The sequence below is a fragment of the Hesperophylax consimilis genome, chromosome 6 (genome assembly GCF_061612785.1).
Source record: "Hesperophylax consimilis isolate HC1 chromosome 6, BYU_Hcon_1.0, whole genome shotgun sequence".
NCBI lineage: Eukaryota > Metazoa > Arthropoda > Insecta > Trichoptera > Limnephilidae > Hesperophylax > Hesperophylax consimilis.
In genome coordinates, this window is record NC_142841.1 from 31,727,029 (window position 1) to 32,194,096 (window position 467,068).

The 467,068-nt window shown below is 33.9% G+C and overlaps 4 protein-coding genes and 2 pseudogenes across 5 annotated transcripts; 3 read left to right on the plus strand and 3 right to left on the minus strand.

Annotated features, from left to right (window-relative positions):
• Nucleotides 1-49,393: 49,393 nt before the first annotated feature.
• Nucleotides 49,394-356,017, plus strand: LOC149423202 (uncharacterized). 2 transcript variants are annotated; one of them, XM_089632914.1, is made up of 3 exons: nt 49,394-49,506; nt 226,429-226,488; nt 353,942-356,017. In XM_089632914.1, the coding sequence occupies exon 3, from the start codon at nt 353,953-353,955 to the stop codon at nt 355,381-355,383; it is 1,431 nt and encodes a 476-aa protein (XP_089489040.1). In that variant the 5' UTR covers nt 49,394-49,506; nt 226,429-226,488; nt 353,942-353,952; the 3' UTR covers nt 355,384-356,017. The 2 variants fall into 2 exon arrangements, with proteins under 2 accessions (XP_089489040.1, XP_089489039.1); XM_089632913.1 differs by having other exon boundaries at nt 353,948-356,017.
• Nucleotides 356,018-369,351: 13,334 nt separating this feature from the next.
• Nucleotides 369,352-370,602, minus strand: LOC149423203 (peptidyl-prolyl cis-trans isomerase-like). Its single transcript, XM_089632565.1, has 2 exons — nt 370,405-370,602; nt 369,352-370,026 (listed from the first exon to the last, which is right to left on the minus strand). The coding sequence occupies exons 1-2, from the start codon at nt 370,591-370,593 to the stop codon at nt 369,598-369,600; spliced, it is 618 nt and encodes a 205-aa protein (XP_089488691.1). The 5' UTR covers nt 370,594-370,602; the 3' UTR covers nt 369,352-369,597.
• Nucleotides 370,603-372,922: 2,320 nt separating this feature from the next.
• Nucleotides 372,923-406,938, plus strand: LOC149423204 (cell division cycle and apoptosis regulator protein 1-like). The gene is made up of 15 exons (XM_089632563.1): nt 372,923-373,049; nt 373,137-373,994; nt 375,977-376,149; nt 380,376-380,601; nt 381,163-381,446; nt 383,330-383,519; nt 383,903-384,029; nt 386,300-386,454; nt 394,584-394,778; nt 395,472-395,765; nt 397,379-397,641; nt 401,129-401,331; nt 401,996-402,231; nt 404,805-404,923; nt 405,625-406,938. The coding sequence occupies exons 2-15, from the start codon at nt 373,179-373,181 to the stop codon at nt 405,785-405,787; spliced, it is 3,444 nt and encodes a 1,147-aa protein (XP_089488689.1). The 5' UTR covers nt 372,923-373,049; nt 373,137-373,178; the 3' UTR covers nt 405,788-406,938.
• Nucleotides 406,939-433,097: 26,159 nt separating this feature from the next.
• Nucleotides 433,098-433,223, minus strand: LOC149423205 (U4 spliceosomal RNA; annotated as a pseudogene).
• A 2,516-nt stretch (nt 433,224-435,739) lies between these two features.
• Nucleotides 435,740-443,590, plus strand: LOC149423206 (chymotrypsin-2-like). Its single transcript, XM_089632915.1, has 5 exons — nt 435,740-435,806; nt 438,595-438,802; nt 440,001-440,235; nt 441,598-441,765; nt 443,391-443,590. The coding sequence occupies exons 1-5, from the start codon at nt 435,755-435,757 to the stop codon at nt 443,538-443,540; spliced, it is 813 nt and encodes a 270-aa protein (XP_089489041.1). The 5' UTR covers nt 435,740-435,754; the 3' UTR covers nt 443,541-443,590.
• An 8,907-nt stretch (nt 443,591-452,497) lies between these two features.
• On the minus strand, nt 452,498-452,623 carry LOC149423207 (U4 spliceosomal RNA; annotated as a pseudogene).
• Between the last annotated feature and the right edge of the window lie 14,445 nt (nt 452,624-467,068).

Below are 467,068 nucleotides of genomic sequence, written 5' to 3' on the forward strand. Positions count from 1 at the left end.
TCTAGAAGCAATGTGAAGCATATATCACACGGAGAAAACTTACTAATATGGAATATTGTTAATTTATTAAAAATCTGGTCGAATTATTTGTTTTCCTGTTAAAAACGGGACTAGAGGCCCATAACGAATAATTTGACAAAATTCATAACAAACTATAACTATAAAGCAAGAACACGTTATGAAGAAGTCGGAACACGTGTTCTTCAAAATTATATTTTCGCATCTCGTTCATTGTATTTATTAGGACAAGGTTACCTGCGTTAAATAAGTGTTCAGATAGATATATTCTGAATAAATAATAATTTATTAGGAAACGGTCTTGAGTCACATTTTAACAGTATCTTGATTAAAAATATTTTTCTTTGTGTATCATTACCAATGTAGCCCACAAATGTACAGTTAATTTTTTCTTAATTATTTAATTACAGAACTGAGATTTTTTAGGCTTCTGTTAGCAGTGTGTAGTGGGGAATTTTGTGCAGTATTCACATAAAAAGATAAATGCCAAATGAAAGTCTTTAAATTTGTATATATCTGTTTGTTGTTGTTATAGCGCGTTAACATAGAAAGCTATCGATGAATGTAAGGGTGTTTCCTGTCACGAGGGGTGGCGGAAGTGGTAGAGGGATGATTGCTCCTATGACAACCAGAAACTCCTTATTTTAATGCTGGTAGGCTAGCAGTTGCGCCCTATTTCTGATCATGTACTGGATTTTCCAATAAGAGGTGTTATTTTGATATTCAATCGTAAAAGATCGATGGTTTCGTTGTTTGTGTAGCACGCGCCGTCTTGTTGAAAGTAAACGTTGTAAAGATCAATACCATCCAATTCCGGCCATAAAAAATCATTAATCATCTCTCGATAGCGCAATCCATTCACAGTAACTGTTGCTCCAGCCTCATTTTCGAAAAAGTAAGGTCCAATTACTCCGCCGGACCATAAACCGCACCAAACAGTCACACGTTGAGGATAGAGAGGCTTTTCAATAATAACTCTTGGGTTTTCCGAACCCCAAATGCGACAATTTTGCTTGTTGACGAAGCCACCGAGGTGGAAATGGGCCTCATCACTCAAGATGATTTGCATTTGATTCACTCAAGTGAATTTTAATAATTTCAATGCGTTGTTGAAGCGTGTATCGTTCCATTTTTATTAATGGCGTAGTTTCTACTTATCAAATGTCAAAAAATGACAGCTTCAAAAGTAACATCTACCGAAATAGCGGGCTATTCAAAATAACACCTCTTATTGGAAAACCCTGTACTTAAGCGTTAATAACAACAATAATAATATAAAGTTTGAATGGCGCAGTTTTGTGTTATTTAACTTCAAGTGCGCGTTACTATAATCATTTACATATTACACGTAATACGTTATTCCACGATTGACAAGTTATTGTTTGCTTTTTGTCCAACACATCACGCAATAGCGTAAAAATCAAGCTGCTACGGGTGACATTTTGTTCGGTAAAAAAGGGGCTGAGTAAACAATGACATAAATAATTAAAAATTTAATGATTTGTCATTTTTTTTCACTTCTGCTTAATTAAATATGGAGACCCAAACTGATTTGCCAACAAATAATCTCAATGTGATGGTAGTTAATTTGATTTACCATCCCGAGCAATCTCGATCAGAATCCTAAGCGACAAATCATGTATTTATCTTCTCCAAGACGAATGATTTGGTGAGATAATTGCCCGCAGTAGCGGAATTTATTAGCATTTTGGAGGAAAATTATACTTATCTTTGACAACAGAGGACAATTTCTCCCACAATCTCTTCAAGGCATTGCCTCGCTGCCAAGTAAAGCCGCTGCCACCGTACCGAGTTTATCAAATTAGCGACAACTACCGAATGATCACAAAAGTTTTCAAACGTATAACAAGGGTGGATAGCAGCTAAGTTATAATAAACACGGCCAATGAACCCTCAAATATTATAGTATGGCCATTGTTCACTTAAGATGTAGGTGTTCGCAATGACTTAATTGATAGGAAACCTCAATATTAAATCCTGTAATTGACGTGCCTACCCAATGTACCTATCCTAATACGTCACCATTGTCGGAAGGATTGTTATAAGAAGAAAATGTCATGAACTACTATTTCCCAAATAAGTTTAAATTGATATCTCGGCCGGGACGGATTGATGTGTGATATAGAGTAGACCGCGGAATGTAACTTATTGATTCATTATTCTTTACCTAAGCGTTTACTAATGAAGCAGATTGACGTTGGCCTATTCTCGGTGGCATTAATTGCAACGGGTGAGTTATTTTTCTCCTTTATTCCAATCTGGGCTTGTCTTATGTTCCAGAAACCCAGATTTAATACATTAAGGAATATTATCAAGTGTGTTACAAAGGATTTATCCCAGCAGTACCTACAAATGCCAAATAAATACAGGGGAGTTGCAGTTTTGTGACACCAGCCGTGTTTCTGCGTTATTTTGGGCGCGTTATTTTCTGCACTGAATATGGACATAGCTGTAATGAAACGGAATTTTTAATATAAAATGTAAGAGTTGTAAGCAAAGTTTGATTTTCTCCTCATTGTTTTATCCACTAAATCACCCCAGTATACAAATTAAATAATTATTACGCAATAAATTAAAAACAGAGGACCTAATAGCCATCCCAATGCTAAGAACACCACCGCTATACTGTACACCACTACTGTACCACACCGTATTTAGGTGTGAAATGATACAATATATTATTGTCCAAAATTATGGTAACCCATATAGAATTATGGTAACCGAAACTTTGAAATACGAACAATTCAAAATGCAAATTAACTCCCTGAAATTGGATAGTGATATATTGTACCCTTAATATAAGTTATTTACTATCTAGCATTTAAAAAAAACTTTTTCTGTTGTTATAATACAAACTTCTCTTAGTTGGTGTATATTGAATTATGTTTGTAGTTAATTTAACGATTGAATTATGTTAAAAAAATTGTACGTTGAATTACTTTTGCAGTTATTTAATTTGACTTTGAATATTGTTTACACGTTGCCTTTTAAGCATTTTTTTCTTTTTGTATGTACTTACTCCTCCCATAAACACAAGCTCCTGGAGCTCACCTTATGGAGTAGTAGAATATTTAATAAAAATAAATGTTTGGCCCACTGTTATAATTGTATTATTTTGTAATAAATAAAATAAATAATATTTTTTTTTGGTACGACATAATTTTAATTGTATATATCTATTTACATTAGTGTGTAGGTAGCGTACAAAAAGATTATCCTTCATGTTTTGAAAACGGAGTTTTCGGGAACAGCTGAACACTCTTTCCGACCACAGAACTTTTTGGAGTGAATGATTTCTATCAGAACGCTCACAACACATTCAACAAGTCACCGTGTATACAAGCGTCATTCATATACCTAGACAGTACAAGATACTGTTTTTTTTTTCAAATTAACTCTGTATTAAGTCTGTCAAATAAAATCAAATAAAAAAATAAAAATTCTTGATTCTTTTCTCTTTCTCATCCACCTTACAACCTAACAATAGTAAAATAATATTAATCTAGTAGTTCGGTGTACAGTGGACTTGAACAATGAACAACTGCGACTTGACAGCCCACAACAGTCGGAATGCTCATGCTCTCTAGCGGAATAAAAAGGTACTATCAAACAAGGCTATCATTTTAATAGGATTTACCGGACACGGACCACACAAAAAAAAATTACAAAGATAACCCATAAAACAGAATAAACGGGATCAAAAAAATAATGCTTTCGTTCAAACCTTCATGCAAGGAACTTCGTAGCAGAGTCTGATAGGTTTATTAAAAATATAATGGGCGCTGAGATAAGAGAGATAGAAGATTTAACGATCCAATATCACCCAGAACTCGCATTCCCCGGCACATGGGCGGTTTATCTACTGAAAACAATTTACGGTCTGCATTTTGCACAAATTCAGAAAGATGTGGTATGGAGTATAAAGGTTTGTGAGAAAATGCAAAATATTCTCGCTTTGCTAGACACCATAGTAGTTAAACTTAGATTAAGAGCTTATGGATATTAAAAAAATTACAAAGTTTTATTTTCGATGGTGAACCGTGGTTGCGGTTTTCTATGGTGGACATTTTAATATACGGCTTTACTAATGAAATTCACCAGGAAGAATGCTGCAAAAGCTTTGGTTTAATATCGAATCATAATTATTTATATTGTTCATTAAATAATGTCCAGATAAATCACACGTTAAATGTTAGATTCGTGTTTGAGTTAATCTTATTTTTGAAACTGTATAGTAATTAAGACGAAGAACTACGAAGTCATGCAAAATTAATGTTTTTGGTTTGAAAATTTGATAGATTAGAAGCTTTAATTAAATACTGCGTGTAAACACTTGACCTTTGAAATAATCGAGCATTTTCATAAGCGCAGAAAAAAAACAATTTACAGGCCTGTAAAAACAGCTTTAAAGTTACAAACATCCAATCTACGAACCCTTTTCCGTAATACATTTAAAAATTTGTGTCTGATTTCGCAAAATCAAATAAAATACATTTTTGGTGATTGTTTTTTTTTCTTACATAACTGAAACTGGGCGGTTGATGAAGGCGATGCCATACGTAGTAATGCAAAATCATGTGATTTTGTTTTGAAAATTTGGTGGCCTAGAAATGTTTCAGATGCTTTAATTAAATACTGCGAGTAGAATACATTTTGGCCTTTGAAATAATCGAGTATTTTTTAGATAAGTCTTTTTATAAGCCCAGAAAAAATAATGTAAAGGCCTATGAAAACTGCTTTAAAGTTCAAAATCTCCTACTTACGAACCCATTTTCGGTTATGATTTCATTGTATAATGTGGCAAATTAAGTTATTTATAAAATGATCGAAAAAAAATTAAATATTTATGCCTGAACATCCACAAAATAAAATAAAAGGCACTTTTTGGCCACGTTTTTTCTTGCATAAATCAAAACAGGCGGATGGTGTTAGGTGGGAATTTAAACCTTATCGCCATCTACGTAAGGGTTGTTATTGATAGCGGCTCAATTTAAAATATCACACGACGTAGTACATCGCCTTAAGCGGGAATGTAAGCCTTATCGCCATCTACATGCATAAGGAGTGTTATTATTAGGAGCCCGATCCCAAATGTTACGCGATGTAGTGCATCGCAGGTAAACATATTTACAATATTTCAGAGTCTTTTAAATAAGACTACAGATAAGATTGATCTTTGGTATACTTATGTTACTCTAATTTATTTGAGAAACTATTGACATTCGCTATATTTTATAGCAATTAGCTTGCTAGTCGAAAGTCTTACCCCTCGACCACGGAGGCCGTCGTGAGTTTTAAAATATTCCCGAATAATGAACTTGAGTTTTCTTTTTCTAATAGCTGGCAATCTTCTTTTTTGGCAAGTTTTCAATTCGTATTGCGCCGAAAACAAATTATCTTTTGACAGTTTGCGTTTTGACGACACATGGAATCCCTTTCGTTATCAATTTTTTCGCAAAAGAAGTGCGATATTAATATTTGTTCTTTAAATAAGCTTTATTTTATTGCGTAAAGGCGTAATAATGTTAAAATATGTTGAAATTTTCGTTAAAAACATATCATTTTTTTTTCTCAATCAGACTCGAAATATCTACATTTGTAAAGTATTGTAAAGTGTAAAAAAAATTGAGTTTTAAAGTATTTTCATATTTAGAAGTTTAAAGTTTGTTCACATTTAGAGTTTTAAAGTATGTTCACTTTTAGAGTTTCAAAGTATGTTCACATTTAGAGTTTTAAAGTTATTTGCGAGAGTATTGTATGGTGGATTTTTGTGTTTAAGTAAAATGAAATTTCTTTCACGCGAGTCATTGATTTTATGCTGATGTGTTTTACAAATGGAGAACCATCTCGATATTTTATAAATGTTTATTTTTCTGCGATACCATATTTTGGGCATAGAGCTGGAGGAAGATGTTGATTTTGACGACATGCAACATCTCTAGAGTGTAGAAGGGGACTACTTCATCCGACAAACATGTGAGATGATGTTGGAATACAGATTGAATACACAATAAGCCATATGCTGTTTATATTTTCATAATAATACATGTTAATGAAACAGCAACATTCATATCGTTTTTTGGTATCTGAAGTAGTAAAAACTTTAATTTGTTTATACTAATCAGTCCGCCATGGCGCACGGCAGAATCGCAGTTTCATTCAGTTTGACAGTGTCCAAGATCGACAACATGAATATTTATAGAGACGTTAAAGAGTTTTATTAACTTAATTGTCATCATTAAATATCTTGGTGTGATCATCGATGAAAATCTGAAATGGAAAAGCCATATTAGGGAGTTAGTAAAGAGAATAAGGAAATGTATATATATATTTGTTAGGTTAAGAAATATTTTAAATGTGAAAATACTAAAAAATGTGTATTATGCTCATGTCCACTCCCTGCTTATCAACGGAATCATAGGTTGGGGAGGATCTTATAAAAACAACCTAAACTCAGTAGAAGTCTCGCAAAAAATCATTATAAAGGTAATACTTAAAAAAAACTCTACTTTTCCAACAAAATTGCTGTTTAAATTGTTTCCAGTACCAAATATTGATGATATATTTAAGCAAACTTCCATTATAAAAATGTGTAAAGAAAAAAATAACACAAAATATCACGAATTTTACAAACTGATGAGAAATGGAAATCAATTTATTACGCCAATCTTTAAAACAACTCAAATGCAAAACCATTATATTTACCAAGCCATAAAAAACTACAATAATCTCCCTTCCGAATTGCGCTGTATTACAAAACCAACAAGAACAAATAAATAAAATCAATTTTTTTTTCCAAAAAAACTTATAGTAAAAAAAAAAAATATATATATATATAGTTTACACATAACATAATATTATAACATAGAATCGAAGTAAGAATCGTGGCTCCCTTATCAGGCACAAGAGCTCCTCTTTTCTGATAAGGTATAAATGACCAATTATGAACCTAAATATTAAATTATGCAAAATATGTATGTATTAATGTAACTGTAATTATATACTATATTAAAATAATAAAAAAAACTTTTTTTACCTTCATTCATTGATAATTTTACCAAAATAGGCGTAGCCCGTATTATTGCGTCCGAGGATTGTTTCATAGGTAAAGAAAAATCAACCCATTTCATTAGATGAAATAATAAAAACATAAAAATTTAAAAAAACGTACAAAATAAATTTAATACGAGAGAAAGAAGTGTTTTTATTACTTTTGTACTATTATACTTTTCTCATTCGCTCGCGGAAATTGTATCTTGTTTATAAGCAGCATTCAATATTTAATGCAAGATAATATCATGCTTTTGATGTGCATCGCGGGTTATCAGTTAGTTTTAAGTTTAAGTGCCAAGAGCGTCTTCCCGTGAAAATATTCTTTCTCACTTTGCACGATTTCCATCGATTAATATGTAAAAGTATCGCAGAAATTCTTTACGAAATTCGATACACTTTTTGACGAGTTCCGATATCTTTTATTGGCGTATCGTGTTGTACACGATGGGGGAATAATCCGGAAAATATGCAAAACTATTGGCAGGAATAGATGTGGAATATCAGTCAGGGATGTTGCCATAAAAAACAAAACAAAAACTAAACTTATCCAAGTTCATGTTCGTATCTGGAATAACTTTAATATTGTGAGAAAGATCGCATAAAACATAGGTTTAGATTTATATTCAAATAGGTTTCTGAATTCAGAAACTGGTTGCATCCTGAATATTATGATAATCCTTACTACAAAATTGTATTTGTTTGTGATTGTAAATCTATGTTTGCTATATGACAATGCTAAATTAAAACATTTTATTAAATATTGTGTTTGAAATATTCTCGACATGTGTTTTTCAATTTATTTGAAGTGTGTTTTTGTAATTCGGAATGAGTTTATATTTAAAAGGGTTGGAAAATGAATTAAATACGTGTTGATTATTAATGGCGCTGTTAGCCTTAAAACTCGACTTTATCAAGCGATTCATTACATTGCCCTTGTACATAAATATGTAAATTTTATATTTACTCTAGACAAACCTTAAATAGAGTAATTTCTATTTTCAGAATAACTTCAAATTGTTATATTTAATTTTTGAAGACAATCGCTGATGCGATTTTTAACTAAGATTTGAAACACAACAATTATAAAAAGATACAGTCGCATCTAAGACTTGAACCCGGGATCTTTGCCTTGCCGGGTTACTGTTCTACTAACTTATTAGAAATATGATACAGTTAAATATGACTGAAGGAAAAAGGGTCCCTTAGCACAGTTGGTAGAGTTCAATGCGACCGTATCATTTAATATTTTCTGTTAATAATTAATAAAGTAATTTCCTTCGGGGCCTATGTATAAGGATGCTGTGTGATGGTTCTTTTTGAGTAGAGGAAGGAGTGAACATGGGTCTTGGGGAGACTCATGTTGTAGGAAGGAGGTCGGCAAATAGAGGTCAGCAAATCGTTCCACAGCTGAGCTGTAGAACTCAAAAACGAGTCGTAGAGACGACCCGTTCTCTTGTGACAAATGTTAACCGTGTACAAATTACAAATATTGGGAGCGCATTTAGTATATTTCTCTCTACACTGGTGCTGAAGGAATCAATGACGCTAGTTCCTCAAAGCATCGAAAATGCAAACTATCAAACAGACCGCCCGTTTCGAGTACCTTCGGGCTCCAGACCAGAGGTGGCTGCCAAATTCAACAATGGGGCGCACTTGCGATTTGTATGGGATCAGCAGTTGTGTACTATCTGCATTATATGTAACCCTGTACAGTCCGCCCAGCTTCTGGCAGGCTATCTTGACTCTGGGTTCGATGGAACCGAACCACTGTGCCTGAGTTATTATTTTTTTTTCTATATAATATTTACAGTGTTCACATAACTATTTATATTTGTACATGATATATTTCAAACTTATAACTATAATATGTTGTGTGTAGGGTAGGTTTGAGAAGGTGAAACTGTATGTGAGTAATATTGTATGTTTCGTGAACACCTCACTAAGAGAATCTGTGCTGAGGTGTTTACGAGGTTATGTATAGGTGTGACAAGTATTTATGTGTTGTAGAAGAAAGTTTTTAATTTTTATAAGTTTTAATTTTTGTTTTTTTTATGTTTTATTATATATTATATATTTTTTATTTTATATTCATAAAATTTTAATGGTTTTTGTAAATTGAATATTCATAATATGTAAAAAAAATATTAATATATATTAACAAATATGTAAGTGCATATATTTGTATTGTAAGTGTGAGTATAGTTATATCGGGAATATCCTGTTATGTCCCGTCTTTATTTAAAATCTTCGAGGAACAAGTTTGGAGATAAGAGGAAGCTACAAGCTAAATATATTTATATTCTCGATATGCCTTATCGCCATGAATGCAGATAATAGACATTAAAATCAATTAGCGAACGGAATTTAAAAACGCCTGATCTCAAGCGCAAAAGTAGTTTTTGTTTATTTTGTGAACAATTTTAATAGAAAGCAAAAAATTTAATTAAGGAAAACTGTCAAAGATAATAGGTACTATATTTCGTTACGTTGTTTCCTTTATGCGATCATACATTTCTGTTATAAAAATAGATTTTTTTTTAAACATTAAATATATATTTTTTATTGAGTAATTAGTAATATTATTTTAATTTTAATCAAAAGAAACGATAGGAAAAGCTTCAATTTATCAAAAAAAAATCTGGTATTCAAAATGTAAACCAATTCGTGATAAAGACTAATCGGAAAAAGTGATTTAGTATTAAGCTTTGCCTTAAGGCTCATTTGGAAGAATTTTTTATTAAATTCAAATCGGTATTTTTTTTATTTAATCAGAATATAAATAGTTGAAACATTCCATTGAACCGGAGTTAGGAAAATAAAACCAAGTTTTAAATGTATGATATCTAGACATGTGCTGAGTGTATCTACTTCTAAAGGAATAATTTATTTTTCCTTTGAGGTTTACCACCCTTTTGCTTTCCACCCTTAACCTAACTCGAATATGAATTCATTCTTTAAGTAGACATGTGAGTAAAACCTGTTGCTTGTACGATATTTCTAGAATTTAGAAAATGTATGTGATAAATTAAAGACACTTTCCTCACGTAGGCGACACATTATTTACTATTTGATAGCCTCCGTGGTTTTTTGTAATTATTTGGCTTACATTATAATTTACTCATTTTAAATATTATATAGTATATTTGCGACACGTTCAAGAGTGGAAATTACTCTCAGTATCACCCTAGTGTAAGACCACCATTCAGTATTGAATCTTTTCTTGAAATTGATTTGGCCGTGTTTGGTGATCAGATCTGAATAGCCACCTTCCTTTTTACCATCTCCTTCTCCTCCTTACTTCCGTCAGCCTTACAAAATACCCCGATTGGGGATGCCATAGTCTCACTGGCTCCAGACGGACGGGAGCAGACGTAAACTCTAGTGCGATTTCACATTTAAATTTTTTTTTTTTCAGTGGCTTTTCCTATTTCAGCATATTGCTCGCCATACACTACCAATAGTTAGTAAGCCTATTTGCTGGTGTAAAAATATTCGTTGACATTACATTACATTCGATCACAATTTATTAAATGGTTTCTGATGCCTAACTCATTTTAACCAAATTAATTCTGACGTAGATTATTATTGCAGTCTGAAAAACCATTTTACTGTAATATTCATAATTAGTCTTCATTTAGATGTAAACACGCGTACCGTTCACTGAATTATATTTAGATGCTACATGAAGCGGAAAAATAGGTTCCACTGTTTTAAATCCAATTAGTCTGATTTGGCCCCCAACGCTCTAACTACAAACTACAAAATTCGGTCTATGCGTCTACGTTATCGCGTTCTAATAGTGAAACACGTTTCAAGAGATTCATTTATTTATTAACGGATATATGTCCAATTTACAAAACAATACCACGAAATTTTATTGAAAAACTGTAAAATAAAGATTAAAGAATGGTATCTTAGTGCAAAGGCAAAAGACAGGAATAGTCAAAGAAAAAAATTGAAGTAACAAGTCAAGATTTCGTTAGAAGTCAGTATATATATACTATATTAACTTATAACGAAATATATTATTATATAAATATAGTTATTCATATATGTATATACATATAATATATTTTCAAATCTAATATTTAATTATTGAAGACAATATTAGCGATTTCTAAACGAAAATCTGAAACAGAAAAATCAGAAATGGATACGGTCACATCTAGGACTCGAACCCAGGACCCTTGTCTTTCCGGGACACCGCTCTACCAACTGAGCTAATGGGACCCTATCCCCTTCGGTCACTTTTAACTGTATCATACTTCGAATAAGAACTACCAACATTGTCTGTTCATTTTTTCACCCCACATTTTTATTGGCAACTATCTTTATGTATGATCGCAAGATTCAACCCGAACTAAATGCATTCTAGACAGCGTCTTTTTAGATAAACCTATCTTATTGCTCATGTTCAATATTGTCTTCAATAATTAAATATTACAATTTGAGGTTTTACTCAATAAAGTTATTCCGAAAAATAAATATTTTCAAATCATTTAGTTGATAAATTTTTACTTTCTGGACAATGGTGAATTATAACCATACATAGTTGAATGGTGATTGAGGAACAGCAGTTAATTATTTCTCAGTCTACGGGAGTGATGATTTGTAGTAAAGTAGGCGAATCAATAATACAATTAATAATTTTGAAAAAACAAATGAGATCAAATTTTTTTTGACGGTCTTCTAAAGGAAAAAGAAAGATTTAGAGTTAGCTCAATTTGACCATATGAGTAATTTCATCTTTATTATTCAAAGCTCTTAAGAACCGATGCTGATCGGATTCAATTTGACGAATATGGACAGCATAAAAAAAGACCAAACAACACAAGCATATTCAAGATGGAGATGAACCAAAGAGCAGTACTGAGTTCTTAGTTCTTAGTTCAGTATAGAAATGTTAGTATAATTGTTTAATTATATAGCTCTGTGATACACAGTAAAGTTAAAGGTGAAGTATTAATAAACGCCGCACAATCAGTGGCCAGAAGGGTGACTTTGAATTGATCGCTCTATAAAAGGACTCGTGACCTTGAATGACGGCGATGAGCATTCACAGGTCTCGGGGCTCGGGACTCGTGGGCTCGAGCTCGGCAGCTAGCAGGTAACATGGGGTGAGCTTAGCCTGAAGGATGCTTTGAACCGAATTACCCATCGACCCGTTATTCTACAACATGGAGGGCCCTTTCCCAGTTCATATTGGGTTATACCTTTCACGCCGGGGCTACTGTGGATACGGATGTATATCGGGCTATTTTGGTAATTTTCATAAATATTCCACGCGCGATGTTTGACGAGCGGGTACAGGGATGAAATTGAATAAATTATCAACATTATTAATAAATTAGTAGTTATGTGAAAGCTTCGTAAAATGTTGATTACTGCGATTTTACAGCTCGCAATACTCATGCACTCTGGCGAAATAAGCACGTACAACAAAACACGACTACCATCTTGACGCTACAAGAAAGAAAAAAAACAAAAAAATTACAAAAAGTTGAAATGCTAAGTGGATGAGTTGAAACTGGACTTTGCTACGCTTAGTCAATATGAAAATGTGTTATATGTACACTGAAAATGTTTTTGTGTAGATTTGAATTCAAGCGCACTTGAAGTGAAACAACACAAAACTGCGCTATATAAATGCTACGTAATTATTATTATAATTCAATGACTTAGTACCTTTCGGTTGTGGCCCATTTACTCTACTGGCCCGCTCTGTCACTTTTACAATCAATGAATAAATAAATATGTGGCTTTGTGGTCGAAAGACACGTACACATTACGAAACTATAATTCTTTTGAAAAAAAACTGAATTTAGCCATTGCTATAAACTTGGGACTCATTCCTATAACAATAAAACAAACAAACAAAAATAACGTACTACCCATATTTCAACAACAAATTCGTAGGTTCTTAACATAATAATCTTTTTTTTTAATTTTCGGTCGTAAAATACACTCTTATAATAAATCGTAGTTGAGAAAGGTTTAGTATTTTAAAAAGATTATTTCGATTCGTTTATTTAACTATTAAAAAGTGTTTCCAAAGACAATAAAAGAGGATTGGTTAAAATTGATAGTCAAAAAATTTTACTGTACAATTTCTTGAAATTGTTAAAGGGGAAATAAATCAATATAAAGTATTATATTGATTTATTTCCCCTTTAACAATTTCAAGAAATTGTACAGTTAAATTTTTTGACTATCAATTTTAACCGATCCTCTTTTATTGTCTTTGGAAACACTTTTTAATAGTTAAATAAACGAATCGAAATAATCTTTTTAAAATACTAAACCTTTCTCAACTTCGATTTATTATAAGAGTGTATTTTACGACCGAAAATTAAAAAAAAAGATTATTATGTTAAGAACCTAGTAATTTAAAAATAAGAGTACAATTTGCGTGACGCTAAAAGTCAGCAACGATTCCCGGTACGATCAAGGGAGTTATATGGTGTGGTACCCCTCTATCCCCCATCCACGAAAAAGGTTCCCGTTTTTACCCGAAGGGCTTGTTTTTGAAATAAAAGGGCTGGAAGTTTCAATCTCTAGACATTTATAGAATAGTCCAGTCCAATTCGAGAGTATTCGAGAGAATTCCACAACATTACAGAACATCCTGGAACATTCTAGAGTGTTGTGGAATATTCAGCAACGTTCGGTATCATCCCGAAACATCCCATATGAAAATAAACTGTAAACAGGATAATAGGCCGTTTTCTGATAAACTTTTAGTAAATTCATAATCTTGACGATACATTGGTAACTCAAAAATAAAATAATAAAAAAATATACGCATTTGTCTGTTTGTGCGCTTTGTTCTTCTAAACTATGCAACGGAATTTCACAATCATTTAGAGAATTTCTTCCGAAAGGTAAAAATATAAGAATATGGTTACATAAAATCTGAGTTACTGGCCTTTGGCGAAAACTCAACATTCTCATTGGCACAAATGCGATCTTCGTAGAAACAACGTAGAAAGCCATTTTCTCAGGATCTATGACACGGATTGGATTGAAATATTTTTATACATACTCGAATGAATGGTATAAATTTGAATCAAAAATCTCAGTGGTTGGCCATTTGGGAAAAAATCAATGCTATCATGGGCAGAATTTCAAGACTTGGGTTCAAACTTCAAAAGCCGTTTTCTCTGGTTCTAAGGAGCCGATTGGACTGAAATTTTAGAAAAAAACTCAAATGAACAGTCTGAAGCTGCATCTATAATAAAATTTCATTAATTGATTATTCTAGAAAAATCAAAATTTTTGTAGGCACTATTTCATGACTTGGGTTCGAAATTTAAAATCCGTTTTCTCAGGATCTATGGCGACAATCGGATTGAAATTTTAGAAACACACTCAAATGAACCGTCTGAAGCTGAATCTATAATAAAATCTCATTAATTGGCCGTTTGGAGTTAAATCAACATTCTCATGGTGACCATTTTAAGACTTGGGTTCGAACTTCAAAAACCGTTTTCTCTGGTTCTAATGAGCCGATTGGACTGAAATTTAAGAAACAATCAAATGAACCGTCTGAAGCTGAATCTATAATAAAATATCACAATTGATTATTCTAGAAAAATCAAAAATTTTGTAGGCACTATTTCATGACTTGGGTTCGAAATTTAAAATCCGTTTTCTCAGGATCTATGGCGACGATCGGATTGAAATTTAAGAAACACACTCAAATGAACCGTCTGAAGCTGAATCTATAATAAAATCTCATTAATTGGCCGTTTGGGGTTATATCAAAATTCTAATGGACACCATTTCAAGACTTGGGTTCGAACATCAAAGGCCGTTTTCTCTGGTTCTAAGGAGCCGATTGGACTGAAATTTAAGGAACAAACTCAAATGAACCGTCTGAAGCTGAATCGATAATAGAATTTCAATAATTGATTATTCTAGAAAATTCAAATTTTTTGAAGCACTATTTGATGACTTGGGTTCGAAATTTAAAAGCCGATTTCTCAGGATCTATGGCGACGATCGGATTAAAATTTTAGAAACAAACTTAAATGAACCGTCTGAAGCTAAATCTATAATAAAATCTCATTTATTGGCCGTTTTTGGTTAAATCAACATTCTCATGGTCACCATTTTAAGACTTGGGTTCGAACTTCAAAAGCCGTTTTCTCTGGTTCTAATGAGCTGATTGGACTGAAATTTTAAAAACAAACTCAAATGAACCGTGTGAAGCTGAATCTATAATATTTTTTCATTAATTGATTATTCTCGAAAAATCAAAAATTTTGTAGGCACTATTTCATGACTTGGGTTCGAAATTTAAAATCCGTTTTCTCAGGATCTATGGCGACAATCGGATTGAAATTTTAGAAACACACTCAAATGAACCGTCTGAAGCTGAATCTAAAATAAAATCTCATTAATTGGCCGTTTGGAGTTAAATCAACATTCTCATGGTGACCATTTTAAGACTTGGGTTCGAACTTCAAAAACCGTTTTCTCTGGTTCTAATGAGCCGATTGGACTGAAATTTAAGAAACAATCAAATGAACCGTCTGAAGCTGAATCTATAATAAAATATCACAATTGATTATTCTAGAAAAATCAAAATTTTTGTAGGCACTATTTCATGACTTGGGTTCGAAATTTAAAATCCGTTTTCTCAGGATCTATGGCGACGATCGGATTGAAATTTAAGAAACACACTCAAATGAACCGTCTGAAGCTGAATCTATAATAAAATCTCATTAATTGGCCGTTTGGGGTTAAATCAACATTCTCATGGTGACCATTTTAAGACTTGGGTTCGAACTTCAAAAACCGTTTTCTCTGGTTCTAATGAGCCGATTGGACTGAAATTTTAGAAACAATCAAATGAACCGTCTGAAGCTGAATCTATAATAAAATGTCACAATTGATTATTCTAGAAAAATCAAAATATTTGTAGGCACTATTTCATGACTTGGGTTCGAAATTTCAAAACCGTTTTCTCAGGATCTATGGCGCCAATCGGACTGAAATTTCAAAAACGAACTAGAATGTCTATTCTCAAACTAAATCGATCATAAAATCTCATTAATTGGCCGTTTGGGGTTATATCAAAATTCTAATGGACACCATTTTAAGACTTGGGTTCGAACATCAAAGGCCGTTTTTTCTGGTTCTAAGGAGCCGATTGGACTGAAATTTAAGGAACAAACTCAAATGAACCGTCTGAAGCTGAATCGATAAAAGAATTTCAATAATTGATTATTCTAGAAAATTCAAATTTTTTGAAGCACTATTTGATGACTTGGGTTCGAAATTTAAAAGCCGTTTTCTCAGGATGTATGGCGACGATCGGATTGAAATTTTAGAAACCCACTCAAATGAACCGTCTGAAGCTGAATCTATAATAAAATCTCATTAATTGGCCGTTTGGGGTTAAATCAACATTCTCTTGGACACCATTTTAAGACAAGACAAGACAACCCAAGGGTTCGAACTTCAAAAACCGTTTTCTCTGGTTGTAATGAGCCGATTGGACTGAAATTTTAGAAACAATCAAATGAACCGTCTGAAGCTGCATCTATAATAATTTTTCATTAATTGATTATTCTCCAAAAATCAAAATATTTGTAGGCACTGTTTGATGACTTGGGTTCGAAATTTAATCGCCGTTTTCTCAGGATGTATGGCAACGATCGGATTGAAATTTTAGAAACCCTCTCAAATGAACCGTCTGAAGCTGAAGGTATAATAAAATCTCATTAACTGGCCGTTTTGGGTTAAATCAACATTCTCATAGTGACCATTTTTAGACTTGGGTTCGAACTTCAAAAACCGTTTTCTCTGGTTCTAATGAGCTGATTGGACTGAAATTTTAGAAACAATCAAATGAACCGTCTGAAGCTGTATCTATTATAAAATGTCAAAATTGATTATTCTAGAAAAATCAAAATAATTGTAGGCACTATTTCATGACTTGGGTTCGAAATTTCAAAACCTTTTTCTCAGGATCTATGGCGCCAATCGGACTGAAATTTCAAAAACGAACTAGAATGTCTATTCTCAAACTAAATCAATAATAACATCTCATTTATTGGCAGTTTGGAGTTAAATCAACATTATCATGAAAACCATTTTAAGACTTGGGTTCGAACAACAAAAGCCGTTTTCTCTGGTTCTTAGGAGCCGTTTGGACTGAAATTTTAGAAACATACTCAAATGAACCGTCTGAAGCGGAAGCTATAATAAAATTTCAATAATTGATTATTCTCGAAAAATCAAAATTTTTGTAGGCACTATTTGATGATTTGGGTTCGAAATTTAATAGCCGTTTATTCAGAATGTATGGCGAAGATGAGATTCAAATTTTAGAAACACACTCAAATGAACCGTCTGAAACTGAATCTAAAATAAAATCTCATTAATTGGCCGTTTGGGGTTAAATCAACATTCTCATGATGACCATTTTAAGACTTGGGTTCGAAATTCAAAAGCCGTTTTCTCTGGTTCTAAGGAGCCGGTTGGACTGAAATTCAAGAAACATACTCAAATAAACATTCTGAAGCTGAATCTATAATAAAATTTCATTGACTGGCCGTTTGGGGTTAAGTCATCATTCTCATGGTCACCGTTTTAAAACTTGGGTTAGAACTTCAAAAGCCGTTTTCTCTGGTTCTGAGGAGCCGATTGTACTGAGATTTTAGAAACATACTCAAATAAACCGTCTGAAGATGAATCTATAATAAAATTTTATTAATTGATGAAATGTATGAAACAAACAAGAATGTCTATTCTCAAACTAAATCGCATTAATTGGCCATTTGGGGTTGAATCACCATTCTCATGGACACAATTTCAAGACTTGGGTTCGATCTTCAGGGGTCATTTTCTCAGGTTCTAAGGAGCCAATTGGATTGAAATATTAGAAACAAACTCATATTATCCGTCTGAAGATTAATCTATAATAAAATTTTATTAATTGATGAAATTTAAGAAACAAACAAGAATGTCTATTCTAAAACTAAATCAATAGTAAAATCTCATAAATTGGCCATTTGGGGTTGAATCATCATTCTCGTGGTGACAATTTCAAGACTTGGGTTCGATCTTCAAAAGCCGTTTTCTCTGGTTCTAAGGAGCCGATGGGACTGAAATTTTAGAAACATACTCAAATGAACCGTCTGAAGCGGAAGCTATAATAAAATTTGTTATTCTCGAAAAATCAAAATTTTTGTAGGCACTATTTGATGATTTGGGTTCGAAATTTAATAGCCGTTTATTCAGAATGTATGGCGAAGATGAGATTCAAATTTTAGAAACACACTCAAATGAACCGTCTGAAACTGAATCTAAAATAAAATCTCATTAATTGGCCGTTTGGGGTTAAATCAACATTCTCATGATGACCATTTTAAGACTTGGGTTCGAAATTCAAAAGCCGTTTTCTCTGGTTCTAAGGAGCCGGTTGGACTGAAATTCAAGAAACATACTCAAATAAACATTCTGAAGCTGAATCTATAATAAAATTTCATTGACTGGCCGTTTGGGGTTAAGTCATCATTCTCATGGTCACCGTTTTAAAACTTGGGTTAGAACTTCAAAAGCCGTTTTCTCTGGTTCTGAGGAGCCGATTGTACTGAGATTTTAGAATCATACTCAAATAAACCTTCTGAAGATGAATCTTTAATAAATTATTTTTAATTGATGAAATTAAAGAAACAAATAAAAATGTCTTTTTTCAAACTAAATTAATAATAAAATCTCATTAATTGGACATTTGGGGTTAAATCACCATTCTCATGGTGACAATTTCAAGACTTGGGTTCGATCTTCAAAGGTCGTTTTCTCAGGTTCTTAAAAGCCGATTGGACTGAAATTTAAGAAACAAACTCAAATTATCCTTCTGAAGCTGAATCTATGATAAAATTATATTAATTGATCATTGGGGGTTAAATCAAAATTTTCCTGGGCACTATTTCATGACTAGAGGGGTTCGAAATTTCAAAACCCGTTTTCTCAGGTTCTAAGGAGCCAATCGGACTGAAATTTTAGAAAAATTCTCAAATAAACCGTCTTAAGTCGAATCTGTAATAAAATTTCATTAATTGATCATTCGGGGAAAAATCAAAATTTTCGTGGGCATTATTTCATGACTTGGGTTCTAAATTTAAAGCCGTTTTCTCAGGATCTATGTCGCCGATTGGACTGAAATTTTAGATTTATACTAGAATGTCTATTCTCAAACTAAAACAATTATAAAATCTCATTTATTGGCCGTTCGGGGTTTAAAACCCATTTGTCATGGGCACAAAGCAAGACTTGAGTTTAAACTTAAAAAGCCGTTTTCTCAGGATCTATGGCGTCGATTAGACTGAAATTTTAGAATTTTTCTCAAATTCTTACCCATTCAGGGAAAAATAAAAACTTTCGTGGCCACAATATCAAGACTTGGGTTCGAAATTTAAAACCCATTTTTTAAGGATCTATGGCGCCGATCGGACTGAAATTTTAGAAACATACTAGAATTCCCTGTCTTAAACTAAATCAATACTTATACCACATTAATTTGCCGTTTGGGGTAAAATCACCATTCTCTCGGGCTTTATGTTAGAATTGGGTTCCAACTTTAAAAGCCGTTTTCTCACGATGTATTGCGGCGATTGGACTGAAATTTTAGAAACATACTAAAATTTACCGTCTGAAGCTGACAATGAAATGTCCTGTCTGTCAGAGGAAATCTCTATTCAGACACTGCAAATTTCCTTTTGGACAGAGGAAATTTCCTGTCGGACACTGCAAATATCTTATCGTACAAAAGAAATGTCCATTCGGACAGAAAAAATGTCCAGTAGGACACTGCAAATGCCATTGGAAATTTTCGATAGTACATTTGCAGTGTCCTGTCGAACAGAGGAACAAGAGCAGTTGAATTATTGAAGCTCATAGAATTGAAAGAAAACAAATACGCAATTCATAGACTTAAATAATTCATCTAAGAAGCGACCATTTTATTATGTGTTTCAAGTATGACAAAAGTCCTCAAAAACAAATTAACTCCTGTATTTTATTCAAAAGTACATACGAAGTGCCAAAGTATATTAAAGGTAGTATTTCCATTCAAAATTGGGAATGTATTAATAATTTTTTGATTTCAAAATCTCTTCAAAGGCACTGTACAAGTATATAATACATTTCTATAATGATCTATGTTATAACTAACTATATATGGATATAATACACAGTACAATACTTACCTGGTAATTCACTTAAGATTAACACTTAATTAACATTAACTAATTGTTTATTAGCAAAATTTCGTTACAGGATTTAGGACTTAATTGGAAAATTGGATATGACTGGATGTTCTCTCAGGAATGGTATATTTAATTTAAGGGTATGTTAGCTCTAAACGGTAATTTTTTTGTTTAGACCTGAATTCTGTTGGACTTGTTATGGATCTTAGGTCCGGAGGGAGTTTATTCCAAGCCTTCGGCCCAGATACTCCGAAAACGCGATCATCAAACTTAGTATTTGGCTTGCGCCTTGGTTCCATCAGTCTGCCTACAGCTGCTGATGTTGCTGATCTACGAGTTGACTACCTCAGACTAGCGTTTTCCGGGACGCATAGTTCAGAGATGTAGGGTGGGGCCATTTCATTGATGGATTTAAACACCTTCAATTTTAAAAATTTAATTTTAAAAATATTAAAAACCAAAATTAAAATAAGTTGTGTTTTTTTTTTCTAAAATGTAATCATTAAAAAAATAGTTCACAGTAACACGTTCTTGAGTGGAAGTGGAGAGAGTTTCCATTATAATTTTTAATAACCAATAACACTAATATTTAACATTTTTAACGACACCATAAAAATTTAAACAATATTTAACATCTAAAGGAATATTACCGCTACTGCGATTAGTTCAATTATCAACCATTCAACTCAATGATCAACGAAGCAAAAACTAAATCAATGGCGATCGAAGGGTCAAATACCTTCGTTCAAACAAATGCTCTCACAGACCGAGAAACGGTGAAAGAGTTCTAATGCCTAGGTTCGTCTATAATTGTGAAAGGGATACTTTGAGTGACAAAAGACGCCGTGATCAAAATTCAAAAAATATAGAGTGACAGAGACATTAAGAAGATCACCAAGATGAGATTCGTGCAGGCGTTAATTTTCCCCATATTTATATACGGTGTGGAAACATGGACATTTGGATAGATAGTGGACACTAGCAGACGCGGCCCGTGACTACAATTACCAGCAGTGCATCTTCTAAGTTATATTTGTAAAATAACTGATCAAATAATACAAAATTATCTCGAAAATAAAGGACACTCAATTAATCGTTGAAAATATAGCGAAACCGTTTGATTTCACCGCGAACGAATTCCAATGTGTTAATGTTGTTGCGTTAACATTGAACATTAGTATTTCTAAGCGAATCCATTCCAAACGCATTGGATTACGCATGATCAAAGTGATGCAAAATTCACTCGCCGTCAAAGCACTTCGATAATGCACGGAATGGGTTATGTATCTGCACTGCTCTAACACGTAATTTGACGTTAATAGTGTAATCTGTCTCGCTCATGTCATCGTTTCGGCTACTTCGGGCTGTCTCGATACCGCCCGATGCTGTTTTAGTAGTATGGTAAAAGTTGGTTCTGTGCATATCGGGGTATGCACGACCGCTTGCTCTTGCGCGGGATTTTTTTACTAGAAGATAGCTCAAATAATAACCTGACGGGAATTACGAAATTTTTACATCGATCACTGGGGCACAGATGTCGTTACAAGTATTTTGAACGTATTTGTCACGTTGCATTTACATGTTGTACTTGTACTTACATGTTGTATTTGACAACGTATTTTGAGCGTATTTGACACGTTGCTTGCCAAACTGAACTCAATCTTATAGGAATTTATAGTCAGTGGCAAATTTTAATGCAGGAGAAGCAGTTAGAAGTCGAAAAGCCTTGTCCACCATGAAAATTAGAATGGCGTCATGATCTTCGGCAACTAGAATTGACTTAAAAAGAAAAATTGAATATTCACACATCTGAACTTGGAATTCTATATTAAGAAAACTTTAACACTTTAAGCGTTTATAAGTTGGTTTTAAGACTGCTTAAAACATACTTGCAGGAATGGTAGTTTTTCTTTTTATGCAGGTCCTACTTGAATGGCGGCCTATATCAATAAAGATGTATTTGAAAATGTGAGCTAAGTCTTCCCCATCTTTAAATTCTAAATATTTTCTCAAAGGGAAACTATACTTTTACCCGCAGATAACGCATCGTAGATGCGAAAATTTTTAATGTTTTTTTGTGCTAAAATGAAAGAAAAATTTTAATGTAATAAAATACGTAATTTTTTTAAAAATAAAATGTCACTTAATGGCCCAACCTGACTTAAACATTAGTTTATGTAGGTTTAAGTAGGTTTAATTTCATTCATTAATTTTATAGCTCGGGTGTGGTGTATTTTTTGTAAATTTCATTAAAACATATATATATTCTTTTCAAAGATATAACTATTTAAAATAAAATCGATTTTCAGGAATGGTACCCTCGATTTCCTTCTCACAAAGTGTGGTAAAACATATCAAAAGGATGTTTTTGATTCCACAGTTTGGTGTGAAAGTTTGTGAGTTTGGTTGAATTTCATCATGTTCCTGCACAACTTCCGACCGTGCGGTTTTAGGCTAAGCCCAGTTCTACCAAGTTTCTGCCAAATACCAACAAACTCATCAACCAACCTGAGGCATTCCATACTGTTAAACCAAATAGACGAAAATGATTCGCTGCGGTAATGTTTTCTATTTGCAATTTTCATACTAATGTATTAGCCTTTTATATATTACTAGCGAAGACCCGTCAAAACCACGAGGTATTAAAATTTTTAGATTTAAGCGGAAATAATTCATAGAAAAATTGAAATTCCTCAAGTCTTTAAAAAAAAATTACCTCGAATTTTAGTAAACCTAATTACCACGACATCTATTTTTCTCATTTCTGAGCACAAACTACCTAATTTTTTTATATTATGTTTGAGTTTTAATGTTCTTGTTTTGTCTTGTTCTGCTGTTATTGTTTCATCACTTCGTATACACAGTATATTTAGTGTTATAATATTATATCTGTATTGGGTAAGGCACACTGTAGGAATGATTTTATGAAAATGACCATTAATACTCAAATACCATTTTTAAGTTTGTTATGGTAAAGCGAACTCGAAATGAAATTACACTGAACTGCGCTATATAAATGCCATGATATTATTATTATTATAATAATCATTTAAAAAAAGAATAATGAATTAATAAAACAATTTTGATACCTACATTATCGTTTGCCTGATAAGATTTCTACTTATCAGTTCCAATTTTGAAAATTAAAAATTCATTGAAATTAATATTAATTTATAACGCATTTATATTCACATATCAATGGTATTTAAAATCAATTCCAGGATGCGACCCCATCTCTTTCTGATTTTTTTGTTGCAAATTCTCGTTTGAGAATCGCTAAAAATGTCTTCAATAATTCGGTTTTCTTCCTGGCCGCACTAGAATAATATTAAGTATAGCCCTCTGCGAAATAAAATTAAATTCACTCTGGGCCTTCCTGAAAACGTGATTATTTATTTTCTAACTAATCATTTTAGAAACCATAAATATTTTTTATATATTTAAACAATATTAAATATCTAAATAAATATTTTCGCCACAGCGAACAGCTCAATTAAAAACCAATTCACGTGTTTATCAAATTTGATTTTTTTGTCAATACTAGATTGTCATAAAAACCATTAAAAACTGCATAACAAAATGTAAAAGTACTGAAAAGTATGTAGAAACGACAATATGGAGGATAATATGATTTTTTTAATGAGTTGAATCTGAATTATAAATCAAATCCATTGGTAATAGCATATACAGCATAACAAATTAAAATACAATAATGCAATTACTTCATGTATCGTCTCTAACTTTTATCACATTAAATCTCTTACGTTTCTATCACCAAATCTTATCCAATCAAAAAATCTCCTCGTTCTAAATTTCGGTGTATCTAAGAGCAAATATTAAAAAACAAAGACAATCATAACTTTTTTTTATTTTTTACATGAAACCGCACATATATGACATTGACAATGATATCTTTACCTTATCAAACCCGCACTGCGTTCCCTCGACAGGAGGCCCTTTTTTCGTAATGCAGTACAAAGATGAATTCTTGTGGCCACACCACAGATGTTTGCACGGTTCAATAAGCTCAAATTTTTGATAGAGTGTACCTGAAAAATAGACCATAATATCATCATCACTTTTGGCTCTACAACCCCTGGTGGGTCTTGGCCTCCTCAAGAGTCTTCCTCCACTCATATCGGTCCCGCGCCAGCTCTCTCCAGTTTCGAAGCTCCAAGGCAGACAAATCTTTGAGGACGTTGTCGCTCCATTTTAACCTTGGCCTTCCCAGGCTCCTTCTCCCTATCGGTCTTGAGCTCAGCAGGGACTTTGGTTCTTGATGCACGGTCATTCTCTCCACATGACCTAGCCACCGAAGTCTTCCCAGTTTTATAAACTTTGTGACGTTCATTGTATCATAAGAGACCATAATATCATAAGAGCAATAATGTTACTCTTTTTTTTATTTTTTCATGTAAAACCGCATAAGAGTTCTAAATGCTCCCAACCGTCTGGAACCAATGAGGCTATGGAATCTCCAATCGGGGTATGCGGCAGAATTCAGCTGGGAGGGGAAAGACACGGTAAAGAGGAAAGTGGAGAAGTACCTGGTTATCCAGATCTGTTAACCAAACATATTATTTTAAATGAGTAGTTTGTGAAATAACACAAATTAATCAAATAAAACTTACTAACGCACATCGAGATTCGAACCTGGGACCTCCCGCTTGCTAGTTGAAAGCATTACCACTCGACCACGGAGGCCAGTTCAATGTTTAATGTGAAAATAATGCAGCTTGTAACACTATTATATAATCGCTTTTCAGTCACGATAGAAAATGTTCATAATAAGTAATTTATTATTTTGTTTGGCAGAGTCGTAATTTTGAAACCCACCGTCGTAAAGGAAAGGAAATGAAAGACATATATTATTCAACGAAAACGGTTTTAGGTTTGTTTTTCGTTCGAAATAATAAATTCGACTACCGAAGCGTAAATCAGCATCGACGCTAGTTAGAATTTCCTTCGTGGGAAAGATAATTATTTTTCCCATCTGTTTTTATCTCAACTGTAAAAAAACATTGATTTAAACATGATGGATTTAATACACTTAGTGTCACAAAAATTGCAAAGCTTCGAAAATAAGTTTCAAGCTTAAGTTTCTCCGAGCCAATACACCTAATCCAATTGTCGAGACTTTAGGCTTCCCAAAACTAAACTTACATGCACACAAAACATCTTATTTTATAAAGTACAAAAACTTTATCATAACTTGCCAAAAGCCATAGAGGAAGCCACAAGTTTTAGCACTTTTCGTAGAGTATGTGCTATATATGTATGTAATAAAAAGTTTGTGATTATATACGAAGGTATTTGTATAGTTCTTAACCTATTTTGTAAACAAATTTAATTATAAATCATGAACTGTATTTTTTCCTTCAATTTATATATTGATATCAACTGAAAGTACATTTAACGACCTTTTAGCAGGCAATAATTTCATTTCATAAACGTACACAAATTTTCCGAGTACGGGACGTTAAAAAAATGTTACGCATGTGCTCTTTACACTTACCACAACTTTTGTCATCTTCCTAGGCTATAAAAGGACTAGTTTAAGTCAAATATCGGTCATTTACTGTCTGAAAAATGAACAGAATAGACGTGAATAATTAACACTTAAATGTTTCCACTGAGATGAGACCGCTGCTGACGAAGCCGCTCAAGTGGTGGCACTACTGCAATAAGGGATGTGAAGGTGTGATGCTGCTCGGCAACTAACATAATTAATTTTTCAATTTGAAGGGTTTTCCAACGGTTTCATGGATCGAAGGCATGAATCAAGGCAACTCGCTGCACTTCTGAAAGATATAATCCGCTGTATTGTGTAATAAGTTTTTGCAATAAGTGTGGTTTTTGTGACGCCGATTGTATTATGGTGATGAATGGAGCTTTTTCCACATAGGTTGGATCCTTCTTAGGATTGTAGTCCCAAGAGTGTAGCATAATTATTGGATTGGGATTGTGAGGATAAAATACTTTTGATTTCGATAATAATAAAGCACGTTTGATTAATCAAAATTGATATGTTATCTTTATATCGAACCGGTTTTCGGTTATCACTATTTTTCTAATGAGAAAATTCTAAAAACCATAAGTAGTAACCGAAATTTTTAATTCCAGGTTATTAAATCTTTAAACAAGTTTAACATAAATAGATAATTAGAAGCTGTCTTCAAAGATTAGAATTTAAATCTAATTACGACATAATTATTACCAACTTCACTCCAAAATGGCGTGACTATTAGTATAAGATGGGGCGTTTAGATTTAACAGTTTTGAAATCATTTAGTATCAAAAAATTTTTTTTTTACCAAAAACAATAAAACTTATATGTTCAGAAATTACATTTCTAAGAATGCATGTATTATATTTGATTTCGTAATTCATTCTCCCTAATGAAGTACTTATTGGATTGAAAGTTAAATCTTTAAACAGAAAACCTTAGAATATTATAAATCCACTGAAGATTAACATAAACTATACCACGTTTTTTGTGCCTCGGAACAACGAATGCTCAAGCCTGTGACAGACCATGCTCTAAGCGCGCTTTATTCTCGTGGTTTGGCCTATTTCAGCATATCGCTCGCCAAAGATTCCCATTGGATTGTATGGTGAGCGATATGCTGAAATAGGCCATGGGTTGGCCATAGCGTATAGTGTAATCTGTCAGACATGAATGTCATTGGTTTTTTTTGACGATTATTTTACTGACGTTTACTAAATAATCTTGTTTTGTTAATCTATAAAAATATTTAATATTATAGATAAAATATTTTTTTGAATATATATTTATGTATACTACGATAATTTTGAGGAGTATATTTCGTGACCTAACGAACTTCCCTTCAATTACACTTACGAAGCAATTAATGCGTCAGCCGTTGCACTTTGAGGCTGTAATTTTGCAATTCCAACGCCATCTCGCGAATACGATTCATAGGCATCCAAGGCATTAAGGCATCCAATTAAATATCGCTCTGTAATAATCGAAAGCCACGGAACAAAGCGAATAGCGATGTGAATTCAGTAATTGATTCCGGCTGCTTTCTCCTGAAATGATGTTATAGATCTTGATTCTGATGTTAATGACATTAAAAAATAGATGCTAAATATTATAATGCAGACATTCTGGATGTTGTTAGTGACAGACAGAACTGAAATTAAATTTACCCTTTTTTGATTGTGAAATAACAATATTTTATAATAAAGGATCACTTTCGGAAACAAACAGCTGTTATCCGTCGAGTCGCTTTTATGAACAACTCACATGGTCTAGTAAAAATCGTTGTATCTCCCCTACTGTTATATGATTTAAAATTTAATTAAATTAAACAGAAATTTGATTTAAAATGAAAAATTTAAGAAAATAGAAGATACCCAAAAAAAGGAATTGAAATGCAGTCCCTATGAAATCAAAGATTCCGACTGCAATTCGAGAAAAAATATGAAACGAAAAAATGGAGGTTACAGTAATATTTGTCTAATAAAATGTGTGTTTTTTGTTATGAGTAATTTCAATTCAGTGATTAGATGAAAATATCGTTGCTTATGAGGCACTGAAATATAGGCAAAAGCTGATCGATATCTTCCTCACTATCCGACTCATCTAAGCCTAGCATCACTGCATTATTGTTTTCCTCGAAAGATGGATCGGTTTCTCGTAATATTTTTCTTGCCGGCTGCTGAAGTGAACTTTGAGATTGTCGTTTTGAACTGGAACAACCTGCTTTACTACTTTTTGCCATTCTTTATTCTGTGGACAAGTAGCCAGACAGGCTTCAGCCAATTTTTCGAAAAGTATTACTCACATGCAGAGATGTGCAAAATGGGTACCCAAAACCATTTGAAATGCAAAATGGAAATGGGTCAAAACTTTTCCATTTGAAAATGCAAAATGCAAAATGGTCTTTAGAAAAGCATTTCAAATGCAAAATGCAAAATACCTATTTTCAAAATGCATTGAAAATGCAAAATGGTTTCTCGGGTCAAACAATTAAAATAATTATAGAATTTTTAAACAATTTTGTCATTTAATAATGGACATCAATGTAGAACAAACATGAAGTAGAAGTTTGGATAGAAGTTTGGATGCAGGTGAATTCTCTAGTTGATGTTTTGTATATTCTTGTCAATTGTTATCTGTATCTGTTTTTTCTCCTAAATAAAAAATATATATTAGGTACATGATAGTCAATCCAAAAACACCACGGCTACAGACTATGAAACCACAAAAACATTGCGCGGGACTAATGTTGCCAACGTAAAAACATAGAAACTGCTATCTAACATTTAATATTACAGCGTCATGGCTCCATGTTCAGTATTTGAATCAGTATTTTTTGTAATGGTATCACTCAATTGCCAGGGCTCCTACCAGGGAGCAACTTGACAAATGTAAATTATCTCTCATAGCGAGGTTGAGGACCGACTGTTATTTGGGGCTTATGAAAAAAAGATGAGTGGAGATAGTAGGAAGAATGTTGCAAAAAAGCATTTAAAATGGAAAATGCATTGAGAAAAGCATTTAAAAGGCAAAATGCAAAATGGTTTTTAGAAAAGCATTTAAAATGCAAAATGGAAAATACCCATTTTTCATTTTGCATTTCCATTGGAAATGGATTTATTTGAAATAAAGCACATCTCTGCTCACATGTTATCCACAGAGCGATGCAACCTCCTTTCTCCCTGGTCGTTTTGATATTAAAACTCATAACTTAACAATTCACCTGAAACTGAAGCTTTTGTGGCGCTCAGTCACGGGAAGTGGAGAGAAGTGTGTGAAATTAGAAAACAAAATTGTAAACTGTAAACTCCTAATATCAGTGTAATATATTATAAACACATATAATAAGAAAAAGGCACCCGTTAGTCAAACCACCTATAATTGGAGATTTACCCAGCCAAAATTATTATAGTGATTTATTTTTGGGATATTATGCCGTGTTTCGCTACATCTTTCTTTAGGCGACGTTTCGGACAGCATTGCAGTGTCCATCATCAGGGCAGATGTGTAATGCTGTCCGAAACGTTGGCTAAAGATAAAGATAATACTAAGATAAAGGAGGTAACGCAACACGGCATAGTACCCCAAAAATAATTCACTACAATACCATAAAGTAGTTAATGGGTAATTTTTAAAATATTTTGTTTAATTTAATTTTAAAAACATTTATATGTTTAACGCAGCCTCTGGAATCGTATTCGATGTATATATATACATTTATAATATAAAGACGTCATCATAAATACCATATGGTAAAGATCCCTGTAAAGACGTTAACAACAGAAATTTTTAATTTTAATTGTGAAAAGTATACAAAAAATACAAAATAAAGCAATCAAGCCAATGGCCTGTTCCATGGAGTTTCCATATTTGAAGTGATGAATTTCAGTAGTATCAAGAAAAAACTGTTGATTGATTACATTTACTTTATTATGTCCCATTTGGCTTTCAACGCTTCGAATGCTTTAGCGCCGACTGACCGGAAACTACAAAATCCGGCCTACGCGTAGTGCTCGCCGATTATCGCGAGTGGAACATGTTTCCACGAGATACCAGTATCCAATAAAGGCTCTTATTGTATAGCTCTATGAAAAAATAACATTTCTTCGGGCACACAGACATGAGCATACAAAATTACAGTCTACTATTTATTAATTTACTAACGGACCAAGTCCAAATAACTCATTAGATATTACAGAAAGTTAATACAAGAGAAAATGTTACAATAAAATACGCTAGTACAAAAGCTATGACAAAAATTGTACACAAAACAATACATGATAATGTCAAATCAAGACAGGAACAAGGTTTTAACGGAGTTCACGACTTCTCCCATATCAATAAAAAATATTACTTGCTTAGTGACAGAAAATCATTTAGGCTTACACAAAAAATTCAAGGTCCTGACATGAGTTGACAAGTCTGACCATTCTGGACATTGGTGAATGATATACATAATTTGTGTAGTGTTGATTGAGGAAAATTGAGATTGATTTAGAATGGCTATCACCGAGCACCCGACAAATAAACAGCTTTTGTACCCTATAGGTAAACAAAGTTAGTGCTAATACTTGTCATTTCAACGAGCTTTGAATAGCGGTCTTTCAACAGGGTAATACAGAATTATTCTGCCACATTGGTTCAGATTTGCAAACTTTTCTAGACAGACTTCCATAGAATATTTTGTTCGGCTATGAGACATATAGATGGCTCTAGCATTGATAGATCATAGAGTTCATAGGTTATCCGAATGAAGTTGGTAGTGAGTAGGGTCGTCCCTATATGGTGAGTACAAGGGGAGCCGTAAGATTTTAAGAAACAGAGAGATTTTGAGAACGTTGGCCTCAAGACCGTCCTGCATACTAGATCCTGATTATAAGCGATTTTGGTATAAATATCTTTTAAACTAGCGTAGATATTTTAAGTGATTTGTTTTGTTTACAAAATATCTATCTACATTGTATGCTTTTGTAATTATTTCATTATTAAGTAGTGAAGACAAAATATATATTTAGACCATTAAACGCCTTTACTTTATTTTATGCACGTATTTCTCACCAGTTATAAATTTTTCAGCCGTGAAAATGAAGACATTGGTTGGTCGAAAATGTCAGATGGCTTACACGCCTATTGGAGATAGGAAGATTGGAAGTTTGCCTAGAACAGAGGTTCCCAACCTATATTGCCTTTCGTTCCTTTGGCACCCACTTCGCTGAAATTTATTTATTTATTCACACCTTGACGGCTTTAACGTGCGTACATTGTTTTCAGTGTTTAGTATATTTATCATAATTAACTGAGTATGAACGATATAAGCAGGTGCACTACTGACAATTATGTTGTACAAATGAGTTCAATAATTGTATATATAGTAACAAGAGTACAAAATAAATACTTAAGGTACTATGAAAATCGTTACAGAGCGATGTATAGTAACTTTGTTGACATTTATTAAAATAAAACAGTTTGTTGTAAATCATGTTTGTGTTTAGCAAATGTTTATTACGGCCGATTGGATGTTTTACATAACATATCAAAATTAATACAGCGATAAAAAGTCCACATGTTGAAAGCGTATGTGAAGTATTATGGATATGAAGAATATTTTTGATATGTAAATTATTGTAATACAATAACTTAGTTACAGTAAGTTTATAAATATAATTATAAAAATAAACATAAACAGTTTGTTTTAAAGCACGTTTGTAATTAGCAAACCTTTATTACTCCCGATTGGGTGTTTTACAAAATACAGAAAAATAAATATAATGTGACCATGAAAATTAAAGGAACAGATCACACAATAGAATTGATTGTGTTTTAGGTTAATTTTATCAAATTTGTTGCAACTGTGAACAAAACTCATTTGCTTGAAAAGGCAGGGCTTTCTTAAGCCATGAAGGGGCCATGAGCACATTGCATTGGGTCACTGAGTTTGGGGCCCATTTTAAAAGTCAAAAACATATGTGAAAAAGACAAAAACACTAAATAATATAGATATAATTTTGAAGTGGTTTGTGCAAGATGGCTCAATGCATTAATGGCATCAGAACGTGCCGACCATCTGGTTTCAGAGGCGTTTTATAGAGCAATTTTGAATCAGAAACCGAAGTTCTTGATTTGGCCTCCTAGAAAAGCACCCAATATACCACTTGTTTTCCTAGGTTCTATGGGCATGAGTTCTTGGACCTAATCAGACCGGGGGCCTAGGGTCGAACCCCGGGTGTCTTTATAGTAAATACGAAAATGGATTATGGAAAAAAGAGGTTCTTATGGAAGCACAATAAGATGTGAAATAATTATTACTTCATTAACCATTACAGTCAGCCGATACGGAGACAAAATATAATTTCTGTATTGACGACCTCCGCGGTCGATGGGCAAGGCTCTCGACTAGAAAGCGTGTTTTAATCCCGGGATGCGCAAGTAAATTTTATTTCATTAATTTGTATTATTTCACAATTTTCTTATATAAAATAATATAAAGTACTATCAGTATCACTCTGGTGTAAGAACACCACTCAGAATTGAAAAAATAGCTTGAAATGGCTTTAGCCGTGTTTTGTGACCAGTTCTGAATAGCCAGGTACTTCCCCACACCCCTTCTCCTCTATGTTCTCCCCCTCTCCATTACCTTTAGCCTCACAACATATCCCAATTGGGGATGCCATAGTCTCACTGGCTCCAGACGGTTGGGAGCAGTTGGAACTCTTGCAAGTTTCACATTAAAAAAAAAATTCGTTGTTTATGTGCGTTTTCGTGCAACTATTGAAATTGTTGTTCAAACGTCAGCCATTATTGATTGCTTTTACGTGTACCAACCTTCAAGCTAGCAAACCCTTGTGATACACCCTCACGTTGCGAATCACTGGCCTGGAACATTATTAGCCTCTGTTTGAAGAGCCTTCAAACTTAGCGGAACCATCTTTAAGCTCGCTTTTAAACTTATGAACAAACGAACAAGTTACTGAAAATCGATTTATTCATTGTCTACAGTTTACTAGGAGGTTCTTCTGTATATTTATAGAGTTTTATTAATAGATTTTAAATGTATGCAATGATATTGCTTTAAACACAAATACAAGTATTAATATTGGTTTATGGCGGTTAATATTATTGCGGCTAATTTCTGATGTACATGATTCGCTTCCCGGTGCCGTTATCTTTCAGGGTCATAGCGACAGAATCTTTTGATATAATTAATATACAAGTGTTTTGTATTCAAGAAACCTTTTATATTTCAAGATTTTTTTCCTTCCTCCAACAAGTTATTAAATCAGTAATACTCATTCACTCATTTCTACAGTTTCATACAAAAATATATTTAACCACATTTTTTGTAATGTTCTCATTCAGTTTTATTCTTGCGATTCTTGACTGTGGACAGTTTTACTCTTGTAATTCTTGGCTGTGGACAGTTGTATTGTTGTGATTCTTGGCTGTGGAAAATTTTTGTGGACATTGTCCGTTCAGCTCCTGGGTTGGAGTGAGTTTGAACGGAATTTGAACAATTCTTCAAATTTCAAAGTTTAAGCTGTAGTTTCAAATAAAGTTTTGTTATTATTTCATCTTTGTTACTACCTCTCCAGTTTGTTAACACAAGTAGATTTCCTTATGTTTACATTAATATCTGACCATACGATTTGGTTTTTTACTGAATAGCTTCTCGTTATGCGTTTTCTCTTTGAATGTTTTAACCTTCAAGAAATGTATATCTTGTTCACTTGAATATTTCCACTTGTAGATACAACTAGTGCCTTGCATTGGGCCCATAATCAGGTAAAGAACTCTATTCCTTAATTAGAAGGTTACTGACTTGACTATCAATAAGTGAAATTCCGTAAGATTATTACCGATAGTCTTAATTTCTCAATATTCGACCATGAAAACATGGTGTATCGTCTCTCTTTGTTGAATAAACATATGCAAAAAATTCAAAATATATGTATCCGATATTGCTATAATGTTTTGAGACACTCTTCTGGCATAAGATACTTAATATGTCGAAGAGAAGGAACTTAACACAAATTTACAGTTTGATGAATTTGAAGGTTCCTGCATATCTGTTTGATATGCATACTCACATTTATCGCCAAAGAGACCATTTACTTCTTCTCCCCAGACATAAAATTTCTGTGTTCGAGGGAAGTTACAGCTATTCCTCATAAAAACTTTGTAATGAAATACCACCGTCTACCCGAATATCGACATTGTTACAACGATTCAAGAAACTCTGCAGCAAATGGTTGCTAACTGTGTAATCAACCGCACAACACAATTGATAGAATTTATTTTTAAATGCCTATTTACAGGGTTATCTGTGTTAGTAAGTTTGTGATATTTTAAATCTAATTGAATTTGGATGGTTTAATTTAATTAGAATTTGAATTATTTATCATGTATGTAAATATACATCAAATACTGGAGGCGCTGCTGAAAACCAGCTGCATTCAGTGACCTTTTTGTCATCGCTCAGCTCAGACAAAAAAAGTTATTGATTATTAATAATACTCTCTCTTTGAATAACAGCTTACAAATATCACTTTGGCGCAGCCGGTGGGAACTTACCGATAATGCTTAATTTCTAAACCCAAACGTGACCGAAACCTTAGAGTGCAACCTAAGTCATAACATCAAATCTCATAACCGTTGATAGCAATTTTTTCACACTTACATCTTATAAAAAAACTACATTTAATATAATGAATTTGCATGTCTATATCTTCTCTTTTTAGACTCTGTCCTTTTGGAAAGGAAATTTTTAAACCAATGAAAAGCACCTTATAGAAATCCCGCAGCGACCGGCCGTTTTTGTAATTAAATTCTATAACTTTTCTAGTTAGCTTACGCTTGTTCAGCGTGCCGTATATATCTGCCCTTTGTAACTTTTAAAATTGTGTGTAAAATTTAAAAAATATATATCTTGCTCTGTGTAAATCAATTAAATTTATTTTTTTGAACTCGAATTACAAGAATACTAATTATTTTTTGTTGTTTATCGATAAAACTTCAATCATTCATTCTTGATGGTGTCTTGATTTCGAAATAAGTTTGAACAGTACTTACTTACTAATCTAATGAATAATAATATTATCATATTAATAAATCATAATCTGCCATACAATAAAGAAAATTAGAAAATGAATTTATGTATTCTTACCAATTAGAAATTTCTCATCACCGAAAAATATATACTCAATTTATTACGCACACTATAATATGCCATTATCATTTGGGGAGCAGCTTACAAAACTAGCCTGACCCCAAAAAAATTGTTCAAAAATTCAAAATAAAATTATAATGAAATAACCTCCAGATTTCCCCACGAAATAAATTAAATTAGAAATGCACCGTATCCAAAATATGTAAAAAAGGATAAAAAAGAATAGTAGGTATTTATTTTAATGAGATAAAATGCGGATGATTTTAATTATACATGGGGGTATTATAAACTTCTCAGAACTGAATATTTGTTTCATCGAACAATTTTCGTAGATGAGTTAGCCAAATTCTCGAAAGTAGATTTCTAAATCGCCTTACATAAATATTTTATTTAACGGAAAATAAATATTCTAAAAAACGACGACAAACACTGAAAATATTCTAGCCAGTCAAACAGTATTTTTATGGAAAATGCAAATTTAGAATTATTCAATTCTGAACTGATTGACATTATATAATATGTAGATTGAATTTTCAAAAAGATAAATTCTGATGAATTTAGTATAGTAAAAGAAACACTTATCTTCTTATCTGGATAAATCCACCGGGATTTAAGCTAAAATTGTCCCGGATGAATAATTAGATACACTGAATTATTTAGAACGAAGTACATTATTTCTCTAGCAAACGGCAAGTTAGTTCCTACTACCTACGTGAGGGAAAATATTGCATTACTTATAATCAAGACAGCATTTGCCTTCATTAATTTGAAGAAATTGAATTTGGCTTGTTCTTTGTTGTTCTAATTCTTTGTTGTAACTATTTTTCACGCACTTCTTTATAGGTACATTTTTTCGAAGCCTTTCAGTTTCCAATTATTTCAGAAAATATTTTATTTTTCCTCTAGTACCCTGTATTTAAATTAAAGTTTACACAGAGAACCGATTATTGTCAGCATTTAGAAATATGCACATTCACTGACAGTCACTATGGAGTTAAAATATGTATTAATGGAGTTACGGTCGACTTCCAAACGCTATCAAACAATTCAGAAAAAAACAAAGCTGCTCGTTTAAAGGTTACGTTCAATGCTATGTTAAAAAGAAATAAAAGCTTGCAAAATTACTAAAACAAGTACTTAACTAGTTAAGCATAATTGCTTTCCCGTAGTTTATGAAATTTAATGCATTAAACAGAATAAAAATTCTTGAATTTTTCGAGGAATGCAAAGCAGTGGAGTGCTACTGCAATGTTGATTATTCCGGTTTCACTGCTCATATCGCCCATGTAAACTCTGGCGGAATAAGAAAATAATATCCAACACGGCTACCATTTTGTCCAGATTGGCCGGATCCGGAACACACAACAAAATTAACAGACAGACTAAATTCAAAGAGCTGGAGTGATAACAGGACTTCGCCACGCTCGCTCAACAAAGACACGTGACAAACTGTGCGCGTGATCATGATCTAGACATCGTTCGTAGACAGATCGTTTTCCCTTTGATAGTGTGAATATTTATCGTTCACTTCATCTCTAAGCAAATGTGGAGAAACTTCGATAAAGCTATTGCTGATTAACTTGCAAATGCTCAATCCACGGACTTTGTGAACTAAATTATTATTTTATTACTTATTTGTTAAATTCATAATTCATTTGTTGAACAAAGAAGCGTATTGCTTTAACTGCCATAAAGTGAAAAAGGATACAATATAGAAATTGCGTATACGTGTACATTAAGTATTTCTTATATCGATGTGGCTTGAGGGAAACTCTCCTTCATTGATGTATGACGCTTTGTGTCACTGAACACTGGACTGCAGCCTGGACGAGTGTCCTTCTGGCTACTCTGTGGTGCATCAAATCAGCGAATCCATGTACCGTTCCTCCTGGAGAATAGCACCCTGTTTACGTGTTTGTGCTGTATACGCTGCGAGTATAAATATGACATTCATCTAATACATAATGATAATGGTCCTAGTAAAATTTTCAATTCTTTAATCGCCTATATTTTATAATTTAAAACACAAAACAACAATAACTTTTAATTTAAAAATAATGACAATAGTATTACATGTATTTTTGCACTGAATGCAACCCATCTAGCACGATCACTTTGTTTTACAGTTACTCCTATTTCCACTATCTTTGAGAGAGATATTTATGTTATTTAAAGTACTTGGTGCGGATTTTTGACTAGAAATTTTATTTTTATCTTGGCAATTAAACTGGAAAATAAATTATATCAAAAATGACATAAGTGACTCGTGGGTTCCATATGACTCTCTTAAATAGACTTTGTACTTATGTGAGGGAACTGTCTATCCTCATGAGTGACCCGTCAAAATGTAGGAAGGTTCTGAGAGGCGCGGGGCTCAGTGGTGGATAGGATGAGAAAGGTAGAGGGGGGAGTTTTGATGTCGGCCCCATGGACCCACAAAGTTACTTAGGGGTTAATTATCCCCATACAGGATGCCCTTTTTTCTCAGGGCCTGTCATCTTTGGGGATTTTGTGTGGAGTCTTTTTTGGGAAAGGAGTGAACCTGGTACTTGAAAAGACCCGTATTTCATCTCATCTCATTAAAACTGTCTATTTGAATAGGTTTTTGTACAACATGTATATAGATTGTGGGGTTTGCTACATCCTTTAGTTCTTTGAAATCTGCATATGTCTTGATGTCTGCTTCTTCTCCAAAAGCCTCATAAAGCATCCTTTTGAAGTTGTTGACTTCGTAGGGGTAGTAAGACATTGTAAATGTACCAGCGGTTTTCTTGGCGGATTCGTCGCTATTTTCATTGGCTTCACCTTCAAAGATACGGCAATCTAAAGTCACTTTTGGCTTCACTCCGTCTACTATTAGTAGAGATGTTTTAATTTTCAAATTATTTGTGTAATAAAGGCTAATATTTGGAGAGGAGCCACTTTCAGTAATGGAATCGAAGTTCCTGTGGTCTATGATGAGGAGACCTCCTGGCTTGATGCATTTATTGAAGTTGGCAAATGCCTGACGCTGCTCCCTCTGGTCTCCATACTTGTCCAAGAGATGGACGAATTAATAGTCTATGATGGTTAAAAGTTCGGCCAACCGTTGCGTCGCTGTCATAAGAGCTGTCCGTCCGTTTGTCCGGAAAGCGACGGAATCTTCCGAAACATTGTCCGCTCCATATAGCTTTCGCATGCCTAGCTGCAACGACTCTATCGAATGGTCGGAATTCTAGATATTAGTAATACTACACGTGTTTTCATTGAACTTAATAGGAATTTTCTTAATTATTCTATGTAAAACCAAATTACTGTCTCTTTGTGTGGTACATCTGTGCTCTCTACTGTCATCGAGAGATCCTGAGCTTCAAAAATACCAATTTTTTTGCAATTTTTATAATGCAAAATGCCAATTTGCGAGTTAATTTTTTTATTAAGTGCCCCACTTCAATCAGCATTGTGTTAATTATTTTGAATAGTATTTGTATGGTGCGACTCGCGTTCCGGAAAACCAAATCCGGAATATCCAGACGTTAGTCTGGATAAACACCCTAAAATCATTAGCTTTCAACGAGGATTATAGTATTAACTTCTGGGCGGACTTCTAGGCGAAATCAACCTGTTCACTCATGTTCCAACGCGCTCGCTACGCGTGGACAGTACACCGATGGAATAACTATCTAAGCTTGACCTTTCTACCCTCTTTTCATTTACTTTTATAGACTCAGTGCCGATTTCGTAGCTTAAGTTCAAAAAGAGAGGGATCACACTTAGATAGGATTATGTTTTGCACCCGTAATGTTTGCCATGTCTCATTTGAATTGGATGTGTTCTTTGTGATGAGCCTTTGTATTATATAACGTTGAAACCTATCTCTTTTGTCTTTACTGAACCCCTGTCTCGTTTTGAATGATGGGAGCAGAAGCTGGAGGCTGACACCACGCCTTGAGCGAGAATCAACATCATGCCGTTGTAAGAGCTAGGCCGGGGTAATGCTTAGGGATGTAACCCCTGATGCCGTCTTGTCGATCGACTTATGTTCTGGATCCTACGTATATCACACTGTATTATTGTACTACCACTCCACATGTATTCCACGAACACGGGGACTTACTGTATTATTGCACTAGCGCCCTTACACTGGGGCCCAACGCTGGATTACTACTTAAATTGCTTGATAAAATGTGATATTTCGATGAGATCGAAGTACTTATGACATTTGTAATTGCTAGCGCCTTGGTGTCTAAAAACTCTTGTGCGGCTTACTAATGCTTAAGCGGCCGATTTAGCCAGCTTAAATTTAATCGAGAAATGGCGCACACAGCGAGGATACGGACTCACCCTGTATATTAGTTACGGCATGATCTAAATATTTCATTTTAATGTTAATATTCATATCGACTACACCGAGACTTATAGACACACAAAAATGGGTAATACACGCCCACTTCAAAATCTACTCTTTAAAATGTTTTCAGTGTAGTGGTTGAGATATCTAGCTAAATGGCAATAATATATCACACATTAAGCTCTGAGAAAATTAAAACGATAATTATGAATATCACTTACATAAGCATAAATATTAATTTGACAATTACGCACTAAGGATTCCGCACTACTGAAGTCATATTATGCATTACGTATACTAAAGAAAAAAATATTTCGTTCAACCTCATTGTGAGTGTATCATGATACGAATAGGGTATTTTCACTGGGTTTTTTTTATTCATGAAAAAGATTATTATTAATTTTTATTTTATTTTTATGTTGACGAATATATTATCTATAACGACTATAGATGTGCCGTATTTGATTTGCCGCCAAAATTACATATTCGTTTTTAATTGGCTTTGACGTCACGCGCCGTCGACAATGGTGACAGCCGTCTTACCAGACATTGTCGATTGCGATGAGATAATAACGTGGTAGCCAGTTGGAACCATTTTGAAATGTGCAGTTTTAGATCGTTTTTGAAATCAATAATTATTAATACGTATTTGTATTACCTACGATAATCATTAATCCAAAAAATAAACTTTAAATCACCCACACAATTCTAACGGTATCCGTAGACTGTAAAAACATCCATTGCTTCAGATATGTAATTGACTATACTTATAAAATAAATAGTTTCTGATGAACGCTTGCGATCTGGCGAATGCTAACCTCGTACCGCAAAGTTTAGTCGTTTGTCTATGTTTTTTTGGTTGCGCTGCCAGACTATTTTGGAATAACTTATTGTAATACATTAATAAATAATCTAGAAGTTCTGTAAACAGTAAACCTCAAGTAAGTTTTTCGATTCTCACGGCCAAAAGCATTTTTGTTGTTTGTTTTTGGGGTGTTATGCCGTGTTGCGCTAACTCCTTCTTTAGCCGACGTTCCGACAGCGTTGCAGTCAGGACAGTTTACCGGATCTGCCCTGATGATGGACACTGCAACGCTGTCCGAAACGTCGGCTAAAGAAGGAGTTAGCGCAACACGGCTTAACACCCTAAAAACAAACAACAAAAAAGTAAACCTCAAGTTTAAAAATTTATTTTTCTAATTAATTACTCTAACTTAATAAATTTAAACCTAAGATTTTTAAGTAGATACTTAAATACACATTGAACAAACAATTACTACTCAACAATCATCATCGCTAAATTATCGCCGTGTACCGTATAAAGTGATTTTTATGTAAATTGTATCGTCTTAACAGATTTATTTATTTATTATATTTTTTTTATATTTATTTTTATAAAAATATAAATATATACTTATGTTGTTTTTTTTTCAAAGAAAGACAAACATTCCCAGGTTACGAATAACTTGACAATATTTTTAAATCTCCTACTACCACCACAGTAGCGGAAAATGTTGTTCGTGTTGTGATGGAGGACTTAGCCAGCCGAGGAATTGAACACATTACGCCTGGATGGGACCCAAACGCGATGGCAACTCAATTACCGACCGGTCAATATTATCTGCCATAAGTGTTTTCCCCAGAATAGCTACTTATATTCAGAGAAATTACTTTTTTGATCACATCAGGAAAAGACGGCCACCATCGAACCGGAACCGGAACGTAACAAACAAATTTTAAAAATAAAAAGGAACAGTCTTAACTGGGAATCGAACCCAGGATCTCTGTCTTACTGTATACTATTGTTACCTTTTTGCTGTCATGTACTATTTCATGTTTCGTTAAGATTAATTAGAATTATCTTATTTTCCGATGATATATTACGTTGATAGGAACCATCAAAAGTTATTCCAATAAAAATGGTATCTTAATATTATTAACCACCATTTTATTTACGTATCTTATAAGAAATTCCACTCTTAATAAAGAAAACCTGATTGAAACTTTTTTGTTTCTTGGACGCTTCTAGTATTTGAGAGATTTCACAGAGATTTAAATTAAATCTGAGAGCCTTTATTCCTTCAGCTGTCACTCTCCTCCGGAGACAAATAATGACTTTTTCACTGTCTACAATCTGCACGAAAAAAATACTGAAATACTCCTGGCAAACCTGGCCAACTTCCACTGCTTAATATAATCTAATTATGTTTTAAAAGATACAAAAACATACTTACCTGGCAGATCACTTCAGATAAACACGGTTTTATAAGAAAGGTTAACCTTGGAGAAGTTACGATTTTGGACGCAGAGGACATATCGAAATTATCAATAATCATTATTTACATGATTACTTACCAATTATAATCTGAACCTCATTAATAATAGGAAATGTTAGTCTCAATAATAATAATAATAATTGTTTTTCCAGGATGTGGGGAGATTAGTGCAATCCCACAGGTCCCATGTATGTATACATATTTTTGTACAATTGGTATGTGAAAAATGAAAAATATATAAAGAAAAATAAATTAACAACAGAGTACAGATATGCAGCACGTGATCTTGAGTGAGCTTGGGCCCAGCGCTCACTCAGGAGTGGCGTTTGGTGGTGGTAGGCTGCGGTCGCCAACGTGTTGGCGGAGGCCATTATTTATTTATTTATTTATTGGACAATTTTTATAGCGCCGCTTTTGTTAAATATCACCTCAAGGGCGCTTTACAGATGATGCAGGTATTACAAAAATATAAAACTGGACCAGCTGCTGCAATGACTCTCAATGACTCCCGAAATCGATTTCTAATATTTCTTGTGCGGTATATACCTGGAAAAACAAGTTTTTAAAAATCTTTCTGAGCAAGTAACGCTTGTTTAAAGTACTTATTTAAAAAAAAGACTAAATAGAATTGGTGTTCGCACTTCTAATCACATTACTTTTATATAAAACGGCAAAATTTCAACGGATTCACTTAAAATTAACGAAGCATCCGCCTTTCAACTCGCTTTCAACTGGATTGGCTGGTTTGAGGTGGGTTTTTTTTGGGTAGTAACAGGTATTCGTGCGAGTTAAAAATTTTATACGTTTTCGTACCATGTACGTACTACGTACCGAGAAATTCATGGTCTTTCGATCTTTATTTCCTTAATTCATGGTCTTTGGCGTGTAGCGATACGGTTATTTCTACACTTAAATGAGTGTTTTTTATTACGAAAACGCATCACGTAGCTGGATGGATAAGTCGTAGTATATGTAGGTAGATATTATTAAGATGTAATATTCTCAGATGAAGTAACCAAAAAAAATCTTTGTAATACAGAAATATTTGCAACGTAAGGAAATTTTTTATTTACTGTTTTAGGCACTCTGTGTTTACTGATAACGAATTAAGTTGTTTTTTTATACTTGTGTACGGATTATTTTCAAAGCACGTTTAATATTTTTTTTTTAAATACCTTCCTATCCAAGCGAAGGAATTGTTAGAACCAAAATGAAGAAAAATGAAATTTTATTCTGACGGGCTACGGGCACCGGTTACGGCACCAGTAGCTGGACCCCCCTTCTTCTCAGTAAATGACCATCGGTTTAAATAAGTGACTATTGTGAGAGTTATGATTTGTGTCCAATCGAGGACTGGAAATAAAAAAAATATTACGAAAAATCAACAGGATGAAAACGTGAATTTGTGAGATTTTTTAACTATTTTCTTATAAAGACAACTACAGAAGATGTTACATAATACAACTTATTATTACAGAACCGTGAGACTAAAATACCATCAATAAGTGTGACTCGACATCTTCTCTTAATATTGCAGAACCGTGAGCCTAAAATACAATCGATAAGTGTGACTCGACATCTTCTCCTAATATTACAGGACGGTGAGTTTCAAATATCATCAATAGGTATGACTCGACATAGTCTCTGAATATTACATAACGGTGAATAAGTGTGACTTGACGTTTTCTCTGAATATTACAGAACCGTAAGCCTCAAATACCAGCAATAAGTGGGACTCGAGATCTTCTCTTAATATTACAGAACCGTGAGACTCAAATACCATCAATAAGTGTGACTCGACATCTTCTCCTAATAATACAGAACCTTGAGCCTCAAATACCATCAATAAGTGTGACTCGACATTTTTTTTTAATATTACAGAACCGTGACCCTCAAATACCATCAATAAATGTGACGCGACATCTTCTCTTAATATTACAGAACCGTGAACTTCAAATACCATCAATAGGTGTGAATCGACATTTTCTCTGAATATTACAAAGCCTTGAGCCTCAAATACCATCAATAAATGTGACGCGACATCTTCTCTTAATATTACAGAACCGTGAGCTTCAAATACCATCAATAGGTGTGAATCGACATTTTCTCGGAATATTACAGAACCGTGATCCTCAAATACCATCAATAAATGTGACTCGACATCTTCTCTTAATATTAATCGAACCGTTTTCATGTCTCGCAATAAGTGATAATATTGTAATCGCTTTGAATTATCCCTCTTGCAATCGAAACAATTAAATTAATAAATATGTATTCAACTGAGACTTAACTAATACAACATACATGAAATTGTAAAGCACAACACCCATTAATAATTATGATTTCTTGACAAGCCATGTTATTGTTCCTATGAATAGATCGCGTGTCGGAGAATTTCTCGCCAATACTCATTTCACGTGTGAAACAATAAATATTATTGCTCTGAACGTGCTGATAGTTCGAATTCAAATCCAACCCATTTCAATGAATTGTTTGAATATCCGAATCAACATAAATATTTTATTGCTTTCGAGAAATAAAGCTTGGCAATCGATATCATCAACATAAGTTGTTTGCGTGTTTAATCATCAATGTCATCGACACAGTCGGTCAATCACAAGAGTAGTTTACAATTCAATCGAGCTTAAATTACAAATAATTGAAGAGTGGGAATTAAAAATATGTCTACAGTCGATCCTGCGAATTCCAATAGGTCAACTATTGTGTAACTGTATGCTCTGGATAAAAAATAAAGTTGTGGTCATTAATTTGTTTGATTAAAAAATATAATAAGGAACCGCACAAGAGTCCCAACTGCTTCCAATGGTCTGGAGCCAGTGAGACTATGGCATCCCCAATTGGGGTATATTGTGAGGCTGAAGGTCTGAAAAGAGGAACCTGACTTTATTATTTCATGGTATATTTTTATTGAATGCGATTAAATTGTAAAATGGGGACCTCAGCACGGGCAGTACCCACTGAGGCCCACACTATCACATCATGTTTGAAAATTCAAAATTTTATTTTATCATGAAAATGTTATATTGTATCATGAAAATGTAATATTGTATCATGAAAATGTAATATTGTATCATGAAACTGTAATATTGTATAGTGAAAATGTTATATTGTATCATGAAAATGTACTATTGTATCATGAAAACTTAATATTGTATCTTGAAAATGTAATATTGTATCATGAAAATGTAATATTGAATCATGAAAATGTAATATTGTATCATAAAAATTTAATATATAATTATTTTTTTTATAGTGAATACCTCACAAGAGTCCCAACTGCTCCCGTCTGGAGCCAGTGAGACTATGGCATCCCCAATTGGGGGATGTTGTGAGGCTGAAGGTAAGTGGGGAAGGGAAAGAGGAAGGTGGGGAAGTACCTGGCTATTCAGATCTAGTTACTAAACACGGCTAAAGCCATTTGGAGCAACGTTTCAATTCTGAATGGTGGTCTTACACCAGGGCGATACTGGTAGTATCTTCCACTCTGGAACGTGCCGCAAATATACTATATATTATTTTAATTAATTAATTGTGAAATAACACAAATTAATCAAATAAAATTTATTTGCGCACGCCGGGTTCGAACCCGCGACCTTCGGAATGGCAGTCAAATGCGTTACCACTGGACTATGCCGGCCGTCAATATTGGATCATATAAAAAATGATGCATACATTCCATAAATAAATCGCCTCTTCGTGCAACTATCTTCTTTTGCAAAGTGTTCAATATAAAAAAAAAACATTAAATTGTCTATTTTCGGAAAGCACCACTAATTTCTACTAATTGCATAACACAGTACCGTTTGACTTAAGGAAAAATGTGCACTTGGATTATTGTTTTTTTTTTAAACTGAAACTAAACATGAATTTTTCTATATGTCATCTTGGTGTTGCCATTTAAAACCTTTTTTACGTATATATAAACCTTTTTTTGTCTAGCATTAAATTTAAGACTGTATGTATGGTCTTCAAGAAGGGTACATATCAGTTATTCAATTCTTCGAATTAGCAATCAATTATTATTATCTATGCATTTAAATATAAGGAACAGTAATCATTTTGTCCATGGCCAAAATTTCTAGGAATGCATTTTATTCATGCAAAAATAACACAGTTGTATCTTTTTTTGTTGTGATTTAAATTAATATCCCGTTTAACTACAATTAAGCAGTTTGTCAACAGGGTGTAAAAATTTAATTACAATATAAATATATATTCACAATATATTTACTAATTATAAATATACATATTATTGCTACTACTTATATGATATTCAGATTATTATTACTGTCACCTATAATCTAAAATAACACATAATCTACATGTTAATAAATAACAACTATTGATTGATATTTGATCTACAATTAAATGTTTTACATAACAGGGTCGACAAATTTGAATTTAAAGCAGTCGGAGTCAAATCAATAAAATATTATTAACTAAATATCTGTCAGAATTTCGTTATTGGTTCATTTCAAAAAATATTTATGTTTATTTCACTCATTTAGTTTAAAGTTTTTTAATGTGTTCGTTTTAATTGATGCTGTGTGGAGTGTATTTTTTAAGGAAAGGAAGTAGAGGGTTGGGTAGGAACCTAGGGATCAGTGTGTTCAGGATTGGCGGACATATGAATATATCACTCTCACTGCGGCGGAAGGCAATGTAACGAGAGAAAAGTTGGAGAGATCAAAGGGTCTCCCCAAACCAGCCTCTCTCAATCTGGCACGCCGCGCATCTAATGGCCAGGTGCTTCCTTAACACACTTCACCCGATGAACCCGGGCACCCCTGCTAAATCGCCAAACGCAGCTAACCACTTGGGGTGACCAAGGGTTGGTTATCCAAAAATGATTCCCGGGTGGCAGTACCTATACACACCTTCCAAATTGAATAATTAATTAATTAACCATTTTCAAAACAAGCTTTGTTACGGCTTACGGTATGATATCAGGACGGGTTGTTTCGGAAAATTTGAACAATTCATACAAGTTAATTATCGAGTTGTGTGAAAGTCCTATTGAAGTTATGTTATTATATCAACATGGATCAGTTGCTTCATAGAACTGAAATAATAATATATCTTGAATAGAACTTTCACAGTCCTTCAAAATTAACTGTGAAATTTTATGAATTGTTCAAATTCTCTGAAACTACCCGTCAATAGAGTGAATATTTCAGATACATACATTGTACGTATGATGTAATTCAGAACTTTATTTTAAATTCGAGTAAACTAGTTTCGTACCTTTTCGTGCTATCTTCAGAAGTAATAGAGAGGGGTAGAAAGTAACACGTTGACTGTCAACTACAATATAACTCGTAGATTGCGTTCTTTGCTAGGACGCAACTACGAGATAACTCGTAGTGTGTTTACTTGCCATATTCGCTAAAATACAATAAAAGTCGTAGTATATCAGTGCTAATATGGATAAATGGCTTCTGGAGAGAGAACAAAAAATCAATGCTGGCTTACAGAACAGATTTTTTTTTATATATTTTTTTTTAAAGTTAGAGTTTTTAATATTATAATATGATTAAATGAAATTGGCTTTTTAGACCGGAATTCTAAAAATCGCCGTGGCAATCAACGTGTTAAATAAATAAATCGTGTAAGGTGCAAGAGAATCAACAGTTGTACCTTTGAAGGTGGAAGGGGGAGTGAAAATACGGCACTTATTGGGAACAATGGGAACACGTTAAACACGGCATAAAACGTCAATTTTTTGTAGAAGGACTGCTTTAATTTGACAATATGTTATTCTAATGCTATCACTGCTAGACCAGTTACGGATAATCGTGAGCATAATTCATTCTACATCTAGCGTCCTAACCCCGCGGTTGACTCCCCCGTCGTTACACCGCGAGTTCCGTGCAAATCCTTTGTTAAATTTTTTTTTGCTATAAATCAATCGTCAGTAAATAACAGAGTTTTATTCAACATCTCCACAGCATAAACTGAACACAGATTTACGTATTAGGCAGTTCTGTAAATCGCGAGGTTATATTCCAACCTCTCTGACAATACTAAGCCTTCCCACAGTTCAATTGATTATATTGTTAAAAATAATTCATTTTTAATTCAATAGAAGAAATTCACTTATCGAAAATCCTGAAAAATTATGAATTTTATCTGATGACATTACAAAAATTCAAGACACGTTATTTTCACACAAACCGAAAAAAATTTTAAAATAATAGCCATTCGAAGAATGGCTATTCTTACGTGTATGAGGTTTTTAAGTATGTCAAATGGACCTACTTCAGTGAAACATTGTCTCAGTAAAATTCTTCATTTTATTAATTCGTGTAAGAATATTTTTTTTATAAATTAATATAGAATTAACAACTGTACGTTCTTTATCGCTTTCTCGGATATGTTAAGAACTTCCATTTTTTAATTCAAACTTTATACCCATGTCACCCGCAGTCGAAATTAGTATGTTTAATAATGCTGATTACTATGTCTGCTTTCATGTTATGTTGTCATTTTCATTAAAATAAAAATAAATTTATGCTACACATTTATGTTATTAAATATAAAAACTATAAGTTGTTTTGGCGAAAAATTTTCATATATTAGTCAATTTTTGTATGTCAATATGAATACTGATTTTTAAGTGTATGACTATAAAATTTTGTAAAAATATTACGACAAAATTTTAAGCGAGCTCGTGAATTTAATTTGTTTAAACAATTATTATTTTCAGCCCCTTCTAAACTAACACCGATTAGAAAGATAAAAAGCAGCTGTAATATAACTTGTATATGTTTTCGATTCAATTATACGTTTCAAGCGTGCAAATTATATAAGGGTACTGAATAATACAGAAAATAATACCAGCATGAGTTTTAATTACACTTAAGAAATACCAATAGTAGTAAAGTTACACCTCCGAGGGCGGCGGGTAGCAATTTAAATATTGTGGACTGGGCTCAGACTACAGCTAGAACCGAGCTTCGAAAGCTTTTCCGACGGGAGATAGGGGAATTTGGGGCAGGGCGGGAGAGGACGGGGAGGGAGGGGGGCGATGAGAAAGGGAAGGGATCCAGCCTCCAGTAGCGGTCCAACATCTGAATCGCGAACATCCCTGCGCTCGAATCTCACGGAAACGCAAAAACTTCTGAAAACCTGGAAAATATCATCGGTTTTTCCTCCGCGAAGGGCGCGAAACGGTCCGTTAAAAAATCACAGTTTTTCATTAACGCTTATTAAAACGCTTCTTTTTGCTTACGAGTGTTTATAAATAAGTTTCACGTCGAATTGAAACTTTTGTTTATGTGCAATTACGACTCTGTTCTGTAAATAAGATGCAACAAAGAGTTACTGCGCACATCTAATGCGCACTCGTTGTTTTGTTCATTTGAACTACGCATGACCTTTCAATCATTAATTCAACTCACCCTTTCAATAAGAGTTATTATCTTTTCTTAACTATTCTCAAAAAAAATATTCAGCAAAAATTAGTACAGAAATCATTTCTGACTAATAATAAGGGAATACCCATTTTATATTGTATACATTACCTTTGTTGAGTGTTAAATTCCAACCACCAGCAATAAATTCATTTTATACTAAGATTGATTTATTTCACCTTTCATAAATAACTTATTTCAAGTCTTTCCTGAAATACAATAACGGTTTTCTTCCCTTTTATCGCCCGCCGAGAAGCAACAAGTTGATTTTCGTACCTTTGATCTTGTCTTAATACTTGCTTATCTTAATACTCCCCTGAAAGAACCTTTATCTTTAGATTTAACCTGTCTCATCAATGTCAACAAATTTCCAAAAAGAGTCATCGTTTTATCCCTAGTGTTAAAGTTCCATATGAAAAGTGCTTCATAAACTGATACAAAAGGATACAGAGCAGAATCAGTTGGATAATTGAAGATTTTTTGCGGGTAAGAAATTCTTTAAAATATTATATTATTGTTTCCAGGGAACTAGTTTTAAAAATACGGGAATGCTAATAATTATGTACATAAAACGTTTCAAACATTTGTAATTAACGCGAGTTTGATTGTATTTTATAGGCCAAGTATATATAATTTTTGGAAGATTAGCAATAATATATTTTCGGAAAACTTTAACTGTTGTCTTATTGCTCTTAATTCATTCAAAAGTGTGTTTACCGACTGCTAGCAGAAAGTCCTGCCTACCGTGCTTTCAACCACGTCTTAAATTATTTTAGAATGTTTTTAATTAAACGAATTTAAAAATATATATATTACAGCCAAAAATATGTAAAAAAGATTGAAGAAAGATTAAGAACTTGAAAATAATAATGTTGTTTCTGAATTTAAAAAATTAGATCGACAAAAATAGGTCCCTATGGCCGAGTTGGTTGAGGCGTTGTCTTAGTGAGAAAGAGATCCTTAGTTCGAATCCCAGTTGCAACGGTTTACTTTTTAATTTTACTTTGGTATTTTTTTTCACGTTGGGTTTAGATTTATTAGTATTACCTTTTTTTTCAATGACTTTTCACAGTATAGCTACTATTTTCAAATGCACTCTTGAAATCCTAAAATGGAAGCTGCCCTTTACAAAGGTCATGCCTGAAACCTTCATTCGCTTATGGTGTTACCTTTGCTTATAAAATTTAACGTAGACTTAAAATATATTTAAATAAATAAATAAAAATCTTACGCGTATTATTTATTACAAAGGTTTCAATTGTGAATAAAAGTAAAGTTTTAGCAGTAAATAAATTCTTTACAGTCATCTGATGTAGATATGCAATATTTTGAACATACTAAATTGGCTCTATTTTTGTGCTATCAAGGGAAAACTCATACGTCATGTGATCCAATTTCGATTTCCTATTAATTTCTGAAAAATTCAGGGGAGTTATTGAGTGTATGCCAACGATTATAATAATTATTTTATTTGCATGATTATCTCTTCGTATTATGGATGAGTTGGATATGAATTCTTATTGCCTTATCCGCCATACTCAACAGCCATCTCATCAACAGATCACCTGACACTTATTGAAACTTTTCGACAACTTATCATAGGGTAAAATCTTCTACGCACAAGCTGATAACATCAACTTACACAAAACCAAAAAAAAATAAAAATTGTTACTTTTGTGTACTACGATTCGTAAAGTTAATCATTAATTCAAACATAAACTTCGCTTTTCCTTTCCTAAACACGCTCATTAAATAATATAAATATGGATATATTATGAAAACAAATACCAAAATTAATAATGGCATATCCGATTATATGTGTTCCAATTATGCGAACTTAATCTATTTTTTTTCTAATTAACAATAAAAATTGTTAATCTGAGGTCATCCTGTAAGGTCTTGCATATTATCTGGCTATATAGAATAAAAATAAATAATAATATACGTACATTTTAACGCAGCATCACGTTCCTCGGCCATGCATAGTACGGTGACCGGATAAATCATCACTTCTTTAAATAGTTATATAAAGTCATGGAAAGTGATGAAACAAAAACTTTATTAACTGGGTTAAGTAGGTTGGGTTAGGTTAGGTTAAGAAAAATTTTTCATCGTTTCTAATGACTTTATAACACTTTTTAAAGTGTGTTAAATTGTCACTGTGTTGAGTTATCATGGAACCGCATTGTACATATAGTTTTGTGTAAGTGATCGATGAACCGGTGGATGCAATCTGTTAGCCTTAAGTTCAAAATAGTTTGTCTAGTCTATAGTTAGTAATAAAATACATAATTGTAGAAATAAATGATATATTTGTACAGCTCTTTTGAGTAGATTTTTCACGAAAACAGCGCAATACAAATATACAAATATTATTATTCAAGTGGGAAAAAAATAATCGACCAAATTAATTCCTAGCTACCTAATATATAAAAAATAATACTGAGATCTTCAAATTCATCACAAAAGCCTTCAAATGATCAGGGACGGATAAATCATCATTTAATTTTTAGAATTCTGATCTGGCTTGGCATTAATTCATTAGAGTTTAATGAATTATTTCGACGATTTAAAATTGTTTTCAAATCTAATCTCTGCTTTTGTTTTTCGAAGAAATTATCAAAACTAATAACCAAAGATATCTTAGTAAAACTTCAAAAATTTGTAATTAGTTTCCTCAGTACCAACCGTTCTTCTTTTATGTGGAAGTTTTGAAATAATTTTGTGTTCAGCAAATACAGATTTAATTAAATATCGCCATAGAACGTGATGTTACATTGCCTACACACAAATAAGGTGCGAATAATTAATGTTTTCTGCCAAGAGCATAATATAATATGTAGCTGGGTAATACCTTTTAAACGCGATTATAATTTATTTTCGGCTAGTCGTTTGGAGGAATGTTCTGGAAAATTATTTGGACAACCTTATAAAATATATGTAATTAATTGTATTAAGGCGAGGCCATACGTAGTAATGCAAAATCATGTGTTTTTGGTTCGAAAATTTGGTCGCCTAGAAATTTTTTATGAAGGCCTATGAAAACTGCTTTAAAGTTAAAAATCTCCTACTTACGAACCCATTTTCGGTTATGATTTTATTGTATACTTTGGAAAATTAAGTTATTTATAAAAAATTAAATATTTATTCCTGCACATCCATAAAATAAAATAAAAGGCACTTTTTGGCCATGTTTTTTTCTTACATAAATCAAAACAGGCGGATGGTGTTAAGCGGGAATTTAAACCTTATCGCCATCTACGTAAGGGTTGTTATTGATAGCGGCTCAATTTAAAATATTACACGACGTAGTGCATCGCTTTAAGCTAACCACGCTAAAATTTTCGATTTTCGATTTGTCAGTAATTTTAGTTACAATAAGAGGGTGATTTAATTTTTTTTCATGTGTCCATTCAAAATTTAAATGTTTAAAAATGTATGTTAATTTGTAAGAATCAATTTTGAAAAAAGCTTATTTCATTAGCTTTCTAAAGAAGTTTGCAATTTACGTTAAGAAGTTGTTTATTTTTTTGGATTTTATCGCACAGCGGAACCTTCAACCTTTTGACGGAATATCCCTGAGACCTGAGGAGTTAAAAGTTAGCACCCACAGAATACAATTAGTTTGAAATTTTCTCACCGCCATTTAATTTACTCCAGAAATCACGTACTTATCAAATTTCATTTACTTGGAATTCTTTTCTTAACCTCAAAAATTGACTATCCCAATTTATTGAAACCATATTCTAAAATAATTAGAGCATTTTGTCTGAAAAAGAACATGTAAAGGACACTTTGAATTTTTTTGACATTGTTTTTTTCCTTTTTTCGTACAAGTATTTATCATATGGACAAACAATTTTTTTAACCACTAATTTATTTACCAACCGGTTTCGCTTGGCTAAAGCTTCATAATTATGTTAAAAATTTAAATGATTAAAATTTTTAAAACCTTTAATTTTTTTACTATAATAAAGCTTTATTCGAGCGGAACCGATTGGTGAATAAATTTAAATAAAACAGTTTTGAGAAACAAAGGGTTGGATTCATTTAATAATATTCCAAACCACAAAGTGATTGGTTTCTACGGAAATATAAAAGCCTTTAAAATAATTTTTTTTCTTATACACCAGCTACATAAATTGTAGATTCGGGCTATTGTTTTTTTAAAGACTTGTCATTATTTATATATAATATTAATAGTGATGAAATGAAACTGTTACGGTTCCTAATAAGACCAACCTACAAATGAATAATACAAATTACTGACCATCAAAATATGATTGTGTGAGTTTGGGCGCAGTTTTCTAGTATTTACAGTGATTTCCAAAGTCTTTCTGGTTGCGATTCCATGTTATACAAGCTAAGTGAAATGAGTTCTAATTTTCCGATTTAACATTTTGTAGCATTCCTTTCATAAGTATGTGTGAAGTCGCGGTTAGTAACACAAATGATATGTATCGGTACGCTTCACTCAATAACCTGTATTATTTTCTAAAATAAAATAGTTTTTGCCAGTATCCTTCTGCAAGAGACATTATTTATTAAAATAAGCGACAAAACCTATCAAACTTCAAGAAATTTGCACGAGTTTTGATTTCGTTTTTTCTAGGTCAACTCCTGAATAAGGGTGCTAAATCAATTTCACCAAGAAAAATAGGGCAAAAAATCAAATTGTACTGGTAGTAAAACTACTATTCCATTAAAAAGGCGTGGTGTTGACAACTTCGATGTTTTTCGCACTTTATTTGCAATTTCTCGGTTTACAGGAGAGTGAGCTATTTCCAGAATCTCCCCCTGCCTTCCTCCTTTGACCTTTCTCCTTGCTGATTTTAACACCTAGTACCTACTTTGTACTCCAAATAACTATCCACAAACTTCGTTACAAATGTATTTTAATCGGGTTTATTCTGTGCAAATTAAATTTCATTGTTGTTACAACAAATTCCTAGATGCTATAAAACTCTCAAATGGACATGTTTAAAGTGATTAATTTACTCAAACAGACAATTTCTATAAATTTAATGGAGTTAGGATTCGATACAATAAAAAATTGTAATTTGTAATTAACTTAAATAGTAGCGTTTGAATTACTTTAAATGAAAATACGAAGAATTTAAAAATCTGAAAGATTAAAAAAAGTTGATCGGCACAATGTGGTTAAATATTACAATATTTTTGAATAGTTTGAGAAAAATTAATTCTGTGATTGTCCATATATTGTTTACAATTTCTAAACGTTTTCGTTGCAAATTATGCTTTCCTTGTAGTTCCACAGAACCACCCTTCAAGTGCATAAAAATAATTGTGTAGAAAGACAATAAGCATATCATCATAAATAAAATTAATCAATTTGTAGGTTTATAGTGGATGCATATAATCCAGTATTGTCGTACGACAAACTTGTAAATTTGTGATGAACCAATAAATGTGATATTTGTGCATCATTTTCATTCAATTTTCCTTTAAGCCGGTGAACCTTTTTCATTTTCTCTATTTTTATTTATTTTAATAAATTAATCACCTATTCCACAAAAAATGCTTTTACAATGATGTTTACATAATATTTTAAAATTATAAACAATCACTATAACGTATTCTTAGATCATAAAACGCACGGTAAGGTAAATATCTAAAAATACATAGCCAATACTTAATTTTATAAACACGTTCTGGGTAAATTTGTAAAGTGTCTATTTTTATTTGATCTGCCAAAATTTCTACGAAATTTCTAATAAATTTGACCATGTAAAAAGCTTTAAGTCTGTTCTTTCTCACAATTTATTTCCTTTTTCCTGTTTTTCTAAATGAAATAAAGGCGATTTGATATAATAATCTAGCCAGTTTCAACATTATGTCAAATAGGAAAGGAAAAATAGTACTTCATGAATCTACTATTAAGTATGATCTTTTTACTAAAAAAAATGAAATGTAAAGATTATGTTAATTAATTTTTAGTCATAATATGGTACGTTTAAAACCCAAGCCATTTTCTTTCTGGAATAATCAAATATTTTCTCCTTTAAGTCGATGGTATGCTGAGTTATAAAGTTGGAAACAGTCGATTTATTATGCTGAGTCCATATTTCATATCAGCGTAGTTAAGTTTATCGGTACGGAATTAACTATCCTTGAGAAATTCAAATGAACACAAGCTTGATCATTTTCAAAAGCATCTAAAATGCACATTTGAGGTCATTATTATGACCCACCGGTTTCAATAAGCACAAGCATCGTCGGAGTTCAAAATTAAAGTGATTGATTAAAAATTTATTATTGTTTTATTTCATATATGATAGACAAACCTCACTCGTCGAACCCGGGCACCCTCGCTAAGTCAAGTTTGGCTTAGCGACCTATGACAGAGGTTTTGGCTATCTAATAAATAGTTTCCATGACAGCGGTACGCATACCCACCTCCCAAATTGAAAATTTATAATAATTTGAGAATTTCACGTCCAAAAGTATAATAGTTATATGTTTTTGGGGTATTATGCCGTGTTGCGCTACCTCCTTCTTGAGCCCACATTTCAGACAGCATTGCAGTGTCAGATTACACATGTGCCCTGATTATGGATACTGCAATGCTGTCCGAAACGTTGGAAAAGAAGGAGGTAGCGCAACACGGCATAATACTCAATAAAAAATTAATAGAAAATTTGTAATGTTTTGAAAGGAGTCACAAAAGAAGTTACTTGTCAACACGTATTTCTTTCAAGCATTCATTGTATTTATAAAGCGTTAAAAATAATAAAACATTTTGAAAAAAAAATACTAAATCCATATTTTGTGGAGATAATTACTTTAAAATTTGATATTGTCTTCAGAGAAATATCATTTGCGTAATTTTATTCATTAGTCAACAAATATATAACATATGAAATGTGCGATTTATCCATACTACTCAGTGGCCAATTAAAATTAACGGTTGCATGTTGAATACGAATTTCCAATCAGCTAAATTGCTAGAAATTATCTCTCATTATTACACATTTTAGGAATTCTGTTAAAGCATAATATTCAAGCTAACAAGTTTGTGGTTTTCGGCAATAAAATTTTACCACAAATTGCCCAATTTCAAGCGAACGCTCGCTCAACAACCAAAGTTGGTTTAATTTTTGAGAAGATCCTTACTGCAAAGGTACAGTCTTAAAATTCGTGCTGTGGAACAATCTTTATTATTTTATTAAACATTTATAAAACTTCAAATTTGCCCTACCGATTTATATGAACGCAGAAAAATTTCTCATGCCTTATTCTTATAAAATCGTGAACTCTCTTGTTGATTCATAATATCTATTAGAAAAAATTTCTCTTCGTTGAACACAACACCAGATCAAACTATTTATTTAGAATACCACACTGTAAAAACAAATACTTGCAAAACTCTTTAATGGTCCTATTACCTATAAAACTCAAAATGCCTTACGAGATGTAGACATTTTCAATTGTAACTTAACTAACTAACCATCACGCCATTTCCCAGGGGTAAGCAGAGATGACCGTCAAACAACTCGGTCTTGACACACACTTCTTGCCTCATTCACATTCATACATCGTCTCATACATACTCTTCTATTATTCTGACTCATGGACAAGGCCCGACTCGAGTATCTTAAAATAATAAATACAGCTCCTATTTTTTCCCAATATTTTTTACAGATAATATGCACATTTAAAAAAAAAACATATAACAGGTGAGTTAAAGGAACTCACAAAGGCACTGCCTGTACATGGGAAATATATAAAAAAAATATTATTAAATTGGAAAAGAAATTAACTTTTTTAACAAAATAAAATTTTAAAAAATTCAACGATTGTATGAACAGTGCAACAAATCTAAATATTTTAATTTCGGAGGTGGGTTTGGGTGTCGCTGCCCCGGGAACCATTTATTGGATAAACAACAACCCTGCCATATGCCACTCCAAGTGGTTCGATACGTTTCGTGACTTAGCAGTGGTACCCGTATTTTTGGGGTGAGATTTGTCTTGGCAGCGTATGCGTTTGCCCACCTACTGTGTGTCAGTTCAGATCGGGAGAGACTGGTTGAGGGAGACCTATTGACCTCTCCAGCCGGACGCTTTCTCGACCCATTTCTTTGCACCGCAGTGGGGAGGGTTGATTTATATGTCCGTCACTCCTAGACACATTGACCCCCAGATTCCTACCCACCCTTTGCACCTTTTTTCCTTCCAAGAACTTTTCTCCTTCCTTTCCCTAAAAGACCCTCCACACAGCGTCCCCAAAGATGTCATAGACCCTTGGGGATTATGTTTTCTCAGGGCTTCCTGTATGGTACAAATGTAAAAAAAGATTCATTATTTAATGACATTTTACTAGCCATTTTTATTTGTTTTGGCAGATGATTTAGGACGGGTTGTTTCGGAGAATTTGAACAATTCATCAAATTTCAACGTTCATTTTCGGGTTCTGTGAAAGACTTATTCAAGTTCTGTTTTTATATCATTGTAGGCTAGTTGCTTGACAAAACTGAAATAAAAACAGAACTTGAAACAATCTTTCACAGAACTTGAAAATGAACGTTGAAATTTGATGAATTGTTCAGATTCTCCGAAACAACCCGTCCTCGTGTACGTGGACCAGTAAAACTGTTGTGTTTTCATTCATTTCGTATTGATTTGGGAGGTTTAAAATAGATTATTAATTCTAATGCTCATATTATTTCAATTATTTTTGTTTTCAAGTACATATTTTATGGTTTGCGGGATAATTTTTATAAATCCTGCGACAAATATTTTATTAATTCTTTCAAAAGTCCTAAAATTATAACTCGTAATTTTTTCGCGGGTTTGCGCTAGTTATATTAATATTGTTTGAATACTATTTTTAAGTATGTAACTTACTCTCAAAGAAGGGAATGGATTTTAAGGGTGTGTAAATTGACAAAGAACATTGTTGGATACATTATGAAGGATTGCGGTAAAGGATTGCTTTGTAAGACCTTGAAGTTGGCTGGATGCTTAAACGAGATCTTTTGTCCAGCCGATGCACTCATTAATTTAGTTTTAATCAGCAAAAAGCTTTAAGACAATGTTACCAAAGCCTACGTTCAGACAAAGAATTCGAGTGTTCTTCGAAAAACACACGAACGGCGAGATCTTACGTTATGAAAAATAAATAACTTATTTTATTTGGAAATCAAAGTCACAGCTCTTGCGCTTAACAGTTCATAGCTCATGTAAGACTTAAAAATAAAATTGTAAAAAATTATTGTAAAACTGCATTTATACCAACGACTTGTATTTTTGTGAAAATGCTGACATAAGCATCACTTAAGAAAAATATTTTAACAGAATTGCGGTATTTATTTTCACATTTGAAAAACACGTAAATTCATGAGCTGTCTGCCAAAATATCTTGCAAAAAACTTATTCTTACTCATATTTTTTTTTGAAAAAAAAAAACCATCATCAAACCATGATAACGAAATATTACTTCAAACAAATTGTATCAATATTTTGGAATAATTTCATAATATATTTCCTGAACAGCGCAGGAATTAGCTTTCTCACTCCTATATTCAAAAGCGGAGACAAGTCTTTAGTTGAAAATTACAGACCAATATGCATACAATCGTCAATACCAAAAATTTTTGAAAAGTTAATTCTCCAAAAAATATGTTCTTGCATAAAATTTAATATCTCATCATTTCAACATGGTTTTATCTCTGGACGATCTACCTTAACTAACCTTACACTGTATGAACATTTTATCTCTGGTGCTCTTGCTAATAGAGAACAAGTTGATTCAATTTACACGGATTTTAGTAAAGCCTTTGATAAGGTTTGCATTAAAATTCTTATAAATAAATTGTCTAAATTAGGAATAAGTGGTAATTTATTATGTTGGATTAAGAATTATTTATCAAAACGTGTACTAACTGTCTGTATTAAAGAACACTTATCTTACGAATTTGAAGCCACTAGTGGTGTGCCTCAGGGTTCGCACCTTGGTCCAATATTGTTTATACTATTCATAAACGATGTCACTTCCATATTCACTGATGTTAACATATTATTATTTGCCGATGACATGAAAATATATAAAATCATAAAAAATATATACGACTGCTTGTCCCTCCAATCCAATTTTATAAAATTCGTAGAATGGTGTACCATTAACAAACTTACACTTAATATAAAAAAATGTCAAATCATGAGTTTCTTTAGAATTAAAAACCCTATCAAATATAGTTACTCTTTTAACAATCACAGTTTATTGTCAGTACCTGTAATAAGGGACCTTGGAATAACCTTCGACTCTAAACTACTATTTACCAATCACATTGATATAATAACGGGTAAAGCAATGAAAATTCTGGGCTTCATTGTAAGAATTTGTAAGGATTTTAAAAATATCCAAACATTTAAAATACTATATACAACTCTGGTTAGGAGTCATTTAGAATACAATTCCCCCATATGGAACCCTTTCTACAAAAGCCATGCAAACTCCATTGAAAGAATCCAACGCAAATTTCTCAGATCAATTAATTTCAAATTAGGTATTCCTGCGGTTGACATAAACTATGAATCTTTATTACAAAAAATGAGACTCTTATCGTTAAAAGATAGAAGAATACTCAATGATCTTATTTTCTTATTTAAAATAAACAATAACTGGTTTGACTCCCCTGAATTGGTCTCATTAATAAATTACCATGTACCTAGTAGACCGACTCGACTCAAAACACCTTTTCACTGTGACAATACTATGACGAACGCAGAACAAAACTCAACCATCAATCGCTTGCATATTTTAGGCAATGAATATGCTAATATTGATCACGCTGCCGGTAATCTGTCTTCATACAAAAGATGCGTTAAACTAAATTTGTTTGCTAGTACCACGTAAACACATCATGTAAACATAATATGCCTACCAGTACTTCTAAAACTATTAATGCACTTGAAATCATAAGTACTTGTAAAATTTATCATATCGGTTAACATAATCCAGGATTTATTACTTTTTATATTTAAATCATTGTCGGTACCTTGAGATAGGTATCTTATTGGTACATTTTATTGTTTTATTTCAATCTTTAAATTTTTATTTTTATTTATACTTTTTCCTAATAAATTATGGTTTGTACTTTAATACTTTATATTTTAAACTATTCACTTTACAATTTACTTTTATACATTATAGTTTTTATACACTACTTATTACCTTACTTTTTACCTATTTTCTTAAATTTTACTAACATTATACTGTTATTCTTCATGTTGTTGTACTATTATAAGTATGTCAATTATGTTAATGGCACGTGTTGTGCCGTATATGTGTAAATAAATAAATAAATAATTTGGAATAATTTCATAATATATTTCCTGAACAGCGCAGGAATTTACCACAGAAATAATAATACACTCCTTATAATTAGTTCAAGTTCCCACAGTTCATGTAGCCAAAAAAATTCATTGTTCAGTTTAATTAGACACCTACGGATTTATTATGGAGGTAATTAAAACAATACCTACTCATTTTATTTGCACATAAAATTTTCGGGAAGAACAACATATTTTTGCCGTAAAAATCTCGTTTAGGCAGGGTGAATTTTTGGGTGGAGTTTTTTTAAGATCATCAAAATTCTTTCTCTAACCACTTTATTTCGAACGGCGTACTCGCAAAGAAAACATAATTAAATTCAAATGGATATTTTATAAATATAAATTTAAAAATTTAAATAAAAGACAGAAAAAAAAACAAAACAAAGTGATGATTATGAAAACATAATTATAAACTTGAATCTTCATCACATTTGGAGTCGATTCTGTAATATAATTTTTTTGATTTAATCTTTGTTCTGAAGTTGGAATTTTTTTGGTCAAATTAAAAAAAGATCTGTTTAGTGTATTTTAAAATGCGTTGAAGTGCAGACACGGCTTCTAAATTTTTTTGAACCCTTTGGCTGCCGAAAAATGTAAAGAAGAAGTTAAAAAAATAAAATGAAATGCTCAGATCGAAAAAATGGCTTATGTGTGTGGTGAAGATTTACCAGTTTGTTTATGTTTAGGTACTTTATTTTTTTAATAGCCTTTTTGCCACGGTTAAAATATTTAGAATTCAATCCCAGTAGGAAAATCAATTTGTGGTACTTTGATTATAGAACAAATCTGAAGTGTATTACCAAAACCTCCTAGATCACAAGGCCGGGACAGTCATTCAAAGCAGCCTCCTAACTTGTATGAGATTCTGCAAACAAGTTTTTTAAAAAAATTTTATTCAATATTATTATTTCCCGTACAAGTTAAAAGGTTGATTTGATTCAGTGTCCCTTGTGGTCTAGGAGGTTTGGATTAAGCACAGTACACAAATCATAAAATTTATTATGCGAACTTCATATCGAACAGTGAGCAGACTGACACAATATATACAAAGATCAGTTTATTACTGAAAGCGTTTTGAATGTCTTTGATGTTTGACTACTTTTATACTGTGTTATTTGTGCATGCCGCTGGAAAGATAACATTAACATAAAAAAATAAATTATAATTTCGTGAACGAATAATTTTTGTTCCCGACACTTTTGTTTTGTTTTCAGTTGCAAGTTGCAACAAAACCTCAGACGAAACTCTCGCTGAATTACATGTCATATTTCGGTGTTTTGAATACGTTTGTGACTATGTGACATAAAATAGAAGTACCTACTCATAAACTTAACGAATGTTTTTAATAATAAGCATTGGCATATTTTGATAGATTTAAAAAAATGGATTATAATTTTTTTAATGTTTTTTCATGTTTACGAGAAAAAATACAAATCATCTGTTGTTTTTAATTAAAACTTCAGAAAAGCTCGCGAGATCACTTAAATAAAAAATTTACGAAACGAAATTGTAATAATCTAGTTAAAGCCGGCATCGATTCCCTTGTAGTTAATTTTCGTTGGGCTGAGTGAGGGCTTGTCGAAAGGACCTCATTATGGACCTCGTTATATATAATTCTTTTGTCTACTTTTATTAAAATTTCACTTTATTAACCTTTTCCATAAACTTTGTAAAAGACAGACATGTTTTCGAAACATTAATATTCTATCATAAATCTAATGTCGCAAATTAAAATTAAAATAAGATATACTTATCTAAGACACTGTCTAGATTACATTTAATGTTGCGATCATACAAAAAGATAGCAGCCAACAGCGGTGAGAAAATCAAGACAATGTTGGTAACTCTTATTGGTAGTATGATACAGTTGAATACGACCGAAGGAGATAGGGTCCCATTAGCTCAGTTGGTAGAGCGGTGCCCCGGCAAGGCAAGGGTCCTAGGTTTGTGTCCTAGATGTGACCGTATCTTTTTCTGATTTTTCAGTTTAAGTTTAGACTTACCGAATTAAAACTTCGTTTGTGTGAAAGCACTATGAAACAATACATGATTAAAAATCATTTTTTCTTAAAGTAAACCCAGAAGCGCATTAATCTTTTTTTAAGTGCCTGTTGCAATCTACAAATTCATAATTAATCATTTGTTCTCGTACCATTACCAGAGTATTGATATTTTATATCTTTCACACACACACACACACACACACACACACACACACACACACACACACACACACACACACACACACACACTGGTTATTATGTTCGTATAAACAAAGTAATGTTCATATACACTCGTACACTTGCATTATCCTTATATTGACCGGTCAGTGGATGAATTGGCATCGCGTCTGGCTCTCACCCAGTCATCGTGTATTAAGTTCAATTCCTCGGCTGGCATTCAAGCCCTTCATCACGGCACAAGAAACATTTTCCGCTTACTGCAATGGTAGTAAGAGATTTAGAAATATTGTCCGGTTATTTGTAACCCATGAAAATTTGTCTTCCTTAAAAAAAAATCCAACAAAAATTCCCTAATTAGTTACTGCCGTAAAAAATAATTTACTTCGTTACAATGATTAACAATTCTCATATAATCTGAACCTATTTCATACCCGTTTCCAACAATCCCAGAAACACAAATGAGAATATTTTTTATTTTAAAAGTGGAATGAAATGATAAATTATTGCTTTACTGATTAAGTAAAATAATAATGAGATATCTCTCTTACAAACACAAAGAGAAGCATAGCACAAACCATTATTTAATAGAGATTATTTTTCTGTTCCTACGGGAGACTGATCCAATTTAATAAAATAGACTTACAGAATGCCGCCTTCCGTTCGCGGCCGGAATTCTGATTGAAATACTCCCTAATGTTACCCAAAGGGACAAAATACTTATTAATAACTGAAGGACCGTTCGCCCTTTAATACTTTTTTGGTATGCCGAATTTCCTTTATTCCTCATTGTCTTAAAGTTTCAAAATAATATTCACACGTTCGGATTAAATTCATTGGATTAAATTCATCAAACCCTTGCGGTTCCCGTGGTTTTTTTAAAGACTTGTTCATACCAGGTATCAAATTATTTGCTTCTCGAGCTTAATACTTTTATCGATACAGCAGAAGAAGTACAAAATATGATTTTGAGCAGCAAAAACCGTAGAATTTGTGGGTTTTAGCATCTCAAAACGTGCACAGCCTTTCCGGTCTGTTGGTATTTGAATATCAAAAAAGATTATTTCAGATCGTCAAAACCGTTGCTTTGCTTGATTTGAGCGCCATTTTGTTTAATCCAAAAAAAAAAAAAATCTAAGACCCAAGAACAAGCCAAGGTGGGACAAGAATCTGAGACATAAATTTTTTTTTATTATATAAGACCACAGATTTTGGACCCTGATTTCAATATTTTATAATAAGCCATATTCTCAAACTTCAGGTAATTGTTTGGTTTCGGTTGCCTCCTTATTGTACCTTTTTTAAATGTCTGCTCAGAAGATTCTCATTTCTGAGCACAAACTGCCTCCTATTTCATATTATGTTTTAGTTTTAATGTTCTTGTTTTCTCCTGGCCTACTATTATATTTATTCTTTGTTTTGTCATCGCTTTGTATAAACTGTACATTAAGAGTTATATTATTACGTCCGTAGTAAGGCGCGCGGAATAATTTTACTAACATAACCAATTATACTACATTACCGTTTTTAAGTTTGTTATTGTAATGCGCACTTGAAGTGAAATTACACTTAACTGCGCTACATAAATGCTATGATATTATTATTATAAAGAAGTTTCCATCTTTGTGTAAAGGAATGATTTCGACTTTACGAACAAAATTATTATATATCCTTATTATAAATATTTCTGTAAAAGACAACAATTTCGTAATTAAATTTTGACTATCCTACGAGAGGTGAACAAATGATTAATTAATTACAATATTCAAAGGATTTTGGTGAGATTTATAAATCAAATTTACTGAACTTTAAACAAGGGAAGTTCGCGGTCATTAAACATTCGTTGATTATTCTGCTAAAGCCATGAAACAATTCGGGGTTTATAATAGAGATTAAACTTTTTGTTTAGTATCCTCTTTGGACAAAGAACCGAACGCGAATTGTTTTCCGATAATTAACAAAAATATCCGACAAACTTTGAGACGTTTCCATACAAAGAGATAAGGTCACAGTTAATAACTTATCGATTTTCAGTGTTGACTTCGATAACCTTTGGTTTACTTGATCCTGTCACCTTTAATATCTCAGGCTTCCCCAATAATGTTTTCTTGGGGTGCGTTTATCGACCGGTGTCACAGAAACCCTAATATTTCTCTTGATGTATTTATGAAATCACGTTGGATATCAAATAGTGTAGTTAATATTTAAACTTAACAAAATTATGTGATTTAATTAACATTCATTAAATTATTTACCAAAATACAATCGTAATTATTATTCAATTATCCCTGGATTTTTTTATTAATTTAACTTACTTTATAATAAAATTTAACTTAAAGTCCCATTGAGCCTTTGAAATTCCCATAGCCACGGCGATATTTAACCCTACAGGCCTCTGGCATATTGACAGTTTTATTTCTTAAAATTGCTCTCAGACAATCGTTGAATTTGTGTGTATTTCCTCTTCTCAATAAAATGAAATAAATTGAAAGTATCCGAAAACACAAAACTAGTTTTGAAAGGCGACGAAACACCCCTTCAAATTTTATTATTAAAAATATTATTTTTTATTTTTTCATAAATTAAACTTAAAAAGTTTTAAAAATGGCTTACCTTGAACTAAACTGGCTAAAATGGCTCAACACTGAACTAAAATTACTGACAAAAAAGCATATTTTTTATTAGAAAAGTGTATTATAAACATTACTGCTACTTCGCTTTTTGTCTCTATAAAAAAAATTCGCAAAATTTAAGCTTCTTCATTTCAAAATAAAGCTTGGTATTTTTTTTTTCTAACATCTTTTAGTTAATATTTCTAACTACTCGTATGACGGTAAGGGAGATACAAAGATTTCTATGAGCCCACAAGTCTCAGTACAGGTAAAGTCACAAGGAATAAATCCATAATTGGTTTTATTTTGGCTATATAAAACTTATGTTCAAACTGAAATGAATGTAAACTGTCGATTTCCCGAAAAGGAATAAATAAATAATGGTTGGACTATTTGTAAAGCGCCTTTTCGTTAAAAAATCACCTCCATATGGGCTGTTGCGAAAAGCGAACAAATAGACTCTACCGTTATTAGCTGTTTGTTTCCAATTAGAACAAATGAGCCTGATGAACTAATATGAGTGAGGGAGATGTGTGATAATGATTTTATTTTTCCTTTGAGGGAAGCAGACATACGAATAATAATAATAACAATAATTGGATGACTTGTATAGCTCCGTTTTTGTGCAAAATCACCTCAAGGGCGCTGTACAAACTTATAATACATTTCTACAGTGATCTATGTTATAACTTAACTATTTATGGAGAAAATATACAGTAAAATACTTACCTGGTAGGTCACTTGAGATTAACACTTAATTAACATTATCCAATTGTTTATTGGCGAAATTTAGATACAGGATTTAGGACTTAATTGAAAAATTGAATATAACTGGACTTTCTCTTAGGAATGCTATATTCAATTTAAGGGTACGACAGCTTAAAAAGGTAAGTTTTTAGTTAAGACCTGAATTCTGTTGGACTTGTTATGGATCTTAGTTCCGGAGGGAGTTTATTCCAAGCTTTCGGCCCAGATACTCCGAAAGCGCGATCACCAAACTTAGTATTTGGCTTGCGCTTAGGTTCTATCAGTCTGCCTACAGCTGATGATGTTGCTGATCTAAGAGTTGACTGCCTCAGACCAGTGTTTTCCGGGACGCATAGTTCAGAGATGTAGGGTGGGGCCATTTCATTGATGGATTTAAACACCATCCAGCACAGTTTGTACTGGATTCTTTCAGGGCACTTGAGCCAGTGAAGGTTACGAAGGTGTTCTGAAATGTGCGAATATTTTGAAACCCCGGTTATGAGCCGTGCTGCTACATTAAACACTGATTGAAGTTTGTCAATTTGATATTTTGGAAGGCTGGCATAAATGCCGTTGCAGTAATCGAGACGTGAGACTACGTATGAGTTGATAAGTAGTTTATCGAACATCGTTTATCTCTATTATTTAGTTTACAAGAAATATCTGCAGCATTATTGTGATAAATAAAATACGTCTTATGTTTTTTTGTGCCGTTAAATTATATTTTCTTATTTTACTTATTTAACCTATCACCCTTACTTTCGATTTTTCCCATAACACTGAGAATATCAATCGATTAGGATGAAACTGAAAATCTATTGCATCACATAATATATCTTGAATGGTTAGCTATGGCATCATTAAGTTGCACGGCTTTCCTCTATCAATAAGTTCAAGGAAAATACGAGTATTTTCATGACGAATTGTGATTTTTATTTTAGCTTTACGAATCCATCAGTCTCCAAAATATGAAAAGTCGCCATACAATTTGCCCCGTGATTTTAAACTGTTGAATAAAAATAAACCTCTTGTTTATAAGTTATATGTAATTATGTAAATCTCTGTTTTTTAGTTATTTTAACCAGCATTATCTCAAAATAAGGGTTCTTCTGGAAAACAATGACAGGTATAATAAAAAAATATATTGGAGGGAAGTTCTTTTTCTTATATCAAACGCGGAAAGGTTCTAGTACTTCCATAAATCTGAAAATTGATTGAAGACAAATGAAACCTGCTACATAATATTCCTTTCGTTCCTTAAATAAATTTGATGCGATATTAATATAATTCCAGAATTCGTTCATTCACGATGAAAATCGATCCCAAATTTTTTGTTATAACCCTTCGTATAAAATACGTTTTCCATTTCGCCAAGCGGAAAACCGTTTTCAAGTGATTTTTATTTTGGGAGGTTGCCTAAATCCTGAACATATTACCACATATGTCAATATTGTTGTGTTGGCAAGTGATTCGGAATAACAAATTGTGTTTTGGAAAAGTGGTTTCAGATGAACTTGAAGAAATTATTATTATTCCGTTCATTTTTTATCTGATTTGATAAAATTATTAACATTTATTATTGACCTATCATTAAAATATCTTGACACGATGTATTAAATGTTGGTTGATTAGTAGCCAAGTGGACAGTGGAATGGGTTCTTACCCAGGTTTCATGGGTTTAATTTTAATGGGTCCTCTATCATTGTCGAAGCAACTGTTTCCACTTGTAATAGCAAAAGTAATAGGAAATAAAACACTGTTGGGTTATTCGTAATTCGGAAAATTTTCTTTTTCTATCGTGACATATATTTATTCTTGTCTATTTTTATTAAGTAAACGAACTATTTACAACCTTTCAAATAAAAAATCCTTTGTAATTCTTACAAAACGGTACATTATATGTAAATACGCAAACATAAATAAGCGTACAATAAATCATGAAATTCGTAATGTTCATTACAAAAAACAGTTACTTGATTTATTCTAATCATTTATATTTTTAATGTAGCTTCATCCTTGTGCTTGGGATAGCTACATTATCTGTGCCCTCTATAATATTATTTTAACTAACTAAACATACACATAACTCAAGAGATAATTCGCATTATTGGCGTACAAATACTTAAAAATGCATTTATAATATTCCACTATTTCGTTTTTTTAACATTTACTTCGCACAGGAGGGCCTGAGGAAAATTATTTCCCTCAGGGACTATGTCATCTTTGGGGATGCTGTGTGGGGGTCTTTTTGGTGGGAGGAATGGCTGTTGATTGTTGAGTTGTAAAAACGGACGGTTCTCGTGTGATTAATGTCAACCATTTACTGTTGACATTAATTAATGTTAAATGTTGCGTGTTTCCCGACTATGCACCAGGGCCAAAGGGATCAATGACTCTAGTTCCTTGGAGCATCTTCCATTGAAATACCGGTAGATCATGAACAACATTCCCAACTAGCGCATATTGTTATGTTTAGAATTTTTAAGCTCACTAGGACAAGCCTGTGTTGAGGTTAATAATTTTACTAAATAATAAAAATAACACAAAGATTATTATATATTGTTAGAAAATATTGTTACATTAAGGTTTCTACATATTGGGTACCTACTGAGATAATTCCAACCAATTTATTATAATATAATGTAGTAAACATGTATGGCGACCATGCATTCAATAACATAACTTAATATTGTAACTTTATTATAATTTATATAAATTAAAATATAATGTGAGAATACAAGTAAATTTTTATTTTGACAACATTTACAAATATTTTCTAGCTTTTTAAGCGCTCTCGATTATTAATTTTTCACAGAAATGGCCTTTTGAAGATAAGCCGACATTTTTTTAATAATGAATAGATTTTATATTAATAAACCTAAACGAAACACGAAACAGTACAAGACACAGAAAAATAAAAAAATAGATGTAAAATGATCTAACCCAGCATCTGTGTCTTACCGGGACAACGTCTTTAACCACTCGACCATTGGGACGTAATTATTATTAAGAATTCACAATATCATCTTGCAATTAATTTTTCCCATATTTTGGGATTTTTCCCATATTTTTAGCAGCCTTCTTTTTGGCAGCTTATTTTTGAATTATTACAAAGTTCTAAAATTTTATTACTGAGTACTATATAGATTATTTGTAACATATTTAGTGTCTCGGATAGTGTCTGCGATGTTCATTTACATGGAAAATCTTGTTCAATGATATATAACATTTAAAAAAGTAATTAAAGAAAAAGTTGTTAGAGTAAAAAAATGTTGTTTATAAATTAAAATTAAAATTATTCACATTCGGTTCCGATCTAAGTAAAGTCAAAATCAAGAATATTCGGACTATTAACACTGCAGTTCGATACAAAGTGGTACATTTTGTGTTAAGGCCAAACCTCTTTCAGAGTTTTCACAAGCACAAGGCTCGTCTTAGGTCAGCATTTCTTTTGTTTCATTTTGTAGGTATTCGTAAATCATAGATCCATACTAGTGCATTTTACCTTTCATGACATTATTTGTAACACGGAGAAAAATAAGTATTGCTAATTCATAGACTCACTTCCAATTATTAGTAATCCCTTATTTTTTTATAAAATAATAATAAGACTTATTTATAAAAAAATATAATAAACAGTAATTGTTGATTGAAGTACTAGTACATATTGAATTATTTGGCGGGTTGGAAATTAGCCGACGTGGCTCAGAGCGTCTGACCGGACATCAGGAGGCGCGGTTTCAATTCCCGTCGGCGTAATTTATTTTAGATATTACAGGAGACTAATTATTGTTTTAATAATGTACTAATTTTGTAATCCGGTTAAAAACGGGATTGCATTCCTTTTTCTGATAAACAGGTATTCATGCACCTGTGTGTTGTATTGATAATATTTAACAATGTTATTTTTATTTGACATTGTTAGGATTTTTATGAACACGTTTTCCGACATCAAGTTTATCAGGAAACCTATCAATTCATTTGTTAAGGGCCTGCAATCCCGTTATTAACCAAATAACGTATAAGTTTAAGACATTCTTAACAAATTAGCAATACTCATTTTCTCCCTGAATTATCCATTTCTTAACACAATATTACCTGCTATTTTTTATTGATTGGATTTGCTTGACATTTTATCTTAAATAAGAACAACGAATAGAATTTTTCCTTAAAATTGTTAAAATTATGTTATTATCATTTTAAATATAGCATCTCAGATAATGACTGATGATCTGCAATCAAATGATGAGCATCAAAGTCTCAAACCAATCGCAGTTTCAATTTCAGTTCAGTTTCAAGTCTCAAACCAATTTCAGTTTTCAGTCAATAACTCTTTATAGTATAATTTCTAACAACACCTCCATTGGTATAGGTATTAATATTACAAAGCGTTAATGTATAAAGTTATTAAAATAATACGATCTGATACTACAAAAGTATTTTATATTGCACACATGCGAGTATCCCAGAAAACGTCCAACTGCTGATACAACACTAAGAGCTCAAAACCATCTGAGACAAACCTAGGTATGTATTTTGCGGTTCCATGATAACTCAACACAGTGACAATTCAACACACCTTTTACAAGTGATATAAAGTCGTAAGAAACGATGAAAAAAAAATTTAAACCTAACCTAACCTAACCTAAGTTTTTATTTCATCAATTTAGATGACTTTATATAACTTTTTTAATATGTGATGAAAATACTTCGTCGAAAACAGCTACACTTGGGTTGATAAAGAAATCAAAAAAAAATCTATGCCAATTTAATTACAAATTAACGATTACTAATGCTTCCGAAATATCAAACATTTTTTTTGTGCTACGACAAGGATTTAACTAATATTGTGAATTTTCCCTTCCTCTTTAACAAATACAACCTTATTTTATTAATTGTAAGGAAAAATCTTTTATTTAATTTGATTAAAGCGTTAATTTGTTTATTATTACAGTGGAACATATTTTTTAATAAAAGAAAACACGTTTTCCGGTGCTTAATATCAATCTCCGCCTCCCGTTTTCCCGGTAAGAACAACAAGCGACAACCGTTTTCCCAGCACCTGGAAAATTAATACAAATGTCGCTTTACGTTAAAAACCTTTCATAAGTTTCACAAAAACCTTTTGTTTCCCGTGTTATTTCACCTGAAATATTTTATACAATATGAATTTTCGTTTGTGAAACCATTTCTGTGAATTATATCTTACCTTTGGGTTACTAAAAAATGACGATGATTTATTTATTATTTCTTTTGACAAAATATAATGATTACTAGTTTTGTCATAAATGTAACAACATTTCAATGTCCATTTATTCAGGGGGGGAAGACAGAGAGGATGGAACGCTAAATAGTCTTAGTACAGCCGTATTTGATGATTCCATCTAAATAGCTAGGTCCTTCTCAAACTTCACAACAAGAGTTTAAAAAGAAGAAGAAAATGGTTTGAAAGGGAGATATTTAAATACGAATGTTAGAGGGAGTACCCAAATAAGTAAATTTTAATGGCATTGTACAAAGGTAGACAAATTAAATTATTTTTAATAATATCAATATTTACGCTTCGCACTTATAAATTAAAGCATGAACCAATACTATGCAGTCCCAACGGCTGGTAACCGTCTGGAGTCAGTGAGACTAATACATCCCCAATTTGGGTATGTTGAGTAGTTGAAGGTAGTGAAGGGGAGAAAGAGATGGGGAAGAGGAAGGTTGGGGAGTACCTGGCTATTCAGATCTGGTCACCAACCATGGCTAAAGCCATTTTAAGCAATAAGAAATTTCAAGCAACGTTTCAATTCTGAATGGTAGTCTTACACAAGGGCGATACTGATAGTATCTTCCACTCTGGAACGTGCCGCAGATATACTTTACTTATATATATATATCTTTTTTTATGATTAAATTATGAAAAAACGCAATATTCATTTAAACAGATGAAGTTGCTGGCTTTCATCATGTAAAAAGGTTCAAAATTTTGAGATAAACCAAGCCAAGGGATGCAAATGTACCTTTAGTTATACGAGTATTCAGAGTATTTGGTTTAATTTATTTTTTAAGAAATTTTATTTGATAGGAGAATAGTTTTAGACTTATATTCCCATAAATCTTTCGGTGGGGTTTTAACTTCCTTTTACTTCCCTTTCAAAGACTTAATTATTGCAGAAATGTTTCGGATTCTGAGATTCAATGATCGAATGGCTTAAGCCCAGTTTCCCCAACGTAAATACATTTCAATTCATCTTGTAAATTATTTATTTATTGCATCTCACTATACATAAAACACTTTTTTATTCACATAAAAATCAACCTCACTAGGACTAAGCCTGTATTGAGGTTAACAATTTACATTTGAGTGAAGCAAACATAAGAGTAATCACAAACATAAAGTAATTCTACATACAAACACAAAATTAAAGAAAAAATAAGTATTAGATGTGTTATCAGATGGGTAATTTGACAGTATATTGTAACAATATTTGAAATATTAATATTTGCTCAGTACCACTTATGTTCATAAAACTCTGAATAGTGGTCTAAACCGATATGAAAGAAAACTGATCGTCAATTATCATAAGACCTTTCAAAATCCTAGGCCCCAGATACGCATATGAAATTATTCATCTACTCAAGAAAGCATTTAAATAATGGATGTTTTTTATCAATTTCGGTATTTATCAGAAGTAAAGAAAAATTGAGCTTACTTCAGCCACACGGACACGCCCATGGCATAATTACATAGGTTTATCACTTAATAGCTTTTATTCAATATCTTATCATATTTCTGCTACCTCTCAGAAATAAAGGAATTTAAATAAAGGGTACAGCTGCATTTTCGAATTAAGGGCAATTTACAGCTAAAATCATCGATAAAATCATAGATTTCATAATATTTTGCAAGAATTTGGTTGCAAGTAAGGAAGGAAGTTTGAGGGCCGTAAGGTAAATGTTCGCAACTTGTATTAAGTCTTTCAAAATGTCAGCCACTTTAGCTTCGTCATGTTAAATGGACTGCCTCTCAAATTAACTGCATTCTCTTTAATTAAGGAATCCTTTGTGACGGCGCACAGTCTACAAGATGTTTAAGCAGAATTGTTACAGATTTTAATGCCTTGCGCTCCACTTAGTCAGATGAGTGTAGATTTACCACGAAAAAAACAGAAAGCAATCTTCTTCATAATGTTTTTAATAAAATCTGAACAAACCTTTGTGATGGTTTTCATGAAAGACAACTCCAAAATATGTGAAATAGGTTTGTTATTGTTTTTTTTTTTACGAAAGTGAACGTCTTTCGATTGTGTCAGCAATGTTTAAAGTCGCGTGAATTGATTGTTTCGGAAGAGTGTTAAGTGTTGCAGTTCAGATCAATGTGGCACAATGTAACAAGCACCAATAAATTCATCAGTCATCAGTCAAAAAAACATGAGCGGCTATGTGAAAGAAGTGGGGAGGTGAGGGGGATAAAAAGGAGGCAGAGTGGGAAGTACCTGGCTATTCAAATACATCCACGGTAAAAAAGTTTCTTTCCTAAATGATGATTTTTCACCGGGCCGACACTGAGAGCAAATACGAGTATGTAACTTTTTTTTTTATTATTTACTGAGCGTAGCGAAGTCCTGTTTTAAATTGATTGTTTTTCATCTCTAATATCTACAATTTTTTTGTACGTTCCGTTTCCTTTTAAAAACGGAAGCTTTAAATGTTTTAGTAATCATTCTTTTTCAAATGTGTTTATTTGTACTTTTATATTCGCATCTTTTCAACATTGCGATACCTACCTACCTGAATAAAGTTTGAAAAAGAATTGTCTTTGATATGGTAACGTTTTTTTAGACGAATTTTTTTTATTTTTTTTTATTGTTTAGCTTATAACATTGTTACATTGTACATAAAATTAGGTAATAATAGGTAATAGTGAGAACATATTTTTTTGAATTTCTACTCCAATGAAGAGTGCTAGCTCTTGAGCTTGGCGTAGGAGTTATTTTACAATTATTTCATATTTATATCGGTAATTAACATAAATACAGTACAATAAATATAAACTTAAAAGAGGATTGTGACGTTAATTTTGGTTGTAACATGAATTGAAGTTATAACATTTGAAAGGTGATATTAATTTTTTTTAAATATAAATTTGACCTTTTTTTTGAATAAAATAAAATCTGGTATTTTTTTCACTTCTTCGGGAAGACTATTAAAATATCTTATGCCTTTGTAAATGTAATTATTGTGCATTTGTTGAGTTGAAAATAGAGGAATTTGGATGTTAAAATTATGCCTTAAGGATGAGTTAAATTTAAGTTTTTTTATTACAGTTTCTTTATATATTTGTAATACCGCGAATAGAGGTCTTCAATTTTTGGTACTTCGTTTTAATTGTTTTAAATACATGCTTTATAACTAAGTAGGTAGGTATTTAAACATCTGATAGCAATTTTTAGTTTTGATATATTAAATAACAGATAAATAGAAGCATTTTTCGACGCGTTTCCAGAACTACTAGAAATACTTATTTTAGCAAAATTAATACAAATTTCTATTTATCGGGATTATTTTATTGAAGCTTATAAACCTCATTGTAATATTATTTATGCTTGATAATAACTAACAATGTTGATATTATCTTATTTGCTGATTAAATATTACAATGAATTTTATAAGCTTCGAAGAGTTAATCCCATAGACATATGAATATTAGTAGACCTGCCCTAAGTGATTAAAAGCGTATTATCCCCACTCCCTATACCGGTTCCATTGGAGCCGGCTGTGCTCGCGTATGGCCTCAAGTGAAATTTGAAAACGTGACGTCATCATTCTTGTGCGAACTATGGTCGAGGCATCATCGGTTCATTTTACGAAATAACACGGCAAAATGTTGACTTGTGATATGAAAACTTGTAAAAATAGATGTGAAAAAGAGAATAAACCCAATTGTCGTATTACATTCCAAAAGTAAGCATTATTTTACTTTATTTTAAGCTTATTCACACCGTATTATATGGATCAGTTTTAGAAACATATACTATCACATCACAATGTAGCGATTCTCAAGTGTGCTCATCGTTGTTTACTGGGGTAAGTAAATTATGAAACATTTGTAAAAGTGTCTTAACTAAATACTCTGAAACTAACTACGACTCTGCAAACAGAAGAAATTTACTTTGCCGAATTTGGACTTCGCAAATTAGTTCATAACGTGGCGAGTAATTTGCGCTCCCATGTAAAAATGTCTATTCATTCAAAAGCAGATTTTACTTTTAAGAACTAAATGGTGATATTATAATGCGAGATGCCTATTTACTGTCAGATTGATTTATTGACGAATCACAGTCAGCTTAACCCCCTTCGTTCTTCAACAGTTGATTTTACCCCTCGCCATTATCTTCTCGTCTATTAATTCCTATGTCTGTGGTTAATCCTAATAAATTGAATATTCATTCTATATTCAAAAGATTACATATGCCAACGAAGTCTGCGGAATATGCGGGAATATTATTAGAATGATTATTTTTTTTAAATTGAATATTCTTTCTCCATTCAAAAGTTTACATATTCTAGCGAAGTCTGCGATATGCGAGAATGTTATTAGAATGATTATGTTTTTTAAATTGAATTTTCATTCTACATTCAAATTATTAGAAATGCTAGCGAAGTCTGCGATATGTGGGAATATTATTAGAATGATTAGTTTTTTATAATTATTTGTTCATCAAAACTCATTTTGCAATCTGTAGAAAACGTTAAAGTTAATAGTTCCACCGTTTTAATCTTGGCAACGCCAACCAACTTATTTCGCATGTATTACCAGTATAATCCTTTTATCGTAATTAGTTAGAAATGTTATGTTTAATTAAAATTTGTTAGTTTGTAGCTAATTAAACTTTAATCTAGCATAGTCTGCAATACGCGAGAATATTATAATAATGATTAGGTAGTAGCTGATGAACTCACTTTCTAGATTCACAATCTGTTGAAAGTTTACTATATAATATGAAAGCTTTGTATATTTATTAATTCAGATAAGTACCTACCTGCTTGATATCCTCCTCCAAGTTATATAATTTCTGCAAACACAAATATTGGATTTTTTTAATGGGTTTTTTCACCTCATCTCAGTTTGGAAGATAGTCTGAACCTCGTATTGGTGAGAGAACATAGTTTAGAATAAACATTGTTTAGAATGGCTTAGCTAGGTTCAGTGATCGCATCTGAATAACCAGGTGCCTCCCAATAGTCTATTGTCTATTCTCCTTCCGTCTCTATTTTTATCAGCCTCATATTATTACAAAATGGACTGTCTATAGTTTTTCAGACTATTACGATAACGCTTAAAAATTACTATATCCCTTACATAATATATTTTCTTGTGAGGGGTAAGAGGATGTAAGAGGAGTAACAGAAGATGGTAGTGAAGTCAAGTAAAGAATTCCTCTCGCTAGGAAGGTACTCAATCTTTTTTTCTATTTCGAGACTGAATTAATTGGAAAAACAACAACTTTTTTTAATATTACATTATTTGATAATAAAACTACTATCATTTGCGAAAAATTCTTCCTCCGTTATTTTTTCTGGTTTTGAAAACTGGTTTTAAAGCCAAGGCCTAGATGAAATTTCTTACCGCACGTTGCTTCTAGATGTGAGCGCAAAAAAAATAATAAAATAATTTTCAACATTGCTACTGTCAGATTAAAATCAATAATATTACAATTTTCCGTCTTGATTTTATTTCGTCGGTTCAATTTAAATTTAAAGGGATCCAATTAACGTTATTTTTAATTTGAGGTTAGAACCGTCACAATATTTTCAAAGGAGAACATTTTTAATAAATGCGAAATCAAATCTATTGAAGCGACTTTGAATTAATCTAGAAAGCAGGAAGCAAAATGAAACGATAAAAAGAGAAAATCACGAAGCCATGTGCAGACATCGATGTCTGGAATCGAATTTGGATTATTTACTTGGTTTTAATATAATCTTAAGAACTGTACTATTTTTTGATGTAACCACTGTTGCATAGTTGAACTTCTGCCCTGTTGTTTTAATAAGTTTTTTTAATATATTTTTTTTATATATTTAGTACTTTCTTCAAATCAATCAAGCGCCAAAGGCCTGGCACGTACACACAACATGTTTTTCATGCTATGTTTTTCAAATTGTCAGAGAAAAAAACGCCCGCTATGATTGTTTTTCTCCTGGGAAAGGAAGCAAAACTGCCTGAGAAACCATCCTCCACCTTTCCTCCTTTTTTATAAGATAAGATGTTTCAGACCATTAAAAACTTCCCACCGATAACTTTTAATAAAATGATGTTAGACGAAAATATCTGGATGAAAAAATAGCATTGTAAACGATTGTCTCCAATCGTTTTTCGATTCCACACACTGATGAAAATATCATCAAACCAATTTTCAAAAGCCGTGTCGATATTAAAGAATATTTCCCGAATATTTTTGAATGATTGATTCATTTTTCATTTGATTGATTCATTTTTTGTCACTGGCTGCAACTAACATAAACTTATTACAATTGTAAAATTCACGATGTATTCTTCAAAAGTATATTTATAACTCACCTTGTCTTATGTAATGTATTATTTAAGTTCATTACCCAGACAATATTCAACAACTTTTTTTAACAAATAAGCGGCATAAATCGAATTCTGTCTACTATTCATCAAAATTAATGATAGCAGAAGACATCCATTGAATCGCTGATACCTGATAATTCGCCTTAGCTTTCCGAAGCGTCCAATTTACTTTTTCAGCTGACACGCTAACGAAAGGACAGACATCTTTGGACAAATGAATAAATTAATCTCATTAGACTTAATAGGGCTGTTAGTTGGATGAGAACGTTGAGTAAAGATAGCGTAACATTAATTTTATTATGGATTTATGTTATTGTGATGAAGAAAACACGATTACAATTTGACTCATTGTAAAAATTGTTAATTTATTTTTCAATCTTGCAATAATCCGACAAAACCGTAATCATGACTTGATTTAGAAAACGATACAGAGTGAAAATTAATATACTTTGCTAAATACTTTCATAAACTTAAATGAGACAGTACCAAGATTCTCGCTTGACAGACACTCGAACAATATCGACATTACCAGTCTGTTTTCGAGGAACATTCTAAAAAATCATGTAAGGTTACGTATATTTCCACGAATTACGGGAAAGGAAAGAATCAACTTTAAGCGGCGATTCGCGCCATTTGAGGTTGCTTCGTTTCATTCCCATAAGTTGAGCTTCAGTTCGGCAGTTCGGCTCGCGGATGTATACGTAGCATAATAGAACAACTAAATCTGCATGGACTGTAGCGTTTTTAATTGCCTGTTTAATTTGTTTCAAACGCCAAACTATTGAACACTCTTTTGTAAATAGTTCGTATTGCCCACGAAGGTAACGCCATACCAGACTACAAGCTGCACAAGATTTAGCAAACCTGCCAAAAACTTCCAAGCTCACTAAAGGTGTGCTCTCTGCCAGAAATTTCACAACTATAGACAATGTCGTATAACTGTATAGAAAATGTTACACGTGTAGCAATTATGATATTGATTAAAAACAAGTTTACTGTTTTTTTAACGTATTTTATTTGTACTCACCCAATATGCTTCTGCAGACAGCTTCGCTTCGATAATTTATTAAAGAATATCTCTATTAGATCTGGAGACAAGAGAATATATAATTCTGTACTCAACGATGCATCAGCGTGGATTAAGTCCTTATAATATTATGTCAACTTCAGCGTCTCTCTATCCACTGGTAGTCTCAGACCTCCCGAAGTTGCTTCTACTTTTATTGTATGTTTTTATTTTATTATTTTGTTTTACTAACGTCCACAACAGACAAGGGTTAACATAAAAAATACAAAGAAATAATTTCAAAGAATTAATACCAACCGTCAAATAACGGTGTACAACAATATGCACGCCCGTTCAACTTTTATGTGGTAAAGGCGATCTCGAGCCATGGTAATAAGTCAAGTTTTTCCCTGTTTTGAACTTACTGGCCGCGTAATATTTACTTCACTTTTTTTAGAAAGGCTTTAAGTATGTAAAACAACAACAATAAAAGAGAGTGAGTCAAGTGCAGGCAATTTTAAACGAGAAATTTATTAATGTTCTGGGGGCTATCGCTAAATATCTTCGTAGTAGTAGTGAATGTAATCGCACAAGAGATTGGGAGAAGGTGAATTGGTTCTTTGGAAAGGAATATGGAAAGTTTCGGGTTTTTTTAGTAGACGGTGATTGAAATTGATTTTAATTGTGGGCAAGTGGAAAGATTCAACATGATTGATTATATATATTTTTACTATTGAAAAAAAAAATTTCTAATTTTTTTCAAGACGTTCATAATCTTTCTAATAATCCAGTTATATATGATAATGGCAGAGTTAATCTCTTTGAATTGATTCGATCTTTATTTTGCCATGTGTCTGTCTATTGAATTGAGGGTTTATGGGTAACCTTATGCCCTAATGGTTCATCTGACTTAAATAATATAATTACCTTAAAAACTCTTTACCGTTGGTTGGTTCACTCTAATCTAGAATATGCCTGCGTTATTTGGTCTCCATTCTATGATGTTCACATTAATCATATCGAATCCCACAGCATTGCTTCTTAAAGGGAATTACTCGGAGGTTAGGGCCAAAACGGGACGTGTACTGGACGGGAGTCCGCACAAGACTGTAGATTTAGGCGCCGGGTCCAAACCGTGTCTTCAACCGTTGAGAATGCTCCTTTACGGCCGATGATGATGATTGTAGTTGATATTGATGATGAAATCTGCCTCCCGCACCCAGGCTTGGTGAATGGTGGGCACTGGGTGTGCTTTCGTCTCTGCTCGCTTCTGGTGTTGGCGGTTTTCCAAAGGAGGGCCGGCTGGTCTCGAAGAGGTAACACCAGAAGATCTTGGAGCAGCAGACTTGGCGAGGTGAGGCAGATGTTGGGCAGGAGTCACTTGTAGATAATAAAACGCTTGGTTTTGGTGGTAAAGATGAACTGATTTATTTTTAATTATGTGGCTGCTTATATTTAATTAGCCTGACTCGCGCCCGACATTGGGCTAGGAGCCCAAAAGTGGTGGGGGGTTGTACCCGCGCCAACAATGCGTTTATAGCCTTCGACAAAATGTTGCATATTCATTTTGTCGATAGCAATGGTGATAGTAGTCGCTTAAATTTGCGAGTTAGAAAAGATTTTGAGCGCTTACATGAATGACAATTACATAGTTTAAATGCATAGTAGTTATAGGAATGTGTATCTTGACAACTAGATTTTTTGTTTGTCAAGATACGACAAAAAATAAGAAATGTTTGTAAAATAAATGTGTAAAAATGATCTCAAGCGATCAAATTTGTAAAACATGTTAAGTTAGTATTTTTCCGAGGTCCCCCGTAACATAGCGCTCAGAAAGAGATAAGATTCACTATGCTACGAGGTTCCTGGATTTTTGTACACGCAAAAAAGGTAAAAAATATTGTTCAAAAATGGGTTTACATATGGGTGAAAAACAGCTTTTTTAATATCTCCTCAGCGGTAGTATATCGAAAATAGTGTTTATTTGACTACCGCCGAGGGGATGAACAAGTAAAATACATACATTTGTAACATTTAAAAATTGATTTTTCCTAGTAATTTTTACATGGAAAAAATGCTGGACATCGATCTACGCGGCAGGTAAGCCGGCGACGCGGTGTCGATGCCGTTCGTAGACAAAGTTTTCAAGCGGCCTGGGCCGAAAATTGGACAAAATGGCCAGTGGCGGGGAGTGGTGATTTTGCCAGTGGCGTGGGGTAGGCACATTTTATAAAAGTAAACAATTTTTTATGAAATTAAATAATATGGTCAACTACGTCCGTTACACTCCCCCCGTTTAGCTATGCTGAACTAAAAAATAGGACGTTTGTTGGTACGGCGCAGTCCGCGGCGGCCAGTCCCTCTGGGATGGTGCTGGGCTGGTGGTACTGTTGGGCTTGCATCGGTAGGTGCCGGCAAGATTACAGCGAGCTTCACAGCGGGGCGGACGTAAATTCCGGTGCTCGTCTGGATCCTGGCGGTCCTCACTTGGCCGTCTGCAGCAGGGGTGGCATCAAGGACTCGACCGCGTGGCCAGCTGTTGCGGGGCATAGCGGGGTCCATGATGATCACGAGGTCATCCTTCTTGATGGGGATGACTGGCTGTTGCCATTTTTGGCGAGCAGCCAGGGTGGGGAGATATTCGCGGAGCCACCGTCTCCAGAACATATCAGCGAGTTGTTGGCTGATACGCCACTGGCGACGGAGGCATACCTCCTCATCCTGCCTGTCGTATAGTGACAGATGAGGTCGGTTTTCGGCTCTTCCCAGTAAAAAGTGGTTGGGGGTGAGGGGCTCTTCGTCCCTGGGATCCACCGAGACGTGTGTGAGGGGGCGGTTGTTTACAGTCCACTCGGCCTCGGCAAACGCTGTCCTCAAGGTCTCTTCGCGTGGAGCTCGTTCCAGCAAGATGGCCTTCAGGGCGGTTTTTACAGAACGCACCAGGCGCTCCCAAGCTCCCCCCATATGAGGAGACATTGGAGGGTTGAAGTTCCATTCGATCCCCTTTGTTGACAAATGATCCCTCATCCGGGTATCATTTTTGAGTGATTCGATGGCATCCTTCAGCTCGTTGTCGGCACCATGGAAGTTCGTACCATTGTCTGAGAACAGAGCTTTTGGTTGGCCTCGGCGCGCCGTCATGCGTTGTAAAGCCATGATGGCGGAGTCCGTGGTCAGTGAAGTTGTCAGCTCAAGGTGAATGGCACGGGTAGATAGGCATGTGAAGATTGCACCATATCTTTTCTCCCGATGTCTGCATACGGTGACTTCCATCGGCCCAAAGTAATCTAGTCCACAGTTTGTGAATGGAGGAACATGGTGGGCTAGCCTTGATGGCGGCAAGGGCCCCATAAGTGGGGGGGCTGGCTTGCTCCTGCGCATCTTGCAGGTGGGGCAGTTGTGGGCGATCATCCGAATATTTGTTCGCAGTCGCAGCACAAGGTAGCTGCCTCGCACCTCAGCCATCGTTCTCTCCGTACTTGGGTGATTGGCTTCCTGGTGATGATGTCTCACCAGAAGTCTTGTATAGGCGTGATCACCATCTAATATGATCGGTGTCCGCACTGCTTGAGGCACTTTACTGAGGGCTTGTAATCTGGAATTCATCCTCAGTAGGCCATCAGGTCCAAGGAAGGGGCTCAAGGCTTTGAGCCGGCTGTCACTTGGTAGTGGATCTCCTTTCTGGAGCGCATTTATGTCATGATAAAATGTCTCTTCTTGACATATTCTTGCCCATCGGGCCTCTGCTTCTTTGATTTCATCGCTTCTTAAATATTTATCAGGTTGTTCGTGATGTTTTCCACGACACCTTTTAATAAAACGGTGTATCCAGCAGGTAGTTCGAATAAGTCGACGCCATGAAGAGAATCTGTTGATTTCGGGCAGTGTCTCTGCCACAGTTGTTGTGATGCCGACGTATTGAGGCCTCACTTCTAGGGTGCCATCATCAGGCTGAGGCAGTTTGCACCGTTCGCGCGGCCATTCTGCCTCGTCTGAGGTCAGGAAGGCTGGTCCACTGAACCATCGTCCAGAGTGCGAGAGGTCAGGAGTGTTGACGTCTCGGGTGCCGATGTCTGCCGGGTTCAGTTTGGTAGGGGCCCATCTCCAATCTGCAATGCGGGTGAGCTCGTCGATCTCGCCGAGTCTGTTGGCCACAAAGGCGGAGTATGTGCGTGGATCTGTGCGCAGCCAGCACAACATTGTTGTCGAGTCTGTCCAGAACACTGTTCGCGCAATGTTGCTGCGACATTCTTTATTCAGGGTTGCTGCCAGTCTGGCCGCCATGAGCGCTGATTGTAGCTCAAGGCGGGGTATTGATAGAGGTTTCAGAGGAGCCACTTTGCACTTGCTGGCCAAAAAGGTGGCTGTGGTGTTCCCATCAATCTCCTCGGTATGGTAGGCGACCGCACAGCATGCCTGCTCTGAGGCATCACAGAAGAGGTGGAGGGTGACGAAGCTCTCTTTGTTTTGTAAGCAGCGCCGAGGTATGGCAACTTTGCAGTCTTGCAGAAGTCCCAGCCAGTCCATCCACCTTTCGTTGTGTTCAGGTGTGATGATGTCGTTCCATCCGATGTTGGATCGCCAGACAGCTTGTAGTAGTATCTTTGATCGGACTGTGAGGCAAGCGACGAAGCCCACAGGGTCGAAGATTTTCATAACAATGCTGAGCAGCTGGCGTTTGGTAGGCCTGCTGATCAGTTCAGGATCGGCAGCATCGCGAAATGCATATAAGAATCGATCTGTGACAGGATCCCACAGAAGTCCGAGGATTCTCTCGGTATCTGCTTCTCCGCTGTTTATGGTGATGGCTGACCTGGCTCGGTCTATAAGCGGGATAGTAGCCATCACTGAAGTGTCGTTAGAGGCCCAGTTTGTTAGGTGGAATCCTCCAGTTGACAGCACTTTGGCAACAGTAGTGATGAGTGCTGTCGCTTCAGTTTTAGTATCGACCGCATCCAAATAGTCATCCATATAAAACTTTGTTTGGATGGCGGCTGCGGCAGCAGGGAATAGTGCAGAATTCTCCTGGGCCACTTTGTTTCGCACGTACTGGGCGCTGCTTGGTGAACAGGTAGCGCCAAACATCATTGATGACATCATGTAAGTACGTGGTTCTTGTTGAGGTGTTGGTCTCCATAAAAACAATTGTGACTGTTGATCTTCACTTTTGATTTTCACTTGTAAAAACATCTCCTTGATGTCGGCGGCGAGAGCTATTTTTCCCTCTCGAAACCGGAGTATATTTCCTAACAATGAAGTCAGCAGGTCAGGCCCAGTCAGCAACTGATCATTGAGGGAGCGGCTGGCAGCATCAAACACCACACGGATCTTGTTTGGTTCGTTTTGGTTCACTACGGCAAAATGCGGTAGGTACCATTTGCGGGCAGAGGGTTTTTCTACCTCTCGATCCGTAAGTTCACGTGCGTGGCCTTGTGTTATAAGTCCGTTGATTTTAGCTGCATAGGCGGTTGCCAAGTCCTTTTCCTTCGATAATTTTCTCTCCAGAGACCACAGTCGTTTTAATGCACATTGCCGATTGTCAGGCAGTGTGATATTATTCTCCTTCCATAAAAGGCCGGTTTCCCATCGGCCAGATGTCAGTTGATGGGTTGTATCTTCCATCAGCTGATTTGCACGTACTATGTGCGCAGTTACACGAGAGGCGGACGTGATCCCCAATGAGTCAATCGCAAAATTGTGTTTGATGAGATCACTCATGAGGTCGTCTTTGTGGCTCTCCTCGCGCAGGGCCAGTGTTGTAGCCTCAGCTTCGTGTTCAGGGGCCCCCCCGCCATGGGTGATCCACCCCAACGCCGTCCGTGACAATATTCGCGTAGAGTCACGAACGTCGCGCACTTCCCTCGAGACAATAAGGTGTACATTGTCTTGCCCGATGAGAAGTGTGGGGGTGATGTAGCGGCCGTGGACCCTCTGTTCAGGAAGGCTGAGCTGCTAGACGGTGTTGGCCTTGATGACGTACTCGTCAGAGATTCCGGTGCCGCGTAGAGTAATTGGCACGCGGCGGGACGTCAAGTCTGTTGAGCACATGTTTTTTGCTCCGTGTAGTCGTAGCTCACGGGTAGGTCCGGTTGTGCCGATTTTCTGTGCTGTGGTGGCATCAATAAGGGTGACAGTTGAGCCCTCGTCCAGAAGCGCAAAGGTTTTAATCTGTCGCATGGGGCCCGACAATATGACCCCCACCACTTTTAACACGGCACTTTCGGTGTGGCGTCACATATTGTGAACGTTTGCCACTGTATTGTTATTTTCACGATAGTTCGGGTTGTGAAGAAGTCGGTGGTGGGGGTATCTGCACTCCCCCACTCCGCACCAGTCACTAACTTTGCAGAATTTGGTAAAATGTTTGCCATTGAGGCATACTCGGCACAATCCGGCACTTTTAACTGTCACAAAACGGGTTTTTATGTCTTTCGCGGCGAAAGTACGACATTCGCTAAGTTGGTGGCCATTTTCACCGCACTGAACACACCCGGCGCGGTTGTCGAACTCGCGAACTTCATCGTAACTGTTTTGCACTTTTTCCCCGCTTCGATTATTTTCTCGATTATTACCAGACAAAATTTGGGGCATTCGATTATTACCAGAGAAAATTTGGGGCTTTCGATTATTTTTCGCGAACTGTTGTTTTTCACTAGAATTGTTGTTGTAAACATTGTTTTCCCGCGATAAAAACCGTTCTGACGCGGCAGACGTGTTTAAACTGTTGTCACAAGTGTCACTTTTGTTCGAATTGTTTTTTCGCGAAAACTTTTCTGACGCGGCAGACATATTTAAGAAACTTTCACAGGTATCACGTTTTTTAGCACCGTTTTTGCGCGAAAACTGTTCCGTTGTCGCGAGCGTGTGTTCACGGCGTGGGCGGGACCTCGCGGGGTCAACCAAACCGGACTTTGGGATGGCGTTCGCGACGGTTTTCAGGAAGGCGGCAAACTGGCAGACGGTAGCGGAGGCCTCGTAGTGCCGCACTTCCATCAGCCACGCCAACCGCAAGGTGGGCGGCATCTTCCCCGCGATGTCACTGAGCAGCGCTGGATTCGTCAGATAGCCATCATTGTTGAGGGAGCGGAGTGATGCCACCAGGTTTTGAACTGTGCCAGAGAAGTCTGCGATGTCCTCCAGAGAGGCCTCAATTGTGAGGTGGGGCAGCTTCTTCACTTTGTCCAGCATCAGAGCAGCGAGTGAAGTAGTCCCTCCAAATCTCTGCTCCAGGACTGCCAGGATCTCCGGAACCTGGGCAGGGTCCATCAGAAGGGGGCCGACGGCTTCTCGGGCTTTCCCCTTGAGGGCCCGCTGTAGGCGGATCAAGTTTTCGCTGGAGGTCATCCGACATGTGGAGGTAGACTGGTTAAACTGTGCCCTCCAGGTGGGCCACTCCAGTGGATCTCCAGAGAATGGAGGCAGGTCCTTGGCCATAGATTGTCTGGCAATAAGGGCCGCCATTCGTGGATCGTCCTCGATTGTGGGACGGGGGCTGTCCTGAGCCCTTGAAGCTCTGATGGCTTCTGTCAGGGCGGAGGCCAGCTGAGCCATGGGACTGCCATCATGCTGAACCCAGGCTCTGGTATGTTGGGCCGTCTCATCCGCCGTAGGTTGGGGCGGGAATCTCGGCATGGAGCTGGTACTGGCTGTGGGCGGGCCATCTGGCCGTGCCGGCACGCCATACTCCTGTTCGCGCAGTGGTACGGGCGGCACATGTCCAGATGGTCCAGATGGTCCAGAGGGTCCAGGTGGTCCAGGCTGTGTCCATGGCACGTCCCACTGCTCCAGCAGTCCGGCAGGTGATCCTGGCGTCGGCGCTGGGTACCCCGGGTGGGGCAGAGGTACGGGCAGCACAGGGCCATGAGGTCCAGGCTGCACCAGTACTGGGCATCCCTGAATGGTCCAGGGTGCTGGTTGCGCAGGGCCTGCTGGCTCTTGCTGCGCTCGTGATGCGTACCTCTGGTCCACCAGAGGTACAGGTCCGGCTGGCACTTCAGGTACGGCTTGCCTCTGTTCTATCAGAGGGGCGGGCGGTACGGGGCCAGAGGGTCCAGGCTGCATCATGTTTGGCCACCCTGCATTGGGCCAGGGTGACGAGGGCGGGGGACCGGCTGGCCTTGGCTGCGCCGCTGCTGAGTACCTCTGGTCCACCAGAGGCACCGGGCTCGGTTGGCCGGGCTGCACCCATCCAGGGCTGTACCCTTGGAAGCGCCAGGGTCCTCCTTGGGCAGGATACCCTTCCAGGAGTACGGGTCCAGATCGGGCAGGCACTGCTGCTGCTGGTTCCTCGTACCTCTGGTCCACCAGAGGCACCGGGCTCGATTGGCCGGGCTGCGTCCATGATGATGGTGACCTCTCCAGGAGCTTCGAAGGTCCAGGAGGGGCAGGGGCTGCTGCTGTTGGAGCTGATTGAAGAGCTGCTTTACGTCTCTCAATGTGCTCGGTTTGACTGCGAAGCTGTTGTCGCAATGACTCCATCGCATCCTCTTGAGATGTGGAGGGCGGTGAGTCATGATGTGCAGGTGGTGCCATGTCAGGAGTAGTGCTGGGCGTGGGCATGGGGGTTACGTCAGGCGTGACGTGAACCGCAGCCGTGGCCTGAGACCCAGCGTCCAGGGCATCTGCAGATGGTGTTGAGGATCCATCGTCTTGGATCCGGCTCGACCGTAAAGTTGGAGACATCCTGGTTGAAGGCGTGTGAGGATCCGGCTCGAAGGACCACTTGTACTGGACGGGAGTCCGCACAAGACTGTAGATTTAGGCGCCGGGTCCAAACCGTGTCTTCAACCGATGAGAATGCTCCTTTACGGCCGATGATGATGATTGTAGTTGATATTGATGATGAAATCTGCCTCCCGCACCCAGGCTTGGTGAATGGTGGGCACTGGGTGTGCTTTCGTCTCTGCTCGCTTCTGGTGTTGGCGGTTTTCCAAAGGAGGGCCGGCTGGTCTCGAAGAGGTAACACCAGAAGATCTTGGAGCAGCAGACTTGGCGAGGTGAGGCAGATGTTGGGCAGGAGTCACTTGTAGATAATAAAACGCTTGGTTTTGGTGGTAAAGATGAACTGATTTATTTTTAATTATGTGGCTGCTTATATTTAATTAGCCTGACTCGCGCCCGACATTGGGCTAGGAGCCCAAAAGTGGTGGGGGGTTGTACCCGCGCCAACAATGCGTTTATAGCCTTCGACAAAATGTTGCATATTCATTTTGTCGATAGCAATGGTGATAGTAGTCGCTTAAATTTGCGAGTTAGAAAAGATTTTGAGCGCTTACATGAATGACAATTACATAGTTTAAATGCATAGTAGTTATAGGAATGTGTATCTTGACAACTAGATTTTTTGTTTGTCAAGATACGACAAAAAATAAGAAATGTTTGTAAAATAAATGTGTAAAAATGATCTCAAGCGATCAAATTTGTAAAACATGTTAAGTTAGTATTTTTCCGAGGTCCCCCGTAACATAGCGCTCAGAAAGAGATAAGATTCACTATGCTACGAGGTTCCTGGATTTTTGTACACGCAAAAAAGGTAAAAAATATTGTTCAAAAATGGGTTTACATATGGGTGAAAAACAGCTTTTTTAATATCTCCTCAGCGGTAGTATATCGAAAATAGTGTTTATTTGACTACCGCCGAGGGGATGAACAAGTAAAATACATACATTTGTAACATTTAAAAATTGATTTTTCCTAGTAATTTTTACATAGAAAAAATGCTGGACATCGATCTACGCGGCAGGTAAGCCGGCGACGCGGTATCGATGCCGTTCGTAGACAAAGTTTTCAAGCGGCCTGGGCCGAAAATTGGACAAAATGGCCAGTGGCGGGGAGTGGTGATTTTGCCAGTGGCGTGGGGTAGGCACATTTTATAAAAGTAAACAATTTTTTATGAAATTAAATAATATGGTCAACTACGTCCGTTACAGGACGACTAAACGTACGATGAACTTGAAGTAAAATTAATCCTTTCTTCTTTACAAAAACTTGAGAAGGAAGGACTTTGATCTCATCTGCATTTTCAAAATTATTTACAGTTTGATTGACTCACCTACTGTATTGCAACTCGTCCCTTTCAATATCCCTTCCCGTAGACTCAGAAGAGAATTGATTTTACTTAATTAACACTTCACAAATTATGGATACTATTCAATCACAAGTCCAGAATGGACAGACTTGTCAAATCAAGTCAGGGCCTTGATTTTTTTTTATGTGGGGCTTAATGATTTTTGTCAGTCAAGTAATATTTTGTACAGATGTGACAGAAGTCGTGAACTCCATCAAAACCTTGTTCCTGTCTTGACTTGACATTATTTTCATTGTTTTCGTGCCCTTTTTTGTCAAAGCTGTAATTTTTTATTGTAACATCTCTCCCTAAATTGTTATATGTTGTAATTGGACATCTTTTCATTAATCCTTTTCCTTATCTCTTGAATTTTCCTACCCACATCGCATTACTTTGAGCATCTAGACAACTTTAGTATCAAATGTCCATGTAGCTTTGTAATCCGCTACACGGGCACTGCCAAAATCTCCACATAATTTGTTTTGCGACCTTATCGCTTCACGTAGTAGAGATAACCTTTCCCGGAGTTTGGGAGGTTTGTAAAAGTCGGCCAATTAAAGTGATTTCGATCAAAGTCCACTCTCTCAGCCTGAAGCCCTCACAGTAATTAAACAAAGCAGTATTACGTAGCTCCCGCGCTACACAGCTAAAGTTATTAATATATACATAGGTACGTTAAATTTGATTTGGAAATTGGATTATTCTGCTATATTTGTAAATAACAATGATTACGTAATAATGAAATGAACACAACGATTAAAAGAAATATGAATATTTTATTATTGTAGAATCTTTGATACTTTTATATTCTTAACGGTTCTCGTTTAAATTTACTCAATTTTTTAAATTTGTCACGACTTCGTTTAACATTTTCTAGTCCCTTTTTTCGGCAAGTTGCAAAGAAAAACTAGAAGTATCTACAAATTTTAAGCTTCTTCGAAACTTCTTTTAGAAAGTATTATGAAGCGCGGTTTCCAGTTGGTGAATTATTTAAATACGCCAAACTTAGCACGAGCGAAATACCCGTTCATAGCAATTGATGTCGGCTTTTTGAGAATGTATATCTTGTCCGACTCATTTTTAAATAAGTCGGCTCGCATGTGGAACGAGCTACCGGCATCTGTTTTCCTCCTTCATATTATCCGGGCCTCTTTTTCATGCCCGCTTGAATAGATTCATAAATTCCTTCCTACAACTCCTACAAGGCTCCCTATCCGAGTGGCGATATAGTTCCCATGTCTTTACAGAATATAGACGGGTGAAGTGTTACATAAAAAAAATATTACAAACATTTTCTTTATTACAACTACAGTAAATTTTTTTAAAAAAACTTTCGTAGGTACACACACATATCTTGTACCATTACGAGTGAAACCATATAATTATTTTTCAGTTTAATATTTCAACGAAATTCATTTTAAAAATTCAGAGCTAATTATAAAAACAAAAAATATCTCAAGGTTCTCTTTGTTTGAAATTTGATTTGAAATACATTTAAAAAAAATACTCTTCGGTGTTTTGAAATTCTGAACTCTTTTTGATATTTTATTCATCCAATATTTTTTTTAAATTTGATTTTCGTAAAATTGTAGAACTATTGTACCACAACTTGATAAATTATTTTGTGGGAGTGAATCGAGCGTACAAACTTGTTTGCTGTCACTGAAACAATTTGGTGTTTCTCCTCTTCATTTCATATATTGATCGTGATGAGGTAACAATGGATATTATTTATTTAAACGATTTTTTACGAGAAAAATATACCGTGAAAAGTAAAAGTATACAAGAATTTTAAAAATATACCGTGAAAAGTAAGAGTATACAAGAAATTTAAAAATGCACGATGAAAAGTAAGAGTATACAAGAATTTTGAAAATATACCATGAAAAGTAAGAGAATACAAGAATTTTGAAAAAGTAGAATGTAGTGCTTGTGTGACTTCGCCCTAACGCAGCTTTCTCTTGTGAATGGATTTTATGAAATACTTTTCATAGACTCCTTTTATATTGTACCACTTTTTTGTCATTTCAAAGCTATCTGCTCTCTTGATCCTGGTTGTTTGATTTTTCAAGCCTATATATCTAATATTTCCATTTTCTTTCTTTTCTTTCTTTCCTAAGAAGATTCTTATTCTTTTCTTTCCATTTTCTTTCCACACTGCATATCCACATAGGATAGGGCCTATGTGCTTAGGGCGTATAGGCTAGGGGAATTATTTTTCTAAGTGTCTCCTGTGTGTCGAGCTAAAAGTCAAAAATATGTATTTGGCATTAAAATAAAAATGAATAATAAGGCTTCAGACTTGTTCAAGCCTGTTTAATGGTAAACCTTAAAACATCAATCCTTAGTTTATAAAACTCTCACGCAACACTCGTACATCTTTAATTCGACAAGTATTGGTCAATTTCCGAGCTGAAGGGTGCGGAAACGGAATTACGGCTGTAAATTGAATAATGATGGCACGCCCCTTCTAAGGGTGGCGTGCGGCAGGACTATTTCACAAAGAATAGCAAAAGCAATTAACGCCACATCAAAGTTCGTCTCCAAGGCTGTCCGGCGTGTATTCTTCCCTTATCCCCAAGGGTAATAAATATCCTTTCATCTCATTAACTCAGTTTAGTCTTAATACTTTCACAACTTTCAAACTTTTAATGTTTATTAGAGGTTCTCGTTGAGTTGGTGAACGTGTTTTTTTCAATAAGCAGACTAAGCATATCTTGCGTTGAAAAGGGTGTTAGTCGAATTCCCGTATCGAGCTTGACCCATTTGACTGCTAGTCAAGCTTACTATTCACGAGACTAATTAAATTGAAAAAACTGAAAAATTCTCCATGAAAAAAAAAATTAATTTCGAAGAAAATATGGCATCACACCCATTTTTATTTTTGTTAAATTCAATACTGTGAATTTTTGTTCTATCCTTTGAATCATTTATTATCCTAGTAGATGTCTTGAAAAAAACTATCATTTTTTTATCATGGAATGGTTTTATCTTTTCTAAAGCAGTCCATATACCTTCACACTACATAGATTATTCGCCATTTTGATATGAACATGCGACGTAGTATGAAGAATTCATCATAAATCAGTTAAGAATGACCTGATCAGTTTGTGATGTGTTGGTTTGAAAGAATCGAGACTTACTTGTGAGAACTAGTGAACGGAACACTTTTATGTGACTTGATATGCATTCAAATTATCTTTGTTTTCGGTGGGGCAGAAATAAACTACATTCGCTTAATCCAGGAGTATTCTGAGCTCATAAAAGATATTTAGTCTAGGATATCATATGAGATGAGATATATGTTTAGTGTTTAATGATAGAAAATATAGGTATCCGTCGCACATCTTCTCAGTTTGATGACCAAATAAACTGAAGCAATAATTATTTGGTTAATAACTACCTTTTTTTATGGTGAAGAGTTTTTCATAGTGAAGTTAATCATTTACAACCTAATAAATAACAAATATCATATTTCTAAAGCCAGTAAATAATCAAAAGTTCACTTAAGTTCTTTACTTTACAAAATCGATGTAGCACACATCCTTCCACTCAAATTTGTATCAGCGAACAGAGCAAACATCTTCAGTTTCATTCGATCCATCTCAAATGAAGGTGTGTGGACGGCTTTAGTTCGCACGAAATACTTTATCCAAGTTTCAATATCGTTTATTCTGTTCACACTCGTCGACTCGTCCGTCTAATTTGATATCCAACAAAAAGTTTTTTGTAGTTTAGAAGTGGATTATTTGAAATTTGATAAAAAGCGTGATGAGACGGAGAAGAAAACCATTTTATTTATTTGATTGGCAAATAGAATATGTTTGAAATGAAACCAGAACGATAAAATATTTTTCGCTTCAATGTTTATCTAGCGAAGAATTATTTAGTGTAATATAAAAATTGCTTTCATGGCGTGAACTTATTATTTTTGTATTGATATATAACGCGTGACGGAACGTTTTAAAATATGTATTCACGGAGAAAAATGCGTATTGGTAATTAATTAAGAATCTCTTTAAATTGGGATTGGAGACGGGATTGCAGGCATGTTCCTGATAAACGTTTAGTAAATTCATAATTATCATGCACCTGTACCTTGAAAAAATATAATGACGAACTGCGAAAATATTAGAATTTTTATGAACATGTGTTCCTGATAACATTTTCGTGTTTACTAAAAGATTTTATTTATTATTTATTTATTTATTGGACAATTTGTATAGCGTAGCTTTTATAAGATATCACCTCAGGGGCGCTTTACAGTTGATGCAGGTATTACAAAAAATATAAATATTACAAGAATAAAGTGAAGTTAAATTAATTAAAATGAAGTACAGGAACTGGTGACACGAAGATAGAAGATGGAGACTCTGCAGTAAGAATCCTAGGTGGTGAAGAAACTGGACCAGCTGCTGCAGCGAAAGAGTCCACTGCGTCCACCAACAGTGCCAGCACGAGGTTCGTTATCCGTCCAGGCTGCTGCTAATAAAACGCTGACAGAATATCCTCTCACAGATACCAGACCTTGGCAGCACCGCTTTTGAGGTATGTTTCTGCTGCTAATAAAGCGCTGACACCTCACATAGATATTCGGCGAGTCCATCCTGGTGATTATTGAAGCAGGTCAAAGGCGACGGTCGGGATAGTAAATTACCCTGGGCTTAGCTTGCTAACACTTGCTAAGCCCTTCAGAGTTCCCGAGAATTCCGTTGAAAACATCTGGGGTGCATTTACCGATCGACGTTCGTTTGGAATGTCGAATATTTTGAGCAAAATATCCGAATATTCACTTTTAACACACTGCACTCAAATCACATATTATAAAGTTCTAATAAATGGTTGATAAGTTTATTTGAAATTTTGATTTATTTTTAAATAATTTTAAAGGGATGTTGCATCATTTCCCTGGAAACTACAAAAAAAAACACAAAGCATTTGACGCTTAGGACGCGTTAAGACGCGTCCGGCTGCCACGAAAGGCGCTACAACTGCAGATTAACAGGAAACTTTTTGATTCATTCGTCAAGGACTTGCAATCCTGTTTTAAAACGGATTACCAATAATTTAAAGTGATTCTTAAGAAATTAGCTTTTGTAATTTTTCTCCGTGTACGTAGTACCGTGCACATGTATGATAGGCAGTATGAAAAACAGTAATAAATTGATATTTTCATTATTTCTCCTTTCGTGCAAGTTTTCGCTAAGAATGGCTAAGCTGCTAACTGGAACCGATGTTCTTTAAACCACGTCAAACATCCAAATAACGGATTTTTTATGCCAACTAATCATAATATGACATAAACACTAACTCGCATATATAAAATATCAATAGTTTGTTAACTTGAAAATTAATTGAATTTATATCTTTTTTATATAAAATATATATATATATATATATATATATATATATATTAATATATATATATATATATATATATATATATATATTAATATATATATATTATAATTGTATAATTGTACACTAAACAATGTAAACAACCACCCCAACAAAAGCACGTGCCTTGCTTGGTGGTCTAAACATTCCTTATAATTTTAATAACCATTTCACTGAATAAGAAAATTAAAAAAAAAAATTACAATCCAATTACTGGATTAAAAAAATAAACAGACAACATTTTGAAAGAAAGCGAACATGATATTATCATTATTTCGTTGGTAAAGTTGGACTAATTAATAGGTATACCAACTAAATGGGGCTAAATTGGGGAATTGCCGAAAGGCACGGGCTTTGTAGACACCAAAACAAAGGAGTAGTCCCTTGGGATCACATTTACGTTTTTTGTGAAGAATATTGACAAGTGACATTATGACATCTACTTCCATACCGTTCAAGATTTTGACGCGGAACATCGAGATTGTTGATAGCTACTTCGTGTGTATTTTTGAAAGTGAGAATTGTGTACTTAATTGAAATAATAGTTATATTTTAATGTACGTAAGGTACGGTAGGCAGTACTTACGTGCCTTTACGGACGGCATGCTCCACAATATACTCTGCAATGTGCAATGTTTTAATTACCCATATTCGAATATAATTAATCACACTTTTGTGTTTCAGAACATTAAAGCGACAAAATAAAATATAACGCTTGATCGATATGTCATAATATTATGCTGAATATCGTTGGCTTAAAAATTAATTTAAATTTCAGTTCAAATGTGTTTATTTTTAAATAATTGTACACTAAACAATTCTGAAATTATTGAGTTTGTTTTTTAAAATCATAATGAAAATTTCACTCAGGTAAGGTGTATATCAACTGTTAATCCATCAGGCAGAAATTGCATCCCATTGTTATGATAATTGGAAACTATATCGGTAACAAAACATTGGTGAATACTCGTAAATTTCAAAAGAATTTACTCAACTAAATATAAATTACTGCAAATTAAAATGAAAAAAAACGACGAGAGACTAGTGTCAACATCATATCAGTCATGTTTGCTTTCAAACGTCTTCATCATCCATCATACTGGATTACTTAGAATCATCAGCCCGAAGCCAATCAACCTGTCAAACTATGATATAACGCACAGTCGATCGACAAAACTTTACATCAATACTATATTGACTAAATCCGTCATTTATGGTCAATTAGCGATATTCGCGAGCACGATCAGATTATGATTCCGACAGTCGCTTCATTCATTCTGCAAAATAACTGGCTTATTAATGAATGAAGGAGAACTAACGAAACTTTTAGAATTGAAAGAAATCGTTTTTTGCGATCCATTTACTCAATTAATTCATCTAAGGTGCGACCAATTGATTTCGTTCTAGCATGGAGAAACGAAAATCGTTGAAATGTCACTTATTATGACTAACGACGCCATTAACTAATTTACAACTACCTTTTTAAAATAAAATACATGCGGACTGCTAATTTATGTAGTTATTACTTCAATTCGACATTGTCAATTTATTATTAGCCGTTTAACGTTAAGGAATGTTAATTCAAAACAGATCCGTCAGTATTGCTATCGATCCGATATCGTTAGAATATCAATTTAATCGTGCTAGACACCCTGGGTTCTTTACTTTTCAAGAACCGTTTTTTTTTGTGTATCCGTGAACACCATTGTACCTGTAGGACATCAGTATCACTTCCGAGCATCAGAAATCTTCCACCGCTTCTTTTAAGCTGTCGCGTCGTTTGAGAATTGAGCTATCCGTGTAAATGTTTTTTTTTTAGGAGAAAAAACAGATACAGATATCAATTGACAAGAATATACAAAACATCAACTAGAGAATTCACCTGCATCCAAACTATTTCTCACGAATTGACTTAAACAGCAGTTAAAAACATGTACAAATATTTTGACTTATAAATAGGGGAAAAAATATACATAAGAATATTATTTTACAAATAGATATATGAAAGAAATGTGCAATATCCTTATAAATGTATCCTTACAAATGGATTCTCTAAAACTTTTCAATGAGTGGCGAGTAATTAGTAGTGTTTCGAGTTAGTGTAAAGCATTAATTAATATTATGAAAAATACTAATTTCGGCTGTGTGCCTCTGTGTCTGTAACTCCGGTTCAATGAACTCGACAACTTTTGCTTTGAATTGTGCCATTGTTTTCGATTGTAAGTATTCGTTTTAAAAACTCAGACAAGCAATAATATACCTACATATAACATAATATTTATAACAGAAAATTATTTTCAAAATTTGAACTGATTTGTCGAGAATTCGATGATTCAGACGATCCCCATTGATGTATTACTTATATATTTAGATGAGAAATTAGACGAACAAGTTGGTTTCGCTTTTTTACCTCCAATTAGTTCAATTTGACTTCTAACGGTCTGACATTAGTACGTAAATGTGCCCTATGACTATCTCGTGATTTTTTAACGGGTTTAATCTAATAGTATTTAATAAATATCGTATGAATATTTAAAAAAAACTCTTTTTTAGATAAAAAAAAAATACCATTTGGAAGCTGCTATATCTACCTAATATCTTTTTTCACAATCATTAGATTGGTAATTCCATGGAATGATGAACATTTATCGCTAACATCATATTACGAGGGCACCACACCAATACCATTATACTCTGCATAAAACAAAAATTGAAAAATACTGCTTATTATATGTTTGCACCCGTAAACAACCAACTTTATTTTTATTGCTGTGCATAAAAAAATATCTTATAAACATTAGTTTATCATTAAAATATGATAATATTTGACAAGTCAAAATATTTCACCAACAAATGTAGATATAATATGTCTCGACGCCATCTAGTGGGAAGTTTAGCACTGACAAAGCCTTTCCTATAAGCAATAATTGTTGATTGAAGTACAAGAACAAATTGAATTATTTGGCATGTTGGGAATAAGCCGACGTAGCTCAGTGATCAAGAGCACCTGACCGGAAATTAGAACGTGTGGGTTCAATTCCAGTCAGCGACATTTATTTTTAATTGGGAGATATTTTCAATCATTTGTGCTATGCATAAAAAACCTTGTCTTATAAACATTAGTTTATCATTAAAAAAAATAACAAAACTGACTATTGAACGAAATTCACTATCAGGAATTTGTATTCGTATTCGTGATAAACAGTCATCGCTTTGAAGCTATGGGTCCCAAACTCTACTTAAAACACTACGAAATTTGAAAGTTTACCTATGTAAACATTACTAAAAGTTTGATTGTTAACGAAGGGCGTTTGTTAATTTAACATTTTGTTAATTTGACCAGTTATTTGATAGTAAACAAAGTAAGCTAAGATTGTGGTTGGAATTCCTGTGAACTCTGGAAATTAAACAGCGATTTGAAAATCAAATCAGCTTATAGTGTAAATAGAGGAAGATGATTAATGCTTTTTACTAACCCTCTGCGGTTGGATATCAAAAATTTTTAAAGTATTTAAAGCTAGCACAGTTGCAAAACTTTTATTTACTTAAATCTTGTATCGAAATGCATGTAAATTGTGTTTTTTTGTAATTAAAATGCCGCTGTACAAGTAAATAATTAATACTCCCAAACACTTTTTGTAAAACTTAAAAAACATGTTTTGGTATAGCTGTAGCGGTTACGTCACCGTTCCTAGGGTCATCATATCATAATCAGACTGCACGAGTTAAAAAGTTGAGACAGCAATCGGTCTTACGAAACTTCAATTAAAATATCGGTACCGCAATACGTAAACTGCTGATATGAGAATGTTTGCATACAGGTTGATGCAAATGCTCATACAACGAACCAAGTCAGCGGTCCTGCAGGTGCGACGTCCAGACGCTACTCCAACCCGTGGCAGACAAGAACAAAGGAATCAGCAGCTATATAAGCGGTGGAGGACCGAAGTACATGATCATTTCACATCGTTCTACTCAACAAGTTCGCCGCGACATCATCCCACTCGAGAAGTCCGACTCGGCGTAACGGAGGAATTGGCCATTATGGCCGGTTCCCCCCGCGTCACGCTTCGATCCTTCTTCACCTCAACGCCCTGGCCCAGGCTATCATTCCTGGCCGGCGCTAACCTCACGCTAGAGCCTGTGACCAGCTCATTGCCGTCTGCGCCTCGGCTTCGCGACCATCGTCGCTAGCCTGTACCTCCCGCTCATCTGCCGACCAGGTCCACCACTCCTTCGGCTACCTCGTTCACGCTGAAGTATCCGGAAGACTCCTCGCCTTCATCAGTGCTGAACAAGTCCACGAGTCCGGTCTCCATCAACGCGGTGTCGACCCACTGACCCGCATCTCGACCATTCTACCGCAGTCATCGCCAACTACGCCTATTGTCATCATCATCATCATCGATCCAGAGCCATCTCCCAACTGCGCAACTCAACTGATGTGTTATACTGACTATCAATAAACGCCTTGACAACAACAACATCATATTTTATTGTCTCACTACCAATTACCATATAGCTATAAATAATACCTTTAAAATTATCAACGGCAGAATGAAGTTCTAGCCAATACTCAACGTGTGTTTGTTTATTTACTGAACATCTGTTGGGCTTTTACAAACATAACGAGTGTCGAAAATTTACAAACATTTTACAGAAATAATAAATCAGAATAGTAAATACTTATCATTTTGAAAACATATTACTATCAGTTATTTTCACAAACTAATTATGTAGGCTTTGATGTAGGATAGGGGGGTTTCAAACATATCGAAAAGTTTGTATATATTTATTGGTTGATCGGTGAAATTAGGTATATATCAGATACGAAATAAACATAAACAAACTAAAAAATAAACAAAAAAACAAAAATAAACAAACTAGTAACAGTTCCAATCAATATTCAAAATGTTCTGTGTTCAAAGGGTCAACCTTCCTCGTGATTCATCTTCCCAGTGACTCTCACGGACCCTTATAAAGAAACGTACGTACGTCTCGAGCGTCAGAAATTATATGAATATGTTTTAGCAACCCAAATCTGACCCAAGCACACGACCTTTTTTATTACTTTCGTAAATGTATACAAATGTTCTGTACATATTTATCACTAGCATTTATGAGATTCTTTTCCCTTCCTCGTAAACTTTAGAACTAAAAGTTCAAGCATTGTTTCTTTATTCCAATTTCAAACTATAATTTGTTTTGAAAACTTAACAAATTGTCGTTTTCAGTTTCTCCCTACAAAATGTGCAAAAATAAAGAAAGTTGTTACTTTTAAAGCATAATTTTCGTTATTTGCCTGCTTATTTTAGTGTTGTATCGAGAAATAACGAATTCAAGTCATAACACAGAAATGAGATGGGCTTTTCAATTTGATGCTAAAATGTTTAAGAATCATGGAATTTAATGTGTTTAAATATATATATATATATATTTTTTTTTTTTTTATAATAAACTAATGTTTATAAGACAAGGTAATAAATTATTATCTTGTCTTATTGCCGACCGGAACTGAACCCGCACCTTCTGATCGGACTGAGCTACGTCGGCTTATTCCCAACACGCAAAATAATTAAGCCGAGTAAAAAAAATTATTTGTATATATATATATATATATATATACGAGTATATATATCAGCAATCAGTAATTGCTGATTGAAGGACTAGTTCGTATGTAATTATTTGGCGTGTTGGAAATAAGCCTACGTGGCTCAGTGGTCCAGAGCGACTGAGCGGACATCAGAAGGCGCGGGTTCAAATCCCGTCGGCGGCATCTATTTTTACTCTGGAGATATTTTCAATGTGTATTAATATAACAGGCGACTAATTATTGCTTATAATAATTTAATATCCTTTGTATAAAAATACTTTGCACTTTCAAGATATTGAGTTTTTAAAATCGAAGGTTTAAAATTCTACCATAATAATTGTACATAAACACGATTTTTGGCTCTTCCCCATTAGAAATTTATTTGAGCCAACTTTGGCTCATAAGTGTAGTAAAAATTATAGATAAGTCAGTAAATAATTCACTGAACATCACTTCTGGCGGTAAAGGGAGGATTAAGTAATAGAAAGAAAGCGAAGGAAGAAGCTGATAATTTATTGGTGGGCGATCAATTTATTTACTAGATAAATCGTCAATGGTGAAATCAAGATTTATTCACTGTAAATTTTTATCCCGTAATAGTTAATTTATCACAATCAAATCCCTAACTTGTTTTATCATACAATTAACACTCGTAATAATTAGGTTGTATGTGCTTATTATCAAATAATGGTTACGTTTTCCGCATTGCTTGAAAGTTAGTTACATGGTTTGAAAATAATCATTTCTAATTAAAAACGTAATTGAGAGGTTAATTTTTTAAAAACAATTGTGTTTAGTGTGAAGCAGGTGGGAAGGAAAGCAAAAGGAATGAAACTGGTTAGCATTAAACGGTTGGGAATCGAAATAACCCTTTTAATTTAGCCTTGAGAGAGCACCCCTTACATCAGAGGGCAGGTCATTTCAGAGGCGTGATGTTTTCACCACCAAGGAATGTATGAATAATGTAGTCCGTTCTGCGTAGGGCACCTGGTATCTACCTTTAACCTTCCTCGGTTTAATTATTCAGATACTTTACCTCTGACGACTTTCTCACACCTACCAAAATACTAGTGCATTAGTGCATTAAATTTTTTTACTAGTATTCCGTAACGCCGATTTGCTTTTGACAGGCCGTGTGCTGACCAATAGTATGGTCAGATTTTGAACTGTACAGTTTGAAATCACACACGTCAACTATAATCACGGAGTGCCGTGAGCCGTACAATCACATCAAAACGTTCGTCTAGTCAAACCAATGTGTGTACTATCGCCGGTTATTTATCGGAATAATCCCTAAAACGTATTTTATCGCAACTATCGCAATCCAATTTAACATAACGAGTGCTACCGTACAACGATCACCGTTCCAGTGCTGACAGATGATTCTCGAGATGCAGATTTCGTTCGCCACCCGGTAAGCTGACTGTGAATTAACCTTACAAATTATGTTATCGCATTTGCCTGTCATAAGCCATAGGCTTTATCCATGTTTTATCTGTGTGGAATAGCCCTTTAAAATACGGTTATCCCAACCCTTGTTCGTTCCTCGAACAACAAGGAAAAAAGACAAAATTTAATAATGTATTAAATGATTGAACCAGTAATAAGTTTTTAATAGATTTTCACTGGTTATAAGTGAATACAAAGGAGAAAATAGCTACAATAATGGTCTATGAAGTCCACCCCATGATTGGAAGTTGGGGATGGGAATGTATAGTAATATAGGTATATTATATTTTTAATATATTTCCCACAGACATAGGAATTAATAGACGAGAAGATAAAGGCGAGGGGTAAAATCAACTGTTGAAGAACGAAGGGAGTGAAGATGACTGTGATTCGTCAATAAATCAATCTGACAGTAAATAGGCATCTCGCATTATAATATCACCATTTACTTCTTAAAAGTAAAATCTGCTTTGAATGAATAGACATTTTTACATGGGAGCGCAAATTACTCGCCACGTTATGAACAAATTTGCGAAGTCCAAATTCGGCAAAGTAAGGCAGCTTCTATATTCAGAGTTATATATAGTTCTATATTCGTAGTTAGTTTCAGAGTATTTAGTTAAGACACTTTTATAAATGTTCATAATTTACTTCCCAGCAACCAACCAGCTTTGTGTTTCGCGTCCAGACGTTTCTCGATGTGATAGTAACAACTGATTCATATTATACGATGTGAATATGCTTAAAATAAAATAAAATAATGCTTATATATGGAATGTAATACGACAATTGGGTTTATTCTCTTTTTTCGCATCTATTTTTACCAGTTTTCATAGTACAAGTAAACATTTTGCCGTGTTATTTCGTAAAATGAACCGATGATGCCTCGACCATAGTTCGCACAAGAATGATGACGTCACGTTTTCAAATATCACTTGAGGCCGTACGCGAGCCCAGCCGGCTCAATGGAACCGGTATGGGGAGTGGGGATAATACGCTTTTAATCACTTAGGGCAGGTCTACTAATATTCATATGTCTATGATATTTCCGAATTATAGCGTGTTCCTTTGTACACATTAGAGGAAAGCTATTCCCCCATAAGTTTCACAATTGTGTGAACTATTTTCTTATGCACGATCACTCTGCGGAACTCCACACGTACCAGTCACGTAGATTACAAAGCCATGCTTGTTTACTCTTACTCGTAAACATTATTAATGACATCTTAGTATTCGGATATACAGATCACCATCAAAAAGAGACATATTCACTCCCTGAATGATGAGCTAACCCAACGATGAGATATTCAGGACCCATGTCTCTATAGACATCAACATAAATACGGGATAGAAACACTCGCAATGTGTGACTACTAACTTCTTCTGCTGCATCACGGACTGATCAGTGCAGTTGATATACCAACATGAATAGGATATAACAAAAATGCTCAAAATTTATCTGCCTCTTGTATTGACCACATCGCGGTAAAACAAACAAAGCACACAGTACTGCTGTTCACCATTCAAATATTACTGACCACTATACACTATTACTTACTATTCAACTTCAATATATCTGTCAAAAATCAAATGAATGTTAGCAAGTTAAAGGATATATTAATATCTGAAGATTTCTTGCAATCGTTTACAAACATCGTAAACCAAATATTTAAAAATGCTCGTAACGGTATATGTAAATTGATCGTACCAGTACATATAAGAATCAAAAGACACATAACATCCCGGAAAGGCCATAGCATTTCAAAAAACAGCAGCAGCGCTACTAAGGAAAAGAATTCACAACGTGCATGGCGAACTCGATGGAATATCTCCTTTTAAGACCTTTTTGTTTATACCTTCGCCTGAGTTCAACCCTATGCGAAGAAGATTGGAAGAAAGTTAACAGCATTACTTGTCAAAAAGCACAAAGATATAAGCAGTCAACCAAAGGTAGGAAACAAACCAAAGATCGAAAGCCTGAACAAAAAAGGTGAACAACTTGATCAAAAAAAAGTTTCTTATAAACATGTTGAGCCTTGCGTTGAGCCCAGACGTGACTTCAGTGCTTGTTAAGGGGATGAACCATGCGGTTGCCCACAAAAAGATACCTTTGGAATCATATGTGGGGTAGTAAACTTCCAAAGTACAATGATGAAAGTCCACAAAATGTCAGGGGCGCAAGAGGACCTACAGCAATATTTTGAAAAGGGCTGAAATAACCCTCCCCAAAGGGGCTGATGATGGACACTGTAATGTTCTGCGAAACGTTGGCTAGTGAAGTAAGTAGCGCAATACTGCGTAATAACCCAAAATAAATCACTATAATACTTGTGGCCATGATAATCTCTAATAATATCCAAGGTGGTAGAATTTAAAATAATCAGTAACTGCATGTGTGTGAACACCTCACTAAGATAACGTTTACAAATATTTTTTTTTTATTTTTTATTTTTTTTTTTTTTTTTTTTTTTGTTACATACATGGTTTTAAAATACAAATTATGTTTTTTACATACATATTAACCACTCGGAACATTAGAACGTCAAAAGACGAAAATATGATAATAGCGGTCAAGACATTAGTACGTCTTTTCACGTAAACGCGCGAGATTTTACAAAAATCGATTTATTTCCATCACTAGTATACGGATTGCCATGATTTAAAAAACAGAGCACCGATAATGAATAACGCTACGCGTCTGTATTCAAGAATATCTATGAAATGTAGAGGTGCATTATCTAAGTCGATTGGATTTGTCATCTTGTTCGTTCATAATTTATTGCGTTTCTAAATAATTTATTAAAAATATTTTAGTTTGGACGGTTAATATTTTGAGGTGACTAATAGTTTTTAATTATATTTCTTCAATATATAAAGTGTTATTTCTTTATGATACTCAGAAAAAAGTACATTTTTCACAGCTTTGAAATAATGGTCAGCGATTTTTACATATTTTTGACGTTTTCAGAAAATGTATATTTAGAAACGCAAATATTTACGTATAACAAAACAATACGATAGCGAATTTCATAATCTTTCCAAAACATTTTTTAGAATGAGGCTACGTTTCCCAAAACGTGAGTTATGAAGCTTTTAACAAAACTCGTGAATAACACAAAAATTTTCGCGTTGTGACAGTTCGCAAAGGAACACAAAGTACATAAAAGTCCTTTTCTGAGAGGTTAAAAAAAGAAAGAAACAATGCGAATTACAGAAAAGTATATGTACACATGCACATATGTATACATATATAGTGTATTACACACCATACATAACATACACACACAATACACGTACACACACACGAGTTCATAAACAGCATATACATAAAGATAATAATATGCATAAATGTATGATAGCAAAAAAATCCCACATAGGCATCGCCAGTTCGTGGGTATACTTGTGTTTCTTTAAGGCAGTTCAGTTAAAATTACTCTAAATATACATATTTTATCTTTGTAGAAAATTGAAAAGAAAAGAATGAAAATATTTATAGTAAAATCATTATTTACTGTATTTACGGGATTAAATATGAAAAATAAAAGTTAATAAGGATTTGTTAAAAGTTAATAGAGATTAAGATCAGATGTTACAGCAGGTAAATATTAATATCTATGGTATTTATCCAAGACTTTATTACATTTTTATGTTTCCTGTAGGATGATATATTTTCACATTTGATTTCTGTATTGGTATAGAGTGCATTATAAATTTTTGGTGTAATAAAATAAGCATGTCTTTGCGCAAGCCTTGTTTTGCACAGTGGAACTTTAAATACATTATTTACCCTATTACTAGACCGATTTTCATTTTTTATAAAAAGAAAAATTTCGAGCAAATATATATTTTAAACATTGTGTACAGTAAATTTTTCTTATCTCTAACAATTTAGCCTCTTCGAATAATTGCAAGGAGGGGTAGGTCATATCTTTATGCAACATTATTTTTAGTATTAGTTTTTGTGTTATTTCTAGTGGCTTAATATGGGTGTTATAAATCCCCCCCCATGCAATTATTCCATAAGATACTGATGATTGCACCAATGCATGATACACCAATTTGATTCTTTTGATATCTACTATGTTATTTAAACGTTTAAAAATATAAGTTAAATATCTAAGTTTATTTACAAGCTTTTCTACATGATTTGTCCATTTGAGTTGGCTGTCTATTATAATTCCTAAATATTTAACTGTATTCCCCGATTTCATTTCTGTACAGTTAGTGCATAAGACAGGATTGCAAGTATTTTTGTGAAACCTTATACTTAGATGAGTTAAGGGTGCCGCTTTTTTGGTATTATAAAAAGGAATATATATAGTTTTTTCACAGTTCAGAGTTAGAAGGTTTTGATTGAGCCATTCTTTGACAATAATTGTGCACTTATTTGCATTTTTAGAGACCTCGTCCCAGGATTTACCATGAACTGTGATTGCAGTATCATCAGCATACGAGAAAAGTTTTCCCGGAATACTAATATTACATAGGTCATTAATATAAATTAGAAACAAAAGCGGACCTATAACTGTTCCTTGTGGAACCCCATGTCTCATAGATGCTGGTTTACTAATATTTACGCCAATTTTTGTGGATTGTCTGCGATCAAGTAAATAATTTGTTAAAAGTGACAGACAATTATTTTTGATTCCCATATTATTAAGTTTTCCAAGCAGTTTATTATGATTGACGGTATCAAAAGCCTTTTTTAGGTCTAAGAATATTGTTAAACTTTTCATATTCGAATCTAGATTGGTGTATAATTTTTTTGTTAGATTAAATAAAGCATCATCAGTACTAAGACCTGATCTGAAACCATATTGGTGTGGTGACAAGAGTGCATTAGATTCTAGAAACTCTAGTACTTGTATCTTTATGATTTTTTCTAATATCTTTGCAAGTTGGGATATCAGCGATATTGGTCTGTAGTTGTCAAGTTTAGAGATCGATCCAGATTTATGTATGGGTACAATAATTGAGAGTTTAAATGCATTTGGGAAAATGTTTTTTTCAAGGCAGGAATTAAAAATGTGTTGTAAGGGCATAGAAATGTGTTGTTTAATAGACTTGATTGTGATACAGCTTAATTCATCTGGACCATTGGCTGTATTTGTTTTAAGATTGTCAATGTGTTTTATAATTTCAGATTCAGTTATCCGTTTAAATTGAGATAAATTAGGAGTATATTCGGGGGTGGGTATGTCTATTTGGGTTGATTTATGTATACTGTTTTGAAATGAGGGATTATTATTTATTAAATCTGCGGCACCGTTTGTAAAGAAATCATTGAATTTATTTGCGATTTTTCCTACATCCGTTATGACTATTTTATCGTCTGTTACAATTTTTTCGAGAAATCTTTTTATTTTGTGTGTTCTATTCGTTATTTCATTTATGACTTGCCATGTTTTTTTAGAATCATTATCAGCTTTTTGCAATTGGTTTGCATAGTATTCTTGTTTACATTTCTTCATAAGAATATTAAAAAAATTTCTATAGATTATGTATTGTTGACGTAAATTTCCATTAGATGGTACACCTTTTACCATACAGTAATTCTCATGGTTTTTGTAAATTTTGTACAGTTTGTTCCTGTGTTGACTTGCAATTATCAGTCCACGCGTGATCCATGGTTTAATTTTTTTATGTTTTCTTTTAGGTGTTCGTGTTAATTCTAGACTATTTTTGATATTATTATTTAATATCGAATATAATGTATTCAGTGATTGATTTGGGTCATCATTGGATAAAACTTGGTTCCAAGTTTCTTTTTTTAGAGAATTGTTTAGTGTTTGGTAGTTAATTTTATTTTTTTCCACTTGTTGTTCTTTAGTTGTATGATGAAAATTTAATTTACTGTGACCGAAAAAGGTTGGGTAGTGGTCTGTGATATCGAATTTTAGGACAGCTGATCTGGGTATAAAATTTTTATTAGTTTTGAGTAATATATGATCGAGGCAAGAATCAGCGTGATGGCCATATCTAGTGGGTTTATTTATGTAAGACAGATAACCCTCGCTATATATTACATTTAGATATTCGTTTGCAATAGGGTTTAGGATCGAATTATCAATGTTGATGTTTATATCACCTACAATAAATGAGAAATCGGATTGATTGCAATTATTTTCATTTATAAAATATTTAAGTTCTGTAATAAAGGATTTAGAGTCTAAGGAAGGGGAGCGATATATAGCAAGTATAGAGTATGTTTTACTGTTATGTGTGAAGGATAAATGTATGGCATTAGAATACTTAAATTTGGGGATATTAATTATTACGTTAGTTATTTTATTTGAACTGTAAAATATTGAGAGACCATCGTGAGAAGTATGTTTACAGGGTAGTGAGTAAGTCTCATAATCGGAGATGTGGTAGGGTATTGAGTCACGCATTTGCGTTTCGGTAAGTATGATTACATTTGGACGAAAATCTAGAGAATTGAGGAAAATACAGAAATCATCAAAATGTTTGCGTATGCTTCTTATATTTAAATTTATTAAATTGAAATCTGTATTTCCCTCAATTATGTAGTTATTTAGTTCTGTCATATTTTCATAAACCTTAGTGTCTGGGACCGAAAAATCGTCATAGTAATCCATTTTCAAATTTAATTATATAAATTTCTTACTCTAGTAGGTACATGATTATTGGGTTGGAATGTCGTTAACATCATTTATTCTTATTATAGGGGATTCTTCGTTCTTTCTCAGTAATACATTTCCATCCTTCGTCCAAACGTATTTATATCCCAAAGATTTGGTAGATTTTGTTAACCAAAGAAGTTGTTTATTCTTTGGGGTAAGTTTATCATTTATGAATATTTTTTCAGTTGATTCTGAGTACCTGATGTCCTTGGGAGTGAAGATTCCTTTATTTTTTTTTTGTTTGATGACCTTATCCTTCGTTTCCTTTGTATCAAATTGAATAGTAATAATTTGTTTCACCGGGTTGTTATAGTAATTCACCAATGAGTTATTTTTTAGGAGGTCACTACAGTCTAGTGTCGACATCAGCATTTAAATTTAAATATGGTTAGTGACATTTAAAGTATCAATTAGGAAGTCTTGTATTTTCCGTCCCTCATAATGTAACCAATATATAAAGCATAATATCCTATTCATTTAACTTTCAGTCGGAAGGGTGCGGTTTTGAAATCTAAAAATATATCAACAACGATTTTTCGAATATTGTTTGTTTGGCCTGCAAGAGCTAAGATTTTTCAGACTATTCACTTTTGCTACACGTGTCACTCCAATCTCCGTCATCTATTTTACTTATAAAAACCATATAAAATATAGTGACCGGATAAATCATCACAATGATAATTCATCACATCTTTAAAAAGTTGTATAAAGTCATGGAAAGTGATGAAACAAATACTTTATTAACTGGGTTAAGTAGGTTAGGTTTGGTTAATAAAAAAAAAATTTACATCGTTTTGACTTTCTATCACTTTTTAAAAGTGTGTTGAATTGTCACTGTGTTGAGCTATCATGGAACCATACAATATTTTATCCTACAGGTCTTTAAATGCCTTTACAATGTTGCATGTAAAAGAATCAACGACGGTAAAAATATCAATTTAAATTCGAATTTTTTGACTTTAAACAGCTGGTTTATTTGTTTGGTCTACTGAGAATGATTCGATATGTCTGTATTACACTGAAATCTACTTGAAATTATTGATGGCGTTCTTTTGTGAATGATAAAAATATAAGCGAAATGCAAACCCCGATTTGTGGGTAAATCGATTCCCGATATGTCAGAAAAATTGATTCCTGGAATACGGGGAAAATTTTGGCGGAAAACGCGTCAGCGAAGCGCAAATCAATATCCCTTTCATTACCGACGAATTACCTAAGCGAGTCCTGGGATTTGCGAAAAATAGACGAGCAATATCCGCGAACGGCTAAAATCATACAGGATTCTATTACGACCGAAATTTCACTTGCAATAGTGCTCTCCATGCAAAATCGATAAAAGCTTTAGCGAAAAAAACTAAGTATAAAACTGTAAAATCTACCTTACGATATGGAGGAAAAGTTAGAGCTGAAACATCACAATGTGCACATTCACTGTTCAAAACGTTCGAGAATTCTGCTACTTCATACAAAGAAATGTTCTTGATTGGAATACAAAAATAACTCACTTTTGCCACGTGCTTAACGACTTTCCATAAATAATTTTGGAGGGCTTTCCATAATTGTAACAATAATGAATTGTTTAAAATAAACACTACAGCCATTATAAACGTTCGGTGAATTTAATTTGATTCAGTCGATAAAATATCGTGATCCAATCAAAAGAACGAGAATAATATATTTTATTTTTATTTACTACAAAATAATACAAGATTTAAAATTAGCAGTATGAAAAATAAATTTCCTACTACTCCATAAAGTGAGCTTCAGGAGCTCTTGTTTATGGGAGGAGCAAGTATATACAAAAATAAAATAAAGCTTAAAGGGTGATGTGTAAATAATATTCGAAGATTTATAAAAACATAACTAAGAAATTAATTCAAGATACAAATTAACTTAATTAATTATTTCAATCTTCAAATAAACTACAAACACAATTCAATAAATACAATTTTAGACAATTAGTACTATAACAATAATTTTAACGTTTTTTTAATGCTAGATAGTAAAGATTAAGTATACGTATATTTAAGGTAGAGGGTTTTCCAATAAGAGGTGTTATTTTGATATTCAATCGTAAAAGATCAATGGTTTCGTTGCTTGTGTAGCACGTAGCGCCGTTTTGCTGAAAGTAAACGTTGTCTAGATCAATACCATTCAATTCCGGCCATAAAAAATCATTAATCATCTCTCAATAGCGCAATCCATTCTCCGTAACTGTTGCTCTAGCCTCATTTTCGAAAAAGTAACGTCCAATGACTCCGCCGGACCATAAACCGCACCAAACAGTCACACGTTGAGGATAAAAAGGCTTTTCAACAATAACTCTTGGGTTTTCCGAGCCCCAGATGCGACAATTTTGCTTTTTGACGAAGCCACCGACGTGGAAATGGGCCTCATCACTCGAGACGATTTGCATTCGATTCACTCAAGGGAATTTTAATAATTTCAATGCGTTGTTGAAGCGTTTTTCGTTCCATTTTTATTAATGGCGTAGTTTTTACTTGTCAAATGTCAAAAATAACAGCTTTAAAAGTAACATCTACCGAAATAGCGGGCTATTCAAAATAACACCTCTTATTGGAAAACCCTGTAAAATATATTATTTTCTAATTTTAGGGAGTTAATTATTTTTGAATTGTTCATATTTCAAAGTTTCTGTTACCTTAATTTTGTTTTTGGACTGTAATATATTGTACCATTTCACATCTAAATACAAGTAGTGGTGCTGAGCCGTGGTCGTTCTTAGCATTGAGGTGGCTACTAGGCCTTTTGTAATAATATAATATAATACATCGTTCGAAATGAGTAAAATATTTAAAGTAAAAGCAACTTGCGACCATCCATAATTCATAGGTCGCTGGTTCTAATTATGAAATGCGAATCTTTTTTTTATAAGTATATATTATTTCACATATACAAATATACAAAAAAAATACTAAATAATTTTTTTTTCTCTATTTATAAAATATATTTAAATACAGTTTTTTACATGCTTTTCGACTACCACCCTAGACACACGTCCGTATTATTTGGCATACTTGCGGCACGTTCCACGGAAATGTATAGTATATTTGGCATACTTGCGGCACGTTCCACGGAAATTTATAGTATTTTTGGCATACTTGCGGCACGTTCCACGGAAATATATAGTATAGTAAGCATACTTGCCGCACGTTCCACGGAAATAGATAAACCAGAATCACCCTGGTGAAAAACTTTAAAACAGAATCCAAACGTTTCACAGTGGTACGGTCCCATACAAGCCGCGGGAAAAAATTTCAAAATTATGAACCTTGTTCTTTGTCCCCTGTAAATATTACTGAGAATATTTACATTGTTTATAACTTTATACATCAGCCATCGAACCTGTAGGAATGTTCCTACATTTTATAGACTTCTTTTCTAAATTATGTCTCTATCCTTGTATGGGACCGCAACAGTGTGCGTTTTTTAAACCCGAGTTTGGTGACCAGATCTGAATAGCCAGGTACCTACCCACCTATTTCTTTTCCATCTTCACTACCTTCAGCATCACAACATACCTATTCGAGGATGCTTTAGTCTCACTGTCTCCGGTAAATAGTGAGCTGTTGGGACTCTTCTGCGGCGTTCATTTAAATACAAAAATATTTTTAAATATCTGTTTGAATTTAATATAATCTCAAAGGTAAAACTCGTTTGAACTCATAAAAAGAAAAATATTTAGCATAGTGTAAACACTACAAAGTTCTACCATATCCAAGGTCCCAGGGGTAGTAGATTTTAATTTGACACATCCTTGCATCTCGTTTATCCGGTTCAGTTGGCTTGGGGTTGGTTGGTCCAGCATTTTCCCGCCTTTCGGATAAAATGGGAATATACTTAAGTGTAACTAAATACGTCGTAACTCACTTTGGCATCTGGTTGGTTATTTTAGTTTACAAAACGATCGTCCTTTTAGCACAATGCCGTGATTGAAGAAAAGTTTTATTGTGTGACCCGAGCTCACTAGGACCACGCCCGACATAATCATCATTTTATTTTTAAATTTCCATTGTATTTTATTTTTAAATATACCAAATCATATTGTGTTAGGTACTTATTATAGATATGTAAATATATGGGACGGTGGGATTTAACCAACCTCTCTACATCATAAAATAATTAAAACAAATATTTTTTTTACCATCTCTTTTATTTCTTTCTAAATCTTTATAAACAAACCTTCAAATTTATACAACTTTCTAAATTGTGTGAAAATCTCTGTTTGCATATGTAACAAGAACTTGTTTTTTTGCATTAATATTGTGTATTTATATGTTTGCAGAGCACATGTTCTGTTTTATATTAAAAAAATACGTAATCATAAAAGTCCAGTAATAACTTATTAAGCCTCATATTTCTATCTAAAATACCGACAATATAAAAAAATATCATTATCGTTCTGTGACGGCAATTCATGGTCGGTAATGAAAGCTTTGATGAACCTCTAAGCCAGCAATTCTCCACCCAGGGTTCGCGTTTCCCGGGGGTGTTTTACGGAATTTCATGCTCTACAAGCTTTATTTTGGTAACTTGGATAATTTTGAAAGAATCTTAATTTTTGATGTCTAATTTCACTAGATTAAGCATCGAGCACATCGTTATTATGTCTCAACAAATAATCTTTTTTCACAAATCTTCAACGAGCAAAACACATTGCGACAGCATTTGCGCACCCACATTAAGACGGAAATGCCTCTTCAAAGGTCACAACAAATTCAATGAACAACTATTACAAATAAAATCTTTTTCTAATGGGAGGGACACAGTTTCGAGAGACAGGCCGCCAATGGTTTCGCATCCAAAAAGGTTGGAATCCGCTGCGTCTAAGCCGAAGATATTAAAGGATCAGTTCTACTTTTCAATATCTTCCACCATTGTACCTAACTTCTCGAGGATTTTGAAGCTTTACGATTTTATCTTCAACAAGTGTTTATTTATGAGTTTTCAAAAATTTCCATCAGCCCGTAGAACTATGGCAAATCTAAAATTGGCGAATGTTATAATAACAGTAAATAAATGTTTTTATCCAAGTCGTTAATTTCGATGAAGTAGAGCAGTCCAAAGCGTTGAGTTTCCTGGATAGGTGTTGGTTTTCCCGGGATAAATCTACTACTTGCTAAGTCCTCCATTCATAGCAAAACCAGCAGTTGATGGACCCACCATAATTAAATGGTTACTCGATAAATAAATGGGTAATTTACGTAAAAGGGACTACTAGGAATTCGTAATATGTGAACGATGGATTAATATTAACACACTAGTGAGCAGTAATTTAATTTCAACAAAAAACAGCGATAACTTTGAACAAAATCACATTAATAGTTGGAATAATATTATGGAACAAAAATAAAACCATCATTAATAAATTTTAATTAAAACATAACGATGATCAAAAGTCGCATGTGTTGGAGCAGGGACGAGGAACTAACCATACCCTTAAGGGAAGGTTGATGACAGAAAAAAATGGTTCATTAAGTGAATTGTCAAAATCCTTACAAATGAAAACTTATCATTTTTAACTAATTGAGATAATAAAACCTAGACATTTTTAAAGTAACATATATTTATCATAATATGAAAATAAAAACGAAAATTCAATCCAAATTGCAAAAGCAGCAATTTCCGCTTTTAATTATGGTAGTAGGAGGAATGTAAATATGTTCAGGTTATTCATGACCAGGGAATGTTTGTCTTTACCAAGATTATTGTGCCGGTGAACTCTTCTCATGTGTTTAGATTGTTTTGTATTTCGCAAACAGTCCTATTTTGCAACGATTCGTTTTAGGTAATTTCGTAAACGTAAGTAAAAAAATTAAATTAGACCCAACACCGATCCTTTTAGAACATCCAGATTGTTTTCTTTTGGTTCTTTACGGATTTTTAAATTAGTGTGACTTTTATCTTTCATTGCGACATTCTTTAAATAAACTGGGAAAAACATTCAGTTCCAATCGATTCTAACTTTTCTAGCAGCTATTTTCTCAAGCATTTCAAAGCTCTTTTGAAGGCAAAAAAAGTTACAATATTGAACTTGTTTATGTTCATTTTTCTTCCAAGACTCAACGACTATGTTGTTCACCGCTTCTGCATTATTACTCCAAAATCTGATTTTTCAATTTTTGATTGCATAAAAGGTATTCTTTTTTTAAAGTGTTAAAATTGATTTATTCTGATTACTTCCAGTATTGATTTCACTCTACTCATTTAGACAATATATAATTTAAAGCCAATTAAGAAAGACCTTTACCCTTTGAATTGATCTAAAAGCGTTCCTCTGATTATTTAAATCTCCGATCTTACCACTCATGAATTCTATAGCAAATTTTCAGAAATACCAAATTAATCATTTCCTTTAGTCATTTATCTACATCTCTTACTTTATAGAGTATAACTAAACGAAGTTCAGCCTTTTATTAATCTGATCAAATAATAAGAGTGGTTTGGAAGTAGTGCTAAAATTATACCTTGTAAAATTTCATTTTATACACATCATACGCCAAATCTAGTCCTTAATCCATTATCACTGTTTCTCGTTCACTCGGCACAAATTTTTCTTTTCACAAGTGTGGTTATTGTCATTTTTTCACTGGTAGGTACAAAAAAAACTACTAGCCATAAAAGTTTTAGTACAGATCTCCTCACCAAGCGCAACTTGTTATCGACGTCCAATGCTGAAAGATACTTAATTTTTAATAGTGTTTTATTAAATTGTAATATAATACCTGTATTTGTGTAAAGCATCGTTTATAGCCTTAAATACATTCCCAAAATAAACAAAGCCAGCCTTTGTCACTGATTGATGTGAATTGGTCACGGTAAAAATAAATACTTAATACAAATACTCCCGAACACTGAAGAGATAAACTGATAGTAATTTCAAAGTAAGGTCAAACATTTTCAAGTATTGAAATCTTTCTTGAACAGATAGTCAGTACCATCGGCCTGTTTGGAGCCTAGCTTGTAGAAAGGTCTTATGGAAGCGTGCGACATCTGATTAGTTTTCTTTCGAATAGCAGTAGATCACACTTCTTGGGAAAACCTGTTCATTGTTCCCGGTATTCTCGCTTGTTTCGAATCAGGTGATGTTGAGAAGATCCAAAATTGTTTTGTGATAGCACAGCTTATCTGTTTGATATTGTCTTGCCCCGAAGAAAATCTGACATTATCGCCACTATTAAATTCTTTCCATAATTTGTCGAGTTCTAAGTAAAAGCATTTTCGTGCGTGTCGTTTTATGGTATTCTGTTTAGTAGCTCCGGCAGTGCTGAGTGGGTATGGCAGTTCACCGTCTATCTGCTATACACGGTGTCCGGGGATAAAGTGCGCTAACTTTGGGGGTGATTCTAAATGATTTTAAAAGTAAAAAATATTTTTTTAAATTCTAAATTTCAATGTTTTAAGATAGTTGTTACGTTACAAAGATGATTTCTTTGCACCGGCAAATAAATATTCTTCTATTGAAAAATAGTTATTCATCTTTTTTACTTCTACCATCATCAAGAATAATTTACTGAAGTTAGCGCACTTTACCCCCCAGACACCCTGTATTACATTATTTAATGTGTAATCTTCGCGGGTTTTAAATTTTTGTATCATATGATTAAAATAGTTTTTTTTAATAGATTCACTGTTTTTGAATGAATACCAAAATGACAATCTGGATTTTAAAGCAGATGAAAGACTTTTTCAGATTTTAATATTACAAACGGATATACGCAAATAAAAATATTTAAAAATTTTGATTTAAAAAATAAAGGCATTTTTTTACGATTGCTTTGAAGCTTACCGATTATTATTTTACGAGTCCGTCTCAGTTTAGTACTGAGTTGACACTTTTGAAAAAGTAAGCTTCTTGTAACGTCCCAAGGCTCCCTGTGACGTCACGGGAGTTTTATCAGGCATTGAAAAATTGAAACTCTGAAAATTATTTTCACCTTTCACCTTTCACCATTTCAATTAACTATAAAAAAGCTCAAATAAATAATCTTATATTTAAGATATAATGTAATTATTATTAAAAAAAATTAATGACCTGGGGTTCCTTTTTACTAAATTTTCTAAACCTGAAAACTGCTAAATACACGATTTTAAAGAAATGTTAGATTTTTTAACCTTTTACTAATTTCTTATTATAATACTTTTATAAAGTAAGAATTCATATAAATTTTAAATAGCTGGAAATAAAACAAAATGCGTTCCAACTGAAGTATGAGATTTTCGATGAAAAATAGAAAAATGTGATGTTCTTACAATTTTCGGATACGGCAATCATAGTTTTTTTTTAAGAATAGTATTGTCTATTTTTGAAATCTAGAACCATGCGCCTGTATCTGTATTGATCTGGCTACAATTTGTCTGGTCTCTCCTTGAAATCTAGAACCATGCGCCTGTATCTGTATTGATCTAGTTACAATTTTTCTGGTCTCTTCTTCGAATCTAGAATCATGCGCCTGTATCTGTATTAATCTAGTTAAAATTTGGGTAATTATTCGGAATCGCTGGACAAGGGTTATATGAAATATTTATATGTAAAACCTTCTGATTTACCTTAATTTACTATAAAAGGAATCTGACTGCATTTGGGATATTTTTAATTTTAGCATTTTAATTTTTAATTACGTAAATCGAAAATTCACTCTCGTTGTATGGGATGACAGCTGGAATGGTTTCTGTTGATAAAATTTTCTTTTGTCTGTATTCCTGATACGAGTGGCTATATTTTTTACCATGTACTAGGTAGGTACTATTTTAGCCAAACTCGAAAAATAAAATAAAGATATTTAGGTATGTTTTATAAAATAGAAAAATTAAAAAAGGTGATGTTATTATAGGTTAGGTTGGATAATTTTAGGTTAGGTTGGTTTATTATTAGGATTTAGGTTAGGATAGATTGGATATTATAGGTAAGGTTGGATTATTTTTAAACTTCCGATTTAGTTGTCCGGGTTAAGTCTTCCCCAAAGGAAAAACTTAACCCTTCCACTCACTTTTCCACAAATGATCAGCTAGTCAATCAACACTATGTAAGTGCATTATATAAGTAAAATAAATACAAAACAATACAAGAACAACAACACGTCAAATCACCAGATATCAAATGGGAAAAAAAAATTCACCGTCTCCAGATATTTTCATATCAGAGGGTTCGGCTCGGTAGAACTTCTAACAGGGCCTATAAATCCTACTGATCCCTCAACATAAATATTTAAAAAATCTTTCGTTATCCTACATGTATTCAAAATGACCGACTTTTGCATCTTTATATATAAATTTTTTGATAGATCTAATACGCCTAAATTTTTAATTAGAGAGCTAGGTATAATGCCAGTAGCCGAAATAACGAATGGTAATATTTTTATAGTCTGAGAATGCCAAATTCTTTTTATTTCATTTCCTAAATCTGTGTATTTTCTTATTTTTTCACTAACAGATTTTTGAATATTACAGGAATTTGGAATAGCAACATCAATGATATAAGTAATTTTTTTAATTTTGTCATGTAAAACTATATCGGGTCTATTATGACTAATCGCTCGGTCTGTTAGTATAGTTTTATCATAATATATTTTATAAAATTCGTTTTCTAAAAATGAATTTGGTTCGTATTCATAATATGGTACTACATTACGGCAGTCAATCAAGTTATGTTTAATTACCAAATTTTGGTGAATTATTTTTAAAACTTGATTGTGCCTAAATGTATACTCGGACGGTGCTAATATAGAACATCCCGATATAATATGTTCTATAGTTTCCGGAAAGGCCAAACATTTTCTACACAAATCATCAATTTGATTTGTATCTTTGATTATATGCTTTCTATAATTTTTAGTATTAATGACTCTATCCTGAATTGCAAGCATAAATCCTTCTATTTCTGCTCTCAACTCTCCAATACTCAACCATTTGTTTGACTTAATTTTGTCAACATACGTTTGGTTGAGATAATTGAAGTGTTTTGCGTGTAAAATTTTATTTGACCAGGAATCTAATAATTCCTGGTTGGGATTTATAAAAATGTTGGCATTCTCATCGTATAAATTTAAAGGTGTAATATTTCTATCTGCCTTGCAAATTATTTTGTGCATTTCTGAGCTATGAGCTTTCCTATGGAAAAAAGTTCTTAGCATTTCTACCTGATTATGTTTCAAAGAAGTTATTTTGACTATACCTCTACCTCCTAAATTTCTTGGTAAATTAACTCGTTCTATAGCTGAATTTGGATGATGGCAATTAAACTTTGTTAGCGTAGTTCTAATTAATCTTTCTAAGTTATCTAAATCTGTATTAGACCATTTAATTATGCCAAATGAGTACGTTAATAGAGGTATTGCCCAAGTATTTATTGCTTTTACTAAATTTTTAGCAGATAGATTGCATTTTAAAATTTTTCTTATCCTAGTTTGAAATTTAATCCTCATATCATTTTTAATACTACTATGGTCTAATCTATTTGATTGTGGGTATCCTAAATACTTATAAACCTCATCCCTTTTCATACTAGTAATTTGGAAATTTCTAAATATACTCTCGTCCCCATCTACAATTTTGCCTTTCTCTATATGGATCGTTCTACATTTATCTAAACCAAATGTCATTTTGATATCATCTGAAAAGTTTTTAACTACCTCGATCATTTTCTCTAAATTTTGTTCAGAATTCGAAAATAATTTTATATCATCCATAAATAATAAATGCGAAATTGTACTACTCTCCCTTGTATTACCCTTAACTTTTATATATTATAGGTTAGGTATGATTATTATTATTATTATTATTTTTTTATTTTTTGATATCAATAGCAAAATTTGTACATTATGTAGGTTTAAAGTATAATATAAGTATATTTTTTGTATTTTTTTCACAGTCCTCCTCACTAGGGTTTCCTGTTCTGAGGCGGCCTGTAGTTTTTTTTAAATTTTTGTATTTAGTTTTGAATTGTCTTTACATTGTCTTCATAATGTTTGTAAGTTGATTATTACTTTGATCTCTAAGCCATGTTTTGACTTTTGTTTTAAATATACTCATTTCGTTTATTTTTTTGGTTTCATTTGGTAGAGCATTGAACAATTTTATAGCATGGAATTTATTATTTCTCTGTCCAAAGGATGTGTTCAAACTGGGAGTAATCAGGATATTTTCGCTTTTTGCCCTGGTTGTGTATTTATGTTGGGCAGTGGAGTATTCGGATATGTTTTTTTTTCAGTTTAAATAAAATATTTTTTGAATATAGTTTCTGTTCATTGTAAACATTGAAGTTTTTGAATATTTCTTCTGTCGGAGTTCTAAGCGGAACTTTCAGTATAGTCTTTAATACTCCTTTTTGTGCTATATTGAGCCGCTCTGTGTGAGTGCTCAAGGCAGACCCCCATCCAGTTATTCCGTACTCTATTTGTGATTGACACAAAGCATAGTATACTTTTTTAATATCGTTTATATTGAGGATATTGCGAATGTTTCTAAAGAAGTATATATACCTGGTTAGTTTTTTTGTAATTATATCTATATGTGAGTTCCAACGGAGATTATCATCAATTTCAATTCCAAGATATTTGGATATAGGTTAGGTTGGATTATTATAGGTTAGGTTAGAATATTGTAGGTTAGGTTCGATTATTATAGGTTAGGTTGGATTATTATTAGGATATAGGTTAGGTTAGGTTAGGTTGGATTAGGTAGAATGAAATCACAAACCAGTCTATAAAAACCTAGCGTAGCCCACAAACTACTTGAAAACTGGGATATAACTCTAAAGGGGACGCGAGCAAGCGTTATTAAAGGTTCCCCAACATTTATAGGTTAAGTTAGGTTGGATTATTATAGGTTAGGTTAGGTTGGATTATTATAGGTTAGGTGAGGTTAGGTTGGATTATTATAGGTTAGGTTAGGTTGGATTATTATAGGTTAGGTTAGCTTGGATTATTATAGGTTAGGTTAGGTTAGGTTGGATTATTTTAGGTTAGGTTAGGTTGGATTATTATTAGGACATAGGTTAGGTTAGTTTAGGTTGGATTATTATAGGTTAGGTTAGGTTGGATTATTATAGGTTAGGTCGGTTTATTATTAGGATTAAGGTTAGGTTAGGTTGGATAATTGTAGGTTAGGTTCGATTATTATAGGTTAGGTTCGATTATTATTAGGATATAGGTTAGGTTAGGTAAGGTTGGATTATTATAGGTTAGGTTAGGTTGGATTATTTTGGGTTAGGTTAGGATATAGGTTAGTTTAGTTTAGGTTTGATTATTATAGGTTAGGTTACTATAGTTTAGGTTAAATAAAACAATAATTATAATAATACCTAAATATAAATAATTTAAGTTTTTTAAGTAACATAAAAATATTTTATTTTTCGAGTTTGGCCAAAACAGTACCTAACTAGAATGTGCATTCTGAAATGATTCAAATTCTAGCTACTCGTATCAGGAATACAAACAAAAGAAAATTTTATCAACAGAAACCATTCCAGCCAATTCCAGCTGTCATTCCATACAACGAAAGTGAATTTTCGATTTACGTAATTAAAAATTAAAATGCTAAAATTAAAAATATCCCAAATGCAGTCAGATTCCTTTTATAGTAAATTAAGGTAAATCAGAAGGTTTTACATATAAATATTTCATATAACCCTTGTCCAGCGATTCCGAATATTTACCAAAATTTGTCTGGTCCTTTCTTCCAATCTAGGATCATGCGCCTGTACCCTGTACCTATATTGAAATAGCTACAGATTGTCTGGTTCCTTCTTGAAATCTAGAACCATGCGCCTGTAGCTGTATTGATTGGTTACAATTTGTCTGGTCCCTTCTCAAAATCTAGAACCATGCGCCTGTATATGTATTGATCTAGATATCATTTGTCTGGTCCCTTCTCAAAATCCACAACCATGCGCCTGTATCTGTATTGATCTGGCTATAATTTGTCTGGTCTCTCCTTGAAATTTAGAATCATGCGCCTATATCTGTATTTATCTAGCTACATTTTTTCTGGTCCTTTCTCGAAATCTAGAATCATACGCCTATATCTGTATTGATCTATCTACAATTTGAATATTTAGATCCGTTTGCTTTACTTTTGAATATCTTAAAGCTTTCATGATTGAATCGTTATATTGGTTTAGACGGAAAATTACCATCTTCTACATTTTTTTACAAATATTGTGATTTTTGGAATCTCTTTGAAAGCACGAAAGCCGTAATTGAATATAGGTAAAAGTGTTATTAATGTGTTTGATGATGATGAAATAAACAATGTAAAAAAACAACAAACACTAACAAATACTTTCCTACAGTAATACAGTTGGTTGATTTCAGGTGGGAAAACAATGTAATAAAGAAAAGTAAAAGAAAAAAAAATGAAGTTGATTGAAAAATACTAGTACTTTTTGAAATAAGCCAAGTAGCTTAGTGATTAAAGCAGCTAACCGGCAATCAGAAGTCTGCACGTTCAATTCCCATCGGTCGCATTTATTCTTTCTCAGGAGATTTTTTATTTGTTATGTGTATTTCTGACGAATAACTATTGCTTATAATAATTTGATTACAATTTTTTGTGTTTTTTTGTTATGGGTTTTTTTGATACACGTGCGAAATTATGAATAGTTTGGTATTTTAGCCCAAATTGTGCTGTAAAATGCTCGGAAACAACTTATTGATGTATTTTTAATTATTATTTACTCAACACGGAATTATCCCATTGTGAAATGAAAAAGTTACTAAGATGTCAAAAATACAAACACGAACATGCGCTCGGCAGGCATAGCTGGCTTTTCAATTCGGAATGAAATCTAATATATCTTTAATAATCTCCTTTTAAAATATTAAATGGAGATTATTAAACAGACAAATGGTTACTTAGATTTCATTCCGAATTGAAAAGCCAGCTATGCCTGCCGAGCGCATATTCGTGTTTGTATTTTTGACATCTTAGTAAATTTTTCATTTCACAATGGGATAATTCCGTTTTGAATAACCATTAATTAAAAATACATCAATTAGTTGTTCCCGAGCACTCTACAGCACAATTATTATGAATAATAATACTGAATTAGGTGAGCAATGTATTAAACAGTTGTATTATTTGAGAAAATATTTCGTGTTGGGGGTAGCTGGGTTTGAGATTGGTTGTAATCATTCTAGAACCACAGAAGTCACTGAAAATCCTCTTTCCAATGCCTAGTTCTCTCAGCACAGGATATTTAATGAGGAAGATTTCATATACATATATTTTCTGAAAGTGTCGAAATTGTAATAAAGTATTAAATTTGTAAGATTAAGAACATTTTTTTTTTTTATGTGACACCTAACAAGAGTGTTCCTGCTTGTGCAGTGTACAGACAGGGGAACTATGTCACCACCCGGTTGGGCGGCGTTGTGAGGCGGAATAAGGTAGGGGCTGTAGGAAGGGATTTGTTAATGCGGGCCTTGAAGATTCTCGGATTATAGGAGAGAGAAAAAACAAATGCCGGTAGCTCGTTCCACATACGAGCCGACTTACACAAAAACGAGTCGTAAAAACGGCCCGTTCTCATGAAGCCAACGTCAACCGTGAACGGGTGTTCAGTTCGTGTCCGTCGAGTTTCGCGTACGTGCACCGGTGCATCAGGAATCAATGCTGCTAGCTCCTTGGAGCAGGCTCCATTGAAATACCTGTAGAACAGACACAGCATGCCTACATTGCGTCTATGCATTAGAGAAGGCAATCGGTCTGTTAACAACGGATTGTCAATCAGACGGATCGCTCTCCTTTGCACAGATTCAAGCAGGTTTATTAAGTATTTTGGTGCACCAGCCCAAAGGTGGCTCCCAAATTCAATAGTTGGGCGGACTTGAGACTTGTACAGGGTCAGCAGCTGGTCACTGTTGAAGAATCTCCTAGCCCACATATTCTACATCTGTTTTATATTTATATTTCATACACATATATTATCTGAAAGTGTCGAAATTGTAATAAAGTATTAAATTAGTAAGGATTAAGAACATATTCTACATCGGTTTAATATTTATATTTTATCTACAATTATTTTCTGAAAGTGTCGAAATTGTAACATAATATTCAACATAAAAAATATTTTATTTGAATACTTAATGAGCAAAACCTCATTTTATAATAATTAATTATTGAAATCAAAATTAGCGATTCTTAAACAAAAATTTGAAACAGAAAAAGAGGGTAGAAAAACGAGGGTCCTGGGTTCAAGTACTAGTAGTGACCGTATCTTATTATTTTTCAAATTTTGGTTTAAGAATCGCTAATACATACAGTTTTCATATTGAATCAATTACATTATTATAATTATATTACACAGTTCAGATTGATTTAGCACATTGCTGGTGTAAAACTATTGAGTAAAATAATTAAATTAAATTGGAAATTTGGGGCGAAATCTATGAAGGGTATTTAAAAGGTTAAAGAATTTGCAGGTAATATGATTAAAATGAATTGCAGCTGTAAGTAATGCACGGTATTTAATCATAAGTTCCGAATCTCAATTTTTTTGACATCTTCGAGTTCAAATGGTTCAAAGCAACCAAACACACCATTAAAATTATTCAACACTGTTACAAAGAGAAATGTAGCCTCAAGAGGATACGACGTAACAGGCGTCAAAGCCTGAAAACCAACAACATATAATGTCTATTTGCGGTGAAAATCTTTAATCATATCCGACTTTCAAACCTCTCCTTTCAAATCTTGCTCAATCCGCTTCAAAGCAAATAATGATGATAAATGTTTTTCGCAATATAAAATTTTGCAAACACATATTTTTGGCATGAAAGAGAAATCTTTCAACCAACCGGTAACAGTTAACATTTTTCTCGTTTGTTCCGATGAAACTTTTATAATTTTTATTTGACAAAATGATAGGGAGAAAAGTTTTTTTTGTCGCTGTCCGTTCTTCTACGAATGTGTTATAATATATTCAAATAGGTTACTAAACATAGACTTTATTAATAATCCAATTACATTAATATATGACCTTTACAACTCAAAATGATGGTATTGACATTAACCAAAGATTTTATAAAACCACGAGATCTCGTAATTGCAGGATTTTTTAAGCTGAAAGTGGCCTTTGCAAAAAGCCACATGTCGAATGTTAATAAATTTGAAAAATTACGACATCTCTCCAGTGACATTATAAAAATATAAGACATGTTATCTTCATATTAATTGAATAAAAAAATGTAGCACCGCTTTTGTGAAAATGATAGCCTTTCAAAGCATATGAATGTGAATGGGCCACTAAAGTATGTCCATTAGACCTAGTTAAGTGCAACCACGCACGTTGTTCCAGTATCGTATCTTCACTCCAATAATTCATCTTAGCATCTCAAAAGCATTTGAACAAAGCCATTACACATTTTGAATAAATACCTGTTAATTCATAACATACTTTTTCGCATGTTTGACATGAAAAGTTCATTGAAATTAAATAATGCTACCCATTACGCACGGAAATTTTACATTGCTTACTTACCCATGCACAAAAACATTACAGTGATTTATTTTTGGGTTATTATGCCGAGTGGCGCTACTTCCTTCTTTAGTCAACGTTTCAATTTGCCCTGATGATAGACGCTGTAATACTGTCTAGTTTTATTTTATATACTATTATTTTTTGTAAAGGTCAAAATAACTTCAAAAAGCACATTAGCATTAGGGCAACATTTCAGCATATTTTCACTCTATTGGCAATTGGAGCACATGGCCTGGACTTTCATATAAAGACACTGGGAGGGGGTCAACACAAGGTACTTTGGTGAAACTTCTAAATGAATCTCTTAGTCAGACTTCTACCACCACCCTCAAGAATTTAATTTTGGCATATTTAACCATAAAGCGCAACGCGTCACTAATCATGATTGTTGATCGATTATATGCTTAATACTGTGCCCAATACTAAGCCCATTCCAAATCATAGCCGCAGTAAATAAATAATAATTTGTATGACCGGACCGGTCTGAATCGTTCTAAGAAAAATAACCTTACGGTTCTGTAATTGCTTTTCCGGGGAAATATCTGCAGATATTTCAACTAGAATAGATTGAGGGAAGGTTTCCTATAGACCAGGAGTTCTCAACCTCTATTATACTAAAATAAAGTCTCTATTTGCATCTGCCTGTTTAGCTTAGTTCTTCTAAACAATGTAACCGATTTTGATAGGGTTTCATTATCATTTAAGGTAATTTCTTACGAAAGGTTAATATATTATACATGCAAATTATATTTATAGAAAGTAGAAAAAAGGCCAGTAACGTACACGTACAGTACACGTTAGCTTGATACTTGTTATATCTGTCTTACTATGCAGATTTAAGTGTTGGAAACTCTTTGTTAAAAAGTTAAAGGTTCTACTTATAATTGTGTTGATTTACGTTTTGAATAATAAGTCTGGATTTAGCTACACTGTTCATTACCCGATGGTTGGTAATTCTCTGGTTCGAGAAGCTTGTTCCCCGTCACTATAACCTCACAAGCATCTGTTACACTCTAGCGACATCTGACGGACTCTGGAGTTAGCTTTATGACTAGCGCCATCTATTGCTTAAATACTCATCTTATAACCATACATCACAATACTACTAAACTGAATACTTTTTTTATATTATGTTTCCACGAAAAATTTCATGAGAATTTATGTTGATGACTTCGGCATACATTCATTAGTTACTAACCCACCATCCATTATTTTTAAAACGTTTCGTTGTAAGTATAATTTTGACAAACAGTTGAATTGTTAAATGGATTCTCAGAACATCTAATATTAAAATAAATGTAGAATAATTGTATCTCCAATAATTTTATGTTTTGATGAAAATAGATAACTTTGTATACACCACTTGTTAATCAAAATAACCGTCGTGTTTCGAAACCAATGGTTTCTTCGTCGTATAATCGTCGAGTAATTGTGTTTAATTACGTTTATATGAAAAACAATACCTGTATCCATTTTGCAAAACAGTACATAATATTATGAATCATGAGTCACGAAGTTTCTTTCCCTGACTCTTCTTCCATAAATATATCCTTTGAAGATCAGATGAGTGATCTTGAATGTTGATGTCATTGCGGTTTTCTTTATGCCTTTTAAAGTTGTACAATCCTTCCCCAATCGTTTACACTGGCCATCCTATCGTAAAGGAATTTTGAGGACATGCTACGAAGTCCACATATCAAAAACCTGATCTTCCGTATTAATGCTAGGATTAGAATCAAGGCTTTCAATCCAGAAAGAACATAATAAAAATATCATTCCGATCAACCATTTATTTTCTAAAATAGCAGATACACGGAAATATTTAAGTGTTAAATGTTATGAATATCTTATCGATAGTGCGTAAATTGCTGGTTATTGAAAATGATCCTGTTAGTTTGAGCCAGATATTACATACTCCATTATCACTCATAATAAATAGTGAAGCTCGATCAAACCATAAGTATTTTTTTAAAACATAAAATTGATTACTTCCACGATAGAGTGTAAAGCGTAATTTTAATTATTTTTTTGTTCGTTATTTTTCTCTCAATGCTCTGGTGAGAGACAAGAGGGAAACGTAAAGTTTTTACCTGATATTTGGCGAATAGATCTAAATAATTTCCCAATTATATTCTTCACGTGCTTCCTCATTTTCTCCAGTTTGACAACAATTTCCAACATGGGGACATCATATGACATATCACACATAAAATATTCACATAGCAAGTTCTAAGTATTAGACAAATTCTGTGCGAGCGCGTGCCTGAGAAGGCCTTCCCGTAAACCTAATTCCGCCGTGGAATCGCCCCAAGCCTCCGAGAGGAATGAGGGGATTTAGGGGTGGTACGGTAGTCGGTTGGGAGGTGTTGAAGGGAGGAAATGGTATGGCTAGAATCAGCACTAGTATCTAGCATAATGCTTGCCGCACTTGGACAGAATTTCAATCTCGCACACGAGTCGAGAGAAATGCATACAATGGTCTATTCAGACATTTAATAAATAAGTTGTTACACATACAAATTTAATATGTACGGGGCTTGCTTTTTGTGTAGCTTTGCCGTGTTTATTCTGATATCTTTTAGAGTTACACTCATTTTGTACGTAATATTTAGTTTTATTACGTACTACTTGTTTTCTTACCAGTTTTCGAAGTGATAAATCGTGGGTGCATTTATTTAGTTGGTAAAGAAATGATTGTTCGTGGTGTTTTTCTTTGGTGGGTAATAAAATATCTAAATGTGTTACATTATACAGTCAGACAATGAGGCAATTTCTCTTACAGGTGGTACCACCATATTAAAAGGAACTCAACATTGGAGTCTCAACGTTCGATAAACTAAAAACAGGGCTTCCATAGCAAGTACAATATGCATTTTTCTTGTGGGTTTTTAATATATGACGTAATAAAATCATTAATAATATTATTTGGAAACATAATACTACACGGAGAAAAATGAGGATTACTAATTTATTAAGAATCGCTTCAAATTATTTGTATTCCGGTTAAAACACGAATGCAGGTCGTTTCCCGATAAGCTTCTAGTAAATTCCAAATATCTCGGAACACGTGTTCATGTACCTGCTTTTCCCTTGATAATATATAATGTCGAAATGCGAAAACAGTACAATTCTACACGTGTTCTAACATCCTGAAAATGTATTCGTATTTTGCCAAAAAGTTTATCGTCAAGAAACCTGTCAATGCATTTGGTATGGGCCTGCAATCCCGTTTTAACCGGATTACCAATAATTTGAAGAGATTTTTAATAACTTATCAATACTCATTTTTTTCCGAGTATTTTCTAATATTTGAATGAATTTATAATAAATTTACATTATTATTCAAATGTTAATAAGCATGTTTTCGTCTGGACCTCTCTTAAGCCGTTCCTCAACGCTTGTTTGGTAATAACGTTGAAGTCCATTGTGCGGGTATGTTTTTATGGGATTTACCAAAGGTATTCGTATGAATTTTTCATGTCCTGTACATTTAGGCTTGTCAGAAACCTTTGAAAAGCTCTGACAAAGGGTTGATCCCTCAAAGGAAGATAATTAGATATTTTTACAGAAGCTTAACGCGATCTGTAATTAATATTCCATTCCCATATTAGTTAAATTTCGGGTGTAACTCGTCAACTTATTAATAATATAATAATGTTACCTCACATTTCTAACCAGTTGAAAATCATGATAAAACATATTTTTCAGTTTTTTTATTTGTAATATTAAGTAAATAATATACGTATATATATATACGATTCCATAAGAACTTTGAAATATTTATTTCTTCTATCTAATCTTATCGCAAATTGAATTCTGGGCTCCTCGTTCTCACATTTATTGGTCTTTTTTATTAATCTAAAACTTATTTATATTGACAATATTTACCCAGTACTTCGCAATTGCCAAAGTCCAGATTTAATTCAATTCCTTAATAATATCATTATTTTTTTGCAAATAGAGAATGTTAGACATTCTTTTCATGTACTTATTTTTGAGGGCCTTTAAATATTAATAGAATTGATTTTCTTGCAGAGTTGGACAGAGAAAAAAATGGTGAATTAAAAGTAAATAAATAATTCTGTGTTTTTTAGGGAAGACTTGGAATTTATTGCAGATGAAATTCTCAAAATACCTCCACAGAATATGAAATCTATAGTCACAATTATTTTATCATTAAATCGGTTTAACCGGTAATAAATCATTTTATATTGGGAGGGGGTAAAATAGAATCAACTTGTCGAATAATGTCGTTCGCAAAATAACTGGCGTATTAATAATAACTAGCAGTTAAAAACCCGCTCCGCGGGTTTTTGCTGCTAGGCCCTGCGGGCGGCACTTCGTTGGGCTTCGCCCAGTTTGTGTGATACTAACAGTTACATTTAAGGTAGATATTAGATCAATGGGTAGATATATAATAGAAAGACATTCTGAACCATTAAACACCCCTCACCCCAAAATAAATCTCGTCAATGAGAAAAATGTTTCCTCTTCCATACCACCGAAATGATTTAATTTTTAAATCGAAACTTAAATTGCAAAATATTTATATGTAATTTGAAAATAAATAAAAATATCAACATATTACAATATTACATATAACTTTGGTAAAATAATATACTCTTACCAAAAGACTGTCAAAGTAATTACATTTTTTTTAAATATATAAAGAATTATTTTATTGGGATATGTCCTAAAAATCTACATATTTGGGTGAAATAATATTACGCTCTTACCTAACGATTGTCAAAGTAAATACACCAAAACTCTCTTAATTCTTAGGCTGGAAAACCTTACAGGTGGGATAAATTGAGTCAAAAAACAAAACTTTTTAAGCAAGTACAATTTATTATACTTTTATTTTTTACAATCTACAACATAATATTATACACTTTCATTAGGAAAAAATCTCTTTATAAACAATATTATCCGTATACCAATCAGTCAGAATTTGTATAAATAACGATGACTGCGCTCAAACTGTCCATGAGAAAATACTGGTTCAGGAAGTAACAGTCCACCCCGTTAAAAAGTTTGTCCTTGAGATTTATTGATGGTCATTGCATAAGCTAATTTGACTAATTGTAACATCCGACAAAGTGTTTTAAATTCTAGGAATGAAATGTACTGTACCTTTTCTGTTCCCCGTAATGATTTTGGCTTGAATTAAGTTACAGCTGAAATTTTTATAGCACCGCTTTTGTGAGATATCACCTCAGGGGCGCTTTCCGTTGAAGTACATCCTCATTGATAGCATAAACATGACTATTTTTAGGGCACAATATGGTACGTTGACTCATCACTAAGGCATCAGGAGTTGTATGTGTCTCACTGTATATATAGTGAATAATATCTTGACAAATATTTACATTGGGAATAAGCACAGATGATTCTAATGTTCCTTCTACAAAAGGAAGTTTGCCATCTTCCAAGTCCAAAAGCCATTTAGAAAATATATTTTCACTTTCTAAAGCTCTGACATTTGTTTTTAATTGAAAAGTTTTCAAATGGTACCAAAGTATGCTGCTTTTTATGCAAGCGGCAATTAATTGTCCTCGTGAAGTACGTCGACACACTGGAAGGATCTGACGAAAGTGTCCGCCCAAAACAATAACTTTGTTACCAAAGACAGAATCACTTCCCATGATATCACGTATAGTACGCTCAATAACTTCTAAAGCTACACCTGGTGCTTCATCCCATATTATAATATCTGCTTCCGTTATAATTTTCCGATTCTTTGATGTGACCTTACATGTTGTATTGTCCTGTAAATTGATGGGTAAATTAAAAGCAGTATGATAAAACTCTTTTACCTTTTCGTCTTAGAGTGTGAATTAAAGTTTAGTAAAGGTATGTTTTCCCTGTTTCGCCTGGGCCATCAATGAAGAAACATTCATTGTCATCATTTTCATGTGAAAAAACTTATTCAAAATAGAATTATATGCTTGAAGTTGTACGTCATTGAGTTTGGCAGCCATCAATTCACCTAAAGTGTTTTCAGAAATTACATTAAAATCAAATACTTGTCCAAAACTGCAACTTTCATCAGGTTCAGGTAAGCCCTGCATTCTGCAAGATGAATTCTCCTTCATAAGAATATCCTGTATGTTTAAGAGACAAAGATTAATTAATAGCTGTTTCTTCAGCAACACCACGATGAAAAAAATCTTCAGCCGAAGATCGAAGGGATACATTGTATTAAAATTAAAACAAATAGATGTCTAAGAATTTTAGGCATCAAATACAATGAAGCCTCCGTCATGCACTGCGTCCATTCTCGTATGTCATCAATGATGTTGCCGCCTCCCCGCTGTCGCCTCGTCCACTTTTTACCAGCTGAAAAGACATAGTTATTTGGTACATCTTGATACAGAATAGAGCGTCCCTCAATATCTTTAAGATTTAATTGGAACCACGCTGTTAAAGAGGTGTTCCTTGTAGATGCTTCCCTAAGAGCCTGTTCCTCCCGCCCCTCTACAAAATAAACAGATTGGCTGTCGGGTAAATGTAAAGCCAGAAGTAAAATTGAGTGAGATTGATCATGTATAGATAAGTGAGAAAATCTCTAAAAACCCAGTATAAATAAATAAATACTATCCAAAGAGGAACAAATTTCAACATTAATATGAGCATCATATTTTTTGCTAAGGAATGCATTATATGGAACAACAAATCGATTGTCGATACGTATATCCCGAACAACGTGATTTTCAGAAAAATTATCACGTATCCTGTACTCTGGGTAGCCTGCGGAATTATTATCAGTAGCATCTTTAAATGATTTGGGGAATTTTTTAGAGCACTTACCGTATACCATGCAGACTGACCTTGGATTAAGTACGCCACATGGTCCATGAATGTTATTTTTTTAAATAATATGGTACAAAGCCGTTCTTCGGATGGGGTAGTTCTGCAGATACGACATTATCAATATCAGAAGCTGTATACAACTTATCTTGGCTGCAAAGTGTAAACACACCATGTAGATGAGGGAGTCCTCTTTTTTGCTGTTCAATTGTATACACCCAACAAATTACCTTTCCAAAAACATGTTTCTCAGTCATATCATGAATAAATTCCTTGACTTTTAGATGGAAAACCTTGGCTACCATATCAGGCCTGTCCGCGGCCGATTGATAATGTTCCAATTCGGTTGGTATTTCTGGCCATTTGGGATTGCATGTAAAAGTTATGACGACGACAGGACGACCAAATTTACGTACCATTGCCATTGAAACTTGATAAAGTTTATTCACATGGCGTGGTCCACCAGTAAATGAAGATGGAAGAATGACTATATTACCTGAACATACTCCTTTATCAGTGGCTAAATTTCTTACATGGTTTTGCAAACCTTGATAGCATTCCACTCTGAGGTGTCGTTGGTTTTTCCTAATGTAATCTAGGCGACCAGATTGGTAAATAATGTAAGCATGAATTAAATGCTGTTGAAAAAGTTTACCCGCATAATGGATTGGATTAAATATGATTCGTCGCACTGCTAATTTACTTGCATAAAACTACATAGCAGTTACAGTATGACATTGAGCAGTACAGAAATCAGCATGATGCTGAAAACCTGGAGTCCAACCACATTCACCTGATGGAAATAGTAGTGGGAAAACCATGGGATCTAAATGCTTTAATAAAGTTGCCATCCTTTGAGGTCCTTCAACATTTTTAGGTTAAACAGCGATGACAAATTCCCTTCTGTCTGCTACGTAAACCATGGCGATATCGTGAGAACTGGTTGGAGCATTGTACCTCTGATGAACGTGTAAATAATAGACGTATATCTCTCACCTGCCCACCCTCAGCCGCAATGCGTATTTTTTCTTCCTCGACAGCTTCTTTTAGTTCAATCATCAATTATTTGCATTATATTTTTATAGCAATCGGCATAACATGGATGACTCATACGCACTCTAACAGCCTCATCAGGATCATATAGATAAAGCTGAGCATAGGAAGGTATTTTACCTGCAACTTGTATACTTCTGGAAGTCAGATGATAAACCTAACCAAATTTTTTTAAACAATATGGACCATTACCTGGGATATTAGCTATTTGCGCTCCAAATGAGGCAAATCTATTAGCACTGTATACATCTAGTAGCATTTGTATTGACAAACAAAATTCCTAAAGTTTTTAGATTGACTACAATCTCCTGTCAATCATTCGTTAAGTGCTGGAGGATAAGCTAAAATTTGTGGTATATGGCACTTCAATCGCTTGGTAAATTTCCCTCTCATTCGAACATTCCGAAATTTGACCAATTCTGGTAAAATATTGCCCACATACCTTTTAGCCATAGTAATTAAATTGAAATAATAATCTGAAAACAAAATATTTCTTTAAGCGATTCACAGCGATAGTTTTTAAAAGAAATATCTACGGTTATCACCTCAATAATAATTCTGTAATTATCACATATAAACATGACAGCTGATGACAGCGAATGGGGTCGGTGTTGTAATATCAAAAAATAATTAATTACGTATTTAAGTATCGAGTGGAACTGGTTATTTTTTATTTAATTTATAATGGTGGATTTATAATTATATATTATATTTATTATTTATAATTATTTATAATTATAATATATCTCACATTAAATAATCACACTGACATTGTAAATTGCTTGACACTAACTGGCTATAAAAGTTTTTTACATTGATTGGAAATCCATATACGCTGGCAACACTGAACAATCTGTCTTTCGCGTGAATAATGATAAACGTCAAATTTTAATACGTAATTGTGGATAATTTTTACTGTAATGTAATGAATCCAATGGATTGTCAACTTTCTAAAACATATTCTCTTCGATATTATCCAAAAATCATATGAGCATCGTGTCTTAATTTTCAAATCGTGTCTTTTCAAGTTAGCGGAATTTAACCGAAACACACAATTTAAATTTGACCAATCAGAGGGTCTACACCGTCCAGACGCTGGAGTATTAATAATATCAGATAATAATGAAAATAATAATAATGTTTTCAGCTGAAGAGAGCGGCGAGTGCAACGCATACATCTAAATAAATGACATGATATTCTTGATAACAAATAAAAAAAAACTTTGATATTAACAGCTTTTTATACGATCACGACTGAAATTTCTAGAATTAATTTTTAACCATGTGTATTTCAAAACTGATAAAGTTGAGAGGTCACTGGGCCTGTCAACAGCAGCAGCTGTTGGGGTCTGTTTTTCGCCAGCAGTCAGACCTTTTTTACAGTTGAATCTATTCGGATTTCGTTGCTGTGTGTACAAAAATACTTAACAAAATGTTTAGGTTTATGTTATGGAACGTTATATTATGATATGTTATGTTATGTTATGTTATGTTATGTTATGTTATGTTATGTTATGTTATGTTATGTTATGTTATGTTATGTTATGTTATGTTATGTTATGTTATGTTATGTTATGCTATGTTATGCTATGCTATGCTATGCTATGCTATGCTACGCTATGCTACGCTTTGCTACGCTACGCTATGCTATGCTTTGTTTTTTCTATGCTTTTATATGCTATGCTATGCTATGCTTTGCTATGCTATGCTTCGGTATGCTATGCTTTGTTATGTTATTAAATGTAATGCTATGTTATGTTAAGTTATTATATGTTATGTTCTGTTATGCTATGCTATGCTACGCTACGCTATGCTATGCTATGCTATGCTATGTTATTTTATGTTATGTTATTTTATGTAATGCTATGTTATTTTAAGTTATTATATGTTATGTTCTGTTTAGCTATGCTATGCTATGCTATGATATGCTTTGCTTCTCTATGCTTCTCTATGCTTTTCTATGCTATGCTATGCTATGCTTTGCTTTTCTATGCTTTTCTATGCTATGCTATGCTATGCTTTGCTTTGCTATGCTTTGCTTTGCTATTCTATGCTTTTCTATGCTATGCTATGCTATGCTATGTTATGCTATGCTATGCTATGCTATGCTATGCTATGATATGCTATGCTATTCTATGCTATGCTATGCTATGCTTTGCTATACTATGCTATGCTATGATATGCTATGCTATGCTATTATATGTTATGATATGCTATGATATGCTATTCTTTGCTATGCTATTCTATGGTATGCTATGCTATGATACGCTATGCTATGCTATGCTATGCTATGTTGTGTTACGTTAAGTTTTTTTTGTGGTATGATTATGTTATGTTTATTTTGTACAATGATCTGTATATTTATATTGTCATTTCTTGTATTTGTTAATAATTAAAAAAAATGTTGATTGTGTAGGGCCAAGATCACCCCTAATGGGTGAAAGCCAAATCAAAGAATGAAAAACAATCTATGCATATTTTCACAGAGTTATTCTTTCTTCGTTCCAATATTCATTTATCAATTTTCTGGTATTTAATGTGGCAATATACATCCCCGATCTCAATGAGATTAATATTTTACTAATGGGTCGTTAGCCCACGCAATAATTTGATCCCAGAGAACGTTCTAGTTAGGCACTATGTCAACTTCTATGTTATATTCAGCCTCACGTTTATACTTAAACATATCCAATTTCATCATTTTACTAAATGAATCGTCGTTTACGGACAAAATTTTTGTAAAGTATAAAACTTCAAGTTTTATTTAAAACTTTAAGTTAGACGTGGATCTTTGCTTATTCCTACGCAGTGGGAAGTTAGATGTGGTTTTTTGATAATAGTTACAAGTGATTTAAATTTAAGAAATAAGTCGATTGTGCTATAAATTGGATAAACCCTTAAAAAATTCTCGTATTTGCAGTAAACATTTTATATCAAGAGCCTACGTGTATATCTGGAATGTATTCTAATAAATTACAGTATAATATGAGCTAAGCGATATTTGAATAGCAATATAAATAAGCAGGAGTAGACCACTTTCATCAACTTGAGTAAACCTCACTTTTTAACACTCTGCCTGTGAGAAAATCTTCTGAAAATTGTTATTTCTGTCGTACCCCGCCAATGTGAAATTACGATATGCTAAATACGTATTTTAATAGGAAAACAATCTGAAATAAGTTGAGGTTATAAATAAATTAATGACTTTTGTATTTTTATTTTGCAATTATTTTTTTATAACTTCTTAACATCAAACAGCATATTTATATCAACCGTTTTTTGATGCTTTTAAATCCTTAAAACAATATCTAAACCGTATCACAGCTGTCATAGCATGCAAATGACCGCCGAACACATAGCGTCATCTGCTTCAAGTTTTCTAGACTACTTGTCATTCAATGTTTAATTATTTATTTTGGTATTTTAAAATTTATTTTAATTTATATAGACAGTAAACAATAATTAAAAACATCATAAATCTGTTTAAATTCATGGTTAAATTCTGTATTGAACTTAATCAATCTTTTTTAATGTGAAACCGTGTTAATGTGAAAAGTTTCCCAACTGCTCCCAACTATCTGGAGCCAGTGAGACTATGGCATCCCGAATTGGGGTATGTTGTGAGGCTAAAGATTGCAGGAAGGAGAAGGAGATGAGAAAATGGAAGGTGGGGTTCCAGATTATTCAGATCTGGTCACCAAAAACGGCCAAGGCCATTTCAAGCAACAGTTCAATTCTAAATGGTGGTATTATACGAGTATTATTTTAAATGAGTAAATTGTGTAATAACACAAATTAATCAAATAAAACATACTAGAGGTACAGTCACAAGGAGGAAATCCGTAATTGGGTTTATTTTGGCTATATTTGGGTTGGCCTAATAAGCCTTTACGTGACTGGGAAATACATCTATATTCGACCCCTTAAGTAAGCATTAATTTTAAGTGGTTAGTTAATTGCCCGGCCGCTTGGGGTTTTAACCGTCCATGAGCGCTTAAGCGTAGTTACGGAGAGAACTTTTTTTTTTAACTATATTAATTTTTTTAAAGGTGTAACAGAAAAAAATCCACAAAAATATTTACAAACACTCAAGATAGCGGACCAAGTGACGTATGAGAGTGTGATTTTTTATTATTACATATAAAATGATCTTCAAGATGGCCGATTATTAGGTAATCTCTTTCTGATGATGCCTGAAGTGACTCAGCTGGAATATTAAAATGTGGCCTTTTCGAGAACCCAAAATATTCACATAAATCACTTTGTAACTGCTACAATAACTACTATAAATCAATACCCCCATATTTATCACGAGTTAAGGGTACGTAAAAACTTTAAAGGTATGTATTTTATGTTGGTATTTTCATACAACAATTGTGAAGCATTAATTATTATTAATTTTATCTAAGAAAATGTAAACAAACACTGGCATAAGGAGAATGGGGCGGCCTTTTTCCGACAAAACTTAAATTTGGATTTGAAGCGAAAATGCCCACGAAAACTAAATAATATTTTTTTTAATCAAAGGGAGTAGCGAAAATCTAGTACGGATATGTACTTTATTTATTTGTGTTACAAATTAAAAAATATTTTCAATTATTTCATGTGTTTGTAATTTAAAGCTAGAGCTATATTACAGTATAGTTAGACCGAGTTAATCTATATAATAAAATGTTTTCTGATTTTTTTTTCAATGGAATAGGAGTGGAGTTTAAAGTGAGGGTACCAGATAAAATAATTATATTCGACTTGACTTCAAACTAAAGAAAAATATAAGAGAAAATGAAGTACAGTTAGTTTTTTCCAATGAAACATGAATTGGTTTGACATTCAACCTTTGAGTTCTGAACTAGAAATACATCAACATGTTTTTGTCTATAGCAACGCCAGCTTATGAATATTTACGATGTTGAAAAATAATTTTACTAAGATCGTTAGTATGAAACAGAAGTTTGGCTATTAGGAATGAGACTTGATTCTCTATTCCTAAATTAAGTTTCTAATTCAAAATCAACTTTCACGCTCGCATTAGTATTTCTGTCATGATCATCTTTTAAGTATCCATTTAAGTGTTAAAAAAAACTGTGTATTAATTATATATGATTATACTTAAACAACTATATTCTAAAACAATACTCCTTTACATTCATAAATTCAAATCACAAGAAATAACAACTAACACATATATTGGAAACACTAGAAATCAAGGTCAAAAACATATCCAACAAGCAACTACAGCATTCAAAATTTGGGCAAAGAAGCTTCCTATACTACGGTACCAAACTCTACAACAAAATCCCACTCTTATTCAAAACGCAAAACTATTTTTTAAAATTCAAATCTCAAATAAAAAGCTGCATACAAAACATATGGAGATCAGAGCTAGAAAATGTTCTGACACCAAATAAAGATTAAAACTGAAACCAACAACTGAACAAAAAAACATCATCTAATATATTTATAATTATTTCAGAAAAAAACACTATTTGATATATTTATAATTACTTTATATTATAATTACTATTAATTTTTTATGAAAATGAAATGAAATCCTCAGCACGGGAGAGCCCAGTGAGGAAATCATTATATATATTTGTTACAAAAAATAGTTAAACAGTAATTATTATTATATCATTTCATTGCGAAGAGGAGCTTAAAAAAACTGAAATTCCAACAGAGCTGGGTAATAAATAACAACTAAACTAATCGCTATTTTATTCAACGTGTGTAAAAACGAATTCACAGGAATATATGAGTTTATAATATGATATAAAATCTCGTTTAAGCCCATATTACACCTTCTGCGAGTGCCGATAAGTGTTATGAATATTTCAACAGCAAAAGTGGTTCGCGGCTCTCCAAGATTTTATTTAACATTTTTATTGCGACACTAGAATTTCTTATTTACCTCTTTCACAAGCGTCCCGGCGTTAGCACAGTTTGGATGGCAGAAATAATGTTAAATGCTAATGTTTGTAATCCCTGCACTCAACACACTTATGGTTATCACCAAAGATATTAAAAGAACGAGATGTGCTATGCGCAGTTCGTACTGAGTGGAATTGTTTTGCCGAGTGTCGCCGGTTTTGTTCACCAATACTACTGCACACCTTCGCTTGCGCTAAGGTATCCGCACTAATACATAGAACAGATTTCTGTGCGTACACGTCCCGATACCGTTCAAAGTACCCTAATTAGGTAGTACTCCGGCTACGGTCCGGAGGCCAACATAGCATATCTCGTTCTTCTAATATCTTTGGTTATAACTAAAAGGTTTACAAATATTGTGTTAATGGGGTGTTTGAACTGAATTTTTACTATATTTTAAAAAAGGGAAAATTAATTATAATGAAGTATACTCATGTAAATTTGTGTGGTAGGCGTTTAAGTCGTCACACTAGCCAATGTTTGTAGGGACAGTGTCTAGTCTGGATATAGCGGTTTGCGCAGCCAGTAGCATCACTTACGTCATAGCCTGTTTCGAACCGGAATTAGCAATTAGATCGATTTGAAAATCATTATTTTTTTATAATTTTTTTGAATACATTTATAATAGTAAATAGAGGATTCAATTCCAATCATATGTTACGATGATTTCATAAATGCACAGATCCACTTATTCATTGGAATTGTATAAAATGATTTTAAATCGGATGTCTTTGATAATTATTATCATTTTTATGTGGCCACAAGAGCGCCCTCGTATGTATAGTGTAACGACAGTAAAACTATTATTCTATTTAAACTTTGTGAGATGGGTTAAGGTAACGGCTGTATGAAGGGATTTAACAATGCAGGTTTTGGCCTGGATTACATGAAGGAGGAAAAACTGGTGCCGATACCTCGCTCAACATGCAAGCTGATTTACACAAAAACGAGTCGAAGAAACGACACGTTTTCATGAACTGAATATCAACTGCAAACAAGTATTCAGAAAAAATATGTTCTCAAATGCAATAATATTTAACTTATTCCTCGTGTGTAACACACGTTTAAGAAGTCAATCGCATTAATTTAGACCAATAAATATTTATTTTAAAAAAATGGATTATTTGCAAATATTATACTATATAAAAAATATCAAATATTATAATATTATCCCTGAAACGCTGATGTGTTAAGGTTTTTTTTGGTACATTTTAAGATGAAAATCTACGTGGTATTCTACTTCCATATTACGTATTTAAATATGGTATCTCGTAAACGTTTTACGATACGTGTTTTGAAATGTAGGAATAAATAAAAACGTTTACTATTATTTTTCGGAATAACTTATTGAGTAAAACCTCAAATTATAATATTTAAATATTGAAGACAATATTAGTGATTCTTAAACGCAAATCTGAAACAAAAAAATCAGAAAAGGAAACGGTCACCTCTGGGACACGAACCCAGGAGGTGACCGTTTCCTTTTCTGATTTTTCTGTTTCAGATTTGCGTTTAAGAATCACTAATATTGTCTTCAATATTTAAAAACGTTTACGTTTCATTACATACTTCACAAATTGATGAAACATTTTCTGTTAAGTAATCACCGTGAGGTATTTTTAGATTGAAATCGCTACGAGATGTAGACTTTATTGATTACTCCATCATACCGATTGACTTAAATCATAGAATTGAAAACGTTTTGAAATGGAATCAAACAATTAGAAACAACAAAAAAAGATACCGACACACTCTATCAAATAGATAACATCCTAATTGAGGTTGTCTGTGCTGTGCGTTAGTACAGCGTGAAATCTTTAAAAGATTTATATGTGTCTGATTATTATGAGATTGTACTACGATGATGAGATTGAACTGATGGACTACGCTGTGTACAAAAGCATAAATTTAATAGATATGATTTGATATTTTCTCGCACAAAAGTAATATTGTTATTATTTATTTATTATTATGCCATGTCGAGCTTCCCCCTTTCTTTCTTTCAACTGCTTTTGAGCGTGTAAACTCTGTCATCAGGACAAATCGGCAATTGCCGAGCACTTAGTTGAAACCGACTATTACTTATTGTAGATGTGGTTAGCTGGAAGAAATGGGGTCTACCCATAATCTACACCTTTTGTAATTTTTATTTTACAATAAATAATTTTTGATTTGATTAATAATAATAGGAATGGCGACTGGGCTAAGCTTCTTAGTTCTTCGTATAAGCTACTTGACAGTTATACCAAAACTAAACGCCGAAATAAAAATATTTTCATTATTTATTACACCGAAATACCGTGCTTATCAGGCGCCAGACGATATCACTTCCACTTAAATATCATTTATTACACCGAAATACCGTGCTTATCAGGCGCCAGACGATATCACTTCCACTTAAATATCATTTATTACACCGAAATACCGTGCTTATCAGGCGCCAGACGATATCACTTCCACTTAAATATCATTTATTACACCGAAATACCGTGCTTATCAGGCGCCAGACGATATCACTTCCACTTTGACGGCCGGCATAGTCCAGTGGTAACGCATTGGACTGCCATTCCGAAGGTCGCGGGTTCGAACCCGGCGTGCGCAAATAAATTTTATTTGATTAATTTGTGTTATTTCACAATTAATTAATTAAAATAATATATAGTATATTTGCGGCACGTTCCAGAGTGGAAGATACTACCAGTATCGCCCTGGTGTAAGACCACCATTCAGAATTGAAACGTTGCTCCAAATGGCTTTAGCCGTGTTTAGTGACTAGATCTGAATAGCCAGGTACTTCCCCACCTTCCTCTTTCCCTTCCCCACTTACCTTCAGCCTCACAACATCCCCCAATTGGGGATGCCATAGTCTCACTGGCTCCAGACGGGAGCAGTTGGGACTCTTGTGAGGTATTCACTATAAAAAATAAAAATAAAAAAACTTAAATAAACACACACTTCACCACAATCTACACATCTGCCCTGATGATGAACTTCGTACCGCTGTACGAAACGTTGACTGAAGAAGGAAACAGAACACGGTATAATAACCCAAAAACTACTGACGCTAGTAAAATTAATAGTTTATTTCAAAAAGTTAAGTACTACATACTTCTGAGTAAAATGTAGTTTTATATGTACGGTACGTATATAAAGGATATATACAGGAGATTAACTTATTCCAGATTATTTAATTAATTTGATTTAAAAGTGATAATAATTATTATCAGTATTTAAGAAAAAGAAATTAATAAACTGCAAAAAAATCTTTCGTAGTTTTGCTCTTAGCTCTGTTTTTCTTATTGGGTTTTCAGTTTTTTTTTTGTGTTATCAAGGACGCAATTTAAGTAATTAACTCGCTGTCTGAAATTGACTGTGACGCTATTTCCTTCACAAAAAGATATAAACTGTAAAAACATTTTTAATATCTACTTATTTAAAACTTTGTTCTAAGTTCCGGTTAGAACTCCCACCGACGGAATATGTAAAAACTTTCAAGTTATCAATATTATTATTCAAAGAATGTCATATATAAACTTCAAAAAAAAATATTTGAATACTCCACAGCACAACATAAACACTCAACACTCAAGCCAAAATATACTGTTTTTTCCCAATTCTAACACATTTTTTTGAAAGAAATAATAAATTGTGTGTTGCGAAACTATATTAAGCCCCACCAAATCAAATAAAAGTAACTAGTTTGGCGATGCACTACGTCATGTAATATTTTAAATCGAGCCGCTATCAATAACACCCCTTACGTAGATGGCGATAAGGTTTAAATTTCCGCTTAACACCATCCGCCTCTTTTGATTCATGCAAGAAAAAAACATGGCCAAAAAGTGCCTTTTATTTTATTTTGTGGATGTTTTGTGGATGTTGTGGATGTGGATTTTATAAATAACTTAATTTTCCACAGTATACAATAAAATCATAACAGAAAATGGTTGCGTAAGTAGGAGATTTTAAACTTTAAAGCAGTTTTCATAGGCCTTATACATTATTTTTTTCTGGGCTTATAAAAAGACTTCTAGAAAATACTCGATTATTTCAAAGGCCAATATGATTTCTACTCGCAGTATTTAATTAAAGCATCTGAAACATTTCTAGGCGACCAAATTTTCAAACCAAAAACAAATGATTTTGCATTACTACGTATGGCATCGCCTTAAAAGAAACTATTATGGTAGAAACTAGTTTCTTTTAAACTAGTTTATAAGAAACTAGTATAAAAGAAACTTTTATGAAAGAAACTAGTTTATGAGAAACTAGTTCATAACGAACTAGTTTAAAAGAAACTATTATGAAAGAAACTAGTTTATGAGAAACTAGTTTATAAGAAACTAGTTTAAAAGAAACTATTATGAAAGAAACTAGTTTATGAGAAACTAGTTTTTAAGAAACTAGTTTAAAAGAAACTACTATGAAAGAAACTAGTTTATGAGAAACTAGTTTATAAGAAAATAGTTTAAAAGAAACTATTATGAAAGAAACTAGTTTAAAAGAAACTAGTTTAGTAGAAACTAAAGCCAAAACATGACTAAGAGAACTGAGTGATAATCAATTTGAAAACATTTTAAGGATAATGTAAAGACATCTACATAATCATTACAATTATAAATAAAAGTACTTTAGGCCGCCTCACAGGAAATCCTGATGAGGTGGACTGTGGAAACAGTGACGTTATTGTTTACATTTTTTTTATGTATCGTACACTTAAGGCATAATCATGTACAAACATAGTTCAATAGAAACGAGTAAAAATTTCACTGCTTTAACCAGGAATCTATTATAAATTTATGGGGTACCAAGGGTTCTTCAATACATTTGATTTATAATGAAACCGGCTTCATAAGTTCTAACCTACCAATAACTGGCAAGGACAAATTTTTACTTTTGTTTCAAAACATTCCCCCTTGATAACCCTTAAATTTTTTTAATGACTATTAAATCATTAACAGAAAATTGAAAAAGCCATGAAAAATATTTTTTTTAATTTTATTTGTCATTTCATTTTGTACAGTCTTTAAAAGTACATGCTGAAGTTTTTTCATTGAATATACATACTCATAAAATGTAAAAATGAAATTGGCGTTTTTTGCTTAAGAATAATTAATTTTCTATGAACGTATTTACAATTCTTTTTAAAGCAATTTTCGCATTTTTCTCTTATTTATTAATTTGTTTTGTTTTTCAGTCCCTCAATTTATCCCATTTTATCATTCCAAAATATTAAAGAATTATGTTTTAAAATTTATTTTTTATTGTTATCTGTTCCCTTCGTGCGAGGAAGGTATTAGAGAGGGGAAGGAGATGAGTTTAAATATTTTAGAATTATTTACGTATAAAACAAAAAATGTTTATGTCCTTAAAGGATTTAAGAAGTGTAAGTGTAAGTGTGTAAGTTGTGTAAATTCTTGTTTTTTTCAAATTCAATTGTTGTGAGTCCCAACTGCTCCTAACCGTGTGGAATCGGTAGGACTATCGGCAACCCTGATAGTGGTATGTTGTGAGGCTGAAGATAATGGGGAGGGGAAGAAGATGGGATGAAGAAGGTGGTTATCAGATCAGGTCACCAATTATGGCTAAAACCATTTCAAGCAATTTTTCATTACTGAATTTTAGTATTTCACCAGGGCAATACTGAGAGTATTAAGAAGGTATTCTTGCCAGAATACCTATTTACCCGTCCGGAATCTTTGGTTGTTTTCAAATCGTCAACCCATCCTATCTCTAGGTAAAGTAAATCAGTGTCATTATTATCCAAATGAATTAAAAAAGGATATTTTCTTATTTTTTAAATATTAATTATTTTTTTATGAAAATAATCAGGCGAGTCCAAAATAAAATGATGCAAATATTTATTTTGCGTGCTTCACGTTCTACCTGATATTTGATATTCATTTCTATTCAAAGGTATATCCAACTCGTAGATTTATTTAGGCATAAAAATGTTGCATTGAAAAAACGTGCTATTTACTCTTTAGCGATCTTTATTCCATCAAAGAGAATAACACTTATGCAAGCAAATTTGTATTTATGTTTTAGGAGTGCTTTTGATATGTGTTTACACTATTGTTTTGTTTGCTGCCGACGGTGTAGATTTTCGTGTTCTAAAAGCATTTTGCAGAAAAAGGCAGCGGCGAGTGACGTCCTTTTGGAAATTTTGGAATAAAACACGATAATTTGTTATAGAGACAGAGCTTGAAAAAGGAACTATAGCGTTTCCAGGTAATGTTTTACTGTTTTTTGTTTGGGTTTTTGTACGAAAATTATTTATCAAAAAAAACATTTGAGCATTTTAAAACGCGTAAGATCAACAAAGGAGAATTTATCAGTCTAAAATAAGGGTTGTTACGAGTTCACTTTTTTGAGGTTCGTATTATTTTATTTAAATTTTAGTTGGTTCACCCTTTGAAGTGACAAAATTTCTTTCCATCAAGACTGACTGTGAACAAATTGTAAACCGGTGCAGAAGGCATACATAATTCATGCTATTTCTGCAACATATATATTAATGCCAGTTAAGCAGACTCAGTGGTCCGCGTGTTGTCTGTGCTTAAACGACTGGAAAATGAAACATTATTTATATTTTTATTAATTTTCTTACTACTACACAGCAACTTAAAGAATAAGTGCACAAATTTCCGCTCATATTTAAAACTTATCGAACGAATTTTTAGATGTTTTCCTATTTAATAAAAGTTCTAAAGAGAGTCTAATAAAAATGAAATAAAAATTATTAAGTCATTAAAAATTCCCTTTTTCTGTGAATATGTCCGTAGCGAAGCGCTTTCCAGACAGCTTATTTTAATTGAAAAGGCACGAAACTTCAGAGAGTTCCAAGAAAATTCAACTTACTTTTAAAAAGGCTTCTACGCTGCATTTAACGTCTTCAATCTCACATTTCGATGAACGCTTTTCTCATCGCTTAAATTTATTTTCTTCTCTTATTATATATTACAATCACTCTTAACATCTTAAAAAGTTTCAAACTGATTAAAAAATATCCATCGACAGAGAGTGGTTGAGTATTTTTAAAGCAGCTTTAGACTTTGTTTTTAATCTTCAAACAGAAAATATTTTTTTATGGGTTTCCAGCAAGTAAAATAATAAAATCTCTAAATAGTATAAAATAAAGTAGCTGTTCGCGTCTGCCTGTTTGTGCGCTTTGTTCTTCTAAACTACGAAACTGATTTTTATAAGGTCTTTACTATCATTTAGAGAATTTCTTCTAGAAGGTTAATATACTCGTATTACATGTTTTGGGATCAGGGAGAGGCACGAAATAAAAGTTGGTCGTGAAGGTCATTGTGTTTATTGGTGAGTCAGTTTGAGCCGTGATGAGGAGATGACGTAGGACAAATGCGGTATTCTCCGGACGCTGCGGTGATGTGCTGATCAAGCGCGGGTCAGTGAGTCGACGCCGGGCGCTGGTGACCGAGACTCGATGACTGTCGGGCACTGGCGATCTGAGGAATCAATACTCCAGTGCTGACGGGAAGGCCGAAGGTGCAGCGGACCTTGTAGGCGGTTGAGCGGGAGCTGCGTAGACCAGTGAGGATGCTGCGTGTCTTCGTGGTGGTCATGATGCGTGGATGAAGCGCTGGTCAGAGACGCTGGAACCAGGGCGCTGTAATCCGTGGTAGCGCTGGCCAGGGACGGCGATCTGGGCCAAAGCGCTAAGATGATGTCCCGTTGGAGTCCATGATGTGTACGTGCGAAGCCGGGTAAATTGTCCTTCGTGCAAAGGTGCGCGAATTATCACTCGTGAGATTTATCCACTGACGGCAGGTTGATTACTGACTGACTGACTCGCTGCGTCGGGCTTATTTATACTGTTCGGCCGGCAACAGTAGGTAGATTAATGGCAACTAAATCGAAGCCACTCGCTCAGTCTGGGCCTTTCGCGAAGTTTTGGCGGCGCGGCAATTATGCATAGGCGGTAGACTCGAACCTTCTGGCAAGTTTTCGTAGTATGCCAGACTGAATTGCGATAGTATTGTCGCTGATAGACAAGTAGGTGCTCGTAGCAAGTAGGTTGCTTTGTTTACCATTTGGCTGTCAGTACGTACCTGCAAGTACGTACCTAAGTAGGTCGAGCGGTTTATTATTAATTATTCAATCTGGATTCTTCTCGACGCTACACATGCATATTATTTTAGTAAAAAGTAGAGAAAAGTCGATGTATTGTAATAAAGTCTTTTTTTTTGAGCTTCCATTGCTAACTCTGGTTAAACATTATGAGATACATCAAAATGATGTACGACGGAATTATATATCTTAAAAGGCCTGTCTATCATAAAATATGTCTATGTCTTAAGGAAAGCCTCTAGCAATGTCGGGTACACATCAGCTAATCTTTAAATAATACAAAACAATGTCGCTATCCGCGTCTGTCTGTTTGTGCGCTTCGTCCTTCTGAAGTCCGCAACGGATTTTGATAGGGTTTCCACTATCATTTAAAAAAAAATTCCGGAAGGTGTATATTTATTATATGCATAGGTATTGTGTTTATAGAAGATAGAGAAAAGTCGATGTTTTCTAATCAAGTCATAAAAACAATATTTTCGGCGCTACATTGCTAACGCTGGCTAAACTTTATGAGGTATATTAAAAAAATGTACTACGGGATTTGATGTCTTAAAAAAGTCTCAAAACTTCACCTCAGGCTATTTATAATTCACTGATCGATGCCGGGTAGTTAGTAATAAGCTAGTTAATAATAAATTACAACGCAGCACTGTCCACGTTACTTATTTACAAGTTGTGAACTTGAAGAATATTTTAATAAATATTTGTGGTGCTTTAGAGGATATTGCTTAGTACTACGCCAATCTATTTGAGTGCTAAAACCACTTCGGGAAATTAATAACTTGGCGATGACTTAAATTTCTAACTAATTTAAAGTTTTAATATATTTATAACTCAATAATATTTAATTATAAACAAATTTATATTTTGTGGGATAATAATTCAATAAAATTCCTTGATATATATTATCTTTATTTTGAATTAAACAACAAGTTTGTGCGTTTATAAAGTTTTAGCAATCATTTGATTTAAATCACTATTACCCGCAAACAAGAGTAATGATGAATAAACCATCAATATATTTGTGGTTACAACTAACTTCTATGATTAGTCCTATATACCAAAAGACGTCAGCTGTCTTAAGTCGAATCAAAGGATTGATTACACAGCGGAACGGAGCCTTAAATCGAAGCCTAATAATTAACCTACACATTGAAGGTTGTCAGGGATGATTACGTTATTATCCGTACTCAAATTCATAAAGGGAGGTCGTTGGATAAGACTACAAAACACTTGGGTCCGACGCGACAGTGCCAAATATAAACATGAAATTCAATCCAAATCAATTGAAAATGATTACCTACTTCAATCTATTTGAGTTGTTCACCGGGAATCTTGCTCTCTCATTGCGATCCTTCGAATGGTCTATTTGAGTTGTTTACCGGGAAACTTCCTCTCTCATTGCGATCCTCCGAATGGTTTATTCGATTTTTTTTTTACCTTGCTACTTTTAGATCCAACAAAACTTTTTACCGTGAAACGTAAGACTGAACTGAATTGTGAAGCATCATTCTGTTGAAAATTTTGCGTTTAAAAAGCAAAGGGAAGTGTTTGAGTGCGCTGCAAATTTTGCAATATTAAAACTGACAGGAGTGCGCACACGGCAGCCGAGTAATTCTGCCGATTTGTTTTTGCCTGACTGTATACTGAAAATTTTACAGTTATTCATATAAGATGACTTCACGCCATTTTTGTTCTTATTTGGCTGTTAATTTTGTATAGGCAAACTACTTTTAGTAAGATCATAGATCATACATGCAACGGTCATCCCATTTGGAATCTACAAAATGAGCGGCGAAAGTGCGCTCCTCCTCGCGACTGCCGAAATGGTCTCGAACAAATGTTTCCTATATAAATACCACATCGCGATACCCTGTCTTTAGTCTAAAGCAGTTAGTCTTTTGCGCCCACGCCGTCCAACGTCTTTGCAAACCGCAGCTGCATACTGCAAGACGTCCACACCCGCTCTTACCTCACCGCGCCATAATTGGCCACAGACTCACTATGCCCGGCATTGCACGCCTTTAAAGGAGAGGCTACAATTGGGAAATGACGACAGCGCCTAGGCTTTTTGAAATCTTACCTAGCCTGCACCCAATTTACGCTCGCATCACCAGCCGACCATGTACATCGTACCTCTGGCTTTCTTATTTTACACTGGAGTACTTGGAAGATTCATAGTCTTCGCCAGTGTTGAACAGTACTCACAAGTCCAGTCTCCACCAACGCGGTGTAAAGCCACCGATTTAATCGCCACTATCACTCCACCACCGTTCATCTCCGCTCATCGCATCAAGGATTCGCCGTCCACTATATCCACCGATGCCGTATCGATCTTCGGCCTGGAGAACTCATCGAGCATTGGTTCAGACTCATTGGGACATCTACACTGACTCAAATAAACGCTGTGATACTACACAACATCTTTCATTCGTCTCTGCACACTCTCACCCAAAATTTCTTGCAATATCTTTTGAAGGTTGTACCTAACAATCAAATATTGATCATTGACGACGAGAATATTAAAACATATACACAAAACATGAAACTGAACAATAAAAAGGTAACGATCGCAACTATGAATCGAACCCAGGATTTCTGTCTTACCGGGACAAAGCCTTTAACCACTCGACCATTGATTAGACCGGATTATTTTACGACATTTTTGTCAATCTCATTTTTTTACTATTAAAATTCGTAGCATCGTTGAAAGACACTGTGTTCATAAATTATACCAGGTCTTTAGATTAATTATTTTATTTTTAGGATTGGACCTTGTTTGCAGTTGTAGGGAATAAATATTATGTTTTTTTTGATAATCTTAATATAAGAAATGGTCGGAATATATTAATCTGATGACTAAATTGTTTGGAATAGATATTGTCGCTTTCTAGAACAAACGGCGAATAGGATATGTGTGCTTCCAACGATTTGCTCTCTGAGTCGCATTACCAAAGTCTCCTGGCGAGAAGGAATGGGACCCTTGCAGTAACAGTATATATTAATTTCTTAATTATAAACGTGATGGGCTTTTACATGATGAAAATTTTTACATATTATAATACGTCAGAAAATAGAGAGAAGAGAAATAAACAGATACATGTTTTTAAAATTCAGATGGCATTAAAATAATAATATTCGTACAGTACATAATTTACGAGTGAATAATAAAAAGAATTTAAAAATATATACAATCGCTCAGTGCTATGCGATGCTCCCAAATAATAATATTATATATAATATAATATCATGCAATGGCTGCAAAATGCTGACCTATTGGAAATAACCGTGGCCCTACTGGCAGATCCTGTGACGGGGATTTATGGTAAATTAATGGTAGGGAATGAGTCAGCAAGATTAGACAAGGGCTGTCCATTCTGTCCCATGTTTATAGGGGGCCATCATCTGGGATTAAGGGCTAAGAAAAGCAATTATTTATCTTACAGCTTCGGTCAATTAAGGTGAGGGATCATGTACTACAATTTCTACTTCGATATTCATCCGATGCTAATTTGTTTATTTTTCAATAATCCTTACGGCAGCTCTAGAGCCACGTTTATATGCATCACTGAATTCTCAAATTACAAGGTTCAGACTTGGAGAGTAAATATATTAAACCACTGAAAAAGTAAGACGATAGAAGAGTTCTGATTGGCGTGTCCGTTTGCCTGAAGTAGGGTCAATATTTTCTCACTTCCGGTGACATAAATCAAAAAATTCAAAATATCTAAATATAAATATTTTCTTGAACACATAAACTATTTCATTGACTTGTTTAGGGTCTAGGAGTCAAAAAGTCTTACACAAATTGGCAACATCCGTTTTCTGTCAAAGCAGTAAAGATCATACTTATAGTGTGTTAAAGAAAAAACTCAAAAAAGATATATTTTTCTTCTCGACGAATACTAAAAAAAAACTATATGTATGTATTTATTTTCTTCTTGATTGAAACCAAAATACCATATTACCTATACACTATATAACTCTCCTCCAGCGTAATCCAAATATTCAAAGTAAGGCTTTAAAAGAATATTTTTTTAAACATATAAAAACGAAAATGCGTAGTTCTTGTCGTGTTGTACATTGTTTTATTTGTCTCTCTCTTTTTGTCTATCCCTTGTATTTGTAATTGATCATAATCTATTGTATGTGAATCCTATAACTATGATATGTTTCTGTTTTTTTACTGTTTCGTATATGAAACACCTAAAAATAACAATGTAGAATTGTACTTATTAACTCCCACCTATGTATTGTAAGTTCCTCTCATCCTACAATGAGTTTTGTAACTCATTGGGATTTCTCAAACAACCTTCTCAAACAAATTTCGAACAACCAAAACTATCTTCATATTTTTATTGTAATAACCAGATCCCAATCAACACATTGGATTGTGTGTAAAGATAGGTAAAAAATTGAGAAAAAGAAAAATACTTGTTTTTCCACCTTACATAGTAATGCCTTCTACTTTTAATAAAAAAACCTTAACCAGCATTTATGTTTTTCTTTCGAACGAACATAACATTTGAATAAAGTAAAGAAGCATATTGATCAGTTTTTTGTAATGTAATTAAGAATTTTTAATTTCAGTAAACATAAGGAATACGGACAAACTTTGTTTTTTAATGAAACAAATACACAAGCGAACAGAAACCAAACAAAACATGATTTTTTACGTAGGTGAGCATTCAATATTTAATTTTAAGAGCTGTACTATATTATTATAAGATAAATAAACCTACTAATTACTTAAATAACATCATCTTAGTATTTTCCACGAATGAATGATTTGTATGTATAAAAAAATTGTTTGGCTCATTTTAAAGTACTATTTATTTTACTGGAAGATTCAGACAAATAATACCCGTTACACATACACATTACACATTACACATACACATTACACATAAAACGTACACATAACACTTTTTGAAAAAATAATACTCGATAAAATATCTTTGTTGTTTGTAGTTTTTAGTTTGTACTAAAAAAAACTTCCTACCAACATAGCTTCTGTTCAAATAAATCTACATTTACTAATTTACTAATATACGAAAACTTTATATCTAACTCCCTAGCAAATATATGCGAGATAGACTCAGTATAAATTAATAAATTAGCCAAAATTAGAGTTTATGGAAATTTACTAAAATGTTTGGTTAGTTATTTGTCCGAAAGAAGTCTTAGAGTGGAAATAAATGGCACAAACTCATACGAATTTAATGCCACAAGTAGAGTGCCACACGGTTCCTATCTGGGGCCCATTATATTTACAATATTCATAAACGATATTGTCGATGTGTATACTGACATAAACGTGCTACTGTTTGCCGATGACATGAATCTATATAAAAAGACTAATCAAATTAATGATTGCATTACATTAAAAACAAACTTGAGACGTCTTTTTGATTGGTGCTCTATATATTATTACAAAAATAAAAAAACTTTAATTTTCAATATACAAAAATATAACAAAAAATTAAAATGCGTTATTGAAATTATTCACCTTGGTATTATATTCGATCACAAACCAACCTTTGTATTTCAAATTAATATTATTATCAACAAGGCTATTAGAGACTATTGGCTTTGTTTTGAGAGCTGCAAAAGACTTCAATAATTTAGGCACATTTATCGTAGCAGATAAAACCCTTGTCAGATACCAACTAAAGTATTACTCTACGTTATGGTCTCCCTTTTTTAATATTCATTCAGACAACATTGAAAAAATTCAACACAAGTTCCTAAGGTAAATCCTTAATATTAATTTTAAAAACTCCTTAATAATCTATAAATTGCAAATTCCTTTACAATTTATTGATTATAGTTACCTCATGGATAAAATTTCTATACTACAAGTTTCAGAAAGAAGAAAAAGCACAGATTTAATAATATTACATTACAAAATATACTGTTCTGAATTGCTTTAATTAATCAGTATCCACGTTCCCTAAAAACCTTGCCAAAATGTATTACCCTTTTATTTTAACAACACCAGGACACTGGCTTATCAAAATTACCTGATTCTGAGACTTCACCGTTCGGAAATAAATATTTTGATCTGGGATATATATTTTACCTTAAAAGTAGTCTTTTTTTTTTTTTTTTTTTTTTTTTTTTTTTTTTTTATTGAATAAATAGTTAATACATAATATCAAAAAACAAGTCCTGCTAAGCCGATTGAATTGGCTTGTCAACAGGTGCTTAAAGTTAGTTTCAAATACATTTTTTAAAGTTATAATTTACATCTTATATCTACAGAATTAACAATTTTTTCATACAATATTTCATACATATTAAAATAAATATTTTTTTTCCGATAGCCAATTTTTCACCATATATTTAACCTTATTCATAGATTTACATTGCTTTATAGTGTCAGGTAATAAATTAAATATCTTCGGTATGTTGTATTCAAACGTTCTCTGTCCGTATTTATTATTAAATTTCGGAACTATTAACCCGTCATTGCGCGTGAATCTAGTACTGTATTTATGTTCTAATTTTTCTTTATGCTGCGGGGTAAATATATACTGAATTATGATTTTTTGCCATAGTATAGCCTTAACAGGTAAAATTTTGGCACTCTGAAACAGCAACGGTGTATTATGTCTCTGTTTAAAAATATTAGGGACGACTAGTAATTTTACAATTGCGTTTTGTACAACTTGGACTTGTTTCAGATTGGTTGTACTAGTATTTCCCCATATGGTTAATCCATATCTTATAATAGATTCTGCCATTGACATATAAATTATTTTAAGTGTTTCAATTGATAGGAAAAAATTTAATGTGTACATTCTGCCAGCAATTGATCTGAGTCTTTTACAGGTTTTTTTAATATGTTTGTCCCATTTGAAAAAGCAATCTACTGTAACACCAAGATAGACATATTCTGTAACTAATTTTAAGCTTTCACATTTACAATTAGTCGGGATATTTTTATGGATGCAATTAAAACTATGAGAAATAATATTAGGATTGAATTGAAATCTGGCATTAGGTGATCTTATATGCATAACTTTGGTTTTGTTAGCATTTATTAATAGTCCTGCATCATGTGACCATTTACAAAGTTGATTAAAGTCAATTTGCATGAGTTCAATTGCAATTTTTAGATCTTTATGTGATATGACCAATGCCGTATCATCTGCAAATACAAAATGTTTAACAAAAGAGAAAAGTTTTTTCATTATAGTTACATAAATTATATATAGTGTAGGTCCCAATATGGAACCTTGTGGAACTCCTGCAGATACATTCTTTGTTTTACTAAAAGTATTATTTATTTTGGTACATATTTTTCTATTTCTAAGATAATCTTTAAATAAATTTAACACATTTCCTCTTATTCCAATTTTTTCTAAGGTTTCTAGCAGTTTTTTAGAGTTAATTGTGTCAAAAGCTTTAGAGTTATCGATAAATAACACAATAACATGTAATTTATTATTTAATTGATTATTTATGTAATTGGAAAAATCTTGCAGTAATTTTTCAGTATTTTTTTTTTCTTTGAAAGCCATATTGATTTGGATCTATGATAGCGAATTTTTCTATGTAATTATTTAATTTATTTGATAAAAAATTTTCGAGAATTTTTTCTAACGCAGGTAGTATACTAATAGGCCTATAATTTCCCAGTTCAATGTGTTTTCCACCTTTAAATATTGGTCTAGTAATGCTACATTTAAATTCTTGTGGAATTTTTGCTTGCTTTATTATCGTATTGATTAAATGAGTAATTATTGGCCCAAGAGTTTTTATATTTCTTTTTAAATCAAACATTCTTATATTGTCAATACCTGTGCTTTTAGAGTTTTTCATTTTTTTAACAATGTTTTCAATATCAGTTATAGTAGCTCTTGGTATAAATAAACTGTGAGGCAGTTCTTCCAGTACAATATTAGTAGCTTTGTGATTGCATTTATGTAACATGTTGCTGATGCTATCCGAGAACTAATTCACAAAATCATTTGACACAGAATCCTCAGTTCTATCTTTTAACATATATCGTGTTATTGTTTCATCACAATCGTTTTTGGGTTTACGTCCTAAAATATTATTTATCACATCCCAAGTTTTTTTTGTATCATTAAAACAGTTTTTAAATTTATTATTATAGTAGTTAGTTTTATCTTTATTTATAATTTTATTGACAAGGTTTCGTGATTTTTTGTATTCTGTTTCATATGTTTTGTTTGTTGGTGTACTTTTCCATTTTTTATATTGTTTATCCCTTTTATTTATTTGACATAATAATTCACTGCTTACCCATTCATTTATTGCATAAGGTCGTGTTTTCGGGTTTTGCACTATCGTTTTAGAACTACTCTTGTAAAATTTATTAAATAAAGATTTTATTTTTTCATATAATGAAATACAATCCTTATTCTCTATAAGTTTACTCCAGTTATAATCTCTGATATGTCTATCAATATCCTTTTGTGAGATGATTTGAATATACTTATTTGCAAAGTCTACCTGACGTTTATGACATTTTATATTAATAGCAGTGATAAAATGATCGGCAATATTATTTTCACAGACGCAAGCTGTTATTTTCTTGCCTCTAAATTTGACAAATATATGGTCAATACACGTGCGAGTAATTTGTCCATTTGATACAGCTTCTCTGGTTACTACATTGATGCATTTAGTTAAATAATGGTTAGTAAGTAAGTTTTCATACGAAGTTACAATATTATCTTGTTCATCAAGCAAATTAAGATTTATATCTCCAAGTAAGATAATATTTTCCTTACTATTAATTGTCTCAAGATATGATGATAATTCCGTCAGAAATGAAGATTTACTGAAATTAGGAGGTCTATAGATAGCTATTATATTGACTTTAGTTTTGTCCTGGAGTATGAGCTTTCCTGATATATTTTCAAAATGTATTGATTTTAATGTTTTTAGTCTAAATTCAAATTTGTTTCTTATATACAATATAATTCCTCCTCCTGACTTATCAGTCCTGCAGTAGTTATATGCATTATATCCAGGAATATTGTAAATACACATACTTTCAGTTTGAATAGATGTTTCACATAGCATCAGAATGTCAATATGCTTCAAACAATTAATTAAATATATATGCAATACATCCCAATATTTTTGTATAGATCTAATATTTAATTGAATACAAACAAGATTATCAGACGAATTTATGTTTTGTTTTTTTATCCAATCTTCTAAATTATTTACTGTACTACTTTCTATTTCATTATCATTATCTATATAAGAAAAATTATTCTGCGCCATTTAATTCGTGATGGTAATTAATTGTTTTCTTGTTTTGTTTAACAGACATATTTTGAGTATAAATTGAAGAATTTAATGTTAAATATTTAACAAAATAAAAGTGATTGTATTTGAAGCTAATTGGTACAAGTAATTTTTGATAAAGGCTTAATAAATATAAAATAAACTGTATGTTCACATCTAGTGTTATTTCAGAATATTTTTCATATTTAAAAGCTGTTTTTATAATTATAAATGTGAAATATAGTACACAGTGAAAAAATGCATGTTTAAGTAAACAAAAAAATGTTTTTGAAGGTGACGTTATGATATTACTATTAAAAAAATAATGTAATATAATAATGTTATTTTTGTTAGTTAATTTGTGATTTTTTATAATTTTTATAACGATATTTATGTAATAAAATGTAATAACACTAAATCTATTTTGAGACAGGTTTAATCTTATTTCTAGTCAATATTCTATTTTTTCTTTTGCTAAAAAGCTCATTTTTTTATACACATTACATTTCGTTTTATCGTTTGCAGAATGCCTGATGTCAATATTCCAGTTCATTTTTTTATTTTTTTTATCACAATTTTTACATTTAGGTTCTTTATCTTTGTTAGCACAATCTTTGTAGGAATGATCACCAGCACAGTGTGTACACAATGGTTTGTCCTTTTCTTTATGAAGACACCTGACAGAAGTATGTCCAAAGCCCAGGCAGTGATAGCATTGCACTAGAGGATGGGCATCCTCTACTTGTATTCTCTGGTATCCCACATAGATTTAGTCAATATATATATTGTTTATTCCATCACTTTCTAGACACAATATACCTTTGTATATACATATATTCTACTCACTTCTATTTTTGTTTTGAATCTTTTAAACTTAATTATCCATGTGAGGATTCTTATTTATGGTTAAAATTATCACCTCTTTATTTTGGTGCATTTTTTTTTCTTCTGTCTTCGTCTTTATATTTTCTGTATTTTTTTAAGTATTTACATTGATGCAACTTGCAAATTATTATGTAAAAGTCCACGCCCTAGCGTGAAATAAATAAATAACAACACATAATCATTACACATACACATTACACATACACATTACACATACACATTACACATACACATTACACATACACATTACACATACACATTACACATACACATTACACATACACATTACACATACACATTACACATACACATTACACATACACATTACACATACACATTACACATACACATTACACATACACATTACACATACACATTACACATACACATTACACATACACATTACACATACACATTACACATACACATTACACATACACATTACACATACACATTACACATACACATTACACATACACATTACACATACACATTACACATACACATTACACATACACATTACACATACACATTACACATACACATTACACATACACATTACACATACACATTACACATACACATTACACATACACATTACACATACACATTACACATACACATTACACATACACATTACACATACACATTACACATACACATTACACATACACATTACACATACACATTACACATTACACATACACATTACACATTACACATACACATTACACAAACATATGCATACAAATTGCATACACAGTAACATACACAATACCATACAATTAGTAGTTAAACTCATAAATATGGATCAAATTGTGTATTTACTAAAAGCTCATCTTTTTCAACAGGATTTTTGTGGGACTAATTATACGTTATTTATAATAGCTCGCTTATATTTAAACAAATCTTTCATACAAAGCTTAACTTACCATACATAATTCATATTGAAAAAAATTAAAGAAAAAACTTTTTACGTCAAAAATAGAATGGATTTTGATCAATATTAATTATTAAAGTGTATTTTCATCTTCCGACTTTAATAAAATTTCTCGGCGTACAAAATAGGACCATAATTCTTTTGTACCCAATTATTTCGCTTCATCGGCCGAATGAAGTCTGTCTTCGCGAATTCTTTCGTTTAATGATAAATATCGTCTCGGAATAAATTGGTGGCTTCTATTTATCGGAATTTCGCAAATCTCTAATTCCTCTCTCCGCAGCCAATTGAACAGAAGGCCATTATTGAATATTTAATATTCTAAATAATTCGATTATCTTAAAGTTTTGCCGTCCTTGTTGATATTTGAAATTCTCATTTCGAAGAAATTATTTGACAAAAGTTAAAAAATACGGTCTTCGAAATAGGATTTAACTTTACTTAGATTAATTAATCACCTTCTCTACCATCGATTATAAAATAAACATAAACAAAACCTTAAAATCCTAATTTTATTTTATACTTTCAGTATCGCCCCGATGAATGACCACCGTTCGGATTTGAAACGTTGCTTGGAAAGGCTTTAGCCGTGTTTGGTGACCAGATCTAAATAAGCGGGTACTTTCCCACCTTTTTTTTCCCAATTTCCTTCCCGTCCCCACTATTTTCATAGTCTGGATGTATACACACGGAGTTCCACAAGGAAGCATACTAGGGCCCGTTCTTTTCATAATTTACATAAATGAACTTTGCAGCATGGAAATAGATGGAGAAATAATTAGTTACGCAGACGACACAGTTTTACTATTTAAATCTAAGGATTGGAATAAGGTTTATAACATAGCGAATCTAGGAATCACGCAAGTGAAAAAATGGTTGGACTCAAATACACTCACACTAAACATATCAAAAACAAAATTCACAACGTACAGCATAACTAACACAGGACAGCCAAAAAACAATACAAACACCATAAAAATACACGAATGCATAAACACCAACATCTGTGATTGCCCCCCTCGAAAAAACAGAACAAATAAAGTATCTAGGAATCGTAATTGACCATAATCTTAGATGGACACATCACATCAAACAAATCACAAATAGACTCCTCAGAACAATACACATTTTCCTAAACATAAGAAACATATATAAAATAAAACAATTGAAAACAATATATTATGCACTATGCCAATCAATAATAGAATATGGAATAATTGCTTGGGGAGGAGCAACAAACGCAGCTATCGCTCAAATAGAAATCGCACAGAAAACGATATTAAAGGTAATACTCAAAAAACATAAACTAACCGACACAGACCAAATATTTAAAAGCTGTGACGTACTTGATATACGCCAATTATATGTTAAAACACTACTAAACTACATTTTCGACCAAAAAAACAAACCCCAACAAACACAAAATATCACTAATGGACCGGTCAGACAAGCGTACAAAGAAAACATAAAAACTCCGACGGTAAACACTACCTTTGGACAAAGACACCATAAATACCACGCTATTAAAGCATTCAACAGTCTTCCACTTGAAACAAAATTTGAGGAAAATAAAAATAAATTCAAACACAAAATAAAAAAATGGATTAAAGAACAAAAAGACAATATTACCAAAATTCTATAACATAAAAGAATAAAACATATACACGCAACACAAAAAAATATATAAAACACGCAACACGCACAAACACATATATCATTATAAATGCCGATTTACATTCTCTTTTGATATTTTTCTTTTAGTGTTATAATTATATTTTAATTTTTAATCTTTATTTTTATTTTAAATTTATCTTTATTTTAATGTTGTTTTTCTTCTTTTTTTTTAAATGTATAAATTCTTAAATTATAAAATGGGGGCCTCAGCACGGGTAAACAACCCAGTGAGGCCAACATTACTGAATTGAAATATGAAATATTGTAAAAAAAAATTTATCAACAATAAAAAATAAAAAAAATAGTCTCACTGTCTTCAGAAGGTTTGGGAGCAGTTTACGGTACGGACGGTATAAAAATAATTTGGTAGGGAACAAAGTTACTTACTTTCTCATTATAATACAAACTTATTGTAATAAGGCCTGTAGGCCTGATAAATCGCAGCGTCAATTATAAAGAAACCTTTTTAAATTACCAATAAATATGAAGGAAAATATCAAGTCCCTTTAATAAATAAGTCGAAATTTAAAATACGTTTACTGCACAAAATAAAAAAAGTGCAAAAAATTTATTACTATAGGCAAATCCTATATTTTACGGCCAACCAATTAAGGCGATATGAAAACTCTAATAACGGGGGTTTGCTAACTTTTAATTATTTCTAATGAACGTTTTATTAAAATCCCAAATGTTTCTAAAGGAATCCCTACGGATGACAGTTATTTATATTAATGATTAATAAAAACAGGACCTTACCATTAAAATTTTTATGACTATAAAATTAACGTTAAGAACCTGATTTTATTTTTTTTGACGATGAATTAGTAACTTCTCGAGGGATCCCTCTAGAAACATTTATGATTTTAGTAATACGTTCATTATAAATAATTTAAATAAACCCACGAAAAGATCTATTTTCTAGGCCTGATGGGACAAAATCGACCTTAGGTTGTGTCAATTTCGCCAGGCCACTCGCCGAATATTGTATTTACACAACTTCATTACTTATGTCGTTAAGATTCCCACTTTGTTTAAGAGAGTTGATAATGCAAATTCAATCGCAGTTCAGACCGCAATCCAATACATCAGGGCCGTGCGTCGCATTTTTTTGTGCACGGCTGCTTCACGTACGTTGTTAAGAGTCTAGCTTTATTCTAGGCTATTGTCTCGTCTTAACAATAAGTAAAGTACATATTAAATTACTATCTATATAATAACATGAAGTGTAAATATATCCAATGAATTGTCGAAACTGATTTCTCTCCCGTTCATAATATTTTAAGTAACGTCACGAAGGACGATAATGAACATGAAGTACCAATAATTACGGATAATATCATGTCTTAAGAAATTATTCAAATGTCGAAACTGATTTCTTTCCCGTTCATAATATTTTAAGTGACGTCACGAAGGACGATAATGAACACAAAGTACCAATAATTACGGATAATATCATGTCTTAAGAAATTATTCAAATGATGAAACAGATTTCTCTCCCGTTCATAATATTTTTTAAAAGTTTGCTAGAATACTAGCAAACACATGAACTTCCAATTTTTCACCTGTAGTAAGTGAGGCATAGATAAAAGAGATAAAACATTAATCAGGCTTTCGTAATAAATTTATGTTGATGAAATTGAAAAATAAATAAAATTCCTTGAATAAATACTGGAGTTATTTGCCATATTTTATCTCGTCTTCGTGATAATCTAAAATTCTAGCTTTCTATCAGATTTATATACTTGGCAGCCTTTATATTAATATTTTTCTCTCGTTTATTTTGTACGATAAAAAACCTTATAAAACCCGACTCGTTCTTTCTTGAAGTGTTTGCGGAACTATTAAAAGATGTGAGCTCTCTTTAATAAAACACAATATCATAAGAAGTAAGAACTATTCGTTATTCTGAGTTACAACGGATTTTTGGAAATGTCATGACCATTAACTTGAGATTTGAAAATGTAATATCTGGAGCAACAAAAACCTTTCAGCTTTTACTCCTTTACAGCCTGAAATTTGTATGTATCCCCAACTACGTTTAGTGTTGAACTTTGTAAAAAAACTAAAAAAAATGAACACAAACATTGTTATGCTTTTTATTTACTATTAATTTGTCTTTAAGAAAAACTAACAGTTACTTAATTAGTCAATTACAGCACCGCACTACCGACTGAGCTAATGGGACCCTATCTCTTTCGGTCATATTTAACTGTATCATACTTCGAATAAGAACTACGAAAATTGTCTTCATTTTTCTCACCGCACATTTTTATTGTTATGTATGATCGCAAGATTAAACCCGAACTAAATGCAATCTAGACAGCGTCTTTAGATAAACATATCTTATTTTTATTTTAAAAGAGAAAAATAATTTATACTAGATAGAAAGAGTTCGCACGTGCGGCGTTTGAATTTAGTTAAGTTCAAATTATTCTCAAATGCATCCATATCATTTAAATATTTTTTACCAAGACCTTGTAACAAATACATCCATATCATTTAAATATGTGTAAACATTGAATTAGGGAATGCAAACTATTGTTGGAATGAAATGTGTATATATAAAATCGGCCTAGATATCAATAGCGCGACCGTGCTCGGGAAATCGGTATAAAATCATCAGTATTTACGCCTATCAAAACGATATTTTAAAGTTATCAATTACACTGTGCTAGACTCCAGATTTGAGTGAGTACCTACAGTACCTACCGGACACTGCCTATCTTCGCCCTGCAGTAATTATTATTACGCCCTTTCCAATATAATGCACCTTTTAGGACCGCACTCGCGGTTTGTTAGCAAATTTTATTAATAGGTAGGAATCGGTGATCGATTAGTAATTCGAACTGAAATCGGCTTAAATTTTATATCAATATCAGTTTCCACACTGGATAAATACACCCTGATTATCTACGGCGGCGGCGTACTAAATCACAACAACCTCCGTATTCATTATTATGTTCGGCCTAGTTTGACGCGGCATAGATATTCATTTCTATGGAGGGGAAAATAGATCGATGATTGGCCGCTGGCGGTCGGCGGCGTATTTTACAGCGGGTGTGACACTAGCCCTAATTTATCTCTTTGACCTCTATGTAACTGTCACACACATAATATTATTATTATTTCAGTGGAACTTAAATTAGAGTGGCTAATGCGTTCATTAAAATAGCATTTGTGAAAAAATAACATTCAGAAACGAAACAGTTTTGCTTGAAATGGCGTTGGCCTTGTTTGACGACCATTTCGTTAAATTGTTCCCATCATTATTTTTTCCATCTCCTTCCCTTTTCCTCTCCTTTAATATCAGAAGATACTCCATTTAGGTATGCAAAAGTCCTACTGGCCTCGGGCAACTAGGAATCTAGTAGGTCAGGAGGTTTGTAGTGCAAGTGAATGAAATAAGAAGTTGGCAGCACCCCAGCAAGGCATCGCGCGGTCAGGAAACTAGATACCTACATCACCGAGGTTTTGAGGTATGGCGAGGCTGAAGAACAGCGATAGAGGTAGAGATGGAAAGAGAAAGGTTTTGACTTACCTGGTTATGCTCTGAACACTTAAAATAAAAAATAAAACGAACACATTTCAAGCAACTTTCAGATTTTTTGTATTTAATTTTCTCCCGGGGACGGCCCATAATGTTTTTTTTTTTCATTTTGAAACGAGATGCAATTATCTTAGTTGAATCATCAAACATTCCAAATAAATTGCGTCATGAATTCAACCAGGTCATAATTAAAAGTGGCGCAAAAGTCCGAAATCGATTTCCTAAGACTTGTTATTAAATAAAAAGAATTGGATTGAAACAATCATTCCGCTTTCTTAGGAGTAAGGAATGCTATTTTTTAATGTTAATACAACACAAGGGTCCCAACTGCTTCCAACCATCTGGAGCCAGTGAGACTATAGCCACTGGTTTGTCAAAGTGTTTCTATTCTGCTTACTTTTTCTTCACAAATGTCGAAACCGTGATGACATTAGACGCCATTTTCCAAAATGATAGCATCTTCCGATAGGATCATGACTTCTTTTGTAAGTTTACCTGCGTGTGTAACAGTGTAATGAATGACTCCACGAACACCATACTATTTAATAAGGGGGTTATTGTGACAGGGTGTTTACGCCCCGTTAAAATGACAATACGAAGGCAAGTTCCCTTAAATTTAAATCTAAAGTGTTTTAAAGTATGCAGACGGAATTTTGGGACCGTACCTTCCGTTGTTAAGAGGCGAAATGAAACGGGAAGAATGTTTGTAATACCTGCCCGTAGAAATAAAGTTGCGAATAATGATATGCCGGGGTGATAAATACTCCGAGAATTGTCCGTCTTTCAGAAATGAAGCGTTGCTTAATGTCACTTTACCCGTGTGTATTACTTCCTTTTTACACCATTCACATCTTTGAAATAACAAGAAAATCAGAAAACACGAACACAACACTCGATTTCAATCACGACGATTCCACAAATACTTATATAAAAACTCTACTGGCGTAGAATAACAAAAATATTAAATAACAATAATTTATAAAAAATGTGTAGTAACACCAACAACAACTTACAGTCAACAAACATTAATATGAGGAAATCAACAAACATAGTCAATAAACATGAAGATGAGGTGTACCAAAATGAAGACGAGGAATTCATAAAAACGCCTCGCCTTGGAACAGAAATTCCTAGCGAGGAGAAATGTGAAGAATTTAAAAACAAATAAATAAATAACGATATTTATTCTCGTTAGTAAAAAATTAATCAACAAAAATAGAATAAAATAAATGCTACATACCATAAATAGAAAAATAATGATTTTTAAAGAAAAAATAATAAAAATCTTTTTTCCTCATCTTAATGTCAGTCTGTTTGAAATTTACTTCTTTCATGTTTGATATACAAGAATAATTACTCTAGTTCATTTATTCAGTGTAAAAAAAAGAAATGCCTACAAAAAATGTATACATTTGTATGAACAAAAATATCTCTTTTTATTCTTATTGCCATGCAAATATATTATAAATTAACAGCGCATACGGGATACGCGCCATTACGTGTCCATATAAGCGTAAGCCTTTAAAGTTTCAAATCGTTTTTGTCTAAAGCAGATTAACTGTGAAATTATTTGCAGAATTGTGTGCTTTCGCCCTCCTATATTATAAGTCTCTTCAAGACTATGGTTCATTTCTTCCTATTCTTACAAAGAGCCTCCAAAGATCACACAGGCCTACACTGAAGAGAAATCGATTTTTGACTTCACGATAAATAATTGACAGGCCTTTGATTATTTTACCAGAATATTTTGTCGATCTGGATTTTTTTTTTTTTATATATTTACTCCACACAGGAGGCCCTGAAGAAAATAATTTCCCTCGGGGCCTATGTCATCTTTGGGGATGCTGTGTGGAGGGACTTTTTTTGGAGAGGAAGGAGTGAACATGGGTCTTGAAGAGTCCCATGTTGTAGGAGGGAGGAAACACAGAGGCCGGCAGTTCGTTCCACAGCCGAGCTGTTGAACTTAAGAACGAATCGTAGAAGCGACCCGTTCTCATGTGACAAGTGTCAACTGTGTACAAATGTTGGGCGCGCGTTTGGCGTGTATCCCGACTACGCACCGGTGCCGAAGGGATCAATGACGCTAGTTCCTCAGAGCATCTTCCATTGTAATACCGATAGAACAAGGACAGTATACCTACCTGACGCCTGTGCTCTAAAGATTGCAGTCCGTTTGTTAAGATTGGGGAATCTATCAAACGGACCGCCCGTTTCTGCACAGAGTCAAGGGTTTTTTTCAGGTATTTTGGGGCTCCAGACCAGAGATGGCTGCCAAATTCGACAGTAGGGCGCACTTGCGATTTGTACAGGGTGAGCAGTTGTGTACTATTAAAGTATCTGCGGGCCCTGTACAGTACGCCCAGCTTCTGAGAGGCCAACTTTACTCTGGCTTCGATGGAGCCCCCGTACCTGAGCTGGTCACTTATAGTTACACCAAGCATATCAATGGAAGGCCTGTTCGGAAGATTGCTTCCGTTGAAGGAGACTAGATTATCATTTGGATCCCTTTTAGACGTAATCAGACAGGATTGGGTCTTTGAAACATTAAATTCGACGAGATTATTTTTACCCCAGGAGGAAATACTCTCGAGATAACCGTCCATTCTCTGCTTCAAAGCCCTCCGAGCCGTTGGAGTTTGTGTGCCCTTTGGAGGCTTGTCAAACAAAAAGCTATCATGAACTGTACTGTCATCCGCGTAACAATGAATCGGTGCACTTGTCAAAAGGTCATTGATGTGCAACAAAAACAAAGTCGGAGACAGAACCGATCCCTGTGGGACGCCAGCATTTATGGAGTGCGAGGAAGAGGTGAAACCGTCAGCAACCGCCTGAATCGACCTATCCCTTAAAAAGTCAGCAATCCACGTACACAGGGATGCGGGAAGTCCGTAAGAATGCAATTTGTTGACAAGTCCTCGGTGCCAGACCCGGTCAAAGGCCTTGGATATGTCTAGTGCGACCGTTTGGGTCTCACCGTGACGTTCCAGGCACCGCCCCCAAACATGCGTCACATACGCGAGAAGATCACCGCACGAGCGGTTCCGCCGGAATCCGTATTGACGGTCGTTGATAATTTTGTTCTTCTCGAGATATGTGAGCAGTTTGTCGTTGATCACACGTTCCATCACTTTGGACAAAACTGATGTGATCGCTATGGGGCGGTAGTTGGCCGGGTTGGAGCGGTCACCTTTCTTGGGAATAGGGTGAATTACCGCTTTTTTCCAATCAGAGGGCACAGTGCCATACTTCAGGGACATTTTGAAGAGCTTTGTCAAAACTGGAACTATTTCTGCAGCACACCTCTGCAATACCAGGGCAGGTATTCCATCAGGTCCACTAGCTTTGTTAACATCGAGCCCCCGTATGACGTGGAGTACATCCCGATGCCGGATCCTTAGCTTTTTCATATAGAAGCCGCAGTGAGGAACCGACGGCAGAACAGCACCCCCGTCGTCGAGGGTCGAGTTTTCCGCAAACATTTTCCCTAATAAGTTAGCCTTTTCGGTGGCGGTGTTTGCTAGTGAGCCGTCAGGTCTGGTAAGAGGTGGCAAACTGGGTTTGCAAAAATTTCGACCTATTGAGCCCGCAAGCGACCAGAATGCTCTGCTGCCATGCGGGCAGGCAGCCAGCTTTTTGCTGATCTGCAGGTCGTGTTCGAATTTTGACCTATTGATGATTCTCTTGCATTCCTTTGCCGATTTGTTGTATGCTGATCTGCTTTCGGGCGTTCGAGATGTGTTGTAGGCTCGGTAAGCCGCGTTTTTTCGTCGGACTGCTTCGGAGCATTGTCGACTGAACCACGGCTTTGAGCCCACACCAGTTTCTTTAGTAGTCGATTGTATGAAGCCATCCATCGCCGATTTGATGACTTCACCAATCTCCTGGGCACATCTTGAAGGGTCCGAAGTCCGAAAACAAACAGCTGACCACGGAAAAGCGTTGAAATGGGCCCGCATACCGAACCAATCTGCTGACCTATAGTGCCACACTTTTCTCCTCAGCCTCTCATTGGTTGGTCAAGATAATACATCACCAAGATACAAAGAATTTTCATTGTCATACCAATATATTCGGATTTTTATGAACATGAATTCCATTTTTTATGAATTCCAACATCACGGTAATATACGAGTATTAGTAATTTACTGAAATTTCAGATCTCCCGATAATTCATTCATTTCTTAATAAATAAGAAATAGTCATTTTTCTCCGTGCACGAAGAAAACTTACTGACATAAAATATTGCTGATTTATTAAGAATCTCTTCAAATTATTCGTAATCCGGTTAAAAATGGGATTTTAGGTCATTAAGGAAAAATTGATAGGTTTTATCTAAAGATTTTATTAAAATAAGAACGTATTATGACGATGTTGGAAAACGTGTTAATAAAAATCCTAATATTTCAGAATTTCGTCATTGTATATAATCAAGGCAAATGCAAATTTTCAATAAGAGGTGTTATTTTGAATAGTCCGTAATTTCGGTAGATGTTACTTTGAAAGCTGTCATTTTTTGACATTTGACAATTAAAAACTACGCTATTTATAAAAATGGAACGATACATGCTTCAACAACGCATTGAAATTATTAAAATTCACTTCAGTGAATCAAATGCAAATCATCTTGAGTGATGAGGCCCATTTCCACCTTGATGGCTTCATCAACAAGCAAAATTGTCGTTTCTGGGGCTCGGAAAACCCAAGAATTATTGTTGAAAGCCTCTTTATCTTCAATTTGTGACTGTTTGCTGCGGTTTATGGTCCGGCGGAGTCATTGGACCTTACTTTTTTGAAAATGAGGCTGGAGCAACAGTTAAGGTGAATGGATTGCGCTATCGAGAGATGATTAATGATTTTTTATAGCAGGAATTGGATGGTATTGATTTGGACAACGTTTACTTTTAACAAAACGGCGCTACGTGCCACACAAGCAACGAAACCATTGATCTTTTACGACTGAATATCAAAATAACACCTTTTATTGGAAAACCCTGTAGGATGTTACTAAAAGTTTATCAGGAAACGGCCTGCAATCCCATTTTTAACCGGATTAACAATAATTTGAAAAGATTTAAAAAAAATTGCAATAATTATTTTTCTACGTGTGTAGGAACTTTCTGTGTGAAGTAAATACATTTTTTAAACAAATAATATTATTTTCAGGTATTTTTGAATGGACTGTTGAAAAACGGCATTACAAATGAATGCTCAAGGCATATCAAACAAATAAATAAACAAACTGTTTCGCCCTGTTTCTCTAACTAAAGTTCCTACCCGAACCTCATATCCGCTGGGTCCCTCGTTGACGCAAAGGCTGATTGTTTTACGTTATTTATCCACCAAATTTGGGTTTCAAATTGAATTAACTCGGCGCCGGTGACAATGTGAAATGTGTTTATTTATCCAAAACTACGACAGCCTTGTGACCATATGTAATGACACATAACAAAAAAAATTGCGAAAAAGATTTTGTTTCGATCCATCATTGTGTATTGTGTATCCTTTGTCAACCGTTTCAATGTATAAAATAATTCAATTCATGTTGAAAATAATTTATTTCAATGTTGAAAAAAATTCAATTCCATTGTATTATCATTATGTTCAAAAAAAAATAAATTTAATGTTGAAAATAATTCAATTCAATGATCAAAATAATTCAATTCAATGTTGAAAATAATTTATTTCGATTTTGAAAAAAATTCAATTCAATGATGTTCAAAAAAATTAAATTTAATGTTGAAAATAATTTAATTCAATGATCAAAATAATTCAATTCAATGTTCAACTTCATATTGTTTTTAAAATCCACTCTAAAAAAAGTCATTGTTTGTCCAAAATTAAATTATCTATAGAATTACCTATTACAGTTTACGTTTTCATATTACATTTACATCTTTGTTTTATTGTTATTGTGTTTAATTCGTAGAACTTCATATATTTATATATTTGTTTATGTCTATTCTTGAATACACATTTTACAAACGATTACAGTGGTTTATATTGTAGTACAGAAAAAAGGTACAAAAAATAAAGAAAATATGTTGATGAGGTAAAACTGTGTGTGGGTAATATCGTATGTAACGTGAACACCTCACTAGGAGAACTTGTGCTGAGGTGTTAATGCGTTTGTGATTAAGTATGACAAGTATTTATGTGTTCTAGTAGAAAGTGAGTTTTATTTTTTTAAACCAGATTGATTGTTACACTTTTATTGTTGAATTCTGCAAGTATTTCAGTTTTTATTATTGTGACAGTTGTTTCAACGTTCATAAATAAAAAAAAATGTGTAATCATATCAGTAAGTCTTCGCCATGTAGTACCCGTACAACGTACCCGCCTCAGAACAGAAATCTTCTAGTGAGGCGGGTTACTTTCATGTTTGTAATTTTGATTATGTTATTGCAATAAACGCCAGATTGCCGGCAATTAAAAAAAAAAGTGGCATAATCACAGTTCAATAATGGCCTCGAACGATGGAAAATCTATCACAATGATAAATACTTAGTACTTGCAGAACAAACTAACTAACTAACTAACCATCACGCCGTTTCCCCGAAGGGGTAGGCACAGAGGACGGACCACCAAACAACTCAGTCTTGGCACACACTCCTTGCCTCATTCACATTCATACATTATCTACATCCATACGTACTCTTCTATTATTCTGACTCTTGACATGACCCGACTCAAGCATCTGATTCTCTTGGTCGTGCCATGTCTTCCTCGGGCATCCCCGACTTATGCTACCATTCACATTTGTATTGTATATTCTCCTTACACTCCCTTCTTCGCTCATCGCTCTACATGCCCAAACCATCTAAGCGTCCCTTTCTTGATCTTACTCACTACGCTTACATCAGCCTTGCACTCTTTGCGGATGTCCACATTTCTCATAAGATTATTTGCAGAACTTATATATAATATTATTATGTTTGATTTGCTGTACATTTAAAAGTAGTTCAATTTATAACTGTTTCGTTAATTTACCTAATATCGTGTGATAAACGCAAATAACACAATAAAGCATGTAATTATTGTTCCTAATAGTGCTAACACTGAACAAGATGTATGATTTACGACAATTTGAAAGAAAAATATTATCTCTTGTTTACATTTCAGATCTTTCGACTTATAAGCCCCAGGCAGGCTAGTGAAAATTATTTTCTGTGATGTGTTTGTCATAGTGTACATCTAATACAATAATATTGATACAATTGTTTAAAAGCTACCAACTTTGAAAGACCTTCTAAAAAGGTTTGTTAAATCTATTAACCATACCAATTCTTCTAGAATAATGTTATTTGTATAACGAATCATATGAAACTTTTTAAATTTTAAACCAGATCTCCAAATTAAGTTTTTTTTTCAATCTATTATTTTCTTTGTTTGCACATCTCTTTCATTCTGAAATATTGCTTCAAATAAAACAGTACACAAAAGCAAAATTTATTAGAAACAATATATTTTGTTCTTGATTTATATCATGTCATTTCTTAAACTAAAAAATATTTACGACATCACAGATTCCACGAAACCAACGTAGCTGAAAATAGCTACTTGTAGTAAAAATTGATCTTTTTATGTACCAGGCCTTTAATATATTTTATTTATTATGATCGTATCGTATTAAAGCGTATTTTTTTTTTCCTTTTTTTAAACATCGTTACGTATTTGTACAAGATAACTCACATTATAAAATACATGTATGATTAACAAGTTAAGTTTCATTATTTATCTAAATATACAAATTATAATAAAAATGGGTACTCATCGATATTTGGTTGGTATTCCGTAGTAACCAAAAACAAAAGAAAAAAATAAACGATTGAACCCATTAAACATCTAAAACGGAAGAAGTCAGCCAATTTTGTTTCATGCTTTAAGGTACAGTGGAAATGTCCACTGTTTTGTAGAATGAACATTGAGCATTTGGTATATTGATTAAATTATTTCATCTGATGTAAATGTAATCCTTTCTAATACATATGATTAATCAATAATACATTTATGAAGTAAGACTTATGTGGCATACTGAATAAATCATTCGATCTGTTGTGGGGTTACAAAAGGCAATCCTTTCTAATACATATGATTAATCAATAATACATTTATGAAGTAAGACTTATGTGGCGTACTGAATAAATCAATCGATCTATTGTGGGGTTACAAAAGGTAATCCTTTCTAATAGACACGATTAATCAATAATACATTAATGAAGTTATACTATATAAAGTGGCACACTGAATAAATCATTTGATCTGGTGTGGGGTTACAAAAGGTATTCCTTTATAATAGACATGATTAATCAATAATACATTAATGAAATCTGGCTTATTTGGCGTACGGAATAAATTATTCGAGCTGTTATTCAGCTGTTGTGACGTTACTAAATGTCATATTTTCTAATAGATATTAGTAATCAATAATATATTAATGAAGTTAGACTTTTTAGGTGGAGTACTGAATAAATCATTCGATCTGTTGTGGCGTTACGAAATGTAATCCTTTCTAATAGGTGAATCTACATTAATGAAGTTAGACTTATGTGGTGTACTAAATAAATCATTTGATCTGGTGTAGCATTAAGAGCAACGATATTTAATCCATAGATATGATTAATCGATAATATAGTTAACAATTTCATGTAAGAATATGGATTATAATTTTTCAGTAATATGAGTTATTTCTCTACTTTTATACCAATGACTAAATACAAAACCCCCGTCCTTTTAATGGTTTATAAAGAGCAAAGGTATTAAATTGATGATTACTCAAGCGATATGACATATGTTTAGTATTTTTTAATGTTTTCAATTATTAGATCGATATAAGTTTGGTATAGAGAATTTCAAATGACTGAGACGAAATCTTTACACCAAAAAATAACTCTACCACGAACTCATACATTTTCTATTTATTTTACATATCCCCAAACAACGATGGTGCTTAATTTATCAGATTACGTCCGAAAATAATTTTAGTATTTAATTTAATATAAATAGGTTTTAAAAAATTTGATCTTCCTTTTGTACTTTTTTTAAATCTTTAGTATACTTGTGATACTGTGTAGATTGGGGATATGTTGGATGGAAATGAAAAGTAAACGTGCATCTGTTTAGAGAAGCTACTTCATATTTATTTAGAGAATAGAGTTGCAACCGTTCTAGGAGACAAAATATGAGATTGTTATTTGGTCCTGCTACGCCATTATGGCCATTCGGCAAACATTTACGAAACTTGCTGAAAATTTTATTCAATTAATAAACGACCGTGTATGTGAAAACATTACTAATATAGAAACTGACATAAATTAGTTTATAGAAAATTGTATACATTTTATACAGCCAAATGGGGTCGTTTACCTGTTGTATAAACTTGAAATTTCTCATCGAATTATTGAATATTTCCAAGGTGTTTTAAATTTGATATATATTATGTTTCTCGTTTTTGAAGATATCTTATAAACAAATAGCATCTTAAGAAATTATATATACTACCTTTTAGATTTTTGTTTTTGAAACTGACATTGAAATTTATAATTTGAAATATTTTAATTACAAACATGAAAAATGTTTGAAGTAAAAAAAGCAAAAAATTGAAATAATGAGAAATTTTATTTAGGAAATCTGCGAAAAAAACAGTCATTTCTTTTTTAAGCTCGTTTATACAGTTAAACATTTCAAAAATATATTTAATAATTCCGAGAAAATAACAACATTTTTTAATTTATTTTAACGCAATATAAATGTTATTATTTTCTATAACTTATATAAAACATTCGTGTTATTAAAAATAATCGATTTCATAGAATCCGTATTTAATTCAAGCGGTAACAATCAATTAAATAATGGTGTGTCCAAAATAGCTTTTTCAAGACCGAAATTTCACTTGTCAGTCTGCGGAAAATCCAGCAATTCCATTTCTATTTTTTGTATTAGTACTAGCACAAATCTAAATTTTAAGTCTTAAGTCTTTATACGTGTGTAATGAAAACACCGTATGAATGTGAAGTGTTTTTTTCTTTAGTAAGGCTGTTAATATCTATATATTTAAACAAGTCATTACCCTATTTATATTAGAATAAAGAACATCAAATTTAATATAATTTAATTATAAAAACTACGTAGCTCTGTTTATCTTACCAACTTATCTTACCAATGTATTGTAATTTTTCTAGTGTTATATTTTTCCATTTTGCGTAGTGGAGTATCTAGCTTCGATGTTATTTCGTTTTTGTTTTAGAGGTTGTTTTTTTTATTTTGTCTTCTTTTTTCTTTTTGATTTTGCTTGATATTTTTTTTAATCTTGCTTTGATTTTTTTGTGCAAAAAATAATATGTAAAACCCAGCTGTGCGTGAAATTAGAAATAAATAAATATATGAACTGCCATCCAAGCGTTGGACACTTCCGATAGCCACGAGTGCAATGATTTTTGGAAACAAAGCCGGGACTGATCTGAGTTTTCAATGTGCTGAACTTTTTATTGCCGAATGACTACAATATGGCTTGATCATCGGACGTACATTGGCTATTCCCGTATATCTACCTTCCTATAGCAATTCTTATAATTTGCCTAAAATATCGTTAGGCTTTTATTTGTTATTTTTCACTGCGATTAGTAATCAGCAGATTACACGCTCAATGGCCGTTACAATCAGGACTCTAATCATGTTTAAACTTTTTGAATCAAAGGAGCCCATTGGTAATTATTCTTATAATTATTTTCGTGCCTTTGCAAAGAGAATTAGGCGTCCTGGGGTCACTGCTTGGTATTCAAAACACCCCTGACCCAACCGCGATCCTATAACCTTTATCTGTTACCCAAATTTTAGTCCACCCTTCACTGGGCATATTTAATTTATTCTCAGCGTTAATTTTAATTTCACCGCTCTCTCGTTCAAATAAAACGTGAAATCTTCAAAATTCATTTGAATTTTTTGCTTTTGCGAGGAACAATTAATTAACGTTTCACTAAATCCCTGTATTTAAGGTGCTGGATTAGAAGAAAGGTAAACCGAAAGATTATTTTTAATTATTTATATCCATGAAGAATAGATAACCTTCAATGGTCTGTTGTATAGCATAGAGTTCTTTGCTCTTTCTTTAAAATCCCGCAATTACTACTGAGAGTTAAATAAATTACAAACACTACATAATTTGCACTTGTTCTAGAGAGGTAGGTACTCGTAAAAACCTAATACTTGAAGTCGAAATTTTGCTCTGTTGAGATAGTGCCAATCAGAAAGTGTTAACTTTAAATTGTCAAACTAGAATGAAATGAAGATGGTCCTTCATTCCAACGTACATTTTATATACATAGCTTTAAAAATATAGTTTAAAAAATACCAATTGAAATCTACCACTCAAATTTTTTTCTAATATTCTCGGCAATATCTTTTATAGGAATGTTATAATAATACATTCTTTACAATAGAAATGAAAGTAGGAATTTGAGAGAATAAAAACACGTGACATTAGCATAAAGCAAATAGGAAGAAAACCACACTCTCCGCTAAACTCGGTGAATTAGTATTTACGGTAACCTTTCTCCTCCCAGAATGTGATTGAATGTTAGCAAGCAATAACCACGTTATTAAATTAGTAAGCTCTATATTTAATCACCTCCCAGAGACTGGGGGGGTTGGCAGCTCCCTGCTCCCTCCTCTCTTCTCCCTGCTCCCTCCTCTCTTCTCCCTGCTCCCTCCTCTCTTCTCCCTGCTCCCTGCTCCCTGCTAGGTACTGGTCCTATCATAGACTTTTATCAGTTCAATTTTTAAGGTCAGACAGGTCAATTTCTTTTAAATATTAATTAAAAAATAAATCTTTCTATGATCACAAGGCTAAAAAAACATTGAAAATTATGATTCCCACGGGCATTATGTTTTTCTTGGTATATTTTTTTTAAATAATAATTTTTCATATCTGTTTTACTGGAAGTAGTTTCCGTAGCGAGACACAAATTGTATACATAGAATTTTTTTACATTGGCTTTGGTTTTGGTGTAGTTATTGGCTTTGCTTTGAGTTGGTTTGAGCTAAAATTTTTAACACCATTGATATATACTTTGCCCCTGTAGAAGAAGCGGTTGTTCCAAAATCGGTCGGCATTGATATAAAAATTTATATTTTCCCAAACAAAGTCATATTGTTTCATTTATGGATAACTGTTCGTTTACCGGGCCGTATACACCTCCGCTATGTTCTTGAAATGAAGAGAACTGCGATTGCATTTTCGAGGAATTTTCACTATTTCCTATTGAGGAACAACTTGAAATACAAAATTTAATAATACAACTGGAATTGAAAAGACTTTAAAATTTTCAAGACATGAAAATAAAATTATCACCGCTTCAAACTTTCCATACAGAATCAAATTATAAAGCGGCAACAAATAATTTATTCCCGAAAAGCGGGCTAACAAAATAAACTATCCGAGCCAAACCCGATCTACAAATTAACAATAACAATTCTATTACCTCCTTCTCTCCCAACAAAGTAAAGATCTAAATAAGTACTAATTTCTGCGTGTTGATGAAACTTCCACGAAAACAACAACAAAGTATAAAAGTTGAGACGACAAGGAATGAAGTAATTGTTACGGGGTAACAAAGGACTTCTATCTCGTGGACGCAATTTAAATTCTTTATTTTTCCATTTTACTTCATCCCTCATAAAATCGCTTTATTCCTTCACGTACTTCGTCATTTACCGAGTTACTGTGCTAATGTTTTTCTGTTTGTTAATTTGATCACAATTCATATTTTAACTTTGCTCGTCACACGCCACAAGGTTTATAACCTACTTTTTTTTATGAAAAATGACCTTTGATTGCAAAACCTTTTCTTCTGCGCATATCTGTAACCAAAATAGCTTTTAGAACCAGTGTTATATTTTCACAGATAAGACGAAGACGAAGACTTTTAGAACCAGTGTTGTATTTCAATAGATAAGACGAAGACGAATTTTTAATATCAAGCTCACTATCAACATCACATAGAAACGTTTTCAATTGCCATTTTGTTTGTGTCTGACAGTTTTTACGAATCACAGTGCAGTTCGTCAAAGTTGTTTCTTGACGATTTCTCATAATCTATCATTTTCTGATTTTGAGGTTCAAACTTGTGTTAAGTATTTTTGTTTAACATATTTAAAGAAAAATATTTAACTTGAACGTGGCCCCGTGGAATGTCATAAAGGAAATGTATGTAGTTAGAACTTAATGCATTTAATTATTATACCCTAACTGGTTACATGTGGTTCTATCTGTAGGTTTAAGTATTTTCTTAAATGGAGTATAAACTATATTTAAATATTTTCGTTTAAAATATGTTGAATACTTAAAACAAGATTCAACCTGAATACCAGAAATCGGTTAACAGATTACGAGAAATCGTCTTTGCAAACTTTGACACCTATCTACGACTACGAAAGAAATAATTTATCTAATACAAACTTGCATTATAATAATATTAATAAATTATAAATAGTACGACTTTAAAATTCCGCTTTAAAATCCACGCGACTTAATAATCCGATCGAAAAACAAACCCTACAATCCCGTTGTGAGCTTTATAAAATAAGCACAAAATGCTTCATACAAAAAATCAAAACAACACAATCGATCTGACGGTGTTATCGCCAACCCATGCCAAATTAAGACTATCGTTTTGCGCCACGACGCATAATGTTTGAAGCCACGTGACCTCCAGAGATTGACGGATGGCATGGCTGACCGTTCTTCGCGCATAATAAGGATGCATGTTAAATGTTATTTATTATATTATGTGTAGATATTTTACTATGAAATATTGTGATGAGCTTTCTCCAGTATACAGCAACTATAACAGTAAGTAAATTTTGATTAAATATATCTTTTTTGAATTTCTGAATCTCCCATTTGAAAAAACAACTACTTCCTAGACATTTTTGTTCATAAAAATAATTAAGAATAGTTTTTGAGTGAGTCAAAGAAGGCACGTGAGCTAACCGGCCTTGAACATCCCTAAAATTTAGTTATCTTGTCCCTTGCGGTGGGGTCTGTGAACTAATACTCCTAATTAACTAATTAATCGTAACATAATAATCACTTTATCTGGGTCTTGACCATATATCCGCTGATAAAATCAAATTCTATTTTTATCTGTTTAATCATCTTTAGTTAGAAATGTAGAGGGCTCAACCACAAAAGCAGCCACAAAGGTATTTACGAACAAGTCATAGATGTCACGAGGGATGACTATAATCCGTTACTTATAATATGTTAAATAGTGACTGATTTTGATCATTCCGACACAAGTACTTTTGTTCCGGTTAATTTTAATAAATGATAACTGTACATTTACTTTATGGAACCTATACGTACACACATACTGAACACACGTTTTGAATAAAAATTAAATATATATACGTAACAATTGGAAGGAATGGGAAAGGGAAACAAATGGATAGGAAACGAAGGTAGGTGGATTAAAGTATTATGCTGGGGATATAAATAACCATTTTAATTTAGCGATGATTGTTGTATTTTGAATGCACCCCACATATCAGAGGGTGGCTTGTTCCAGAAACGTATTCATTTCACTTATGAAATAAGTGATTTACGAAGTTGAATAGGATTTTTAATTTTTTTGAACATCATAGAAAATTAAGAACTTAATGTTTCTAAATACCATGAAGGGTGACCAATCATGGGATCAAAACTAAGGTGACTGGGACAAGTATAGTTCCGGAGTGAAGTCGGCAGGGTAGAGTATTCCCAGATGATCTCAGAGGAAAAAATATACTTTAGATCGAATTATTGTTTGCTATGCATAAAGGTTTTGTTAACACTCCATTATATTATTTATATTATAACAACAATAACATTTTATCTCGCCAAATGACGCCTAAATCTATCCAGGATGGGATAGCACTGGTAAATAGCTGGTCGTAACTTTGGTAATTTAATCTCCAAACATACCACAACCCAGAGAATAATAGCAGAACTATAAAAGACCCCAAAAGCCGAGTACTACTTCTGTCATTCATCATATCCTAACCCAGATCATTTTTAAACCATTGTTTGAAAATACGTACCTCAGAAACATTACAAGATTTTGATTCATTTCAATGCTAATGAAAATATTTGAAAACTTTGAAACTTAGGTTTGGCTCACGAAAGCATTGTGTATTGAAAAACATATTGTGCACAGTTTTTTTTTAACTTCTTTTATAACTTTGTTTTAATCTCGAGTCAACACCTAGCAAGTTTTATTTTTTACAGTAACTGGATTTTCCAAATCATTATTTCCAGGAAAGGGGCGGTAGATTTTTGGTAGGATACCGTTGCACCGATTTTTGAACCATATTATAACAAATGACAAGCGCGGCACTCACAAAGAAACCGGGCGGCGAACTTAATTGGGCGTTAGTTTGTTTTTGCGTGGTTCAGCAATAGGATGTAATCTTCAAGAAAGCGGTGAATGAACTGACACGTAAGAGCGGTGAGGGGTGACGGGAGACAAGGTATTTTGGAAATTACGAAAAATATAACTATAACTGTGTGTTGTGTAAAGGACGTAACAAGCTAAAAACAATAACATTGTAGTTAAATTAACAAAAATGTCAATTTCAATAAATGAAAAATTACTTTTTAAAATTGTGGTGTCATTATAAAATAAAAAAAATTAAATAACAAACTTTGTTTCGTTATGTTTTGTATCTTTGATTTTGAAGTATTTTGATATTTTTTATCGAAAATATTGGTTTAAACAAATTTGGTAATTTTCCTTTAATTAAAAACATTTGTATTTTTACACTGAAAATATTACGTAATTTATTGTACACAACAATACAAAATTATAATTTTTTTAAAACAGAACAAATCAATACAAAATCTATTATTTGTTTGAAATTCAGCGAATTTTCACACGAATAAAACATCCAAATACATTTGTTGTGGGTTGTTTATTTTTCATGAATAGAAAGGAAAAGCGTGTACTTGTATAACCTACACACAAACACACGTACACACATAGTAAAGGTCTATCTTTTTAGTGAACACCTCATCCAATCGTATGAGAGCTTTCAGAACCAAGGCCCCACCTGGTTACATCTCGATTATTTTAACTTCTCGAAGTATCCAGCGGATGTTGCCTTAAGAATTAATTACAATCTCTGTTCTAGCTCATTGTTTACGGAGATTAAAAAACTTTCAATATGATTTGTTAAAAGTAGAAAGTTTGCTTTATTATCCGGAATATAAATGAATAAATAACATAGCCATTTCAATTTCGGTCGGAAGGAAAATAACTTTATTAAATTATCTTTCATTATCTGGGCGAAAAGTTTCTACCATCTGTTACAAATAAGTTTTTTCTGCCATTTATAATTTTACGGCCTTTGTGTCTTACCTAGCAAGCTGGAGATGGCGGATTTAAATCCCGGCATGCGCAAGTAAATTTTATTTGTATAATTTAACTTAAATTTTATTAAGTATATTTGCGGCATATTCCAGAGTGAAAGATACTCTCAGTATTGCCCTGGTGTAAGACCACAATTCAGAATAAAAACATTGTTGGGTTAGCTGGAAGAAATATGAAGTAACCTACAAGCTAAACCCTTTGTACTGTGTATTTTGTGCAATAAATATTTTTGAATTGCTTCAAATAGTTTTAGCTGTGTTTGGTAACCAGATCTGAATTTTTGTTACTTTCCCACCATTCTTTTCATAATCTTCTTCCTATCCCCACTATTTTTAGCCTCATAACATGATGCCATAGTCTCACTGGGTCCAGATGGTTGAGAGCAGTTGGAAGTTTTGTACGGTATTCATTTTATTTTGTTTTTTAAACGCTGTGTTACCGACGTTTTTATTTCCATAGGTTAGAGTAAAACGTCGCAAATTGTCAGGCGATATTTTTTATCATTTTGTTAAAATGTTTGTAAGTGAGCTTTAGCTGAAAAATCTACCGGAAAATATGCCCTTTGTCCTGGTAAAGTAAACCTCCATTTCTTGAACATCCCCTAGCGGAAAGCATTGTCGCTACGTGTTTTTTTTTACTGCGAAACAACTTCCTCCCGTTTAGTTAACAGATTTTTCGTGCTTTAATCCGCTTTATTACAAAGATTAATTACCCCACATAAGTCGGCTAGACGGGTTATTCAACAGACTTTAAGTCAGAAATTTTCCATCGGGGGAAATCTCACTGATTTATATATAGGTAGATTTTAAGTATAAAACATAGCTTGGAATGAGCTTTAGTACGCCGTAGAGCATTACACCTCTGGGCTCGGCTCTAGGCTGGAGTATTCTTACATTGCTCTATTTGACTTCTGCTTCTTTCCCTTTTCTCAGAAGTTTTGACATCTCAAAGTCTACGATCCCTCAGGCATACTTGATATGTTTCCTTTCTTGTAAAACAATTTCACATTTTTGTCGTTTTTTGTAAAAGATATAAAAAATCTGTAACATCCATTCAAATATTACCGGTACAACGTTCATAGGTGAGCGAATTTTTTCATAATCTATTTATTTTACAACGATTTTGAGATTCCATCCTCAGTTAATAATAATAATAATATTAATACCTGGATGACTTTTATAGCGCCGTTTTTGTGCAAAAACACCTCAAGGGCGCTGTACAAACTTATAATACATTTCTACAGTGTTATTACTTAACTATTTATGGAGAAAATATACAGTACAATACTTACCTGGTAGGTCACTTGAGATTAACACTTAATTAACATTATCTAATTGTTTATTGGCGAAATTTAGATACAGGATTTAGGACTTAATTGAAAAATTGAATATAACTGGACTTTCTCTTAGGATTGGTATATTTAATTTAAGGGTACGACAACTTAAAAAGGTAAGTTTTTAGTTTAGACCTGAATTCTGTTGGACTTGTTATGGATCTTAGTTCCGGGGGGAGTTTATTCCAAGCCTTCGGCCCAGATACTCCGAAAGCGCGATCACCAAACTTAGTATTTGGCTTGCGCATAGGTTCTATCAGTCTGCCTACAGCTGCTGATGTTGCTGATCTAAGCGTTGACTGCCTCAGACCAGTGTTTTCCGGGAAGCATAGTTCAGAGATGTAGGGTGGGGCCATTTCATTGATGGATTTAAACACCATCCAGCACAGTTTGTACTGGATTCTTTCAGGGCACTTGAGCCAGTGAAGGTTACGAAGGTGTTCTGAAATGTGCGAATATTTTGAAACCCCGGTTATGAGCCGTGCTGCTGCATTAAACACTGATTGAAGTTTGTCAATTTGATATTTTGGAAGGCTGGCATCACAACATAGCATACATTTTTTTATTTAAGGTATGGTTTTAATAACAAATGTACAAATTATTTTTACATGCTTCATATTTGTATAGAAAAATATAATAATACTTAATTACTAATTAGCCTAACCGTAAAGAGACAAGGCTCTCGTGTTTGGCGAGGGAATTAAAGTTCAAATATTAAAATCATATAATTAATTAATAAAATAGTTGAAATACTTAAACTAAATCAAGAAAACTCAATAACAAAAATCGATAACAAAAAATGAAGATTTTTTTAAAATAATAACAAACGCTCTCAACAAAAGTTTTAGGTAATTTTTCTAATTAAGCTGTAATTCATAATTGTTTTGGGAGGGATATATTTATAAGTCACTCCTGGATAGATTGATTCCTAGATTCCTACTCACCTAGAGAAAACTTCCTTTCCTTTGTCACCTTAAAAAGACCTTTAACACCGCATCCCCAAAGACGACATAGGCCCTGAGGAAAATAATTTTCCTGAGGGCCTCCTGTGTGGAGTTAATGTAAAAAAAGGTATTTTGAATTTGCTTGGAGTTCAATTTTAGGATAACAATGTTATTCTGTTAAATTGTAAGATATTTAACACCAATCCTGAGAGAAATCCCAATTATATCCTAAATCTTGTATCCAAATTTTGCTTATAAACAATTGGTTAACGTTTATTAAGTGTTAATCTTAACTGACCTACCAGTTTAGTATGGTACTGTTTATTATCTCCATATATAGTTAGTAATAACATAGATCATTGTAAAAATGTATTATATATTTGTGCAGCGTCTTTGAGGTGATTTTGAATAAAAACGGCGCTTTGTATGGCGCCGTTTTCATCCAAATATTATTTTTATTATTAATTGTTGTTTATCTGTTATATCAAAATAAAAACAGGTCAATTAGTAAGGCTTATGAATAAATCACTTTAATATTAAAATTAAAAAATTTAGAAAAAAAAAAGAAAAAATTAATTGGATATATAATAAATTGTTTAAAATTTTCATTTTTTAAACAAGAGTTTCCGTGATTAAAATCATTTTTTTTACCCATAAAAACAGTTATATAATCAAAATTGGGGTGAAATCAATATTGAATTTGCTTTTACTAGAAATTTACGCACCAGTGTGTTGGCTTTCGATCATACTTGCAAATATTGAAATTTTCTGAACAAATAATCTAGACAATTTAATAAATGATTTATCAATAAATAGCAATAATTATTGTTTTAGGTTTTCGCGTATTAAAAGTTTATTCAAAGCAGTTAGATTAAAAATCTTTTAAATTGTGAAATAGTATTTAAGGAACCTATACATTGCACCGAATTGTTTGAATCCAGTTTTTGTTCCTAAATACATCAGTAATATTATCATGCTCAGTATGAATTTATATGTACGTGACCAGATCAGTTAATAACTAGTTATGGGAATGGATCGTTTTATTTATGTGATTTTATGTAAAGTAAAATAAAAACGACATAAATATATATTCATGAACTTTCGAGGGTTCTAAAGGGATATGTTATTTTGATAATTTAGTCGGATTACGAAGGTTTACGGCCTGAGGGTCACATTACTAAATGTAAATTCAGTTTACATCATTTAATTTAAGTCTATTGTTTTCAATAGTAGTGATGTTCTGTTATTAGTGTTATTACATAGACAGTGGCGACATTGAAAATAAATTGAAGAAAAATTTCGCCGGAGACCAAAATGACGGCCTCATTTTTTTTCACTTTGTCTAAGGGTCTGTCAGGTAAAATCTGTTACATCCTGTAGTGTGGATCCCAAATATAGTAATTTTATAAAGGCAGTAACTAAATGGAAGCATAACATGGGTGGATGCGTTATAATGATATTGACTCAGGTACTGAGAACACCCGTGACTGACATAATCATCTTACAAAGATAACTCAGGATTTCAGATAACTTCATAGGGTAGAATTGGACTAGAATAGTGATTCCTGGACGGGGGCGATAACATTCCCCCCATTTATGAGATTCAGGGGGCGGTGAAAGACTCCAAGGGGGCGGTGAAGGGCTAAAGTGAGGGGTCAGAGGAATTAAGAGAAATACATTTTCTTAATGAATTCGATTAAGTAGTAGGTACATCATTTGAAGAATCTTGCCGATGAACAAACAGTTCGTTAGGGTTACAAATAATCTGAGAATGTTGAACTTCCAGCAATATAAGGGAAAATTTGGCATGGGCAACGATGGAGGACTTTAGATATGGTCCAACTAATAACTACAATCTTTGCTTTTGGCGCTTTTTCAGTGAGTGTTAACATTTTTTTAATGGAATGAGTGCCGCTAAAGAAAAATGTACAGATATAGTGGGCGGTAAGCAAGTTATGGTTTTCTGTAAGTGACGCTAATTATTGTAATTTATTAGAATTCGCCACTTTTGAAAACCAGCTTCGGACAAGCTCTTTTTGAAAACATACAAAAAATCAAATTGCAAAGTATAATTAAAAACAACATGGTGAAATCAACGTTAAGAGTTGAAAGTTACATGGAATTTGAGATTTCAAATAGAAATGGGTTTTTAATTATCTTGCGTCAGAACTCATATTTATAGAGTTTTAACACCTTACAAATTGACTAAATCACTTACCTTACGCCGTCTGCTTTTTTTTTTTTTTTTTTTTCTTGATGGTCATTATTATATGGCCTTATCAATTGTGATAATCAATACTTAGGAAAAAGAGCCTTCGAAATTCTAACATTTACTAAATTTGTAAACTATTCCATTTCATTAAGGAACGGCAGAATTACTTTTTTTCATGCATAACTAAATTTTGAATTTAAGGATACACTATTCAAGCGAACTAAATTTTTTTTAAATCAAAAGCTGCAACAAATATCCTGTACGGAAAACAGCTTTTTATGTGTGTTACTAAAGAATTCGATTTTTCTTGATTTTTGCTTTCAACTCATTAAATGCAGTTATTAGCAAGTTAATTACAAAAATTTAAAAAACATATTTTCCTTACCTACTATATAAATATGATGAAAGATAGAAATATTATATTTTGTTGGGCTTAAATTTTATATTGGAATACAAATATATAACGAATTATTATAAGCAATAATTATTTGCCTGAAATATCAATACAAATTGAAAATATCTCCCGATTAAAAATAAATGCCGCCGACGGGAATTGAACCCGCACCTTCTGATGTCCGGTCAGATGTTCTAGACCATTGAGCCACGTATTATTTCCAACCCGCCAAATAATTCAATATGTACTAGTTATTCAATCAACAATTACTGCTTGTTATATTTTTTATCCTGTAAACAACCAACTTAAAAAGTACAAAAGTTTATCATTAAAAAAATACATATATATGAATTTTGACCAAAATAAACACGTTTTTACGGTATTTAATTATTTAGCATAATATTATCACAGCAGGTTGGGTAAGATTATTTTTTTAGTAATTACTATTAACTCATAAAAAATTACCAAAGTTGCCTACAAAATCATGAAAAATCGAATTCTTAATGGCCTGTGTTTTATAATTTAATACACAAAGAAATAAAATAGCTCTTAACCATACCGGATTCTAGTAATTGCTTTGCATTTTTAGTGAATATAAATTATCTTGTTCGGTTGTGTATTTTGGTTCGAAATTCAAAATTAAGTTTTGTATTCAGCTTAGCCATTCCTTTTAACGGGTTGTACGTACTAAGAAATTTGTAAATTGTTTATTACATTTATATATTCTGATTTTCTTAGTAATTTAGTGTGCTTTGCGCTAGATATTTGACTTTGTTGGAAATTTCCCATCATTTGGACATTCTTGACTCGATATTGGTATCTCGATCTGCCTGGGGAAATTCTGAGTATGCGACCATATCTAGAGTTCAAAGGCTTGTGGATTCTTTTGTCAGAGTTCAAACTTCTACTTGGTATATTTAAACATAGTATAGTGTTATAGTTCTTTACAAATCTACGATACTCGTATTACTTGATAAAAATACTCATTTCACAGAGAAGGTCTGACGCATTAGGAATTGTAGCAAATGGTTCAATACTGAAAGTCTTCAGAAGAAGAGTAAAATGCGGAAATTGGAAAGAAAAACCGATTTTTAGCAATCGACGACTTCGGATTGCCAACAAAAAAGCGAACAAAAAAGAAGTCACAAAGCAAATTGTCAGAAAATGAACCTGGAAAACATTGGCAAAATATAAAGACTTATTTTATCCTTATTGTACTTTTTATGTCTAACTAGCTGATGTGTTCCCGGCGTTCCTTGGGGGCTTATAAATTGTTTGGCGTTAAGTTTTGAAGTTATGAGACCTTCTAAAGATATGCGATTCCGTCGTACATTATTTTTATATTTCTCAAAGGATTTAGTCAGTTTTAGCTACGTAAGCGCCCGAAAATATTTGATTGACTTGATTACAAAACATCGACTATTCTCTATTTTCTATTAATATAATATGCATATATTATATATGGTTTTCCAATAAGAGGTGTTATTTTGATATTCAATCGTAAAAGATCAATGGTTTCGTTGCTTGTGTGGCACGTAGTGCAAGTAAACGATGTCCAGAAAAATACCATCCAATTCCGGTCATAAAAAATCATTAATCATCTCTCAATAGCGCAATCCATTCACCGTAACTGTTGCTCTAGCCTCATTTTCAAAAAAGTAAGGTAAAATGACTCCGCCGGACCATAAACCGCACACACAGTTGAGGATACAGTCACACGTTGAGGATAGAGAGGCTTTTCAACAATAACTTTTGGGTTTTCCGAGCCCAAGATGCGACAATTTTGCTTGTCGACGAAGCCACCGAGGTGGAAACGGGCCTCATCACTCAAGATGATTTGCATTTGATTCACTCATTTTTATGAATGACGTAGTTTCTACTTGTCAAATGTCAAAAAATGACAGCTTCAAAAGTAACATCTACCGAAATAGCGGGCTATTCAAAATAACATCTCTTATTGGAAAACCTTGTATATATGAACCTTCCGGAATAAATAATTAAATGATTGTTAAAATTCTATAAAATCCGTTGCGTTGTTTAGAAGAACTAAGCGCACAAACAGAAAAACGCGGATAGATACTTTATTTTTACTATTTATAGAAAAGTACATGCCGGCGACGGGAATTGAACCTGCAGTCTGCTGATTACCGTCAGGTGTTCTATAATTGTTGAATGAAAAATACCTGTATATAATCAAATTATTCAATTTTTTTTTTTAAATATTGAATAATTTGACGAGTTTTGAATAAGCCAACGTATCGCAATTGATAGAGCACCTGACCGCAATCAGAAGGCTGTGGTTTTAATTCCCGTCGGTGGCATGTATTTTTTCTCATAAGATTTTATTTTTATTTATTTAATTATTGCTTGAAAAATAAATAAATTAAATATTTAAAATTAAAACATGAATAAAATATAAGTATTTAATAATAATTTAAATATTAATTAGTATTAATAAAATGATTCCAATTAGCTTCTCCGAAGCTTTGAAATAAGTGACAAATTCGCTTTTTGTCTATAGATTGTATGTTTGATCCAATAAAAGAACACTGTTGCACCCTCACCCCTCTAATGCCACCCATTCCCATCTCACATTTATTTACATTTCTCGGGATATTTTTTCTTCCGTGGTATTTTTTTCAAAATTTAACTACTCAAAACATTGATTTTACTCTCGGATGTTTTTATTATCAAATTTTTCGTTTCCATTGTTTTATTTTCAAGTTTTCGAGTAACCCCAAAGTAACGAGAGTGCATCTGGCACTATAAGCTATAATACAGTTCATCTCACTACTTACTATGCACCAGAGTGTATCTATTTCTAGCGTATTACCATCGAAACGGACAGCGCACTTAACGGGCTTGCAAATGAAAGTGCTTTTCATCGCTTACTCGTTGAAAATGTATGTATCAAATGGCATTTCTAAAATAAATACAGATCAATTATGGTTTATTACATGCCCTTATAACCATTTTACCAATGTTAAAATTTCCCATTGAAAGTACCGATTATCAAAAGTACCATATTCGGTAAAGCCTGAAAACCGTCGACCGACGTTAATCTAAATCACGTATTCAAATCGGTTGTCATTTTTCGTTCGTACATTTTTTATTTTTTTACATTCACTTCAGAGGAAAACAATTTTCCTCAGGGCTAATGTCACATTTGAAGATGCTGTGTGGAGGGTCTTTTTTAGGAGAGGAATGGGTAACTATTATCTAATTAGTAACCCTCTACCTCTTTTCTTTTCCCATTTTTATGGCTCTCTGATTTTTAAAGCATAGTTTATTTACCACTAGTATGTCTTTAGTAGCGTTTGAATCCTGATGAAGGAACCATTGGTTTAAGTTAAATTCTATCAATGGTGGTGAAAACCAAGAATTTCGTTATTATTTAATCGATTATGTTTCATTCGATTTATTATTCGATTATTTAACTCATTAACACTATTTCCAATTATTTTTTCATGGATCTTTACTATGAATTGATTAAAACAAAAAATAAGTTTTTTTTTCTTTTTATCGTTTCGCTTAAATAGAATAAAAATAAAAAGCTTTTCACATTGTTGCGCTCAAATAGAATAAAAATAATATTTTTCACTAGAAATATTTAAACGAATATAAGAAACAACTTTTGAAAGCTACAATTTCATGGCTAATATCATCTGTGACAATTTCTTTCTACTACTTTTTTTTCTTTCTTGTAAAATTAAGTTTCTATACTCCGTTTGCCAAGCGATTTTTATGCATATTACCTTTATTTGTGATGATATAAGGCCCACTAAGAATATACACAATTGTATCCCTCTTGGACAAATGAGCAATAATTAATGTCTCGAAAATACTATCGCGAGTATTAAATAATCGGATAGTACATCATTTCCCTTTGCTTTATCGATAAATAATTATATATTATTCTCGACGTTGTGTCACTTCCCTTTAATCAGCTAACGACAGCTTATAAGTGATGTCACGTAATTCTCGAGATTGCGTTGTTTGCGAGATGACGATTATCAGGGAGCGCTTTCCTGTACTTAGTAAGCGGATGTTATTGCATCTTGAGAATAATAATACAGCAACATTGAGGTGATTTTAAATGAGAACGGAGTGCCTCCAATATCATTTTAGTTCGTTTTAAAACACATTTATAAAGAATAAATATACGCGGTGAAAAACGAGTACGGTTTTTTTAATCAAAAAACTGGTGACTGCATGACCATTTCCTAATTAAATATTAGTGATTGAGAATATATCTGAACACGTGTTCTTGCAAGTGGCTTTGGCTGTAGTGCTTTACTGATAGTTTTTTTATGAAATGTGTCACTTCATTCGTTATCCAGGCCAGTAAGCTCCGTTGTTAACAGAAAACGAATAATTTGGACAGATTTTTAATAATTTAACAATTGTTCATATCGGTAAGTTTATTCGTGTAGTGAGAGGGTATATCAACTATACTAATAGTAACAGAGCTTGCCTTTTAAATGCAGCTTCTTCGATGCTAAAATGTCGATATCCGAATTGATTCTATTCAACAGAAAGATTGCTCTAGTCCGGCAGGCTGGGAGATAGAACAGCTTAGTTTACAGATAGAACAGCCTATGTTGTCAGTGACGGAGATATTCATCGGGATCATAGAAATGAATGCTATTCATGATAGTCGAGTTTTTAAACCATCCTCGAATAAGTCTGATGAATTGTGTAGCAATGTGCACACCCTTTCTAACCAGTAGATGGTTCATTCTGAGCAAACCCAAAAGAAAGTTGGTAGGATAAAACCATGGGTAATAGCCATTCTCCCTCGTGTATAGAAATCTCAGAAATTTCTGAACTCATTCTCTCTAACATGAGGGAATACTTTACCTGGTGTGAACTCCAAATTACAGACCCACTTTCAAGTTTACTCCTCACTAAGAAGTTAAATAAAACAATGATTATCCAGGTATCTCTAAAATTCCTTGCAGTGCGTAGAACAAAACCTTGCTTTCTCAATGAAGCGCTACAAGCAAAAATCAGTTCGAGCATGAAATGATCCTTGTCTACGAACCAAATCAAATCCCGGCGTGCGCAGGTAAATATTAGCCTTCAGGCAACCCAAACAAAGCGGGACTTCTGATGGGAAAATCTTTACCTTATCCTCTGGAGGATCCACACACGAGAAAATATGGACCCTCTTGGGACCCGGGACCGTGGGAAACAAATTCAAAGGAATGAGCCCATGACATGAGTCTCGGCTTTAATAAATAAATATTCGCCCGGCCCGCTAATAATATCGAAATGGCCCTTGGCAGCAATGGTTCCACATCCCTGCTCTAAAATTTAATTTTACTTGTAATGTTCATTACTGTATTAAATAAATAGGTTCTTTTATACGAAGTTAAGTTTATTAATAATTCAGTTGTTTATAAAGTACAATGCAGTCTAACTGCTAGGAAGGAATTTACGAGAATGCGCTCCCGCGTTGCCCGACCGCCCGCTGTCCAGCAGAGTCGGAAACGTTCGACAACCCTCGGCTATCTCCGGTGAGCATGAACGCCTATATGATATACTACACCCTTCCCTCTTTAACTGTAGCGCTACGACTACTAAATAACAGAGATATAGGGTCCCTAGTTACCGCTTTATGTGGTAACCCTACTGCTAAAATCTTATCATTGTCAACAATATACTTGAAAAAACATATAAAATATACCACAAACATGAACTTAATATTTTAAACTAAATATTTCACACAATTAATAATATGTACATAATTTAAAACTCTTCAATAAATGTTGACTTGAGAAGTAGCCTGCTCTTCTGGGGTATTTTGTCTGGGCCGAAGTCGATTCGCCCACGGACTCCTTTGTGTTGGTATTGGTGATGTCCCTGATGGTCCTGGCCCGGCACCCTCCACATCTGCCAACTTGAAATCAGGAGAATACCCCTTAAAACCACGTAGTAAAACCGAGGTCTCCAACTCCTGAGGGTCGTTCCAGCTGATCTCAGACGCGGACTGCGACCCGTTGAGCTCCTCACCCCAGCTTACTGACAGCTCCCTGATTTGATCCAAGTGTCTCTTCCACGTCACATTCGAATCTCCCACTCTTACAATGAAAACCTTTTTTCCCAGAGACTTACAAATCACAGCTTTTGTCCATAATACTTTATTATTTTGGCGATAATCTCGCACAAGGCATTTTTGACCTATCCTAAATTTGCGAGCCTTGGCTCCACCAAAACCTTTAATCTGTCTATTCTGACTTTTCGCAATATTATCGTTGGCACGCTTAACCAACTCTGAGTCTAGTTCTAGCTCTCCCACCTTGGGTAGAACTAACCCGTCAAACGAGGAACGAAGCCTCCTGCCTACTAACAAGACAGCGGGTTCAACACCCGTCGAACAGTGAGGCGAGTTTCTATAATCTAACAGAAAATTCAGTAGTTTTATTCTATAATCTTTGTGTAAGCTAGAACCAACCATCACTTTTTTAAGAAAACCTTTTACAGTTTTCACTGCGTTTTCTGCTAGTCGGTTACTTTGCGGGTGTCTTACCGGTGACGTCATAAACTTAATGTTATTTTCACTCAAGAATTTCTTAAAATCTTCACTCGTGAAAGCAGTACCATTGTCTGACACAATCAATTCAGGGTTACCAAAAATCGCAAAAATTTTTCTTAATTCTAAAATGGTGTGAGTACTATCTGCCTTTGTAACCTCGATGCAGTCTATCCATTTAGAAAATGAATCGCAAATTACTAAGAACATCTTGCCTGATAAAGGCCCACAGTAATCTATATGCAAACGACTCCACACTCTCCCTGAATTTGGCCAAACAATTAATTGACTCTTTGGTGGTGATTGCCTATTAACAGCACAATCCTGGCATGATTGAACCGTCTTTTCTAGATCCTTGTTCAACGATGACCACCAGAAATACGCTCTCGCAACGCCTTTCATCTTGACTATACCTAAGTGCGACCTATGTAACAAGGTTAACACATGATTTTGTAAAGAACCTGGAATAATTATTCTATGGTTCCAGAACAAACAATCATTTACAATAGAAAGTTCGTTTCTCTTAACCCAAAAATTCCATAAAATATTGTCACGTTTCATAGACTTAGGCCAGCCCTGCCTCAGATGAGTAACTACTTGCTGTAGAACTGTGTCTGAAACGGTCGCTGCTTTAACCGAACGCAAATCTAATTGTGTTCCTTCTTCTATAAGACTCACAAAATCTGCACTAAAATCATCATTCCCGATTTTATCTTTTAACGCGAACGGTACCGGTCTCGCGTTATGAAACACTGGGTTTGAATCCCGATTGACTTTAAAACATACTTTATGTTTGTTAAATTTCCCTAATTTGTCAGAAAAAACTTCTGGAAATTCCTTAAAAAGTGTCTCTTTTTTTTCATTCACTGTAGAAACTGAATCACGATTAATCGGCGCAATTCCCAAGTCGAAAAGTTCCATGAAATCACGACCCACAATTAATTCTGAACCCTTAGCGACAACTATAAAATACATATTATTTTTAGTGTTCCTACACGTTACTTATATATCTTTTCACATTCATGACTGCTGGAATTATATAATATGCCATTCAAATAGGTTATAATTCTTATATGACCTCGCGTTCTAGTTTCATGCATGTTCCAGCGAATGTGGAATGTTAACATTTTATTTTACTGTGAGTTTCAATGCACCCGATAAACACACTCGCCTCAATTTACAACAGAGCTTTTAGTATTAAGTTCAGCCGATATTTTGCAGTATTGGTGTCGAAATTCATTCATTTTGTTGTTGTATTTAATCTCAACTTATCTATGATCGCCGCAGTAAAATTTTAAGAGCACGTACATCCGAATTGATGGACCTGCCTTAACATGAAATCTTGGTATCATTTTGACGAGCTGGAAGCAAACCACGTGACCATATTTTTGGCACTAGGGGGGTTTGAGATTGCTTTGAATAAACTAAGACATCAGTTGTACATTAATCACCGAAGAGCACACATAGAAATAACCTGACCATGCAAAGAAAAGTAAAGTTCACTAAAGAATGGCAAAGTTTTGTAGCGCAAGTCCAAAGAGGGACTTTTGTGTGCAGGATCCAATGTTCGTTCTTAAACGAATCGAACGAACAAAAAAAATGAGTGAGGTGGGTAAATTATAACACATGTGTACCCAATTTGTAATTTGCAGATAAGTTTTTTTTTTGTAGCCAGCAATTTGCGCGCCATTGTAAAAAGGAATATTAATTCGTAATTCTTTTCTTATTTTCGAGGACCGAATGGTGGTATTACTATGTGAGTTGCCTGTATACTGTCAGATTCATTTATTTGACAAATCACGGAAAAGGAGACCTTCACGACGCCCCCGCGCTCTGCATAAGTTGTTTTGTTTCCATTTCCCTGATTGGCTCGTCTATTCATTTTTATATTCATGGGTAAGAGTTTTGACTAGTTTTGAAATATTATAATTTCCATTTAAAATAAAAATCACTTGTAAATTTTTTTTTTACTATTCGTGTTCAATTATCACAACCTTTAATAACCTCAAAGTTTGTGATATGAATCTGAGTAAAATCAATTAGGCATTAACGAAATCCACGAAGAAATCTGTAATTTTACAAACAATTGTAGCCAGAAAAAAACATCGGCGTATGTTTCTAAAAATCTTTGTATTTATTACTGAAGAATTCGTCACGATATTTTTATGTTGTTCCTTATTATTTTAGGTACTTACAACATAACATTAGTTATGGTCAGTTGGCAAATTCAGGTCAGTTTAAAATAATGCATAATGTATATAATTATATTAGACCTGGATGTGCACAGAGTCATTAACAATGACCTGCCATCGTCACCACTATCGAATTTCATGTGCCGAATAGGAACACAAAACCAAACGTAACATTCTTCCGCGATGTATACACAATCAACTTCAGACACACTCACTAACCAATAGGATGCGTGATCTGGGCAACAAGTTTGGGGGTACTATTGACATATTTACTGAGTCCATTTTAGAACCAAGCGTCAGCATTCCTACAAATTATAGAGGCGTTGGTAATGTAGTTTTAATGGTTTGTCTTATTTGTAGTATTGTTCGAGTTTCATGTTTTACTAATATTTTTCATATGTAGTTTATTAGTATAAAGTTATTTCATCTTTTGGTGATGATCTGGCTTGTAGTCACACAGACCATCAGGGATTAAATTAATTCCCTATGAAAAAAATGGATTGATTATTAAATTCACTCTGCGGGAAAAGTAACAACTTATAATCCAGCCATCAAATACATAAAAACAGAAGACTCACCAGAAATATCACTCGCATTGAGTTTAGCTCCTTAATCTTCAAATACGGCAGCGGACTGGTGATCGGCACAATAATATTTGCATTCGCACTATGAAATTATAATCTGTCACCACCAGCTCTCAAGAGAGTAGAATTTAGAATAATGATGAATTAGCACATTGTAATTCCAAAAGTACTCCCACATTATTGTTACAAAAATATTTTAACCCTTTAGTCTTAAATCGACCTCTTTTGTCAAACCATATAATTCGGATGAATCAATTAATGCAAAGATGAGTTTAATTCATTATCACTCACCTGCAGAGCAAAATCTATACAAAACTGACCAGAGATGTCTCTTCTCACCACTATTTTTAATTTTTAATTTTAAAATTTTAATTCAAACTAATTTTAAGTCTACTGCTTCTCCATCTTTAAAAACTTTTTGTGTTTTTTTATAGCTCACTAGGTATATTCTGTTAAAAGCCCAGCTCGGCGTAAAACCAAATAAAGTAAAAAGCATATAGTTTCATAAGAATTAAAATATCGTCAATCTATCTAATACTGACGTATTTTAACTTAAGCAAAAGAAAAACCGAAAGAAAGATATCATAAGTTTAATGAAGAAATGAATTTCTGGAACGGATGTCAAATGCCTGGAAAAATAATGACTTAAAAATTGTTATCCCCTGACTTGCTTTTGATGTTTCATTAGAAGTCTGGAGTGTAAGAGATTTAGCCCCCAAAGTTTAGTCATTGTCGGTATTAACTGCCTGGAAAACTTTGCCCGGGCGACATTAGAAGAAGCTTCTTCAAACTTTTGATATTATATTTTATTATGTTTATACTTTTTTGTATAGTCTGTCAAAGCCATTAGCCATATACACAATTTTAATAAATATGTTAAACTATAAACGTGACCAATTTTAAAACAGTTACATAGCCAATTATGTAAAAGACGATGACCTAGATGCCAGCTAGACAATCAGCTACACATGTGCATAAATTTTTCATAATATCAAAACTCACGGTTAGAGAATATTTGCTATTTCGGAAACAATATATTTGCTTTATAGTTTTGATAATAATATACATTCAAAAGTAGGTACTAATAGGTAGGTAGTAGGTAGTTTTAAATAAAAAAAATATCTTTAATCATTTTATTGGTTCGTCATATAATTGATTTTTTAATTATTTTTTATTTAACGCTTTAAGTAAAATAATTATTATGAAAATGCTAATTTCGGTTGTGTGTCCGGTCCAATGAACTCTGTTTCACTCATAATTTTTGTCCCATTTTCAAAATTATGTTTGAATAAATTCAGACAAGCGATGATTTTTTTTCTTAACTTAAACCCACACAGGAGGCCCTGATCATTTAATTTCATTTTTTTTATAAGATAATTTCCCTCAAGGCATATGTTAACTTTTGGGATGCTGTGTGAAGGGTCTATATTAAGGTAATGAAGGAGAGACAGTTCTGAGAAGGTAAAAGGCATAAGGGTTGGGTAGGAATCTAGGGATCAATGTGTCCATATAATAAAGACATTTGAATATATCCCTCTCACAGCGGCGCTAGGCGATGGATCGAGAGACTAGTTGGAGAGGTCAAAGGGTCTCCCCAAATCAGCCTCTCCCGATCCGGCACGCTACGCACACCTCACCCGATGAATCCGGGCACCCTTGCTAAATCGTTATACAAAAAAATGGTTCCTGGGATGGGGTACCCAAACCCGTCCCCCAAATTGAATAGTACCTGCCTATAATATAGTATTTTAATTGTCTTTTTCAAAACTGGAATTATAGAATTATAGAATCAGGATTTGCGTTCCTTACTAGTGTTTTATTTCTAAGTAAACAATATGCGGAATATACAATATCTAACATTTGTTTAGTAATGTAGATGTGTGATAAACTGCGGTAAAGGCCAAATTTCTGACACCTTTAAATACGATTTCTTGGGGATTGCGGCTTAGGCGTAGTTTGTTAGTTTACGGTTAGGATGATGCTCTATACATATATGTTTATATTTACCTTCAAAAACCTGATTCCCAATCTCTTGTAAATATTATTACCATTTTAAACTAGTAGAACTGTGAACAGTAGACCTTGCATCCAAAAATGTATATTTTTAGTTTCTCTTATTTAATTCACAAAATTGAAATTTCGGGAAGTAGGTATTCAAATGAGGAATTATTCAATTTTTCCAAAGAAATAATGTCATTATCCCAATGAAAAAAATTCTTATTTCAAACTTTCTGAGTATAATAGGAATTACAATCGTGCGAAAAACGTAGTATCCAACAGGACCACTATCTTGAACAAGAATCGGAACGTAACAAAAAAAATACATACAAATCAAATGGTCGAGTTTAAACAGGACCTCGAAATCTTTAGTCAATCTTGAACCGTGAACTGGAACATTAAAAAACAAATTTACAGAAACGCGAAATGCAAAATGCTCTATTTAAAACAGTACTTCGCTATCTTCTGTCAATCTCGAACCAGAACCGGAATGTAACAATATAATTTACAGACAAATTTAATTCCAAATATTCGAGTTAAAAGAAGACCTCGCTGTCCTCAGTCAACAATAAAATTAATCAATTTTAGTTATCACAATACAAAAGGACAATGATCTCGGTAATGCTTGTGGAGAAATTGTTGTAGAAGTCTTATTCCAAAACCTACTCTCTTTTCTTGGTGTAGTTAAAAATAATCATAAAATATGAATATAATTAAACTGTGTTTTATTTATATGCGATTTTATGGAAATTAAAACAATTTTTTCAGGTGCTTCAGCCGCAATCCAGAATGTGTAATGTGACGCAAAATGTAAACAGCTAATCAAGATACTTATCTAAACTGCGCTCTTGTCTTAAGCATTTCTCGTTTGATACTCCGATGTTCTTTCAATATATTAAATAACGTCCTTTTTGTTGGAATATTTTCAAACCATTAATTCCTAACAAACTTACTTCAACATAATATACCCATAAAATAAAGAAGCTAAATCTCAAAGTAGAATATCTCTTCTGCCAAATATGTAAGGTTCCGTCTCATTATTTCCGTCGTTTCTTTATTTTGTCTTCGCCTTTATATTGGATCGCGGTATAAGATTTTCAGATCAGCGGAGAATTTTCCTCCCTGAATCTTTTCACTTCGTTATTTCTGAGATTCTGTCCAAGAGAACCCCTAAATCGTGTTATGCCTACTCCACGATTGCCCCAGAGATTTGAAATTCAACCCCTGTCCCAAAAGGAGAGAACCATTCACTCCTTATGACTGCCGTAATATATAAATTATTCAGTTTTTTTTACGTATTCGCTCCTAATAAAGGGACGATGTTTTGTTTTGGAGTATTGTCAACCGGAATACTGGAATCTTTCCGTAAAGGGTGACTTTTGCTTACTCGCTCTAAAGAACGGGTCATTTGTTACTTCCTAACAAGATCGGGGTATTAACTTTTCGGGATCAAGGTACATTGGCAGGAAGGTAGTTTGTCTGCTGAATGCTTTGAGGAGTTCAAATAAGACATTTTAGATATAAACCACCCTTCAAAGTGAAGAACACATTTTAAAACGGAGAGAGATAATTTTCAATTCTTGCGTACGTATCAGCGAATATCTGTACTCAAAGTAAAGTAGGCCCTTTGGTTTAGCAAACAATCGTAGTAAAAATTTTGCATTAAAAATACATCGTGATTGTACATTTGTCTATTTTTTTCGTTTGTTAAACCATGCCTAAAATACACAGAATATAATATATTTTTTTAGATTCAAGTGACGATATTCTTTGTATATTATTTAACAACCATATAGAGATTATTTAGCTCTCTCGTACCTAATTTTAATCTAAAAATAAAATCACATGAGTGTAATTTCAACTCCACCCGCTTCGAAAGCCTGGATGTGTACAGGCTGTCTGGGGGTAAAATGCAAAGACTTCAGGAGGTGGTTCTACAAGAAAGAAGAAGTAAGTTAAATGATTTAGATATTTCAACGTTTTAATGTTGTTTTCAGGCAATACAGTAGATTTTTTTGTAAGAAAAAATAATATTCTTATCTAGAAAAAAAATGTACTGGAAAAAACAACGGAATATTCGAAAAAAAGTTATTTATCTTTTTTACTTATACCGTCATGCAGAATCTCCGTCCAAATCCAACCCTACAATATAACATATTTTTCCATCTTGCATGGTGGAGTATTTGCTATTATATGCTCATTTAGATGTTCCTTGTGTTAAATATATATATAACACGTAAAAGCCCACAGGTGCGTGAAAGTAAAAATAAAACATAGCACAAAGTTATTCCTCCAATTCCATGTTGTCATTTGTTAATTTTATCGGCCAATAGCAAGCCTGTTAGCTTGGAGGAAATTTTCAGAAACACATCGCGTTATACTCGCGTTATAACTCTATGTAAATTTATTGTAGAAACCATCGAAGAACGTTCATTTTGTTGCAAAAGTATTGTCGTAATTCGTTGCGTGACGTAATTGTTTTGCAAGAAAGAAATGTCTGATTTTTATTAATTGTTAGCTTAATCGATATACAACCTCGAAGCTATGTACAAGGCATATTTTTTTTAAATATTCACATAGCTAATTAATTTTTTATTGATAAGAGAACTCGAAAGCCCCTATCTCAAATATTTAAAACTGCCATGATTGAAAAATTATCTATCAAAGCTCGTCAATTGCGCATTTCGACGAACTTGCTGGAAGACAAATTAGCTTCGTGCAAACCAACAAATTCTAAAAAGCAATGCTTATTCCGATTTTTTGATTGCAAGATTAAGCACTTCTTTTGGATACATGTTTTTCAACCGATATTTTCGGTTTCGGTGTGAATTTTAAGGTTCACATGCCCTGTCTAGATAATACTTCGGTTGATGGTAGCAACTTGTTCTCCGAATGAAATAATTATTCGCGTTCTCGCAAATCAACCTTGTAGGCTATCGCGAGTAGATAGAGTATAATAGAGTAAAACCATTCTTATGTTTAGAGTGCAACAATTCGTGCATTCTAAATTAAAACTTAGAGAACTCGCCATTCGGAGAAAAACAACTATAAAGTTTTTTCGGTTATTATTTCTTTGTTATTTTACATTTCATATCTGATGCTATTAAATGTTTCTGTTTGGTACATTATAATATTACGCCGGCAAAGATACCTAGTACCTACATAATACGATACTAAGTTTGTGCCTAAAGAATTTTATAGAACAAAACGTGAAAGGTTTTTAATTTAATACCGGAATTTCTTACACGTAATGTACATATCATATGTAATTGTAATAAGTTTATATTGGCCAATAATTTTATATTATTTTTAAGCCTGTAATCTGTAAGCCAACCGTAGATACCATGTTGCAGTGAAGCAGTGAATTCGATGTACAATATTTAGTGAGCAGATCTTGATATATAGGTTCTTATAAGCTTTTCTCTTCATTATCTTTCAGTTTAATATTTTCCGGCTCGTGTGGTATTGAACGTTGCAATTTTTATCTATTTCATTATCCTTTTAAACTGAGCATTTTAAAGATCTGGATTAGCAAATCCCTTCCACAAATTGATAATGCGTTACAATTTCAACCTAGCTCTACAATAATACAGATCGTAAATCTTTTTTGAGCTAAAAAAATAATAACTCAATCTTAGAAACCAAATTGTTCGTCATTAAGAGTACTTATCAGCAATGCCTTTCATTCTCGGGGGGATTTAATAAGTCCCTTTTTAAGTTGGAAAGAAATTTGCTTATATTCCTACAGATTTGGTGTCTGCAGCCCTTGTTTACAGTAAAGCATTCCAAACTTGGGCTTGATACCCGTTTTGGAGTTTTAAAGACAATTAAATCAAAGGATTATAATGAAAAGTACGGAAGTTTAATTTTGCATCTAATTAGGTTATCCGTTTAAATCTTTCACTCTAATATTTATTTGTTTGATATGCAAACTGTCCTCCAGATTAACGATCTGAGTGGTCGAGTGTTTGAGATTCTCAGGTATGAATCCAGATGTGGCGGGTTCGAAACCAAAGCGCGATTTTTTTGGTACATTTATTTATTTATTTCACGAAATTAAAAATACTATTTTCAGTTGTGGGTCTCTTAATGATTATGACTTTGGTTCAATGAATTAGAATTTCTTTTGAATATCTGTGTCATTTTAAAAATTGTAACTGATTGTGTCTGAATTCAGACAAGCGATTTAAGTACATACCTACACATAATACAATATTTTTTTACCAGAAAGTTTATTAATAAAAATTAGTTTTCTTTATTCTAAATTTCTGAGTGTTGAGTGTTTAACTATAGTCAGATTTCATGATATTTAGCTTAAATCTGACAATTATTACATGATCGTGTGGTTTTCACGGGTCTTTTAATGTCTTTTAGATTAAAATATATATGATAATATGATAATACAAGGCTGACAATATAGGCAGTTTTGTGATAATATGTTTTGGATAAGAACAGCGAAAGATCAATGGTTGAAGAGTCAAAGAAAATAATTAAAAGAACTCGATATAATACTAAGGGGGCGACTTCATAAAGATAAGGATTAATCACAGTCTTTTGTTGTAAAAGAGTTATATTTTGAAGAATCCATTCACAACGCAATACCTGTCCGCGGGTAATAGTAGCAAAAATAAGCGTGAAAAGAGTGTGCGGAAAATGCATGAAAGTTTAAGTGCAATAAGCGTTTAGCAGGATAAAGGTTACTTCTCGGGTAAATCTGGGTTGTTTCTTAAATTACGTAACTGCCCGAAGTCAGTGATACTGTAGTATACGCAATGAGGTTTATTATGAGGCTTAAGAAAGTGTGGAGATGAAACAGATTGGGTAGAGGAAGGTTGGGCCATTCAGTTTTAGTCACTTAACATGGTTAAATCGATACCAAACAACTTTCGCTTTTGATTGGTGGTCTCTTACAAAGCCGATGCTAGTAGGTACGGAACGAAAATATCTATCTACTATTAGTTCTGTGAACAGTAAATGTTGATTACTCCGACTTAACAGCTCGCAACACTTGCAACGGTCATGCGCTCTGGCGGAATAAAAAAGTACCATCAAACACGGCTACCATATTTACAAGATTGACCGGACAGACGAACTGCAAAGCGGTCGATTCAGAACAGGACTTTGCTACGCTCAGTCAATCCGGAAAGAGTTTTAAATGTAATATAGCATTTTATAAATTAGTTTAGTAATAAAAAAAATGTATTGCCGACTTCGAGATTTTAACCCAAACCAAGTCCAGAACTAAGGAGCTTACGATTGTCTCACCAAGGTTGAAATAATGAAGAGAATATAGCAAAAGTTGAAAGACAATCCCAAAATATTGCCAGTCCTACATTCCTGGAACTAGGGTAACTAATATCATTACAAGATTTTCTATTAGCCGCATTTGTATTACAATTTACCCAAAATATTATAACATGATATGCCATCGTTATATATTAAGAGGAACGTTCCTGGAATACGATTGGTATTAGCTGACAAAAGTCATCCCCTTTTTCATTATTTTCTTTTGTCTATTCGTATTCGCCTGTTTTCCCGGGGATTTTACTCCCGGCGGATTCTGCCGGTTTAGGAATATGTTATCACTAATCTTACAGACATTTCTTTTTTCCCCTCACGTGAAGATCGTATAAGAAATATTGACGTTGCGAGAAAAACAATCCGATTTTTTCATTTCATATAACACATTATGTTATCTGAGGGAAAGCTTAAGGAAAAATAAATTACGTTCTTATTTTAAATTTGCACCAGTAAAAGTAATCTATAACATTTTCAAAAACACTTGAGGACCCGTATAGTTGCTTTATTTTAACTAACATAATTTACAGCAAAAACACTCTTAACTAATTGATGTTGCTTATTTCTGAAGGTGATTTTACTAATTGAAAAACGCTCTTGAATAACATTTTTAAAAAAAAACGACTACTAAAAATATTCATGATCTTTTATTTATCACCGTCTTTCAAATTTACAAAATAAATGAACCAGTAAAAACAAAGTTTTTTTGCTCTAACACATCTGTTTTTATTGATAGATTTTTTTAAATTGGAAAAAGCTATGGAAGGTGTTGTCCAAGTTTGGAGTGAATACAAATCTGACTCAGGCAATTGCGTCTCTGTATGAGGGAAGCGTTGCATGTGTTAGGGTAAACGGTGGTTTTACGGGGTGGTTTGATATCACAAAAGGTGTTAAACAAGGCTGCGTAATGTCACCGTGGTTATTCAATCTATACATGGATAATTGTATGCAAGAATTGAAAGAGGTGGGATTGGGCGCAAATTTGAATAATTTGAAAGTATGTTGCCTGTTGTAAGCTGATGATGCGGTGCTGATTGCTAATAGTATAGATCAGTGCTCCGCAACCGGTGTGCCGTGGCACACTGGTGTGCCGTGAGCCGGACACAGGTGTGCCGCGGTCAAATTCAATGTATTTGACATTTTACAATATATCATTACGTATTTAATACACAGTGACAAAATATTTTTCATAATATTGTATATTTTTTATTGTCTGCCGATACTGTTAAAAGACGTATTCACAATATATTAGGAACATTGATGAGAAAAGTGTTATTGACTGAAAAATTTGCGCTTCAGAACGACGAAACAACCGATATTAAAAATAAAGCACAGTTGATAGCTGTTGTACGTTTCGTTGACGAGGACTTTATCAAAAAACATTATTTATTTTATAAGAAGGTTCAAAACGAACTACCGGTGAAGAAATTTTTCGAGTAACCGATGATTTCTTCAAAATATATAATATTAAATGGAGCAATGGCATTGCTGTTTGCACTTATTTCGCTGCGGCAATGACGGGTAGTAAAAAGGGTTTTTTTTCTTGTGAAAAACAAAAAAATCCAACGTTACAATTCACACACTGCTGCATACATCGCGAAGCATTGATGGTCAAAAATTTACCAGAGGAACTTTTGAACACGATGGACGAATGCATTAAAATCGTAAACATAATTAAATCAAGAGCCCTAAACTCGCGAATCTTTGGAATACTCTGTGCAGAAATGGGAGCCGAATATGAATCCTGTTTTATACTGAAATTCGTTGGCTATCCCGAGGCAATGTTTTGGCTAGATTGTTTGAGCTTCGTCACGAGGTGCGTGAGTTTCTTTTAAATCAAAATATGCCCGAACTATATCAGCACCTCGATGATAATTACTGGATAGCCAAACTTGCATACGTGGCTGATATATTCGAGCATTTGAATGAACTTAATAACGAACTATGGCAGAAAGAGTTGCAAAGAGGATGCTTGGAAATGTACCAAAGGACCAAGTACAGTTAAAAACAAACAATTAACTGTAAATCTGGCCCAACAACATTTAAGTATGCTTCAGCAGTAATTTGGTCAATATTTTTATTCCATTAATACGGAACAATACGATTGCATTCGAAATCCTTTTCCAACTAATGCAATAAATTTTACAGAAGCACTGCCTCTGCAAATTCGAGAGGAATTTACAGATTTAAGTAATGACATGTCATTTAAACATCACTTCTCCGAGGATCCATTAGATGTTTTCTGGATTTACGTTAAAAAAGAATATCCTCGCATTTCCATCAAAGCATTCCATTTTCAACGACATATTTATGTGAGCAAATTTTTTCATCGCTTGTATTAATTAAAAATGATAAGCGGTCATGCTTAAAAGGTCTTGACCAAGAACTTCGGGTTGCGCTGTCAAAAATTGAGCCGAATATAAAACTTTTGTATTCATTGAAACAAGCGCAGGTTAATTTAACAAATAATCGCTCATTAATTTATTATTATTTTATAATAATTATTAATAATGCGTAAAAATAAATATGTTATAGTTATATGTATGTATACTTTTCAAATAAAAAAACAAAAAATTATTGTAAAATTTGTTTATCCATTTAATACCTATATATTTTAGCTTCCAGCGAAGAGAAGTATCGAGCGAAAGAAGTATATAAGGAATGTAAGAAAAAAGTAAGAGTTGGAGTGAAAGAACGAAAGAAACGCCTGGAAGAGGAAGAAGGAATGAAAATGACAAACCATTTCCAAGAAAACATTAAGTTGTTTTGGAAAGAAGTCAAAAGGTCCCGGAGTGGCCCAGAAAACGGAAGCATGAAAGTGATAAAATCAAAAGATGGAAAAATGTTGACGAATGAGGAAAAAATAAAAGAGAGATGGATGAATTATTTCGAGGAAGTCTTCGAAAGCGAAGTGAATGACAGTGATTCCAGTGGCGAATCAGATATGAATGACGATGGAGTGAATGTTACCGAAATTAGCATGGATGAGATAGAAAGCTCGATTAAATGTATGAAGAATGGTAAGGCTGTTGGGTTTGACAATATTGCTGCTGAATATTTTAAAGGAGGTAGCCGTGTAATTCTCACATGGTTGTGCAATCTTTTTAACCAATGTTTAAAGGAAGGTTACACGCCTTTAGATTGGAGAAGGGCTGTGATCATGCCATTATACAAAGGTAAAGGGTCACGTATGGAATGTGGGAATCATAGGGCTATTAGCCTGCTTAGTTCAGTTGGCAAGCTGTATGGTAGAATTTTGATTGAAAGAGTAAGAAAGGAAACAAAGGATAAAATATGGGATGTGCAAGGTGCTTTCATGAGTGGAAGGGGGTGCATGGACCAGATCTTCTCATTGCGTATGCTCACTGAGAAGTTTCTGGCAAAAAACCAGAAACTTTTCTGTGCCTTTGTAGATTTACAAAAAGCATACGACCGAGTCGACAGGAAAAAGCTATGGAAGGTGTTGTCCAAGTATGGAGTGAATACGAATCTGATTCAGGCAATTGCGTCTCTGTATGAGGGAAGCGTTGCATGTGTTAGGGTAAACGGTGGTTTTACGGGGTGGTTTGATATCACAAAAGGTGTTAAACAAGGCTGCGTAATGTCACCGTGGTTATTCAATCTATACATGGATAATTGTATGCAAGAATTGAAAGAGGTGGGATTGGGCGCGAATTTGAATAATTTTAAAGTATGTTGCCTGTTGTATGCTGATGATGCGGTGCTGATTGCTAATAGTATAGATGATCTACAGTCTCTCGTGTCTAGGATGAACGAAGTATGCATGAAGAATGAGTTAATGATGAATGTAAGTAAGTCTAAAGTAATGGTGTTTGAAAGAGAGAGTACGAAAACAGTGTGCAATATAATTGTGAATGGGGAATATTTGGAGCAGGTGGATGAGTTTGTGTATTTAGGAAGTATGTTTACGAGAGATGGGAAGGCTGACAGAGATATCGAAAGAAGGGTAAATGCAGGTAATTCCGTTAATGGAGGACTAAACGCCGTAGGCGCTAACAAAAAATTGTCCAAAGAAGCGAAGTTAGCAGTCCACAACGGAGTGCTGGTACCTACCTTGATGTATGGAAGTGAGGCATGGAACTGGCAAAGAAAGGATGAAAGTAGATTAAATGCTGTTGAAATGAGATCCCTGAGGCGTATGTGTGGTAAAACCATGTTTGATCGTGTGAGGAATGTGGAGATCCGCAAAGAGTGCAAGGCTGATGTAAGCGTAATGAGTAAGATTAAGAAAGGGACGCTTAGATGGTTTGGGCATGTAGAGCGAATGAGCGAAGATAGGAGTGTAAGGAGGATATATGATGCAAATGTGAATGGTAGCAGAAGTCGGGGACGCCCGAGGAAGACATGGCACGATCAAGTGAATCAGATACTCGAGTCGGGCCATGTCAAGAGTCAGAATAATAGAAGAGTATGTATGAGACGATGTATGAATGTGAATGAGGCAAGGAGTGTGTGCCAAGACCGAGTTGTTTGGCGGTCCGTCCTCTCTGCCTACCCCTGCGGGGAAACGGCGTGATGGTTAGTTAGTTAGTTAGTTAGTTATATTTTAGCTTTCGGTGTGCCGCGGAATTCTAGGAAAAAATTTGGTGTGTCGTAGGTGAAAAAAGGTTGCGGAGCACTGGTATAGATGATCTACAGTCTCTCGTGTCTAGGATGAACGAAGTAAGCATGAAGAATGAGTTAATGATGAATGTAAGTAAGTCTAAAGTAATGGTGTTTGAAAGAGAGAGAACGAAAACAGTGTGCAATATAATTGTGAATGGGGAATACTTGGAGCAGGTGGATGAGTTTGTGTATTTAGGAAGTATGTTTACGAGAGATGGGAAGGCTGACAGACAGATTGAAAGAAGGGTAAAATGCAGGTAATTCCGTGAATGGAGGACTGAACGCCGTTGGCGCTAACAAAAAATTGTCCAAAGAAGCGAAGTTAGCAGTCCACAACGGAGTGCTGGTAACCTACCTTGATGTATGGAAGTGAGGCATGGAACTGGCAAAGAAAGGATCAAAGTAGATTAAATACTGTGAAAATGAGATCCCTGAGGCGTATGTGTGGTAAAACCATGTTTGATCGTGTGATGAATGTGGAGATCCAAGGAAAAGTGCAAGGCTGATGTAAGCGTAATGAGTAAGATTAAGAAAGGGACGCTTAGATGGTTTGGGCATGTAGAGCGAATGAGCGAAGATAGGAGTGTAAGGAGGATATATGATGAAAATGTGAATGGTAGCAGAAGTCGGGGACGCCCGAGGAAGACATGGCACGATCAAGTGAATCAGATACTCGAGTCGGGCCATGTCAAGAGTCAGAATAATAGAAGAGTATGTATGAGACGATGTATGAATGTGAATGAGGCAAGAAGTGTGTGCCAAGACCGAGCTGTTTGGCGGTCCGTCCTCTCTGCCTACCCCTGCGGGGAAATGGCGTGATGGTTAGTTAGTTAGTTAGATATCTTAACTCAATACAATGACAATTCTACACACCTTTAAAGGGTGATATAAAGTCCTTAAGAGGAAACTACAAGCCAAACATATTGTAGGCAATAGGCATTAAAAACGCTTGACAGAGTCTAGAAACGTTCGATTTCAAGCACAAAACTGGTTTTTATTTATTTTGTAAATAATTTTATAAGAAAGCAAAAAATTTAATCAAGTGAAACTGTCACAGATAATTTTAGCTATAATACAGTATTTATTTAAGTAATTTCCTTTAAGCGTTCATACATTTTTATTAAAAAAAAAGAGGAATATACATTTATATTTTTATCGAGTAATTTATTTTTTTGTTTATATTCTACTCAAGCGAAACGATAGGAAAACCTTCAATTTTTATAAAGCATATTTTTTGGTATTCATAATGTTCACTAATTCGTTACAAAGATTAATCAAATTGGTGATTTGGCACTAAGATTCGATTTAAAAACGATGAAATACTAACCTAACTTAAGTAACCTAGTTTTTTTTTCATCACTTTTCATGACTTTTCATCACTTTTTAAAGGTGTGTTGAATTGTCATTTTGATGAGTTATCCAGTCACCGTGATAATTTGTTTACGTATTTATTTATTTTTGTTTTTAACCCACAGAACTAGAAAGGTAGTGCTATCCCAGTCTGCCATATTAAATGATATATAAAAGACAAGAGAGAAATAAGAGCAATGACAAATACAACCTTATGGTAAAAAGGCATTACATGAATAATTAAATAAATTAAAGTTGTAAATGTGTTTATAACATGTATTGTATCCACAATAAAGCATATGCTTTTGAATTATTACACACCTTTTGAAAGTGATATGATATACTTAAAAGCGATTAAAAAAAACTAACCTACAAACCTAACCTTATTTTTTTCATGACTATATCACTTTATAAAGGTGTGCTGAAGTGTCTTTTTGATGAATTTAAAAATTAATTCAATTTAAATTTATAAATTAAAAATACAATTCCGGTCACCCTGTTATATATGTGCTTACAACATGTATGGTATACGTAGAGATGGCAAAATTTCGTTTTAACTAAAAACGCGAAAAAATATGTATGGTTCGAAAATACTGCATTTATAAGTTTTCTTTGCGTTTCATGGCATTTGAAAGTGTTTCCAGTGATTTCTATTTCGCGAATTAACGCGAAAAACGTGATTTCGGCCGTATTTCAGCTAAATTATTCCATTTAGCGAAATAGGCGCGAATTTCCCGAAAATACCGGGTATTAAAATAATATGTGGGAATTTCAAAAAATCGATATTTATCAGCGGAAATAAGTGATTAAAAATCATCTCTAACTTCAGCTCGCGCTCCACCGACTGTGTGCGTAAACTCTTTCCGAGAATATAGCGAGATATATTTCAGAAGTCAAAGAACCATACAAATTGGAGAAGCTGATACAGTAATATTTAGTCCAGTACAACTAAAGAAGAATTGAGAAAAATGCATAAGGAAGGTAGTTTCATGTGAATGTGCAGGGAAAAGTATTATGCCTACTTTATTTCATTTTTGGAAGCCTTTCCTACGATTTTTTATAATTTTGTTACTATTTTATATGTAAATATTTAATATAGGTACTATATAAACTGTAGGCTAAAATTGCTTTTTGACATTACACAAATTGTGCGAAATAAATGACGCCTATTGATGTTAATCGCAATCTGCATTTGTTGTGTTTGTGTTCGACCCGTACTTAGAGTTTCCTTCCTTATTAATTTAATATTAAAATTAATTATTTATAATCTTTCACATGGAAATACTTGCAAATGAAGGTTAAACATATATTTTACAAAAAATACTTAAAATATGCGCTAAAAACATTTTTTTCTATTTTGCTACAAAACGCTAAATTATGCCTCAAAATGCTATAAAACGCTAAATTTCCAATTGTTAGTGATAAAAAATCTGAAAATTAACGCTAAATTTTGCCATCTCTAGGTATACGCAATGAAGCATATGCTTATGAATTATTTTGCCACAAACAACGCTGTTTGTCTATCTAACTGAAGCTGGGTGCGTGCAACAACACGATAGTGATATTATTATGATAAAGAAACAAACGAAGAACTCATAATGTTTAAGGCTAAATAATCTCAAAGATTTTACTCGGTTTAATTATGAATTTTATTTTATTTGTAAAGAAATAATTTTTTTAAATCATCAGGTTTGGCTTTTGTAATGAGAATTTGAAAAAATGGCAACGATGTAATATTTACTTATTTTATTGCTCAATCTTGACGTTCTTTGTATAAATCTGTACTATTACGTATTATTCAGTCTATCGGGGTATGTCTGTCTGTCCGTAACAATACAAACATTTCTCGTACTTTCTAATGTACATTATAATTTAACTCAATATTAAGGTGAGTCAATCGTTCATATCCAAGTTATTACTAACGGTTGATTAGTTCTGTGTCTTGGTATAATGAAAAAATATGTGCTTGCGGATGCGTATAAGGGACATAATCCCTAAATAGTATAAGATAAAGTCCCTATCCGCGTCTGTCTGTATGTGCACTTAATTCTTTTAAACTCCGCAACGGATTTTAATACGGTTTTTTATTATCATGTAGAGAATTTCTTCCGAAAGGTTTAAATATATGATACATGCATATTATATTTATAAAAAGTAGAGAAAAGTCGCCAACGCCGGGTACAAGTCAGCTAGTTTTATATAAGCCAATATGTGCTTTTAATGAATGATTTTTAATAAACTCTGTATTTTTTTTAAAGGTTCATTTACTAAAAATTAAAAAGCAACAAAAAATAATAAAATTATATTTTAGCCCATTATTAAAATGTGTATTTGAGAGTGAATAAAAGTGTATGTACTTTTTTCAAATTAGCTCCACACATGAGGAACTGAGGAAAATTATTTCTCTGAGGGCCTGCGTCATCTTTGGGGATGCTGTGTACAAGGTATTTTTAAGTAAAGGAAAGAGAGGAAATTCTTGGAAGGAAAAAGTTATGAGGGGTGTGTAGGAAATCTGTGGAATGAATTGATGATTCAATGTGATTGCAATGCGATGTGTCGAGGTGTCCTGCTGGAGAGGTCAAGTGGTCTCCCTCAACCGATCTACCGAACCAGCCCGCCATGCAGTTAGTGGGTAGATATATCCACTGACAAGACCCAGCCTAACCTCACTCCATGAACCTGACCACCCCTACTATGTTAACAAACGTAGCGAAACACTCAGGGTGACCTATGGTAGAGGTTTTGGTTATCCAATAAATGATTCCCGGGGCGGCGGTACCCGCCTGCTAAATTTCCAATAATTATTTTGACTTGTCATTCATTACTTCGAGACGATAATTATCTCCCCAAAAAAGTGGAGCCACAATAAATAAGCCCCACTAGAATTGAAATTCTCAAAGGATTTTGCAATACAAAATGATTATAAAAACCTGCAGTTTGTTTCAAATGTAAAAAGCAACCTTTGTATTATAAATTAGTTTTCTGTTCACTGGTTTCATTTGCTATTTTTTTCCCTCGAGCCATTACTAAAGATGCCGAAATTTTAAGCTGTATATATTTTGGGTGGTTAACGAAATGGATGCTGAACAAAGAAGACTTTCTGAAGATACGAAAAAAATAATCCTAAATACCCACTCATTTCAAATCAGATAAAAATTCATTTTTAACTTAAAATATAGAGGCTTTTATAAAAGCTCTTTGCTTGTATAAGGCTTGGTTCCGATGGTAAAATCCCTAAAATTTCGCCAAATAGAAAATAGAGAGGATACCCAATTATAAATTCAGGGAAACGCTCGCGTGTGGTTACAATTGCAATCCTCTTAGAGGATTTGTGTAAACGTACAATGTAAATCAGTAATTTCTTCTTTAAAATAGTGCCGGTGCGGTTTTTTTGCTACAGGTTAATTGCAACTGAATGTAACTTATTATACCTCTTCGTAAACAAAAAGATTCTATGATGAAAATCGCTAACTGATTACACGAATGGGGGAAAAATGAGAACTTTGTAGTGTCGCAAAACTTCAACTCCACTGTACTAATTGATGTTTAAATGTGCTGCTGGGATTATCCCTACGCCACACACTAGAAGGATCAGTCCCAAAGCTATGTTATATTGGATAGTTTTTTTTTAGCATCCTCTAAACCTGGTGGACAGTGATGGACAGGACCTTGATATTTTAAATCTGGAATATAAGATAAGCTCAGATTGAAGTACGGAAAACGAGGACGCATCTGTCGCAGTTGGGGCCACAAACCGGTCAGATTCTAGACGCTTCACTTGAAACATGAATGCTAAACAATATTCACATAATTGTATTTCGCAGTCGTCGTTATATTACACATCAATCCCCACTCTCTGAGAAATTATTTCACACTGAGCTGCCATGAGCATAGTGTAATTTTTGTTAAAGTTAGGTTTGACATGTTTCAACAATTGTGCCTGTCATGGTGACATTTTATAATTGATACATGTTATGGTTTCCTATCCACCAAGTCTTTGTGAGTGCATAATTACCAATCCATACATACTGCGTCAATACCTACTTCACCGAAAACGAAAATATATTGTCTTTACTTCACATGTACAAACTGATGTAGTATAAATTGTCGATTTCCCGAAAATAAATAATGAAAGATGGTGATGTGTTGTGTCACAGCGTTTATTGAGTCAGTGATTTGCGCGGTTGCGAGATGACTGGGACCGATGAGGATGACACTAAGTGTAGATGGCGATGACGGCGGTAGAATGGTCGAGGCGCGGGTCATCGAGTCGACACCGCGTTGGTGGAGACCGGACTCGTGGATGTGTTCAGCACTTGCGTGAACGTGGAGTCTTCCGGGTACTCCAGTGTAAACGAGGTAGCCGAAGGTGCGATAGACCTGATGCTGCGGGGCCGAGGCGCAGACCGGCGAAGTGGTCGCAGGGTCTAGGCGCGTGAAGTCAGCGCTGGCCAGGAACGATGGCCGGGGCCACGGCGCTGATGTGATCCCATTAGTATTTTTCACTGTTTGAATCTATAATAATCTATAAATGTTGTGAAAAGGAAATTTATTGAAACTCATATTTTGCTATAGATACTAGTTCCATTAACAAAATTAAATTAAAATATATATATATTTTAAATATTTATTCAACACAATTGATTCTGTATTAGAAAAACAAAAATAATTTAAAATTTTGCGCCATATATTACGTTATCTATAATAACTAGTAGTTCTGTGAACAGTAGACTTCGCGACCAAAAAAGTATGTTTTCAATTTAGTGTTATTTTAAATCTGAAACAAAAATTTCTTTTAAATCATAAGTTTTGTAATTCAGTACTTAAATACCTACCTACTTAATTAATAAACGCGATGATTCGACGATTGATCACATTTGGAAAAATAATATTTTCTGAACCATCATCACCTCTGAACTAATTGAAATTTGTTTTTGCCAGTTTTTAATAAAAAAGTCTCATTTACTCACAATTCCAGAACGTGTAAAGGCAATCTGACCGTTACCTTTTTGCAACGTCAGCGTAATATGAATTGAAATGTGGAACACACAGAACACACAGCCCCTTACCATTTCAGCGGAGGGCGGAATGATGGCAATTCTGTACGATTGTGTTCGTTCTGCGTGAACTACCGGCCTTTATGGATGCACTTTCATGGTTGTGTCCACATGACGAAAATGGCCAGTAAATAACATAAATTATCAACGAAATTAATGAATTAACTCTGTTTTTTTATTTTTTATATTAACTCCACACAGGAGGCCCTGAAGAAAATAATTTCCCTCAGGGCCTATGTCATCTTTGGGGATGCTGTGTGGAGGGTCTTTTTGTGGAGAGGAAGGAGTGAACATGGGTCTTGAAGAGTCCCATGTTGTAGGAGGGAGGAAACACAGAGGCCGGCAGTTCGTTCCACAGCCGAGCTGTTGAACTTAAGAACGAATCGTAGAAGCGACCCGTTCTCATGTGACAAGTGTCAACTGTGTACAAATGTTGGGCGCGCGTTTGGCGTGTATCCCGACTACGCACCGGTGCCGAAGGGATCAATGACGCTAGTTCCTCAGAGCATCTTCCATTGTAATACCGATAGAACAAGGACAGCATACCTACCTGACGCCTGTGCTCTAAAGATTGCAGTCCGTCTGTTAAGATTGGGGAATCTATCAAACGGACCGCCCGTTTTTGCACAGAGTCTAGGGTTTTTTTCAGATATTTAGGGGCTCCGGACCAGAGATGGCTGTCAAATTCGGGAGGTTTCAAAAGTTTGGGAGCCGTTAATGGGAACGCCGCCCCGGGAACTATTTATTGGATAACCAACACCTCTGTAGGTCACCTCAAGTGGTTCGCCACGTTTGGTGACTTAGTGGGGTGCCCGGGTTCATGGGGATAGGTCTTGGCAGCGGATACGTTTGCCCATCAGCAGCGTGGCAGGACGTATAAGACTGGTTGAGAGAGACTTTTTGACTCCTCCAGTAGGACTCTCGGAACATAGCCTTGCACCGCATTGGGAGGATTCGTAGGTCCGTCACTCCTGGATACACTATCCTCAGAACTTCCTATCTTTTCCTTCCTAAAAATATCCTCCACCAAGCTTCTCCAAAGATGGCATAGTTCTGATTGAACCAATTATATGCACCCATGAACATATAGTACTTACTGTAGATAACATGCAACGTTAACCACTCTTAATCACATGCATCGTATTGATGTTGCATTCAAGTAAAAATCTAGTATTTGTAGTGTATAAAATAATATGTTAAATCGGGTGTTTTCATTCACGGTGGTTTTAGACGTTTTTTCATACCTACGTATATCCTCGCTCTAAACTTCATTTTGTTCCAACCCATTAGGTGTGGAATATAATTTAAGAACCCATAATGTTGATATTACCCAACGGTTTTCCCTTTGATGGTCTTCTAAGGTTAAGAGTATAATTTCACATATCGTTGACGCTGTAATCTCGCCATCAGACACCCAAAGGAATAACTTGTTTACGTTATGCTCTGATTTAATGAAAAACCTCGAGAAGCCTTAAACGTCCCTTACGGGCAACGACTCTACTTGGATAGGTACACTCAGCAAAATGGTTGGTTATTAAGGCAGCTTTTACGCTGGCAAAACACATCTCGGCATAAAGGAAAGTTACGATGGACAGAACTTTCACGAGCTTTAAAAAATCATGTTCGCATCAATTCTTAACAAGCTCTTTTTCAAAGGCATGGTTTCTCTGAATACCCAAAACAGAAATTCTAAAATAACTAATAATTTTCTTATCACAATCATATTTAATTATTTTGTTGGGAGTGACAACAATGAGAATTTTTTTGTCTTTGCAAGTTGAAAGATGAGTGCTTCGAGTTGAAAGAATTGATGATTAATTGTGAATGTTTGTACTGCGTAGTGTCTGAAGTGAATTGTGAAAATTCTTATAGAATAATAAGCGCCATAACTTCAGGTAGGTAGATGCATAGTATTAATTTATAAAAACAGATCTGCAGAGATTTAAATACTGTAAACGTGCTGTGAAGGCAAGATACGAAAATATTTAAGACTACCTAAAGCACCCTGCGTTGCCCGAGCTTTAATCTGCCTGAAGGGGTATTTTTCATAATCTCATGGCAGAGTCCTTTTTCTTGTTTTGAAGGTCTAGTGAGCAAATTTTTATGAATCTCGGAACAATGCTGTTGATTTGTATAAAAAAATAAACACACCCATAGATACTTTTTTATTTTAGTATTTAGATAATACTTACCCTGTACGGATTTGCCGAAGTCGGTTGGCATTTTGTTTTAAGTGGTTAAACAAAGTTTAACATTGAACAAATAATTCCTGGAAGTGTGAGGATTGGTTAATATGGTCAAGAAAGACTTTCGATTTTCAAAAATTTTGCAATTTCAACTGAAGAAAGGAAAAGAAAGTATTTCCTCGTGCACACGAACACGCTTACAATGCATTTCCAACAGTTTATCGCGTCAGTGGTTTCGTATTACAATGTTCCAATTTAAATAAATCATTACAACTATTGTTTGCATTCCCCAATACAACGTTTAAATAGGCTTGTGAACAAATATTAAAATATTATTTTTTATTAATAAAATAAAGCAGTTTTATGTAAAATCGTATTTACATGGGTTTTTACATATTAAGATATTCGAATACCACTCTTCCATAGAAGCGTTAGCTTGTATTTGGAAGAGGAGTGTACATTACTATGTTGTAGTTATATATAAGTAATTAATAATATCATAGGTAAATAAATGTTATAAATGTATTTGACAACAATTTGAACTTCAGACGACACGGCTTGCAATATGTGCAAACTGTTTCTGCCGAGAATAAATTATTGTTAACAAAAATTTTACAAGTTTTTATTAATATTATCACTGATTCCGATGATATTGGCCGATTATTTATGTTTATGTAAATTATCTAATATTATTTTCACTCTTATATATTATATGATGTTACCTGTTGGAGCGTGTAAATAGCCCCAACAAAGACGGGCTTTATTCCTAAAGAAAGTATAACTGACAAATAATTCTCACCTCAGTGATTATTGTCAAGAATTGCCTTTAAGTATAATAAAAACGTGTACTAACCTGTTATAGATCCCTTCCTGCAATCGTAAGGTTTCGTCTGGCCTATGCAATATGCGCAGCTGATTCTCTATCAGGTGGCACGTTAATCAATTTGTGAGGAGAAGAAAATTATTCAAACTTTTACTTGTCAACAACAAATGACGATAGACACCAAAAAACACAATGACAAGTAGTTCTATTTTTAAAGCATAGACTAAAACCATTTGCCATGCATTCGGGTTAGTAATTACCAGATAAGTGCACAGTATAAATACATACAAGCATGAAACACAATCTGTGAGGTACCTATTTAAAATATTAGGTAATTATAAACTAACCGCAACAAAATTAAAATATATATTGGTGCTTAATCATTACCTACAGTTCATCTTTATAATTTTCTAAAAAAGATCTACTGCGTTGTATGTAAAAGCTCTTTGGGCGTTTAAATGTAAGTTACTAATGTACAAAATAATTTTCTTATAATCTTTAATTTTACTGCCTTAAATCGTAATAATGCTATAAACATAACAACGTATTTTGTTTTCTGGAACACTTTATTGGATTATTGAAAATATATGTTAATATAAGTCGTAATGAAAGTAGGTTGTGGAGAAAGGTGACCTCATCTGGAAGAAATCTCCGAAAGTAACAAAGCCTTTTATTACAGTTTTTATGGAAAATAATCCAACTTTGTAACTCGGGTTTTATGTTTTTACCTCTTATCCGGTTTTCGGAAGATAAAATTTCTGCTTCATATTATTTTTCACGTATAATCTGTGTTGAGGAAATATTTACGGGAATTTTATCGTTTACTTAACATTCGAGTGTTAGTAATGCTCTCATACATCGATTTATTTTCTCAATTTTAATTTTATTGAAGGTGAATCAGTTTATTGCTGAAATAGCGATATTCTAATATATGTTTTTCTAAATAAATAAATATTATAAACAATATTACAAATATTTTTCGGAATTCCTTGGACCAAAATTTACTGCCTAAATACTTAAGAGATATAAAGTTTACACTTTTTCAATATTCTAAAGGCGCCTTTATTGCAAATACGTTGACATCACTTGCAATTTGAATTTTATTTTTATGTGATACCTAACAAGCCTTTCTATGTCGGAAGGTAGTTGAATTATATAAATACGTTTTGAAACTGATGATTTGCGATTAACTGATGAGTATTGAATGTAGTACTGAGGTGTTATATCTCCTTGGCCGAGCAGTTGTCATCCTTAACACCGGAACCAGAGGTCGCGTGTTCGAAACCCGACTTGTGTAAATGAATGTGATTGTGTTATAATTCAAAAATATTTAAAAAATATATGTTGACACACTCATATACTAGATGATCCAGTGCCGGCCTCGTGAAAAAGTCAATAAAGAATCGATATTTGTTGATTGAAATGACATTACCCGATAGTGACTTGATGTAAATGGCCACGTGCTTTTTAATCTTCACAGCTTCACAATTTTTCCATACTGGCTATGAACAGTTTTGACTCTTTTTTGGTATTTGATATTGAGATAATTTTCCACTCAGGAAAGAGGTGTAAACCTCTTTTTATAATAAAATAATTAATTAATTATAATAATATAATCTTATCGAGAGATAAGATCCACGCAATTTGCGTAAATCAATATTGTAACCTGCATATTGGCTAAGAAGAAGTGTTTGAAGCAGATCCTGAAATAGTCTTATTTTATTCAATTCATTAATACTCGCTCAAAAAACCAATCACTCTTGTTATCACTTCAGTCCAACATAATATATTTTCTATTTGCTCTAGTAAATTTATTTGTCTGAGCAAACCAAAAAAACCCTTTTCCTTCCTAAAAAATCTTTCAGAATTCTTCGCGTCGGTTCAGATAAAAGATGGCAATTTGACTTCAGAATATAGTAAAGGAAACGGGGTTTTGCCTGTGATAACGAAACCTTTTCTGGAAAGTTTCAAGAGAAGAGAAGCCCTTTAGAGAAAGCTTTTTTATTTACATCTCCGGATGCGAACGGGAGTCAGATTCGTCTTGGTATTACCTCATTTTGTATGCATCCTTTTTAATGTTTTCTTGCAAGCCATGAATAATATGTTTTATTTCAGTTTGCCAAGACATGACGTAGCAATCAGTTTAATTATTTAATCTTGGAATTATATTCTATGCTAGCGTAGATAAAAATCGCGGGATAGTGATATAGGATCTAAACGTATTCCACTACAATTACACGAGTAGCTAGTAATATTATAATAATAATTAAAAATTGAGAGAAGACTCAACATGGCATCTTCTCTAATATTTTTAACAGTTAGATGGTTATGTATGTCGGAGCTCCTGTTTAGTTGAGCAAGATGTAACTAGCATTTTCCCAGAACTGGCCAACTTGAATACACCTTACCCGATGAACCCGGGCACCCCTGCTAAATTACCAAACGTAGCGAACCACTTGAGGTGACCTATGGCAGAGGTGTTGGTTATCCAATCCGGTACCCAAAACCGCCTCCCAAATTTTAAATGGTGGTCTTACACCAGGACGATACTGAACTACTCTGGAATGTGTAAATTGTGAATTTAATAAACATTGTTCATTTAATTAAACTATCGCACAATAAATAAAGACGATCTCCCGGAGTTAAATTAATTTTCTATATCATCTGAAGTCTTAAATATCTCCGTAAATATACATATTTATCTGTCGTTGTGTCGTTGAAGTCAGGTCGTTTTCACCTGAAAAGAAAAAATTTCAAAGAAAATTTGTTCCTGCGAAAAGTTTAAGCATGCAAACCCGTTTACTGCCGTCTCTTGCCAGGCAAGGATTTTTATTTTCCCTGTACGAGAAGTGAGTGGCATCTTTCATCATACTTTAATGTTTTATTAAATCCATGAAGCATCTTTACCGAGCTCTCCGCCGCGCCAGGATGCTGGGATTATAAAGGATCACTTTGTCTTCAGACAGGAGACGACGCGACGGAACGGTAGGAAGCTCGGCATTATTTAGCTGGAACATTTCCAGAGAAACGGAAATAACTGAACAAATTTCACTAGTACTAATTCAAATAAACCTGTTCGTTTGAATGCGAAAGCATCTTTTCGCGTTGCACTTTGTGTCTTAATTTTAAAAGATAGATTCATGCTTTCAGACGAGTTGACTTATTTTTAACAGGTGTTGAATTCAAAACGTTTCCCACAATAAATTCAAATCTATATAAACCTACCTGCTCTCTACTTATCGTTAAAACTAATGTAAAATATTTCGGTTTAATTATACATGCATTATGTGCAATTTTAAATCAATGCAACAGTAGAAAGGTTAAGAAAATAGTGCTATTACATTTTTATTTATTTTAAATATCGGACAGTTAAAAATCATATTTCCTCATAAAAATATGGTTGTTAGGATAATTTTAAGAAGTCTGCACTGCACTGCAAATTATTTATAAAACATAACCCTTTTACAAATTGACAAAGATTGTTTCACCAATGAAAACTTCACGCTTTTCTCGAACAGCGAAATATCAAATAATGTTGTTGGCTCTATAATTATCCCATGCTGTAAAACTATAACAGTCCAGCAGTGTACAAATATTTTGATATTGAAATGATTTAACTACCCGTTAATATAAGATTGAAAAAAAATTATACAAAATTCAAAAGTACAATAAAAAACTCTTTCAAAGATATATTGATAGCTTTTCCGACGGAGAGTATGTAGCGACTTTGTCTACCGACTGTCGGAATCATATTCTGACCGTGCTCACAAATATCGCTATCTGACTACAGATGACGGATTTTGTCAATATCGTATTGACATAGGGCTTTATCGATCGTCCGTTCCAGACCTCCAGATGCGATATTATTTTCTTCTTTCAATGTTCATTTTTAGATATTTTAATTCCACGTGATGCGATAATTGCCAATAAACCATGTATAACACGTTGCGGACCCTATATGACACCAGCCGTGCTAAATGAACCGAACATTTTGGTTTATGTGTGCGTTATCATGGGTTTAACGTACACTTGTCCTGTGAAACTGAGACGTTACGTGTGGTGTCAATTCCCTTTGATATATAAATTAAATGTTAGTACTCAAAGTGGTATAATATCTAATTAATTGATCCTGACGTGTTTTAGAGAGAGTTACGACTAATGTATGCTTTAATATTTTTCTAGTAGTTTTATTTTAACAGTCAAGTCATAACGTCATAACCAGAAACGATTTTCTATAAAGTGCATTTGTGCTTGGATTTCCATTAAAAAAGATAATAAAATAAGATAACCCTTAGTATATTATTATTTCACCATAATAAACAGCGCGTTTGTTAAAAAAATCAACCCGTCCAAATTATACTGCCTACGAGCGAGTCTGAATTGAATCCCATTTGTGCGTTATGGAAGTCAGCACCTATGGGACTTTCGAAATAGTTTATCGAAAACAACTAATGGCGCCAGAGTGGTAGACGTGCAAACTTTGGGTTCGTACTAGGTCACAGTGTGTACAGCTATTATGAGATATTTTAGCATCAAATTTGTACGGAATGGTATTATGAAAGAATCAACTTGAACCAGAAGGCTTTTTTGTGTATGTTCATATAAAAAAATATACAGTATGAATTGTGATCCTAGTTTTTTTTGTTATTTGTTTTTGGGGTGTTATGCCGTGTTGCGCTAACTCCTTCTTTAGCCAACGTTTCGGACAGCATTGCAGTGTCCATCATCAAGGCAGATGTGTTATTTATGTATTGTGATCCTAGTATTTAAAATCATTTTTTAAACCGATACGATATTATATACTTTATCTACCGACGATTTAATGACTTGCCGAATTATATTTTGTTGTTAGGTCACTTATCTCTGGTGCAACGATGTTATGACATACCTTTGGATCGATGGAACAAATATTTGTAATATCGCAAAGACCAACATAGGATTTTTCTCCCTCTTTTAATCTTCGATTGAACTCTCAATGAGATATGCAACGAACCACACTGGTCATAACAACAGCGTTATGTAATGATATGGATGTGTGTTATGTGATGTATGAATTTAAATGTAGCGAAAAGTGTGTCCAATGTCAAACTTTCATGATGGCCCATTGTTTTATAGAGTATTATGCGGAAAAATGTGTAGTGGTTAGGTACTAAATGAGTTATAAAATTCTCGCCCGGTATTCCATATGCCAACAACTCGTATTAAATTTCATAATCAGCGAAATATTCTAGACAATACACAAAGGGTTTATATTTAGTTAATTCAAAAATAATACTTCAAACAAAAATGATTTCATAAGATTTCTTTCTGAAATACTCTTTTTTAGAAAATATCTCCCCGTAGCCATGTAGAAATTCGTCCAATTTAATTAATATTTATTCAAACTTTTAAGACTTCTCTTCCATTATTTTTTTTAAATCACGTGGGTAGCTAATATTCGTTGATTTTGTAATATTTGTGCACATTTATTTTGATTAGAAATAATATTGCGTTATATAAGGGATCTGACGAAAATTAAGAACAACCTGGTCATCTAGTCATCTAACGAAGTTAAAACTTTTTCAAATTTTTTGTCTATTCTGTTAAATAGTCCGTAAGTGAACTTAACAAGAGAATCTTCCACCCGGGGACAACACAAGTTCTCTGTCGTATAATCGTAATCGTGCTATCGAATAAACTTAATGTTATAATCGTAATCGTGCTATCGAATAAACTTAATGTTATAATCGTAATCGTGTAATCGTAATCATGTAATGGTCATAATATATATAATCGTGAAATCATTATCACAATTGTTTTTTTTTTTTATGTGACACCTCACAAGAGTGTCCCTGCCTGTGCAGTGTACAGACAGGGGAACTATGTCACCACCCGGTTGGGCGGCGTTGTGAGGCGGAATAAGGTAGAGGCTGTAGGAAGGGATTTGTTAATGCGGGCCTTGAAGAGGCTCGGATTATAGGAGGGAGGAAAAACAGATGCCGGTAGCTCGTTCCACATACGAGCCGACTTACACAAAAACGAGTCGTAAAAACGACCCGTTCTCATGAAGCCAACGTCAACCGTGAACGGGTGTTCATTTCGTGTCCGTCGAGTTTCACGCACGTGCACCGGTGCATCAGGAATCAATGCTGCTAGCTCCTTGGAGCAGGCTCCATTTAAATACCTGTAGAACAGACATAGCATGCCCACATTGCGTCTATGCATTAGAGAAGGCAATCGGTCTGTTAACAACGGATTGTCAATCAGACGGATCGCTCTCCTTTGCACAGATTCAAGCAGGTTTATTAAGTATTTTTGAGACACACAAGTTTGATCGAAATCTGATGAGAATCATAAAATCATAAGCTCCTTCTGCAATAGATAATGTTTCTATCTAAATTTACCCCATTTAAAACTTTTCATGTTCAAATCTTACTCAAGGGTACTATCTAGTCTAGAGTGCACAGAGTGCACGAGTCTATCGCTATCCTTTTCATTTTCAAGAACAAATAGCATGCGCACTCTCTTTGTTTTAATGGACGGACAGCTGCTATGCTTTGTCCTCTTCTATCGCATGGGATGGTTGGTTGGGACCTCTCAGTCGCACACGAAAATTCGCGGCAAGTTTACAAAAAGTTTTAGTTTTCAAAATTCGACAACCGGAATTCGGGACTGATTTTTAGCAGGCAACCTTATACCATCGTGTTCATAATGAAATAATCTTTAATTTCATATAATTTTTATTCAATAATCAGACCGGTGCAAAATGCTTTTTCGATTTACCTGTTTATACATGGCAACCTGAGAGTTGTGACCGGAAAAGAGTAGGCAACCTAACGTTTGCATATTCTATGGGTTTCATACTTTTGATTGGTATAGAATTTGTATAATAATCCAACCGGTGAAACGTTTAAAAAATTATTTTTTTTAATTATTAATTAATCATACCCTGGACTAAAATTTGCTAGGCAACCGATATGCAATATATTTATTGACATATTAAATTAAATATAAAATACGTTTCATCAAATAAACATCTCGGTGACGGTCGTTCTTTAAGGATCTTAGACTATTAAAAAATATATATTGTTGGAAAAGATATGTTGATAATATTTTCTGCATTTGGTTAGGAACAGATCTATGACATGTTCTAAATCTTACTCACCTTACTCTTAACTTACTCTTACTTACAGTACCTACTTCCTTCCTACGTCAAGCAAAATTGAAAGTAGTCGGGTGACGGGTAATCGGATTCCAGGTTCCGAATGACCTGGTAAAGCGGCCGGTGGCGCTCCCGTAAAACCCGCTCAAAGAGCGGGTTTTCATGACCCCAAATAAAATTGGGTCATGGGCAACCCAGGTCATGTAAAACGATCGATTGACCCAGTTCTACTGTTAACATACTGTTTTAAGAAACCGTATTGTACCTACCACCTTACTTCCTTTCAATTTGAAACGAAATCACTAAAATCATGTAAGCGTTTAAAGAAATATTGAACCAGTTCCAAGTATATTATAATATGGCGTCCATGAATTCCGACAGGCATTTTTAGGTAAGATTTCAGTTCGAAAACTCATTCAATATAAAAGGAAATATCAAATCCCTCTCTGAAAGCTTCACTCACGATTGATTCCGCACGTTTTCCCCTGAAAGTTTGTAGTTCACTGGTTTCATTAATCCCTTCGCCACTGGTGACCAACAAAACGTATGCCGAACATGTGTACGCGGTAGAGAACGGATCGTTATTTCGAATTTTTCGATTTTAGCGTAATTTACAGTTTGTAAATTCTATTCCGCATCGTTTGTGGGGGTGCTAACATTCAGCGTGTTTTGGTGATGTATATTAAATTTCATAGACAAATTATTACTAAAATGCCTTGAAATTGTCCTGAATAACATGTTACGTACGTTACAAGCCGTAATATGAAACATATGAAACATATTACGGCTTAGAAAATTAAGTTCATATAGATCAATATGCCCTGATTTTGAATATATAAGTTTTATTATGTATTGTAGTACGTCGAATTTATAAATCGTTATTTTAAAACCAATAAAGCCACATAAAAATAAAACACACCGTTTGGTTGGTATGACTGATTCTGCTGATTCTAACACTTCTGACATCACCAACCTCGTGAGTGAGTAATATATCTATGGTCTATAATTTATTTTTCTTTTGCAGTAATTCAGGTTCTTAAACACCGGTAAACTGTTCAAAATTATGTGCAGTCATGGATGAATTTTTGCACTTTGGTTCAAAACAATAACATTACTGACGAGATGCTAACATTTAACCTAGTGTTTTTTAATGTTAAAAGCGGGTAATCTTAAGAATAAAAAAACATCTCGACTTCCGTACAAAGTACAGAACCGGTAGAAAAAAAAGGCTTTTTGAAAGTGGTGACACGTTACGTCCATATATTTGGTGCGAAAAACTAAAGCTTTGAAAATTAATCTAACTATTAAAACTAACCATATCAAGAATAACATAGAAGGTCGTTGTAGTCATTATTGATGAAAAGGGATTTTATTTCCTTATTGTGAATGATTTTTTTTTAAATTCCGGATTAACAAGTATATTTTTCAATAATTACTACACTTTATACTTTGCACCATTTGACCATTCAACCAATGCCCTAAACATTTTCGAAATCCATTAATAGTAGACTCGATTTCTTCAAACTACAATTTACACTTACACCATTCAAACCCACAAATTTAAAAAAAAATAATCTGAACTATTCTTTACACCATTATAACCATCAAATTTAACATTTTCATAATATTCTCAGTAGACTTATTTTCCTCAAACTATACCATTAAAACCCAAACACTTAAAAATTTCAAAACATATAACTGAAACACTGCATAAAACTCTTCACCAATTGGGGTCAATATGGACCGATACTTGTAATAGTTTTCCAAACGAAATATGTATGAAATGGTATACAAAGGTATTGGGTATTTGAGTAAGCTAAAGTGGATAATGGGTCGATCATATGTGATTAAACGGAACGGCGAATTGATACATCCAATAAATAATCAGGCGGGTTGGAATATGTGATTAACACGATTTATTTATACAGTGCCGCCAGTTACCTCAGGAACCCTGAGTTAGTTAGGTTAAGTTGGAAATTAGAAATGAACAGTCGAAATGAATGGAAATTGGAAATTGGAACGAATCGATATATTTGTTACGCTTAGTCTTTTGGGAATACCATAACTTTATTTTTGGTCACAAATGACTAATGTTACGAGAGAACAAATTCTTTAATAATACTACGTAAAAAAATGTACTTCTGTATTCAAAACTACCTTACCTAACATAAACAAGCCTCAAATAGTTAAATATCGTAGCGCAATATTTATAACATAGGTTGAAGAGTCAATATTGAAGAATCAGACTAAACTCAGTTTAATTTAATCAAAATAATTAAGGTGCCGTTATCACGGTAAGGAGAAACTAGGTATTCATTATTTAGGTACCTACGAGTATGTTATTATATATATATATATATATATATATATATATAGTCGTCATTATATCAATGTTATTCAACGCAATCAAATTCGGGCTGTTGCCAATGGCTTCGAACTGTTGTCAACGGAAGTGGTGCCACCTGTATTAATTTTTTTTAATGTTTTTCTATTCAAAATATTTTCCTATGATCTTTTTGAAGCTTGTGTCAAAAATTTATGTCACAATCACATTAACAGAAGACGCTGTTCGCGATATAATTGTGCTAGCAGCGACAACGGGTTTTATTAGCTTTTATATAATTGTTTTATTAAGCTGAGGTTTATTTATTACATTCGTCATATTTGGTAATTGGTGGTGTTTCAATAATATCCATGATGCTGCTAATTAATACACAATGTTTTCTTCGGGGAATACACGCGATACTGACAAGGTGGGTTCCAATTACTTTGAAAGCATAGAAATTCGGTTTAAAAGATGATAATCCTTTTTACTGGTGATATAGTTTCGTCACTTCAATGACTATTTCGTCGTATTTGGGTTGAAACATCTAATATATATTTTTAATGATATGCTGCAAAGTGCATTCTTCCTATAAAGAATAAATAATACGAGAATATTTTTAATTAAATTTAGTACATGAACGTTTACAGAAAAACACGTTTTTTAATACATACAGAACTCATAGTAGGAAATTGAAATCGGTTACATGTAAAAAAGCATCTTCAACATACTTCGTTTATACATTGTGTACTTTTTCTCATTTTTCTAAACAGTGTACAATTCTACCTTCTTTTTAACTTTTCTAAAAAATATTTATTCAATTGAACACTTTTCTTATCTTTCTATATAAGATTATGATTTTTTTGTAAATTTTATTTGACTTTAAATTAATATTTATAAAAAATTATTTATTTGCTAATAATATGTGAGAAACACCAGGGTCTCGTGTCATTTTTATGCACGGCTGCTTCACTTACGCCGTCAAGATTCTGGATTTATTTTTGGGTATTTCCTTTGGGTCTTAAATTCGAAATAAAACATATATATATTTTTTTTCAATAATCAGAAATGAGCTGACTATACCAAACGCAGTCACTAAAACTAAATTATTTGATCATTCTCTCAATAAATTGAACTATTTTACGACCCGTAAAATTCCAAATATTTTACTTTAATTTTTGTTTAGCAGTGTTTTTGTTTCTGTTTAATATACGTGTGTTTATTATAACCTAAAAGCGTCTTTAATTGAACCAGTTTTTTACAAAATGATAATGAGCAAAAACGTGTTAATCAAAGTGGGAGGAAATTTTTATCTTGAAAGGAATGAGGGAGTAACCAGAAGCAGTGATTGAAACGTGCTTTCTTATTGTTGTATACTAAAATTAAATGAAACGTCGTTATGTAATTGTGGGCTATTTAATTTCACAATATCACGCTCCGTTTCCGAATAGCTTTTGCTCTCCTCGCCTCGCAAGTTGCCACAGTTGCGCCGCTGCAAGTTTCACAGCAGAACACTTATCACATTAACCGCACTCAGATATGACATAATTCAGTTCCAGCATCTCTCTAGTAATTAATATGGATCTACCTTAGTTACCTAACCACAACAAATCGAGGTATATATTACATAATGCGCAGGCTAAGAAATTAATTATTAAACCAAGGGGTTTCGTAATCACATCGATTTGAATTAAGTTAATCTCATCAAGTACCAATGAATTCTCGTTGAAATTCACGTTAACAAGTTGATTAATTAACACATTGTGGTTGTTATTACGGGTAGTTACCTACCTCCGGTGAAACAATCGTACAGAAACTGAATTTTACGAAGAAGATCGCATGTCAATAGAGCTGATTAGCTAAGGTTGTAATTGCCTAGAGGCATTGAAGCCTTCGATAAGGTTCCCGTTAAGGGTCGGAGGTTGCCGGAGCGGTAACACAAACATGTTACAACTCCCCTTAGTTTCAAAACGGAGAACAAGCATTATATTAGATTAACGTAGATAGTTTGGAATTCGTGGAATATTTCGGAAGATATTTGACAGGATTGCAGATTGTTTTGCTTGAAAATTATTTCAATTCTATTTGATGCAGTCAAGATCAATATGCAAAAATGTGACATGGTCGTACTGAAAGAGAACAACATCCCTCCTTGGAGACTCAGAGGCTTGAGTCCTTCAATCAATCCTGGTACAGACAGAAGGAATGAAAAATGAATTAGAAGGAGTTGTTTTAAATGGTGAAATAAGTTTTATTTTAAGAAAAAAGAACATGGGAGAAAGATAACACAGAAATGGACATTGCATGAAAAAAAATATATATAATGCTATAGATTTGACATGATCGCAATAAAAGTCATGCCTGTGTTCACTATACATGCCATTCCTTGTATCAACCTCACAATGGAAGACCTTAAGTTTTACACATGGCGTAAGTCATCGTTCAGGATTATTTGTAAGGTATTTTTATGGAGAGGAAAGAGTGAAGGTCTTAAATAAATTCATATTTTTGAAGAGTAACGAGACATTAAAAAATGATTTATTGTTTTCTGACAGCTATTTCTATATAAAGATTTATTCAATTCAAATGATTGATTTATTTCAAATGTCACAGAAGCTTAAAATTAATACTTTTCTCCTCAAATATGCATTTATTTTCTGTTTTAGGAGTGACGAAGAAGAAGCACGACCGAGGTGGTGTTAAATAAAAGAGAAGACGTTATTTCTGTAAGTATTTTTCATAATTTAAAATCTGACAATTTTTTCTGTTTGTGATTGTCATTACAGAAACTAAGACCATTTGTATGAAGTTTTGCTACCTGTGTATTATGGGCAAGGATAAATGGTCAACATAATCTTGATATTTTAGTCAGCTCTAAAATGTTTTCTGCCGGCAAATATAGTCAGTTGAGTAGCCACTACAAGTAGAACAAGATTCAGCAGAAAATAATGTCAACTCCGAACATAACTTAACCTAATAGCCTAAACTTACCCAACCACGTATTGCCTAATATTTTTTCACTGCAGACAAAAACAAAGTTATGATGTCTAAATGATTTAATAGATGATTTTTCTTGCTCACCCAATATTTACATGGCGAATCATATAACTTCTTCTCTTTATCATAACTATTCGCTCTTATTTAATACCTATTTTATTGTAAAATTGACTAAGTTCTTTGTAGCTGTATTTTATGAAGTGAGTTGGGTAATAATATGATAAGCCTTTAAATAATGTTGGTTCTGGTGGACCTCTTATCATTAATAACCATGGATTAGACTTATTAGACCAGCGCGGCGCGTCGTAAAGATTGTCAGGAGTCAGGAGCAGTGCTGGAGCAAGATTTTTCGAAGGGCCAAAGTTGGCTTTTTTCCCTTAGATTATTTGCCGCGACTGCCCTTTATTCCCACCTGGATTCGGCTGTGATCTTGTGATGTTTTGAATATCCACAAAAATAAACGATAAATAATAAACGAACGTGCTCTAAAAATTTTTTTTTTGTCTAGACTAGCAACATGGGATAGATTATAGGCCTTGAGTAAACAGATTCCCACGGGAAAGGGGAGATCGGAGGGCAGTCGAGTCTTGAACTTGGGTACGTCGACAGCTCCGAGAATTCAATACAAATCAGAAGTGTTGTGTGAGATTACAGTTAATTAGTGAATTCAGATGGTGTTAGAAAGCTTTGTTGGTTTTTGAATTAAAGTGAAAGATTATTGAACCGGTGTTTGTGTGAAGTGAAAGTGGTTCGACTCAGTGAGAATACAATTAATAATAATGACAATAATAATAATTGGATAATTTGTAGAGCGCCGTTTTGTGAAAAATCACCCCAGGGGCGCTAAGGGTTGGGCGATCGCGATTATAATATAAAATGTGTTAAATTAAACGTGATTTCGTAAATATGTAGTTCAAACTAAGTGACTTGTCTTAAAAACATGGAAATGATAAAAATAATGATTGCGTTTTTAAAACAGAGTGAACATATAAAGGCAGGAAGTGTTTAATCGGGCTAGGTTATTGATTTGGCGAGATGGCATTCTATCCACGGAGACCGAAAACCAGAGAATCAAATAGATTATTAACTGTGGGTTCGAATCCTGACAGATTAGGGAGGTACAATTTTATTTACAGGAATATTTAATTACCCTTTTATAAGCGTAGGGAGGAGGTCGAAAATTAAAGTGATTTAGCTATATAGTGTAACCAGGTAAGCTTCACGCTGAGAATGAGAGGTGACTAACTGGGTGAGTTTTTTATATTATTTATTAAATTCCAGAGGACCCCTTTTAAAAGACGGATACAACCGAGGTACAGGAACTAAGTTTACGACACCTGCCGCCCAAATAATGTTATCATTAAAAGGAATACCCTAGACGGATTGTCAATCAGCTGTGAGTGAGAGACAGGCCAATGACCTTTTCATATATAGGCTGAGAGGCGCGGTGTACAGTCAGTCAAAGGGGAAGTTTTGCTAGCGTATGACCTCCCGAATTGAAAGCGATCGGATGCAACCAGACGGAACAAAATGAAAACTTTTCTTCTGTTATTTGACTTTCTAATTTAATACTTTTCATCTATTGTTTGACTTTCTAAGTTACGAATTGGGATGCACAAAAACATATCTAGAGGCAAAAGAGGGAGATGGTAATCTCCGAAATAAAGCTACCAACCGAACAACTTTTCTCAACAGGTACCTTTCGAGAGGTAGGCAGCCTCTTTAAATTAAATGCAAAAATCAAACCAATTATTCGTTTATACCTACCTGAGAGGATAGGTATCCAGTAGAAGTTACCCATACCTAATACACGAGGATGCTAGTAACCTCATAAAATAATTACTAGAACCAAATATTAAAATACAGACAGTCCTCATCCTAAATTTGGCATCTCGAGTAGACCTTACATATATCTCACATGATAATTGGCTGAATGGGTAGGCACACAACCTATCGCTAAAAAGCAGGCTAAATTTCGACAAGATTGTCGTGTGTTATCTGTGTTATTGACCTAGAAAGGGATGTAAATCCCCGACGACGAGGGAGTTACAACGTTTTCTAGAGGTGGCACGTAACTTAGGACCTTACGTGTCACATTTTCGTGACTAGATTCGTGACAAGGGATGTCATGGCTTTCCCCTTCTACACTCAGTAAAGTAGATTTCCTGGAGGTGTTTGAGGTTGGGGCAATTCTGAAATTGGTGATGAGACCTGGTTTTCTTTATTCTGGCGTGACGGTTGCCGATTTGGAACAAGGGGAGACCCGGCCGGTTGTGATATCCAGACACGCAGATATCGATCGCCTTGCTCAAATTATCATCCATCGGTTTTGTTTGGTAAAGAGGAGGAGCCAATCTTAGCTTGAAAAAGAAATTCATTCCCTTTCCTCTCCTTCCCCTCCCAAAATATATACATGGATGGCGCCGACAACTAACACCATAAATTTATCGTATGTATATCACATATATAAAATCTAACACTTTATTTTACTCACATAATCCTATGACAGGTAGACTCACGTAGCTAGTTTGAAGAGCAGGCGACTCAGAAAAATCAGTTTTATGAGATGGCTTTAAAACACAGCGGTAATGAATTCAACTCACTCTATCTCAAAAGAACCAAGGGATACCACACATACATAGATAACTAGGTTTCTAAACCGAGAAACAAAAAACCAACACAACGTTCGGTGAAGCCTTTTTATACTGATCCGTCACGTGAAATGAGTACGTTCAAGGTCGTACGTCACGTAGACAAACTAGGATGTACACACTTGAAGGGGTGTGTAATAAAGAGAGAGGCAAGGGATTGAAAGACGGCAGAGAGGACCTTCCTACCCCGGATATATACATAACCAAAGCCTTATGGAAAAGTTACCTATGGGACTTAAAGAAAATTTATCGTAGAAAGAAGAGAAGAAAAAGTTGAAGTAAGAAAGGGCAGATCGTTACAATCTAAACTCTAAACCAAGAGCTTATTTAATGTCAATTTATTTGGGATTTTAAGGGGAATGGATATTTCACTCTGGTATGATGAATCAGCTTTCTATTTCAAATATGATTATGAAGTAGTTGTTAGGCACATAGCAAGCTTAGCGTAGAATGATATATTTTTAAACAATTTATAAAAATTTTGAAAGAAATGTGGGTATGATAATCTGAGTATTTAGAAGTTCAAATAAATCAATTCCCTAATTCTGTATTGCTTTTGATTTTTATAAATTGCTTACCATCTTTGTTATTTGTTTTTGGGGTGTTATGCCGTGTTGCGCTAACTCCTTCTTTAGCCAACGTTTCGGACAGCATTGCAGTGTCCATCATCAGGGCAGATGTGTTATTTGTGCAAATAACACATCTGCCCTGATGATGGACACTGCAAGGCTGTCCGAAACGTTGGCTAAAGAAGGAGTTAGCGCAACACGGCATAACACCCCAAAAACAAATAACAAAAATCTTTTGGCCGTGAAAATCTTAAATCATATTTGCTTACCATCTGTAAAACCCGTTATTATTTTGTTGAAAATTGAATGTTTACACGATGATTTTCGATTGCTCGGCTGTTTGGCATTGATTAAAAATTTAATTATTTTTTTAATGTTTTTTAAACTAATGTTTATACAACAAGGTTTTATGCATAGCACAAAGGATAACAAATTATCAAAGCAATAATTAGTCGCCTGAAATATAAATATATTTCAAGCGACTAATTATTGTTTATAATAATGTGCTATATATACAGGTTTTCCAATAAGTGGTGTTATTTTGAATAGCCTGCTATTTCGGTAGATGTTACTTTTGAACTAGTCATTTTTTATCATTTGACAAGTAGAAACTACGCCATTAATAAAAATGGAACGATACACATTTCAACAACGCATTGAAATTATTAAAATTCGCTATAAAAATGGCTAAAATTTGGCAGAGACTGTTCGTAAAACTCGAACATTTTTGGGTCGTCGTCAAAGATATTAGAAGTCGTCGTGAAGCACCTTGTCGGACCGCAATACATTTTTGGGTCGTCGTCAAAGATATTAGAAGTCGTCGTGAAGCACCTTGTCGGACCGCAATACAGATACATTGGTGGAAAAATTCGAACTGTTTGGACAACTTAGTGATGTGAAGAATAAAACCCGTGCACGTCGCTCAAGAACAGCCGAAAATATTGCTGCTGTAGCCGAAAGTGTTGAAGAAAACCCAGGTTTGTCCATTCATCGTCGTTCTTTGGAATTAGGCATTCCACAATCGTCATTACACCGTATTTTGCATAAAGATTTGTGTCGTAAGGCTTATAAAATTCAGTTAACACAAGAACTCAAGGCGGCCGATCATCAACAACGTCGTGTCTTTGCTGATTGAGTCCTTGAAATGCGTGAAAATGATCCGGAATTCCATCAAAAAATCATCTTGAGTGATGAGGCCCATTTCCACCTCGGTGGCTTTGTCAACAAGGAAAATTGTCGCATTTGGGGCTCGGAGAACACAAGAGTTATTTTTATTGTTTGTTTTTGGGGTGTTATGCCGTGTTGCGCTAACTCCTTCTTTAGCTGACGTTTCGGACAGCGTTGCAGTGTCCATCATCAGGGCAGATCCTGTAGATCCGAAGATGTGTAAATTTTGGTTGTCGAGTTTGTGCTTATTTGTTTGTGGCCTGGGCCCGTCCAAGTGCAAAATGCCAACGGAAGTGGCGACATCTTGTGGCGAATTCTGAAAGCACAGTATTTATGTTAGCCTGGGGCCCGTCCAAGTGCGAAATGCCAACGGAAGTGGCGACATCTTGTGGCGAATTCTAGAATTAGAAAACCGATTGACAGCGGTTAAAGTAGATGTACCCAGTATCAAGGTATAAATACAATGGTTTTATATTGTATTATTATATGGTATTGGAGTATACTTAGACATGTTATTTGCGTTTAGCTTTGGTGTAGCCGTCAATTACCGGATACCAAGAGCTGTTGAGCTTAGCTCCGTCGTCTCTATTGATATTAAATGGATTTTTGTAGATTTCAATTGCCTCCATAATCAGGCGTGATCTATAAGTTTTGGGTCTTCCCAGGACCTCAGGAGCAGATCCAAAGTAATGGTTTCAATTAAGTGTTCGGCGATTGCCGATTTATCAGGGTGGCCAAGTTTACAAGCACGAAAATGTTCTGCTATCCTTTTGGAAATCGTCCGCTCTGTCTGGCCTATATAAACCTTGTCACAACGAGAGCAGCTGAGTTTGTACACTCCATCTGCTTCCAGAGGAAACTTAGTCTTTGCAGACCTCAGTAGGTCTCAGTAAGTAAAACTTACCTCACAAAAGTTATTGTTGAAAAGCCTCTCTATTCTCAACGTGTGACTGTTTGGTACGGTTTATGGTCCGGCGGAGTTATTGGATCTTTTTTTTTCGAAAATGAGGCTGGAGCAACAGTTACGGTGAATGGATTGCGCTATCGAGAGATGATTAATGATTTTTTATAGCCGGAATTGGATGGTATTGATCTGGACAACGTGCCACACAAGCAACTAAGATCAAAATAACACCTCTTTGAATATCAAAATTACACCTCATATTGGAAAACCCTGTATTTTATTTAAATAAAAAACATCACTTTTTCCTATTTCAACCCGATAGGGTTGTTTCTCACTTTGAGTAACAATTTTCCTCCAAGGGCTGACCAATTTCTTCGCCGTTTCATACACACAATTTCTTTTCCTGAGCATCGAACACTTTTTCAATATATTGCGGATATCATGGATAATGTTTCATTCTATAATTTCGCTCGACGAGATGTGAAACTAATTTTGCTGATATATTAAATGAGGAATTTTCGTGACCTATATACGAAACGCCAACGAATTTGCCTGCAGCGATTAGGGGCGAGCGCTAAAATTAACGCAGTAATGTAATTCCGTTATTCTCGGGGCTTAAAAAATCGATTAAATATAATATTACTAGCTGAAGTATCCGGCGTTGCTTGTTTGGAGTAAAGTTTTGAAGTTGTGAATTCTTGTGTACCTGAAAACTGGGTTTAGGTTTATTGCAGAATTAATATTATTGTAAAGAATTGAAAAATTTACTTTTAAGTATTAATTTATTTCTATTTTCCATACTTAAAAATTTCTTTTACTTGATTATGCCATTTCTACCATTTGCTTCCGGGTTATATCTTATCCATATCTTTATCTTTATCTATTCTCCTTTCATCATATACGCCTAATTTTACAAAACTTAAGTATTCGATTCATTTGATCGTGTTGTACATTTATCTCTTCCGCGTCGTACATTCTACTTACACCCCTTTTTAACTTGGTCGTGCCATGTCTTATTTGGTCAATGGATAAATGGTATGAGAACGTATACTGGAAATTTTTGTGTGGAATCCACATATTTGGGTTTAAAAATTATAATACTATGTGTTCTCTTTCTCCCAAGTTCTTTTTTTTTAAATAAAGCTCATTTAAGAAGAAGATAATATCATTTTTAAAAAATCTCAGTGAAATATGAAATTTATCATTTTTTTTCAATGATTATTGCATTGATGATTCTATTGTTATCCCATAGATTAATCTATGGAATTAAACTCTGAATATAACAATAAAGTTGTCCTTAAACTATGTTAAAGTGTTGCTATATTGGTGTTTCAAAATAATCAAGCAATATATCGTTTTAAAAAGAAGTGGTAAATGAATGTATTCAAATAATTGGTTTTTCGTTGTCTTGAGTAAACAAGGTGCAATATATCTTAAAGTTTACATTAAAAGTTTTGACAGAAAAAAACCACAGAAAAACATTAAAATAGACAGGTGATCTGAGATAAACGGACATAAAACTTGATTTTTGCCGTGAATAGTGAAATAAATAAAGTAACTCAAGATGGATCCTAAAAGTTTTATTGATAAAGCCACAGATGCAGTTCTAATTCTACAAAATTGCATTAATGACATTTCGACAAAACTAAACAAAGAACAAATTAATAAATTAACCCCGAAAACAATTACAATTTTGGGGTTAATAAGCGAAATGGCAGCAAAAATGGCCGATATTTCTGGAGAAAATAGAATACTTAAGGAAATTACGGGTAACAATAAGCAATACCAAAATTTGGGGAAAAAAATTATTATCACTCCGAAAGAAGAGCAGACCACGGAGAAAACCGAAGAGGATATTAAAAAACAACTTGATTCAATTGAAACAGGAGTGATGGGAATAAAAAATGCAAAGGATGGTAAAATAATTGTTACATGTAGAAATAGTCAGCATATTGAAAAACTACAGGAAGACATAAAAATAAAGTTCTGTGAAAAATATACAACGAAGATCCCAAATAAAAGATTCCCATCAATAAAAGTCGTTGGAGTAACACATAAAATGGATGAAAAAGAAATCGTTCAGAACATAAAAATTCAGAACGAGTTTCCAGAAGAACCACAAAAAATGGAATTAACTGTAATAAAAAACAAGAAATTAAAAACAGGAGAAGAATATATAATATATTTGGAAGTAGATACACAAACACATGGAATAATGTTGCAAATGCAAAAAATAAATATGCAAGGCTATTAGAGGAACAGAAAAGTGTAATAATTGTATTAATACTAAAAACAAGTTGAAGATAAACCTAGACTCAAATCATCCAGCGTGGAGCTTCGAATGTCCAGTATACAAAAGGAAATTGGAATTGGAGAAGAAAAAGGTAAATTTTTTATAAAAAGCAACCAACTGCAAGGAATTATATACTTAAATATTCAGAGTCTGATAGCAAATAATGAAGAAATCCAGATACTGATTGAACGAAATGATCCTGCACTTGTAATGTTAAGCGAGACTCACATAACATGCGATATTGAACACAGCGAAGTTACTTTTCAAGGATATTCAACAATACGCTGTGATTCCTACAGTAGACACACAGGGGGAGCAATAATAATTATCAAAAAAGACATAATATTTGAAGTTATTTCTAACACAAAATACGAAAAGAACTGCTGGATACTAGCGATCAGGATAACTTCTGGATATAAGAAAGGAGTATACGGAGTAATTTACCATTCTCCAAATGCAATTACAAAAGACTTTTTATCATTTATAGAGAACTGGTGCACCCAAAACCTAGAAGAGGAAGAAGATAATATCCTAACTGGTGACTTTAATATAAATTTCAAAAATTTGAATGATACATATACTAAAAGACTTAAAAAAATTATCCAAGCATCGGGAATGAAACAACTTGTTAAAAGTGAGACACGAATAACGGATAAATCCAGGACGTCAATTGACCTTGTCATATCCAACAGATTAGATTTGAATGTAAAAGTTCTAGATGAGCCAAAAATAACCGACCATAACCTTATCCACATTACAGATAACACAAAAAGAACTAATACGAAAACCAGCAAAGTAATAAAATACAGAAATTATAAAAAATATAACAGTGAAAGGTTAATTGAACTTCTGGGTGATATGAATGAACTTCATCAAATGGAATTTAATGAAAAGGCTAAATCATTAATAAATAACCTTCACGAAGTAATCGACCAGTTAATACCAATCCAAACTACTAAAATAAGAGGAACAAATAAATGGTATAACATAGAACTACAATCAATACAATATGAAAGAGATAGACTGTACAAAATTGCAAAAATCTCAAGAAACTCACAAGACTGGAAAGCATTAAAAAATGCAAGAAATAAATACTCAAAACAACTGAAAGTTTGTAAGAACGATTACTTCAAAAATAAAATTATCTGTGAAAAAGGAGACACTAAAAAAATGTGGAAAACCATAAAAGGATTAATGCAAACTGAAGATAAAAGGATGAAACATGACATTGAATTTCCACATCAGATACAGGGTAGCATACAGAACTGCTTCAACAAATATTTTGTAAACAGCATAACGGAATTACATCAGAGTATACCAATACTGAAGGAAGACAACCGCGTGAGAAATGTTCCCCTAAACCGAGAAAAACTTGTGTTTAAAGAGATTGATGAAACATATCTTTACAGATTCTAAACAGCACCAAATCAAAAGAGAGTCCAGATGGAATAAGCTTTACAGTTTTAAGGGATGCAATGCCAGTGATAGGACCTCATCTACTGAACATAATAAATGAATCGTTAAGAAGTGGAAAATTTCCAAACACATGGAAAACATCTATTGTGATCCCGATTCCGAAAGTTGTTAATACCAGAAAATGTGAAGAATTTAGACCTATAAATATGTTACCAAAATACGAACAGGTACTAGAAATTGTAATAAAGAAACAACTCGTTGAGTATTTGGAAAAACATCATATATTATGTGACGAACAATCAGGATTCCGTAATAATAACTCTTGTGAAGCTGCAATAAACATTGTGATTAATACATGGAAGAAAGAAACAGATAATAAAAAAATCACCATTGCAACATTTTTAGATTTTAAAAGAGCATTTATGACGATAGAAAGGAAAAAACTTTTGGAAAAATTAGAAGATATAGGTCTTTCTGAAGTAGCTCTAAATCTTTTCAAAGAATATCTCCATGAAAGAAAACAGGTAACAATAGTGGAAAGCTCAGAATCAGAACCGATAGAAAACAACCTCGGTGTTCCACAAGGGTCGGTATTAGGTCCAATTCTATTCATTATTTACATTAATGATATAATTAAAACCATAAAACATTGCAAAATTAGATTATTTGCAGACGATACATTAATCTATATTTCATGTGAAGAATACATAGATGCAATCAATAAATTAAATGAAGACCTACAAAATATAGCGAAATGGCTGAAATTAAACAAATTAAAACTGAATGTCAACAAAACAAAATATATGGAAATAGGCAACAAAACGCATAACACAGAGTTAAAATTGACAATTAATGGCGAAAAAATTGAAAAAGTAAATGAAATTAAGTACCTGGGTGTGATATTAGATTCAAAACTAACTTTCGCAGCAAATTTTGAATATGTGCTAAAGAAGGTATCTAAAAAAGTCAATTTTCTTAGAAGATTAAGAAATAAACTAAATGGAAACACTACAGAGCTGATTTATAAAACTATAGTTGCTCCACATTTAGATTATTGCTCTACTATGTTGTATTTGGCCAATGAAGGAAACTTGAACAAGCTAGATGTTATACAGAATAGAGCTATGAGATGTATACTAGGAAAAGGAAAATACGCAAGCATAGATCAAATGAGAGAACAGCTAAATTGGATTTCTATAAAAAAGAGACTATTATTTAATGTGTTAATTTTTGTACATAAAATCATGAACAACCAAATGCCAAAATATTTTAAGGATGAAATTGTTTTTAATAGAGATGTTCATAATTACGAAACCAGAAATGTAAATAGGATTAGATTGCCACTTATGAAAAAAACAAAATCACAGAACTGCCTAATGTACAAAGGACTAAAAATGTATGATGAAATGCCTGAAAGTCTGAAGAATGAAGGAAGAATGAATGTATTTAAAAAGAAATGTTATATTTATTGTAAAAATATGTAAAATTACAAAATGAAATATTATCTTGTTTATATTAGTTTATATTCAAATGTATGAACTAACTCAATAAATAATAAAAATAAAAAAAATAAAAATAAAAAATTATTTCATGATTTACAAAATTTCTACTATTTAATTAATTATTTTTTTATTTTACACACGCCTTCCTCAAATATCTCCAGTTTTGTCGATTATTAGCAGCTCTCACCCATCTTAAGCTAGCAACTCTCAACTGACAAGTTAACCCATCTGATCTATGGGTGACATATTTTTCATTTCCCCAACAAGGATGCCATCTTATAGCCCATCACCCTGCAAATCGTAATGTTGTGTTACTTTATATTGCAAGTAAAGTTTCTAACGGGTCATAAATTTCTACTACGTTACCTGAAATCAATTGATTTGTAAAAAAAAAATACAGTGTGTGGCAAGCCTACGCACGACGGAAGTGAAACTTTTAGTATTCTTCTCTCTCTCTTTTCATTTCATATTATTATTATTCAGAATGCTGTACATTATAGTTTAAAAAAAAAAAATTATTTATAGGCGTGTTGTTAACAAATGAACGTTTAGCTAGATTCCTAATATTGACATATTTATAAGTAGCATGTGATAAAAAAAAATCAAAAATTATAAAAATATGGGATTCGAACCCGGGTCCTGCATAACGAGTGTCGAACGCTCTGCCTCTAGACCACGAGGATAGGTATATCGCGCGACGAGAACCGCGTATAACGTGTACTCCTCAATTGACTTTTAACGTGTAAATTTTCGTTTTCAAACACGGCAAATGAATAATATCACATAACGTCTCGTTAACGCTTTATATAGGGTCGAATAGAAGATATATCGACAGTGTGAAGTGATATCTGTCGTTTTTAAAAATATTTCCGTATATTTGTCCTATATTAATTAATAATGGGTGTGTTTTTTACTAAAAAAACTTGTCACGCACGTCTGCGATAATAATTAGTTGCGTTATCGGCCTTGATTAGTAATTTTAATGATTCAAAATAAAAATAATTAATCAAAATATCGAGCGACTTGTAAGTTATATTTCGACAAAAATATCATATAGGTACCGACCGTTAATTCTAGCCAATTACTCGAGTGAACACCTGCTGGCCTAGAGTCTCGCTAAATGGATTTAGACTCGGGAGACTATCGGTTAAAATTAACAAATTTATGTAATTTAAAAAAAAATATATTTATATAAATGTAGATATTTTCTTATATGTATGCCTGGCAAAGTCGCAGCACGAGAGCATTTTATCACTTTTCCTCGTATTAAAAAAATCACAAAAATAAAAAATAAATAGTTAAAGCGGGGATCGAACCTCGGTTCTTCACGGCGACAATCGGGCGCTCTGCCTCTAGACCACGAAGCTGAGTTTGGAGAGTGACCTAAACTAGGTATATAATATTAGCTAGGCTCCTATAGCGAAATGATCCCCGTTTTTCGTGACGGTCATGAGTCGGTTTTACTCCGGTCCTCGAAAATGCATAACGCGCGTAAAGAAGTTTCACTTCAAAAAATAATTTCCTTGGTTGATGAACTCGTTCATTTTAATTTATTTTTTTCGTAATTACTGTATTTTGAAATGTAAATATTATAAAAATATACTATATTTTTCTTGGACCTAGGAGATACTGTGCTGAGGGGAAGTAGTTTTTGGATAGAGGGTTTTAACGACTTGTATCAGTTAACTCCATGGTTTGGGTAAGGTTTTTATGTTATTTTTAAAATACCATTTTTTATTACATTTTATTTAGCTATAAGATTTTACATTTTATATGTAGTGTATATCTATTCTAAAACTTATATATTAATATTCTATTACCTATGTATTAACATTTGGACATCAGAACAGTGACACATAACCCACGAAAAACTGCAAAACTTTTAGCTTCCATGACATTTAAAATCGTTGCAGATTTTAATACCTTCAAAATAATTATTGTTTGGTGTTGCCGATTAATTCGCCTTAGGAAGCCTAAAATCGTTACAGCTTCTCGTAGTAACGTAAATATAGCCTTGGACTATATTATTAATTCTAACACTTCTAACATATAATCAGGAAACATTTTATTTTTGAACTTATATATTAAAACTAGGGTACGTTGCCACACACTTAAAATATCGAGTTGACGTTGAATATTATTTTTAATCCTTGTACATCTGCCACAGCACAATTTAAACGCCATGCCTCTGTTCCGAATTATGTTCATTCTTTAATCGCTCATAAAAATTAAAAGTATGCAGTAATTCAGGCAGGATGCTATAGTGATGTTTTAGACCAGTTTCCTTGTTTCAATGTCTAATTTTCCCTTTGTCCTACTTAAGAATTTAACTATTTTTGCCTTTGTTTTAGTTAACATTTCAAAGTAAGTGTTAAGTTTTAATTAGTTGTTGATTATAATTTTCAAGTATTTATTTTCTTCTACTTCTTCAATATTTATTATACTCGTATACTAGTCAATTATTTTTCAAATAATTCCTTAAGCCAAGTTTTGGTGAGTTTATTTGATTTATATCCATAATTAACTTGTTTCCGAAGAAAAGCGCGGTATTTTACCTAAGCAGTACTGAACACATAAGCTAGTATGATAAAATAATAGAATATATTCCTAAAAACACTACAATACCCGCACAAATTTTAAAATACAATGGAAACCTTCGGAGTAAAACCTTCATTTTGATATTGAGATAGGACTCTAAGGGTGTGTTATGATTTCAATAACAAAACCTTCCCATTGTTTTCAGAGTAATTAAAATATTTTATGTGAATAGACAAATATTTCCCCCTGGGGATCCTAAATTCCAAAGCTAAGAGACTTCCAAAATAACTTTTAAAAATAAAGAACTATGTTTAAAATACCTCATTGGTACAAAATTAAATATTCTGAATGAGTTCAAATTAAAATAAAACAACGAAAGTCAGATAAATTCATGAAGTTATTAAAATGCGAGAAAAACTAACATTTACAATAAATCATATGATCTCTGACCTTACATGGTATGTTATAATAATATATTGATAATATTGTGTTATTAAATCAGAAAATATTTACTAAGGCTTTACATAAATTTACTCAATCTGTCCAAAATTTTTCATTACTAGGGCCACACCAAGCTAGTCAATTTGTTTCATTACTGTGGCAGTACGAAGCTACTCAATTTGTTTTATTACTAGGGCAACACCAAGCAACTCAATTTGTTTAATTACTATGGCAGTACCAAGCTACTCAATTTGTTTCATTACTATGGCAACACCAAGCTACTCAATTTGTTTTATTACTATGGCAACATCAAGCTACTCAATTTGGTTCATTACTATAGCATCACCAAGCTACTCAATTGATTGATGCAATTTGTTCTTCACATTCGATTTTGATAGTAGTTATAAACAAATAAGTGAAAACATTTTTTTTTATTTAATTATAAATTTTATCTGTTAATTAGATTTTGTTTTATTATGATTTTGCGTCTAAAAAATGGCGATTTTAATACAATATTAATTATCTTCCTTACTAAGCGTTTAATAAAGAAATAAAAACTAAGCATAAAATTGTATAATAATATTATTTTTAATCGTATCCTTCCGTAAAGAACCACAATGTTTTATTTGAGTAAAGTAAACATCGTTTGATGGAAGAAAAAATATCTACTTGGACCATTGTGCTTTTTAAGCTCACTTTCGTTTAATTATTAGCCATCTTTTTATTGCCACCTTTGAACCATTGATTTATATGTAATATTAAAGTGAAGACTGTACAGTATGTATGCTAAATACCTTGATAACTTTAATAACAATAAATCCGCGTGGAAAAAAGATAATATAATGATTTATAAAAGCTTATATCATTCAAATGAATTTAGGGTCAAACAAATAAAGTGGAGTGAATTGAATTGAAAATTTTTCCGATTCATAAAAATAAACTCTGGCGTGAATGCTTTAAAAGTCCAACCAATAAAAAGTAATCCCCAGTGTTGATCGTAATTTTACTAAACGAGATATAAAAATGTCCAATCAGTTTCACTGAAACTGCCCTCGGGTATACCAGTCGAGTGAAGTCGTAAATCATAAATAATATGCCATACCTTTGGGACAGAACTTTCGATAACTACAGCTCTATTTTTTTTATTTTTGGAATGACCTCAAACTGAAATATTTAATTATTGATTTATAATATTAGTAGGAACAGGTTCCGGGGTCTGTCTACAGGGATCTAAGAGGGAACTCAGTATACCTCTAGGAATGCACTGCACTGTGTTTCAAGCTGAGATGAAAGCCATTTTAGCCTGCGCACAGGAGAATATGAGTATCGGGTACAGAAATAAGAACATAAATATATGTTCGGATAGCCAGGCGGCCTTAATGGCACTGGAAAGTAACCGATGCGACTCCAGACTGGTGATGGAATGCAGGACTATCCTTGTAGAACTGGCGACCATCAATAAAGTAACCCTCCTCTGGGTACCAGGACATAAAGGTATTGAGGGCAACGAGCGGGCTGACGAACTAGCAAGGAAAGGGGCGAAAGCACCACTTGCGGGATCCGAGCCGGCCATAGGAGTAGCAGCTTGCCACACCAAACTACATATCAAGAGGTGGGTCAAATACCAACACTGGAAGGAATGGAAGAAGGCACCCGGAATGAGGCAATCTAAAGTACTCATAAACGGACCGGACCCTAACCGAACCAGGCAACTACTCGATATGGACAGAAACTCACTGAGGGAACTGGTAGGACTATTAACGGGACACTGCCATCTCAGGAGACACATGCAACTGTTGGGAGTGGAAAACACCAACATCTGTAGGAAATGTAAAGAGGAGGAAGAGACTCCAATTCACCTATGGTGCCAATGTCCCGCTCTGCTGGGAATAAGGCTCAGATACCTGGGAAGACACAGTGTGGAACCAGAAGACATCGCCACATGTCCAATGACAGCCTTGGTGAACTTCATAAAAGGGACCGGGTTACTGGCAAGGGAATGAGGTAAAATGGGAGATAGTACAATGGGCCTATGGCCTAAGTGCTCGCGGGGAACGTAAGTAAACCGCCTCCGACTTTTAAATAAATATATATATATATATAGCATCTAGGACTTGAACCTGTCATATTTAACTGTATCATAATTCTTATTGAGCTACAAACATTATCTTCATTTTCTTAACGCATATATTATTGGCTGCTATCTTTATGTATGATCGCAAGTCGCAAGATTCATCTCGAACTAAATGCTATCTAGATAGTGTTTTGAATAAATGTATTCTATTTTAATTTTAATGTGCGGCATATATTGACTTTTCTGCAAGTCAAGTATTTTTATTTTTAGAATAACTTAACGAGTAAAACCTCAAATTGTAATATTTAATTATTGATAATAATATTAGCAATTCTCAAACAAAAATTTGAAACATAAAAAAATTGAAAAAGATACGGTCGCATCTAGAATTTGAACCCGTGACCTTAACCCCAATAAAATATGCATGAAAGTGAAGAAAATGTGGGTAGTTCTTATTCGATGTATATAGTTAAATTTAAGACCTTACGAAAAAGGGTCGGATTAGCTCCGTTGGTAGAGCAGCGCCCCGACAAGGGTAAAGTCCTGAGCTCAAGTCTAAATTATGTTTGAGATTCGCTTATATTATTATCAATAACTAACACTATTAGTCACTACTATTTAAAAATGTGAACATAATTATATTTAATGCATTTTGGAAAATAAAACCCCTCACATCAGGTAAGTTTTTTTTTTTCATATCTTCGGATCTACCGGATCTGCCCTGATGATGGACACTGCAACGCTGTCCGAAACGTCGGCTAAAGAAGGAGTTTGGGGTGTTATGCCGCAACACGGCATAACATCACAAAAAAAAAACAAAAAAAAACCCTCACATCAATTTAAAAACAATTTAAAAAGAAATTACTTTTTTGAAACATTTCTTTATAATTTAATTTCGGAAAAGACCTCACAATTAAGCCTTTTTTCAGTCGGCTGGGGTGGCTGAGAAATATTTCTACCTAGAACATTGCTTGAAATGAAGCCAGTTTAGTTGAATTACAGATGAAAAAATAAAGTGTTTTCATATAATGAATTTAAGCTCTTTGTAGTATGCAGACATTTAACCTTTAACTTTAAATCTATAACAGATTACATTCAAATTATATATCTTTCCGACGTTACACAATATCCAAGCTAAGGCTAGACAATGATCTAGAATTACATTTGAAGGATATTTTGAAAGGAATTTATCGCGTTTCAGTAAAGCCATTTGAAATATGAAATAAACTCATGTTTCCTTTCTGACAATGATATAGAATTAGCTAGTCCTTAGAAACATTTTATTATATTAGAGGTTTTCATTCCCTCTATCACAGCAGTAAAATCATTTTTTGGAGGTCTACAAAACGCACCAACAACATTACTGGTATAAAATATGACTAATTTATTAAAAATCTTTTCGTAATCCGGTTAAAAATGGGTGTTCAGGCCCTTGACGAATGAATTGATATGTTTTCTAGTAAACTTTTAGTAAGATACGAATGTATACTCACGATTTTGGAATATATCTAGCACGGACGATTGATAAAGCCCTACATCGGTACGATATTGACTAAATTTGGGATCTATGGTCAGTTAGCAATATTCCTCAGCACGGTCAACGATTGATAAGAAATTCCGAAAAAAAAATCCCGCCAAATCTCTTTGGCTGTCGTGAAAGCAAAAATAATTCAATATATACTAGTACCTCAATAAACAATATTGTATGTAAAGTTGGTTGTTTACAGGTGGAAAAGAATATAATAAGTGGTAATTTTTGCATTTTGTCATTATATTTATCAGAAAAAGTTCAGCTTCATGAACAAGTTTTCCGATATATTCTGAATGGTCTAATAATTTATTAGGAAATGGATTAGAATCAGGTTTTTCATAGAATTTTAAGAAATCAGCATTACTCTTTTTTTTTCAAAAAAAAAAAATATATATTAAAAAAAAACAATAATAATAATAAAATTAATATTTGACAAGTTCTAGTATTTTCACCAAAAAATGTAGACAATTTGTCTCGACGCCATCTAGTGAGAGAGTTAGCACTTACAATGCCTTTCTCATATAAAATAAAGTTGGTTGTTTCAGGTGAAAAAATGTAACAAGCAGTAATTGTTGAATGAAACACTAGTATATATTGAATTATTTCGCGCATAAGAGATAAGCCGCCATAGCTCTGTGGTCAGAGCTGTCAACCGGAAATCGAAAGGACATGGGTTCAAGTCCCGTTAGCGTCATGTATCTTTTATCAGGAGATTTTTCAATGTGGATGAGTGTTTCAGGCTAATAATTATTGCTCATAAAAAAATAATTGTTACTCATTTTTCTCCGTGTATGAACATAATTAAATATGGATATATTTATACATGTGGTGCTTTCTTACATATTAAAACTAAGTGGGTTTCAAAAGTTTCGTGTACAAGTGAATGTACTACACCGTATGAAACTTCAATATTCTAAACCATATCGCTTGAAAACAATAGCATCATAGAAGAAAGAGCCGCTAGGTAGACTGGATTTCCGGATTAAGTAGTAGATAGGAGAAGTACGGTACTAATTTCAACATAGATAGATTTCTACATTCTCTCTATTACTAGTACTTTCGTAGCTATGAAAGTTTAACTAGTTTCTCATTAGGACGTCTGAGATTGGGCCAATTAATTAGTAGAACGCCGATGGGTCTCTGGAGAACATGCGAGCATTCTGATATGATCATTATTATTATAATTTCTTTGCCAATTTCACATCAATGCTTAGAAAAATGTATGAAAAACCAGCATCTTTTAGGATTTCAACTAATATATTTCTGTTTTGTGCTCCGGCCGTCAACAGGTTAATTGTCCTGCGAAGTATCGGATTATGCTAGATTATTCCGATCCACTCAATAGATAAATAATAATAATAATAATATTTGGATGAGTTTTATAGCGTCGTTTTTGTGCAAAATCACCTCAAAGGCGCTGTAAATACGTAATACATTTCTACAATGATCTATGTTATTACTAACTGTATATGAAGATAATATACAGTACAATACTTACCTGGTAGGTCACATGAGAATAACACTTACCTAATTGTTTATTAGAGAAATTTAGATACAGGATTTATGACATAATTGGATTTAACTGGACTTTCTATCAGGAATGGTATATTTAATTTAAGGGTATGACAGCATAAAAAGGTAAGTTCTTAGTTTGGACCTGAGTTCTGTTGGACTTGTTATGGATCTTAGTTCCGGAGAGAGTTAATTCCATCACCAAACTTAGTATTTGGCTTGCGCTTAGGTTCCATCAGTCTGCCTACAGCTGCTGATGTTGCTGATCTAAGAGTTGACTGCCTCAGACCAGTGTTTTCCGGGACGCATACTGAGCGACGGACTACGGACGAGCCTTACTGCTGCATTAAACACTGATTTAAGTTTGTCAATTTTTTTATTTTGGAAGGCTAGCATAAATGCCGTTGCAGTAATCGAGACGTGAGACTACGTAAGAGTTGATAAGCAGTTTTGTTGTTTCTGTAGGAAAATTTCTTCGGACAGACTTGAGTTGTCTTAGGTGAAAAAAACCGGTGCTTATTGTCCTCTATTTATTAGACTTTTAAACGAAAATTATATCTTGAAGTGTGATCCATAGATCTGAAAGTAAATTCATTTTGTGAAATTTCAAATTCAAAATTAATTTTTGTGTCGCCAAATTTACATAAAACCTTTCGTATAGTAATTTTTAGAAAACAAAGATTTTATTACGTATTCGTAATCAGCATTTTCTTCGTAACTTGCCATAGTTACTATATAAATACATAGATCAATTTTTTGCCAGTATTTTGGATCTCTTTTATGTCAGTTTTAATATTCTCCTGTTGAAGGAAGGGAACTTTTGAAACCGGTAGAGATGTTAAGAGGGGTTTAAAACAAGTTCTTGTGTTTTAAAGATTTTATTGACTGAGTATAGCGACATCCTGTTTTAACTCGTCTGTAAATGTGTGTGTTGGTCATTTTGGCTTCAAGATGGTGGCCATATTGTATACTTCCTTATTATTTCGCCAGAGTAAGGTTAGAGATTAAGGTTCTCACATTACGTATTTAAGAAGATTAGCTCATCTAGGGATTTGAGTGTTGATTGGCTAGAAAGTCGCAAAGTAGACAGAAGCCCATTTTCCAAGTGGCATCGAACGACTCAAATTGCATCCACAATGATTTATTTTTAAGCCGTTGTTAATTATTACGTGAATTTATTTATTGCATCTGACTGTACATAAAAATCACTAGGACTGAGCCTGTATCGAGGTTAACAAATTACATTCGAGTGAAGAAAACATATATACAAACATAAAGTAATATTACATACAAACACAAGATATTTCAAAAAGAAAGAAAATATATGTATTTAATGAGTTACCAGATGGGTAATTTGACAGTAACAATATTTAAACCGTAACTACTTATTGATCATTATTCTCAAGAAGAAACTATTAGATAATAAAGACAGCTAGGGTGACATTCAGTTTTTAGCAAATGGTACTTATTATTTAAGAAATGAAAATCTTATTATAAAATATTATTATTCAAGAAATGACAAGGTTTAAAAAATATTAAGATATTAAAATATTATTATGTCAATACAAACATCTTAACTAGCCACACTACTTAATATTAAAAAACAATTGATCTGTACAAAAAAAATTCTAAGATTGTTATCATTCAAACTTGGACTAAATCCCGTACTCCAATCTTACGAGGAACAACTCCAATACTTTAACTTTACGACCCTGGATAAAAGAAGACAATTTATTGACTTAATATCTCTACACAGAATTATTCATGACAAGCTTGAAACAACTCATTGTCTGAGCAATATTCTTATTTATGTTACTAATAGACGTAATCTAAGGAGTCTGAATATATTCCATCTAGAATTATTTAAGAACAATATTGCATAATTCAATCCACTGTCTTGAATGTGTCGTCTGTACAATTCTATTGAATGTAACTACATTGAAATTTAAAAAGCAAATTAGCAATAGATTGTGTATGTTTGTTTGTTTTTTTTTTAATTACTCGATTTGTTTTCTGTTTTTTGTTTTTTTTGTTTTTGTTTTTTGGATCATATATATTGATCTGTATATATTTTTATATCTCTTTTTATTGCTTTTGTTCATGTTTTGCTGTTTATAGTGTACAATGATATATAGTGTACAATGATACTTAAACTGTGCACGATGTGAACTTTTTTAAGTGGACTGTTGACATCCACACTTTTTTCAGCGCTTATCTAATGACTTTTTCATGTTAATAGTCTGTAAATATTCATAAACAACAAGTAAATAAATTAACTGTTTTAATTTAACTAAGGGATCGGTAGACTTAATATAATTTAGAAGAATATTAAACATAAGTGGTGCCTGATATGAATAGTTTTTTGACCAAAAGACGTCTCAGTATGTACCGCCACAAAGTTCAATGTAGAGCCAATTCTAGTTGCACGCGTTTGTTGTGTTCTTTCAGCAAATTTAACATTGATAAAAAATCGACAAAGTATTTGAGTGATATAAAATGTTTAATCCACATAAGATTACATTCCTTATGAAGTAGGTTGGATGGATAACAGAATATTTTTTGTACATAACTTAAAGGATCATTTTTTTTTTTTCAGAAAAAGGGGAAAAATCCCAGGAATATTTGCAGTGTTACTCATGCATTAATGATGTAGAAACGAGATTATTTTTTAGCTTCTTGTACATATTCCCTTTGAAGCAAACTATCATGACAAGGGTATGGCAGGGAAGGTTTTGACAATAATTGCATTTATACAAAGGTTCGCACATGATGGTAAGGTAATCTCAGTATCGCTTTGGTGAAAGACCATTATTCGGAAACGAAACGTTGCTTGAAATGGCTTTAGCCGTATTTGGTGACCATAGGTGAATAGCCATGTACTTCTCCACCTTCCTTTTTCCCATTTCTTCTTGCCGTAGAGTCTGCAACGGCATTTATGCCAGCCTTCCAAAATATCAAATTGACAAACTTCAATCAGTGTTTAATGCAGCAGCGCGGCTCATAACCGGGGTTTCAAAATATTCACACATTTCAGAACACCTTCGTTACCTTCACTGGCTCAAGTGCCCTGAAAGAATACAGTATAAACTATGCTGGATGGTGTTTAAATCCATCAATGAAATGGCCCCACCCTACATCTCTGAACTATTGTCCCGGAAAACACTGGTCTGAGGCAATCAACTCTTAGATCAGCAACATCATCAGCTGTAGGCAGACTGATAGAACCTAAGCGCAATCCAATACTAAATTTCGTGATCGCGCTTTCAGAGTATCTAGGCCGAAGGCTTGGAATAAACTCCCTCCGGAACTAAGATCCATAACAAGTCCAACAGAATTCAGGTCTAAACAAAAACTTACCTTTTTAACCTGTCGTAACCTTAAATTAAATATACCATTCCTGAGAGAAAGTCCAGTTATATTCAATTTTCCAACAATGTCCTAAATCTTGTATTTAAATTTCGCTAATAAACAATTAAATAATGTTAATTAAGTGTTAATCTCAAGTGACCAACCAGGTAAGTATTGTACTATATATTATCTCCATAAATAGTTAGTAATAACATAGATCACTGTAGAAATGTATTATAAATTTGTAGAGCGTCAAGGGCATGATTTTGCATAAAAACGGCGCTTTACAAGTCATCCAATTATTATTATTATTTTGATAGCTTTGAAATAATATTAGCTTTTTCGAATACAAATTCCATTATACACACAGTTCCTCTCGATGAATTTGAACGCTTGGGGTTAATAATAAAATATTTCTCGTGAAAAATGAATAAAACTGTTCCTGAAAAAATTTCGTCATACAATTAATTGGTTTCATTTTAATACTCTTACCGAAAAAAACGAGATTTTCCGTCGGTTTAGGTACTAAAATAGCATTGTGTTTTAAAACACTCCTTCGTTATTAGTTCTACTTTAGAACATTAAGCAATTTTTGTATGTGAATAATAAACCAGACTTGTTGCGTTATTACCAGTCAAGAATTGTATGAACTCCCTTCTTCCTATTTGAATTTCAACTTTGTCGGTACTAGGAATAATTGGCACGTGAGCACCTTTATCAACAAGTTATGTGAGGTGGTCACAGTGAAACTCTAGAAAATGAACTGTACACGAGTTTTGGGTTTAGCTTAAAACTTTAACGGCCCTTTAATTCACATAAATATTAACAAATAAATAAATATAAACGATACGTTATTGCTTAAATTCTACGATCAAATAGAAAACTATCCATCATCAGCAGTTTGGACGAAATCTTTGAATTTTATGACTGGGACTAAGGTTATTAAGATTTTGAATATTACATCAAAAACATCATACTTTACCTCATCAAATACCGAACCTTACTTGACAATGTCCAAACTTCTCGTGATACTAGATACGAAAGGCATAATCTCTTACTTATCTCCATTGCTAAAACAACGTTTGCCTGAAAAATGTACGTTACTTTGCAACGAAGATAAACAATTCACTTCCACTGGCCATTAGATAGAGCTCAAATTACGCAAAATATAAACAATTGTGTATCACAACTTGGATCACTAGTCAGGATAGATCAATCATTAACGACTTTATTTAACCTCCTTATTACCAATGGGTAATAATTTAATAAATAACATATCAAATACAAACGTGTTATAATATTCGTTCACCACAATACAACATGGTGTCAGGTGTGTCTTAATAAATATATTGTGAGTGAAGTCAAGTCAAGTCACATCAAGAGTCAATAATTTGTATCCAAAACAAATTGTCAAGATAGATAGTGAAAGTTCAGATTTATGCACTTTCCAAACACCTTTCGGCAGGTATCAATTTTTAAGACTTCCGTATGGAATTAATTCAGCTCCCGAATTCTTCTCTAGAATAATGACGGAAATATTTGCTGATCTAGAAGGGGTGATAGTTTTCGTTGACGATATTTTAGTATGGGGAGAGAATCTTGAATCTCATGAAAGGAGATTAGAAAATGTTTTTAAAAGAGCCAGAGAAGTAAATTTAAAATTCAATCTAAATAAATGTCACTTTGGCTTACAGGAAGTTACTTTTCTAGGTCATATCTTTAGCAGTCAAGGGATCAGGCCAGATGAGTCAAAGATTAGAGCTATTCGAGAATTACCTACTCCCACTTGTAAGAAAGACTTACAACGGTTTTTAGGTATGATTAATTACTTGGGATCTTTTATAAAAGATTTGTCAAAAGAAACAGAACTTTTAAGGACTTTGCTAAAGAAAGACGTCAGCTGGCAATGGGATGCCAATCACGATCAGTCCTTTGTCAATTTAAAGAAAATTATAAGTTCATCTCCAGTACTTATTAATTTTGACATTAAAAAACCGTTAAAATTATCAGTAGATTCTTCGCAGAGCGCAGTGGGCGCAGTTATTTTGCAGGAAAGTAGACCGATTGCTTATGCGTCAAAAACACTAACGTCCAGTCAGCAAAATTATGCACAGATAGAGAAGGAATTATATGCAATTTTATTCGGTTGTCAAAAATTCCATCAGTATATTTATGGCCACGTAGTAAATGTTGAAACAGATCATAAACCACTAGTCACACTTTTTAAGAAATCACTTTCTGAAGTTCCCGCAAGGTTACAACGAATGATGATGTCTCTACAATGCTACCATTTAGACGTCAGATATGTACCTGGTAAATTTATGTATATTGCCGATACGTTATCTAGAGCGCCGTTACCTGATACAGAAATAACAGATGCGGAAAAAGAAATTGACATACATATCAATTTACTGATGTCAAGTCTGGCAGTTTCAGAAGAAAAACTGAAATTAATCACTGAGGCGACGAAACAAGATCAGTCTTTATTAACTTTAATGAAATATTATAAAACCGGTTGGCCGTCAAATAAAAATGTAATTGAACCCTGCGTTAAACCATACTGGAATTTTCAAGCAGAAATTCATGTTGTCAATGATCTGGTATTTAAGGGACCTAGTTTAATTATACCGTCAATTTTACGTCCTGAAATTTTAAAAGATGTACATAAAGGTCACTTAGGTATGTCAAAAGCAAAAAGTCTAGTCAGAAATATGATTTTTTGGCCGAATATTAACTCTGATATTAAAAACATTGTCGATCAATGTCAGATTTGTACTAAATTTAAACCTAATAACCCGTCACAGCCTCTTTTGCCCCATGGTATCACTAATTTTCCCTGGGAAAAGGTAGGTGTAGATTTAATGCATTTCAACAACTCAAATTATCTCATTGTTACTGATTATTATTCAAAATACATCGAAAATTCAATGTTACACAATTATAACGCGGAAACTGTAGTCACACACTTAAAATCTATATTTTCACGTCATGGGATACCGTTAACGCTTGTTAGTGATAATGGACCACCATTTCAATCAGCCATTTTTAAAAACTTTTTATATGAGTGGGATATTGAACATATCACCACTAGTCCAAACTATCCTCAGTCAAATGGTCAAGCTGAGAGTTCAGTAAAAATAGTAAAGAATATTTTAAGAAAATGCCTTGAATCCAAAACTGATCCGTATCTTGCTATGTTACATTACAGAAATAGTCCAAAAAATAATTTTCCATCCCCTGCAAGCCTCTTAATGTCACGTCAACTTAGATGTAATTTACCCGTAACATCCAGTCAACTTAGACCAAAAGTCGTGCGATTTAAAGAATATGAAGATAAATTTAAGGGTCGTCAAAACAAAATGAAAAAATATTTTGACAAAAAGGTTCGGAACTTGTCTGAGTTGAAGATAGGCGATAAAGTAGTTTTTAAAAAAGATGTGTCAAGTTCATGGTCACCAGCTACTGTAGTAGAAATTGTTAAAGGATGCCCAAGGTCATATATTGTTGAAACTCCCGATGGTTCAAGATATCGCAGGAATAGGAAACACTTAAATTTAGACAGATCACGTCAGGAATCATCATCACCGCTGAATGGAAATAGTTCATCGGAGAAAGGTGTACGTTTTGACAATGATTTTCATTCCATCCCGTTCTATCCAGGTCCTACAACTTCTGATGAGCTGACAAACAATGAGGCAAGCATTCGAACTCGTTCGGGCAGAATTGTTAATAAACCTGATAGATATAATCCATCTGATTATAATTAAATTTGGTAATTGTATTTCACTTACAGTTTATTACTATGTCATGAATTATGTTTATTTGAAAAGAAAAATTTATATTTGTAATGTTCATCTTGTCTTGACTTGTTTTTCTTTATTAGGAAAAGAGGGATGTTGGTGTTATCAGTATAATGTTATCTATGGCCATTTCCTAATATATTGTCTGTGCTACACAAACCCTAGCTGTCACCACTTGTCAACAGATCGCCAGCTGGGCTGGTTTAATAAATAACATATCAAATACAAACGTGTTATAATATTCGTTCACCACAATACAACACTATGTTGATTGTTCTTTTTTCAATATTGTGTTGTAAACTTTAAGGTGTTATCTTGTAAAATTGTTTTGTTATCTGTACCTGATATCATCTCAACGCGGATTTCATAGCGATACATGCCCGGTTCATAACCCATTTAGAAATGTTTAAATAAATATGAATACGTAGTAAAAAATGCTAGTTAAGCACGATTTTTATAACAAAATTCACATAGACATGAAGGTTAATTTATTCACACTTAACTAGCGTGCTTTTTACCAGCTTTCTTTCCCAAAGACTGATAAAATCAACTTGATTATGCCAACATTTCTTCTACACACTCATACTGCTTTCACAAATTTCTTCCCACATTTCGAGAATTCGTAACAAGATAAAATTGAATGCTGTTTGTTCATTTCAGCTTATCAAAAAGTACATTCTCAAAATAAAGCATGGAGTTACCGATATGATTTGATATTTTCACTTCCGAAAGTATAATATTTATTTATTTTTGGAGTATTATGCCGTGTTGCGTTGCTCGGACAGCATTACAGTGTGTGACGGATGTGTGAGATGACACATCTGCCCGAATGATAGACATTGTAATGGTGTCCGAAACATTGGATAAAAAAAAGTAGCGCAATACGGCATAATACCCCAAGAATAAATCACTATAACATGGAGTTACTACTTACCAAATTAATCCTCAGTTAATTAAATTCTTCAAAATTACTTTCCCTTATTCAATATACACAAAATTAAAAAATGGTTTCCCTCATAGTAAAACATCTCCATCGACATTATAATTATTTACAATTTTCGATCAAAATTTCGATTTAACCTTCTTGCCCGTGACAACTTTTTATTCTGAACTTAAAGATATTTTACGACTTTTGTAAAATATGGTTTCCGCAAAACATAATTAGATAATTTCACATAAAAAAACGTAATGTAAATTTTGACCGCTTTAGACAGATTTATTTCCCCATAACCGTACCATTCAAAGTGGTTTATAATTGAATGGTTTTTGTTCACCTAAGTGCTTACATAACAAATTATTTTTCGGGTAAATTTAATATTAATAAATTTGCAATACTATTGTAATCGTTATATATGATATTACGTATCTTTTAGGTTTCTTGATTATGTCTTATTATTGTGTTTAATTTCCTCCAGTTGTTTAATAGCGTTTCTAAAAAGTATGTTTCCCAACGATTTAATATCTTTGTTTGTTTTACTGGTGTTATGTTTTGCTTAAATTCTTCAGTTTCGGATCCTTAAATGACCATAGGCATAACGCAAGCCCCCCGAAAAGCCTCCTTTTCGAGGATTTGTGCAGGTTGCAGCAAAAGAGATCGAAGGGCTATTTAAAAAAAGGTGCACTTATGAAATAAATAAAAACTTATTTTATTCAGTAAAACATGCCGTTAAGTCTTAAAGATGACATCAGAAATTTGATAGCTCCCAGGAGATACAATGAACGAAATACGAAATACATTGATGACGGTGATTTCTGAAGTTTTCGGACGCATTTTGGCACGGAGGCATCGCGAAGGCTGCATCAGGAAGAAGTCGCAAATTGCAGCCTACTGGATGGTTACGAAAGAGCGGCCATTTTCCAGAAACGTGCGGATGGCGAAGCTTCAGTGTTGTTCAGACCAAACCATGGTAACGATTGAAAACGGCACGACCCTCTCAACACAGTGAGATCCTCCTAGATTCTTATCCCCACCACACGGGATGTCCTAGCCTTTCAAAACTGCACTGTCTTTTTTGTTGCACCCTGTATTAGGGCGATTTAAAAACGAGCAAGTGGCAGAAAGCTAAGCTTCTTGGCTTTGGCTAAGGATGGGGGTTATTTCACACGTAAAATCCATTTTGTAATATTTGGTGAATTTGTACCACTTTTCAGAGAGATAGACGCTCGATACGTTAGTGTCACTGTGGTGAGATACCAACATTCAGAATCTAATCGCTAATTGAATATTGACTTCAACTATGCGTAGGTTATCTGGTAAAATCTACTAAAAGACGCAACAGAAAATCCTCACAAGTGATATTTAGTATTTTGTTTATCTCCTAGTGCGGCTAGTAAAATTGATTATCTGCTCAAAAATGAGTTTTTTTATTGAAAAAGTTTATTTCCCAATTTTTTTCTGGCACACCAGATACGATCACAACACACTTATTTATCTATGTGTTACTTCTTTATGTTTATCTATTAAGTGTTATAACAAAATAATAATGCATTCAGCATTAATGCCCCAGCGAGAGATCTTACAAGACTTCATCGTTCTAGTATGTTCTCTCTTTTTCGTTTTCAAAGAGAAAGACGCGTGAAAAGGAAAATCTACTTTTTCACTTCCACAGTTCAGTTGAAATAGGTATGGGCTGTAGGTATCTTAATCGAAAATCATTTACCCAAGCACTTACCGCTAAAGTCACTGCTAGTAGCTTGTTCTCGATGGAGGTGGAGGGATGATGGTCTAATAGGGTGGCCAAGGTAAACACTCTTCAGGACACACAAGTGTGTCAGAGGCGTAAAGTAGGTCACTGAAACCCAGGTAGACCAAACACTTACTAGTCTTGCCCTTACCATGTCAGACAAGCTGATAGTGCAAGGTTAAACATGACTGTTCCTGGGAAAAGTCATACAAACCTTAGCGGATACTTTGTCCAACACTAAACATAAGGTAGCTGACAATGTTGATCGTACTATTTTTTTGGCATTAAATCCTTAAGCTAAAATGGTTCGCCGTGCCTGCAGTCCAGATTTTATCCCGACTGTTTTTTTTATAATTATTTTTACATTTGACGAAAAAATGCCATTGGAAAGATTTAACGACGATGACGTGAAAACCGTTGTAAGGGTCCATTTTTACAGCAAAATATATGAAAATTATTTGACCAGTTTTAAGATATTGCACCGGCGATGTGCGAAATGCTTTAACGTTCAACGAGATTAACACGTAGCTCCGGTGGTGGATCAGATATTGCCACAATTTGATTTAAAAATGAATGTAACCGGACAAGGTTCAAGTGAGTTGCTGATATAATTGTGTATAAAAATGCGCACCATCGCCAGTTGAATTTGACCAGCTGTTGAAACAATGTTTCATTTTTTAATGCAATCGGAATACTTGTTTTTTTAAACTTATGGGAAATATACGAGGAATTTAGGAAGGTTTTTCATTATTTTAAATTTAGTTATCCAGTTTGCAATAACTGTGCAAGCAAGAAGAGATTTTGTTCGATAGTGTACCCAAAAATGTATTTAATAGTCTTAAATGCCCCTCCCAATAATAATTAATAATTCTCCCGGTAAAAATTTAGCTTAATTCTAAAATGTGTTTTTAAGTTTAAGAAGATCTAAAAAATGGTATCAAATGATACAAATAAATGATGTTCTGTGCAGTTCCCCAATTGATCTGACCCCTTCTCTTGAGGAAAATTATAGCGTAGTGTTTCACCTCTACTTATAATCTGAATAGGCCACCCCAAATAAGCGTTGATGCGTGTAACGTAATCTGTTTTAGGCTTTAGGCAGATTCACCGACCACAATTCACCGCGTGGAAATTTCAACTTCCACAATTCACTGCGGAATATTCACCGCAGGAACATTTTATTCTAACTGCGTTTTTTGTACTGAAATAAATTAAAAGATAAAAGCCAACTATCAAAGGAAATAAATAGAAAAACAGTTAGCCTAGGTTTTATGGAAGGTTAGGTTAGATTAACACGTTACCATTAATGTAGTGCAAACAGTTCATGGCACCATTCTAACATTTTACTTTATACATTAATTGTGGTCGGTGAACTTTCACCCCGGTGAATTGTGGTCAGTGAATCTGCCTAAAGACTAAGACAGATTACGCTTTACTCATCAACGCTTATTTGGGTGTGGCCTATTCAGATTATATGTTGAGGTGAAACACTACGCTATATTTTTCCTGAAGAGAAGGGATCAGATCAATTGGGGAACTGCGCAGAATATAATTTATTTGTATGGGATCTATCACTTTGACAGATGACAGCCGTGTGATCACGGCGTTCCGTAATCTGACGGCAGGATAGGGGGGTATCATCGTCCCCACACCCACACTTATAACACATCAGGTGTGACAGGTCTGTATGGGATTGTATGGCGAGCAATATGGAGTTATAAAAACGCTTTGATGCGTATAGCGTAATCTGTCGCCCCCATGAACCGAAAAAACGTTGTCAAATATAAATAATAGTTTTAGTATACAGAAGACCGTTGTTTAGACTTGTGTTAAATTGGACCTGTCGATCTGTTTTTAATAGTTTGCAGATGAGATTAGGCATCCACCCTTATATGTAAGCTTCAATCAAAACATTAAGAACCTAATATGATTTGTCAGGTTTTCTTCATAAATTAGTACCGATAGTAATGTTGTTTTCACCTGGCTATTGCTGAATAGCCCTGTTATTTTATTTGTTTCACCAACTCTGATTTGAGCTATTGTTTCAAAGCAATTCGCGGTAATACATACAACGTTCATATTTACGAATAGCTCATGCAATACTCATTCGCAATGTTTCAGTTCAACACGTAATCACCCTAACGGTTTAGTGTTTCATGAAAAAACGCTGTGAAATTCATTTTTCGCATTTTCATTTGGCAGGTAAATTCGTTTTTCTCGTAATTTATTCACGTGTTACATTACACCTGTATATCCGCAAACAAAAGGTCTACCCCGCTAAACCAATGAAATGTTTTGTATCGGATGAGGCTTCTATTCGTAATTCATAAGAGATTTAACGGAATTTTTCACATTAGCATGAATTTGAGATCTATATAATGCTACATAAAACATGTAAAGAATATGAATATTAAATGTAATTAAATGAACCACGAAAATTGTTTTGACAAAGGAAATAATTCGGAAACCAGAAAGACGGCCTCCGTGGTACAGGAGTAAAGCGCTCGATTACGAATCCGGATCTCATGGGTTCTAATATAATTAGTGTTGTTCAAAAATCAATTTATTCAATATAATATTATAGTATATATTCGGCATGTTCAAGAGTGGAAGAAACTGTCAGGAAGACTCTGATTGAAGACTACCTTTCATAATTGAAACGTTTCTTGAAATGGCTTTAGCCGTGTTTACTGACCAGATTAGAACAGTCAGGTACATCCTCACCTTCCTCCCCATCTCCTTTCTCTCCCCACTACCTTCAGCCTCTCAACATATCCCAATTGGAGGATGCCATAATCTCACTAGTTCCAGACAGTTGGAACCCTTTTGCGGAACTCACATAAAAAGTTTTTTTAATTTTAAATTGCGTGTGTGAAAATTATATATTTTTTTTTTAATTTAAAATTCTGGAATATAGTAATTTTTTTAATGCAATACCAACCTTTAGTAAATTATATCGACGCAAGAAACCTTTTAAACTTTGATAAACTTGTCTGACTCACGTTGAGCCCGTTTACCAAATGAACCTTGTACCGCTAAGCCACAAAAACATAAATGAACCTTTGTTATACGACTTCGTTATTAAACTGTGAATTATACACCCTGTTCATTAGCAGCATCACCGACTAATAAAATCATCTCGGAGATTAAACACGTTTTTTCATTAATTATTAATTCATTCAGACTCATTTGAAAATGTTAATTATTCATTGTATATACCCTTAAGCCCTTTCAGGGCCCTCGGGAAAAGCTTGCCCACACAGACTAATTTCTGTTAAAAACTGACAACGGAATACACTTTAAATCTTATAAATTATAACTAAGCTATTATGAAGATTTGACTCTCTGGGGAATGTCTTAAGACGAGGCAATAATTATTCTGCCACAAAGAAAATAGTGTATGCAGTGGCAGTTCGTGGAATAAATCATTTGAAATTCAACATTAATTTGAAAAAGGAAAGAAAATCGCCTTTTTGTGAGCAGCTTGTCTTCTTCATCTAATATATGTGGTCATTTTAAAAGACTGCAGGTCTAGAAGACCTGCAGTCGGTGCACTTCGATGATGATAAGCACAACTATTTGTGTATGAAGTTTAATAATAATCGTAAAAAAAATCAATAAAAACCTATTAGAATAGCAACTTGAAACAATAATCCTATACATACATCCACTATGTGTGCATGTTATATTTCATAAAGTAATTTTTAATACGATAATAGCAGTTTATAGGAAATCGGTGGGTTTTAGGAAATTTTTAGGTGCTCTAAAATACCAAATAATTTTTGACAAACAGAAAGTGTCTAGTCTAGAGCCCATATAAAGGGTTATCCAATAAGAGGTGTTATTTTGAATATCCCGCTATTTCGGTAGATATTACTTTTGAAGCTGTCATTTTTTGACATTTGACAAATAGAAACGACGCCATTAATAAAAATGGAACGATACACGCTTCAACAGCGCATTGAAATTATTAAAATTCACTATAAAAATGGTAAAAATTTGGCAGAGACGGTTCGTAAAACTCGAACATTTTTGGGTCGTCGTGAAGCACCTTGTCGGACCGCAATACAGAAATTGGTGGAAAAATTTGAGCTGTTGGGACAATTTAGTGATGTGAACAATAAAACCCGTGCCCGTTGCTCAAGAACAGCCGAGAATATTGTTGTGTAGCCGAAAGTTTTGAAGAAAACCCAGGTTTGTCCATTCCTCGTAGTTCTTTGGAATTAGGCATTCCACAAACGTCATTACACCGTATTTTGCACAAAGATTTGTATCTTAAAGCTTATAAAGTTCAGTTAACACAAGAACTCAAGGCGGCCGATCATCAACAACGTCGTGTCTTTGCTGATTGGGTCCTTGAAATGCGTGAAAATAATTAGGAATTCCATCGAAAAATCATCTTGAGTGATGAGGCCCATTTCCACCTCGGTGGCTTCGTCAACAAGCAAAATTGTAGCATTTGGGGCTCGGAAAACCGAAGAATTATTGTTGAAAAGCCTCTCTATCCTCAACGTGTGCGGTTTATGGTCCGGCGGAGTCATTGGGCCTTACTTTTTATAAAATGAGGCTGGAGCAACAGTTACGGTGAATGAATTGCGCTATCGAGAGATGATTAATGATTTTTTATGGCCGGAATTGAATGGTATTGATTTAAACAACGTTAACTTTCAACATGACGGCACTACGTGCCACACAAGCAACGAAACCATTGATCTTTTACGGGAAAAATATCAAAATAACACCTCTTATTGGAAAACCCTGTATATATAATATTTCATCGGGTGTGGTGTGTTTAGGATGCGCCTGCCCAACAACTGCGAATATTTCCAGATCGGGAGAGGCTGGTTTGGGAGACCCTTTGACCTGGTCTCTCGACCCATTGCCCATTTGTCACTCCTGGACACACTGAGCCCTAGATTAATACCCACTCCTCATAGCTGTTTCCTTTCCAGAACTTTCTTATTCGCATCCCTAAAGAAGACATAGGTCTTATTTTCAAAGTAAATTATTTTCCTGTGTGGGGTTAATGTAAAAAAAATAACAACAGTTAATTCAAAATCTATGTAATTTATAGAATGGACCGAGCGAGGGGAAATAATAATTATTTTAAATGTTTGTTTTGTAAACAGCATAAAAAAAAGAAATTTATTAGGTAACTTTTTTTTAATTTTTATCAAAAAAAAACAACATCAACATTTTTCGTAAAGTTTTTCATGAATAATTCATCCCCAAAGTTTTGGACAGATCGATTTTAATATTTTTTTTTATCTTTTTAGCATCATTAAATGTTTGGCTGTTATTTAAAAGCTGTTAACTTTGAAGTTTATTGTTTTCCAATGAAAGAATATTTTATCTAAACAAGGTTTATTCGAAAACATAGAGGCTTGTAAATGTAGGGAACATAAAAGTTGGCAAACTAACATCACAAAGCAATCGTACTTCAAGCCATTTAGATCTCCTTTGTTGTTTGTTAACTTTCGGTGTAAATCTCCTTTGCTTCCAACACAGTCAACATTCTAACAATGGCGCCCCCTCAAATAAGGTTCTTCGTTTTCTTTAACTTTATATAACTTAAATCTATTACATAGACATGGGATAGGTAAAGTAGAGTGATGTCATCGTTCTAGTATCTTCTGCTTTTTCGTTTTCATACAAGACGTCCGAGAAGAAAAACTTTTATATTAGGATTTTACGATGATCATCGGTGACTTCACGTACGGCCTCTCAACTATTTTATTCCTATAGTGTACCTAAAATCTTTCATTTAGGACGGCAACAAAAAAATTAGAACAAAAACTACGTAAATACCTAAATACATATTTCTTTATTACGCGGCCTCGCTCTTTTTTTCAGAAACAAACAAACGATAAATTTGGAATAAACAATATGACATCTTGTCGTATTTTGATTGATGGAAATTATGGACAAAAAAAACACTATCTTTTGTTGTTTTAAATTCTAGTTTTTATTTCATATTTTGAAGACTTCATTTCGGTTCAAAAACCCTCCGAAATTACATTTTTGTGTTAATTCACAATGTGAAAGATTAATTTTACTTTTATTTAATTGTAATTTCTTGATTATAACATGTAGTTTTGTAAACGGTGTACCAATAAATAATCCACTCACGGCGGATCTAACGTCCAAAACGTGTGTTCTTTATTTTCTGTTATTTAATAAATCAAAATCAAAAGTAGATTCTTAAATACCAACCTACTAATTATTATAATCATTGTATTTCATGTAACATTTTCATAATTTAAAATAAGGAATTATACAATGTGTTCAAAGAAACGTCACTATTCTTTTTTCAAATTTTCTTCGAGCTGGGGGCCTACTCTGTATCTTTCGGGTTAATAAACCAGTAAATTCGTAGTTTAACCTTTCCTTGCCGGTGCTGTCTGTTTATTTTTCAAGTACTTATTTACTGACAGTCGGTGAAGTATATTCCTTGTTACCTAAATTCGCTGATAGAAGGCTCAGGAGGGGGTCATTTTTCTTGCTTGTGTCAGTTGGCCTTTTATATAAATGCATGTTTTTGTTATTGCGAGTCATTCTTAACCAAATTTAATAAAACAGCAGGGTCTGTGATAATCTGGGGGAATCTATTTAAACCGGGTAGTAAATATATTAAAATGTGCAAAGTGAATGTATTGTAACATTTTATAAAATAAACCAGTGTCTTCAAACAACAAATATTCTTACTGAAAGGGACCCTACAAATTTAACACTGTCAACTGAATGAACATCGTCTCTAATTAATAAAATATCTTAATTTTAGTGACCATCGATTTGTCCCTGTCACTTTATATAAACGCAGAAAAATCTCTGATGCATTATTCTTACACAAAATCGTGAACTGCCTTGTTGATTCATCATATCTGTTGAAAAGTTGAGAAAGTATTGCATTTCGTTGCCCCAAGCAAAACACCAGATCGAACGATTTATTTAGAATACCACATTGTAAATCCAAATACGCGCAAAACTCTGTAATAATACGTATCTGTGAAACTCACAATGCCTCTAGAGATGTACATTTTCAACCATAACTTGATATCATATAAAATTCAGCTTAATAAATTAATAAATTAAAATACTTTTATTTTATTCGATTTTTTTGTTGTGAAAATTACATTATTATCACCCGTAGTGAATAGTATAGCTATGCGAAAAGTTGTATTTTTTCTTTTTTTTTAAATTTTATGTATTTCTTTATTATGTTTATTTTTTTTGCCATTTAATATTTTGCGTAGGTAAAAAATACTAAAGCAACATTTAACTCAATGGAACTTAATTGGTCTAGAACATATGAATGTTTATTGTTATAATTTTTTACTTATTTTTTTTTTAATTTTATATTTTTCTTTATTATGTTTATTTTTTTGCCATTCAATATGTTGTGTAGGTAAAAATACTAAATCAACATTTAACTCAATGGAACTTAATTGGTCTAGAACATATGAATGTTTATTGTTATAATTTTTTACTGTACGACTGTTTGCTTCCTAAATAAAAAGAAATAAAAATAAAAAATTTCTGTAAATATACTAAACACAGAGTTCAAATTTTAGGTATTCTTTAAATCTAGCAGTGGATGCAGCAGATTTTCGAAAACGGAAACGGAACATACAAACAACAGATGAAATGCCAAACGGTCGAGTTAAAACAGGAGTTCGCTACGTCAGTCGATGAGGTTTGGTACTCAGAAGCCGCTATAAATATTTGATTGTGTACGCAAATCGTACCGTCTAGGCGTCTCAGCCAATTTCAATATTGAATAGGTTTCTTTGAGTGCTATATTAACTGTACGAGTATTACTCGGTTATTTAATTAAGACTTCGTTTTGAAATAAATTGCTATCATTTTGATTGCGGATTCGAAACGTTTTAATTGCTGCGCTTAATGGTTCGAGTGAAGGTTTGTATCTACGGTTGGTCCAACTCGTAGAATTCATTTAAAATGTAATCATTCCTGAGATGAGCTATGATTGTGCTTTTGTAAGGGTTTCATTGCGCTTCTTGGAAAAAACAGATCGATATTCAACCAATCGAGAGGTTACAGACTCTATAAAGCCTTAGCACAGCGTTTAAGATTTATTTATTTATGTTTTTTTATCCATAACCTATTTTATTTTTATTTATTTTTATTTTATTCATTTGGGAAACAAATAAACAATAATTATTTGTACGTCCTTGACCAATAGTTCCATTAAGTCTAGTTATTGATTTAGTATTTGTACCCACACAATTTATTCATAAATAAAAAAAGAAATATAAAAATAAATAAACATTATAAAGAATTACAAAATTTTATAAAACAAGTAAAGACTGTCAGTACAGTTTTCGTATTATTATACTAAAAACGATAAAATAAACAAAGATTTTAGAATTATTTGAAAAAATGATGTTTTCAGTTTGGTAAGTTGCATTTAATATGCTTTCAACTTCCAGTTGAAAATGTCTACATCTCTAGAGGCATTGTGAATTTTACAGATATGTCCCATTAAAGAGTTTTGCGCATATTTGGCTTTACAGTGTTCAGTGTTCAGGGCAACGAAATGCACTATTTTCTAACAGATATGATAAATCAACAAGATTTTTCACGATTTTGTATAAGAATAGGGCATCTATGTCCTAATACAATCCTTATCCATAAACTTTTTTTTTTTAATTTGTTTTTGTAAATTTATTTTATTTAAATTGTCTTCAAATTGAATTTCCTCTCGCATTTCTCTGTTCCGTATACCAACGACTACTCACTATTCCGTACATCAACGACTTTTATCTCATATGTACGTGCTTGCGCTATGGGTTTTCAATTTTTCTCGGAAATTCAGTTGAAGTATGGCAATTACTTATTTTGTAGAAAATAAGATATTGAAGTAAATAATTTATTAAATACCGGAATATTTAATTACTTCAACATTTCCATTGGCTTCCAACATTAACTTTCATGAATCAATTTTTCTTTAGTATAATTCTCATAGCTCTATTTTGTAGAACTGTCAATAACGTCACAATATATATATACATAGACGCGCTGTAGAAATCTCAAAGTAGCAAGCCAAAAGCAAGACAATTGTATTGCTTTCTATTTCATAGTTTTAGTACTAAACTGCAACGTATCGTGTAAGGTCGTATGCTACCTCTAAGTAAATTGGATTAAAAAGTGCCCTCGTGTGTAATGAAAAAACGTTTTCGTTAGTTGGCAAGCACTAGCAAAATCAAAGAAATAAGATATCATAGTGATTTGTTTTATGGGGTATTATGCCGTTTTGCGCTACCTCCTTCTTTAGCCAACGTTTCGGACACTATTGCAGTGACTGAAACGTTGGCTTAAGAAGGAGGTTGCGCAACATGGCATAATACCCCAAAAAGCAATCACTTTTATACTTTTAGCCGTGAAAATCTAAACATATCCAAAAGATTCAATTCTTCAATAAATAAAAATTATTACATACATTCCTTATCCCACCTTTCCTTGAAAGGACCCTCCACACAACATCCCCAAAGATAACATGTTCTTCCCGTGTGAAGCCAGTGTAAAACATTTTTTGGTAATATCAGAGAGATCTAATAAATGTAATAACAACAAAAATGTGGTGGATAAAAGAGCAAGTGAAAATCATGCGTGCAGTGTTTTTAGTGCTCAGGGTACAAAGTCGTAACTTCTCCAATATTAAACTATAAAATTATTTTGTTTGAAAGTGAGATAAGTAAATACGAATGTTAGAAGGAGCCTACTAATATTAAAAAATCCTAATAAAGCGAAAATTTTAAAAATATTTTATAAAACACGACTAGATTAAAATATAAAAAAAATCTCTCGACAAATGTCAAAGTTGCGTTTAAAGATACATTACAATTTTTTCATACTATATTTTAGTTTAGCCGCACGGATTTCCTGAAAATCTTTTTACGGAAAATCGTATTTTCGAAAAAAAATGTTAAAATCCTTTTCAGCTACAACAACATCATAATGCCATTTTTGTAATATTACAACTCAAAAGTCACGAGCCGCCACTGCTCCCAGCCGATATACTTGCACAGTCAGGAGTAAGGCAAGGAGGGTGTATGTCCCTCATCCTGTTTAATTTATACATGGACGAGTTGTCAAGTCACCGGATATTAGAGCGTGCTTGTATTAACAATGTATGCATATACCACATAAGCTAGGCACATTATTTTCCTAGCTCCATCGATCAAGGGATTAAGATTACTGCTAAATATTTGTGAAGAATATGGAAAACAGCATAATATGATGTACAACCCGAAAAAGATGGAATTGATTGCTTTCCACCACTGAAAAAATCCAGATACAAGTAAGACGTTCCCGTACATCTTAACGGGGCAAGAATAAATACATATACTAACGTAAAAAACTTGAAGCACATTATTAATCAAGACCTATCGGATGATGGCGATATCAAACGACAAACGAGAAGCCTAAGCATAGTGTCTAATATGATTGCCCGCAGATTTTTCAAATGCAGCAATACTGTTATAAAAACACTGTTCAACACATTCTGTACCGGCCTGTTTACGTGTGAGACATAGTGTCACTACCGAACTTGCTCAATGTAACGACTACGAATCCAATATAATGACGTCTGTAGAATCATATTTGAATACAGAAGATACAGCAGCGTATCGATAATGTTCACGGACTAAATGGATTTGCCGGTCTGATGAGACACCGGGTCACTGGAGCCAGGATGCGGCTAATAGCTGACACGGTGGAGACCGCAGCCTACCAGCACCAAGCGCAACTCCTAAGTTAGCGCTGGACCCAAGCTTACTGAAGACCACGCCCCATAGTTGTCCTTAATTGCTAATTTATTTTTCGCATTTTAAAAAATATTGTACACAAAATATGTATGTCTATATGGGACGCATGGGATTGCACTAACCTCCCCACATCCTAAAATAAAAAATATTATTACTATGTATCATCTCGATGAATTTCGTGTTGGTAATTTTTGAACAGTTTTGAAATTTAAAAAAAAATTATGCTCAACCAATATATAATGAACAGATAACTAGAGTCTGGAGGGAAGGGACGCTAGATGTGATCGATTTTCCTACGCCCAATCAAAGAATTTGAAATTTGATATCGAATATCTGACGTTCCGTAACCTAAGGGCATATCGAATACTTGGAATACAAATAATTCGCGATTTTGATTTGGTAATAATATTTCTGGAAATTTTACGATTTATTCCGTTTTCAATTGGAACGACTACCGCAGACCCGTGCAAAGTCGCGGGATACATATATATATATATTTTTTTTTTTTTTTTATATGACTGCCGCACAAGAATATCAAACTGCTCTCAATCGTCTGAAGCCAGTGAGACTATAGCATCCCCACTTATGATATGTCGTCAGGTTGAAGGTAGTGGATAGGGAGATAAGATGGAGAAGTGCCTTGCTATCCAGATCTAGGCAACAAACATTGCTAAATAAATACTGAATAGTGGTCTTAGATCAGGTTGACACTGAGAGTATGATGAATAAATAGTGAAATACCACACTTTTATCAAATAAAATTTACTTGCGCACGCCGGAATTTCAACCCGCAACTTCCAGATTGCTAGTCAAGAGCCTTACCCCTTGACCACGGGGGCGATATTATAAATTTAGAATTTTGTAAACCTGAAAGAATTTATAAAAATAATAATTTTTTTCTGACGATCAAAAACGAACATTATCAATTTATTTTACAGATGACTAGAAATTTACCTTTCGAATGAACACCGTTAGTTCAAAAACTTTATAAAAAAATTACGACATTTGTCAAAAATTTTAACAAAAGAAATACTCATATCTAATGTAGAAATATTAATCAACTAATCTGAGGAATCCTAACTGAACTCGTGGTCACTGGCAAAGTGGCAAAAGAAGCTGAAGAAGGTCACCAATACGCTGGAGTGATCAAGTATCAATACGTCGCGGTCAGTTTGCTAGGCTAGAGGAGTGAAGTAGCCTTGTCCACCAGGGAAACTGAAGTGGGGTTACGATCCTCAGCACAATAATTTGCGTATCTACTTTACCGCTTGTATGAATTGTTTTCACAATCGTTCCCAATTTTGAAAAGGACACTTAAATTTAAAACAAATCAAAATTCTATAGTTCATTGAACTGGAATTACAGATAAACAATCGATATTACCATTTTTTCATAATATTTTTTTTTTTTTAAAGAAAGGCAAACATTCCCGGGTTACGAATAACCTGACAATATTTGAAAATCTCCTACTACCACAACAGTAAGCTGAAAATGTTGCTTGTGTTGTGATGGAGGACATCCGAGGAATTGAACACACTACGCCCTAGCGGGACCCAAGCGCGATGTCAACTCGGCCACCGACCGGTCAAAACATTTTTTTTAATAATATAATTTTTTTTTGTCAATCTGAATTTGTGTTTTTCAAAATCAACGAAGGTTTTGTGTATTTTGGCGTAATTTTCTGGTAAATGAAGTCACTTTAAGGATTTATTTTTTTAATCCTTCCGGAAAGTGAAATAAATTTATGTTACGTGACAATTTTTTTCTCTTCATTATAAGCACCCGCTAAACTACCAAAGCAGTTTGTCAGCGAGTCATTATACAATATTAATTATAACACTAAAGCACACATATAACGCAGTGGCGGCCCGTGACTTCTGGATGTACTAGAGCAAGGCTGCCCAACCCCAGGCCCGCGGGCCACAATGTGGCCCGCGAACGAATTATAAGTAGCCCGCGTGAACCATTTTCAAAAAACCCGCCAATCCGCCAATTTGAAAAAGTGTCGCGGGCCCGCGGTAAAACAAGCAATGCAGCTTGCGCGCGGTCACCAGTGTTGCCAACGAAGGCGATTTATCGCAATTTAGGCTACTCAGAACGAGAATCAGCGACGAAAAAATCTTTTTTAAACAAAAATACACCGGTATATCATTTTTAACAGTCACGTAATTTCGGAATAAGAAATTTAGATTTTTTGGAAGCTCATGTTAAATGAAAATGATATTGTGATTTCTAAATCTGTTTCATTGAACCTGCAATATTCCTTTTTTCGTTTTTCAAAATATTTGCTTCAATTTAAATTTAATGTGTTTTTCATGTTTCTAAAATTTCTATTTCATTTAATTTTAAAATAATTTAGCCGTTCGTCTTACTTTAATCTAATGCAAGTGAACATTATTTCTGAAAATATTGTTAAAAATACGTAATGTTAATATCGTTACCCTAGCTCTCAGTAACTTAGGAGTACGTAAAAGGCTGTTTGTATTCAAGTTATTTTATCATTTCTTTGAAACAGGCTTTTCTACGTAGATCCTTCGTCACAGAATGATGAAATGGCTCTGTTAGCAGAAATGCGTGGATCTTAAAATTTCGTTTCTAAAACTAAGTAATAGAATTCCGACATAAGACCTTTTCGACGTTTTACGGAAATTGTCAAAGACAATTATATTGATTCATGAAAGCAATTTTGCGAAAAAATTTAATGGAGTGTCGGAGAAAAAACTTAATACTAAATTTGTTTTTATTTTTTGGAATAACTTTATTGAGTAAACCTTCAAATTGTTATATTGAATGTAATATTTAATTGCAGGGACAAGGGTCCTGGGTTCGAGTCCTAGATGTGACCGTATCCTTTTCTGATTTTTCTGTTTCAGATTTTCGTTTAGAAATCGCTAATACTGTCTTCAATAAATTAAACTAAATTTGTTATTCTGCAGGTACAGATTGTTTCTACTGTTAGAAACAGAGCCATGTTTTGGTGAATTGCCCAACTAGAATAAGCAGTTAAAATAAGAAGTCTTCTAAAAAGACTCTGGTTGTTATTCGACCCATCTGCTCTTCTTGGACATATTTTTGCAGATTGCAGGGTATGTTTATTTTAATCAAACTAGGTGTACTCAGTCCATATGTAAACATTCTGATCGGTAAAGAAAAGTCGAATGGAGGAATTGGCTGGACTTCATTAGAAAAGTATTGCTTCATTCTGGCGTGCGTTCGATGTAGTCTTCAGTATATAATAATAATAGCGTTGTTGAAGAGTGTCCGATTCGTCATCTCTCAATCCGGAGCTGACCCATACTGCTGTACAAGGAACGGCGCGAGCTTTTTTAGATTGCAACTCCAATACCCAGTTTGCAAGTTTGATGATCGCTGCGACCCAAAATAATCCAGTGTTGAAAATATCAATACACATTGCCTACTTATCACAAATAAACTTAGAAAACATATTTATTTCTTCAAAAATATTAGAAACATACTAGAATTGACTATGAAAATTGTTTTTTACTCTCTTTGTCAATCTATCGTTAAGTATGGAATTATCGAATGGGGAGGTGCAACACTATCAACTATAGATTCATTATCGAAGGCACAAAAATTAATTATGAAAGTTATTCTTAAAGTTCCCTTCATAACAAATACTGCACATACATTCTCAAATTCCATGTATTAGATATTCGACATATTTTCACAAAAACTATCTTAACTCATCTGTTTAAAAATAAAACTCATACATTTTATGAAAATACCCAAAACCAAAGAACTCATAGAAACACCTAAAACAAACACAAAATTTGGTCAAAGAAATTTCAAATACATTGCGTCTAAAATATTCAATAACCTACCTGAAAAAACAAGGCAATCGAATAATACTAACAAATACAAAATCCTGATCAAACAATGGATCATCGAAAAAGGTCGTGCAATAATTAGTCACCTCACCCAAAATCCTCTTCCTCATTATTGTTACGACTACCTACCAAACTGAAATTTTTTGTCAATTATTTCTGCTTTATTGAAAAATGTACTTTATTTTAGTATTATAAAAAATTTGTAAACTAGTCTGTCTCGACACCTAGTGATACAGGCAAAGCCAAAAAAATATATGTAAACCGTTTTATATAGGTGCACATTATAAAAAATTTAAAAAATAAAAAAACAGTGGTAAATTCTTCAACTATAGAAGTGCCACACACCGAAGCCATAATTAAAAAAAATGAACACATTTTCACCTTGTTACAACATCTTTTCATAATAAAAATTAACGTGTTCATAAATTGAATAAATTAAACCTGACATTTTAGTCAATTAAAGCCTAAAAGTACCTACTTAATTAAAATAAGATTAGTAAACTTTTTGCTAAGTATTTGGCATAATCTTGTCATCATTATCACCTTCATAAAATTAATGCTCTTTGTCGGCAGCACCACCCTAACAGGAAAAGCCAATTGAGATTCTTGGAGGGAATGCCTCAGACCGGCTCAAGTATCGGGGTCCCATTAAATCCGAGTAAATCTCCCTTCCAAGAAGCAGGCAGATTTTTCATGACTATCAACTGACCCTATACAAGTTTACAGATCGCATTTATGCACGATGTCGTAATGTTTAAATTTTTGGCTGAAGTTGTAGGAATATTATTACTATTTCAATGGAGAATTCCAAGATAGTTTGCTACATTGATCTAGTACACACTATTTACCGAGAAAATCGATAAACACGAGTAGAATACCTACTCACGATAAACCTTCACAGAATGAGAGCTTTCTTTTTTTATTCGTACTCGATATTCAGCCATAACACATTGACCTCATATTTGTGATTTTGTTAAAATGCTCTGAAGTGTTTAGTTTCAAGCGATCTTTATTTTTGATTTTGTTGAAACGCTCTGGAGGTCTATCACAGTGAAATCTATAACTTTACAAAATCGGATTTATAGGCGTAACTACCGACGATTTTATACCGATCCAATACGATATTGACAAAACCCATTATCTATGGTCAGTTTGCGTTATTCGCGAGCACGGTTAAAACATGATTCCGATAGTCGGTAGACGAAATCCGATGCTTTTAGTGATGCCTCAAAGTTGTCGGATAAACTATCAATATGCACGACTTTTTGGAGAATGTCGTTCGTTGTGCAAAATAACTGGCTAAATTATGAATGGAGGTGAGTTAAAAGATATCGTATACACGATCGAAAAGTGATCAATTGATTCTGCTCCAACTTGGAGGAACAAAAGTTGTTAGTCATAACTAGGGAATGCAATACCGCAAGAAAATGTCAATCCAGGTATTTGCGGGACTGAACAATCTTAGTCCCGCTGGATCCAGGTATTTGCGGGATCCAGCAGAGTGGACTTAGATATCTAATCAATCGTATTATAAAGACCTCGATCTACCAACCTTATTTTTAGAGTTTTAAATTTATACCTATAATAAAACAAGTTCTTTGGGACATTTTAAATGATTTATTAATAAGTATACCTTTAGTTAGACATAGGTAAAGTTTAAGTCATAAATTGGCAAAGAATAAGATAAGACATAAATTTACATAACATATCCGCCTCGGAACAGACTTTGTCTAGTGAGGTGGGTAAAAGAAATCTATGTACAGGTACACAAATAAAATAAACGCAATAAAATAAACGCCCGGATTGCCGGCACTGAAACTGAAACTGAACTGAAACTTAAATTTAAATAATAACGTTCACGCGATAAACAATATTCTTGCACAATGAGCATCATAAGTTCAACTAAACATTATTTAGGAAATAGCTTCGTAAAAAAGTTAGTATTAATTGTGTCATCTGATAAATGGCTTCTGATATTGGACACAAGGTAGCCAGCGGCTGAAAAAGCTTTTTCAGCTTCCACGCTGGAGAGTAACACGTATGAGCTGCGCTTCTCTGTAATCCCGCCAGTCCAGCGGGATCCCGCAAAATTTTCGACCGAGATTAGTCCCGCAAAATGTCTGCGGGATCTCGGTATTTCGGGATCCCGGTATAACGGGATTGCATTCCCTAGTCATAACTAAAGACCTCAAAAACTAATTAACTTCCTATTTACTGTCAAAAAGTATTTCTTTACTTTTACGTCACCGTCTGACGTTAATTCATTTGCCAGCTGCCAATATTTCCAGCGTATATCAATTTGCAATACGATATCGGTTGGCTTATCAATATTTCCACCAAGCTATCTAAATCGCTAGAAATTCGTCGGTTGTTCCGCCTATCGTTCCGATATTCTAAAATATTGATATACGAGGCGTATCCAGAAAGTAAGTGTACTGAGGCTCTCACGACCAAATGAATTTTATTTTCGACATGTTGGCTACACTTTCGTGTAGCCTGATTCTTCCCCTCCGCAACGAGACCAGTTCAAGGTCAGTACGTTTAGAAGTGTCGACGCAACAACACGTTTCGTGAAAAATGTCAATCCAATCTCCCGCCAAGTGCGAAATACGCGGCGTCATCCGTTATCTCGTTTGGAAGGGAAAACCTCCGTCTGAGGTTTATAATGAGGTGAAAACTACATCTCAAGAAACAACCTACAGGCAGGAGAGTAGGTACAAAGGAAATTGCTTCACGACGCGACGCCCGGAACTTGGAGTGAACCATATGGTGATAAAGCTTTGAATCGTACGAGTGTGTACAAGTGGTATCGCGAGTTTAAAAATGGTTCTCACCTCTTCACCCTCCGCCAAAAAGTTCAAAACCACAATTTCAGCCAAGAAAATCATGGCATCCGTGTTTTGGGACAGTCAAGGCATAATTTTTACTGAATATCTGCCTCAAGGGGAGACCATCAACTCTGCAAGATACTGTGAGACCCTAAAAAAATTGCGGAAGGCGATTCAAAACAAAAGGAGAGGCATGCTGACAAAGGGAGTCAGCCTACTGCACGACATTGCCAGACCACACACGGTCAACGCCACGTTTAAATGGGATATCCTGAACCACCCCGCGCATTCCCTTAACCTAGCACCTTCAGATTATTATCTCTTTACCTCCCTGAAGCTGTACATGGGTGGAAAAAGGTTTTCAACCGACGAGGAGGTAAAGGAGGAGGTGGAGAAGTGGACGAAGGGGTTGGCGGGAAACTTCTTCGAGGGAGGCATCAAAAAGTTGATACTCCGCTTCACCACCTGCATTGAGAGGAATGGCAACTATGTAACTAAAAATAGCTTACATATGTACTACGGTAACCATGTAATTTTTTTGTTTCATTAAAAAAAATTGTAACCTACAGAAATTCAGTACACTTACTTTCTGGATACGCCTCGTATAATGGAATCACTAGAGTAATTTGATATTCACAATCATTAAACGTCATATATTTATGTAAAAATATTAATTAAATGGGAATTTTGAATTGAAATAATAATAACCTAAATATGCATTGGCAGACAGTATTTACTTGTTGGCGTTAAAAAGGGAGATATTTAGTTAGTGAGGTCTTTATTCACACAATGAGATCTTTGGCCGTAATACGAGGTATACGAGACAAGTTTCTGAATTTCGTCTCTCCACATCCGAACAGATTTTATTGATCACATAAATGACGTCTTTCAATCCTATAAACATCGTTAATATGCCTCCGTTCATTAATAAACCAGTAATTTTGCATAAAGAACGACATTATTAATAATGTTGCGTACATCAACAGTCATCCAAATTTAATTGACAGCCAAGGAGATTTGGCGGACTTTTCTGTCGGAATTTCTTATCAATCGTCGACCATGCTAGGGAATGTTGCTAACTACTGAGGATCCCGAGTTTAGTCAATATCGTATTTATATCGGCTTTATCGATCGTCCGTGCTCTACCTCCTGAAGTGTCAAGTTTCATGCGATCCTTATTTGTGATTTTGTTAATTACATAATGTGGCAAGTATTTTTTTATAAATTACGTTTATAATACTTTTCCAACAAAGTGCTGAGCTTAACCAAATAAAAAAAAAACACGCTTTTGGGTGATATTTTTTTTGCATAAATCAAAACACGCGTCCGCCGCAATAAGGAGCTCGAATGAAAAATATTATTATGGCTTAAAAAACATATATTCATATAGCCCATAAAACGCTGATTTGGAATATATAAGTTAATATAAATATATATTTATAAATAGAATTAATAAATCGTCATTCAAAAATGATCAAAATCGTAAGCGGGTTCTGAAAAACTTGCTGCAGGCCGGCTGCTTACATTAAGAATGCGGATTGTTTTTTGTTGTTTAAGTTGCGCTGTAGGGTGGTTACTAAAAATCAATGTTGGAATTTTATTTTGCTGACCCCCCTAAAAGCTTCCAATTGGCTAAAAAATGAGATTGGTGAAGTTTCAGCTCAATTAGATAAGGTTAACTTGTGCCTCATCAAGGTTGAAGTTTAACTTTCTTTAATTTTTTTATATAAAATACCTTACAATATTGCAAAATTTAATTACATGAGCTGTCCAGATTATGCTTTATTTATTTTCTCAATTGGTACATAAAAAAGGGTACAGTTAAAACTGTTTTCAAAGTAAATGCAGCACAATCCAAATTGAAAATGATGGATTTACGAGAAAAGAAATGCAAAAAGGTATAAAAAACTAGAAAAAATAATTTTCAAAGTTTTATTATTTAAAATATACAAAAGAAAGCATTATGAAAGAAAAAAAGTTATTATTGTTATTACTTACATTTACAATTAATTATCAGATTAAGGTGGTAATGGCTTACATAACGTGGCTTTTGAAGAGTCAGGAAAAAATTTTCGACATTCCGATACAACTTGTAACAGAAACTGTCGTGGTTCTTCGTCTTTTGTCAAACAGGAATTGAAGTCTTGGATTAATTGTACCCCTCTTTCAGCTGTGTCATTGACAACCTTGAAACCGTTCACAATTTTTTTTTGCTTTTAAATAATGTGCATTTTCACACCATATATCAGGATCCGTATTTAAAAATTCTGTATCAATTTCAAATCTTTTGAAAAAATTTAGAGTTTGATGAGAAACAAAAAAAAATCGATATCTTTGTCCAATAAATTATCCACTTGATGGAGACTGAGTTTTGCTTTCACATCTCAATCACATGCTTGTTCTTCAATTGGAATTAATTGTAGACTTTTTACAGCCATGCTTGTTTTGACACTTTTTTCTAAATTTTCATCGAAGAAAAAAATGCGACTTGCTCAGAATTGAGGTACCACAGATGATTTATCATTTTAGACAACCACGTTAAACTACGCTTTTACATAAATGTTTATTAAAAATAAACAAAGTCAGTAATAGCTTTTTTTTCTAAATTTGTTAATGTAAATTGATCCCTGAAAAGATATATTTTGATACAATAAATGCCCTTTGCCATCCATCTAGCGTGATGAATGGCACCAGGAACTTTGAAAAAATATCTTTTGGGGGAGTACGTCCTAACACAACTAACGAAAGTTGAATTAATTCTTTGTAATCATCCCTTGGCTGTTGGTTTTTTAATTTTTCTGTAAGAAAAATTGACATTTCATCTGAATTCCCTTTTTTATGTCTAATATTTTTATCTTCAATAGCAGTTTTATATTTTGTCTTGTCTAGCTTCGACCACCCAGACTGAAAGTTTTTAAAAATATTTGAGTGGGGTCTAGTAGTTGTGCCCATTTTTAAATCAAAAATTAATTTGAGAATAATTTCTAAAATATGGTGGCGAACGAGGTGGCGACTAATAATTGCTCCAACAAAACGCAGGTTCCGTTGAAGAGACCAGTATTTACCGCAATGGTATCAAAACACATTGCCTGGGTTTTCTCAACTGCTTCCAACTCTTCAACTGCTGAAAATACAGCTTTTGCCTGGAACTCCTATCGACTGTTCTTCATCCCCACAACTAATCAAAACCGCTACCCTTTCTACATTTTCTTTACTCAAAATATCTGGAAGTAATTTTCCGTCCCAGTGCACAACAGCTCCTTCTAAATCGGAATTTTCGAATCTATGTTTGATAAGCTCATAACTATAAACTAGATAATAACCATTAACTCGCAATTCCTAAAAACATTTATAAAGTTGAAAAAATGTTTGTTTAATGTTTTATTATATATTATATTATTTTATTAAATATGATGTTGTTTATTATATTGTTTAATAATGTATAATGTTCAAAGGAAACAAAATTTGATCATAAGTGATTAAATTTAGTAATTTTTTTTTGCAAAACATTGTTTTTTCATATTTAATCTCGATGAGGCACTGGTTAACATTATCCAATTGAGCTAAAACTTTCCAAATCTTATTTTCTAGACAAATGGCAAATATAAGGGGGATCAGGCCGGCATTAGGACGAAAATATTTTTTCACCTTATACCTTGTAACCACCCTATTGCGCTGCGTATAATTACACATGAGTTATCATTGCGGTATACACATTCTTTCAAAATTTATTCACGTTTTTACAAAATTTTAATAATTATTTAAATTGTGATATGTTGATTTCATACCGACCCAAGTGGGATTGACTTTACTGTTTACCGACAAAACCGATGTATTTGTGACGTCACCCGTGAGATTACGATCATTTTGGCGGGCTTCAAAAAACGCTTTGAAAATAGTTTTATCTGTGTACTCGACATTTGTATTAAAAAAATACTGGTAGTAAGGAGGTGAACATTCCTTTTTAATTAAAAATTGACTGTTATTCTTCATTGCATCCCTATCACTACCAGTGCAAGGAGTAACTACTAACTAACTCACTAACTAACCATCATGCAATTTCGCGGAAGGGGTAGGCAGAGAGGAAGGACCGCCATACAACTAGGTCTTGGCACACAATCCTTGCCTCATTCTATTCATAAATCGTCTCATACATACTCTTCTATTATTCTGACTCTTGACATTGCTCGACTCGAGTATCTGATTCACTTGATAGTGCCATGTCTTCCTCGGGTGTCCCCGACGTCTGCTTCCATTCGCATTTGCTTTCTTGCAAGGAGTATGATTTAGTTTCATTTCCAATGTCATTCAGAAAGAACTTCACCCATTAATCATTATTTTCCTAGAATTTTCTCTCTATGTCGCTTAATAAATTATGCATCTTAGCGTGTGGATATCCTGTAACGAATTAATTATTCAAACGAGTTTCTTTCATTGTTTATCTTTCCATGGCACTTAAATTTACTGAATAATTAACAAAGGCTAAAACAGGTATTAAACAAAATGCCTGAACAGTAATATTTGGAATACCTCAGTAATATATACTATTAAATATATACTCGTACAAGATAATACATTACAAAATGATAACAAATTAATAATGTATTATTCCCAGTGAGTTTACAAAACTCATTTCGGGAAACAATTAATGATTAATGATGGTAATTTATTGATTTTAAGTTATTTAAAACTTTTCGGGTGTGTTTTTTAATTGAATAAGTATATTGTTAACTACATACTATGAAACAATAATAATCGTATGGCGTATTTTTATTTTATTTTTTTAATAGGTTTTAAGCCCAGCCGGGCTTATACATGCATTTTAAAACAGAATATATCGAGTAAGCTATCGAAAATTATACAAAAGAAAATTAAATCTGATGAATATAAAATAATATTACTAAAACTTATAACAGTAATATTAAATATTATGGAGACTAGAACAATACTACATATAAGACAAATCACTAAAACTACATTACCAACGCTAATCTAATTTGTAATATTCAACAAAGTCCTAGATATATTACGCTTTGTTCTATAAATAGAGTCAAATATATCAATAGCACTCCCATATTAGTTGCATCATATTTCTTAATGAGTGTGTCTGATAGTTGGTTGTGTATGCATTGCAGAAGAATGTTATATTTTGTCTTGTGTTCTTAGTCGGAATATGGAAGTTAATAGTGGTAACGATGGCAGAACTGTCAATTAAGTTGTCAATGAAAGGGTGAAAATAATTGGGTAGTTTTTTTAGAATTTCTTGATACCAAAACATAAGTTAATTTATTGATACCGGTGCTGTCTGTTCACGAGTTTTTCCTCGTAAATGTAATCAGATTTTCATGAAGTGAAACGAATATGAAAACTACAATGCCGATCAAAATTCATCCCGCATATCAATCAATTTACACCCGTTTCACCGAGTTCTAACTGGATAACATTACAGCACAACCTGCACTGTTGTTTCAAAGCCTCCATCCCTCCATCAATTATATACGGTAATTTACGTTAATACCGGTAACAGAACGCATCCTGTGTAACATGGAATCGGGCAGTGCAATAGGGGTTGGGACGTATAATATATACTTGAATACTGCCACACTTGCACACAGTCCTGACATCGCTTTCCGCTGACGGGTAGTGAATACTAGAAGCCTGTGAATTATTCGATGATTATTATCGTACATCCGTAGCTTGGATTCATCTGAATTTATGTTGGCTATGGTGACATGCAGCATCGATTTTCTAACATCTAGGTAAAGCAATCGGTATTTTGTCATCTAATCATGTCAGTAATCGATAATTAACATAAATGTAATAAGTTTACAATTAAGGAGCTGCATGCAATAACAACTTATGATGAAAATTTTAATTTTAAGTAAAACACGTTCAACGTTTCTCATAATGCGTAATAATCACTTGTGAATTATAACTAGCCATTTTCATGTAGCCACTTCCGTGTAAAATCAATACAATCGGCATCACAAAAATTGCACATCTTCTAAAATATGTTTCAAAGGTAAGTTTCCTCGATCCAATATATCTAACTCAAACAATATTAACATGAATCAAAAGTACATTTAACTATCTATTATAAGACAATTGTCTCATTTTAAAAACGGTATAAGTTTACGAGGCGTTAAAAAAAATGTTGTGCGAATACTTTTTACATGTGTCCCAACTTGTATTACCTTCTTGGGCCACAAAAGTAGCTGTTTACATAAAATATAGGTCATTCTCTATCCGAAGGTTAAAGAGGGCACATGTGAATAATTAGCGCTAGAAAATAACCCCTTAAAATGGACACCACTGCCGACGAAGCCGCTCAATTGGTGGCACTACTGCAATCAGGGATGCAACGCGACAGTGTGATGTTGCTCGGCAATCAAATTTTACCGTTTTGCCGTTCGAGTGGCTTCACCCGGAGGCGTGGATCGGGGCAACGATGCTGCACATCTGAAAGAGGCGATCGATTTTTATCTCATATATTAAGCAATATGTGCGACTTTTTTACTACACTGACTTTATTACACAACAGATAAAGAAGGCATTTGAGATACCAAAAAGGCGATGGCATCAAAAACGACTGGTGTATAAGTTATTCTGCGTCCAGCTCCTCGGTTTTATTATTTAACGTACATCGTTCAGGGACCATACCACCAATCATAAATAAAAACGACATTTTTCCATGTGTTGTTTTAACTCTGCTGTTTTGCATTTCGTCTGTCTGAAAATTTGTTAAACGCTACATTTCTGTTTCCAGGTAGTGACAGTTTTAATGGTTAAGTAAATATCAGTTTTTCAAATGTGAAATTTCCATGTTTATTTGAACTTTCTAATTCTCATTTTGATCAATATTATGGTAGTTACCTACACGCCAGAAGAAAGTATAGTTTCTTTGGAAAAATTATACAAATCCTAAATAAAATAAAATTAGAAACATTTTTGGATTCGAGGTCTATTTCTACAATACTACCAGTTTGTCAGTTTTGAATCAACTAGCCAATATTTATATTTCCCTTATGCTACCCATTACCCATTCTTCTACCTTATTCCTGTTATACATTCCTGACTTGCTATTTATAAATTTTTGAATGCTGTATAAGATTATCCAAAATTGCTTGCATTTATCAGTTTTCGAATAACATTACGTAACACTCTAGATCATGATTTTTCTTAGTGCTGAAATTCGGTTGTTTCACAAAATATGAACAATTCACAAATTCAAAAGATGATTATCAAGATCTGTGAAGGTTTTATTTAAGTTATTTTACCATTTCATTTTTGTGAAACAATTGGTCAATAATTATATAATAACAGAACTTGAGTAGAACTTTCACAAAACTTTAAAATGAACTTTGAAATTTGATGAATTGTTCAAATTCTGCGAAACAACCCCTCTTAAGTACAATAAATATTCTCGTTGTTGCCCTGATTAATGGAAGTAAATATGTATGCCAATTCAGTGGACATCTTCAAATCATTAAAAATTAATACAAAAGATTGTTATGGTTAGACTTCTTATGTTTAAAAAAAATAAAGAAAAAATATATTTATGTAATTTATTGCATATTATAATAAAACAAATAAAAAACTTTATTCCACTTAATTCATTCATTCATTTATTGCCATTTAAAAGCTCACAAAGATCATAGTAATAAATACCACACCCCTCAATAGTAAGAAATTATGCCTTATTAATTTTCGTTCACTTGCCTGCATATTTTTTTGGGTAATAATAAATTATTAATTTTGTGTCTTTCAAATGTTATTTGTTTATCCTTGGTAGTCGGCCTCCGTAGTCGAGTAATAATCCGGTTCAAATCCCGGCGTGCGCAAATAAATTTTATTTGGATTTTTTCACAATTTATTAATTAAAAATAATATTTAGTATACTTTCGACACGTTCCTGCTCTCAGTTTCTCTCTGGTGTAAGTCACCATTCAGAATTGAAACGTTGCTTGAAATGGCTTTAGCCGTGTCTGGTGACCAGATCTGAATAGCAACGTACTCTGCACCTTCATCTTCCCAATCTGCTTCCTTGCTCTACTACCTTTAGCCTCACAATATACGCCAATTTTAGATGCCATAGCCTCACTGGATCCAAACGGTTGGGAGCTGTTGGGACTCTTCCGCGGTATTCACAAAAAAAGAATTAAAAAAGTTTATTCCACAAATCTTAACTTCTTCATCCAGCGGAAATGACCACCGTGACTAAGCGATTCCTTGTTTCAAAGGCTGCGGGTTCGAAACCCGGCGTGCACAAATATTTATTATTTTTCAATGAAAAGTACGCCATTAAAGCTTAATTTTTCATTGCAATACGAACTACAAATGCTGTTACAATAAATAATATTTAATTTTTTATTTATTTGTTTGTGTAATTACGCACATAAACGTCGCTTACATGATAAAACATTATTTTAAGCAATAATTAGTCGCCTGAAATATCCATACAAATTGAAAATATCTCCCGAGTAAAAATAAATGCCGCCGACGGGAATTGAATCCGCACCTTCTGTTGTCTAGTCAGATGCTCTGTACCACTGAGCCACGTCAGCTTATTTCCAACACGTCAAATAATTCAATATGTACTAGTTCTTCAATCAACAAATCAATCGATGCTTATTTTATTTTTTCACTTGTAAACAACCGACTTTATTTTTGTAGGAAAGGCTTTGTTAGTGCTAAATTTCCCACTAGATGGCGTCGAGACATATTATATCTAGATTTGTTGGTGAAATATTTCTACTTGTCAAATATTATTTTTTTTAATGATAAACTAATGTTTAGAAGATAAGGTTTCTTATGCATAGCATTGCATATTATAAGCAATAATTAATTAATGAATAATTATATTATGTATATTCAGGCTACTAATTATTGCTTATAATAATTTGTTATCCTTTGCGGTATGCATAAAAAACCTTGTCTTTCTTTTCTTTTTCTTATTTTTTAAGACATACACAGTACAATAAGATACAGTTAGATAAATTTAGTTATTACATAGTTGTAGTACCTATTACGTATGTCCATAAAATATCATTACGTAATTTCGCCTGAGATTGTTATAAAAGGAAGGAAGTGTGTGGATAATAATAAAAATGATAAATAATAATTGTAATAAATGAATTGAAAACAAGAATTATAATAAGCTCACGAATTGTAATTGACTGTTAATATGTACATAGGAGTTTTGAAAAATGATGTGAAAATATTTTTGAAATATGTCATGCCAAGAAATTTAATAATTATAATAAGCTCACGAATTGTAATTGACTGTTAATATGTACATAGGAGTTTTGAAAAATGATGTGAAAATATTTTTGAAATATGTCATGCTAAGAAATTTAATAAGTTAGTTTTGTACGTTAGAAAGGAATCATGAAAGATGTCTAAATGTAGTAATTTTTCGTAATGGGTGTATGTTGTGATTGCGCGAGTAATTACTGAGTTGTTTGCTGCATTGGTATTGTTGGCTTCAATATGAAAAAGTGTAGTGTGCCTGGTACGCCTTGTTGGAACATTTAAACCAATGACGGATAGCAATTCGGGACTATCTATTTTATTATTTAGCAGATTATGTAGAAACAACAGGTCTGACAATGTGCGTCTTTTTTGTAAAGTTAACATATTATTTGTAGTTTTGTTGTATTTCTTGAGCAAATGTTTCGAAAATTTATTCTGTATACTTTCTACTAAATCTATGTATACCTTATATTGAGGATTCCATATTGTGGAAGCATACTCCAGTGGACTTCTGACCAATGAACAAAACAAAATTTTCAGAGTCTTAGCACTTTTGAAAACTTTGCATATTCGTAATAAGAAACCTAGCATTCTGTAGGATTTTGAAATAATGTGTTCAATGTGCTTGTCAAAAATTAATTTGCTATCTAAGTAAACACCTAGATCTTTACACGTAGACATAGGTTGTAAAGGTTTGTTATTCAAGTTGTATGGATATATGATTTTGTTTTTATTTCTAGTAAATGTAATCGAGTGACACTTAGATATGTTTAAGGACAATAAATTTGATTCACAATATACGCACAAATTATCAAGATCGCTTTGCAATTCCATACAATCGGGTAAACTCTGTATAGCTTTATAAATTTTCATGTCATCCGCGTATAAAACAAAGTAACTATTTTTAAAGCATACGTAAATGTCATTTATATAAATATTAAATAAGAGTGGTCCAAGATGCGATCCCTGGGGCACACCTGAGACGATTTCCGTTAAGCAAGATGCAAAACCATTGACAACCGTGATTTGATGCCGATTATTGACGTATGATGCGATCCATCTATAGAGGTCACCGTGAATTCCTAGACCTAATAACTTTTGTAAAAGAATATAATGATTAACGCGGTCAAATGCTTTAGAATAATCCGTATAAATGGCATCTACCTGGCATCGCATATCCATTTGAGCATGAAGAAAATTTGTAAAAAATGCAAGATTTGAAGTTGTGGAGCGATTTTTCATAAAGCCGTGTTGATTATTTAAGAGTGAGGGTGAGATAGTAGAATATAATTGATCGTAAACAATTTTTTCCAATACTTTACTTAGTATCGGTAATTTTGATATAGGTCGATAGTTCGAGACATCATTTTTACTGCCATTTTTATATATTGGGGTAATCAAGGCTGTTTTCCACTTGTCGGGAAATGTTCCTTCAGATAGCGATAGTTTGAAAATAACAGAAATGGGGGGTGTCAATTGTTTACTACAATAATTTATGAAGATCCCTGGAAGTTGATCATCCCCTGGCCCCTTTTTGATATCAATGGACTTAAGGTATTTGAATGTGATGTCTTCATTGATCTCGATTGAGTTGATTATGCTATTTGAATTAGAGCAAAGGCTGGCATTGCTTGTATGTGCAGGTTGAGCATTCGAAAATACAGATCCAAAATACTCAGAAAATAAGTTGGCTACTCCTCTACTGTCATTAGCAGTTTTTTCACCGTAAATCATATGATCAGGGATGGCAGGAGATTTTCTTTGAAAATTGACGTAGGACCATATTTTTTTAACATTATGCTGTATACCGGATTCTATTGTAGAAATGTAGGTTTTGTAAGCTGCTGAAGCGACTGTTTTTTGCCTTTTGCGAAGCAATGAAAATGAGAGATAATCAAGGGGGTTCCGATAACGCTTCCATTTTCTAAAGAATTTTAATTTTTCGTTTGTTATTTTTATTAAGGCTGCCGTGTACCATAGTGGGTATTTTCCAGATTTCACAACTTTCTTAGGAATAAACGCTTCGATAATCTGTTCAATTATAACATAAAACGAATTTAACGCTGTATTTACATCCGGTGCATTTATAACGGTTGACCAGTCCGGTTGTCTTATAAACATTAGTTTATCATTAAAAAATTAATAAGTCGCTTAAATAACTCGTTATTATGTAAAAAGGCTCGGGTGTGCAATGATTTTCCGACCTCTGTTCTCCTCCGTCCTACTACGTGGGTCTTTTCAACGTGTGGCATCACGCCCTAAAAATAAAAAAAATTATAAAAATTATCATCACGCCCTCCTTTCGTCAAAAAGACCCTCCGCATGGCATCCCTAAAAATGAATCCATTTGTATACTTTTATACATCACGACCTCTGCTAACTAGGTGTTCCATAAACTCATTGTGTTTGGCGAGCAGTAATCTATTGAGGTGTAACTTTCAAAGTTACACAAAAAAAATTCCATTTTGAAACTTCAGCTATACATCGTGATATTTTTAGTCTGGAAAAGCACTCGGATCACGTTTCTGATTCATTTAACATTTCTCCGGAGACATTATTTATACGCCATCGATTGATTCACCCGTCCGTTTGTTTAGTTCCTGAAGTTATTTGCTACTGAGCCAGAAAAATAATCCTATGTTTTACGTGGTTTATTTTATCCTCTGTTAGATCTCATCTGAGATGTACCTCTAGTGACTCTAGCCTTGTGAATCTAAGTTATTTGGTATAAGTAAACGGAATTCAGGATGCTGGAAGAAACTTGTGCAATTTAAGCTTCAAATGTAGGTCCATATTTACTAACAGCAAATTAAATACAAATACAAATGTAGTTAAAAAAGTGAAAATTATGCAATATGTGAAATGAACTTTTACAATTTTACACACAAGAAATTGAACAAACGCCTTGGTTATGTAATAAATTCATTTTATATTTGTATTTTAGAAGGACATAAATATGAAATATAAGCTATTGTTTGTTTCGTGGGTTATGAAGTCTGAGAACTGGAGACCCGGGGGGAGTGAGTAAACGCATATGGTTAAGCCTTTTCTGTATGAAATCTGGTAGACAAATTAAACAATACTTGCGAAGACCCGTGAATGGAAAATCAAAATCAGAACAAGCTGCAGAATGATTAAGAAAAAATATTTACATAAAAACTATTTAATTTTTTTGTTATTTGTTTTTTATATTTGTTCTTCATCACTTATGTAAGCTTAATGATATCTGAATTCTTGACACGTCATGGCGTCAGTCCCAATTTTAGAAGTGAATACAAAAATTATTTTTTGTTATATAATGTATTATGTCTATACTTCATCGATATTCTGAATTCTTAACGCAATCAGTTCCAATTTTGAAAATGACACACGAATTCAATAAAAATCTGAATTCATTGAACCAGAGTTACAATCACTCACAGACAAAGCCACAGAAGAAATTAGTATGTTTGTGCTACTGTAAATTACTATGCTTCGTGCTACTTAAAATTATACTAGACTAGACCTACATCTGAACAATTAACATTTAAAAAAATATCTCTATATAGAGTTCACTTATGTGAAAGTAATATTGATTGAAAATTTATGATTTTATAACCTTCTTGTACCTATCTTCCGTGCAGTACCGAGAATATAGTGTTTACCAAGAGGATAGTGAAATACACCCAAATCTCAAATTTGGTAGCTAGTATGAAGAGCCGTTAGTATTATATAATTATTTATCTTTAATCGTTCATTTACTCCGTGGAAAGACGATTTGCATTTCTCTCCAAATACTTGAACAAAGACGTAAACATTCTTGAATTACCCCAAAGTGATAAATTAATATCACTGATCCGGAAGATTGATATGATCATTTTGAATGACGTATTCCACATATCAAAGGCATTATATCCCGCGGTTAGTCTACCCGGAATCCAATTAGCTAACACCTTCGGGACGGGAGCTCATACCCGCTGGCTAGATATTACACTGGTTACATAGTTCGCCTGGGAATTTCCCAATAGCCACCATAGCTAAGCTGATCGCGTAACACGAATCCGAGACCAAGTCGGGTCAGGCACGAGGTAGGGCGGGAGATACGACCTTATTCCGGGAACGCCGTGCTTTGTTTGTTTGTGTTATAGTACACGTATCTTGTTCGGCCTTACCAATACCCCTATACGAAACATGCAAGCCCGCGAGACTCCCAGCAAGTCTTAACCCTTTCTCATCTGAAAATGTTTTTAAGTACTGATTAGGATTTTTTGGAAGTGGTATAACGTACAAAAATATTACAAATGTTTCAAAATAAAGCTATTTGGTTAGCCCTGGGGGTTCCAAAACGGATGAGGGTTTCACGTTTACCTCGGGATTCGAAAGTTTCCCTCTAAATAACTTACCCATGAAAACCTTTCAATAAATTTATTTTTTATTTATATTTATTTAGTAACAACAGTATAAATATACCATAAACAATAAATCAAATACAATGACATCAGAAAGTATAAAATTATCAGAAACTCTATAATGATATTAAAGTAAGAGATACAAGTACACGCAAAACTTCTAAGTAGACTTTCTAGGTTTAATTAATATTTATTTATAGCCTTCTTGCAGTTAAATAGATCCGCCACATCTGCTTATCTATTACTAACTTCATGTAATTTAGGTATAAGTTAGTATTTTCAATGCTCAACCCTGGTATTGATAGGTACATTTAAACATTATTTTGGAACGAGTAGCTCGCGCAAGTACATGAAATTCATTGAGGTTAAGTAAATTAGGGCTGCCTATACTACCAATTACGATTTTGAACATAAATATTAAGTCGGAGAATTTAAATTATTTTAATTCTTTCATTAAATATTAAATATTGATTTATTTATTCACGTCTTGAAGGCTTATGTCGTTGACTGATAAAAACATTGATTTATAATTGGTTTCGAAACCACTACCTCTAGGGCCAGAGCCTAGGATTATGCCACTCAACCACAGATATAGTAAAATAGTGATTTTAAATGTCTTACTGCGAATTTCTCTAAAACAATTATGTTTTAAAAAATTGAAATATTTCAGTTCGATAATTAGAGTATAGTGGGCTTTCTGCGGAAAAGCACTAAGTCAAAAATATCTACTAGTTTTGAGATAATTGAATTTGAAAGTTTGATCAACGTTATCTTTTTAAAAATATATTGAAGTCATTATATGGATGAATAGAGTTTTATAGATTATTTTATTGTCTGCTTATGCCTGTCCTTATTATTTAAAAATAATAGAAAAAATTATATTTTTTTCTTAAAAATAGAAGGCTATTGCATGACTTAATGCTTTTTCGCTGATACAATATTGCAAGCACAGAAGTAAAAATAGTCTCGTGGTGTAACATTTTTATTTTAATAATATTTTTTTACAAGCTTTTACATAAGATTTTCATCCCCTTTATTAATATTATAATCATCATTTATTTCGCTGTCGTCGACAGAAGGAATGGAAGCATACCAACTTTGAAGCTCATGTGGTATAATTTTTTTATCACATAAAACCATCAAATCTTTTTTCTTGGAATGTGATATTGGTATAATTTTTTTGTATAATTTTGATATCACACAATGCTGATAAATAACTTCTTGTCGCCTACCCCTACGTATATTACGGACATCAATAACAGAATAGTGGTCTGCACTATAATTATATTTATATTGAATTTTGAATGGTAGTTCTTTTTCATATTTTAGTATTTTAATTTTTAGCCAATTGACTTTATTACCGCTTTCGTCGACTGTCTTATTTTTTATTGTTTCGAGTGAAAGCTTCTTCAAATCCAAAAAGTCATCAAATTGTAGCTCTTTAACCATGTAAGGTTCTTTGTTTTTGTTGCGTCCTCTTTTTGAGCGAGCCAATTTGAAAATATTTATCCACTCTCGTACACTGAACACGTCTGTGTTTTTTTTTGATATTCAATTGCGCTGTGCATCGCATCGACTTCCATGTAACTATGACCACTTTCTAGGAATTTTTGCTCAATTACCTTAAGATTCGTTGTTTGTACCAGACGAAGTAATATTGCAGATAATTGAACATTCCTGTTCTGACCAGCACACGTGTCGGAAAATATGGAGAGGTATTCTACATCGGAAGGCACTTGCTTGTTGATATACTCAAATAGACACGTACCTATTTCACAGCTTCCCCTTTTACCATTCACTTCCGTCCATGCATAACAGTAACCATTATTAGGTGGTCTGTTTTCATAAATTGTAAAATTGTACATGTTCAGTTTTCTCAAGTAGTACAAAATAGAAACTTCTGAACTGGGTATCTGAAGAACACTTTGTAGATCCATCGTTATGGTCAAACACGCCGAGTCCTGGCTTGATCTTTCCTTGTCCGCTGCTTTCGCTGCCTCAGATTCAGTCTTTCTTCGAATGTGATCTTCAAAATTTTCTTTTAATGCCAATTTCTCACCTTCGTTAGCCTTTTCATAGACACTACATATTACGCATTGATCTTTTTTTGGCACATAAAAAGACAAATTATAATTGGTGGCAAAAATTCTACGATAAGTTAGTTGTTTCACAGGAACTTTATGATTTTCAGCACAAACTTCTTTGTAGAGATCATACATTTTTGAAATCGACAACTTGCTATCGAGATACAGACGTTTAGAAGACTTCCTACAATAATGGCTTTCAACTCGAGGGAAGCTGTCGATATGAGCTTTCACCCTTTCGATGTCTTCATTACTTGTTTTGTTGTGTGGAGTATGTTTTTTTCTAGGATTCACGAAATTTCCATGAATATCTTTATTTTTGAAAGCCATAATTACAGAACGGTTTGATATATTTAGAGTTTTCAAGAAAAAATTACAACAAACTTTAATAGTTTCTCCATTTCTATTAATGGAATAATATTTAGAATTTGATCGGATCTTTCCGTTTTCTTTTCGTAATCTACGATATTTTGGTGGTTCACTTGAAACATTTCGTAAAATAAATTCTTTCTTTCTTTCGTAAGATGGAATGCCCCAGTATAGCTTGCATAACTAAAGACGCTCATTTTCCGAAAAGACACCAGTGCAGTGAAAGCGGCATTTTTTTGCACAATTGACTGGTTTTGGAAGCTTTGCTGGTTTTCAAATATTTTTCTTTCCTAAATATGGCAGGCAATCATTTCGTTTTTTCTTCTCGACATTTACTTTCCACATTTCTGGGTTTGATTTACGCCAACGTGAAAGAACTTTCGGACTATTTTCGATAGCATTTGTCGTAGTAGTAATAGGCAGTATGTCAAGTTGAGAGATGTCAACACGAGAATCGTCTTCCACTATTTCAGTTAATGATGTTGTCGAACCAGAAGGACTTGGAATGTAATCTTTATCAGCAACAATATCGTCGTCACTAAAATCGATGAATTATTCCATATTAGCAACAATCGCCATTTGATTTTCATCCAGCAAACTTTCGTCTTTTGGCAATTCTTCATATTCTGATAATCCTGCCGATGTACTGGGTTTAACTAGAATGAGAAATGAAATTATTACTTTTTTTCATTTTTGTGCACGTGAAATTAATAATTTTGATTTCTCTAAAAATATATAAAACCCTCACTTCAAATTTTTAAATCCCTCTCGTCGCAAAATCAGTTTTAAATATAACTCATCGGGATTACCAAGATACGAGTAAATACAAAAATTTCTATAAATATATGAATCATTCAATTTTTGTGTTAAACTTTCAAAAGTTTGCTATATTTTAACGGCAGATTAACAGAATGTTTTCTGCCTACTGTTTTTTTTGTATTATCAAGATAAAAATACACACGGAGTAATATTTATATTTTTGAAACTCTCAATTCACGGTGGAATCCATTTTAATGATTTATTAAAATCAATTTATTTCTTTTATCCACTGCGACACAGAATAATAATTATTGTTTTAATAAATAATAAAAAATAATTATTGTTGTTATTGTAGGTACTAAAACACGTGACATTTAGCAAAAACAGACAGTGTAATAAATTAATTTAGGTTATGTTTTCAAACAATCACAATACAATGATAAAATATAAGAGAAACTTACCGTCAACTGCCAAGAAATCATTTTCATTTTGTTTTCTAGCCATTTTTAATATTTTTGCCGCTCTTGACAACATTTTTGTCAATAAAAATTCAATTTAGTCAGCGAGAAACTTACTTCAAACACAACTGTCAGATTTTGAATACCACAGATAACCACAGATAAACCAAAAATCTTTCAACGAAATTGCATTAAGTCTGACTTAGTGCTGTTTCACACGGTACAATTTATCAAAGTAGCCAAGAAATATGCACTAAGTCCCTTAGTGCTCATTCGCTGAAAAGATTTGTGCATAACTGACTTAGTTCAGATATTATCCCATAAAGTATGATAGGTATAACATATAGCGTCTTCGTAGACTAAAGATGTTAAACTGGCCACCGAATGATATAACTGCATCATTAAGTCAAATCAGCAAAATTTTGACTTAGTGCTTTTTCGCAGAATACCCACGATATTATGATAGAGGTTTCATATTTATGACAAATAAAAAACAAAAGAGTATATAAATAGCAAAGAGTTCACAAAAATACCAATTTTCTACATATATGACTTTTTACATAAGTATGAGTAGACTTACATTTTATTTGTCATGATTTAAAAGATATGATATTAAAGCCTTTTTGTACCTAGCTTCTGTGCAGTAAAACAGATCCGCTACATCTGCGTACCTATTACTAATTTCATGTAATCTAGATACAAGCGAGTGTTTGAAATGTTCAGTCTTAGAAATTTTACAATTAAAGAGGGTTTTAGATCGATAAATAGCCTCTCATGACGAATGTGTCCAAACAAAATATGAGATCCTCTAGAAATCCTCCGGAAGAATAAGCCTAAATCACAATTTGGGAAAAACTACATTCCGGGAATGGGTACAGCCACTCCAGGAATAATTTATTGGATAACCAACACCTCTATCCTAGATCAACCCGAGAGATTTGCTATCTTTGGTGACTTTGGTGCAGGGGTGCCCGGGTTCATGGTGTAAGGTTTGTTTAGGTCTTAGTGGCGGATGCGTCTGCTCACCTACTACGTGGCGGACCTGATCGGAAGAGACTGGTAGAGGGTGACCTTTTGACACACTGAACCCTAGATTCCTATCCACACCCTGTACCTTTTTTCTTCTCAAAACTCTCCTTCCTTTCATTAAAAAGACTCTCACATAGCATCATCAAGGATGACGTAGATGACGCTTATATTTAAAAAAAAGCCTCCAGCAGTAATTTTCACAATTCATAATGCAAAATTTTACCATAAGAAACTACATTAGTAATTCATCATAATATGAAAGAGCAGATGGCCTAATTATTAGCCTTCTAATAATTCTATGTGCCTGCTTAGAAATGTTTTGAAAAGGCTTAAGATTTTCTGCCAAGTCAACTACCAAGAAACTTAGTATATAATTTTTCTATGTGAATAACGCACAAGAAACCCAACTGCTCCCAACCATCTGAATCCAGTGAGACTATGGCATCCACAATTGAGGTACATTGTGAGACTGAGTATAGTGGGGAGGGGATGGAGATGGGAAAGAGCAATGTGTGAAAGTACCTGGCTATACAGATCTGGTCACCAAACACGGCAAAAGCCATTTCAAGCCACGTTTCAATTCATAATGGTAGTCTTATACCAGGGCGATACTGAAAGTACATTCCACTCGGGAACGTGCAGCAAGTTTACTAAATATTATTTTACTTAAAGAAATTGTGAAATAACACAAATTAATGAAATAAATTTTTCTTGAGCCCGCCGGGATGCGAACCCATGACCTTCGGCCTGCTAGTCAAGAGCCTTTAAGAACCCTTGACAACGGAGGCCGTCAAAGGCTGTGCAAGGTGATCTTTTTTGTGTTGCGACCAGAATCATCAATATCCATAGCCAAGAAAATTATTCGGCAATAAGCAATATGTAATGGGCAAATTTTCTTACTCGTTTACCAGCACCATAATGCAATTTGATGATGGGGATGAAAAGGAGACGGGAGGTTGGGAATTACTCGTTCATTAAACTTGTTGTTACTTTCACCAAATTGTTTAAATAAATAATATCAGAAAGGTTTTTTTTTCTAAATATATATATCTAAAATGTTAGAAAGATTTGTGATACCTGTATGATACAGGCTGTATCATTTATGCTTAAAACCAGGTAATATATTTAAAGAAATGTTCGTAATGTTAAATGTACAGGAATATCTTATGACAGACATCGCCCAGCGAAATACACACATGTCACGAATTTTACGTCTTAAGTACACTTTTGTGTCTGGGTAAATCAGAGTTAAGGCCACGAAAATACGAGAATTACTTTCGTTGATACAGAGCAGACAACATATGCCTTGTCTGGTTTATGAAATCATATTGTTTTACTGAGCCTAAAAAGTGTCGAGTAAATGCGTACTTGCTATTGGAGTACAAAACACACCACATCTAGAGTATTATTTGTCTTGTTTTCGCGTTGTTTAAAGTTCAAAGACTTTGTTAAATATCATTTTGATATTAATTAGTCATATTTGACGATTTCAAAAATGTGTGGTTAGTAAAATGACTGCTGAAACTTGGTTCAGTATCAAATTTAGTTGTTCATCAGCCTGGCATATCATAGGATCTGATTTCGTTGCTCAGTCGACCACAGATAGATGCTTAATAATTTTGCTGTCACTATAACTTTGAAAACAATTTGTGAAATCTATGTGATGAAAATTCTGTCTGGATTTGAAGTTACAACAAGAGTTTGGCATAATGTAGGGAAATGGATATATAGGTTAGAGATCAGAGATTATGCTTTGCTTTTAGTAGCACTCAAATTCAGAGTGAGTGACACAGATTGAAGAAAGTACATTTGCTTTCTTTCATGTCAGTTAGTTGAAAAACCGTGTTTTCCGGAGAAACAAAAGACAATAGGCTGTTTCTGAAAATGTTCTAAATATTTTTAGTTTTTTGCTTGACTTTTATTTTAACTCCTAATAGTATCTTTGTTTTAAGACAAAATCATTATAATGAATAATTTATTCCTCACTTCGATAGTAGAACCCCAAAATTAATTCTGGTGTTCTTCTATTTTTAAATGTAATTTTTATTGTGATTTATGATCATAAAAATTACAGGAAAATATGATATATTAATACGAACTGTCAAAGTGAGTACACGTATCCCTTAACGTCTTCATAATAATATTATTAAATAGTGTTAATACTTATAATAGTGGCTTAAAACAGTTACCAGTATAGGTTAAAGAAAGTTCTATTTAAAATTACGTAAACATACTACCTATTACAGTGTGAATTATCAATTTTATTATTAAAATTATATTCTTGAATATTGCTTAAAGCAAAAGGCGAAATTAATCATAAATGTGCCAATAATACAGTGTGAACTCTGTGGCAGGTACCTATATTAAACCTTACCTGTGCAGTACCTATTCCAATATATATCAGGGATGTTGCACTGTGCGGTTCAAAAATATTAACGAAAAGTTTCAGATATCTAAATTAATATGGAATCTAAATTATCTAAATTATCAAAACGTCAGAGGAATTCGAACTAAACTGGACACTCTCAGACTAGAAATAACTACTTCAATATATGATGTGTTGATTTTCACAGAAACTTACTTGCATCCCGATATTCACACTGCATAACTAGGAATGTCAAGATACAACGTTTTCCGCCGGGATAGAAATCAATCTACAAACGATGACATTAAAAACAATAAAAGAAGAGGTGGTGGAGTTCTGATTGCATTAGCGAAAAATATTGTCTCCAGACAGTTAAATACAAAAATCGTTGAAAGAGAGCAATTGTTTTTTATGATTAATACAGGTAAAAACAGAATTTTATTGGGTAATGTGTACATTCCGCCTAAATCGGATATTAGTATTTATCCTAAGCATGTTGAAGATATTGAAATTTTACAATTAAAATATCCAAAAGTAAAAAAATGTTATTATAATTGGCGATTTTAATCTTACGAACATCATTTGGAATCAAAACTTTATGGAATTGACAGGTATAGAAAACGCTGGCTTGTCAACTATAAACAAAGAAGTTTCAAATTTTATAAATCTAACACAATTATATAAAATTTAAAATTGTAATAAATGACTTGGTATTTTCAAGTGATACTTTAGTAACTGTAGTAAAATCAAGTGAAATAATATTACCTCTTGACAACTATCATCTTCCATTAAATATTAGCGTATCACTAAATAAAATACCAAATCTACAGTGCAAAAAATCACTTCACAATTTTAATAAAGCTGATTTTAATCATATTAATGAATGCTTAAATGCTACTGATTGGACTTTTTTAAAACAAGAAAATATTAAGGAAAATCAAGTGAAATAATATTACCTCTAGACAACTATCATCCTCCATTAAATATTAGCGTATCACTAAATAAAATACAAAATCTACAGTGCAAAAAATCACTTCTCAATTTTAATAAAGCTGATTTTAATCATATTAATGAATGCTTAAATGCTACTGATTGGACTTTTTTAAAACAAGAAAATATTAAGGAAAATATCAACGTATTCTATAAAATAATTCACAATATCATAGAAAAAAGTGTAAAAATAATGTTTTCCCTCGGTGGTTCAATAAAGATTTAATTGACTTGACTCTATTGAAGAAGAAAATACATAAAAAGTACAAAAATTCTAAATCAATTAAAGATTATATTCAATTCAATTCAATTCGACGCCAATGTCACGATCTTTCTAAAAATTGTTACAAAGAATACTTAAATAATGTGGAAAATTCAATTGCAAATAACGACATCAACATTTTATGGAAGTACTCAAAGTCATTAAAAATAAATGAAAAAGATATACCTGCTAGCATATATTATAACGTCATAAATGGAAATAATGCAGAAACTATTGTTAATTTATTTGCTTCATTTTTTAAAGATGTGTATGACAACACAATTGATAATAGTGAAATTCCTTTTTTTTCATCTAACATCAATTTACAAATTTCTTACATTCACATAGATATAAATGTAATTAAAACCCATATTAACAAATAAGATATTAAAAAAAGTTCGGGTCCTGACAAAATACCACCAATTCTATTGAAACACTGTACACATGCCTTGTCGTATCCCCTCTATTTAATTTTTAATATGTCATTGTCATCGGGATATTTTCCAATTGCATGGAAAAATAGTAACATCACACCCATATTTAAAAAAGGTGACAAATGCGATAAACGCAACTATAGACCTGTGTGTATACAGTCAACTAACTATTCCAAAACTATTTGAAAAAAATATTTTGGATAAAATTATTTTTAAATTAAATGGGATTATAACAAGGTTTCAACACGGTTTCATGAAGAATAGATCAACTCTGACAAATCTACTAATATATGAAAACTTTATAGCGAATGCCTTTGCAGATAAATGTCAAGTAGATTCGATATATACTGACTTCAGCAAGGCGTTCGATAAAGTTTGTCATAAAATATTGATAAATAAATTAAGGAGTATGGGTATAACCGGGAACTTTCTTAAATGGGTGGAGAGTTATTTAACAAATAGGCAACTGTTTGTAAAGTTAAATGACGTAATATCGGATGCCTTTTCTGCCACTAGTGGTGTGCCACAGGGCTCCCATTTAGGACCAATACTGTTTATTTTATTTATTAATGACATTGTAGACGTTTTTTCCGATGTTGATATCCTGTTATTTGCTGATGATTTAAAATTATATAAAAAATTAAAAATATTTCACACTGTATAATTTTATAAAAAAATTTAAACAAGTTGTTTAATTGGTGTATATGCAATAAACTGGCACTTAACATTAGTAAATGTCAAATAATAAGATTTTATAAAATAAAGAAACCGACAATTTATGAATACAATCTTGACAAAATTCTATTAAACTCAGTAGAAACAATAAATGATGTAGGTATTAGTTTTAACTCAAAACTTACATTTATTAGCCAAATAACTAATATTATTAATAGAGCAATGAAGATTTTAGGATTTATTATTAGAATAACCAAACAATTTTGTAACATTGATACTATTCGCATTTTATACATAACGCTAGTGAGAAGCATTTTGGAATATAACTCTACGATTTGGGCTCCACATTACAATTTCCATATTCAAGCGATTGAGAAAGTCCAGCATAGATTCCTTACGTATATTAATTTTAAATTAGGTATTCTAAGAGAATCCGTAGACTATAATTTGTTATTAAACTGGACTAATCTCGTAAATTTATCAGATCGCAGAAAAATCTGTGATCTATTAATATTATATAAAATAATTCACTCGGTCCTGGATACCCCTGATTTAATAGAACGAATACGATTTCATTGCCCTGGTCGCGCTAACAATAGACTGACTCTACCGTTCTACTATAATAACACACATACATTATCACATTATTACTCACCAATCAGTCGATTACACATTTTGGGAAATGAACATGCTAACATCGGCGACATTTATTTTTTAAAATTAGCGCAATATAAACATGCACTCAAAAATTATTTTTCCACAATGTAACTTTATATACGCAATATGGACATGTTAAAATGAAATGATGATATTTCTCATTGTTCTTTTTTTGTTATTTTTGGTTGTGATACACTAAATAATTGTATGCTATTTTTATGTTTATAACTACTATTATGTAATGATATTATTTGTCTTACTTTTGTACTCTATTATATGTTTATTTATAAAAAGCAGTATAGCCGTTTATGTATTTAAAATTAAAAAAAATGAAAATGATATCTCCCGCATGAACTATCTTGCCGATATACAAGCAATTGTGAAGCGGGTTTGGGTAACCCAGAAACTATTTATTGGAGACCCACAAACACCTTTGCCATAGGTCACCCCAAGTGGTTAGTTACGTTTGGTGATTTAGCAGAGGTACCCGGGTTGTGTTCAGGATGCACCTGCCCACTAGGCGTGGCGTGCCAGATCGGGAGAGGCTGGGTTTGGGGAGACCCTTTGACCTCTTCTACTTGTCTCTTGACCCATCACATTCCGCCACAATGGGAGGAATATATTCATATGTCCGTCTCTCATGGATACACTGATCCCTAGATTCCTACCCAACCCTGAAACATTTTACCTTCCCAGACCTTCGTGTCTTATATTTCCTTTCAAAAAACTCTCCACAAAGCATCTCAAAAGATGAGATAGGTCCTGAGAGAAATTATTTTCCTCAAAGCCTCCTATATAGGGTTAATCTAAGCACGCAGTTCTTTGTGAGTGTAACCGTGTCCACTCATGAATGCAAGTAGCCTCTGTATTACACGTAAATTAATAATAAAAAGACAGATTATTGAATCTTTTAAGATCTCGCGAGTTAAACAGAATGTTAAAAACTGAGGAAGCTAAAATCCAACAACCTTTTTATATTTCTGATCGCAGTTGTATTCTGACTGAATACAATTATTATTTAACGTTAGATTTTTTTTATTAGTTTGCTAGTCGAGGGCCTCACCCCTCGACCACAGATGTCATCATAAAGGATCATCCTTGAAATACCCTGGACAGGAATGAAGTTGAAGTTATTCATCGAATGACCAAAATTGTAAAATATTACTAGCTATAATAATAAGAAAACTCCACAATCTTAGTCATATTGTGAAGAACGACAAATTCAAGATCACCCAATTGGAATCCCAGGGAAAGATCCGAATAAAGAACGAAAGATAGATCAAAATAGAGGAACGTCCTTAATGCTTTCGAAATCTAACTGACTGCTAATAATGCAGTTCTACAGAGATGTTTCGGGCTGCCGTAGGGTGAAGATTACTCTGATGACAGCCAACTTCCTATAGGAGGGGGTACTAGAAGGATAAGCAGAGCTCTCTCAAGAAATCTATTAAAAACGTTTTTTATGCATAGCACAAAAGATAACAAATTCGTATAAGCAATAATTAGTCGCCTGTAATATCAATACAAATTGAAAATATTAAAAATATGTTATAAGTAGAAATATAATATTTTACAAGTAGAAATATTTCACCAACAAATGTAGATATAATATGTCTCGACGCCATCTAGTGGGAAATTTAACACTAACAAAGCATTTCCTACAAAAATAAACTTGATTGTTTACAGGTGAAAAAATATAATAAGCAGTAATTGTTGATTGAAGTATTAGTACCTATTGAATTATTTGGCGTGTTGGAAATAAGCCAACGTGGCTCAGTAGTTCAGAGCGTCTGACTGGACATCAGAAGACGGGGGTTCAATTCCCGGCGGCGGCATTTATTTTTACTCGGGAGATATTTTTAATTTGTATTGAAATTTATTACTGTTGCGATGAAGTCCAAACCTTCAAACAATATTATCTGTTTTTGTGCAATTATGTTATCAAATTTCATCAGTAAACATTCTTATTCAAAATAACAATAAATTTTAATAAAGCTTCAAGTATCTATTACCTTCAAAAGCGAAGATTTTAATCGCCCTTGATGTCGTGTCTTTACTGAATGACGCCCAACTTCTAAAGGCCGGTTATTATTATTATAAAGGAAAGACAAATAATTGAGATTGGCAATATCTGATAGTAAAAATATATATCGCTTATTGGTGCTGTGAGTTTCACCAAGTGGAAAATTTAAACAGTAAGTTGAAATATATTCTATTCTGTTAAAAAAACGTGTCCACAGAGAGAAATATGTATTGCTTATTTATTAAGAATCTTTGAATAAGAAGAAAATACTAATTAATATAGAATCAATAGGTTAAGGTGCTCCCTTAGCCGCTGTGCCCACATGATGCACAAATGGGGACTTAAATAGTCAGCGATGTGTGAATGTGGTGCGGTACAGACCACCGGACATGTGGTCAACGAATACGCGTTCCATTCATTCCCCGGCGGGATTGATGATGTTCACATTGCGACGCCTGAGGCCCTTGAATGTCTTGGAGACCTAGATGTCCCCTTCTGACCCTCCACCATACGAAAGAAGAAGAATAATCTAGAAACATGAAACAGAAAAAGACACACTGAACCCAGAAACTCTAAATATGTTAATAAATCTATTCCTAGTTTTGAACGTTATATTTTTTTCTGTGTCTTGTATTATTTTCTTCTTCAATAATATATTACATATGACGTATAACCTTCAAAAGAAGTTTTATTTTTATTGTTCTTGAATTTTAAGAATCTCTTCAAATTATTGGTAATCCGAAAACACGGGATTTCAGGCCATTTCCTGATAAATTCTAAGTATATTCCTAACATATCGGAACATGTGATCATGAACCTGCATTTGCCTTGACAATATATAGAATTATTAGAATTTTTATGAACACGTGTTGTGATATCGTGAAAATATAATCGTTTTTCACAAAAAGTTTAACAGGAAACTTATTAATTCATTATTTTAGGGACTGCAATCCCGTTTTTAACCGAATTACCAATAATTTGAATAGATTCATATTTTATCAATACTCGAGTGCAGGTTAGATTTTATTTTATTATAAAGATACGTCGACGATATATTACATTCTGTTTATAATACCACCTTATTGTGTACATTTTAAATATATAAAACAAACCGGTTTCGGTTCACCCTGAACCTTCATCAGGGTTATATAAAACATATTGAATCAATAACAGAGTTATAGTGTAAGCGAGGTAAGACAGAAAAGGGAGAGAGAACATCAACTTTGGCTCGGGGGCAGGGGGAGGTAGGGGTGAAAGTAGGTGGAGAGGAGGTGAATATGTTTGAAATGGGGCTATTTGACAAATCTAATTGTTTATTTAGTAAATTGTTTTTATTTATTTTTAGGGATTTTTTTTAATTTCCAGAACTTCTAGATTGTATAAACGTAAATCAATCCCATTTCTGTGCAGCACATTTATTACCGAGGATTTATTAAAAAAAGAGTCATCTTTATCTATTCCATTTGTTGCGAATTCTGAAAAACCTAAAAATTTTATATCCAAGTGTTTGCTACATGTGAAAATGCAATATTTATATTTTATTTTTCACAATTTTAGGCACTTTTTGTGTTTGTTTAATAGGGAAGGGCATTGCATTTTACATTTTTGTCCGTTTTTATCGCCTCAGGAATTCATTTCATCTAGAGTATCAGAAGATTAAAAGGGATATTTCTTGAACTGGAACAAATTATGTAGCTAGTGAAAATTAAGGTATATCGCTGGGTTATCCTAAAAAAGCTTGTTTGTCTAAGTGATGCTTGGTTAGCCTATACACTTCCACTTTTTCTCGCGTCGTATATCATATTTGAGGATATTTTAAGTAGAGTCGTAAAGCGACCCGTTCCCACGCATGAAATGTCAACCGTTTACTAATATTATAAGGCATGTATCTCGGCTGTGAACTGGTATGATTCGTAAATATGACCTTGGCTCTACACAGAGGTCAAAACTTTATTTTGCGGACCTGCACCTCGTTCCAGAGAGCAAAATACGTTCAGTATCGCTCTGGTAAGAGACACCCGTACACCATAATTGAAACATTGTTTGAAAGAGCTTTCGAATTATTAAGTGACCACAAAAAGAGCTGACTGGTATTAGAATTAGTATAAGTTCCCCTAAAAATTCCCTACCAAACCTTGAAGTTGAATCACAGAAGTCACTGAAAACCCTCCAACCAAAACCTAGTTCACCTCAGCACAAATCTTCTAGTGAGGAAGACTAATCAAATATTTTGCCTCTTTTTTATATATATGGTTAAAATACATTTTATCTTCTTAAAATGTCAAAATTATCTAGTAGATAATTAATAAAAAATAAAATAAAAATATGAATAAACCTAGTATTTATTTATAATAATAATAAAACCACCGGAATATTAATTACAGATTATTTTAGAGAAAAATCTCAGGGCATTTAACATTTTTTTACATTTGCATCATATGCAATATAATAGATTTACTTACGCATATATTTTACATTTGCATCATATGCAATACAATAGGTTTATTTATGCGTATATTTGATCTAACTTTTTAAATTTTATTTACTTAGGTTATTTTCTGTTAAATATGTACTATACTCATTCAGTTGATTATTTTATTGTGAGTTACATATTCAGTTTTATTTTTTTTTGTTTCTAAATGATATATTTGTGCACATAGTTATTCATTTTATAATCTGTGTACGACTACCACGATACGTGAAAGAGCCTAGTTTAGTAGTTGAGAGAACTCAAATCAATTTTAATGGGTAAAAAGTTCAATGAAAAGAATTTAGAAACTGGACTATAAAATGTAACTGCACCTCTCTGAAATTTATCAGACCAAAATTGCTTAGCATTTTTTTTGTATCCATCGGGGTAGTTTAAAACTCTCGTATCTCGTCAGTATCGTTATTTCCAACCAACCACCCATAACTTTAAAGCTCAATTCTATGTCTAAATTACCATTTTTAAGTCAACAAAATGCTGCAAGTGACAGAATGGCTGATTTTGAGAGTTTGTTATTGCAAAAGCTCTGCCTGCAGATAAGAAATAGTGGAGAATTTCGTACAAAATCATCCCAGAGTTTCATTCAAACTTTGGCGCAGATTGCGACTCTCGAGCAGTTCAAAGCTTTCAAATATGCGACTCGTAAAGTTCTCGAGTGTAAACTCATAGGTATAAGTGAGTCGACGGTCCACAGACTACAGAATTCCATAGTACAGAACACTGCATCCATTTCGCGAGTGTCGACAGTCAACACAGTTGCGTTCAGTACACATACTGCTGACGGTAAACTGTGGCAATATTCCGTTTCTATTGATGTGTCATCCCGGGCGAAAACATCTTTCAGCGAGATACTGCACAGAAGACCGCGTAGAATTAGCCAGCTCGACAAAAGTTATACGTGACATTTGAATATTGGAACACGTCAAGGGCTATTTGGATAGAAAAATTCTAAGTATTACAAGATTAGTCACAACCCAGAAGGAACGTTTAAAAATGAGATAATTTTAAAAATTTTGTGTAAAATAGACATTTACTATGCTTATCCCAGTATAACCCAACCAAATTTAATTTTCAAATGAAAGAAAACTTTATTTTTAACTACAATTTATATACCGCTAATTGCACCCTACTACACCCCTTTACAACTTTTTTGATTTTTCAGAAACGAGTTTAGCATAGGTTATTTTATTTTTCAAGCATTTGAAATGTTCTTATTATCTGTTTTTTTTAAGTTTTAAGTACTTTCACATGTTTTGCAAATGTTAATAATGGAAATGTATCATTAGTATTCGTATTTTTAAGTACAATTTATACACAAGTTCGATAATAATAAACTGTTATTGAATATTTCAGTCGAATATTGTTACAAATTAATCAAAGTAGTTTGTTTGCATCTTACTTCATATTTATTGATTTTTAATTGAAAGCTTTTAAAATTGTGATTATATAAAATATAGATTATTATTTTTCAGCTTGGGGTCATTTCAATTACGTAATTAAATTCCCCATTCAAAAAGTAATCAGAAAATGATTCTACAATAACTGAAATTTCATTGCCATCAAAAATCATAAATAAGACACTTCATAAACGACCAATTAATATACTAAATAAGCCGATAAATTAATTTTGTCAAGCTGGCTTATTCTAGACAATCCACTGTGCGCTGTAGGATATAAATCACTATTGTATGTCGCACGAGGAGGCTTTAGCTTTGAGCACAGGGCTGTGAATTAGTTTGAAATATGCGCTTTATTACATTTTAAAAATAATTTAACAGTACGCAAAATGTTAAAAAGTTTATGAATCTGAATAGGCGGGTTCTTACCCTACCTTCTAGGGAAAGCCTCACAATCCCAAACGGAGATGCCAAAGTCTCACTGGCTCCGGACTGTTGGAAGCAGTTTCAAGATGGATTCAATAGGTATTCACCAAAACTTTACTCTTGGTGAATATCGTACAAGAGTCTCAACTGTTCCCAACCATTTGGAACCAGTGAGACTCTGGTATACCCAATTTGGGTATGTTGTGAGGCTGCAGGTGGTGGGGAGGAGAAGGAATGGGGAAGAGGAAGGTGCAAGAGTACTTGGATATTCAGATGTTGTCACCAAACATTGCCAATACCCTCTCAAGCAACGTTTCAAATCTAAATGGTTGTCTTATACCAAGGCGATACTGAGATTATCATCCACTCTAGAGAATTCGGTAGGTTCACATTATTTTTTTTTTAATGAGTAAATTCTGAAATGATACAACTCATCAAATAAAAATTACTTGCGCATGCCAGGATTCGAACCCGTGACCTTCGGATTGCTAGTCAATAGTCTTACCCCTCGACCACGGAGGCACTCTTACGCGGTATTCAAATAGAAAAGATAAGCTGTTACGTGTAAAAAAATTTTGTTTTTTAAATAATTTACTTTTCTGCTAGGTGAATCACAGGAAAATTAAATATGTTATCAACAATGCTGGAACTCGTATTTTTACAGCAAATGTATGTGAGCGTGGAACCAAAACCTTCAAGATCACAAGGCCGGGACAGTAAATCAAATTAGCCTCCTAACTTGTATGGGAACCTCCGAAAAATCCATTTTTAAAACTATTTTTTTGTAAAATCCTCCACAAGTTAGAAGGCTGCTTTGAATGAGTTTCCCGGCCTTGTGATCTATGAAGTTTTGGTGGAATACGGTGTATAATTATCTTATGCAATCATATTATCACAAATGAAAATCGAGTCAAATACATTTAAATGTTGCCCACTTACTACATTTATTTTTATTTTACTTTATTTGCTACATGTTGAAAGTGTGTAACTCAATATTATTATTTCTATTATGGGATGCCCGAGGAAGACATGGCACGATCGAGTAAATCAGATACTTAAGTCAGGCCATGGCAATAGTCAGAATAATAGAAGAGTATGTATGAGACTATGTATGCATGCGAATTGGCGGCTCGTCTTATCTGCCTATCCCTGCGGGAAAAAGATTATGTTATTCCACTGTAAATAAATATACTAATATGCAATTATAAGCAATAAGAGCTACTCGTTCTAAAACCCTCTTTAATTGTAACAATTCTAAGACTGAACATTTCAAACACTCGCTTGTACCTAGATTACATGAAATTAGTAATAGGTACGCAGATGTAGCGGATCTGATCAACTGCATAGAAGCTAGGTACAAAAAGGCTTTAATATCATATCTTTTAAATCATGACCAAAAAATATCTTCTCATACTTACGTAAAAAGTCAAATAAATATGTATGTATATAATGATCTGCCTGGGGCAACTGAGGAAACTTGGGTCAATAATAATAGTCAATACCTTGAACCAACAGCTTGATTGGCACTTACCTACTTTCAACCAAAACCTGAAAATAAATACATACATTTTAGCTATTGTAATATATTATATCACGTATCTATATTATCATATATTTCAATCAATACTAATCTAACCTAGTCTACCTATAAGTTTTGCATGTACTTGTATCTCTAACTTTTTATATCCATCTAAAGTTTCTGTTAATTGTTAATTTTCTGATGTCACCGTTTATAATTTACTGTATATGGTATATATTATACCGTTGATATTAAAATAAATAAATAATTAGTCGCCTGAAATATCAATCCAAATTGAAAATATCTCCCTAGTAAAAAATAAATGCCGCCAATTGTATTGATATTTCAGGCGACTTATTATAGCTTATAATTATTTGTTATCCTTTATGCTATGCGTAAAACCTCGTCTTATAGACATTAGTTTATCATTAAAAAAAATAATACTTATATGCAATATGTACTGTAATATGCTGCATACGAGGCCCAGATGATACAGTTTGCCTGCAATACACTGACTACCAATAGGAATGAACGAGAATTCCTAATGACAAAGCGCAGCAGTTTAAATGCTCTGCTACATAAGTCATTTAAATTTAAGATGATGCATACGAGGCCCAGATGAAACAGTTCGACTACAATATACTGTACATAAAATTGCCTTATAAAATTACGAAATTATAAAAAACGTTCCATGGTTATAACCAGATTTTTTTTTATTTTCTCTTACCACCATCATTATAGAAAGAATTTTTTTTTTGTGGAATTAATGTGAATTTTTCTAACAAAGGTCTACCCATAATCATGGAAAACCCAGCTACTAACTAAGATATTGTACGTTCGACATCGGTTCTGCCACAATCTAGACGTACAACCAGTGCCTACTTAACTTTACCAAGTTCCAGGAAGAGTCCCCGAACAAATATGTTTTCCAGTTCAAATTAAATAAACAAAACCTTTTGTTTGCTTCATGAAAAAGGTTTTTGATTGTCTTGTTAAAGGGTTATGTCAATAGAGGTATTGTGATTTTATCACAACGAATAATTCAGGGAAAAGATTACAATGGATTTTAATGTAATACTATGTTATTGTAGATCTATCGTTTGTGTATAATTCGTTGAAAAGTTTAGCGATCACCAATTTTGGCTTGACTACAGTGCATTATAAGAAATCCTACAGTTGTACATATTTTTCAGACAACTTTTATGAAGTAGGCGCCTATGTAAATGAGGTTTATTACAATCATAGAATAAAGAAAAACACAAGAAGAAGCAATGTGGGCGTGTTTCTTTTTATGTTTTCTTATCCATATCTAAGTGACAACAGCGCAATCATTATTTAATACACAAAATATGAAAATTTGCACTTGGACCATAGTGATTTCTTAAACCCGTTTATGCTTGTTTTAACCATCTTGATTTTGTTATTTAAAAATATTTATCAAAACGATTGCAGCGTTTGTTTTACTTAATTTTCTTCTTTTCTTATTATTTGCCACACTGTACCTCTTTTCTCATTCTTTAAAATAGGTGTTACCGTGGGATTAGATGGCAACAAATGAATGTAAGGATTTGTTTATTATATAGACATAAAAAATATATATATTTAAGAACTAACATCCTACTATTACATCTGTCTGGCAAAGGGCTTGCATAGATAAAATGAAGGTGTGATATGTTCTTGATGCGAAGCAGAAGGTTCCGGTTCTTCACAGCAACTGTCCCAGTTTATATTTCATCCAAAAAATAATTCTGTAGTCCATTGCAAAATAACCTCGCGCTGCTGGTCTCCAAAAGGGTCACTCTTAACCAATCAGGATCGGCAGATGTCATCCGATTCAATCAATCCAATAGTCAATGCTCCATATGAAAAGCTGATGTTTACAAAATTGGCGAATGTGTTCGTCGAACCTCAGCCAAGAGGAATGCCCACTGCTCTCGGCTGGTGATCAAAGAATGCCACTGCTTCCAATACAAATATTGCAAATCACCGATTCTAGCTTCCTCTGGTTTGAAAACTCTCCAAGTCAAAATTCCAGGGCTGTCAATTTGACCAATAGCAAAATGACAATGTGTAGGTACTTAAAGATCACATACACCACGACCATACATGTGATGTAGGTAAAGTGATGTACACACCTTGTTACAAATCTTATATGTAAGATAGGTACCTACGATATAACCTATAAAGGGGTTGGAACACAGAGTGTTATGTGGGACTGGTTTAGTATGTTAAAGGAGTGCCCTGGGAATGCCTACCATATTTGACACTATTTAATAATAAATGTAGGTACCTAAATAAATATTATGTTTACGACAAAACTTCTTTAATCTATTCAATGTTTCTCTTTTAATCTCTTTGCCCAAATACGGTTCTACCCATTAGGCTTACTGCTCGTAGCAAATTGAATGCGTAACAATATCCCTTATTCGTGAATATTGTAATTATTAATATTGAAACTCCATCCCTTCATAATTTATAGAAATAAGTTTATCCATTACCCAAGTTCTCAGATTACGAATAATTCAATATTTGATCCCGCCCGAATTGGAATATTTGTTTTTGTAGCCGGTTGGATGTTTAATTATGAGATACAACCTTTTCAGTGCCGTGCTATATCTGTTAATAAGACCGTTATACCGTATAAGAATAATATTGTTTAACTTTTTCCTCCACTTGTTTTTTAGATGTTCTCAAAAGAGTAATGAAAAAATCTAAATAAAAATGTTCATCAGAAGCAAATAGTTTTTTTTTCTAAAAAATTTTCGTTCACACAAAAATATATCTTTTTGAAATGATTTTTTTGTTTCATTTAACAGAATGATTAAGATCAACATTTAATAACCGCCGGAGTCGTGATTTTTTTTATCAATAATTGGTGTGTGTGATTTTGCACAAAAAAGTCTAATGTAAGAAAGATTTTATTTTTTGAAATAAACTCCACATATACTTACTGATATGTGTGCAATAATGAAGCAAATAACTAAATGTTAATTCAATATCCATCAGTACCAATATATCCGATTTTCGCACCGGACTTAAGAGTCATAAAAACATTAATGCTTTAGTTTTAGATGATTTGAAATAAAACTCTTTAAATCTAATTTTTTTTATTTTTCATTATAAACACCCGCTAAATCCACAAAGCAGTTTGTCAGCAGATAAATTTCATTATTATTTTTATTACCACGCTAAAGCATTAATATAACGAAAAACCACAATATAGAAAATAGAGATAGAAAACAGTACAAAGATATATAATACACAGACAGATAGATATCACACGAGCAACTTAGGTAATATAGGCATACAGACACTCAATGGCACACAACATACTCATAGGCATACACACACACTAAATGGCACACAACAAACTCATAGGCATACACACACCCAATGGCACACAAAATAGGTACTCATAGGTAAACCCACACACTCAATGGCACACAACACACCCATACGCATACAAACACTCAATGGCATACAACGTACTCGTAGGCATTCACACACTCAATGGCACACAACATACTCAAACACACTCAAAGATATATTTATACATAAGATTACATGCATAAAATCAAATCATAGAATAAAAATCATTTTTAAAAACCTATTTACCATTTTTTGATGTCAGTTATTCGCTTTATTTTATTCGCTTTTTATATGCATTGGCGTCGTATTAAATAAAGTAGGTTAATATAAGTGTATTTGTTATTTTTGGAATGAACTTGCTTTTATTTTGACTAAATATTGTGTTGTATGAAAGATCTACTTTTTCTTTATATATGGAATCAGAAAATAGGTTTTGACGTACAATTTTAAACCATAATTTCCCTCGAACCGGCAATGTATTACGAAGTCATTTAATAATTTAACGTATCTTCTTTGGGCTTAAATACTTATACTTACCAAAAGCTTAGTAATCCTGTTTTAGATTGTTTGAACATAACCTATATTTGTCTTTCACGAGTTTTCCCAAGAAGTTATTCCGTATCTGATAGTAGATTCCGCTAGTGACAAGTAGATTGTTTTTAACTTAAGCGAGATTTTCCACGGTTTCGTTTAGGGCCTTTTTCATCTCCAAGAAAGGAGTGAACCTGACAGCCTCCGTAGTCGACGAGTAAAGCTCTCGACTAGCAAGCCGAACGTCGCGGGTTCAAATCCCGGCGTGAGCAAGTAAATTTGATTAGATTAATATGTATTATTTCACAATTTATTAAATAAAAAAATATTTTGTTTACTTGCGTCACGTTCCGGAGTGGAAGATACTCTCAGTGACGCCCTGGTGTAAGACTACCATTGAGAATTGAAATTTTGCTTGAAATGATTTTGGCCGTGTTTGGTGACCAGATATGAATAACCAGGTACTCCCCCACCTTCCTCTTACCCACCTCCTTGCCCTCCCCACATCCTTCAACTGGGATACAGGATGCCATAGTCTCACTGGTTTCATGATAACTCAACACAGTGACAATTCAACACACTTAATATAAAGTCATTAGATACGATGAAAAAAAAATTTAAACCTAACCTAACCTAACCTACTTAACACAGTTAATAAAGTTTTTGTTTCATCACTTTCCATGACTTTATATAACTTTTTAAAGATGTGATGAATTATCATTGTGATGATTTATCCGCTTACCAGTCTCACTAGCTCCAGACGGTTGGGAGCCGTTGGGGCCTATCAAAAAAAAGAACCAGTTTCTAAAGATATGCTGTGTTATATGAAGGATGAAACACGACATTCTTAATATCAATCAGCAACTGACCTGTTAAATACATGATTCGTCAAACGACACTTTCTCAAAAATACTTGTCACGCTATTGCTTCAGTGCAGAAGAGAAAAATGGCGCTATGACTTTGAACAAACTCCCTTTGAAGTTACTGCTAGAACAAATACAGCATTCCAAACTTTATACCTTGTTCAAGACCGTGAGTTCGTCTTTTTCGAGAAAACGTCGGTTATTATTGGAACAGCTTTGTGCAAATATTACATTAGCATTAGGGCAGCAAAGCATCAATTTCCTTGGAAACATTTCGAAAGAGTCCCATCAACACAATCTCATTATATTTCCATTTGTCTATCTTGTAACTGCAGTGCAACATTAAGTGACTGTTTGATGTTTACGTAAACACGTACCAACACACCGAATTGGTTCAATTCTGTTCAGTTTGTAGATTGAATCCATGAAAGTGGATTCGGCTTTACATGGGTACTACGAACACGGTAATATTATTGTGAAGTTGTGATTTACTACTACAAAAATGAATTGTTATATCTGCGTTACTATGCAGATTTCAGTGTTGGGAACTCTTTGTAAAAAGTAAAAGGTTTTTTACTATAATTGTGTTTATTTACGTTACAATTAGGACTGGATATAGCTACACTGTTCATTACTCGAGGGTTGGTAATTCTCTGGTTCGAGAAGCTTTTTCCCTCTCAATATCATCTCACAAGTACTTGTTACACTCTAGCGACATCTAACGGACTCTGGAGTAAGCTTTATGACTAGCGCCATCTATTGCTTAAATACTCAACCTTATTACCATACATCACAATTCTGAATAAATTCATATTACAATTGATATTATAAATATACCAATGCACAGAAGTAACATTAAATTAATATGCAAGTCTATGAATGATTTACCTTTTAGACGAATATTGTAAGAATGGATTGTTTCACAGAATTTGAACAATACATCAAATTTCAACGTTAATTTTCGGGTTTTGTGAAAGTCCTATTCAAGTTTTGTTGTTATATCACTATAAGCCAGTTACTTGACAGTACTGAAATAAAAACAGAACTGGAAAAGATCTTTCACAGAACTTGAAAAATAACTTTGAAATTTCAAGAATTGTTCAAATTCTCTGAAACAACCCGTCAACAGGTCATATTGTCTGATTCCTTGTACAGGGAAAGAGTTTACGATATAAATAATACAAGATTCACTGAAAATGAAGAATTTTTGGTTCCAAAATTTATTAATAAATACGATGAAAGAATCCTAAACTATATTGTACTCAAAATATTTAATAAACTCCCAATGACAATTAAAAATAATACATTCTAAAATAATGATGATGATCATTGATGCCCTATTGAAGCCATTAGAATTCACATTTCGACTTACAATTTTGATATACTTTATGTACCTACCAATATTAATAATTAACTTTGTGTTCAACAATAACTCACCTCATACTTCGACATATGACAGGTCTTATACAAATCTAGCAAGTACTACCACTACACTACACTGGTAAATATTTCTTTTGAATTATGGATTGTCTTACAGCACTTATATTAATAACTGCATCACTTGCAATAGTGTTTTTGTTTACACATAATTGTTCTTTAATTTATTGCTATTATTATCATGTTTACCACTGTACGCTTGTAATTCGATTATCGCTGTATTGTAAAATCCATTATATGCCGTTTGAATAAATATCTATGAAACTATTGATGCAAGGAGCAAAATGAGAATCGCTGATTTCTTAAAACCTGTTAAAACAGAATGGCATACCGTTTCCTAATAAACTTACAGTACATTCAAAATATATCGGAATACGTATTCACGAACCTGAGTTTGTTTTGATCGTACATAATGACGAAAAGCGAAAAAAAATTATGAACTCGTGTTTTACTGATAATTTATTAGGAATCATGTCAATTCATTCTTTAAAGGCCTGCAGTTCCGTTTTTAACCGGGATGCGAATAATTTGATGGGATTTTTAATAAATTGGCAACATTTTATATCAGTAAGTTTTCTCCTTGTGTGATTGTTTATGTACTTGTTTGTTATATAATGATTATATGTACTTCTTTTTATACTATTCTGTTAATTGATATTGATCTAACTGTTAATTTATTATCAGCATTATTATACATATGTACCGTTTGAAAATGAACCACGTTATTACATAAAATGTGGTCAGTTGGTATCTGCTAACAAATTACAGTATTTTGCATCGACATCAATACAAAAACAAAACAAAAAAGAACAAAAAAATACATCACGTTCTAGTTTCTAGATGCAAAGCGAAATAACGAAACGCATAAGAAAAGAATAGCCAATAATGATGGGTGAATTGACGAAGTATCTACATATTATAATAGCCTGCCTAGCGTGCAATGGAACAATACATCAATGGAACGCATTAGAAAGGGATAACTGCCATAATAATATGATCGCCCGTCGTTTCTGTATGCGACGGCCCACTGACGGGTGAGCACTGAGCAATGAGCATGTAACAAAAATCATGTGAATAATTGTATTTATTGAAATGATAAGTGATTTTTGGACACATACTAAACGCAGTAAATCTACAGTATTCCCACTGGACCTAGTTCAATGAAACCACGCGCGTAAATTAGTAACCCATGTTCTCTTTTAATTCATCCAAGGTAGCTTGGCAGGCTTGTATATTAATAACAATAAAAATAAATTAATATTACGATTTATATCAGAAAATTAATTAAAATACGCAGACACCATTTTAATACTTACTATCCAGAAAAATAAGAAGAAAAAGGTACAAGTTCGATATCCAATAATGTAGTTCGATACATATGATATGTGGGTACTTTTTATGTATGGTGGAAAAGCAATCTTAATTTAAATCAAAGAGGAAAATGTAGAAACCATCATGTTTTTTTTATTATTAAGCAAAGATTTGCAGGTAGAATTTTTGATGGAAAGTTATTAATATATAGGAAAGCTTTATACCAATTGATCTTGTATGAATCAATATCATTTTCACGTTATTGTTCTCGGAAATGGCTACGAACATGGTATTACTGAAACACGAATCTTGTAAACACTATACCATATTTGAACTGATGATATACAGTGCAAGACTGTCCGAAACGAATGATCAGTAAAGAGAGCTACAAGCGTAACACCCCATAAAATAACATATTTTAATTCGTATCCATTCGTGTACCCTTATCAATCAGCATTATTCAAGTATTTATACATTTCATCACGTTTTTCCACATTCGTTCTACAGTAAATTAATGGAAAACTCCCGGTCGTAAATAAACCTTTTTCGGAGTTGGAAATTTTTTATAAAAACTTTTTGTGCAAAATACCCATTCAAAATTTTAAATTCTTTATGTCTGGTAGGTAGTGCTATTTTCAATAGATGAAAGGGCCGTTTGAATCACTTGACCCTTTCATTTGATATTCCGTTACATCTACAATCCAATCTTGCATCTGTTGCTGTTGAAATAAATTGATATTGAGACTGAATTGTATAGCAACTGAAAGAGAGGTCAAAAATCTCTAAAGATGTTTTCAATTTCTATTTAAAGAGAAAAAAGGGTGAAGCTTTCACCAAATTCTGAAAACTTCATTTTAGAAGCTTTTTTAATTAACAGCGGCTTTGATTCTTAGTTTATGGTTGACTGGGTAAAGCTTTCTTTTGATCTTAGCAGCTTTTTCATTCGTTTTAATCGTTCGGTTGGTGATTTTAATTATTTAATCTGAATGCTGAGATGTTTCAGGTAACGGAATGGCATCTGGTGCCGTATTGTGAAGTTCAGAACTGTGTTTATCTAGTTGATTGGGCCTATAGAATCTCATGATTATTAGCAATACAATGGATCCAGTAAAGCAGCTGTATTACAACTGGCTGGGACTATTCTGATGAATTAATGTCAATAGGCTACGTAATAAGATTTTAGTTGGAGATGAGACGAACATGCGGCAATGCTGGTAAATTCTAGATATATAGATATATATAAAAAATTTCATGCAAAGGGATTTTAAAAAATTTAACGTTTTAAAATTCAGAATTGTTAATAACTAATTATTGGAGATATAATATATTAGGACCGAACTGAATTACTATAAAAGTAAACTCTCTAATTTTTTATTTTTTACTAATATCTTTTAACTATTTTTGTGAAATATTACACCAAAAACGCCAAACCAAGCAAGAATATTTTCATTTTTTTTATTATAATTACATGTTGTTAATCTTGTTATCTCCCTATTCCCCTCTCTAAAAATAATATTTAAGATCGTTACCCCCTAGCTAAAATATACATGGAATCTCTTCAAGGCATCGACGCATATTCATTATGACTTAATTTCATGTTATTAATCTTGTTATCTCCCTATTTTTCTTTCTGAATAGTACGTTATCTTACAAACTATAATACAAGTAGTTCTATGAACAGTAGAACTCGCTTCAAAAAGTACGTTTCTTCTTTTCTCATAACTATTTAATATATTAAAAATTAAATTCTTTCGAAATAATAAGATTTGCCTGCATAAGTACCTACCTAATTAATTATAACCCGTATAATTTTACGTAACTTTTTTTATTTCGAATAAGGAGTTATACAATTTTTCCAAAGAAAAATCACTTTTTCAATGGCAATTCTGTTTTCAATAACTGCGAATAAACACATGATATCAAAATTTAAAAAAATAATCTTCATTAAGCCATTTAAACGGCGACCATCTTGAACCGGAAACCGAACGTACATACAAATGACAAATTTAAAACGTTCGAGTTAAAACTGGACTTCGCTATGCGCAATCAATTATACCCGTACTATCTTATCGTAATAGACAATGCAGGGGGATAAGAACATGTTAGTAGAAAACGTTACTCATAATCACGCGCATACGTACAGCGCATACCGGCTGTAATATGACAGTATTTTACCCATTTGCATCACTATCAGAGGAATATTTTAAATTGAAACTTCGATTTACTAAAGCAAATACGGAACGCATAATAGAATTGGCTGGATTTTGATGCAATTTAAAACGGACCGGGTCAATGACATAAAAAATGTGAATTTAGCAACAAAACTCGAAATGCGAAAATAACCGTGTTTTTGAGGTATGGAATAAAGTGGTCTAAAAAAATCATGAATATGAGTAAATATTTTAACCCGAGCAGTATACGGCCCTCTATTATAAGTATGACTGTATACTCATAGTTATATATATAATAAATCTTTATAAGTAAGACTGAAAGGATATACCCACAGTATAATATATACTTAGTCTTTATAATGAAGACTGATAGTAATTTTTTCTACCCTTGCATGTTCCTGAATAAAGCATTATCTTTTATTACTTAAACAAAGTCCACGTTTCCAAAAGAAGTAGAATTCTGGTAGTTGCATTATTGATTTAGTATGTACATTTTTATAGTACATTTTCTTTGAGAGATATTTATTTTAAGATACGTATTACACTTGGGTAGTCTGCTACGGAATCCGCCGTGATCGATTCATACTGAAATAACTTTGAGTACAAATTTCTGAAATGAACGGCAGGCTAGATGGGTTTCAATTACTAAAATACTGTGCAATTCTTTCAGTCGTATATTAGTTTACGTAACACTTTATTGACAGTTCGTTGGTTAGTTGCGCTGTGAGGGGTTTATTTATGGTCGCGCTTCCCGTCCCAGAACGGAACCGCGCAAAAGCGAAAAAAAAAAATTTAAAACGTCTTGAAGTTTCAAATTTCATTACTATGTTCGTTGAAAGACTGGCCGTTATGGTAAATTTAAACTTATATTAAGCAAACATTAAAAAGTTCTTATATTCATTTTGGATATGCTCATTATATTGTAAATTATTAAAAGGACTAGAAATCAGACATTTCTCAGGTGTCAGAAATAATTAAATGAAGCACATAGAATTTCGAGAAGTTGAGATTTTTATAAGTTGTATTAACCTTAAAATAAAATTGGAATCTTAACGCCGTAAGTGAAGAAGCCATACACAAATATATGCGACCCGCTGCCTTGGTGTATTAACAGACATACGGTTGAATTTGCCCTGTTTTTTTTCATTCATCTTCAGGCGATTCACTACGTCGTGTAATATTTTAAATTGAGCCGCTACCAATAACAAACCTTACGTAGATGGCGATAAGGTTTGAATTCCCGCTTAACACCATCCGCCTGTTTTGATTTATGCAAGAAAAAAACATAGCTAACAAGTGCCTTCTATTTTATTTTGTGGATTTTCAGGCATATATATTTAATTTTTTTCCGATCATTTTAGAAATAACTTAATTTGCCACATTATACAATAAAATCATAACCGAAAATGGGTTCGTAAGTAGGAGATTTTTAACTTTAAAGCAGTTTTCATAGGCTTTATACATTTTTTGTTTATGTGCTTATAAAAAGACTTATCTAGGCGACCAAATTTTCAAACCAAAAACACACGATTTTGCATTATTACGTAGTGCATTACCTTAAATAAAGCACATGGAGTTTCAAGAAGTTGAGATTTTTATAAGTTGTATTAACACTAAAATAAAATTGGAATCTTAACGCCGTAAGTGAAGAAGCCATACACAAAAATATGCGACCCGCTGCATGGTGTATTAACAGACATACGGTTGAATTCGCCCTGTTTTATTTTTCATTAATCTTAAATATAAATAACTTATATCCGTAGGTATTGTTCTTAATATACGGGATTTTCCAATAAGAGGTGTTATTTTGATATTAAATCGTAAAAGATCAATTGTTTTGTTGCTTGTGTGGCACGTAGCGCCGTCTTGTTAAAAGTAAACGTTGTCCAGATCAATACCATCCAATTTCGGCCATAAAAAAAACATTAATCATCTCTCGATATCCATTCACCGTAACTGTTGCTCCAGCCTCATTTTCGAAAAAGTTAAGTCCAATGACTCCGCCGGACCATAAACCGCACCAAACAGTCACACGTTGAGGAAAAAAAGGCTTTTCAACAATAACTCTTGGGTTTTCCGAGCCACAGATGCGACAATTTTGATTGTTGACGAAGCCACCGAGGTGAAAATGGGCATCATCACTCAAGATGATTTGCATTTGATTCACTCAAGTGAATTTTAATAATTTCAATGCGTTGTTGAAGCGTGTATCGTTCCATTTTATTAATGGCGTAGTTTCTACTTGTCAAATGTTAAAAAATGACAGCTTCAAAAGTAACATCTACCGAAATAGCGGGCTATTCAAAATAACACCTCTTATTGGAAAACCCTGTATATATATATATATATAAAAACGGTTACTTAATTATAATGTGGGCCTCGGGCATACCCCCTTATTAAAGTCTTGTGTCGCCTAAAGGGTAGCAAGGCGTGGTTTAAATTCAGTTAATTTCTGTTCATTCAACTAAAAACTTAAATTATGTGTTTTTTGCAAAGTATGTTATCGTCATATTTATTTGTTAATGTTTTTAAATTGCTTAATTTATATTATCTGTTTAAACTAGATATCCACAGATTACGTACGTATTTCCCAATCGTCAAAACTTTCTAATTTATTACGTGATATTGTATTTTATAAATATACGGAATGAAAACTTTTATAATTAAGGCATGAAACAAATAATAATTACATAGCCTCCGGCTGCTGACTTAATCACAATGGAACGATTAAAACCATTGATATAAAATAAACCAGATGAGCTCTTTTTTACAAGTTAGACAGTAAGTAATTTACATAACTGGCTTTTTCGTTTTTTAGTGTTTACCCTTTGGAGAGTCCTGACCACAAATTGGACACACATTCAGTCATGTCAGTCTCTTGCTGTCTTCTTTCAGATCCTTACGATGCTGGGTTGTTTCAAAACAGTAATATTCCCAACGATCCTTTAATCCCCTTTGAGAGTTGTGCACATCTAACACATAAAAATGACCGCATTCCTGCACTCAATAGCTCAAAGAATAGCGTAAGCTAAATTTCAAAGCAATCTCAATAAACATTAATCTGTGGTAGCGTGTGTAATGTACGGGTTATACTTATTTGTAATTTACGGCGGCTGCCCGAACCGTAAATTGTGTTCAGGAGATGGGAGATTGAAACGAGTGTCTGCACAATTAATTTAGTTTATTCGTGAGGACAAATATTACAATTTTACAGAACGTGGAGACGGTGGCAGAAAGAGTAGAGATAGTAGCGGTTGGATCGAACGTTGAAACAGGAATGGAGATTTCTCTTCTCATGCTCGCTTGCGTATAGCGGCGGATTAATTCGCGTTAGTATTGCCACATGTGGGGGGAAATAAAGTAGTCCCACAAATCTTTCTTTAAATATATGTTGAATTTGCACATTACCTGGTTTTAAACAAGTGTCGCCTGGGTTCAGTTTGAAGGGTTGTCAGTCCCTCTGACAGAAAGGGCAACGATAATTTGTCATTTTGAATACCAGAAAGAATACATCTCGCAAAATCAATAACAATGCTCAATTCATAATTTAATTTCGTATTGAGGACCGTGTTGGCATGACGATGAGGCGTTTTAACATTGTTTGTGAATAGTCACTCGACACGATATTCATCTGGGTGTAAAATTGTACGTGTACAATTGTATAGTCCCACTATTCAATCGATTCCACTTGGGCTGGAGTAGGTACCATTTTACACAACGTTAACTCGTTGATACGATATCGAGTCTTCTCTAGACTCGGGGCATTGCCAATATAGTCGTAAGGGCCAATATACTGGTACAGACTCGTGTATGGTTGATATAAATCCAATTGTAATTGCAACGCATTCTTATCAGCTATCCAATTCTTTGTAGTTTGTAAGAATAATACAATACACATGTTTTACAAAAAAAAAAGAGACATTAAAGTTTGGGTCGAGTGAAAAAGATTCTATACATTTTGTAAAGTTCTGGGACTATCGTTATAAATGTACTATCTTGCTATTACAGTCGACAAATTCGCACAAGAGGTTAGGCTAAGGTTAAGTTGGTTTTGTGGGCAGGAATATGGATAGTTTCGGGGGTTCTTAATAGACGGTGATTAGAGACGATCAGATGGAACGAAGGGAAGATTCTATATTGTTATTTCTAATTTTGAAAAAAAAAATCACGTCGTTATATAGGATTAATGCCCAAGTTGGTTTCTTTTGAACTGAATCGGATCTTTTTTGATGAATTTCTCAAATTCTACTCCAAACTCAAGAATGCTGTGAATTATTGATGTATATTTGAGAGACATTTGGTCTGTTATTTAGTAGACAAAATCAATTTATGAAAATTATTTACAAGGGAAGAGTCATGGAGAGTTTCATAGGTCAAAATATATGGTCCTTGGAATATTATTGTTGCTAAAATTAAAAGTGAGTTAATTTATTATGAAACGATACCGAATTATTAATAAAAGTTCAAAAATGGGAACTTGTGAACTCAAACAAATTTGCAAATGAAGATATTAATGCTTTCAAATCATGGTTTGACAATAACGTAATTATAATTAATGAAAAAATAAAGTTTGTCTTTTTCTTAGAAGAAAATACCTATACAGAACGTTAATATTATGATCCACGATGAAAAATGTGAACTCTAAACAACGTGATCCTATTTGTACTGCAATCAAATCTTCTTCTGAAATTAAATATCTCGGTGTGATCATTGATCAAAACCTAAAGTACAACAGCCTCAATACAGAGTTGGCAAAGAGAATAAGGAAAGATTTAAATATTTTTAAGGTTAAAAAATATTTTAAATATGAAAATAATCAAACACGTGTACTATCAAAACCTCATAGATCACAAGGCCGGGACACTGAATTAAATCAGCAACTTGTATGAGAACCTTGAAAAAATATTTTTTTTAAATAAACTACAATACTTTAAGATGTTTTATAAATAAGAATAAATTGAAACGATTTTTTTATAAAATTCCATACAAGTTTGGTGGCTGCTTTGAATGAGTGTCCCGGCCTTGTTATGTAGGAGGTTTTGGTACTATGTTCACTCTTTGCTTATCTACGGCATTATAGGTTGGGGAGGGTCTTACAAAAACAATCTAAACTCAGTAAAAGTTTCACAAAAAAAATATCATAAAAGTAATACTTTCAAAAAATTCTTCTTTCAAACTGTTGCCAGTAGCAAATTTCGATGACATATTTAAGAAAGCGTCTTTGTCAAATGTGAAATGAAAAAAAGGATTATTAATAATTTTACATACTAATGAGAAATGAAAATCATTTTATTACCTATATCTCATTTTAAAACATGACAAATACAAAACCATTATATTTACCAAACCATAGAAAAATAGCAATCATCTCACTTCTAAATATCGCTGTATTATCAACCAATCAGAACAAATATATACAATTAAACACTTTTGCCCAAAAATGTAACATTTTGTAATATACAACCGGAATAAGAATCGTGGCTCCCTTATCAAGCACAAAAGTTATTTTTTTTTAATACAATTATTTATTACTAATAAAATAATTAAGACAATTATTATTTATTACAATTATTTTATTAGTAAATCGGTTTAACCGGTAATAAATCATTTTAAATTGGGAGAGGGTAAAATAGAATCATATAAATAAGTCGTCTAAACGTGGCTAAAACCACAGTTTAAAAATGGCCTTGAAATACGAAACAGCTGTAACAATAACAAAAACCAAAAAATGCTTTCAGAACTTAATAATTATATCATTAAATTTGATTTTAATTGAATTTTAAAAAATTAAAAGGAGTTCTACGAATTAAACACAAAAAAATAAACAAAGGTTCTTATTTGCTGATAAGGTATACATTACCAATGACCTTATAATATTTTAAAAATATAAATGTACAATGTAACCCATATTCTTTTTAAAACAAAATATATATATATATATAGATGTTGGAGATCGATGTAGCGTCTTTGAGCTGTCTATTGCCTTGTTGATATGAAATCGAGTCTTCCCGGGAATCAGAACATTGGCAATATACTCGCAATAAGGATACGATTGGTACCCGCTGAATATAGAGGGTTTATTTGTACGTACGAACTAGTAGCGACTCCTGCACAGTTGATATAAAGTGCAGTTGCAGTTTGTAGTTGTAATATGCTTTCAAGTGTCGTATCAGCTGCTCTGTATATAAAAGTAGGTACCTTTTGGTTTATTTCTTTACACGAGATGTCCCTCGGGGGCTATTTCATCTCGGGATACTGTGCTGGTCGTATTTGCTCGGAGAAGAAAGAAAGGAATAAGTAAAACTTTGTTTTAAAGAGTCACATTTTGTAGGTGAAGGGAATTTCTGAATAATAAACTATTTTCAGACGATGCATATTATTGTGCAACATAAATTTAAGGTCAATCTACCAAATACATGCACTTATTTCTCGCCTTTAAACACAGGGAAACAAAATTCCCCTCAAATATCAACACATTTAATAAAAATTTACCGGTATGATGCCCGAATAATGTGTTTATGTATCATAATATTATCATTTAGGAACATCGCATAGGAGCGATTGTGTATTATATCTTATGGTTCACTTGTAATCTTGTAAAGTATGTATTATAAACATATATTATTATTGAAGAAGAAGATAATACTAATAATTTTTGTTATTTGTTTTTGGGGTGTTATGCCGTGTTGTTATGAAAAAAGTTAGGAAAAGCTTAAATTTATCCAAAGTATATTTTTTGTGTTCATAATGTAAATCAATTCGTAGTACAGATTAATCCAAAATAGTGATTTATCGCTAAGCTTCGCCGTGGTTTAGACACATATATATGTATCTAAACCACCAAACCAATAACTCTATATATATAACTCGCATATATAATAAAAAATTATATATGCACGTAAATGAAGCAAGGATTTTTTTAAAGTGGAAGCCTTCCATTTTATCTGCCAACCCCTGCTGATATATCTCAAACTAAACGTATTTTTAATGTTTAAACCAATTATCCTTGGATGGTTAGGTACCCACAGAAAGGCAGGTACTGTACATTAATGGGTGTTTTACACAATGCTCTTTTTTCATCCAGTTTCTATGGAAAAGAGTTTGGTACAGTTTAAGATGGCGAACATTATTTGACACCTGACGTCTTTCATTGTTTTACGTAACTATGTTATATTTATTTCGTTTTATATTTTAACATTGTTTATTACAGATTATAAACATGTATTATTACTGTTCGGTATCAAAAACCACAGTTTATTTCGTATGATCTATGGTTATTTTTATGATGTTTCTAGTTTTTGACGTTTGATTAAACCTTCCCAAAATATTATTTTTTCTCTGATGCCAACAATTTTTAAGAAATCGTACGTATGAAAGTAATTATGGTGTACAGCAAAGATTTTTTTACCTGTTATAGTTTTAAATAGGTATCGGTATGAAAAACGCATCGTGTAAAACGACCATTACTTTTGGCGAGTTCTAAATTCAAGCGCCGTAAATTTCCCGCCGCCAAAACCTTCGGCTTCAGGAAACGGAACTGAACGGAACTCCACGCGCCGCGCCGTGCTGGCGGCGATTCTCTACATTACATTATTCGTACATCTATCGGACTGTTGAAAACTTCCCCGTGTCATTAATTCTGCTAAATATTGTATGTGTTAACACAAGAATGGCGAAGTCGAACGACTGTGATGCAATAAAAAAAATAAAAACAATTTTTTTTTGCATTTAAATACAACTGTATTTTTATGTAAGGTCATTTAATGAGTGATTCTACTCGTTGTTATTCGAATAGTAGACCTCGCGTCCAAAAATGGTCATTCTTTTTTATTTTTAATGAAAACATTTTTAGTAGGTTCTGAAATACCTACAGACTTACACGGAGATAAACGATTATTGCTAATTTATTAAGAATCTCTTCAAATTATTCGTAATCCGGTTACAAAACGGGATTTCAGGCCCTTAACAAATGAATTGATAGGTTTCCTGATAAAGTTTTAGTAAAATAGCAATGTATTATCACGATGTCAGAACACGTGTTCATAAAAACATTTTCGCACGTCGTCATTATATATTATCAAAACAAACGCAGGTGAATGAACACGAGTACCAATGTGTTAAAAATTTATTTAAAGTTTATGAAGAAACTACCTACAATCCCAATTTTAACCGGGTTACCAACAATTTGAAAAGATTCTCAATAAATATGCAATACTCATTTTTATCCGTGTAATTATTAATCATATATTTTTTAATCTTGAACCGAAATACGAACATAACAAACAAATTTACAGACATATGAAATGCCAAATTTATGAGATAAAACAGAACTTCGCTGCGCTCAGTCAAATATATAATGTTGATGTGCTAGAACATCTGTTCTGCCGTGTGCTATCTTGAACAAGTAGTGGTGACGAATAAGGCTGTTTTCAAGCACGAATGAACCATAGCATTCCATGAGGAACGAGCTATCAATGTTAAAACTGAGTAATGATTGTACATATCGACACGCACGCATTTTTTTTTTATTTTATAAAAAGTAATTATAATCTTTACTGATGCATGCGCAGTGCCACAGAGTTCAAGTTACAGCCTGCAGGGCAAAGATAGCCCTGATGGTAACCAGCCTCAGATAGGAGAGGCCACCATGAGAAGAAAAAGTAGTTTCGACCTGGCTGTTTCGAGTGGCTGCTTGGACAAAGTCGTCAGATTTTCATACAGGCGTCGTGGATTCAATTTCTCTGCTAGCGAAGTCATCGCACAATCGAGATTTTCCGCTTTGATTGATCGTAGTAGAAGATTTTCCGCTTTGATTGATCGTAGTAGGAGATTTTCCGCTTAGAATGATCGCACTAGGAGATTTTCCGCTTTGATTGATCGTAGTAGGAGATTTTCCGCTTAGAATGATCGTAGTAGGAGAATTTCAAATGTTTTCAATTTATCCGTGACCACCAAGTTCCACCAAACGGTGTTTTATAACCCTAACAAGGACAGCTAGAAACTTGCGCCATTGGTTGCCGTGTAATTAAATAAAATAATAGTGTACACAATATTTCAGAGTTTCATTAAAGATTTTTTATATCAAGACCCAGTAGATGGTACAAATATCCGTCATGTTGCCAAAATGTAATTGAAAATATTTTCTGTTAAAAGAACATACAACGTAAAAAGCGCTCAAAAAGTTATATCCTCAAAGAATGAATGATGACAGCAAACAAAATAACATATTATACTAACATGCCTACTTGACTGTAAAAACCCGCTATTAGATTCAAATTAGATATTAAACACAAACAATAAAAAAACAAATTATCACTGTTTTTAAATTTTCCTCCATTTAAATATCACAATGTGACAAGAGCTTTTTGCTGCTGATGGCTGTTTTTTAAATGCATTTTACGTGGCAACGGCATAGCCCGAAAACAATTATACGCTGACATAAAAATATCTTGTACAAAATGTTTATATTCTGTGCGATGAATATAATGTAAAAGAAACACTATTCTGATTTCATAAAAATGTTTATTTTATGTAAGCGAGTATTATGTTTAATTAATGTAAGGGTGTTAAATAGGTCGTAATATTTGTACTATGCTCTATTCAACACATCTTTCGCTCATTACCTTTGTTTCAAAGGATCCATATTTAAGGGATATAAATAATAGGAAAATGTTTTTCTAAAGAAACCCGAACATTTTCAACCTACTGATGGTTACATAACTAACTGTGCAAGTCTACAGAAACGAAATACCTCACGGAAACTTTATAACAATTTGTGGACACTTGAATCAATTATGGATGACCGTTAAAATCGATCACAAGTATAAAAATAGCAGGTTTGGCTTGGTATGTAGAATATGACAAAGGGCGATCCTAATTTTCTCGTAGGGAATTTTATTACCATCGTAATATTTTCGCTCGCTAAGTGTTTGCACAATTCTGCTTTACCTTTTCGTATATTATGATATATTTTCAGTCAGATCCTCAAATGATTTCCACGAATGGGATATTATTTTACAATTTTCAGTCTCTGATGAAATTTTTATAATTTATTGAAAAAAAAAATCCGCTCATCCTTAGTGAATGCTAAGCAAATAATAGGGGGTGGTTGTTTTCCAGGTGTATGGAACAGATCGAGATCTTTACGAATTCCGGTACCGACTTACTCCTTTTTTAACACATCCTACACATGTAGTGCTGAAAACATATATATAGGAACCTACTATCTCCTACTACGATCTCCTACTACGATCAATCTAAGCGGAAAAACTCCTAGTACGATTATTCTAAGCGGAAAATCTCCTACCACGAACATTATAAGCGGAAAATCTCGTTTGTGCAATGACTTTTCTAGCAGAGGAATTGAATCCATGACACATGAAGTATAATTTGTCTTTTCCTACAACTGCTCAACTCTTAATCGATAACTAAAACACCCCAGGTGAAATCCAAATACCATTAAACAAACATTTCACATAATGGTATTGCGATACGGACTTCTGGTTTCAGCCAGTGAGAGTCTTGTATGGTGTACTATCACACAAGTAAAAAAATAAAATTTTAAAACCTTATGACTGGAATTTATTTTAGTACCCTTTTTATGTGCGCAATAGCTTTGTCAGCCTCTGTCGCTGAAAGGCCGAACGAAATAGAAAACGAAATGAAAAATGGTAAACAAACAAACATTATGTTAAGGGGCCAGACCAATTCTTTAGCCAACTTCCCGAAAGCCGAAAATTTATTAATTTGATTGTTGGTCTGTAAATAGGTTAACGGCTCGAAAGCTTGTAATGGAGGAAATTTTACACTGATTAGGTGAGGTTCACTTATTGGGGTATTTTTTATTAACATTCAGGATTTTGGCTTTTGGGATTACAAGTCTCCAAAAGATCGAAATTCGATTATTGGAAATTAACCCTTCATTCTAATGGTTCGCTTTTGGGAACAACTCATATGGTCTCATAGAAATAGTCGTGAATCCCTTGGGGGGTGACATTTTACCTTATACGCATCATAGCGTTTATATAAGTCCATATCGCTCTCCATACAATCCCATACGGACCTGTCACACCTGACAGACTATGTGTTGTAAGTGTGGGCGTGGCGACAATGATGCTCCGTGATCTGCTAGCCAGGCTATATATGAAAATTAATCAATTTATGGATCCCCGTGATCACGTGACTGTCATCTGTCAATGCTAGAGATCCCATACAAAAATAATGATAGATAATAACATAGAATGATATTCCGCGGCAGTTCCCCAGTTGATCTGACCCCCTCTCCTGATGAAGATTTATAGCGTAGTGTGAAACCTCAACTTACAATATGTGTAGGCCACGCCCAAATTATGCACTATGCTTATATTGTAATGTTTCTTAGGCTTTACTGTAATGGCGAGAATATTGATCTAAACGGTATTAGAATGAGAAAATACCACGCTTGATGTTTACCACAGAAGATTTAAAATGTGCAAAATTATGAATCGAAAGTTTCGGCCGCAATTTTAAAGAAATTTATTATTTTTTTATTAATTATTTAGAGTTTATTTTATTAGAACGATAGTAACGTTTGTAATACATTTGTCTAATTAAATTCTTTTTTTTTTGTTTTTTTTTCGATATCAGTAATTTTGTTACAAAACGCAAGGTTTTGGCATTTTATTTTATTTTTTATTTTATAATTTTATTCAAAATTTTAATTTTTCTAAAATTATATGTTTACTTCTAATAGTAAAATTTGAATCATCTTTCCAAACGGTTTTTAGTTTTCGAATTTGGAAATATTCAATTTATTTGGATTTAATTGTAAAGCAAAAATATTTTGACCTTCTGACAGAATAAGCCAGAGGGCTGAGGGGTTAATCTTTCAGAAATATGAGATGTTAGCCAGTCAGATCTATTCATTGAATTTTTATTCGGAAATTCGTCTTTCTGAAACTCCAAATTTTGAAGTTCTGCTTAAAAACTAACATTAAATAAAATAATTACGGCTACAAAATAATGTTCAAATATTGGCAAAACGGTTGAAAAATACAAAAAAAATATTTCATGGATTTAATAATAAAAAAGCAACAAGTGTTATTTTATTCCATAAATTCAGGGAAAAAAGTGTTTCCATTAATTTTACACGTGTACCTACCGACTGCTTTAGAAATGATTTTTTTTTGCATAGCCGTTGAAACGAATTGCTCTTTTCTGAGAATAAATTTACATGGAAAGCGAACGAAACGACAGAATAACATTTTCGCTGTATTTATGTACTCCGGGCATTTCGACCTTTGACACGGTCGAGTGCTCGTCAGGTATATGCATTATTCGATTGGTCCAATAAAATTCACTCTTTCACAATCTGCTCTCCTGGAAATATTTGTATTGTAAGGAGTGACGTCTCTCTCATGTGGCGTCGAGTCTGAGAATTTGCTGGGACTTGTATATATATGTTCAGACGTGTACAAACCTTTCAGCAGTGATACTTATATTTTCAAAATCTTCATGATGTTATCAAAAGAATTTTTCTCATATCTCAAAATCTAAATAGGTTTTTATACACAATTATCATATCCTTGCTTACGTTCCAACAAAGCTCCTAGTATCATTTTAAGTGGTATTATTTATTTTTTGCATACATTAAACAGATAATCCCAGCGGATTTTCTTTTCAGTTTTTAAAGCATCTACTTACGAATAAGTGTCTTGATGATGTGAAATTACATATTATGTATTCACTTACTTTAATTGGAGTAAAAAATATAAATTAAATTTTGGTCTCGGGTGACTTTTTTAATATTTTTTTACACAAACAAAAACAACAAAAACATCCTCTACAGTCGTTATTGATCACTCAAAAAATCACTGGTTAAAGTAAGTCAAGTGCGTCCCTTAACACCCTGTACAGTGAAGGTCTCCACTTCTTTAACCTTCCTTGCCATGGAAAATTTCGGGAAAGTACAATACTACCAAATCGTTGTTGCTTACTGCATTCACATTGCCCAAAACGAACTATTCAATTTTAAATTAAAAATACAATGAACTCTAGAACTTTTGATCGAATCTGGTCTGCGCGCACCGCTTATCGCGTTCAAATAGTGTAACAAGTTTCAACGGGATAGTAGTATGCATTAGCGCCTCTAATTAAAGCTCTACGAGCACTGCGCGTTTATCCATCAAAACCTGTAGATATGATATGATTATCACGACCAAAAGTATTGTAGTGATTTATTTTTGGGGTATTATATATTATATATCCAGTGTTGAGCTACTTCTTTAGCCAACGTTTCGACTGCATTACAGTATCCATCATTAGAACAGTCAAACAGTGCCCATCATCATACATCTGCCCTGTTGATGGACACTGTAACTCTGTCCGAAACGTTGGCTGAAGAAGGAGGTAGCGCAACACGGCATAATACCCCAAAAATAAATAATTTTATGTTTATGTATTTAAAAAAAAAATCATTTTGTTAAGCTGTACATAATCAGCAAATTGTGTTGACGTTACCGGGCAAACCCTTGGCAAATTCAAGAATTTTTCTTTGTTGAATTTTTTAATGCCGTGAATTCAGAATTGTCATTATTGCATTTTGATTTGTATTTTCACCATTGAAGAAGATTTGAATAACTAATTGCTTCCCCCTGTGACAGGAAATTGTCAAAGAGTAGTCGGGTGAGGCCAGTGTCACAACCGGGATGAGCTGCGCCGTGCCTAATAATTCAACCCTTTGAAGACCACAACGAAAATTAAACCGGAATTGTAGTCGACCAAAACCGTGCTCCAATTTACAGTAAACTGCGCATTCCGGGATCAACTTTACTTAAGTGGCCAATTTAATATGAGTAGTAAAATCAATATTACATACACTAAGGACGGGTTATTTCAGAGAATTTATATAATTTATCAAATTCCAAAGATAAAATTCAAGTTCTGATAATACTTTTTCGTAAGCCGGTTGTTTCACAATACTTGGATAGCAACAGAACTTCAGTAGTACTTTCACCGAACTTGAATAATAACTATGAAATTCGATGAATTGTTCAAATTGTGTAAAACATTCTTAATTAGTGATCTTTTCAGATTCGGCTTTGTATGACTTATGTATGATGTGCAGTTATGAAATATATGTTAAAATATTTACAATTTTAAGTATCGCATTTGCATGATTAACAAATCTAAATGATTATTGATTTCCATACAAATGATTGCACTTCGTTATTACATTGCGTGTAGCCAACAAGCAGGCTGTAAAATAATGACCTAACTAACATATCGATAGATAAATTTCCTCATATTAAATTCATGTTCCTTTGACATTTAGTTGTAAAACAATTATTTTGTTAGCGTTTCCAACAAATAAATTCAGATTTCAGACAAAATTTAAATAATCATTCGTTGTGAATTTTTTTTCGATTTTTTTAACAATGTTATTTTTAAGGTCAATTGAGAGTGCTCTTAGACGATAAACCTTAATCACGGCGACAGTTGGAAACTATTCCAAAATTCATACAAATTTGTACAACCTCCATGTACCGTTTTGATTTTTTTATGCCCGCAACTGTTGTAACGCAACTGATGCAGCGACTAAAGTCTCTCGTCTTCGGGCGCTCTTATTTGGGTACAAATCATGTTTAGTTCTACATTTATTTAAGGATTTACTTATCATTAATACTAAAGAAATATATTTTTAAGTACCTACCTAATCGATTTGAATTCGGTGTAAGTTGATCATTTCAAATGTGAGCCTAATATAATCATTCGAAACAAGAACAAGGTTAGGATAAAAAATTATCAGAAAATTGACTAACCAAGAAAATTTTCATTGCCATTAAGGGCGCCCGCAGACGTGAGACTAAAGTCGCGGTATTGCATCACTTAAGAGGAGTTCAATAAACGTGAATCAGAAGTTGACTTTTGCCACGTTTATTCGGAGCTGTATCTAATTCATCGAACCCTAGAAGTCAATTTCCACCAATATACCTACCTACCACCTGTTTGGAGTAATTTCCCAAGATTGCTGAGGAAGTGGTCAAATTCGACAGAGGGCGATGGAGTTTGGACTAATCTCTATGATGCAATAGTAGAGTTCAGCGGAATATAAAAATAGTAATTTTAGCTCATGTTATTCGGTAGTTTTACCGGTCAGTGGCATCGCGTTTGGGTCCCACCTTTGCGTAATGTGTTCAATTCCTCGGCTGGCTAAGTCCTTCGTCACAACACAAGTAACATTTTCCGCTTACTGTGGTGGTAATAGGAGATTTTCAAATATTGTCAGGTTTTTCGTAACCCGGAAATGTTTGTCTTTCTTTTAAAAAAAGGAAGAAAAACAATTGATTTTATTCAGTCAATAAATACACTCTACGTAATTGTCATCGCAAAGGCTGACGCGGCAGCCAGATGGCCACTGAAGTCAACATAATTCTTCAACTATAGTCTGACTCCTATACTTATAACTAGTTTTACCTAAAATCTTCGTCTTTTGGTATAAACTCTGTGTTCATGCCGTGGACCTTCTAATAAACAAATCAATTATTCTATTTTGATATCGTTACTTTGGCAATGAGTTTTATAAAGGTAGAAGGTACTTACAGAGGATGAGGTGGTCCTTCGAGCCGGATCATGTTTACGCCAATAATGGCTAATATGTTGATTCATAGAGATTAGTTTACTGGCAATGAATTTTGTTCCCGACCCCCTTTTCTCCTCTCCTTATGACGTCAGGCTCCGTGACCGGTTTCGCCTTCTTCTGCTTGACGCTCGTGGCTCGGGTCTTGGGAAGGCTCCTGTAGCCGCATTATTTAAATTATGATTTGCCGAAAATTCGAGTTGTGGCTTTATTAAACAATTATAATGGTCTTCTTCATATTTACCTGCATTATTTTTTTATCAATTACCACAGCCAAAAAAATTAAGAAAATTTTCCCATTTTACATTCAGTTGACCTTCCAGTCTGTTAATATTTATACAAGAATTGATTTTCACTTACTGTCATGAAAGAATACAATTTTTCCGTGAAAACATTAAGCCGGTACATGAAACAAGCTGACATAATATTTTTCAGTGATTTTATCATTCGAAAATAACGCGCACGATTTTTCCAATACGTTTATAACTGGCTTTGCTTATTCCGCACAATGCCAAGTAGTTTTACTGAAAATTTTGTTTTAGTTTCGTTCAAATAAATCGATGAAGCATACAAATCAAAATGATGAAATAAATATGGTTTTGATGGAAAGAAATTCAAAGTAAATTATAAATGTAAATACCTACTCATATTAAAATTCCTACGTAGCAAAAAATATTTTCTGATACAAATTTTTATAATCAATTTCATAATGTTTTTTTATGGCGAACCAATTGTGATTGAATTTGAATATTGAATTTGTAAAATAATTTCATGAATGTATCCACTTAAGTGTATCATTCTTTGTTAAAATTTTATCTGTTTATTCAATGTTCCCGCAATATTATATCGACGCCGTAAAGGTAAAAGGGTGTAAGCAAAAAAATTGTCAAAAATTAGATAAACACATAGTTTTGTGTGACCATAACGGTATAATTAATTTTTTTTGACAAAATTGTCGCTTACGCCCTTTTGTTACCGGCATCGATAGATTCATTTCATTAAATTATTTCATAAAAGGACAAAATGGAACCATTTCAAGTAGTAAGGGTTCCCCTAAATAAGGGTCTTATTTAAAACTCGTTAACTTAAACTATGTTTAAAATCAGATAGATCTATTAATATGCTTCTGAATAGCAAGGATTCTGGGATGCTAAAACAAGCTTTTTAACCTAATATGAGCTTTTCATATGTGGATTTGCATGCTCTTTTCAAAATACCTTTGACAGAAAAAATAAATTTAAAAATGTATCACAAGCGAAAAAGAATTCTTTGATAGCATCTAGGTTCATATTATATGCTGCGACAGATACGAAATTACTCAACGTACACGGAGAAAAATGATTCTTTTAAAAAAGTGATTTCATAACAATTTCTTGATAAAGTATTAATCATTCAGAATATATCGAGAACACGTGTTCTTTACCTTATAAATATCATACAACATTTCCATAAATGGGATGTGACAATATTAGTAAGCCAATATCACATTCATTTTAACTGAAATTTTGTTTAGAATTCTGTTAATTCATTCGTTAAATGCCAGCAGTCCCGTTTTTAAGAGGAAACGAATAATTTGATCAGGTTTTTAATAAATTAACAGTATTTTAGTCAATGTAATCCATGGAAAGAATTATGAAACCTACGTAACGTATTATGTAACGGGGGTGATTTTTTTCCAAGCCAATCTCGGGTAGAAAAAGTCATTCAAAAGACAATTTTAACGTTTTATTCCGAATTAATTAATACTACCTTTAATTCAGAATTCCTATCCGTCACGCGTCGCTGCCACAAACAATACAAGCTTTCAAATTCGTCTCACGTTATTCTCGATTCTCTCAATATAGATGGCCCAAAACTTAAGCTTAACCCAATCACCGCCAAGCTTATGTAAATTAAGATTATAAAACAACTTTTTATTTAGTGGTCTAGTTTATAATTTAATTTCTGAGATTCCTCTACCTGAGGGAGTGTGGCTACTACCCGTGGCTCTATCCTACTGACTTTCTCTTGGGCATGCTCGGTATGAACCATCTACGGGTCAGAAGAGATGTGCATATTGTATCACACTTCTTTAAACTGATTCGTGGATGGTTTGAAAATCCGACTATCATGGAGAGTATTAGTCTCTATGTTCCTGATAGTTATCTCCGTCACCGACAGCATAGACTGGTTTATCTCCCGGCCTGCAGGACCAACTTGCCAATGGTTATGCCGGTGGGGAGAGCAGTCTTGCTGTTGAACAGAATTAATTCGGATATCGACATATTTAGCATCGGTGAAGCTGCCTTTAAAAGGCAAGCTCTATTGATGCTAGTATAGTTGATACACCGCTTACTTATTATCTAATACCATTTTACAAATGTACTTAAAAACGAAATAAAATTGAATCTAATTGAGGCTTGACAGCGAATGCGTTAGCTAAATTTACCGTATTTCCTCGATAAAATACAAGGACAAAAATTTCACCCAATTTGCCAAGTAGTATTAATTTTTCTTTTTGAATATTTCTTACATGAGCACTCCAGTAGTATAAGCTTAGGCTTTCAATGAATAATACGAACAACCATTTCCTTTGCTATAAATCATTAAAATTCATTTCTTCTGGATCAATGCGTTGAGAATTCATGATGTAATCAACAGCATTTCGCTGTAACCGGCAGCTATAATTTAATTTATTTAGGTAACTATGATTTAAAATTTAAAATTTAATCCGATGATATGTGAAAAACAGAGAAGCACAAGCTATTACTGTATATATATTTTTGAGTCCCAACCGTCTCTGTCATCCCCGAATGGGATTCAGATCTGGTTACCAAACACCGCTAAAGCCATTTGATAATTTATTAAGAATCTCTCCAAATTATTGTGAATGGATTAATAAGTTTTCTGATAAACTTTTAGTATATTACGAATATATTATCATGATGTCACGGAAAACGTGTTCATGAAAATACGAATATTTTTATATTACAATAAACATTATTTCTATCTTCATGATATGTTATTAAGGCAAATCGAAAACATTCTTAAATTGATGTTTTATTAATATATTGTGAGGGCAAAAATCGATTTCTCTCCGTGAAGCAACGTTTCAATTCTGAATGGTCTTTAACATACTCGTAGATATACTGATAGTATCTTCCAATCACACTCCGGGATTTAAACTCGTGACCTCCGGATTCATAGTCAAGATTTTTACCCCTCGGTCTTGGAGGCCGTCAAAAGGCAGGTTAAGATTAATTGAATTCAAATTTTTACATGCTTGAGTACTACTATTTTTTTAACGTCAAATATTTTCCAGTTGTTTTTTTATTGATCTGTTTATCAGCTGTCCCAATAAACATATTTGTGGAGACCATAAAGCAAAAGCAAAAAAAAATATCGTCATATACGTGGAGCATTTAACACTTTGGAGGTCGCTACACATTTTCCGGGTGACCCAGATAATTTATAAGTACATTATGCGGTAGGTTTTATAATATCACCGAGAAATCTTAAATTTATCCTCAGTCCTCAGTTCTCCTGTCTTATATTATCTATTACCCAAAATCGTCATTCTACAAGACTTTAATTTTAATTTTTTTTATTTATTTTTTTTAAAAGAAAGTCAAAGGTTACGAATAACCTGACAATATTTGAAAATCTCCTACTACCACCACAGTAAGCTGAAAATGTTGCTTGTGTTGTGATGAAGGACTTAGCCAGCCGAGGAATTGAACACACTATGCCTGGGTGGGACCCAAACGCGATGTCAACTCGGCCACCGACCGGTCGGGCTTAACTCCTTCTTATGTAGTTTAATTATTATTCTAATTTAATTTCCAAGTTTGCTATCTAAATTATATTATAATATGTCGAAAGTTTCGTAATACATCCCCAGCTATTTGTACTGTTTTGTTGGCTAAAATAAATAATTCCAACATTTTTTATGAATATTCACCTTCTAACTTAAGAACCTGTCTATTTGTAATAGACAGGTTCTAAAATAATTTAAATTTATGAATTTTACAAAGCCCACCCAAACGATCGAAATCTAGCGTGACGTTATGCGGGTAAGTTTTGTCTGAAGTCGCCAACCAATGAAAAACTCTGAAACTCTATGGAATAAACTTTCATAGTTTTTCATTGGTGTATAGTACGATAAGTAGGCTTGAATTTTTTAGGTAGTTTTTTCTTTTAAAATACGGGGCTCTTTAACTTTTTCAATTCTTTAGTCGATGAAAAAAAAGTAAAATATCTTTTTTATATATTCAACAAAATTCAGAGCAATTAAAAGTTTTTTTGTGTTCTATATTTGATGTTGATTCAATAGTTTCCCAGTTGGACTGCTAGTTTTCGGACACCGTGAGAGAGTGTATTTTATCCAAAAAAATTATTATTAAAAAAAATTATACCGTTTTTCCTGCGTGGAGTAAATTCTGGAGTATGGTGTAACATCAAATTTGAATAAACTGTTTTATTTTTTTCAAAATCGTTGATACTCGGTTTTGCTGCAATAATGAAAAAAAAATCACAATTTTATTAAATTCCTACCACCTTCTTGATGGACTAAAATACTTGTCGGTAGAATATAAATATTGTGAGAATTTCTGTCCGGCATCCTTTACCCGTCAGAACCATAACTAGGGTCAATTATTATAATTATGTAACGACTGATTCAATTCTGACCGTCATTTCTAGGACATGTCTTGTTTCCCTATGTAAAACATGTGAATACATTTATATTCGTGTGTGTACGTAAATTCCAGTTCCGGGAGGAAAACCTAATTACCTATGTTAAGCTTCCCGAAGCGCTCACTCACTCGAAACCTGGGGGGTTTGGTTGGGTTGAATTTGGGACGCGGTTTAAAATTAATCAAAAACACACATAAATTATCATGTATGCGGATATTTCTAAATATTGCGGATATGAATGGTATTATTTTTAGATTATCATTTTCTAAAAAGATCTTAAATAGAGAATATAACCCCGGTTTTCATGTGGGGAATATCATGAATTTTAAAACATAATGTATTTTTTACAGACTTAGTGTTTTTACTTCAGTATTCTTTACATGAGAGAACTGATCAAATATGCAAAATAATAGCATACATAGATGTAGCACGATTCTATTTTTAATTAATCTTTATTAAAAATACATATTATAGTCATCACATATAAACTTAACTTGGAAAAAGCTTAGTGACTAATATTTTCTTGCTTCCACTTCATACTTATAATTTATAATTTCTTCACAACCACAATTTGTGGTGCGGGCCCACAGGCTGCAGCTGTATAGCCTGTGAATAAGTTCGGCCCTGTATACACCTGAACTTACAATTAACTATCAAGCTAAAATATCATAACTTTATAATTGGATATTACAGTCCAGCCAACATTGCATAGAGTTGTATCAAATCTGCAAAAGTGCAAAGTTATTATGGCATATTGATTTTGTTATCTTATTCAACCAATTCAATGTAATAATGGAAAAATTTCCTGGGTCTTTCAGAAAATCACAAAACTATTCTTGTATTATTAAGCTGGTCACATACACGAGCTTACTCTCATGGCTTGGCCTACTTCACCATATCGCTCGCCATGCATTCCCATTGGGATATGGTGAAATAGATTGTGAAAGAGGTAAAACCATGAGAGTTTAGCAAGTGTGTGAGACTAGCTTAGCATCACTCAATTTGTTGGAACAACTATTTTTTTCTTTATTAAGTATAATTAATCAAATTGTAGAGTATAATCATTAATGTTAATTAAAATAATTCATAAAATTAGTTTTCACTGCTTTTGATTTCTTAATGTTACTCTTCTATAGAAGCTGGCGCTTGTGTCTAGAAGGTAATACAGATCAATACAATATTTAAACTTTAAAAAAGAAGATAATATTAATAAATCATAAAATAAAATTAAAGAAAGTTAATGTCGCAACTGCGTATCGAACCCAGATTCACTTTCTTAGCGAGGAAAAACTCTCATCACTGAGCAACCGAATACTGATTATTTTCCGTAATTTTTATTGATTTCATATTTGAATTTAAAAATTATCAATATTATCCTAAATTAACTTCATTTTTTGCTGCTGTCTTTTTTTGTATAATTGCAAAGTTCCAACCGATTGTATTTGTAACCTAGTTATTTTATGTATCTTTTTTTTCATCTTTTATTATGATATTTTAATTTTATGGTCTCCATCAATGGCTAAGAAGAGTTTTTTTAATCTAGAAGCAACCATTATAATAAAGCAAAACCTGTTTATTCGTAAAAACATAAAATCAATGCCTTCCAAGTGTTTTCTTTGAATGGTGTATTTTAATGGTTCATTACCCGAAACCTCCCCCCAAAAATCGAAACTCCCTCCTCTTATCACTGATGGGTGTCAAATAACACATATACTCATTCATTATTTATTCATTTGATGAAAAATAAAATAGTGGATTGGAAAAGTTTGTGGAAATGGCATACAGTAAATAATAATGGAAACTTCATAAATTAAGGGTGAGTAATGGATTCCTTACTGAAAAAATCAATTTGTGTGAAGGTTAACGAATTCGAACACATTATTGAATTTCCCTTTATAAGTACAAGTACAGCTAAATCATTTTAATGTACTTTTGCTTGTGTAGCTGAAAAGAGATGGGAAGAAGAAGGTGGGGACTGCTTAAGCTATTTTAAGCAACCTTTCAATTCTGAACGGTGGTCTTGCACTAGGGCGATACTGACAGCATCTTGGAATTGCTGATACTTAAGATTTGACATTCCATCTTAGTTTCCTACCCCTAACACATAACAGCTAATTAGTTTGGTTTAGTATTTCTTAAAACAAAAATACCAAATTAATGGCAACAATAATGATATAAAGGTAGTTATTGGTTTTCTACGTTGCTTTTTCGCATAACTATCTTCAGAAGCTATAAATTTACTGCTAACAGGATAAAAAGGCATAAATCTTCTTCGCTTCTTCCCTTACAATATGTATTTACTGAAGAGAAAAGCCAGTAGAAGTGTATTATCGGCATTTTATATGCCCTACGTAAGCTCAATCGTATCTTACTTTTGGTGAAATTGACCAAACTTCTAATATGAAAATTTTTTTAATTAGGTTACTTATACATCGCCGTTTTGATGGGAAGATCACCTCAAGGGTGTTTTAAAACTTAAGTTATACCTATAACTTATCACAATATAAGTGATAAGTTATACTTAGGTTATAAGTCTTATAGCTAATTACTTTAATTGCAAGTGACCTACAACTAAGAATTATAATTGGTAATTTATAACTACGGGTAGTTAGCAATAATGTACTGAAACTTATAATTAGCTACTTTTATCTAAGCGGTTATTTTAGCATCCTCTTGATAGCTTATCCACAGGATAACAAATATTAATAAATACTCGCAGTAGGTATAAAACTTGGCTAACTTATCCGAAATTATTGAGACAATACAGAGATTATTCAAATTTATTGTTCAAATTGAACAATTTTTCAAATTTCAAAGATGATTTTCAACTTATGTGAAAGATTTTTTCAAGTTCTGTTATTATTTCAGATCTGTCAAACAACTAGCTTATAATAATACACTAACAGAACTTAAATAGGACTTTCGCAGAACTCGAAAATGAACGTTGAAATTTGATGAATTGTTCAAATTCTCTGAAACAATCTGTCCTAAATTCCGCTCATTTAGATTTTATTGATTTTTTTTGGTTTAATCCGAATAGTAATTATTTGAATAACTACAATCTGGATTCGTAACGAAAACGCACTAGTACCAGAAGATATACGCCACAAAACACTATTAGTCTTAATTCCCATAAAAAATACTTAAAATCTTAAAAAAGATTTTCCTAAATCTAAAAAATGCTTCCTTTTAGACAGGCAGACTATAATATTATTAACATAAAACTTAATGAATTTGATTGGGATACTACATTGGATACGTGCTATTGTGATTCCATATTTGAATATAACACTAGTATTTATATATATATAAATTTTAAAGATATAATTTTACCAGATTACATGTTACAAAGCGTTGGTGAGTCCCAACTGCTCCCAAACGTTTGGATTCAGTGAGACTATGGCATCCTCAATTGGGTTATGTAGTGAGGCTGAAGATGGTGTGGAGGGAAAGGATATGTGGAAGAGTACTTGGCTATTCAGCCTATATATTCATCGTTGCTATATCCATTTCAAGCAACGTTTCAATTCTAAATGGTGGTATTTCAACAGGGCGATATCGAGAGTATATTCCACTCATGAACATGCCGCAAGTATACAACATATTATTTTAAATGATTAAATTGTTTTGACTTTTAGTCGAGAGCCTTGCCCCTCGACCACGGAGGCCGTCAAATAGTACAATAATATTAGTAGTAAAACTACTGTAATATACTAGATATAAAGTTTATATTTTACAGCTAAATAAATTATAAAAAAACTACACTAAATCATTTGAATACTCAAACCAGTATTCATATCTTTTAATGTGTACCAATTAAACATGTTAAAAACAGTAAGTATCCTCCATGGTATTCAACCTCTCTTTTTAAAATAATTAAAGGGAAAAGATAATAAAACAAACATCCTTTGGAAAAAAACTTTTTTACTATTACGATCTAGACAATAAATAATTGCACAAGAACTGTACATTAACTATATCAATAATACTGACAGAAACGTGTATGGTAACCCAAACCTTTCCTGTAATCACTTTAATAACATAAAAAAGGAGATAATGCACCTTGAAGGTAAACTAGCCGAAAATGGCCAAGACATATGTTACTTGTTCGTGGAATATTTCCCTGAAAACAATTTGCCCGCATCAGACATACCAGGTACACCAAAAACATAAATATCACTTCAATTAAATCAATACAAAAGAAATTGTATTACGAGAAATAAACGCACTTGACGTAAACACGAACGCGGATGTCATGATATTCCATCATACTTTATTGTAAATTGCGCTGAAGCACTTGCTAAACGTTTCTGTATTATATTCGATAAATAAATTAATGCACGAAGGCATTGTACCAGATATATGGAAATAAAGCTTATGTAACTTCAATCCACAAAAATGGCGATAAAAGTAATGTTAAAAACTATCCACCCATTTCTAGATAATCATTTTCGGTAAATTAATGGAAAATAGTATGCCAATGTTTTAGTTCACAACTAAACCATTTTCTTACATAAAACAACAACATGACTTCATAAGAGGCCTTGTGATTAATAATATAACGATTTTATTGATAATCACATGGACAACTGCACTCAAGTAGACTCTTGAGTCTATTGGTATACGTGCTAACTTATTTCGTTGGTTAACTTCATATATACTTAATTGATCACAAGCGGTAGAAATAAAGGGATTTCAAAGAAATCTCCTCGAACATCCAACAAGGGTCTCATCTCGGTCCGTTTTTTTTATGTATTTATTAATGATTTAGTTAATGTCGTAAAACAACAAGCAACATCGATACACGTCACGTGCGCTTGTACAGTATTTTTAATGAAAAACAATGTAAAACTAAGTCAAACCAAAATGCTTGATTTTAAAATACTGTTTTCAACATATAATAAATTTCTCTCTTATGTAGATATCTTCAATAGCAATAAAAAATAATATTCAAACTCTGTTAAAAATGTATTGAAATTCATTTTAAAATGTATTTTCTTGAACACCAACTATATATTATGTAACAACATAGTATCTTATTTTGTAATGATAAACTAATGTTTAAAAGACAAGGTTTTATGCATAGCATAAAGGATAACAAATAATTATAAGTTAAAACATGGCTAGACTCAAACATACTTACACTTAACATATCAAAGACAAAATTCACAACATACAGTATAAATAGCACGGGACAGCCAAAAAAACAACACAAACACCATAAAAATACACGAATGTTTAAACACCAACATCTGCGATTGCCCTCCTCTAGAAAAAACAGAACAAATAAAGTATCTAGGAATCGTAATTGACCATAACCTTAGATGGATACCTCACATCAAACAAATCACAAATAAACTTCTCAAAACAATACACATTTTCCTAAACATAAGAAACATATATAAAATAAAACAATTGAAAACAATATATTTTGCACTTTGCCAATCACTAATAGAATATGGAATTATTGCTTGGGGAGGAGCAACAAACTCGACTATCAATTACATAGAAACCGCACAGAAAACGATCTTAAAGGTAATACTAAAAAAACATAGACTGACTGATACAGACCAAATATTCAACAGCTGTGACGTACTAGATATACGCTAAAACACTACTAAACTACATTATTGACAAAAAAAAATAAATTTCAATATACACAAAATAGCACTAAGAGACCAGTTAGACAAGCGTACAAAGAAAACATAAAAACTCCGACAGTAAATTCAAGCTTTGGACAAAGACACTACCAATACCATGCAATAAAAGCTTTCAACAGTTTAAAACTTGAAATTAAAATTGAGGAAAATAAAAATAAATTCACACACAAAATTACAAAATGGATTAAAGAACAAAAAAGACAATATTACCAAAATGTCATAGCATAAAATAAAAATAAAACCTACACGTAACACACAAAACCAATATAAACACACATCACTCACAAACACACAAGATTTATTTTCATTGTATTATTTTTTAATTTTAAATGTATTATTATGTATTTCGTATTTTAAATTTATTATTTTCTTTTTAAATTTATTATTTTCTCTTAAATGTAATATGTAGATTAGATTTTCATATTATAAAATGAAGGCCTCAGCACGGGCAAGCCACCAAGTGAGGCCTACATTACTGGAAAACATAAATTGTAAAAAATAATGTACAAAATAAAAAATAATAATAATAATATTTGAGAAGTCAAAAATATTTCACCAGTAAATGAAGATATCATATGTCTCAACGCCATCTAGTGAGAAATTTAGCACTAACAAAGTCTTTCCTACAAAAATAAAGTTGACTGTTTACAGGTGGGAAAAATATAATTAGCAATAATTGTTGATTGAGGTACTAGTACATATTGAATCATTTGGCGGGATGGAAATAAGCCGACATAGTTCAGTGGTTAGCACCTGTCAATTATTGCTTATAGCGGAGTATCTCTTGTAATAATTATCCATTTTATATGTAACATTTATTTATTTTATAAATGTACTGTTTAATTGTTTAATACATAATGCATAAATATAATGAGGATATCTATAATTGGTTTGACAGTTAAGTAAATCAACCATATTTTAACTGTTGATTTCCCTAAAATAAAATAAATTATTAGAAATATAGCCACTATTTATGGGTTCGAGAACCTAATAGTGACGAAGAAATCATTGATTTTGAATCATGTCGATGTTTTTGATCAAATAGTTGTGTTTACAAAGTAATTTATTTTATTTTAAATAATTTTTTTTTTTTTTTTCCTTTATTCGTAAAATATATTTGGATACAGTTTTTTACATGCTTTTCGACTACCACACTAGAGACATGTCCGTATTATGGTAGTCGAAATCTGTGTATAATTATATAAAAGTAATACATGTTCATTTGTTAATATATTATTTTGTTAAATGCAATGTATTTGTAAAATAGGTAATACTTTAACTGGTTTTCTTGTTACATGTACATTTCACAAGAATAAACCAACCTTAATAAACCAATCTAATTTTATAATAATACCTAATTAATCACCACTCATTGCATTATCGTTTTCTTTATTAGATACTGGTTTGTCTATACTTGTTTGTATATTTGTTAATATTCATTTTACGTTAAACCTGACGAAGAAACCAATGGTTCTGAAACATTTCGATTATTTTGATCAAATACTGGTGGATACAAAGTGTACTTGCAATTATATAAGTCACATTTGCTAAAAACTGAATGTCACCCTATCTGTCTTTATTATCTACTTTGCTTCTTCTTTTGAATAATGATTAATGATTAGTTATGGTTCAAATATTGTTACAATATACTGTCAAATTACCCATCTGGTAACACATCTTATAGTAATTTTTTCTTTCATTTTGAAATATTTTGTGTTTGTATGTAGAATTACTGTATGTTTATGATTTCTTTTTTATTAATAATTTTTCTGGTACATACTTTGGTATAATTTTACAATAAAGGAAACACTTTTTTATATAAACAGTTAAAAAGTAAGGAATAATACATTTAGCAGATTAACCAAAAAAATCCCACATAGCATCGTTAGTTCGTGGGTATACTTGTGTTTATTAACAGTTAAAATTTTACTCTTATGTTTGCTTCACTCAAATGTAAATTATTAACCTCGATACAGGCTTAGTCCTAGTGAGGTTGATTTTTATGTGAAAAGAAACGTGTTTTATGTATAGTGATATGCAATAAATAAATAAATTATTGAATAAATATACGTAATTCTTTGGATAAGCTGTCAAGAGTGTGGTGAAATATCCCATGAATTATAACTTATAACTTAAAACATTATTGATCAAGGGTCTTAATACATAATCCCGCTATATTTAGAGTATTTCCTCCTGGGGTAAAAATAATCTCGACGAATTTAATGTTTCAAAGACCCAATCCTGTCTGATTACGTCTAAAAGGGATCTAAATGATAACCTAGTCTCCTTCAACGGAAGCAATCTTCCCAACAGGCCTTCCATTGATATGCTTGGTGTAACTATAAGTGACCAGCTCAGGTATGGGGGCTCCATCGAAGCCAGAGTAAAGCTGACCTCTCAGAAGCTGGGCGTACTGTACAGGGCCCGCAGATACTTTAATAGTACACAACTGCTGACCCTGTACAAATCGCAAGTGCGCCCTACTGTCGAATTTGGCAGCCATCTCTGGTCCGGAGCCCCTAAATACCTGAAAAAAACCCTTGACTCTGTGCAAAAACGAGCGGTCCGTTTGATAGATTCCCCAATCTTAACAAACGGACTGCAATCTTTAGAGCACAGGCGTCAGGTAGGTATGCTGTCCTTGTTCTATCGGTATTACAATGGAAGATGCTCTGAGGAACTAGCGTCATTGATCCCTTCGGCACCGGTGCGTAGTCGGGATACACGCCAAACGCGCGCCCAACATTTGTACACGGTTGACATTTGTCACATGAGAACGGGTCGCTTCTACGATTCGTTCTTAAGTTCAACAGCTCGGCTGTGGAACGAACTGCCGGCCTCTGTGTTTCCTCCCTCCTACAACATGGGACTCTTCAAGACCCATGTTCACTCCTTCCTCTCCACAAAAAGACCCTCCATACAGCATCCCCAAAGATGACATAGGCCCTGAGGGAAATTAATTTCTTCAAGGCCTCCTGTGTGGAGTTAATATAAAAAATAAAAAAAATATATATGAACGTTACTGTGACTTAAAACTGGTGACGTACATCTAACATACCTTTTTATTTACATGCTTTCAAATATTTTTGCAAAGTGATGTCGGTGGTAAAGTGTCAAAAAGTTGAAGTGGTAGTCATTATTAGAGAATTAGCAAACAAACGTGGTGTGTTATGATGCTGAACGAAGTGGTCGGGGAAGGAGATGGGAATGAGGAAGGTTTGGAATTAATTGGCTGTTCAGATTTGTTCTCCAATTACAGTTTCAAAGCTATTTCGGGCAACGTTTTGATACTGAATCATGAAATAATCTATTCCCATTTTCCTTCATTTTTATATGTAGCCGCACGACAGTTCCGTCTACCTGGAGGAAATCTGGGACTATGACATTCCCAATCACGGGAAATATGCGATTAAGAAAGAACGAAGTGTATAAATATGCTGTAAATCACCTGGCAGATCTGGTCTTCAAACACGGCTAAATCTTAAGTCGGCTTTTATGTGGTTCGAGCTACCAGCATCTGTTTTTCCTCCTTCATATAATCCGGGCTTTTTCAAAAATCACATTAATAAATCCCTTTATACATCAACTACCTTAGCCCCTACCTCAGTGGCGATATAGTTCCCCTGTTCACATAAAAATAAATTAAAAATCCATAGCAAGCAACGTCTCGATTATGAATGTTAATCTTTCAAATTAACGATACTGAGAGAATCTACCTTACTGGGATTAACAGAAAATCATTTCTGTTTCCCCTGCCTTATACCTAGAAATCTTCTTTTTTTAAATCGGTACTGATTACACTTCTAGCAATTTCCTGTTCGGTGAGACTAATAATAACCATTATATCGGGAACGTCACGTAAAATCGTTCCTTCCACTCCCGTTCCTCTCATTCCGTTCTTTCCCTCGTTCAGTTCAGTACATCAGTTCTTTAAAATTGTGCTTTTTATTTGTTTTCAATTGGAACTTCAAACAAGGATGATGACACAACAATCAGATGACACCATTTCTGTTTTGATATTTTCATTGTTTACGTATTACCCATATGATAATAAAAAAGACTTCGTTGCATCCTACAATATTTTTTAAATTTTACATTAGTATTTTTAGTTTAATATTAAATCTCATTAGTCAATTATAATTCATAAAAAAGTTCGTTTCATAGAATTCGAACAATTCATCAAATTTCAACGTTCATTTGCGAGTTCTGTGAATGTCCTATTTAAGTTCTGTTATTATATTATTATATGCCAGTTACTTGACAGAACTGAAATAATAACAGAACTTGAAATTTTAAGAATTGTTCAAATTATCTGAAACAACCTGTCCTTAATAAATCAAAGTCAAAATTTTTGCTTAAATATCTACCTACTTAATTATGAAATATACGTTTTAATTTTTGTTTTAATTTCAAATAAGGGATTATACTATTGCCTACTTCAGGTAGTTAGGTAAGTACCGATGATTGATCAATTCAATCCATTGGAATATGGGAGAGGGGACTCGCCTGTTTTGCATTTCATCTGTCTGTAATTTTGTTTATACGTTCCGTTTCAGTTTCAAAATGGTGACTATTTTGATGGTTCAGTTAAGACGATTTTTTCAAGTGTGAAAATTTCGTGTTTATTTGGACTTTCTTATTCGCAATTTTTTTTCAAAATTATGGTACCTACCTGCCTGAAGAAAGTTTGAAATAGAATTGTCATTGAGATAGTGACGTTCCTTTGGATACATTGTATTTCATTTGAATTTTAAAAGGATTTTTTTACATAAAATATATAGTTCTTAATAAACTAAGTACATACTTACAGATCTTATGATTTTAAAGGAAAATATGGGTTTTGATTTTTTAAATACTCGCCGTCGTGTACCCGACGTTGCTAGGGGTTATCCTTAAGAGATAAAAATATACCAGTAAGGACTTTTCTATAAGCCTTTTTAAGATATATAATTTTACCATACATTATTTTGATGTGTGATTATCTCATAAAGTTTAGCCAGCGTTAACAATGTAGTACCCGAAAACATATTTTTACGACTTGATTATAAAACATTGACTTTTCTCTACTTTCTATTAATATAATATGCATGTATTTTATATGAAAACATTCCGGAAATTTTTTTCTAAATGATAGTTAAAATCTTTTGCGTAGTTTAGAAGAACTAAGCGAACAAACAAACAGACGCGGAGAGCGACTTTATTTTTTATTATTTAGAGAAAAGAAAATTCTCCCCCCCCCCCCTAATCCCCCTCCCCATTATGATCATCCGACCATCTGATCTGCCTATATTAAATGATTATAAAACTCGGAAATTATTATTTCGTAAACAGAGATCATGTTCCCTGATTCTAGTTTTAAAAATCACAACGTTCACTTGTTATGTTAACTCCTCCTACATTTCTCTCCCTCTTTCCTTTAATTACATTCGACGGGTACTATTATTAAATCGAGATGAACCTTCGGAATACTATTGATTCTGCATAAACACACACCTCCTCTCCCATCTGCGAACGTATAAAAATAAATTCTAATTCTGATCCATATCTGAAACAGGCAAAACGGTAAATAATACTACACCAGACGGGTTATCTTGAAGTAATAGTGAAAAACAATAGTACAGGGTTTTCCAATAAGAGGTGTTATTTTGATATTCAATCGTAAAAGATCAGTGGTTTCGTTGCTTGTGTGGCACGTAGCGCCATCTTGTTAAAATTAAACGTTATCCAGATCAATATCATCCAATTCTGTCCATAAAAAATAATTAATCATCTCTCGATAGCGCAATCCATTCACCGTAACTGTTACTCCAGCCTCATTTTCAAAAAAGTAAGGTCCAATGACTCCGCCGGACCATAAACCGCACCAAATAGTCACACGTTGAGGATAGAGAAGCTTTTCAACAATAATTTTTGGGTTTCCGAGCCAAGTTTCAGATGCAACAATTTTGCTTGTTGACGAAGCCACCGAGGTGGAAATGGGCCTCATCACTCAAGATGATTTGCGTTTGATTCACTCAAGTGAATTTTAATAATTTCAACGCATTGTTGAAGCGTGTATCGTTCCATTTTTATTAATGGCGTAGTTTCTACACTTGTCAAATGTCAAAAACTTCAAAATTATTATCTACTGAAATAGCGGACTATTCAAAATAACACCTCTTAATGGAAAACCCTGTATTATGTGTCAGATCTTCGACCTTTTACCGTAAAAATGTTGTAATTCTTTGCTCCTTGAACACGGAGAAAAATGATTATTGGTAATTTATTTAGAATCTATCAAAATTATTCGTAATCCGGTTAAAAACGGGATTGCAGGCCGTCAAAGGATGAATTAATAGGTTTCCTTTTAACGTTTTAGTAAAATACAAATTAACTACAGGCGTAACTACTATTTAATATCGATTGACCGATATAGATAATGCAAATCGACATACACGGATAACACTAGCGCATTTGTCTATAAATTGACATTCTTAAACGTCAGACTGATTGGTTTATTTATGGTCAGACGGCTACGCAAATGTTAAAATAAATAATAAATTGACAATATCGAATTGAAATAATAACTTTAATATACATTAGCATTCCCGCGTGTACTTTTTGACACTAAAAAGGGACTTGATTAGTTCATGAGGTCTTTAGTCATAACCAGAGATGTGCTTTATTTCAAATAAATCCATTTCAAATGGAAATGTAAAATGCAAAATGGGTATTTTCCATTTTGCATTTTAAATGCTTTTCTAAAAACCATTTTGCATTTTGCATTTTAAATGTTTTTCTCGATGCATTTTCCATTTTAAATGCTTTTTTGCAACATTCTTCCTACTATCTCCACTCATCTTTTTTTCATAAGCCCCAAATATCAGTCGGTCCTCAACCTCGCTATGAGAGATAATTTACATTTGTCAAGTTGCTCCCTGGTAGAAGCCCTGGCAATTGAGTGATACCATTACAAAAAAATACTGATTCAAATACTGAACATGGGGCAATGACGCTGTAATATTAAATGTTAGATTTATATGTTTTTACTTTGGCAACATTTGTCCCGCGCAATTTTTTTGTGGTTTCATAATCTGTAGTCGTAGTGTTTTTGGATTTACCATCATGTAATATGTTTGTTCTACATTGATTTCCATTATTAAATGACAAAATTGTTTAAAAATTCTATAATTATTTTAATTGTTTGACCTGAGAAACCATTTTGCATTTTCAATGCATTTTGAAAATAGCTATTTTGCATTTTGCATTTGAAATGCTTTTCTAAAAACCATTTTGCATTTTCAAATGGAAAATTTTTGACCCATTTCCATTTTGCATTTCAAATGGTTTTGGGTACCCATTTTGCACATCTCTGGTCATAACTAACGACATTTGTTTCTCGATGCTGGAACAGAATCATTTGATCGCGTCTTCGATGAATTCATAATTCATTATAAGGATGATCAATACGATTTATTTCTGTTCTAAGAGCTTAGTTAGTTCACCTCCACTTATTAATAAGCCAATTATTTTGAATAACGAACGATACTATCCAAAAAGTTGTGCATATTGACAGCTTATCAGATACCTTGGAAGCCGCGTTAAAAGCAGAGGATTATGTCTACCGACTGTCAGAATCATATTCTCACCGTGCTCGCAAATATCGCTATCTAACCATAGATGAATTGACATCGAGCTTTATCGACCTTTAAAAATGCTGTACTGTATACTGTATATTTTATATTGCATGCAGTAATATATTTTACTAGCTTTGATGTATTACATTTAAATAAGGCATGCCTAAAAATTGGTATTATTTTTTACCTCCAACTTACCTCTAACGTTCCCAAGGCTGTGACAAAAACTAACAAATCCGGTCTACGCGCATAGTGAATAATGTTTTAAGCGACATATTAGTACACAATAGCGCCTCTATTTGTATAGCTCCATGTTTGCCAGCAGAAAATTCCAAACTTTTAACAATTTTGTTCGTTAATATTTTTTTTAAATATTATTTAACTATGCTAATATTTTTTTAAAATTAATTCCACGCTGGAGGTCCTGAGGAATATAATTTCCATCAGGATGTTTGGGGATGCTGTGTGGAGAGTCTTTTTAAGGAAAGGAAGGAGATGAAGTTCATAGAAGGAAAAAGGTATGAGGGTTGGGTAGTGTACTGGACAACTACGCCAGTGACATTGACTGTAAATGCCGGTTTCCTCTGGGGGTACCTTGGGTAAGGATTTGAATAGAAACACAACTTGCGAAAGTCGTCGGACAACTGACTGGTTGGGCCAGTTGTTTGCGTATTTATTGGGTTCGAATTCAACAATTTCGACACGTGTTAATGTGTAGCAATTATTTTTAAATCTAAACATATACTAAGGTCCCACGGTTTGTCGTGCGAGTAATTCATCCTTGAACTGGCGATATGACACGTGTGCAGTGATTAAAAATCTTATCATCGTACGAGACAAGCCTCAAAGGAGTCGGCATCGTAAAATATGTGACATCAGACAAATATTCATTTTATTGATTATTTAATAATTATTAGGTACATCCATCTGCTGTCCGGTACAGGTAGGAAACATATAATATAATATATCAGGGTAACCGGGAGTGACGGACGTACGAGTATATATTTTTTGATTAAAATACCGCATAAGAATGTCAACTGCCCGGAGTCATTGGAACTATGACAGCCCCAATATTATGAGGCTTAATGGAGTGAGGATGGGATAGATGTGAAGACCTAATCAATAAACATGGCTAAATCTATTTCAATAATAGTTCTGATTCTGAATCATTGTCGTTCACTGGTGTGATGTACGTATATCATTGACGATCGTCCTCTTCCATCTCATACGACTGTAAGCAAACGAAAAAGACAGAAGATAGTAGAACGATGATGTCACGTACAACCTTCTCTCTGGGAGTACTATCTAGGATCTACCATTCTGGAAAAAAAAATGTGCGTCGGTTTCAAATACATTTAATCTGTGTCTCCTCCCTTTCTGGTTTAGGTGGTAATATAATTTTGCACAAAAATTTTATGATGATATTTTAAAATGTTTCTAAGCCTTCACCCGATATAATCAATGATTTAACTGGATTTAATGGAATTAATTTTAGTCCAGGAAGAGATTAACATATAGCCTCCGGAAGTGGCGAGGCTCCGCCGGGCATTTAATACGTTTATCTAGTCTAGGGGAACTCGTCCCAATACTCCGTTAATGTGCTCGTATTACTTGTGCACGTGCAAATAATTATTCCCCGGGTGTTTGCGCTCTCATGCATGTATTGCTCAGGAGCGGACTTGCAAGTAATAAATTAACTGCACACGTTCAATCAAGTTCGGGTTCGAATCTTCGCTTACTAGCAATAAGGTATGAGAGTCAAAAAAAACCATGAGTTCCCAAGCTGAACGGAACGATGCAACCACAAATGGCGCGATTCCTTCCCCGTAATTCGTTGCTCGCGCTTTTTTTCTCGTGTCGATATTTTTCATTTTTATATCATTTTTGGGCACTTTTTGGACACTGGAAGATACTCTCAGTATCGCCCTGTTTTAAAACCACCATCCAGAATGGAAACGGCTTGAAATGGCTTTAAATAGCAGTTGGGACTCTTGTGCTGCAGAATCGAAACATTGCTTGATATGATTTAGCCTATTTAGTTACAAGAACTGATTATCCAGGTTTTTTCCCATCCCATTATACCCTATCTCCTTCCCGTCTACCCTTCCAACTCCCTTTAGCTCAAAAAATACTCCAAACAAGGATATCATAGTTCCAATGGCTATGGGCAGACGGGACGGACTCTTGTGTAGGATTCACATGAAAAAACATTGATTAAAACCTTAGCCCTCACCGAGTTTCATCTTGAGTTCACCCCTGATGTCCATAAAAGCCCTCGTGACGCGCCAGGCTACCGGGAACTAATGACACGTTAAACGTATGTAAAGTGGGCCTTACGAACGGGAACTTTTAGCTAAATACACACTAGAATTTTATTAAACGACACCAATCTATTTTTTAAAACATAATCCATGGGCTACTAACATTTTGTGCCTAATGCGATGCCTTGTAACGTGTCCTTTTTAAAGCAGCGAAATATAGAAAATTTATTATTTTTAATCATATTTTCAAAAAATTTTATATAACAGTTTCAAAAAACTTTCAGAACGTACACCTTAGTTAAAGCATTGTTAGATTAAGTTAGGGAGATAAATCTTATTTTTATAGGCCATATAAAGACACGATTATCCAGAAACCAATTGATTTTTGTTTTGCGTTTTCTTTGCTACCGCTCTCGCGTTGTTAAAAAATGACAATTGATTGAATTGTTCGGGAAATTTTCGTTTTTTATATGATTTATTCAAATTACATAAACATATGGATCAGGACAGAACTGATAAATAATTATTAAAAACTAGCAGTTAAAAACCCCCTCTCCGGGTCCTGCAGATACAATTAACTAGATTTTTTTAAATAAACTCTCTTTTAAATATTTTCCCACTAAACTGGTCTTTTCCGTCTACGATATTGTAATTCCTAATTCTGATAAACTCCGCCCACTCTTACCCCTCCCCCCTACTTCCACTTCTTCTTTCCAATTGTAATCTATATTTAATTTTTTACTTTAATTTATAGTTACTCCTGATGAGGTGAACTTCGTTCATGTAACATGTTGAGGTTGTATGTAATTAAGTGATGTAAACAAAGTTATTTATGTTTTAATAAAATAAATAATGCCATCACAAAGTGATAGGCTTCCAGAAGAAATCTTCTTATTAAACGCTTGTTAATGGTCAAGTAATTTTGCATATTTAAATATTCGCGCCAGTCCTTTGGTTCGTTGTTATACCGCCAGAGGGGCAGAGTGGTCGGATTTAGCCTGCAGACCCCCTATTCGGGATTTACCCGAAACATACGATTTGAATTCGACCAATCAGATGGCCTAGATCGTCCAGACGCTATCGTAATAATACTATCAGATAAATAATTATTATAAATAATAATTATTAAAAATAAACTTCCCTTAGTTTAAAAAACTTTTATTGTTAAAAAAACAACATGTTTCGTAAGCAATCAATGCTCACTTCTTCAGGTTTATTTATAACTTTTACAGCCTCACTGTTAAACGGTATTTTTTTTACACGTTGTACAAAGACACTAATAGCTTAGATTTGAGTTGGTATGAACAAAAATATCTTTAACTTGACTCCGAAAGAACTGGCAACGTCACCTTTCAGCAGACCGACACATGAAATTCCCATCTTGAAAAAGTAAGGTAATAATTAACATATGAAGCCCTTTTTCGCAGTAACCCGAAAGAAAAAAAGAACGCTGAAAAAAAAATTTTAATCCCTGGAGCTATAATTAATTAATCCACATATATTGAAAGATGATCCTGTGCACTTCTTCGGCGAGCGGTCCGTCGTAATACATAGGTCGATTTTGTCCTAGCAGCCCTAGAAAATCGATATTTTCTTGTGTTTATTTGAATCATTTCTGATGAACGTATTTCTAAAATCTTATGTTTCTAGAGGGATCCCTCGGGAAGTTACTAATTCATCTTCTAGAAAAATAAAATCCGGTGCTTACCGCTAATTTTTTAGTTGAAAGGGGTTTTTTTAAATTTTCAAGCCGTTTTACACAAAATATTTTAATGGCAGAGTCCTGTTCTTATTAATCATAAATATAAATAACTTTCAGCAGAAGGGATCCCTATAGAAACATTTGAGAATTTAGTAATACGTTCATCAGAAATAATTAAAACTATTCTTACTATTTGTTATGTCTGCGTTACTATGCAGATTTCGGTGTTGGTAACTCTTTGTAAAAAGTAAAAGGTTCTTTATTACAATTGTGTTTATTTACGTGACAATTGATAGGACTGGATTTAGCCACACTGTTCATTACCCAAGGGTTGGTAATTCTCTAGTTCGAGAAGGTTATTCCCTGTCACTATAACCTCACAAGTATATGTTACACTCTAGCGACATCTGATGGACTCTGGCGTAAGCTTTATGATTATCGCCATCTATCACTTAAATACTCAACCTATTAACATACATCACACTATTTAACGTGTATTATAATTAACAACCGTTCACCATCCATAACTGGTTGTATTTCAGCTATGTTAAACTTAAAACACGTTTATTAGTAAGAGCGCACTTATTAAACTCATTCAACATTTCGTTTGCATCTATATAAACGAAAGTTTATTTTAAAATATTAAATCAGATTTTTTGTTAATTTATTATTTACCTTGGAGAAAAAGAAGAAATTTCTAAATTTATACAAGGTCTCGATTCCTGTCTTTCCCAGAGGGTAGAAAATATATCTGCGTTTCGTGTTTAAATATTTACCGCCGTTAACGCTCGCTTCTCTGGAGACAAATAAACGAAAATTATCGTATTTCGCATTCGATTTTGCCAAATTGGCTCATTGCTTATTGACCCGCGTCAATTTTGTACCCTGATCGAAATCAAGGAATAACATTGGTATATAAATTTACCCAGTTGTATGACACTCCCACAAGAATTCGTTTTTTCTATAATTTTCATAAAAAATTTAATATTTTCATCGCTTTGTTAATATTTTGCTATTTTTAATATTTTTACATAATTTTAATGTTTTTATTGCAAGATACCAAAAGTTTTTTTGATTTACAAAAACCTTCTAAACCATAGACATATGAATATTAGTAGACCTGCCCTAAGTGATTAAAAGCGTATTATCCCCACTCCCCATACCGGTTCCATTGGAGCCGGCTGTGCTCGCGTATGGCCTCAAGTGAAATTTGAAAACGTGACGTCATCATTCTTGTGCGAACTATGGTCGAGGCATCATCGGTTCATTTTACGAAATAACACGGCAAAATGTTGACTTGTACTATGAAAACTTGTAAAAATAGATGTGAAAAAGAGAATAAACCCAATTGTCGTATTACATTCCATATATAAGCATTATTTTACTTTATTTTAAGCATATTCACATCGTATAATATGAATCAGTTGTTACTATCACATCGAGAAACGTCTGGACGCGAAACACAAAGCTGGTTGGTTGCTGGGAAGTAAATTATGAACATTTATAAAAGTGTCTTAACTAAATACTTAAACGAAATATTAGACTCTGAAAATAGAACCGAATTTTTTTGCCGAATTTGGACTTCGCAAATTTGTTCATAACGTGGCGAGTAATTTGCGCTCCCATGTAAAAATGTCTATTCATTCAAAAGCAGATTTTACTTTTAAGGAGTAAATGGTGATATTATAATGCGAAATGCCTATTTACTGTCAGATTGATTTATTTACGAATCACAGCCAGCTTCACTCCCTTCGTTCTTCAACAGTTGATTTTACCCCTCGCTATTATCTTCTCGTCTATTAATTCCTATGTCTGTGTTCTAAACTTTAAATGTTTTATTTTTGTAATTTTTAAAGGATCACTTGTTGCCTTCCAAAATGTTCTCAAACACTTCGACATGCAAACTCTTTTGCATGTAGAAAAAAAGACCTTAAGGCGCAAACTCAATCTTTTGCAGCAATTGGAAAACATGAAAAGTCTATAACCCTCGCTTTGACTATATAAGTGATTTAAAAAAGTGTTTTTCACTCGCAGCTGTTAAAAATGTTAGCCCGCTGTCCCGCGAGCGAGAAAATTAAGTTCGCTATGGTAAGGTGTACGCAGCAATGTTCAATGTGAAACTCTTCTTCGCAGGGCCTAACATCATTTGGTTCATGGCGATTGCTTACCGACCCGTGGGACGACGGGTTTACATAGAGAAAATGGCGTGGTAAATTTCTGCGTAAACTCAAACGTCAAAAATGTTCTGCGATAACGGAAATATTTGTAGACATATTAATAATATACTGTGGATACAAATTGACCATTTAAGAACCTTCAGACATCTAATTTCTATGTTTGTGTATGCAAAAGGTTTTAATATTTCCACGGATATTATGATTTGGTTATAATATTATGAAAGAAGGGGCATTTCTTTGCATAAATAAGCATTAAATATTGTAAAACTGTAATATCATCTTATCACCTTATCTTCGTTTCAGTAAAGTTTTGTTTTCTTTCTAGTTTCAGCCACAATGAGGCGAGCTTCTCTGACACCGATGTCCAGCATCGGACAGGAGCCGCTGATAGTTGTAGAAGAGTCCGGCTGCCAGGAGGAGGATGAGCCTCGCTCTGACAACTCCTCGCCTCGCCGCAGTCTTGACATCGACTCTCCGCAGAACCCCTATCTGCTCAGCCCGTGGCGGGACCCACGCGAGACCCGCAAGCACTCGCTGCCCACCCCCGCCTGTACCTCGGGCATCACGGCCTCGCAGGTGCGGCGCCTGTCAGAGCGCGGCGGAGAGGGCAGCGGACCCTCGCCGAGGGAAGCCGCCTTCCTCGCTACCCTCAGCACCGCGCCCGCTCCTCAGCCCGGAGGACGCCGCCACTCGGTGGTCACCATCTCCCGCGTGCCGCCCGCCCTCTTCGGCCGGGGACGTCGCGAGTCCGTGGCCGCGGTCCCATGCCGCGGGGGGCGCGCTGGACCACCGGCCACTGACCGCAGAGGAAGCTCGCACAACCTCGCACTGGACATCATGGACGATATCGTAACAGCCCGCAAGGTTCGCATGAAGCTCTGGAACACATCCGACGAACGAGTTTGCGAAGTGCAGCCTCTCGATGAAACAGACTTGCGCGCTCCGCAGCGTTACACTCATGGTAGGCGCTACTCCGACTTCGTGGGGTGTGTGCCCCCCATTCTACCCACAATCCCGAGCCGCCGCCGAGCCTCCGAGCAGCCCCCCGGGCCGCCGCCCATCCCGCCCCGTGCTCACGAGCTGGTAGGGGGGATCGTGTGCTCCAACACAGACCTCATATCCATCCTCACATCGCTGACCTCTTCGGCCACGGAGATTAACCGCTGCGAAGAGAAAGGGGTTGCGCCCATTAAGATAGAAATCTCCAAAAGGGCAACTCCACTCGAGAGTCGAAGGAGCAAGCTAATAAATAGTCGGTCCAACAGTTTCGACGCATCCGTGCTTGACGGGGTGAACAGATCCGCCAAGGGGGGTGCCGTCAGTCCCTCCAGCTGGTTCGTCAAGCGACACCAGACTTTAGCCAACAAGAAGTGCGACATGAACCAAGCGCAGATTATAAAGCCAATAATAACCTTCTCGAGGGACGGTGTTCCCCGCGCCAAGTCCCTTAGAAAGGTGGAGAAAGTGTCCCCGGGCATACCTAAGGTGGTGTGGGACAAGCCCAGCGGCTCCGTTGTAGACGCTCAGGTTCTCGGCAGCGCCATCGAGGTGTTCTTGCGACAGTCCGGGGGGCCCGAGGCGCCACCTACCACGGTGCAGCCACCTGCCCCCACGCCCTCGCCCTCGCAGGGCGCCATCCCCAAGGTGAAGATCGACCCCCGGCCCACGCAGAGCAACTGGTATTCCGGCAAGTCCGAAGAAGAAGACTCCACGGATGCGTGCGACACATCGCTCTGTTCTACGCTAAAGGATCTGTTCGTGAAATAAGTTTTCGCGTACAACATAATTAGTCGTCGATCGACTGTCTGTGTAAATAGTTTCCATGAAGTTCTATCCTGTTAGTTTCTATGTTAATGGTAGTATTCTGAGAGAAGGAAAATGATTATCTCTAACGGTTGGTTATTGTATATTACTATGTTGAGACTGGACTAGTGCTAATTGCTAAATACCCTACTGTTACTGAGTATACCTACTTGTTATTTTAAGTCTCTAAGGATCGTTAGCTCTGGGAAAAGCTTATTTTGGATGTTTGAGTGTTACCATTGTAATAAATAGTACGTACACCTGATAGGAAATGTTTGAATCATCCCCTAACTTATTCATTAATATCGATGTTTGTAGAGTTATATAGTTCTGGTTAACCCTTGTTCTATATTTGTAGATTCATTTTCTGTATATATTATATAAATACGTGTGTGTATAAAGCACGAAGGAAATAAATACTGGTAAATTATTATTTATCCGTTGTGTAAAGCGTTCCAATTTTTCTAAATTTCAATATTTTTCAGCAATGTGATTTTTTTTGTTTTCCCAAAATAACTTGTATTACCAAACTATATTTTCATAAACCGTCTGCACGCAGCAACTTGCATGCATAATCTGTTTGTGTGAAATTTTGCAAATTAACACGGTACATTGTGCTGCGTCCATACGGCATACTTGCATGCACAAACAGTTTGCGCAATCATTTGAAATGACATACCGTTTTGCCGTCTTAACGTATGTACCTCCATGCTTACTTGGGTGCAAATTAGATTTTGTACAAATAAGATTGGGCGTGTAGACGGATTTATCATAGAAAGCAAAAACTTTGTATTGTGACACTTAAATAAAATACGTTTACTTTGTTTTAACATCTCTATTTGTTAGTAATTTAGATGTTTGCCAAGTTTTATCTCAGCTACATATTATTCTAAAACTAGTCATCGCAGCGTCTTAAAACATAGTAAGTTACCTACTTACCTACATAGTTGTGTTAAAGCATAGTTAAGGTATTTCGTGTATTATTATCTACCAAAATATATTATTTTGGTTGTATTTTTTAAGTAAAAGATTTATTTTTCTGAATGTAAATACATACTTACAGGACGGGGAAATGTTTATGTATTCAAGTAATTTGTAACCATATTTTCTTATACTAGTATATTATATTACTGATTTCTGTTATTTATAATTCAATTCTTTTGAAGTCTATAATTGGAAAATCTAGCATTGATTTATTATATTCATGATTTTATTGTGTGTATCCATGAATGAGAAGCCTAATTCGTACATACATACAAAGAGATTCGATCTGCATGTTTTTATAATTATTACCTGATGGGAATATCTACACAGAAAATTGAAATGACTGTGTAATTGGATAATTGTAGGATTTCTAAAATTAAGGACGGGTTGTTTCACAAAATTTGAACATTTCATCAAATTTCTTTTCAAGTTCTGTAAAGGTTCTATCCAAGTTCTGTTACTATTTCAGTTTTGTAAAGCAACTGGTCAATAATGGTATAATAATAGAACATGAATAGAATCTTCGCAGAACTTGAAAATAAACTTTGAAATTTGATGAATTGTTCAAATTCTGTGAAACATCCCGTCCTAAATGTAAGCATGCTATTTAAATTTAAAAATTCATCTGAATGGCAACATAAACTTGTCTTTAAACTTGGTGCTCTGTAAAATTACTAATATTCTATCCGAGACTCGAATGGTGTATATCAGGGCCGGACAACTCGCGGCCCGCGGGTCGCATGCGGCATCGTTAAAGCTCCTGTAATTAGACAAACATATGCATAGATTCTGCTGGTTTATCTTACTCGCCCATAATAATGCCCGCCGAGAAGTTGTAGTCCGCTTGAAATGATTTCGTGATATACTACTAGAAGGTTATTCAAAATCTCTACAAGAGTCCGAAAATGAGTGTTGTAACTCATCGGGATTGATATGTAGATATCAACATGTGGAATAGTTTTTTTTCATTAAAACGTATTTTTGGGAATAAATTAACAAAATATATCTCTATTACCGTACAAATACAGTTCCGACTGTAACTATTCACAAGCAGAAAAGTCCAGTTTTTAGAGGCACATGAGAAAAATCACTCTCCGTAACTATTCATGTTCCCAAAAGTCTAATTGAATAGTCACACAATCTCACAGTGAAGAAAAACTATTATCGTGTCCGTAATTTGTGATTTGCGAGTAACAGATTAACAAAATTCATTCCCCAGTTATGACCATAATACGAGCAAAAAATCCTAAATTTAAATTTAAAAGTATTTAAACTGTGCCGCCCGTGGTGGCATTTTGGTTGGCCAGGCCTGGTGAAACCTTGTTACCATAATTCAAAATTATTTGTACTTAATCTAATGTCACCTGTTATCAGGAAAATTCTATTCCTATGATCAATGTAGAATGCGTAAAATGGGGTGTTGAAGTCAACGTTGACAATACACAAATTACACTAAGCAAAACAATAATTTTCTGTTCGAATTATTTTACCAAATCTTTAGTTACCTAAGTAATCGCGACATTTTTACACAAAGGTAAATATTGTTTAAAAAGTTTCACAATTCAATTTTTTCAAATAATATACATTTTTACCTGAAATTTAATCCAGTACTGAGTGAATTCCGTATTAGGGAATCATATATGCCCGGAAAGAGAATTAATCAAATTACAAATTAATGTTGAATTCGTCTGTTGTTGTCAGTACTGATTTGCATATTATTTTGAGAAACGAGACATATTTTATCTGCATTAATATTTTTTTGTAAATAGTTGGAATTTATTATGCACAATTCGTTGGGATATTGTTTTCTGTTCTATTTTGTATGCATATAATTTAAAAAAAACATCTTTAAAGCTTTCCATGGAATGTCGATAAAGTAGGTATCGCTAAAATAAAGAAAAGTTCGTGCTCGTTGCTTGGTGGTATAGATTATGAATCGATACTACCAATGGCAATGGCCAAGATGGTTATGAACTAAGCAAGCGATACAACAAGTATTTATGATTAGTTGAACGACAGATTGGTTTTTCCCATTCCCATTAAAAAGTATAACATTTTTAATATTATAGCTTTAGATTTGATGTTATAATCGATGTTGAATTTGAACTAAATGTAAAACTATCACAAACACGTTTGTAGGTATATAACACCAGATTCGTTAAAAATAAATATAACGAAATCAATGTGTGTTAGCGGATCTTAAAATAAACATTTAATTACTTGTATTCTTCTCATCGTGTAGCAATGCCCTCCCAATTTGGCTTAAGTCCAACAATGCCCCGCTTTCTTAATGAATAATCAGTGTTCATGTTTATGAAGTTTAAACGCAAAATATCCAAATGGCTGTTTAGTTCGCAAGTGTACAGTGATATTTTCCCAATTTAGATAAAACCATTCTCATAAATTCAGCTTCCGGCAGGCAGTGAAATTAAAGGAAGGGTTATTTCATCGCGAACGGAAATGATGAACTAAAACTTTAGGAAAAAACGGGAGAACCGTATTTTATTTACCGACTGAGAACAGAAAAATGTTTTACCAACCGAGAACATGGAATTGAAACTTAAAAATTATACTGGGAAAACTATTGTACAGATTCCACACTTAATTTTGCTGTCGATTACGTTGCTGGAGTAGATTAAATCCATGGAAAAAATGAGCATTGCTAATTTATTAAGAACCTCTTCATATTATTTGTAATCCGATTAAAAACGGGATTGCGGACCGTTTCCTGATAAACTTTTAGTAATTTTCTAATATATCATAACACGTGCATTTGCCTTGATAATATATAACAACGAAATGCGAAAATATTAGAATTTTCATGAGAACACGTGTTCCGACATCGTGATAATACTTTCTTCATTTACTAAATCAGGAAACCTGTTAATTCATTTGTTAAGGCCTGCGATCCCGTTTTTAAACAGATTACCACTAATTTAAAGAGATTCTTAAAGCAATACTCATTTTTTCTCCGTGTACATGTAAATAAATCTATATTTACTTAAAAAGAGTTATTGTGTTTGTTAGTTGCTCATTTGGTCATCTGCATAACAGCATTAAGTGCTTATTATCCAAAGGGGGGACTAACGACAATATAGGTACAATTTTTTTCAATCAGATTTTTTTTTGTATTCGCACAATGTAGAGACTCCCAATTGTATTCATAAGTATGTTGATCTAACGTTGACCTTACCAAGATGGCCAAAATGCATGTTTGTTCAATATACTAAACATTAAATCTTATATTAAGAAAACAAAAGTACTTGTATAGAGTAGGTAAATGTTTATTTTTTAGAAATCAAAGATAAATCATTTGTGTAAAGTTAACTTTTGTGATTTTACAGCAGAATTGATTGGTTTGACGGTTTCAAATATTTCGTCCCACTACGGAATTTTAAAAATGAAATCCTCATTGAAATAATATAAGACGAAATGTTTGTCACTTTTAGATAAATAAATTATGTAGAATCACAAATCATTTAAAATTTTACAAAAATGAAAAATACCTATTTTTTAAATACTTAATTGATGTGACAATCCTCTGTAAATAAATTTCCTGTGTAATTAATTGATGATTCAGAAATATATTATGTAATGCACATGATAATACATCCTCAATAAATTTATCAGTAATCGTTTCTTATTTTTATTGTGCCTAACACATTCAGAGTATTATATTTTTACTTAACCGATGTATGAACAGTAAAATATATTCTTAATAACCAAAGATTATTTTTTTACACAAAACTTTGAATAATGTTTACTTTTTCGATAACTTTATTGAGTATGTTGGTAATTTAATAACATTGACATTATTTAGTACCTGGGTTAAAAAATATTATTTATTATGTTTGGAATTTGTTTTGGAACAACCTTCCTTATTTTAGGTTAATTATAATTACTTCTTACTTATTAGATTGTTATGCGCTGGTTCAACGTAGGTATTGCAAAGCTGGCAATAAGTCTTGTTTAATGCCGTTTTAACCATACAAACGCAGTGGTAATAAGTCGAGTTTTCATTGTTCGGATTTATATATCGAGTTAAAAATAAAACTTTAAACACTTGATTTTTCAGTACTTTTAATGCAGTATTTCAATAATTTTGTTTGATTTAGATTAAATTATTTGATCGCATGATTTTTATGTAAATACCGCACAAGAGTCCCAACTGCTCCTAACCGTATGAAGCATCTGGCTATAGGTCTGGTCACCAAACACGGCTGAAGCCATTTCAAGCAACGTTTCAATTCTGAATGGTGATTTTACAGCAGGGCGATACTGAGAGTATCTTCCACTCTGGAACGTGCCGCAAATATACTTTATATTATTTTTAATTAATAAATTGTGAAATAACAAACAAATTAATCAAAATAAAATTTACTTGCGCACGCCGGGATTTGAACCCGCGACCTTCGGCTTGCTAGTAGAGAGCCACACCCCTCGACCACGGAGGCCTTGTATCATATTACCAGTATTTGTAGGTATAAAACTATGTACATAATGGGAGTTTTTCTTGTTTCGTAATATACCATACTCAACGCTCTTCATACGATAATAATATTTCATTAAACTAAAATTGTTTCTGCGTGTTAAAATTAAATTCTTTACATTTCTGAAACTACCCTATGTTCAAATATATTACTACCTTCTGTTTAACAATTAATTCAGTTCTTCTAAATATTTATTTTAAGAAATTTGTGCCTATTGGGATGTGAATACACTATTTGTGAACAATATCTATTTATTTTAAGAAAGTTTTGTAATATTGTCAAAAAAAACCATTTGAGATGTACAAAATATGTTATAATGTTGTAAAACCACACGAGATTAAAATATATTAATGGGGATTATTGGATACATAATTACAACCTCAATAAAAGCTTACTCCATTTTTCTGACTTACTTAACGATATTTTTTGTTTCCATACTTTTGCTATTAATTTAATATACTTTTAAATCTTGTCTTATTAGAGGTTAAGTCACAAGGATGAACTCAATAATTGGTTTTATTTTTGGTATGCTTCGCATGTTCACTGTTATAATGTTAAGTATCGATTTACTGAAAATGAAAAGACCGACCGTCGCCGAGATACGAGCAAACTGCACGGACTATCAAAGCAAAGTAGCCGATGAAAGATATGCGTTTGGTATGTAGATAGAAACAGAGGCGGGGGGGGCTATGCGTGGATTCGATTTGCAGTAGTTTCTGTTACCTGTCTATGGTCCATTGGGATGAGTGATCAAAATTAATATTTTATTATTATTACCATTATATTTTTCACTGGAGTTCCTTACTGTTATTATTGTACAGCGTGTATATTTTATTTTTCTAACTAAGCTTTGCTAAACTCCTAGTACCAAAACGTATCCTTTTGTCATCTGTAAGTAACACCATCGTTTAAAATGACATTTTTGAAATACAGGGAACGTTATAGAAAATTTAATAGAAAAATGGTGAATGGTACAATACCATTTTATGATATAATGTTGTACGAAAGTTTTTTTTTTTTAATTTGAAACGGACCTATATATGGCAACACCGTATGGCAATATCCTGGTCAAAATATGTACTAGGGCCTTGGTACGTTTTTAATGAAAGGTTTCTACATTTTTCCTTTTAACCATCTTGGTTTTACAATTTAAAGAATTTAAACAAATGGGTACAGCGCCATTCTTTTTTCTGCATTTATTTGTCACACTGTAACCGTTGTATTGTATCATAACATTTTTAGACTTACATTGTAAATGTTACCTTATTAATTTTATCATACCCCAGTATTATTAATTTATAAATAATGTTGTGGAAATGAAGCAGCTTTTTAATGTGTAGCACGTCCCTCATAAGTTAATGGAATTCTTCGAATACCTAAATGTATATATTTTAAATTTGAATAAAATAATAATATTTATGACGGTTAAATGACGAAATTACACAGGCGTGAATTTCAAGTATCAATATTAACTGTCAAAACTATACACGGACGGAATTACACATGGACGAAATTCAGAGATGTGCTTTATTTCAAATAAATCCATTTCAAACGGAAATGCAAAATGCAAAATGGGTATTTTCCATTTTGCATTTTAAATGCTTTTCTAAAAACCATTTTGCATTTTGCATTTTAAATGCTTTTCTCAATCCATTTTTCATTTTAAATGCTTTTTTGCAACATTCTTCCTACTTTCTCCACTCATCTTTTTTTCATAGGACCCAAATGTCAGTCGGTCCTCAACCTCGCTATGAGAGATAATTTACATTTATCACGTTGCTCCCTGGTAGAAGCCCTGGCAATCGAGTAATACCATTACAAAAAATACTGATTCAAATACTGAACATGGGGCCATGTCGCTGTAATATTAAATGTTAGATAGCAGTTTCTATGTTTTTACGTTTTCAACATTAGTCCCGCGCAAATTTTTTGTGGTTCATAATCTGTATTCGTGGCATTTTTTGATTTACCATCATGTAATATGTTTGTTCTACATTGATGTCCATTATTAAATGACAAAACAAAATTCTATAATTATTTTAATTGTTTGACCTGAGAAACCATTTTGCATTTTCAATGCATTTTGAAAATAGGTATTTTGCATTTTGCATTTTAAATGCTTTTCTAAAAACCATTTTGCATTTTGCATTTTCAAATGGAAAAGTTTTGACCCATTTCCATTTTGCATTTCAAATGGTTTTGGGTACCCATTTTGCACATCTCTGACGAAATTACACGTAGAGAGAATACTGGAATTACACGCGTCAAATACCCTAACCTAACATAAACTAGCCTTACTTTGTTTTTTTTTCAAAGCTGAAATTTATTTAGCTCAAATAAATTTATTTAGGTACCGCTGCCCCGGGAACCATTCATACCAACACCTTTGTCCGTCACTCCTGGACATACTGGCTCCCGGATTTCTACCCACACGTTATACCAATTTCCTTCGCAGATCTTCCTCTCCTACCCTTTCTTTAAAAAAAAACCTCTATACAGCATCCTCAAAGATAACACAGGCGCCGAAGGGAAATTATTTTCCTCTGGGCCTCCTGAGTGGATAAAATGTAAAAAAACACCAAAACCAGATTTGTGAAATTTCAGGTATGTGTAATTTAAGTAGGTGTAATTCTCTACATGCGCAATTACGTCTATGAGTACTTAATTCATTCCGTGTGTAATTCTGGCAGTTAATGTAATTAATATTGGTAGCATAAATAAACAACATAAAAATGTGATTTATTTAATCAATTGGTGGTTATTTAAAAGTCACTACTGTCTAATTTCGTTCCGATACATTTATGAATATGTTTCCAAAGTGAATGTTGTTGTAAATCCCCATTTTTAAATTATCTATGTTTCTCTTTGAAAAAATAAAATCAAAAAATGTGTGGGAGTCTACGCTTAAATTTTTGGAATAGGGAAAGAATCTCAAATTGATAATTATTTATATTGATTAAGATTATTGATGTTACGATTTATCGTACTTTTTAGACATTAGATAATGCCGGACATTGTAATGTTTTGAAGAATATTATACTTAACATTCATATTATATTATTATGAAATAAAATAATTGGTGTTTAATTTGTGGTTTTATTTACTCCTATTCCCACAAAGATTCTAGGTTTTTAACAATGAGAGTATACAAATTGATTTTGTGTATTCGAAGAGTTGATAGGTATCGGAAAGGTTATTTTTATTATACGACAAACCCGTGAATATCTACGGAATGTAATGATTATAATAATTTTATAAATTATTGTAGAATTTCTGAAGCAAGTATTTATAAAATAATTAGAGTCGATCAGAAATTTGACATTCTAATGAGCACCGTTTTAGTAAACTATAAAAATCATTATGTATTCAGATTTAGATATTTTAAAGATTTAGATCTGTCAAAAAATTAAACAAAAGAAAGACACGTCATTGGAGGGGACCCCACCACTTTCACAACGGTGTTATAAGGAAACATATGGTTAATATTAGATCCTACAATAATATTGAAAAACCAACCAACTAATTATCACGCCGTTTCCCCGCAGGGGTAGGCAGAGAGGACGGACCGCCAAACAACTCGGTCACACCACACACTCCTTGCCTCATTCACATTCATACATCGTCTCATACATACTCTTCTATTGTTCTGACTCTTGACATGGCCCGACTCAAGTATCTGATTCACTTGGTCGTGCCATGTCTTCCTTGGGCGTCCCCAACTTCTGCTACCATTCACATTTGCATCGTATATTCTCCTTTCTTCGCTCATTCGCTATACATGCCCAAACCATCTATGCGTCCTTTTCTTGATCTTATTTTATTTTATTTTATTTTATTAGGAACATTAACAGGTTTATAACATAACATGCATAGAGAGAGAGAAAAAATAAGTAAAAGAATTAGGTTACAACCCAATAACCAATGTTCACATCATGCAATAAAGATAAAGAAGGTTAAAAAGCAATAAACAAACAAAGAAAACAAAGAAAGGTTAAAAACAAAGAAATGTTAAAAAACAAGGAAATAATAAGAGAAAATGTATATATATATATATATATATACACGTATAAACACATACATACATATATATATACATACACATATAAATACATACGTACACACATACATATACATAGTTGCATACATACATACGCATACATACATGCATACATACATACATACACACGTACATTTGATATTAAATACAAATAATATGTAAGAGTGATAATGAATAAATGATGAATGTAATGTATTAAATTTAGAAAAGGGTTAATTATTACAATACTCTGTTAACAATTTTTTTAAAAGCTCCTAAGGTACACGACAGGATATCAGCATCAAAATAAGTTTTATTATAATGATTGCAAGTTCTTAGTAAGAAAGAATTTTGCCTGAGACTCGTTGAAGCAATTTCGATATGAAACAATGATTTGTCTCTAGTTTTCTTACTCGGGACTCTAATATTGATTGATGACAAAAGGGCTGGACAGTCAATATGACCACTCAAGACTTTGTGTAAGTAAATCATGTCCGCAGTGTCTCTCCTGCTTTTTAATGTTTTAAGTCCGTAGTGCTTGATAGAGCTTTCCATGTCGTAATAACGTAATTGTCTCCTGAATTTCAAGTGATTTACAAACTTTCTTTGAACAGCTTCAATGCGTTTTGTGTGAATGTTATAAACAGGATTCCATATGGCAGAAGCGTACTCAAGATGACTACGGACGTAGGAGTAATACAAAATTTTGAGTGTTTTTTTTTATTTTTTTTATAGTGAATACCTCACAATAGTCCCAACTGCTCCCGTCTGGAGCCAGTGAGACTATGGCATCCCCAATTGGGGGATGTTGTGAGGCTGAAGGTAAGTGGGGAAAGGAAAGAGGAAGGTGGGGAAGTACCTGGCTATTCAGATCTAGTCACTAAACACGGCTAAAGCCATTTGGAGCAACGTTTCAATTCTGAATGGTGGTCTTACACCAGGGCGATACTGGTAGTATCTTCCACTCTGGAACGTGCCGCAAATATACTATATATTATTTTAATTAATATATTGTGAAATAACACAAATTAATCAAATAAAACTTATTTGCGCACGCCGGGTTCGAACCCGCGACCTTCGGAATGGCAGTCCAATGCGTTACCACTGGACTATGCCGGCCGTCTGGAGTGTATGGATATTGTTGAATTCCTTTCCAATACGGAATAAAAATCCTAACATGCTCAATGATTTCTTGACAATCTTATCCACATGTGCCTTGAATGAAAGTTTGTCGTCAATCAGTACACCGAGGTCTCGAATTTGATTGACTTTTTTGAGTGGTTGACTGTTTGTAATATGGTAATTATATTCAATTTTATTTTTATTTTTTGTAAAGGTTATTACGTAACATTTGGCAGTATTCATGTGGAGATAGTTGACAGTACAAAAATCATTAAGCCTATTAAGATCTTGTTGCAGTTTACAACATTCAGTAATAGAGTTAATAGAAAGAAATATTTTCATGTCATCAGCAAAAAGTAAAACTTTAGCATGCTTAAAGCATTTTACAATGTCATTGATAAATATAGTAAAAAGCAACGGTCCCAGGTGAGATCCTTGAGGGACACCTGAAGGTACATTGACAATCTCAGAATTGAAACCGTTTACTGCTATTATCTGGGAGCGTCCGTTTAGGTAAGAAACTAGCCATCGGTACAAATTACCGTGTATTCCTAAAGCTAAAAGTTTAGACAATAATAGGCTGTGGTCGATTTTATCGAATGCTTTGGAGAAATCTGTATATATAGCATCCACTTGGATTCGTTTGTCCATTGATTTTGAAATATGTTCGGTGAATACTGCATGAATAAATGCTTGGTTTTATATGTAGAACCGCATGTGACTTCAAGTCACTAGAATGTTTGAACACACTGTACACATCTTTAGTAAGAAGTCAAGTAGAGTATAATTCGCCTATTTGGTCCCCGTTTTATAAAGTACATTCCAACAATATTGAAAGGGTACAACACAAATTTTTAAGATTTATTAACTTTAAACTGAATATTCCAATCCAAAATATAAATTATATCCAACTCATGCATCAACTAAATTTGATTACGCTGTCAGATAGGCGAATTATCTCCGACCTTGTTCTACTACATAAAATTATTAATTATAGAATCGACAGCCCTGAAATTCTTGCCACAATAAAATTATTTGTACCTTCCAAAAATACGAGACAAAATTCCACCTTTTTCTGTGACAATTTCAAATCTAATTATCAAGCGCACATATCGTTAAATCGAATACAAAATTTTGGTAATAAATTTGGTAATGTTGTTGATATATTTAGAGATTCCGTAGCAGTGCTTAAACGAAATCTACATAAACACTTTGCTGAAATGTATGACTTATCCACTCCATAGTGAAAAACCCATTTTTTAGCTTCTGTTTTTTCACTCTTTTCTTTTATGACTTTTTAACTTTAATATATATGTTTTAACTTTACAAATTAATATTGTAATTTAAATAACAATTCGAATATGATTTTAAGTCCCTATAAATGCTGATTAATTTCAATCCATTTATTTTTCTAAGTAAAAAAAAAAAAACTGTTCTCCATAATGGTATTCTGTATTATTTGTAAAACATTTATGTACTACAGATATAATAACTATTTTATTTATATATGTACGTAAACTTTTAAATGTCACATAGTTAATGTAATAACACTAATAACAATGTATGTAAAAGCCCAATGAGCGTTTAAATAAATATAATAAAATAAAATAAAATAAAATAAGATTGGATACAGTTGATCTTTTTTTCATAAAGCCGTGTTGATTATCAGTTATAACAGACTTAACACAGTCATAGAGTTGCTCATGCTTACTCATTACGCTTACATCAGCCTTGCACTCTTTGCGAATCTCCACATTCCTCACACGATCATACTTGGTTTTACCACACATACGCCTCAGGGATCTCATTTCAACAGCATTCAATCTACTTTCATCCTTTCTTTGCCAGTTCCATGCCTCACTTCCATACATCAGGGTAGGTAACAGCACTCCATTGTGGACTGCTAACTTCGCTTCTTTGGACAATTTTTTGTTAGCGCCAACTGCGTTCAGTCCTGAAAAAAAATGCTAATAAGAAAGTCCAAATAAACCACTTGAACTGGAAACGGAACGTACAAACAAATTTATATTGATGTCATTCCGGAGTCCCTCATCTCACACTTTTACTTACACTTCTTGTGAAATAAATGGATTATTTCAATAATTAAAAACATTTCCAATATGTCGGTATCTAATCCATTTCATTGGCCTCTCTGGCACTGGGCCTAAATATTCGTAGTGTAATTTTATTACTCTTTAGTATTATGAAACCACATTCCGAAATAATAATAATTTATTCATGATCGGCACCATACAGTACCTACCTATCTACAGCAGTAGAAATTCACGGCTTAACAAGTGTGATTATGTATTTGTTGTGAATACTATTGATCAGATTAGATTATTCATTCCCACGCCATAATGTTTTTTCTACGAAAATAATGAAATTTAACACATCAAAAAAATGTATTTTAGACCACATTTAGGAAATAAAAATCCATTACACATAGTACTTACTAACTAGAAATGGAATTCACTTGCACATCATTTATGATTTTCTTTTAATTATTATTAAATCATCAAAATAGGTATATTATAGTATATCTACATGGCTATAAGAATACAAGTTGCACATAAAATATTTATTGTCATTCATTAATTTATACTCTGTACTCTTCAAAGAGCGATAAAACGGCAATAAACAATATTGCCCTCACTCTAATTTACGTCCGGTCATTGACATCTCTACGCGCAGAAGGAACCAAGCATCTTAGACGCGCACCATTTTAAGGAAGTATTTAATAGAAAAATTACCAACAGAGAGCGCTTACATTTGCCCACGCACGATGGCGCTAGTGTGCTCGAAACTTTTAGAATCATCGGAATTTTCCACCAGACCCCGACCCCGCCTTTATGGTCTGGGAAAGCAGGGGAAAAGACACCTTATCGGCAGGGCAGTAGCGAACTTTTACGTCAAATCGCCTCGATTTTACGCTTTCAATATTTACTCTAATATGGGCGTGTAAAGTAAAATCATAAATAATAACGTATCAACTATCAACCCAAAATAATCAAAGCAATGCAAATTGAAACGGTCGTGGTTATTAGCGCCTCTTTGATAAGGGCACCTTGCTGATAAGATTATTATTTATAGAAAAGTGAAGCGGCATTAAAGACTACATTTGCGCAAATGTATTCAAACCGCACCTACTACTGAGATCCGCCCGTGAATAGATACACAATACACAGGCGATATCCAGCACGGCCAGTTTTTTGCGTGAACATTGTACTTGAATCTCACGCTACATACAAATAAGGATACCACACACCACCAGAATGTCGTCATTAATGAAACACCCACTTTAGGTTTTTTGTTTTTTTTTTTTATTTTAAAAGGAAGAGAACATTTGGGATTCCGAAATGAATACTTTATATTCTATAAGATTCTTACAAATGAGTACCTCGCTACATTTGAATGGAATGACGTTTGGGGAGCGAAAATAAATGCATTAAACATTCTTCATACACGATGTTCAAAAACAAAGGAAGGTATTCGTGGTGTTATTATGACATGTATACTTATATATTTGGTACAACGAAAGTAAGTCTAATTAAGCTGGCCACAGTCGGCCACGGTGATCTTCTTCGTCGTCTTGCCGGGCTGGGTGCCGTAGCCCTCGATCTTCTTCACGACATCCATGCCTTCCACCACCTCCCCGAACACGACGTGCTTCTTGTCCAACCAGGTGGTCTTGGCGGTGGTGATGAAGAACTGGGATCCGTTGGTGTTGGGGCCGGCGTTAGCCATGGACATGATGCCGGGGCCGGTGTGCTTCAGCTTGAAGTTCTCATCCTCGAACTTCTCGCCGTAGATGGACTTGCCCCCGGTACCGTTGTGGTTGGTGAAGTCACCTCCTTGGCACATGAAGCTGGGGATGACCCGGTGGAAGATGGAGCCCTTGTAGCCGAATCCCTTCTCCCCCGTGCAGAGAGCGCGGAAGTTCTCCGCTGTCTTAGGCACCACATCGGAGCGCAACTGGTAAAAAAGAAACATTGGGTTACTAAAGTTACTAAAGTTTCTAAAGTTATTCCCGTGCAAGGAAAGGTAAAATAAACATAGTGACGAGATTCTGCTAGAACCTTCCGAGGTACCGGTCTTCCGTGGGTATAAGATAGCCGTTAAGATAAATACATTTTACAAGCTATTTTCTGCACGTGGGTAAACTTTCTAAAGTACTAATTCATTACGTGACACGTCTTAATAAGTAAAAAGATAATGAATTCAAACAAATAATTAACGGTCACCCTCACACAGAGTAATAAATCAGTCTAGGAGTCAATAGCGTGTGAAAGGACGAATATTTTGGACACGAATCTGTGTAACTTTTAATTGACAGGTTATATTTCAAATTACCTCAATCACGATCCTTCCAACGGGCGCATTATCCGCTGTCATGTCGAAAAACACACGGGGTAACACCATCTTGGTAGCAAATTCGCGAAATTTATTGACACTGAACGAATACCGGGTGCCGGTAACAATGGCGGCCGCACTCTGCGAAGAAATGAAACGCGCTTGACGGCAGAGGACTGCGAGGGCCATTGCACAGGAAGTGGTCGCTGCTACTGCGGGAGTCAAAGAAAACACCACGTTTTAAATGCTTTAAATGTAAATATTGGCGCTGAATTTAAAAATCTGCGCGCAAAAAATAATTTTAATTATAATATTATTTAACGAAGTAAATTAAAAGACCCATCAATGCGGTTACTTTTGTTAAAGTCTTGACTGTTTTCATAACCTTATTATTACTTTATTATTGAATAGCAATGGTAGGTATTTTTAGCATTTAGCTTCATAATATTATGTTGAATGAAAATGTGTAATATATGAATTATTTATTTACTGCTTACAACAATAATATGTCAAGGTGAATGACAAATGTATAAATTACTGAGATATGAAAATTATTATAATGAGGCTGACTGTGTGGCAAATAATGTAAGCGTTATATAATAAACTTATTGCAGAAAACTAACATTTAGGTAAAATACTTCAAGCCTTTCTTTAAAATTTTATTATTTAGCTTGACTATTATATTAGAATATTCGCAAATTTTAGAACAACCGCAATTTATAAGATTTCATAAATATTTATTCGATTACTTGTTGTTTTCTACTAATCTTTCAACATAACCACAAAAAACTTACGCGTTTTGAACGGTCAACAAAATACCACAAAGATCAAGATAATGAAGTTGGCACCGCTGTGAAACATATTATTTTTTGTAAACATCAATAGACGTATCTATTTTTTGAGCAAAAAAAATAAAGCCATGCGCTTTTATCGGGCTTTAAGATAAATGTTTTTAAGTAAGACATCTGAATGCATTTTGCACTTTTTGCTATAAAAAACTTAGGCTTGAAAATAAATGTTATTAACTAAGACAAAAAAATACACTTTGCACTTCTTGCTAGAAAAACGAGCAGGATTGGTGTGATAAATATATAAGAATACTTAGATAAAAAATATTGTAAAAGCGTATAGATTTTATCAAAAAAAGCAAAAAACATTCATTGGTTGATCATATTTTGGAGAAATAGTATATTAAAAATATATATAACGTATACTCATTTAGTCAGAGTAAGTAGGTACATACAGCACCACTACGTAAATATTATATACTAGTCAGACCTGCGGAAAAATACGGAATAATATGATAGTATATATAGTTATTTATTTAGTAAATAACTCTTCCTTGAAAATGAAAAAAAACGTTAAAAGAACACTGAATCATGCGCCCAATGATGGGAAAAGGGTATGGTAAAAATGGGTAGGTATTAAAACAAATTTTTAACCAAATAAAAATATTTGATATTTATTGCATTTACTTGTAATGGTGGCAAATGTTATGAATTGAATGAACAATCACGAACCACGCTAGATTTAAGAAAAGGTGGCGGTAATATTGTTTCATTGCGAAAAAATATTTCAAATTTTTTTTCGATCCCAACATAATTTTTTTTTATTTCGAGATAAAATACAAAATTTAATTCAACCATATACTACAACAACAGATTTATGCACTTACATTATCTTTGCATGCGATCGATGAAAGGAACTTACGAACGAAGGAACAATTTTTTTCATATCCATCGCTTTTATCCACAAAATCTGCAATGCCACCGACTGCACAGTTAAGTATGTTTATGTCTATCCACATTGGTTGGCGGCGATAGTGATTTTTTTAAAGTAATAAATGATTGTAATGTATTAACAAAAAACAATGAGTTGGTCTTTTCCTTTAGAATAAGATTTAGCCATTATTTTTGTTTTGTGAAAATAAATTGTGTTTCGTCTGCAGAAGCTCTATTGAAATCAATTCAGTGTTTCGGAATCGGTTTCGATGATTATTGCATTTATTATTCCATCATTAGTTGTTTGTCTTTCCTGTTCCATAAAAGACAATCACAGGACACATTTCCGGTTTCGAAAACGATTAGAGATGGTGATACTTGAAATTTGTTGTCGCTGCGGTTCCAGTTACCGGAGTCCAGAGAAATTAAAAATTGTTATTTTTCCATTCTGAAAGGGTGGCTAGAGAAATTCAACTCTGAAAAAGAGGAACCCGTGCATTAAATTTTGATCTCACAACAATATTTTGTCGCTTTTTTACAATGTTTGGAATATTTTAGATGGAAAAAAATACATACAATAGATGATAGATAATTTTTATTTGAAAAATATATAATAATAATTTGCACCTATTTCTTACCCTGCAGCCCCAGGGGGAAAGTCTCTCTCCATGATTCCGTGTTAATGCTAAATACAACATTTTAGCTGTTTATACCAGCTGCCAGCCCTTGATGTCGACGGTTCCAGTGATAGCAACGAAGTCGGTTCCAAGTAACTGGAACAGGAATATCGACCACCTCTATAAACAAAAAACACAACGCCAATACCAGCGAAAGAAATTTGACAATAGAAAAACCTACACAAATTTACAATATAGTGAAACAAGCGTCAACTTCTGCTTGAAACTTACCGGCGACCATTTCGTGGTTTGTTATTATTGTATTATTAAAAGATTGACGTTTAATTTTTGATTTTGAAAAACTCTTGCCGATATATTCTCGTATTGTTTGTAGATAAATAATACCAGATCAAGTTTGGTGTAGAACCCTTTTAGAATGAGTAACATGCAGCAGTATGGCGCTTCGAAAAATCCGCCGTGGGCTCGTAATGCCGCCGGCCCAGCGATACCAGGTATGCAGCAACAGATTATGTCCCAGAACTCAATGAGTGGCATGAGCGGCATGTCACAGGCGGGCATGTCACCTTACCAGACGCAATCGCAGTCTGTGTACCAGCCCAACCTCCTGCAGCAACAGAACATGGCTTTGGGAATGCAGATGCAGCCGAACAGCGTCGGGATGTCTACTATGAACCAAGGACAAATGTTTTCGCAGACAGGAGTCGTATCTTATCCGACTCCGCGAGCTCTCAACCCCAACGCCTTTCCCGGTTCGGCAATTGTAGGGGGTCAGGCGTCCAACAGCTCTCCCAAGCAGAGAGTTTTCACCGGCACTGTAACAAAGGCGCATAATGACTTTGGATTTGTCGATGAAGATGTTTTCTTCCAAACAAGTTCCTGCGTGAAGGGTTCGCATCCTGTCGTCGGCGATCGAGTTCTGGTGGAAGCTTCTTTCAACAGCAATATGCCTTTCAAGTGGAACGCCACGCGCATTCAGGTCTTACCTACTAACAAGGGAGGCAGTGGTGCCGCTGTGGGGAGGGATTCTGGTAAGAAGAGCTTCGGGGGCATGCCTAACAGCAACTACAATGCCGTCCCTCCTCCCGGAGATGGGCACAATGGAAGCTTCCAGAACAACCAGAATAGCGGCCGAGGACCGCGTGCCAGGAAACCAGTCAACAACCAGATCAACAACAATGCCAGGGGAGGAGGAGATAGAGGAAGAAATCGGCAAAGCAACACCCCTAGAAAGGTACAAACATCTTTTTCATATTTGCTTATCTCTTCTTTTAAGGCCTTCGTCAATAGTGTGTTAGAATTACATTTCTATTACAGTGTTGTGGATGCTTTTATCTCATTTTCTTTTTCAAACACGAGAATAAAAGTGCATAAACCTAAAAATTGAAGCTGTAAATGTGTGTACTAAGATTTTGTTTAATAAAATATAATGAAATCTTTAAACATCTCTAAATATCAACTATTACAGGCAGCTTTTATTTGTATCACAAATGGAATACTTTATGCATTAATCAGTCATTTTAACTTGTGAACTACTAGATACTAAAGAAATTACATCATAAATGATAGAGAACTTTTAAAAAATCAGTCACTGCTTTGGCATAAAGGGCCTTACAGAACACTCAATTTGGTTGTTCAACCCAAGTTCAATCGTTGTGTGTCAACCGTTGAGTGTTAACCTTATTGCACACAATGCACCTCCACACGGTTCAACTTTATGTTCAACTCAACCTGATTAATAACAACTGCTCAACCAAGTGTCATCTGTAAGGCCCATAAGTCAAGGTTATGCTCTCTACATATTGCTTTTTTTGCACCTAGTGCATGATGCAATAAGGAAGTTGAGTGAAAAATATTTTGACTTATAAAAAATATGTTCATGTAGATCAAAAAATATCGATTCTAAATATATAAATATATTTCTATATTATTATTCTTAGAATTAGTTAAACGTTCTTGAAAAAGCATTCAATAGCAATAGACTGTATACGCTCCACGATTGGTTGAAAGAATTCTGACGTCACATGTGTCGTGACTTGTACGTACAACGGATCACCTATGGTGCATCTCTTTCTATTACATGAGAGATGGTCGGTTTAGATGAGAGAGGTGTATGGGCCAAACGTTTATTTGGGTTTGTCAAATATATGTACGTATTTGTTGTTATTATTATATGAAATGGATTTCTAAAGATACATATTCGTATAGTGCTTTATAATAATATGTTGTTTATTGCATAACTTAGAAGTTTTTATTATTATACATGTCACATAACATGTGATACACTTCAGGCCGCCGGCCGCCCAGAAAAGTCTCACAGTGAACTGGGCTGTAAACCGTTATTTTACTTTTGGTCTTTACTTTTCTTCGCGGTGGTCCTGAATTGGCGCGGGGCACGTCAACAAATAGCGACGGCAATACCGTACTGGGCGGGAAAAGCAAATATTCTAACTTAAAATATTAATTTGACTATGAAATCTTAATCATTTTTTTTTTTTTTTTAATAACATCAATTCTAATAGACGGTTAACATTGGTAAAAAAATTACTGGAATTCCTTATTGAAGAATTATTTTTTTTTCCATACAAAATATTTAAGCGACGTGGTTCTTACAGTTTGAATGACGTCACACCCACACCCCGTCTCTTACCGCTCGTTTTGGCGGGCTTAATAAAATTCAAACTTTGAGAATTAATTTAACTATGAAAACAAACTTTAAAAAAAAAAAAAAAAATACTCTTATTTAAGTTTGAATGCGAACATTGATAAAGAAAAAAAAAAAAAATGGACTCAACTTCCTTATTGCCTTCTTATTTTGGTAGGGCAATATGTATTAGTACGATTTTTAGGCTCTTCTGCAACGTCTTCTTGAGAGTTAGAGACGTCTTTCGATAATTATAAATATAAATAAATTATAAAAGTCCACTTTAAAGATAATTGTGCATCATTTTGACTCACATGGTCATTATATTTCAAAATTGGTGAGACTTGCCTCAATGACACATACTCCTTTTGAAAGCACATGGTACCGGCAGTGAAATCACAAACGCACAGCTCGTGATTCACAATATTTAGAAAGAGAGAGCTGTATTTTGCTCGCACAAGTGTCAATTTTACACAGACTATCTTTGTAGGGTTCTTATTGAACATAACTATTATAATATCTTCTGTTTATTGGATTCTATTTATTTTTATAATAATTTATGATGTCCTTAGGATGATGACAATGCAGATCGTATCCGCAGACGAGCGGAGAGGCAGGAAAAGGACAAGCCTGCGGATAAGGTTTCTGAGGAGAAAGGCAAGTCTCGTAGCCTGTCCAAGCAGAGGAAGAGGACCAGACCTGTGGCTAGGTACCTGGTGCAGGTGCCCAAGTTGGCGCTCGATATGTAAGTAAAAAACACTGTATCTGTGGCCCAACTGTTCTATTATATACTCCTTCCATCTAAGGTAGATAAAATCAATCAGGAGACGCCTTCCCTCTGATGGAGCAAAGTCACTCATAAATTCGTTCGTCGTCTCACATATGGACTATTACAATAGTACATATGCCGGCCTATCTCGGAAACAAATCAATAGAATCCAGTCAGTTTTTATTGCTGCGGTGAGAATGATTTTTTGGTGAATCTAAGTATTGTCGTATAACCTCACTTCTAAGGGATCGCCTTCTTTGGCTTCGGTGCCCTGAAAGAAAAGAGTTTGAGATCTGCTTAATGACCTACAAAGCATTGCAAGGAATGGCGCCAGCCTATATATCGGAACTATGTGTCTGACAAAACTTAAGCAATAGACAGCTTACTCTAAGGTCAGCAGATCTAGATGTTAGTATTCGTCAAATCAGAAAAGCCTTTTATTTTATTTTGTGGATGTTCAGGCACAAATATTAAAAAATTTTTCAATAATTTTATAAATCACTTAATTTGTCACATCATACAATAAAACCATAACCGAAAATGGGTTCGTAAGTAGGAGATTTTGAACTTTAAAGAAGTTTTCATAGGCCTATACATGATTTTTTTCTGGGCTTATAAAAAGACTTATCTAAAAAATACTCCATTATTTCAAAGGCCACGATGTATTCTACTCGCAGTATTTAATTGAAGCATCTGAAACATTTCTAGGCGACCAAAATTTCAAACCAAAAACACATGATTTGAAATTACTACGTAGGGCATCGCCTTAACTTCTTTTCAATATTTTATAATAAGCCATATTCTAAAACTTCCGGTAATTGTTTGGTTTCGGTTGCCTCCTTATTCTACCTTTTTAAAATGTATGCTCAGAAGATTCTCATTTCTGAGCACAAACTGCCTCCTGTTTTATATTTTGTTTTAATATTCTTGTTTTGTCCTGTCCTGCTGTTATTGTTATTCTAGGTTTTGTCATCACTTTGTATAAACAGTGTATTTAGTGTTATAATATTAGATCTGTATTGGGTAAGGCACACTGTTGGATTAATTTTAAGAACATGACCACTAATACTGAATTACCGTTTTTAAGTTTGTTATAGTTAAGCGCACTTGAAGTGAAATGACACTAAACTGCGCTATATAAATGCCATTTTATTATTATTATTCAGCTTTCTGACATTCAGCTTTTAATATTAGCCAATGAGGCACTTTCATGCAATGAGGCATGTTCGTGCAGTGAGGCTGTGCCGCCCCTAAAAAATATAGAGGGGAAAGGGGTGGAAAAAAGATTCTTACATATCGTGGCTGTGAAATCAAACCGGCATATCTGCAAAATGCTTGTTTTTCGCCAGAGATGATATTTTCCTTTTAACGTCCGTTTGGTTCACCTCAAAGCCACCTTATGAATGAATAAAATTTAGATGAATACTGCTTATTGAAGTAGTAGTTGCAAATAAATCGAAAATTGCTTATAAAAAAAAAAGAAGAGTAAAATGCAGATATGCCAGTATGGCTTTAAAATCAGTGTAATATTTGCTTTTGTGTCACAGTGGCTTCTTCTTTTGGAACCTGTTTTACGTTTAAAAAAAAGATAATGTTGTCAATGAAAAAATAATTTATTGCTTCACAATTTTTTCATAAACAATTGACATAATACTGCTCTTCCCTTTGCTGGTAACTTCAAAGTTTCCCAATCGTTTATGGAAATCTGAATAAATTGACGGTATTATCCCGGCGGTAACTAACTTTAGGATACCATTTTTCTTCTTCTCATCAATGGTCTCTTGGAATAAACTTGCATCAGAACAGGATTCACGCTCCCATTGCCCCGTTTATTCCTTTTCTTCGCCTCCTCCCAGGCATGTGATCCGTAGGATGTTTTGAAGTAAAAGTTGCCGTCGTCTATAATTACTTGAAACATTCGAATGTCCAAAATGGGTAAAATTACCTGGGGGTCCTTCAGAGCTTTCATATCAAAAAGTCTTCATGACTCAACTCATGAACCAGGTAAGGCTTGCCATTTTTCTTTGCCGTTTTCATGGCCATGGCGTATTGGGAAGGTAAGTATATCGGTCCGCTTCGGAGTGCTCTTTTAACTTATTTTTCATCGGTTGAGTGAGCCGAATCCACCTAGTTTTGGGTGTGATAGATTTTATGTTTTTTAATGTTGTAACAGTATATTTGTACATTGCCATTACAAAGCTATTTTTTTGTTGTCCACAACAATTATCTTTGTAAAAGACAACGTCTATTGAACAGTCAGCTTTGTCATTTAAATGTTGCAGTCATTTCAGCACACAGCTCCCAATCTCAATAACGCTTATTTTTCCCTGTGTCTCATCCTAAGTGTAACAATTTACTGTTTTGTCGCCTTTCAGTTCAGCAATTGTTAAATTGTAAACGGCTAGCTTTGAAATGTAGTAGTAGGAAGACGTCTCACCCTGCGGATATGACAGCACTGCCTGTAGATTCTATACTGCTACGATGGTTGAATCTGTGTCTTTATTGTCATTCTCCTTTTCCAGTCTGGACAAGTCCTTTTCTAGAATATGATTCTCATATTCTGTCGTATTTTGGTAAATGAGACAAACATCACACTGATCTTTCTTCGGTGTGAAAGTTTGTATGACTTGAAAAAACCTCTACTGGTAGTAGCTGATTCCTGCAAGGTTTGACTCCTTTCTTTCTTTTAGATAATCTCTGTGATCGGCGATAGATTTTCCGCCATCGATATACTCACGGGTTTTAGACTCGTATTCCTCACCGCAGTTTCGCATCTTTCAGTTTGCTAAAGTTTTTTTATTAAATTTGCCTATTTTAATTTATTTTTTTAACCGGGAGAAATTTTACCCGGGTCAGACATTTTGGCATATATGCCGGTTTGTTTTAGTTGAGGCTGCTATAAACGCTTTTGTTAAGTGCAAACCGGATTATCTGCCAATAAGTCATATCTGGGTAATAATAAAAATGTACTATTGTGAGATAATTCAGTTTTACTTAGATGATGGACGCATTTCCCCCTTGAAAGTTTTGAAGCAACTGGCGTATTGCGGAATAGGTCTGTCTTCTGCTAAAAAAATGGCGATTCCCGCGTAAATGCATACCGGCCCAACGCCATCTGACAGATTTTTATTCAACTATACGACATGCCGGTTCGACATAAGAATAGAAGGGAAAAAAGAAATTTTTTGACACCAATAACTCAAAAGCTCCATTTTTGCACATATGCCGGTTTGATTTAACAGCGACGATATATCTTTTAACGATTTTTTTTCTTTTTTCATTTGATAGTTTTTTTTTTGTTTTGGATTTTTCTATACCACCATACTGGGCACGTGCGCATGTTGTGGCAGTAGGATTACTTTGCCATAAGATTAAATCACCGATTATTCTGCTGCCATGAAAGATCATCGCATTGATTTTGTCTTCCGCTAATGTGGTATGTTGGTATATATATGTAATATTTTTGCCTCCCCACTCTTCAACCCCACGAACCGCCACTGATATGGACCCTCCTCAAATATCTCTAGTTTTGCTCCTCATGTGGCTTCGTAATATGTTGTAGGTGACCTCTGTTTATGTTTGTATTCTGGAACATTGGATTCTGCTTTGAGTTATGACTGTTAGCCATTACTCATTCCACTTGGCCAACACAGTCCCATTTGATTCTGAAGATAATATTTATTTATAAATCTTAAATTAGATAGCAAAATTATTGTGTACTACCCACGTTCTTCATTGCTACTTACCAGAATATAATATTTCTCATTGTGACAGTAATGTTTGTTATGTCTTGATTCTAATGCACTTAATAGTTTTTCTATTTGCATGGATTATTATATGAAATATTTGACCTGGTTATTTCATAGCATTGTCAAGCCAAAGACATATTATGGCAATTAAGCTAAAACTTTATATTTTTATCTTCATTCTATGATGTTAAACCTTCTGAGTTCCGAATTTTGAGTGCAGTCAGCTGTAGTAACTCTCAATCAGACAACCGAATGATTATTGGTTATAATAACTGATTTAGCTATACCACAAATGAAACAACCGAGTCGTTATCCATTGTGTCCACTTTGTGCTTTGAATGGTAGTACTGAAGCACCTGCGTTCGAAGGTGCTGCAGTATTTTTTTGATTAACAAGTTACTACTGTGAAAAGAGAATTTTTGAAATGCGATTGATAACGTTTCTTTTTTTTAGTCCGGAAGCAGACGTTCTTGCCATCCGCCGTCGCTACACCAACCTCTACATCCCCTCGGACTTCTTCAACACGCAGTTCCGCTGGGTGGACGCCTTCCCCCCCAACTCGCCCTTCACGCTGAACAAGCCGTGCCTGTTCCATGTCATGCCCAAGGACATAGACAATCCCATCGCCAATGATACGGTGCTGGAGCCTTCCGATGTTGACTACTTGTTCAGTGCCAAGGTAAATTTAATATGATCTTGTGTGCAGCGCTGCTGTGCCCCCCAGGGGAACTGGTAGAGTGGGCAATCTTTAATAATGTACTCTGTGGTTAGAACTTGTCCACATTCACATAATGCAGTCCTTTGAAGAAGTCCAGAACCTCCAACCCCGCCACAGCAACCGCAGAAACAACAGAAATCCACAGATTCAGATGGAATTATTATGGTATCTGACGCCCACCCCTCCCACAAAATCAAAATTACCAGATATAGTTGCGGTTTGCACCGACATTAATATAACTAAACCCCAATTTCAGATATCAATCATCTCTAATGCCAGCCCTTGAATGATGTCAACAATAATCCAAATGGCTTCCACAACGGCTGTAACTAGTTTTAATGTTGCACAAAATTTTAGAAAGTGCGAATCCTGACACTTATACTAGTGTTATCCGTATTAATGCCAGCCCTTGAATGATGTTAACAATAATCCAAATGGCTTCCACAACGGCTGTAACTGGCTGAATCCTGACACTTATACTAGTGTTATCCGTATTAATAATGTATATCTCTGCCCACTTAGGTTATGCTCCTCAGCATGCCATCCCTCGACGAACTCTACCGCAAATGCTGCGCCATGGCCACTGAAGAAAAATCCAAAGACGAGCGTGAATTCATCCACCCCACCCGGCTGATCAGCTTCTTGGTTGGGCTGCGGGGTAAGAACGAGACAATGGCCATCGGGGGGCCCTGGAGCCCCAGTCTGGACGGGGCCAACCCGGCCACTGACCCCACCGTACTCATTAAAACGGCTATCAGAACTTGCAAGGCTCACACTGGAATCGATTTATCGAATTGCACTCAATGGTAAGTCTTTTATGCAGTCAAGTTTATTGTCCACTCTGGTTTGCGTTTTGAAACTTTATAATTTGATTATTAAATTTTACATTATGCAATTAAATTCTTAGTTGTGACATTTAAACACGACACAGAAGTCCTAGGGTAGTTAGAGGACCTAACATTCTGTCTCGGGAAATTAATTTGTATATTTAAATTTATATTAAATTTAGAAATTTGTTATTTTTTCTTTGCTAATCTGGGTTTTGTTATGTTGATTTTGAAGTATGATGAACCTTACAATAATATGTAAATTCAAATCTGAATAAAATTAGAAAAGATAATACCAAATTATTATTCTACAATTAGCAAATATGTATATATTTTTTTTTACAATGTACAGATTAATTTCAAAACAATTCATATTATATATTTTATTTGTTATCACCATTGTGGTGGTAAAACATCCAAGTAAAGTAGTCCCAGTGAGAGGTTGTATGTACATCATTTAATTTTTTGATTTTTATGTGACCTCACAAGAACACCCTTGTCTGTACGGTGTAAAGGCAGGGGAATTATGTCGCCGCCCGGTTGGGCAGGGTTGTGATGCGGGTTAAGGAAGGGGCTGTAAGAAGGGATTTATTAATGCGGGAAGAAGCGCAGATTATATAAAGGAGTAAAAATACCAGCTGACTTACTCAAAAACTATTTGGAGAAACGACCCGTTATCGTGAGGCCAATATCAATTTTGAATGGGTGTTCCGCTCGTGTCCATCGAGTTCACTGTGCACCGGGGGTTAATGCTGCTAGCTCCTTAGAGCAGGCTCAGCATGCCTAGATTGCGTCCGTGCATTAGAGATGACAATCGATCTGTTAACAACCATTAATTAATCAATTGAAAACATTGACAACCGTCGTCTTCCTTCTTACACATTTAGTATAAAAACGAAAATGGCAGAAGATACTAGAACTATCACGTCACGTACGACCTCTCTCTGTGACTACTAAAACACGATTTTGAACCAACAGATATTTACCATTACCAGTGCAGTGGTGGTACGTTTTATTTTATCTTTATTTTATATAAAATATTTGCAACAGGACAAAGGTTTGTGTGACATAATACATTATTATTTATTTTTCTTCTTTACATTGTATTTATAGATGGTATTGACACACTGATTGCTGGATATGAATTAGCAGATACAATCCTGAACTAAAAATATTCCCGGCATCCATTTGCTGGGATTTATTTATTAGTGATAATTAATTTGGTGAATTTATTATATGATTCTATAGTCCATAGATAAAGAATGCCTAGATAGACGAGATCGTGGGGCACGGGGAACTTCGCTAGATGACGAGCGACTGTCCACTCAGTTTAATACAAATGAATGTGCTGCCAGTTTTGGTGCCGGATTTATGTATTCTATATCATTCCGTCGCTTAGTGTCTAATACCCTGAATGTGAGATGATTTTGTCAACACGAACGCTTTGTAACTATTCTATTTTTTTAAATCTTTTAGAGGTGCTTTTGTAGAGCTGGATTAAATTTCTCAATGTTATTAAGGGGTGATATTGTACAGACTCCCAAGGTGACGTTACACGAACTGCATACACCCTTAAGGTGATGTTATACATACCTCTCACACCCTTTGAGGTGATTTTACACAAATCCTCAACACCCTTAAGGTGATTTCGTGAACATCCGTGATGTTTCACATATCATTTCATTACATTCCTGCCAATTTGAATACTGAACAATATTTAGTTGTTGTCACATTGTGGGTATCAGACGCTATGGATGATATAACCTTTAGCGCGGGATATGTAGCATTGAGTGTGTTGATAGTGCTGATCTGAGACCTGCAGGCCGAATGTATGTATTACAGTTGACTTCCCGTACACACAGGTACCGCTTTGTGGAGCTCTACTACCGGCGCGCAGAGTCCGTGCACCGCGGGCGAGTGGTCCCAGCGCGCGTAGAGACAGTGGTGGTATATGTTCCCGACGTCTGGAGCTGCCTGCCCACCCGGCTGGAGTGGGACGCGCTGGTCCCGAGCTACGCAGCCCGCCCGACGCCTGCCGTCAGCGTGGACCAGGCACTGCTCCATCCATCCTCTTACCCCCAACACCCCCAACAAACAAACAAGCAATCATCCAACCGAGGCAGACCCAACCAACAAACAAACAACCAACCCGATGCCAGACAGAACCTGAACCCAACCTTGCCGCAGGAAATGTCGATTGGACCAGGCAGTGGACCTCTGCACTTCCTACATGTTTGGCAAAAATCACATGCTTTTTTTAGTCATTTTTTGGATTTATCAATCTTACGATGCTAACTGCAACAATGGAGAAGAGTGACAAATTACCCCATTTTACTTAGTCCACTGTCAATTATTAACTGGAGAAATTCAACAAGGGTAATGCTACCGCCCTTTTGTTTGGCCGTGTTTCTAACGCTTTTCTTGTGTGCTTGCAGGCTGACAAACCTAATGTCTTGGATACTACGAAGAAGGAACCCACGCTGTATTCTGAGCTGGACACGAAGGTTATGTCTGTCGCAGATCTGCGTAAAGAACTGTGGGCCAGGAATATCAGCACTAAAGGTAAACCAACAACCAGATATATATTATTTCAAACGCTTAAAGTGTATAGACTGTTTTCATCCAATACATTTATCATAGAAGAGATAAGCACTCAGATCTTAGACCAATTTGTTAACCTTATTCCCCTGACAGTGCCTCAGTCCCTTTAAGGCAGTTCACTAGCCATTGAAATTTTTTAAATCAGTGGGGCCATGCCCCTTTACGAAGAATTATAGAATACTTGAAAAGACTTGACGAGACTTAACAACCAATAAAAAGAAAGCGTGTAAACATCCTTCCTGCATCACGCTCTTCAGCTCCGATATTTCGAAAAAATGCATAATTCGAAATTTCCAGAAATTTTTTTTTTTATACAAAATGGTTTATTTAATTTAATTTAATTAATTTTTAATGTTTACGCGGAATAGAAATATTTCCGCGTAAAATGAAGTGTTGAGAAAATTCATTTTACGCGGAAATATGTCTTATTTTTACGAATTTCAACCAAATACCTGCACTTAAAAAGTCAGCCACGATGGAAATCGTTTAATGCGGAAATATATCATATTATGAATTTACCTCAAATGTATGAGTTTTAAAGGCGGGCTGCAATGGAAATCGGCCGCGACACTCGATTTACACAGAAATATATCGCATTTTTACGAATTTACATCAAATATCCAAATGTAAAGGGCCGGCCGCGACGGTAATCGGGCGCGAAATATCGATTTACGCAGAAATATATGTATTTTTACAAATTTACGCTAAATATCTGAATTTAATCGAAAATTCGATTTACACGGGAATAATTCATATTATTACGAATTTACTCCAAAGATACTTCCCTAATTTGAAGGGACGGCCGAGGAACTCGATTTTCGGAGTCTTTATTTTTTTTTGTAAAATTTCGAATCAACAGATAATTGAGTCTGGCCATAGTCATAATAATAGAAGAGTATGTATGAGACGATGCACGAATGTGAATGAGGCAAGAAGTGTGTACCTAGACTGAGTTGTTTGAGTTCCGTCCTCTCTGCCTACGCAACGGAAACGGCGTGATGGTTAGTTAGTTATTTACAAGCAACTTTGCTATAAAGCCCAAAGCCCCTAAACAGATTATGTATGAGATGATGCATGAATGTAAATAGACCTACACTTATACACATACCGCACTTCTAGTGTCCGAGGCAGTTCCCAACCAACAAATAATTTTTTTAGCAGTCAAAGGGGAAAAAATTAAAAACACGTAATTACTTTATTTAGCTCATTTTACATAATATGTAATGTCTAATTAATAATATATACATACATTAATATTTAACCTCTTCTATAAGTATTTGATATAACTATGTGGATGTTAAAAATAATTTCATAAAATAGCGGAATTTAAAAAATCACATCAAAGGATTAAAGAGCCTAGGAACTCTTAATAAATTGTACAGCACCGTTGAGGTGATTTTTCACAAAAACGTCGCTATACAAATTGTCCAATTATTATTATTAAATTAATGTGGTAGTTCAAACAGTAATGCTAAATAAGTTGTTTAAAGTAAATTTATATGGAAAATTAATATTTTATTATTATTTACGATTTCTTAAAATTTGACCACTGAGTGTCGATTTTGTCTTTCAAAGCGCACAATATTTAAAATTCAGCCGAGACTAGTTATTGCTAGCCTAACGCTATTTTGTTATTCGACAAGGATATTTTTCACTGAGCGAAGCGTCATGCAGTCAGAGACATCTCCATTCGCTGGGAAATTGGGCGGATACTAACCGATACGATCTAAGTCCTTCAGTAGATGGCATAAGGTTGAAATTCTCAGTTACAAATTCCGGCACAGATATTAAAATGTTTTCGATTATTTTGTAAAGAACTTAATTTTCCATATTACGCAATAAAATTACATTTGATAAGAAATTCCTAAGTAGGAGAATTTGAACTTGAACATATTTTTTATAGGTCTGATACTTACTTTTTACTCGATTACTTCCCGAGGCCATGATAGGTTCGACTTGCAGTAATTAATCAAAGCGTCTACAATATTTCTAACCGATCAAATTTTCAAACCAAAAACACATGATTTTGCATTGATTCGCATTGCATCGTCTTAATAAAGTTCATTGGGGTTGTCACTGGGTACTTAGCTATGTTTCCTGGTTTGACAACATGCCTTTCCATGTATCTGAGCCTGCTTCTCACCAAGACGGGACATTGGCACCACGGGTGAACAGAATACCGATTTGACAATTATTGAACTCCTTATTTAATGAGAAGTTCCTTCTTCTAGGTCTGAAGTCCCAGCTGATAGCTCGTCTGAACAAGGTTCTCAAGCGCGAGGAAGCCAAGGAGAAGTCTGGGGAGGAGATGGAAGTGGAGGATGAAGTGGAAGATGTTGCCGAAGTCATTACCATTGAGGATGAGCCCCCAGTGGAGGAAGTCAAGGTAAGAACATTGTATTATTTTACGCATCTTGTATTTGGTTTTCTTGTTTTGTCACTCTTATTAGTTTGGACTCTGTCTTGGCTTTGTTATTTCTTACTTATTTATGTGGTAACCACATCTAAACAATGCTGCTCTACATCAAAGTGTGTTCTGAGATATTGGCTGTTAAACATTTTATTTTACTGTAGTTAGCACATATTAGTCAAATAACTTTATATGTTATAAGGTATTTCAATTAAAAGACAACAAGTTTTATGTATTTTAATCAACGTAACTATAAATTATAAGGATAATAAACAAAAAAGAAAATAATAACGCCATTTTTCCATAAAAATATTCATTCCATAGTCATATTATTACAAATTTACTCCGAAGAATGTACTCAAATTTTAAAGGGTAGCCATGGACCTCGATTTTTAGATTTAAAAAAAAATTCTCTTAAAATTTCGAATTAGGTATGCAGAAATTTTTTTATTTGAAATTTGGTTTTTGATTTCCCGTGGGTTTCGAACTAACGAGGTTCTACTGTAAACTTAATTCTGTTTTTACGCGGGAAAACTTCACTGAGTACTGTGAGAGTATATGAGTCGTGTAGTTTCTATACCTGCTATATCAACTTTCATTGATTTGGCGAAAACCGCAAAAAACTGTCACATCTCTAGCGTACATAAGTAATTGCATTACAATTTTTTATATAATGAATTGGAGTAATAAAATTTCGAAAAGCATTTATTTTTCTATATATGTTTTGCAATAATTAAGTAATTTCGATAAATAAAATGGATAAAGCGGATTTTGATACTCACTTCGTGATATAGAGGCTTTTGAAAGTCAACTGAGCCGACATGGCGGGTTTAGAAACACACGTGTAGATCATTTTGACACACGAGTGTGGCGTCAGAGCGGCGGCCATATTGTATTTTGGCAAAATAACTGCTTGTGATTGGTTGAATCCGATATAGCGCGTTTTGGTAGTAACTTTCTGTATGATATAGCGGATTTGGTTTCTCACTCGCAGTTTTAACATGGTTTTTGGTCGTGATAAGGAGGGTTTTGAAACTCAATTTTAGGCTCTTCTTGTTGCTCGCAAAAATGTGAACAAGATGTCATACTCAGATCATTTTGTCAAAAAATTGGATATAGCGGGTATAGAAATTATAGGATTCATATGTTTATCCCTATACAATATGTATACTATTTTTTTTATTGGAAATGGGAGATGGGTTTGAATAGGTACGAAAATTATTATTGTTTATTCCTTTACTATTAAAACCATGAATGCGGGAAATGAAAAATACGCTACATACATGCTTAAATGTTTAATATTATTAAACACGATACATATTTCACAATTAACCGAATGTGTTTATTAAAAATATTGTTATATAACTGTAATTTTTAATTTTTTAATTTATAAAGCTTAATCTGAAATTTTATTTATTTATTTAATATCAACGGTATAAATATACCATAAACAATTTTAAATATGTAATGTTAGTTTGTAACTTTATTGTTGTACATACAGTCAAACTTGGTTATAACGAGCACGAGGGGACCGAATAAATTTGCTCCTTATAGCCGTTAATCGTCATATCCAAACTATGTTTTTTTAAAGTCATATGTACCTACCTACCTGCCTCTACTATCAATATATGTATTCGCAAAAGTACAGTATGTTTTCAAAATATGAATAGGTATGTATTACTTATAAAAACAATGATTAGAAAAATACACTTTTATTACTCAAATTTAATCTCAATTCAGCTTCTCAATTTCATCTTCAAAACAATCAACGCATTATAACTAACATCACCTGGTTCAAGGCTTCCAAGAAAAATATCACTAAATTTGTCTATCTTATTATCACTACTTTGTGCATACTGTACCTACCGCTTGCGAAATCGCACTTGTCATAAATTACTAGCTTGCTGGATTATTTTGGTTTTCGGCTGTACAATTTTACTTGTCACAAACCAGTGATGCACAACCCGTGGCCCCATTTTTCAATTTCATATGGCTATAGAGAAAATCTAAATGTTTGGGGGTAATTCTTGAAAACCCTGGCTGAGAACATTTTTCAATAGAGTTTTATTTAATTTAAAATTTGTAAATTTGAAGAACTGGTTTGCATAACACGAAATGAATATCGCTATCAACCCCCACCCCTCAACGAAAACAAAAATAAAATCAGCTTGTAGGTCGCGGCCTGTTTGAAAAATAGTCAAAGCTGCCCCCTCTGCTGAAAAAGTTGTGCATCACTATCATAAATTTACCCCCTGCAGTAAATTACCTTCTGTTCTATTGTAGGTACTCGTATCTAGGTACCTTCATAAACATATTTATTGGTTTTTAAAACTAAATTGACAATTACAGTAGAACCTCGTTAATTCGAAATCCAGCGGACATCAAAAATCAAATTTCGAATTAACGAATTCCCACGTAATTCGAAATTTTATGAAAAAAAAAAACAAAAAAAATACGCCGAAAATCGATTTTCTCGGCCGCCTCTTCAAATCCGGGTGGTATTTTAGTTGTAAATTCGTATTAATACCAATTATTTCTTTATTTTCGCGGTCGATTACCGTAGCGGGCGGCCCTTTAAATTCAGATATTCGCAATAAATTCGTAAAAATGCTATATATTTACGCGTAAATCGAGATTTTGCTGCTGATTTCGGTCGCGGCCTACCCTTTAAATTGAGATATTCGTAAAAATACGATATATTTCCACGTAAATCGAGATTTCGCGGTAATTTTCCGTCGCGGCCGGCCCTTTATTTCAAATATCTGAATTTGAATTCGTAAAAATACGACATATTTCCGCGTAAAACGAGGATTCGCGGCCGTATTCCGTCGCAGCCGGCTCTTCAAATTCAGATATTCGAAATAAATTCACAAAAATGCTATATATTTACGCCTAAATCGAGATTTCGCTGCCGATTTCGGTCGCGGCCTACCCTTTAAATTGAGATATTCGTAAAAATACGACATATTTCCGCGTAAATCGAGATTTCGCGGTAATTTTCTGTCGCGGCCGGCTCTTTATTTCAAATATCTGAATTTGAATTCGTAAAAATACGATATATTTCCGCGTAAAACGAGAATTCGCGGCCGTATTCCGTCGCGGCCAGCTCTTCAAATTCAGATATTCGAAATAAATTCGTAAAAATATGATATATTTCCGCGTAAATCGAATTTTGTCGGCAGTTTTTCGTCGCGGCTGGCCTTTTAAGTTCAGATATTTGAAGTAAATTCGTAAAAATATGTCATATTTCGACATGGATCGATATTTTTCGGCCGATTTCCGTCGCGCCGTATTTTTTCAACTCGGATATTCGAAGTAAAGTTAGTAAAAATACGATATATTTCCGCGTAAATCGAAATTACGCGGCCGAGTTTCGTCGCGGCCGACCCTTTAAATTCAGATATTTAGCGTAAACTCGTAAAACTACGACATATATCCGCGTAAAATGTATTTTCTCGGCCCTTTAAACTCGGATATTCGAAATAAATTTGAAAAAATATGACATTGCAGTGTAAATCGATTCAGATTTACAAAATAATAATACTAATTAGGACGATGTATAACCACGTAAAAATACATTTTTCGGCGTTTTACCGCCACGGCTGACTTTTAGATTCAGATTTACGAAATATTACGATTTATTTTCGCAAAAATCAAATTTTTTCGAATTACACAAACAAATTTTTGTGCGCGGACAAAAATAAATTTCGAATTACGAATTAACGAATTTCGAATTAAAAAAAATTTTGTATGAAAAAATTTTTCAGCGGAAATTTTTTTTGTGAAAATTTCGAATTACGCGTTTTTTCGAATTATCGGGGTTCGAATTAACGGGGTTCTACTGTAGTTAGTTAATTGAAGTTATGTTGAAAAAAGAGAACAAATTTGCGAAACTCAAATTTCGCATGACTTTCGCTGATTTTATGATAATTTTACATTGTGCCCGACGAATAGCAAATGTTCACATAGCTGACAATCTTATACAGATAGTGCCATAAAAATATATATCCGTCCGTAGAGGGTTTGAAAATTCTTGAATAAGATTCCATTTTCTTATTCCATTCAAGGTATTCAGAAAATGTGTTGACAACACAGACATATGAATATATAGACCAGAAATTAAAGGTGAGGGGTAAAATCAACTGTTGAAGAACGAAGGGGGTAAAGCTGACTGTGATTCGTCAATAAATCAATCTGACAGTATATAGGCATCTCGCATTATAATATCACCATTTAGTTCTTAAAAGTAAAATCTGCTTTTGAATGAATAGACATTTTTACATGGGAGCGCAAATTACTCGCCACGTTATGAACAAATTTGAAAAGTCCAAATTCGGCAAAAAAAAATTTCTTCTATTTTCAGAGTCGAATATTTTGTTTACGTATTTAGTTAACCCTTTCCTTCCTCACGGTACAAATTTGTACCTGTTGATTTCCTGCCTAAAATCTATGCCGCATTATCGTCTATACCTTTGCTAAGCCTGACGATACTTTCTAGTACCGTGTAGCTAGCCAATAACAGCAAAGTATTTGACATACGGCGATTTGGCGCCAAGTAGGGCAAATAATAAGTCTTCGCAACGACGACCGTAATGCGTGGTGACATGCTGTTGTTTTAGAAAATATTTAAAAATAGTTATTACTTGGTAAGTGCCATTATTGTTTATTACACTTGGAAATTAAGGTTTTGTTTATGTAGTAAATGTGTTTTTAGTGCATAATTCTAGTTATTAGTGTTTGAATAACCCGAAAAATCGTTAAGGACTAATAAGTACCGTCAGTAACTTCTTGTTATACTTTATTTGTTTGAGACATGAGTGAAATTTATTATTTTTATATCGAACAAGTCCACGAATGCATATGAGACAACATTTTTTTAAATTTTTTTTTTGATTTACTAGATTCTTATATGCCTTGAAGAGGTGAATCATTTAAATTTACTGAATTTAAAGTTAATGTTCTTTATACAAATAGAACGGCGTCATATGCGCCTCGCAATTTTTACCTCATGTGGGTATTTTAAAAATAAATTTTTTTATACAATCGTCCCGTACAATTTTTTTACGCTTTTTTCAGGTCTTCGAAATGGATATTTAAAAAAATAATGCTTTGATTGAAGCATTACTTTTAGAAGACCTTCCGGATTGCGATGCGAATTCAGATGTGGAGTTGTCTGACGAAGAAAATATTGAAAATATGCAACTACATACATCTAGAACGTTTGATCAAATTTTCGAGGAAGCGTTGGAACAATCTTTAGATCAAGCTGAACTTGAGGTTACAAATGAGATCGAAGAAGAAAATGGAGAAGTAAGTCAATTACCCTCCGGTTCTTCAGAAACTGTTGCTTTGATACCATCTAAAAAGAAGAAGAATATTGAGCCGAATCGTAAATGGAAAAAACGCGATTTAGAAACTTATCTTCCAGAATATTCTACAAATACGGGTGTGTTCGAAGAATGTTTTGCTGGATGTAATACACCCACCGATATTTTTTTAGTTTTCATTGATGATATTCTGGATATAATTATATATCAAAGTAACTTATATGCAGTCCAACATGATAAGGTCCTCAACCTAAAAAAGGAAGAACTGATGGCTTTTATTGGAATGAACTTTTACATGGCCTACAATACTAGACCTTCATGGACAGATCATTTTTCGTCGGCCCCTGATTTGAACAATCCTTTGGTAAGCAAGACCATGCCCAGAGATAGATTTGCAATTATTTTGTCCAACCTCCATTGCAATGATAACTCTCAACTGCTTCCTAACTGCAAAGACAAACTATACAAAATCAGACCTATAGTTGATGCTTTGAACGAACAATTTTAAGGGTGCTACCACGGAACGAGAGAAGTGAGTGTTGATGAATCAATGATAAAATTCAAGGGAAGGTCAGTCTTGAAACAATATCTTCCGATGAAACCAATAAAGAGAGGCTATAAGCTATGGTGTCTGGCTGACCAAAGAGGTTTTATAAAAAAATTCATGATTTATCAAGGAAAAGACGAAGTAATGAATGCAAAATTTTCCGATTGCACTTTAGGAGAAAGAGTGGTTTTGGAATTGACAGAATCTGACTGGGGGAAGGATAAAGTAGTTTACTTCGACAATTTTTTTACATCGGTAGCTCTACTGGAGAAACTGAAGACTGAAAGAACTTACGGATGTGGAACAATGAGGGTTAATCGTAAGGGTGTACCCAACAATCTGTTAGCTGACTCTAAATTGAAACGTGGAGAATGTGACTATCGATTTTCTAGTTTGGGCATCGGGTTTTGGAAATGGAAGGACAACAAAGTCGTAAACATTGCTTCGAATTTTCATGGCAACGAAGAAGAAACTGTAACTCGCAAAGAAAAAAATGGATCCAAATCGACAGTATCTTGTCCAAAATCTATCAAAGACTACAACTCTTACATGGGCGGTGTAGATACAGCTGACAGATTGAGAGCCTTGTACTGTGTAGACCAAAAGTCTCCAAAATGGTGGCAAAGATTGTTTTGGGGAGTTCTGGATATAGCTTTTGTAAATGCATATGTTGTTCATGGGCTGATACTTGAAAAGACTTCTGTAAAAGAGTTTAGACGGTCAGTTGCACAAGGATTGATGACAAAAAAAGTTCTTGACAAGAAAAAAAGGTTATCGAGGGAAAACCAACCCAGCCCTGACCCATCTAAGAGGCGCAAAGCAAACTATTCGACATTGAAAGATGTTAGGTTGGGTAACAGAGGCATACACTGGCCTACTTTTGTAGAAAACAGAGGCAGATGCGAAGTATGCAGCATCAAGAAGATACAGTCAAAGCCTCACTCAAAATGTTCTCACTGCAATGTATTCTTATGTCTAAATGAAAAGAAAAACTGCTTTACTGAATACCACGAGATTCATTTTTAATTATTTATAACTATTAATATTTATTTAACGATTTAATTAGTTTAAAAAAAAAACCTATGTTTTAAAAGTTCCTATTATACACATTACTATGATACACAAAGTTCCTGACGGTACAAATTAGTCCAGGTCACAGTAATAATACCTAGAATGCAAATAAAAATCTTAAAAAAATTTATGTGTTTCCTTTACAACATATTATTAAGAATCTCATATAAAACCATTAATTTTGTACTTTTTTCTCATAGCCGTTAGGAAAGGGTTAAGACACTTTTATAAGTGTTCATAATTTACTTCCCAGTAACAACGATGCGCACACTTGAGAATCGCTACATTCGACCAATGTTGGCTCGATGTGATAGTATATGTTTCTACAACTGATTCATATTATACGACGTGAATAAGCTTAAAATGATGCTTACATATGGAATGTAATACGACAATTGGGTTTATTCTCTTTTTCACATCTATTTTTACAAGTTTTCATATCACAAGCCACTATTTTGCCGTGTTATTTCATAAAATGCCTCGACCATAGCTCGACGCTAGTTCGAACAAGAATGATGACGTCACATTCTCAAGATTCACGGGAAGCCATACGCGAGCCCAGCCGGCTCCAATGGAACCGGTATGGGGAGTGGGGAATAATACGCTTTTAATCACTTAGGGCAGGTCTACTAATATTCATATGTCTATGGTTGAACTAAAATATCGTTTTGTAATTGCTCATTACAGCCATGAACAAGTTCGACTGTATATTATAGAGTACATATTTTGAAGCATGCGCATTTTTTTCACCTTTTCAAACGCTCGAAACCTAGGGTGAATCAAAAATATTGCATGCGCACCACCACTGTATTTGAATGTTTGACAACTACACTAAAACCCAAAATTCACACCCAGGCAATTAGCGCCAGGGGCTGCCATTGTTTATAATACCGTCAATCGAAACCAAGCATTTCATTTAGCTACGAAATATATTTTTTTAAATGTTTTAAAAATAATTGATCGTTTATAATATGTACAAAAAACTGCGTGATTTAAACGATGAATGGGGTAAAACGTTGCGTAGAGGAACGATCAGTGTGATCTATTTTTGCAAGTTTTGCTAGATTTCACTGTATTACCATTATGCTTTATTGACCATTGTATTTTTAAATTGTTTAAAAACAGAATTGACTTTGTACTAATAATGTTTCCATCTACAGCTGGATGAGGAAAAGCAGAAGCTGGCCGACAAGGAGAAGCTGATCACCAAAGCCGTGGCCGGGATCCCTGAGAACCCTCACATAATGGTGCACCCCTCCAGGACGGCCAAGTCTGGCAAGTTCGACTGCACCGTCATGACCCTCTCCCTTCTGCTGGACTACAGGCAGGAAGACAGCAAAGAGCACTCTTTTGAGGTGAGTTCACAGCATACCTCAATTGGGGATGTCATAGTCCCACTCGCTCCAGACTGTTGGAAGCATATTTCATTATATTATCACAGTAGTTAGGCAAGATTATTTTTTTAATAACTATCTACTGTGTATTAACTCTGAAAGAATTTCCAAGTTGCCTCTAAAATCGTGAAAAATCGAATTCTTTCTTTAATGGCCTATGTTTTATAATTTAAAGCACAAACAAATAATATAGCTCATATTGCTGGATATTTATAGAACATTTTTATTAAAAAAATAAATTATTCAGTTCGGTTGGGTATTTTCATATTTTGGCTTGAAATACAAAATTTTCTTTTGTATGAAAATGACCACGCAGCCGTTCCTCTTAACTACTTATTTTTTTCGCTACAATCTTGGAGAAATATTATATTTCCTTCAAGACTACAATATTATTTATTCTTTATTATGTTTTTAAATACAAGTTCATTGATCATTTCGTAATTATTGTCATGTCCCATTTATGCCCAGCATAAATAAAGGTTTTTTTTTAATTGTAGATATGTAATATGAATAATATAGTATTATTATGTAAACTATGCTAAAAAGTATTTAAAAATATGTGTGTTGTAAGTGCTCTTTTACTATGTACTTGAAAACTTGTATAAATTATGCCTTTCATAAATTTATTTGCAAGTGTCATATTTTTGTTTGTAGGTTTCTCTTTTTGCCGAGTTGTTCAATGAGATGCTGATGAGAGACTTCGGCTTCAACATTTACAAGGCCCTCTACATACTGCCTGACAAGCCCAAGGAAGACAAAAAGAAGGATGAGGGCAAGGACAAGGATAAAAAGGGGGATGATAGCAAGGATAAGGACACCAAGGGAGATGATAGCAAGGATAAGGACGAAAGCAAGGATAAGAAAGAAGATAAGAAGGGAGATGACAAAAAGGATCTCGATAAGAAGGATGCAGAAAAGAAATCTGATAGAAAAAGGGATGATAAAAAGGTAGGAGTAACTGAAAAAATCGTCAGCTTATAATTATGCAAACATGAAAATGTTAATTATTCTCACAAATGGAATGTAATCCATAGACATCCAAATTAAAAATAGACCAGGTCATCAGGGAATGGGAAACAAACCAAGTGCGCAGAGTGGGGAGGTAGCCTGACCATCTCCCTTTCTGTGATTTGTCAATAAATTAATCTGACGGTATACAGGCAACTCGCATTGTAATATCACTATTTAGTCCTCGAAATTAAAATCTGCTTATGAATAACTAGTCCTTTTTACAAATGGCTGTTCAATTTCTATGCAAGTTTTGTTATTTTATTTTTATTTTATTTTTGTTTATTGCAGAAATAAACAGTACATAATTACATAGATGACAATAGTTACAAAGTTATAAAAGTTACTATAATAATTGGTACCAATGACATGTCGCTGACATATATACATAGGAGGTATATTATACATTTACGGTTAAGTTACATTTTTAAGTTAAGTTAATTAGTGAAGGAGAGAGGTGTGTGTGAGTGTTTGTGTGTGTGTACGTGTACGTGTGCGTGTGTGGTTGTATGTGTTATGTTGGCGAATTTAGTGTGCTAAAAAAGTTTTTCTTAAATAGAGGGAGAGAATCAAAAAATATATCGGTACTTGTGCTTGTTTGAATTGAGTTGAATGTTTGAAGGATGCGAGAAATAGGGGAATAGGCTGCAGCGTTTGTATTATTACTAGTTGTGTAAAAAAGGTTGTTGTTATTATTATATTGTTGTTGTTGTTATTATACCATTATAGGCTAGTTGCTTGACAGAACTTGAAAATTAACTTTGGAATTTGAAGAATTGTTCAAATTCTCCGAAAGAACCCGTCCTAAGAGTGCTTATTTAATATAACTCATTGATCAACTTGAATATTTTTTTTGTAATAGGTAACTGTATAATTTTTTTATACTATAAATTGGGATGGCGGAATAATAGTCAATAGTTGTATTTATACAACGTATTATCTCGAAAAACAGGTTGTGAAGAAGAGACATTGGACAATTTTTCACTCCTTTATAGTCCTTTCTTCTCACTTTCTAACGCCATCTCTTTCGTGCTAGATTTCAGTCGCACGGTACAGTAGAACCCCGTTAATTCAAACCCCGATAATTTGAAAAAACGCGTAATTCGAAAAAATGCGTAATTTAAAAAAAAAAACGCGTAATTCGACATTTTCGCCCAAAAAATATCCACAGAAAATTTTTTTCATACAAAATAGTTTTTTAATTCGAAATTCGTTAATTCGTAATTCGAAATTTATTTTTGTCCTTTTTTTTTTGTCATAATATTTCGAATTACGTGGGAATTCGTTAATTCGAAATTTGATTTATGATGTCCGCTGGATTTCGAATTAACGAGGTTCTACTGTAGTTACATTTTTTAACTTTCAGATTCAATTATATTACATTATTATTAGACAATATCAACTGAAAAAAAATTATGTGTTTAAATAATTTTTTCTAAAATAAATAAAATGATAATATTAAAAAATAATATAAAAATAAAAATTTATTGTTAAATACAGTTCATGTCAAAATATTGTATAATAGATGTAAACTAATTCATGTTTGGTGACAGGATTCCACACCGCTGGCTGACGATGACAATAACTCGGACAGGAGGTCCACCAGTGATAAGAAAGACCGTAAGGAGCGGCCCCGGCTCATCACCAAGGATGCCCCTCTGCTACTCTCCTTTGTGTACTTCGACACCACCCACTGCGGCTACATCTTTGAGAAAGACATGGAGGAACTTCTGTACACCCTGGGCTTGAACCTTTCAAGGGCGCAAGTCAGGAGGTTGGTCTCCAAGGTGGTCAGGAGTGATTCCTTCTATTATAGGTAATTTTTTTAATATATATTGTTTATCTGGAGACAGTAGAGATTATGGTGGTTAACCTTTACATACCTATAGGTAAAAATCATATACAGTAGAACCCCGTTAATTCGAACCCCGATAATTCGAAAAAACGCGTAATTCGAAATTTTCGCAAAAAAAATTTCCGCTGAAAAATTTTTTCATACAAAATTTTTTTTAATTCGAAATTCGTTAATTCGTAATTCGAAATTTATTTTTGTCCCCGCACGAAAATTTGTTCGTGTAATTCGAAAAAATTTGATTTTTGCGAAAATAAATCATAATATTTCGTAAATCTGAATCTAAAAGTCAGCCGTGGCGGTAAAACGCCGAAAAATGTATTTTTACGTGGTTATACATCGTCCTAATTAGTATTATTATTTTGTAAATCTGAATCGATTTACACTGGAATGTCGTATTTTTTTCAAATTTATTTCGAATATCCGAGTTTGAAGGGCCGAGAAAATACATTTTACGCGGATATATGTCGTAGTTTTACGAGTTTACGCCAAATATCTGCATTTAAAGGGTCGGCCGCGACGAAACTCGGCCGCGTAATTTCGATTTACGCGTAAATATAACGTATTTTTACGAATTCAAATTCAGATATTTGAAATAAAGGGCCGGCCGCGACAGAAAATTACCGCGAAATCTCGATTTACGCGGAAAAATATCGTATTTTTACGAATATCTCAATTTAAAGGGTAGGCCGCGACCGAAATCGGCAGCGAAATCTCGATTTACGCGTAAATATATAGCATTTTTATGAATTTCTTTCGAATATCTGAATTTGAAGAGCCGGCCGCGACGGAATACCTACGGCCGCGAATCCTTGTTTTACGCGGAAATATATGGTATTTTTACGAATTCAAATTCAGATATTTGAAATAAAGGGCCGGCCGCGACAGAAAATTATCGCGAAATCTCGATTTACGCGGAAATATATCGTATTTTTACGAATATCTCAATTTAAAGGGTAGGCCGCGACCGAAATCGGCAGCGAAATCTCGATTTACGCGTAAATATATAACATTTTTTTGAATTTATTTCGAATATCTGAATTTGAAGAGCCGGCCGCGACGGAATACGGCCGCGAATCCTCGTTTTACGCGGAAATATATCGTATTTTTACGAATTCAAATTCAGATATTTGAAATAAAGGGCCGGCCGCGACAGAAAATTATCGCGAAATCTCGATTTACGCGGAAATATATCGTATTTATACGAATTCAAATTCAGATATTTGAAATAAAGGGCTGGCCGCGACAGAAAAATACCGCGAAATCTCGATTTACGCGGAAATATATCGTATTTTTACGAATTCAAATTCAGATATTTGAAATAAAGGGCCGGCCGCGACAGAAAATTACCGCGAAATCTTGATTTACGCGGAAATATATCGTATTTTTACGAATATCTCAATTTAAAGGGTAGGGCGCGACCGAAATCGGCAGCAAAATCTCGATTTACGCGTAAATATAGAGCATTTTTTACGAATTTATTGCGAATATCTGAATTTACAGGGCCGGCCGCTACGGTAATCGACCGCGAAAATAAAGAAATAATTGGTATTAATACGAATTTACAACTAAAATACCACCCGGATTTGAAGAGGCGGCCGAGAAAATCGATTTTCGGCGTATTTTATTTTTTTTTCTTTTCATAAAATTTCGAATTACGTGGGAATTCGTTAATTCGAAATTTGATTTTTGATGTCCGCTGGATTTCGAATTAACGAGGTTCTACTGTATCACTCAAAGGGGGGTCACTACGGACCTCCGTATATCACTGATCAGATCTTTTTTTTTTTTACATTAACTCCACACACGCATATGTCATCTCAGGGGATTCTGTGTGGAGGGTCTTTTTGAGGAGAGGAAGGAGTGAACTTGGGTCTTGAAAAGACCCATATTGTAGGAGGGAGGAAACACAGGTCTGCAAATCGTTCCACAGTCGAGCTGTTGAACTCAAGAACGAGTCGTAGGAGCGACCCATTCTCATGTGACAAATGTCAACCATGTACATATGCTGGGCGGGCATTTGGTGTGTTTCCCTGATTATGCAATGGTGCTGAAGGTATGAATGACGCTAGTTCCTCGGAGCATCTTCCATTGTAATAGCGGTAGAACAAGGTCGGCATACCTACCTGACGCCTGTTCCCTAAAGATTGCAAGAGTTTTTATCAGGAATTTTGAGGCTGAATAGTAGGGCGCACTTGCGATTTGTACAGGGTTAGCAGTTGTGTACTATCTGCAGTATCTGCGGGCCCTGTACAGTAAACCGAGCTTCTGTGAGGCTAACTTGACTCTGTCTTCGATGGAGCCTCTGTGCCTGAACTGGTCACTTAGAGTTACACCAAGCATATCAATGGAAGGCATGTTGCGAAGATTGCTTTCGTTGAAGGAGACTAGATTGTTATTTCGATATCTTTTAGACATGATCGGGTCTTTAAAACATTAAATTCGACCGTCCATTCTCTGCTTCAAAGCCCTCCGAGCTGGGTAACAATCCGAGTAACAATGAATTGGTGCACTCGACAAAAGGTCATTGATGCGCGACAAAAACAAAGTTGGAGACAGAACCAATCCCTGTGGGACGCCAGCATTTATTGAGCGTGAGGAAGAGGTGAAACTATCGGCAACCGTCTGAATTGACTTTTCTCTCAATCCATGTACACAAGGATGCGTGAAATCTGTAAGAAGGCTGTTTGTTGAAAAGTCCTCGGTGCCAAGCCCGGTCAAAGGCCTTGGAAATGTCCAGTGCAACCGTTTGGGCTTCACCGTAACGTTCCAGGCACCGCTCACCAAGATCACCGTTCAAGCGGTTCCGCAGGAATCCGTATTCACTATCGTTAATAATTTTGTTCTTTTCGAGGTATGTGATTTTTATACATACCTACAGTTTTATATAAAGACTGATGAAATTTTGCACACTTAACCTTCAAAACGAGAGGAAGGTCACTGTCTACATCTGAGTTAAAAAAACTAAAACCTGTGCAACATCGGGGACTTCAGCTAGTCAGTCGTAAATATTTTTAAAATATCCCACCTTAATGTTTTTATATCACCACCAACGTATTTTGAACAATATGGAATATATAATATTACAGAAAGATTATGAAAAACATTAAACAAATGGTTTCATCCGTTCGCATGAACTCTGGCCACTTGCAAAATTCATACTATACCCAGAAGTCTGAAAACAGGTCTCTTTGCATTTCCTACAGCGCCGTCTGTAAATAATGATGGCGCTGGTAATATGAATGCATTTTCGAGAAACCTTTACAACAACGGTACCTAGTAATTTTTGTAAAATAGTCATTCTTTTTTCGCCGATATCATCAATAAATTTCAGAAAAAATCCATCCCATCTCCTTCCCGCTCCGCTCCATTGGGCCTTACAAAATTGGGGATGCCATAGTACCCACTGGCAGGACTAAAGAATGAATTCTCACTTGTGGTCTATTTGCAGGCACATCACTGACAAATCGAAAGAAGATGACTTGGAAGCCGAGAAGAACCCCGTGCCCGAGGTGGCCATGAAGGAGACCGACCTATCAGAATTGGCTGCCGGAAATAAGAAACTGCTGCCCATATTCAGGTCCGAGGATCTGCAGAGCGACTCATCGGAGCCCCCATCAAAGAGGCCCAGAATGGAAACTGCTGAGAATGGCTGTGAGTACTGATCTTGGACTTGATTAACCCTACGTTTGCGAGCACCTGTCTGAAAAAGATCTGTTGTTTGCGCAAGCTAATCGCGGCGCGTATCGCTAATGTCGCTGTCTGGACAAAAATAAAATTTATAAATATTTACATACCAAACCTATATAAAAAAACTTAAAATCAATAAATAAATAAACATTTATTATAGTTTATTGACTATGCAAGTTTTGTGCTTAAAATCAAACAAATTAGTATAGAAATTACTAGGTGAAAACGGAGAATTGAAAACGATTTAATTTATTTATTGGTAAATTTATTTATTGCAAATAATATTAAAAAAAATTTATTCCTTAACTGTCAGAAATATTGCAAGCATTGCATAGATACTAAATAATGTAACATTTTTTACCTACTTTTTCGGCATTTTCGTAAACTTTTAGAAAACACAGGAACTGCCAATGCATTGAATAATCACAAAGATTTTTTTTTTATGAAATCCTGGTGGCAAGAATTTGATATACATTGGACGATAAGAACGCTCCATTTAACAGGCCATGTCTCTGGACCAATAATAATTTAGAACGAAAAGTTACAAAGGTCTCAAATTCGAGTTTGTGCACACAATGAAAACTAAAATCTACCTACCTCAATTTCAAAACATAAAATTGTTCTCCAGCCCTCGTCAGCTATAAGGGCGGCCTTCTGGATGTGGAGAAACTTATGAACCAGCTGAAGCGCTCGGAGCAGGCGCGTCTGGACACGGAGAGTCGGCTGGTGGAGCTCAAAAGTGAGAATGCTCGGCTGCTGGAGAAGCAGGCCAAGAGCGCCATAACTACCACTGCCCTCACCACCAACCTGACGGAGAACAAAGCCAAACTTATCAACACTCAAACACAGCTGACCAAAAGCACCGTGAGTATATTTTAATGCATTTCATTTTTTCTCGCGGGTGAACGTACAGTAGAACCTCGTTAATTCATACCCCGAAAATTCGTAAAAATGCATAATTCTAAATTTTTGTTGAAAAGAACCCCAGAATTTTTTATTTTCTTAAATAATGTCAGAAAATTTAGATTTACGCCGTCATGACTGCTTTCTTTATGGAACTTACGTTTCGGCGAAATTGAATTTTTTTCAAAATTTCATGTTATCATGGATTACCATTCGGATTCGAATCAATGAATATGTCCCGTGGATTTCGAATTAACGGTGTTCTACTATGTTATTGATATTCAAACTTTAATTATGCCATAGAAATATACTCATACATTATTATGAATATTATCGGCAAGGTTTATCCAGAAACATTGGTAAATATGTAAACCTTTTTTGGTGTTGAATAATTACTCCACACAGGATGTAATCCTTGAGGATGCTGTATGGAGGGATTTATGGACCTTAAGCGTGGTTTTTGTAATTAGTCTACATAATTTGATTTTAGCCCCAAATGGATATGCGTTAAATTTGACATTGTTGATTATTGCCTTTTTAAAGTTTTTGGTAACTTTTGCCACTTAACTTCTATTATTATTTTTTCTATTGTCCTGACTGAACAAAGTTTGTTTTTCTTCTTATTATTTTATTTACCCATTGAAAACTACCTTGTTTAATCGTTGAAATCGGGGTTGAATATTGCACCAACTATTGGATTAATTAAAAAATAAACCCAGTTTGCGTAATAATTATAATGAAATTGTCTGTCAAAAATATTTTGAAATTGTAAAATTAATCCAGATGAGAAAGCATATTTGCACATAATTGAAGCTTGAAAATCGATGTACATATTTATAATAAATTTAATGTATCTTTGTTATTGGAATTTTTAATTTTGTAAATATTCAATATGAATAAATAAAATTAACAAGTAGCTTTATGTGAATAGATATGTATAATTCTCAAATACATCACATAATTCCATGTCTTGTAGGTTTAGCCAGGGACAAATCAGCTTTACATGTTCCTAAAGGCGGGTCTCCTGCGCACAATTTTTTGTTTTTGTTTTTTTGAAACACTTGACACAATGCAGTCAAACAATGGTTTTGTGTAAATGTTTAAAAAACAAAACTTTTCTGCGCAGGAGACCGTCTTAATGCATGCACCTCCTAGCACGAAAAAATGTTCCCAAGTTGTTGCAGCTTTAGTATATTCCCCCTTAAAAAGGTTTTTAATTTTAGGACACTTGTACATAAATGTCTGTTATGAATTTTTGTAGAACTAAATTATTATTAACTTAATGCTGTGACTTTTATTTACAATTTTTCAGAAAGAAAGTTTTCTAATTAGTTTTTTTTTCAAGTCTTACTTTTTGTTAGGATGGAGAAAACATTTTATTAACCTTTACGTACTTGAAGGTAAAAATCACAAGTCACCTGAAGGGGGGGTCAGTAGGGTGCCCCATATACAGAGCGATTGTATCTTCTATAATATTCATTTTACCTTTTCCAGTAACACTCAGATATTTGTTACAGTTTTTTTTTTATACCTACCGTTTTGACTGGACATCACCCATCTTCGCCCAGCAGTCAATCATAGTAATTCAAAACAGTGAAAGAGATATGTAGTACAAAATTAGCGTAACTCAAACTTTTTACATCTGCCCTTGGGGCTTGTTTGTAGCGAGGATTTTTTAAGTTGGGGAAAGTAATTTTGTCAGAATATTATTACAGTATATAATATTATTATCTTATTGTATGCTTTTTTTAAATGCAGATCTATTACCAAAATTACAGATGTGTATCACCCCCTCCGGTGCGGAGGAGAGTTAATGTATAATTTGTACTCACAAAATTACGGGTTATAAACTATTATCTTCAGGAAAATTAACAAAATATTATAGATGGTGTACAAATCTGTCATTTTACAGAACTAAAATAAAGCTTTGAAATCTGTAGTATAACCTTTTACTATCTCGGTGTCCATCTATGTATTTCTTTCCATGATAAGTTGTAGAATTGGTAAGTTTTTAGATTCTCAGGGCCAAAAGCATTTTTGTTGTTTGTTTTTGGGGTGTTATGCCGTGTTGCGCTAACTCCTTCTTTAGCCGACGTTTCGGACAGCACACATCTTCGGATCTACCGGATCTGCCCTGATGATGGACACTGCAACGCTGTCCGAAACGTCGGCTAAAGAAGGAGTTAGCGCAACACGGCATAACACCCCAAAAACAAACAACAAAAAAGTTGTAGAATTCTATACATGTCTCCCCCATTCTAACCCTAAAAATGTATGAATGAGTACAACTGGTATCACAAATAAAATCAGATGAGCTAGAGGAGAAGTCAGCCTAACCATACCATAGCCAAGTAAGTATAGAGAATGATGATGTATGAAAGGGTGAATGCGTTGTGATTGAATAAGTCAATCTTCATCAGTTTGGCAGATTAGATTGCGCATTAAACTCTGCCTTCCCTCACGAAGACACGGTATAACATTTGTTAAAATATAAATTCCTGTCTTATTAATTCTCTAAATTTGATGTTTCACAGATGTGTACGAAAATATTCTTCAATGCCTTGAAGGATATTGAATTAAAGGTGCAGTCAGTTATTCACACCAATTTGTATGACGATCCTGAAGTAGTCAAGCCCAAAGGAGAAACTAATAAGTATGTTCAAATATTTTGATAAATCCCAGTCTTTTCAAAATCCCTTTCTCTATATAATCTTGCTCCATTTTAGGATATATATGACAGCATTGACTGTCTTTAAGTTTTGAAAATTGCTCAATGATGTAAAATTACAATGAATGACTTTGAAAATAGTTAAATGGAAATGAATAAATGGCCTTGTTTTGATTTTTCCCTGAAGTACATATTATATATTTTCATGTTTCCTTTTCTTGTATGTTAAATTATTTGTATCTATTATTATAAATATATTAATTACATTTTGCATTGTGTATTGTTTGTTGTCGTGTCTGTTAGAATAAATGTAATTTTTACACCCTGTACTTTGTTTATTCGTAGCACATAAAAGGAATATATTTTAACTTTAAGCCTTATTCACAAAATGAGTATTTTAGTGCAGCGCATTTATCACCTTCCTAATTTATGTGACTAAAATTAAAGACTGAGACTGGTGTTGGCTATAGAGTAAGAAGCGGTGATATTTAAAACTTTCAGCTAACTTCAAAATATATAATGGCTGTCATCATTGATTTAACAATTTAATAAAATACATGAAATTTGGTAAAAGCAAAGAACTTTCTAAGTTCTGAATAAAATTTTACTTTTGGTTCCAGATTATAATTTGACCAGTGTTTTTGTCACATTGCTAATAATTTTTTTTATTTTTTTTAATGTTTTAGGCCCATCATACAAGTTCCGAAAGACGGAACTAAAGATGAAACAGCAGATGTAAATGATGACATTATAGTTGATGCTAAAGAGGAAAAGGACTCTATGGAAGTTACAAATGAAGACACAGAAACCAAACCCCAGATCGATACAAATGACATAAAAACAGAATAAAATTTTCCACCACCAGTATTAAAACCAACCTAGCTAGTCAAATGAGGTTATAATGCGAGGAACTTAAAGTCAAACCAAGTTATCTATAAAATTCATACAAATAATACAAGTTTTTAGTTTGATTTCAAGCCCTCCAATGACAATCAAAAACACAAAAGTAGGTATAGTGGAATGACTTGCTGAATTGAAAATGTGAAAAGCAAAAATATTTCTCTTGATGCATTTTATGATCATCTAGCGAACACTTGACTTGGTCACAATTAAAAAGGAGTACTGGACAGCTCTGCTCTGGACTGCTCCCAGATGTAGCTTATAAATATATATTTTTTATTTTTACTTGTTATTTTGGGGTTACTTATTGAGGGGGGGTGTGTTTTCAAATAATTTAAAATGTGGTTTTTTATTTTGTCGATTTTAACCTGTTCATCACTGCAAGCATACATATATGCGTGATAAAACATGCCATCAGCGCTACGTGCACACAGATGTGTGTTCATTTTTATAGAAAATGTAGGAATGTCATAAGCGCCGCTTACAAACGTTATCCTATAAACATCAGGAACGCGGTGCGAAGGTCAAGTAAATGATTAAATTTACATTATTTATTACCGTTTTAACCCCATTTGATCTATCTAGGTTGCAAGCTGTAAGGAATTTTGATAAGTCTTGAGAATAATCAGGTTTTATTAGGTTTAAGCAATACATATTGATTTGAATGCAAATAATCCTAGTAGAATGATGATTTTTCCAACAAGAGATTTTTGTACAAAATGTTTTCAATGTTTGTGATTATTTGATATTAAAACCCACCCTACGTACCAGTCTTTAACTTTACAGAAATCAATTTTGAAAATTTCATAGTTTGTCATAAATTATCTGGAAAACTCAATATTTATAACTGAAATGAATTGTATTGTTTTTAAATTATAGGTTACAATAATTGTTTGAGGGGACTTATGACAAACTTTAAAACTCATCTGTAAAGAAAAGGATCTGCGGATGGAGTACTTAATAGAGAATGTCGGTTTATAAACCTAATTATTATGTATTGTGATCAATATACATAATAATAAATTCTTATATGTGAGAAGAGATGTGAATTAATTTGACATACTACATGTTTTATCACCAATAAATATGATTTTTTTTTTGATAAATTTGTCTTCAATTATTTTTTATTCCCATTTTCAGTATATTTTCATGTAATTCCTTGTCAATATTTGCATTCATACACGTGGTATTTTTCAATAAACATATTTTGGTTCTTATTTATCTACAAACAAATAATGGATTTTATATGATGCCAGTTTTTACAATGTTTCAATTGCAACATTTGAAGCCCTTGGCTTTGGGCCTCATGATTGCGGGTTCAAATCCCGGAGAATGCAATAAAAAATTATGTTATCTATTCTATTAAATCCATTTATATCATTCGCAAATTGAATGAGAATGTAGTGTATAACTCGTTTGCGTGTGGAAGATTGCCTGGTGAGAGACCACCAATTAAAATAGAAATGACTGTATATTTAGTAACCAGATGATAGACTGGTACTTACATACCTTTGTCTCCTGCATATCCTTTCTCATAGGCATCCTCCCAATTGGATACCATAGTACCACCAGCTCCTGACTGGAACTCCCGATGTAGACTACGGTTCCTGAAAATCCTACCTGTGCAGCCCAGACCAGAAGTCATTGTTTAGATATTTGATATCAGGTAGTATTAAATACAGATTCTATGGTTTATTTGCAATCGAAATTCTATGTAGCAAAAATATCTAATTTTAAGGTGAATTGCCTTATACAAAATAAATTTATATAAAACACTTCCAAGCATCAATTGGAATTTTGAAAATGATAAGTCAATTTATTTGTGTCAGAATAACTTAAATAATTAAATTTGTTCCTTTTTCGCCTTATATTTTTTTTAGAAATTAAATTTAAAAGAGACATCTTCTTATTTTCAGGGAAAGCTTTTTGTTGCTTCATACCTCGCCCATAATTCACGGCTCGGTCATGGTTTGTTCCGGTTAAGTAGGCAGACTCCGTTATTTTAAAATGTTCTAATCAGACTATTTACTCATAATAATTATATTGTATTACATACTAGCTTAGACCTGTGAAAATCACAAGATATTACAAATGTAGGATTTGTGAAGCTGAAAGTATTTATAAAATAATAGCTGTACCCCACAACGCTTTGCTGTGGCTCAGTTTGTCTGTGCAGATAGAGAAACAATAGCGAATGTTGCTTTTACTTCCAACAGATGGTGCTGTTTTTCAAAAAAAGCATGTTCGTCCATCAGATGGCCCTGTTTTTCAAAAAAAGCCTGTTTTTATCTGTCACCCGTGACATCTAAATAATATAGGTATATTATAACACATGCGTATTTGAATGCAACATTGTGTGAAAATTTTAAAGCGATCGGCAACAAAAGAACATTTTTATTTATATATGTAGATAGATTTGCCTCAGGATCACATTGCCTTTCAAAAAATTATTGGTTTGTTGTGAAATTTCCCATACTTTTTATCGCAGTATGCAACACTAGCGCCTGCTGGCGGCTCGTGCTGTTAAGCTTGGTTTTCTATCAACCACTGGAGTGGCAAGATATTTATGATAAAATGCGTCAAGTGCTGGAGATTTTCGTATTGAATTCGCCCGCGCTTATTAAAAAAATCATACCTCCAATATTGACATGAAAACATAAACTATTGACTTTATTGTGGGATCAGTGATTCAATCCAATATTGTATTTGTATGCCTTTCTTGAAAGAATTGAGTGTTTATGCGAACAAAACTATTTACTCATATTGATATTGTGCAAGTACGGGCGCAAACAAATAATTTGTCCTAATATTGTAAAGCATAACATTCAAAATGTGTATATACGTGAATAATTAAGTTAGCGCCATCTTTGCAAGAGCAGATTATGAATTCTTTTAAGTTAACCAATAACGATAATTTAGGGACGGCACCGAAAAATAACATTTTTGGACCGGTGCAAATTAAACTTTGCTTGAAGATCTTATTTTTAATTTTAGGACTTTGAAATAACATAAGCAGAGAATTAAATGACGAATGCACGGTTATCTCAGTGAATATTACAGTTAGGATGAGGCGAGAGATTTTGAAAATAATAATAATATAGGGTATTTTGCTGTTAGTAAACATGAAAAATCAAAAAAAATATTCACGTAGATAAACAATCACTGATTCTGAATATATCCGTTTTATTATATGTACCAACGTAGCATTTATAAACCGTTATTAAAAAATAAATAACACACCATCACATTAAAACGCCCTGTTTGTATGGTACGACTGACACGTCGATTCTGACATCATCACATCACATTTCATTCTGTTTTTGTATGATTTTTTTTATTTGTGTGTTTTGTTTTTGTACTAAATGTATTTATGAATGTATCTTATTTAATTCTGACAAAATTGAACCTTCATTTTGATGATTTTAAGCTACATTTTCACATTCAAAATATTGTTGATATAATAAATATTACTCATCTTTAATTGCTGGCGTGGGCATCTGTCAGACGACACGCATACATTTAATCCTATATTTTCCTCTCCTTCTGTCGTACTATTCCATCCCTATAAGTACCTTCCTAGGATCTCTTGCTCTAATAACACATAATATTCAATCCGCATTAGAAACGAACGCCAGACTTCTGTCAAACGTACAGGCACTCCTCAACTCCATTCAGCTTCATCAACACTAAAATCAAAAACATTTTTTCCCTCAACAAACTTAAATTCTCTCCAACAACCATTAAAATGTTTTTCAATGTCTCGACTAACCAGGAAACCGTCAAACCTGCAAGCTGCATTCTGGAATGCAAACGGAAAAGTTAAAGATTTCCGAGGGGAAATCCTTCAATTCTTGATGGATTTCAACCTCGACGTCCTCCTCATTAACGAAACCTGGCTAAAACCCAGCGTAAAACTAAACTACCCAAACTATATAACATACCGCACCGATCGCACCCACACCTCCGGCGGTGGCACCGCTATCATCATTAAAAACTCCATCGACCACTGCGTTATAAATTGTCCCACATCCGTAATAATCGAAACCACCGGCATCGTCATCAACACTCTAAATAATGGTCCGATTAAATTCATCTCAGCCTATACTCCCCCCAAAAGACTTCTATCTGCCCCGGACCTCGACCAACTCCTAGATAGCACCCTACCCACAATTATAGCCGGCGACCTCAATGCCAAGCACGCCTCGTGGCATAGCCGCAAGACAAACCGGAAGGTTTTATTTCTTTTCAACTACGTCGCGGACAAACCCATCATAGTAACGGCCCCCGACATACCCACTTATTTCTCCAATAACCCTAATTTCGACCCGGACGTCCTCGACATACTCATCATGAAAAACTGCCCCTTACTCCACACCCTTCAAACCGTTAAAAAAATATCCTCAGACCACGACCCAGTCCTCTTATTTCTCTCCGACGGCACCCTACCTTCAGTACTATCTCATAGACCCACACGTAAAAAAATCCAATGGCAAAAACTCCCCAAGCTCCTAGAATCAGTAAGAATTCAAACATCAATCGCCAACGAAGAAAGCCTCAATTTAGCCACGAAAAATTTCACAAACGACATAAAATCAGCCGTAGACCTTGCCACCGTCGAAGTCGCGAATGACAAACTCCGCCCCGACCTACCCGCAGAATTAAAAGAATTAATAAGGGAAAAAAACTACGCCCGTAAAGAATGGCAAAGATTCTCAGACCCGATCGATCGCATTCGCATGAACCGCCTCGCCCATCAGGTAAAAGTCGAACTTCTTAAACTCAGAAATGACCAATGGCACGACTTCATCTCCACTCTTGACGACGACCAAACTGCCTTTTGGAAACTTTCCAAGTCCCTCAGAAAACCACCCACTAGAATATGCCCCCTTTCGGGCCCAAAAGGCACTGTATACTGTATACTCCTCCAGAGACAAAGCCGAGACTTTTGCCGACAGTCTCGAAGACCAATTCTCCCCGACCACGACCTACGATGACCCCCAATTCGTTTCAACTGTAGACTCCAAAGTATCATCCCTTTTGACAGAAATCCCAACAGAAAATCCAATCCCTTTCACAACCCCTCAGGAAATCTCCAAAATTATAAGATCTCTCAAGACAAAAAAATCTCCCGGTCCTGACTTAATCTCAAACAAAATACTTAAATGCCTTCCCTCCAAAGCCATCTGCGCTTTCACAGCCATCAGCAACGCGTTTTTCAGACTTCGTGTATTCCCTCAAGACTACAAAACTGCCGACGTCATCCTCATCCCCAAACCCGGCAAAGACCCCCTTCAGGCCCAAAACCACAGACCAATCAGCCTCCTTCCCTGCACAGGTAAAATATTAGAAAAACTCATCCTCTCCAGACTCAAATCAATAGTTGACGAACTTAAACTCATCCCTGACTTCCAACACGGCTTTCGATCGGGCCATTCCACTCTCCTCCAACTTCTGCGGGTGGTCGAACAAATAACCAACGGCTTTAACGAACTCCAACACACAGTAATCCTCTCCCTAGACGTCTGCAAAGCATTCGATAAAGTCTGGCACAGAGGTCTCATCTACAAAATGTACCTCCTCGGTATCCCCCTTCCAATGCTTCAACTCATAGCCAATTTCATGAAAAACCGTAAATTTAGAATCAAACTAGATGGAATCTTTTCCACTGTGAGATTGCTAAGAGCTGGTGTCCCTCAAGGCTCTATTCTCTCGCCAGCCCTCTTCAACATCTACCTTAGCGACATCCCCACTCCCAGTATCTACGACACTCGCACCAAAATAGGTAAATTTGCAGACGATACTGAAGTCATGTCGACTTCATTAAGCGTAAAAACAGCAACACGACGCGTCCAAGCCCACGCCTCAGAATTAGAATCATTTTTCAAAAAGTGGCGCATCAGTATAAATCCCTCCAAAAGTGCCGCCTGTGTCTTCTCCCGCAAACGCCCCACAAGACCCCCCAACATCCAATTATTCGGTGAAAAAGTCCCCTGGCAAAACAACATTAAATACCTTGGCATCACCCTCTACAGTAGACTAACCTGGTCAAAGCACATCTCAGAAACGTTAATCTCAGCCAACAGAACCTTTTCATCCCTCTTCCCCATGTTAAACAAAAAAAACAAAAATCTATCTACAAGAAATAAACTCCTGATTTACAAATTCACGATTAGGCCAAAACTAACCTACGCAAGCCCAATCTGGGCCCACGCTTCAAATGCTCAATTAAACAGATTGCAAAAATTCCAAAATAAAGTCATTCGCTCAGCCCTGAGAGCCCCCAAGTGGATGAGGGTCTCCCAACTTCACCTAGACTCCGAAGTCCCCCTCCTTAAGAACCACATCATAAGTCTCGCGGAATCTTTTTACTCGGGCATTCCAACCCATACGAACCCCTCAATTAATTGCCTCGCCAAGTACGACGCAAACACCAAAACAAAGCATAAAAAACCCAAACAAATCCTTAGAAAATTTCCCCCCTAATTGCAACCATTTTATTGCACACAAATCTTTTCACAAAACCAACTAAAAATCTCTTCCTACAACCAATTCTAAACTCATGTTGAAAGAGAAAGGGGCCTTATTGGCCCGGAGCTCTGTATGCCATTTATTCAAAAAGTAAAAAAAAAACACATAATATCTGGGATATTTTCAGGGGAAAATCAATAACCAACCACCGAAATTATGATGTATTATATATACATATATTGTTAGTGTTCTTGGAGTTAATGTTTAGAAATAGTATATACAGGGTGTCCGGAAACTCGTAGTACAAGCGGGAAACTGGTGAATCTACATCACATTTGGAGTCGATTTTGTAGTATATATTTTTTTTATTTGAGCTTTCGTTATCGAGTAAATCGAGTTTGAAGTTGATTTTTTTTTTTTTTGTTTTTTTTTTTAATCAAATTCTTATAAATTATTACTGAAGATCAAAGTACCCAACTAATTAAAACTATTTGAAAGTAAAACAAATGAAGAAACTCGGATTTGAAGCATTATTTTGAAATCACCCTTCATTTAACCCGGTGTAATCATAAAATATTTCTGCTCTGCAGGGTTAAAACATCTGTTATTCAACCCTAAACACCAGAAAAAACTTTAACCCTAAAATAGCCGAAAAATATTTTTTTTTGGTTTTTTTTTTTTTTTTTTTGAAAATGCTCAAATCAAAAAACTTTATGTTTTTTTGGGTTCCCCATGTGGTGTAGATTCTCCAGTTTCCCGCTTGTACTACGAGTTTCCGGACACCGTGTATATATAGTTATAAATAATGTTATTATTGATAGTTTAGTATTTATAATATAAGATTATGTAAGGTAAAGTTAATTTTTCATCGGAAATTTGTGAATCTAACCTCAAAAACACATTCGGGTATTTTGAGATTCTGGAATCCATTAATTTCATGGATGCCATTAAAATTATAATAGATTCGCTGTTTTTGAATGAATACCAAAATAAAATTCTGTTTTTGACAGCAGATGAAAGACAAATTTAGATTTGAATATTAATAACGGACTTAAATACATATTTTATTATACAAATGAATTGTAAAGATTATTTTCCCCTCACTTTTTACACAAATTAAAAATGGTTATTTAGTTACAAAATTCCTCCTAACGAAAATAGAAGTAAGCTCTTTGTGATTGGTGACGTCACACAGACACTAGTTTTATCGAGACTCGAAAAATTAAAACTTTAAAAATAGAAATAACATTAAAAAAAAACTACTGGTATTTGAATCACAAGGTCCATCACTGATAAAACGCATAAAATATGGACTGTAGTTTATATACAAAATAAAAATAATTTACTGATTATAGGTAGGTACCTTCTTTATCGCTTTTCTGAATTTACACAATCATTAGTTCGAATTTTTAAAATTTCGAAGCAAATTTGAGTTTATTACGTAGGAATATATCACACCACGCACAACATCACAGACAGGGCAAGCCCGATTCGGGCGTAATTGGAGCAGTCTGCTCCGGGCGTAAGCGTTGATAATATCTAACACTGAACAGTAAAAAAAACAACATTAATTGTACTGCGTATATTATTTCAGTGCTGAGATAATGTCTTCCTTGGGTGTCCCCGACTCTTTCAACCTTTCACTACTGTTACTGTTAAAAAATACATTATATCGAATTCAATTATTTTAGTAAAAAAGTGTTATATTATCTTCATTTTTTTTGTAAAAAAATATATCTAATGATATACTCATTGGGATCTCTCGTGCTGAGGATTTCATTTACATATTTAAAAAATTGGTTGTATGGATAAAATAAATAAATTATAATTATATTAAATTGGGTTTATTCAGATTAAAATTCGATTTAAAATCGTCTTCACATTTTTTTTTTATATTTACTCCACACAGGAGGCCCTGAAGAAAATAATTTCCCTCAGGGCCTATGTCATCTTTGGGGATGCTGTGTGGAGGGTCTTTTTGTGGAGAGGAAGGAGTGAACATGGGTCTTGAAGAGTCCCATGTTGTAGGAGGGAGGAAACACAGAGGCCGGCAGTTCGTTCCACAGCCGAGCTGTTGAACTTAAGAACGAATCGTAGAAGCGACCCGTTCTCATGTGACAAGTGTCAACTGTGTACAAATGTTGGGCGCGCGTTTGGCGTGTATCCCGTGGTACGGTTCGCGTTTCGGTTCGCAATGTATACGTACCCTAACAAATTGCCCTTCGATTATTTTATCACAAAAAGGAAGCTACTGTCTACTGGATTTAACAACATTATATTCAGGGCCGGCCCTGATTACAGGTAAACGATATTAGTAAGTTAGATTATGGACTTTTATTATTTTAAAAACAATATTTATTTGGGAGTTCTGTATAAGTACAAACGCTAGAGCTCAAGATCGATTAGACCAGTGATGCTCAATCTTTTTAACGGAAGGGCTAATTTTTCAATTTATTGTTGACGGACCGCAAGAGTCATTGTGAGGAGCGCACGATGGGAAGTAGCACCCATAGACGTAATGTAGAAACAATGATTTAAAAACGTAATCGATATGTCACCTACCTACGTATCCAAACATGGCAGTATGTAGCAAATCTCTCAGCGTCTAAAAATGTGAACTATCAATAAACTATAATGGTATTCATTTTAAAACAGTCCTGCAAACTATCTAAGGTACAATGCCATCCCAATGCGGGCGCAATTGGTGCAGTCCACTGCGGGCGCCGAAAAGGCGCCAAGGCGCTGATAATACCTAACACCTAACAGTAATTACCCTACATAACCTAACCTAACCTAACCTAACACCTAACAGTAATTACCCTACATAACCTAACCTAACCTGCATAATAATGTGCTGATAATACCTAATACATAACATTAATTACTCTACATAACCTAACCTAACCTGCAGCCAAGGCGCTGATAATACCTAACACCTAACAGTAATTACCCTACACAACCTAACCTAACCTACAGCCAAGGCGGTGATAATACCCGACAGTAATTACCCAACATAACCTATCTTAACCTGTAGCCAAGGCGCTGAAAATACCTAACACCTAACAGTAATTACCCTACATAACCTAATATTCCTAAAATATCGCCATTGAAATTATTTTTCATAAAAAACGGTTCTCCATAAACTAAAAATCATTCGAATATTATTGATTGTAGTGATCATCTACCTAGGCAATACTGGTTTTGTCAAGGGGCGCAATGTTTGACTCAGGGCCGGCCATAAATTCTTTAAAATATTCACGGGAGTGGTTTCCATCTTTAAGATTTTTTAACAAATTAGTCTGCAATATAATATTATATTTTGATGCGTGCGGTCTGCGGGTCATATGATGAGTATCCCTGGATTAGAGTTAAATTAACGATCATTGTAAAGTTAGTAGCCGGGTAGACAAATGCGTCGGGTTACAATTCAGCCGTCACTGGTTCAATCCTCTTCTCCTTGGTTTCTGTTCCTACCCATACATTCTTTTGATTCCAATTCTTCTATCATATACTTATTACTTACCACATACGTTCTTGAAATGGTTATAAGACATATTTTTGGTATCGTTAAATAAATAAAGCATTACGCAATAGTATTACTCAGCTCATTCGTTATTTTGGGTTTTATTAATTAAATAATCTAATCCAATTCCTGTCAATCAATTATTTTGACAAGGTTCATTGGTTCCTATAGAGATTATGGACGTACAGAGATTATGAAATACAACGAAACAATTTTATGGTCTCTTCAGACAAGGATTCTTTAAATTTAGTATATTGATAAACCCTTTATCGCAATGATATCTTTATTTCAAGTTTAGATCAGCATATAAATGGGAAGCAATCTTGTGGTCTTCAGTTCATTTGCTATATTTGATACTACTAGAAACATGGCTTCTTTCTCTCTATTCGTTATTCTGGCGCTCGTCGCTTGCGCTGCTGGTAAGTTGATGTGTTTTTGTACTTTGTTTATACTGGATATCAGAATCGTTATTAGGTATACGTGAGAAGTGAAGCTTGTAGACGGTGTCCGGAAACTCGTACTACAAGCGGGAAACTGGAACATCACATAGAAAATGATCTTTGCTGATGACATCAAGCTATAAAAAAAATAAATGATGTAAATCATTGCTAAATACTACAATCAAATATTTGTACGTTTAAAGATTGGTGCGTACAAAGTAATCTATTTACCTTGAATTTCTACAGAAATAAAAATCCTGTTTTATTTGAATATTCCATTAACAATACAACTTTAGAAAGAGTCACGGAAATGAGAGATCTCGGAATTATTTTGGATGAAAAACGCTTTTTTATTAAAAATTATAAACTCTAAAGTCGACTGTTGCAAACTTCTGCAACTCATAAACTTACAAATACCTACAATAACAACACGGCAAAATAGAGTTAATATTTCCGAACGACCCCCATTCGTCTCATTCCCGACTACAAATGAATAGAACTTTCGTAGAACTAGAATTTAACTTTTAGTTTGATGAATTTTTCAAATTCTGTGAAGCAACCCGTCCTAAGAGATTTTTTTTTTCAAACACTATTTGCTAATCTAACGGCCTCCGTGGTCGAGGGGTCAGGCTCTCGACTAGCAATCCGAAGTTCACGAGTTCAAATTCTGGCGTGCGCAAGTAAGTTTTATTTGATGAATTTGTGTTATTTTACAATTTATTAATTTATAAATTATATATATCATACTTGCGGCACGTTCCAGAGTAGAAGATCTCTCAGTATCGCCCTGGTATAAGACCACCATTCTGAATTGAAACTTTGTTTGAAATGGCTTTAGCCGTGTTTGGTGACCTGATCTGAATAGTCAGGGACTCCCCCACCTTCCTCCTCCCTATCTCCTTCCCCGTCCCACTATCTTCAGCCTCACAACATTATCCTATTGAGGATGCCATAGAATCACTGGTTTCAGACGGTTGCGAGCAATTGGGACTCTCGTGCGCTTAAAAAGAGATCAAATGGCCTACGCAGAATAGGGTATTTTCATTGTTTTTTTACTATCTAAAAAATCTTTTTCATTTAGACGAATTATTTTTCTATAACTATTTTAAATGTACCATTTTTGATTTGTCGCCAAACGTCACGATCGTTTTTATTCGTGAATTGGCCAAGAGCATTTGCACCAACGCACAGTGGTCCCAAATCCCGATCTAGCTAGACAAAAATATTTTTTCATGGCATTTGATGCAAAAGGATTACAATATAATAAAAAAAATACTTAAAAAAAAAATCATTTATTTAAGCGATTGTTACAGAATTTTCAAAACAAAATTAATCACTAATAAAATGCGTATAGTAAAATGGTTCGGTTAAGTCATAACGAAGTACTTATTTTAAGTTTTTAGTTAAAAAAAAATTTAACATAATATAAGAACAAAACCGAATGATATTTTTTATTTATGAACTACTGGCCGAGTCGCTGTCGTCACTATAATAAATGCTAATGTTCCAACAGTGGCTTTGTTAACAGACTTCTGTTTTTTTTTTGCTGGAACTTCTGGAATCGATAATAATTTTTAGACACCACTAGGTAAGACATCGGAATGTTTTGTTGATATTTTGGAAGCATCCCGTTTTCCATGTGACCTCAAGCTGATTTGAGTAGCATGAGAGAGTTCTTGTGGACTTCGATAGTTCAGAAGACATTTCATTTTTCTTGTTTTGCTTTTTGACGAGCATAAAACAAATTCTTTTTCTGGTCTACCACGCTGTACTATACCTTGTTGTTTAACTCATCAGTCATCACGCATCACCACAGAAAGAATAAAAACTGTGTTAAGCCATTTTGCGTGTTTAAACTTTAATTTTAAAGTACTTCTTCCGACTTCGAACCATTTTCTATGGAATATTAATAGAAACGAAACGATGTTTTTCTTAAGTAAATTCAATAAATGTTTTATATGTTCATAAACACACTGCCGTATTGCAGTACAATTCAACTTTGACGTGCCTTTTACTTCTAGAATCTCCAAAATATTCAAACGATAGATTGTAGGTACAGGCTCTGTAAAAGACAAAAGAGCAAGTTTGGGCAAACAAATTTTATAAGATATTATACATAAAGAATGGTTTTATATGAAACTCGTTTGGTGGTACAAATCGGTACACGATTTTGAAAGTTTAATCAAACTTTGGAAAATAATTGTAAATATTGATACTTTTTTCACGATTTTTAATTAATAATGAAAGTAATGGTGAATAGGCAAATTATAAAAGAATTAAATCAATTTAAATGAACATAAAATAGACTTTAATTTCCACCTTTTCATAATTTCTCTCCGATTTCAAATAACAACACCAACGATTAAACAGCGTGCACACCCGAAAGCATAAATAAACCAATCACCCCGAAAGCGACTGACCGCTGGGCGAACGATTGGCACATCCAAAGTGTCGTGTTTACAACGTTGCCACGTATCGCACGTATTGTTTTAATTTTTTTATCGATGTGAACATAATACTATGGACATTTTTCAATATTGTGAGAATATTTTTGTACATAAATAAAAACATCGTTGAAATCTTTTTGTCTAGCTAGTTTCTTCAAAGGGGACCATAGTGCAACGTTGGTAACGGTGTTCATACGTTGGTGAGTTGGGCAATGCGTTGGGCTAACGTGAATTAGGGGAATTAGGATTACAATTAGGAAGTACAAATTCAAGTACTAATAGTTTGCTGTTATGCCAAATTAATCTTGGTTACTGATTTCGCCGCGGCAAGGAAATGTAGCAATTGTAGAAAGTAAATACCTAAAATATTATATTGCCTTTTTAAATTTGGTCCTTCGAGCCGGATACCGTATAATAATCATTTTAATTTTTCCTTTTTTGTTTAGCAAGCCACTACACCAGCGAGCGCATCGTTGGAGGTGCAGTGGCCCCAGCTGGCCTGGCCCCCTTCGCCGTGTCTCTCAGGACTGGTGTCTTCACCAAGAGCCACTTCTGCGGGGGCTCTCTCATCACCGACAAGTTCGTGGTGACTGCTGCTCACTGCGTCGACGCCGTGTGGAACTCTGGTATCACCGGATCTGGATCCTTATCTAGGTAAACCGACAACTTACTATTTTATTTTGAAATAATTTAAATTATTAGCAAATTTTCGATAACAATAAATTATTATTATAATTAGATAACAAGATTGGATTCAACTTCAATGTGTTCAAACACAGAAACCTAGCGAGACAGATATAGTACATCACCCATGTAGTAATTTTTTAAATAGAGATGAAAAATATTATACGGTTTTCAATTCCATTCATTCATCAGTGTCCATTTTAAACTTCTACCTTTTTTTACATTTTAAATAGTAAACGGCGCTTTCTGTAGCTATTGGCGAAAATACACTTGGCAGGGTAATTTTTAATACATATTTTTATATTGGCATCTACAAAATGACTAATGCTAATTTATTAAGAATCTCTCCAAATTATTGGGATTCCGGTTAAAAATGGGATTGCAGGCCTTACAAACGAATTAAGAGTTTGTAGATTTAGTAAATTACGAATGCGGAACACGTGTTCATGAAAATCCCAATATTTTTTCATTTCATCATGATATATTAGGTATTAAGGCAAATGCGTGCGCGTGCGTGTTTGATACTGCCGAAATGCAAAAATATTGAACACTACAAAGTTATGTTTAATTAAACTTATTATTTAAGAAGTTAAAGTAATAAGTTTTCAATAATCACTATATAACTAAGTGCCAGAATTTTCTTTATATTTAATTTCGAATTTTGTATAACCCACGCACAGTAGTTTAGGTTCACTTGCCGTCATAGAATTCTCAATATCCTTGGTCGATGAGGTTCCGTATATGCTATGACGTCAGGTGCGTTTAGATAAAGTGTTGGCAATACACCAATTTATTAATTGTACAAATAATCACTTGCAAGTGATTCTAGGTACCATTTGACTCGTTAAACAAGGTACGCATGATATTGTAGTTTTACAAGTATTTTTTGTGTTTTTTAGCAATCTGCAGGTGCTGTCCGGTACTCAGAACTACAATGACGGAGGCATCAGGAGCACCGTCAGCCAGAACTTCACCCACCCAGCCTGGAACACCGACGAGATCAAGAACGACATCGGCCTGTTCCTGCTGAGCACCCCCTCTCCCTCACCGGTACCACCAATATCATCAACCGCAACCCCGCTTACATCGTCGGTGATGTGGATGTCATCGCTGTTGGATGGGGATATACTTCAGTAAGTAACCTAACTAATCTTCATAACCAAACCTAAAAAGTTTAGACTTAAATCAATACTTCTTTTGAGTGACACGTTTGTGCACGAACTAGACAGTTTACTTTAATAACTGACTAGTTTTACGATCTGGCAAGTAGCCAGGAGTACGTTACTTTTGTGTGACACTTTTGTGCACGAACGAGACAGTTTACTTTAATAACTGACTAGTTTTACGATATGGCAGGTAGCCAGGAGTACGTTACTTTTGTGTGACACTTTTGTGCACGAACGAGACAGTTTACTTTAATAACTGACTAGTTTTACGATCTGGCAGGTAGCCAGAAGTACGTTATTTTTATTGTGTCTACATTTCGATAGATCTGAGATTGAACTATGCACATTTTTTTCAGGAAGTTCTCAGATATTTATTTTATTTTTTACATTAACCCTACTCAGGAGGAATTTTCCTTAGGGCTTATGTCATATTTAGGAATGCTGCGTGGAGGGTGTTTTAAGGAGAGGGAGGAGATGAAGTTCTGAGAAGAAAAAAGGTGTGAGGGTTGGATAGGAATCTAGGGATCAGTATCTACAGGAGTGACGTATAAATATATCCCTCCCGATGCCGCGTAAAACGATGGGTCGAGAAACCAGTTGGAGAGATCAAAACCAGCCTCTTCCGATCTGGCATGCCACGCAGGTGCTGGGCAGGGGCATCCTGAACACACCTTCCATGATGAACCCGGGCACCCCTGCTAAATCACCAAACGTAGCGAAAAACCTATGGCAGAGGTGTTGGTTATCCAATAAATGGTTCCCGGGGCGGCGGTACCCAAACCCGCCTCCCAAATTAAAAACTTTTCATTTTATGAAGAGGGTATTTTTACCATAATCCTAACTAATATTATGAATGCGAGAGTATGTTTGTTTGTACTTCTTTCACATCGCAATGGAACGACCGACCGAAGTGATTTTTTGCATAGAGATAGATGGAGGTCTGGTAAGTGACATAGGCTACTTTTCATCCCGGAAAAATGAGATTCTTAGTACGGTAATTTCACCCAAGCAAAAAAGCTTTATATCTAGGACAGCAAAAACTCTAGAAGTGTGAAATATAAACAGCTATTTCTGTCTGGGATTTCAAGATCATCGCAATATTTTTCAGTTCACAAAGTCATGAGCTTTGAAATATCAATTAATGGAGCGGTACTGGCACAAACTTTCATCGTTCCTCTTTAAAATGAAACTAAGATGTCCATTTTTAGCCGATTTATTGAAGTGTCAAAATTACTTTAAGGGCGTAATTATCTCCCACACACCGTTTACCCGGCATCGATTATTTATTAAAGACGTTTTCACATCAAACAATACATTACTATTAACTATATTTAGCCCGTCACTCCACTAGCTCGGTATTGGTTCTGAATCGACAAAAATCCGGAGACCTGCGCAAAAAAGTAAAGTTAACCACGGTTTGTAACGCAGCTATCGTGGGATTTTTCTGCGCAGGGTCTCCGTTTTTTGTCGATTCGGTACCGATACCGAGCCAATAACTTGATCCGGAATGGTGTAAAGTTCATCAAAAACTTAGCAATTCAAACTGTACGATGTTCACTATTTCTTATACCTTCTGATAATATTTTTTTTCGATAGTACCCTGGATCAGTGACTAATCAGCTGAAGTACCTGGAGACCGTCACCCTGACCCACGAAGATTGCGTTGCCAGGCGTGACGAGGCCGCTATTGATGACTCCACCTACCCACTCATCTCCGAGGGAGAGATCTGCACCCTGAAGGCCGTGGGACAGTCTGTCTGCAGCGTAAGTATTTAAAAAATCAAAAAAGTACATTTTTTATTTTAGAGGAACAGACCGGTGGAAGCCATACTCTGCCATTTAAAATAATATGTAAGAAATAATAATAAAATGTATAAAAACTTGATGACATAAAATAGCAATACAAAAGAAAATATGAATAAACTAGGGCAGTCTTGTTAAAAACAACGGCGTATTAGAATTATTTTGAAGCTGGTTTGTGTAAAGAATACATCAGAATAAGGACAATTGTTGCAGAACGGTTGAAAAATATTTTTGTTGTCATTTTCAAAAATGGAACTGATATATATCAAGAATGACAATTCAGAGCAGTGACAATTCAGAAGAATTTTGGAAAGTAGTATAAATTCATTAAAAGATGAAATAAAACTAGCCTATAAACATAACCTAGTTTTTTCGCGACTTACTGGTAAAATAATATCTTCCTTATGTACGGTACCCTCCACCTCACAAACGTAGGATCCCTCCCAAACGAAGGTCACCTCCCGTGCTTCAATTATTATTTCCGCGGGAAATTGTGAAATGTAAATTAACTAAAGGATGAACTTTTAATATTATTTATTAAAAGGACTATTTAAACATTCTACATATAAAATATGGCAGCCAATTTATGGATAGTATACTATATTTCTTAGTCCTCCTCACTAGAGTGACCTGTACTGAGGCGGACTAAAGTTATTCACTTCTATTTTATTTGTTTAAATGTTTTTTTAGAGTTTTTGCATTGACCTCTTTCAGCCAGATTTTTATTCTTAATTTGTAATCAATAAACTTTCCTTTCCGCTATTTATCAGGGGGGAAGGATGTTGTGTGAGTTTTGTCACAAAATAAATGTAGTTTCTTTGTCCGAATGTGGTTTTCTAACTTAAAAATATTTTTTATGTCATTGTGATTCGATGTAGTGTGATAAATACGCGGTATAGTAGAAGATTACGTATTTTTATTAGTTTCAAGAGTATATTTTTATCACATATTTGTTCTACATTTGGTACACCAAAACTATTAAAAATTTCAATCGAATGCGTTTATAGGTACTTTCAGGATGGGTTTTATGATTCCTTTTTTAATTGTATTCAGGTTATGTATATATAATTTGATACAGCAGATCCCCATCCTATAATTCCATATTCAATTCGAGAATGACGTTTCTTAGATTTTTAAAGATATATAAGGCTTGTGAGTATTTCTGTGATACCTTTGATCTGTAGGTCCCATCTAAGGTTTTCATCATTTTTTAACTTTTACTTTGTGATTTATTTTTATAACCGGGCAGTGACATTGAACATTATTTCTATGGCATTCGTGTCTTTAGTTTTGCTTATATTTAGGTTAAGCGCGTTAATTCACAGCCAATTTTGAAGTGTGCCCTTGTTCACACACATAAAATGTTTCCGTACAGTTTTCTTCTTGAAATAATATAACGGTATGTCAGTATCATCAGCAAAACTGATTATCTTTCGTTCAATGTTAAGGTTAATGATATCATTTAATAAATAGAATCGGTCCCAGTACACTTATGAGATAACGCAACTCCTTACAGAATTCTGTCACCTAGTTTAGAAAACCTAGTTGGTCGATGGTAATGTACAATGGTTTCATACTAACATGAAATTTGTTCTTTTCCCCAGGGTGATTCTGGAAGTGCCCTGTTCCTGGAGAAGGAGCTGGTCGGCATCGTGTCCTGGGGCCTGCCCTGCGCCAAGGGAGTTCCCGATGTGTTCACCAGGTACTCTGCCTACGCCGAGTGGGTCGACCTCATCCTTTCGTTGAACGCATAAGAACGTCAAACATAATATGATAAAAAACATGAAAAGCCATTATCTGGATTGATGAACTGAAATAAAGCATTTTGATAATTTTTGATATTATTTATTTTAAATTTGAAGGGAGAGTGGGATCATCAAACACTATTTGATAAATGAATGGTAAATTAATTTTAATGTCACTTTCCACAATCTATTGACTGCTTACAGCGTAACCTGAAGATAATTTGGACACCGTGCTCGACAAACTGAGAACTCTGTCTCTAACCTGAAGAAACTTATGGCTACTGGCAAAGTGTTTGGTGTTTGGCCGGAGAAACAGAGAAGTAGAGTAAGATCACCGACGCATTGCGTTGGAGTCGGGGCCGGCTCTGGGCAGGCGCAATTGGAGTACCTAATACCTAACACCTAATATAGCGCCCTTGAGCTCCTTGTGCCGTTTGGCTCAGGGCCCGGACCTGGTTGGAGTGATCTTATATCACAGATGTCCGGAACGTTCGCGACTCTTCATCCAGCATAGGACCGTCAGGAGTGGAGGACTCTTGTTCATCAGAGAAATTGAGAGTGGGGATTACGATCCTCAGCAACGACCAAATAAGAATATATTTTTATTCAGATTTTAGAGGGAGATTGAGGCCACTAATCTGGATAAATTAACAAAACTAAAATAGATAAAAAATATGTACATTTAGAGGCGTACACTCTAAGAAAAAGTACTCCAAGGCCAAGCAAATTTTAGTTAATTAATATGTGTTATTTCACGATTAAGTCATTAAAAATAATGTAAGGTTTATTTGCGGCACGTTCCAGAAGGGAATGATACTCTCAGTATCAGCCTATAGTATTGAAAAAATACTTGAGATGGCTTTAACTGCGTTTGGTGACCAGATCTGAATATCCAGGTAATTTCCCACCTTCCTCTTCCACATCTCGTTCCCGACTACCTTCAGCCTCACAACATACCCTAATTGGGGGTGCCATAGTCTCACTGGCTGCAGACGGTTAGGTTAAGTTGGGTTAGGACAGTAAGACATGGAATTGGCAGAGGAAGGATGAAAGACTGGTACATACTTACCTTTGTCTCCTGCATACCCTTTCCTATAGGCATCCTTCCAATTGGATACCATAGTACCACCAGCTCCTGACTGGAACTCCCGATGTAGACTACGGTTCCTGAAAATCCTACCTGTGCAGCCCAGACCAGAAGTCATTGTTTTAAAAGATATTTGATATCAGGTATTATAATATACAGATTCTATAGTTTATTTGCAATCGAAATTCTATGAAGCTATACATATAAAATATATAATTTTAGGGTGAATGGCCTTGTACAAAAAATATATATTAAACACTGCAAGCATCAGTTGGAATTTTGAAAATGATGTGTCGATTTATTTGTGTCCTAATAACTTAAATAATTAAATTAGTTTATTTTTCTCTTTACATTTTACACATTAACTCAGTGGTTTCAGAGCACCTGACCGGACATCAGAAGGCACGGGTTCAATTCCCGTTGGCGGCATTTATTTTTACTCATATATTTCAGGCGACTAATTATTGCTTATAAATATTTGTTATCCTTTATACTATGCATAAAACCTTATCTTATAAACATTAGTTTATCATTAAAAAAATAATTAAATATTCTGTAAAATTAAATTAAAAAGAGACATCTTTTTATTTACAGGGAAAGCTTTTTGCTGCTTAATACCTTTCCCATAATTCGCGGCTCGGTCGTGGTTTACTCCGGTTAAGTAGGCAGACTCTGTTATTTCAAAATGTTCTAATCACTTCGACTATTTACTCGTAATAATTATATTGTATTACTACCGTAGACCCGTGAAAATCACGGGATATTACAAATGTAGGATTTGTGAAGCTGAAAGTATTTATAAAAGACCCCACAACGCTTTGCTGTGGCTAAGTCTGCCTGTGCAGATTGAGAAACAATAGAACGTGTTGCTTTTACTTCCAACAGATGGTGCTGTTTTTTTTTTTAAATCATGTTCATCCAACAGATGGCCCTACAATGGAGAAACCATTTGCGGTGTCAAACGGTTATCTCAGTGAATATCGCAGTTACGATGACGCGAGAACTTTTTAAATATTTCGTATTTTTTTAAATATAAATCTTCAAATAGGCCACTTGCATCATATTTTTTTTATTTTTTTTTCTGGTTAAGGAAAATATTCTAAGACATTCTGTATTATTATTATTTTTTTAATCGTATTTTTGAAACCCTGGGGATTTTTTGAAAATTTCAATCCGAAAAATCAGACCTTTTTTTATAAACCGGAAAGACGGGACATAATTTTATAGGTGAGAAAAAACAATGATTACATAGCCGAAAATCATTTTAAAAAAAAGAACGTTTTCCACACGAATGACACAGCAGAATAACGAGGCATACCAAAAATATTACATCTCATAAATATTTTTTTCCTTGATCCATCTTATTTATCATAAATCATTATAATATACAACGTCTATATTAATAAATCCAATGTAATATACTTGTACTTGTAAATTATAATAATAATAAGAATATTATAAAATTTGATTTTGATAAAATCAGCACCATAACCATTATACCTCTAAAACACGTACCGACAACTAAATTGTACGGGGTTCTCTTCACATCTGTCAAAAATTCAAACGAAATGAAAAGTTCGCAGAGAACAAACAATAAATCTAGTGAACGAATTCAAAAATTCGCCTGAAATCAAAGTGATGCCATATAAAAAAATCAAATCAGTGTGGAATTTTACAAAATTAATAGGAACATTTTCAGTAGACGGGACATTTTCATGTAGTGACGACACGAGCCCAAATAATGGATTTATTTATTTAAAAATAAAAATAAATGTACATTTCTACAAAATTTTACTAACATTTTCGTAATCTTAGTAAAAAGATCTATCCACACGATTTTTTCCAAGTCGTTATGAAATCCATGCAAGTGGCCTATTGACTACATTGGCCAGCGTTGGCTCGGGGGTTTTTCAAATTGGCCGAAAAGTGGCCAAATTCGCTCCAGTCAGAGGCGGATTTGCCCTTAGGCCTATGTAGGCCCGGGCCTAGGGCGGCCAGATATTAGGGGCGGCCAATCGTGACAAAAAAGTCACAGATGATAACAAGAAATTACTTCCTAAGTACCTAAATATTCTACGTACGAAATAGCGATATGCAAGAGCGTGTTCACACACAGCACAGAGCGCGCCCCCACGCCCCGCAGCCGCCCTCGCCACACCTAAGAACAGAAGAAAGCCGTTATATGTGAAGCAAGAGGTATTCGTTTAAAACTGGAACGCTTTGAAACGGCCATCATGACTGTGTTTTGGGGATTTTTACTGAATCGTATTAACGCCACAAGTAAAAAACTTCAGAGTGTGGAAATTTGATATCACCATTGTCATAGAACTGTATGAGGTACTTATACATTTTATTGGCGAAATGCGAGATAATTTCGATGATTTCGAAAACCAAGCCAAAAAACTGTAATTTTTACAGGAATATGAAAGAGATTTTCGACGCAATCGAAAGCCTAAGCTACTTCCTGGCGAGAATAATACAGGTGAAGAGATGCAACAAAAAAACGGCCGCGAAAATTTCAGAATCGCTATTTTTTATAGTAATAATCGATTCCTTATCAGCAGAACTAAAATAACGACTGGGTGCTTACAAATCACTTTACAATAAATTTAATTTTATTACTCAATTGACAAAACTATATATTATATTTTATTATTATTATTAGTATTAGAAGTCTGAAGTCGAAGAAAAGGCAAAATCATTGCAAATGATTTATTATGGTGATTTAGAATCCCATTTTTCAGAAGAATGTCTCCATTTTCGTGCTCACTGCAGTGTGAAAAATAAGGATCGAAACAATGCTGTCAGTTTGTTAAAATGGTTACGAACTGAAGATCTTCAAACCATTTATCCAAACGTGGATATTGCTCTTCGAATTAGTGTGTGTACTCCCGCCAGTAACTGTTCTGGAGATGATCATTTTCTTGTTTACGACGTGTAAAAAATTATTTACGCACAACAATGGCGGAGCAAAGGCTGAACAATCTTGCTTTGCTTAACATAGAAGCAGATTTTTTAAGGAAATTGGATTGCGAAGATCTAATTAATGATTTTGCTGCACTTAAGTGCAGACGAGAATTGTAACTGCCAGATTTTTGTTTTGAGTTCAGTTTTTTTTTATGTTAGATAATGCTTTACGTAAATTTTTTTACCAACGTTTTAATTTGTGTTTTGAGTTTAGTTATTATATTCGAATATGTACCTTAAGTTGATTTTTATTTAAAAGTGGTGCTGATTTCTTTTATTTGTTTGGAAACTTAATAATAACTTTTTATCCAGCCCGTATCTGGCAACCCTAATTGTAACTGTGAAACACTTATATATTATATAATGAATAAACCTGAAAATAGTTAAATAAATTAAACCTAACACTGTTTTAAATGTTTTATTCAAATCCTTGAAACCTTAGAAAGTATTACAAACTAGCAGCTATTATAGTTAACTAAAATTCTGAATCGATTTCGATAAAATTTGTCAATAAAGTAAATTCATTATGTAGTCTATAGTCTATATCAGGGGTCTCCAAACAACGGCCCGCCAATGTCATCAATCCGGCCTGCGACAATCGATAATTATACAGTAATTGAACTAGCGAATTTAGCAAGCGTATTTTTTTACATTAATTCCACACAGGAGGCTTTGAGGAAAATATTTTCCCTCACGACCTATGTCATCTTAGGTGATGCTGTGTGGAGGGTCTTTTTAAGGAAGGGAAGGAAAGGAAGTTCTGAAAAGGAAAATGTATGAGGGGTGGGTAGGAATCTGGGGATTAGTGTGTCCAGGAGTGACATACGTATGAATATATCCCTCCAACTGCGGTGCAAGGCGATGGGTCAAGATAGTCCGGCTGGAAAGGTCAAAAGGCCTCCCTCACCCAGTCTCTCTCGATCCGGCCCGCCACGCAGCAGGTGGGCAGACGTATCCGCCGCCAAGACCTGGACAAATCTCACCCCATGAACCATGAATGATAATGGCAGGAAAATTAAAACGGTTTTGACCCTAGGAACTTACTGAAAAGTTTGGATACTCCTGGTCAATATGATGGGTACTGAGAAAGGGGCGGCTACATGGTCTGGGGCCTAGGGCGGCCAAGACTGCAAATCCGCTTCTGGCTCCAGTGGATATTTTGTAGATTATTTTTCATGAACTGATATAGATGACGCCAATGAAATTATAATTTAATTTTTTTTTTTTACTAAGTTACGGTGAAATATTTTTTTGTCAAAATAGGGCTCGTACTCTCGATGAGGGTTTGGATTTATTGTTTGCTTTTTTTATTTTCACAGAATTATTATTCACATTTTACAAAACGCAAAGCCGAAAACTAAATTTTGGCCCACGAAAATCTTCACCTGGGCCGCAGGTTTTGCATGCCTGATCGAAACTCTAAATCCTTTCTTTTGCATGCCATAAAAATGAAACAATTACAAAAATGTTTTTCGAACTTCAACATTGTCGATGTATCTAACTTTAACATGAACACAGAATGGCACATTTCTTTTTACATTAGCTCCACGCAAGAGGACCTGAGAATAAATTCCTTCAGGGCCTATGTCATCTTAGGGATGCTGTGTAGGGGGTATTTTTTATTGAAAGGAAGGAGAGGAAGTTATAGGAAGGATAAAGTTATGAAGGGTGGGTAGGAATCGGGGGTAAAAGTGACGTATGAATCTAACCCTCCCACTGCGGTGCAAGGCGATGTTAGGAGTTCGGTTGGAGAAGTCAAAAGGTCTTCAACCAGTCTCTGCCGATTCGGTCCGCCTCGCAGAAGGCGGGCAAATGCATCCGCCGCCAAGACCTAGACAAACCTCACCCCATAAACCCGGGCACCCCTGCTAAGTCACCAAACGTAGCGAACCACTAGGGGTGTTGGTTATCCAATAAATGGTTCCCGGGGCGGTGGTACCCATAGCCGCTCCCACATGGAACTATTGGCCTTGCTGATTTAACCATATTTGTTTTATAATTATTATAAAACGTATTTATATATTTGACGGATACCGGAAACTGTATGTGTGTGTCCCATGAAAGACCAAGTACATTTCTGAGTGCTCGGTTTTGGACCACCAGCAGAGATAGGATAGGTGTGAATGAACCAATAGGCACATAAACATAAACTCATCAGTGTTTGCGAAAAGTAAATATGATGTTGGGAAGATAGACCTACTAGTGGATAAATATTGTAGTAAGAGGCCTTACAGATGCAGTGTAGAAGATAAAAAGGAAATAGAAGAGCAAATAGCAAAATTATTAGACAATAAACTGATAGAAGACTCCTACAGTCCATTTGCTGCACCAGTTACTCTATCATTTAAAAAAGAAGAAAACAAAAGATGCAAATTGTGCATAGACTTCAGAACCTTAAATTAATTAGTGATACCTCAAGCTCAACCATTTCCGTTGATTGAAGACCTAATGACAAAGACCAGAAATTGCTAATTTTTTTCAACGCTGGATATAAACTCAGCTTTTTGGTCTATTCCATTGAGGATTGAAGACAAAAGAAAAACAGGATTTGTAATTCAGGAGGGGCATTATCAATGGACTTGCCTGCCTTTTGGATTAAAGACTTCTCCGGTAATTTTTCATAGGATATTAAGCAATATATTGAGAAAATATAAACTAACCGATTTTACTGTTAATTACATAGATGACATTCTTATATTTTCAAAAACTTTTGCTGAACACATTGATCATCTAACAAAGCTGCTAAATGCAATCAAAATAGAAGGTTTTAGATTAAAATTTACAAAATGTACATTTGCATCAGTCAAGCCAGTAAAGGATAATTTGATTTCAATAATGAATTTTCCTGTTCCAAAAACACAGAAGAATGTGAGACAATTTCTAGGAAAATCAATTTTTATCATCAGTACATTCCAAAGAGTGCAATAATACTAGATCCATTGCATAATTTTCTAAGGAAAAACTAAAAGTTTATTTGGACTGATAAATGCCAAAATGCCCTTGAAACGATGAAAAACCTGCTATGCTCACAACCAATCCTGAAATTTTTTGATAAGTTTTACCGTTCAAAATATATACAGATGCTTCTCTATTTTAAAAAATTGTTGGAGTTATTTAAAAAAAATACTCAATATGACGGAAAAGAAAAACCAGTAGCTTACTTTAAAAAAAAAAACTAAATGGAGCCCAGAAAAAGAAAAAAACGATTTACTTGGAGTGCTTGGCTATAAAAGAAGCAGTGGCAATACTGGTTGATAGGTAAACCATTTACAGTTTATTCAGATCACAAACCACTGGAAAACATGAATCTCAAATCTAGAACCGATGAAGAGCTGGGTGATTTTATATATTATCTATCACAATATGACTTTAACACAAAATATGCTCCAGTAAAACAAAATTTGGAAGCCGACTCTCTAAGCAGAAATCCAGTGTTACAATCAAATGAAAATACAGATGAACAATTGAAAGTCGTGAATACGATTAAATTAGAACATATTTTGAAAGATCAGAATAAAAATGAAGAAATACAAAATATAATAGCAAATTAGAAAACCACATATATACTAAAAAAAAAATCAGAGAATAAGATAAAATAATTCTTTCAGAAAGTTTAGCATCGAAGTTATAAAAAAATACATGAAAACCTATGCCATTTTGGAATTAGACAAATGCAAAAGATGATAAGTTCACATTATACAGCCAAAAATTTAAATAAAAACATCATAAAAGTTTGTAGAACCTGTGAAATTTGCATTAAAAATAAATCAAGAGGACAAGACAAATTTGGCTTTATGTCTCATTTAGGCCCAGCAACAAAGCCATTTAAAATAGTATCTATAGACACAATTGGAGGTTTTGGAAGTTCAAGATCCACAAAAAAATTTCTACATTTGTTGGTAGATAATTTTACAAAATATGCATTGACCTGTCGGTGGCCGAGTTGACATCGCGCTTGGGTCCCACCCAGGCGTAGTGTGTTCAATTCCTCGGCTGGCTAAGTCCTCCATCACAACACAAGCAACATTTTCAGCTTACTGTGGTGGTAGTAGGAGATTTTCAAATATTTTCAGGTTATTCGTAACCCGGGAATGTTTGTCTTTTTTTTTAAAGTTTTTTTAAAGTTAAATTCAAAGTTAATTTTAAAGTTAAATTAAAGATTTTGTAAAACTAGTTATTAACATAACAGAAACAGAGGACATAGGTATGCTACTCACCGATCAATACCCGGGAATCAATTCAGAGGGGACATTTTTACAAGAAAAGAGGATACCAATGATCTTTACTGCAGTAAATGCACCATTCTCAAATGGTTTGAATGAGAGACTGAATCAAACTTTAGTAAACAAAATCAGATGTAAAATAAACGAAAAAGAATAAAAGAGAGGCTGGACAACAATAGCCCGAGAATGTGTAAGTAAATATTATAATGAGACTATTCACTCAGTCACTGGCTTTGCACCGAGTTACCTGTTATATGGTACGGACATCACGATTTTACCGAATCAATTAAAACAACGAAAATCAAATAGTAACTGGATCAGAGACAGGAAAACAGCACTTGAAACCACAATAAGGTCACATAACTACAATAAAACATTTTTCGATAAAAATCGAAAACACTTGTGATCTATTGTATCGCTTTAGCGATCATCGGTTTGACCTTACCGCTTTATATAAACGCAGAAAAATTTCTGATGCCCTATTCTTATACAAAATCGTGAACAGTCTAGTTGATTAATCATATCTGCCAGAAAAGATTGCATTTTGTTGCCCTGAACACAACACCAGATCGAACGACTTATTTAGAACACCACACTGTAAAGCCAAATATGCGCAAAACTCTTTATATTTTATTATTAAGACTTTATCTTTTATTATTTATTATATGAAGATTTGAGAAACGCATTATAAGTAATACAGTTTTCGCATGTTTATATTATTATATAAATAATATTATATTAATTATATAATAATATAATAAAAGTTTTCAACTAGCAACAATCGCACCTCGGATAAACCTCATTGGTTACGATATCGCCGCTGCGCCAAGTTTTATTATATTATTAAATATTTTTCTTTTACGATTTTATGTCCGGGTTAAATCTTCCCCATAGGAAAAACTAAACTCTTCCACACCCTTTTCCACAAATGATCATCTAGTCAATCAACATTATGTAAATGCATTATGTAAGCAAAATAAATACAAAACAATACAAGAACAACACTTCAACCCACCAGATATGAAATGGGAAAATAATTCACTGACTCCAGATATTTTCATATCAGAGGGTTCGGCTCGGTAGAACTCATAAAGTCTTAATAATAAAATATAAAGTCTTCCTCGGGCGTCCCAGATTTTTTCTACCATTCATTACTGATTATCACATTTTTACTGTTAAAAACAAAATTTTATCGACCTTAATTCGACTCGTATGTACAAACATAAGTGCGAGGAAATTATCTTAGAATAAAAAAAAATAAATATATACCTAGTGAAAAGTGAAAGAGATCGTGCCTTTTGGACTGGACTTCGATCTACATCACGAGCGGCCTGATGCGGTTTTTTTTCCGAAAAGTGCCTGTACAAGGTTGGCTCTTAGAGCCAAACAGACCAGCCAACTTAGAGCAGGACAGACAAGACTTGTCAAATACATTTTATAAGAACTTTGACTTAACGCCTAATGCTACGTATACATCCGCGAGCCGAACTGCCGAACTGCCGAACTGAACCTCAACTTATAGGAAAGAAAAGAAACAACCGCAAATGGCGCGAAACGCCGCTTGCGGTTGATTCGTTCCTTTCCCGTAATTCGTGGTACGGTTCGCGTTTCAGTTCGCATATGTTTACGTACCCTAACACATCGCCCTTCGATTATTTTTTCACAAACAGGAAGTTACTGTCTACTGGCTTTGACAAAGGGCGACAACATTATACTCGCGGCAGGCGCCGTTTGGCTCAGGGCCGGCCTGATTTCAGGTAACCGATATTAGTAAGTTAGATTATAGACTTTTATTATTTTAAAAACAATATTTTTTGGGAGTTCTGTATAAGTACAAATACTAGAGCTCAAGATCGATTAGACCAGTGATGCACAATCTTTTTAATGGAAGGGCTAATTTTTCAATTTATTGTTGACGGACCGCAAATTGCTTCGGAGTCATTGTGAGCATATTGTGAGGATCTCACAATGGGAAGTAGCACCCATAGACGTAATGTGGAAACAATGATTTAAAAACGTAATCGATATGTCACCTACAAAGTACCTACCTGTGTATCAAAACATGGCAGTATGTAGCAAATCTCTCAGCGTCTAAAAATATGCATTATCAATAAACCATAATGGCATTCATTTTAAAACAGTCCTGCAAACCATCTAAGGTACAAGTCCATCCCTATGCGGGCGCAATAGGAGCAGTCCACTGCGGGCGCCGAATTTCCAAGGCGCCGAGGCGCTGATAATACCTAACACCTAATAGTAATTACCCTACATAACCTAACCTATCCTGCATAATAATGCGCTGATAATATCTAACATTAATTACTCTACATAACCTAACCTAACCTGCAGCCAAGGCGCTGATAATACCTAACACCTAACAGTAATTACCCTACACAACCTAACCTAACCTACAGCCAAGGCGGTGATAATACCTGACAGTAATTACCCAACATAACCTATCTTAACCTGTAGCCAAGGCCCTGAAAATACCTAACACCTAACAGTAATTACCCCACACAACCTAACCTAAACTGCAGCCAGGGCGGTGATAATACCTAACAGTAATTACCCTACAAAACCTAATATTCCTTAAACATCGCCATTGAAATTATTTTTCATAAAAAACGGTTCTCCATAAACTACCAATCATTCGAATATTATTGATTGTAGTGATCATCTACCTAGGCACTACTGGTTTTGTCAAGGGGCGCAATGTTTGGCTCAGGGCTGGCCATAAATTCTTTAAAATATTCACGGGAGTGGTTTCCATCTTTTAGATTTTTTAACAAATTAGTCTACAATGTAATATTATATTTTGATGCGTGCGGTCTGCGGGTCGTATAATGTGTATCCCTGGATTAGAGTTAAACTAACGATCATTGTAAAATTAGTAGCCGGGTAGACAAATGCGTCGGGTTATAATTCAGCCGTCACTGGTTCAATCCTCTTCTCCTTGGTTTCTGTTCCTAACCATATATTATTTTGATCCCAGTTCTTCTATCATATACTTACCACATACGTTTCTTGTAATGGTTATTAGACATATTTTTGGTATCGTTAAATAAATAAAGCATTACGCAATAGTATCACTTAGCTCATTAGTTATTTTGGGTTTTATTAATTAAATAATCTAATCCGATTCCAGTCAATCAATTATTTTGACATGGTCCATTGGTTCCTACAGAGATTATGAAATACAACGATTTAATTTTACTATCTCTTCAGACTGGGATTCTTTAAATCTAATATATTGATAAACCCTTTATCTCAATGATATCTTTATTTCAATTTTAGATCAGCATATAAATGGGAAGCAATCTTGTGGTCTTCAGTTCATTTGCTATATTTGATACTACTAGAAACATGGCTTCTTTCTCTCTATTCGTTATTTTGGCGCTCGTCGCTTGCGCTGCTGGTAAGTTGATGTGTTTTTGTACTTTGTTTAAACTGGATATCAGAATCGTTAATATTAAGGCGATGCAGTACGTCGTGTAATATTTTAAATTGAGCCGCTATCAATAACAACCCTTACGTAGATGGCGATAAGGTTTAAATTCCCGCTTAACACCATCCGTCTGTTTTGATTTATGCAAGAAAAAACATGGTCAAAAAGTGCCTTTTATTTTATTTTGTGGATGTTCAGGCATAAATGTGTCATTTTTTTCGATCATTTTATAAATAACTTAATTTTCCACATTAAACAATAAAATCATAACCGAAAATGGATTCGTAAGTAGGAGATTTTGAACATTAAAGCAGTTTTAATAGGCCTTTACATTATTTTTTTCTGGGCTTATAAAAAGACTTATTTAAAAAATAATCGATTATTTCAAAGGCCAAGATGTATTCTACTCACAGTATTTAATTAAAGCATCTGAAACATTTCTAGGCGACCAAATTTTCAAACCAAAAACACATGATTTTGCATTACTACGTATGGCATCGCCTTAAGGTATACGTGAGAAGTGAAGGCTGTAGACGGTGTTCGGAAACTCGTACTACAAGCGGGAAACTGATACATCACATAAAAAATGCTCTTTGCTGATGACATCAAGCTATACAAAAAAATAACTGATGTAAATCATTGCCAAATACTACAGTCAAATATTATTAAAGATTGGTGCTTACAAATCTATTTACCTTGAATTTCTACAGAAATAAAATCTAGTTTTATTTGAATATTCCATTAACAATACAGCTTTAGAAAGGAAATGGGAGATCTCCGAATTATTTTGGATGAAAAACTAAGTTTCGTTAATCATATCCACCAAATTGTAAATAAATGCATGAAAACACACTAGGCTTCGTATTAAGAGCAACTAAAAACTTTAACTCCATACAAGCCATTTAACGGTTATACATATCTCTAGTTGGAAGCATAATTGAATACAATTCAGTAGTTTGGTCTCCCTCTTACAAAATTCACTTATAACATTGATCGAATACAAAAAAATCTATGTTTTATAAATTTTAAATTTTATATCCCACTAAAAGACTTACAATATCATTTCTTATTGAATACACACACATTGGAAGACAGGCGTAAAATAAATGACTTAACTTTTTTATTAAAAATTCTAAACTGTAAATTCGACTGTTGCAAACTTCTGCAACTCATAAACATACAAATACCTACATCTACAATAACAACACGACAAAATACACTATTCCACTGCAACAGACATAACTCCCCAATACAACGGTTTCACACTATTGGAAACCAATACTTAGGTGATATCGAAATATTTAATATTAACTTTGCGAATTTTGTGGATCATGTAAAAGATTTATTCCAACACTATTCCTGAATAGAAGTTGTATTTTTGTAAGCCAGTCAAATCGCTGTATTTTTAAATTTATTTTCTTGATTTTTTAAAATTTAATTTTTACTATTTCTTTCTTACGTTTCAAAATTGTCTGTCATCAAAATTGTACCACCTACGTGGCGTACATTCACCGGTTTCCCGTTTGTACTACCAGTTTCCCGTCACCGTATATAATATGTTTTTTGAATAAATGGCATACAGAGCTCCGGGCCAAAAAGGCCCCTTTCTTTTTGGACCGGAGCTCTGTATGCCATTTATTCAAAAAACATATTATATACGGTGACGGGAAACTGGTAGTACAAACGGGAAACCGTTGAATGTACGCCACTATGTATGAGTGAATGTACAAGTATGAGTATTCATTAAAATAGCTTCAGCTATGTATAGTGACCAGATATGAAGAGTAAAATATTTCCCAACGACCCCATTCGTCTCATTCCCGACTAAAAATAAATAGCACTTTCGCAGAACTAGAATTTAACTTTTAAATTTGATGAATTTTTCAAATTCTGTGAAACAACCTATTTACTAATCTAACGGCCTCCGTGGTCGAGGGTAAGGCTCTCGACTAGCAATCCGAAGGTCGCGGGTTCAAATCCCGACGTGCGCAAGCAGGTTTCATTTGATGAATTTGTGTTATTTCTCAAGTTATTCATTTAAATATAATATATAATAAATTTGCGGCAAGTTCCAGTGTAGAAGATACTCTCAATATCGCCCTGGTATAAGACCACCATTCTGAATTAAAACTTTGTTTTAAATGGCTTTAGACGTGTTTTGTGACCTGATCTAAATAGTCAGGCACTCCCCCACCTTCCTCCTCCGCATTTCCTTCCCCTTCTAAATATCTTTAGCCTCACAATATACACATATTTAGTATGCTATATACTCACTAGTTTCAGACGGTCGCGAGCAGTTGGGACTCTTGTGCGCTTAAAAAAAAAATCAAATGGCCAATGCAGAATAGTGTATATTCATTGTTTTTTACTTTTTTTTATGTAGACGAATGAATTTTCTATAACTATTTTAAATGTACCATTTTTATTTGCCGCTAAAGGTCACGATCGTTTTTATTCGTGAATTGGCCAAGAGCATTGGCACCAACGTTGGTAACGGTGTTCATACGTTGGTGAGTTGGGCAATGCGTTGGGCTATCGTGAATTAGGGGAATTAGGATTCCAATTAGGAGGTACAAATTCATGTATCAATAGTTTGCTGTTATACCAAATTAATCTTGGTTACTGATTTCGCCGCGGCAAGGAAATGTAGCAATTGTAGAATTTAAATACCTAAAATATTATGTTGCCTTTTTAAATTTGGTCCTTCGAGCCGGATACCGTATAATTTAATCTTTTTAATTTTTCCTTTTTTGTCTAGCAAGCGACTACACCAGCGGGCGCATCGTTGGAGGTGGAGTGGCCCCAGCTGGCCTGGCCCCCTTCGCCGTGTCTCTCAGGACTGGTGTCCTCATCAAGAGCCACTTCTGCGGGGGCTCTCTCATCACCGACAAGTTCGTGGTGACTGCTGCTCACTGCGTCGACGCCGTGTGGAACTCTGGTATCATCGGATCTGGATCCTTATCTAGGTAATCCGACAACTTACTATTTCATTTAAAAATATTTTACATTATTCGATAATTTTCGATAACAATAAATTATAATTAGATAACAAGATTTTATATAACTTCAATTTGTCGCCTGCTCTCAACAGAAACCTAGCGAGACAGATATAGTACAGGGTGGGGCAAAAGTAATCACACTATTTGAAAACTATTGAATAACTTTTGCAAATGGCGCCAAATGTAAATTCGGTTTTGACATTTGTGAAGTAAACAAACGCAGAATACAAATCGACAAGACATGAATCGGTTTACATTCATGTAAACAAATTTCACAAGCAGTACCAAAGTTTATCATAAAAAAAAATTACAGCAAAATAACATCGGGTGATTACTTTGGCCCCACCCTGTTTAACCCGTGTTGTCATTTTTAAATAGAGATGAAAAATATTATACGGTTTTAAATTCCATTCTTTCACCATTGTCCATTTTAAACTTCTACCTTTTTTTACAGTTTAAATAGTAAACGGCAGTTACGTAGCTATTGGCGAAAATACACTTGGCAGGGTAATTTTTAATACATATTTTTATGTTGGCATCTACAGGTGAACGTAGAAAAATGACTAATGCTAATTTATTAAGAATCTCTCAAAATTATTGGGATTCCGGTTCAAAACGGGATTGCAGGCCTTACATACGAATTAACAGGTTGTAGATTTAGTAAATTACGAATATATTATCATGATGCCGGAACACGTGTTCATGAAAATATTTTTTCATTTCGTCAAGATTTATTAGGTATTAAGGCACATGCGTGCGCATTTGCTTGATACTGCCGAAATATTGAACACTCCAAAATTATGTTTTATAAAACTTATTATGTAAGAAGTTAAAGTAATATGTTTACAACAATCAAATAATCACCATATAACCTAAGTGCCAGAATTTTTCTTTTATATTTAATTCCGAATTTTGTATAATCAGCGCAGAGTAGTTTAGGATCACTTGCCGTCATAGAGTTCTCGATATCCTTGGTCGATGAGGTTCCGTATATCCTATGACGTCAGAGCGGATCCGGTGCGTTTATATAAAATGTTGGCAATACACCGATTTATTAATTGTACAAATAAGATTCTAGGAATCATTTAGAACGACTCGTTAAACAAGGTACGCATGATTTTGTAGTTTACTAAAAAATCACAAAGTATTTTTTGTGTTTTTTTAGCAATCTGCAGGTGCTGTCCGGTACTCAGAACTACAATGACGGAGGCATCAGGAGCACCGTCAGCCAGAACTTCACCCACCCAGCCTGGAACACCAAAGAGATCAAGAACGACATCGGCCTGTTCCTGCTGAGCACCCCCCTCTCCCTCACCGGTACCACCAATATCATCAACCGAAACCCCGCTTACATCGTCGGTGATGTAGATGTCATCGCTGTTGGATGGGGATATACTTCAGTAAGTAACCCAACTAATCTTTTAATCGAAACCTAACTAAATCAAAAAAGTTTAGACTTAAATCAATACTTCTTTTGTGTGACACTTTTGTGCTCAAGTGTTCAGAATATATTTATTTTTTAAATTAACCCTTACACAAGAGGCCCTGAGGAAAATAATTTCCCTCGGGGCCTATATGGTCTTTGGAGATGTTACGTGGACGGTATTTAAAGTAGAGGGAGGAGATGAAGTTCTGGAAGGGAAAAAGGTATGAGGGTTAGATAGAAATATAGGGATCAGAATGTACAGGAGTGACGTAAAAATATATCCCTCCCGATGCGGCGCAAAACTCTGGGTCGAGAGACCAGTTGGAGAGGTCAAAACCAGCCTCTCCTGATCTGGCATGCCACGCAGTTTGTGGCCAGGTACATCCTGAACACATCTCCCTCGATGAACCCGGGAACCCGTGCTAAATCACCAAACATAGTGAACCACTTGAGGTGACCTATGGCAGAGGTGTTGGTTATCTAATAAATGGTTCGTGGGGCGGCGGTACCCAAACCCACCTCCCAAATTAAAAACTTTTCATTTTATAAAGGGTGTATTTTTATCATAATCCTCTCTAATATTATGAATGCGAGAGTATGTTTGTTTGTTTGTACTTCTTTCACATCGCAATGGAACGACCGATCGAAATGATTCTTTGCATAGAGATAGATGGAGGTCTGGTAAGTGACATATGCTTTTCATACCGGAAAAATGGGATTCTTAGTACGGTAATTTCTCTCAAACAAAAAAGCGTTATATCTAGGACAGCAAAAACTCTAGAAGGGTGAAATATAAACAGCTATTCCTGTCTGGGATTTCAAGATCAACGCAATATTTTTCAGTTCACAAAATCATGAGCTTTGAAATATCCATTAATGGAGCGGTACTGGCACAAACTTTCATCGTTCCTCTTTAAAATGAAACTAAGATGTCCATTTTTAGCCGAGTTATTGAAGTGTCAAAATTACTTTGATGGAAACTATCGCTCATTCGGGCGCTATTATCTCTCACACACCCATTACGCGGCATCGATTATGAAAGACGTTTTCACATCAAAAAATACATTACCATTTACTATACTTAGCCCGTCACTCCATTGGATCGGTATTGGTTCTGAATCGACAAAAATCCGGAGACCTGCGTAAAAAAGTAAAGTTCACTACGGTTTGTAGCGCAGCCATCGTGGGATTTTTCTGCCCAGGGTCTTCGTTTTTCATCGATTCGGTACCGATACCGAGCCAATAACTTGATCCGGAATGGTGTAAAAACTTAGCAATTCAAACTGTACGATGTTCACTATTTCTTATACCTTCTGATAATATTTTTTTTCGATAGTACCCTGGATCAGTGACCAGTCAGCTGAAGTACCTGGAGACCGTCGCCCTGACCCACGAAGATTGCGTTGCCAGGCGTGACGAGGCCGCTATTGGTGACCCCACCTATCCCCTCATCTCCGAGGGAGAGATCTGCACCCTGAAGGCCGTGGGACAGTCCGTCTGCAGCGTAAGTATTTAAAAAATCAAAAAGTACATTTTTTATTTTAGAGGAACAGACCGGTGGAAGCCATACTCTGCCATGTAAAATAATATGTAAGAAATAACAATAAAATGTATAAAAACTTGATGACATAAAATAGCAATACAAAAGAAAATATGAATAAACTAGGGCAGTCTTGTTAAAAACAACGGCGTATTAGAATTATTTTGAAGCTGGTTTGTGTAAAGAATACATCAGAATAAGGACAATTGTTGCAGAACGGTTGAAAAATATTTTTGTTGTCATTTTCAAAAATGGAACTGATATATATCAAGAATGACAATTCAGAGCAGTGACAATTCAGAAGAATTTTGGAAAGTAGTATAAATTCATTAAAAGATGAAATAAAACTAGCCTATAAACATAACCTAACCTATTACATAACCTAGTTTTTTCGCGACTTACTGGTAAAATAATATCTTCCTTATGTACGGTACCCTCCACCTCACAAACGTAGGATCCCTCCCAAACGAAGGTCACCTCCCGTGCTTCAATTATTATTTCCGCGGGAAAACGTGAAATGTAAATTAACTAAAGGATAAACTTTTAATATTATTTATTAAAACGACTATTTAAACATTCTACATATAAAATATGGCAGTCAATTTATGGATGGTAAACTATATTTCTTAGTCCTCCTCACTAGGGTGACCTGTACTGCGGCGGACTAAAGTTATTAACTTCTATTTTATTTGTTTAAATGTTTTCTTAGAGTTTTTGCATTGACCTCTTTCAGCCAGATTTTTATTCTTAATTTTTAATCAATAAACTTTCCTTTCGGCTTTTTATCAGGGGGGAAGGATGTTGTGGGAGTTTTGTCACAAAATAAATGTAGTTTCTTTGTCCGAATGTGGTTTTCTAACTTAAAAATATTTTTTATGTCATTGAGATGGTATAGTAGAAGATTCCGTATTTTTATTAGTTTCAAGAGTATATTTTTATCACATATTTATCACATATCTATTTGGTACATCAAAACTATTAAAAATTTCAATCGAATGCGTTTATAGGTACTTTCAGGATGGGTTTTATGATTCCTTTTTTAATTGTATTCAGGTTATGTATATAATTTGATACAGCAGATCCCCATCCTATAATTCCATATTCAATTCGAGAATGACGTTTCTTAGATTTTTAAAGATATATAAGGCTTGTGAGTATTTCTGTGATACCTTTGATCTAAGGTTTTCATCATTTTTTAACTTTTACTTTGTAATTTATTTTTATAACCGGGCAGTGACATTGAACATTATTTCTATGGCATTCGTGTCTTTAGTTTTGCTTATATTTAGGGTAAGCGAGTTAATTTACAGCCAATTTTGAAGTGTGCCCTTGTTCACACACATAAAATGTTTCCGTCCAGTTTTCTTCTTGAAATAATATAACGGTATGTCAGTATCATCAGCAAAACTGATTATCTTTCGTTCAATGTTAAGGTTAATGATATCATTTAATAAATAGAATCGGTCCCAGTACACTTATGAGATAACGCAACTCCTTACCGAATTCTGTCACCTAGTTTAGAAAACCTAGTTGGTCGATGGTAATGCACGATGGTTTCATACTAACATGAAATTTGTTCTTTTCCCCAGGGTGATTCTGGAAGCGCCCTGTTCTTGGAGAAGGAGCTGGTCGGCATCGTGTCCTGGGGCCTGCCCTGCGCCAAGGGAGTTCCCGATGTGTTCACCAGGTACTCTGCCTACGCCGAGTGGGTCGACCTCATCCTTTCGTTGAACGCATAAGAACGTCAAACATAATATAATAAAAACATGAAAAGCCATTATCTGGATTGATGAACTGAAATAAAGCATTTTGATAATTTTTGATATTATTTATTTTAAATTTGAAGGGAGAGTGGGATCATCAAACGCTATTTGATAAATTAATGGTAAATGTCACTTTCTACAATCTACTGACTGCTTACAGCGTAACCTGAAGATAATTTGGACACCGTGCTCGACAAACTGAGAACTCTGTCTCTAACCTGAAGAAACTTATGGCTACTGGCAAAGTGTTTGGTGTTTGGCCGGAGAAACAGAGAAGTAGAGTAAGATCACCGACGCATTGCGTTGGAGTCGGGGCCGGCTCTGGGCAGGCGCAATTGGAGTAGGTAATACCTAACACCTAATACAGCGCCCTCGAGCTCCTGGTGCCATTTGGCTCAGCCCTGGTTGGAGTGATCTTATATCACAGGTGTCCGGAATGTTCGCGACTCTTCATCCAGCATAGGACCGTCAAGAGTGGAAGACTCTTGTTCATCAGAGAAATTGAGAGTGGAGATTACGATCCTCAGCAACGACCAAATAAGAATATATTATATTTATTCAGAACTTAGAGGGAGATTGAGGCCACTAATCTGGATAAACGAACTTTAATATGAACTACAATATGTACATTAAGAGGCGTACACTCTAAGAGAAACTACTCCAAGGGCAAGTAAAAGTTTAGTTGATTGATATGTTTTATTTCACGATTAAGTCATTAAAAATAATATAAGGTTTATTTGTGGCACGTTCCAGAGTTGAAGATACTCTCAGTATCAGCCTATAGTATTGAAAAAATACTTGAGATGGCTTTAACTGCGTTTGGTGACCAGATCTGAATATCCAGGTAATTTCCCACCTTCCTCTTCCACATCTCGTTCCCGACTACCTTCAGCCTCACAACATACCCTAATTGGGGGTGCCATAGTCTCACTGGCTGCAGACGGTTAGGTTAAGTTGGGTTAGGACAGTAAGACATGGAATTGGCAGAGGAAGGATGAAAGACTGGTACATACTTACCTTTGTCTCCTGCATACCCTTTCCTATAGGCATCCTTCCAATTGGATACCATAGTACCACCAGCTCCTGACTGGAACTCCCGATGTAGACTACGGTTCCTGAAAATCCTACCTGTGCAGCCCAGACCAGAAGTCATTGTTTTAAAAGATATTTGATATCAGGTATTATAATATACAGATTCTATAGTTTATTTGCAATCGAAATTCTATGAAGCTATACATATAAAATATATAATTTTAGGGTGAATGGCCTTGTACAAAAAATATATATTAAACACTGCAAGCATCAGTTGGAATTTTGAAAATGATGTGTCGATTTATTTGTGTCCTAATAACTTAAATAATTAAATTAGTTTATTTTTCTCTTTACATTTTACACATTAACTCAGTGGTTTCAGAGCACCTGACCGGACATCAGAAGGCACGGGTTCAATTCCCGTTGGCGGCATTTATTTTTACTCATATATTTCAGGCGACTAATTATTGCTTATAAATATTTGTTATCCTTTATACTATGCATAAAACCTTATCTTATAAACATTAGTTTATCATTAAAAAAATAATTAAATATTCTGTAAAATTAAATTAAAAAGAGACATCTTTTTATTTACAGGGAAAGCTTTTTGCTGCTTAATACCTTTCCCATAATTCGCGGCTCGGTCGTGGTTTACTCCGGTTAAGTAGGCAGACTCTGTTATTTCAAAATGTTCTAATCACTTCGACTATTTACTCGTAATAATTATATTGTATTACTACCGTAGACCCGTGAAAATCACGGGATATTACAAATGTAGGATTTGTGAAGCTGAAAGTATTTATAAAAGACCCCACAACGCTTTGCTGTGGCTAAGTCTGCCTGTGCAGATTGAGAAACAATAGAACGTGTTGCTTTTACTTCCAACAGATGGTGCTGTTTTTTTTTTTAAATCATGTTCATCCAACAGATGGCCCTACAATGGAGAAACCATTTGCGGTGTCAAACGGTTATCTCAGTGAATATCGCAGTTACGATGACGCGAGAACTTTTTAAATATTTCGTATTTTTTTAAATATAAATCTTCAAATAGGCCACTTGCATCATATTTTTTTTATTTTTTTTTCTGGTTAAGGAAAATATTCTAAGACATTCTGTATTATTATTATTTTTTTAATCGTATTTTTGAAACCCTGGGGATTTTTTGAAAATTTCAATCCGAAAAATCAGACCTTTTTTTATAAACCGGAAAGACGGGACATAATTTTATAGGTGAGAAAAAACAATGATTACATAGCCGAAAATCATTTTAAAAAAAAGAACGTTTTCCACACGAATGACACAGCAGAATAACGAGGCATACCAAAAATATTACATCTCATAAATATTTTTTTCCTTGATCCATCTTATTTATCATAAATCATTATAATATACAACGTCTATATTAATAAATCCAATGTAATATACTTGTACTTGTAAATTATAATAATAATAAGAATATTATAAAATTTGATTTTGATAAAATCAGCACCATAACCATTATACCTCTAAAACACGTACCGACAACTAAATTGTACGGGGTTCTCTTCACATCTGTCAAAAATTCAAACGAAATGAAAAGTTCGCAGAGAACAAACAATAAATCTAGTGAACGAATTCAAAAATTCGCCTGAAATCAAAGTGATGCCATATAAAAAAATTAAATCAGTGTGGAATTTTACAAAATTAATAGGAACATTTTCAGTAGACGGGACATTTTCATGTAGTGACGACACGAGCCCAAATAATGGATTTATTTATTTAAAAATAAAAATAAATGTACATTTCTACAAAATTTTACTAACATTTTCGTAATCTTAGTAAAAAGATCTATCCACACGATTTTTTCCAAGTCGTTATGAAATCCATGCAAGTGGCCTATTGACTACATTGGCCAGCGTTGGCTCGGGGGTTTTTCAAATTGGCCGAAAAGTGGCCAAATTCGCTCCAGTCAGAGGCGGATTTGCCCTTAGGCCTATGTAGGCCCGGGCCTAGGGCGGCCAGATATTAGGGGCGGCCAATCGTGACAAAAAAGTCACAGATGATAACAAGAAATTACTTCCTAAGTACCTAAATATTCTACGTACGAAATAGCGATATGCAAGAGCGTGTTCACACACAGCACAGAGCGCGCCCCCACGCCCCGCAGCCGCCCTCGCCACACCTAAGAACAGAAGAAAGCCGTTATATGTGAAGCAAGAGGTATTCGTTTAAAACTGGAACGCTTTGAAACGGCCATCATGACTGTGTTTTGGGGATTTTTACTGAATCGTATTAACGCCACAAGTAAAAAACTTCAGAGTGTGGAAATTTGATATCACCATTGTCATAGAACTGTATGAGGTACTTATACATTTTATTGGCGAAATGCGAGATAATTTCGATGATTTCGAAAACCAAGCCAAAAAACTGTAATTTTTACAGGAATATGAAAGAGATTTTCGACGCAATCGAAAGCCTAAGCTACTTCCTGGCGAGAATAATACAGGTGAAGAGATGCAACAAAAAAACGGCCGCGAAAATTTCAGAATCGCTATTTTTTTTAGTAATAATCGATTCCTTATCAGCAGAACTAAAATAACGACTGGGTGCTTACAAATCACTTTACAATAAATTTAATTTTATTACTCAATTGACAAAACTATATATTATATTTTATTATTATTATTAGTATTAGAAGTCTGAAGTCGAAGAAAAGGCAAAATCATTGCAAATGATTTATTATGGTGATTTAGAATCCCATTTTTCAGAAGAATGTCTCCATTTTCGTGCTCACTGCAGTGTGAAAAATAAGGATCGAAACAATGCTGTCAGTTTGTTAAAATGGTTACGAACTGAAGATCTTCAAACCATTTATCCAAACGTGGATATTGCTCTTCGAATTAGTGTGTGTACTCCCGCCAGTAACTGTTCTGGAGATGATCATTTTCTTGTTTACGACGTGTAAAAAATTATTTACGCACAACAATGGCGGAGCAAAGGCTGAACAATCTTGCTTTGCTTAACATAGAAGCAGATTTTTTAAGGAAATTGGATTGCGAAGATCTAATTAATGATTTTGCTGCACTTAAGTGCAGACGAGAATTGTAACTGCCAGATTTTTGTTTTGAGTTCAGTTTTTTTTTATGTTAGATAATGCTTTACGTAAATTTTTTTACCAACGTTTTAATTTGTGTTTTGAGTTTAGTTATTATATTCGAATATGTACCTTAAGTTGATTTTTATTTAAAAGTGGTGCTGATTTCTTTTATTTGTTTGGAAACTTAATAATAACTTTTTATCCAGCCCGTATCTGGCAACCCTAATTGTAACTGTGAAACACTTATATATTATTGTATGAGAATAAACCTGAAAATAGTTAAATAAATTAAACCTAACACTGTTTTAAATGTTTTATTCAAATCCTTGAAACCTTAGAAAGTATTACAAACTAGCAGCTATTATAGTTAACTAAAATTCTGAATCGATTTCGATAAAATTTGTCAATAAAGTAAATTCATTATGTAGTCTATAGTCTATATCAGGGGTCTCCAAACAACGGCCCGCCAATGTCATCAATCCGGCCTGCGACAATCGATAATTATACAGTAATTGAACTAGCGAATTTAGCAAGCGTATTTTTTTACATTAATTCCACACAGGAGGCTTTGAGGAAAATATTTTCCCTCACGACCTATGTCATCTTAGGTGATGCTGTGTGGAGGGTCTTTTTAAGGAAGGGAAGGAAAGGAAGTTCTGAAAAGGAAAATGTATGAGGGGTGGGTAGGAATCTGGGGATTAGTGTGTCCAGGAGTGACATACGTATGAATATATCCCTCCAACTGCGGTGCAAGGCGATGGGTCAAGATAGTCCGGCTGGAAAGGTCAAAAGGCCTCCCTCACCCAGTCTCTCTCGATCCGGCCCGCCACGCAGCAGGTGGGCAGACGTATCCGCCGCCAAGACCTGGACAAATCTCACCCCATGAACCATGAATGATAATGGCAGGAAAATTAAAACGGTTTTGACCCTAGGAACTTACTGAAAAGTTTGGATACTCCTGGTCAATATGATGGGTACTGAGAAAGGGGCGGCTACATGGTCTGGGGCCTAGGGCGGCCAAGACTGCAAATCCGCTTCTGGCTCCAGTGGATATTTTGTAGATTATTTTTCATGAACTGATATAGATGACGCCAATGAAATTATAATTTAATTTTTTTTTTTTACTAAGTTACGGTGAAATATTTTTTTGTCAAAATAGGGCTCGTACTCTCGATGAGGGTTTGGATTTATTGTTTGCTTTTTTTATTTTCACAGAATTATTATTCACATTTTACAAAACGCAAAGCCGAAAACTAAATTTTGGCCCACGAAAATCTTCACCTGGGCCGCAGGTTTTGCATGCCTGATCGAAACTCTAAATCCTTTCTTTTGCATGCCATAAAAATGAAACAATTACAAAAATGTTTTTCGAACTTCAACATTGTCGATGTATCTAACTTTAACATGAACACAGAATGGCACATTTCTTTTTACATTAGCTCCACGCAAGAGGACCTGAGAATAAATTCCTTCAGGGCCTATGTCATCTTAGGGATGCTGTGTAGGGGGTATTTTTTATTGAAAGGAAGGAGAGGAAGTTATAGGAAGGATAAAGTTATGAAGGGTGGGTAGGAATCGGGGGTAAAAGTGACGTATGAATCTAACCCTCCCACTGCGGTGCAAGGCGATGTTAGGAGTTCGGTTGGAGAAGTCAAAAGGTCTTCAACCAGTCTCTGCCGATTCGGTCCGCCTCGCAGAAGGCGGGCAAATGCATCCGCCGCCAAGACCTAGACAAACCTCACCCCATAAACCCGGGCACCCCTGCTAAGTCACCAAACGTAGCGAACCACTAGGGGTGTTGGTTATCCAATAAATGGTTCCCGGGGCGGTGGTACCCATAGCCGCTCCCACATGGAACTATTGGCCTTGCTGATTTAACCATATTTGTTTTATAATTATTATAAAACGTATTTATATATTTGACGGATACCGGAAACTGTATGTGTGTGTCCCATGAAAGACCAAGTACATTTCTGAGTGCTCGGTTTTGGACCACCAGCAGAGATAGGATAGGTGTGAATGAACCAATAGGAACATAAACATAAACTCATCAGTGTTTGCGAAAAGTAAATATGATGTTGGGAAGATAGACCTACTAGTGGATAAATATTGTAGTAAGAGGCCTTACAGATGCAGTGTAGAAGATAAAAAGGAAATAGAAGAGCAAATAGCAAAATTATTAGACAATAAACTGATAGAAGACTCCTACAGTCCATTTGCTGCACCAGTTACTCTATCATTTAAAAAAGAAGAAAACAAAAGATGCAAATTGTGCATAGACTTCAGAACTTTAAATTAATTAGTGATACCTCAAGCTCAACCATTTCCGTTGATTGAAGACCTAATGACAAAGACCAGAAATTGCTAATTTTTTTCAACGCTGGATATAAACTCAGCTTTTTGGTCTATTCCATTGAGGATTGAAGACAAAAGAAAAACAGGATTTGTAATTCAGGAGGGGCATTATCAATGGACTTGCCTGCCTTTTGGATTAAAGACTTCTCCGGTAATTTTTCATAGGATATTAAGCAATATATTGAGAAAATATAAACTAACCGATTTTACTGTTAATTACATAGATGACATTCTTATATTTTCAAAAACTTTTGCTGAACACATTGATCATCTAACAAAGCTGCTAAATGCAATCAAAATAGAAGGTTTTAGATTAAAATTTACAAAATGTACATTTGCATCAGTCAAGCCAGTAAAGGATAATTTGATTTCAATAATGAATTTTCCTGTTCCAAAAACACAGAAGAATGTGAGACAATTTCTAGGAAAATCAATTTTTATCATCAGTACATTCCAAAGAGTGCAATAATACTAGATCCATTGCATAATTTTCTAAGGAAAAACTAAAAGTTTATTTGGACTGATAAATGCCAAAATGCCCTTGAAACGATGAAAAACCTGCTATGCTCACAACCAATCCTGAAATTTTTTGATAAGTTTTACCGTTCAAAATATATACAGATGCTTCTCTATTTTAAAAAATTGTTGGAGTTATTTAAAAAAAATACTCAATATGACGGAAAAGAAAAACCAGTAGCTTACTTTAAAAAAAAAAACTAAATGGAGCCCAGAAAAAGAAAAAAACGATTTACTTGGAGTGCTTGGCTATAAAAGAAGCAGTGGCAATACTGGTTGATAGGTAAACCATTTACAGTTTATTCAGATCACAAACCACTGGAAAACATGAATCTCAAATCTAGAACCGATGAAGAGCTGGGTGATTTTATATATTATCTATCACAATATGACTTTAACACAAAATATGCTCCAGTAAAACAAAATTTGGAAGCCGACTCTCTAAGCAGAAATCCAGTGTTACAATCAAATGAAAATACAGATGAACAATTGAAAGTCGTGAATACGATTAAATTAGAACATATTTTGAAAGATCAGAATAAAAATGAAGAAATACAAAATATAATAGCAAATTAGAAAACCACATATATACTAAAAAAAAAATCAGAGAATAAGATAAAATAATTCTTTCAGAAAGTTTAGCATCGAAGTTATAAAAAAATACATGAAAACCTATGCCATTTTGGAATTAGACAAATGCAAAAGATGATAAGTTCACATTATACAGCCAAAAATTTAAATAAAAACATCATAAAAGTTTGTAGAACCTGTGAAATTTGCATTAAAAATAAATCAAGAGGACAAGACAAATTTGGCTTTATGTCTCATTTAGGCCCAGCAACAAAGCCATTTAAAATAGTATCTATAGACACAATTGGAGGTTTTGGAAGTTCAAGATCCACAAAAAAATTTCTACATTTGTTGGTAGATAATTTTACAAAATATGCATTGACCTGTCGGTGGCCGAGTTGACATCGCGCTTGGGTCCCACCCAGGCGTAGTGTGTTCAATTCCTCGGCTGGCTAAGTCCTCCATCACAACACAAGCAACATTTTCAGCTTACTGTGGTGGTAGTAGGAGATTTTCAAATATTTTCAGGTTATTCGTAACCCGGGAATGTTTGTCTTTTTTTTTAAAGTTTTTTTAAAGTTAAATTCAAAGTTAATTTTAAAGTTAAATTAAAGATTTTGTAAAACTAGTTATTAACATAACAGAAACAGAGGACATAGGTATGCTACTCACCGATCAATACCCGGGAATCAATTCAGAGGGGACATTTTTACAAGAAAAGAGGATACCAATGATCTTTACTGCAGTAAATGCACCATTCTCAAATGGTTTGAATGAGAGACTGAATCAAACTTTAGTAAACAAAATCAGATGTAAAATAAACGAAAAAGAATAAAAGAGAGGCTGGACAACAATAGCCCGAGAATGTGTAAGTAAATATTATAATGAGACTATTCACTCAGTCACTGGCTTTGCACCGAGTTACCTGTTATATGGTACGGACATCACGATTTTACCGAATCAATTAAAACAACGAAAATCAAATAGTAACTGGATCAGAGACAGGAAAACAGCACTTGAAACCACAATAAGGTCACATAACTACAATAAAACATTTTTCGATAAAAATCGAAAACACTTGTGATCTATTGTATCGCTTTAGCGATCATCGGTTTGACCTTACCGCTTTATATAAACGCAGAAAAATTTCTGATGCCCTATTCTTATACAAAATCGTGAACAGTCTAGTTGATTAATCATATCTGCCAGAAAAGATTGCATTTTGTTGCCCTGAACACAACACCAGATCGAACGACTTATTTAGAACACCACACTGTAAAGCCAAATATGCGCAAAACTCTTTATATTTTATTATTAAGACTTTATCTTTTATTATTTATTATATGAAGATTTGAGAAACGCATTATAAGTAATACAGTTTTCGCATGTTTATATTATTATATAAATAATATTATATTAATTATATAATAATATAATAAAAGTTTTCAACTAGCAACAATCGCACCTCGGATAAACCTCATTGGTTACGATATCGCCGCTGCGCCAAGTTTTATTATATTATTAAATATTTTTCTTTTACGATTTTATGTCCGGGTTAAATCTTCCCCATAGGAAAAACTAAACTCTTCCACACCCTTTTCCACAAATGATCATCTAGTCAATCAACATTATGTAAATGCATTATGTAAGCAAAATAAATACAAAACAATACAAGAACAACACTTCAACCCACCAGATATGAAATGGGAAAATAATTCACTGACTCCAGATATTTTCATATCAGAGGGTTCGGCTCGGTAGAACTCATAAAGTCTTAATAATAAAATATAAAGTCTTCCTCGGGCGTCCCAGATTTTTTCTACCATTCACTACTGATTATCACATTTTTACTGTTAAAAAAAAATTTTTATCGACCTTAATTCGACTCGTATGTACAAACATAAGTGCGAGGAAATTATCTTAGATTAAAAATAAATATACAGGGTGTCCGGAAACTCGTAGTACAAGCGGGAAACTGGTGAATCTACATCACATTTGGAGTCGATTTTGTAGTATATATTTTTTTTATTTGAGCTTTCGTTATCGAGTAACTCGAGTTTGAAGTTGATTTTTTTTTTTTTTAATCAAATTCTTATAAATTATTACTGAAGATCAAAGTACCCAACTAATTAAAACTATTTGAAAGTAAAACAAATGAAGAAACTCGGATTTGAAGCAGTATTTTGAAATCACCCTTCATTTAACCCGGCGTAATCATAAAATATTTCTGCTCTGCAGGGTTAAAACATCTGTTATTCAACCCTAAACACCAGAAAAAACTTAAACCCTAAAATAGCCGAAAAATATATTTTTTTGGTTTTTTTTTTTTTTTTGAAAATGCTCAAATCAAAAAACTTTATGTTTTTTTGGGTTCCCCATGTGGTGTAGATTCTCCAGTTTCCCGCTTGTACTACGAGTTTCCGGACACCGTGTATATATATACCTAGTGAAAAGTGAAAGAGATCGTGCCTTTTGGACTGGACTTCGATCTACATCACGAGCGGCCTGATGCGGTTTTTTTCCGAAAAGTGCCTGTACAAGGTTGGCTCTTAGAGCCAAACAGACCAGCCAACTTAGAGCAGGACAGACAAGACTTGTCAAATACATCTTCTAAGAACTTTGAATTAACGCCTAATGCTACGTATAGATCCGCGAGCCGAACTGCCGAACTGAACCTCAATTTATGGGAAAGAAACGAAGCAACCGCAAATGGCGCGAAACGCCGCTTGCAGTAGATTCGTTCCTTTCCCGTAATTCGTGGTACGGTTCGCGTTTCGGTTCGCAAATGTATACGTGCCCTAACACATTGCCCTTCGATTATTTTTTCACAAAAAGGAAGCTACTGTCTACTGGCTTTGACAAAGGGCGACAACATTATACTCGCGGCAGGCGCCGTTTGGCTCAGGGCCGGACTGATTTCAGGTAACCGATATTAGTAAGTTAGATTATAGACTTTTATTATTTTAAAAACAATTTTTTTTGGGAGTTCTGTATAAGTACAAATACTAGAGCTCAAGATCGATTAGACCAGTGATGCACAATCTTTTTAATGGAAGGGCTAATTTTTCAATTTATTGTTGACGGACCGCAAATTGCTTCGGAGTCATTGTGAGCATATTAAGTGTGAGCACATAAAAATATTTCCATATAGATATTTAAATCAAGACAGTGAAAATTAAAATATATAAATGAAATAAATTAAATTGTTATGTCCAGTGCATACCAGATCAGTTAAATAAGTTAAAAAAGCAAATTTCACTATAACCTTTATTTATTTATTTTCGTTTTAATTTAACGCCATCTGTGTCTGCGAGCAATAACAAGAACATTATTACAAACATTACAAATCTATTAGCTCGATCACCACACAGAGGCCGCACTAACCACCGAATCCTACTCAATTCCGAATATTTATTTTTAAAAAATTAAAAAAACGCGAACCAACAATGAATTGCGAAGCCTGCCTAAACCTTATCACCAAAAATGACCATGCGCTCACGTGTGCCACTTGCAACATCGGTTTCCATAACAATTGCTTAAATATCACAGACATCAATTTCAAAAAAATGTCATTAAAAAATAAACAAATTTGGAAATGCCCAAAATGCAAAAGCAGACCGAACTCACCTGCTACGTCGGCCGCGACATTCGGATCAGAAGCCGACTCCTTATATAATCGTCTCACTAAACATTTTGATGACAACATTTTTGAAATAAAACAAATGTTTGAGGAGGAAATTAATGACCTCAAAAGAAGCAGTGAATTCATCTGTAAACAATATGAAGACCTGCTATTAAACCTCAAACAAGTACAGGACATTCATAAAGAAGCAAAATTCCTACGTGAGGAAAACGAAAAAAAAAACAACAGAATCTCTTCCCTGGAAAGTCGACTCGCGGATTTAGAACAAGTCAAACTCTCCGACAGCGTGGAAATAGCGGGTGTGGACTTACGGTCGGGAGAACAACCCGCGGAGGCCGTTCTTCGGGTAGCTGGCTCGCTGGGACTGCCCCTGCAACTACAAGACATCCGCATGGTGACCAGGACCCAAGATCGCAGGCGGAACACCCCGGTCAAACTACACATTGCCTTGTACAGCCAAAAAACAAGGGAATCGTTGCTCTCGCTAAAGAAAGAGGCCAAAACCTTAAACCCAACCTCTCCTATCTTCATCAATGAAGTACTCTCTCCTTACTTCAAGGAACTGATGTGGAAAACGAAGCAAAGGGCCAAAGAAACCCTTTATCAATTTGTATGGTTCAAATCTAATAAATTGCTTGTCCGCAAAGCAACTGGGGAAAAAATAATTGAAATAAAACATGAAAATGATTTGAAAAAAATGGGGATTCAACTGTAGATAACTGAGCATTCTATTATAAACTTCCTGTTTTGCATTAAATCATAATGGCAGAATTATTTAACACATTGCAATCATTGCAACTATATTATTCCCCTACAAGTCCCATTTCATTAATTATTTCTACCGATTTTGTTTACAAAAATCTTTCTAATTCTTTTTATTATCCAAATTATTTTAACACCAAATTTTACTGCTCTAAATGTTTTTATTACCAAAACCATTTTAATTATTTTAACATCAAACCTTATCATTCTAAATGTTTTTTTTACCCAAATTATTTATGTAATCTTATCATAAAATTTGATTGTTTTGAATGTTTTTATTACCCAAATTATTTTAATTATTTTTCCATCATTTTCTATTATAACCCAAATTATTTTAATTATTTTTCCATCATTTTCTATTATAACCCAAATTATTTTAATTATTTTTCCATCATTTTCTATTATAACCCTAATTATTTTAATTATTTTTCCATCATTTTCTATTATAACCCAAATTATTTTAATTATTTTACCATCATTTTCTATTATAACCCAAATTATCTTTACATTTTTACCTTCAAATTTTATTGTTTTAAAGGTCTTTCAAAGTATTTTAATTATTTTTACTTCAATTTCTATTTTTCCAATGGTTTTTATTACCCAAAGTATTTTAACTATTTTACCATAAAATTTTATTATTTTAAATGTCTTTACTACCCAAACTATTCCGATTATTTTATAATCAAATTCTATTATTCTAAATGTTTTTATTACTCTAATTATGTTAATCACTTATAAAATATTATTGCTCTAAAGGTTTTTATTATCTTAAGTTTTTAAAGTATTTTACCCCAAAATTTTATACCTTTAAAGGTTTTTATTATCCAAAGTATTTTAATTATTTTACCAACAAATTTATACTTTTAAAGGTTTTTATTATACAAAGTATTTTAAATTATTTTACCATCAAATTTTATGGTTTAAAAGGATTTTATTATCCAAAGTATTCTAATTATTTTAGCATGAAATTTTATGTTTCAAAAGGTTCTTATTATCCAATGTATTGTTATTATTATACCATCGAATGCTATTGTTTTAAATGTTCTAATTATCCAAAGTATTTGAATTATTTTAACATCAATTTTTATTGCTCTAAAAGTTTTTATTACCCAAATTATTCAACTTATTTTTCCATCAAATTACATTGTACCAAAGGTTTTTATTATCCAAAATATTTGAATAATTTTACTGTCAAACTTTATTGTTTTAAAGGTTTTTATTATTCAAAGTACTTAAATTATTTTCCTTTAAAATTTTATGCTTTTCAAGGTTTTTATTATCCAAAGTATTTTCATTATTTTACCATCAAATTTTATGTTTTTAAAGGTTTCTATTATCCAAAGGACTGTTTTTATTTTACCATCAAATTTTACTGTTATAAATATTTTTTATTATCCAAAGTTTTTGAATTATTCTACCATCAAACTTTAAGGTTTAAAGGGATTCTATTTTACTATCCACAGTATTCTAATTATTTTACCATGAAATTTTATGTTTTTAAAGGTTTTCATTATCCAATGTTTTTTTATTATTATACCATCAAATGCTATTCCTTAAAATGTTTTAATTATTCTAAGTGTTTGAATTATTTTACCATCATTATTACCATATTAATTTATTGTTCTAAAAGTTTTTATTATCCAAATTATTCAACTTATTTTTCCATCAAATTATATTGTACCAAAGGTTTTTATTATCCAAAGTATTTGAATAATTTTACTGTCAAATTTCGTTGTTTTAAAGGTTTTTATTATTTAAAGTACTTAAATTATTTCCCTTTAAAATTTTATGCTTTTCAAGGTTTTTATTATCCAAAGTATTTTCATTATTTTACCATCCAATTTTATGTTTTTAAAGGTTTCTATTATCCAAAATTCTGCTATTATTTTACCATCAAATGTAACTGTTTTAAATATTTTTTATCATCCAAACTCTTTGAATTATTTTACCATCAAATTTTATGGTTTAAAAAGATTTTATTTTATTATCCAAAGTATTCTAATTATTCCACCATGAAATTTTATGTTTTTAAAAGTTTTTATTATCCAAAGTATTTGAATAATTTTACTCTCAATTTTTACTCCTATATTACTCATTATTTACCACCACTAGCAAAATTTGTGAAATTTGTATGGATCAACTTATGTATCTTCGCAACCGCAACATGATCACTCAACTTAATATTGATTCAGAAACATTTGACAACTCAGAACACACTTTTGACAAAGCGACAGAATGTAATTCTCTGTTCACAGAAAAACACAACTTAAACATAATTTCCCAAAACATTAGAAGTATTCGAAAGAACTTCGATAATTTCTCGATCCTCTTAAACGAAATAAACATAAGCTTCGACATTATTATCTTGACTGAATGCTGGTTAGATGATTCGTACATAAACCTAAACTTAAAAGACTATACAACTCTCCATACCACTAAACATCTATATCAAAACGACGGTATAGTAATCTTTGCCAAAGATTCACTAAACCCATCAATAACAGAAATCAACCTAACCGAAGCAAACTGTATCCAAATCTCCCTCGGAACAGACATCTCCATATTTGCCGTCTACAGACCCCCATGCTATAACAATCTCTCACCTTTTTCAACTCCTTAAATGAACTTCTCGAAAAAAATAAAAAAAACACAACAATTAATTATTGCAGGGGATATGAATATTAACTTACTAAACGGGCAACCAATAACCACAGAATACTTAAGTCTACTTACTCACTATGGATTAAATTCGACAATCAACTCACCAACAAGAATTACGTCAAACTCTGAATCCTGTATTGACCATATATTTGTTAAAACTAGGAAAAAAACATCTTCATCCATTATTCGATCAACGGTCACAGATCATTTCACTACTACACTAAGCATACATCATAACAAGAAACAAAAAGATGAAAAAAACAACTCCGTACAAGACAAAATTAATTTTAAGTGCCTAATAGAGGACATACATAAGGAATCTTGGTCAAATGTAATAAATGAACCCGACCCAAACAACGCGCTGAACACATTTATGAACACAGTTGGAACCTACATTGCTAAACATACAACAAAAAATACCCCGAAAAACTACTCACATAAAGAAAAAAAAATAACACCCTGGATCACGAAAGGATTAGTAAACAGCATTCATAAAAGAGACACATTGCACATGCAAGTGCGCAAAAACCCATATGATGACAAACTAAAAAATAATTACCTGCTATATAGAAACCTTTGTAATAAATTAATCAAACAAGCCAAATACAAGTACTACAAAAAAGAAATAAAATCCGCCAAAAATGATCCCAAAAAAATCTGGAAAATCGTCAAAGATATTACTTTCTCCAATCCGAAAAAAGACTCGAAGATCAAAGTACTGTTAATAAATGGAAACAAAACCCTTACAAAAAATGAACCTGGTAAAATAGCTAATTTTATTAACTCCCAATTTGCAAAAGTCGGATCTAACTTGGCTGAAAAAATTCTTCTAAAAAACGGCACAACAGAAGACTCTTTAACCAAACTATCCTCTACCATACAACCAAATCATTCGTTTTATGCTCACAAAATAAGTACAAAGGAAATCTCGGATTTAATTATTTCTCTCAAAACAAATTGCGCTGTGGGCCCAGATAACCTCTCCAATCATATACTGATTAGTCTCCGAGAACATATACTTATACCACTTCAACATATTTTCAACCAAAGTTTCAGCCTCGGCATTGTCCCCGATCACCTAAAAATAGGTTGTATTACTCCAATACATAAATCGGGAGACAAAACGCTGATCTTAAATTACAGACCAATCACTCTGCTAAATTCGCTATCGAAACTACTAGAAAAAACTATGAAAAAAAGACTGCTCGCATACCTTGATAAACACAAACTGATCTCCACCCGTCAATTCGGGTTTCGAGCGAAAATGGAAACAGAAGACGCCTTATCGGAACTAACCACCTACATAGTGAAAAACCTAGATGGCGGTTCAAAGGTGTTAGGAGTGTTCTTAGACCTAGCAAAAGCTTTCGACACCATCTCACACAAATTACTCCAACAAAAACTCAAAAACATTGGCATAACAGGTCCACCACTAAAATGGTTCATTAGCTACATTGAAAATAGACAACAAATTGTAAAAATAAATAATCAAGAAAGTGACAAAGTAGGCAACAGGTATGGAGTACCCCAAGGCAGCGTCTTGGGTCCCATACTGTTTCTCATCTACATTAACAGTCTAACTGAGATAAGCCTAGGGAACATAGAGTACAAAGTAATCAGTTATGCAGATGACACTGTAATTTTATTCAAAGCCCAATCATGGGAAAACGTCTTCAAACACACGGAAACAGGGATGACTGAAGTAAATAGATGGCTAATAAATAATCTACTGACACTAAATATTTCTAAAACTAAATACTTAACTTTCAGTAAAACATTAGCTGGTCAGCCAGATAGTCGCCCACAACTTCATCTTCACCCCTGCACAGTTACCTCATTAACTAACTCACGCTGTGTTTGTGACAAAATTGATTATGCGCAAAATATTAAATATCTCGGTTTAACTGTTGACAATAACTTAAAATGGGATCTCCAAATCAACCTAATTACAAAAAAAATACGGAAACTCTCTTACATCTTCAAAACAATTCGAAACATTATGTCACTACCTCAGCTAAAAAAATATATATTTTGCACTCTGTCAAAGTATTCTTATGTATGGTATTTCAGTATGGGGAGCAGCAGCAGAGACCCATCTCAAATCACTTAAAATTAATCATAAAACAATAATCAGAATTATGTTTAGAAAGCCTTATCTACATCCGACAGAACAGCTAATGATCAACAATAACCTATTAGACATAAATAAACTATTCATAAAGAAGATCATCTACAAAAACTGCATAAAAATATCACCACACTTCATAACTCACTCGCAAAACACAAGAGCAAACACACACAATCAATTACAAGTACCATATATCAAATCAAATTTTGCAAAAAAACATGAATCTTACTTGGCACCACATATATTCAATAAGTTTGTAGCCCAAACAAAGACCTACGTCGCATCTAATAATTTGAATTGGGTATTCAAAAGATTTTTAAACTGGTTGAATGTCAAAGAAAGAAGAGAGATAAGTAATATTCTTAATATCTAAAATTATATATTTTCTTTTTTCTACTCTGTTTTTAAATTCGGATTTTCCTCTTATTTTATTATTATTATTTTTACTATAATATATATATATATATATATATATATATATATATTTATCCCCTCTCGTACTATGTTGATCTCGCGCGACGGTACGCCAGGTATATGTTGATCCGTTTGCATTTGTTGATCCACCTCGGATATGTTGATCCATTACCCAAGCTGGCATACATATGTAAATCCCTATAGATCAACTTGTGTCATCGAGATTTAGTTGTAAGCCACGCCCATTTTTCGGTCGCATATACATTTTACACGATTTATTTTGTTGATCTTTATATTTCTGACAAACTTGACGGCTTGCATGCGTTGTAACTTAACCGCCAATTTCGCGCGCGTTGTCGTATTTTTTAGATCCTGTTAGTACATCCATATTCTATGAAAATGACTTTATACTTACAGAGGATAGACTGCCTCACGAGTACTTACATTGAAATGGAACTTTCGCAAACGTCAAATCCATGCTAAAAAAATCTTTTGAACTTGATTAAGCAAAAATTGTAAATTTAATACATCATTTACTACGTTTCGTGACTTAGCAGGGGTGCCCGGGTTCATGGGGTGAGGTTTGTCTGGGTCATTTTATAAGAGAAATTTTAAACTTTGATGGAATAAAATTTTATTTTAATGTATCTTTTACCATCTCTCCCGACGTAAGTTTCTTGTAATGATTAAGTTGAAACAAAGCGTAATATCCATAATATGTGTCTATTAAAATTGCGGCGATTAGATTGGTGAGAATTAAATTTTTCAAATTTTAAATTATGATTGCTAAAAATTTATTCTAATTTGTTTATTACTAAACATGACTAAAGTCATTTCAAGCTACGATTCCAACCAACGATGTTTTAGTATATGTTCGTCAATCAACAGGAGCCATAATGTCTGTACATCAGAGCCCTTGAGAATTATTACAATTATGTGTACCGCCGCCCCGGGAACCATTTATTAGATAACCAATAACCCTACCATAGGTCACCGCCAACGTTTAGCGAGATTGTTGTTTATCTCTTGTATATTTTTACATCATGTACATCACACAGGAGGCCCTGAGGAAAATCGTAACCCTCAGGGCCTATGTCATCTTTGTGAATGCTGTGTTGGGGAAATTTTGAAGGAAAGGAAGGAGAGTGAGTTCTGGGAAGTAAATAAGTTTGATGGGTGGGTAGTAATCTGGGGTTCAGTGTGTTCGAGTAATATACATAAGAATCTAACTCTCCTACTGCGTTGCAAGGCCATTCGTTGGAAGAGGACTAATCGATCCGGCCCACCACGCAGTTATTAGGCAGGCGCATCCGCCGCCAAGCTCCCAACACACCTCACCAAACATATCCAACAACTTGGGGTGACCTATGGCAGAAGTGTGGGTTATCCAATAAATGGTTCCCGGGGCGGCGGTACACATACCCTCCTCCCAAATTGTAATAAACGTCTACTTTCAAATGCAAAACATAATTTAAAACGTACCTAAATCTCGGCCTCCGTTATCGAGGGGTAAGGCTCTCGACTAGCAATCCGAAGGTCGCGGGCTCAAATAAATTTTACTAAAATTAATTTGTACTATTTTACAATTAGTGTTTGGTAACCAGATCTGAATAGCCAGGTACTTTCCCACCTTCCTCTACGTCATCTCCTTCGAGGTCCACAATACCTTCAGTCTCACAACAACCCCAATTGGGGATGCCATAGTCTCACTGGCTCCAGACGGGAGCAGTTGGGACTCTGGTGCGGTATTCAAAACTACAAATCTACAGCTAATTTCGAGAAGTTGAATAAAGTGTTTTTAGCACGGCAAAATGGCAAAATTGCAATATTATTGTAACAATAGCAATAATATTATTATTGTAGACTAATATTATTAGACATTAATACATCAATGAATAACATTCATTTTACATGACCACCCAATGAGAAGCTGATTTTTTTCACAGTTTGTATAGAAACGAACACGTGCATGTTATACTAATACCAGCTAGAGGAGAGCGTAAAACACTTCAATATTTTATTTATTCAAATATTGATAATTCCTCGATGCTTCATAATAATGTTTCATAAAAAAATACAAATCAAATCACACCACATCCAGACAAAGAAGCCGATATGTTTTTATACACTAAAAACGTTTATTTGGATATTCTCTGTATGAAAACTAATTGCGTTAATAAATAATACTCTATTGTGAATTTGATCAGACCTAAACTTCGTTGTTAAGATAATGCAGCTGCGTGGCCGGCCGCGATATATCCCGGCCGGCGTTCTTTTGTTATAAGAACACCCTGATTAGAATACATTTAATTGTTTTGTCTTTGATTTTATAAATATTTTTAATAAATTAAAAAGGCTATGGAATTCCACGTTTTGCCACCGCGTTTCCGGATACTATTGATTACTTAACACGGCTAAATATTTCAAAACGACTTATTAATGATTCCAGAATGTACTTTATTTATTACTGTTTTAAAAATGTATCTGTTTCTTTAGACAATTTTTTTTTTATAAACTGCCTATAAACTACGTTTTATTACTTATCCACTGGAGCGATCTCTGTCATATTTTAGACCGGTCGGTGGCCGAGTTGACATCACGTTTGGGTCCCACCCAGGCGCGGCATAGTGTGCTCAATTCCTGGGCTGGCTAAGTCCTCCATTACAACACAAGCAACATTTTCAGCTGACTGTGGTGGTAGTAGGAGATTTTCAAATATTGCCAGGTTATTCGAAACCCTGGAATGTATGTCTTTCTTTTAAAAAAGTAGTTTATATTGTTTCCGTTTTAATGTTTTCGGGGGATAATTATACCAGTACAACTCAATTACTGTCAAACTTGTTGTGAAATCAGATATGAGCGCATCAGCAGAATGCTGCCTGCTCATTACATAATAATAATAATAATAATTGACCCCGTACTACAAATAAACCCAAGTTTTTTTAAAGTTTCTGTGAGTACAGCTCCCAAGTCTTGCTCAAGTGCATGTCCGTCCGTAACACTTAGTCAATGTACTTATTTGTTCGTTGTCCTCTTTCCTAATGTGAAGTTTATATTTTGATTTTAATTAATATATTTTCACGTTGTTTGGGGTAAAGTTTTATCTCATTCATAAAAAAAAAAAAATTTCTTCTTCTGTTTTTATCGAGCGAGCAAACTATGATATTAACATATATTTGTTTTTCTTTTTTTATTACATCAAGTAGTTACGGTTCGTGATTAAACAGATTTTCTTGAGGATATATAGTGTATTACGTTAAAAATAATTGAAATTTTGAAGAGTAAGTTTAAACTAATTATAAAAACTGCTTTTCGTCATCGAAGTTATTGAAATTGGACTGGATGAACTATGTGCCTAAATTCTACATTTCAATCAACATTCCGTTAATGCCGCAATGACCCCGGGGTCGGGGTCAATTGGTTTATGAGTATATAGCTTAATTTATATGAGATTGAAAAAAAATCATATACGAATTTGGTGGGCAGTTAAATTGTCTGACGTTGATTATAAGTATTTTTATCGTAAATTTTATATGCAAGACGTAGAAAATGTTAAAGTCAAATTGGTTCAATTGGCTTTGGTCTCCTCTACCGATGAAGCAAGTGATTTCATTGTATAATATTTATTGGGCCTCTGTGAAAAATTCTTCACATAAAATATAATCGAAAAAATTTATTAAATATAATTGCATTTGTAACCACCTTGTGGTGTTTTTTTAGTTTTTGCATTATTTGATTTCACTCAAAGATGCCGACTTCCGGTCATGTTGTTTTAAAATAATAAATGTGAGATAATTCTTTTAAATAAGAAGATTTAATTTTATTTAGAGAACTTTAAAATATAACGATTTCCGGTAAGATGTGACAATAATTTAAACAGAATATTAATATTTTAAAAATAATGTTTATTCGATTTGAATGATTTATGCCAATTATCGGGACTTTCTTTTCAAGAGTTATGCTATTATAAAGTTTACGATTTTTTTTAAATCCTAATAAAAAGTGATAATCGATAAAAATTAGGTGAATTCATTGGTTATAACTTATAATATAGATCATTTTGTATGTCTCCATATTCAAATTCGGAGGTATGACTTTTTTATGTGACACATCTCACTAGAGCGCCCCTGTCTTTACACGTTAAATACAGAGAAACTATGTCGCCACCCAGATGGGCAGCGTTATGGGGCGGGTTAAGGTAGGGTCTGTAGGAATGAATTTATTAATGCGGGTCTTAAAGAGGCCCGGATTATATGGAGGAGGAAAAACAGATGCCGATAGCTCGTTCCACATGCGAGCCGACTTACGATAAAACGAGTTGGAGAAACGACCCGTTCATATATAGATAACATCAACATTACTGTGAACGTGTGTTCCGCTCGTGTCCGTCGAGTATCGCACCGGGGATCAATGCTGCTAGCTCCTTTTAACAGGCTCTAATAAAATACCCCTAGAATAGACACAGCATACGCACATTTCGTCATACATGATTTTACCGCACATATGCCTCAGGGATCTCATTTCTACAGTATTTAGTCTACTTTCAGCCTTCTTCTGCCAGTTTCATGCTCACTTCCATATATTAGGGTAGGTACCAGCACTCCATTGTGGACTTGCCGGATCGAAAGAGACTGGTTGAGGGATACCTTTTGGCCATAAAAATCTAAAATGGCGGCAAAAGGAATAATGTTATATGGTATATTTTGAACTTCTTACCACCTCTCCTGATTACGCTTCGTGACTTAGTAGGGGTGGCCGGGTTCTTGATTATAATGGGTAATTATTTAAAATGGGTAATCAATGGATGATTGAACGCGGTTGGAGATAGCAAAAAACTGTCCAAAGAAGCGAAACTCCACAACGGAGTGCTGGTACCTACCCTAATATATGGAAGTGAGGCATGGAACTGGCAGAAGAAGGCTGAAAGTACACTGAATACTGTAAAAATGAGATCCCTGAGGCATATGTGCGGCAAAATCATGTATGACGAAATCTATTCTACAGGTATTTTATTAGAGCCTGTTAAAAGGAGCTAGCAGCATTGATCCCCGGTGCACGTGCGTGATACTCGGCGGTCACGAGCGGAACGCACGTTCACAATAAAGTTGATGTTGTCTTTATGAGAACGGGTCGTTTTTCTAACTCGTTTTTGCGTAAGTCCGCTCGTGTGTGTGTTTTTTCCTCCATATAATACCGTGCACCTGCTTGATACTTGGCGGACACGAGCGGAACACAGGTTCACAGTAAAGTTGATGTTATCTATATATGAACGGGTCGTTTCTCCGTCTCGTTTTACCGTAAGTCGGCTCGCATGTGGAACGAGCTATCAGCATCTATTTTTACTCCTCCATATAATTCGCGCCTCTTTCAGATCCGCATTAATAAATTCATCCCTACAGCCCCTACCTTAACCCGCCTCATAACGCTGCCCAACTGGGTGGCGACATAGTTTCTCTGTATTTAGAGTGTAAAGACAGGGGCGCTCTTGTGATAGGTGTCACATAAAAAAATCATATTTGCGAATTTGAATATAAAGACATACAAAATAATCATTGTTGGGCAGCGTTATGAGGCGGGTTAAGGTAGGGGCTGTAGGAATGAATTTATTAATGCTGGTCTTAAAGAGGCGCGAATTATATGGAGGAGGAAAAACAGATGCTGATAGCTCGTTCCACATGCGAGCCGACTTACGGTAAAACGAGACGGAGAAACGACCCGTTCATATATAGATAACATCAACTTTACTGTGAACCTGTATTCCGCTCGTGTCCGTAGGGTATCAATCACGTGCACGGTGCACCAGGGATCAATGCTGCTTCTCCTTTTAACAGGCTCTAATAAAATACCTGTAGAATAGATACAACATACCCACATTTCTTCGTACATGATTTTACCGCACATATGCCTCAGGGATCTCATTTCTACAGTATTCTGTCTACTTTCAGCCTTCTTCTGCCAATTCCATGCCTCATTTCCATATATTAGGGTAGGTACCAGCACTCCATTGTGGACTGCTAGCTTCGCTTCTTTAAACAGTATTTAGTTAGCTCCAACCGCGTCCAATCATCCATTAATTACCCATTATAACCAAGAACCCGGCCTCCCCTACTAAGTCACGAAGCGTAATCAGGAGAGATGGTAAAAGATACAGGTTCAAAATTTCCTACATAACATTATTCCTTTTGCCGCCATTTTGGATTTTTATGGTCGAAAGGTATCCCTCAACCAGTTTATTTCGATCCGGCCCGCCACGCAGTAGATGGGAAAACGCATCCGCCGCCAGGACCTAGACAAACCTCACCCTATGAACCCGTGTACCCCTGCTAAGTTATGATTTTTTTATGGAT

What these genes read in the sequence shown, in the direction of transcription:
- LOC149423202 (XM_089632914.1), top strand. Translation starts at nt 353,953, where the DNA reads ATGAGGCGAGCTTCTCTGACACCGATGTCCAGCATCGGACAGGAGCCG.
- LOC149423203 (XM_089632565.1), bottom strand. Translation starts at nt 370,593, where the DNA reads ATGGCCCTCGCAGTCCTCTGCCGTCAAGCGCGTTTCATTTCTTCGCAG. An exon ending in TTGGAAGGATCGTGATTGAG is followed by an intron (nt 370,027 to 370,404) that starts GTAATTTGAAAT and finishes CTTTTTTACCAG; the next exon opens with TTGCGCTCCGATGTGGTGCC.
- LOC149423204 (XM_089632563.1), top strand. Translation starts at nt 373,179, where the DNA reads ATGAGTAACATGCAGCAGTATGGCGCTTCGAAAAATCCGCCGTGGGCT. An exon ending in AAAGCAACACCCCTAGAAAG is followed by an intron (nt 373,995 to 375,976) that starts GTACAAACATCT and finishes TGATGTCCTTAG; the next exon opens with GATGATGACAATGCAGATCG. An exon ending in ACTACTTGTTCAGTGCCAAG is followed by an intron (nt 380,602 to 381,162) that starts GTAAATTTAATA and finishes CTGCCCACTTAG; the next exon opens with GTTATGCTCCTCAGCATGCC.
- LOC149423206 (XM_089632915.1), top strand. Translation starts at nt 435,755, where the DNA reads ATGGCTTCTTTCTCTCTATTCGTTATTTTGGCGCTCGTCGCTTGCGCT. An exon ending in GCTCGTCGCTTGCGCTGCTG is followed by an intron (nt 435,807 to 438,594) that starts GTAAGTTGATGT and finishes TTTTTTGTCTAG; the next exon opens with CAAGCGACTACACCAGCGGG. An exon ending in TTGGATGGGGATATACTTCA is followed by an intron (nt 440,236 to 441,597) that starts GTAAGTAACCCA and finishes TTTTTTCGATAG; the next exon opens with TACCCTGGATCAGTGACCAG.